This window comes from Somniosus microcephalus, chromosome 30, assembly GCF_052327205.1.
Source record: "Somniosus microcephalus isolate GS21.2 chromosome 30, FLI_Smic_1.0, whole genome shotgun sequence".
Classification (NCBI taxonomy): Eukaryota; Metazoa; Chordata; class Chondrichthyes; order Squaliformes; family Somniosidae; genus Somniosus; species Somniosus microcephalus.
This window is the reverse complement of record NC_141016.1, coordinates 24,839,303-25,351,410: the sequence shown is the minus strand read 5'-3', so window position 1 is coordinate 25,351,410 and position 512,108 is coordinate 24,839,303. Positions and strand designations below refer to the sequence as shown.

General features: G+C 48.3%; 6 protein-coding genes across 9 annotated transcripts in view; 2 read left to right on the top strand and 4 right to left on the bottom strand.

Annotated features, from left to right (window-relative positions):
• Positions 1 to 8,978, top strand: part of ogdha (oxoglutarate dehydrogenase a) — a 141,711-nt gene extending 132,733 nt beyond the window's left edge. For both annotated transcript variants that reach the window (XM_085971235.1, XM_085971236.1), the window contains 3 exons: positions 2,454 to 2,617; positions 4,790 to 4,944; positions 8,214 to 8,978. In XM_085971235.1, coding sequence (XP_085827361.1) covers positions 2,454 to 2,617; positions 4,790 to 4,944; positions 8,214 to 8,337 — 443 coding nt within the window. In that variant the 3' untranslated portion in view covers positions 8,338 to 8,978. The remainder of the gene's footprint in view (positions 1 to 2,453; positions 2,618 to 4,789; positions 4,945 to 8,213) is intronic.
• Positions 8,979 to 27,199: 18,221 nt separating this feature from the next.
• nudt18 (nudix (nucleoside diphosphate linked moiety X)-type motif 18) lies at positions 27,200 to 69,061 on the bottom strand. Of its 2 annotated transcripts, none has more exons than XM_085971234.1 (5): positions 68,765 to 69,061; positions 41,719 to 41,835; positions 40,950 to 41,103; positions 29,522 to 29,735; positions 27,200 to 27,843 (listed from the first exon to the last, which is right to left on the bottom strand). In XM_085971234.1, the coding sequence occupies exons 3-5, from the start codon at positions 41,097 to 41,099 to the stop codon at positions 27,242 to 27,244; spliced, it is 966 nt and encodes a 321-aa protein (XP_085827360.1). In that variant the 5' UTR covers positions 41,100 to 41,103; positions 41,719 to 41,835; positions 68,765 to 69,061; the 3' UTR covers positions 27,200 to 27,241. The 2 variants fall into 2 exon arrangements, with proteins under 2 accessions (XP_085827360.1, XP_085827359.1); XM_085971233.1 differs by lacking the exon at positions 68,765 to 69,061 and adding an exon at positions 45,425 to 45,517.
• On the top strand, positions 62,439 to 162,800 carry LOC147098024 (protein transport protein Sec24C-like). Its single transcript, XM_085971232.1, has 22 exons — positions 62,439 to 62,623; positions 71,514 to 71,695; positions 81,746 to 82,012; positions 92,011 to 92,108; positions 97,935 to 98,000; positions 100,459 to 100,570; positions 103,080 to 103,207; positions 106,531 to 106,669; positions 108,890 to 109,005; positions 115,258 to 115,382; positions 118,213 to 118,404; positions 119,642 to 119,735; positions 121,226 to 121,342; positions 125,286 to 125,456; positions 133,334 to 133,430; positions 139,207 to 139,352; positions 143,399 to 143,537; positions 145,550 to 145,671; positions 148,337 to 148,516; positions 149,321 to 149,512; positions 153,107 to 153,196; positions 154,934 to 162,800. Exons 2-22 carry the CDS (start codon positions 71,587 to 71,589, stop codon positions 155,072 to 155,074), a joined length of 2,841 nt encoding a protein of 946 aa, XP_085827358.1. The 5' UTR covers positions 62,439 to 62,623; positions 71,514 to 71,586; the 3' UTR covers positions 155,075 to 162,800.
• Positions 162,801 to 169,604: 6,804 nt separating this feature from the next.
• Positions 169,605 to 411,125, bottom strand: grk5l (G protein-coupled receptor kinase 5 like). Its single transcript, XM_085971231.1, has 16 exons — positions 410,913 to 411,125; positions 328,496 to 328,591; positions 253,135 to 253,247; positions 218,631 to 218,708; positions 212,305 to 212,405; positions 208,486 to 208,578; positions 205,962 to 206,025; positions 203,615 to 203,755; positions 202,380 to 202,570; positions 194,770 to 194,807; positions 188,842 to 188,931; positions 185,808 to 186,016; positions 182,985 to 183,122; positions 178,919 to 179,056; positions 173,365 to 173,496; positions 169,605 to 170,511 (listed from the first exon to the last, which is right to left on the bottom strand). The coding sequence occupies exons 1-16, from the start codon at positions 410,962 to 410,964 to the stop codon at positions 170,398 to 170,400; spliced, it is 1,788 nt and encodes a 595-aa protein (XP_085827357.1). The 5' UTR covers positions 410,965 to 411,125; the 3' UTR covers positions 169,605 to 170,397.
• A 20,193-nt stretch (positions 411,126 to 431,318) lies between these two features.
• Positions 431,319 to 443,591, bottom strand: LOC147098022 (U6 snRNA-associated Sm-like protein LSm1). 2 transcript variants are annotated; one of them, XM_085971228.1, is made up of 4 exons: positions 443,486 to 443,591; positions 437,929 to 437,997; positions 435,105 to 435,220; positions 431,319 to 433,126 (listed from the first exon to the last, which is right to left on the bottom strand). In XM_085971228.1, the coding sequence occupies exons 1-4, from the start codon at positions 443,529 to 443,531 to the stop codon at positions 432,956 to 432,958; spliced, it is 402 nt and encodes a 133-aa protein (XP_085827354.1). In that variant the 5' UTR covers positions 443,532 to 443,591; the 3' UTR covers positions 431,319 to 432,955. The 2 variants fall into 2 exon arrangements, with proteins under 2 accessions (XP_085827354.1, XP_085827355.1); XM_085971229.1 differs by lacking the exon at positions 437,929 to 437,997 and having other exon boundaries at positions 443,486 to 443,579.
• An 8,483-nt stretch (positions 443,592 to 452,074) lies between these two features.
• LOC147098021 (phosphatidylinositide 4-phosphatase SAC2-like) lies at positions 452,075 to 504,431 on the bottom strand. Its single transcript, XM_085971227.1, has 18 exons — positions 504,345 to 504,431; positions 499,629 to 499,793; positions 497,922 to 497,978; positions 496,945 to 497,140; positions 491,804 to 491,983; positions 489,289 to 489,356; positions 488,482 to 488,606; positions 485,107 to 485,184; positions 482,975 to 483,095; positions 481,153 to 481,281; positions 479,953 to 480,070; positions 477,628 to 477,829; positions 475,495 to 475,566; positions 470,855 to 470,925; positions 465,033 to 465,161; positions 462,318 to 462,408; positions 461,403 to 461,513; positions 452,075 to 453,856 (listed from the first exon to the last, which is right to left on the bottom strand). Exons 2-18 carry the CDS (start codon positions 499,740 to 499,742, stop codon positions 453,025 to 453,027), a joined length of 2,694 nt encoding a protein of 897 aa, XP_085827353.1. The 5' UTR covers positions 499,743 to 499,793; positions 504,345 to 504,431; the 3' UTR covers positions 452,075 to 453,024.
• Between the last annotated feature and the right edge of the window lie 7,677 nt (positions 504,432 to 512,108).

Below are 512,108 nucleotides of genomic sequence, written 5' to 3'. Positions count from 1 at the left end.
GGGGAGAGGAGAGGGGATTGGAGGAGGGGAGGAGAGGGGATTGGAGGAGGGGGGGGAGAGGAGAGGGGATTGGAGGAGGGGGGGGAGAGGAGAGGGATTGGAGGAGGGGGGGGGAGAGGAGAGGGGATTGGAGGAGGGGGGGGAGAGGAGAGGGGATGGGATTGGAGGAGGGGGGGAGAGGAGAGGGGATTGGAGGAGGGGGGGGGAGAGGAGAGGGGATTGGAGGAGGGGGGGGGAGAGGAGAGGGGATTGGAGGAGGGGGGAGAGGAGAGGGGATTGGAGGAGGGGGGAGAGGAGAGGAGAGGGGATTGGAGGAGGGGGGAGAGGAGAGGGGATTGGAGGAGGGGGGAGAGAGGAGAGGGGATTGGAGGAGGGAATGGGAAGGGGGAGGAGATCGGAGAAGGGACAAAATGAGGATGGATTAAAAGTTGGGTCGGGAAGGACCCACTGGAATGAGTCTGCAGCTTGTTCTAGTAACAATAGAGCGTCCTGACAAGCATATCGAAAAGGAGGGAGAAAAGGGACAGCTGGGCAGACTACAGTGCAGCCTTGTGCATCTCCCTCCCATCACTGCGGCCATTTTCAGGGAAAAGTCTGGAAAACTCTCCGACTCTGGCAAGCAATATAAGCTCCAGGACACCATGGTTACCCCGACACCTCACTAAGTGAGCTTATTGAACCCAATCTATTGGAATTGCTCTGAAATTGTCCAGTAAGATTTTGGATGAGCTGTGCTGTTTCGGGTTAGTTTATTGTCCATTTTATTTTAGCACATGGCGCTTACTAAAGTTCAAAGCACTGTTTGTTTGAAACTTTGGAGGTTCAGGTTGACAGAAGCGGGGGGGAAAAATTGAAATGCAATTCTGGTCCCAGATTTTGGCTCGAGATTCCTCCAACATGCTGGCAGTGCAATAATCACAGGTACAGATCCTCTACAGCCCATTGCCCTCTGCTAGCAGTCACCACCTCACCATACGCCTTCAGTGACCGTGGGTCTGCACTGCTGGGTGCTGCCTATAAATGGACCAAGCCAGTAAATCTGAATTCTCTTCAAACTTTTGAAGTAATGGTGGCCAAAATTAATTTGGAAGGAAAAATGGGGGCATCTTAAACTCTGCACCAATGGCTAAGGGTGTAGGTGACTGCAGAGGTCATAGAGCTGGAGTTAGTTCTTAAAGAATATTAGGCAGGTGATATGTGTAAAGTTACACCACTGTGCAAGTCTGCCTTGTATACTTTGCTTGTACACAGTGCCTCAAGGAGCAGTATCCCAAGTGTTTGTTGGGTGACTTGTGTTTGGAGTACCTGTTTATTCAGCAGGATAAGGATTAATAACTCTGCCAATTGTAATTTACTCTTGAGGTACTTATTTTCGATTCTGAAAAATGGAGTGGGAGAGTGGAATCTTAGTATACTCAACTACTCTCGGAAAGTACAAGCTCAATCAGACCACTCCTCAGAGACCAGAGGCCCCAGATTCAATCTCTGGTCTGCATTGAGTTAGCAGATCACAGCCGGGTAGCAGTTGGAGACCCACGGTTGGCTTTAGTGCCCGTGAGCTGGACAACGGGAAATCAGCTTAGATTCTCGCCCCTGATTGCTATCCAGTGACCTCTGTTGCTCGCTGGAGTTTAGAAGAATGAGAGGGGATCTCATTGAAACTTATAAAATTCTAACAGGACTAGACAGACTAGATGCAGGAAGGATGTTCCTGATGGCCGGGGAGTCCAGAACCAGGGGGTCACAGTTTAAGGATAAGGGATAAGCCATTTAGGACAGAGATGAGGAGGAATTTCTTCACCCAGAGAGTGGTGAACCTGTGGAATTCTCTACCGCAGAAGGCAGTTGAGGCCAATTCATTAATATATTCAGTAAGGAGCTGGATATATTTCTTAAGGCTAAAGGGATCAATGGATATAGGGAGAAGGCAGGGACAGGGTACTGAGTTTGGATGATCAGCCATGATCTCATTGAATGGCGGAGCGGGCTCGAGGGGCCGAATGGCCTACTCCTGCTCCTATCTTCTATGTTTCTATGTTAGGAAGTGGGCACCTGTTGACACAGGATTACGGTCAGCTGTGATGGCCTATTGGAGCTGCGTGATCTGGAGCTCCCGCGCAGGCTGTTCAACGGCTGTATAAGGGGGAGGAAAAACACGCGCATGTGCCATAATTTGAGTGGGCCTCGCACACCCACAAAATAAAAAATGAGCAGGAACATTGGTGATGGCCCTGACAGTTGGCCAACTTCCCCACACTCAACGGGGTCTTGGGAGTGAGGAATGATCACTTGGTGAGATATTGTCGGGTGGCTAGTGCCTTTGGGAATTGGAAGCCTGTAAATGAGGAAGGGAAACATTCTGGAGGGAGATGGGAATGGATGGAACAAGTATATACTTGTAAAGAATAATATATGCACTGACACCACACCTGCATACAATGCCCCCTTTCCAGGTACAGAGTTCCTGCGTGGAATCATGGAGGATGGACCTGCAGCTGCAAAGCCAGAGGTGGTTAAGAGGCTGCTGTTTTGTACTGGTAAAGTATACTATGAATTGGCAAAAGAGCGCAAGAACAGAGGCCTGGAGTCTGAGGTTGCAATCACCAGGGTGGAGCAGGTGAGCATTAGAAACTTCCTTCCTTGCTGTAGGAAACTGCATGTTTTTTTTCTTCAGTGACACAGCGCCCATCACCAGAGGTGTAGCAGAAGGTTGTTGGTTTCATAGTTTCTGTCGCTAGCCTATGCTGGGTTGGCTGAACTCAGCCTGGGTGCTGCAGTTGGCCCTGGGTTAGGGAGAGGAGAATCATCAATGGTCCTCAGTCCTGATGATCCAGTGATCTTCGCTCGGGTGTGTGCGTGTGTACGTGAGGATCAACCTCGGCTATAATACGCCCCATCTTAAAAAGCCTGCTGGCACTTGCTGTCTAGACATGAGCAAAGGACGCTTTGGTGAGGTGCCTGAGGACTGCAGGTGGTTGTAGCCCAGCCAGAAATACGAGGGTATACCTGTCAGGAAAGGATGAAAAGGCTGGGTCTCTCTTTCTCTTGAAAACAGAAGGCCGAGGGGTGACCTAACAGATCTTTAAAATTATGAAAGGTATTTACATAGGATTACCTGGGATATACGGCACAGAAACAGGCCATTTGGCCCAACCAGTCCATGCTGGCATTTATGCTCCACTCGAGCCTCCTCCTGTCTTTCCTCATCTAAATCTATCAGCGTAACCCTCTATTCCCTTCTCCCTCATGTTTGTCCAGCCTCCCTTTAAATGTATCGATACTATTCGCTTCAACCACTCCCTGTGGTAGCGAGTTCCACATTCTCACCACTCTCTGGGTAAAGAAGTTTCTTCTGAATTCCCTATTTGATTTCTTGGGGACTATCATGTATTGCTGGCCTCTAGTTTTGCTCTTCCCCACAAGTGGAAACACTCTGAATCTACTCTATCACAATTTACATTAACGATTTAGACTTTGGAATCAAAAACACAATATCTAAATTTGCAGATGATACCAAATCCGGGGGGCGGGGGGGGGATAGTCAATACTGAGGAGGACTGCAACAAGTTACAGGAGGACATTAATTAACTTGCAGAATGGGCAAATAATTGGCAAATGAAGTTCAACACAGATAAATGTGAGGTACCTGTATTACATTTTGGTAGGAAGAATAGGGAGTTCACTTATCACTGGGAGGGTGCGAGTCTAGGTGGGGTAGAGGAACAAAGGGATCTCGGAGTACAAATACACAAATCACTCAAAGTTGCGCCACAGGTTAGCAAGGCCATAAAAAGCAAACCAAGCACTAGGGTTTATTTCTAGAGGGATAGAATTGAAAAGTAGGGAAGTTATGCTAAACCTGTATCGAACCTTGGTTAGACCACACTTGGAGTACTCGTACAGTTCTGGTCGCCATATTATAAAAAGGATATTCAGCACTGGAGAGGGTGCAGAGAAGATTTACAAGGATGATACCAGAAATGCGAGGGTATACATATCAGGAAAGGATGAACAGGCTGGGCCTCTTTTCTCTTGAAAAAGGAAGACTGAGTTCCTTAAAATTATGAAAGGTTTTGATAGAGTGGATACAGAGAGAATGTTTCCACTTGTGGGGGAAGAGCATAACTAGAGGCCATCTATATAAGATAGTCACCAAGAAATCCAATAGGGAATTCAGAAAAAACTTCTTTACCCAGAGGGTGGTGAGAATGTGGAACTCGCTACCACAGGGAGTGGTTGAGGCGAATAGTATAGATGCATTTAATGGGGGGGGGGGGGGGGAGCTAGATAAGCATATGAGGGAGAAGGGAATAGAGGGCTATGCTGGTAGATTTAGATGAGGAAAGACGGGAGGAGGCTCGAGTGAAGCATAAACGCCGGCATAGACTGGTTGGGCCAAATGGCCTGTTTCTGTGCTGTGTATTCTATGTAATCCTATGTAAGAGTCCGTGCCTTCAGGAGAGGAGGTGAGAAGATGGATGGGAGGTCAGGTCAGGCAAGTACTCTCTGGTGTTGCTGTGTGGTGTGATAATTCCCAGGTAAAAGCTCCTGGAAGAGGTATGTCGAAAAGGATTTGCCATCATTATTCCGTCTTCAAATTGCCTTTTCTTCGATCCTGTTTTTAAGGTGGCCAGGCACATCCTGTTGAGGTCCGTGCAGGAGGCAGCAGGATCACCTCTCTCATAAAAGCTTTCCCTTTCCCCTTTGCAGCAGACACATTGCTTTGTACGAATCTGGGATAACGCTGCCTTATGGAGCTTCACTATTTTGTGTGTGTTTCCCTCTCCAGCTCTCTCCCTTCCCGTTCGACGTGGTTGAACAAGAAGCGAAGAAGTATTCCAACGCTGAGCTTGTTTGGTGTCAGGAGGAACACAAAAACCAGGGTTACTATGAGTACGTGAAGCCACGTATCCGTGCCACCACTCGCCGCGAGCGGCCTGTCTGGTGAGTACGGCGATCGTGCGCTGCCTAACCTTGTCTCCGTTTAATGATATACTTTTTACTTCTAGCACACTTGGTGCAGCACCTGATGTAATACTGAGCACATTGAACAGAAAGTTTCCGATTTGATCCATGGTCTGTGCGGAGTTAGTTGGTCTTGGTTGGGGTATTACAGTTCGCCTCCTACCCCTGGGGTTACAGAAAGGGGAAGATGAGCAGGGGTTGCGGGGGTCACGGGGGGTGAGGAGCGGGGGTCACGGGGGGGGGGAGGAGCGGGGATCACGGGGGGGGGAGGAGCGGGGGTCACGGGGGGGGGAGGAGCGGGGGTCACGGGGGGAGGAGCGGGGGTCACGGGGGGGAGGAGCGGGGTCACGGGGGAGAGAGGAGCGGGGGTCACGGGGGGAGAGAGGAACGGGGGTCACCGGGGGGGGGGAGGAGCGGGGGTCACGGAGGGGGAGGAGCGGGGGTCACGGGGGGGGAGGAGCGGGGGTCACGGGGGGGAGGAGCGGGGGTCACGGGGGGGAGGAGCGGGGGTCACGGGGGGGAGGAGCGGGGGTCACGGGGGGGAGGAGCGGGGGTCACGGGGGGGAGGAGCGGGGGTCACGGGGGGGAGGAGCGGGGGTCACGGGGGGGAGGAGCGGGGGTCACGGGGGGGAGGAGCAGGGGTCACGGGGGGGAGGAGCAGGGGTCACGGGGGGGAGGAGCGGGGGTCACGGGGAGGAGCGGGGGTCACGGGGGAGGAGCGGGGGTCACGGGGGGGAGGAGCGGGGGTCACGGGGGGGGAGGAGCGGGGTCACGGGGGAGAGAGGAGCGGGGGTCACCGGGGGGAGAGAGGAGCGGGGGTCACCGGGGGGGAGGAGCGGGGGTCACCGGGGGGGGAGGAGCGGGGGTCACGGGGGGAGGAGCGGGGGTCACGGGGGGAGAGAGGAGCGGGGGTCACGGGGGGAGAGAGGAGCGGGGGTCACGGGGGGAGAGAGGAGCGGGGCTCACGGGGGGAGAGAGGAGCGGGGGTCACGGGGGGGAGGAGCGGGGGTCACGGGGGGGAGGAGTGGGGGTCACGGGGGGGAGGGTCGGGGGGAGGAGCGGGGGTCACGGGGGGGAGGAGTGGGGGTCACGGGGGGGAGGGTCGGGGGGAGGAGCGGGGGTCACGGGGGGGAGGAGCGGGGGTCACGGGGGAGAGAGGAGCGGGGGTCACGGGGGGAGGAGCGGGGGTCACGGGGGGGAGAGAGGAGCGGGGGTCACGGAGTGGGGGTTACGGGAGTTATGGAGGGAGGATGAACGGGTAGTTATGGACGGGAGGCATGAGCAGGGCGCGTTCCCGCTGCTGGTTGCGATCCAGCGATTGATGGTGGGAAGTATTGACGCCGAGAGTTGGATCGGAGCGAGGGCGGGATATCTTGCTGATGTTTACTCGCACAGCTCGCGTGAAGAATGGCTACTCTGGTAAAGTACAGGAGAGCTCCTGGTGCCTGCGGAACTGTATCCCAGCGAGCTTGGCACCTTCAGGGAGGGGAGGGGTTAAAGTTAGGGTGAAGGATAAACACCAACATCTCGGACATCAGGTAAAAAGGCTTCACTGAAACTAGAGAAAGGAGTCCAGGACCCCAACTAAACAGGAAGGACTCAACTGGAAACAAAATCAAGAGTCAAATGAATCCAGCCGGGTTAAATCAAGATTCAGGGGCCCATAAATCTAATCCCACAAGGGCCTGTTAACTAACATGATGAGTATCCACAGCCAAACCAGGAAGGACGGAGACAGTTAAACCTTTGTGGAGGAAAAATTGGAATCGCCAAGAAGTGAAAGCAAAAACATAACAGCTGAGGCAATGGGGACGGGTGCAAGGCACACCCTCGCCTGCAGGCACGTAGAATGAGATTAGCAGCTTGTGCTTCCTAATTTAGTGCTCTTCAAGTTGAGGAATATTCGTGCTGGTGGGCCTCCAGACCGAGCATTAACAACATCAGCCAGGCCAGGTGTAGCAGGAGTCAGAAAGTAGAGTCACGCTCCCTCTATTCTGTGCTAGCAGTTTACCTCCGTGACCCCCCCCCCCTTCAAAAAGAAAAATATTTGCATTTCTATAGCGCCTTTCACGATCACCGGATGTGCCAAAGTGCTTTACAGCCAATGAAGTACTTTTTGAAGTCTAGTCACTGTTGTAATGCAGGAAATGCTCATTTGTGCACAGCAAGCTCCCACAAATAGCAACGTGATGATTGACCAGATAATCTGTTTTAGTGATGTTGATTGAGGGATAAATACTGGTCAGGGAGAACGCCCCTGCTCCTCTTCCACTGATGTTGAAGGAGTTTTTAGTGGACTGTGTTCAACACACCCAGTCACTGCACAGCATCAATCAACAGCACAAACAGAATGCTGAACTATACCACCAAGAGTGGTATAGAGGAAGCCCTGCTCAAACTATAGCCTTGAGCACTGTTGTCAGTTTTGGTCAGCAGGCACTAGAGGCAGTTCAGACAGAAGAGCCGCACGGCTAATCTGTGGTATCAAAGGACTGAGTTATGAAGAATGACTGACTGGAGAAACACCAGCTTGTCTTCCTTGAAAGGAAGCCATGATGTGGAGATGCCGGTGTTGGACTGGGGTGGACAAATGTGAGAAGTCACACAACACCAGTCCAACAGCTTTATTTGAAATCTCAAGCTTTCGGAGCGCTGCTCCTTTCGTCAGGTGTTGTGTGACTTCTCACATTTGAAAGGAAGTGACTGAGAGCTGGTCTTGTAGAGAGGTATGCAAGATAGTAAACGGGATAGAAAAGGTGGAACTGAAAAATGACTTCAAATTAACCTCAGGGAACTTGAGATCAAACTAATAAAAGGTACGTTTCCTACAACAGTGACTACACTCCAAAAGTTTTTCATTGGCTGTAAAGCGCTTTGAGATGTCCGGTGGTCGTGAAAGGCGCTATAGAAATGCAAGTCTGTCTTTACATTTAGGACTGATGCTAGGGAGTTCTTCACACACACTGACCAGCACATGGAATAGACTTCCAGGTAGAGTAGAGTAGTTAAGTCAAACACCCGGAATCATTTAAGAAACAATTGATTGCTGTGCTGCGGAAGACTGCACGGTCTTTCTGGTTGGATGGGCTGAATCCCCTTTTCTGTGTCAATCTGGTGAACTAGGTTGAAGCTGCCAAGCTCAACCCAGCTGAGACGCTTGCAACCAGAACTGAATTTCACCCCATGAGTCGGGCCTGCATTCCGGCTTGAGGTGCTTGTTAACTGATGGGTCTTTCTCTCCTCGGCAGGTACGCTGGTCGTGAGCCCGCCTCCGCCCCAGCCACAGGTAACAAGAACACTCACTTGCAGGAGCTCAAGAGGTTCCTGGAGACCAGCTTTAACTTGGACTCCTTCAAGGACCTGGACAATTAGGACCTTGTTTTGGATTCACTCGACACTTCATCTTCCGTCCTTACTCTTTGGGTCTAGGCTGTGCATGCTACTGAGATCTTCTAACTGTACAATTGGCGAGAGGCTTGTTTCTGCAGCATTTATTTCGGATAGAGAGAGAAAAAAAATTACCTCGAATCAATACAGGAATTATGAAGCAGAAAACAGCTGTGTAGAAACAGGCCACTGACGTGCTTTTGCTTCACCCGCTCCACTTTTTAATGTATTGTTTAGTTTAACCGAGCAGTTGAAGTAATAAGGTGTGGTTTGTAAATTTTGTGAATAAGGAATTTTTCTATTTCTGAACTAGCTGTGGGCTAACTCCCGGTCGATGGCTGGATCACGTTCCGATTTTAGCTTCCTCTCCACTGCTACATGAGCTGCGCCCGAGACTTTAACCAGTTATCGTTTGGAGAAGGCAGTGCACTTTCAGCCTGTGCCAAAATCAAGATGGCGATGTTTCATTCACCTATCTGTGGGGAGGGGGTGGGGAGGGGGGAGTTTTATCTCGATTACCACTTCTTGAAACTGCGCAGTACAAAAAACTGATTTATTTATTTTGGTACAAATAAAGTTTTCAACGGAATATAGCTTCATCAATAAAAGACGTTCTCCTCACGCAACACTTGGTGGTTTTGTTTATAAAAACGTCGCGAGTTGGTCTGGAAACAACAACCTCCAGTTGGTATAGTGCCTTTAAGAAAGTGGAATGGCCAAGATGCTAGACTCTGGAGCGGGGGTTGGGGTGGGGGGAAGGGGTGTAAAGAGAACTCATTGAAGGACCCGGAGAGGAGAGAGAGGCTGGAAACAGGGCAGTATTTGGTGAAAACTGTAACGTCCGTGTGTAATTGAGACACAGACTGCAGGAGTTGGTTATAACAGGTGTTTACTGAATGGAGACAAAACTGGAACTACTATACAAAGTTACTACACAGGCTTGTATACCGGGGTGGTCACTACTGGTACTGCAGTAGACAGGGGCTGCAGAATATAGTTCCTTCTTCAAAGTACATACACTACAATTCCTCCCCTTTTAGCTAAACAGTACATAACATTCGATTAATAATTAAATAACATATTTACAATTACAGTTGCTATATACATTAGCTGAAGTTAAGCAATTATAAATTCAGTCTTTGAGGAGGCTTCCTGATTCTGTCCGGATAACGCCTCTTTGGGGTATCAGGTTCTTCTGGCAAAGTTGATTCGGGATCAATGTCGTCGTTTGGTTCGTCTGCTTCCAATATCACCGATTCTGAGGTAGATGCAATTGGTACTTCGGTTTCATCACCAGGTGTATCGGATCGTGGTGTGGATTTGACGTTTTCCAGTGACTCTAGAATCTGGTCAGCATAGCATCTTACAATGCTCTCTCCAACGTCCACAGTATACATTAGAGGTCCTTGCCGTGTGCAGATCGTTCCTGGCTGCCATTTCTCTGTGCGGTAGTCCCGGGCCAAAACTGGTTGACCTATCTTAAAACTCCTGGTTGGCCTTTCATTCATATTCTGAAACTGCCTGTTCTCCACATCTCTTCTGATGTTTGACTTAACCAAATCCAAGCGGCATCTTAGTCTTCGATTGAAGAACATCATGACTGGAGTTTGGTTGGTAACCGCATGTGTTGCATTCCGGTAGGCAAACAAGTTATCCACTTTGTGTTGTAGGGGTATGTCTTCATTACACATTGCCTTGATAGCCTTGAATGTTTGAACGAACCTCTCAGCCAATCCATTGGTGGCTGGATGATATGGAGCGGATGTGTAATGCTTAACACCATTGTTCTTTAAGAACCTCCGGAACTCTTCAGACACAAACTGTGGTCCATTGTCGGAGCAAATCTGTTCAGGCAGCCCATTTCTGGCGAATATGGTTCGTAAGACTGTGATAGTTTTTTCTGTGGTGGTTGAGGACATTTTTATTACCTCTGGCCACTTTGAATGTGCATCCACCGCAATTAAAAACATCGAGTCCATAAATGGACCAGCAAAATCAATGTGTACCCTTTGCCATGGAGATGAGGGCCACTCCCATGGATGTAGAGGGGCTTGTGGTGGGGCGTTTTGGACCTTCTGGCACCCTGTACAGCTCTTGGTCATCTCTTCGATTTCTCTATCGATTCCCGGCCACCACACAAACGCTCTGGCTAAGTTCTTCATTTTTACCCCTCCCAGATGACCCTCATGAAGCTCATTGAGCACTCTATCCTTCAATTTGGGTGGAATTACTACTCTGGATCCACACATCAAGGTTCCTCGGCACACTGACAGCTGTTCTCGGCGAGAATGCTGGCAACAGTGGTTCGCCATGTGCTGGCCATCCCTTCACCGTTAAATCATAGACCCTGGAGAGGGTCGGGTCATTTCGTGTTTCCTTTTCTATGTTTGCATTCGTCACAGGTAGACATTCGACTATGGTCGAGTGGAATATCTCCACAGGATCCACTGCAGGTGCTTATTCCACCGTCGGCAACGGTAGGCGTGACAATCCATCAGCATTCCCATGCTGTTTAGTTCCTTTGTACTCGATGTCATATTGGTGTGCCCCTAGGAAAAGGGACCACCTCTGTAGCCATTGTGCTGTCATTATCGGGACGCCCTTCTGAGGGTTGAAAATGGAGACAGGTTGATGATCAGTTAGTAGAGTAAATTTCTGTCCGTGCAGGTAGTGATTGAACTTCTTCACCCCCCACACCAGGCTGAGGGCCTCTCTGTCAATCTGGGCGTAGTTCCGCTCCGCTGCAGTTAACGAGCGTGACGCAAAAGCTATCGGCCTCTCTGAACCATCAAGGGATTTATGTGACAGTACCGCTCCAACGCCGTAGGGAGACGCATCACACGCCAGTCTTATCGGTAGTGATGGGTTGTAGTGAGCCAATACTTCTCTTGAAGTGATCAGGCCTTTACACTTCTGAAAGGCCTGCTTACATTCATCGCTCCATTTCCATGCTACTCCAGTTTGTAGGAGGGCGTTCAGTGGGTGCAGAATTGTGGACAAATTCGGCAAAAACTTATGGTAGTAATTCACCAATCCGAGGAATGACCTCAGTTGCGACACATTTTCAGGCGCTGGAGCCTTAACTACCGCTTCAATTTTGTCAGGGGACTTATGTAACCCCTCTTCATCAATCACGTGGCCACAATACGATATTTGTTTCTTAAAAAACTTGCACTTGGGGCAATTGGCTCGTAGCCCATGTTCTCTTAGTCTAGTGAGCACCTGCTCTAGGTTGGCAAGGTGTTCACTGTCATTTTCACCTGTCACTAGGATGTCGTCCAAGTAACACTGAGTCCCCGGAATCCCTTGCAGGACTTGTTCCATCGCTCTTTGCCATATAGCCAGAGCTGATGCAACTCCGAATACCAGTCGATTATACTGGTAAAGACCTTTGTGAGTGTTTATCGTGAGATATTTCCTAGCGGATTCTTCAACCTCCATCTGCAAATATGCTTGCGCTAGGTCAATTTTTGTAAAACGTTTTCCTCCAGATAATGAGGCGAAAATATCTTCTATCCTCTGAAGAGGATACTGTACTGTGTGAAGGACTGGGTTCACAGTCACCTTGAAGTCCCCACAGATGCGAACCTTCCTTGGCTCCTCAGACTTATTGTTTAACGTTTTCTTCATGACAGGAACGATGGGTGTCGCCCACTCGCTCCAGTCTACCTTAGTTAGCACGCCTGCATTCTCCAGATTCTCCAGCTCTGCCTCGACGGCTGGGTGAATTGCATACGGTACCGGTCTTGCTTTGAAAAACTTGGGAATTGCATTCTCTTCTATTTTTATTGAGGCGGTTAGGCCTTTAAGAGTTCCCAGTCCTTGTTGAAATACCTCTTTAGTGTTAGCCAAGATTTTTGACAATCGTCCAGCTGTGACGTCGTCATCCTTTTTACCAGCCACCGTCAGTGCCTGAATGGAGTGCCAGTCTAAACTTATCTTTCTGCTCCATTCACGTCCCAATAACGGTGGTCCACCATCTTGCAGTATGTACAGATACAATTTCTGTATTTCCTTGCCGTTGTATTTTCCCTCTGGGGTATACTTTCTGCCCCGTATATGTCTTCAAGACAATGGATGTGTCTTTCAAGGGTATGTGTGAGAATAGCCGCTCGTAGTCTCGTCGATTCATGACGGTCAGGGCTGATCCTGTATCCAATTCCATTTTGACTTGGGACCCTGCTATCGTGAGGGTGACCCAAATGGTTCGGTGATCCTCTTTTGTGATTACGTTGTGTAGTTTGAGACAGCTTAGTCTCTTGTTCCCGGATTCACTATCGCTCTTCTGGTCTTCGGAACTACTGTCCGTCATCTTTTGTACTTCCCTGTACTTATCCTTAGTAGTCTTTTTGTTGTCGTTAGTCTTCTTCCCGGACCTGCAAACTCGTGCATTGTGTCCCATCTTTCTGCATTGCCTGCATGTTTTGTCCTTGGACTAGCAGTCCTTCTGGTCATGGGTTGTTCTGCCGCAGCGATAACATTTTTTCAAATCCCCGTGTCATTTCATGGGTGCCGTATTCCTGTGGCTTTTGCTGTATTTCCGCAGCTCCTCTTGCTGCTGCTTCGTACGATACTGCCACGCTGAAAGCCTTATCTAGCGTCAGCTCTTTCTCTGAGAGTAACCTCTTCTGGGTTCCTTCACTCAGGAGTCCACAGACAAATTTGTCCCGTAGGGTATCTGCCAGTCCTGCTCCGAACTGGCAGTGCTTTGATAGCTTACGTAGTTCCGTAAGGTAATCAGCATTGCTCTCATCTTTATGCTGATTTCTCTTGTGGAATTTAAATCTTTCTGCTATCGGCAGCGGTGTAGGATTTAGGTGTTCCTGTAGGATATCAACAATTTCGTTAAAACTGTTCTCCATCGGTTTGACTGGCGTGATCAGGTTCCACAATAGGCCGTACGTTCTTGCGCCCATTAAGTTTAGTAGTACCGATGCCTTTTTCTCATTGGCTACTTCATTTGCCTTGCAATATACTTCGACTCTTTCCACATACGTGGTCCAGTCTTCTATTGCATTATCGAAGGCAGTGATATTGCCAGTCTTCGGCATCTTGGAGATCTAAGATGGCGCCTCCCGCGCTTTGCCTTCTTCCCCGATTGAACAAAATGGTGCCTCCCGCGCTTTGCCGCCTTCCCCGCTGGATTAAGATGGCGCCTCCCGCGCTTTCTGTCTTTTCCGCTGCTGCTAGCGCTGTTGCTGGCGTTTTTATGCCTTGATGGCGACGCCCTATGGTCTTCGCGCACTTCCCCTCCGCGCTGCTGCCAACGCCGCTCTCCGCGGTCCCCGTGACAAACTGCAGCTCCTCGCGGCTTTCTGCGCTTCTAATTTCTTTTATTTTAATTACTGTTCCCGTTGTCAGAGCAGACCCTATGGGACGCCTTCCTCCCTCTTCTCAGATCTGTACGCTGCCTGGCTTCGTAGCACCGGCCGTGCCCTGTGTGCTCCACCCCCCCCCCCTCTCTCTCTCTCTCCTCTTCCCGACAATGCTGCTCGGCCCCGTTGAAAAGCCACCCGATCGAGCTCTAGCCCGCCGCAGCCCAGGAAGGATCAGTGTACTACCTGCCACCAGCCCGATTAGCTGGAACACCATAGACTGGATAACCAAGCCCAGCTCTCGACAGCCTCTCCTGCAATCTTCGAATTCGATGAATCGGAGGGCGGTTGCCCATGGTCGACGCCTGTTTCTTCTGGGTTATTTTCTTTTTGGATTTCTTCCTTCTGGCCTCGACCTCTAACAACTTCGCTTCAGGGATGGATCCCTGTGAGGTGGTGCAGAACTGTAGGTAAGTTCGGATCTGTTCGTCGCCAGTGTAACGTCCGTGTGTAATTGAGACACGGACTGCAGGAGTTGGTTATAACAGGTGTTTACTGAATGGAGACAAAACTGGAACTACTATACAAAGTTACTATACAGGCTTGTATACCGGGGTGGTCACTACTGGTACTACAGTATACAGGGGCTGCAGAATATAGTTCCTTCTTCAAAGTACATACACTACAAAAACTATGGGATTGAGGTTGAGAGTGTGTTTTAAGGAGGGGGTTTTGAAAGGGGAGGGGCAATGCCATTGGAAAGGGATTTGGCATTGAGGGGGGAAAGCGCAGTTATCTTTTTTACCCTGCGGGCTGTGGTTATGGGAAGGAAAGAGATCATTTGTTTTGCATATGGACACAACCAAACTGCATGTAGCTGTTCGGCAAACTGACTCCTTGGTTAGATGGAAGTACAGGTAGACTATCCTTTATCCGAACTTCCGAAAACCGAAAGTTTTTTCGTTCAGCGTAAGTCGTGCACACGACATGACCTGAGTGGCGCAAAACATGGCAGGAGTGGTCCTCCGGGGCCCAGAACAAGAATTCCTGCAGATTGTCGACACGCCGGCCTTCGCTCTCGCTGTTAAGTGTGACTGAGGGAGCTCTGCCTTTCCCTGTGAGCAGGGCAGAGGGTCACAGAGTTCCCTCCTGGGTAGGAGATTGCAGGCCGAGCCGGGCAGTGCGAACCCAACAATACAGCGGCCCGTCCAATGTTCTTTTCTCCCCCCCCCTCCCCCCCACCGACCTGATTTGCAGGCCAGCTTAGCGTAGGAGTCAGCCGATATCCGGCTTTCCCACAACTGGCGGCAGCAGTCGAGCCCCAGACCCCCGCTAAGTCAAGGAATTCAGAGAAGCAGGAAGGGGAATGAGACCCGGAGCAGGGGGAGCTGTGAACAGACTGTGAGCGGCAGCACAGAGAAGCAGGAAAGGGAATGAGACCCGGAGCAGGGGGAGCTGTAAACCGACTGTGAGCGGCAGCACAGAGAAGCAGGAAGGGGAATGAGACCCGGAGCAGGGGGAGCTGTAAACAGACTGTGAGCGGCAGCACAGAGAAGCAGGAAGGGGAATGAGACCCGGAGCAGGGGGAGCTGTAAACAGACTGTGAGCGGCAGCACAGAGAAGCAGGAAGGGGAATGAGACCCGGAGCAGGGGGAGCTGTAAACAGACTGTGAGCGGCAGCACAGAGAAGCAGGAAGGGGAATGAGACACTGAACAGTCGCAAGAGGTAGCCTGAACTTTTAAAATTTATATTAAATACAAATACTAATTACAAAATTAATTTAATGTTCAGAGTTTCCCAGTCTGAAATAATAGCTTCTGAAATCCGAAAATTTCCGAAAACCGAAACACAGCTGGTCCCAAGGTTTTCGGATAAGGGATAGTCAACCTGTAACAATCCAAAATGGTTCAACAACTCCAGTATTATGCGCACGAAAATGTGCCATAAAATTGTAGTAATTTTAACATAAAACATTCATTGAATTTTTTTTGGCAATAAGGATCAGCTGCCATTCAGCATATGGTCTCCTAACCCTAACCCTTGCATGTGTCCCCTGGTAATCTTGGCAGACAATTCAACTAATGGGGGGAGCGGGGCACTGCACCTGATCTTGATGTTAACACCTTCTGATGTCAAAAAACCCACATGTATCTTCAAGCAGGGGTCCCTGGATCTCAAAGCGCCTTGAGATGTCTTACTACATTAAAGGCGCTATATAAAATACAAGTTGTTGTTTTCAAGCATGTTTTGTCAGGAATTTTATCATCAGTGAGGACATAGCTGCTTCCTGTTGGTGTGAATATTTCCTGAAGATTGTAACTTACTCAGAAGAGTATCACGTGCAGTCGTGCACAGGTAGGACACTGGGTCCTGCCAACACCCTGTTTCTGCACCACTTGGCTTGGTGTTGCTCGGGCCAGGTTTGAACCTGTTGAGTGTTGGCTGGTATCTTCACAGTGGATCAGGCTCCACCCCCCCACCATGCCTTAAAACTCCTTCACCGAGTTTTACAAGTAACGGTTACTGAATCTGGTCGAAGTATCAGCCACGGCTCTAGGTAGCGCTCTCTCCTCCCGAGTCACGAAGGTCATGGTTCAAGTCCAACTCCAGAGACTTGAGCACGTAATCTAGGCTGACACTCCCAGTGCAGCACTGAGGGAGCGCTTCACTGCTGGAAGTGCCTTTTTTCAGATGAGACGTTAAACCGAGGACCCGTCTGCCCCCTCAGGTGAACGTAAAAGATCCCACGGCACTATTTGAATAGCAACAGAGTTCTCCTGATGTCCTGCCAATGTTTATCCATTAACTGACTTCACCAAGAACACATTATGTGGTTATTATTTAATTGCTCCGGCAGACACAATGGGCCGAATGGCCTCCTGTGCCGTAAATTTCTTGTACATTGGTGTTGCTTCACGGGGTTTCTGCACGACTAATGTGCATTTGTGGGTTGTGAATTGGCTGCATTAACTACTTAGGCTATTGTCTTTCGGAAGCTGATGCCTTTAGAGGTTTTTGAAGAACCACAAATTGATTTACAATCAATTGCATATTTTATTTCTGCCTCTTATATTTGTGATCATTTTTATTTTTGAAATACATGTATGTTAAGGAACTTTATAAATCGTTATCCACTGTCTTACCTGGTCCTTTGGGACAAAGCTGATCTCCAACCCCACCCTCCACCCCCAAACAAATAGTCCTACTTAAGGAAATCCAGGCTTGCTGGGTTATCTGTAATCATAATTAATAAATGAGTGTTTTTCAAATATGCTTAAGCTCTTCCTCTGGCTGGAGAGGCTAGAACTCGAGGTCATAGTCTCAGGATAACAGGTCAGCCATTTAGGACTGAGATGAGGAGGAATTTCTTCACTCAGAGGGTTGTGAATCTTTGGAATTCTCTACCCCAAAGGGCAGTGGATGCTGAATCGTTGAGTGTATTCAAGGCTGAGATCGATAGATTTTTGTATAGTGTAGTGTGTAGTGATATTAGCCTGTAGCCTTTGCTTAAGTCAATTTCGATGCAGTGACCATTGAATTAAGGCTGACTTCGAAGCGGTGGTCATTAATCACTTCAGTAAACCTAAAGTCATCCCAGTGCAGACTGATTCAGATATTTCAGAGAACTTTAATCAGTTGATAACAAGTGTGTGAAAAACCTCTGGGGATACATCATCCTTTTTAATTGGGGTTTCTGTAGAAGCAGGAGATTGACTGGTATGGAATGGCACCGAATCAAAGACACACTTAAAATCCAAGGTTTCGCTTGCTAGAATAGCAGAAACTAGCAATAAGGTAACAAAATAAGGGGTCTCGTTAACACAATGTAATAATAACTCTAAGTAAGGAAAATTAAAATTATTGATAAGGGACAAGCTGATTAAAATTTACCTTAAATAGGGTTGTAATTTAACTTTTGTACAATTGTAATGCAGAAACGTGGATTGTCGCATAAGAAATCGGAGCAGGAGTAGGCAATTTGGCCCTTCAAGCCTGCTCCGCCATTCAATAAGATCATGGCTGATCGAGGGATAAGGAAAAAAGTATAAAAGGTGTGTGTTTGTACAGGACCGAGGATTCCACGAGGTCTGATCAATCTGTACACTGAGCTCTGAGCTGTGACATATTTCAGTCCACGACTAAACCAGCAAGGTTCAGTTGTAAATGCTAAGTGTATGCTTAAAGACTACTGCATGTGCTGTAAGCTTAGTAAATCCCTGGTTCCTGATTTTTAATGTTTAAGAACCCTATTGATTTGAGGAGTGAATTATAAATAAGATCCTCTGCTCGATCAATGCACTGAGCTTCTTTCTGTCATTTGCTGCCACTTTTTAAACAGAACCTCTCGTCCACAGCCGGTGATCAGATTCGTACCTTGAAACAGTCCGCAATGTTCTGAATGAACTCGTAAAGATCTCTGGCCCTACTTGTTCCAAAATCTATTCTCGAGTATTTCTCCAAAACGCTGTAAAGTTGCCCTGTGGGTAAAACAGCAGGACGAGTAGCGGCAGATGTGGAGTTTGATTACATTACACTCCAACCAGCTCCAGAAACTGGAAAAGTTTTTCACTTCATTTCTCCCCTCCTCTCTTGAAGGTACCGATGTTTGCTGGGGTACAATACCACGGGTGTTAGCCGCTGCCCAGTGTGTTAATGGGTGCCTAGGACGGTAAGCGTTGGCAGGCTATTCAACTGAGTGGGGCTTTGTATATGCACCCGATTCTACCTTTAACATGTCTGTCTGCCCACACACACACACACACAACTACTTACCAGCAAAGGTTACTATTAAGACCAGGAGCAGGAGTCGGCCATAGGGCCCCTCGAGCCTGCTTTGCCATTCAATAAGATCATGGCTGATCATCGACCTCAACTCCACTTTCCTGCCCGATCCCTTGATTCCCTTAGAGTCCAAAAATCTATTGATCTCAGCCTTGAATATACTCATCAGCAACCACAGCTCTTTGGGGCAGAGAATTCCAAAAATTCACAACCCTCTGAGTGAAGAAATTCCTCCTCATCTCAGTCTTAAATGGCCGATCTCTTATCCTGAGATGATGCCCCTGAGTTCTAGACTCTCGAGCCAGGGGAAAGAATCTCTCCGCATCTACCCTAATCAATCCCCCTCAAAATCTCTTATGCTTCAACTTGGGCTGATTTTGGCCCATTTCCACCCCCGCAACCCCTCCCAAAATAATGATGTGAATTGTAACAACTCACCAACGCCCTGGTTTAATTCTGCTAACGAAGCACAAAGCAAGAATGGAACCTGGGATCCTCCTCTAAACCTCAGTCTCACAGTGGGAGATTAATTTACAACTGAGCCCTCGCAGGCACTCTCCTTCACACAAGGATTAAAGGTCTCAGTAAACTGGTGGTGTAGGTATTCGTCACCCAGCCCCGAGTGATACCACTGGATGACGTTATTGATGGCCTTTGTATTCCTGCTCTTTCATATTCTCGACTGTTAAAACTGTCACAAAATCAGTGACGACTACATATTGACCTAACGTTTGAGCAGCCATGGCACCTGTTCCCCATCACTATCCAACGATGTCGGCCAGAACGTGCGTGGACATCAGGCAAGGAGAGGATCAGACGCAGCTGTGATGCTCCCACAGTCAAACAGCTGGCTGACAGTTTCTCGCTCTCTCAGCTCACACATGAAGCATAGCCCCGAGGATGAGCTCCCAAATGGTGTTCTCCAGCACGAGTTTGCTCCTTCAGGAGTGGAGAGGGGGGGAATTGTATTAAACGTCCCTACCTTCAGCCAAGGAATCGCTGCAGTCTCTGACCTCACCGTACACTATCCATGTTCTAGATTGGTTGTTGCTTACCCACCGTGACCTCTTTCACAGAAATCACAGAAATCACAGAAACCCCACAGTGCAGATAGAGGCCATTTCGGCCCATCGAGCCTGCACCGACACATATCCCACCCGATCTCCGCAACCCCTACACCAACACATATCCCACCCTATCCCCGTAACCCCACGTATTTAATCCCCCTAACACTAAGGGTCAATTTATCATAGCCAATCAACCTAACCCGCACATCTTTGGACTGTGGGAGGAAACCGGAGCACCCGGAGGAAACCCACGCAAACACGGGGAGAATGTGCAAACTCCACACAGACAGTCACCCGAGGCCGGATTCGAACCCGGGTCCCTGGCGCTGTGAGGCAACAGTGCTAACCTTTGCAAAAACTGATGCATTTCATATATGCTTCTCCTTAAGGCGCTGTCCCCAAAAGTAAAATACACCACGTCCCTCTGTGCCTGAGCAGCTGCCATTATCTGAAAACAGAGCTGTGAAATCATGATTTCAGTCATAATAATTACAGCACAGAAGGAGGCCGTGAGGCACATCTCGTCTGCGCTAGTGCCAGCTCTGCAACTGCAGCCTTCTATTCTAATCCTGCCCTTTCCTCTCTTTTGTATTCTTCCTTTTCAAATACTTAATCCAATTCCCGTTTAAATGATGTGTGGGGCCCTGCTACAGTAGCCACAGGTGGTAAAATGTTCCAGGTTCTAATAACCCTCTATATGATCAAAAGTTCTTCTAAGCGTGGCTCAGTGGGCAGCACTCTCACCTCTGAGTCAGAAGGTTGTGGGTTCAAGTCCCACTCCAGGGACTTAGGCACAAAAATCTAGGCTGACACTCCAGCGCAGTGCTGAGGGAGCGCTGCACTGTTGGAGGTGCTGTCTTTCGGTTGAGACATTAAACCGAGGCCCCGTCTGCCCTCTCAGGTGGATGTAAAAGATCCCATGGCATGATTTTGAAGAAGATTGGCCAGTATCCCTCAACCGACATCAATAAAACAGATTATCTGGTCATTATCAGATTGCTGTTTGTGGGAGCTTGCTGTGCACAAATTGGCTGCTGCGTTTCCCACATTACAACAGTGACTACACTTCAAAAAGTACTTCATTGGGCTGTAAAGCGCGTTGGGACGTCCCGAGGTCGTGAAAGGCGCTATATAAAGTCTTTCCTTTTCTTTCTAATCCTGGAGCCGACGCCCTCTAATTACTAGTTTGTCTGCTAGTGGAAGCAATCTTTCACAATGTGAAGCACCTTGGGCCATTTTATGTTAAAGGTGCTATATAAATGCAAGTTGTTGTTGCTAGTTGACCTCATTCAATCATAGTGATACTAATGAACTCTCAAAATGGGTGTTTCTAGAATTGTTCCCAAGGATAGAAACGTTCGGGTCTTTGTCTCTGGTGGATTTTTATTTTACAATTTGCAGCTAAGATTTGGGCGTCTCCCATCTGCTTCTCTTCCTGGGCTCCAATGCCACCAAGTTCCTCCAGGTGGCAGTGCTGAGATCAGCACTTTCTACTGACTCAGTAGCTCCACCAGCAGCAGCGTGCTGGTACTACAACTGCAGTGTTTGCCCAACTTGTAAAACTCACAGTGGCTGCAAATAGTCTTGTACTCCACTTGAGGTGGCCACTTTACTAACAATCAACCGACCTTTAAACTTTACATCCCCTCTGTAAGCTCTACAGCCCCAGTTGCCCGTGGCGGCGGCTGAATGCTGCCTGGCTGGTATCACACACTGTGAAAATCCAGAGTTTGTCTTTAGAGGAGATCACAGTTAAAGGGACCTCTGCCCAGCACAAGATTCAAAGCCGATAAATCTGACCAAGAAACAAACTGCTGTAGGAGACGTCTTTTGCTTTCCAGTTTTTTCCTACATTACAAGTGACTATGCTTCAAAAAGTACTTCATTGGCTGTAAAGTGCTTTGAGACGTCCGGTGGTCGTGAAAGGCGCTATAGAAATGCAAGTCTTTTTCTCTTCTCCTGAAGGTGCTGGCTCTGGCTGGATACCGTCCCACACGCCACCGTCCCGCCCGCCCGCCACTGTCCTGCTCGGCCACCCTACTGGACTTCATCCGAGTGGCCAGTGAACCCAGACAGTGAGCGTCGGCCGGCTATTCGACAAGGGTGGGCATCATAGACTTTACCAAGCCTGGTATCCGCACATGCACACGCTGTCCAGCAGGGATCACTGGATCCCAGTCAGGGGTGGGGAACCCTGGATGACATTCGCTCCCTAACCCAGGCACACGGAGACAAATCGCAGCAGCCCCAACGCTGCCCTGGCTAGGCCCAGCTAACTCCACACAGCCCAGGGATCAAACCAAGGATCTCTGTGGTTCAGTGCCAGCTGGGGCAAGATCTTTTTGCAGTGAGTAGAACAGCAACTACGGTGACAGGCCCAAGCCACACCAGCAGGTCAAGAGTAGAGGGGCACGAAACGGAAATCATTTCCACAATCTTATCCGTGGCCCGCGATTAAAAAGTATTCTACTTTTCCTGCTGATGCCTTTAAGTATTTTAAATAATGAGTTATTCGCTCCCTTTTCCCAAATGGATGTCGTTGCATCATTCGCAGGCTATGAATGGGGTTAACCTTCTCCCTGGCCTCTGCTGTGAAACTAGCTGTTGGGAGGTGTAAGGATATAGTTGAAGCAAAGTATCCTGTTTTGCTCACGGCGATGGGGGTGACACTAGCCAAGCCTGGAGAACAACTACAGTACAAGGTTTCCCACCCTCCAGAAGGAGGGGACCGCTAATGAGAAAGCCTCGGCTTGTCTGAACTAAAATGTGTAAATTTAGATCATTTATAAATTTGCATCAATGAAGCAATGTCCAGGGGTTCCCAGCCACTAGTTGTGGAAAGGTTCAAGCCAACCAGTTGGACATCAGGTGGCCGTACGTACCCATGGCCACCGAGGTGTGTGACTGAGATCAGAACGGCGCAAGCAGACAGACTCCAGCAAGTCTCAACTTCTCATAGCAGGTTGAGTTTATAAGTACGATAGCAAAATACTGCGGATGTTGGAAATCTGAAATAACAACAGAAAATGCTGGAAAAACTCAGCAGGTCAGGCAACATCCGTGGAAAGAAATTTGAGTTGACGTTTCGGGTCGAACCCTTCTTCGACCCGAAACGTCAACTCAAATTTCTTTCCACGGATGTTGCCTGACCTGCTGAGTTTTTCCAGCATTTTCTGTTGTTATTTTGAGTTTATAAGTAGCTCGACAATCAGTACCTGACAGCGTATCAATCAGGCAGCTGGTTAGATGCAGACTGGAGGTCAGGCAAAATGGAGTTTGCTGAATGCATTCCCCAGGTCTCTCTGTTCTTGCACCCCCTTTAAAATTGTACCATTTACTATGTACGGCCTCTCCTCAGTTTTCCTACCAAAATGTATCACCTCACACTTCTCTGCATTGAATTTTATCTCCCATGGTCTGCCCATTCCACCAGCCTGTCCATGTCCTCTTGGAGTCTATTACTATCTTCCTCACTGTTTACTACACTTAAGTTTCATGCCGTGTACCCCCAAGTCCAAGTTATTAATGTATATCAGAAACAGCAGGGGTCCTAGTACTGAACCTTGGAATATATCTTCCTCCAGTCCGAAAAAGCAGTCATTCACCACAACCCAGTTTTCTATCCCTTAGCCAATTTTGTATCCGTGCTGCTCCTGCCCCTTTTATCCCATGGGCTCCAAGTTTGCTAACAAGCCTAATAGATGGTACTTTATCAAACGCCTTTTGAAATTCCATATACACAACATCAACTGCACTGCCCTCATCTACCCTCTCTGTTACCTCATCAAAAAACTCAGTCAAGCTAGTCAAGCATGATTTGCCCTTAACAAATCTGTGCCCTTAACAAGCCCATACTTGTCCCAGTGGCTGTTAGTTTTGCCCGTCTCTGTCCCTGCTTCAGCCCATCTGCTGCTGAAACCATCATCCTTGCTTTTGATCGCTCCAGACTCGACTATTCCAATGCTCTCATGGCCGGCCTCCCACCTTGTACTTTCCATAAACTTGAGTTCATCCAAAAACCCTGCTGCCTGTATCCTGCTGTACAATACAGTTCTCTAGAGCCACCTTGAGCACAGTGAAAGTAAGGCCAGAGGGGCTAGAACACTTAGTGACGTGGAAGGAAATGGGGAGAGGTGAGCTTACCTTGGCTGCCCTGGTGAGGTCATTGAATTTCTTGCACTGTAACAAGTCATAGAATCATAGAATGGTTACAGCACGGAAGGAGGCCATTCGGTCCATCGAGCCCATGCCGGCTCTCTGCAAGAGTACCTCAGCTAGTCCCACTCCCCTGCCCTTTCCCCGTAGCCCTGCAAATGTTTTTCTTTCAGGTACTTATCCAACTCCCCTTTGAAAGCCTGCCTCCACCACCCTTTCAGGCACTGCATTCCAGATCCTAACCACTCGCTGAGTAAAAAAGTTTTTTCTTACGTCGCCTTTGGTTCTTTTGCCAATCACCTTAAATCTGTGTCCTCTGGTTCTCGATCCTTCTGCCAATGGGTAGTTTCTCTCTATCCCAACCCCTCATGATTTTGAACACCTCTATCAAATCTCTCAATCTTCTTTGCTCTAATGAGAACAACCCCAGCTTCTCCAGTCTATCCACGTAACTGAAGTCCCTCATTCCTGGAATCATTCTCGTAAATCTTTTCTGCACCCTCTCTAAGGCCTTCACATCCTTCCTAAAGTGCGGTGCCCAGAATTGGACACAATACTCCAATTGAGGCCAAACCAGTGTTTCATACAGGTTCATCATAATTTCCACGCTTTTGTACTCTATACCTCTATTCATGAAGCCCAGGATCCCATAAGCTTTTTTAACTGCTTTCTCAACCTGCCCTGCCACCTTCAATGATTTGTGCACATATCGTACCAACCCCTGGGGAACACCACTGTACACCTTCCTCCAGTCTGAAAAACAACCGTTCACCTCTACTCTCTGTTTCCTGTCACTTAGCCAATTTTGTGTCCATGCTGCCACTGTCCCTTTTATTCCATGGGCTTCAACTTTGCTGGCAAGCCTATTATGTGGCACTTTATCGAACACCTTTTGGAAGTCCATGTACACCACATCAACCGCATTGTCCTCATCAACCCTCTGTTACCTCATCAAAAAACTCGATCAAGTTGGTTAAACACAATTTGCCTTTAACAAATCCGTGCTGGCTTTCCTTAATTAATCCACACTTATCCAGGTGACTGTTAATTTTGTCCCTGATTATTGTTTCTAAAAGCTTCCCCACTACCGAGGTTAAACTGACCGGCCTATAGTTGCTGGGTTTATGTTTACACCCTTTTTTGAACAAGGGGGTAACATTTGCAATTCTCCAGTCCTCTGGTACCACCCCCGTTTCCAAGGAGGATTGGAAGATTTTGGCCAGTACCTCCACGATTTCTTCCTTCACTTCCCTCAGCATCCTAGGATGCATCCCATCCGGTCCTGGTGACTTATCTACTTTAAGTACAGCCAACCTTTCTAGTACCTCCTCTTTATCAATCTTATCCCATCCAGTATCTCCTCTACCTCCTCCTCTACTATGTCTATGGCAGCATCTTCTTCCTTGGTAAAGACAGATGCAAAGTACTCATTTAGTACCTCAGCCATATCCTCTGCCTCTATGTGTAGGTCTCTTTTTTGGTCCCTAATCGGCCCCACCCCCCCCTTACTACCCGTTTACTATTTATATGCCTATGGAAGACTTTTGGATTCTTTTTTATGTTAGCTGCCATTCTATTCTCATACCCTCCCTTTGCCCCTCCTACTTTCTTTTTCACTTCTCCCCTGAACTTTCTATATTTAGCCTGATTCTCAGATGTATTCTCGACCTGACATCGATCATACGCACTCTTTTTCTGCTTCATCTTACACTCTATCTCTTTCGTCATCCAGGGAGCTCTGACTTTAGTTGCCCTACCTTTCCCCCTAGTGGGAATGTACCTCGACTGTATTCCTGAACTATTTCCTCTTTAAAGGCAGCCCATTGTTCCACTACAGTTTTTGCCTGCCAATCTTTGATTCCAATTTACCCGGGCCAGATCCGTTCTCATCCCACTGAAATTTGCCTTCCTCCAATTAAGTCCTGTAGCAATTGGCAATGCCACACTGACTTGAGGGGTGTGTTGCTCCTGACCCTCTAGAGTCCATTCTTCCTGTGATTTGGATAGCACGCAGGCCCAGCTTTTGTAAGCTTGCCATTCTTCTCTTACGTGCCGCTATCATCTTTGGATGTTTTACCATCAACAGGTTTTCTATCCTGGTGACACAGAAACTATGACCCTGCTCCCCTCACTGTTATGTCAGCCTGGATTTAGACTGTGCGCACCCCTCCGTTGATGCAAAGGACCGCAACTGCATTTCCCGTGTGGCCAAATGATCAGATGTCCTGCACTGTCACACATCTGACCCCCTTCTAATTTCTCGGCCAAGATGAGTGCTTGTGCAGAACTATTCTTCTGGATGGGGAAAAAAAAACAGAATAGTTGGACAGTAGGTAATAAAGGAATGTACAGAAGAGGTTTCAGCTTGGTATTATAATTAGCATGCTTTACCAACATGATTTTTTCTTGCAGTGAATCTTTGGTGTGTTTCGCTCCGTATTCAGAAGTGCACTTTTTTTAGAAAAGGAATTTGCGACTTTAGAAGTTAAGCCTTTTTGTGCAAAAGGTTAGTTGCTTGAGCTACAGAATCTCGTAGCTGCCTTCGTCTAGCTCTTGTATTTCTTAAATCATACTTCCAGAGCACCCAATCTTTTTGTTATCCTGGTCAGTTCAGGTGCAGAAACCCATCAGTATTTCAGCCTCCAAGCCAAGGGAGTGGAAGTTGCAGGGTGGAGTTGGCTTGGAGTGTGCACGCGCTCCCTGTACATTGTGACATTGGCTTGCTGCCTTATCTGGGTGTAAGTGGAAAGCACCTTCCTGTGACAGGTCCACTGGTACCTGTCCCATTACTGAGCTAAAGTACGGTGTCAGTGAGGAACAATAACCAGCCCTTATCAGGATATTTTGTCTGTTTGTCAAAGCTGCCCACATGATAACTACAGTAAGTAGGCCCAGCACTCCGCACTTATCAACTCAACGTTGAAAGCCTATCTAGAGCGAAGTTTTGTCAAGGGACCTTAGCCAGTGGCCCCTGGCTTCGACCTCGCTCAACCGAATCCGCACAGGGCACGGACGCTGCGCCAACCTGCTCCACAAGTGGAAGAAGAGGGAGGACGTGAAGTGCGGCTGTGGCCCTGCATCCCAGACCTCGGAACACATCACATCAACCCGCCCAGTAAGATCTGTTGCGGGAGGCACCTCATTTCTCCACTCGGCCTCTCAGGAGGCCATCGAACGGATAGCCAAACTAGACGTCCCATTATAAGCTTTTCCCGTCATAGGAGACAAGAAGAATATCCAGCACGGCGCTCTGCTGATGTGAAGGTGGTTGGCATGTCCCAAGCTGTTATGTGTTGGTCTTTCCCCTAAGCTGAAGACAGAGTTCTAATACATGAGTTTTGTGCTTAGCACACTTGGATTGTGAAGTTGCTGAAGCGACACACCTCCAACTAACAGAGCCACCATTCTATGTATTTTTGTGTCCATCTTTTGGTCACGAGGATAATGGCAATGTTTCTGGTAAGTGGGCTAGCAGGGCTAGAACCCCTGCACTCTGATGATCACTTAATGGGCCAACACCAGCACAACAAAATTAAACCTGTCTTTATTCCATCATTTCCCATGACACTTTAATTCAAAAATGGCACAACAGAAGAAAATGACAACCTCTCTAACAATTGAATTTTTAAATCATCGTTATCTATTTTGTGCCAATCATACTTCACGCTGTTAACGTCTGGAGGGAACTGGCTGTATGTAGTTTCCATCGGGGCGACAGTGACCAACACATTGAAACAAACACCGTCTGTCTTCCCAGGGACTGATCCACTATGCTGCAGCCCCAAAATGCCATGGGTCTTCACCTTGACCTGTGAATCCCTCAAGGACTCCTTGGTCAGTCTGTAGATGGCCACCTCGATGCTGCAAGATAGGTCAGCCGAGGAGGAGCCGCAAGCCGTCACGGGGAAATGAGGATAGCCCTGATTGTTAGTCAAGATCCAGAGTTCGTTGCTTTTGTTGAGAAAGGCAGCCACTACCCTGTGGCACACAACTGAACAGGGCATCTCCACGGGAATAGTCACCGGATGAGAAGCTTTCTCCTTGTGTTTCACAGCAATTGAGATCAAATTTAAGATGTCCCTGGCTCTCAGTGGAAGAGGGGACACTCTGTCCCACCATCTCGCCTGCAAGGATTCTGCATTGCTCTCCGAGGTACTCTTCAAGTTTCCTCCTAAAAATTGAACAACATCACTTAATGCCAAATGCTCCAACAATTGAAGTACCCTCTAAAACACAAGCCCACCAAAATACAACATTATTATTGAAGCCATTTTAAGTGTCAGTCAATTGGAAAAACTCTCAACACTAATCTATGCTTAACAACGCCTATGAAAACGATGTCAATAATTTTAACAAAAAGCCAAGACAAGAATCATCTCTATAAAGCCTTATCTTATCAGAACCAAAGGAATGTCAGCATAAACAGACCACTATTTACAAAGATGGTGCGGACAATTGCTACCACATACAAAATTACCGACAAAACTACACTTTTCCACTCAGTTAGTAGTCAGTATTGAAGTTTGCAGACGACACAAAGCTGGGTGGGCGTGTGTGCTGTGAGGAGGATGCCAAGAAACTCCAGGATGATTTGGACAGGTTGGGTGATTGGGCAGAAGCATGGCAGATGCAATATAACGTGGATAAATGCGAGGTTATCCACTTTGGCGTCAAAAACAGGAAGGCAGATTATTATCTGAATGGCAATAGATTGGGAGAAGGGGAAGTGCAACGAGACCTGGGTGTCCTTGTGCACCAGTCGCTGAAGGTAAGCATGCAGGTGCAGCAGGCGGTTAAGAAGGCAAATGGTATGTTGGCCTTCGTAGCGAGAGGATTCGAGTACAGGAACAAGGATGTCTTGCTGCAGTTGTACAGGGCCTTGGTGAGACCACATCTTGAGTATTGTGTGCAGTTTTGGTCGCCTTATCTGAGGAAGGATGTTCTTGCCATGGAGGGAGTTCAGCGAAGATTCACCAGGCTGATACCTGGGATGGCAGGAATGACGTATGAGGAGAGATTGGGTCGATTGGGCTTACACTCGCTGGAGTTTAGAAGAATGAGAGGGGATCTCATTGAAACTTATAAAATTCTGACAGGACTGGACAGACTAAATGCAGGAAGGATGTTCCCGATGGCCGGGGAGTCCAGAACCAGGGGTCACAGTCTAAGGATAAGGGGTAAGCCATTTAGGACAGAAATGAGGAGGAATTTCTTCACCCAGAGAGTGGTCAACCTGTGGAATTCTCTACCACAGAAGGCAGTAGAGGCCAATTCATTAAATATATTCAAGAAGGAGTTGGATATATTTCTTAAGGCTAAAGGGATCAAGGGATATGGGGAGAAAGCAGGGACAGGGTACTGAGTTTGGATGATCAGCCATGATCACATTGGATGGCGGAGCAGGCTCGAGGGGCCGAATGGCCTACTCCTGCTCCTATCTTCTATGTTTCTATTCAATTTGCTACTCACTTAAAAAAATGAAAATCCATTGGCTGCTCAAACATCACAGAACCCGAGTCCCTAATATTCAACTCTTCTCAAAGAATTACTCAGCTTCCCCAATCAGACAAACCCTTTCCCAGCGACACGAATTGCCACCTGGTGTGTAGACTACAGTACCTGCAGCACATTACACCACACTTCTGCCTTAACACTACCACCACTATCCGAAAACATCGCCAGACACCAATCTCACATCCCTGAAATTTCCGTTTCAAAATTACCGCACTCACAATCTGTGCATTCCAAAAGAAACTTAATTCAGAACTGCGCTCGCTATCTTGCTCCCCATCCTCCTCATGCTCCAGCAACCGCCCCAGTTCCTCCTAAAAAAAAAGAGAAAGGCAAACCGGTAACTCTGGCCAGGAAAACGAAACGGATCCACCGCGGGCCTCTCTCCTCCACGCTCAGCAGGGTGTAGGGCTCGCACTCCAAACCCGTTTCTTCTTCAACCTCTCTCTTCATGGCTTCGACAATCGTTTCATTTTGTTCCATCCTCCCTGCCGGCAGGTACCACTTGCCATAACATTCCTGCTTTGCCTCCTGCATCATCACCACTTCTTTCTGCGCAGTTAAATAAGAAAAAAAAAGTCAGTCACACAGTCTGTAAATTTAAGTCTTTACAGGGGGAAAAAAAACAGGGTCCACTCCTCAATGTGATCCTCAACCAAACAACTACAACTTTGCCTTCATCAGCACATAGCTAGACTTTCCTAAATCCTACACACCAACTTGGCAGGACAGAGAGGTCGCGGGAGTAAGCAGAATCTAACCAGGCGGTTAAGAAGGCAAATTATATGTTGGCCTTCGTAGCGAGAGGATTCGAGTACAGGAACAAGGATGTCTTGCTGCAGTTGTACAGGGTCTTGGTGAGACCACATCTTGAGTATTGTGTGCAGTTTTGGTCGCCTTATCTGAGGAAGGATGTTCTTGCCATGGAAGGAGTGCAGTGAAGATTCACCAGGCTGATATCTGGGATGGCAGGAATGACGTATGAGGAGAGATTGGGTCGATTGGGCTTGTACTCGCTGGAGTTTAGAAGAATGAGAGGGGATCTCATTGAAACTTATAAAATTTTAACAGGACTAGACAGACTAGATGCAGGAAGGATGTTCCCGATGGTTGGGGAGTCCAGAACCAGGGGTCACAGTCTAAGGATAAGGGGTAAGCCATTTAGGACAGAGATGAGGAGGAATTTCTTTACCCAGAGAGTGGTGAACCTGTGGAATTCTCTACCACAGAAGGCAGTAGAGGCCAATTCATTAAATATATTCAAGAAGGAGTTGGATATATTTCTTAAGGATAAAGGGATCAAGGGATATGGAGAGAAGGCAGGAACGGGGTACTGAATTTGGATGATCAGCCATGATCTCATTAAATGGCGGAGCAGGCTCGAGTGGCCAAATGGCCTACTCCTGCTCCTATCTTCTATGTTCTATGTTTCTATCACTTCCAGACCTTTGAATCTCAGCCACAACCCAACTCAGTCATCTACCCAAAAAAAGGGAACATGTACACACAATGGTCAGCATGTTTGTTGAATACCAATGCGCCAAACACCAGTAAAGAAAGCAGAACAAAGATGTTGGAATCTTTGATGAAAAATGACTTCAATATTAGTTCATTACCTGCCTTCCAAATTCGGTTCAGCTGCGACACCCTTCATGGTCGAACAGCCTACTGACAATCATTGCCCGAGGTGCATACATTAAAGAAAGGTAATCTTTAAGGTTAAAGATACCTGGTCATGGCAGTGGAGGACTGCCAGCTCCTTTGCAATTGTACCACAGCATCAATCAGTGCCCTGGAGACAAATTTTGGATAAAAATAACAAAACCACTACAACGCCAGTTAGCTACGCTCCTCGGAGTCTCTCAATATTTCGGGGCAGCCCCTTTGCCCTTTGCCTTTCTAACGGAAGGGACCGTTCCCTCTGCAACACCCTGGTCCACTCTTCCATCACCCCCTCCCATTCCCACGGCACCCTTCCGTGCAAGCGCAGGAGATGCAACACCTACCTGTTTTTTTTTTTACCTCCTCCCTTCCCACTGTCCAGGGCCCCCAAACACACCTTCCAGGTGAAACAGCGATTTACTTGTACTTCCTGCAATTTAGTATACTGTATTCGCTGCTCACGATGCGGTCTCCTCTACATTGGGGAGACCAAACACAGATTGGGTGACCGCTTTGCGGAACACCTCCGTTCAGTCCGTAAGGGTAACCCCGAGCTTCCGGTCGCCTGTGATGTGCCTCAATAATTCCGAGACTCGAAGTTAGCAGAACAAAAACAAGGCTTTTATTAACTTAGAACGTAACACGTAAGCGAGAGAGATGTCATCCTTCTGGAGACTGAGGCCAGACTGAACTAGCTTACAAATGGGGCCAGGTATGGGCGGAGCCCTACACACAGCACATTCCAGCACATTCCAGTATACAATACAGCACATTCCAGTACACAATACAATGAGGTCTGGGGGAAGGGAAATGACACTGAAACCGATCTCAGTCACAGGCAGTGATGAATGGAAATATTTCATCACATTCACCCCTTCTATAGATTTAGTCTGTTCGGGGGTTTGATAGTCCTCTGCGACCGACGTGGCTGTTGCGGTGCCGCGGGTGTCGGCTGGGTGTCCCCAGTAGCCTCCTGGGTCTCTGCCGGGGGTGCCGCCAGGGTTGTTGAAGGGGTAGTTGGTGGGGGTGCCGTTGGTCGGTGTTCTTCCGGGGGTGATGAAGGAGTAGTGGGTGGGTAAGAGTTGCTGTGATCGTCGTTGCCGCTATTGCCGTGGTTGTTGTCGATGCCGGCTGGGGCGACGTCTTTTATGGACACGGTGTCCTCCCTTCCGTCGGCGTGCCGGACATATGCGTATTGGGGGTTGGCGTGGAGTAGGTGTACTGGCTCCACGAGAGGGTCCGTCTTGTGGCCCCTCACATGCCTTCGCACAAGTACCGGACCTGGGGTGGAGAGCCATGACGGCATGGATACGCCTGAGGTGGATTTCCGGGGAAAGACAAACATTCGTTCATGAGGCGTGGTATTAGTGGCCGTGCACAATAGCGACCGTATCGAATGGAGCACATCCGAGAGGACTTCCTGCCAGCGGGAGATAGGGAGGCCCTTGGTCCTTAGAGCTAGAGTGACTGCTTTCCATACTGTCCCGTTCTCTCGCTACACTTGGCCGTTACCCCGGGGGTTGTAGCTGGTGGTACGGCTCGTGGCGATCCCCCTGGACAGCATGTACTGGCGTAGCTCTTCACTCATGAAGGACGCCTCCCTATCCGTATGGATGTAGCTCGGCATACCGAACAGGCAGAACAGGCTGTTGAGGCATTTAATGACCGTGGCGCTGGTCATGTCTGGGCAGGGGAAGGCGAATGGGAACCGGGAGTATTCGTCCACAATGTTCAGGAAGTAAACATTGTGGTCGACGGACGGGAGGGGGCCCTTGAAATCTAAGCTGAGCCGCTCAAAGGGCCGTGTAGCTTTGATTAAGTGGGCTCTATCTGGGCGGTAGAACCGAGGCTTGCACTCAGCGCAAGTGCGGCAGTTCCTGGTCAGGGACCGAACTTCCTCAATCGAGTAGGGTAAGTTACGGGACTTTATGAAGTGGAACAGCCGCGTGACCCCTGGGTGGCAGAGGTCATTGTGGAGGGTCTGTAGCCGATCCCCGGTGGCGCTGGCACACATCCCTCGTGAGAGGGCGTCAGGGGATTCGTTAAGGGCCCCTGGCCGGTAAATGATGTCGTACTCGAAGGTGGAGAGCTCGATCCACCACCTAAGAATCTTATCATTTTTAATCTTCCCCCTCTGTTTATTATTGAACATAAACGCTACCGACCGCTGGTCGGTAAGTAGGGTGAAGCGTTTGCCGGCTAGGTAGTGGCGCCAGTGGCGCACTGCCTCCACGATGGCTTGGGCCTCCTTTTCCACGGAGGAGTGTCTGATCTCGGGCCCTTGGAGGGTCCTCGAGAAGAAAGCTACGGGCCGCCCCGCCTGGTTGAGGGTGGCCGCCAAGGCGAAGTCAGACGCATCACTTTCCACTTGAAATGGAGTGTTCTCGTCCACTGCCTGTAGCGTGGCCCGCTCAATATCCTGCTTAATGCTTTTGAAGGCGGCGTGGGCCTCAGCAGAGAGCGGGAAAGAGGATGCTTTCAAGAGGGGGGCGGGCTTTGTCGGAGTAGTTGGGGACCCATTGGGAATAATAAGAAAATAACCCCAGGCACCTTTTCAGGGCTTTGGGAGTGTTGGGCAGGGGCAGCTCCCGTAGGGGGCGCAATCGGTCGGGGTCTGGTCCGATTTCCCCATTCTCCACCACGCTGCCTAGTATGCAGAGGCACGTGGTGTTGTAAACGCACTTGTCCTCGTTGTAGGTGAGGTTGAGTTTTTGTGCGGTTTTCAGGAACCTCTCGAGGTTCGAGTCGTGATCCTGCTGGTTGTGACCGCAGATGGTGACGTTGTCGAGGTAGGGGAAGGTTGCCTGCAAGTCGACCATGCGGTCCATCTCCCTCTGGAAGACCGAGACCCCATTCGTCACCCCAAAGGGGACTCTGAGGAATTGGTAGAGGCGTTCGTTCGCCTCGAAGGCGGAGTACGGGCGGTCCTCTGGTCTGATAGGGAGCTGGTGGTACACTGACTTGAGGTCGATGGTGGAGAACACCCGGTATTGGGCGATTTGGTTCACCATTTCTGATATGCGGGGTAGCGGGTAGGCGTCTAGTAGGGTGTACCTGTTGATCGTTTGACTATAGTCGATCACCATCCGTTTCTTCTCGCTACCCCTTACCACTACCACTTGGGCGCGCCACGGGCTGTTGCTGCGTTCAATAATGCGCTCTTTCAGGAGCCTGTCTACCTCGGTCGCGATAAACCGCCTGTCCTCCCAGCTGTACCTCCTGCTTTTGGTCGCTATTGGCCGGCAGTTAGGGGTAAGGTTCGCGAATAGCGAAGGCAGCTTTACCTTCAGGGTAGCCAGACCGCACACTGTGAGGGGCGGCTGGGACCCACCGTGCTTGAGCGTGATGCTTTGGTGGTTGCACTGGAAATCCAGGCCCAAGATCACGCTCGCACATAGGTTCTTCATGATTAATACTTTAAAATTATCATATACAGTTCCGTTAACGCACAATTGTACCGTGCAGTAACCCAGAATGGTCGATGTCTGGGTTTTGTCAGCCATAGAGATGGTACCCTGAGTAGGGACCACCTTTAGGGAGAGTTGTTGTGCCAGTTCTGGATGGATAAAGCTCTCCGTGCTTCCACTGTCAATTAAGCATTTCACCCGGCACCCGTTTACCTCGATGTCCACCATTGATCTGGATAGCGGGTGCGGCCTGGTCTGGTCCACTGTGACCGATGCCACTGTAGGGCCCTGATCGATACAAGATGGCGTCCACGCTGTCTGCTCACAAGATGGCGGACCCCACGAGGTCGGGCAAGATGGCGTCCAAGATGGCCGCTCCCACGGTGCACACGCGGCGGTGGCGGGTTTTCCGGCGGTTGGTTTTCCGGCGGGGTTCCCTCTGCACACCTTCCCGAAGTGCCCCTTCTTACCGCACTTAAAGCAGGTGGTGCCTTTCGCCGGGCACAGGTTTCTGGTGTGCTTTGGCTGCCCGCAGAAGTAGCAGTTGGGTCCCTGACGTGTCGCAGCTGTCGTAGGGCTTCTGGGGGGAGAGCGGGGCCCAGCCGGTGTCGGGCTGTCGGGCGGGGAAGATGCCTTCCAAGATGGCGGCGCCCTCGGTGCACACGTGGCGGCGTGGACGGCGCGGGCTGAAGAGTAGGCGTCCGAGTTTCTCTGGGCCACATCCAGGGATCGCGCGGTGTCCGCAGCCTGTTTCAGGTCCAACCCCGTTTTTTCCAGCAGTCTTTGCCGGATGTAAGTGGAGCTGAGGCCTGTGATGAAGGCATCGCGAACAAGCTCGTCAGTGTACACTGCGGCTTTTACATCTCGGCACTTGCAGTCTTTGCCAAGCATTTTCAGGGTGCTTAGGAACTCCTCCACCGATTCCCCAGGTCGCTGTGCGCGGGTGGCGAGCAGGTGCCTAGCATACACCTCATTCGTAGGCTGCTGGTAATGCGCCTTTAAGATGTCGCAGGCGGCCAGGTACGTCTCGGCGTCTTGGATGAGGGGGTAAACCCGGTGGCTTACCCAATTCCGCAGAATTCCGAGTCTCATCCTCGCAGCGTCCGTAGCGTCTTTGACGGCTGCGGAATTGTCCAGGAAGAATTCCATACACTCAAACCAGTGTCCGAAGCGTGCTGATCCAAATCCAAACGTTCGGGTTTCAGGAGTTGATCCATAGTGTTGAAAAATAAGTTAATAAAATTGATGTGCCTCAATAATTCCGAGACTCGAAGTTAGCAGAACAAAAACAAGGCTTTTATTAACTTAGAACGTAACACGTAAGCGAGAGAGATGTCATCCTTCTGGAGACTGAGGCCAGACTGAACTAGCTTACAAACGGGGCCAGGTATGGGCGGAGCCCTACACACAGCACATTCCAGCACATTCCAGTATACAATACAGCACATTCCAGTACACAATACAATGAGGTCTGGGGGAAGGGAAATGACACTGAAACCGATCTCAGTCACAGGCAGTGATGAATGGAAATATTTCATCACAGCCTGTCATTTTAATTCACCGCTCCACTCCCACTCTGACCTCTCCGTCCTCGGTCTCTTACACTGTTCCACTGAAGCTCAATGTAAGCTCGAGGAACAGCACCTCATCTTTCGATTAGACACTTTACAGCCCTCTGGAGTCAACATCAGGTTCAACAATTTCAGACCATAACCTCTGCCCCTATTTTTTCAGACAGCAGCTGTTGATGATTCTGCTATTCCCATTTACACCTCCTCTAGACCCAACGTTCGTTTCTTTACTTGTCCCATTACCACCCCCTTACGCCTTGCACAATCGTCCCTTTTGTCATTTAATCTCTCCTGCCTTCCACCCTATCACAGACCTTCCCTTTTGTTCTCTCCCCCCCCTCCCCCTGCCTCTGCACTTGCTTAAAGCCTCTTACATCTCTTAACTTTTTCCAGTTCTGATAAAAGGTCTGGAACGTTAACTCTGTTTCTCTCTTCACAGATGCTGCCTGACCTGCTGCCTATTTCCAGCATTTTCTGTTTTTATTTGAGATTTCCAGCATCTGCAGTATTTTAATTTTGTGTTAGCCTTACTTTCCTCTTTGCAGATGCTCGCTTGTATTTTCACCATTTGGCTCTTAGCTTAAGTCTTTTTATCTCACTTATTTTCAATAGTGTAGTATTGCACGTGACAAACTAAAGCTGTTTAAGAACAGTCAGCTTCTAAGAAACACAACTATTAATCAGTACAATGCACAAGGAGCATTAATGGCAAACATCACTACTTTTTTGGCAATATTTCCCTCTCCTTATTACAAAATCACAACTGCAAGGTCTGCCCTATAGCTAACAGGACCTGCCTTGTGCTTTTTAAAAACCTTTTCACTGATGATGATGTTGGAATATCTGGGGTTTTTTCACCTCTCCCAGGAGATCATGTGGTTTCGGGTGGGATACACAAGGTGTCGCAAATGGGGGGGACAGGTTGGATGGACCAGAGAGTCTTGACCTGTCTGTCATTGTTCGTAAGTTCGGAACATCAGGCAGCAGTCTTTCACCTCTTGACGTGTTTTTAAATAAAAAACTTTTTTAAAAGACTGGCTCTTTCCGACATGATTCAGCACACATTTGTGCTGTGACATTTAATCTGATTCACGTTAGCGAAGCTTCGCCTAGCGTTTCCAATGTTTAATCCGACTCCCTTATCATGTCAAGATAACAGATGGCAATATAAACATGAGCAGCCGGTGCACAGAGGCTGATCCCCTGAAAACTGAATTAAACAAGTGCCGGTTGTAAAGGCAGCTTTTAACTCTCTATACACCCCGAGCCTGTCCAAACCTTTTACACGGTGTCTTTTTCTGGGGAGTGTCTTCTGATATTCGGTTCACACTACTGGGCACAATACCAAGGACCGTTTACCAACTAATTGGCGACCCATCACCTCCTGCCTTTCTCTCGCTGTTGCTGTCGTTCTGGTCTCTATTTTACCAAATACTCCGATTGTCAGTGATTCCCTTCAGTCTTCCTTTTGCTTCCTCTTAAACTGCACGATACAACTTGCTACATACATGCTGTTCCTCCTGCACATATCCTCGTGGTGTTAAAATCCAGACTCTGATCAGTTTGCTGCTCCAATATAGAAACATAGAAGATAGGAGCAGGAGTAGGCCATTCGGCCCCTCGAGCCTGCTCCGCCATTCAATGAGATCATGGCTGATCATCCAAATTCAGTACCCTGTCCCTGCCTTCTCCCCATATCCCTTGATCCCTTTAGCCTTAAGAAATATATCTAACTCCTTCTTGAATATATTTAATGAATTGGCCTCAACTGCCTTCTGTGGCAGAGAATTCCACAGGTTCACCACTCTCTGGGTGAAGAAATTCCTCCTCATCTCTGTCCTAAATGGCTTACCCCTTATCTTTAGACTGTGACCCCTGGTTCTGGACTCCCCCGCCATCGGGAACATCCTTCCTGCATCTAGTCTGTCCAGTCCTGTCAGAATTTTATAAGTTTCAATGAGATCCCCTCTCATTCTTCTAAACTCCAGCGAGTATAAGCCTAATCGACCAATATGTTCTGTCCTGGACTTCAGAATGGCAACTCCTTACCTTCCGCAGCCGCCTCTTCCTCCCACAATCCACCAAACTTGCCGTCACCTAATCACTACTCCCCGATTCACCTCATCTTCTCCAGTAACTATTTTTCAACCTCTGTGATGTTCTTAACTTTGCTCGTCACCTTGGTTTCTCCAAACTAAAGAGACTACCCTCGGCCCCTATCACATATATATTTTCTTCCTTTTTTTTATCCACAATTCTTGTTTGGCCTTTTTTTTTCTTCTTCCCTCCCACATGGCAGCTGTCCTTCATTCTGCCAGCGCAATTCACACCATCTAGAGCCATCCTTTGTTCCTTAACCTGTCCCAGTACCACCTCCTCTCGCCTTGAGTATCTCTCAATGTCTCTCAACCTCTCCTGATTTCTATCCTATCACTGACCTTCCCTTTTGTTCTTTCATCCCCTCCCCCTTTTCCCAGCCCCGAAACCTGCTTTCCATTTCCTGCTTTTTTCCAGTTCTGACGAAAGGTCATCGACCTGAAACGTTAACTCCGTTTCTCTCTCTCCACGGATGCTGCCCTGGCCTGCTGAGTTTTTCCAGCGTTTTCTGTTGGTATTTCAGATTTCCAGCATCCGCAGTGTTTTGCTATCGTAAAGAGACTACCATCAGTTCAGTGCTCTGTTCCTGGCACACAAGCAGACTCTGGAGTAACAGCGCTTCAACTCAACAAATGCAAGCCTTCAATAAGCAACGGAATTCTCTCAGAGCACCGCAGCTTTCCGCCACTTGCTGCATCCAGGTGCAAAGGAACTTTGTCGCCTTGGAATTGTGTGGCAGCCGTGGCTCACTCTCACCTCTGAATCAGAAGGTTGTGGGTTCAAGTCCCACTCCAGAGACTTGAGCACAAAAACCTAGGCTGACACTCCAGTGCAGTGCTGAGGGAGTGCTGCACTGTCGGAAGCGCTGTCTTTCGGACATGATGTTAAACCGAGGCCCCCTCTGGCCTCTCAGGTAGACGGAAAAGATCCCATGGCACAGATTTCAAAGCAGAGCAGAGGAATTCTCCCCGGTGTCCTGGTCAATATTTATCCCTCAACCAACATCACTAAAAAACACATCATCACATTGCTATTTGTGGGAAGCTTGCTGTGCAAATTGGCTGCTGCGTTTCCTATATTACAACAGTGACTACACTTCAAAAAGTAATTCATTGGCTGTAAAGCGCTTTGGGACGTCCTGAGGTCGTGAAAGGCGCTATAGAAATGCAAGTCTTTCTTTTCTTTTTGGAAACTGAACTTTCCCCACACATCGTTGGTAGATTTTTAAAGCCTTCCTAATTGCTTGCTGTACCGGCATGTTAACTTTCAGTGATTCGTGTACAAGGACACCCAGGTCCCTCGGAACACCAACATTTCCCAATCCCTCGCCATTTAAAAATATTCTGCTTTTCCATTCTTCCTACCAGAGTGGATAATTTCACATTTCTTCCACATTATACTGAATCTGCCACCTTCTTGCCCAATCACTTAACCGGTCTATATCCCATTCCAGCCTTTCTGCGTCCTCACAGCTTACTTTCCCACCTAGCTTTGTATCGTAAGCAAACTTGGATATATTACACTCGGCCCCCTCATCTAAGTCATTGATATAGATTGTAAATTATTGAGGCCCAAGTACGGATCCTTGCGGTACCCCACTAGTTACACCATCCCGAAAATTACCTGTTTATTTCTACTCTCTGTTTTCTGTCCTTTAACCAATCCTCAATCCATGCTAATAAATTACCCCCAATCCCATGAGCCTTAATCTTGTGTATCAACCTCTTGTTTGGCACCTTATCGAATGTCTTCTGAAAATCCAAATATACTACAGCCACTGGTTCGCCCTACTGGATTCTTTAGAAGGCAGAACCAGCTCCCACCGTTTACCTTACTGGTACAGGAGGCCTCAATCTGACGTGATTCATTGACCCACATTTTAATGGGTGTATGATTTTATTCTGGTTCCCCGAACATCGAGCAACTTCCACAATGAGGGGCAGAAGTGTTCTGGTGTAAACGGCCAGGACTATGCTTTGGCCAATCACACAGACTGAAGCAAAGCACAGCAACTATGACGTCTGCTCCCGCCTCATCTGAAACCAGACGGCACAAAGATGAAAATCTGGAATGAGATCCCAGTCTACTTACTGACCCACACAATCAGACTGATACCTGGGATGGCAGGAATGACGTATGAGGAGAGATTGGGTCGATTGGGCTTATATTCGCTGGAGTTTAGAAGAATGAGAGGGGATCTCATTGAAACTTATAAAATTCTAACAGGGGACTAGACAGACTAGATGCAGGAAGGATGTTCCCGATGGCGGGGGAGTCCAGAACCAGAGGTCACAGTCTAAAGATAAGGGGTAAGCCATTTTGGACAGAGATGAGGAGGAATTTCTTCACCCAGAGAGTGGTGAGCCTGTGGAATTCTCTACCACACAAGGCAGTTGAGGCCAATTCATTAAATATATTCAAGAAGGAGTTGGATATATTTCTTAAGGCTACAGGGATCAAGGGATATGGGGAGAAGGCAGGGACAGGGTACTGAATTTGGATGATCAGCCATGATCTCATTGAATGGCGGAGCAGGCTTGAGGGGCCGAATGGCCTACTCCTGCTCCTATCTTCTATGTTTCTATGTCTCAGCTCCTGCACCGTTGAGCAGTAGAAAGAGCAAGAGCAACGTTTTTAATCACCTTCATGGTTCTTCTGTTCCCCCACCCCGTTACTCACCACAAAACAACAATGTAAAAAAAAAAAATCCCTCGAGAAGCAAGAAGGAAAATGGACGATGAGTCAAGACGGGAACTATCTGGAGGGGTGACTGAAAGCTTGGTCTAACAGATAGGTTTTGAGAAAGTTTTTAAAAGCAGAAGATACAGTGACAACATCCACACTGTATTCTATGTTAAGCAAAAGCCCTTCAGCTGGAGCAGTGAAATGGCGCAACACCTCTTTACATCAGCTAGCTGCACCTCAACAGGAAAGGAGGCCCAAGCACCACACAATTCTGGGCCATCGTCCGATCAGGCCTGATTCTAGCAGGTCTGAAGGCCAGGGCAAAACAGTGACTCTCCTCTTACCTGCTCGTTGAGGATGACTGCAGCGACAATGTAGCAAACTGTTTTCCGCACAGTTACCGGCATCACTTCACCCAGGGGCGAGTCGTACCCCTGCACCTCCACGCCCCCTCCTTTCAGAAGGAGCGCCAGTTGATTTTCAACCAAGTCCATATCTCTGTTCATAAAAAGATGTGTTTCAACAAATTCTTTTACACAGACCAGCTGAACACATTAAAATAATTTTTTTTTTAAACTTGTAATTCTGCTGCGAGGTTTAGGATAATACAGGAAACTTTGGTTTATCCGGAGGTTGTATGTCCGGAAACCTCGATCTAACGGCAGAAATCAGCAGCCGTTTTGGTTAGGTTTTTTTTCTTCTCCTAGCATTTTTTTTTTAACAGTCAGGCTCTGGAAAGCGTCTCTGTAGCTTAGCAACAGCTGCAGAGACACTTCCAAGGTACCGGCCGAGTGTTTACAAGCTGTTGCTAAGCAACAGTGTTTGTTGTCAGATACGGAGATGAAAACCTCCGTATCCGTCAACATTAGCGCTGGTCTATCCGGAAGTTTTGATAGATCGGCAGCAGCTCGGTCCCGTCGGTGCCGGATATCGCGAAGTTTCCTGTAGAACTATTACATACACTGAAGGAAACACAAATAGGCATATTAAAAATATATAACATGCTGCATTAAGAAACAACCTTAGTTCCTCAATGGGCGAGTAACTGAAGGAACTACCTGTCGTAGTGCAAAGCCATACAGACCCGAAGGTTAGATAACTGTTCAGAGTTACCTGATCTCAGATGGGGCATCAGTTTGGTGCTACAATTGGACTCAGTGCCTCTATTCCAGAGAGGGAAAATTCCAACAGGATTCCTGCTCCTTATCGCTATCCAACAAGTGTCAGCGCCTTTAGAAGAGGAGAGAAGAGAATTAGGATTTTTTTTAAAACCCAACCCAACAAATCTGAGAGAGCAGTGGCCTTGGTCTAAAGTCTCATCCGAAAGATGGCACCTCTGGCAGTGCAGCACTCCCTCAGTACTGCCCCTCTGACAGTAGAGTGCTCCCTCAGTACTGCCCCTCTGACAGTGCAGCACTCCCTCAGTACTGCCCCTCCGACAGTGCAGCACACCCTCAGTACTGACCCTCCGACAGTGCAGCGCTCTCTCAGTACTGCCCCTCCGACAGTGCAGCGCTCCCTCAGTACTTCCCCTCCGACAGTGCAGAACTCCTTCAGTACTGCCACTCCGACAGTGCAGCACACCCTCAGTACTGACCCTCCAACAGTGCAGCGCTCTCTCAGTACTGCCCCTCCGACAGTGCAGCACTCCCTCAGTACTGCCACTCCAATAGTGCAGCGCTCCCTCAGTACTGATCCCCCGACAGTGCAGCACTCCCTCAGTACTGCCACTCCAACAGTGCAACTCTCCCTCAGTACTGCCCCTTTGGCAGTGCAGCGCTCCCTCAGTACTGCGCCTCCAACAGAGCAGTGCTCCCTCAGTACTGCCCCTCCGACAGTGCAGCACTCTCTCAGTACTGCCCCTCCGACAGTGCAGCGCTCCCTCAGTACTTCCCCTCCGACAGTGCAGCACTCCCTCAGTACTGCCACTCCGACAGTGCAGCACACCCTCAGTACTGACCCTCCAACAGTGCAGCGCTCTCTCAGTACTGCCCCTCCGACAGTGCAGCACTCCCTCAGTACTGCCACTCCGATAGTGCAGCGCCCCCTCAGTACTTCCCCTCCGACAGTGCAGCACTCCCTCAGTACTGCCACTCCGACAGTGCAATGCTCCCTCAGTACTGATCCCCCGACAGTGCAGCACTCCCTCAGTACTGCCACTCCGACAGTGCAACGCTCCCTCAGTACTGATCCCCCGACAGTGCAGCACTCCCTCAGTACTGCCACTCCGACAGTGCAACTCTCCCTCAGTACTGCCCCTATGGCAGTGCAGCGCTCCCTCAGTACTGCGCCTCCAACACAGCAGTGCTCCCTCAGCACTGCACTGGAGTGTCAGCCTAGATTTTTGTGCTCAATTCTCTGGAGTGGGACTTGAACCCACAACCTTCTGCCTCAGTTTTTTGATGAGGTAACAGAGAGGGTAATGCGGTTGATGTGGTGTACATGGATTTCCAAAAGGCATTTGATAAAGTGCCACATAATAGGCTTGCCAGCAAAGTTGAAGCCCATGAAATAAAAGGGACAGTGGCAGCATGGATACAGAATTGGCTAAGTGACAGGAAACAGAGAGCAGTGGTGATCGGTTGTTTTTCGGACTGGTACTAGGATCACTGCTTTTCTTGATATATATTAATGACTTGTCTTGGGTGTACAGGGCACGATTTCAAAATTTGCAGATGGCAAAAAACTTGGAAGTATAGTGAACAGTGAGGAGGATAGTGATAGACTTCAAGAAGCCATAGACAGGCTGGTGGAATGGGCGGACACGTGGAAGATGAAATTTAATGTAGAAAAGTGCGAAGTGATACATTTTGGTAGGAAGAACGAGGAGAGGCAATATAAACTAAAGGATACAATCCTAAAGGGGGATGCATGAACAGAGAGACCTGGGTGTATATGTGCCCAAATCGTTGAAGGTGGCAGGGCACGTTGAGAAAGCGGTTAAAAAAGCATACGGGATACTGGGCTTCATAAATAGAGGCATAGAGTACAGAAGCAAGGAAGTTATGATGAACCTTTATAAAACATTGGTTCGGCCACAACTGGAGTATTGTGTCCAATTCTGGGCACCGCACTTTTGGAAGGATGTGAAGACCTTGGGTGCAGAAAAGATTTACGAGAATGGTTCCAGGGATGAGGGACTTCAGTTATGTGGACAGACTGGAGAAGCTGGAGTTGTTCTCCTTGGAGCAGAGAAGGTTGAGAGGAGATTTGATAGAGGTATTCAAAATCATGAGGGGTCTAGACAGAGTAGATAGATAGAAACTGTTCCCATTTGCGGAAGGGTCGAGAACCAGAGGACACAGATTTAAGGTGATTGGCAAAAGAACCAAAGGCGACGTAAGAAAAAACTTTTTTATGCAGCGAGTGGTTATGATCTGGAATGCGCTGCCTGAAAGGGTGGTGGAGGCAGACTCAACCATGGTTTTCTAAAGGGAGTTGGATAAGTATCTGAAGGAAAAAAAATTGCAGGGCTACGGGGAAAGGGCGGGGGAGTGGGACTAGCTGAAGTGCTCTTGCAGAGAGCCGGCACGGGCTTGACAGGCCTTCTTCCGTGCTGTAAGAGAGACTTGCATTTCTATAGCGCCTTTCACAACCACCAGATGTCTGAAAGCGCGTTACAGCCAATGAAGTATTTCTGGAGTGTAGTCACTGTTGTAATGTAGCAGCCAATTTGCACACAGCAAGGTCCCACAAACAGCAATGTGATAATGACCAGATAATGTTTTTTTATGTTATGTTGATTGAGGGATAAATATTGGCCAGGACACCTGGGAGAACTCCCCTGCTCTTCTTTGAAATAGTGCCACGGGATCTTTTTACGTCCACCTGAGAGAGCAGACGGGGCCTCGGTTTAACATCTCATCCGAAAGACGGCACCTCCGACAGTGCAGCACTCCCTCAGCACCGCACTGGAGTGTCAGCCTAGATTATTGTGCCTTTCCACCATCTACAAGGCACTAGTCAGGAGTGTGATGGAATACTCTCCCCTTGCCTGGATGAGTGCAGCTCCAACAACACTCAAGAAGCTCGACACCATCCAGGACAAAGCAGCCCACTTGATTGGCACCCCATCCACCACCTTAAACATTCACTCCCTCCACCGCCGGCGCACCGTGGCTGCAGTGTGTACCATCTACAAGATGCACTGCAGCAACTCGCCAAAGCTTCTTCGGCAGCACCTCCCAAACCCACAACCTCTGCCACCTAGAAGGACAAGGGCAGCAGACGCACGGGAACACCACCACCTCCAAGTTCCCCTCCAAGTCACAGATCATCCTGACTTGGACGTACATCGGCCGATCCTTCATCGTCGCTGGGTCAAAATCCTGGAACTCCCTTCCTAACAGCACTGTGGGAGTACAATCACCGCGTGAACTGCAGCGATGGCTCACCGCCACCTTCTCAAGGGCAACTAGGGATGGGCAATAAATGCTGGTCTTGCCAGCGATGCCCACATCCCAAGAACAAATATTTAAAAAAAATCTCTGGAGTGGGACTTGAACCCACAACCTTCAGAGGCGAGAGTGCTGCCCACTGAGCCATGACTGACACTAAACCATTCTATGATCAGCCAGGATCTTATGGAATGGCTTTACTCCTGCTGCTATTTCTCAAGTTCAGAGGCGAGGGCGCTACCCACTGGCTGACACAATGCGAAGCTCCCACTGCAGAGGCAGCAGGGCTTGGCCTGAGAGCAGCTATCGACGTTGCGGGATCTGGGGCGTCGCACCCCAGGGTGACAAAGCCGGAGCCGGGTTATGTGCGCCTTGGAACGGTTTCCCCGAGCCAGCCCGCCTGCCCCTCCACCACCCCTTACCATCTTCTAATTCGCCGCCCGGCTCCCACCCGGCCTCCTCCAGGCCCCGTTGTCAAGGGACACGGGTGAAATAAGCCCCGCCCCCTCGGCGGTCTGAATTGCGTCGTCGCGTCACTCCGCCAACCGCGGCGCGAGTTGTCATTGGTCTATTCACACGTCAATCAAGTCGGCCGGCCGCAGCCTGGGTTGCCATTGGTCTATTCACACGTCACTCAAAGGCTGCAGCCGTCCGATTTTACATCATTGTCTGCAGGGAACAGAAGCAATACCTTCACTGCACTCCAGCTCTGCACCGTGAAAATTCTTTTACAAATTTTTTTATTTGCTGTCCAACTGAAAAGCATGCTTTACAAACACGTGACTGCACTTAAAATTGGAGCTGGCTAGCTAGGAGTGAAATACAAACAGAAAATGCTGGAAACACACAGCAGGTCAGGCAGAGTCTGTGGAGAAAGATACAGAGTTATATAGGATTACATAGGCACAGAAACAGGCCATTCGGCCTAACCAGTCCGTGCTGGTGTTTATGCTCCACTCCAGCCTCCTCCCATCTTTCCTCATCTAACTCAATCAGCTTAACCCTCTATTCCCTTCTCCCTCATATGCTTGTCCAGCCTCCCCTTAAATGCATCGATACTATTCGCTTCAACCACTCCCTGTGGTAGCGAGTTCCACATTCTCACCACTCTCTGGGTGAAGAAGTTTCTTCTGAATTCCCTATTGGATTTCTTGGTGACTATCTTATATTGATGGCCTCTAGTTATGCTCTTCCCCACAAGTGGAAACATTCTCTCTGTATCCACTCTATCAAAACCTTTCATAATTTTAAAGACATCTATTAGGTCAGCCCTCAGCCTTCTTTTTTCAAGAGAAAAGAGACCCAGCCTGTTCATCCTTTCCTGATGGGTATACCCTCGCATTTCTGGTATCATCCTTGTAAATCTTCTCTGCACCCTCTCCAGTGCCTCTATATCTTTTTTATAATATGGCAACCAGAACTGTACGCAGTACTCCAAGTGTGGTCTAACCAAGGTTCGATACAGGCTTAGCATAACTTCCCTACTTTTCAATTCTATCCCTCTAGAAATAAACCCTAGTGCCTGGTTTGCATTTTTAGTGGCCTTGCTAACCTGTGTCGCAACTTTTAGTGATTTGTGTATTTGTACTCCGAGATCCCTTTGTTCCTCTACCCCACCTAGACTCGCACCCTCCGAGTGATAAGTGAACTCCCTATTCTTCCTACCAAAATGTAATACCTCACATTTATCTGTGTGGAACTTCATTTGCCAATTATTTGCCCATTCTGCAAGTTTATTAATGTCCTCCTTGTAGTGTATGTACCTTTAAGAGGAACTATGTTTTTGAAGCCCCTGTATACTGTAGTACCAGTAGTGACCACTTGGGTATATAAGCCTGTATAGCATCTTGTGTAGTTAGTTCACCTCCAGACTTTGTTCAGTAAACACTTGTTAAATCAACTCCTGCATTCCGTGTCTCCATTAACACACGGATCTAACAGTGGCGACAAGTTAGAAACGAACTTACCTGCAATTCGGCAGCACCTCAAGGAGATCGATTCCTCAGACGAAGGTCGAAGCCAGAAGCAAAAAAAAAAACTGTGGTTTCACCAGCTAAACGGGCTGGTGGCAGGTAGTGCACTGATCCTTCCTGGGCTGCGGCGGGCTAGAGCTCGATCGGGTGGCTCTGCAACGGGGCTGGGCAGCAAGTCGGGAAGCAGAAGCAAAGAGAGAGAGAGGGTGGAGCACTCAGGGCGCGGCCGGTGCTGCAAAGCAGGTCGGCGTTCAGACCGAGCAGAGGGACAGGAAAGTCCCAGAGGGTCCGCTCCACGACGGGAACGGTTCTCCAAGTAACGGAGAAACTATTGAAGCGATATATAAAAAAAAAATAGAAATACCGCGAAAAGCTGCAGGTCGCAACGGGAACCACGGAGAACAGCGTTGGCAGCAGCGGCAGTGGCGGGAAAGCGCGTGAGGCGCCATCTTAACTCGGCGGGGAAGAAAGAAAAGCGCGGGAGGCGCCATTTTGATCCATCGGGGACGGAGGAAAAGCGCGGGAAGCGCCATTTTAGATTTTCAAGATGATGAAGACTGGCAATATTACTGCTTTCGATAGTGATATAGAAGATTGGACCACATGTGGAAAGAGTGGAGGTATATTGCAAGGCGAATGAAGTAGCGGATGATAAAAAGGCATTGTACTTCTAAATCTGATGGGCGCAAGGACATACGGGCTGTTACGAAACTTGATCACTCCAGCCAAACCGATGGACAAGAATTTTAAGGAGATTGTTGATACCTTACAGGAGCACTTAAACCCAACACCGCTGCTGATAGCGGAACGATTCAAATTCTTCAGGAGGAATCAGCACAAGAATGAAAGTAACGCTGATTACCTCACCGAATTACGAAAGCTGTCAAAGCACTGCCAATTCGGGGCAGGACTGGCAGATTCTCTACGAGACAAATTCGTCTGCGGTCTCCTAAGCGAAGGAACACAGAAAAGACTACTTTCTGAGAAAGATTTGACACTAGACAAGGCTTTCAGTGTGGCTGTATCATACGAAGCAGCAGCAAGAGGAGCTGCAGAGATACAGCAAAAGCCACAGGACTTCGGCACCCATGAAATGACACGGGGTTTCGAGAGATGTTATCGCTGCGGCAGATCCACCCATGACCAGAGGGACTGCTGGTTCAAGGACAAAGCATGCAGGCAATGCGGAAAGATGGGACACATTGCACGTGTATGCAGATCTGGAAAGAAATCCGCTGACAGTAAAAAGGTCAATAAGGAAAAGTACAGCAAGGTACAAATGATGACGGACAGTAGCTCCGAAGACCAGAAGAGCGATAGCGACTCCGGAAACAAGAGACTAAGCTGTCTCAAATTACATAATGTAATTGCCAAAGAAGATTACCAGACCATTTGGGTTACCCTCACGATAGCGGGGTCCCCAGTCAAAATGGAGCTAGATACAGGATCAGCTCTGACTGTCATGAGTCGACGGGATTACGAGCGGCTATTTCCGCATATACCTTTGAAAGACACATCCACTATCTTGAAGACATATACGGGGCAGAAAGTATACCCCAGAGGGAAAATAAGGGTGCCTGTTGTATACAACGGCAAGGAAATACAGAAGTTGTATTTATACGTTCTGCAAGATGGTGGTCCACCGTTGTTGGGACGTGAATGGATCAGAAAGATACGTTTAGACTGGCACTCCATTCAGGCACTGACAGTGACCAGTAAGAAAAAAAACGATGATGACGTCATACCTGGACGATTAAAAGAAATCTTGGCTAACGCCAAAGAAGTGTTTCAACAGGAACTAGGAACCCTGAAAGGCGCCACCGCCTCAATAAAAGTGGAAGATGCGGCAATTCCCAAGTTTTTTAAGGCAAGGCCGGTGCCATACGCAATTCGTCCAGCCGTCGAGGCAGAGCTGGAGAATTTGGAAAAAGCAGGCGTGTTATCCAAGGTAGATTGGAGCGAGTGGGCAACACCCATCGTCCCGGTCATGAAGAAAACGTTGAATAATGATAAATCTGAAGAACAGAGAAAAGTTCGCATCTGTGGGGACTTCAAAGTGACTGTAAACCCGGTTCTTCACACGGTACAGTATCCTCTTCCGAGGATAGAAGATATTTTCGCCTCACTATCCGGAGGGAAACGTTTCACCAAAATTGACTTAGCACCGGCATATCTACAGATGGAGGTTGAGGAGGCCTCTAAAAAGTATCTCACGATAAACACACACAAAGGCCCGTACCAGTAAAGTCGACTGGTTTTCGGTGTGGCATCAGCTCCGGCTATCTGGCAGAGAGCTATGGAGCAAGTCCTGCAAGGGATTCCGGGGACTCAATGCTACCTAGATGACATCCTTGTAACAGGAGAAAACGACAACGAGCACCTTGCCAACTTGGAGCAGGTGCTCACGAGGCTGAGAGAACGGGGCCTACGAGCAAATCGCCCCAAGTGCGAATTTTTCCAGAAACAAATATCATATTGTGGCCATATCATTAACGAAGAAGGGTTGCATAAGTCACCAGAAAAAATTGAAGCGGTCGTAAAGGCCCCAGCGCCTGAAAATGTCTCACAATTAAGGTTGTTCCTGGGATTAGTAAATTACTATCATAAATTTTTACCAAACTTGTCGACGGTTCTGCACCCTCTTAACGCACTGCTACAAACGGGAGTAGTTTGGAAATGGAGCGAAGACTGTAAACGTGCCTTCCATAAATGCAAAGGGTTGATCACGTCCAGGGAAGTGTTGGCTCATTACAACCCATCACTGCCAATCAGACTGGCGTGCGATGCATCCCCTTACGGCGTGGGAGTGGTATTATCGCATAGATTCCCTGATGGCTCGGAGCGGCCGATAGCTTTTGCGTCACGCTCATTGAACTCAGCTGAGCATAACTATGCCCAGATCGACAGGGAGGCACTCAGCCTGGTGTGGGGGGTGAAGAAATTCAACCATTACCTACATGGACAAAAATTTACCTTGTTGACTGACCATCAACCCCTCGTCTCCATATTCAACCCTAAAAAGGGCGTTCCCATTATGACAGCGCAAAGGCTACAGAGGTGGTCCCTTTTCCTAGGGGCACACCAATATGACATAGAATACAAAGGAACAAAACAGCATGGGAATGCTGACGGGTTATCGCGCCTACCATTGCCAATGGTGGAAGAGGCGCCTACAGTGGACCCAGTGGAGATGTTCCACTCGACCATAGTGGAATGTCTACCGGTGACCAATTCTACCATTGAAAAGGAAACGCGAAATGACCCGACTCTCTCACGAGTCTACGATTTAACGGTGAAGGGATGGCCAGCACATGGCGAACCACTGTTGCCAGCATTCTCGCAAAGAAGAGAACAGCTGTCAGTGTGCCGAGGAACCTTGATGTGTGGATCCAGAGTGGTGATTCCACCCAAACTCAAGGATAGAGTGCTAAAGGAGCTTCACGAGGGGCATCTAGGTGGAGTGAAAATGAAGAACTTAGCCAGAGCGTTTGTGTGGTGGCCAGGTATCGATGGAGACATCGAAGAAATGACCAAGAGCTGTCTAGGATGCCAGAAGGTCCAAAACGCCCCACCACAAGCCCCTCTACATCCATGGGAGTGGCCCTCATCTCCATGGCAAAGGGTACATATCGACTTTGCTGGTCCATTTATAGACTCAATGTTCTTAATCGCGGTGGATGCACACTCCAAGTGGCCGGAGGTAATAAAGATGTCCTCCACCACCACGGAAAAAACCATCACAGTATTAAGGACCATATTCGCCAGGAATGGGCTGCCTGAACAGATCTGTTCTGATAATGGACCGCAATTTGTATCCGAAGAATTCAGGAAGTTCTTAAAAAACAATGGGGTTAAGCACTACACGTCCGCCCCATACCATCCCGCCACCAATGGATTGGCTGAAAGGTTTGTCCAGACCTTCAAGAAGGCCATAAAGGCCATGGGTAATGAAGACATAAATCTACAACATAAGGTAGCTAACTTCTTGTTTGCGTACAGGAATGCAACACATGTGGTTACAAACCAAACCCCCGCCATGATGTTTTTCAATAGAAGCCTAAGATGCCGGCTGGATTTGGTCAAGCCAAACGTCAGAAGGGACGTAGAGAACCGGCAATTTCAAAGCATGAATGAAAGGCCAACTAGAACCTTCCAGATAGGTCAACCAGTTTTGGCCCGGGACTACCGTACCGAGAAATGGCAGCCTGGAACTATTTGCACACGACTAGGACAGCTGATGTATACCGTGGACATTGGAGAAAGCATAATAAGGCGCCATGCTGACCAGATCAGAGTCATCCGAAAAAGGACAACCTACACCACAACTCTATATGCCTAGTGATGAAGCAGAGATACCCATAGTATCTACCTCCGATCCGGTGATACTGGAACCAGATGAACCTGTAATGAAATCTGTTTGTCTTGATCCTGTATTCGTTTTGCACTCATGTATATTACCCTCCCCCACTGTGTATAGTTTCACTTCCTCTTTCCCGACTAACCTGGGAGGTTCCAGGTCTTGGCTCTTGGCTCCGCCCCTGACTTCTCTTACATAAAGATCCCAGGATCTGTATGACTCATTCCTGTGAACCAGTCGGCTTGTTGAGATGTTAGCTCTGATCTTAGTGATTAAAAGCCAACTTGTTTAAGTCTATAACTTCTAGTTTTGTGGTTATTGAAGGCCCATCAATTTTAACCACTAAAGAATACTAGGATGGATCAACTCCTAAAACCAGAGCGTCTGGACTTGGATCCACATTCTGCTGAAGCATCAAATCAATTTGGACACTGGCTCAAATGCTTCGAACTCTTCGCGGGGGCCTCATCCGCTAGCGAGGTAGATAAACTGAGTCTACTGACTACTCGCGTAAGTCATCGGATTTATTCGTTCATCCGGGACGCCACCTCTTACACGGAGGCCATCACTATCCTGAAGGCCCAATACCAGAGGCCGGTAAACGAAGTGTACGCCAGACATCTGCTGGCTACATGCAGGCAGCGACCAGAGGAATCAATGGACGATTTCTTACAGGGCCTAAAGGACCTGGTCCGGGACTGTAACTGCAAGGCCGTGACGGCCAACGCGTACTCTGACGAATTGGTCCACGATTCCTTCATCACGGGCCTCAAATCGAATTATATCCGGCAGAGACTGCTGGAGAAGGAGGTCCTGGACTTAAAAAAGGCAGTGGCCACTGCGCGATCGCTGGACGTGGCCCAGAGAAACTCTGACTCTTATTCTTCCGGCCATGCGGCCCTCACCACCTCGTGCGCGCCGAGGGGGCTGCCATCTTGGAATCAGCCATCTTCCCCATCCAGGTCTCAGACCAGCTCTACGCCGCCGGAGTCCCCACACAGAAGTTCACCCAGGAGTCCTACTACAGCGGCAATGTCTCGAGGCCCGAAATGCTACTTCTGCGGCCAGGCCAAGCACCCCAGACAACGATGCCCAGCGAAGGATGCTACATGCTTCAAATGTAAGAAAAAGGGGCATTTTAGCAAAGTCTGCAGGGGGAATCCGATTTCCAACTCTGTCACCGCCTCGTGCGTGCTGTGCGGGCCGCCATCTTGGGATCCGCCATCTTTTCCCGACTCAACGGCCGCCCAGGGCCCAACAGTGGCTTCGATCACGGTGGATCAATCCAGGCCACACCCATTGACAAAATCCATGATGGACATACAGGTAAACGGGAATTTAACGAAATGTTTAATTGACTGTGGGAGTACCGAGAGTTTTATCCACCCTAGCCTGGTACGGCGGCACTCATTAATGGTAACCCCTACACGGAGCAGAATTGCTATGGCTGCTAAGCCCCACACTTCGGACATTTTGGGCTACTGTGTGGTAACACTGACTGTAAAAGGCACGGACTACAAGGATTTTAAACTCCTCGTGATGCCAGAACTCTGTGTTAATGTAATCTTGGGCCTGGACTTCCAGTGCCACCACAAAAGTGTCACGCTAGCATATGGCGGGTCCCAGCCGCCACTCACAGTCTGTGGCCTATCAACCTTAAAAATCAGCCCGCCCGCCCTCTTTATTCGCTAATCTCGCTCCGAACTGTAGGCCCATAGCGACCAAAAGTAGACGGTACAGTCTGGAAGACAGACACTTTATCAAGGCGGAAGTGGACAGACTCCTGCGGGAAGGCATTATTGAATGCAGTACCAGCCTGTGGCGTGCCCAAGTAGTCATAGTTAAAAATAGCGAAAAGAAACGGATGGTAATTGACTACAGCCAGACTGTTAATATTTATACCCAGCTGGACGTCTACCCTTTACCCCGCATATCAGAAATGGTCAACCAGATTGCACAATACCGAGTCTTCTCGGCTATCGACCTCAAATCCGCGTATCACCAGCTCCCCATTAGAACGGAGGACCGCCCATACACCGCCTTCGAGGTGAACGGGTGCCTCTACCATTTTCTCAGAGTGCCCTTCGGGGTAACAAATGGGGTCTCGGTCTTCCAACGTGAGATGGACCGCATGGTTGATGAGAATAAACTACAAGCTACCTACCCCTATCTGGACAATGTCACTATCTGCGGGCACAACCAGTAAGACCACGATCTAAATCTTGCGAGATTTTTTAAAACTGCCCTAAAGCTGAATCTAACCTACAACGAAGACAAATGTGTCTTCAACACAACCCGTCTCTGTATCCTCGGCTGTGTGGTGGAAGATGGGGTAATTGGACCGGACCCTGACCGATTACGCCCCCTAAAGGAACTGCCCCTGCCACACAATCCCAAAGCTTTAAAAAGGTGCCTGGGATTTTTTTCGTATTATGCCCAATGGGTGCCCAATTACTCTGATAAGGCCTGACCCCTCATTAAATCGACGCCCTTCCCACTATCAGCTGAAACTCGGGAGGCTTTCACCAGTATTAAACAGGACATTGAAAGGGCTGCAGTGTGTGCAGTGGACGAATGCATTCCCTTTCAAGTCGAAAGCGATGCGTCAGACTTTGCCTTAGCTGCGACCCTCAATCAGGCTGGGAGACCTGTGGCCTTCTTCTCCTGAACCCTTCAGGGACCTGAAATCAGGCACTCTTCTGTCGAGAAGGAGGCACAGGCTATAGTGGAGGCAGTGCAGCACTGGAGACACTACCTAGCCGGCAAACGTTTCACCCTGCTCACCGACCAGCGGTCGGTGGCTTTCATGTTTAATAACAAACAAAGGGGGAAAATCAAGAATGACAAAATACTCAGGTGGAGGATCGAACTATCCACGTTCGACTATGATATTATGTACAGGCCGGGAGCCCTTAATGAACCCCCAGACGCCCTATCGCGGGGAATGTGTGCCAGCATTCATACGGACAAATTATAGGGTCTCCACAACGACCTCTGTCACCCAGGGGTCACCCGACTATACCATTTTATAAAGTCCCGCAATCTGCCCCACTCCATCGAGGAGGTCAGGGCAATGACCAGAGCCTGCCGCATCTGTGCGGAATGCAAGCCTCGTTTCTACAGGCCTGACCGTGCACACCTTATCAAAGCGACACGGCCATTCGAGCACCTAAGTCTGGACTTCAAGGGACCCCTTCCCTCTGCCGACCGTAACGTATACTCCCTCAATATCATTGATGAATATTCCCGCTTCCCCTTCGCCATTCCCTGCCCAGACATGACCAGTGCCACGGTCATCAAGTGTCTCTGTAATCTATTCTGCATGTTTGGCATGCCGAACTACATACACAGCGATAGGGGGACGTCATTCATGAGTGACGAGCTGCGCCAGTTCTTGCTCTCGAAGGGGATAGCCACTAGCAGAACCACTAGCTACAACCCCCGGGGTAATGGGCAAGTGGAAAGGGAGAATGCTACTGTTTGGAAGGCTGTCACGTTAGCCTTAAAGTCAAAAGGCCTTCCGACCTCCCGCTGGCAGGAAGTCCTCCCAGACGTGCTCCACTCCATAAGGTCTCTGTTATGTACTACCACTAACGCTACCCCTCACGAAAAGATGTTCATTTTCCCCCGGAAATCCACCTCGGGCATATCTCTACCCGCGTGGCTGACGTCTCCGGGGACAGTACTATTGCGGAAGCACGTGAGAGGCCATAAAACGGACCCCTTGTGGAAAAGGTACAGCTCCTCCATGCAAACCCTCAGTACGCCTATATCGAATACTCTGACGGGCGAGAGGACACTGTTTCCATAAAAAACCTCGCTCCCTCGGGGAGCGGAGAGAACGATGGGAGACTACCCGATGAAGTCCTACACTACAAAGAGACAGGACGCCCAGAGGTATCAATACCCAACTTTAACCTGGAGGACACTGCAGATAACCTGGAAGACACTGCGGAGGCCCGGACAGCGGAGGAACCAGAATCCACTCCCCTAGAGGCACCCCAACCAGCTTTGCGCCGATCACTGAGAACTGCAAAACCTCCTGACAGACTCACTTATACCATCTTTTAAGAAACATCACCCCGATGGACTAAATCTATAGAAGGGGTGAATGTAATGAAATCTGTTTGTCTTGATCCTGTATTCATTTTGCACTCATGTATATTACCCTCCCCCACTGTGTATAGTTTCACTTCCTCTTTCCCGACTAACCTGGGAGGTTCCAGGTCTTGGCTCTTGGCTCCGCCCCTGACTTCTCTTACATAAAGATCCCAGGATCTGTATGACTCATTCCTGTGAACCAGTCGGCGTGTTGAGATGTTAGCTCTGATCTTAGTGATTAAAAGCCAACTTGTTTAAGTCTATAACTTCTAGTTTTGTGGTTATTGAAGGCCCATCAGAACCCGACACTGGCATTGAAGCCAAATCGACCTTGCCAAAAGAACCTACTACACCACCGAGGCGTTATCCGGACTGAGTCAGGAAGCCTCCAGAGAGACTGAATTTGTAATTGATTAACTTCAACAAATGTGTATATTATTGTTCTTGTAAAAATGTTATTTAATGATTACTTAAAATGTTATGTACTATTTATCTAAAAGGGGAGGAATTGTAGTGTATGTACCTTTAAGAGGAACTATGTTTTTGAAGCCCCTGTATACTGTAGTACCAGTAGTGACCACTCGGGTATATAAGCCTGTATAGCATCTTGTGTAGTTAGTTCACCTCCAGACTTTGTTCAGTAAACACTTGTTAAATCAACTCCTGCATTCCGTGTCTCCATTAACACACGGATCTAACACTCCTGTAATTTGTTGCAGCCCTCCTCAGTATTGACTATCCCCCCCAATTTGGTATCATCCACAAATTTAGATATTGTGTTTTTGCTTCCAAAGTCTAAATTGTTAATGTAAATTGTGAACAGCAGTGGTCCCAGCACTGATCCTTGTGGAACACCACGACCCACCTGCCACCGTGAATAGCTACCTTTTACTCCTACTCTCTGCTTTCTGTCTTGAAGCCAGCCAGCAATCCATTCTGCTACTTGTCCCTGACTCCGCATTCTCTGACCTTATTCATTAGTCTATTATGGGGTACCTTATCGAAGGCCACATTTCAGGTCGATGACCTTTCGTCAGAACTGGAAAAAGTTAGATATGTAACAGGTTTTAAGCAAGTGCAGGGGCAGCGAAAGGGGGAGGGGAGGAAAGAACAAAAGGGAAGGTCTGCGATAGGATGGAAGGCAAGAGAGATTAAAAGACAGAAGGGATGATGGTGCAAGGCAAAAGGAGATGGAAATGGGACAAGTAAAGAAATAAAAGATGGGTCTAGAGGAGGTACAAATTGGAATAGCAGAATCATCAATGGCTGCCGTCCGATAAAATGGGGGCAGAGGTTATGATCTGAAATAGTTAGGAGTGAAGTCACACAAAGCTAGTGGAAATCTAGTACGTTCTCCCCCAAAAGGCTGTGGAGCCTGAAATCAATAGATTTTTGTTCGGTTAGGATATCAGAAGATAAGAGACAAAGGCTGGTGGATGGAGTTGAGATATAGATCAGCCATGATCTAATAAAATGCTGGAACAGGCATCCTAAGAATTAGGAGCAGGAGTAGGCCGCACTGCCCCTCGAGCCTGCTCCGCCATTCAATAAGATCGTGGCTGATCTTCGACCTCAACTCCACTTTCCCGCCCGATCTCCATATCCCTTGATTCCCCTGGAGTCCAAAAATCAATCTATCTCAGCCTTGAATATACTCAACGACTCAGCATTCACAGCCCTCTGGGGCAGAGAATTCCAAAGATTCATAATCCTGAGTGAAGAAATTCCTCCTCGTCTCAGTCTTAAATGGCCGACCCCTTATCCTGAGACTATGCCCCCTAGTTCTAGACTCTCCAGCCAGGGGGAAACAACCTCTCAGCATCTACCCTGTCAATCCCCCTCAGAATCTTGTATGTTTCAATGAGATCACCTCTCATTCTTCTAAACTCCAGAGAGTATCGGCCCATTCTACTCAATCTCTCCTCATAGGACAACCCTCTCATCCCAGGAATCAATCTAGTGAACCTTCGTTGCACCGCCTCCAAGGCATGAATGTCCTTCCTTAGATAAGGAGACCAAAACTGTGCACAGTACTCCTGTGTGGAGTTTGCACATTCTCCCCGTGTTTGCGTGGGTTTCCTCCGGGTGCTCCGGTTTCCTCCCACAGTCCAAAGATGTGCAGGTTAGGTTTGTGATGAAATATTTCCATTCATCACTGCCTGTGACTGAGATCGGTTTCAGTGTCATTTCCCTTCCCCCAGACCTCATTGTATTGTGTACTGGAATGTGCTGTATTGTATACTGGAATGTGCTGTGTGTAGGGTTCCGCCCATACCTGGCCCCGTTTGTAAGCTAGCTTCAGTCTAGCCCCAGTCTCCAGAAGGACGACATCTCTCTCGCTTACGTGTTTCGTTCTAAGTTAATAAAAGCCTTGTTTTGTTCTGCTACCTTCGAGTCTCGGAATTATTGAGGCACATCAATTTTATTAACTTATTTTTCAACACTATGGATCAACCCCTGAAACCCGAACGTTTGGATTTGGATCAACATGCTCCGGACGCATCAGCACGCTTCGGACACTGGTTTGAGTGTATGGAATTCTTCCTGGACAATTCCGCAGCCGTCAAAGACGCTACGGACGCTGCAAGGATGAGACTCGGAATTCTGCGGAATTGGGTAAGCCACCGGGTTTACCCCCTCATCCAAGACGCCGAGACGTACCTGGCCGCCTGCGACATCTTAAAGGCGCATTACCAGCAGCCTACGAATGAGGTGTATGCTAGGCACCTGCTCGCCACCCGCGCACAGCGACCTGGGGAATCGGTGGAGGAGTTCCTAAGCACCCTGAAAATGCTTGGCAAAGTCTGCAAGTGCCGAGATGTAAAAGCCGCAGTGTACACTGACGAGCTTGTTCGCGATGCCTTCATCACAGGCCTCAGCTCCACTTCCATCCGGCAAAGACTGCTGGAAAAAACGGGGTTGGACCTGAAACAGGCTGCGGACACCGCGCGATCCCTGGATGTGGCCCAGAGAAACTCGGACGCCTACTCTTCAGCCCGCGCCGTCCACGCCGCCACATGTGCACCGAGGGCGCCGCCATCTTGGAAGGCATCTTCCCCGCCCGACAGCCCGACACCGGCTGGGCCCCGCTCTCCCCCCAGAAGCCCTACGACAGCCGCGACGTGTCAGGGACCCAACTGCTACTTCTGCGGGCAGCCAAAGCACACCAGAAACCTGTGCCCGGCGAAAGGCACCACCTGCTTTAAGTGCGGTAAGAAGGGGCACTTCGGGAAGGTGTGCAGAGGGAACCCCGCCGGAAAACCAACCGCCGGAAAACCCGCCACCGCCGCGTGTGCGCCGTGGGAGCGGCCATCTTGGACGCCATCTTGCCCGACCTCGTGGGGTCCGCCATCTTGTGAGCAGACAGCGTGGACGCCATCTTGTATCGATCAGGGCCCTACAGTGGCATCGGTCATAGTGGACCAGACCAGGCCGCACCCGCTATCCAGATCAATGGTGGACATCGAGGTAAACGGGTGCCGGGTTAAATGCTTAATTGACAGTGGAAGCACGGAGAGCTTTATCCACCCAGAACTGGCACAACAACTCTCCCTAAAGGTGGTCCCTACTCAGGGTACCATCTCTATGGCTGACAAAACCCAGACATCGACCATTCTGGGTTACTGCACGGTACAATTGTGCGTTAACGGAACTGTATATGATAATTTTAAAGTATTAATCATGAAGAACCTATGTGCGAGCGTGATCTTGGGCCTGGATTTCCAGTGCAACCACCAAAGCATCACGCTCAAGTACGGTGGGTCCCAGCCGCCCCTCACAGTGTGCGGTCTGGCTACCCTGAAGGTAAAGCCGCCTTCGCTATTCGCGAACCTTACCCCTAACTGCCGGCCAATAGCGACCAAAAGCAGGAGATACAGCTGGGAGGACAGGCGGTTTATCGCGACCGAGGTAGACAGGCTCCTGAAAGAGCGCATTATTGAACGCAGCAACAGCCCGTGGTGCGCCCAAGTGGTAGTGGTAAGGGGTAGCGAGAAGAAACGGATGGTGATCGACTATAGTCAAACGATCAACAGGTACACCCTACTAGACGCCTACCCGCTACCCCGCATATCAGAAATGGTGAACCAAATCGCCCAATACCGGGTGTTCTCCACCATCGACCTCAAGTCAGCGTACCACCAGCTCCCTATCAGACCAGAGGACCGCCCGTACACCGCCTTCGAGGCGAACGGACGCCTCTACCAATTCCTCAGAGTCCCCTTTGGGGTGACGAATGGGGTCTCGGTCTTCCAGAGGGAGATGGACCGCATGGTCAATGACCACCACTTGCAGGCAACCTTCCCCTACCTCGACAACGTCACCATCTGCGGTCACAACCAGCAGGATCACGACTCGAACCTCGAGAGGTTCCTGAAAACCGCACAAAAACTCAACCTCACCTACAACGAGGACAAGTGCATTTACAACACCACGCGCCTCTGCATACTAGGCAGCGTGGTGGAGAATGGGGAAATCGGACCAGACCCCGACCGATTGCGCCCCCTACGGGAGCTGCCCCTGCCCAACACTCCCAAAGCCCTGAAAAGGTGCCTGGGGTTATTTTCTTATTATTCCCAATGGGTCCCCAACTACTCCGACAAAGCCCACCCCCTCTTGAAAGCATCCTCTTTCCCGCTCTCTGCTGAGGCCCACGCCGCCTTCAAAAGCATTAAGCAGGATATTGAGTGGGCCACGCTACAGGCAGTGGACGAGAACACTCCATTTCAAGTGGAAAGTGATGCGTCTGACTTCGCCTTGGCGGCCACCCTCAGCCAGGCGGGGCGGCCCGTAGCTTTCTTCTCGAGGACCCTCCAAGGGCCCGAGATCAGACACTCCTCCGTGGAAAAGGAGGCCCAAGCCATCGTGGAGGCAGTGCGCCACTGGCGCCACTACCTAGCTGGCAAACGCTTCACCCTACTTACCGCCCATCGGTCGGTAGCGTTTATGTTCAATAATAAACAGAGGGGGAAGATTAAAAATGATAAGATTCTTAGGTGGCGGATCGAGCTCTCCACCTTCGAGTACGACATCATTTACCGGCCAGGGGCCCTTAACGAATCCCCTGACGCCCTCTCACGAGGGATGTGTGCCAGTGCCACCGGGGATCGGCTACAGACCCTCCACAACGACCTCTGCCACCCAGGGGTCACGCGGCTGTTCCACTTCATAAAGTCCCGCAACTTACCCTACTCGATTGAGGAAGTTCGGTCTCTGACCAGGAACTGCCGCACTTGCGCTGACTGCAAGCCTCGGTTCTACCGCCCAGATAGAGCCCACTTAATCAAAGCTACACGGCCCTTTGAGCGGCTCAGCTTAGATTTCAAGGGCCCCCTCCCGTCCGTCGACCGCAATGTTTACTTCCTGAACATTGTGGACGAATACTCCCGGTTCCCATTCGCCTTCCCCTGCCCAGACATGACCAGCGCCACGGTCATTAAATGCCTCAACAGCCTGTTCTGCCTGTTCGGTATGCCGAGCTACATCCATACGGATAGGGGGGCGTCCTTCATGAGTGAAGAGCTACGCCAGTACATGCTGTCCAGGGGGATCGCCACGAGCCGTACCACCAGCTACAACCCCCGGGGTAACGGCCAAGTGGAGCGAGAGAACGGGACAGTATGGAAAGCAGTCACTCTAGCTCTAAGGACCAAGGGCCTCCCTATCTCCCGCTGGCAGGAAGTCCTCTCGGATGTGCTCCATTCGATACGGTCGCTATTGTGTACGGCCACTAATACCACGCCTCATGAACGAATGTTTGTCTTTCCCCGGAAATCCACCTCAGGCGTATCCATGCCGTCATGGCTCTCCACCCCAGGTCCGGTACTCGTGCGAAGGCATGTGAGGGGCCACAAGACGGACCCTCTCGTGGAGCCAGTACACCTACTCCACGCCAACCCCCAATACGCATATGTCCGGCACGCCGACGGAAGGGAGGACACCGTGTCCATAAAAGACGTCGCCCCAGCCGGCATCGACAACAACCACGGCAATAGCGGCAACGACGATCACAGCAACTCTTACCCACCCACTACTCTTTCATCACCCCCGGAAGAACACCGACCAACGGCACCCCCACCAACTACCCCTTCAACAACCCTGGCGGCACCCCCGGCAGAGACCCAGGAGGCTACCGGGGACACCCAGCTGACACCCGCGGCACCGCAACAGCCACGTCGGTCGCAGAGGACTATCAAACCCCCAAACAGACTAAATCTATAGAAGGGGTGAATGTGATGAAATATTTCCATTCATCACTGCCTGTGACTGAGATCGGTTTCAGTGTCATTTCCCTTCCCCCAGACCTCATTGTATTGTGTACTGGAATGTGCTGTATTGTATACTGGAATGTGCTGGAATGTGCTGTGTGTAGGGCTCCGCCCATACCTGGCCCCGTTTGTAAGCTAGCTTCAGTCTAGCCCCAGTCTCCAGAAGGACGACATCTCTCTCGCTTACGTGTTTCGTTCTAAGTTAATAAAAGCCTTGTTTTGTTCTGCTACCTTCGAGTCTCGGAATTATTGAGGCACATCAAGGTTGATTGGCTATGATAAATTGACCCTTAGTGTTAGGGGGATTAAATACGTGGGGTTACGGGGATAGGGTGGGATATGTGTTGGTGTAGGGGTTACGGGGATCGGGTGGGATATGTGTCGGTGCAGGCTCGATGGGCCGAAATGGCCTCTATCTGCACTGTGGGGTTTCTGTGATTCTGTGATTGTGATTCTGTGTGGTCTCACCAGAGCCCTGTACAATGGTGGAGAGTTTTGGGGTCCAAAGTCACCTGTTCCTCCCAAACACGCTGCACTCACCACAGGTCATGGTTCCAATTACTCACAATATTGTATCCCAAAATATTATTTTCTGAAAAAAATCTATCAAATTTGCATTTGCACTTTAGACAGTACATCATCGTTAGCCTATGACTTAAACGAATTCTACTCCCACTATTGAATCCAGTGGCTATTCATTATGGCAATCAGAATATTTTTCAAATACAGTACAGTGCTTGCAAACAAGAGGTGTTCCCTCTTTAAGAAGCCGGACCTCGCTCTGTCTCTGACGCTACGGGGCTGCGCTGTGCACTCACTGGTCTACTGAAGTGTTTACCTCTCCCGGAACGATGGCACTTGTGCATTAGTGACTGCAGAAGGATTTTTTTTTAAAGGAATACATAAGAAACGGATGCTACAAAGGTCAGTCGTTTGCAATACTCCTTTGCTGTTTTTAAAACAACCCACCCGCGGATAGTGAACCTTGAAATTCCAGGTTCAATGTTGGGGGATGATTCTAACCGGCGCGTCCTGCACAATAGCAAGGCCAATGCTTCGTGTACCAGCAAAATAACCGTGTTTATTGTGTTTATTCTCCTCTCCACTGCTGTCAGTCGAGGGCAGAAGTGGCCACAGAAGGACATTTCGGCCCTCATTAAAGGATGTGTCGGTCGTATGGCTGAGTGTGTATGGTCTCTATGTATCTCTCACATAATTGCTCAACTGACAGGTCTAATTTATCTGTGAAACAGCTTTCTATTTGTCAATCTTGGAGGCCCCACCAGATGAGATTAAAGCAACTGTGTACAGTATCAGGTTATTGAAGGTCCCCGCCCTCCTATTTGACCCTGAGCTGAGCTTCCGACCCCATATCCTCTCCATCACCAAGACCGCCTGCTTCCAACGTAACGTCACCCGTCTCTGCCCCAGCCCTCAGCTCATTTGCTGCCGAAACCCTCATCCATGCTTTTGTTACCTCTAGACTGGACCATTCCAACGCTCCCTTGGCCGGCTGCCCACCTTGCACCCTCTGTAAACTTGGGCTCATCCAAAACTCTGCTGCCCATGTCCTAACTCGCACCAAGTCCCGTTCACCCATCGCCCCTGCGCTCGCCGACCTAAATTGGCTCCCGGTCCGGCAACGCCTCAATTTCGAAACTCTCATCCTTGTTTTCAAATCCTTCCATTGTCTCGCCCCCTCCCTATCTCTGTAATCTCCTCCAGCCCTACAACCCCCCCGAGATATCTGCGCTCCTCCAATTCTGGCCTCTTGCGCATCCCCGATTTTTTCGCTCCACCACTGGCGGCCGTGCCTTCTGTTGCCAAGGTCCTAAGCTCTGGAATTCCCTGCCTAAACCTCTCTGCCTCTCTACCCTCCTCCTTTAAGACGCTCCTTAAAACCTACCTCTTTGACCAAGCTTTTGATCATCTGTCCTAATATCTCTTTATGTGGCTTGGTGTCAAATTTCGTTTGATAATCATAGGATTACATCGGATATACGGCACAGAAACAGGCCATTCGGCCCAACCAGTCCATGCCGGTGTTTATGCTCCACTCGAGCCTCCTCCCGTCTTTCCTCACCTAACTCTCAGCATAACCCTCTATTCCCTTCTCCCTCATATGCTTATCTAACCGCCCCTTAAAGCCATCCATACTATTCGCTTCAACCACTCCCTGAGGTAGCGAGTTCCACATTCTCACCACTTTCTGGGTAAAGAAGTTTCTTATGAATTCCCTATTGGATTTCTTGCTTACTACAGTATCTTATATTGATGGCCTCTAGTTATGCTCTTCCCCACAAGTGGAAACATTCTCTCTGTATCCAATCTATCAAAACCTTTCATTATTTTAAAGACCTCTATTAGGTCAGCCCTCAGCCTTCTCTTTTCAAGAGAAAAGAGACCCAGCCTGTTCATCCTTTCCTGATATGTATACCCTCACATTTCTGGTATCATCCTTGTAAATCTTCTCTCCAGTGCCTCTATATCCTTTTTATAATATGGCGACCAGAATTACACACAGTACTCCAAGTGTGGTCTAACCAAGGTTCGATACAAGTTTAGCAGAACTTCCCTACTTTTCAATTCTATCCCTCTAGAAATAAACCCTTGGTTTGCTTTTTTTCATGGCCTTGTTAACCTATGTCGATATTTTTAGTGATTTGTGTGTTTGTACTCCAAGATCCCTTTGTTCCTCTACCCCATTTAGTTTTTTATTTTCCAAGTAATATGTGACCTCCCTAATTTTCTTATCAAATTGCTCGTGCAAACGTCTTGGAACGTTTTACTAAAGGCGCTATATAAATACAAGTTGTTGTTGTACATGTGTGCACCGCCATTGTGATCTCAATTGTACACAATTGTAAACTAAATAAGGGGGGGGGGGAGGGTCCCGGTGGAGAGAGATCTAGAATGCTGAAGAGAAAAGACAAGGAAGCAGTGCAGGAGAGTGATTGGGGTAAGGATAACCAGGTTGTGTCAGGAAGGGACAGAGCGTACAAACAAAGGAGTGCACTAACAAATGGGGTCCGGGTAAGAAAAAATGGTAATACTGTAGGAGTTCTCAACTCCTAACGAAAGTACTGAGATTGAAACTAGCAGTTAACCAAACGCGGTTTAATGCACTGGTAAAAGTTACTAACAAAAACGCAGGAGAAACTCTAAACAGGTCTGTACAATACTTGGTTCCATGAGGACTGAAAGGACACGCCTCTCCCCTCTGATGTCATGACGTCATCACGTTTCCCGCTGTTGGGAACGTCACGTGACCTGCGTGATGACGTCATCGCGCTGGATCGACATTTTACCGAACCCGCGCTATTTATACAGAGCAAACATTTAAAGGTAACAAACCCCTGTTAAAGGCAATTATATACATTACTGCAAGAGTCTCTTGGTGGCTTTGCCACAATACGACAAATAGGGCCATAGTACAAAAAAATGTTAAGATGTCAAAAAATGTTAAAAAGACAAATCTAAAGGCACTGTATCTGAATGTATGAAGCATTCGTAATAAGGTAGATGAATTAACATTGCAAATAGATGTAAACGGATACGATATAATTGCGATTACGGAGACATGGCTGCAGGGTGACCAAGGCTGGGAGCTGAATATCCAAGGATATTCGATATTTAGGAAGGACAGACGAAAAGGAAAAGGATGTGGGGTGGTGTTGTTAGTAAAGGATGAAATCAGAGCAATAGTGAGAAAGGATATTGGCTCAGAAAATCAAGATGTAGAATCAGTCTGGGTGGAGCTAAGAAGCACTAAGGGGCAGAAAACATTGGTGGGAGTTGTCTATAGGCCTCCAAACAGTAGTGGTAATGTAGGGGATGGCATCAAACAGGAAATTAGAGATGCATGTAACAAGGGTACTACAGTAATCATGGGTGACTTTAATCTACATATAGACTGGCCAAACCAAATTAGCAATAATACTGTGGAGGATGAATTCCTGGAGTGTGTACAAGATGGTTTTCTAGACCAGTACGTTGGGGAGTCAACTAGGGAACAGGCTATCCTAGATTGAGTATTGTGCAATGAGAAGGGGTTAATTAATAATCTTGTTGTGTGGGGTCTTTTAGGGAAGAGTGACCATAACATGATAGAATTCTTCATTAAGATGGAAAGTGAAGAAGTCCAATCCAAAACTAGGGTCCTAAATCTAAACAAAGGAAACTACGATGGTATGAGGAGTGAGTTGGCTATGATAGATTGGGGAGCTTCATTAAAAGGAATGACGGTGGATAGGCAATGACTAACATTTAAGGAACGAATGCATGAATTGCAACAGTTATACATTCCTTTCTGGTGCAAAAACACAAAAGGAAAAGCGGTCCAACCAACTAACAAAAGAAATTAAGGATAGTATTAGATCCAAAGAGGAGTCATATAAAGTTGCCAGAAAAAGTAGCAAGCCTGAGGATTGGGAGCAGTTTAGAGTTCAGCAAAAAAGGACCATGAGATTGATTAAGAGGAGAAAAATAGAGTATGAGAGTAAACTTGCAAGGAACATAAAAGCTAATTGTAAAAGCTTTTACAAGTATGTAAAAAGATAAAGATTAGTGAAGACAAATGTAGGTCCTTTACAGTCAGAAACGGGAGAATTTATAATGGGGAACAATGAAATGGCTGAGCAATTAAACAAATACTTTGGTTCTGTCTTCACGGAAGAGGACATAAATAACTTCCCAGAAATGCTAGGGAACCAAGGGTCTAGTGAGAAGGAGGAATGAAAGGAAATTAGTATTAGTAAAAAAATAGTGCTGGAGAAATTGATGGGACTGAAACCTGAGAAATCCCCAGGACCTGATAACCTGCATACCAGAATACTAAAAGAGGTAACCATGGAAATAGTGGATGCATTGGTTGTCATCTTCCAAAATTCTATAGATTATGTAACAGTTCCTGCAGATTGGAGGGTGGCAAATGTAACCCCATTATTTAAAAAAGGAGGGAGAGAGAAAACAGGGAACTACAGACCGGTTAGCCTAACATCAGTAGTAGTAGTTGGCCTTCATTGCAAGAGGATTTGAGTACAGGAGCAGGGATGTCTTACTACAGTTATACAGGGCCTTGGTGAGACCTGGAGTACTGTGTGTAGTTTTGGTCTCCTTACCTAAGAAAGGATATGCTTGCCATAGAGGGAGTGCAGCGAAGGTTCACCAGACTGATTCCTGGGATGGCAGGACTGTCGTATGAGGAGAGATTGGGTCGACGAGGCCTGTATTCACTAGAGTTTAGATGAATGAGAGGGGATCTCATTGAAACGTATAAAATTCTGACAGGGCTAGACAGACTGGATGCAGGGAGGATGTTTCCCCTGGCTGGGGGGTCTAGACTGAGATGAGGAGAAATTTCTTCACTTAGAGGGTGGTGAACCTGTGGAATTCTCTACCACACAAGTCACTGAATATATTTAAGAAAGAGATAGATAGATTTCTAGACACAAAATGCATCAAGGGGTATGGGGAGAGAGCGGGAATATGGTATTGAGATAGAGGATCAGTCATGATCATATTGAATGGTGGAGCAGGCTCGAAGGGCCGAATGGCTTACTCCTGCTCCTATTTTTCTATGTTTCTATGGCAACACACCAAGCAATTGCACCGTGAGCAAAACAGATACCTGGGAGTAACTGCAAACCTACATAACAACGGTCAGTGCACTCCAAAAGTAATTAATTTATTTGCGGCACTATATGAAATACACGTTTTGTTTACAATTAATGTTCCATCCCTTTGCTGTTGCCCTGGGCAGGACTGGGAATCCAACTTGAGAGCTTCCAGAGCTGCATAGCTTTGCACAAGGTGACATACTCTATATGTTCTAATTGAGTGACCAGGGGAGCTCATCATGATTGATTTTCAGCTTGTAATTATGTGTCTGCTGTGGCCCAGTGGGTAGCACACTCGCCTCTGAGTCAGGAGATTGTGGATTCGAAGTCCCACTCCAGGGACTTGAACACAAAAATCTAGGCTGATACTCCAGTGCAGTGCTGAGGGAGTGCTGCACTGTTGGAGGTGCCATCTTTCGGATGAGACGTTAAACCGAGGCTCCGTCTGCTCTCTCAGGTGGACGTAAAAGACCCCATGGCACTATTTCGAAGAAGGGCAGGGGAGTTAGCCCCTTACCCCTCAAGCAACATAACAAAAACAGATTATCTCCTCATTATCAGATTGCTGTTTGTGGGACCTTGCTGTGTGCAAATTGGCTGCCACATTACAACAGTGACTCTACTTCATTGGCTGTAAAGTGCTTTGAGACATCCAGTGGTTGTGAAAGGTGCTATAGAAATGCAAGTATTTCTTTCATCTGCAAATAACAAATAGATAGCAGAGCTAAACTCTGTTGTGTTGTATATATTTAATTGGTGCACGGCTGGCAGAATCTCCATGTTAATAGTTTGACTTTGGTCCCCAATTGAGGAGTAGCTTTCCTTCATTGTGTCAGCTGTGGCTCAGTGGATAGCACACTCGCCTCTGAGTCAGAAGGTTGTGGGTTCAAGTCCCACTCCAGTGATGACACTTCATTGGCTGTAAAAGGCTTTGGGATGTCCTGAGGTTGTGAAAGGCACTATATAAATGCAAGTCTTTTTTTTCTCTCCTTACCTAGCCTGTATCTATCTAATTTTGATTAAGACCTGCACACATTAGAGCAAGTGAGGCTGCCGTTGCAGTGGGTGAAGATGTCCTGAATAAGGACAGATGAGATCCCCAGTTATTCCTGCTGCCCGTTATTGATAAATTGGATACTCACGATTGAGGACGGCAGCCCTTACATACTCTTACTAGCTGGAGAGCCCGGCGTTGCCAGGGCTGTTTTGGGGCAGGCGGTTTAAATCGAGTGCCAGGCTTTGGGGCCCTGTCTGTGTCCCTTTGTGAATCTGGTGCTGGGCAACATTTTAAATCGAGTGCCAGGCTTTAGGGCCCTGTCTGTGTCCCTGTCTAGGGCCCTGTCTGTGTCCCTGTCTGTCTACCTTTTAAAAGCTTGAAAAATGAAAGTGAAAGTACTTATAAAACGTTTTTGGTAAATCTTATGTTATTTTTAAAAGAGATACTAACTTTCAAAGTAGTTTTAGCTGGAAGCTGAAGTCATTTGAGCTGGAAGCTGAACAGAGCTGGTAGTGAAACAATGGCTGCCACATCCCCGAGATGAAAACGAATAGTCCCGCCCACACACACACCGATTGGCCAACCATCAGGGGACCGTACTGTAGGATTGGTCAATCGTGACGGAACAGGATTGGTGGAACCTTGACGTCAGTCAATCAATGCTAGCAGATAATGAGTTTAATTTTGAAGGTTTTTTGCATAAGGCGCGAACAATTTTCGTCCGACCGAAAAGTAAATACGCTTAAAACCGTCTCGGAAGCGTAAGCTTTCTTTGGCGGTAACGCGCGCGTAGGTACGCCCTGTAACTTTCGAGCGCATAACCCGACAGACGCACAGGCGATGACAGACAGAATGACAGACAGAATGACAGATAGACAGAATGACAGAAGTACCGATTTATATATATAGACTAGCTGGGGAGCCCCGCGTTGCGAGGGCAATTTTGGGGCGCTTGGTCTCCCTGCCCCTGTGTGTCCCCCCTTTCCCTGTCATGTCCTCTCCCTGTCCTATTCCTCCCTCCCCCCCTCTCTCCCTCCCCTCCTCTCCCTCCCCTACCCTCCCCTGTCTCCCTCCCCCACCCCCACACCTACCCTCCCCCACCCCCTCCCCTCCCCCCCCGCGATTTCCCGAGGCTCGCCCCCACCGCGATCTCCCGAGGCTGTGTGCTGGCGTCACGGGGGCCGTGCGCATGCGTGCCGGTGTCAAGGTGGCTGCGGAACTGGCGTGACGGGGTGGCGGGCCGTGCGCATGCGTGGTTTCAAGACCGCCGGCGTGCCCCGTTGCCGGGGTAACGGGGGCCGTGCGAATGCGTGCCGTCGTCAAGGCGGCCGCGCAACTGGCGGCCTCTTCTTTTTTTTAAACTCATCAGCTCTCCCCACCCCCCCGCGATTTCCCGAGGCTCTCCGCCCCCCCCCCGCGATTTCCCGAGGCTCTCCCCCCCGCGATTTCCCGAGGCTCTCCCCCCCCCCGCGATTTCCCGAGGCTCTCCCCCCCCCCGCGATTTCCCGAGGCTCTCCCCCCCCGCGATTTCCCGAGGCTCTCCCCCCCCCCCCGCGATTTCCCGAGGCTCTCCCCCCCCCCGCGATTTCCCGAGGCTCCCCCCCTCCTATTAAATTGTTATTTAATTCCCTAACACATCATTAAAATATTTACCTTAGTTCCCTAACACACAGAAAGTGTGGGGGAAAAAATTGTGAAAAATCAAGATGGCGGCCACTCACCTCGGTTCAGAAGGATAAGGCCCGCCCACACACGCACCGATTGGTCGACCGGTCAGGTCACCGAAGCGTAGGATTGGTCAATCGTCGAGTCACTCGACACTCAACTGTAGGATGGCACGCGCCCGTCCGATTGGTCGACCTCGACGTCACACGGTCGCTAATGAGATGCTAATGAGCGGAACGCTGAACGTTTTTGGGATACCGCGGGCGCGGTTTTTGTCCGGCCGAAACGTAAATACACCTATGACCGGTCCGGAATCGCAAGCTTTCTTTTGAGGTGACGCGCGCGTCGGTACGCTTTGTAACTTTCAAACGTATAGAGAACGGACAGACAGACATCGGGACAGACAGACAGAAGAGCCGCTTTATATATATAGATACTAGCTGGGGAGCCCCGCGTTGCGAGGGCAATTTTGGGGCGCGAGGGCAATTTTGGGGCGCTTGGTCTCCCTGCCCCTGTCATGTCCTCTCCCTGTCCTATCCCTCCCTCCCCTCCTCTCCCTCCCCTCCCCTGTCTCCCTCCCTCCCTCCCCTCGCCCACCCCCACCCCCGCTCCCCCACTCCCCTCTGTCCCTCTCTCCGGCCCCTCCCCCCACCTAGCGCCTGAGGTCCGGAGCTGAGGTCCCCCGCGTATGGCGCGGCTGATGGACGGCCGCTGTGGGCGGGCGGGCGGCGCATGCGCGGTCAGTGCGGGCGGCGCGAGCGCCCCGCGATTTCCCGAGGCTCGCCCTCCCCCGCGATTTCCCGAGGCTCTTTCCCCCCCCCGCGATTTCCCGAGGCTCTCCCCCCCCCCCGCGATTTCCCGAGGCTCTCCCCCCCCCCCCTGCGATTTCCCGAGGCTCTCCCCCCCCGCGATTTCCCGAGGCTCTCCCCCCCCCCGCGATTTCCCGAGGCTCTCCCCCCCCCCCCTATTAAATTGTTATTTAATTCCCTAACACATCATTAAAATATTTACCTTAGTTCCCTAACACACAGAAAGTGTGGGGGAAAAAATTGTGAAAAATCAAGATGGCGGCCACTCACCTCGGTTCAGAAGGATAAGGCCCGCCCACACACGCACCGATTGGTCGACCGGTCAGGCCACCGAAGCGTAGGATTGGTCAATCGTCGAGTCACTCGACACTCAACTGTAGGAAGGAACCCGCCGTCCGATTGGTGGACCTCGACGTCACACGGTCGCTAATGAGATGCTAATGAGCGGAACGCTGAACGTTTTTGGGATACCGCGGGCGGGATTTTTGTCCGGCCGAAACGTAAATACGCCTATGACCGGTCCGGAATCGCAAGCTTTCTTTTGAGGCGACGCGCGCGTCGGTACGCTCTGTAACTTTCAAACGTATAGAGAACGGACGGACAGACAGACAGACATCGGGACAGACATCGGGACAGACAGACAGAAGAGCTCTTTTATATATATAGATACCAGATACCTTTAAAATGGTCATTAAGTAGTAAAATATGGTCTTTACCTTTTGCAGATCCTAGGAGCACGAGCCACTGGTTCTACCAGAAACTATGTTGGAGACGGACAGTCAAACTCTGCAATACTGAATGTACCAGGGAATTAAAGACAACATAAACCAACTAAAGCATCAAATGGATGGGTTAGAAATCCATCCCAGGCAACCATATTCATCAGCGCTGTACAGTCAACCATATGGTAGGAGAGCTACTTCCCTGGGCAATATTCAGTATTATTTTCAAAGGTGCCATTAACAGCTCACCGTGTTAAGCTAGCTCCTGTTAATCAGCACTCCTCAATCGCAGGACCTTAACCCCCCCTCCCCTCCATCCCCTCTATTTCCCTGTAAATCCTTAAGCGTAACGCACCAAAATGAGACCAGAGAACAGTTACATTGTTGGGAGGTGATAGTTGGTAAATACAGGTAGACTATCCTTTATCCGAACTTCCGAAAACCTCTAAAAACCGAAAGTTTTTTCGTTCAGCGTAAGTCGTGCGCACGACATGACCAGAGTGGCGCACAACTTACGCTGAGCAGGGCAGAGGGTCACAGAGTTCCCTCCTGGGTAGGAGATTGCAGGCCGAGCCGGGCAGTGTGAAGGAGGTACCGGGAGAGTGAACCCGACAATACAGCGGCCCATCCGATAGCTGCAGCCGACCCGACCCACCCGATATTCTTTTCTCCCCCCTGACCCGACCCGACCCCCGACCCGAACCGTGGCCCGTCCGATATTCTTTTCTCCCCCTCGACGCCCCGCCGACCCCCTGCCGACCCCCACCCCCGACCCCCCGCCGACGCCGACCCCCCGCCGACCCCCACCCCGACCCTCCCGCCGACCCCCACCCTGACCCCCCAGCCGACCCCGACCCCCCGCCGACCCCGACCCCCCGACAAATTTCTCAATACCTTCTGAAATCCGAAAAATTCCGAAAACCGAAACTCAGCTGGTCCTAAGGTTTTCGGATAAAGGATAGTCTACCTGTAGTCAATAAATACAGTGTGTTAACATGAAACCCAAGTGTCCCGGTCCTGCGGATTACACCAAATTGGGGGATACGGAGGAGCACTGCGACAATATACAGGAAGACATGAATAAACTCGCAGAATGGGCGTGTAATTGGCAAATGAACTTCGATATAGAGAAGTGCGAGACTGTAGGAACGGAGGTTCCTAGCTGAAGAATTGAGATTGACGCAGAGAATCAAAAACAATAAAATTTAATGAACAAACGAAGTTAAACAGTAAACTGCTGGATACAATGCAAATAGGTCTGGTCTGGTTGAAAGCCTCTCTAGAACTGCTAGAAGGTTCCGAGCACTGACGTCATGATGTCATCACGTTCTTCCCGCCGTTGGGGGATCACGTGACGGGCGGCATGACGTCATCACGTGGAGTAAAGGAAAGAAGCCCTAGTACAGTTAACAGATACATTAAAGGTGCAGCCCCCGGTTGCACTACATTGCTGTTAAAGGAATTATAAACAATTGTCCTGAATCCCCTGGTGGCTCCGCCACAAGATGATACATTTTGGTAGAAAGAATAAGGAGGCCATGTACTCCTTGGAAAATAAGTGTTTAAATGGGGTAGAGGAATAGAGGGATCTGGGGTACAGATACCCAAATCACTAAAAGTAGTGACGCGGGTTAATAAGGCCATAAAAAAGCAAACCAAGCTCTCGGGTTCATTTCTAGAGGGATAGAATTGAAAAGCAGAGGAGTTATGTTAAACTTATATAGAACCTTGGTTAGACCACACTTGGAGTACTGTGAACATTTCTGGTCTCCATATTATGAAAGGATATAGAGGCCCTGGAGAAGGTGCAAAAAAGCTTTACTAGAAAGATACCGGAACTAAGAGGTTTATACCTCTCAGAAGAGATTGAACAGGCTGGGGCTCTTTTCTCGAGAATACAATACTCATCATCGCTGGTTACAGGATGATGTTCAGAGGCCTGGGACCTAGCTCTCTGCTCTTGGGCTAATGAATGGTGTAAAACACGGCAAGAAAGATGATTAAATGCAAACGTCTTCTCCAACAAAAAAATGTACGGACGGAAAATGCTTCTCATCCCACCTCCAGCCCATTTTGGACCCTCCAGGCCCCTCCGACACTTGAGCTCTGGTTTTCACATTCTGAAAACACCATGATGGCACCAAGGCAACTGCTGCTTGCTTCTTGGCGCCTCACCTCTCCTTTGTCCCCTACTTCCACTTTTCTTCCATTGTTTCCAAGGGGGGTACAGCAAATTGTTGCCATAGCTACAGAGTTAGCCGCCAGCTAAGGCCACACCTTTGTTTGCATAATTCATTATAAATATAGGAGCTAAGATTTCAGTAGGATATTGAGAAATTATATTTGTGTGGAAAATTGCGCCAAACATTTAAATACAGTGTACACCATGACGTAAGAGAACAACTAAACATTTGGTCTGAGTATAAAACAAGGCTTTAATCAACTGTTTCACAACCATGAGTTCTAGTTACATCACTAGTTCCTGGTTACAGAAACGTCCTGAGCAAGCTGGGCCCACGCCCGAGTATTTATACTTTCCCTGGACGGCGCCACCAGCTGGCCGCCCAGTGTTATCTCATGAGTCATTTCTACATGAATGGTAAGATTCATGACACACCATGTCTCAACATCTAAGAAGACAGATCAGAACATAACAAATAGGAGCAGGAGTAGGCCGTTCGGCCCCTCGAGCCTGCTCCGCCATTCAATAAGATCATGGCTGATCTTTGACCCCAACTCCACTTTCCCACACTATCCCCATATCCTTTGATTCCCTTAGTATCCAAAAATCTACCGATCGCTGCCTTGAATATACTCAACGACTGAGCATCCACAACTCTCTGGGGTGGAGAATTCCACAAGATTCACAACCCATTGAGTGAAGAAACATCTTCTCATCTCAGTCCTAAATGGCCGACCCCTTCGACTGTGGCCCCTAGTTTTCCTCCCAGCATCTACCTGTCAAGCCCCTTAAGAATTTTATATGTTTCAATGAGATCACCTCTCATTCTTCTAAACTCTAGGGGATATCGGCCTAGTCTACTCGAACTCTCCTCATAGGACAATCCCCCCCATCCCAGGAACCAGTCTGGTGAACATTTGTCGCACTCCCTCTTAGGCAAGTATATCCTTCCTGTGTCAGCTGTGGTTCAATGGGTAGCACACTCGCCTCTGAGTCAGAAGGTTGTGGGTTCATAGTCCCATTCCAAGGACTTATAGATAGAGTCATAACAGCACAGAAGGAGGCCATTCGGCCCATCGAGTCCATGCCGGCTCCCTGCAGAGCAATCCAGTCAGTCCCATGCCCCCGCTCTATCCCCGTAGCCCTGCAAGTTTATTTCCTATCCAGTCTCCCCTTGAAAACATTGAGTGTGACCACTTCCGTCGGCAGCGAGTTCCTGGTCCTGATCACTCGCTGCATAAAAAAGTTTTTTCTCACATCCCTCCTGTATCTCTTGCCCAAAGCTTTAAATCTGTGTCCCCTAGTCCTTGTACCATCAACTAGTGGGAACAGCCTTTCCCCATCTAGCCTATCCAAACCCATCATAATCTTGTACACCTCTATCAAATCACCCCTCAATCTCCTTTGCGCTAATGAAAACAAATCCAGCTTCTCCAACCTGTCCTTGTAGCTAAGATCCCCCATCCCCAGAACCATTCTGGTAAATCTCCTCTGCACCCTCTCAAGGGCCTTCACATCCTTCCTAAAGTGTGGTGACCAGAATTGGACACAATACTCCAGTTGTGGCCTAATCAGCGCTTTATAAAGGTTCAGCATAACTTCTCTACTTTTGTACTCAATACCTCTATTTATGAAACCCAAGATCCCATATGCTTTGTTAACCACTCTCTCAATATGTCCTGCCACCTTCAGGGACCTATGCACATTAACTCCCAGGTCCCTCTGTCACTGCACACTCTTTAAAACTATGCCATTAAGTGTATATTACCTCTCCCTGTTCCTTCTTCCAAAATGCATCACCTCACACTTCTCTGTATTAGCACATTGGACTTGACTTGAGCACATAAATCTAGGCTGACACTCCAGTGCAGTGCTGAGGGAGAGCTGCACTGTCAGAGGAACTGTCTTTCAGATGAGACGTTAAACCCCGTCTGCTCTCTCAGGTGGATGTAAAAGATCCCAAGTCACTATTTCGAAGAAGAGCAGGGGAGTTAACCCCGGTGTCCTGGCCAATATTTATCCCTCAATCAACATAACAAAAACAGATTATCTGGTCATTATCACATTGCTGTTTGTGGAAACTTGCTGTGCACAAATTGGCTGCCGCATTTCCCACATTACAACAGTGACTACACTTCAAAAAGTACTTCATTGGCTGTAAAGCGCGTTGAGACGTCCGGTGGTCATGAAAGGCACTATATAAATGTAAGTCTTTTTTTTCCTTCGGTAAGGAGACCAAAACTGTGCACAGTACTCCAGGTGTGGTCTCACCAAGGCCCTATATAATTGCAGTATGGGTTTTTTACTCTTATACTCTAATCCCTTTGTAATAAAGGCTGACATACCATTTGCGTTCCTAATTGCTTGCTGTACCTGCATGTTAACTTTCAGTGATTTGTGTACAAGAACACCCAGGTCCCTCTGAACACCAACATTTCCCAATCTCTCACCATTAAAAAATATTCTGCTTTTCTATTTTTCCTACTAAAGTTGATAACTTCACATTTCTCCACATTATATTCCATCTGCCACCTTCTTGCCCACTCACTTAACCGGTCTAAATCCCTTTTCAGCCTCCTTGCGTCCTCCTCACAGCTTACTTTCCCATCTAACTTTGTATCGTCAGCAAACTTGGATACATTACACTCGGCCCCCTCATCTAAGTCATTGATATAGATTGTAAATAGCTGAGGCCCAAGCACTGATCTTTGCGATACTCCACCACTTCTTCCTCTTTCGTAAATTAGCAGCAAAGCAAATCAAATGTCAATATCTAAATCATATATCCAGGCCAAAGCTTCCGGTGTAACAGCGTGGATATCTTGTAGGCTGCCTGTGAATTTCCTCTGAGGGCAGTGCTCACTGATGTGCTCCAGGGTCTGATCAGGAGCTCCACAGTCGCATGATGGGTAATGCTTTAATCTTCCATCTATGGAGAAGGTGGCAGCATCTACCAGGACCGGTTCTGAGGCGGTTGATGGTTGTTTACTGTTTGCGAGGAAGGTTTGATCCTTCAGGTTGTCCTGTGGGGTCCTCTATAAGGAATCCATTCCATATGTCACAGTTCTTCCAAGCATTTCGCCATCGGTCAACAAGGCTGAGAGGAGATCGCTGAATGGCTTCGGGGACGGTCCAAAATGGCCTCCTAGATTTGAGACGAGTTGGTGGTAGGTTGTTCAAGTCGGCCTGGATCGGCATGTCTTTGCTGGTGTAGTGGTTGTGTTCTCTGGAGACTGCATATTTGCAGCATAAGTGTGGCAGAGCGATGTTTGCAAGCACGGGCAGCCAAGGTATTGGTCTCGATAAAAGTGTACTGGTGATAATTCTCCTAGTAGAGTTCAGCTGGACATCAACGATTTTGACATGCGGACTTGATAGCCATGCCGGAGAGCAGTACTCCGCTGTAGAGTACACCAGGGCGAGTGCTGCCATACGGAGGGTTTGAGCGTCTGCTCCCCAAGTGGATCCAGCGAGTTTCTGGATCAAGTTGACCCTACTCTTTAGTTTCTTCCCAAGGTTCTGGAGATGTTGTCCATATGACAGGGTGTGGTCAAGCATGACTCCTAAACAAGAGGCCTTTTTGGCATGGTTTACTTCTGCGCCGCAAAAGGAGACTTTCAAAGCTTGGTTTGCTTGATGGGTGTTGAGGTGGAATGTCGAGGTGACGGTCTTTTGCGGGTTTGACTGAAGTCGCCATCAGCGGAAGTAGGCCTCCATCCTCTGTAAGTCACTGGTTAAGGTCTCTTCGGTGATGGACAGATTCATGTTTTGCGTGGCCAAGGCAATGTCATCAGCGTATACGAACTTGCGGGACTCTGTTTCGGACAGGTCACTGGTGTAAACGTTGAATAACATGAGTACCAGGACAGAACCCTGTGGGAGTCCGTTGTTCAATGTTCTATATCTGCTCTCTGGGTGCCAGAGTACACACGGAAGCGTCGGTTGCTAAGCATGGAGTTGAGAAGATGGATCGTTGTGCTGCAGGGTAAAATGGTGGAGAGCTTGAAAAGCGGTCCGTGCTTCCATACTGCGTCATACACCGCTGACAGGTCCACGAGTGCTCCGGCGGTCTTGAGCTGGCGCTGGAAGCCTGCTTCGATGTGCGTTGTTAAAGCTACCACTTGGTCGCAGCAGTTACGGCCGCTCCGGAAGCCCGCTTGCGCCGTACGGTTGGATGGCTCTATGATGAGGGCTAGTCTGTGGAGTAGTCGCCTCTCCAGCACTTTATAACAAGTGCAAAGTAAAGAGATCGGGCGGTAGTTGGAGGCTTCACAAGCATTCTTCCCCTGCTTCAATGGGCAATTATTTTAGTCTTCCTCCAAATAGATGGAATTTTACTCGGAGAGGAAGGAGGTCAACCATCTCTTCGCTTTGGGTCCCAATACTTTTAAGAATTTTGGGTAAACACCATCTGGACCAGCAGCTTTTCCAGATTTGGCTGCGTTTAGTTCGTCCAAGGTGATTGGATCAGACATAGTTGACGATCTTAGTGCCGCCATCAGTATACCCCACTAGTTACAGCCAGCCAACCCGAAAATGACCTTTTTATTCCTACTCTCTATTTTCAGTCTATTAACCAATCCTCAATCCATATATTACCCCCATCCCATGAGGCCTAATTTTGTGTAATAACCTCTTATGTGGCACCTCTTTGAATGCTTTTTGAAAATCCAAATATACTACATCCACTGGTTCCCCCTTATCCACCCTGCCAGTTACAACCAATGTTCCCGCTAATTTTTTTTCTTGCACGGTCCCTTTAAATTAGCTGCATGGCCACTGCGTGGTATCTCTTCCAACGGCAGGAGATGGTGAGCGGCCTGCGCGGGACCTGGCGATAGGTGTGCAGCCACGCACCTTAGGCGGGAACATTGGTTTCAACCTCAAAAAACTCTTAACAGATTTGTCAAACGCGATTTGCCCTTTCATAAATCTGTGTTGACTCTGCCCAATCCTGTTTTACTTTTCTAAGTGCCCTGTTATCACGTCCCTAATAATAGATACTCGCATTTTCCCTACTACTGAGTCAGGCTAATGGACCTATAGTTCCTTGTTTACTCTCTCCCTCCTTTCTTGAACAGCGGGTTTACATTTTCTATCTCCTAATCCACGGGGACCGTTCTAGAATCTAGGAAATTCTGGAAGATATAATATAGAGCGATTACTCTCTACAGTGGAAGCGACATTAGCTGAGATGCCACTGTGGACTCCACGCTGCTGAGCAATCTGCTGCCGCAGTCACTCTGCTCCTGCACTGTAACAATGGGCTTCAGAAACTGAAGCCACAGCTTCATGGGACAAGCCTCCTCCTCGTTTCTTTGTCTCAGTTCTCAGTCAAGCCCTAAAGTGGTTTACCTACATCTCCATCTTAAAGGGAATGGAAATTCTATCCCGTTGGTGCACGGCAAATATTGGCCAGGTCACTGGCCAATATTTATCCCTCAATCAACATAACAAAAAAACAGTCAATCTGGTCATTATCACATTGCTGTTTGCGGGAGCTTGCTGTGCGCAATTTGGCTGCCGCGTTTCCCACATTACAACAGTAACGGCACTCCAAAAGTACTTCATTGGCTGTAAAGCGCTTTGAGACGTCCGGTGGTTGTGAAAGGCGCTATAGAAATGCAAGTCTTTCTTCTTTCAGCAGGTGTACCTGTTATTTCACAGGTCACAAGGAATTCCTTGTAAAAGTGATGGCTTTAATTGGCTAGATTTTGCTGTAGCGGGGTATCTAAGGGGGAAATCGGTGGGTGTAGCATATTTGGATTTGCAAAAAGCATTCGATAAGGTGCCACACAAGAGGTTATTACACAAAATTAGGGCTCATGGGATTGGGGGTAATATACTAGCATGGATTGAGGATTGGTTAACGGACAGAAAACAGAGAGTAGGAATAAACGGGTCATTTTCAGGTTGGCAGGCTGTAACTAGTGGGGTACCGCAAGGATCAATACTTGGGCCTCAGCTATTTACAATTTATAGTCATGACTTGGATGAAGGGACCGAGTGCAATGCATCCAAGTTTGCTGACGGTACAAAGCTAGGTGGGAAAGTAAGTTGTGAGGAGGACCTAAAGAGGCTGCAAAGGGATATAGATGGATTAGGTGAGTGGGCAAGGACATGGCAGATGGAATATAATGTGGAGAAATGTTATCCACTTTGGTAGGAAAAATGGAAAATGGTGAGAGATTGGGAAATGATTGGGCCGGAGATCGATGGATTTTTGCATACTAAGGGAACCAAAGGATATGGGGACAGTGCGGGAAGGTGGAGATGAGGTCGATGATCAGCCATGTTCTTATTGAATGGCGGAGCAGGCTCGGGGGGCCGAATGGCCGACTCCTGCTCCTATTTCTTATGTTCTTATGCCTGCCGTTAGTTAGACTTGCCCTTGCACATTTAGGTTTTTAAAATTCGTTTAGTGGGGAGTTGCCGAGAGTGTGAATTGATAACGTCGCAGCGAGAGAAACAGGGCATCTGGGACTTGAATGAGCAGGTCAAGCAACGGTGTAGCTCCTTAACCAGTCAGTTTGAAGAATTGTGAAATTAACAGTGCAAGGACTGAGAAGGAATTGTAAATTAAAGTGGGTCAATTCAACATCAACTCAGGTACAGAATGAAATATCATGAGAGGAAAAGAAAGATGGGATTAAGAGAGAGGAAAAAAGACAGAAAGGAAAAGGAAAAAAAATAAAATGTTACATTTTTAAGATCTCCAACGACAATTAAAACCTGAAGGAATGAGACTCCACGCTTGTAATAGTTAATTTTCAGTGTCAGAGAGGTTGTTTGGCAGTAATTAACACTCATCACGTAGTTAAAAGGGTAATTAGACTGGAATGGACAAGACTTTGTGCGGCGAGTTTAGTTCGTATCTGCAAATACAGCAATTTCACGCCGTTCAAAGCATTTCAGAGGTGAGCCAGAAGGCAAATGCCGTTTTGGTGAAGTTAATGGAAGAGCGGCGCGATTCGGAGACCAACTTTCGGATATTTGAGTTTAGCTGCGCATCGGCCCCTCGCCTGAAGTTACTGCACCATTTGCGCATAAATAACGGCGAGCCCCATTAGCCTCACCGTTATTTCGGCAGGTAAATCAGGGCCATTCTGTTCAGTCCATATGGCAGAAGGGGGCGTTGGGACCCGGCAACAACGAAGTAAGTATAGCAAACATGTTCTAAAGTAAAGGGTCAAGTGCTCACAAACTACACAACTCACACACACTTGATGCTTCAAAATAATGAGCAACCGTCATGACTAAAATTAAGAAAGAAGAAAGAAACACTTGCATTTATATAGCGCCTTTCACGACCACCGGACGGCCCAAAGCGCTTTACAGCCAATGAAGTACTTTTGAAGTATAGTCACTGTTGTAATGTGGGAAACGCAGCAGCCAATTTGCGCACAGCAAGCTCCCACAAACAGCAATGTGATAATGACCAGATAATCTGTTTTGATGACTTTGATGGAGGGATAAATATTGGCCAGGACACCGGGAAGAACTCCCCTGCTCGTCTTCGAAATAGTGCCGCGTGATCTTTTACATCCACCTGAGAGAGCAGACAGGGCCTCGGTTTAACGTCTCATCCGACAGTGCGGCACTCCCTCAGCACTGCGCTAGAGTGTCAGCCTAGATTTATGTGTTCGAGTCCCTGGAGTGGGACTTGAACCCACAACCTTCTGACTCAGAGGCGAGAGTGCTACCCACTGAGCCACGGCCGATAAGGAAACCATCAAACCTGTAGCATCCACTGGACACGTGTGTGTATATGTTTGAACATCCATCATCACTGACCTTTCAGATGTAACACTGGTCATCTGGACTTGGACGTACCTCATGATCATGGTGCTTGAAAATATAATTACTGCTGTGTTTGGTAGACCAGCACAGCAGGAGACAAACCCAGTATCTCTCTGATGATGAGTAGACACATCCTTTGAGTTCTGAGGCTAGCACTCATGAAAACAATGTCGTCGCCACCGATAAAATTTACTTGATTTGAACTTACAGGGAAAAACAATCTTTGAAATCATTGTTTGGTTTTATTTTGCAGAAAAACGGCCTCCAGGTCTTCCAAACACACTCAGCTGGTCAGCTGACAGGCCCTCTAGCTTTGACGTCAACCCTACTTCCCTTGATCACGACTGGGAAACCAGTACTTCTCCCCCGTACTATCAATATGCTCTTCCACACCCTATCCACCGACAGAGCAGCACAACTCCTCCTCCCCATTCAAGACCACCTCCAACCCATCACTACGCACAGCAACAGAACTCAAACCTCCAGCCAGTTCACCAGGGATATCGACCGCAACCAGACAGTAAGTATTTGATCACCTTTAACAATGGCTGATGTTTATTAGCGCAATCAAAAGCTCAGGAGTCAGCAGAATGAGATCACTGGTTGGAGGCATCAATATTTCATATTAGACCATCTAGGTGAGCGTTCATGAAGGTTTACTGACCTGACTTTGGCACCAGGTCTCATTAAGATTTTTACAAGCCCAATATGCTTAAATGCAAAATAATCGACTTCAATTTAGTGAGATCAGATCACAGATTGTATTATAAGACGGCCCTTCAATCCAGCTCACAACAATAATATGAATGCAGAAGCAAAACACTGCGGATGCTGGAAATCTGAAATAAAAACAGAGGAAAGAACAAAAGGGAAGGTCTGTGATAGGGTGGAAGGCAGGAGAGATTAAAAGACAAAAGGGATGATGGTGCGAGGCGAAAGGAGATGGTAATGGGACAAGTAAAGGAACAAAAGATGGGTCGAGAAGAGGTGTAAAAGGAAATAGCAGAATCATCACCAGCTGCCTTCCGAAAAAATGGGGGCAGAGGTTATGATCTGAAATTGTTGAACTCAATGTCGAGTCCGGAAGGCTGTAAAGTGCCTAATCGAAAGATTAGGCACTCTTGGCTGGCCACCCACATTCCACCCTACGTAAACTTGAGGTGATCCAAAACTCGGCTGCCCGTGTCCTAACTCGCACCAAGTCCCATCACCCGTGCTCGCTGACCTGCATTGGCTCCCGGTTAAGCAGTGCCTCGATTTCAAAATTCTCATCCTTGTTTTCAAATCCCTCCATGGCCTCGCCCCTCCCTATCTCTGTAATCTCCTTCAGCCCCACAACCCCCAGATATCTGCGCTCCTCTAATTTTGCCCTCTTGAGGATCCCTGATTATAATCGCTCAACCATTGGTGGCCGTGCCTTCTGTTGCCTAGGCCCTAAGCTCTGGAATTCCCTGCCTAAACCTCTCCGCCTCGCTACCTCTCTTTCCTCCTTTAAGACGCTCCTTAAAACCTACCTTGTTGACCAAGCTTTTGGTCACCTGCCCTAATTTATCCTTGTGTGGATCGGTGTCAAATTTTTTGTCTTTAAATACTCCTGTGCAGCGCCTTGGGACGTTTTATTACGTTAAAGGCGCTATATAAATACAAGTTGTTGTTGTTGTTCCTTGAGCTTACGTTGAGCTTCGTTGGAACAGTGTAGGAAGCCGAGGATGGAGAGGTCAGAGTGGGAGTGGAGCGGAGAATTAAAGTGACAGGCGACCGGAAGCTCAGGGTCACGCTTGCGGACTGAACGGAGGTGTTCCGCAAAGCGGTCACCAACATTAACGTTTTCTTTCTCTGAAACTTGTAAGGGTCCCAAGTGAATTAGGAGTTGGGAGTCTCAGCTCTATTCCTACAGACTGCAAATACACAACATAAAAATGCCAAACTTGAGCAGAAATAGCCATTGACTTTGCAGTCTTGGTTAGACAATCTACAGGAAACTTTTGATTTACCGGCACCTAAATAACCGGAAATCTCGGTTAACCGGCATAATTCAGGAGTAGGTTCAGGTAAGTTTTATTACTTGCCTTCCTCGATCTGTTGCTGTGCAAGGGTGTGGCTGCAGCTGTTGCTAAGCTACAGAGACGCTTGGAACTTGTGGCCATTGTTCTGAACCTGTTGCTAAGCAACAGGGTTTGTTGCTTTATACGGAGCTCTCAGCTCCGTATCTTTTACTATAGCTTTTGGTTATCCGGAATTTTTGATGAACCGGCACCACGTCGGTGCCAGATATAAAAAAGTTTCCTGTACAGTGATTGTTCAAACTGATATAAAGAGGGGAAGCGCAGGAGAAGCTGTGAGTTCATACACATAGTGCGAGGATTTCTTCAGTGTTCTGGATGTATTAAAATCGCACACCCATTTGCAAGAAACACAACAACTTGCAATCACAAGGTGCTTCAGAGGAGCGTAATTGCACATAAATTGACACCGAGCCACATAAGGAGACATTAGGACAGGTGACCAAAAGCTTGGTCAAAGAGGTAGTTTTTAAGGAGGGTCGTAAAGGAGGATGAGAGAGGCGGAGAGGTTTAGGGAGGGAGTTCCAGAGCTTAGGACCTCGGCAGCTGAAGGGTGTCAGAGTTGCACAAGAGGCCAGAATAGGAGGAACGCAGAGTTCCTGCAGGGTTGTAGGCCTGGAGGAAGTAACAGCGATGGGGGGGCGGAGTGAAGCTATCATTATACATAGCGCACAGTGGAAACCTTCCCTCCATTGTCATCTTACACCGGAGAGTGAGGCTGTGAATTAGTGCACACTGTTTGCACAGAGGAGAGGAAGCTTTACCCTGTGTCAAACCTGACCATCAACTGTTGCTCACTGAATGCATCAGAGCTGATTTTAGGAGCCAGTGCAACCGGAGTTGCCATGTCCCAAAGCATTGGGAAACTCAAAATGATTCTTCATCAAAATTGCTCCAAAGTGCCCTGTTTTCTCTCAGAGATTATTTGGTCAGATTTTGCCACCCATTTGGAAAAACACGACACAAGAGTAGTCACTACACCCATAGCTTTATTGAGATGAAGGTAATGTGAACACCTCTGAGTTCTTTCTCTGCAATAACCGTGACAACACTCCACCAAGCCAATTCCACACAGGACTATAGAGAAAGCAGATTATAGCAGGATGTTTAAAATTGGTGGCATTTCAGTCCCCAACCTTGTCGACTGTACTGTCAAGCGGCACTTACTCACCAATAACCTGCTCACCGATGTTCAGTTTGGGCTCCGCCAGGACATTCAGCTCCAGACCTCACTACAGCTTTGGCCCAAACATGGACGAAAGAGCTGAATTCCAGAGGTGAGGTGAGAGTGACTGCCCTTGACATCAAGGCAGCATTTGACCGAGTGGGGCATCAAGGAGCCCCAGTAAAATTGAAGTCAATGGGAATCAGGGGAAAAACTCTCCACTGGCTGGAGTCATACCTAGCACAAAGGAAGATGGTTGTGATTGATGGTGTCGAGCTTCTTGAGTGTTTTTGGAGCTGCACTCATCCAGGCAAGTGGAGAGTATTCCATCACACTCCTTACTTGTGCCTTGTAGATGGTGGAAAGGCTTTGGGGAGTCAGGAGGTGAGACACTCGCCGCAGAATACCCAGCCTCTGACCTGCTTTAGTAGCCACAGTATTTATGTGGCTGGTGCAGTTAAGTTTCTGGTCAATGGTGACCCCCAGGATGTTGATGGTGGGGGATTCGGCGATGGTAATGCCGTTGAATGTCAAGGGGAGGTGGTTAGACTCTCGCTTGTTAGAAATAGTCATTGCCTGGCACTTCTGTGGCGCGAATGTTACCTGCCACTTATCAGCCCAAGCCTGAACGTCGTCCAGGTCTTGTTGCATGCGGGCATGGACTGCTTCATTATCTGAGGAGTTGCGAATGGAACTGATCACTGTGCAGTCATCAGCGAACATCCCCATTCCTGACCTTCTGTTGGAGGGAAGGTCATTGATGAAGCAGCTGAAGATGGTTGGGCCTAGGACACTGCCCTGAGGAACCCCTGCAGCGATGTCCTGGGGCTGAGATGATTGATCTCCAACAACCACAACCATCTTCCTTTGTGCTAGGTATGACTCCAGCCAGTGGAGAGTTCCCCCCACCCCCGATTCCTATTGAGTTTTCCCCCCGATTCCCATTGACGCTCCAGTGGAGTATCTGAGTCCTCCTCAGTGCCACAGTGCAGAAACACTGAGCAAGATCACACCCATTCCTCGCACAGGGGCAGCATCGACCTGCAGACTGCACTTGCGTGCCCACCAGGCAGCCAGTGTCAGAGCGAGACTGGCAGCAGGTGGCACAGCCGAGAGTCGGGCATCCGTTCATGGATGTGCACTTGGGATGCTGTAACCTGCAGGGCTACGGACCAAGAGCTGAGAAATGGGATTAGGCTGGATAGCTCTTTGTTGGCCGGCGCGGACACGATGGGCCAAAATGGCCTCCTTCCGTGCTGTAACTTTCTATGATTCTTTCTATGATTGTTGGAGGCCAATCATCACAGCCCCAGGGCATCGCTGCAGGAGTTCCTCAGGGCAATGTCCTCGGCCCAACCATCTTCAGCTGCTTCATCAATGACCTTCCCTCCAAGTGGAGCTGTTTGCTGATGACTGCACAGTGTTCAGTTCCATTCGCAACTCCTCAGATAATGAAGCAGCCCATGCTCGCATGCAGCAAGACCTGGACGGCATTCAGGCTTGGGCTGGTAAGTGGCAAGTAACACACAAGTGCCAGGCAATGACTATCTCCAACAAGAGAGAGTCTAACCACCTCCCCTTGACATTCAACGGCAATACCATCGCCGATTCCCCCACCATCAACATCCTGGGGGTCACCATTGACCAGAAACTTAACTGCACCAGCCACATAAATACTGTGGCTACAAGAGCAGCTCAGAGGCTGGGAATTCTGCGGCGAGTGTCTCACCTTCTGACTCCCCAAAGCCTTTCCACCATCTACAAGGCACAAGTAAGGAGTGTGATGGAATACTCTCCACTTGCCTGGATGAGTGCAGCTCGAACAACACTCAAGAAGCTCGACACCAACCAGGACAAAGCAGCCCGCTTGATTGGCACCCCATCCACTACCTTAAACATTCACTCCCTCCACCACCGGCGCACCGTGGCTGCAGTGTGTACCATCTACAAGATGCACTGCAGCAACTCGCCAAAGCTTCTTCAGCAGCACCTCCCAAACCCGCGACATTTATCACCTGGAAGGTGAAGGGCAGGAGGTGCATGGGAACACCACCACCTCCAAGTTCTCCTCCAAGTCACACACCTTCCTGACTTGGAAGTATATCGCCGATCCTTCATCATCGTCGGGTCAAAATCCAGGAACTCCCTCCCTAACAGCACTGTGGGAGCACCTTCACCACACGGAGTGCAGCGGTTCAAGAAGGCGGCTCACCACCACCTTCTCAACGGCAACTAGGGATGGACAATAAATGCTGGCCTTGCCAGCGACGCCTGATGTGCCTCAATTATTCCGAGACTCGAAGTTAGCAGAACAAAAGTAAGGCTTTTATTAACTCAGAACATAACACGTAAAATAGAGAGATGTCTACCTTCAAGAGGCTGATGCCGGACTGAAGTTAGATTACAAAGGAGCCAGGTATGGGCGGAGCCCTGCACACAACCAGTTCCAGCACATTCCAATGCATAATACATGAGGACTGGGGGAAGGGAAAAGACACAGAAAGCAGGCAGTTAGAAGACACAGAAAACAGGCAGTGATGAATGGAATATATTTCATCACATTCACCCCTTCTATAGATTTAGTCTGTTCGGGGGTTTGATAGTCCTCTGCGACCGACGTGGCTGTTGTGGTGCCGCGGGTGTCGGCTGGGTGTCCCCGGTAGCCTCCTGGGTCTCTGCCGGGGGTGCCGCCGGGGTTGTTGAAGGGGTAGTTGGTGGGGGTGCCGTTGGTCGATGTTCTTCCGGGGGTGATGAAAGAATAGTGGGTGGGTAAGGGTTGCTGTGATCGTCGTCGCTGCTATTGCCGTGGTTGTTGTTGATGCCGGCTGGGGCGACGTCTTTTATGGACACGGTGTCCTCCCTTCCGTCGGCGTGCCGGACATATGCGTATTGGGGGTTGGCGTGGAGTAGGTGTACTGGCTCCACGAGAGGGTCCGTCTTGTGGCCCCTCACATGCCTTCGCACGAGTACCGGACCTGGGGTGGAGAGCCATGACGGCATGGATACGCCCGAGGTGGATTTCCGGGGAAAGACAAACATTCGTTCATGAGGCGTGGTATTAGTGGCCGTACACAATAGCGACCGTATCGAATGGAGCACATCCGAGAGGACTTCCTGCCAGCGGGAGATAGGAAGGCCCTTGGTCCTTAGAGCTAGAGTGACTGCTTTCCACACTGTCCCGTTCTCTCGCTCCACCTGGCCGTTACCCCGGGGGTTGTAGCTGGTGGTACGGCTCGTGGCGATCCCCTTGGACAGCATGTACTGGCGTAGCTCTTCACTCATGAAGGACGCCCCCCTATCCGTGTGGATATAGCTCGGCATACCGAACAGGCAGAACAGGCTGTTGAGGCATTTAATGACCGTGGCGCTGGTCATGTCTGGGCAGGGGAAGGCGAATGGGAAACGGGAGTATTCGTCCACAATGTTCAGGAAGTAAACATTGCGGTCGACGGACGGGAGGGGGCCCTTGAAATCTAAGCTGAGCCGCTCGAAGGGCCGTGTAGCTTTGATTAAGTGGGCTCTATCTGGGCGGTAGAACCGAGGCTTGCACTCAGCGCAAGTGCGGCAGTTCCTGGTCAGAGACCGAACTTCCTCAATCGAGTAGGGTAAGTTACGGGACTTTATGAAGTGGAACAGCCGCGTGACCCCTGGGTGGCAGAGGTCGTTGTGGAGGGTCTGTAGCCGATCCTCGGTGGCGCTGGCACACATCCCTCGTGAGAGGGCGTCAGGGGATTCATTAAGGGCCCCTGGCCGGTAAATGATGTCGTACTCGAAAGTGGAGAGCTCGATCCGCCACCTAAGAATCTTATCATTTTTAATCTTCCCCCTCTGTTTATTGTTGAACATAAACGCTACCGATCGCTGGTCGGTAAGTAGGGTGAAGCGTTTGCCGGCTAGGTAGTGGCGCCAGTGGCGCACTGCCTCCACGATGGCTTGGGCCTCCTTTTCCACGGAGGAGTGTCTGATCTCGGGGCCTTGGAGGGTCCTCGAGAAGAAAGCTACGGGCCGCCCCGCCTGGTTGAGGGTGGCCGCCAAGGCGAAGTCGGACGCATCACTTTCCACTTGAAATGGAGTGTTCTCGTCCACTGCCTGTAGCGTGGCCCGCTCAATATCCTGCTTAATGCTTTTGAAGGCGGCGTGGGCCTCAGCAGAGAGCGGAAAAGAGGATGCTTTCAAGAGGGGGCGGGCTTTGTCGGAGTAGTTGGGGACCCATTGGGAATAGTAAGAAAATAACCCCAGGCACCTTTTCAGGGCTTTGGGAGTGTTGGGCAGGGGCAGCTCCCGTAGGGGGCGCAATCGGTCGGGGTCTGGTCCGATTTCCCCATTCTCCACCACGCTGCCCAGTATGCAGAGGCGCGTGGTGTTGAAAACGCACTTGTCCTCGTTATAGGTGAGGTTGAGTTTTTGTGCGGTTTTCAGGAACCTCTCGAGGTTCGAGTCGTGATCCTGCTGGTTGTGACCGCAGATGGTGACGTTGTCGAGGTAGGGGAAGGTTGCCTGCAAGTGGTGGTCATCGACCATGCGATCCATCTCCCTCTGAAAGACCGAGACCCCGTTCGTCACCCCAAAGGGGACTCTGAGGAATTGGTAGAGGCGTCCGTTCGCCTCGAAGGCGGTGTACGGGCGGTCCTCTGGTCTGATAGGGAGCTGGTGGTACGCTGACTTGAGGTCGATGGTGGAGAACACCCGGTATTGGGCGATTTGGTTCACCATTTCTGATATGCGGGGTAGCGGGTAGGCGTCTAGTAGGGTGTACCTGTTGATCGTTTGACTATAGTCGATCACCATCCGTTTCTTCTCGCTACCCCTTACCACTACCACTTGGGCGCGCCACGGGCTGTTGCTGTGTTCAATAATGCGCTCTTTCAGGAGCCTGTCTACCTCGGTCGCGATAAACCGCCTGTCCTCCCAGCTGTACCTCCTGCTTTTGGTCGCTATTGGCCGGCAGTTAGGGGTAAGGTTCGCGAATAGCGAAGGCGGCTTTACCTTCAGGGTAGCCAGACCGCACACTGTGAGGGGCGGCTGGGACCCACCGTACTTGAGCGTGATGCTTTGGTGGTTGCACTGGAAATCCAAACCCAAGATCACGCTCGCACATAGATTCTTCATGATTAATACTTTAAAATTATCATACACAGTTCCGTTAACGCACAATTGTACCGTGCAGTAACCCAGAATGGTCGATGTCTGGGTTTTATCGGCCATAGAGATGGTACCCTGAGCAGGGACCACCTTTAGGGAGAGTTGTTGTGCCAGTTCAGGGTGGATAAAACTCTCCGTGCTTCCACTGTCAATTAAGCATTTAACCCGGCACCCGTTTACCTCGATGTCCACCATTGATTTGGATAGCGGATGCGGCCTGGTCTGGTCCACTGTGACCGATGCCACTGTAGGGCCCTGATCGAGACAAGATGGCGTCCACGCTGTCTGCTCATAAGATGGCGGACCCCACGAGGTCGGGCAAGATGGCGTCCAAGGTGGCCGCTCCCACGGCGCACACGCGGCGGTGGCGGGTTTTCCGGCGGTTGGTTTTCCGGCGGGGTTCCCTCTGCACACCTTCCCGAAGTGCCCCTTCTTACCGCACTTAAAGCAGGTGGTGCCTTTCGCCGGGCACAGGTTTCTGGTGTGCTTTGGCTGCCCGCAGAAGTAGCAGTTGGGTCCTTGACGCGTCGCGGCTGTCGTAGGGCTTCTGGGGGGAGAGCTGGGCCCCGCCGGTGTCGGGCTGCCGGGCGGGGAAGATGCCTTCCAAGATGGCGGCGCCCTCGGCGCACACGTGGCGGCGTGGGCGGCGCAGGCTGAAGAGTAGGCGTCCGAGTTTCTCTCGGCCATCTCCAGGGACCGCGCGGTGTCCGCAGCCTGTTTCAGGTCCAACCCCGTTTTTTCCAGCAGTCTTTGCCGGATGTGAGTGGAGCTGAGGCCTGTGATAAAGGCATCGCGAACAAGCTCGTCGGTGTACACTGCGGCTTTTACATCTCGGCACTTACAGTCCTTGCCAAGCTTTTTCAGGATGCTTAGGAACTCCTCCACCGATTCCCCAGGTCGCTGTGCGCGAGTAGCGAGTAGATGCCTAGCATACACCTCATTCGTAGGCTGCTGGTAATGCGCCTTTAAGGTGTTGCAGGCGGCCAGGTACGTATCGGCGTCTTGGATGAGGGGGTAAACCCGGTGGCTTACCCAATTCCGTAGCATTCCGAGTCTCATCTTCGCAGTGTCCATAGCGTCTTTGACGGCTGCGGAATTGTCCAGGAAGAATTCCATACAGTCAAACCAGTGTCCAAAGCGTGCTGATGCGTCCGGAGCATGTTGATCCAAATCCAAACGTTCGGGTTTCAGGAGTTGATCCATAGTGTTGAAAATTGAGTTAATAAAATTGATGTGCCTCAATTATTCCGAGACTCGAAGTTAGCAGAACAAAAGTAAGGCTTTTATTAACTCAGAACATAACACGTAAAATAGAGAGATGTCTACCTTCAAGAGGCTGATGCCGGACTGAAGTTAGATTACAAAGGAGCCAGGTATGGGCGGAGCCCTGCACACAACCAGTTCCAGCACATTCCAATGCATAATACATGAGGACTGGGGGAAGGGAAAAGACACAGAAAGCAGGCAGTTAGAAGGCACAGAAAACAGGCAGTGATGAATGGAATATATTTCATCACAACGCCCACATCCCATAAATGAATAAGTAAAAAAGGACTTTACAGGGTCGACTGGGCTGGGTGTGCCTTTGTTTTGTCCAAATCCGGTGACTAGGATGATGCCGGGTAGTCCATCTGGTTTTATTCCTTTTATGGTTTTTTGTAGCGGTTTTTGATACAACTGAGTGGCTTGCTCAGCCATTTCAGAGGGCAGTTAAGAATCAACCACATTGCTGTGGGTCTGGAGTCACATATCGGCCAGACCAGGCAAGGACGGCAGATTTCCTTCCCTAAAGGATATTAGTGAACCAGATGGGTTTTTACAACAATCCGATAGGTTAATGGTCACCATTACTGGTGCTAGCTTTTTATTCCAGAATTTTATTTAATTAATTAACTGAATTTAAATTACCCTTAGTCTGGGATTAGATGTTTGAAAATAGTGTTAACTCTTGACAGTCTCCAAGGGACAGTCTCCAAGGGACAGAATGAACACTGTGGAACATCATTAAAACTAGACACATGGATGTCTAACGGGATATCTTGAATCTAAAATGGAAGTCCCGCACTGACGAGTAGAAAGCAGCAGGTTGTAGGTTCCACCCATTTTATTGTCCTCCCATTCTGTTACTCAACTTCTTTCTTTCCTCAGGTTTTCAAAAGCCAAGTCACAGACCAAACACACTGTACAGTCCGTTATACCCTGGAGCAGAACAGGATGCTGGTCACCCTCCAGTCTCAGACGTGCGCGTAAGTAAAGCGATTGAGAGCCAGCAGAGACGAGCTGTGGGATCCCTTCCACGCAGTTGGGGGTGGGGGAGAAATACTTAACAGGCCTCAGGGCAAGAATCAACCACATAATAAAGGTGGATTAATGGAGTTGAGATACAGATCAGCCATGATCTAATTGAATTGCGGAACAACCTCGAGAGGCTGAAAGTCCTACTCCTGTTCCTACATTCCTATAATCCAGTCACAAAACGGAAACTGTATGATAATATCTTGAACCAAATTGGAAGATTCAATACCTCTCATGCACTGCAAGGAACATCACAGGATAAGGTCCTACAATCGCCCCGGTCTTGATTATTCCTCCAAAATATACACTGCCATTTTAAAACGAACCTGGAACGTGGTTTTTGCAATCCTTTATTCAGCCCATAACACATAGGGGGAAAAATTCAGTTGTTTGCGCCTTCCGTTGGCGCCTTAAGAGGGCGCTAATGGGGCACAAAGCAACTAGCGCCCGGGCGTGGCGATGTTTGCACCGCTCGCGAAATTAACTAGAAAATTTGCGGCGGCGCTAAACACTACCGCCACGATCTCCTGCGCCGGCAGATTGTGACGTCAGTCGAGTGCGCAACGCCCTGGACCGGAAATTGAGTGGCGCCCCCTGCCTTACCGCCTGCCGCTAGCAACGACAGGTTGAGGGGAGCGTTATGCTGTCAGAAAGGGACTAGGGGAGCGTTATTTAAAGGCGACCGCTTCCTGCCTTTTTTTGTCGGTGACATTTTTGCACCACGCAGTCTGAGAGAGAGAGACTTCTGGAGAGATTCAACGCTGTGTGAAGGAGTTTTGGGTACTGAGCAGCACTTTGCAGGTTGATTTTGATTTGATCTTCCTTGCATCGATTTAGAAGAGACTATGGGGGTTGCACCCTGAGCACTTTCCCTGGGCCTCTCCATTGTTCTTTCCAGCAGATTTGATGTACAGGTCTCTCCAGGCCGAGATTCAAGGCTGCAATGAGCAGGGTGTGGATCGACCCTCCCCTTTAAGAACTGGCCAGCGCCAATGTGTGTGTTCCATTGCTGGCTGACATCACATGGGCTTCGCCAGCGCTCTGAGGTAGCGCCTCGCTCCTCGGCGTTAGCGCCTTAAGAGAGGTGTGTAGCGCCTGACTTAGCGCGCCAATCACCTCCAGGGGCGATAGAAGCCAAGTTTGCAGTCGGAGGCGATAATTAGCGCCAGGCGCTAAACTTTGCGCCCGGCCGATAATTACGCCCCAAATGGGGTGATACCGAATTTCTCCCCCATACAGTCGCCGGCCAAGACAACGCCAGGTAAGTGCCCTGATCCCAGGCCTCTGCCACTACAGCTTTGAGAGTTGCAACAGGAAGCGTGTGCGAGTGGCTCCAGGGATGCCCATTTTACCGGCTTTCCCCAAGGAAGTCCCCATCTCCAGCTGGCATCTCCTGCTTGCTGAAATTGGTCAAAAGGACAATCACTAGAAAGAAGCAGTGATGGAATGTTGGACATCCTGCCTCTGGTGAGCAAACTTTTCCTGCAAATAAGTTTTGTCATAAATCATGCCATTCATGTAGAAATGACTTATGAAATATACTGGGCGGCCTGCTGGTGGCGCTGTCCAGGGAGAGTATAAATACTCGGGCACGGGCCCAGCTTGCTCAGGACATTTTGTAAAGGAACTAGTGAAGGATAACTAGACTTCCATGTTGTGAAACAGTCGATTAAAACCTTGTTTAATACTCTGACCAAGTGCCTAGTAGTTTTCTTACGTCAAGTTTTTTCTATATATATATATTTTTTCTTGTATACAGACTAATGAAAACTACAACTATGGAAACAATTAAACAATGAATTGGATTAAATTGTTAGGAGGAGATTTAGAAACAAACTTGGGAGTGATGTTTGACTCAGTGTCTGACAAAGTTGGAATATATAATGCCCGAAAAAAGAAAAGGAAGAGCTTGCATTTATATCGCACTTTTCATGATCTGAGCACATCCCTAAGCGCTTCACATCCAATGAAATTATTTTGAAGTGTAGTCACTGTTGTAGGAAACATAGCAGCCAAATTACACACAGCAAGCTCCCACAAACACCAATGAGAAAATGACCAGTTATTTTTTTAAAGCAGTAATGCTAGTTGAGAGCTAAGTGTTGACCAGGACACCAGGAGAACTTCCCTCTTCTTTAAATAGTGCCATGGGATTTTTACGTCCACCTGAGAGGGCAGACGGGGCCTCGGTTTAGCGTCGCATCTGAAAGACGGCACCTCTGACAGTGCAGCACTCCCTCAGCACTGCACTGGAGTGACAGCCCTAAATTACACACTCAAGTCTTTGGAGTGGGGTTTGAACCCATGACCTTCTGACTCGGAGGCAAGACTGAGCCAAAGCTGACAAGTCTCCAGAGAGGTGGCAGTGGGGGAATCTTATATAGAGATATATGAACTGCAAAATGGTACTGGTAAGGTAAATTGGCTACTCAAAAGCATTGAGGATGTTCAAAGCACAACTGAGTGTTGTTATAAATCTCATCATTCATCAAGAAACTACTCATGAAATAACGCTGGACGGCCAGCTGGTGGCGCCGTCCAAGGAGTATAAATACGCGGGCGTGGGCCCAGCTTGCCAGGGACATTTTGTAAGACAAGAAACATAGAAGATAGGAGCAGGAGTAGGCCATTCGGCCCCTCGAGCCAGCTCCGCCATTCAATGAGATCATGGCTGATCATCCAAACTCAGTACACTGTCCCTGCCTTCTCCCCATATTCCTTGATCCCTTTAGCCTCAAGAAATATATCTAACTCCTTCTTGAATATATTTAATGAATTGGCCTCAACTGCCCTGTGTGGTAGAGAATTCCACAGGTTCATCACTCTCTGGGTGAAGAAATTCCTTCTCATCTCAGTCCTAAATGGCTTACCCCTTATCCTTAGACTGTGACCCCTGGTTCTGGACTCCCCTACCATCGGGAACATCCTTCCTGCATCTAGTCTGTCCAGTCCTGTCAGAATTTTATAAGTTTCAATGAGATCCCCTCTCATTCTTCTAAACTCCATCTTCTAAACTCCAGCGAGTACAAGCCCAATCGACCCAATCTCTCCTCATACGTCATTCCTGCCATCCCAGGTATCAGCCTGGTGAATCTTCGCTGAACTCCTTCCATGGCAAGAACATCCTTCCTCAGATAAGGTGACCAAAACTGCACACAATACTCAAGGTGTGGTCTCACCAAGGCCCTGTACAACTGCAGCAAGACATCCTTGTTCCTGTGCTCAAACCCTCTCGCTACGAAGGCCAACATACCATTTGCCTTCTTAACCGCCTGCTGCACCTGCATGCTTACCTTCAGCGACAGGTGCACAAGGACACCCAGGTCTCGTTGCACTCCCCCTGCTCCCAATCTATTGCCATTCAGATAATAATCTGTCTTCCTGTTTTTGCCACCAAAGTGGATAACCTCACATTTATCCACGTTTATATTGCATCTGCCATGCTTCTGCCCAATCACCCAACCTGTCCAAATCATCCTGTAGTTTCTCGGCATCCTCCTCACAGCACACACGCCCACCCAGCTTTGTGTCGTCTGCAAATTTGGAGATATTACATCTAGTTCCCTTGTCTAGATCATTAATATATATTGTGAATAGCTGGGGTCCAAGGACTGATCCCTGCGGTACCCCACTAGTCATTGCCTGCCACTCAGAAAAAGACCAACTCTTTGCTTTCTGTCTGCCAACCAGTTATCTACCCAAGTCAATACCTTGCCCCCAATCCCATGTGCCTTAACTTTACACACTAATCTCTTATGCGGGACCTTATCAAAAACCTTCTGAAAGTCCAAATACACCACATCCACTGGTTCTCCCTTATCTATTTTACCAGTTACATCCTCAAAAAATTCCAGTAGATTAGTCAAGCACGATTTACTTTTTGTAAATCCATGTTGACTTTGTCCGATCCTGTCACTGCTCTGCTATTACATCTTTTATAATGGACTCTAGCATTTTCCCCACTACTGATGTCAGGCTTACCGGTCTTTAATACCCCGTTTTCTCTCTATCACCTTTTTTGAATAGTGGGGTAACATTAGCTACCCTCCAATCCATGGGTACTGTTCCAGATTCCATCGAATGCTGGAAGATGATCAGCAATGCATCTACTATTTCTAGGGCCACTTCCTTAAGTACCCTAGAATGTAGATTATCTGGCCCTGGGGATTTATCGGCCTTCAATCCCGTCAATTTCCCTAACACCATTTCCCTACAAATACTGATTTCTTTCAGTTCCTCCCTTTCATCAGATCCTATGTTCCCCGACATCTCTGGGAGGTTATTTGTGTCCTCCTTTGTGAAGACAGAACCAAAATATGTATTTAATTGGTCTGCCATTTCTTTGTTCCCCATTATTAACTAGTGAAGTACAACTAGACCTCCATGTTCTGAAACAAGTTGATTAAAGCCTTGCTTTATACTCAAACCAAGTGTGTAGTGAGTTTTATTACGTCAGGTGTTATAACTGAGAGTTCAAGTCTTGGATGAGTGAGCAATGATCCCACACAACAATGACATTTGCCACCAATCTACCTAATGGAAGTCCCACCAACATGGGAATTCACGCACCTCGAGAAAAGCTACTTGCGGTTCCTACCATTACAGCCAGTGGTTACTTGGGCCCATTAAAAGACTACAGCTTCCTGAATCCCTGGCGGTAACTTAAGATGTGTGAAACGCAGACTCTTTCTGTTGTTTTAATAAAGTAAGATTAAGTGAAAACTATTTTAAAGACACACCAACCAACCATTAGAAAACTTCACAGCTTCTGCAGCATCCCTGAGTAGTGTAGAGAAACAAAGGGACCTTGGAGTGCATGTCCACAGATCCCTGAAGGTAGCAGGCCAGGTAGATAAGGTGGTTAAGAAGGCATACGGAATGCTTGCCTTTATTAGCCGTGGCATAGAATACAAGAGCAGGGGAGGTTATACTTCAACTGTATAAAACACTAGTTAGGCCTCAGCTAGAGTACTGCGTGCAGTTCTGGTCACCACATTACAGGAAAGATGTGATTGCACTAGAGAGGGTACAGAGGAGATTTACAAGGATGTTGCTGGGAGTAGAGAATCTTAGCTATGAGGAAAGACTGGATAGGCTGGATCTGTTTTCCTTGGTACAGAGGAGGCTGAGGGGAGACCTTATTGAGGTGTATAAAATTATGAGGGGCCCAGATAAAGTGGATAGAAAGGACCTATTTCCCTTAGCAGAGGGGTCAAAAACCAGGGGGCACATATTTAAAGTAATTGGGGGAAGGTTTAGAGGGGATTTGAGGGGAAATTTCTTCACCCAGAGGGTTGTGGGGGGTCTGGAACTCACTGCCTGAAAGGGTGGTAGAGGCAGGAACCCTAACCACATTTAAAAAGTACTTGGATGTGCACTTGGGATGCTCCAACCTGCAGGGCTACGGACCAAGAGCTGGGAAGTGGGATTAGGCTGGATAGCTCTTTGTTGGCCGGCGCGGACACGATGGATCGAAATGGCCTCCTTCCGTGCTGTAACTTTCTATGGTTCTATGATTGAATGATTATCAGCAGAATGCAGCGTTCCAATTTTCAAGATATTACTGGTTTTGCGATACATCAGCCTCGACCATCTGGGGTTATTAATCATACAAAGGAGGCCAATAAAGGTGATTTCAAAATTTTACGGTTATATTTGGGACAGAAATTCCCCTCATGGCTAGTAAACAAGGGTGAAGATTTTCCTGGTGTATCCGGAGTACTGTCTAATCTGTGCAGTGATTGTTACTGAACCTTCTTCTGTGTTTGATATCAAAGGGACATCAACCTGGTCCTCTCACAGACACTGGACATGGAATCAATCCGGATTCAATTCCCAATCCGGTAAGTCCCCCTTTATCACCTTACCAATGGGAAATGTTGCTGCTGCTAAAATCCAGATTGAATCTGTGCCGGGGAAATTTATTGCCAGTGCTCCATTTCTAGTGCCCAGCGGCTCCCCGCATTCACTGTATTTAAAGAGAAAAACTATACCCCTCCACCAGCGCTACTTAAAGAGGTCATGAACAACAGGTTAGTTGCTGGATTATTTCTTCTGGCTGTTGGTGCGATTGTACGCATTTTTGGAGCTTTCCTATACTTGCACAAAGTTTCAGTAGTCTACATGGAGTGGTCTGGCTGGTGCTGAGTTACTTTTCTGTTCATTTAAAAGCTTGTGCTGAAAGAAGTTGCTTCCAGACCTGAGTACGATAGCAAAATACTGCAGATGCTGGAAATCCGAAATAACAACAGAAAATGCTGGAAAAACTCAGCAGGTCAAGCAACATCGTGGAGAGAAATTTGAGTTGAGGTTTCGGGTCGAAACCCTTCTTCAAAACTGGAAAGAAAAGAAAATAGATCGAAGGCAAGACTGCGATCGAACAAAAGAAGAAAAAGCTGCCTTTTGTTTCCACGGGCCTATTACCATCTCGTCTGGCTTCGAATACCTTTTATTGTCTCTTTTTCTTCTTTTGTTCGATCACAGTCTTGCCTTCGATCTATTTTCTTTTCTTTCCAGTTTTGAAGAAGGGTTTCGACCCGAAACGTCAATTCAAATTTCTCTCCACGGATGTTGCCTGACCTGCTGAGTTTTTCCAGCATTTTCTGTTGTTATTTTGCTTCCAGACATGGACGGCCTGGTAGGCCTTCCTCTGGGAATTCAGCATGACTGGGAGAATGAAGAGAGAGGCCACGCAGAGCAGGGCAAGCTGCTAGAAGAGGGGGGAGGAGGTGGAGGGGGCGAAGGGCTCTCAGCGGGAGGCCATATCCGCCCAGGGTCTTTAGGGAGCAATTCTCGTTCCTGAACTTCAGCGAGGACCAATGCTTGAGTAGGCGACAAGGACACCTGGCCAAAGCCAGCGGTGCCCCCTTTAACACGTACGTGCTAATGGCATCCTTGGGACCTGAATGCAATTTTTATTCGCCCGGGTCTCAGTTTGCCACGGGCGGGTGGGAAGTTTACTCGCCAACGCAAACTCCTGCCGGAAACCTGTTAAAATCCAGCCCATCGACTCAGGAGTGGACTTGCGTCAACGTCGTTGCATCAAGCAAGGTTAGTAGTTATGTAATCTTCAATGCTCCTTCTACTAAGAATGGGATCGAGGATTAAACAGATGTTAATCGCACTCCTTGACTTTTTTTCCCCCAGCGGAAGGAACTTAGCATTCTTTAAAGTAAGGATTAACCGATGGTGAGAAAGGGAACTCCACCATTGAATAACCAAACATGATCTCTGGTTGGACGGGGCTTGATGGGCTTTGCCCACTCCAGATGTTCTGTTCTATATGTGCGTGCATCATTTTTCTAAACAGATGAGAATCTCAAGTTTTTTTTGATTCATTCCTGGGATGTGGGCGTCGCTGGCAATGCCAGCATTTATTGCCCATCCCTAGTTGCCCTTGAGAAGGCGGTGGTGAGCTGCCTTCTTGAACCGCTGCAGTCCTTGTGGGGAAGGTGCTCCCACAGTGCAGTTAGGGAGGGAGTTCCAAGATTTTGACCCAGCGACGATGAAGGATCGGTGATATATTTTCAAGTCAGGATGGTGTGTGACTTGGAGGGGAACTTGGAGGTGGTGGTGTTCCCATACACCTGCTGCCCTTGTCCTTCTAGGTGGAAGAGGTCGTGGGTTTGGGAGGTGCTGCCGAAGAAGCCTTGGTGAGTTGCTGCAGTGCATCTTGTAGATGGTACACACTGCAGCCACGGTACGCTGGTGGTGGAGGGAGTCTCATGCACAAGTACTGTGTACAGTATTGGTCTCCTTATTTAAAGAAGGATGTAAATGTGTTGGAAGCAGTTCAGAGAAGGTTTACTAGACTAATCCCTGGAATGGGCGGGTTGTCTTATGAGGAAAGGTTGGACAGGCTAGGCTTGGATCCGCTGGAGTTTAGAAGAGTAAGAGATGACTTGATTGAAACATATAAGATCCTGAGGGGTCTGGACAGGGTGGATGTGGAGAGGATGTTTTCTCTTGTGGGAGAATCTAGAACTAGGGGTCACTTAAAAATAAGGGGTCGCCCATTTAAGACAGAGATGAGGAGAAATTTTTTCTCACAGAGGGTCGTGAGTCTTTGGAACTCTCTTCCTCAGAGGGCAGTGGAAGCAGAGTCTTTGAATATTTTTAAGACAGAGGTAGATAGATGCTTGATAAGCAAGGGGGTGAAAGGTTATCGGGGGTAGGCGGGAATGTGGAGTAATCAGATCAGCTATGATCTTATTGAATGGCGGATCAGGCTCGAGGGGCCGAGTGGCCTACTCCTGCTCCTAATTCGTATGTTCTTATTGAATGTCATTGTTGCTTTTTTAGGTTCAAGTGACAGAGAATGATGAAATGTTGTGGGAATCCCAGCTATTCTGCACTGATATGAGAGGGCAAGTACCTCCACTGACCACAACGCACTTCACAGTAGAAGATCGAGGTAAATAATACACGTAGATCACTTGACCCGCGCTGCAGCAAGTTCATTAAAGAGTAAGGGTGGCGTAAATATCAAGTTAACGGAAAGCAAGCTGCAAATTGTACAATTTTAAAGGGGGTGCAATAATAGAGAGACCTGGGGGTGTTGTACACAAATCTTTGAAGGCGGCAGGACAGGTTAACAAAGCAGTTAATAAAGCAAATGGGATCCTGGGCTTTATAAATAGAGGCAGAGTACAAAAGCCAGGGAGTTATACTAAACCTGTATAAAACACTAGTTCGGCCCCAGCTGGAGTATTGTGTCCAATTCTGGGCACCGCACTTCAGGAAGGACGTGAAGGCTTTGGAGAGGGTACAGGAGAGATTTACTAGAATGGTTCCAGGGATGAGGGATTACAGTTACGTGGATAGACTGGAGGAGCTGGGGTTGTTCTCCTTGGAGCAGAGAAGGCTAAGAGGAGATTTGGTAGAGGTATTTCAAAACATGAAGGATTTAGATAGAGTGAATAAAGAGAAACTGTTTCCAATGGCTGATGGGTCGATAACCAGAAGGCGCAGATTTAAGGTGATTGGCAAAAGAACCAGAGACGCCAGGAGGAAAAACTTTTTTTACACAACAAGTGGGTAGAATTTGCAATGCACTGCCTGATAGGGTGGTGGATACAGATTCAACAGCAGCCTTCAAAAGGGAATTGGATAAATACTTGAAGGAGAAAAAATTGCAGGGATATGGGGAAAGAGTGGGGGAGTGGGACTGACTGGATTGCTCTTCGACAGAGCCGGCGCAGACTCGATGGGCCGAATGGCCTCCTTCTGTGCTGTACGATTCTATGAAATGCAGTGCAAACAGTGAAGGAAAGAAAGAAAGGAATAACTTGTATTTCTATAGCGCCTTTCACGACCTCAGGATGTCCCAAAGTGCGGTACAGCCAATGAAGTACTTTTGAAGTGAAGTCACTGTGGTTGGATAAATGACTCTTGTGCAAGACTGTCTCAGTGCCTTAGAGGTATTGCTTAGTTTGGTACTGAGCCAAGCAGAAGATCTCAGATTACTGCCCTGAGTCAGAAGGTTGTGGGTTCACGTCCCACTCCAGGGACTTGAGCACAAAAACCTAGACTGACACTCCAGTGCAGTACTGAGGGAGTGCTGCACTGTCGGAGGTGCCATCATGCGGATTCTCTATCAAGGTGCGTTTAAAAGATCCCATGGCACTATTCAAGGAAGAGCAGGGGAGTTCTCCCCGGTGTCCTGGTCAATATTTGTCCTTCAACTAACACCAAGATCAGATTAACTGGCTCTTCATATCACTGCTGTTTGTGGAACCTTACTGTGTGCAAATTGGCTGCTGGGTTTGCCTACAAAATAACAGTGACTAATGTTCAAAAGTACTTCATTGCTTGTAAAGCCTTTGGGGTGTCCTGAGGATGTGAAAGGTGCTATATAAATGCCAGTTCACAGATTTCAACCGTGATGGTGACAGTGGCACCAATGGGTAACGGGAAAAGATAATCAACCAAGGTTTCTGCCCCTCTGACCTACATTTGAGGATAGGATTGTCCTCTCTCTTGCCCATGGTCAGACTCCCTGGTGACACTCGGGGAGAAAGATTTGGTGGCGCCTCCTTTGGGGCGCTAACTTCGCCGGGGCGCTACTTTTAGTGGCCCTGAAAAAGTTAGCGCCACTGCACCGTAAATTCGGTGGTAGCGCCCAAAGCAGGAGGTGGGGCGCCACTGGAAGCACTCTCCCTCCTTCCTGGGGCATTACAAGTGAATATCGCAGCGCTACGTGCAACAGCGCCACCCGCGTCGGCACGTAGCGCTGCGGCATTGCCTCCCTCCCCTGATTACAGGGGAGGGGCCTAGCGTTACACGCACTGGGGCCCTGCTGGACCACCGGGGAGCGGGGTGCCGTGAAAACAGCCCGGCACTCGAGAGGAGCGCCGGGCTGAGCGATCGCGGCCGGCACCCCGAGATAAAAACGGGGAAGGGGGCAAGTGCTGGCAGGTGGCCCAAAAAAAATGGCCGCCCGACACCTGCCCTTTAAATTGCGGCGCCGCGGCTGCAAAAACGCCACCCTGACCCTGTCGGACATATCGTCCAGCGATAGGTCAGGGGGCACAACTGAAGTTTGCAGCCGGGGGCGCTAACGGGAGGTGCAAAGCAACCCAATATTTCCCCCTCAGTGTCTGGGCTCCCACATGTGAAAAGTGGCCATTTGACTGAGGTACTGGAAGGTTGCTGGCACGTGTAGGCCAGTGCCTGGAGAAGAGTACAGGGGAGGGAGGTTGAATTCAGGAAAACACCACAGCAGAAGATCAAGGTAAGTCACACAGTTTGATCACTTGAACAAACTCTATGAACAAGCTGGGTTCCACTGTGGCGTACTGCACTGGAGCCCCAGCTTGCCCCTCTTGCTAAGATCCCTGGGATAACTTCTCTATCTAAAGCCTGCTTGGTTCAGTGGTTGGAATTTTGTTCTTCTAAACAGGATCTTTTCTCCTGCGTTCCAGGCATTGCAAGTCCCAGGTTTGTCCGATGCACAACTTACACCATCCCCAGCTCACCGGAGATGGCCAAACTCTCCCACCTTCCCCTTGCTGCTGTTGTTAAACCACTCGCTACTCTACCAGAAGGAGAGGTGAGGACTCTTTACCCTTGCCTTCCATCGCTTACCCCGCCAGAGCCTCCTCACTAGCAATCCTCACTTGCTTCAACATCGCTATTTATTTTGCATGCTAAGTGTTTAAAGAGTGGCCAGGCCGTTCTCACGGTTCAGAGAAAGGTTTCTGAGCTACACAGAACAAGAGGATCTCTGGTTTGGCCCTTGACCCTGCTGAGTACTGGACCTCAGTCAGGATTTTAAAAAATTCCATCTCAGGACCTGGATGTCCCTAGTGGCCTTGAGGTTTGATACAACTGAGTTTTTTAAAATTCCTTCTCGGGATATGGGCGTCGCTGGCAACGCCGACATTTATTGTCCATCCCTAATTGCCCTTGAGAAGGTGGTGGTGAGCCGCCTTCTTGAACCGCTGCAGTCCGCCTGGTGAAGGTACTCCCACAGTGCAGGTAGGGATTTTGATCCAGCGACGACGAAGGAACGGCAATATATTTCCAAGTCAGGATGATGCGAGACTTGGAGGGGAACTTGGAGGTGGTGGTGTTCCCATACGCCTGCTGCCCTTGTCCTTCTAGGTGGTAGAGGCTGCGGGTTTGGGAGGTGCTTTGGGAGGTAGCTTGCTAAGCTACTTCAGAGGCTAATCACATTGGTGTGGGACTGGAGTTACATATAGGCCACATCAGCAGGTTTCCTTCCCTAAAGGACCAGTTGGGTTTTTACGACAATCCGACAGCTTCATGGTCACTTTTACTGATACCAGATTTTTTTTTTTAATAAACTTAATTCAAATTCTCAAACTGCCACAGTAGGTTTTGAACTTCACAGTCTCTGAAAGATTAACCCAGGCCTCTGCGTTACTAGTGTGGTGACATAACCACTGCACTATCGTACTCCAAGTAGTGGCAGTAGGGGAGCGACAATGTACTCCCATGATGGAATAATCTGCTGATTAGCAGGATCCTGGAGGATCGACAAGGGTACTGGAGGGTGTCCGGCACTTGTGGAAGGGGTCAGTGCCCTCAGGAGAGGAGGGGAGAAATTGCCTAGGAGAAGACAGTAAGAAGCGCTGTACATTTTTTAAACTTCCACCGTGCTGAACGGTCGGTCATGTATTGGAAAACGGGGGGGGGGGGGCCACCAGACAGTTTCTACTTGGAGCAACATGACCACAAGGAGGTGCCAAGCAGCCTGCATCGCACACACACATAGGGAGGAAGAATGATCAGAAAAACAAGTCCTTGAGCTCAGACAGACTGGATAGACAGCAGTATATGGGTAGAGGTCCGGGAGCAGGCTCAGGCAGATAACGACACACACTGTGCAATGTTCCCTTTAAATTGTCTTGGTTGTGTGCGGCCTGTTTATTTCAACGCGCGGTCCCTTTAAACCTCTGAGCGTGCGCGGTATTCCGAATGGAATTCCAAAGCTTGTGAGCGGCCTGCGAGGTACCTTGCAGATTACTGCGTGGCCACGCATGCACGCAGCTTAGCGGGAACACCGACGCTGCGGCTGCGATTTTTCCTCTCGATGCTGCTTGGGGGCGGGACAGCTGCCTTCCGGGTTCCAGTCCCGCCTCCAACGACGTCCGATGCACAGACGCGATTTTGCGTCAATTGGCCTTGTTAAGCCCACCCGGTGGGCTTGCCGGCCAATTAAGAGAAAGCCGGTGTCAGATGACGTCAGTTGATGACGCATCATCTGCCAGTTTTCTTAAAGGGGCCACGCACAATTTTTCTTTGACAGCTGATTTCTCAGTGTTTGACAGCAGTGAGGTGTTGCAGACACTGACAATGACTGTTCACGGGTGAGCTCTCGCACCCAGGCTCTCTAGTGACTCCCTCCTTAGGCTAGAACAGATGGCAGCTGCAGGTGAGGTTACGGAAGCGATCTGTCACTGGTGAGAGAGGTTCTCCCAATGAGGTGGGACTACACACACAATCCAAAACTTGTCACCTACAGAAAAGTGTAAATACATTAAAAATGATTTTCCCAACATTTTCTTACCTCTGAAACTCACCAGTGTACCATTGGATCCTTCACACCACTTCTGCAGCTGTCATCAATGCAGAAACATTACAGCAGACCCACAGCACGTCACACTTACCCTGCCGTGGTGTCCGGACGTCGGGAAGCCCACAGTCGACCTGGCAAAATTGTAAAAAGCCTCTTAACTGCCTGTTAACAACCTGTTAAGTGCCTATAATCCTCTTCCCGCCGCTAGACTGATACCTGGGATGGCAGGAATGAAGTATGAAGAGAGATTGGGTCGATTAAGCTTATATTCGCTAGAGTTTAGAAGAATGAGAGGGGATCTCATTGAAACTTATAAAATTCTAACAGGACTAGACAGACTAGATGCAGGAAGGATGTTCCCGATGGCGGGGGAGTCCAGAACCAGGGGTCACAGTCTAAGGATAAGGGGTAAGCCATTTAGGACTGAGATGAGGAGGAATTTCTTCACCCAGAGAGTGGTGAACCTGTGGAATTCTCCACCTCAGAAGGCAGTTGAGGCCAATTCATTAAATATATTCAAGAAGGAGTTAGATATATTTCTTAAGGCTAACGGGATCAAGGGATATGGGGAGAAAGCAGGGACAGGGTACTGAGTTTGGATGATCAGCCATGATCTCATTGAATGGCAGAGCAGGCTCGAGGGGCCGAATGGCCTACTCCTGCTCCTATCTTCTATGTTTCTATGCTAGGTGTCGGGTCCCTGCGCAAATTGGGGACCCGACACCCAGGAAGATTGATTGGAGGCGGGTTTACAGCGGGTTTCTGACCCGCTGTCAATCTTTGCAATTTTGCCGGATGTCCCGCCTCCAAACCCGCCCCCTGAGCACCGGTAAAATTCCCCCCTGTGTGCTTCACTACTCTTGTATGGATTGTCCACTGCTTTGGTAAATGTTTAAACATGGGGGTGAACTCCCACTGGGTTTATGCTGTTTCCCTGGGGATTCCGCAGCTCTTCCTCTCAAGTTACAGCAGACGAGTGGGAGAACCCACCCCGCAGAAGTGCACCCCGACATTTTCAGTGTTGTGTCCAGTAAATCTAAGCAGCCGAACCCTCGGAACCGCCTTTCAGTAGACCCAGGCATGCTGCTCTGATTTATGACTGCGACACTGCCTCCTTCCTCCTCTCATTCTTTCTCATCTTTGTGTTGTAACTTCTGCCTAGGTATCCTGTCACCTTCTGAACCACCTCTGGTCTCCAGTAAGTCCCGCTCGCCTACCCTTTCACCTTGGGGATGAGACGCTCCATGTTCTTACAGTAATTTTACAGCCACACTGTTGGAAGGGCTTCGCTTTTATGAACATTGGCTGTACTCGGTTATTTGTCCTTTTAGGCTCCTGTGTGTTTGGTGGATCACCGGGAAGCTGGTCCCATTCAGTGCGAGAAATGTGCAGCCTACATGTGCCCTTTGATGCAATTTCTGGACAATGGCCAAAGGTTCCAGTGCCCATTCTGCGATGCTGTCTCGCAGGGTAAGTGAGTTACAGGCACCGTTCATCTTAATTAAAAAGGGATCGAGAGGGCTGAGGTGGGTGAACTGAAAAGTAATACCTTTCACAGAATTGAGAATTAGTAGCTGCACCCACAAGGACATGATGGTTGAGAAACAGCCTCGCGCACTTTTCCAGTTTCTTTCAGCTCCACTCAGTACCGCCAATACCACACAAACACATTTCTACCCCAGCTGTCGAAAAGATTTACCCATCCTGTGCCTCCCCCCCGACTCTGGTTTGAGAGTCCAGCCATCTCTCTATCGCTCTGTATCCCCATCAATTTGGTGATCACTTGAAAACTACAAATGTTTCTGCCCCTTTAACTGTATAAAACACTAGTTAGGCCACAGCTAGACTACTGCGTACAGTCCTGGTCACCACATTACAGGAAAGGCGTGATCGCACTAGAGAGGGTGCAGAGGAGATTTATGAAAATGTTGCCTGGGCTGGGGAATTTTAGCTATGAGGAAAGATTGGATAGACCGGGGTTGTTTCCTTTGGAACAGAGGAGGCTGAGGTGAGATTTAATTGAGGTGTATAAAATTATGAGGGGCCTAGATAGAGTGGATAGGAAGGACCTATTTCCCTTAGCAGAGAGGTCAATAACCAGGGGGCATAGATTTAAAGTCATTGGTAGAAGGATTAGAGGGGAGTTGAGGAGAACTTTTTTCACCCAGAGGGTGGTGGGGGTCTGGAACTCACTGCCTGAAAGGGTGGTAGAGGCAGAAAACCTCATTGCATTTAAAAAGTACTTGGTTATGCCATAACCTACAGGGCTACGGACCAAGTGCTGGAAAGTGGGATTAGGCCGGATAGCTCTGTCAGCCGGCAGGGACAAGATGAGCCGAATGGGCTCCTTCTGTGCTGTAAATTTCTATGATTTCTATGATTTAAATCTGACGTCAATGGAGAACACTCTGTTTGGCCAGGAACACAGACTTTCAGTGGGCCTTTCGCACACTGGCAAGGTTTGAAATTCATAGGTTGGGTCCTCATCTTGCCCCTTTGGGGGAAGAGGGCGAGCTATTCCCCCTTTTAAGATATTTCTCCTCTTCTGTCTTGGCTGTTGCTGTGGCGACACACAACAGCAGACATTCAGTGCACTTCCGTTTGAACCAGCTTAGAGAGACGAGATCAAATGAACCCCCTCTCTCTGTGGGAAATCAGCTCATCAGCGACCATGTCCACAAACAAGGCCAAAACTTCACAGAATAGTACACAGAAATATGTAACAGTTATAACAAGGAACCAGGCCTTTCGGCCCAGCATCTGTGTCAGCCTTTACCCTCCATGTGAGCAAATAGTCCCAATCACATTTACCTGCCCTGCTCCCATATCCCTTCATCCCCTTTTCCATCATTCATTTATCCAATCTATAATCTTGAGTATTGAGTTAGTTTCTGCCCCAATCACAAACCCTGGAAGCGCATTCCACAGCCTCACAACCTTCTGTCTGAAGAAGTTTCTCCTACCCTCTGTTTTAAGTCCCTTACATTTAATCTTGTATCTATGGCCCCTCGTTTTAGACCCCTCAACTATTGGAAATAGGCGGCTTCTGTCTACTCTGTCCCATCCTTTCGTTGTTTTAAACAATTCTATCATATTGCCCCGTAATCTGTGTTTTCTAAGGATATGGGGTAAGCCATTTAGGACCGAGATGAGGAGGAATTTCTTCACCCAGAGAGTGGTGAACCTGTGGAATTCTCTACCACAGAAGGCAGTAGAGGCCAATTCATTAAATATATTCAAGAAGGAGTTGGATATATTTCTTAAGGCTAAAGGGATCAAGGGATATGGGGAGAAAGCTGGGACAGGGTACTGAATTCGGATGATCAGCCATGATCTCATTGAATGGCGGAACAGGCTCGAGGGGCCGAATGGCCTACTCCTGCTCCTATCTTCTAAGTTTCTATGTTTCTAATGAAAAAACGAATATACTGCTTGGGAAGGAGTCCCGTAGACATTTTCTCTATTTACTCCCTCTCTGCCCGAGTTGATAAGTTGGGGATCTAGTACCTTGAGGCACATGGATTGTCCACTTCACATCAGCTATTTAGCCAAAGATTAGAGAGGGAATATGGAAGATAAAGTTTGCTGTGTAATGTAAAAAGTCAATTGTTTCAGAGTCACACTGGATTTTTTTTCTCTATAGCCTTGTGTTGAACACGGTTGTTTGTTCTGTGTTTTTTTTTCCACCAGTACCTGACCACTATTTCCACCCCATTGACTACACTGGGAAGCGAGCAGATCGTCCCACTCGGCCAGAACTTTCGCGGGGCTCCTACGAGTTTCTGATGCCAGAACAGCGATGCAAGGTAAGCTGCAACTGTGGGGAGCAGCGGCAACATGATGTACAGCAATCCGTTATACTCCAGGTCAGTTCATGGAGGCCATTGTTACAGTCAGGATTCGAAGCTACTGTGCACTTTATGGGTTTTATTTACCCTTTATATTTATGGCTGCACGAGACCGTGTTCACCTGCCAAACTCAATATACAATGATAGAAGATGCAAGTGGTAGAAGTAATATATTTCTTACAATAGCTAGGCTTTGCTAGCTCCTCGTGTATAGTAAAAAAAAACGCAACTCATGCTAAAATGCATTGATTTTCTTACCTAGTTATCTTTCCCTTTCCTTACCAAAGACTTATGTTATCTGCTTAATGGATCTTTTCAAAGATTCCAAATGAACTCTCCAACTTGAAAAAGACTGGCTGACAAATAAATACATTGGGAACGGTGGGCAGGGCCGTGTGAATTTAAATAACTCCATTAAATTCAAAAGAAGCTGCATAGGAACAGGAGGAGGCCATTCCGCCCCTCGAGCCTGTTCCACCATTCGATGAGATCGTGGCTGATCTGTGATCTAACTCCATATACCCGCCTTTGGCCCAAATCCCTTAATACCTTTGGTTAACAGAAAGCTATCAATCTCAGATTTAAAATTAACAATTGATCTCGCATCAACTGCGGTTTGCGGAAGAGAGTTCCAAACTTCTACCACCCTTTGTGTGTAGAAGTGTTTTCTAATTTCACTCCTGAAAGGTCTGGCTCTAATTTTTAGACTCTACCCCCCAGTCCTAGAATCCCCAACCAGCGGAAATAGTTTCTCTCTATCTACCCTATCTGTTCCCCTTAATATCATGAAAACTTCGATCAAATCACCCCTTAACCTTCTAAATTCCAGGGAATACAACCCTAATTTGTGTAATAAACATATATCAAACATATCGCATTGAATGTTTGTATTTGAATTTGAGTGGCTTTCTGCCTCTCCCAAAACACTTATTTTTCAGACAGGCCGACAGATTATTAAGAAAGCAAGAAAGACTTGCATTTCTATAGCGCCTTTCACGACCACCGGACGTCTCAAAGCGCTTTACAGTTCTCCAGAGGTCACACACTAGTTCTGCTGCAGAGGACTCAGATGAGGACTTCGATGCGCCAGGCTACTGAAGAAGGCCGATGGGTTTACATAACCAAATGCTTGGTGCACTGGAAAGCCTGTCAGAAAGCCTGAGCTCAATGTCAAGCAGCGCGGAGGAGTCCGGGGGCACGGTGGCATAGTGGTTAGCACTGTTGCCTCACAGCGCCAGGGACCCGGGTTCAAATCTAGCCTCGGGCAACTGTCTGTGTGGAGTTTGCACATTCTCCCTGTGTCTGCGTGGGTTTCCTCCGGGTGCTCCGGTTTCCTCCCACAGTCCAAAGATGTGCAGGTTAGGTTGATTTGGCTATGATAAATTGACCCTTAGTGTTAGGGGATTAAATACGTGGGGTTACAGGGATAGGGTGGGATATGTGTCAGTGCAGGCTCGATGGGCCGAAATGGCCTCTATCTGCACTGTAGATTCTGTGATTCTGTGAACTTGGCAGAGGGCATTGTGTAGAGTTTGGAGCCCATCCTTTACAACCTGGAACAGGTGGTCACCTCCATCAGCACACCTGTGGAACCCACCATGATGCAGCGTCTGATGGCCGATGTCTCAGCTTCCATTGCAGCACAAGCAGCTTCCACCAAAGGTCTGAGTGCTGCAGTGGAAGCTCAGACTGCTGTCACCATGGCTCTGGATACTACGGTTCAAAGGGGCTTCCAGGGCATCACAGCAGTCCATCAATCTGTTCTCTAACAGATTACTAGGATTGCTGAGGCACTGCCCCGGGAGAGTGGCAGTGGCTCCGTGGAGCACGAACCTGCTTTCCTCTCTCAGGATGAAAGCATTCCCGCTCCCACCCCTGCCACTCCGCCACTGCCCTTGCTGTTGTCCGTCAGCAGCCAGCCCAGACTGCTGCAGCCCAGGCCCAGATGGTGCAGTCTAAAGCCGGGCCTTCTAGGCTCAGAGCTGCTTGAGGTCGCCCTCCAAGGCCATCTGCAGTCTCCTCAAGTGGAGGTCAGCAGCCTTCCATCACCCATGCTGCAGCCACTGGGGAAGCACCTCGTAGGAGCACTACGAGAGGCAAAGGCACACGGATGAGGCCCTAGGGAATGCACAAGTGTGATTCGTTTATTTTTGTATGCATTACAGGAAACTTTGTTATATCCGGCACCGACGGGACCGAGCTGTTGCCGATCTATCAAAACTGCCGGACATACAAAGTTAATGTTGGCATTACGGTGGCATAGTGGTTAGCACTATTGCCTCACAGCACCAGGGACCCGGGTTCGAATCCGGTCTCGGGTGACTGTCTGTGTGGAGTTTTCACATTCTCCCCGTGTTTGCGTGGGTTTCCTCCGGGTGCTCCGGTTTCCTCCCACAGTCCAAAGATGTGCGGGTTAGGTTGATTGGCTATGATAAATTGAGACTTAGTGTTAGGGGGATTAAATACGTGGGGTTACGGGGATAGAGTGGGATATGTGTTGGTGTAGGGGTTACGGGGATCGGGTGGGATATGTTTCGGTGCAGGCTCGATGGGCCGAAATGGCCTCTATCTGCACTGTGGGGTTTCTGTGATTTCTGTGATTCATACAGAGGTTTTCATCTCCGTATCTGACAACAAACACTGTTGCTTAGCAACAGCTTGTAAACAGTCGGCCCGTACCTTGGAAGCGTCTCTGTAGCTTAGCAACAGCTTCAGAGAGACTTTCTAGAGCCTGACTGTTGAAAACAAAGCCACGAGAAGAAAAAAAACCTAACAAAACGGCTCCTGATTTCTGCCGGTAGATCGAGGTTTCCGGACATACAACCTCCGGATAAACCAAAGTTTCCTGTACATCATGATTGAATTTATAGAATTGGATTTGGAATGTGCATTTTCTGTTGGCTTTTATTTATGCATTGTTGGAAAGAGGGCGATGTGATTTTAAATCAACAGAAATGTCCTTCAGCACCAGGCAGATCACTCCCTGTAGACTATTGAAACTTTATGCCAGTATAGGAAAGCTCCAGAAACATGTACAATTGCACCAGCAGCCAGAAGAAATAATCCAGCAACTAACCTGTAAGTAGTTCATGATCCCTTCAACTAGCACTGGTTGTTGGGGGGGGGGGTGGGGGGGGGTCCATCATGCCGTTGAACGTGTGTTCAGCTGTGGGAGGTTAAGACGGTGTAGGCCTGGAGCGTGCCGTTCAGAAATGGCAGCGCTGGCGTCAATCAGCTGCCGGGGGTTGTTAGGGGCGCGCGCACACAAACTACTGTACCAAGGTGCTGTTCGGCGCACCTCCCATCGGAAGTGTCCACACGCGTCTCGGACCCGATTTTTGACCTTTAGGAGGCTGATTAGCAGCTATAAGACGGGTGCTACAGAGCCCAATTCCCCCCCCCCCCACACCAAAATCTATGGCAGCTCGTGACATCCTTTTCTGGGAAACACATTAGCACAAGAATAGCGCAGTCTCTTGACAAGAATTCAGATCGTCCCTAAATGAAGCTTTGAAATAAGAAAGATGGGAAATTTCTGCCAAGCATGTCTTGCTTCAGTGAACTCAACCCTATCTACAAGGCCATCTCTGGGAGCCAGATTAGAGGTGAATTTCTGTGAGAGAGAGAATGTTTAGCAAGCTTTGGTTAGTGAGGAGGCTATAAACAGGACAGATTGTGTTACTTATATGTGACAGGATGTTACACAAAGAATAATGAGGTATATTCCAACGCGCTCCTGGCTGGCCTCCCACGTTCTACCTACATAAACTTGAGGTCATCCAAAACTCGGCTGTCCGGGTCCTAACTCGCACCAAGTCCCGTTCATCCATCATCCCTGTACTCGCTGACCTACATTGGCTCCCGGTTAAGCAACACCTCAATTAAAAAAATTCTCATCCTGGTTTTCAAATCCCTCCATGGCCTCGCCCCTCCCTATCTCTGTAATCTCCTCCAGCCCCACAACCCCCCGAGATATCTGCGCTCCTCTAATTCTGGCCTCTTGCACATCCCTGATTTTAATCGTTCAACCATTGGTGGCCGTGCCTTCAGCTGCCAAGGCCCTAAGCTCTGGAATTCCCTGCCTAAACCTGTCTGCCTCTCCTCCTTTAAGACGCTCCTTAAAACCTACCTCTTTGACCAAGCACCCTAATTACTCCCTAATTACGACACAAAGCTGGGTGGGCGTGTGTGCTGTGAGGAGGATGCCGAGAAACTCCAGTATGATTTGGACAGGTTGGGTGATTGGGCAGATGCATGGCAGATGCAGTATAATGTGGATAAATGCGAGGTTGTCCACTTTGGTGGCAAAAACAGGAAGGCAGATTATTATCTGAACGGCAATAGATTGGGAGAAGTGGAAGTGCAACGAGACCTTGGTGTCCTTGTGCACCAGTCGCTGAAGGTAAGCATGCAGGTGCAGCAGGCGGTTAAGGAGGCAAAAAAGTTGGCCTTCATAGCGAGAGGATTCGAGTACAGGAACAAGGATGTCTTGCTGCAGTTGTACAGGGCCTTGGTGAGACCACACCTTGTGTATTGTGTGCAGTTTTGGTCGCCTTATCTGAGGAAGGATATTCTTGCCGTGGAGGGAGTGCAGCGAAGATTCACCAGACTGATACCTGGGATGGCAGGAATGACATATGAAGAGAGATTGGATCGATTGGGCTTATACTCGCTGGAGTTTAGAAGAATGAGAGGGGATCGCATTGAAACTTATAAAATTCTAACAAGACTAGACAGACTAGATGCAGGAAGGTTGTTCCCGATGGTCGGGGCGTCCAGAACCAGGGGTCACAGTCTAAGGATAAGGGGTAAGCCATTTAGGACAGAGATGAGGAGGAATTTCTTCACCCAGAGAGTGGTGAACCTGTGGAATTCTCTACCACAGAAGGCAGTAGAGGCCAATTCATTAAATATATTCAAGAAGGAGTTAGATATATTTCTTAAGGCTAAAGGGATCAAGGGATATGGGGAGAAGGCAGGGACAGGGTACTGAGTTTGGATGATCAGCTATGATCTCATTAAATGGCGGAGCAGGCTCGAGGGGCCGAATGGCCTACTCCTGCTCCTATCTTCTATGTTTCTATGTTTATGTGGCTCGGTGTCAAAGTTTGTTTACTAATACTCCTATGAGGCACCTTGGGATGTGTTACTATGTTAAAGGCGCCATATTGTTGTTGTTGTGGTTGTTGTAGAGGGCAGAATATGATAGACCAGAGAATGTCTTCTAATGAGTGCTGTGAGATAGATTTAGAAATAATAGTGACCAAGCCATAAATACAGTCAGTTCCATCGGACAGTACTGTAGTTCAGAGGCGGTGTTAGCGGGCGTTTTTGTGCTCCAGTGTTGGTTTCTCTCTCCCATTGACATTTCAGCTCAGTACCGTTCTCCATCCAGGCAGAAGTGGATCTGTTGGCCGCTCACAAGACCACCTCACACTGCCACCCAAACAGTGCAGGCCGGGCAGTTTTGTATTTCTAACTGCAGCCGACTGCGTTTGCTGTCGCCTCTTGGTTTTCAAACACAAGAGCCTCTACGGAGAGCTCCAGTTGTTTTCGAGCTTCTGGTGAGCGTCAGGGATTACAGCCGGGGTTCGTTGTAAAAAGAATGGTGGCGATTCATAAGAACATAAGAAATAGGAGCAGGAGTCGGCCATTCGGCCCCTCAAGCCTGCTCCGCCATTCAATAAGGTCATGGCTGATCTGATCTTGGCCTCAACTCCACTTTCCCGCCCGCTCCCCATAACCCTTGACTCCCTTGTTTTTCAAAAATCTGTCCACCTCCACCTTGAATATATTCACTGACTCCGCCTCCACCGCTCTCTGGGGTAAAGAATGCCAAAGATTCACGACCCTCTGAGAGAAAAAATTCCTCCTCATCTCCGTTTTAAATGGGCGACCCCTTAACCTGAAACTATGCCCCCTAGTTCTAGATTCCCCCACGAGGGGAAACAACCTCTCAGCATCTACCCTGTCAATCCCCCTCAGAATCTTACATGTTTCAATAAGATCACCTCTCATTCTTCTAAACTCCAATGAGTATAGGCCCAACCTGCTCAACCTTTCCTCATAAGACAACCCTTTCATCTCTGGAATCAACCTAGTGAACCTTCTCTGAACTGCCTCCAATGCAAGTACATCCCTCCTTAAATAAGGAGACCAAAACCAAAAACCAAAAGATTTCTCCCCTCTCTCTCTCTTTTCCTGCCCAGAGCGATCGAGGCCCGAGTTCAGTGGGATTTATTTTCATGATCGACGTTTCCTACCACGCGGTGAGGAGCGGGTTGCTCCGGCTGATCTGTGCTGAGCTGAAGAAGGTGGTGCAGTGTTTACCCAGGTAGGGACCCGTCGGTAGTTCAAGTTGTCCATTTGCCGTGATTGAACACACCCCAAGCGTGCAGCCTCCGCCCAGGCCTTCACATGCTAACCACTGTCACACAATGCTGAGTGTATCCTCTTTGGGCCGAACTAAACACGTGGAACATTTAAAGAAATCTCATCCTGGTAACAGGAATACTTGGCAAACACATGTGACTATATAAATGACAACAAAATGTATTGACATAAAAGAAAACAGTGTACGGCTCCAGTCCAAACCTCAACATTTGTGTATACAAATTATTGCCCTTTAAATTCCAATACCTGGTTTCATTCAATGGGCTGCACCACTCTACAATAAATAGGAACATAAGAAATAGGAGCAGGAGTAGGCTATTCGGCCCCTCGAGCCTGCTCCACCATTCAATAAGATCCTGGCTGATCTTCATAGAGTCATAGAATTATACAGCACAGAAAGAGGCCCTTCGGCCCATTGTGCCTGCACTGGCCATCAAGCCCTGTCTATTCTAATCCCATTTTCCAGCACTTGGTCCGTAGCCTTGTATGCTATGGCGTTTCAAGTGCTCATCTAAATGCTTCTTGAATGTTGTGAGGGTCCCTGCCTCTACCACCCTTTCAGGCAGTGAGTTCCAGATTCCAACCACCCTCTGGGTGAAAATGTTTTTCCTCAAATCCCCTCTAAACCTCCTGCCCCTTACCTTGAAACTATGCCCCCTGGTTATTGACCCCTCTACTAAGGGGAAATGTTCCTTTCTATCTACCCTATCTATGCCCCTCATAATTTTGTACACCCCAATCAGGTCCCCCCTCAGCCTTCTCTGCTCTAAGGAAAACAACCCCAGCCTGTCCAGTCTCTCCTCATAGCTGAAGCGCTCCAGCCCAGGTAACATCCTGGTGAATCTCCTCAATTCCACTTTCCCGCCTGATCTCCATATCCCTTGATTCCCCCAGCGTCCAAAAATCTATTGCTCTCAGCCTTGAATATACTCAACAACTCAGCATCCTAGCCCTTTGGGGCAGAGAATTCTAAAGATTCACAACCCTCTGAGTGAAGAAATTCCTCCTCATCTCAGTCTTAAATGGCCGACCCCTTATCCTGAGACTATGCCCCCTAGTTCTAGAATCTCCAGCCAGGGGGAAACAACCTCTCAGCATCTACCCTGTCAATCCCCTCAGAACCTTAAATGTTTTAATGAGATCACCTCTCATTCTTCTAAACTCCAAAGAATATTGGCCCAAATCAATCATCATCCCCTCAATTTGCCATTTATTTTCTGAGCCCGGTTACTATTCTCCAGTTGTCCTGGCCCATGTCTTGTGTGCGAGCTATAGGGAAGATCATGTCTGACTAATTTGATTGAATTTTTCGAGGGGGTGACTAGGTGTGTGGATGAGGGTAGTGCAGTGGATGTGGTATACATGGACTTCAGTAAGGCTTTCGATAAAGTCCCGCACAGGAGACTGGTCAAGAAGGTAAGAGCCCATGGGATCCAGGGTGCCTTGGCACATTGGATCCAAAACTGGCTTAGTGGCAGAAGGCAGAGGGTGATGGTCAAAGGTTGTTTTTGTGACTGGAAGCCTGTGTCCAGTGGGGTACCGCAGGGATCGGTGCTGGGTCCCTTGCTGTTTGTGGTCTACATAAATGATTTGGATGTGAATGTAAAAGGTATGATCAGTAAGTTCGCAGATGACACGAAAATTGGTGGGGTGGTAAATAGCAAGGAGGGTAGCCTCAGTCTGCAGGACGATATAGATGGGTTGGTCAGATGGGCGGAACAGTGGCAAATGGAATTTAACCCTGAAAAGTGTGAGGTGATGCATTTTGGAGGGACTAACAAGGCAAGGGAATACACAATGAATGGTAAGACCCTAGGAAAGACAGAGGATCAGAGGGACCTTGGTGTGCATGTACATAGATCCCTGAAGGCAGCAGAACAGGTGGATAAGGTGGTTAAAAAGGCATATGGGATACTTGCCTTCATTAGCCGAGGCATAGAATATAAGAGCAGGGAGGTTATGATGGAGCTGTACAAAACGCTGGTTAGGCCACAGCTGGAATACTGTGTGCAGTTCTGGTCGCCACACTATAGGAAGGATGTGATTGCTTTGGAGAGGGTGCAGAGGAGATTCACCAGGATGTTACCTGGGCTGGAGCGCTTCAGCTATGAAGAAAGACAGGACAGGCCGGGGTTGTTTTCCTTGGAGCAGAGAAGGCTGAGGGGGGACCTGATTGAGGTGTACAAAATTATGAGGGGCATAGATAGGGTAGATAGAAAGGAACTTTTCCCCTTAGTAGAGGGGTCAATAACAAGGGGGCATAGATTCAAGGTAAGGGGCAGGAGGTTTAGAGGGGATTTGAGGAAAAACCTTTTCACCCAGAGGGTGGTTGGAATCTGGAACTCACTGCCTGAAAGGGTGGTAGAGGCAGGAACCCTCACAACATTCAAGAAGCATTTGGATGAGCACTTGAAATGCCATAGCATACAAGGCTATGGACCAAGTGCTGGAAAATGGGATTAGATTAGACAGGGCCTGATGGCCGGCGCAGACGCGATGGGCCGAAGGGCCTCTTTCTGTGCTGTATAACTATGACTCTATGACTATGACGTGTTCCAGACCCGCTAGGTGTAAGAGTGCATTGAGTTCGCTTTTGGGGATTTGATGTCACAGTCTGAAGGCTCAGTATACATCTCAGTCTTCCTGTGGTATCTTGTCCAGTCCACAGCTCGAAGGGCCGTAGACGTCCAGTATAGTTCCACTTACTGCTGTTTAAAATGCTTAATGTTAGGATCTGGAATGTAATCAGTTCCAAGGTATTTGCTTTGCAGGGAGCATGGGGCTGAGGAGTCAGCGGTCAGAGTGGGATTCATGACGTACGATAAGGTTCTGCATTTCTACAACGTGAAGAGCACGCTGATTCAGCCGCAGATGGTGGTGATGACAGACGTCTCTGACGTGGCTGTGCCGCTGCTTGACGGGTTCTTGGTCAACGTGAAGGAATCAAAGGCCATTATCGACAGGTAAGAGCAAAGTACCGTGGGATCTGTCCACTGTACAGACAAAGCTGAGGTAAGCAGCTGTTAGCCAAATAAACAGCTCAACACAGCTTAAAATAGCACATGGACAAAACGGTGTTGCACAACTGCTTGCGACCTCCCTGGTGCCAATATCTTGGAAAAAGAGGCGAGATGAGGAGAATTTTTTTTCTCGCAGCGAGTTGTTGTGATCGGGAATGCGCTGCCTGAAAGGGCGGTGGAAGCAGATTCAATAGTAACTTTCAAAAGGGAAATGGATAAATTGACATGAATCAGTCATTCATGAAAGAAAGACTTATGAAATAATACTGAGCGGCCTACGGGTGGCGCTGTCCAGGGAGAGTATAAATACTCAGGCACGGGCCCAGCTTGCGCAGGACATTCTTAACAGGAACTAGTGAAGGACACAACTAGACCTCCATGTTGTAAAACAGTTGATTAAAGCTTTGTCTAATGCTTAGACCAAGTGCGTAGTAGTTTTCTTACGTCATACTTGAAGGGGAAAAATTTGTAGGGCTATGGGGAAAGAGCAGGGTAATAGAACTAATTGGAGAGCTCTATCAAAGAGGCTTGTTGGGCTGAATGGCCTTCGTCTGTGCTGTCTCATTCTATGATCACAACCAGCAACTTCTCGGCTTTTAAAAGTTCAAGTAAGCCGCAACTGGACATTTTGACAGAACCTGGACTGAGGTCGGCTTTCAAGGGAATTCTCCACCCAGTGTGTAACTACACATAGCAAAGACTGGGACCTGACTCGCAGTTATTATTACAGGGCTTGATAGGGTGGATGCTGGGAGAATGTTTCCCCTGGCTGGGGAGTCCAGAACCAGGGGTCACAGCCTCAGGATAAAGGGTCGGCCATTCAGGACTGAGATAAGAAGAAATGTCTTCACACAGAGGGAGGTGAATCTTTGGAATTCTCTACCCCAGAGGGCTGTGGAGGCTCAGACATTGGGTATATTCAAAACAGAAGTCGATAGATTTCTGACTAGTAAAGGCATCAAGGGATATGGCGATAGGGCCGGTGAATGGAGTTGAGGCAGAAGATCAGCCACGATCTCATTGAATGGCGGAGCAGGCTCGAGGGGCCGAATGGCCTACTCCTGCTCCTATTTCTTATGTTCTTATGTTGTTAAGTCCTGTGTATTGTACTGAAGAGACTGGCTTTAAGCTGCAGCGTGGATGCGTTTAACAGATGCGTTCTCTGCTCCGTGTGTTTCAGTTTGCTGGATAAGATCCCGTTGCTGTTTGCGAACAGTCTTGAGGTGGACGTTCTATTTGGCCCGGTTGTCCAGGCTGGCCTGGAGGCTCTGAAGGTAACAAGGTGGCAAGCTTGCATTTTAACCTTGAACTTCAAGTGACGTCAGCGCAGCTGTTAGTTTTCACCTATTTGTTGCGCAATAGGGTTAGCCCAGTATACTCGGTACAACAATCTGCACGGTCAGCGTTCTGCAGCTCGCAAGATAATTATTGCTCATAGTCAAACATGTCCAGGAGTCTTGCACTGTTGACATTCATACTGAAAGATCCCACCGTGCCATTTGACAGGAGCAGGGACTTCTCCCCGTGCCCTGGCCAACATTCGTCCCTTAACCAACACCACCGAAAACAGATTAACTGGTCACTCATCCATTCATATTGGTGTCTGTGGGATCTTACTGTGTGCCAAATTGGCTGCTGCGACTCCACTTCAGAAGTGATTGGCTGGCTGTGAAGTGCGTTTGGACTACCTGACAACAAGAATGGCACTGTCTGAATACAGGTTCTCTCTTTCTTACATACAATGGGAACTGCTTAAATACTGCGCAAAACATGTCCCGTCACGACACGTTCGCTGCAGCAGCCTCTGTTATGGGCTAATTTCAGATTCGTAGCTGTACCTTTGGATCCTGAGACTGAATCCAGCCAAGACTGAATCTCTGTGAGGGCGTTAACTGGAATGTGACAGCTTGAACCCACCTCCTAGTGAATACAAATGAACAAGACATAACTGCTCTTTTTATAGCACTGAGATAGCAGTCTCGCTCGACAATTCCGTACCTTTATCTGGTTAGGTAAAGCCAATCTTGCACCGCTACAGGGCAGGGCGCTCTTTCAAAGTGTAGAAATGCTGAAATGATCCAAGGCAACCTTTGCAGTGCCTCCATGATGTATCATCGGGATCATTTTGGGTCCTTCCCTGCTGCATGACAGTGCCGACGAAAGCAGGGCAGTGTGGGCTGTCGAATCCTTCCCCGACCCAGGGCAAGATCAGTTGAACATTCTGTGGCTGTGCTAATGAGCTAGTAACAACAAGGGTTGGCCACCCAGAAAGTGGGATCCGCACTCCTGTTCGGGGGCTGGTTCCCACCAGCGAACAGGAGGCCCGGGAGAGTTTGGGATTCTGACCTGACCACTTGCACTAGAGCCCAAGGCGGCTCAATAGCATCAAACCGGATGCTATGACTGCAGTTGAGTCTATGCAAAGGAGGCCCAGCACAGGTCCAGAGACCTTTCTTCATTGAGAAGCCAAAGTGAGGGACCAAACCGTAGAGTGGGGTGAATCGAGGCTCTAAAAGAGCAGGAGAGAAGGAAATGGAATCCCAAGTAAATCGGGAGGTTGATAACAAGGTTAGACGTTCAAGAGTTATAAAGGGAATGGAAAACTGCAGGAAGCAGGGAGTTTGTGGGGAGGAGTGAGTTCGAGGAGAGGGTGCACTGAGTCTCACCACAGGGTGTCAGCACTGAACACTGGACACTGCAGCGTCCGGTTGTGTAAGAACAGGCAATCTGAGCATGCTCACTGTCTCTCCTTTCGTCCTGCCAGGCTGCTGAATGCTCAGGAAAACTCTTCATATTCCACACGTCACTGCCCACAGCCGACGCCCCGGGTGCGCTGAGGAACCGCAACGACATCAGCTTCATCGACACGAACAAGGAGAAGGTAACGCGGGGCGGGGGGGAACCAGCTTCACCTGATCCACGTCGATGGCTCAAGGCTTTGACTGGTAGCTATTGCTGCAAACTGAGGTTACAGCACAGGCTGAGCCCAGCTCCCGACTGGCGGGCATGGGGATGGTCCCCGGCTCTGGACTGGGGGTAGGTGGTGGGGAAGCACGGTATTGGACCCCAGCTCCAGACTGGCGGGCACGGTATTGGATCCCAGCTCCCGACTGGCGGGCACGGTATTGGATCCCAACTCCAGACTGGCAGGCATGGTATTGGACCCCAGCTCCAGACTGGCGGGCACAGTGTTGGATCCCAGCTCCCGACTGGCGGGCACGGTATTGGACCCCAGCTCCAGACTGGCGGGCACGGCATTGGATCCCAGCTCCAGACTGACAGGCACGGTATTGGATCCCAGCTCCAGACTGGCGGGCACGGTATTGGATCCCAGCTCCAGACTGGCGGGCACGGTATTGGATCCCAACTCCCGACTGGCAGGCACGGTATTGGATCCCAGCTCCAGACTGGCGGGCACGGTATTGGACCCCAGCTCCAGACTGGCGGGCACGGTATTGGACCCCAACTCCAGACTGGCAGGCATGGTATTGGACCCCAGCTCCAGACTGGCGGGCACAGTGTTGGATCCCAGCTCCCGACTGGCGGGCACGGCATTGGATCCCAGCTCCAGACTGGCGGGCACGGTATTGGACCCCAGCTCCAGACTGGCGGGCACGGTATTGGACCCCAACTCCAGACTGGCAGGCATGGTATTGGACCCCAGCTCCAGACTGGCGGGCACAGTGTTGGATCCCAGCTCCCGACTGGCGGGCACGGCATTGGACCCCAGCTCCAGACTGGCGGGCACGGCATTGGATCCCAGCTCCAGACTGGCGGGCACGGTATTGGACCCCAGCTCCAGACTGGCGGGCACGGTATTGGACCCCAGCTCCAGACTGGCGGGCACGGTATTGGATCCCAGCTCCCGACTGGCGGGCACGGTATTGGATCCCAGCTCCCGACTGGCGGGCACGGTATTGGATCCCAGCTCCTGACTGGCGGGCACGGTATTGGATCCCAGTTCCAGACTGGCGGGCACGGTATTGGACCCCAGCTCCAGACTGGCGGGCACGGCATTGGATCCCAGCTCCAGACTGGCGGGCACGGTATTGGACCCCAGCTCCAGACTGGCGGGCACGGTATTGGACCCCAGCTCCAGACTGGCGGGCACGGTATTGGATCCCAGTTCCAGACTGGCGGGCACGGTATTGGACCCCAGCTCCAGACTGGCGGGCACGGCATTGGATCCCAGCTCCAGACTGGCAGGCACGGTATTGGATCCCAGCTCCCGACTGGCGGGCACGGTATTGGACCCCAGCGCCAGACTGGCGGGCACGGTATTGGACCCCAGCTCCCGACTGGCGGGCACGGTATTGGATCCCAGCTCCCAACTAGCGGGCACGGTATTGGATCCCAGCTCCCGACTGGCGGGCACGGTATTGGATCCCAGCTCCCGACTGGCGGGCACGGTATTGGATCCCAGCTCCCGACTGGCGGGCACGGTATTGGATCCCAGCTCCCGACTGGCGGGCACGGTATTGGATCCCAGCTCCAGACTGGCGGGCACGGTATTAGATCCCAGCTCCCGACTGGCAGGCACGGTATTGGATCCCAGCTCCCGACTGGCGGGCACGGTATTGGATCCCAGCTCCCGACTGGCGGGCACGGTATTGGATCCCAGCTCCCGACTGGCGGGCACGGTATTGGATCCCAGCTCCCGACTGGCGGGCACGGTATTGGATCCCAGCTCCCGACTGGCGGGCACGGTATTGGATCCCAGCTCCCGACTGGCGGGCACGGTATTGGATCCCAGCTCCCGACTGGCGGGCACGGTATTGGATCCCAGCTCCAGACTGGCGGGCACTGTATTGGATCCCAGCTCCCGACTGGCGGGCACGGTATTGGACCCCAGCTCCCGACTGGCGGGCATGGGGTTGGACCCCAGCTCCGGATTGGGTAGGGTAGAAAGTGATCCCAAGCTAAAGCCCATTAAATGTGTTGCCCCTTACCCAACACTGAGGACTGCAATTCCTATTAACCAATGTTCAGAAAATAAATGTGTTGGAAACTGATTAGAGACTCCCTATGACTATTCTGTAATCCACGCTCCATCTATTTATAACGTACAGAGCAATAGAAACACAGATAAGCACGGACTGAGGCTCAAACTGATTCAGCTTTGATGACAGTCTATCGCTCCAGTGTGAGATAGGTTTAAAAGGATTGAAATTCCTACGTGTCATATGTTAACAGAATCTTTGACCTGTTTAAAGGGCTACAACTTGGTTACGATGGCCCACACTGGAATTTTACAAGAATGCATTGCCCAGCCCCTTAAAAGCCGTGCCGAGCAGTGTTTCGTCACTGAGGTGGGGGTGAGAGCACTCTAATGTGCCTCAACCTGTTATTGAACATTAGGAATTTTTTTTTTGTCATCTGCCTGGAAAAGTAACTTGAAAAGAAAAAATATTGTGTGACTGGAACCTTGTATCATAGTCAGCCGTGGCTCCGTTTGTTTTTATTCGTTTATGGGATGTGGGCGTCGCTGGCAAGGCCAGCATTTATTGCCCATCCCTAATTGCCCTTGAGAAGGTGGTGGTGAGCCGCCTTCTTGAACCGCTGCAGTCCGTGTGGTGAAGGTGCTCCCACAGCGCTGTTAGGGAGGGAGTTCCAGGATTTTGACCCAGTGACGATGAAGGATCGGCGATATACTTCTAAGTCAGGATGATGTGTGACTTGGAGGGGAACTTGGAGATGGTGGTGTTCCCATGCGCCTGCTGCCCTTGTCCTTCTAGGTGGAAGAGGTCGCGGGTTTGGGAGGTGCTGCCGAAGGAGCCTTGGCGAGTTGCTGCAGTGCATCTTGTAGATGGTACACACTGCAGCCACGGTGCACTGGTGGTGGAGGGAGTGAATGTTTAAGGTGGTGGATGGGGTGCCAATCAAGCGGGCTGCTTTGTCCTGGATGGTGTCGAGCTTCTTGAGTGTTGTTGGAGCTGCACTCATCCATGCAAGTGGAGAATATTCCAGAGTTGGTAGCACTCTTGCCTCTGAGTCAGAAGGTTGTGGGTTCAAGTCCCACTCCAGACACTTGAGCACAACAATCTAGGCTGACACTCCCGTGTAGTGCTGAGGGGGTCCTGCACTGTCGGAGGTGCCGTTTTTCGGATGAGACATTAAACCGAGGCCCCGTCTGCTCTCTCGGGTGGACGTAAAGGATCCCGGGGCATTATTTCGAAGAAGAGCAGGGGAGTTCTCCCCGGTGTCCTGGCCAATATTTATCCCTCAATCAACATCACTAAAACAGATTATCTGGTCATTATCACATTGCTGTTTGTGGGAGCTTGCTGTGTGCAATTGGCTGCCACGTTTCCTACATTACAACAGTGATTACACTTTAAAAGTTCTTCATTGGCTGTCAAGCGCATTGGGACGTCCTGACGTCGTGAAAGGTGCTATATAAATGCAAGGGCTTTCTTTTATCACTGGGCTTGAGTGAGTCTCTGTCATCTAGTAGCCTTTCTTGAACAGTTTCTAATCCAAGCAACAGATAATGTACGTTAAATTAATTTGTTTGCATAGTTATCCCAACCCCCTCCACTCCTCCATCCCCCGAGACATGCTCTCATTTCATCCAAGTGCCACTTTATAACTTGGGACCAGGACCTGTGCTAAAGCTGGGGTGGGGACGGGGGGAAGAGAGCTGAGATTCACTCAGCAATCTCCTCCTGCTGGCTTGGCCAAGATTGGGAACTCACATTGTGGGGCGTCGCCCCCCACTTGGCAGCCTTGTGCCGTGAGTTTTTTGGTTGTTTTAGTGCCAGAGAGAGTTTTTAGTTGTTTTAAGGAGAACTGATGCACCGAGTGAGCCTTGCCTGTCGTGTTAGATTCTTTTCCAGCCCCAGAGCAGCTACTACCAGAAGCTGGCCAAGCAGTGCGTGCAGCAAGGCTGCTGCGTGGACCTCTTCCTCTTCCCCGACCAGTATGTGGACGTGGCCTCACTGGGACTGCTGACCTTCCGGACGGGAGGGAACCTCTACAAGTACAGCAACTTCAAGGTAACGTGGTTCCTTCTTAATCAGTCTGCTTCAGCACAGTCTAGCCAGTGTCAGCCGTGGCTCAATGGGTGGCGCTCTCGCCTCTGAGTCAGGTAGGTCATGGGTTCAAATCCCCCGCCAGAGATTTGCAGTCGGAGGTGCCGTCTTTTGGATGAGGCATTAAACCGAGGCCCCATCTGCTCTCTCAGGTGGACCTAAATGATCCAATGGCACTATTTCGAAGTAGAACAGGTAAGTTCTCCCTGGTATCCTGGCCAATATTTATCGCTCAATCAACATCATGAGGAAGGATGTTCTTGCCATGGAAGGAGTTCAGCGAAGATTCAGCAGGCTGACACCTGGGATGGCAGGAATGACGTATGAGGAGAGATTGGGTCGATTGGGCTTGTACTCGCTGGAGTTTAGAAGAATGAGAGGGGATCTCATTGAAACTTATAAAATTCTGACAGGACTGGACAGACTAGATGCAGGAAGGATGTTCCCGATGGTTGGGGAGTCCAGAACCAGGGGTCACAGTCTAAGGATAAGGGGTAGGCCATTTAGGACAGAAATGAGGAGGAATTTCTTCACCCAGAGAGTGGTGAACCTGTGGAATTCTCTACCACAGAAGGCAATAGAGGCCAATACATTAAATATATTCAAGAAGGAGTTGGATATATTTCTTAAGGCTAAAGGGATCAAGGGGTATGGGGAGAAAGCAGGGACAGGGTACTGAATTTGGATGATCAGCCATGATCGCATTGAATGGCGGAGCAGGCTCGAGGGGCTAAATGGCCTACTCCTGCTCCTATCTTCTATGTTTCTATGTTTCTATGTTTCTACTAAAATAGATTATTTGATCATTATCACATTTTGCGCAAATTGGCTGCCGCGTTTCCTACATTCCAACAGTGACTACACTTCAAAAGTACTTAGTTGGCTATAATAATCTTTGAAAGAAAGAAAGACTTGCATTTCTATAGCGCCTTTCACGACCTCAGGACGTCCCAAAGCGCTTTACAGCCAATGAAGTACTTTTTGAAGTGTAGTCACTGTTGTAATGTAGGAAAGGCGGCAGCCAATTTACGCACAGCAAGCTCCCACAAAACAGCAATATGATGATGACCAGATAATCTGTTTTAGTGATGTTGATTGAGGGATAAATATTGGCCAGGACACCGGGGATAACTCCCCTGCTCTTCTTCAAAGTAGTGCCATGGGATCTTTTACGTCCACCTGAGAGAGCAGACGGGGCCTCGGCTTAACATCTCATCCAAAAGACAGCACCTCCGACAGTGCAGCACTCCCTCAGCACTCCCCTGGGAGTATCAGCCTAGATTTTTGTGCTTTGGTCCCTGGAGTGGGACTTGAACCCACAACCTTCTGACTCAGAGAGCGAGAGTGCTACCAACTGAGCCACAGCTGACACTGTGATATCCTGAGGCTGTGAAAAGCGTTACATAAATGCAATCTTTCTTTCAGTTTAAAGTAGTAATGGGCTAGGGCAAATAAACCTGGGTCCTGGTCTCAATCTGGTAATTATTTTTTTAAGCAAACCGAATTTAAAAGGTCTTTAAAGTGAGTTGTAATCAGTTTGGCCAGTCCGCGGGTGACTCAGAGTGGGTGTAAATACACAGCACAACACTGAGTTTTCAGCGAGGGTGCAGGAGGGAAACGGAAGCCTCGTAAGAGTGCAGTAGGGGCTGCTTTTGTGAGTTAGGGGTGTGCAGCTCTTTGGGGTGAGGGCTTTACTCTGCATCTGACTCCTTGCTGTACCTGATTTGGCAGCGCTTGATGCTACACAGTGGAGAAGTGTCCCAGGTCTCTGTAGTGACAGCCCTCATCTTGGCTGAAAACAAAAATTCATTCACTAATTTTTCCGAACTTGACGCGAACTTGATTTGATAATCAACATCTCTGCATCCTTTCTCTGTTTGCCTTTTACAAACAAATCTAATTTAATCTCAAAGTGACCACTGTCATTTTTCCACCAGTGTAAGAGCGAGGCTAACTGTACTTAAATAAACATCTTTACATTTAAAGGTGCAGTTCTTGCAATCTGAGACCATGTTGCTCAGGCTCGATCTAGGATCAAGGGGATTGGCTCTTTGGAAAGCAGTCACACAATGGCCCTGAAATTAGGATTGGGGGCTTGCTGCACGTGCAAGCCCCCGATGTGCACTCACCCTGTGCGCCGACATCTGAAGCCCGGGCCTGCTCGCATTTCCTGTCACAGGCCTGGTTCAGCTGTCAGCGCGCTGTGCTTACCTGATCCAGCGGCGTAGTTAGTGCGATGTGCCGGCTGGGATCAGGTGAGCACTGTGCAGCCAATCAGGGGAGGGGAAATTCATTCATGAGTTTGACTATAAGAGCTGTCAAACTCATGAAAAGTATGGGCTGCCAAAACACTACTTAAACTTTAAATAAAATTTTAAAAAACATCCCACTGATTATATTAACTATAAATAAGTTTAAAAAAATGTTTTAAACAATTAATCAATTTTTTGAAAAAAATACATTTTTAAAAAATAGGGTCTAAAACTAAACTTACCATCCTGTAAAATCTTTAAAAATAACAAACCTGTGGGGAAAAAAAATTCTACATTGTACTAAAAGCCCACTTACCTGAAAAACGAAATACTTATGTCTTGTTTTTCCACGCGTAAAGACCTGAGGCCTTTACACGCGCGCAACTCTGGGGAAAAAAAAAAGGAATTTCAGCGCGCACGCGCTGCCTGTGCAGTCACGCGCGTTCTGCCTCTTAACCCCTTGGGTCAGAGGACAGGAAATGCCGGTTTTCAGCACATGCGCTGAGCATGCTGAAAACCGGCAATTCCTCCGGGCACATGCGTGAGTACCCCGTCCGTACTCACGCGTTGTGCCCGGAATTACTGGGCCATTGTGATTGTTTGGTGGTTTAAAGCACAAAGATCTCTGTTGTGTTACTCTGCTGCTTTCAAACACAAGGACCCCCCGCTTTCTGTCCGTAACCCTGTGAGTTCCTCATCCTCAAGAACCCGTCCAACTCCCTTTTAAAACTATTGATGGAATCAGCTTCCTCCACCTTTTCAGGTCGAGCGTTCCAGATCCCGAAAAATTCTCCGAGTGAAAACATTTCTCCTCATCTCCCCTCGAGATCTTTCTCCAATGATTTTGAATCTCTGACCTCTGGTTATTGACCCACTCGCCAGAGGGAATAGTTTTTCTCGATCTACTCCATCAAAACCTCTCATCATCTTGAAAACCTCGATTAGGTCACCTCTTAACCTTCTCTGTTCCAAGGGGAACAGTCCGAACTTTTCCAACCTCTCCTCATAACTGAAGTCCTTCATCCCTGGTAACATCCTGGGAAACCTCCTCTGTCCCCTTTCTAAGGCCTTTACATCTTTCCTGAAGTGTGGGGCCCAGAATTGTCCACAATAATCCAGCTGAGGCCTAACTGTGATTTATAAAGTTCGAGCCTGATCTCTCTGCTTTTATATTCTATTCCTCTATTTATAATCCCAAGTAACCCAGATGCTTTATTAATCACCTCATCAACTTGCCCTGCCACCTTTAGGGATTTGTGTATATGGACACCAAGGTCTCTCTGCTCATCTACACTTTTCAAAATCATGCCACTTGTAGGATATTGTCTTTCCATATTAGTGTCACTTCATACTTCTCCGTATTGAACTCCATCTGCCGTGCTTCCGCCCATTTCACCATCCTGTCTCCAACTATCCTCATCACTATCTACTACGCTGCCAAGTTTCGCATCATCTGCAAACTTTATAATGCTGCTCCCTACACCGAGTCTAGGTTGTTTGTAAAAATTGAAATGAGTAATGGACCCAAAACTGAGCCTTGGGGAATATCACTGCAAACCACCTCCCAGTCTGAAAACCATCCATCCACCGCCACCCTCTGCTTCCTGTCACTGAGGCAATTTTGCATCCATACAGTCACTTTCGCCTTAATTCCATGGGCTTCCATCTTCTTAACAAGCCTCCTGTATGGGGTTTTGTCAAATGCCTTCCGTAAGCCCATGTACCAACATCTACTGCATTATTTGAGTCCTTGATCAACCTCTGTTGCCTTATCAAAGAACTCAATCAAGTCAGGCACGATTTGCCTTTAACAAACCCATGCTGGCTCTCCTTGATTAACCCATGTCTTTCCAAATGAAAGTTTATTTTGTCCCTGATAATGGTTTCCAATAACTTCCCCACCACCGATATTCGGCTGCTGGGCCTACAGTTTCCTGGTTTATCCCTCTCCCCTTTTTTGAATAGTGGTATAACATTAGCAACCCTCCAGTCCTCCGACACTACTCCTGTATCCAATGAGGATTGAAAGAAAAAGAAAAAAGAAAGACATGCATTTATATAGCGCCTCTTCACAACCACCGAATGTCTCAAAGTGCTTTACAGTCAATTAAATACTTTTGAAGTGAAGTCACTGTTGTAATGTGGGCAACATGGCAGCCAATTTGCGCACAGCAAGCTCCCACAAACAGCAATGTGACAATGACCAGATAATCTGTTTTTGTTATGTTGGTTGAGGGATAAATATTGGCCAGGACACCGGCAATAACTCCCCTGCTCTTCTTCGAAATAGTGCCATGGGATCTTTTACGTCCACCTGAGAGAGCAGACGGGGCCTCGGTTTAACGTCTCATCCGAAAGACGGCACCTCCGACACTGCAGCACTCCCTCAGCACTGCACTGGAGTGTCAGCCTAGTGTGACTCAAGTCCCGGGAGTGAGACTTGAACTTGAACCCACAACCGTTCTGGTTCAGAGGCGAGTGTGTTACCCACTGAGCCACAGCTGACCAATGCCTCTGCTATTTCTACCTTTGCTTCTTTCAGCAACTTAGGATAAATTCTATCTGGACCAGGTGATTTATCAACTTTCAGCAATACTAATCTTTTTAGTACATCTTCTCAATCTATTACTATCCTGTCCATAACTTCCCTCTCCTCTTCTAGTGTAACCTTCACATCATCCACTTCCTTTGTGAAGACAGATGCAGAGTATCCATTTAATACCTTGCCTCTGCCTCGACATGAAGATTTCCCTTTGAGTCCTTAATAGGCCCAACTTTTCCTCTAGCTAACCTCTTACACTTTATACGTATATAAAATGTTTTAGGGTTCAATTTAATGATGCCTGCTAACCTTTTCTCGTAACCTCTCTTTGCCTCCTGTATTAACTTTTTCAATTCCCTCCTGTACTTTCCATAATCTTCCTGATTATTAACTGAATCTTGCTCCTGACATTTGTCATAAGCCTCCTTTTTCTGATTTATTTTATCTTTTACTTCCTTTGTCATCCAGGGTGCATTAGCTTTGGATGCTCTACCCTTTCCCTGCAAAAAGAATATGCCTCGTTTGTACCTGAACTATCTCTTCCCTGAATGCTCCGTTCCTGCTTTACCCTGCAGTCGCCTTTTCCAATCTACCTTTTAAAAAATTTGTTTATGGGATGTGGGCGTCGCTGGTAAGGCCAGCATTTATTGCCCATCCCTAATTGCCCTTGAGAAGGTGGTGGTGAGCCGCCTTCTTGAACTGCTGCAGTCCGTGTGGTGAAGGTGCTCCCACAGTGCTGGTAGGCAGGGAGTTCCAGGATTTTGACCCAGCGACAATGAAGGATCGGCAATATACTTCTAAGTCAGGATGGTGTGTGACTTGGAGGGGAACTTGGAGGTGGTGGTGTTCCCATGCGCCTGCTGCCCTTGTCCTTCTAGGTGGAAGAGGTCACGGGTTTGGGAGGTGCTGCCGAAGAAGCCTTGGCGAGTTGCTGCAGTGCATCTTGTAGATGGTACACACTGCCTGTGCTTGGTCCCTTCTTAAACCACTGAAATTAGCTCTTCCCCAGTTGAGCATTTTTACCTCCGATATTTCCTGGTCTCTTTCCATAATTACTCGAGATCGAATTATGTTGTGGTCACTGTTTGCTAGATGATCTCCTGCTGTATCACCCTTCACTTGCCCTACTTCATTTCCCAGAACCAGATCCAACACTGCTTCCTTCATTGTTGGACTGGAGACATATTGATTGAGAAAGTTCTCCTGTACACATATCAGAAATGATAGCAAAATCCTCCGGCATTTCCGCTACCTCCAAAGTGATCCCACCACCAAACGTATCTTCCCCTCCCCTCCCCTCCCCTCCCCTTTCAGCATTCCGTAGGGACCGCTCCCTCCGAGACACCCTAGTCCACTCCTCTATCACCCCAAACAGCCCTTCCCCTTCGCCTGGCACCTTCCCGTGCAAGCAGAGGAGATGTAACACCTGCCCTTATACCTCCCCCCTTCCCACTGTCCAGGGCCCCAAACACCCCTTCCAGGTGAAACAGCGATTTACTTGTACTTCTCGCAATCTAGTATACTGTATTCGCTGCTCACGATGCGGTCTCCTCTACATTGGGGAGACCAAACGCAGATTGGGTGACCGCTTTGCGGAACACCTCCGTTCAGTCCGTAAGGGTGACCCCGAGCTTCCGGTCGCCTGTCATTTTAAGTCACCTCACCGTCCTTGGCCTCTTGTATTGTTCCACGGAAGCTCAACGTAAACTCGAGGAACAACACCTCATCTTCCGATTAGGCACTCTGCAGCCTTCCGGACTCAATATCGAGTTCAACAATTTCAGATCATAACCTCGGCCCCTATTACGTTTTTCTTGTAATTTTTCCACTCCTTTCCCCCCCCCCCCCTTTCCTTTTGTTTCTCTCTCACACCTGGCAGCTATCTCTTGCCCTGCCAGTACACTTCACACCTAATCTCAGCCTATTACCATCTCGTCTAGCTTCGAATACCTTTTATTGTCTCTTTTACTTCTTTTGTTTCTTTTAACTCTTTTGTCCGATCGCAGCCCTGCCTTCGATCTATTTTCTTTTCTTTCCAGTTTTGAAGAAGGGTTCGACCCGAAACGTCAACTCAAATTTCTCTCCACGGATGTTGCCTGACCTGCTGAGTTTTTCCAGCATTTTCTGTTGTTATTTTACACATCAGAAATGTCTGGGTCAGCCACCTTGGACAGGAGACATATATAAGCCAGACCGGGTGAGGATGGCACATCAGGGAACCCGTTGGGTTTTTAGCTTCATGGTCACTTCTACATTTACTTCAAATTCCCAAAAAGCCATGGAGGAATTTAAACTCACATTCCCTGGATTATTAGTCCGGACCCATGGATTATCACAGAAATCACAGAAACCCCACAGTGCAGATAGAGGCCATTTTGGCCCATCGAGCCTGCACCGACACATATCCCACCCGATCCCCATAACCCCTACACCAACACATATCCCACCCTATCCCCGCGTATTTAATCCCCCTAACACTAAGGGTCAATTTATCATAGCCAATCATCCTAACCCACACATCTTTGGACTGTGGGAGGAAACCGGAGCACCCGGAGGAAACCCACGCAAACACGGGGAGAATGTGCAAACTCCACACAGACAGTCGCCCGAGGCCGGATTCGAACCCGGGTCCCTGGCGCTGTGAGGCAACAGTGCTAACCACTATGCCACCGTGCTACTAGTCCAGTAACATAACCACTACACTACCGTACCCCATGAGAACCAATAGCTGGAAGAATCTAAAGAAGCGTTCTCTTGTTTGTTATCATGGCTAGTCTCTGATTTTTAATCTAGATAACAAGGCAAGTGAACACCCTGTCAGGGATGGCGGGAACTTGGGCTAACCTACTAGAGCAGTCTGAAACATCAAAGGCAAAGGTCTCTGCAGGAAAAAGGGCAGAAGAACCCAAATTGGTAACATAAAGCATACAGGTACTGAATCGAAAGGGAGCAATTCTGGATTGAACTACAATAGCCTAATGGGGTAAAACGCTCAGTGACTGGATCGCCGACACCTCTATAACCCATCGCTTTGATCTGATCTGCAGGCTGACAGAGATGCAGAGCAGTTCCAGGATGACCTTCGGAGGGATGTGGAGAAGGTGATAGGATTCAATGCTGTGATGAAGGTTCACACAAGGAAAGGTATACTTTCTGATTTTGTGAATTTGTTTATTTTTCACTGAGTTATTGTACTTCAGACTAAATTCCAGGTCATCTAACGCATCGCTTCCTTGGATCTCAAATCTGTGGAACACTTTCTCTCCCTCACTTTTCCTTCCTTGACCAATTTTCAGGCACGGCCTTCTTCAATCGCCATATCTTGACTTATCCCATACTTACCAGCATTGTCAGTGGCTCCCTTTACTCGGGCACCATCCCTCTCCTTTTCAAAATTGCCTATTCCTCAGAAAGCCCAATTTTGACACGTCCACTCTCTCCAATGATTGCCTCATCTCTAACCTCCCCGTTCCTCCCCAAGGTCTTGCAGTGTACCGTCTCCTCCCAGCTCCGTGCCCAGCTCTGCCAAAAATCTTTGTTTGAATCTCATCAGTCCATCTTCCACCCTGTCACAGCACCAAAACTATCCTGGCCGAAGGCACTAACGACATCCTGCGTCACGACAGCCACTGCGCGTTACCCGTCTGTAACAGATTTAGGGTCTTACCTTGGATATTCTCAGTAACAGCGGTCTGAGCATTTAACATTTGGACATGTTGCCGGACTGCTCAATGTCTAACTGTACGGGAGAGAAACCCAGGGTTGTAACAGTAGTATCCCTATGATCTGAAATGGGTATTTGTGTCTTATTACATGTCTGGTTCTTCAGTCGCTCTGAAGTTGGCCAAGTAAACATTTGGTAATTTAATTATTTAGCCGCTTTCCTTCACAGCACCATGAACGGACAGCAACAGTTATGAACAGTTACACTTAATTCAATCAGTACAATTTGCCTTCATATAACAATTGTAAGACGTTCTGATTGTCTGACAGTTTATAGAGTTCAGACCCATGGAACAGACAACACAAAACCCAATGAATCTGTGAAACTTCCTTTACTTAAAAAAATCAACAAGAGGTTACAAGTAATTACCAGAATACAAACTGTACTCAATTCATGTACTTATCACAAGCAAGCACCTAAAATCATTTACTTTAAGCTCAGGTGATTATAAACAAAACCACATACAGTAAACTCTTGTACGATAGCAAAATACTGCAGATGCTGGAAATCCGAAATAACAACAGAAAATGCTGGAAAAACTCAGCAGGCTAGGCAACATCTGTGGAGAGAGAAATAGAGTCAACGTTTCAGGTCTTGACGAAGGGTTTCGACCTGAAACGTTGACTCTATTTCTCTCTCCACGGATGTTGCCTGGCCTGCTGAGTTTTTCCAGCGTTTTTCTGTTGTTATTACAGTAAACTCTTGTTTAAACGGCACTTAATCATCCGTAATTCTTCAATAACCGGCAAAATTGTATTCGGATTAATGCACATTCTAACTGCATGTTTATTCCATGTGTGGCGTTGAAACATGGCAACAATGACTGGGGAATGACTTACCACTTGTTCCCGCCGCCGCTGTAGCCATTTTTGGACAGTACTGGGCAGAGTGTGCGTAGGCCCCGCACAGTATCAGCTGGCCGCCCAGCCAAAGAGGAACCCAAAGGGAAGTTTTACTGTATATTGGTGGGGCCAGAATAAGCAGGCTCTGCTCCTTCGGATTTTACCAAACCAGCTTGGGCCATTGCCACTCCATGTCCCGCCTCCCCTCCTGAGTTCGGAACAACCCCCACAGAATTACCTCCTTCAGGCCTGAGGTCGGCCGATATATCAATTGCCTCGGTCGGCATACCTCTCCGTTATCCGGAATTTTGAATCAACCGGCACCATCCCGGTCCCGTAGGTGCCAGATACGAAAGAGTTTACTGTGCATACTATTCACCAGATGAGAGGTCAATTCAGCGATGACTAGACATATGACTGACCAGGCCGCCCTCGACTGCAGCCACGAATGCCCGTCTACAATATCCCTCATACCCCCAAAACTTGGCAACTTGCCCAAAGCATTCGCATCCCAAACTGTGTGATTAACGTTGTTTTTCTCTCCTTCTATCTGTTTTGACACGTAGTTAACCAGACATTCAAGGGTTGGAGAGAGTCGTTGTTTTCATATTTGCAGGTTGTTGACTCGTGATTCTCACAGAATTTTCAAGATCTTATCTTTTGATGGAAAAATACCAGCACATCATGTTTTAGCCCAGCAGTCTCTCGCCCTCAAAGCTTGTCGGTCACTTTTAGATTCAGTCAAGTTTACCGTGGACAGTGTTGCACAATACAAAATAATAAACACTCTATGCTTCCCTGCTAAGTCACCTTGCTTGACTTAACCAGAATGGCCCAGAATTTGCGGTGGGTAAGAACAGCGAACTGCCCCTTTGAAACTGACCGCAACTTCAGGATGTAGCGCATACGCATCCTAACGTGGAAATCCTGAAGTTGCGGTCTGTCATCCACTGCTCCGACACTGGCTGCGCTGTGCCCCCCTCCACCCCATAGCCGGTAATCAGGGAAATCAGGGAAACTGACGTAAACTTGGGCTTTTCCGCGGTAATATCACTGTTAAACACCCCCTTAAAAGTTAGAAATAACAACAGAATATGCTGGAAGCACTCAGCAGGCTAGGCAGCATCCGTGGAGAGAGAAACAGAGTGAACGTTTCAGGTCTGGGACCCTTCATCAGAACTGGAAAAGGCTAGAGATGTAACAGATATTAAGCAGGTGCAGAGACAGGGAGAGGGAGAGGGGAGGAGAGGGGAGGAAGGAACATTCTGTGCTAGGGTGGGAGGCAGGAGCGATTAAATGTTGTAAATGGGGATTGGCAGAATCATAAACAGCCTGAAAAATGGGGGCAGGAGTTAATAGTCTGAAATTGTTGAACTCAATGTTGAGTCCAGAAGGCTGTAAAGTGCCTAATCGGGGGAGTCCAGAACCAGGGGTCACAGTCTAAGGATAAGGGGTAAGCCATTTAGGGCAGAGATGAGGAGGAATCTCTTCACCCAGAGAGTGGTGAACCTGTGGAATTCTCTACCACAGAAGGCAGTTGAGGCCAATTCATTAAATATATTCAAGAAGGAGTTAGATATATTTCTTAAGGCTAAAGGGATCAAGGGATATGGGGAGAAGGCAGGGACAGGGTAGAGTTTGGATGATCAATCATGATCTCATTAAATGGCGGAGCAGGCTCGAGGGGCCGAATGGCCTACTCCTGCTCCTATCTTCTATGTTTCTATGTTCCTCGAGCTTACGTTGAGCTGCATTGGAACAGTGTAAGAGGCCGAGGGCAGAGAGATCAGAGTGGGAGTGGAGCGGATAATTAAAGTGACAGGCGACCGGAAGCTCGGGGTCACCCTTACTGCCTAGCCTGCTGAGTGCTTCCAGCATTTTCTGTTGTTATTTCAGATTTCCAGCATCCGCAGTATTTTGCTACTGTATTCCATTAAAAGTTAGGCCTTGTTGGATTAGGTGTAATTGGGGTTTTAACAGTGTATTGACTGCTAAACAACCGTTATGGCCCCGAAAAACTAATTTTAATTTTGTGGAGTGTCAAATTTCTCCATAATGATGAAAATTACAATTATTAAGAAACTTAAACAAAAATTATAGTTTTTAAAAGTTTGTTCATCTTTATTTCAGGTTTACCTTTACCCCATGTGAGCGCCCCAATATTTGTTTTGCTCTCTGTAACATTTTTAAAAAGTGGGGATAAAAGCTGCTTTTCATTTCCTGGTTTGCTGTCTGTGAGAATTCTGCATTGTGATTGGCTGCTTAGACAGCTGGTTGACGATTCCCAGTACACTACACTGATCTCAATTGCACGTCGAAAAAGGCAAACTTCTCACCACAGGGATCGCGAGATCTCTGTGGGCAACTTTCTTCGCCACTGACTGAAAATCCCGGGTCAATAATTCCTAATTGTTGTATTCTAACATTCCTGCAGCCTTCTTTCAAAAACCTGGCAGCTAACATGTGGGGTTTTTGTTCAGCTTTTTCCTGTTCCCTCAGGAACTCGGTGCTTGGTCCCTCTTCGTCTCCAGGGTTGGCTGGAAAAGCCACCAATCAAACTTGCTGCTACACCCCTTCCCTTTGAAACTAGCTTCCTGTAAAACAGGAAGGGATGTTCCAACCCACCCAGGTGTGGGTGTTTGCTGAGAGCCCCTGAGAGGAGATAACAGCACCCCAATTTTCCTGAGTAACAGCATCCAATATCTGGCTTTATTACAAATGTCTATAGTCTGAGGTCTTAAAATCATAGAATCATAGAAATTTACAGCACAGAAGGAGGCCATTCAGCCCATCTTGTCTGTGCCGGCCGAAAAAGAGCTATCCGGCTTAATCCCACTTTCCAGCTCTTGGTCCGTAGCCCTGTAGGTTACGGCACTTCAAGCGCATATCCAAGTACTTTTTAAATGTGCTGAGGGTTTCTGCCTCGACCTCCCTTTCAGGCAGTGAGTTCCAGACCCCCACCACCCTCTGGGTGAAAAAAGTTCTCCTCAACTCCTCTCTAATCCTTCTACCAATTACTTTAAATCTATGCCCCCTGGTTATTGACCTCACTGCTAAGGGAAATAGGTCCTTTCTATCCACTCTATCTAGGCCCCTCATAATTTTATACACCTCAATTAGGTCTCCCCTCAGCCTCCTCTGTTCCAAAGAAAACAACCCCAGCCGATCCAATCTTTCCTCATAGCTAAAATTCTCCAGTCCTGGCAACATCCTTGTAAATCTCCTCTGTACCCTCTCTAGTGCAATCACATCCTTCCTGTAATGTGGTGACCAGAACTGTACACATTACTCTGTGGCCTACAGCTGAGGCCTAACTATTGTTTTATACAGTTCTAGCATAACCTCCCTGCTCTTATATTCTATGCCTCAGCTAATAAAGGAAAGTATCCCATATGCCTTCTTAACCACCTTATCTACCTGTCCTGCTAGGGATCTGTGGACATGCACGCCAAGGTCCCTCTGATCTTCTACACTTCTCGTTGTCCTACCATTTATTGTGTATTCCCTTGCCTTGTTAGCCCTCCCCAAATGCATTACCTCACACTTGCTTTTTAAATCTCTGCAAATTCATTTTCTTTCAGTATTTCGCTTTTTGTCAGAGTGAATTGTGATTGGCCATCATGCAAATATTATTTTTACTTGTTAGACTTTACATATAAAAACCTTGCGTAAGGTGCACACGATTGGAAACTGCTTTGTGAGCAATTCGAATGGGAATGCCATTGTTAAAATGTTATAGCAAAATACTGCGGATGCTGGAAATCCGAAATAACAACAGAAAATGCTGGAAAAATCTCAGCAGGTCAGGCAACATCCGTGGAGAGAGAAACAGAGTCAACGTTTCGGGTCGAAACCCTTCGTCAGGACTGAACTGCTGAGTTTTTCCAGCATTTTCTGTTGTTACATTGTTAAAATGTTCACTGCATAGCTGTTACACTTAGTAAGGCCACTAGTTGGCGCTCTAATGGGAATTCCTACATTAGCGCCTCCACTCACCTGTAATGGCTCCTTGTCACACCCGCAGGCGGCACTGCACAGTCACCCAAGCCCTTGGCACAAGTTCTTCTGGAGCTGCAAGTTCAAATTTCAAAATACCCTTTGCTTTTCCGTATCACGCGCCACTGTCACTGGGTCTTGGGCCTGCGGAAATGTCCCTTTCCCTGCCTTCTCCCTCTCCGCTTGCTAACTGATCACTTCTGGCCTGCAAACCCCACTGGTCTGATCATAGTAAAAGACCATAAGCCTGTGATCCCGCTCCCAGCTCAACAAATACAGAGACCAAGTCGTGGAATCCTATTTCTGATATAAGAGCAGGACTGCAGGCAGAGCCGCCTTGAACCTTATTTTGCTCTAGGTCTCAGAGCGACTGATTATTTTGGCTCCTTGCACATGAAGAACACGACGGAGGTGGAACTGGCTGCGATTGACAGCGACAAAACCCTGCTGGTGGAGTTCAGGCACGATGGGAAACTGAGCGAGGAGGACGGTGTCCCCATACAGGTAAGAAAATAACCCCCTTTATTTCTTTCATACAAACTTTGAACTTCCCTCTCTCCTTCCACACCATCCCATCTGCTCTTCATTCTCTTGTGTTGACCCAAGACTCCTCATACTCTGAGGGTGCAACGTTAACTGAGTGCATCGTAAACAGAGTGGGAAGTTGAGAATTTGGTGAGAGTGGGAATCCGGTGCAGAGGGGGAAGGAGGTGCTCCTTTCAGCTATTTTAGATCTAGTATTGAAATGTATAAAATCCTTAGAGGGATTGACAGGGTAGATGCTGAGAGGTTGTTTCCCCCTGGCTGGAGAGTCTAGAACTAGGGGGACAAGTCTCAGGATAAGGGTTCGGCCATTTAAGACTGAGATGAGGAGGAATTTCTTCACTCGGAGGGTTGACACTTTTTGGAATTCTCATCCCCAAAGGGCTGTGGATGCTGAATCATTGAGTATATTCAAGGCTGGGATCAATAGACTTTTGGACTCTCGGGGAATCAAGGGATACGGAGATCGAGCGGGTTGCTGCAGTCCCTCTACAAGATGCACTGCAGCAACTCGCCAAGGCTTCTACGGCAGCATCTCCCAAACCCGCGACCTCTACCACTTAGAAGGACAAGGGCAGCAGGCGCATGGGAACACCACCACCTCCAAGTTCCCCTCCAAGTCACACACCATCCTGACTTGGAAGTATATCGGCCGATCCTTCATCGTCGCTGGGTCAAAATCCTGGAACTCCCTCCCTAACAGCACTGTGGGAGTACCTTCACCACACAGACTGCAGCGGTTCAAGAAGGCAGCTCACCACCACCTTCTCAAGGGCAACTAGGGATGGGCAATAAATGCGGGCTTTGCCAGTGATGCCCACATCTCATGAACGAATAAAAAAATAAAATGGAGTTGAGGTCGAAGATCCACCATGATCTTATTGAATGGCGGAGCAGGCTCGATGGGCCATATGGCTGACTCCTGCTCCTAATTCTTATGTTCTTAATGTATCCTTTCACAGGACCTCAAAACCTTGGATCTCCTATCGTTCCTCAGTCCTCCCCCCAGCGTCTGTAACTTACAAGCTTCTAATCCTCAAATTTGGCATCATCTAACCACTACTTAAGGTGTTTAGCTCCCTTTCCCTCTTATACTTGCCAACTGTGGTGGCTGCAAGGTGAGCTTTGACCTTGTACCTTGGTCCATCCATTTAAAACAGAAGTGCCGGCGAGTACCAGGGTGCGGCCTGGATGTGGGCTCCAGACTCAAGTTCCCCACGCAGTGAGGTAAACAGGGAGCAGAGACCAGGCCTTGGAGTGGGTGCAGAGGAGATTTACTCGAATGGTACCAGGGGATGAGGGACTTCAGTTACGTGGAGAGACTGGAGAAGCTGGGATTGTTCTCCTTCGAGCAGCGACGGTTAAGGGGTGATTTAATAGAAGTGTTCAGAATTATGAAGGGGTTTTGATCGAGTAGATCGGGAGAAGCTGTTTCCAGTGGCAGGAGGGTCGGTAACCAAAGGACACAGATTTAAGATAATTGGCAAAAGAATCAGAGGGGAGATGAGGAAAAAAAATTTTACACAGCGAGTTGTTATGATCTGCAATGCGCTGCCTGAAAGGGCAGTGGAAGCAGATTCAATAATAACTCTCAAAAGGAAATTGGATAAGCACTAGAAAAGGAAAAATTTGCAGGGCTGTGGGGAAAGAGCAGGGGAGTGGGACTAATTCTTTCGAAGAGCCGGCACAGGCACGATGGGCCGAATAACCTCCTTCTGTGCTGTGAGATTCGATGATTCAGGCAATTCCACACTGGAAGGAAGAAAAGAATTACAAATGAACGGCATTTCCTGGGGTCTCACCTTCGAGCCGGTTGGCAACTGACTGAAGAGTGACTTTTGCAGAGGCCTGCATGCAGTTTTGCTTCGAGCTGTCACTCATTGCCAAGTACAGACCAGGCATGGCCTAATGCTTTGCTGCTGATTAAATGTGTTGAAATCTTTATGAACTGATTTCTCGCCATGTGATGAAAAGTAACGGGCTGGTGTTTCAGGACTGAAGGTTTAATGGCCCAGAAATTCGGGTCGGGGGCTTCCCGCGGGTGTAAGCCCCCGACCTGCACTTACCTAGCACGCCGGCCGTTGAGCTGTGGGCCCCCGTGGAATTCCGATCCGGGGCCTGGTCCAACTGCTGGCGTGCAGTGCTTGCGTATCCCAGGGGCGCAGTCAGTTCGAAGTGTCCCCTGGGATCACATGGGCCATGGGGAGCCAATCGGAGCAGGGAATGCTCCATTCATAAGATTGACAGGCAGAGCTGTCAAAATGTATAAATACTATGGCCCCAAAACAGCACTAAATCTTCAAATAAATTAAAAAAAAAAAATCACATTTTTTAAATAAACTATAAATTACATGAAATAACTATTTTAAACAATTTAAATTTTTGAAATTTTTTTTTAATTTTCTAACGAGGCTAAAAATAAACTTACCTTGCTTTAAAGTATTTAAAAATAATAAACCTGTGGAAAAAATGTTTTAATTTTAATTAATTCACTACTTACCTTGTAAAAAACAGGCCTTACGCCTGCTTTTTACATTTCTAACTTCTGGAGACTTACCTTCCCGGGAAAACCTGCAAAAAAAACGTAAGTTCGATGCGCACACGCTGCCTCTCCTATGCACGCGTTCCACCTCTGAACCCCTTCTTTCAGGGGAACGGAAGTGCTGGTTTCCCACGCATGCGCAGTGCATGCACGAAACCGGCACTTCCATTGGGCTTACGGGTGAGTACCCCGTGCGTATTCACCCGTGGAGACCCGAATTTCTGGGCCAATGTCCAGTCTACCCTTTGGCAAAATTCTGGAAAGCGCCACTCAAAAACTGAACTTCTCAGCTCAAAACTCGCTGGATGGAAGGCCGGACCCGAAGCAGGGAATTCAGAGCACGAGTCGAAAGGGTTGAGGAGACTCACAAAAAGGACAAAGAGAGAACTTAAAATCTTGGCCTTGTACAACTGCAGCAAGACATCCTTGTTCCTGTACTCGAACCCTCTCGCTACGAAGGCCAACATACCATTTGCTTTCTTAACCGCCTGCTGCACCTGCATGCTTACCTTCAGCGACTGGTGCACAAGGACACCCAGGTCTCGTTGCACTTCCCCTTCTCCCAATCTATTGCCGTTCAGATAATAATCTGCCTTCCTGTTTTTGACACCAAAGTGGATAACCTCGCATTTAGAGAAGCTGGGGTGGTTCTCCTCTGAGCTGAGAAGGTTAAGAGGAGATCTGAAATAGATATTCAAAATCATGAATGGTTTTGATAGAGTAAATAAGGAGAAACTGTTTCCAGTGGCAGAAGGGTCGGTAACCAGAGGGCACAGATTTAAGGCGATTGGCAAAAGATGCAGAAGCGACAGGAGGAAACTTTTTTTTTACGCAGCGAGTTATTGTGATCTGGAATGCACTGCCTGAAAGGGCGGTGGAAGCAGATTCAATAGTAACATTCATAAGAGAATTGGATAAATACTTGAAGGGGAAAAAAATTACAGGGTTATGGGGAAAGAGCAGGGGAGTGGGTTTAATTGGATAGCTCTTTCAGAGAGCTGGCACAGGCACGATGGGCCGAATGGCCTCCTTCTGTGCTGTATCATTCTATGATTCAACAATCTCGGCAAACCTGGATCAAAGACAAACAGTCTTATTGCTCAGTCGTTGCGTACCTTCAAGACAGAGGTCGATAGATTTTTGAAAGTTAGCGACTCAAGGGATATGGGGATAGTGCGGGAAGGTGGAGTTGAGGTAGAAGATCAGCCATGATCTTATTGAATGGCGGAGCAGGCTCGAGGGGCCGAATGGCCTACTCCTGCTCCTAATTCTTATGTTCCTACAGTTATACACTGCATGAAGTCCTTGATTTGATTTGATAAAAAGTTAGCTTATTATTGAATCCATCCTTTCTATTTAGTCCCCGAGGGAGAGGGTTCTGAATAGTGATGGGCAGGAAGCTGCTCCTCAGGCTCCTGTTCTTACTCCTCGCACTGACTTGACTGTCACTGTTCCTCTCCCCCAGTTCGTGCTCCTTTACAGCACAGTTAGCGGGCAGCGAAGACTCAGGATACACAACATCACCCTAAACTGCTCCACCCAGCTGATTGAGACCTTCAGGACCTCTCAGGCTGAAACTCTGTTGAACTACTTTGCCAAGACTGGTGAGTAAAGGAGCTGACTGGAGGGGGGGCGGGGGCGGGAGAGGGAAGGTTGTCCGAGGTTTACAGGGAGCAAGAAACGCTTTCAGGCACAGTGCTAGACTTCAAGTCAAAGTGCACGTGGCTGAACATCTCCCGCTGAAGATCTACTGCAGGCTCGACAGTTACGTTCCTGGCCATGATGTATCACCGACACATCAGGATGGATCCAGGTCCCATCCTTGGCTCGTGCTGACTTAACTCATCACAATGGGGCCAAGGCTTGGGCCACGACAGAAAGAGAGAGAACGTCAATCAAGGTGCCTGCTTCTGGTCATTGTCGAGTGACCGCTGCAGGGAAAGGAAACGTGTGGGGTCAGTGAGTGATGGGAGGATGGGGCTGGGCTGTCACTGGTTAATTTATGAAGATTAATGAGGAGCCAGTAGAGCTGTACCCCAACTCGTGTCAGCACCTTGGGCAGGGGAGCGGGAGACAAGTGGACAGAATCAATTAAGCATAGGGAGCAGACCAGTGAACATAGTCAGAGGGGTACGTTCTGCGTCTTGTCACTCCACATTCATTTTACTATCATGTCTGAATTTTGACTTCACGACCTGTGTCACAGTCTGCCTGGGACACTCTCTGAGTGAGTGCTCGGGCTGAGATGGGCAGAGGGCAGCCACTGGAAGAGTTTAATCGGTCGCCCCCCCGCCCCCCGTGGCTGGGAGCCAGGGTTACGATATATCACAGACACCTGCTCGTCCTTCTCCACATGCCGACTGTAATGTGCAGGAAGACAGTCAGACAAAGAGCATAGAACAAAGGCCTCAAAGTAAAGGTTAGACATCAGGCCTCAGTTACCGTACACACCAGGCACTTAAAGTACACACACTTGGCAGACCAGCTGACACTGGTTGGATGTCCACTCACCGATTTCCCCCGCCCCCCGCCACGATCACCGCGGGAAGGCTCAGGCCGAAGTGTGCAGCTCATCAAACTCCACGGGGATCCTGGCACAATTAAGAGCAATGTTTCCCCCTAATTTTTTTGGGGTGCGCGATCCCCTTTAACGGGCTGCGCGGCCCATTCAAAATTTCGCGCATGCCCGATATCTCCCCGTTGAGAGGCCGGTGAGCGGCCAGCGCGGGACCTCCAGACGGCAGCGCGGCTTAGCGGGATCGCTGACCCGATTGAGGTGTGCAAAATTATGAGGGGCACAGATAGAGTAGATAGAAAGGAACTTTTCCCCTTAGTAGAGGGGTCAATAACCAGGGGGCATGGTTTCAAGGTAAGGGGCAGGAGGGTTAGAGGGGATTTGAGGAAAAACTTTTCCACCCAGAGGGTGGTTGGAATCTGGAACTCACTGCCTGAAAGAGTGGTAGAGGCAGGAACCCTCACAACATTCAAGAAGCATTTAGAAGAGCACTTGAAATGCCATAGCATACAAGGCTACGGACCAAGTGCTGGAAAATGGGCTTGATGGCCGGCGTGGACACAAAGGGCCGAAGGGCCTCTTTCTGTGCTGTATAACTCTATGACTCTATGACTGGTCCTTGCACACTTTCCCACTACTCCCCACGCCAGGCATTAGTGCAGGCTAATAATTGGAGATGGGGGTCTTCCCGGGGAAAGGGGAGGGTGTGGTGGGTGGGAAGGTCGGGAGGTCACCCTGCACTGCTCTCTCTCCCCTATGGTCCTTGGAGCACGGAGGAGCCGAGCCCGCAGGACCAACGGGTAAGAAGGCCAACCCTCCAGGATTGTCCTGGAGTCTCCTGGAATTGATGATTAATCTGGACACTGCCAGGAGCAACCCTGTAGAAATATCATAGTGAGTTTAAAACAAATTGTGTGTCCTTCATTTTCTTGGAACACTTTCCTTGATTAGTTGTAAGAGATGGGGTAACAAATGGGCGGTTGACTGGAGAGAGCAGGGAGGTCATGCGATGGAACCTCCAGGAATATGTACCACCAGAGCTGGCAACCCGTCTAGTGGAGTGTTGTGCTCACCTGGAGTGTTGTGTCTCTTTGTCGGCAGCTTATCACGCCGTGCTTGGCCATGCCACCAAGATGGTGCGAGACGAGCTGGTGAGCCATACTACTCGGATGCTGGCCTGTTACCGAAAGCACTGCGCCCATTCTTCGCCCAGCGGAGGCCAGGTGAGACGCGGGAGTCCTTCCTCTCCATAAACGCAATCGGCACCGCGGTGAGTTGCAAGGGTCCGAGAGTCTCTGGGTTTCTCTGCCCGCTGTAAACTGGCTGCGGTTGGCGCTGGAAGGAACCGCTGAGTTAACACGGGGCTGGGCTGCCATTGCGTTGTACAGGAAACTTTGGTTTATCCGGAGGTTGTATGTCCGGAATACTCGATCTAACGGCAAAAATCAGGAGCCGTTTTCTATAAGTTTTTTTAGTTCTCGTTCTTTTTTTTTCCCAGTCAGGCACTGCAAGGTCCGTAGCTATAGCAACAGCTTCAGCTAGAGACGCTTGCAGCTGCAGCCGACTCTTTAGAAGCTGTTGCTAAGCAACAGTGTTTGTTGTCAGATACGGAGATGAAAACCTCCGTATGCTTCAACATTAACTTTGTATGTCCGGCAGTTTTGATAGATCGGCAACACGCCGGTCCCGTCGGTGCCGGATATCACAAAGTTTCCTGTACCATTGTGGCAGGTATGGAGCTAGCGGCTCGGATTCTTCACACAGCGAGCTCCTAATCCTCGGTGTGCCTTGGTGGCGAGGTGGCAGATGGTTGCTAAGGGCTCCCAGGCCAGTAAAAGGGGAAGTGGTGCGGGTGGTGGGGCGGGGTGGGGGGAATCTGGAGTCAATCTCATTCATGTCCCCTGGCAGCAGATCTCTTGCCCCCACCCCCGCCATTCTCTCACCAGGGGGATGCTTCACATCAGAAGTGGGAATTTGAAAATTGAAAAAGAAAAGAAAGACTTGCATTTATATCGCGCCTTTCATGACCACCGGATATCCCAAAGTGCTTTACAGCCAATGAAGTACTTTTTGGAGTGTAGTCACTGTTGTAATGTGGAAAACGCGGCAGCCAATTTGCGCACAGCAAGCTCCCACAAACAACACTGTGATAATGACCAGATAATCTGTTTTAGTGATGTTGGTTGAGGGATAAATATTGGCCAGGACATCGGGGAGAACTCCCCCTGCTCTTCTTCGAAATAGTGCCATGGGATCTTTCACGTCCACCTGAGGGAGCAGACGGGGCCTCGGTTTGACGTCTTATCCGAAAGACGGCCCCTCCGACAGGGCAGCACTCCCTCAGTACTGCACTGGAGTGTCAGCCTAGCTTTATGTGCTCAAGTCCCTGGAGTGGGACTTTAATCCACAACCTTCTGACTCGGAGGCAAGTGTGCTACCCACTGAGCCTCAGCTGATACTTGAGCAGCGCCTGACAAAATAAACTGAGTGTACGTACCACAGAATAATTACCCGCTCAGTTTGTGACATTAACACGCATGGTGCCAGTGTTGCTGTTTAGTGATCTGTGGCAGATGCAATGCCAGGTTTAGCCACTCTCCTCCTCCTCCTTAGGCAGTCCCTCAGAACCGAGGATGACTTGCTTCCACATTAAAAATGAGTTCGCAGGTGACTGATGAGTCCAATGCGGGACCGACAGTCTCTGTCACAGGTGGGGCAGACGGTGGTTGAAGGGGCGGGTGGGTGGGGTGCTTGGGTTGACGTGCGCTCCTTGCGCTGCCTGCGCTTGGCTTCTTCTTGCTCCCAGTGAAGAGACTCGAGGTGTTCTGCGCCTTCCTCCACTTTGTGCGGTCTTGGGCCAGGGATTCCCAGGTGTCGGTGGGGATGTTGCACTTTTTCAAGGAGGCTTTGAGGGTGTCCTTGAAGCGTTTCCTCTGCCCACCTGGGGCTCTCTTGCCGTGTCGGAGCTCCGAGTAGAGCGCTTGTTTTAGGAGTCTCGTATCGGGCATGCGGACGATGTGACCCGTCCATCGGAGCTGATCGAGCGTGGTCAAAGCTTCGCTGCTGGGGATATTGGCCTGAGCGAGAACACTGACGTTGGTGCGCCTATCCTGCCAATGGATTTGCAGGATCTTGCGGAGGCAGCATTGGTGCTACCTCTCCAGTGCTTTGCTGTGCTTGTGGAACACAAGGCGGAGAGAGCGGCTTGAATGCCTCGCTACTGGCTGGAGATGGCGGGCAGCCGATCTCAGTCTGTTGCTGGGCCAGGGAATACTTGTGTGGGGCGAGCTTTCCGAACAATGCTCATGTGACTGCTGAGGGGAGCCTGTACACCGTGCGAGCCACTATGGTTCCGGCTGCCTGAACTCCGAGACTTGCTCAAGGGAACCTACTTCCAGAACTTCCTGTACGTGGGATACATTTCACAACCCACCAGTGTGAGGCGGCAGCCATTTTCTGTCCATTGTTATTGGGCCCCTTGGAGCCAGGAAGCTCAGCACTGCGGAGAGTACTGGGCAATCCAGTTGGTTGACACACTGACCCTTCACCTCTCCCCTGGGTTTGAGGCCAGCCCAGACTGACTGGATGAAAGTCTCTTCTCTGCTGCCTGTAAGGAGGTTGGTGTCAAATGGGCATGACCACTCCTGAAAGGGCAGTTGTAAGGGAAAGGCTAAATGCTCCAATTGTGCAGTAAGGGGCAGTGGTGTGAGGCCAGGCTGAGGCCTGTTGCCGGGGGAACAGACTTAGGGACCCCTGGCTAGTGACTGCTTGATTTTGACACTCGTTCTCTAAAGCGAAAACGCAAAGCATGCCCCTCAGCCTTGAAGCCAGGACTAATTGCCACCGCCTTAACGGCAGGGCTAATTCTAAATTTCTTACTGTCGACAGCTGGTTATGCCACAGTTCCTGAAAATCTTTCCTCTTTACATGAATTGCCTGCGGAAGAGTAATGTGCTGCTGCCAGGGGCAGACGCCTCCATCGATGAGCGGGCCTACCTCAGGCAGGTGGTCATGTCAATGGACATCGCAGAAACCAACGTCTTCTTCTACCCCCGCCTTTTACCCGTAGTAAGTACGACAGGTGCGCTGGCAGCGGTCACGGCTCCCTTGAATTCTGAGCCGTTCATTCAGTGGGGGGCTGTCAGTGTAAGTCAGCCATTCAGCAGAGTTTGGTGGAGCGAGTGATGATGGGTTGCAGGCAGGCAGTGATGGGCAGCCTTAGTGATACGACGTGAGGTTCGAAGCTCAGCTCAGCTCAGGGATCAAGAGGACCGCCAGGGCTTGCACCATTCCCAAGATGTGGTATTACAGGTGGAAGGGAACGTCACCCAATATTCCTGAAGCCTTCGTGCCCTTGCCAGTGGCTAGGCCCAAGCCTGTAAGTATCCAACGAAAGATCTAAATGGCCACTAACTCGCGAATGAGTCAATTGAAGGTCGGATTTGTTGAGAAAATTTTAAAGATGTGCAGTTAACACCCCCCTCCACTATCTTTCGGCCTGGAGTAAATATCGGGGCCTATGCTTCTATATTAACCGAAAGAGAATTTAATCAGCTGTGTTGTGCACACACTGCGATGAATCCGTTCATCACCATTGTGGCCACTGATTCAAAGTCTTCCTGATGGCAGAGGGGTTGTGGAGATTTAATTACCTTTTGCAGCAGGGAGGTCTGTGAAACTAGGTGCAGCAGGACTGTGGGATTGGGCAGAGTGAGATACCCTTTCCAATTTGCATGTTGAGAGTGGGGGGGGGAAAGGGAGCGTGTGGACGGGTGGAGAGAGAGAAGGGAGCGTGTAAATGGCAGGCAATAGCTGGTAGCTGTATTAGGTCCGTGGGCGAGTTCTCACCGCGTTTCTCTGCTTGAATTGCAGCACGAGCTAGGTGGGAGTCAGGTGACCCTGCCCCGGGCAGTGCGCTGCTCAGACAAGCGACTGTCAGCCGAGGGCTTCTACCTGCTGGAGGACGGACTGAGCCTGCTCCTGTGGGTTGGGATGTACGCGCCAACCGAGTGGATCCAGAACGTCTTCGGTGCCCCCTCCTTCAACGCAGTGGACTGCGGAGTGGTCAGTACTCTCTCGTGTGTAGATTGTCAGACCAAGTTGGCACAATGGCTGCCACCTTACTGTCCCCGTGTCTAATCCCTGCGACACAATATTCTGAAGAGGAGCGTTTATCCTTTCCTCATCTCCTGCAGCTTCCGATTCTTGCTGGGGTCCAGTTCTGTGGGTGCGCGCCACCTTCACGCCCCTCACTTGTTGAGTCTCGGCGGACTATTCAACTGCATGGGCCTTCACAGGTGAGGGCGACCCCGTCGTCGCCCATTTGTCCACACATACTCTTCCCAGCAGGGAGGGACGGGGTTGTAAAGAGCGGGAGGAACCCTTCTCTAACCGAGGGGCTTGGAGGCCGATTGTTTCACTGCAGGTTGGCACAGAGCAAGGATTGAGCTTGGGGCCCCCTGGGAAGCACCTCACCGAGGGGTGCGTTTAATCCCTGAGCCACTGGCAGAAAGAAAGACTTGCATTTATACAACACCTTTCACAATCTCAGGACGTCCCAAAGCACTTTACAGCCAATGAAGTACTTTTTGAAGTGAAGTCACTGTTGTAATGTGAGAAACGCGGCAGCCAATTTGTACACAGCAAGCTCCCACAAACAGCAATGTGATAATGACCAGATAATCTGTTTTTAGTGATGTTGATTGAGGGATAAATATTGGCCAGGACACCAGGGAATAACTCCCCTGCTCTTCTTCGAAATAGTGCCGTGGGATCTTTTACATCCACCTGAGAGAGCAGACGGGGCCTCGGTTTAACGTCTCATCCGAAAGACGGCACCTCCGACAGTGCGGCACTGAGGGAGCGTCAGCCTAGATTTTTGTGCTCGAGTTTCTGGAGTGGGACTTGAACCCACAACCTTCTGACTCAGATGCGAGGGTGCTGAGCCACTGCTGACACAGACAGAGTTTAACATCAGATTGTAAACAAAAACAAAAGGGAGGGAAGAAAGCCCACAGTTCAGACACGGCAGAAGAAATTCATCGCAGAAAAGTGAGAGGTGATACATTTTGGTGGAATGAGGAGAGACAATACATGTTAAATGGTACAATTCTAAAGGGGGTGCAAGAACAGAGGCCTGGGGGTGTTTGTGCACAAATCTTTGAAGGGGGCAGGACAGGTTAACAAAGCAGTTAATAAAGCAAATGGGATCCTGGGCTTTATAAATAGAGGCAGAGAGTACAAAAGCCAGGAAGTTATACTAAACCTTTATCAAACACTAGTTCGGCCCCAGCTGGAGTATTGTGTCCAATTCTGGGCACCGCACTTTAGGAAGGACGTGAAGGCTTTGGAGAGGGTGCAGAAGAGATTTACTAGAATGGTTCCAGGGATGAGGGATTACAGTTACGTGGATAGACTGGAGAAGCTGGGGTTGTTCTCCTTGGAGCAGAGAAGGCTAAGAGGAGATTTGATAGAGGTGTTCAAAATCATGAAGGGTTTAGATAGAGTAAATAAAGAGAAACTTTCCAATGGCTGAAGGGCACAAATTTAAGGTGATTGGCAAAAGAACCAGAGGCGACATGAGGAAAAACTTTTTTACGCAATGAATGGTTAGGATTTGGAATGCACTGCCTGATAGGGCGGTGGAGGCAGATTCAAAAGTAGCCTTCAAAAGGGAAGTGGATAAATACTTGAAGGAGAAAAAAAAAGTTGCATGGATATGGGGAAAGAGTGGGGCGAGTGGGACTGACTGGATTGCTCTTCGACAGAGCCGGCACAGACTCGATGGGCCGAATGGCCTCCTTCGGTGCTGTACTGTTCTATGATTCAGTCTCAGTGCCACAGATCAGCTGTGATTCACCATAGGGTGATTCACCTCAGCCGGTTATATGAACATACGAACAATGACAGACTTGACAAGACCCTCTGGTCCATCCAGCCTGTCCCTTGAGCATCACAATATATACAAGCGCAGGAGATGCAACACCTGCCCTTTTACTGCCTCCCTGCCCACCGTCCGGGGCCCCAGACACGCCTTGCAGGTGAAACAACGATTTACTTGTACTGCTTGCAATTTACTGTATTGTAATCGCTGCTCACAATGCGGTCTCCTCTACACTGGGGAGTCCAAACGCAGATTGGGGGACTGCACAACACCTCCGTTCAGTCCGCAAGCATGACCCCGAGCTTCTGGTTGCCTGTCACTTTAATTCTCCGCTTCACTCCCACTCTGACCTCTTAGTCCTCGGCCTCCTACACTGTTCCAACAAAGCACAATGGAAGCTTAAGGAACGGCACCTCCTCTTTCAATTCGGCACTTTATAGCCTTCCGGACTCAACATCGAGTTCAACAATTTCAGACCATAACCTCTGCTCCCATTTTTTCGGACAGCAGTTGCTGGTAATGATTCTGCTGTTGTCATTTTCAGCTCCTCTAGACCCACCTTTTGTTTCTTTACTTGTCCCGTTACCACTCCCTTTTGCCTTGCACCATCATCCCTTTTGTCATTTAATGTCTCCTGCCTTCCACCCTATCGCAGACCTTCCCCTTTTGTTCTTTCCTCCCTGTTATAAATCTCATCACCGTAAAGAACTACTCATGAAATAACACTGGACAGCCAGCTGGTGGCGCTGTCCAAGGAGTATAAATACTCGGGCGTGGGCCCAGCTTGCCAGGGACATTTTGTAAGACAGGAACTAGTGAAGTACAACTAGACCTCCATGTTTTGAAACAAGTTGATTAAAGCCTTGCTTTATACTCGAACCAAGTGCGTAGTGAGTTTTATTACGTCACTCCCCTTCCCTGCCCCTGTACTTGCTTAAAACCCGTTACATCGCCAACTTTTTCCAGTTCTGAGGAAAGGTCGTCAAGCGGAAACGTTGACTCTGTTTCTCTCTCTCCACAGATGCTGCCTGACCTGCTGAGTGTTTCCAGCATTTTCTGTTTGTACTATAAAATACATACACACCCCACCCCACTCGAAACCATGTGATCTCCTGGGAGAGACGAAAAAAAGATGAAAAAACCCAGGCCAATTAGGGGAAAAAATCTGGGAAATTCCTCTCTTGACCGTAGGCGATTGAAACCAGTCCAGGAGATCACTCTGGCCCTGATGGTCCTGTACATTTACCTACATTTTGTAAGAGGTGATCTTTGGCCCAGCCAGAAACAGCTCTCGTTTTGAAGGAATCGTGTCCCCCTGCACGAGCCGGCAGCCTGGGGTCCACTATTCACTGGGGAAAGAACATCCTGACATCTAACCTAGATCTGGCCTTAGACAACTTGAGATTGTGACCACTGGTCCTCCCTAACCCATTGAATTGGAAACAAACTGTCTACTTCAACACAATCTATTCCCTTATGATCGCATCGCCCCCAAGTCTACGCATCTCTCAAGTGTGGAGTCCCAGCTCTTAGAGCATGTCTTGGTCACTAAGATGCTTCAAACTGGGGATAAGTGTAGGCGAGGACCCCACAGAGAAGGATGGAAATAATCGAGAGTCTGACAGCTGTGATGGTACTAGGACTGTATAATCAATGAATAATTGAATAATCAATAATTGAACAGTCAATAGACGCCAGCTGTGGCAGGGGCCGAAACATACCACATCTGTCTTCAGAGAAACATTCAGTTAAGCGATGTCTTTGCTTTGTTACAGGGGTCTCTGCCTGTGCTGGACAACCCATACTCCTGGCAAATCAGAAATATTATCACCTCCATCCGCAAACAAAGGGCGAGGTTCCTGAAGGTACGTTTCATCGCTTCCTCTCAGAATAAGTGCCATTAGCAACGGGACACATGGGGCAATAGGTCACTGAGGGCCGAGCCTGGTACTCGGGCCAGGGTTGGGGGTGGGGTGGAAAAATCGGGGGTTACTTCTTTATTGCTCCCTTTCAGCGCCATTGGTTATGTTTGAATGCCCGTTGTTAAACCGGTTTATTTTGGGATGGCTTAGTCAGTGAGAAGCTGAGCCATACGGAACAGGAAGATCCCACACTTGATACCGAGATCAGATGATACCCCATCTGATCGCGGCTGGGGCGGAGGGACGGTTGCTGCTTTAGGCCCCCAGTTGCCCTTAGTTTGGGGAGGGGGGTGGAGGTAACCTGGCCAGGTTTCCTGCTCCTGATTACTATCCAGAAACCCCTGCTGGGGGGGATGTGCATGAGGGACCCCACCCCCAAGGTCGAATAGCACGTCAGGATTCATGAGCACGAGGTACTGGAGGCCCGTGAGCACGAGGTACTGAGGCCCGTGAGCACGAGGTACTGAGGCCCGTGAGCACGAGGTACTGAGGCCCGTGAGCACGAGGTACTGAGGCCCGTGAGCACGAGGTACTGAGGCCCGTGAGCACGAGGTACTGAGGCCCGTGAGCACGAGGTACTGAGGCCCCGGAGCACGAGGTACTGAGGCCCCGGAGCACGAGGTACTGAGGCCCCGGAGCACGAGGTACTGAGGCCCCGGAGCACGAGGTACTGGAGGCCCGTGAGCACGAGGTACTGAGGCCCGTGAGCACGAGGTACTGAGGCCCCGGAGCACGAGGTACTGAGGCCCCGGAGCACGAGGTACTGGAGGCCCATGAGCACGAGGTACTGGAGGCCCGTGAGCACGAGGTACTGAGGCCCATCAGTGCCTGTGCAATTGTGGAAGCAACAGATTCAGGAGAGGAGATACAAAAATTGCTGAGGAAATCACTGGCTTTAAACCAAAAATGGAACCGTGGTTAGCACAGCGACCCAAAGCTCCAAGCTGCAGTGGCAGGGAGCTGGTAATGTGGCTAATTTCTTGCACAGTCCCAAACTGACCCTAGTCCTAAGGCTGAGATCAATAGGACCCCTTCTATCTCACTTAACAACATAAGTATTAGGAGCAGCAGTAGGCCAAATGGCCACTCGAGCCTGCTCAATAAAATCATGGCTGATCTTCAACCTCAACTCCACTTTCCCGCCCGATCCCCATATCCCTCGATTCCCCTAGACTCCAAAAATCTATCGATCTCAGCCTTGAATATACTCAATGACTCAGCATCCACAGCCCTCTGGGGTAGAGAATTCCAAAGATTCACCACCCTCTGAGTGAAGAAATTCCTCCTCATCTCAGCCTTAAATGGCCGACCCCTTATCCTGAGACTGTGACCCCGAGTTCTAGACTCTCCAGCCAGGGGAAACACTTCCATTGTTGCTGTTGATTTTTTAAATACACTTTTGCATTAAGTACACAAGGGAGCAGTCTCCTCTACAACTTCCCAACTCCCAAGTGTGAACAAGACGCTGCCAAATTGCTCCGCACCTTAGGTTGATGGGGCAAACCGTTGTTGCAGCAGCTTCACTCTTTGCACCTGGGTGCGTGCAGCAGGGAGTTAATAGGGAGGCTGCACATTCAGTAAGGAAGAGCCCGACCACACTTTGGAGCCTCGCTCCTTCGAGACACAAACAGCTGGACCTGAACTCCGCTTACTTACACGTTTACTAACTTGCCTTTCCAGCTGATCATCGTGAAACAGGCAGACAGGACAGAGGGCCGATTCCAGCAGTTCCTGGTCGAAGACAAGAGTCCCAGCGGGGGAGCCTCCTACCCAGATTTCCTTTACCACATTCACCTCAGTATTCAGCAGTCACTCCAATAGCAGCCCTCCAGCCCAGTGCCAATGAACACTGGCAGAGACGGAGAGCGAAGGACCAGCAAATACCTGGCGGAAGATACAGCCCAGCCGCGGGAAGGGGCCGTCTGCGTCTCAGGCTTCAGGTGTCTGCGTGAAGCTGGTTGTAAGACGGGTAACTCTCACATCGTCCCGCGTGCCCGATACGAGACTCCCAAAACAAGCGCTCTATTCGGAGCTCCGACACGGCAAGAGAGCCCCAGGTGGGCAGAGGAAACGCTTCAAGGACACCCTCAAAGCCTCCTTGGAAAAAGTGCAACATCCCCACCGACACCTGGGAATCCCTGGCCCAAGACCACACAAAGTGAAGGAGAAGCGTCCGGGAAGGCGCCGAACACCTCGAGTCTCTTCGCCGGGAGCAAGCGGAAGCCAAGCGTAAGCAGCTCAAGGAGCGCATGTCAACCCCAAGCACCCCACCCACCCGCCCCTTCAACCACCGTCTGCCCCACCCGTGACAGAGACTGTAGGTCCCGCATTGGACTCATCAGTCACCTGCAAACTCATTTTTAATGTGGAAGCAAGTCATCCTCGGTTCCGAGGGACTGCCTAAGAAGAAGAACTCTGCAATGAATGCTTACGTGCACAGCATAACACACCAAGGCCCTCTGATGCCACGGTACACAGAGGTGCTGGGCGTATGTACAAAGCTCATCCACATCCCTCCGCGAGTTAATGGCTGCAAACACTCTCCAAGCTGTTCATTCAACGCCACGCACCGATATTCCTGCTGTTTTACAACAATTGGAAGCGCCGTTAAGCAGCAAGTTCGCTTTGCGGCACTCCAAACGCAAAGACCCCGGTCCGTAATTTGCAGTCAGCGGCGAAGCGAAGGCGGTCGCCGCTGGCCCCGAAGCAAGCTTCCCCCCAAGATCTCGCGGCCTCTGTGGCGAGAAGTTCGGCTTTTCCCGACGTTCACTTGGGCTCTGTGCAACGCAGTCCCGAGCTGCTGAGACGTCAGCAAGCTGTCTAAGCAGCCAATCCCAATGCAGAATTGTCACAGACGTGAAGGAGCTCCTTTTGATTCTAACTTTTTTAATAAAATGTTAGAGAGCAAAACAAAGATTGGGGCTCTCACATGGGGAAAAAGTAAACCTGAAATAAAGATGGACAAACTTTATTTTAAATTAATTTTTTAAGTTTCTTAAAAATTGTAATTTTAAAAAATATGGATAAATCTGACACTCCACAAAATTAAAATTAGTTTTTTGGGGCCAGAACGCTTGTTTAGCAGTCAACACGCTGTTAAAACCCCAGTTACGCCGAATCCGACAAGGTCTAACTTTTACGATAGCAAAATACTGCGGATGCTGGAAATCCGAAATAGCAACAGAAAACGCTGGAAAAACTCAGCAGGCCAGGCAACATCCGTGGAGAGAGAAACAGAGTCAACGTTTCGGGTCGAAACCCTTCGTCAGGACTGAGAGAAAAGGCAGGAAATGAAACAAAAGGCAGTTTGGGGGCTGGGAAATGGGGGAGGGGATGAAAGAAGGGACATTGAGATATTCAAGGTGAGACGAGATGGTAATAGGACAGGTAAAGAAACAGACAATGGCTCTAGATGAAGTGTGAAATGCGCTGGCAGAGTGTCTAACTTTTAATGGGGTGTTTAACAGCGATATTACTGCGGAAAAGCCCAGGTTTTCGTCAGTTTCACTGGTTTTCCCCGATTACACTGATTGGCGGCTATGGGGAGGCGGTGCGGAGCAGTGAATGACTGTGCACAGCTTCAGGATTTCCGCGTTAGAATGCACACGCGCCCAATCCAGAAGTTGCTGTCAGTTTCAAAGGGGTAATAACCACGAACGCCATTTGTTGACTGTTATTGCCCACCGCAAATTCCGGGCCTGTACACACTTTGTCTTTTACAAGGGGCAAGAAATATGTCCAGCAATATCTTATTAAACTCCACTGAATACACAGTTAAACCGACAGCATCCTCTTAACCCCCCGGTCCACCCCTTAGTCTTTTGCCTGTTTGAACTTGTGTGAATTTTGGCCCAACTTTGAAGGGTGAGAGAAAGAACAGCAATAAAGCTACAAGTTTGAAGTAAAGCCCACCAGCTTTCATTGAAGTCTGACATTCAATTACTTTTTTCTGGCCGTGGTCAATTTTCTCCGCTTCCACAGTCTGTCAGGGCCTTTGAGGGTTGCCAACAAATTGGGTTGCGACTTGCCCCGAAGACATATCCCCTTGGCACCCTTACAGCCAAAAGTCAGGACACTTTCTCCCATCAGTCTGCACTGCAGTCAAACCCTGGTCCCAAAGGTTATGGGGCAGATTATCTCATCCCGCTCTGCCATTGTCTACGTAACCTAAATTCCCTTGGTGTCTCTTCGTGTGCGTATTTTGGATGCTGTTCCGGACCCGAGCCCATTACCTTTATTTCTTGGCCCCTCTCTGACGCACCACACCTTTCTGTCAGCCAGTCATAAAATAGTACAGCACAGAAGGAGGCCATTCGGCCCATCAAGTCTGCGCCGGCTCTTTCGAAGAGCAATCCAGTTAGTCCCACTCCCCCGCTCTTTCCCCATATCCCAGCAATTTTGTCTCCTTCAAGTATTTATCCAGTTCCCTTTTGAAGACTACTATTGAATCTGTATCCACCTATCAGGCAGTGCATTCCAAATCCTAATCACTCATGTAAAAAAGTTTTTCCTCATGTCATCGCTGGTTCTTTTGCCAATCACCTTAAATCTGAGCCCTCTGGTTATCGACCCTTCAGCCACAGGAAACAGTTTCTCTTTATTTACTCTTCATGATTTTGAACACCTCTATCAAATCTCCTCTTAGCCTTCTCTGTTCTACGGTGAACAATCCCAGTTCCTCCAGTCTATTCAGGGAACTGTAATCCCTCATCCCTGGAACCATTCTAGTAAATCTCTCCTGCACCCTCTCCAAAGCCTTCACGTCCTTCCTAAAGTGCGGGGCCCAGAATTGGACACAATACTCCAGCTGGGACCGAACTAGTGTTTTATAAAGGTTTAGTATAACTTCCTGGGTTTTGTACTCTCTGCCTCTATTTATAAAGCCCAGGATCCCATTTGCTTTATTAACTGCTCTGTTAACCTGTCCTGCCGCCTTCAGAGATTTGTGCACAAACACTCCCAGGTCTCTCTGTTCTTGCACCCCCTGTAAAACTGTACCATTTAGTTTGTATTGTCTCTCCTCATTCTTCCTACCAAAGTGTATCCACTCACACTTTTCTGTGTTGAATTTCATCTGCCATGTGTCCGTCCATTCCACCAGCCTTATGTCCTCTTGAAGTCAATTACTATCTTCCTTGCTGTTTACTACATTCCTAAGTTTCATGTTATCTGTAAATTTTGAAATTGTGCCCTATACCCACATGTCATTAATGTATATCAATAACAGCAGTGGTCCTAGTACTGAACTCTGGGGAACAACACTGCATACCTCCCTCCAGACCCAAAAACAGCCATTCACTACAACTCTCTGTTTTTTATCCCATAGATAAGAACATAAGTAATCGGAGCAGGAATAGGCCACTCGGCCCCTCGAGCCTGCTCCGCCATTCAATGAGATCATGACTGATCTTGGGCTCAAAGCCACTTCCCTGCCCGCTCCCCATAACCCTTCACTCCCTTATCTTGCAAAAATCTGTCTTTCTCCACCTTAAATGTATTTAATGACCCAGCCTCCACCGCTCTCTGGGGCAGAGAATTCCACAGATTTACGACCCTCTGAGAGAAGAAATTCCTCCTCATCTCAGTTCTAAAAGGGCGACCCTTTATTCTAAAACTATGCCCCCGAGTTCTAGATTTCCCCACGAGGGGAAACATCCTCTCTGCATCTACCTTGTCGAGCCCCCTCAGTATCATATGTTTCAATAAGATCACCTCTCATTCTTCTAAATTCCAATGAGTATAGGCCCAACCTGCTCAACCTTTCCTCATAAGACAACCCCTTCATCTCAGGAATTAACCTAGTGAATCGTTTCTGAACTGCCTCTAATGCAAGTATATCCTTCCTTAAATAAGGAGACCAAAACTGTACGCAGTACTCAAGGTGTGGTCTCACCAATAGCCTGTACCGTTGTAGCAGGACTTCCCTGCTTTTATACTCCAACCCCCTTGAAATAAAGGCCAACATTCCATTTGCCTTTTTGATTACTTGCTGTACCTGCATGCTAACTTCTTGTGTTTCATGCACAATGACCCCCAGGTCCCTCTGAACTGTAGCATTTTGTAATCTCTGTCCATAGCTAATTTTGTATTCATGCTGCCCCTTTTATCCCATGGGCTTCAATTGTGCTAACAAGTCTAATATGTGGTACTTTATCAAACACCTTTTGAAAGTCCATATGCACATCATCAACTGCACTGCCCTCATCCACCCTCTGTTACCTCATCATTTATCTCCTCTTGGGAACTTTGTCCCACTCCATTCCTACTCCAACCCTTCACTACCCCGCCTCCCTACTCTCCTGCCGCCATCCCAGGCTTCAGTCTCCCTTCAATAAGCCTACAGCTACCTTCTGTATCTCTCGTGGCATTCCCCCAAAGACCCACTGAAGCACCAGCCACTCTGTCCATATGAGCAGCAAACCCATCCTCCTCTCTCATCTGCCTTCCTGTCCAGCAAGCCCACTGGGGGCTAACCTCAGCTAACCTCCTTCCCATTCCGCTCACCCCCACCAACCACTGCCCCATTGGACACTGCCAGCGGATTAATCAACGCCCCCCTCTCCGCATTCCCTCCAGAACAGCTGTGAGCCACAACCTTATTGTGGATGATGGCATTGACCAAAACTTGACTCTTGGGCGGTGACAGTCTGTTCCTCACCTGGTATCCTTTCCACCAGTGTCCCCACCTCAGCAGTCATGGTGGTGATGTGGCCCTTCCTACAAGTCAAACCTTGGTCACTCCCCCTATTCCTTTCGTACCTTACCTTCTACCTCTCCTTTAAATCCTCATCATCTACCACCACCCCCTCCACAAACCGTACCCAGAGTTTCACACCAGGATATCCTCCCTCCTTTCTTCCCTCAGCCTCTGCACTAAGACCCCTCAACCTTGGTGTCTTTAATCACCATCTCAGCTCCTCCTGGCCTCTCTCCTCTGATGTCCTGTCCTCCCTAAACATCCATATAAACTCTCTTATCCATAGTCACAGCCACCCCCTCGACCTTGCCAACTCCCTCGACCTCTCCACTACCATGGTCTTGATGACCGATAAGGTCGAGGCTTTAGACGACCATTCACCCTGATACTTTTGCAGTTCAAATCCCACTCTAGTCTGTCCCCTAACCCTCTGGCACCTTTACCTCCTTTGAGCACCTCTCCATGCTCCACCCCTCTTGCCTATCCCTTAAAATCCTCATTCTCTACCATCCACCATCAGAAACTTAACTGGACCAGCCACATAAATACTGTGGCTACAAGAGCAGGTCAGAGGCTGGGTATTCTGTGGGAAGTGTCTCACCTCCCAACTCCCCAAAGCCTTTCCACCATCTACAAGGCACAAATCAGGAGTGTGATGGAATATTCACCACTTGCCTGGATGAGTGCAGCTCCAACACCATCCAGGACAAAGCAGCCCACTTGATTGGCACCCTATCCACCACCTTAAACATTCACTCCCTCCACCACCGGCGTACCGTGGCTGCAGTGTGTACCATCTACAAGATGCACTGCAGCAACTCGCCAAGGCTTCTTCAGCAGCACCTCCCAAACTCATGACCTCTACCACCTAGAATGACAAGGGCAGCAGGCGCATGGGAACACCACCACCTCCAAGTCATACACCAGCCTGACTTGGAAATATATCACAGTTTCTTCATTGTCACTGGGTCGAAATCCTGGAACTCCCTCCCCAACAGCACTGTGGGAGTACCTTCACCACACGGACTGCAGCGGCTCAAGGTGGTGGCTCACCACCACCTTATTAAGGGCAACAAATGCTGGCCTTGCCAGCGACGTCCACATCCCAGGAACAAATAAGAAAAACCCAGGTACCACGCCGAGCTTCTCACTGAGATATCCTCATTGCTTTCCTCCCTCAGTCATTACACTGAGCAAGTTCTCATCCTCTGTGATTTCAGCCTTCATTTCAACTCACCTTGCCCTCTCTCCCGAGTTCACTGCCTTCTTCTCTATCTTAACCTCTTTATAAACTCACCTTCCCATATTCAGTCACCCCTTGACCTTGTCATCTCACGTGGCCTCTCTATTTCCTTTGTTGCAATCACTGACGAGGCCATCTCTGATCACTGCCTTGTATCCCTCACCATCCACATCGCCCCCTTCTCTCCCTCAAGGCACTTACGGCACTTCCAAATGTCCAACTGTCCAGCCTTTGGCTCTTTGCCATGATACTTCTGCAGCTACCGATCTGCTCAATAACACCCTCACCTCCAGCTTTAATGCCCCCGCCCCCAGTAAAACGCTTACTCTCTCTCGCGCCCTGGTCATCCTGTTCTTTGCCATCTGACCCAAGTCCAAGTCATGCAGATTTGAATGTTTATGGTGCACAACTGGTTGAGCCACTCACCGCCAGATCTAGCTGGACCACATCAAGCACGATTGGGCCCAGCTCCCTCGGCCAAAACTGCTCATTATCCCAGGATCATCCTGGAATGTAAAGATATCCCCAGGATTCTGTTCTCCACTACCAAACCCCTCTCCCCTGCCTCCTCCACCCTCACCTCCAACAAGCACAAGGAGCTCATGGGCTTCTTTGTCACTAAGATTGAGACCATCCGTTCAGCTGCCGCCCTCTCTTCCCCCTAGCCCAGAACCTAAACTTCTCCTAAGGTTCCACCCTGCCCTAGCCCTGAACTCGCATCGTTCTCTAGTTGCTCTTCAATCTCCCCTCATGTCCTCTCCGAGTTCATCTTGTTCACGAGACCCACCTCCTGCTCCCTCGACCCTATTCCCACTAAACTGCTGACCACCCAACTTCCCTTCCTGGCCCCCATGTTAGCTGATATTGTTAATGGTTCCCTCTCCTCAGGTACTGTCCCCCTCCCCTTCAAATCTGTCGTCATCAACCCCCTCCTCATAGAACGACCCTTGACCCCTTTGTCTACGCAAACTCCTGCCCCATCTCCAACCTCCCTTTCCTCTCCAAAGTCCTAAATCCCTCTTCTCCTTTGCGATTCCTCTTAAAACCTACCTCTTCTCCCAAGCTTTTGGTCATAAGAAATAGGAGCAGGAGTAGGCCAATCGGCCCCTCGAGCATGCTCCGCCATTCAATAAGATCATGGCTGATCTGATCCTAACCGCCAATCTACTATCACAGAACCATCTCCTGAATCTAACAGAATTAGACACACGAAATAGGGGCAGGATCAGGCTACACGGCCCCTGGGCCCGCTCCGCTACCCACAGGGCCATGACCGATCCGAACCTAGACTCATGTCCAAATTCCTGCCCGCTCCCCGTAACCCTTAATTCCCTTTACTTCTAGGAAACTGTCTATTTCTGTTTTAAATTTATGTAATGATGTAGCTTCTACAGCTTTTTGGGGCAGCATATTCCATGGACCTACCACCCTCTGAGTGAAGTAGTTCCTCCTCTCAGTTTTGAAAGAGCAGCCCCTTATTCTAAGACTATGCCCCCTAGTTCTAGTTTCACCCATCATTGGGAACATCTTCCCTGCATCCACCCGATCCAACCCCTTCACAATCTTATATGTTTCAATAAGATCGCCTCTCATTCTTCTGAACTCCAATGAGTAGAGTCCCAATCTACTCAACCTCTCCTCATATGTCCATCCCCTCATCCCCGGGATTAACCGAGTGAACCTTCTTTGTACTGACTCGAGAGCAAGTATGTCTTTTCTTAAGTATGGACACCAAAACTGTACACAGTATTCCACATCGCTCCTTTTTGCCGCTCGGTCTTCTTATCTTCCTCGCGCCTCACTGAAGCACCTTGGGACATTTGTCTTTCTGCGTTAAAGGTGCGATACAGATCGACGTTCTTGTCGAATGTGGAACTTTGAAGATAAAACAGGGAGTGCTGGAGGGCGACCCATGGCAGGAATGTGGGGGCGGGGCAATGCGAGTGAGAGTCATGTGATGGTCCCTCCACAAATATGTACAACCAGAATCAGCAACCCGAGTGCCAGCTCCGAGATATATGTGAGCGAGAGAGAGAAAAAGAGTAGATCCAAGTATAAAAATGCAAAAAATCTTTAACCACAAGAGGTGCTTTACTGTTTCCCTTCAAAAAGAAAAAGACTTGCATTTATATAGCGCCTTTCACGATTACCGGACGTCCCAAAGCGCTTTACAGCCAATGAAGTACTTTTGGAGTGTAGTCACTGTTGTAATGTAGGAAACGCGGCAGCCAATTTGCGCACTGCAAGCTCCCACAAACAGCAATGTGATAATGACCAGATAACCTGTTTTTCTTATGTTGATTGAGGGATAAATATTGGCCAGGACACCGGGGATAACTCCCCCTGCTCTTCGAAATAGTGCCGTGGGATCTTTTACGTCCACCTGAGAGCGCAGACGGGGCCTCGGTTTAACGTCTCATCCGAAAGACGGCACCTCCAACAGTGCAGCACTCCCTCAGCACTGCACTGGAGCGTCAGCCTAGATTTTTGTGCTCAAGTCCCTGGAGTGGGACTTGAACCCACAACCTTCTGACTCAGAGGCGAGTGTGCTGCCCACTGAGCCACTGGCTGACCCCGTATGAAAGTTAATGAGTTACTGCTGTGACTTGTGTGTTGGTCAGTACACTTATCCAGGGTTGACTTTTAAAGCTCTTTAATATTTGTAACATTGTAGGACCCAAATGAAATGGGCACCTGTGAATATTTCACAAAGAGAACTGCATTCACCAATACAACTTATGTACAGTCGGCATCTTGTACAATATCAAATTTGCATTGAATGCAAGATTAAAAAATGAACCCCAGTTCTTTAGATACATCCATTAGACATTATTAAAAGGAGCCATATTATGGCCTTTACAAGTCAGACTGCTGTGTTCCTCCCCACTCTATATTGTTCATTTAAAAAAAAACGGCTTAGGCACCATTGCTCTTACTGGGCGGACTGACGTTACAGCACGCAGATCCAGCACGGAGGCCAGACCATGTGGTTACCAGGCAACCGCCGGGCCTTATAAGTGGACACATTCTGGCGATTGCATTGACATTGGTCTCGAGTCTTACCTGCTGCTCTTGGAAAGGATCGAAAGGTGCAGTCGCAATGAGCAGACATCACAGAGAGAAACCCACGCGTGCGGAACCGCTGGCCACCCCCATATTCCAACAAACAGCTTAGCAAATAAAAGACTCCAGACCATGACAAGATAACCCAGTGAACCTTTGAGCACGGAACACTCCGAATACAGAACAAGAACTCCAGTGAACGTGACAACCAGTCAAGGTCAAGTGGGACCATTTGAGCCCCGTTTCCTCAGAATTTGGTCAAGCTGAACATGACGCAAGGCATATTTTCTCCTCCTTGGCGTGGATCTGCAGAGGCCAGTTGCGTACACCAATACTGGACCTGGTGTTACCGGCATTCAACCTCTGGCAATCTCCAACGTGACCCCCCATGCTTTCTGCGGAGAAGTGACTCAACATCAGGCCTACTAAATGTGCATGGTGCGCTTTAACACAAGGAACACCCCCAACCCTACCCCACCAAAAAGGGACCATCGCCTCGGGCCAGAATTGAGGAACACCTCCCAAATCCGCGACCTCTTCCAACTAGAAGGACAAGGGCAGCAGGTGCATGGGGAACACCACCACCTCCAAGTCGCACACCACCCTGACTTGGAAACATTATCAGCCATTCCTCGTCGCTGGATCAAAATCCCGGAACTCCCTCCCTAACAGCACCTTCACCGTACGGACTGCAGCGCTTCAAGAAGGCGGCTCACCACCAACTTCTCGAGGCCAATTAGGGGTGGGCAATAAATGCTGGCCTTGCCAGCGACGCCCACATCCCAGGAACAAATAAAAAAAGGGCCCGGAATTTGCGGTGGTAGTAACGCCGAGGTTGTCCGCGCTCGCCATTATTACTGGGTAAAAATGACAGCAACTTCTGGCATCCGCACATGCGCAGTTAAACACAGAAGTCCGGTAGTTGCTGTCAGAGATATCCTGCCCCTCCACAGGGTGTGCTGTTACAGTCTTCGCTGATGGAATCAACGATTTGGCGTGAACTTCAACTAATTACCCACTATTATCACTGTAAAGACCGATGAAAAACTTGAGCCTTGTTCAATCAAGAGTAACTGACTTTTTAACGGTGTACTAAGTCATAATTACTGCTGAACAACCTCTCTGGCCCTGAAAAATTAATTTAGAAGTGTGGAGTCTCATTCCCTCAGAAATGTAGCAGATTAAAAAAAAGTTATATGTTTGTGTTTTGTTGTTTAATTTTCTCCTCCTAACCCCATGTGTATGTCCCAATCTTTATTTTGCTTTCTGTACAATGATTTAAATGTAATTATTATTTCCTGCTTTTTACTTCCTGTTTTGCTGTCTGTGAGGATTCTTCAATCTGTTTGGTTGATCAGTCTCCCTGTTGCTGGACGCCACAGTAGGAGGTGCCAAATTCAAACTGACTTTGGAAAAGAGGAAACCTGCGCTCCAGAGCTCACGAAAACTTTGCGGGCAGCTTTTTGTGAGGTGAATGGCGAGCTCGTTCCTTTGCCGCTAACCACTAAATCTGGGCCAAGACTTCTTCAGTTGAAGTCGGTGCAGTTTAAAAAAAAAATGCTTTACTGAGCCATGTCAGTATTGAGGATTATACTGCCACATTCTGTTAGCAGCATCAGAAACTCCCAGGCAGTGACGCTGGCTTGAGTGAAACACGGAGGGAGCAGGGCCGAGGGCTGCGACATGCAATGTTCCCCTAAGTGTACCGGCTTTACAAAGGAAATAACCGTGCATGCGCGAAAAATTGAATTGGCTGAGCAGCCAGTTAAAGGGCCCGCGCGCCCTCCAAAAAATTACAGGGAACATTGGCTTTACGTATACACATCAACACTGAAGAGTGGGCTAAGTCATTCTTATCTGCAGTTACTGATAAGAGTCCTCTACAGACTTCAGCCCAATATCTAGCAGGCCATTCTCATCCGCTGACCGAAATCACCTTCCGTGTTTGCATGCTGTAGGATAACTGCAGCTAGTTCTGCTGGGTCAATTTACTACGACTGATAACTGGAAACTGGTCAGTGCTAAAAGCTCGCACTGATGACAGCTTTAGATGATACGATGCATTAATTCAGGACAGTTTGCTTCACTAGGACCACAATATATACATGCACAACATCAAGGAATGAAATGTGGAAAATCTGAAATGTCTCAATTTGTCATCGAAACAAACCCATTCTCATTTGGACAGCCGAGCCCAGAATCTTGGGTACCTGGGCACATTGCTCTGGGCACAGTACCTTTTGCATCTTGCGTTCCAACCCTGCTCATTCAGCCCTGCACAAACATTCGCTGGTTTACAAAGTACAGAAGTCAATTCAGAAGCCAAGATGAAAGATTTCCCCCTGCATTATTAAATTAAAACAACACATTAAAGGGGCACTATAAAAAATAACACGAAAGCAGGTTTACCGAATCGCTTTGGCTCCTCGTACAGTAAGTAGTTCAGGTTTGTTTCAATGTTAAGGAAGTTGCAGAGTTTTTTTCCCTCTCTGTTTCTGTCATGAAAGAGTCCCTGACGTATTTTAGTAAAAAAAATGCTATCACATGGCTTAAGCTCTTTAAAAGATAAACATATACATCCTGATGTACTGGAGACACAAACACACAAACATGTAAACCGGTGCAGCTAATCGAGCAATTTACACATTTCACATTGGCAGAACAAAATATAATTCACTAGCTTCAGAACATTTTCAAGCCAGTTCTCAAATCAGAGGTGGCGCAGCAGAAGGTTGCAAGTTCCTGTCTTACCAGCAGAGGGTGCAGTCACTCCACAATAAACTGCTCAAACTGAAATCTCTCGTCAGCCGCAGTAACCATTGGGGAAAACGGGAAGGATCATTTATCTTTCAAACATTGGGAAAAGGCTTTTGTGTCCGTCTCATTTTCATGGCTACAATTCCACCCACCTGCCCTCGCCATTTTTTTCTCTATACCTGTGCGTTGCTGTTCTCTGTTGATCACGTGGGGCAGTGGGACCCTGTGGACCGCTAACTTCATAGGCTTATACAGCACAGAAACAGGCCATTCGGCCCAACCAGTCCATGCCGGCGTTTATGCTTCACTCGAGCCTCCTCCCGTCTTTCCTCATCTAACTCTATTAGCATAACCCTCTATTCCCTTCTCCCTCATATGCTTGTCCAGCCTTCCCCTAAATCCATCCATACTATTCGCTTTAACCACTCCCTGTGGTAGCGAGTTCCACATTCTCACCACTCTCTGGGTAAAGAAGTTTCTTCTGAATTCCCTATTGGATTTCTTGGTGACTATCTTATATTGATGGCCTCTAGTTTTGCTCTTCCCCACAAGTGGAAACATTCTCTCTGTATCCACTCTATCAAAACCTTTCATAATTTTAAAGACCTCTATTAGGTCACCCCTCAGCCTTCTTTTATCAAGAGAAAAGAGACCCAGCCTGCTCATCCTTTCCAGATATGTATACCCTCGCATTTCTGGTATCGTCCTTGTAAATCTTCTCTGCACCCTCTCCAGTGCCGGGGGAGTCCAGAACCAGGAGTCACAGTCTAAGGATAAGGGGTAAGCCATTTAGGACAGAGATGAGGAGGAATTTCTTCACCCAGAGAGTGGTAAACCTGTGGAATTCTCTACCACAGAAGACAGTTGAGGCCAATTCATTAAATATATTCAAGAAGGAGTTGGATATATTTCTTAAGGCTAAAGGGATCAAGGGATAGGGGGAGAAAGCAGGGACAGGGTACTGAATTTGGATGATCAGCCATGATCTCATTAAATGGCGGAACAGGCTCGAGGGGCCGAATGGCCTACTCCTGCTCCTATCTTCTATGTTTCTATCCTTTTTATAATAGGGCGACCAGAACTGTACGCAGTACTCCAAGTGTGGTCTAACCAAGGTTCGATACAGGTTTAGCAAGACTTCCCTACTTTTCAATTCTATCCCTCTAGAAATAAATCCTTTATCTGCCTTGCTTTGTGGCTGTGCCTCGCTGGAGTGACGCAGGCGTGGTGAACAGCTTTCCTTCTCCCAAGGAGATGCGTCCAGCCCTTCTCCCAGAGTGGTCCCACAACACCAAGATCCTGTGCGCGTTGGGACTGAGCACGCCAGACCAGCCACAGGTGTATTGGCCCAGTCACCCTGGTTGGTTGAGGAAAAAAAAAGACTTGCATTTCTATAGCACCTTTCACGACCACCGGACGTCCCAAAGCGCTTTGCGGCCAATGAAGTACTTTTTGAAAACGTAGTCACTGTTGCAATGTAGGGAAACGCGGCAGCCAATTTGCGCTCAGCAAGCTCCCACAAACAGCAACGTGACAGAGATCTCAGGTGAGTCGGAGGAGTGCTCCACGCCCCAGACTAGGAACCAGTCGGAGTGTCCGTCAGTGAAAATGGGCTGGGAGACAAGATTCTTCACAAGGTCATTTTGATTGTAATGAAGAGGAATCTGTCTTTGAACAGACCACTACTGCGTGATCAAGTCATGTGTTTCATTATTTCATTCTCTCGCTCTTCAAGTAGCCCATCGACCGGTTGAAATTTGCCGGCCCAATGGGCTACTTGGTCACACAGCCCATATAAAGTCTGAACGGTGCGCGGCGTCTCCCGCTGTTAAGGTGCTCGCATTTCACCAGTCTACTGGGGTGCAGCCGAAGGCAACCTGCTGGCGTGAACCAGAATAGAAAGAACCTGCGCTTGCATCGCGTCTTGTCAGAAACATCAGCATGTTCGGCGTACAATAAATTACTCGGAACTACCGTGGTTTCGCGAGGCCGGTCGCAGCGGCCATTTTGTGCATGGCAAGATCCCACAAACAGCAAGGAGGTGAAGTCCCTGGTTGTGGTTGAGGGAGGGGGGGGGGGGGGAGGAGGGAGGTAATGCTGGAAGTGGGGCTGTACTTCTCCCTCCGGCGAATGCTCAAGTTGAGTCCAGTAGGAGGATTTCAAGAGGTCCCATTGTAGCCGGCACCACAGTCTAGTTTAAAAAGCTGAGAAAATTCCACTATTCCAGGTGCAAGGTCCTCGCCGCTGGTTTCGATACGCTCTCCCACCCATTGACCCTGGTTGGGTCGCATTCTTTACTCTTCCAAGACTTGATCCACCTACAATATCACCATGAAAGACAGTGAAGCTCTGACGATAAACTAAAATGGGACCCACTGAGGATTCCCAACTCCTGACCCATAAACCAATCAGACTGTCAAGTTAAGAGCCAAAATAACAGCAGAAAATGCTGGAAAAACTCAGCAGGCCAGGCAACATCCGTGGAGAGAAATTAGAGTCAACGTTTCGGGTCAAAACCCTTTGTCAAGACTGCTTGACGAAGAGTTTCGACCTGAAACATTGACTCTGTTTCTCTCTCCACGGATGTTGCCTGGCCTGCTGAGTTTTTCCAGCATTTTCTGTTGTTATTTCAGATTTCCAGCATCTGCAGTATTTTGCTATCAAGCTAAGAGCCACTCTTGGGGATTCAACTTTAAGATTAAACATCATGCAAGGCAGGACCTTGTGACTCATTAGATGTTGGGCCCAAAGCAGAAAGACGCAATTACTTTCCGATTCAGTCTGTTGGCAGCGTCAAGACTGAACCACACCACCCAACATCCACTTGGAAGTTCCGATTGGACGGGACGCTGCGATTCTGACCGCCTGCCACCAGATGTCACCGCCGCCAAAAACCTCCACGCGCCACCAACTCGCTCTCCACCCCATGGGGCTCGGGTCCCGTCTTGGGAACCCTGAAAATTTTGGACACATGCGAACTTCCCATTTGCAATTCCAAGATCCATCAGAACAGGAAACGGCAAACACCCGGGGGAGGGGGGGGGGGGGCGCGCGGGGGACCACTGGGGAAGAAAGGGGAGCACACAAATGGAAAAGGCAGGAATCACTTTTGCACCCCTTACTGCCAAGTTACTGTACTCTGACCAACCGAGGCAAAAAAACATGGCTGGGTCACATGAAAAATCAAGTCTTTTTTGATCTGCCTTCAGAGTTCTATTTATATAATATATATATATAACTTTATATATATGTGTGTGGCACCGATTCAGTCCCCCCTGTGCCACCGAGTTAAAACGTCATTCTCTTCTTCACATCCACAATCAACCTGAGGCGACGACGGGGCCAAGGTCCAAAAATCGGCCCCAGTGGAATTACGGCTGATTTTCAGCAGCAGCCGGTGTCGGGCAACTGTGGGCGTCTAGACGGGGCATTGTTTGAATTCACGTGAGGCACGAGGTTGGAGTTTGCATTGGTTGTGCTGATGGTGTACTCGTGGGGCTGCAACAAAGAACAGGGACATCACGACATTATTAAGTCTTAAAACCGAAAGGAAGAAAGACTCGCAGTTATACGGCACCTTTCACGACCACCGGACGTCCCAAAGCGCTTCGCAGCCAATGAAGTACTTCTTGATGTGTAGTCACTGTTGGAATGTAGGAAATGCGGCAGCCAATTTGCGCACAGCAAGCTCCCACAAAAAGCAATGTGATAATGACCAGATAATCTATTTTAGAGGGATAAATATTGGCAGGACACCAGGGATAACTCCCCTGCTCTTCTTCGAAATAGTGCCGTGGGATCATTTACGTCCACCGGAGAGAGCAGACGGGACCTCGGTTTAACGTCTCATCCGAAAGACGGCACCTCCGACAGTGCAGCACTCCCTCAGCACCGCACTGAAGTGTCAGCCTAGCTTTATGTGCTCAAGTCTCTGGAGTGGGACTTGAACCCACGACCTTCTGACTCAAAGACGAGATGCTACTCACTGAACCACGGTTGACACCTGAATTCTGTAACCTGCAGCACCTCAACCTGCCAACAGACAAGTTTACTTCCAGGTAACTTGGCTGGCGTGCAACAATCAGCACTCCAATTTGGGTTTTTCCCCCCCCCCCCATGTGGGAGAGCCTAGGTGAAGGGCTAAGGTGCCAAACAAAAAGCGAAGGATAACAATAAGGTTACAAATACAGGACGAGGTGAATCGAGAGTAGTGACCCCAAGCTTGAGATTGTAACAGCAGGAGGATTGGGAGACTGAAGGAATTGAAGGGTCAAGTCAGTGCCCCAAGGCTTGACTTCAACACAGGGAAGAGCAAGAATGTGTGTGATTGGACATTTGAGGTTTGAGCGGAAGAACGACGAAAAACTAAGACCACCAAAGCTTCACAATTTTACAGCTAAACGGCCAATGAGAGTTAATGGGCCGGATATTCCGATCCCTATGGGTGAGTACGTGCTGTGCACCCACCCGTAGGGACATCGGAGATGCCGGTTTCAGGCGCGCACAGCGCATGCGCTGAAAACCGGCATTTCCGATCTGTCAAGAAAGCTCGACAGATCCTCCGCCTGCCCTGGAGAAGGGCCTCTGCGGGCGGAGAGTTCCGCTTTCTGGAGACCCTCCGCCCGCAGAAAACCCTTAGAATTCTTGCGCCTGGAAAAAGCGGGCGTAAGGCCTACTTTTACCAGGATAAGAGTTGGAAAAAGTTAAAAAAAAAAAAATTTCCACTGATTTATCATTTAAAAATACTTTAAAAAAAGGTAAGTTTACTTTTAGCCCCGTAAAAAACTTTAATTATTATTTTCAAAATTTTAATTTATTGTTTAAAAGTTAATTTATTGTAATTTCAAGTCATTTTAAAAATGTGATTTAAAAAAAAAATTATTTAAAGTTTTACTATGTTTTGGGGGTGATCTCCATTCATATATTTGACAGGTCTTCCTGTCAAGTGTATGAAGGGAGATTCCCTTCTGTGATTGGCTCCCCATGGCCCACGTGATCCCAGGAACGCTGCGAACTACCTGTGCCTCTGGGATACATGGGCCCTGCGCACCTGGAGTTTGGAGAGGCCCAGGAGCAGAAGCGTGTGCGTCCCGGGAGCCCTCAGGTAAGGGCGCAGATTTTTCCAGATCGCAGGCCTGCGCCCGCGGGAGGCCTGAGATCCGAATATCTGGGCCATTGTATTAATTGTGCCACTTTTCAAGTCAAGTGCTTTCAGAATTGCTAGCACTGGTTTGATTTGGAGGAGGCTGCACTTTGTTTTGGAAGCCAGAATAGCAAGAGAAATAGGGATTTTTTTTTTTTTTTAAAGACATTTACAATGAATACACCATTGTGATGTTGGAAAGGGAAGCATTCCTACTAGCCTACACTGGCATAGTTCAATCATCATTTTGGAATTTGTTGAGTTTAGTTTGAGGCAAGACTCCGCCATTTGGCATAGAACAGAAAGGTCTACGCATCAGGGGTTTTTCCCCTGAACTTGTGATGTCTTAGTGCTTCAAGTCATTCCCTGGTCCACTCAGGCCAAGCAGAAATGGCAGGCAGGTGAACCGCTCTCGGGACTGAATCGCACTCTGAGCTAGCCGAGACGAGCAGTGTGAGTGCGCCCAAGGCTCTCCCTTTATCGCTGGCCCGCGGGAGTGGCGTCGGACTTGCATTCAGCCATTGGCCACGGCACCATAGCAGTCGCTGGCTACCAATGCAGACCCCCCCGTGCCACACAGCGCCACGTCCAGTGGGCAGCAGCCTGCCGAGTAACGCGCCATCTCCGAGGGTATTGACACTCATCTCCAAAAGAGAATTCTCTCTGTGAATCTGACTGAAATCCTGTCACCTGCCTCTCTTTAAAGCTAAATCCTCCCTCTTCAACACAGACGTCAGACTTCTGAGAACAAATCAACCCAGTCTCAGATCCAACCACTCCCCCCCCCCCCCCCAAAAGACCAGGCTGGGCTGTGATTCCCCATATGGTGGAATAGCCCACCGCCAATCACGGTCTGGGCTCATGCACTGGTTGGGTGAGGTTCTGGAGAATGGGCAGCACTGAGGGAACCGTGCCCCTGAAGGAGCCCATGCCTTCAAGCAGGGGGCTGGGAGAAGAGAGTCAAAGCCGGTTAGGTTTTCTTCCTCGATCTGTTCCCTGCACTAGATGTGTTTTAAGTCTGCTCGCTCCACTCCTTCACAAGCAGACGTGCTCACGGCGCTGGTTCAAACACAGCTAGAAATGCACCCAGTGATCAACAAGCCAAAACCAACACATCCCTGAATGCACAAGGATGTCTAGAATGTAACAACATTTCACCCAATTTTTGTTGTTTTGTTTGAGAGACAATAAAGGGAACAGATCCTTACATGCCGTCGGAAAATCCGGTCAAGCAGGCTCCTTTTGGGTGGTTCTGGAAGCTGGTTCCAATCCAGATCTGGAGATCGGGTCCCATTTGGTCCAAATACATTCAGCTCCTTGAAACACTCTGTCTCAATCATCTACACAAACAGTGGGGGGGAAAAAAACAGAATAAATACTTGGCTGTTCTCTGTCCCTGATGCTGCCTATTTATCATGGACAGATAGAGGGAGGAGTGGGGCGTTTGGGGAGGGGGTTATCAGATTCTGATCTGATTGGCTGGGACAGATTATCACGTTGTCCCTAGCTGTGTTTGTGGGCGAACGGTTCTGGAGTATCAGTCCTTGGTGCGTTCTGCAACTCTGCTATTCGAAAACAAAAATAATTTCTCAAGAAAAAGTCACAGATATATTACATATAGAATCAATCACACAGTACAGAAGGAGCCCATTTGGCCCATCGTGCCTGTGCTATCCACTCCCTTGACCTTTCCCCATAGCCCTGCAAAGTGGTTCCTTTTCAAGTCCATGAAACTAGCAAGGAGTTGCGCGAACTTCAATCCAAACTTTACAGGGGTCTGGCTCCTTTCATCAGGAAGCTAGCCCCATATGGGGAAATCACAGCCCAGCCTGGTCCTGTGCTCGCTCAAGTGCATGTACTGGTGAGGCCACACCTGGAATACTGCGTACAGTTTTGGTTTCCATATTTAAGAAAAGATATACTTGCTCTCGAGGCCGTTCAGAGAAGGTTCACTCGGTTGATTCCGGAGATGAGGGGGTTGACTTATGAGGAAAGGTTGAGTAGGTTGGGCCTCTACTCATTGGAATTCAGAAGAATGAGAGGCGATCTTATCGAAACATATAAGATTGTGAGGGGGCTTGATCGGGTGGATGCGATGAGGATGTTTCCACTGATGGGTGAGACTAGAACTAGGGGGCATAATCTTAGAATAAGGGGCTGCCCTTTCAAAACTGAGATGAGGAGAAACTTCTTCACTCAGAGGGTGGTAAATCTATGGAATTTGCTACCCCAGAGAGCTGTGGAAGCTGCGACATTAAATAAATTTAAAACGGAGATAGACAGTTTCCTAGCAGATAAGGGAATTAGGGGTTACGGGGAGAGGGCAGGGAAGTGGACGTGAGTCTAGGTTCGGATCAGCCATGATCCTATTGAATGGCGGAGCAGGCCCGAGGGGCCGTATGGCCTACTCCTGCTCCTACTATTTATGTTCTTAAGTGCACTTTCCAAGTGAGATCACCGGACAGTGTTCAGGTTTATTTGTTGGTACCAATAATCGCAACGTGGCAGTGCCTTCCACATGAATAAGACAAAGGTCGTCAAATGTCCCACTGGCTTCTTTATACAGAGGGTGGCGAGAATGTGGAACTCGCTGCCACGTGGAATGATTGAGGCAGAGAGCGCCGACGCATTTACGGGGAGGCTTGATGCCTACATGAGAGAGAAAGGAAGGGAGGGATATTGGGGGCCGGGTGGAAAGAGGTCATTAGTGCGTGAGGAGGCTCCTGTGGAGGTTAAGTGCAGTGGTCATGGAATATTGGACCAGTAATTCCAAGGTTATCCCGAAATGCCGACCATCACGAAGGGTCATCGACCCGAGACGTTAACTCTCGTTTCTCTCTCCACAGAGGCTGCCTGACCCACTGAGTCTTTCCAGCATTTTCAGTTCTTATTTCAGATTTCCCACGTCCGCGGTATTTCTGCTTTTGTGATAATCCAGAGGACGTGGGTTCAAATCCCCCCACAGCGGCAGTTTGAGGATTTGAATTCAGTTCTTAAAAAAAAAAATTAAAAAATCTGGAAACAAAAAGCTGGGATCAGTAAAAGTGACCGTGGAGCTGTCGGATTGTCGTTCGAAACCCAACTGGTTCACTAATGTCCTTTCAGGGAAGGAACCCTGCCATCCTTACCCGGTCTGACCGATGTGTGACTCCAGACCCACACCAATCCTAGAAATTCACGGCACAGAAGGAGGCCATTCGGCCCATCTTGTCCGCGCCGGCCGACAAAGAGCTTTCCAGCCTAATCCCACTTTTCAGCTCTTGGTCCGTAGCCCTGTAGGTTACGGCACTTCAGGTGCATATCCAAGTACTTTATAAATATGATGAGGGTTTCTGCCTCTACCGCCCTTTCAGGCAGTGAGTTCCAGACCCCCACCACCCTCTGGGAGAAAAAAATTCTCCTCAAATCCCCTCTAAACCTCTGACCAATTACTTTAAATCTATGCCCCCTGGTTATTGACCTCTCCGCTAAGGGAAATAGGTCCTTCCTAGCCACTCTATCTAGGCCCCACATAATTTTATACACCTCCATCAAGTCTCCCCTCAGCCTCCTCTGTCCCAAAGAAAACAGCCCCAGCCTATCCAATCTTTCCTCATAGCTAAAATTCCCCAGCCCAGGCAACATCCTGGTAAATCTCCTCTGTACCCTCTCTAGTGCGATCACATCCTTCCTGTAATGTGGTGACCAGAACTGTACACAGTATTCTAGCTGTGGCCCAACTAGTGTTTTATACAGTTCAAGCATAACCTCCCTGCTCTTATATTCTATGTCTCGGCTAATAAAGGAAAGTATCCCGTATGTCTTCTTAACCACCTTATCTACCTGTCCTGCTACCTTCAGGGATCTGTGGACATGCACTCCAAGGCCCTCTGATCCACTGCACTTCTCAGTGTCCTACCATTTATAGTGTATTCCCTTGCCTTGTTAGCCCTCCCCAAATGCATTACCTCACACTTCTCCGGATTGAATTCCATTTGCCACTGTTCTGCCCACCTGACCAGTCCATTGATATCTTCCTGCAGTCTACAGCTTCCTTCTTCATTATCAACCACACGGCCAATTTTTGTATCATCTGCAAACTTCTGAATCATACTTCCTACATTCAAATCCAAATCAATGTGGTTGACCCTGAATTGCCCTCTGAAGTGGCCTAGCAAGCCACTCAGTTGTATCACCACCTCCTTGGGGCAACTAGGAATGAGCAATAAATGCCAACCTCGTCAGCAACGCCCACATCCCGAGATTGTAGACCAGTTGGACCGAATGGCCTGTTTCTGTGCAGTAGATTCTATGTTGCAGACTCGTGGCAGTAAAATGACAGAGATTGAGGTGGTGCTGATTTAACTATCTTAAATAAACAATTTTTTAAACTCATTAATTTCAGGAGTGATAAGGGCGAGTCAACGTCGTCGAGCTAAAACTTTAGAGCCAACTGCAGAGTCAGTCGAAGAGAATTATTTCTTTTTTTTAGGAGTTGCTCAGACTGCTGTACACTGCACACATTTCTGGCCCATCAGGTTAGTAGTGACAGCAGGTGATAATAGGAGGCATATGTTGATGCTTTCAGACGATTTTCCTCTGTTATTTTAATGGCGGTGTTACCTCATTTGGAACGAGCAAGTTAACACCTCCATTACAACAGGGCATGTTACATAAACATTTGTCCATTCTTGCCACAAGTCATTTCCTGCCCACATTGCTTGCTTGATCCCATCGAAAAGGTTAATTTCCCTGTACGGAGAATGGGAGACGGTACACACTGAAATCACGGGGAGCGGGGAAACTGAGGCACGTGAGGGAGTGATTTGCAGGAAGAGGCACGGGAAGCTGGGCTTTGTGCTGTCAGATGGATGAGGCTGACTGCCTCCTGTCTGGCGTTAGTGACCTCTTACATTCAGAAGGCAAGTGGCATGTTGGCCTTTATGGCATAAGAAATAGGAGCAGGAGTAGGCCATTCGAGCCTGCTCCGCTGTTCAATAAGATCATGGCTGATCACAGAAATCACAGAAACCCCACAATGCAGATAGAGGCCATTTCGGCCCATCGAGCCTGCACCGACACATATCCCACCTGATCCCCGTAACCCCTACACCAACACATATCCCACCCTATCCCCGTAACCCCACGTATTTAATCCCCCTAACACTAAGGGTCAATTTATCATAGCCAATCATCCTAACCCGCACATCTTTGGACTGTGGGAGGAAACCGGAGCACCCGGAGGAAACCCACGCAAACACGGGGCGAATGTGCAAACTCCACACAGACAGTCACCCGAGGCCGGATTCGAATCCGGGTCCCTGGCGCTGTGAGGCAACAGTGCTAACCACTATGCCACCGTGCTGCCCCCATGGCTGATCTTCTACCTCAACTCCACTTTCCTGCACTATCCCCATATCCCTTGATTCCCTTAATAACCAAAAATCTATCGATCTCTGTCTTGAATATACTCAACGACTGAGCCTCCACAGCCCTCTGGGGTAGAGAATTCCAAAGAGTCACCACCCTCTGAGTGAAGAAATTTCTCCTCATCTCAGTCCTAAATGGCCGACCCCTTATTCGGAGACTGTGACCCCTGGTTCTAGACTCCCCAGCCGGGGGAAACATCCTCCCTGCATCTACCCTGTCACGCCCTGTAAGAATTTTGTATGTTTCAATGAGATCACCTCTCATTCTTCTAAACTCTAGAGAATATAGGCCTAGTCTACTCAATCTCTCCTCATAGGACAATCCCTCCATCCCAGGAATCAGTCTGGTGAACCTTCGTTGCACTCCCACTATGACAAATATATCCTTCCTGAGGTAAGGAGACCAAAACTGTACACAATACTCCAGGTGTGGTCTCACCAGGGCCCTATATAATTGCAGTAAGACATCTCTACTCTTATACAAGAGAAAGGAAGTCTTGCTACAATTGTACAGGACTTTGGTGAAACCACACCTGGAGTATTGTGTACAGTTTTGGTCCCCTTATCTAAGGAAGGATATACGTGCCTTAGTTCTTATGTCACGATCATGGTCAGCTGTCACCTTTCCCCGTGGACTCTGAGCTCTCCAACGTTGAAGGTGCAGACTCTCTCCCTGTTCAGTGCTCGGTAAGAATGGGATCTTGAGCAGGAGAGTGTAAACTGGAAGCACATGTTGCTGCAGCATAGTCGCACTGTGAAAGGAGCTGGCAAAAATGATCCAAGCAAATCTGTTCACTATGGTGAAGGGTTCAAATACCACAAGGCACAGGTTGGAAACTAGGAAATTAGGGGTAAGCAGTCAAGTCAGAAGGAACGTTTTTACCCAAAGATTTATGGGGCTGTTGAGTAAGTTACTGGAGAAGACCCACTGAAGCAGACAGTGTAAGTGGGTTGAAGGACTCATTAAGCAAAAGGACAGGTTAGGTGGTGTGGTTGATCTACGAAGGTGGGATAAGCTTATTAGCCCTCACAGCCACCCCCTGCCCCTGACAATTCTTATATTCCTTTAACTTCCTCAATCGCAGGCTAACTGTGACGTTGCCCACAATGCAAGAGATAGTTTGTGTAGTGATTATTCCTTGTTTAGTAAAAGTATTGTGATTGGTTGTTTGTTAACTGCCTTGGGATATATGTTGTAATCTCATTGGTAGTTGATGTCACATGATGTGTGGTGGCCACCTTAAATTCAGTTCTTTTCCAGCTTTGGTTGGGACTAGATGTGCTGCAGATTTTAAAGTTAATAAAGCCTAGCTTTGGAAGGCAAATCTATTCTTTATTTCAGTTTGCACCTTACCTCGTTTTGCCAAGGGATTGGAACACTGCCGGTAGCAAATTTCACATAGAAGTCATTGTCAGTTTGGTCCAGATAAACCCCTTTCACTGTGGAGAACTGTTCAATGTCCAGCACATCTTTGCAGTAAACAGCTCGAGGCTAAAGGTTAAAAACAGACACACAACACACTGTTAAAAAGCCAACACAGTCATTGGGATGGCAGCCATGTTTGGAAATGACTGGGACAAAAGCCATATTTCATCACAATCACAATAAAATATGGGACACGTCGATCTATCACAACTTTCCTAGCCGATTTTTGCACCTAAATTATACAGGCCAAAGGTAACTTAACCCACAAAGAGAAATTGGGGCTGAAGGTTTCACACACAAGGAGGCCATCAACGGCAATGAATTGAAACATAAGAGCCTGACATACATTGCGAGCAAGTCAGTTCCAGGGTTCTGATAGTAATAAAACACACCAGCAAACATCGGTGGGGGTTTCGAGATCAGCTCACCCTTGACATTAAGTGATAGCCTCAACATGTCCAACTCCCAGTCAACAAAGGAATTCTTAGACGAGAAAACACCAAAGTCCATCTAATTCGCCTTCTACCATCCTGGTAGTCGCATAATGCAACGATAATTGGTCAAGATGGCGACCGAGACGGTCCGGTGCTAGCGCGCTCTCCCTGCTTCGGGCGGCCCGCTCGCTCCTGCAACCGGAGCAAGGTGTTCGGCGAGTCAGGCGGAGGCAGCGCAGCGCATCGAGCAGCAGCCACGTCGACCCGCGAGAGCTCGTCGGCTGGCAGCTCCTCAGCGGGAAGGCATTCCGACTGGGAGGAGGGGAGCCGAGCATGGCGGCCAGAGGCCGGACCGGAAGCGGGAGAAGCAGGCCCCGGGCCGTCGGACCGTGGAGCCGGCGACAGTGAGGTGGAGGCCGCGGCGACCGGAGGATGTGTTCGGCGAGTCGGGCGGAGGCAGCGCAGCGCATCGAGCAGCAGCAGCAGCCACGACGACTCGCAGTCCGACTGGGAGGAGGGGAGCCGGGAATGGTGGCCAGAGGGTGAGCGGGAGAAGCAGGCCACCACACGTGGAGCCGAGCCGGCAACAGTGAGGAGGAGGCCGCGGTGACGAGGAGGACGGAGCGGCTGAGGGACATCGTGCTCCCACTGCCACTGGATGCCAAAGAATTGACTTTCTGAACACGGCGCTGTAAAAATAGCTGACGTGTCCCCACGGGGAGTAAGCATTCCATTGTACTAGTACATATGGCAAATAAAATAAAATTGAATTGAATTAATGGAGTTGTTGGCTAATTATAGCAATCAATCTCGATCAATTGGTCTACAACAGACCCAGACATGAGGTGCTGGAGAGCTTTGGGGAACCATAGGATCAAAATCAACCGTTCCTCCCAAGCAATGCGACACCGACCAAATGTCATGTCTCAAATTACTCATATACTGTATTCCAAAGTATTGTTCTCTGAAAAAAATTGATCTAATTTTCATTAGAATGAGTCAACCGCTTTCACCGTCTCTCTGGTGGGCTGTTCCATAGACTGAGCGCTCACTCACTGAAATATTGTTTCCACACATTAGTTTTGAATGTACCCCTTCTGATTCTGCTGCATACACACAGCACTCTGCTCTTTGTAACATGCGTTTCTTTTAATTCATTCACTGGATGTAGGCGTCGCTGGCAAAGCCAGCATTTATTGCCCATCCCTAGCAGTTTTGATGGAACTGAGTGGCTTGCTAGGCCATTCCAGAGGGCAGTTAAGAGTCAACCACATTGCTGTGGGTCGGGAGTCACATATAGGCCAGACCGGGTAAGGGCGGTAGATTTCCTTCCCTAAAGGACATTAGTGAACCAGATGGATTTTTACGACAATCCAGTAGTTTCATGGTCACCATTACTGACACTAGCTTTTTAATTCTTGGTTTATTTAATTAACTGAATTTTAATTCCGGGCTTTGAACTCATGTCTCCGGATCATTAGTCCAGGCCTCTGGATTACTAGTCCAGCAACATGCCGTAGCCCATTACAGTATACATGACGGTAAATGGTTCTGAGCAGCTAAATCCCGACAGCAGGACGAGGGAACACAGGCTCACACCACCAGGAGAAACTTAGTCCCGGCATCATCGGGATGATGCTGAATATGTGGAATGGGTCTGTAAGTAGGGGAGTGGGAGCAAACGCTCGAATCAGCGGCATGGTATGATGCGAGGGTCGGGATGGTCGAAGTGGCTTTCGTCTTCTGTGTCCACCTTGACACTGATGGAGCCAAATTTATAAGTGGGCTGCCGAAGACTCGGACACGCTGTCCTGGTGTCACTGACCAACTCATCATAGAACCCTACAGTATAGAAGGAGGCCATTCAAGAGCTACCCACATAGTTCCACTCCCCAGCTCTTTCCCCATAGCCCTGCAAATGTTTCCTTTTCAAGTATTTATCCAATTCCCTTTTGAAAGATACTATTAAATCTACTTCCGCCACCTTTCAGGCAGGGCATTCCCAATCATAAGAACTCGTTGCGTAAAAGAAATTCCCCTCTAGTTCTTCTGCCAATGACCTTAAATCTATGCTCCCTGGTTACCGACCCTCCTGTCAGTGGATCATTCCTAACATGAGGCAATGAAGGAGTCATTTTGCATTTTGAAATTAGTATTTGGAAACTAAGATTCCAATATGTAAATGTTGGTATAAAATAAATAAGTTTTCATCGAAAATCATAGAATCTTACAGCACAGAAAGAGGCCATTCGGCCCGTCGTGCTTGTGCCGGCTCTTTGAGAGAGCTGCCCAATTAGTTCCACTCCCTAGCTCTTTCTCCATCACCCTGCAAATTAGTCCTCTTCAAGGAAATGCCCAATTGCCTTCTGAAAGTTCCTGGGGAATCGGATTCCACCACCCTTTCAGGTAGTGCGTTCCAGATCTTAGCAACCCTCTGTGTGAAGAAATGCCTCCTCATTTCCCCTCTAGTTCTTTAGCCAATTATTTTAAGTCTATGGACCTCTACTGACCCACTTGCCAGAGGAAACAGTTTCTCCCTACTTGCTCTATCAAAACCCCTCATAATTTTGAATAGCTCTATTAGGTCTTCCCAGATCCTTCTCTGCTCTAAGGAGAATAATCCCAGCTTTTCCAATCTCTCTGAAGTCCCTCATCCCTGGTATGATACTGATAAATCTCCTCTGTACCCTCTCCGGGGCCTTGACATCCTACCTAAAGTGTGATGCCCAGAATTATACACAACACTCCAGCTGAGGCCTAACCAGAGATTTGTAATGGTTTAGCTTGACTTCCTTGTGTTTGTATTCAATGCCCCTATTGGCAAAGCCAAGTATCCCATACGTTTTCTTAACTGCCTTATTAACTTGCTCTGCCACCTTCAAGGATTTGTGATTAAGGAGCCCCAGGTCCCCCTGCTCTTGCAGCAGCCTCAGAATAGTACCATTTAGATTATACTGCCTCTCCATGTTGCTTCTCCCAAAGTGCATCACTTCACGCTTATCAGCATTAAATTGCATCTGCCATGTGTCTGTCCATTTCACCAGTCTGTCTATGTCCTCCTGAAGTCTGTTACTATCCTCCTCACTGTTTACTATGTTACCAAGCTTTCTATCATCCGCAAACTTGTAATTGTACTCCCTATACCCAAGTCCAGGTCATTTATATAGAACAAGAAAAGCAGTGGTCCAAAAACTGACCCCTGGGGGACCTCACTGCTGTCCGGTCGGAAAAACATCCATTCACACTACTCTCTGCCTTCTATCCTTTATCCAATTTTCTACTCAAGTTACCACCGCCCCTTTAATACCACCGCCCCTTTAATACCACGTGCTTCCATTTTCTGGATAAGTCGGTTATGTGGTACTTTATCAAATGTCTTTTGAAAGTCCATATATACAACATCTACTGCATTACCTTCATCAACACTCTCTATTACTTTATCAAAGAACTAAATTGCATTTAGTAAGGACATCCCAAACTTCTGAAGGGTAATTTGCTGTTGGAATGTGACATCCAATACCGTCCCGCCCTCAATCCCTCCCGCACCAGCACACGCTTACATCTGGTATAAAAGAAGGTTCCAGCATGCCAGCCTCCAGTCGCTTGAAGTTTATGCATTTGAAGAATGGATGTTCCTTCACCTCATTGGTTCCCTCTGCTTTGCAACCGAGTCGCTGTTTTGGATCTTTGGTCAACAACTGGGAAGACAAAAGGATTCGGTCAATAAAAAGTTCCACCCAGAAGAGATCTGCCTGGTGCTTCTCCCTGCGCCATATATCACCCCAGGCCCGGAAGGAAGGCTGGAGACCAGTGTGTCCGTATCTGCTAATGGAATTCAATGCTGACAGGACCTTCCTCCTTCCTGCATTGCAAACAAGACTCGTTTTGCTGCGTTCCACTCGCTAACACATTCGCTCTCAAACCTGTGGCACTCCTCCCCCTCCCTCGGGCATACCTTTCTCCTACAAATCAATTAGGCTTTTCAAATCTCACTTATATTACGGAGCTGCTTCCACTGGAAGGACTTACATTCTGAACGCATTGGCCAGCTTGGCGAGGGCATGTCTTGATGTCAGGAGAAGGCCCTTGCAGGACCAGAGCCATGTGACGCCCATGTCGGTGGCCTGGCAGAGAGAGGCCGGGGTCTAAACCCAACATAGCAGAGCCAACCTAAGCAGCTGTTCATATTTCCCAAGGCCACAGCCATCAGAAGGGCACCGGCAAAGCCCTTCACAAGGAGGGAATTTTGGCGTCTCTTGATTGCCCAATGTTTTGGGAGTTGCCCGACGACAAAGCGGTCGACTTGTCAATTTTATTCTGATCAACCTGGATGGTGTCCCGCACTCTCGGGCTAGATTTCTACATAAAATAACATTTCCCTCCACCACCCCTCTTCTCGGAAGTGCTTTTCCTCCTCTTGCTCCAAAGCAGTGCGGGTGAGGTCACCTCTTACAGGGTTCGGGAGCACCATCCTGTGTCCTACACCTGCCACATACTGCACTTCCACTTTACACGCAAGGACCAATGAATATTCCTGTGCACATGCATATAGATACAAGATAACCTCGCCCACTTTCAATCTTCACCCAGTGACCTAAATGTCTGTTCTACTACACAAGTACTTAGTGATAAATTGGCATTCATCCAACTTTTTGATGCTGGTTCAGGAATACGACTGTGATGTTCCGAAGAATCATCAGACATTAACATTAAAAAAATGAGCCCATGTTTGGTGGGTTTAATTTGTCACTTCACTCCCAGCATGAGCGAGATGCAAGCGTGGACGAGAAAACGGCCCTGTGTTTAGTCTGGAGCAGCAGTCTTAGCTAGGATCCCTTTAGTTCTTGCTGTGTCCCTCGTGGAGAAATGCTAATATTTGCCTAAACAGTAATCAGTTTGAGCTGAATCAAAGAGCAGGATTTTCTGTCTCTTAAAATTTGAAAGACTCAAAAAAAAAGCGTTAAAACAAAGGCTAACGGAAGAGCAACTAGATGCTGTTGTAAACTCGCGCTTAAACCGGGTGTGTCTGCGTTTCATTCCTTGAAAATATTTGCCTCTTTGCTAGCTCCTTTAGGGATTTGCAGTTGCTTCAGGGACATCTCTAGTCCCAAGGGCTGCCCCAGTTTTTGCTTTCAGCTCAACCATCACCGCAAAATAAACCTCAACAGTACCGCAAGAAAAGCTCCTCAGACGTCAGAAACTGTTTCCATTCACGCTGCCATTCTGCCTGGAAGAACCGAGAGCGTTGGGCTGCTGTTCGACAACGGGGAGCATCACAGCTGAGCCCAACCCCCCCCACCTGACACCAATGCCCCCTGTAATTCTATTTTTTGAGTCAATCATATTCAAATACGGTAGTACTTATTACAACTCATCAATTACATAATTAATCCATTACATTCATTGGCTGCAATAAAACAAAGCCTTGAGGTCAGCTTTAGGGTTAACAGTATAAATGCAGTGGTAAATTTTACAGATAAATCAATAATATTAACAGTACAGGTACCCTTAGTGAAAAACAATTTTACGCCAGTCCTATTGGCAATCTAGTGACTCCTCATTTTTACTTGGTATTATCTAACCATGTGATATCATAGCCTTTATACACGGTCTTCAGCTTTTCCACGGAAAAGCAGCCAGCCCCCGGTAATTCTTTCACTCTGCCAGCGCATTTCACACTTCATCTAGAGCCATTGTCTGTTTCTTTACCTGTCCTATTACCATCTCGTCTCCCCTTGAATATCTCTTAATGTCGCTTCTTTCATCCCCTCCCCCATTTCCCAGCCTCCAAACTGCCTTTTAATCTGTTTCATTGCCTGCCTTTTTTTCTCAGTTCTGAAGAAGGGTTTCGACCTGAAACGCGGACTCTGTTTCTCTCTACGGATGTTGCCTAGCCTGCTGAGTTTTTCCCAGCATTTTCTGTTGTTATCCCGGTAATTCTTGTTCTCGCGCGCCGGCCCTTCAACCGAGCGCGCGGCCCGTTCAAATTTTCGCGCATGCGTGGTTACCACCACTGAAAAGCCGGTAAACGGCCTTGCGCGGGATCTCCAGACCGCTGCGTGGCTGAGCGGGAACGCTGCCCGACACCCAGCTTTGTGCACTTAATGGCGCAAGTGACTGCATGGAGATCAGGGGAAAGGAAACCTGCCTGATTCTTATCCCTCCTCGCTGCTTAGTTCAAGAGCAGCGCTGAGGAAAACTGCAGTCCCCCAAATGCTGGTCCTGACCGAAATCTGCCAAACCAGCACCAATGGCGGGGCGGAGCGGAGCCGCCAACCCACTTGCTGTCGCTCAGCTTTTCTACTGGCGACGTTAGGACGTAAAATGTTCCAGTCTGCACTCCCTCCCCCACCCCCCGCCTCGTGTGGCTTCCGCAAACTCACCATCCTGCAGATGTGCTTGGCGTCCTCTGTGAATTTGTCGCAATATTCCTCCTCCTGCTCCTGCACCCGCTTTTCCACCTCTTCCCGCTTCACCCGCTCTTTCCGGGCGCGGAACGGCGAGTGCCCGGCCGTCATTTCGTAAACCAGGCAGCCCAGCCCCCACCAGTCGGGGCTCACCGTGTAGTGCTCATTGTTTATCACCTCGGGAGCTGAGAGTGGAGGGAGGGGGAAAGTCAAGCACTCGACGCAAAATTTAACAGATCTGCCCAAAAGTCAAGATACTTTGAGCAAACGGGCTTGTGCGTTGTGTTCGCTGCAGGTTTCAAGGAACAGGAGGAGGTCATTTAGCCCCTCGGGCCTGCTCCGCCATTCAATTAGATTATGACCGATCTGTACCTCAAACTCCATTTACCTGCCTTACCGCCATATCTTTCGGTACCCAAATCGATCCTAGTATTTCAATTCTAGCATTTCAAAGAATTATAATGGTGGACTTGTGGAATTGTCTACCTGCACCCGCTTCAAATGTAAAAAAAAACTCTGCTGCCTATATCCTGACTCGCACCAAGTCCCAATCGCCATCACCCCTGTGCTCGCTGACCTACATTGGCTCCCGGTCCGGCAACACCTCAAATTAAAAATTCTCATCCTTGTGTTCGAATCCCTCTATGGCCTCGCCCCTCCCTATCTCTGTAATCTCCTCCAGCCCCACAACCCTCCGAGATCTCTGTGCTTGTCCAATTCTGGCCTCCTTCCCCCAGATCTGGTCCCAATGCCCCAAGAATCTGAAACCCTCCCTCCTGCACCATTCCTCCGGCCACGCATTTACCTGTACTATCTTCCTGTTTCTAGCACGTGGCACTGGGCGCAATTCTGCCTTTGAGGTCCTGTTCTGTAATTTTTTCCTAGCTCCTGAAACTGTGCCTGAAAGAATTCAACACTTTTTCGACCTATGCCATTGGTTCCAACATGGGCCTCTGCGCTCCTCCAATTCTGGCCTCTTGTGCATCCCGGATTTTCTCCACTCCACTACTGGCGGCTGCGTCTTCAGCTGCCTGGGCCCTCAGTTCTGGAATTCTCGCCCTGAACCTCTCCGCCTTTAAGACGCTGCTTAAAACCCGCCAGAGTGGGTCATGTCCACGGAGGATCCCTGAGCTCACTGTGCCATGAGTGGGTGGTGCCAAGCAACGGCTGCTGACTTCAACCACTGGGGGAGGCATCGAACAAAGCGCGCAAAGGGCGCCTCATCCTGATGGTACTCCCATGTGTGCGTCATCTCTTAGCAACCAGCTGCACATCAGGCCCCCCTGAGGCCCATCCCTGCAGCTACAGGAACGTGCACAGCAGTGAAGAACAGGAGAGGAGTTAGTAGCAAAATTAATATCTGTTAAATGAAGAATGTCATAAATCTCATCATCGAGAAACTACCTATGAAATAACACTGGACGGCCAGCTGGTGGCGCCGTCCAAGGAGTATAAATACTCGGGCGTTGGCCCCAGCTTGCCAGGGACATTTTGTAAGACAAGGAACTAGTGAAGTACAACTAGACCTCCATGTTCTGAAACAAGTTGATTAAAGCCTTGCTTTATACTCAAAACAAGTGCGTAGTGAGTTTTATTACGTCAAAGATCCTCGTTTACATTTTAAAATTAGCACCCAGTCCCCCCCTCTCCTCATCAGTGATTTATGCTCCAGCCATATTCTCCGCTGCTCCGTACGTTGTCCTTTCTCTCTCAACTCCATCATCAGAAGCTGATCTGCCGTCACTTGCTCTTTGGGTGTGTCCTAAAACACGACGTCACCTTGCTACCTTTCTCCTGACCATCTAAAGTCTCTCCAGAGGCTTGAGCACGTAATCTAGGCTGGTGCCTCAGTGTGGCAACGAGGCCCCGTCTGCCTGTTCAGGTGGCTGTAGAAAGACTTGCATTTCTATAGCGCCGTTCATGACCACCGGACGTCTCAATGCCCTTTACAGCCAATGAAGTACTTTTGAAGTGGAGTCACTGTTGAAATGTGGGAAAAGCGGCAGCCAATTTGCACACAGCAAGCTCCCACAAACAGCAATGTGATAATGACCAGGTAATCTGTTCTTGTTATGTTGATTGAGGGATAAATATTGAGGAGTAGGGAAGTTCTCCTGGTGCCCTGAGCAAGACCGCCCAAACTAGCGCCCATAAAGCTGAAGCAGTTTTCTTCCCCACAACCTCCCCGCGCTACTCACTGAGAGTTTGCATTATTTGCCCATCGCACGACGGGCCCAGTAGTGCTGAAAGCCTCGGTTTAAGTTTGTGTAGGTAGGAGATGCAGCCAAGGGGGACGAGGATTGAGTTTGGAGGTTTCCGAGTCACATCGGGAAACCCTTTGAATCGCTTCACACATGTCTTAGAAACATAGAAAAATAGGAGCAGGAGTCGGCCATTCGGCCCTTCGAGCCTGCTCCGCCATTCAATGTGATCATGGCTGATCCTCTATCTCAATACCATATTACCGCTCTCTCCCCATACCCCTTGATGCCTTTTGTGTCTAGAAATCTATCTATCGCCTTCTTAAATATATTCAGTGACTTGGCCTCCACAGCCTTCTGTGGTAGAGAATTCCACAGGTTCACCACCCTCTGAGTGAAGAAATTTCTCCTCATCTCAGTCCTAAATGTCCTACCCCGTATCCTTAGACTGTGACCCCTCGTTCTAGGCCCCCCCAGCCAGGGGAAACATCCTCCCTGCATCCAGTCTGTCTAGCCCTGTCTTCGAGCTGAGTCATCTGCTTTGCGAACTAACTGCAGGGTTTAAGCTAAATATTTAAATCGCACGCTCTTGCTTGGGAAGAGGAAAGCCACCACTGCTGGTAAACAACCCTCCTCAAGTGGTCCGCGCAGTCAGTGACTATAAACGCTGTGTAATGGAACCTTTTTACGTGGAAAAATATAAATAAATAAATGACGCTAGCCCCACTGTTTTCAAAAACCTTTTCCTGTACGCCATGTTAAAGCCTGCAGCTACGGACGGAGATTGGATGGAACGGTGGCCTGCTCACCCATGTATCCGACTGTTCCCACCCGGCCGCGGATCTTTTCTCCGTCTGGTATCGTCACTGCCAATCCCAAATCCGATAATCTAATGTGTCCTGTTCAACAAAATAAAAAACACCAAGAGATGTGACATTAGTGACACTGGGTATTTAATCGGAGTTTCCTGCCTGCGTGGGCCCAGATGAATCACCGAGTGGCCTGTCATTAGTCTGGAATCAGAACTTGCTCAAAGTCACAGGCTTGTTTGTAAAGATTTGTGATCAAACCCCTGCAAGTGAAGTTGGGAAACACTTCTACACACAAAGGCTGGTAGAAGTTTGGAACTCTGTTCTGCATATGGCAGTTGATGCTGGGTCCATTGTTAATTTTAAATCAGAGATTGATAGATTTTTGTTCACTAAAGGTATGAAGGGATGTGGGCCAAAGGCGGGTATCTGGAGTGAGGTCGCAGATCAGCCATGATCTCACTGAATGGCGGAACAGGCTCGAGGGGCTGAATGGCCTCCTCCTGCTCCTATGGTCCCAGGTTTTCTCACCTTTTCTGGCGGCAGTGAGGCGTGCCCGGGGCACGGCGAGACGCGGCCAGCGTATGACGAGACACGCCTGGGGCACAGCAAGACGCGGCTGGCGTATGACGAGACACGCCCGGGACACAGCGAGACGCGGCCGGCGTATGGCGAGACACGCCCGGGACACAGCGAGACGCGGCCCGCGGTGAACGTATGGCTCACAGGTACCCGCTGTTTTTCAGTACCTCATCCAAGTGGAATTTCTTTCGGAGAGAGCCCGGGAAGCAGGTGTTGCCGGGGTAACTGCTCTCACCTGATATTCACTGGTGCACTGTCCAGAAGGAGCTGCGAGATAGCAGTTGGAGCTGGAATCCCAGCCAGTTTTCCCTGCTCTTTGCCCAGGGGGTGCGGAGGCCAATTACAGCAACCACCACCTCTGGTGCCAGCAGCTTCAATGCCCTCTGGTAAGATGGTGGTGGCAGGAATTCAGGAATGGTGAGCGAGTCACTATGTGGAGATGTGCCCTGTGAGGGAGCTCCAATAAACTGACAGTATATTTCCGTAGCGTAGCGATTATCACGTTCGCCTTACACGCGAAAGGTCCCTGGTTCGAGACCGGGTGGCAACATTATTGTAGGCTGTTCCTGCAGTGTAGTGGTTATCGCCTGTGCTTAACATGCAAAAGGTCCCTGGTTCGAAACCACGCAGAACTATTTCACCAAGAAACCCAATAGGGAATTCAGAAGAAACTTATTTACCCAAAGAGTGGTGAGAATGTGGAACTCGCTGCCACAGGGAGTGGTTGAAGCCAATAGTATAGATGCATTTAAGGGGAGGCTAGACAAGCATATGAGGGAGAAGGGAATAGAGGGTTATGCTGATAGATTTAGATGAGGAAAGACGGGAGGAGGCTCGAGCCGGCATGGACAGGTTGGGCCGAATGGCCTGTTTCTGTGCCATATATCCTATGTAATTTCTCATTCCACTGGCAGATCTAACACGCTGTCCCCACCCTGATGACCTTGCCAACACTCGAAGCCATATGCAGGTTGGGTGTGGAAAATCCAACATCTAACACACATCCCCTTGTTATGACGTGGATCATTTCACCTCAAGAAATGTGACCAGAAATGCTGCAATGGAAAACTTGTGCAAACAGTTAATTGAAAACTTCTGTGGTGCGCAGCACTCAGGCTTGGAGACTTACTCAAAGACACAGCTGTATAAAATAAACTGCTATCTTCCATTAGCGTCAAGGGAGAGTCATTATAAAATAGGGACAGGGAATATTTAAAGAAGAAACCAGCTGCGTTCAAATGGAATGAGAATAATGCATCTTTGTTTACAATCCCAATCGTGGTAGAAACTCAAATTGATGGGAAGTCCCTCGCTCAATTATAGTGGAGCTTCAGCCAAGTTCACACAAACCCGTGACCTCCACCACCTAGAAGGACAAGGGCAGCAGGCGCATGGGAACACCACCACCTCCAAGTCACACGTCATCCTGACTTGGAAGTATATTGGCCGTTCCTTCATCGTCGCTGGGTCAAAATCCTGGAACTCCCTCCCTAACAGCACTGTGGGAGTACCTTCACCACACGGACTGTAGCGGTTCAAGAAGGCGGCTCACCACCACCTTCTCAAGGGCAATTAGGGACGGGCAATAAATGATGGGCTTGTCGGCGACGCTCACATCCCAGGAACGAATTTTTTGAAAGATATCAGTGACAGAATGTGGGGCTTTGTTATACAGAGGGGGGAGGGGAAACCAACCCCTCTCATTGTAAAAGGGGGCAGCAACCATCCGGTGCATTCCAAAGAGGAAAGCAACTTTCCCACTCATTCTAAAGTGGGGAGCAACCATCGCTCTCATTGCAACAAGGAGGGAGGGGCAACGATTCCACTGTTAGCATGCAGGTACAGCAAGTAATCAAAAAGGCAAATGGAATGATAGCAAAATACTGCAGATGTTGGAAATCCGAAATAACAACAGAAAATGCTGGAAAAACTCAGCAGGTCAGGCAACATCCGTGGAGTGAAATTTGAGTTGACGTTTCGGGTCGAACCCTTCTTCAAAACTGGAAAGAAAAGAAAATCGATCGAAGGCAGGGCTGCTATCGGACAAAAGAGTTAAAAGAAACAAAAGAAGTAAAAGAGACAATAAAAGGTATTCGAAGCTAGACGAGATGGTAATAGGCTGAGATTAGGTGTGAAGTGTACTGGCAGGGCAAGAGATAGCTGCCAGGTGTGAGAGAGAAACAAAAGGAAAGGCGGGGGGGGGGGGGGCGGTGGAAAGGAGTGGAAAAATTACAAGTAAAAATGTAATAGGGGCCAAGGTTATGATCTGAAATTGTTAAACTCGATATTGAGTCCGGAAGGCTGCAGAGTGCCTAATCGGAAGAGGAGGTGCTGTTCCTTGAGTTTACGTTGAGCTTCCATGGAACAATACAAGACTCCTCTACATTGGGGAGACCAAACGCAGATTGGGTGACCGCTTTGCGGAGCACCTCCGTTCAGTCCGTAAGGGTGACCCCGAGCTTCCGGTCGCCTGTCATTTTAATTCACCACTCCATTCCCACTCGGACCTCACCGTCCTTGGCCTCTTGCATTGTTCCACGGAAGCTCAGCGTAAACTCGAGGAACAGCACCTCATCTTTCGATTAGGCACTCTGCAGCCTTCCGGACTCAATATCGAGTTCAACAATTTCAGATCATAACCTCGGCCCCTATTACATTTTTACTTGTAATTTTTCCACTCCTTTCCCCCCCCCCTTTCCTTTTGTTTCTCTCTCACACCTGGCAGCTATCTCTTGCCCTGCCAGTATACTTTACACCTAATCTCAGCCTGTTACCATCTCGTCTAGCTTCGTATACCTTTTATTGTCTCTTTTACTTCTTTTGTTTCTTTCACTTCTTTTGTCCGATCGCAGCCCTGCCTTCGATCTATTTTCTTTTCTTTCCAGTTTTGAAGAAGGGTTCGACCCGAAACGTCAACTCAAATTTCTCTCCACGGATGTTGCCTGACCTGCTGAGTTTTTCCAGCATTTTCTGTTGTTATTAAGGCAAATGTAATGTTGGCCTTTATTTCAAAGGGGTTGGAGTATTAAAGCAGGGAAATCCTGCTACAACTGTACAGGGTATTGGTGAGACCGCACCTGGAGTACTGCGTAGAGTTTTGGTCTCCTTATTTAAGGAAGGTATACTTGCATTGGAGGCAGTTCAGAGAAGGTTCACTTGGTTAATTCCAGAGATGAGGGGGTTGACTTATTAGGAAAGGTTGAGCCTATACTCATTGGAATTTAGAAGAATGAGAGGGGATCTTATTGAAACATATAAGATACTGAGGAGGCTCGACAAGGTAGATGCAGAGAGGTTGTTTCCCCTTGTGGGGAAATCTAGAACTCGGGGGCATAGTTTCAGAATAAAGGGTCGCCCTTTTAGAACTGAGATGAGGAGGAATTTCTTCTCTCAGAGGGTCGTAAATCTGTGGAATTCTCTGCCCCAGAGAGCTGTGGAGGCTGGGTCATTAAATACATTGAAGGTGGAGATAGACAGATTTTTGCAAGATAAGGGAGTGAAGGGTTATGGGGAGCGGGCGGGGAAGTGGCTTTGAGCCCAAGATCAGCCATGATCTTATTGAATGGTGGAGCAGGCTCGAGGGGCCAAGTGGCCTATTCCTGCTCCTATTTCTTTTGTTCTTATAATCCTGCACATTCTAAAGAGTGGAGAGATAAAGCCTCTCATTCCAAAGAGGGGAGGAATGCTCCAAGCTAACTCATGGGCAGGATCCACAAATGGTGCCCATGGAACTGTCCTCCAAGAAGGAGTCAGCATCTCCAGAAGAGGAGAGAAGAGCACGGCACTGGAAGGATGATGATTACAATGAGCACGATCTTGTTTACAGCTGATCTTCAAGTCTTTCCACCCGACAGTGGGATGAAGCGCGGGATCAAGTTGGAGCAGGATATGGGTCGGGTCAGGTTCTTTCTGACACCCGGGCTGGGAGGTGGACACATTTTCAGTACAGCTTCGTCAGCTAGGAGACTCAGTTCTGTTTTTGTGCGAGTCAAACATGACACAAGAGACGATCTCGCCGACTCTCAGCCTCAAACAATGACCAAAACCTTAATGGCTTAAAAGGTAGGTGAATGCATCATTACATTCACTTGGTTCACAGTTAATACACGTGGCTCAAACAGCTCTTTTCAATTCTGCGAGGTGCAAGGGAGAAGGGATATGAAGAGCAGGGCAAGAGGGAGAAAATAAGGTCCCTGGTAAACCCAATGTCAGTGCCGCGAAGGAGAAGGAGGGAAGAAAAAAAGAGAGAAAAAAAATGGACAATTCTCGCTCCCAAGCTTTTGCTGATGTCGGGCAATCCCAAAAAACAAATTCAATAATATGTAAGCAAAGTCATTGGGCTGGATTTTGCCAATGGGGAGCTTTTGGAGGCGGGACTCCCACTTGTCGGGTTTCAATCCCGCCTCCATCAACTTCTGGCCAACCCACGCTATTTTCCCTTGATTGAACTTGTTCAGCCTGTCCAGCGGGTTCAGCAGGCCAATTAAGGGAAAGTCGGTTACAGAGAACGTCAACGTATGACGTTTCATCTGTCAAAAATGTGAAGCTGTCAAACACTGACATTCTCTGTAGTTTGATGTGTCCTTGTATTTAAGACTCATCAAACCTCTTTCGTTAGCAGAAATTAGATGGTTGTTGCATTGGAGAATGCAGCAGCCATCGGTCATCTCTGCCGCGGAGGTGAGACTCTCCGCATCCCCACCGATTGAAGCCTACAGGAAGAAACAAAGGTAAATAAACATTTTCTATCACTTTCCACTTACCTCACATATTCACCTCTCCACACTTGCACCCATCACTTACCTTCACAGCACACTTTTGCACCCCTCCGACCCCCGCAGACCCACTGCTCGCCTCGGTAACCCCGACGGGGTTCGGAGCCGTCAGGAAGCCCGCACTTGTGTGGGCAAAATGGGGATAATCCTCTTATCTGCCTGTTAATTACCTGTTAACAGGCAGATAAGTGGCACTAATCCCCTTCCTGCCTCCAAGGAGACGGGACCCGGCGCGAGTCGGCTACCCGCCTCCTGACAACCCACCTCCTGACAAGATGGCATGGAGGCGGGTTGGGCACCTGCTTCCAGATTCTGCCATTTTACCGGCAGTCCCACCTCCATACCCACCTCCCCAGGGCTGGCAAGATCGCGCCCGTGGTTCTCAGAACAGGAAAGCAATTTGATTTAGAGTAATGGAAACATTCAACTTGGTTCAAGAGTATCTCTTGGGCTGACCCCCAGCATGCCAGGGAGAAGTGGATGCGAGCTACAGTTAATGAACAGTTAACAACCCTCTCAACGAACTGAGAAGACTGCACGCATCACCTAGGAAACCTTGTGCAACACTCACCATTGTCATCGAGCAGAACGTTCTCTGGCTTCAGATCCCTGTTGAGGAATAGAAAACAGCAAAATGAGATGGATCTGCACACATCCCATCACCGAGCTGCAGTCTCGACATTACTAGACTGCTCGGCAAAAGTAAAATACTGCGGATGCTGGAAATCTGAAATAAAAACAGAAAATGCTGGAAATACTCAGCAGGTCAGGCAGCATCTGTGGAGAGAGAAACAGAGTTGACGTTTCAGGTCGATGACCCTTCGTCAGAACTGGAAAAAGTTAGAGATGTAACAGGTTTTAAGCAAGTACAGAGGCAGGGAAAGGGGGGAGGGGAGGAAAGAACAAAAGGGACGGTCTGTGATAGGGTCAGAGGCAGGAGAGATTAAATGACAAAAGGGATGATGGTGCGAGGCCAGAGGAGATGGTAATGGGACAAGGAGATTAATGTTAATGTATTACAAGCCAAATGTATGTTGAATGTTTAAATGTCTTAATCTAAATGTACACTCTCGGGAGCCGCAAGCCTACATTTCGTTGTACTGCACTTGTGCACTAACGATGACAATAAAGTTGATTATTATTATTATTAGATGGTCCTTTGGCCTTGCACCATCATCCCTTTTGTCTCTTAATCTCTCCTGCCTCTGACCCTATCACAGACTGTCCCTTTTGTTCTTTCCTCCCCTCCCCCCCCTTTCTCTGCCTCTGTACTTGCTTAAAACCTGTTACATCTCTAACTTTTTCCAGTTCTGTCGAAAGGTCATCGACCTAGAAAGGTTGGGCCAGAAATTGGTGAACGGGGCTTGCCGCGCGTGCAAGCCCCGTATATGCACTTACCCCGCGCTACTGCCGATCAGCTCCAGGGACGCCTGGACTTGGTGTTTGAAAAAGAAGAATCCCGGGCAGCGTATGACGTCACGCCGCCCAGTAGTGCAGCCAGCGCGAAGCCAGGAGCGTGCAGTGTAAGTGAGACACGCCCCTTGAGGTCTCAGTTTCACTGGACACGCCCCCAATGTTTCTGTCAAGCTGCTAAGCATTTTTACATGCAAAGCAGCAGTTTAAATAGGTTTTTGGAAGTTTTTTGAAGATTTTGGTAACTTTTATAAACTTTTTAAAATGTTTACATTATTTTGAGTAATCTGAAGTAGTTTTAAAGAGAATTAAAGCAATTTAAAGACTTTTAAAACCCCTAAAAGAATTTTTTAAATTCCATTTATTTATTTAGCAATGTCGTTGTCATACGTGTCTTCACACTGTTCCCTTTGGGGAACTGTATGAAGTGGTGGAAGGATTTATGGCCATGATTAACGCTCATTCCGTGACCGTAACCATCTTTGAACCAGCCATTAGGGCGGTTAGTCCTATGGCGGGAGGGTTTTACGGGCTCCCACAAGCTATACAAGGAGGGGGGGCCACCCACACCCACGGACGCAAATATCCCACTGGATGTCAACCCAGAATTTAGAGCCGGAGCTCCGACTCCACTTGCCGGGACTGTCTGGAGCGGGGTTCGAAACCCTACCCTGATCTGGCCCAGCGGCGGGGATCCTACCGCTATGACAAAGGCCCAATCCGATTAGCAACGTGAAATGGCAGCATAGGGAAAAGGCGCAGGAAACGTATGGGTGTCACCTTTTGTGCGGAGTGGGCCTTTTGCGTAGCAGTAAGCATCCCCGCCGCTGGGCCAGAAGGAATAGGGTTTTGAACCCCACTCCAGACAGTCCCGGCAAGTGGAGTCGGAGGTCCAACTTTAAATTCTGGGTGGACATCCAGCGGGATACTTGCGTCCGTGGGTGTTGGTGGCCCCCCCCCCCCTCAGATGGGTTGTGGGAGCCCGTAAAACCCTCCCGCCATAGGACTAACCACCCTAATGGCTGGTTCAAAGATGGTTACGGTCACGGAATGAGCGTTAATCACGGCCATAAATCCTTCCACCACTTCATACAGTTCCCCAAAGGGAACAGTGTGAGGATACGTACGATGATGACCTCTTGCGCAATGCACCTCCTTGGACCCTCAGTCGCAGATGCGAGGGGGCAAGTCGTGCAATTGTTAAATTTTTCATTTTATTGACATGTAAAATGTTGGCCCAGTAATTCCCTTCCAAATGCGCGAGTACGGTCGGGGGTACTTACGCATCTGGCCGGATGAAATGCCGGTTTTCAGCATGCACAGTGCATGTGGGGAAAACCGGCATTTCCTGTCCTCTGAACAAAGGGGTTCAGAGGCAGAACGCGTGCGACTGCACAGGCAGCGCGTGCGCAGTATAATTCGCTGCTTTCATTAATGCTTTCAGTGAGGTCAAGTCATTACAACTTACACATGAAAAAAGCATGGGTACAGTTGCTCCAGAGGCTGCGGAGGAAGATATTTATTATCGTGGAGCTTCTGAAAGTATGTATGTCTGTATATATTCCTTTGCGTGTTATGTATATATTCCTTTACTTATGTGTATGAATGTATTATTTAATTATGACTTTCAGAGAAAGTAACTTATTGGAAAATCATAATTAAAAACATACATTCATACACATTAGTAAAGGAATATAAAACATACATACATATACGTAAAGGAATATATGTGGACATACATACATAACTCATTCTCACATTCCATTCACACAGCCACAATTGCTCCTTCTACCTACCGTTCTGAAAACCCTTTAAAAAAAAAAATTTAAACTTTAAAATTTACTTAAAATTTCTTAAAATAACTTCCCTCCCTTTCCCAAACAAAAATATTGCATTTCAGAAGCTCCACGATAAAATATATCTTCCTCCGCAGCCAATGAACAACTTTACACTTGCTTTTTTCAAGTGTAACTTCTAAGGACTTACCCTCACTGAATCCATCATTGAAATCCACAAAGTTCACTGCGCAAGTGCTGCCTGTGCAGTCGCACGCGCTGTGAATAGACCTCGGGTCTGGAAATGCCGGCGTTCCCCGCATGCGCTGTTCCTGCTGAACGCCGGCATTTCCAACGGCCAGATGCGTGAGTACCCCGACCGTACTCACGTTTCTGGCCGCGAATTTCTGGCCCGTTATCTTTGTTTCTCTCTCCACAGAGGCTGAGTATTTCCTGCATTTTCTGGTTGTATACTAGACTTTCCAGCCTCATTTTGGCAGTGGCACAAATTTAATCCTGGCCACGAGATTGACTGTAGCTGGCCCGTGTACTTTGGGGTTTGATTACCAGCGGTCGTGCGGGAATGTCTTGTTAAAACTACCTGCTAGAACATACTTTTGGTCACCTCTCCCAACTCTCGCAGAGCTGCTGGGTGAAAGGCTGCACTCGTTTGAAGTATCTTGGCATGTTTTATAATTTGAGTGCTACGTATGTAGAACTCTTATTAAGATACAATTACACTTCTTATTCTGACAAGCAATTGTGTTTTTTTTTAAAAAACATTTTTCTTGCTGTTTACCTTTCCACATCTACTGGTTTCCCGGCACCACTGCCCAGCTGAAAGGACTTAGAAAAACAGTAACGTCAAAACCTTTTAAAGGTGAACTTGAAGATAATTCCCTTGCACAGTGGGAATCAATGCTTGGACCAAAAGCACCGAGAGGCTGAAACTGAATGAGAAGTCACTGAGAGTTACCTCCACACCCAAAGCTTTCAATTGATTATGCAGGAATTTCAACGACCATATTTCCGTGTTATTATCTGAAATTGGACAGATTCTACCACTCCCCACCCACCGTCCAGCCAATTAAATGTTAATGAAATTATTTTAAAAGTTGCAGTGACATTTAAGGGTTGCAGGATAATATCGTGCCCAATAACACAGAAACCTTGAAGGTCCCTTATCTTCAAAGCTGCTGCCAACAATTTCACCTTCAGGAAATCCTGCCCTTCAGTGGTACCCCGCTGACCTTCGGAGCTTTAGTGCGACATCATTTACAAATCTCCTCGTCTCTCTCTCGGAGTTGATGAAGCCAAATTAAGACAGGTATTCTCAAAGTGATTGCAAAGGCGAATGAGACATCTTATCACATGGTGTGTAGGTAGGAAAACAATGACCTCGGAAGCATTAGCATCATTAAAAACTGCCTCCCCCCACCCACAATAGTTAGGAGAGGAGATTCTTTCCTTTATTCATGGGATCTGGGCATCGTTGGCAAGGCAACAACTGAGTGGCTTGTTAGGCCATTTCAGAGGGCAGTTAAGGGAACCCCCCATTGCTGTGGGTCTGGCATATAGGCGGACGATTTCCTTTCCTGATTTTACGACAATCCAGTAGTTTCAACGGTCACCATCACTCCTAGCTTTTATATTCCAGATTTATTTAATTGAATTTAAATTCCCCTGCTGCCGTGGTGGGATTTGAACTACACGTCTCCGGATCATGAGTCCAGACCTCTGGATTACCAGCCCAGTAACATAATCACTATGCTACCAAACCCGATGAGGTTGTGCATCTCTACTGTACTGAGTTACGGGAGGGGGAGAACAGGAAGTCAGAGATACCAAAGAGATCAGAATGATGTAAATATTTATGCTTGAATAAAATAATGTAGCAATATATTAAAATTATGACAAATATATCAAAATAATAAAATCAGATCTTGTCTGACAACTGGTAGCCCTCTCAAATGGATGTCAGCTGTGGCTCAGTTGGTAGCAGACTCGCCTCGGAGTCAGAAGGTTGTGGGGTTTGAACTCACAACTCAGGATCATTAGTCTAGGCCTCTGGATTACTAGCTTTTTATTCCAGATTTATTTAATTGAATTTAAATTCCCTGCTACTGTGGTGGGATTTGAACTCACGTCTCCGGATCAGCGAGTCCAGACCTCTGGATTACCAGCCCAGTAACCTAACCACTATGCCATCGTTCCCATTAGCTAAGGCTTAAGGTTCACTGCTTTAGTTGTACGAAAAACCAAGTTCCATAATCTGGGCTCGATACGCAGTTATCGATGACGGCGCCCGAAGTTTTACTCGGTGAATTCAGCAGATTGAAAACTCAACACAAGCAAAATACTGCGGACGCTGGAAGTCTAAAATATTAACAGAAAATGCTGGGAATGCTCAGCAGGTCAGGCAGCATCTGCGGAGAGAGTCAACCTTTCAGGTCGATGACCTTTCGTCAGAAAAGTGTGTGTTGAGAGATTTAAAAAAAAAAGACACTCCAGCACGACCACCGTTCATCAAACCCCAAAGCACACGGGCCAGCTACAGGGAATCTTGTGGCTTTTGCAGGATTAAATTGTACCGCTGCCAAACTGGAGTGAAAACAAACCCCCCCCGAGGTGATCTCATTGCTACGGGCACAGATCTAGATGGATGATCATTGCTACGGGCACAGATCTAGATGGATGACACTAGATGGAGGTCAGCTTGCAGCCAACCACCGTTGACATTGTGATGCATGATGTAAAAAGGCTTCTGAGCGCTTAGTTTGAGTATAAAACAAGGCTTTAATCAACTGTTTCAAAACCATGAGATTTCTAGTTACATCACTAGTTCCTGGTTACAGAAACATCCTGAGCAAGCTGGGCCCACGCCCGAGTGTTTATACTCCTTGGACGGTGCCACCAGCTGGCCGCCCAGTGTTACTTCATGAGTCATGATAAGATTCATGACAATACACATTGTTCTATTGCGCCCTTTTGCTGCTTATTCTGCTGGAGCCGGCACTGTGCCAACTAAAGTGGCGAGGTCACTTGGGTGGGATCCCCACACTCTCACGGCAGGCAGAGCATCCAAACTGTTCATAGTGGTTAGCACTGTTGCCTCACAGCGCCAGGGACCCGGGTTCGAATCTGGCCTCGGGTGACTGTCTGTGTGGAGTTTGCACATTCTCCCCGTGTTTGCGTGGGTTTCCTCCGGGTGCTCCGGTTTCCTCCCACAGTCCAAAGATGTGCGGGTTAGGTTGATTGGCTATGATAAATTGACCCTTAGTGTTAGGGGGATTAAATACGTGGGGTTACGGGGATAGAGTGGGATATGTGTTGGTGTAGGGGTTACGGGGATCGGGTGGGATATGTGTCGGTGCAGGCTCGATGGGCCGAAATGGCCTCTATCTGCACTGTGGGGTTTCTGTGATTTCTGTGAGGGAGAAAGCATCAAATACCAGAGGGACACAGTTTAAAAATTCTTTATAGGAGTTAAGCAGGGTTACTTAATCTCAATCAAGTTGTGGAATAAGTTGTCACAGGAGGCCACTAAAAGGATGAAGTGGGGCTTCTCAATCATTTTCAGCCATGGACCACCTCCTTCAGTCAACCTCACCAAGGATTTGGACTTGCTTCATGAGTCACAACAATTAAGGATATTATTCCAACAATTGTGTTCCTTTCGTGCTATCAGACTAAACCCAGACTGATACCTGGGAATAACATATGAGGAGCGATTGGGTCGATTGGGCTTATACTCGCTGGAGTTTAGAAGAATGAGAGGGGATCTCATTGAAACTTATAAAATTCTAACAGGACTAGACAGACTTGATGCAGGAAGGGTGTTCCCGATAGCCGGGGAGTCCAGAACCAGGGGTCACAGTCTAAGGATAAGGGGTAAGCCATTTAGGACAGAGATGAGGAGGAATTTCCTCGCCCAGAGAGTGGTGAACCTGTGGAATTCTCTACCACAGAAGGCAGTTGAGGCCAATTCATTGAATATATTCAAGAAGGAGTTAGATATATTTCTTAAGGCTAAAGGGATCAAGGGGTATGGGGAGAAGGCAGGGACAGGGTACTGAATTTGGATGATCAGCCATGATCTCAGTAAATGGTGGAGCAGGCTCGAGGGGCCGAATGGCCTACTCCTGCTCCTATCTTCTATGCTTCTACAATTAGCCACATTTTCTTCTCTTCGTTTTGCGTGGAAACTAGCCAACTTCATTTTATCTGATACACACTGAAGGAAAATAGCGATTTAAATTTCCTGTCATTTAACCTCCTGGAAGGAAAAAAAAATCAGGCCAGTGATCACAAAACTCTGCACTCAACTCCGCTGGAAGCCATTTACCCCAGTTAATAAGTCAACTCATGTCCGACACATGGAGCTCTTAAAACTCTTGGCCAGGCAACCATCAGTCACTTCTATTCATCAGCAGGAGTCAGTGATTATGTAGAAATTACAACCTGGAAACTGGCCATTTGGCCCAATCAATCCCCGCTGGTGTCCCAACTTCCACAGTAGCAGCAGTTTGAATCCTGTGCACCTGCCTTGCTCCCCTAACCTTTTAACCTCCTGTCCATCAACCACCTGTCTAAAACAATTCTTAAATGTTGACCAGTTAGCAGTGAAAGCTCACCATTGGTTACAAAATAGATGTCTACTAGCAAATAGGTCCCTGCCCACATTAACTCGCGCCTCAAAAGACCTGAGGGGTCCGGAGAAAATGGTTCAAAGCTGGCCTGGAAACGGCCTCCTGGCCGAGGGTATAAATGATTTCATGAGAAAATTATGTATTGTGTCTGGAGTAAGAAGGCAACGATGGATACAAATCGGTAGGTGGGATTGAGCGATCAAATCTTGACAATGTTTCGGGGCTAGCGGCCTCTTGCTGTTCTCAAAAGCTGTTTCTGTTCAGCTACATTGGACTTGTGAATTCACCAACAACTTGTATTTATGTAGTTCTGGCGTGAATTCAAGGATTGCAGCCTCACTTACCGATATGCAATACCTTCCCGGTGAAGGTGGTCCAGGCCGCAACAGATCTCAGCAGCATAGAAAATAACCCGCTCCTCTTCAAAGCCTGGGTTTCCCATACTGTAAATGTGGAACTTCAAATCACCTCCGTTCATAATGGTTAAGACTAAACACAGTGCATCTTTTGTTTCATATGCATATGCTAAGCTGACCTGGAAAAGGAATTGTTAAGAAGAAATTGAACCTATAATGAATTGCTCCGAGTATGACAGATTTACATATACAAAATGTTTACCCCATTCTCCCCACCCTTGAAGATGATTAACATGGACAACACAGATCTGTGAAGTACACAACAACCAACGCACTCCGACCCTGGAATACCCGACGACCAACGCACTCCAACCCCTGGAATACCCGACAACCAACGCACTCCGACCCCTGGAATACCTAGCGACCAATGCACTCTGACCCCTGGAATACCCAGCGACTAATGCACTCTGACCCCTGGCATACCTGGCGACTAACGCACTCCGACCCCTGGAATAACCGACAACCAATGCACTCTGACCCTTAGAATACCCGGCAACCAATGTACTCTAACCCCGGAATACCCGGCGACCAATGCACTCTGACCCCTGGAAGACCCGGCGACTAATGCACTCTGACCCCTGGAATATCCAACGACTAACACGATTAACTGGCACCCCATCCACCACCTTAAACATTCACTCCCTCCACCACCGGCGTACCGTGGCTGCAGTGTGTACCATCTACAAGATGCACTGCAGCAACTCACCAAGGCTTCTTCGACAGCACCTCCCAAACCCGTGACCTCCTCCACCTAGAAGGACAAGGGCAGCAGGCGCATGGGAACACCACCACCTTCAAGTTCCCCTCCAAGTCACACACCATCCTGACTTGGAGATACATCGGCCGTTCCTTCATCGTCGCTGGGTCAAAATCCTGGAAAACTCTCCCTAACAGCACTGTGGGAGCACCTTCACCACACGGACTGCAGTGGTTCAAGGTGGCTCACCACCACCTTCTCAAGGGCAACTAGGGATGGGCAATAAATGCTGGCCTTGCCAGCAACGTCCACATCCCGGGAATTAATTTTTTTAATCCAATCCGTGCAGTGACTAACGCACTCCAACCTGTGCAGTACCCATATATAAACTCCTCTTAGTTATGTTGTGAGCTTTTATTATGTTATTTATCGATAAATAGTAGGTAAATTAGCAGAAGATACTTACTACAAATCTGCTATTTACTTTTTCTAAAATTTGTTTTTCATTTAATGCCATAGTCTCTCCTTTCCGTTTTTTGATTCTTTTCTTCTCTAGTTTCTTACACGCGTACATCTTTCCAGTTGCTCTGACCTGACAGGCACAGACCTGAATCAAGAAAGAAATAAGCCCAAATCTGAACAGGTCACATAACGAAAGGGAGACGTACCAAAACAAGACACCGACAAAGAGACCACAATTTTAAACCATCACACGGGAGGGCAGCTGGAGAAAAAGCTCAGTTCAATTCTTCGGCTGAGATCGACACAAGAGGAATGGCTCTTGCTTCAAAACGCAATAGATTGGGAGAAGGGGAAGTGCAACGAGACCTGGGTGCCCTTGTGCACCAGTCGCTGAAGGTAAGCATGCAGGTGCAGCAGGTGGTTAAGGCGGCAAATGGTATGTTGGCCTTCGTAGCGAGAGGGTTCGAGTACAGGAGCAAGGATGTCTTGCTGCAGTTGTACAGGGCCTTGGTGAGACCACACCTTGAGTATTGTGTGCAGTTTTGGTCGCCTTATCTGAGGAAGGATGTTCTTGCCGTGGATAGAGTGCAGCGAAGATTCACCAGACTGATACCTGGGATGGCAGGAATGACGTATGAGGAGAGATTGGGTCGATTGGGCTTATACTCGCTGGAGTTTAGAAGAATGAGAGGGGATCTCATTGAAACTTATAAAATTCTGACAGGACTGGACAGACTAGATGCAGGAAGGATGTTCCCGATGGCGGGGGAGTCCAGAACCAGGGGTCACAGTCTAAAGATAAGGGGTAAGCCATTTAGGACAGAGATGAGGAGGAATTTCTTCACCCAGAGAGTGGTGAACCTGTGGAATTCTCTACCACAGAAGGCAGTAGAGGCCAATTCATTAAATATATTCAAGAAGGAGTTGGATATATTTCTTAAGGCTAAAGGGATCAAGGGATATGGGGAGAAAGCAGGGACAGGGTACTGAATTTGGATGATCAGCAATGATCGCATTGAATGGCGGAGCAGGCTCGAGGGGCCGAATGGCCTACTCCTGCTCCTATCTTCTATGTCTATGTTAACTCTATGCACAACCTCAGCTGCAATTTTCCCCCAACACGTTGGCGCGAGGTTTGGAGAGCGCGCCACGTGGTGCAGAGCACGCCACGGGAGCTGCAGCGAGGGGTCCGCCGTTACACACAACGGGCATTCGTTGACTCTGGCGGAGGGTTCGAATGCGCGGGACACAAGCTAAAAATGAATGAGTTAGGATTAAAAAGAGAGAGAGGGGGGAGGGGGGTCCCGTAGCCTCATCTCACACTTAGGGCTGCGGAATGAAGCATCAGGGATTGCCTCTGAAGCAGGAGGTGGTGATTGGAGAGAAGTTGGTGATGGTCTATGAAAATGGGGTGGGGGGCCTGTTGGACCCAATAGGATGCAAGACGAAATAACAACAGAAAATGCTGGAAAAACTCAGCAGGCCAGGCAACATCCGTGGAGAGAGAAATAGAGTCAACGTTTCGGGTCGAAACCCTTCGTCAGAACTGAGAGAAAAGGCAGGAAATGAAACAAAAGGCAGTTTGGGGGCTGGGAAATGGGGGAGGGGATGAAAGAAGAGACATTAAGAGATATTCAAGGTGAGATGAGATGGTAACAGGACAGGTAAAGAAACAGACAATGGCTCCAGGTAAAGTGTGAAATGCACTGGCAGAGTGAAAGACAGCTGCCATGTGGGAGAGGGGAAAAGTCACAAACCTAAAGTGTGAATAAAAAATATAAAAATATAATAGGGGCCGAGGTTATGATCTGAAGTTGTTGAACTCGATATTGAGTCCGGAAGGCTGTAAAGTGCCTAATCGGAAGATGCGGTGCTGTTCCTCGAGTTTACGGTGAGCTTCCGTGGAACAATGCAAGAGGCCGCAGACGGTGAGGTCTGAGTGGGAATGGAACAGTGAATTGAAATGACCGATGCAAGGCGAATTTGCTTTCGATAGGTTCTTTTGCCCAGCTCGGTGGGCTCACAGGCAACTCCCTCCCAAAACACTGCCACCAACACCACTAGGAGCTGCACGTGGTTGGTGCTGGAGTGACGCACTCTAGGGAATTGCTCGTTCTCATCGTCACTTCCCAACTGACTTCTCACCTGGTGCCTCCCTCAGCTGCAGCAGCATGGATTTGGAAGGCACTGTGCGTTCCCCCTATGTCCCAACTCTAGCCCACTGAGTTGGCGTTGGAATTGCGTTGCTGCGATCCGCCATCGCCATCCGTCATTTTTCTTCGTACAGCCACATTATTGAAAATCCACAGTGTGCTGGAGTCCAGCCTTACTGCACTGTCATCACTACTCACCTCTCCAAACCCGCCTTTTCCCAATACCCTGTACTGTCTGAAAGTGTCTTTGGTAATGGCCTGCCTGCAGGAAAAAAAAAAGAAAAAGAATCTGTCAAATTTGCAGCTTCTACAGAAATTTTAAATTTCATACATAGAATATACGGCACAGAAACAGGCCATTCGGCCCAACCAGTCCGTGCCGGTGTTTATGCTCCACTCGAGCCTCCTCCCGTCTTTCCTCATCTAACTCTATCAGCGTAACCCTCTATTCCCTTCTCCCTCATATGCTTGTCCAGCCTCCCCTTAAATGCATCGATACTATTCGCTTCAACCACTCCCTGTGGTAGCGAGTTCCACATTCTCACCACTCTCTGGGTAAAGAAGTTTCTTCTGAATTCCCTATTGGATTTCTTGGTGACTATCTTATATTGATGGCCTCTAGTTATGCTCTTCCCCACAAGTGGAAACATTCTCTCTGTATCCGCCCTATCAAAACCTTTCATCATTTTATAGACCTCTATTACGTCACCCCTCTTCAAATATAACCCGAGTGATGATCAGCAGTGGATCTCGGAACTCGCAGTGCTTGCAAAGGGTCAAGGAGTGACAGCACCAATAAAACCACGTCCAACACTGTGTCCATGGGAGGTCTGGGCTACATTCCCCTTCAATTTGTGGGCTGAATGCGGGCCGTTTCTGTGGCACACAAAGGCACGGCTTGAATGGGAATCGTGTCAGGTTCAGCAATAAAACCCAACAGCAGCTCGAAAGGGTGAAATCCAACTACTGCAAGAGCATATTTATAGAATTCAACACTGGAACTCAGTTCATTTTACTCTGAAGCACTGTATCCATTCCAAATCACTAGATTTGTTAAGATCCGTTTCTTTGTAGTCTCTGAATTGTCAGAATGTTTGTCCGACATCCAGTTCTGGATGAGCAGAAATTTTCTCCAATTAAATATTGGGAAGACCGAAGCCATTGTTTTCGGTCCCGCCACAAACTGCGTTCCCGAGCCACTGACTCCATCCCTCTCCCTAACATCTGTCTGAGGCTGAACCACGCTGTTCCCAACCTTGGTGTCATATTTGACCCTGAAATGAGCTTCTGACCACATATCCACGGCATTACTAAGACCGCCAATTTCCACCTCTAACATCGCCCGTCTCCGCCCCGCCTCAGCTCATCCGCTGCTGATACCCTCATCCATGCCTTTGTTACCTCTAGACTTGACTAGTCCAACGCACTCCTGGCTGTCCTCCCACATTCTACCCTACGTAAACTTGAGGTGATCCAAAACTCGTCTGCCTGTGTCCTAACTCGCACCAAGTCCCGTTCGCCCATCTCCCCTGTGCTCGCTGACCTACATTGGCTCCCGGTTAAGCAACGCCTCGATTTCAAAATTCTTATCCTTGTTTTCAAATCCCTCCACGGCCTCGCCCCTCCCTATCTCTGTAATCTCCTTCAGCCCCCCAGCCTGAGATATCTGCGCTCCTCTAATTCTGCCCTCTTGAGCATCCCTGATTATAATCGCTCAACCATTGGTGCCCGTGCCTTCTGTTGCCTCGGTCCTCAAGAACCCGTCCAACTCCCTTTTAAAACTATTGATGGAATCAGCTTCCACCACCTTTTCAGGTCGAGCGTTCCCGATCCCCACAACTCTCCGAGTGAAAACATTTCTCCTCATCTCCCCTCGAGATCTTTCTCCAATGATTTTGAATCTCTGACCTCTGGTTATTGACCCACTCGCCAGAGGGAATAGTTTTTCTCGATCTACTCCATCAAAACCTCTCATCATCTTGAAAACCTCGATTCGGTCACCTCTTAACCTTCTCTGTTCCAAGGAGAACAGTCCGAAGTTTTCCAACCTCTCCTCATAACTGAAGTCCCTCATCCCTGGGAACATCCTGGGAAACCTCCTCTGTCCCCTTTCTAAGGCCTTTACATCTTTCCTGAAGTGTGGGGCCCAGAATTGCCCACAATACTCCAGCCGAGGCCTAACTGTGATTTATAAAGTTCGAGCCTGATCTCTTTGCTTTTATATTCTATTCCTCTCTTTATAGACCCAAGTAACCCAGATGCTTTTTTAATCACCTCATCAACTTGCCCTGCCACCTTTAAGGATTTGTGTATATGGACACCAAGGTCTCTCTGCTCAACGACACTTTTCAAAATGTGCCATTTATTGTAAACTGTCTTTCCATATTAGTCCTCCCAAAGTGCATCACTTCACACTTCTCCGCATCGATCTCCATCTGCCGTGCTTCTGCCCATTTCACCATCCTGTCTATGTCACCCTGAAGTCTACAACTATCTTCATCACTATCTACTACTTTGCCAAGTTTTGTGTCATCTTTAAACTTCCCGACCTCAACCGACGCCCCCAATGCACGTGTCTAAGATCAGCGATCGCGAATCCATTTCCCACTGCCTCTTGGGGGTCCAAACACACAGCGTATAATACACAAAAAGCCTTGGTCTGAAAGCTCTGTAGCAGTTGGTGAGAGACGCACTGTAGTAATCCAGGGCAAACTGTGCTTACCTTTCCAACCACTTCCACTGCAGAAAACGATCAAAATACATACTTTCTTGGTAATCTGTAAATGGCCCTCCACTGAGGTATTGATGAAGAGCCCTGTTCCAAAGAAAACAAGTTAACATTTAGCCCTTGGAGAACATGGACTACAAAGTAACCGAAGACAGTTCATTCAATTCTAACGCTGCTTTTTCAGAAAAGGGGCAGTAGGACCTCCTATTAAGTGCGTTCCAATTATCTTCGCTGGAGAAAGTTAGCAGGTGCAGGTGAGAAGCAGAGCTACTAATAGCTCCTTGGAAAGCAGAATGAAGAGCTCATAGCCAAACAAAGATTAAATTCTATTCCTGAATTCAATGCCGAGGGCATTAGTGCAGCATGAATACTAGACCAAAATTTGGCCACTTCTCATTACTGGTCAGTACTATAATCCGAGGTGCGGTCGGGGGGGAGAAGGGGCAGAAAGAGTCACCTCTCGTGTTACAACAGATCTTGAAGTTGCTAATGTGTTGAGGCAGACTAGAGTATTCTGATCTGGAAAGTGATGATGTCAGCGACTGGAAAACTAAATGCTTGGATCCATCATCCCACGCCTCGATTAGCAAAGCAATTCACCAAATATAGTTCCTGAATTTCACACAACAATTGGTGTTTTGAGCTAAGCTCAAAATTCTGGAGCTAGTCTGTATCTTTCATATGTAATGTCTTCAATCTTTGTGTCAGCTTGGCACAGTTGGTGCCACTCTTGTCTCGAGTCAGAAGGTCATGGGTTCGTTCCCACTGCAAGACTTCAACACACAATCTAGGCTGTCACATCAGTGCAGACATCAATTGTCACAAGCGCTGTCTTTTGGATGAGATGTTAAGCCGAGGCCCCCGTCTATTTGCTCAGGTGGACGCAACAGATCCAATATAAACTTTTTCCAAAGAGGAGGGAGTTCTCCTGGTCAAAACTCATCCCTCGACCAGACAACAACAAACTCACTGACATGAATCAGTCATTCATGAAAGAAAGACTTATGAAATAATACTGAGCGGCCTACGGGTGGCGCTGTCCAGGGAGAGTATAAATACTCGGGCACGGGCCCAGCTTGCTCGGAACATTCTTTAACAGGAACTAGTGAAGGACACAACTAGACCTCCATGTTGTAAAACAGTTGATTAAAGCTTTGTTTAACGCTTAGACCAAGTGCCTAGTTATTTTCTTACGTCACTCACTGGTCATTCATCTTGTGGGGTTCGGCTGTGCACAAACTGGTTAATGTGTTTACTTGCTAAACAGCAGTGACTCCACTTCAAAAGTAACTCACTGGCTGTGAGGCACGTTGGTATTTATGCCCGTCCCTAATAGATGTGATGGACGTAGCTTCATAGAGGGACAACTAACACACTGCAAGCACTATTTCGGTGACAGAAATAATTAATCAGATGAAGTGCTTCCCAGGAAATGTCCTTTAAAAAGGCTGATATTAAATCGGGATGTTTTACTTGGACTGAAATGAGATAATAAAGGAGATCAGCACAATGCGCTCTTTCACCAGTGGGGACAGATGAGCAATTCACAAGGACTGAAGGCGAGAGCAGTGAGGCAAATTTTGATTGCGAGTGATAAAAGAGGCAGTTAACAGTGCATTGTTCCCATGTAAAGTCAGGAACAGGCTCGCAGTGCCCGTTAGAACGTGTCCTAATGCCTAGTTCTACCCTCCATAAACTTGGTCATCCAATACTCTGCTGCCCCATGTCCTAACTCGCACCGAGTCCCGTTCACCCATCACCCCTGTGCTCGCTCACCCACATTGGCTCCCGGTCTAGCAAGCAACACCTCAATTTTAAAATTCTCATCCTTGTTTTCAAATCACTCTATGGCCTCGCCCCTCCTTATCGCTAGAATCCCCCTAGACCTCAGTGCTTCGTCTATTCTGGCCTTTTGAACATGCCCGATTTGAAATGCTCCACCATTGATGGTCGTGCCGTCAGCTGCCAAGGTCCTAAGCTATGGAATGCCCTCCCTAAATCTCTCCGCCTCTCCACTTCTCTTTCCTTCTTTAAGATGCTCCTTAAAACCAACTCTTCGACCAAGCTTTTGTTCATCTGCCCTAACATCTCCTTATATGTCAGCCAGTGTCTCAGTGGGCAGCACCCTCGCCTCTGAGTCAGAAGGTTGTGGGCTTAAGTCCCACTCCAGAGACTTGAGCACAAAAATCTAGGCTGACACTCCAGTACAGTGCTGAGGGAGCGCTGCACTGTCGGAGGTGCCGTCTTTTGGATGAGACGTTAAACCGAGTCCCCGTCTGCTCTCTCAGGTGGACATAAAAGATCCCATGGCACTATTTCGAAGAAGAGCAGGAACGTTCTCCCCGGTGTCCTGGGCCAATATTTATCCCTCAATCAACATAACAAAAACAGATTGTCTGGTCATCATCACATTACTGTTTGTGGGAGCTTGCTGTGTGCAAATTGGCTGCCGCGTTTCCTACATTACAACAGTGACTACACATCAAAAAGTACTTCATTGACTGTAAAGCGCTTTGGGACGTTTGGTGGTCGTGAAAGGCGCTATAGAAATATAAATTGTTGTTGTCCTTTCACCTCCCTGGTCTGGCTTTGGAATCCAGCTCAAACTTAAGAGGATGAAAGTCTCTTTACTCCAATAGCTGGAGAGTTCCAAGTGTACGGAGTTTGCTAAAATCCAATTCCTTGCAGACACAAACCCAAACTGACCTTAATATAGGGCAGATCGGCACTAAATTGCCAGTCTCATTCAAACACTACAGGGATTGTTGGCCTGGCACGTGCCTTAAGAATTGAATGAAGAAATCCCCAGCTCTTCTTCGAAATAGTGCCACGGGATCTTTTACGCCCACCTGAGAGCGCAGACGGGGGCCTCGGTTTAACGCCTTATCCAAAAGACGGCACCTCCGACAGTGCAGCGCTCCCTCAGCACTGCACCGGGAGTGTCGGCCTGGATTATGTGCTCAAGTCCCTGGAGTGGGCCTTGAACCCAGGATGCTCTGACCCCACTGAGCCAAGGCTGACACCTTTCCAACTCTGCCCCGACAATGTGCCTGAACCCAAACTAACACACCACTGTGACATTGCAGACAAGCAAGGCAGCCAATCCCATTAGTGCCGTGACAGTTAATAACTGCGAGATAAAAGCATTTCTTTGAAAAAGCAATGCAATTGTGCAAAATGTAAATAAATGCCAAACATAGAAACATAGAAGATAGGAGCAGGAGTAGGCCATTCGGCCCCTCGAGCCTGCTCCGCCATTCAATGAGATCATGGCTGATCATCCAAATTCAGTACCCTGTTCCTGCCTTCTCCCCATACCCATTGATCCCTTTAGCCTTAAGAAATATATCCAACTCCTTCTTGAATATATTTAATGAATTGGCCTCCACCGCCCTCTGTGGCAGAGAATTCCACAGGTTCACCACTCTCTGGGTGAAGAAATTCCTCCTCATCTCAGTCCTAAATGGCTTACCCCTTATCCTTAGACTGTGACCCCTGGTTCTGGACTCCCTGGCCATCGGGAACATCCTTCCTGCATCTAGTCTGTCCAGGCCTGACAGAATTTTATAAGTTTCAATGAGATCCCCTCTCATTCTTCTAACCTCCAGCGAGTATAAGCCCAATCGACACAATCTCTCCTCATACGTCATTCCTGCCATCCCAGGTATCAGCCAACTAAGAATAAATATTCGGAACGCAAAGTACCAGGGCCGTGTCGTCACATGTAGGAACTCGACTGTAAATCACTGCCTTTCTGTCAGGCCTGCTCCGGTGAAACTGTTGATAAGAGTATATACTCCGGCAAGTACTCACTTTAAGCAGTCGCAAAAGATCTCTTTGCAAGGGCTCTTTTCGAGGTTCTCGATGCACTGTTTGATGTGGGACTCGCTAATTTCTGGCATGTATTCCGGAGACTGTGAGGAGTGAAAAGAGAAGTGGTGTAAGAGCAGAGTCGGCTGACTAAACCACAAGCCAAGATGTCTTGCACTAAAGGAAAAACAGACTTGGTAAAATTCCCCACTCTCGTTCGGTTGTAAACATACCACGTACTGGCTACGGAAGGGGGCGATGCTGGGCTGTAAGTGAGGAGGGAATCCTCCACCTGCCCCAGTCCGGATTAAGGTGAGCAGCCAAAAAACACAAGAGAAGGATTCTTTAAACGATTATTTGGTTTAACTTTTCCTGTCCCCGGTATATTAGTTAATGGCCCGTAATTTCCGATCGGAGAATTCCTGTCGGAGGCCTCCTATCGGAAAAAAATCTACGAACTTACCGGAGGGCTCCCGAGGTCTGGACACCTCCGCTCCTGGGCCTCTCCACAGTCGAAATGCGCAGGGCCCACGTGTCCTGGGGCGCAGACGGTTCGCAAGCGTCCCTGGGATCACGTGGGCCAGGCCAGCCAATGAAAGAAGGGAATCCCCCTTCGTACTTTTGACAAATAGACCTGTCAAATATATGAATGGAGATCACCCCAAAAAGACACTAAAACATTAAATACATTTTTTTTTAAATCACATTTTTAAAATGAGTTAAAATTACATTAAACAAAAATTTAATTTTTTGAAAAAAATAATTGAAGTTTTTACGGGGCTAAAAATAAACTTACCTTTTTTAAAAAGTATTTTAAAATTATAAATGAGTGAAAAAAATGTTTAAAAATGCAAAAGCAGGCCTTATGCTTTTACCAGGCGTAAGATTTCTAAGGGTTTTCAGCGGGTGGAGGATCTACAGAAAGCGGAACTCTCCCCCCCGTAGAGGCCCTTCTCCAGGGCAGGCCTCCGATCTGATTAAGAGGATTCCTGACAGATCGGAAATGCCGGTTTTCAGTGCATGTACTTTGCACGCCTGAAACCGGCATTTACGATGTCCCTACGGGTGTGTACACAGCTCGTACACACCCGTAGGCATCGGAAAATATGGGCCAATGTTTATGTAGCACCGTTCACGACCTCAGTCTCAAAGTACTTCACAGCCAATTAAGTATTTTTGAAGTATAGTCACTATAGGGAATCGCGGAGACCAATTTACGCACAGCAAGGTCCCACAAACAGCAATGTGATAAATGGCCAGATAATCTGTCTTTAGTGATGTTGATTGAGGGATAAATATTGGCCAGGACACCAGGGAGAATGCCCCTGCTCTTCTTCGAATAGTTCCATGGGATCTTCTACATCTACCTGAGGGGGCAGGCAGGGCCTAGAGTTAACGCTTATCGTTAAGGTGGCCTATCGTGCCAATGATCTGCGGCATGTGCTGGGGTCATAGTTCACACACTCAGGATTCTCCTCCGCATAAACCTTTAACCTTCGCTGGGTTGTCGGCGAGGCACAGAGCAAGGCGGAGACGAGCAAACTGAGAAAAGCAGGGGCGCCAAGGCAGATAACGCTTGGATGCCTGTCCCATGCACCACTGGTGACACATAGGGCCCCGACAGTTGCCACGGAGACATCCATAGTGACCTGCCTGTGATTGGAGACGAGGGCCAGGGGACCTCGAATTGTAAAGCGACAAGGGGACAAATAAACTGCCCCTCCCCAAGTTAAATTAAGTGCTGAAAATATGGAAACACTCAAGGAGGTCAGGCAGCGTCTGCGGAGAAAGCAATAAAGTTAACACTTCAGGTCAATGACCTTTCATCAGAAGTGCCCCTTTCATGTTCTGATGAAAGGTCATCGACCTGAAACGTTAACTCGGCTTTTCGTTCCATAGATGCTGCCTGACCTGCTGAGTGTTTCCAGCATCCGCAGTATTTTGCTTTTGTATTCATTTAAATGGGCCGTATTTTGCGACCCCCACAGGTGCATACGCACCAGTAGGGGCCGCGCGAGTTCTGGGTTTAGGCGTGCGAAGCGCATGCGCAGAAACCCGGAACTTGCGATCTGTCAAGATGGGCATCCGCGGGCGAAGATTTGCGCTATTTGCCCAACTTCCGCCCGCAAAATTCTTACGCCTGGTATTTACCAGCATAAAAAAATAGAAAAATAAAATGTTATCATTCATTTATACATTAGAAACCCTGTCCAATAAGGTACGTTTATTTTTAGCCCCATTAAAACATATACTATTTTTTCCTCAAAAGATTAAATTAATTTTAAATATGTAATTTTTTTATTTCTTTATTTCATGCGTTGGTGTATTTTTGAAGTGATCCCCATTCATACTTATGGGGATTCCGTACGCACGCAACTCCCAGAGGTATGAATGGAAATTCCCTTCTTTTATTGGTTGGACCGGCCCACGTGATCCCAGGGACGCTAGCGAACCGCCTGCGCCCCTGGGATACGTGAGTCTCTGTCCGCACGCGGACCCGGAGATGCCCAGGATCACGAGTCTCCGTATCTCCCGGGCCACCAGGTACATTCGTAGATTTTTTAACAGGTTGGAGGCATCTGCCTGCGGGAAGCCTCTGATCGCAAATTTTGGGTCAAAAATATATAGCCACAAGCAATGTTCCCTCTAAGCTGCGTGTAATGGGTGCAAGTGTACCGCGCATGCGCTGAAATTTAAAGGGGCCGCACGCTAAAAGACACAGGCCGCGCAGAACAAAGGGCAGCTTACAGGGAACATTGGCCACAACCCACAGGTCACAGAATCACAGAAACCCCACAGTGCAGATAGAGGCCATTTCGGCCCATCGAGCCTGCACCGACACATATCCCACCCGATCCCCGTAACCCCTACACCAACACATATCCCACCCTATCCCCGTAACCCCACGTATTTAATCCCCCCTAACACTAAGGGTCAATTTTTATCATAGCCAATCATCCTAACCCGCACATCTTTGGACTGTGGGAGGAAACCGGAGCACCCGGAGGAAACCCACGCAAACACGGGGAGAATGTGCAAACTCCACGCAGTCACCAGAGGCCGGATTTGAACCCGGGTCCCTGGCGCTGTGAGGCAACAGTGCTAACCACTATGCCACCGTGCCGCCCATGGTAGGAATGAACCCATATTTGGAGCTATAGTGCACTGTTCATTGCGCAAGTTCAGAAAACGCCGTGGAAAAGCACCCATTACCCCAGCTGGGATGGGTTCGAATCCAACTGGGCGCTGTGCTTCTTTAAAAATTACGTCACTATAACGATTGCCAGGAAATCAGTTCTGCCCATCGGTTAGTACATGCCAACAGTAGAAACAGCTGGAGTACTGTGCGCAGTTCTGGTCACCACACTATAGGAAGGATGTGATTGCATTGGAGAGGGTGCAGAGGAGATTCACCAGGATGTTACCTGGGCTGGAGCGTTTCAGCTATGAAGAGAGACTGGACAGGCTGGGGTTGTTTTCCTTAGAGCAGAGAAGGCTGAGGGGGGACCTGATTGAGGTGTACAAAATTATGAGGGGCATAGATAGGGTAGATAGAAAGGAACTTTTCCCCTTAGTAGAGGGGTCAATAACCAGGGGGCATAGTTTCAAGGTAAGGGGCAGGAGGTTTAGAGGGGATTTGAGGAAAAACTTTTTCACCCAGAGGGTGGTTGGAATCTGGAACTCACTGCCTGAAAGGGTGGTAGAGGCAGGAACCCTCACAACATTCAAGAAGCATTTAGATGAGCACTTGAAACGCCATAGCATACAAGGCTACGGACCAAGTGCTGGAAAATGGGATTAGAATAGACAGGGCTTGGTGGCTGGCTTGGACATGATGGGCCGAAGGGCCTCTTTCTGTGCTGTATAACTCTATGACTCTCAACTCTGGTTAGTGCTTGCCAATAGTAGAAACTCTCTCAGCACAGGGAATTCAGGAAGGAAAAGCTCGTCAATCCCCATTTCCTTCAGCGCAGTTGCCTGCTGATTAAGCCCGAGCGGAAATCGGGACCTCCGCTCAAGCTGAAACTTCAGGGTCACGTCACGTTACGTTTGACAGGTGGGGAAATCCTGGATGCTTTGCGGCCAGGAAACGAAACTTCAAGGATAAAGGAAAAGTCTTCTGCTTTGAAAGTGCTTCTTCCGACAGGGGCTGTTCCCTTCAATGCCCTGGCAGGACTGAAACCTGGAAAGCCGCAGTCAGAGGACTCCGAGCTGGGGCAGCCGACATTTCCCCACCACCCAGCTTGGCTTTCTAATGTAATGATGTTGCAAATTCAATTTAAATGAGTCTGGCACTTGGTGGAGGAGCAGGAGGAGAGGCAAAGTGAGCCTCCAGCTGCTTTTTTCATTCTTAGAATCAGAATGATACAGCGCAGAAAGAGGCCATTCGGCCCATCGGCTCTTTGGTAGAGCTATCCAATTAGTCCCACTCCCCTGCTCTTTTCCCCATAGTCCTATAATTTTTTTGCCCTCAAGTATTTATCCAATTTTCTTTTAAATGTTACTATTGAATCTACTTCCTCCATCCTTTCAGGCAGCGCATTCCAGATCACAACAACTCGCCGTGTAAAAAAAAGTTTCCTCATGTCGCCTCTGGTTCTTTTGCCAATCATCTTAAATCTGTGCCCTCTGGTTACTGACCCTTTAGCCACTGGAAACAGTTTCTCCTCATTTACTCTATCAAAACCAGTCATGATTTTGAACACCTCTATCAAATCTCCGCTTAACTTTCTCTGCTCTAAGGAGAACAACCCCAGCTTCTCCAGTCTCGCCACATCACTGAAATCCCTCATCCCTGGTACCATTCTAGTAAATCTCCTCTGCACCCTCTCCAAAGCCTTGACATCCTTCCTAAAGTGTGGTGCCCAGAATTGGACACAATACTCCAGCTGGGGCCTAACCAGTGTTTTATAAAGGTTTAGCATTAACTTCCTTGCTTTTGTACTCTATTCCTCTATTAATAAAGCCAAGGGTCCCATTTGCTTTTTAACGGCCTTCTCAACTTGTCCTGCCACCTTCAAAGATTTGTGTACACTCACCCCCAGGTCTCTCTGTTCCTGCACCCCCTTTAAAATTGTATCATTTAGTTTATATTGCCTCTCCTTCTCCCTACAAAAATGTATCACTTCACACTTCTCTGCGTTAAATTCCATCTGCCATGTGTCTGCCCATTTCACCAGTCTGTCTGTGTCCTGCTGAAGCCTGTTACTATCCTCCTGATTATTGAGTTTTGTGTCATCTGCAAACTTTGAAATGATGCCCTGTATACCCAAGTCCAGGTCATTAATATATATCAAAAAGAGCAGTGGTTCCAATACCGACCCCTGGGTAACACCAGTCTATGCTTCCCTCCAGTCTGAAAAACAACCATTCACTGCTACTCTCTGCTTTCTGTCCCTTAGCCAATTTCATATCCACGCTGGCACTGTCCCTTTAATCCCATGGGCTTTAATTTTGCTAAAAGTCTATTATGTGGTACTTTGTCAAACGCCTTTTGAAAGTCCATATACACAACATCAACCGCACTGCCCTCATCAATCCTCTCCGTTACTTCATCAAAGAACTTGATCAAGTTCTGTCCTTAAAAATAACAGAAAATCAATGGCATTAAAATCCAAAACCATCAGTGCTCCACATCTTTGTAGTTAGTCAAGGTGGGAGACTGACTGCTCCAATCGCAACATTCAAAAGAGAAAGAGTTTAGAATGGATTTAATAGCCGGACCTTTTTTTAGTGTTTGCCATACACCGACTTGATTGACTGGCTGCTCATCTGGGGGAGGGGGGGTGGGTGGTTACTCGTCTTTGGGACCTGCTGGAAATGGGGCCCATGCAGAGCTGAGAAAAGAAGGACAAATGTTCCAACTACTCACCGCTCAGCACCCCAAACACAGCTCCACCTTAAACGCAGCAAAACGTTTGGCCAGCATTTCTCACGGCACCAGCAGCAACCTTTGGCAAAGGGGCTTTGGTAATTTTTGACAGCATAATAAAGACATCCCAACCTTCAAATGTCCCATTATACGCCAGGCGATCAGAGACTGGCTGCTCTTCTGCCTCTAAGTAGATATAACATAGATAGTAGGGCATGTGTGGGTGAGGGAGGGGCATTTCCACTGAATCCATTCCAAAATCAAGATCCAACTTCACTGATGTTCTCATCTGGGCTATTTTGTTCTTTTATCAACTTCTACCAGGTCCAGATGGAAGGAGAATTGGTGGGGAGGGGAGAAATGGAGGGATAATATCGGAAAACTCAATAACTTTGCTGTGATTTCTCTGTGGCATGCTTGTGAATCAATCAAGTTTTGGAGAAAATATATTTCATACCTCCACTGTGAGAAACCTCCGAATGACCTCTTCAGCTTTCTCCTTCCTTTTCTCGTCAGGCGTCACCTCGTAGTCTACCTGGAGAAGGACAAGCACAAGCCATCGTTTAACAGTTGCACCTGGAGTTTATTCAGGTCTCACATTATCCACAATGCCCCAGCGACTAATGACCCTACAACGCTGGTAAAGTCAACGGCTCCAACTGTCCCCGCTGCTCAGGCCATAAGGGGGTCAAAGATCATTGAAAAGAACTGTGATATCTTGGGACGCAGCATATATATATACAACTGCACAACATGGCTTCCGGTAAGAATTGTACTGCATATGGCTTTATTATTATATACATCAGTCGTCACAAGGTGGTGCTATTACACTTCTCCCTCCTTATTGAAGTTAATTATAGCAAATAATCATTGTACATGACTTGCATGGTATACACAACTCTTGGTACACATTTCTCAAATGGAACCCATTTTATGTTTCCAAATTCTACTATAGAATTCTGTAACACAAACAAAAAGATATGAACTTATTTTCCATATTTATCGATTAAACTTAACCACTGGTTTTCTGTTTCGAAGAGGATACCTTCTTTCTTGAACAGAACTTTCAGATCTTGTTGTAGGACTTTGACTCATTCTAGGCTGAGTCTGCGTAGAATGTTTCTCCAAGGGCTGACCTTGATCTACATTTGGACTCTACACTTTCAGACTGTTTGTCTGCTTGACTCGGGCTCAGACTTAAATTCTGACTTTTTCTTGGACTTGTTTCTGGTACGTCTGATGTAGGATTTGCTACTGGTGCTCTACTTGTAACAAGACTACCTGATTCATCAAAATAAATGGAATCAACCCAACTTTCAACTCCTTCCACATCTGTAGGTAAGATATGATCAATGTGAACAAACCTAACCTTTCCATGATCAAACATCCTGACCAAATATGTGCGAGGCCCACATATCTTCATTACTCTTCCTGGTAACCACTTTAACCATTTATGGTGATGGTTCTTCACTCTAACATTCTGGTTCAACTTCACACTTCTGTAACTCTACCTTTATCATGACTCTCTGCCTTGATTGTTTCTCTTCTACAGACTGTGCCAAGTTTGGCTTTAACAACGAGAACCTGGTTCGTGGCTGTCATTTGAGAAACAACTCTGCTGGTATGAGGAGTATTCCGATAGGTAATCAGAAAATTTGCCAGTTTGTGGTCCAACGACAACTGACGTTTCTTTGGATTTGGATCCAACATTTGCTTGACGAGGGCACGTTTGACAATTTGTACTGTGCACTCTGCTGCACCATTTGAAGCAGGGTGATACGGTGGAACTTTGGTATGTTTCACACCATTTCTGCTCATGAACTGTGTGAGCTCTTTTGAACAAAATTGCGGTCCATTATCAGACACAATTTCTTCTGGGAGGCCGTATGAAGAAAACAATCCTTGCAAATTGTCTAGTGTTTTGTTTGTTGTTATTATCCACATCGAAAACACCTCTACCCACTTAGAGTCACTATCTAACACTATGAACAATTGCTGTCCTTCTAGCTCAGCAAAATCTACATGTAACCTTTGCCACACTCTGGGAGGCCATTTCCATGGCTGTAATGGTACTGATGGTGGTTTCTTACTCACCGATTGACATGTTGTACACTGACTGATTATGTACGCTCTCTCTTTAGCTAAACCTGGCCACCATAAGTAACTGCGTGCAAAGCTCTTGGTCAAGCACATTCCCAGGTGCTGGTTATGAAGATCTCCGAACAACTTAGACCTGAACCTATTTGGGATAACCACTCTTGCTCTCCACATGATACAATCTTTATCTACCAACAATTCATTCCTACGAATGAAGTATGGATGGGTATCTTCCTCTGATACCTGGTTTGGCCATCCATTTGCTATGTAATCATACCCCTTTGACATAATTGGGTCATGTTTGGTTGCCCTACCAATCTCTTCAGCTGTGACTGGCAGCTCATCAATGTATGAGAAATAGAACACTTCTTCCCTATTGGGTGTAACTTGTGATGGAGATGGCAACCTGGACATGCTAGCTTGATCTCCTTAGATACATCATAGTGAGCTAACATGATGCTCTCTACTAACTGGCTTTTACACTCTTTGTCGCTGTGTCGCATTCTTTTGACCACTTCCAAGGGACCTGTTTTCTCAACAGCTCATTCAGTGGATGTAACAATGTAGCCAAGTTTGGGAGGAACTTTCCGTAATAATTCAAAAGACCCAAAAATGATCGGAGTTCAGAGACATTCTTGGATGCAGGTGCATTTCTGATTGCATCCAGCTTTCCATTGTAAACCATCTTTGTCTACTCTGTGCCCGAAGTACTCCACTGAGTTTTGAAACATCTCGCACTTGTGAGCTGTCACTCGTACTCCGTGCTTCTCTAGCCGTTTGAGCATTTCATTCAACACCTCATCATGGATTTGCTTGTTTGGTGCTGAAATGAGTATGTCACCCAAATAACACACTACCCCTTCAATGCCTTGCAAAATTTGGTTCATCACCCCCTGGAATATGTCGGGGGCAGAAGACACTCCAAATGGTAGCCTATTGAATTGATATAGGCCTCGGTGAATATTTATAGTCAAGCATGACTTGGACTCTTCATCTAACTCAAGTTGTAGGTAGGCGTTTGTTAGATCTAACTTCAAAAAGATCTGGCCACCTGCCAGTGTTGTGAACAAATCTTCCACATTTGGCAATGTATTGGGTAGATTACATTCTAGAACCTGGTTTACGGTTACCTTATAATCACCACACAACCTTACCATCTGACTTAGGTACAACAACAATGGGTGTAGCCCAATTACTCAGATCTACCTGAGAGATAATGTTCTCAGTTTCTAGTCTTTTGAGTTCTTGCTCAACGTTCTCCTTGAGTGCGTATGGTACGGGACGTGGCTTGCAGTAAACTGGTCTTGCGTCCTTCTGCACTCTGACACTTGCCTTGAAGTCTTGGATCGGACTGTCTGTTTTGCTGAACACCTTCGGATACTGCTTGATGACATCATCTTTCGATGCATATTTCGCTTCCACACGAAAAATCTCACTCCAATCCAGCTTCAGTGATCCCAACCAATTTCTACCGATCAAGACAGGCTTGTCTCCTGCCACTACTATGAGAGGCAAGCTCTGACACTGATTCTTGTATTTCCCTGGTATGCTGACACTTCCTACCACAGGGATTTGCTCCCCTGACTAGCCTCGCAGCTCTACCTTCGATTTCTCTAGTTGATAATCACAGAACTTGTCGCGATATAGTGATTCCGGTACTACGCTCACGGATGCACCAGTGTCGATTTCCATGGGTATCCTGGTTCCTGCGACATCTACTTGGATAACGATACCTCGCGAATCGCTGTTAGATACCTTCGTACTCCTGATGATGTGAATCTCCAGGAACTCCTCATCCTGTTTCTGCTATGCAACGGTATGTAGTGTCTGCCGATTTCTACTTCAAGCATTGCCAGTCAGTTTACTCTTCTGTCGGCACGCCTTCGCAAGATGCCCAGTTTTCTTGCAGTAGAAACACTCTGCCTTCACATATGGACAGCTTGGAGCGATGTGTTGTCCCAGGCACCAATAGCACGACTTCAATGCACTGTTACCTTGGCCAGTTGCTGAGACCTTGGGGCCCAACTGCCTTTTACTTTTAGCCTGCAGCCGATTCACCTCGGTTGTCTGACGACTGGAAATGGCGCAGAACTCTCGAGAGTATCGGTCGGCCATATCCATCGACATAGCTGCCTGACAAGCTAAGTCAAAAGTCAAGTTAGGGGTTGTCAACAATTTACTTCTGATATGTTCATTTTTCAACCCACAAGCAAAGCGGTCATGCAAAGCTTGGTCCTGAAAGTTTCTGAAATGACAGCGAATGGATAGCTTATTTAATGCTACAATGTACTCACTGATACCCTCATCGTTTAATTGATTGCGTGTTCCAAAACGATAACTTTCAGCAACTTCCAGGGGCTCAGGACTGCAGTGCAATCTCCTTCAGTGGCGTGTCCTTCGGCTTGGTAGGAACAAGCACATTTTTCAGGGTTTCCTACACCTCACTTCAATCAACAAAATAGCCCTTTTCCTTTCTAAAACCGCCCGGTTACGGTTTACATCATCGAGGACTTCGATGATACTATTCGCGGTGAAAAACATTCCTAGCCACTCCACATATGCTCCGAAAGTCTCTCGGTCGCGATCAAACTCACCCAAGCACCCTATTATTCCCCTCGGCTCGGCCAACTGGACTCTGGCAATGCCGACAGTTCAACCACGTGTGCTTGAAGTTACCTCGGATCCTGCAAAACGAAGAACATCGAACAGTCCCTCCGTTGGTTGGCAGGATTATCCTCCAACAAAAATTTCAGCTGGGGAATCCGCAATCCCATCCTCCCTCGTCGCCAGTTCTGTGATATCTTGGGACACAGCATATATATACACAACTGCACAACATGGCTTCCGGTAAGAACTGTACTGCACATGGCTTTATTGTATACATCAATAGTCCACCAGGTGGCGCTATTACAAGAACGAAGGGCAGAGGGGAGAAAAGAACGTGAATTAAAAGAAGAAAAGCTATGGCACAATTTAATGAAATATTGAATGGCTCCATAAAGAGAAATTGTCAGTGTTCTTTGGTGTAAGGCTTCATTGTGTTTGAGTGCACATTTGAATTATCTCTTCCGTTTACTGATACTTTGGACTGGTGCAATAGAACCATTGACTACAAACACAGAGTACTAAGTAGTTTCCCAATCTAGCATTTCACATGAAGCCACTGGCGCTCGTGTAGGGAGCAGTATTTTTTTGAAGGGACTCAGGGAATTTCTGTCTTAAAACAGCTCGCGAACAGAAGGACCCAGGAAACTGATGGAAACTGCAGATCCAGATAGGGATGGTTTGCATTTTCTCCAATACTTAAAAGGTCAACGACTTAAATTTTGTAGCTGCTTCTGTGCGATAAAGATCTACCAAGAGTAACAATAAACCACTTGGGTTCCAACCATATGACCTAATTTGGAGACGCACTCATCAACCAACATTCCCCAGTTCAGAAACCACAAGACCCAAAGTTCAGGAATAGTAGCATAATGGTTATATTACTGGACTGATAATCCAGAGGCCTGGACTAATGGTCTGGAGACTATGAGTTCAAATCCCATCACGGCAAATTAAATAAATCTGGAATTTAAAAAATGCTAGCATCAGTAATGGTGACCACGAAACTATTGGATTATCATAAAAACCCATCTGGTTCACCAATGTCCTTTACGGAAGGGAATCTGCCGTCCTTACCCGGTCTGGCCTATATGTGACTCCAGACCCACAACAATGTGGTTGACTCTTAAAATGGCCCTCAGTTATCAAGGAGGTGGCTCACCACCACCTTCTCGAGGGCAATTAAGGATGGGCAATAAATGCCGGCCCTGCCAGCGACGCCCACATCCCGTGAATGAATGTTTAAAAAAAATTGTATTATTCTGCTGCTACATTTAACTGGTGTAAACACCGGGATGTCCAAGCCAGTGGATTCTTGGGTCACACCGGAGTGCATCATGGAGTTTTCATTCATCGTCTCATGAATTTGCATCCACCTCAACTTACTTATAACACCAGATCTTGGCGTTCTGATCTAGGATCTAGTATTCACCAGTGTAAACAATGCTCCAATCAGGACAACGAACGAATGAGCACTGTAAACAAAAACAGTAAATTGGCTGAATCGCCAGTGCTCAGAGGCCGTCTGTTAGCCATGGGCCACCATCTGGACACCTCTGCTTTAAGGCCACAAGGTATAAACACATCCTGAGATCAATCAGCGGCGAATGGCTCTGAGGCACATCCTGAGGTCAGTTAGATTAAATTCCATGGGAGTTTTCTCTAAACTGACTGTTTTTTTTTAATCGTTATATATTGGAACTGAACATCAGGCGTTGTGCATAATGGGCGGCCGATCCGATACGGCCCTGTTTTGCTTCACCGCCCGAGGCGAATTTCTTGTCCGAAGTGTCCCAATTGCACGTGTGAGCAAATGTGACAACTGAAGTGTTGAGTGACTTACCTCCAACTTTTCTATACAGACTAGCAGATGTCCCAAGACAGTGCTGATGGCGAGCCTGTTGTTGGAGATGCTGTTTGATACTATGTGATGTATCACATATTAGCAGGTCCACTGACGTGAATAGATATTAGGAGAACGTTGGCAGTACTTTTGAGGTCAAACCAAGTGATTATCTTCATACTTTTGTGGAAATTGCAAACCAGCTCTCTTATGCTGGTTTCACTTTCTGCTGAATTTTATCTCTCGCCATTTTTAAAGTAGGGGTTACAGAGGACGCTGTTCTAGTTTGTAGGTAAGAGGCACGTAGCAGTCCTGGGGCGGTGGGGGGAGGGGGAGTGAGGGGGGGGGGAGAGGGGAGGAGGGGAGGGAGAGAGGGGAGAAGGGGAAAGAGGGGAGGAGGGGAGAAGGGGGGAGGGGGGAGGAGGGGGGAGGGGGGGTGGGGAGAGGTCATGTAGTTGTTGGGATGATGGTCCAGGGGACTGTGAGCAGTGGGAGGGGGAGTGGGACAAGTGGACTGATGTCGGAGGCATGAATTTTTTGGAGAGGGGATTCTTGGGAGAAGTGGGGTTTAGTCGAAGGTCGCAGGTGCTGGGACAAGGGTGGAATGGTGTCAAAGGGGCTTGGGTATCTAAGGACATTGCCAGATTGGGGGCACGATTGCGCAGTGTGGAAGTAATGGGGCTGCAAGGCTTTCAAATGATTTGGAAGACGGGTATTGGAGGCATAAGGTGGACAGGGATCTGGAACTGGGATGTTCTAGTGTTTGGGGGGGAGAGGGGCTGGTATGTTGTAGTGTTTGGGGGGGGGGGGGAAGTGAGGCTGGGACGTGGTCATTTTTTGGGGGAGGAGGGGTGAGGAATGATGGCCAATAGGGAGCAGAGCCAATCAAGGACAGGGGCTAAAGAGGCGAGCAGGGAGAATAAAGGCTGTAAGCCTTTCTGAAAGTCTCCTCCCACTGAACTGGGAAGCCTGCTCTATTTGTTTTAAGTGTCGTGTGAGCTTATGCTGCAATCATTAACCGTACAGAGGAGCAGAGGCATTGGACAGTGACCTAAGAAAATTACTAGGCACTTGGTCTGAGTATTAAACAAGGCTTTAATCAACTGTTTTTCAACATGGAGATCTAGTTGTGTCCTTCACTAGTTCCTGTTAAAGAATGTCCTGAGCAAGCTGGGCCCATGCCCGAGTATTTATACTCTCCCTGGACAGTGCCACCAGCAGGCCACCCAGTATTATTACATAAGTCATTTCCACATGAATGACAAGATTCATGTCAGACAGCATCTAAATGTGGAGGAATAACAGAGAGATGGGTTTCGCATCGCTCTTCCAAAACCCTCGAACTGTGCTGGCAGAGGCAAAATGAACCCGAGGCGCTGACCTTGTGCAGCATTAGCTCCAGTTGACCACCCAGTGCCAACACGATACTCCGGAATACATCGCAAATCACAATAGACAAGATGCAGCAAATGCTGCGCTTACACAGGAGCAGGAGGAGGCCATTCAGCCCCTCGAGCCTGCTCCGCCATTCAATCAGATCATGGCTGATCTGTAACACAACTCCATTTATCCAGTGTTGGGCTTGCTAAAAGGTAGCAAGCTCGGTGCCGCTCCTCTCACCCCGGCCATTACTAGGGCGGTGCTGTAAGATTGCCATATCGTGACTTCAAACAGGAAATACTAGATCAGTAACAACACGTCTCCACGTCACTTGGCTGGGCGGAGATGAGCCACAGCAATTTGTCAGGCTTCATTTTACAACACAGTCCGAGGCAAACACGAGGAATGAACAAACTGATGAGCAGCAACAGTGAATGACTTTTACACTGGGATTTCGCGAGTGAATCCTTGCTGCAGGAAAGCCCGCTCAAAAAGCACTGCTTTAATTGTGACAAGTTCGCCTCCCGAAAATTGACTCTGATTGAGACAGGGCGTTAGAGGAGCTCCTCGTCCTTCCTTCTGTTCAGAATTGAGTGCCTAATCAGTATAAACATAATCATTCTACGGGGAGGTGCACAAGGATCTGTCTCACTGATCGGTAAAGGCCAACAGAATACATGTCACTGCAGCACGCACTGATATACATACGCAGATATGTACATCAACAGGACTGCCTGCACGTGCCAGGCCCAGTGTTGTACAATGCAAGTCACCTCCACTTGGTTATAAACCAGCAGGGGCAGCTGATGTTCCGGCCGGCACCTCCACTTGAGCACCAGTCCGTAATTCTCATCATTTGCCTAGGTGGCGATGGGCAGTCGAGTCGGCCACGTAACTTGCGGTCTTGTACTGGTTCAAGTAATTCCTATGGGTTCTGCATATAATGCTGAATGCAAAACCTGTACCACAAGTTACGTCAGTGAAGTGGTGCCGCCTCTTCCCCCCCCCCCCAGGCACTGCTAGGTGCTGCTCTCACACCTGTTTGTACTGTGGAAACTTGGATCAACACCACGATCTTCCTCTTAGAAATCTGCTTCGAGTAACCCTTGGATTAGTCACTAGCTGCCAATGACACCGGGATTAGCAGTGACACGGAGTTTCTATTGTGCCTACATTTTAAAGTGACGTTGGCGAAAGAATAGCAGCAAGAGGCCCTCCTGAACCACCCAAGATCCCCAGGTTAATCTCACCCTCAGCAGTCCTTGAAACTCAAGACCCGTTGACATGGCCTGAAAATGTCGTCGTGCAGAGCTTGGTGTGTGTGCGGGCCCCTGGGTTCTATAATGTGTGGGACACTAATGCCACTTGTCAGTGGTTTAACACACAGAGTCTGCAAAGGGGTATAGACAGGCTAAGTGAGTGGGCACAATTTTGGCAGATGGAGTACAATGTGGGAAGAAGCGAGGTTATCCACGTTGGTAGGAAAAATAAACAAGCAAATTATTATTTAAATGGAGAGAGACTACAAAATGCTGCGGTACAGAGGGATCTGGGTGTCCTTGTACATGAAACACAAAAAATTAGCATGCAGGTACAGCAAGTAATTAGGAAGGCAAATGGAATGTTGGCCTTTATTGCAAGGGGGATGGAGCATAAAAGTAGGGAAGTCCTGTTACAACTGTACAGGGCGTTGGTGAGATCACACCTGGAGTACTGCGTACAGTTTTGGTCTCCTTATTTAAGGAGGGATATACTTGCATTGGAGGCAGTTCAGAGAAGGTTCACTAGGTTGATTCCTGAGATGAAGGGGTTGTCTTATGAGGAAAGGTTGAGCAGGTTGGGCCTACACTCATTGGAGTTTAGAAGAATGAGAGGTGATCTTATTGAAACATGTAAGATTCTGAGGGGGCTCGACAGGGTAGATGCAGGGAGGATGTTTCCCCTCGTGGGGGAATCTAGAATGAGGGGGCATAGTTTCAGAATAAAGGGGTCGCCCATTTAAAACAGAGATGAGGAGGAATTTCTTCTCTCAGAGGGTCGTGAATCTTTGGAATTCTCTACCCCAGAGAGCTGTGGAGGTGGAGTCATTGAATATATTTAAGGTGGAGATTGACAGATATTTGAGCTACAGGGGAGTCGAGGGTTATGGGGAGCGGGCGGGAAGTGGCGTTGAGGCCAAGATCAGATCAGCCATGATCTTATTGAATGGCGGGGCAGGCTCGAGGGGCCGAATGGCCTACTCCTGCTCCTATTTCTTATGTTCTTATGCTGGCAGTCGTGAGGACCTTGACACCTCACACGATGCCCTGGACACAACCTTTGGTGGATCCCCAGAGAGGCCGTTGGAAGAACAGCTCTGACAGCTCCCAGCGACAAACTCCCGAAGAAAAATAGGGAGAGTGGCAATCGTATATCAAGGATCTCCCATTAAATGCCTCCCTCCACCACCACACTGACAATATAAAAACGCCCTAAACACAGAACCACAAGCACTGAACAGAACCAAGGCAAAAATTGCAATGAAGTTGAACATCACCGATACCAAAAGTTGAATAAATTCCTTCATCTGTGACCTTATCTAAATTTCCCATGGTAACGGAACTCCTGGTTCAGGAATACCTCAGGCCTCGATAGACTTCACTTCATCAAACCATCGGGAACTCAAACAACAGAAGAATTTTAGGGAACATGAATAGACTATTCGGCCATTTTGACTGCTCTCAATAGCACTAGCAGTGTGTTAGCAGTGGCACACTCGCCTCCGAGTCAGAAGGTTGTGGGTTCAAGTCCCACTCCAGAGACTTGGGCACTTAAATCTAAGCTGGCACTCCAGTGCAGTGCTGAGGGAGTGCTGCACTGTCAGAGGTGCCGTCTTTCGGATGAGCTGTTTACCGAGGCCCCGTCTGCCCTCTCAGGTAGATGCAAAAGATCCCATGGCACTATTTCGAGAAAGAGCAGGGGAGTATATCCCCGGTGTCCTGGCCAATCTTTATCCCTCAACCAACATCACTAAAAACAGATTATCTGGTCATTATCGCATTGCTGTTTGCGGGAGCTTGCTGTGCGCGAGTTGGCTGCTGCGTTTCCCACATTACAACAGCGACTACACTCCAAAAGTACTTCATTGGCTGTAAAGCGCTTTGAGACGTCCGGTGGCCGTGAAAGGCGCTATATAAATGCAAGTCTTTCTTTCTTTCTAACCTGCCCTCTTCCCATAGCCCTTAATCCCTTCTCTCTCCAAAGGCATATTCGTTGCCTCTTGAATCCCATTTATAGTGTCTGCTTCAAACAGCTTTCCTGCGAACTTGTTTCTCAGTTCTATTGCCCTCTGCATGAATAAGTTCCACCAGACTATCCCTCTTAACCCATATCTTCAAATACCTGCATCAATTCAGATTTGAACCCAGAGTGAATAAGTCATAATCTTGAAAACTTGATTTTAGGTCTTTCCTATTCCAAAGAGAACAAGTCCAAATTCATTCATCTTGCTCCCTAACTCAGATTGCTGATACCCTGATGCCCATTTGCTGCTCCCCTCTGTACCCTCTCAAGGGCAAGAACATCCTTTCTATGACTAAGTGACCAGATTTAAAAGCACTGTATTCCCGACTAGCTCAGAACTGCTTTGACAGCAGCAATACAACCTGACGTAAGAAAACTACTAGGCACTTGGTCTAAGCGTTAAACAAAGCTTTAATCAACTGTTTTACAACATGGAGGTCTAGTTGTGTCCTTCACTAGTTCCTGTTAAGAATGTCCTGCGCAAGCTGGGCCCATGCCCGAGTATTTATACTCTCCCTGGACAGTGTCACCCGTAGGCCGCTCAGTATTATTTCTTAAGTCTTTCTTTCATGAATGACTGATTCATGTCACAACCTCTTTTGATTTGTCCTTTAACCCTCATTTACTGAAGTTAAGCAGTGCACTTGATGGTTTCACAGATGTATCTACTGTAGTCTCTGAACCTCTTTCATCATCAGTGCACTGTCCCATTTAACACATAGCCCCTCCTGTGGTTCTTCGCTCCCAATTTTACTATTGCACATTAAATTGCATTTGCAACCAGTTTGGCTCAACTCACAGGTGGATTTAAATCCTCCGGAATCTGGTTGCTTCTCAATATTTGCCCTGCTGTCCATTTTGGTATTTGCCAACCTTTTGTTTGAAATAGCTCCATCAATGTTGACCTGAATCTTGTCATTTATGTGGAAATGACTTATGAAATAATACTGGGCGGCCTGCTGGTGGCGCTGTCCAGGGAGAGTATAAATACTCGGGCATGGGCCCAGCTTGCTCAGGACATTCTTTAACAGGAACTAGTGAAGGACATAACTAGATCTCCATGTTGAAAAACAGTTGATTAAAGCTTTGTTTAACGCTTAGACCAAGTGCCTAGTAGTTTTCTTATGTCAAATGTTGCTCTTTTACATAAATGTGGAGGGTCCTCACAATGCTGACTGGACTGTCTCTCTTGTTATGTGCTTCCAGAATGATTTTTTTCCAATTTATGGCTACCCTTTATTTCTTGGTCTTACTTATTTTTCTTGTCTATTTCCTCATCTTCCCTCCTCCTGTGAGGTGTGGTTCCCATGGCACCAGTTTCCCTTTCTTGCATCTTGCCCAAGGGGCCATGTGTGAATTTACACGAGCTCTATCACTGCAAGGGCCCGTCAGAGCCAAATCTCACCAGCTAAGTTATTGCAGAGAGCAACTGAACCTGAGACCTTGCTGGACTGTACGGCTCAGTTAGGCATCGGATAAGCTCAACAGAGTCATTGAAGGAGCAACAGAACAAGGTTAAATCTAAATACTGTATGTAGAAAGGGAGAAGGCAGCCCCAAAGTGACACGACTCAAGGCTTGGAGTGGTGACGACCCACATGCAGAATTCCCAATGTTAGCTTGGAGCTGTCCGGACCAAAAAATCCCTTTTCTAGCATTCAGTATGTTGGGGAAGCCATGAGTAGTCCATATCATTGTGAGAATGTAACTGAGGGACAATTACAGCACAACTGCTATGGGGAGGACGTAGAGAACCAATGGAGCATGCCAGGATAGGGTGGGCGAGGGGCTGAAAGTGCAGGAGATCTTCCCCTGAAAAAGGCTTGAGGGGTACATGGATGGGAGGAAAAGGTGTTTGAAATGGAGAAGGTGAATCTTGAATCTGATTGTGGGAGTGAAGCTAGAGTCAATTATAAAAGTTAAAAAGGTAATTACGCTGCTCCTTAGAAATAGACCTCTACCATCTAGAAGGACAAGGGCATAGGAACACCACCACCTCCAAGTTCCCCTCCAAGTCACACACCATCCTGACTTGGAGGCATTGGCTTTAGCGGTGGAGAGAAGGCGGGCGGTGCTGTACCCGTCAACTGGCAGGAGGCCCTCGCCACAAGTCTGCCGCACTATGTGGAGGGAGGTGGCACACCACGTCACGGGCAGCACTGTGGTCCCCAGGGCCCACACCCAGTGCAGGAAGAAGCTTAACAACCTCACACGGGGTAGTCAGGGTGAGTGAAGGCTTCAACAACTGCTGCATACCACCATCTGTACCACAAGCTTCACACACTGCTCAAGGCACCACACCCCCAACACTCACCCATCAACAATCTCTACCGAGCAACACTCACACCCACATCTCATACCTTGCACACAATGTTAGCTATTCAACTATGGCAGGCACAAGGGTCATTAGTTATTAGAATTCATGTCATATGTGTTACATGTTTATAGATAGTTATTAATTGTGTTTGGAATATTTTGTGGTGTCTCTCATTTCACCTTTGTGCCCAGGAGGACGCTGTGATATGGCGTGAGACAGGGATTGTATGATGGGGATGTGGTGAGCTACAGGATCTGGGGTTTCATTCATGTGAATCAGATTATGATGAGCCGGTCATGGACAACCCACCCGGAAGGCCGATTGTCTCACTGCCTCCGCCCTCCCTCCTGTTCCTTATCCTCCTTGTCCTCCTCTTTGTCATCCTCCTCCTCTGCCTCGTCAACCTCTCCTCATCCTCCTGAGGTAATCCCGCAATCCCGCAGCTCCCGTGACAGTGTTGTGAGCAGGAGCCTTTTACGAATAATGAGTGGCTTCTGCATTTGAATCAACACTCCCGGTCACCAAAAAAACTTGAAATAACTAAACAAAGCTGTTTACATAGGATATACGGCACAGAAATAGGCCATTCGGCCCAACCAGTCTGTGCGCCACTCGAGCCTCCTCCCGTCTTTCCTCATCTAAATCTATAAGCCTAACCCTCTATTCCCCAATCCCTCATATGCTTATCTAACCGCCCCTTACTTGCACCTATATTATTTGCCTCAACTACTGGCTGTGGGAGCGAGTTCCACATTCTCACCACTCTTTGGTAAAGAAGTTTCTTCTGAATTCCCTATTGGATTTCTTGGTGACTATCTTATATTGATGGCCTCTAGTTATGCTCTTCCCCACAAGTGGAAACATTCTCTCTGTATCCACTCTATCAAAACCTTTCATAATTTTAAAGACCTCAATTAGGTCACCCCTCAGCCTTCTTTCAAGAGAAAAGAGACCCAGCCTGTTCATCCTTTCCTGATATGTATACCCTTGCATTTCTGGTATCATCCTTGTAAATCTTCTCTGCACCCTCTCCAGTGCCTCTATATCCTTTTTATAATATGGCGACCAGAACTGTACGCAATACTCCAAGTGTGGTCTAACCAAGGTTCGATACAAGTTTAGCATAACTTCTCTACTTTTCAATTCTATCCCTCTAGAAATAAACCCTAGTGCTTGGTTTGCTTTTTTATGGCCTTGCTAACCTGTGTCGCAACTTTTAGTGATTTGTGTATTTGTACTCCGAGATCCCTTTGTTCCTCTCCCCCACCTAGATTTGCACCCTCCAAGTAATAAATGACTTCCCTATTCTTCCCATCAAAATGTAATACCTCACATTTATCTGTGTTGAAATTCATTTGCCAATTATATGCCCATTCTGCAAGTTTATTAATGTCCTCCTGTAATTTGTTGCAGTCCTCCTTAGTATTGACTATCCCCCCCAAATTTGGTATCATCCGCAAATATAGACATTGTGTTTTTGATTCCAAAGTCTAAATCATTAATATAAATTGTGAACAACAGTGGTCCCAGCACTGATCCTTGTGGAACACCATTACCCACCTTCTGCCACTGTGATTGTTACCTTTTACCCCTACTCTCTGCTTTCTGTCTTGAAACCAGCTAGCTATCCATTCTGCTACATGTCCCCTGACTACACATTCTCTGACTTTATTCATTAGTCTATTATGTGGTACTTTATCGAAGGCCTTTTGAAAATCCAGATATATTACATCTACTGCATTACCCTTGTCTACTCTCTTTGTTACTTCTTCAAAAAGTTCAATTAAATTGGTCAAGCAAGACTTTCCCTTTTGAAATCCATGTTGACTATTCATTATTATATTTTTGGCTTCTAGATGTTCTTCTATTTTCTCCTTTAGTAGGGATTCCATTATTTTTCCTACCACCGATGTTAACCTGACTTGGACATGTTTTATCTCCCTTCTTAAATATAGATATTATGTTAGTTATCCGCCAGTCCTCTGGCACTACACCTTTTTTTAATTAATTATTAAATATGTGTAGTAATGCCTCTGCTATCTCTTCCCTAGGTTCTTTTAAAATGCGCAGATGTAACCCGTCCGGACCAGGATTTTTTTTCGTCTTTGAGTTTGCTTAGTTTAGTTAACATACCTCCTCTTTTTATTTTAAATGCATTTATTTCATTTCTAATCTCACCTTCCAGTGTCATGTCCACCTGTTCTATCTCCTTGGTAAATACCGAATATAGGCCTAGTCTACTCAATTATTTTAATTGGGCTTTATTACAAGAGGATTTGAGTATAAGAGTAAAGACGTCTTAATGCAATTATATAGGGCCCCGGTGAGACCACACCTGGAGTATTGTGTACAGTTTTGGTCTCCTTACCTAAGGAAGGATATACTTGTCATAGAGGGAGTGCAATGAAGGTTCACCAGACTGGTTCCTGGGATGGGGGGATTGTCCTATGAGGAGAGATTGAGTAGACTAGGCCTATATTCTCTGGAATTTAGAAGAATGAGAGGTGATCTCATTGAAACATACAAAATTCTTACAGGGCTCGACAGGGTAGATGCTGGGAGGATGTTTCCCCTGGCTGAGGAGTCTAGAACCAGGGGTCACAGTCTCAGAATAAAGGGTCGGCCATTTACGACTGAGATGAGGAGAAATTTCTTCACTCAGAGGGTGGTGAATCTTTGGAATTCTCTACCCCAGAGGGCTGTGGAGGCTCAGTCGTTGAGTGTATTCAAGACAGAGATCGATAGTATTTTGAATATTAAGGGAATCAAGGGATATGGGGATGGTGCAGGAAAGTGGAGATGAGGTAGAAGATCAGCCATGATCTTATTGAATGGTGGAGCAGGCTTGAAGGGCCAAATGGCATACTCTTACTCCTATTTCTTATGTTCTTATGTAATTTAATATTTCTGCCATCTCTATTGCTGCCTGTGGTATTATCCTGTCCATCCCTTAATGGCCCTATTCCCATCCTGACCTTCCTTTTTTTTATTGATGTGCCTGTAAAATATTTTACTATTTTGTTTTATGTTCCTTGATAATTTAATTTCATAGTTCCTCTTTGCCTTCCTAATTGTTTCTTTTTACTTCTCTCCTAATCTCTGCATATTCTCCCTAGTCATGCTCTCCCCTGCTGTCCATGTACTTAATGTATGCCTCTTTCCTTACCCTCAATGTTTCCCTTATGTCTTTAGTTATCCATGGTGTCCCATTAGTGTTTAGTTTTTCTTTTTTTTTTTTTAAGCGGAATATATTTTTCCTGGACTCTGTTGAACACAGTTTTAAATGTTTGCCATTGCTGTTCTATGTCATTGTTTGTCAATATTATTGTCCATTTTATTTTCCCAAGTTCTATTCTCAGCCCCTCAAAATCAGCTTTCCTCCAATCTATTAACCTGGTCTTCGTCATACTTACATCCTTCTCAATTATTATCTTAAAGCGTATTATATTATGGTCAATATTGCCTATATGTTCCTCTACCTTTACTTCTCTTATCTGCTCTGGTTCATTCCCCATTACTAGATCCAATAACGAATCCTCCCTTGTTGGGTTTTTTACATATTGGGTTAGAAAGGAGTCCTGTACACATTGTAGGAACTCCATTCCCTTATTCCCTTTACCTATTTCTTCTGTCCAATTAATATCAGGGTAGTTGAAATCCCCCATGATTATTATTCTATGTTTTTTTACTCATTTCCCTAATTTGTTTGCATATTTCTTCCTCCACCTCCCTTCCACTATTAGGTGGTCTGTAGACTACCCCTACTAGTGTGATTGATCCTTTATTATCTTTTATCTCTATCCACATGGATTCTATTTCTGTCTTGCTGATTGCTGCGTCACTTTTTTCTACTGCCATTATGTTATCCTAATAAGTACAGCTACTCCACCTCCCCTTTTTCCCGCTCTATCTTTTCTAATTATGTTGTACCCTGCAATGTTTAATTCCCAGTCCTGATTTTTCTATAGCCATGTCTCAGTAATCCCTATTATGTCTGGTTCCTCGCAACACATGATTTCCTCCAGCTGTCCTGTTTTATTACGGGCACTGTGTGCATTGCTGTACAGACAGTTTAACTCACTTTTAATAGCAGTTCCTTTCACTTTATTTTTAATCATCTTTTTACTCTCCTGTTCTATTACTCTATTTATTCCCTGGCCATCAATGTCCCTCTTACTTTACTGTTTCCTATGCTCGCCTTTCCTGTTTTGATTATCTTTAGGCTGGTTTCATTTCTTGTCAACACCTCCTCAGCTGCAGGAAGTAGCAAACAGACACTGAAAGTGTAAAACCCTGTCAGGTACAGCTGATTGGGGATGGTGCCTTTAAATAGCGTTGCTGTAGTCTGCTTTCTGCTGGTAGGCGCCAGCTCTCCCGGTCATTGTTCTGCGCTGCCGTTAAGGTAAGTGGGCTAAATCCAATGTTAGAGATCGGACGTCCAGTGAGCGTCGCACACTCACTGACGTCATGATCTCCATGATGGCGAGGTCCCTGGTGATCCACTCCAGCGGCACCACTACAGGCAACACCGATATGGTGTGTGGCACTGGAACCGGCATCAGCTATCGTTTGAGCGGTCAACGGTGTTTTAGAGTCATCTCGTGGCGTTAATGTGCGGCGCAAACCACACGAATTTCTCCCCCTTAGTGCTGTGTATGCAGCAAATCATAGCAGCCATTCTGCTCCAGCAATGGCCACCAACAGTTAATGAGGTAAATGACCAGTTTCTCTTCTTTTGGATATTACTGGTTGAGAGAGGGATATTGGCCGAAGCACAGCAGAACTCCTGGCTCTTCCTCAGAAAATGCCATGGGATCTTTAACAACCACCTGAGCCAGACGGAGGGCACCTTGGTCAACGCTTCATCTGAAAGATGCCACTGTCAATGGCACGGCGCTATAATGTTAGCCCCTACCCATAACCCTAAAACCCAGGGCAGGGTGTGCGGACAACTGAGCCAAGCGGGCGTACATAGCACTGGAGACAGGGTAAGGTAATCCACAAACAGTGGTTAGGTGACGTTACGTTGGAGTTTTCAGGTTGAAACTTGAAGGAGGAAAGGGAGACCAAAGACAGAAATTAAGGCAGAAGGAGGTTGTAATGAGCTCCTGGGAAAGAGTCAGTCGATCTAGAGGCCAGTGTGATTTTAAGACAGCAAGGAATCATGGAGGATTAATATATAACTTTGTAGCATCAGGGAACCGTTCCTTTAGATTGGAAAATTGCACGTTACTCCGCTATTTAAGAAAGGTGAGAGAGAGAAACCAGGGAATTATAAACCAGTTAGCCTAACATCTGTTGTCGGGAATTTACGAGAGTCTGTAATTAAGGATAGAGTGACTGAACACCTTAAAAATTTTCAGCTGAATTGAGAGCCAGCGTGGATTTGTAAAGGGCAGGTCATGCCTGACGAACCTGATTGAACTTTTTTTTTTGAAGAGGAGACTAAAGTAGTGGAGTGGGGAATGTCTACAAGTGTTATTCATAGGGACTTCCAGAAGGCATTCGATAATGTCCCTCACAAGAGACCGTTAGCTAAAGTTGAAGCTCACGGAGTTGAGGGCAAATTATTGACCTGGTTAGGAGACCGGCTGAGCAGCAGGAAACAGAGAGTCGGGATAAAATGGGCAGGTCCTCTCATTGGCAGGATGACTAGTGGCATCCCACAGGGATCCGAGTTGGGGCCTCAACTATTCCCTGTATTTATTAACGACTTAGATGATGGGATAGAGAGCCACATATCCAAGTTTGTGGGCTGCATTGTAAGCAGTGTAGATGGAAGCATAAAATGACAAAGAGATATAAATAGATTAAGTGAATGGGCAAATCTGTGGCATTTGTATTTCAATTTAGGCAAATTTTGGACCAAAAAAGATAGATCAGAGCACTTTCTAAATGGTGAAAAGCTAGAAGCAGTGGCGGTCCAAAGAGACTTAGGGGTCCATGTAACGAGATAATTAAAATGTCATGGACAGATACAAAAAATAATCAAAAAGGCTAATGGGATGCTGGCCTTTATATCTAGAGGATTAGAATTCAAGGGGGTAGAAACCATGCTACAGCTGTACAAAACCTTGGTTAGACCACACCTGGAGTACTGTGTTCAGGACTGGGCACCACACCTTAGGAAGGATATATTGGCCTTGGAGGGAATGCAGCAAAGATTTATTAGAATGATACCTGGACTTCAGGGGTTAAATTATGAGGAGAGATTACACAAACTAGGGTTGTATTTCTTGGAATTTAGTAGATTAAGGGGTGATTTGATCGAAGTTTTCAAGATATTAAGGAAAACAGATAGGGTAGATAGAGAGAAACTATTTCGGCTGGTTGGGGAGACTAGGACTAGGGGGCATAGTCTAAAAATTAGAGCCAGACCTTTCTGGAGTGAAGTTAGGAAACACTTCTACACGTAAAGGGTGGTAGAAGTTTGGAACTCTCTTCCGCTGACGACAATAGATGCTAGATCAATTGTTAATTTTAAATCTGAGATTGACAGACTTTTGGCATGTATATGGAGTTAGGTCACAGATCAGCCGATCTCATTGAATGGCGGAAGAGGCTCAAGGGGCTAAATGGCCTACACCTGTTCCTAGGTTCTTATCATCACTAATATAAAAAAGATTGTGCTGTATAATCCTTTTGCAAGTCAAAATCTAGATGGGCCTCCACCTGCGCCTCTCACCACTCATGGGAAGTGCAGTCTGGAGAGGAAAAAATCAATTAGGATGGATTCTCCTCTTCGGTGATATGAGGAATGACCACAGCTCTACAAAGCATTGCCGGGGACCTTCACAATCTCACCTTAGGGGAATCCCGACACAAAATGTCTGATCCTAGCCTGCCTCAAGCTCCCCTACATGGCACAACTATCAGATTCTGGGCAAGCTTCAACACATCTTCCCTTTATAAAAAGGATGAGACGTTAAACCGGGCCCCGTCTGCCCTCTCTGGTGGATGCAAAAGATCCCATCGCAGAAGAGCAGGGGAGCTCTCTTGGTGCCCTGGCCAATACTTGTTCCTCAACCAACACTTAAACCATATGACCTGATCATTTATTTCATTACCGTTTGTGGGACCGTGCTGTGTACAAATTTGCTGCCACATTTCCTACTTTACAACAGAGGACTTCATTGGTTGTAAAGCGCTTTGGGACGTCCCGAGGTTGTGGTGTATGTAACTTGTTCCACCTTAAGAGAACTACCTTAAGAGATGTACTACTTTCTCTTGGCTGCTGTATACTGTAATACCGGTGGTGACCACACCGGTATATAAGTGTTGTGTAGGGATTTGCTGGGCAGTTCAGCCCTGACCTCCGAATAGTAAAGACCTGTTAAAGTTATTCTTGTGGTCTGTGTCCAGTGATTTATAATAAGCATAACTGGGACACACAGACTTAACAGAGGTCATGAAAGGTGCTATATAAATACAAGCCTTTCTTTTTTTCCTCTTTAATTTAAGTAATCCTTGGAATGTATAACCTCATTATTATCTGACATATCTAAATACTTCACTACTCTACTGACCGCATGATGGGATAGCCTTGCTACTTGGCATCCTTACTGCAAAATGGTGACCCCTTGACTATCAACAAAATTAATTCCCATTGCAAACCAAGCCTATGCTTTGTTAAAACTAGGTTCAACGTTTATTTCTTCATTCACACACAAAGTAGTAGATCTGTGTCAACTCCAGGCCAGCTCGCACTGCATGTGCCGTGACACTGGATTCCCCCATCCCACCAAAATTGGGAACGTGCCATGGGAAGAGTGATCACAACAGAAAAAGTGGGGTCCAGCACTCACAGGTGATTAATGTATCCCTCCCCATATTCCCGTGACATTAAATGTGACCGCTCTAGCTCGCTGCTGCAAGGTGCACGAGCGGGAAACCCCTCCATCAGTCCCTGTGGTATTTCCCTTCCTCGCTTCGTGCCAGATCTCCACTCTTCCCTCTCTCACTGCATGGCCAACAACAATCTGAGCAGCACAGGGAAATCACAGGGGGAAAAAACCCTCATCTCCCACCTGTGACACAGGCGTATGCGAGTTCTCCCATGTGATGGGAAATCACAGGTACAAACCCTCATCTCCTACCCCCCATGACACAGGCGTGTGTGGCGGTTCTTGTCTGCTTCTCCATCGGGGCCAAGGCACTCACCAGACAAATCAATCGAAGACACTAGGAAAAGTCTGGTAGAAATTAAAACCTGTTGGGGTTGTACATTTTAACAACATACTCCCAAACGTTAACAGCAGTAGCAACTATTTGGACTTGTGTAGTGCTTAACACAGCAGAATATCTCAAGCTACTGCACAAGGGGTGGAAGCTAATCAGACACCAGGCCAGATGTGGGAGTGGAGGAGTCAGGGGAGGTGACTGAACATGGTCCAAGCAACTGGCTTTGAGGAGGCTTGTGAAGGTAGGACAGATGTAGCAAGGTTTGAGAGTTCTGATTGGCTATTCCATGTCATCCAATCACGAGTGACACAACCAGCAGTATTGGAAGGAAAGGGGGGGGGGGATTATAAGTAAATGATAGAACGGTTGACTGACCAACAGAAATAAAGTGACTCCCGACAATGATTTTCACTGAAGGCTGTCTGCATGTCATGATGTACCATTAACGCATGGCTTGCCCTGAAGATAAGCAAACACCCCACTGAGTTAATTATATTGCTGGGGCAGTGAATGATTATAATAAGTACAAAAATGTAACTCAACAATCAGAGACAGACAATAGGCTGACCTCAACAGTACTGGCCTCAGGCTGGAGCAGCAGTAGACTACTCTTTCAGTTTGTTCTTCCTTTCCTCCCCCCCCCCCCCCCTTTGATGTTCCCCCTGCACCACAAGCTAGGGAAGCCTCTCTTAGGGACCCTCTCTCTCAGGCACCTGTCAAACCAGCTTAATCCGCGACATACAACTCAGGGCGAGTTCCCCTTCAGTCCCACAACCCCTGCCCCCCGCCCCCCCACCATCTTTCCTTGCGAACGAAGACACCCAAACCCCCTCCCCCCCCCCCCCAAATGGAACAGCAGAGTCCAAGCTTCCCATGTGTAGAAAGACTAACCCAGTCGAAGCTAGGCCACCGTGCCATTTGATCCTGGCAACAACTTACATTCAATACATTAAATGTTCAACCATGCGCACATTTTTGGACAAAAAAATAACGTCAACGACCTGGCGCCTGTTCAGTTGAATCCAAGGACACCCCTCGGCAATATAAATCCAGCAAAAATCATTTTACAACCCTTAAGGGCACATCGGCCGAACTGACGTCTACTGGTGCAGAGTTAGAAGCTCAAAAAATCTCACCACACTAAACCCCAAGGGCAGTACTAGCTTTACACTGACGCATCCTCAGTATAAACCATTCTTGTCAAAGCATCAGCGTCACAGTGCTTTAATTCTCTTTCTGCCTCTGCACACACGTTGTACCGAGGTTGGAATGTTCAGTTCGCTCGCTGTTCCCATTAGACCTTAGATCAACTGCAGTGACCTTTTCCCAAATGGAGCAATCTAGATAAAAGGCCAAGGTTCATTGTGCAGGTCTACCAGGTGCAGGAAAGAAGATGAGGTCGTTTTTTTTTCACCCCACTCTATTCCATCCATATTTCTCTCATTCTTTGCATCTCTTTCTCTGGTATGGAGGGGGCCAACCATGTGGCCTGGCCTGCAGCCTTCCCCATGGCGTGATGATCATCCAAAATGGACGCTCAACTCTCCAGGGCTGGATGATGCATGTCCTTGACTACCTGACACGAAGGGCATTCCTCTCGGCTTGGAATGGTGCTGGCAGTTGCCGCTCCTCCCCTACTCTGTACCCGAAGCAAAGTCCTCCCCTACATATTGTCCCACCGACTGACATCCACTAAACCATCTTCAGCTGCTTCATCAATGACCTTCCCTCCATCATAAGGTCAGAAGTGGGGATGTTCGCTGATGACTGCAGAGTGTTCAGTGCCATTCACAACTCCTCAGATAATGACTCAGTCCGTGCCCGCATGCAGCAAGACCTGGACGACATTCAGGCTTGGGCTGATAAGTGGCAAGTAATATTCACGCCACACGAGTGCCAGGCAATGATCATCTCCAACACGAGAGAGAGTCCAGCCACCTCCCCTTGACATTCAACGGCATTACTAGCGCCGAATCCGCCACCATCAACATCCTGGGGAGTCACCATTGACCAGAAAGTTAACTGGACCAGCTAGTCTCTCCACATAACTGACGTCCCTCATCTCTAGTAAATCTCCTCTGCACCCTCTCCAAGGCCTTGACATCCTTCCTAAAGTGCAGTGCCCAGAATTGAACACAATACTCCAGCTGAGGCCTAACCAGTGTTTTATGAAGGCTTAGCATAGCTTGCTTGCTTTTGCACTCGATTCCTCTATGAATAAAGCCAAGGATCCCATAGGCTTTTTTAACAGCCTTCTCAATGTGTCCTGTCACCTTCAATGATTTGTGTACGTACACCCACAGGTCTCTCTGTTCCTGCACCCCCTTTAAAATTGTACCCTTTAGTTTATATCGCCTCTCCTCATTCTTCCTACCAAAATGGATCACTTCACACTTTTCTGCATTAAACTTCATCTGCCGTCTGTCTGCCCATTTCACCAGTCTGTCTATGTCCTCCTGAAATCTGTTACTATCCTCCTCACTATTTACTACATTTCCAAGTTTTGTCTCATTTGCAAACTTTGAAATACTGCTCTGTATACCCAAGTCCAGGTCATTAATCTGTATCAAAAAGAGCAGTGGTTCCAGTACCGACCCCTGGGGAGCATCACTGTATACTTCTCTCCAGTCCGAAAAACAACCGTTCACCACTACTCTCTGCTTTCTGTCCCTTAGCCAATGTTGTATCCACACTGGCACTGTCCCTTTAATCCCACGGGCTTTAATCTGAATATACATTGGGAGGGTGGCAGTCTCTCGGGTGGCAGCAGTCGGAGCGTAGCTAATGCAGAGTGCTGAACATTGTCATATGCCCTCGAGGTTATGGCGGAGGGAAACATTTGTATGGCAAAATATCAAGTACACAAATACTGATTAAAGACAGCTCAGGCAACAACAAGAAATGCATAAATCACTGCGCGGAGCCTGCTGCAGGAAATGCCAGCCCTCAGTCCATTTTTCCGGCTGAGCTGGATAGGCTCCTCTGAAAGGAGACCAACAATTCTGCAGTCCCCAAGATTTCACAGCCTGGCATGAGCTGCAAGCTGGCGGGGGTGGCTGCTGATCCAGGTCGCATTTCCCGCCATCGCTCAACGTTGGGAAATCCTCTCGCAACACGAAACCTCAGCTCGAGGCGCAAGTCAAACAGAGGAAAAAGAGATTGGGTCGATTAGGCTTATATTCGCTGGAGTTTAGAAGAATGAGAGGGGATCTCAGTGAAACTTATAGGCCTAGAAATTCAGTATAGCCACATTTGGGGCGCTACAGCCGGGCGGCCGCTAAAGTATGCGCCCGGCGCAACTTAGCGCCACCTTCGCCGATATTCAGTGGCATCGCCCCAAGAGGTTGCTGCTGCGCTAAAACAGGCGATGCACGACTATCATTAGGCGCTAAGCCGGCGGCCCGGGGCGATACCCCCGAGGGCGGGCGCAGCGCAGGTGCGGCGAGTTGCTGATTGAAGGCAGACACTCTGGCGCCGGTGAGCTCTTAAAGGGGGAGGGTGGATTTGTTTGGCTGCCACGCCCTGCACACTGCAGCCCTGAAGCAAGGCCTGACCACTGCTGCTTGATCTGTACAACGCCCAGGACAATGGAGAAGGCCAGGGAGAGAGCGCAGCGCTTCAGCGAGGGTGACCTGAGGGTGCTGGTTGGCGCAGTGGAGCGCAGGCGCCATGTTCTGTTCCCTGAAGGTGGCAGGGGGCTGCTGCCCAGCGCCTATCGGAAAGCCTGGAGGGAGGTGTCAAACAGGGTGACCTCCAACAGCGTGGTTGCCAGGACTCCTGTACAATGCCGAAAAAAGTTCAACGACCTCATTCGGGTTGTCAGGGTGAGTACCCTTTCCAGTGTCCTCCTCATCCCTGCATGTGCACCTCAGTTTATGGGCAAAGGGACCTGAAAGCCCTAGTGCCCAGCCCTCATCCAGCAGCTATGGGACTGTCATGAAAATCACTTGCACATTCAGGACTTTACACACTGTCAGGGCTAGTCCACTATGGGAGGCAGTGCAGACAAGATCAGGGCTTCACACTGTCAGGGCTAGTCCACCATGGGAGGCAGTGCAGACAAGATCAGGGCTTCACACTGTCAGGGCTAGTCCACTATGGGAGGCAGTGCAGACAAGATCAGGGCTTCACACTGTCAGGGCTAGTCCACCATGGGAGGCAGTGCAGACAAGATCAGGGCTTCACACTGTACTTAGAGGCCGTCCTTTCTCTTGCAGGGCAAGGTGGCGCACAACCGAAGGCAGCAGCGTGAGACCGGGGGAGGCCATCCTGACCTCAAACAGCTCTCCGACCTGGAGCAGCGTGTGGAGCGCATTATGTCAGGCCGGCTGATTGGCCCCGTCGCCAGTGGAGATGCCGACCCTGTTGTGGGCCCCAATGGTAAGGGCATCACCTTTTTGACCTCTCTCTTTCCACTTGCGCCTCAGAACAGCATCCTTTGCCACTGTCGGCCCAATGCAGTGCATAGCAGCACTCATGCCTCCCTCGCTGCCGCCCTGTCCTCACTCTAAAGCAACTCTTGTGCCTCCCTGCTTTCAGATGCTGAATCGCCAGGTGAGGAGGCGGGCCCTCAAGCTGGCACTGTGAGTGAATCGGAGGGCGAGGAGGAGGAAGAGGAAGCCGGACCATCAGTGCCACCCTCAGCCGAGGCAGCCCATGGCGATGATGGGGACACGTCTTCCCTGGAGGGGAGCAGGGGGGAAGGGTCGGAGGAGAGTGAAGTTCCGGGGCCCAGCGGGCTGCAGCAACGCGGGAGGGGTGGGGAAGCTCGGCGGCCTTCTCCCCGGAGGGTGAGTGCGGCCTCCAGTCCTGCTACGGTGAGCGCAGAGGAGGTGCGGCTCCTAGCGGAAATGGCCGCCCAGGCTGAGCGCAGGCACACTGAGCTCACGGCTGCAGTGGCAAGGATGCCTGACTCCATAGAGTCACTGTCAAGGAGTGTGCAGGAATTCGGGGCAGCACAGGCCAGGAGTCTGCAACAATTCAGTGCAGCACAGGCCAGGAGTCTGCAACAATTCAGTGCAGCACAGGCCAGGAGTCTGCAACAATTCAGTGCAGCACAGGCCAGGAGTCTGCAGACTTCGCGGCAGCACAGGCGGCTTCTAGCCAAGTGCTCAGTCGTGCCGTGCATTCACTGGCTGGTGTCATGCGGACACAGACCAGGGCCACACGGGCACTAACTGCTGCCACCCTCGCTGGATCGGCCAGGCATCGCCAGGGCACTCGCCGCGCCGCAGCAGCCCAGCAGTCTGTGCTTCAGCAGATTGCTGCGCATGCTGCAGTGCTGGCCCGTGCGAGTGCCAATGTATCAGGCGACCAGGGAGTACCTGTGATCTGTCAGGTTGGCAGCATTCCTGCAGCCGAAACTGTCACTCCTCCATTGCAGCTGCCACCAGCCGCTGGACAGACTGCTGCCGCCCAAGCAGAGTTGGAGCAGTCAGCAGCCGGCCCCTCCAGGCCCAGAGCTGGTCCAGGCCGACCCCCAAGGGCATCTGCCGTCTCGCCATCTGACCCTCAGCAGCCTTCCCCCAGCCTTGCTGCAGCCACTGGGGTCCCATTGAGGAGGAGCTGCAGGGCGGGCAGGGGCCAGTCACGGATGCGAAACGCATCACCCTCGCAGGGGAAAAAGTAGAAGGTGTGGCCAAATGTTTTGTTTCACTTGTAAAGGCCGATACTGGTGTCTTTGTTTTACTTGTAAAGGCCGAGACTGGTCTATTTGTGTTTCTGTAAAGGCCGAGACTGGTCTATTTGTGTTTCTGTAAAGGCCGAGACTGGTCTATTTGTGTTTCTGTAAAGGCCGAGACTAGTCTATTTGTGTTTTTGGGGGGCCTTCTCTCCATTAGTTTGTTATGTGGGAAGGGCACAGAGGTATCAAAGTAATAAATTTTCTGAAATCGTACTGTCCATGCTTTCTTTTGGAAGTCCTGGTTGCCCTGCTCGGCTGAGGGCTTGTGGAGCGGCGACATTCATCTTGTGCCATTGGCACAAGCCATTCCCTGAGAGGGGGCCTAGAACCGACGTGCAATAAGCCGCCGACGGGCGGCCCTTGCACTTTCTGCCTCCCTCCTGTGCTGGTCCTCCTCCTCCTCCTCCTCCTCTGGTGGTCCTCCAATGTCTGGTGGCAGTGGCTGAGTCCTGCGGATAGCCAGGTTGTGCAGCATGCAGCACACGACAACGAAATGGGAGACTCGCTCAGGCGAGTACTGTAGGGCTCCTCCGGAACGATCCAGACAGCGGAACCATTGCTTCAGGACGCCGATTGTTTGCTCAATGATGTTCCTGGTTGCTTGATGGCTGTCATTGTATCCCTCTTCAGCAGGGGTGCGGGGTGCACGGAGCGGGGTCATCAGCCAGGTGCACAAAGGATAGCCTTTGTCCCCGAGAAGCCATCCTCGTGGGTGAGGCTGGGCCTGGAACATGTCTGCCACAGAAGTCTGGCGCAGGATGAAGGCATCGTGGCTGCTGCCTGGAAAGCGGGCATTGACAGCTAGGATGAGCTGCCTGTGGTCACACACCAACTGCACGTTGAGTGAATGGTAGCCCTTCCGGTTGCGGTAATCCTCGGCATTCTCTAGAGGTGCCCGCAAAGCCACATGCGTGCAGTCAATGGCGCCCTGCACCATGGGGAAGCCCGCTAATGCTGCAAAGCCCATTGCACGCTGTTGCTGCTTGTCAACGGTCATGGAGAAGGAGATGAACTGACGTCTCCTTCTGAAAAGGGCACTGGTCACCTGGTGGATGCAGCAATGTACCGCAAACTGGGAGATGTTGGAAATGTCCCCAGTAGCGGATTGGAAGGAGCCGGTGGCATAGAAGTTGAGAGCCACCGTCACCTTCACTGCCACCGACAGAGACGTCCTGCTCCTCAGCTGTGGCTGCAGATCTCCGCAAAGCAGGTGGCAGATCTCAGTGACCACCGCCCTTCTGAATCGCAGCCTCCAAACACACTGCTCGTCAGACATGTTCAGATATGAGAACTGCTGGCGGTATACCCTGGGTGGGTAAGGCCTCCTTTGCCGACGCCTGTTGCCCCTTCTCCGTCTGGCCATGACTGGCACTCTCTCACGGCGTCTCTGAGCCCTTTGAATGCAATGGAGAAGCCCAACGTTTCCACCCATTGATGCCCCCATTATATGTTTCCAATCAATGCTATGGCTCTGAAGTTAAAGACAAGTGCAAAGCTGTGGCCTGAAGCCACAAGTACCTGTGCGAGTGTTGAGCCAAACCAGAAAGCTCTCTACCTTTGTCTCTCTCCAAAGATCCGTCTCTCACAAAGAAGGAGTGTTGCAAAATGGCTGCCATTTCTACTGCAGGCGGAGTGCCCTTTAATTAGCGCCCCCCGCAGCGACTGGGAACCGTTCCCCTCTACCAGTCGCTAGGGGCGCCAGGCGCACAATAGGCCGGCGCCACTGAATTTCCGGTTTGGGGCGCACAAAGGGCGTTGCACCATGAAATGACGTCAGGATCTGCGCGCGCAGCTGAGCGCATGCAAAGGCTTGGCGCCGCCGCTAAATCTTAACTGAAGTTGGCGAGAGGCGCAGATCGCGCTGCGCCCGGGCGCTAGCCACTTAGCACGCCACATCTCCTCCTCCTAAGGCGCTAGCGGCTGGCACAAACAACTGAATTTCTAGGCCATAAAATTCTAACAGGACTAGACAGACTAGATGCAGGAAGGCTGTTCCCGATGGCGGGGGAGTCCAGAACCAGGGGTCACAGTCTAAGGATAAGGGGTAAGCCATTTAGGACAGAGATGAGGAGGAATTTCTTCACCCAGAGAGTGCTGAACCTGTGGAATTCTCCACCACAGAAGACAGTTGAGGCCAATTCATTAAATATATTCAAGAAGGAGTTGGATATATTTCTTAAGGCTAAAGGGGTCAAGGGATATGGGGAGAAAGCAGGGACAGGGTACTGAATTTGGATGATCAGCCATGATCGCATTGCATGGCGGAGCAGGCTCGAGGGGCCGAATGGCCTACTCCTGCTCCTATCTTCTATGTTTCTATAAGAGTGGAGCACAGCCAGTCCTGACCCCTTCCCTCCTCGGGTGCTAGGCGGAGCCCCCAACAAATGAGTTTGCCCAGCTTCAAATGGGCCCACAGCCAGAGTTCCCGTTAAGGTGCGCACACACGCGCGGCGGCGGTCAGAGAGGTCCCACGCAGGCCGCTCGTCGGCTTTTACAGTGTAGATACCGCTCATGGGCAAAAAATTTGAATGGGCCGCACATTGGGGCAGGCAGGCCGTGCAGCTCATGGGGGACATTGCCCAAGGCACAAACCTGCCCGACACACGGACTGCAGTGGTTCAAGAAGGCTGCTCAGCGCCGCCTTCTGGAGGGCAATTAGGGACGGGCAATAAATGCCGGCCTTGCCGGCCACGCCCATGTCCCGGAGAACGAATAAAAGAAAGAAAAAAAAAACAGGAGGCACAAGTCGACAGCCTCAGGGAAGACGCACGGACAGCTCGTGAGGAAATGGGAGGGGCGCGCTGGTGTGCTTGGGGGCAGTTGTCGGGGTGAAAGGGAGGAACCGTCACCCTGTATCTTACTCCACGGACTATTCAACGAAGAAGCACTTGGTACAAATACTGGGTGCCACAGGTTTTTAGCTCCTCCAGTCCAGACTTACAGCAGTTCAGCCTCCCGCAAAAACCATTCCCAAGAACAAATAATTGAACAACAACAATAATTACACTTCAAATATTCTTTGCAAGTACAATGATCACAGAAATATATTGATACTTTCTACCCAATTTCCCACTTTACAACAGTAACTAACACTTCATAGAAGATAGGAGCAGGAGTAGGCCATTCGGCCCCTCGAGCCTGCTCCGCCATTCAATGAGATCATGGCTGATCATCCAACTCAGTACCCTGTCCCTGCTTTCTCCCCATATCCCTTGATCCCTTTAGCCTTAAGAAATATATCTAACTCCTTCTTGAATATATTTAATGAATTGGCCTCAACTGCCTTGTGTGGTAGAGAATGTCACAGGTTCACCACTCTCTGGGTGAAGAAATTCCTCCTCATCTCAGTCCTAAATGGCTTACCCCTTATCCTTAGACTGTGACCCCTGGTTCTGGACTCCCCCGCCATCGGGAACATCCTTCTAGTCTGTCTAGTCCTGTTAGAATTTTACAAGTTTCAATGAGATCCCTTCTCATTCTTCTAAACTCTAGCGAATATAAGCCTAATCGACCCAATCTCTCTTCATACGTCATTCCTGCCATCCTAGGCATCAGTCTGGTGAAGTACTTCATTGGCTGTGAAGCGCTTTGGGATGGCTGGTGGTCGTGAAAGGCACTATAGAAATGCAAGCCCTTCCTTCCTTCCAAGGCAGTGCAGTAGTCAGGGTAGAGTTAGTAGTTATGGCACTCCTGAGTTGCCAGTCTAGTTATGGCACTAGACTAGCAACTCAAGAGGTCAGAGGGTCAAAGCCCACAATGTCGACTCTCGGGGGGGGGGGGAACCCAACTGGGTTCACGGACGTCCCTCGGGGGAAGGGAACGTGCCACCATGACCCACACTGGCCTATGTAACTCCCGTCCCACATTAGGTGGCTGACTTAAGTTGTTGAAGAATCTGTTCCGTTACAGAGCTAATCACGTCGGCTTTCTCGGGGCATTTTTTCCATCTCCAGCAACGTTCAAGCGCTTGGTTGAACGGGACTGATGCCGAAGCTGGCGGGATTTGTATGCCGGGAAATGCACCGACTTCACTTACTCCACCTGCAGTCTCAACATCGTGACGCTACTGCCAAGTCCCACACCTGCTATCCCACAGGCAGATCGAAGCCCAGCCGTTTTAAAATTGCACAACCTGTTTTACAATGCGGCAAAAAGGTGGTTTCAGCAACACCTTGAATTTTAATATGCACATTGCTTAAAAATGGCTGCGTTCTCCAATTCCCTTGGGTGCTTTTAGCACCAGGGTCTTTGTTGACTGTTTCTGTGCTCATCAACGTGAAGGAAGCCAGTGCAGGGATGTAAAAAAAAAACTTTAGAAAGAAATCATTGTAATGATATCAGCAAATAGTGATGGTATTTGCCTGTTTGATTATTTATGCCTTATCAGCATATTTGCCTGATTGATTATTTATGCCTGACCAGCAGAGGGCATGTGAGAGACAAGCAGTTTAATTTTGGTTTCGTTTTAGATGGATCTCTAAGATGGTGTCTCCTGTAATGCTGTTAACTGAGTTGAACATACTTTAGATAAAAAGTCATTCTCTTTCATGAATGTGTCGTCATTGAACCCACATACAAATCAATACAATCATCACCACCCAGATCAGGTAGGGTGAAGCTCCCTTAACTGGAACCCACAATCAGAGAATGATACAGTACAGGAGGCCATGCGGCCCATCGTGCCTGTGCCGGCTCTTTGGTAGAGCTCTCCAATTAGTTCCACCCCACTGCTCTTTCCCCAGAGCCCTGCAAATGTTTTCCCTTCAAGTATTTACCCAATTCCCTTTTGAAAGTTACCATTGAATCTGCTTCCACTGCCCTTTCAGGCAGCGCATTCCAGATCACAACAACTGGCTGCATAATTTTTTTCTTCATGTTGCCTCTGGTTCTTTTGCCAATCACTTTAAATCTGTGTCCTCTGGTTACCGACCCTTCAGCCATTGGAAACAGTTTCTCCTTATTTACTCTATCAAAACCATTCATGATTTTGAACACCTCTATCAAATCTCCTCTTAACCTTCTCTGCTCCAAGGAGAACAACCCCAGCTTCTCCAGTCTCTCCACATAACTGAAGTCCCTCATCTCTGGTACCATTCTAGTAAATCTCCTCCGCACCCTGTCGAAGGCCTTGACATCCTTCCTAAAGTGCGGTGCCCAGAATTGAACACAATACTCCAGACTAAGGCCTAACCAGTGTTTTATGAAGGTTTAGCATAACTTCCTTGCTTTTTTACTCTCTGCCTCTATTAATAAAGCCAAGGATCCCGTATGCCTTTTTAACAGCCTTCTCAACTTGTCCTGCCACCTTCAATGATTTGTGTACACACACCCCCAGGTCTCTGTTCCTGCACCCCCTTTAAAATTGTACCATTTAGTTTGTATCGCCTCTCCTCATTCTTCCTACTAAAATATATCACTTCACATTTCTCTGCGTTAAATTTCATCTGCCATGTATCTGCCCATTTCACCAGTCTGTCTGTCCTCCTGAAGTCTGTTACTATCTGCCTCATTGTTCACTACATTCCTGAGTTTCGTATCATCTGCAACCTTTGAAATTATGCCCTGTATACCCAAATCCTGGTCATTAGTATATATCAAAAAGAGCAGTGGCCGTATTACCGACCCTTGAGGAACATCACTGTACACTTCACTCCAGTCTGAAAAACATCTGCTCACCACTACTCTCTGCTTTCTGTCTCTTAGCCACTGTCCCTTTAATCCCATGGGCTTTCATTTTGCTAACTTCTATTATGTGGTACTTTATCAAACACCTTTTGAAAGTCCATATACACAACATCAACCGCACTGCCCTCATCAACCCTCTCCGTTACTTCCTCAAAGAACTCGATCAAGTCAGTCAAACACGAAATATAAACAGAAAATGCTGGAGATACTCAGCAGGTCAGGCAGCATCTTTGGAGAGAGAAACAGAGTTAACGTTTCAGGTCGATGACCCTTCGTCAGAACTGGAAAAATTTAGAGATGTAGCAGGTTTTAAGCCTCTCTGTCCTCAGCTGTTCCAATGAAACTGCAACAGAAGCTCGAGGAACAGCCCTTCATCTTTCGATTAGGCACTTTACTGTTGTGTATGTAATATGTATGCTACTTTAACCCTATGGCCAGGGCAGCACTACTTTGTAGGGCGTAGTGATACCGTAGTACCACTCCTGGCCATAGGGGTATAAATAGTACTGCGGGTACTGATCTCCCCTCAGTTCCCGCCTGTGGGTATGAAGTAAAGACCTAAGTTAAACCCTTCCAAGCTGTCTCTTCCTTTTTGTATCAAGTATATGCGCATACTTTACATTTACAACCTTCGGAACTCTACATCAAGTTCAACAATTTCAGATCATAATCATTGCTCCCATTTTTTTGGATTCTGCTATTCCCATTTACACAACTCCTCTAGACCCATCTTTCATTTCTTTAATGCGATAGCAAAATACTGCGGATATTGGAAATCCGAAATAACAACAGAAAACGCTGGAAAAGCTCAGCAGGCCAGGGCAGCATCCGTGGAGAGAGAAACAGAGTCAATGTTTCAGGTCGTAGACCCTTTGTCAGTCCTGATGAAGGGTCTTCGACCTGAAACGTTAACTCTGTTTCTCTCTCCACGGATGCTGACTGAGCTGCTGAGCATTTCCAGCATTTTCTGTTCAGATTTCAGATTTCCAGCATCCGCAGTATTTTGCCTTTTGTATCGGTCAAGCACCATTCGCCTTTAACAATCCATTGTGAACTCCAGGCGCAGAAGAGCACTTGCTACTGCAACAATGTGAATTGTTCCACTTTCCCCGCACTATCGTGCTGACCTCTCGGGTTTGAGTGCCAGCTGATACCAAATCAGAGGCGGCTTTTGCCTCAGACCAGCGGCCACTATAAAATGGTTTGGGACTACATTTCGTACAGGACCCTTGGAGACTTTCATACTATGCGTGTCCAGCTCTAAAATTCTTACAGGGCTTGACAGGGTAGATGCAGGGAGGATGTTTCCCCTGGCTGGGGAGTCTAGAACCAGGGGTCACAGTCTCAGAATAAGGGGTCAGCCATTTAGGACTGAGATGAGGAGAAATTTCTTCACTCAGAGGGTGGTGAATCTTTGGAATTCTCTACCCCAGAGGGCTGTGGCGGCTCAGTCGTTGAGTATATTCAAGACAGAGTGACGTAATAAAACTCACTACACACTTGGTTTGAGTATAAAGCAAGGCTTTAATCAACTTGTTTCAGAACATGGAGGTCTAGTTGTACTTCACTAGCTCCTTGTCTTACAAAATGTCCCTGGAAAGCTGGGGCCCACGCCCGAGTATTTATACTCCTTGGACGGCGCCACCAGCTGGCCGTCCAGCGTTATTTCATAAGTAGTTTCTTGATGATGAGATTTATAACACAGAGATCAATAGATTTTTGAATATTAAGGGAATCAAGGGATATGGGGATAGTGGAGATGAGGTCAGAGATCAGCCATGATCTTATTGAATGGCGGAGCTGGCGCGAAGGGCCAAATGGCCGACTCCTGCTCCTATTTCTTATGCTCTTATGTAACGAAGATGTCCATTTCAAATTTCTATGTCTTACCACAGTATCGAGGAACTTGATACATCGCTTAAGCTCCGGCTTCGTCTCACAGAACTGTCGGAAAAGTTCCCTCCCAATTGGCTGTTTGTTGCACAAGCTGAAGTAGTCGCGTTCTGTAAGACAATTTAAAGAAAAACCTTTTATTTCCTGGTTTGCTTCCTTTATGCTTGGGAAGTTGAGGTTACATAACGTGCGCCACTGCTGTAGCTCAGACGGCATGTTTGGTTTACATTCAGCGCAAATGGTAAATCCCAAGTAACTGCTTCGTTTGTGCTCTGAGCTCTCTTTTGTTTCTGAACTTTTGCGCTTCGTAGTGACACCTGCGGTCCAACGCGAGGGCGAGGTGAGGCGAGTCCCGCCATCGTGGACAAGCGGTCAGCCAGCTCCAGGCGCTTCCGCCCCACAGCGGCGGGGAGAAAGCCCCTGGGCTGACTCTCGGCTTCCCGCTGGTGGCTCGGACGGCCACACACCTGCACCCGCCTCGCCTGCCGGAACGTGGCAGCGAGATCCAGAAAAGAAGGAATTGAGGCACATGCTGCAAGAACTAATAGCTCACCCGCAGAAAACAAATCCTGATCAGATGGTACTTGCAGCTTCTGGATAAAATATCTTTTCATTAGCGGCAAAAAAAGAACGGGCACGGGGACTGGGATATTAATGCATTCCGGCAGCCCCCAAAATATAGGAACTGCTGGACGAAAAAAGACTGAGGTCCATCTAGTTCACCATTAACATCCTGGGGGTCACCATTGTCAGAAACTTAACTGCACCAGCCACATAAATACAGTGGCAACAAGAGCAGGTCAGAGGCTGGGTATTCTGCGGCGAGTGTCTCACCTCCTGACTCCCCAAAGCCTTTCCCCCATCTACAAGGCACAAGTCAGGAGTGTGATGGAATACTCTTCACTTGCCTGGATGAGTGCAGCTCCAACAACACTCAAGAAGCTCGACACCATCCAGGACAAAGCAGCCGGCTTGATTGGCACCCCATCCACCACCTTAAACATTCACTCCCTCCACCACCGGCGTACCGTGGCTGCAGTGTGTACCATCTACAAGATGCACTGCAGCAACTCACCAAGGCTTCTTCGGCAGCACCTCCCAAACCCACGACCTCTTCCACCTAGAAGGACAAGGGCAGCAGGTGCATGGGAACACCACCACCTCCAAGTTCCCCCACAAGTCACACACCATCCTGACTTGGAAGTATATCGCCGATCCTTCATCGTCGCTGGATCAAAATCCTGGAACTCCCTACCTAACAGCACTGTGGGAGCACCTTCACCACACGGACTGCAGCGGTTCAGAAGGTGGCTCACCACCACCTTCTCGAGGGCAATTAGGGATGGGCAATAAATGCTGGCCTTGCCAGCGACGCCCATAAACGAATAAGAAACAAACCTTCTACCACCCTGGTACTTGGATATGAAGGACGCTCGGCGAGAGAAACACGTGCGTCAGTGAAATGAAATGGAGCCTCCGTAAGCTCTAAAACCCGAGTAACTGATAAGAACCAATGCCGACAGTTGCAGAGATGAGGAAGCAAAGCCTGAAAAAGTGTCTTTGGTGTTTAAATCAACCCGTATGATGGGTGATGATCAAGCAGCAAAGTTGAGAGAAAAATCCCATTTTATAAAGGGTTTTCAGGAGAACAACAGGATGAGGTGGCATAAAAGGTGAACCTTCTTTTCCTCCCCTAGACAAAGAGCCTGATCAATTCTTTTTGTCTTGAGCTCTCCTCACTCGAAAAAAAGGTTCGAGACGTTTCTAGTCGAAACTGTCGCGTTGTACGTCAAATTAAATTCTTGGGCGGTGGCGCAAAACGAGCGGTATCGGATTGGCCTCGATGGAAGCCGAGTATCAGCCGCTGCGCATAACGGATGGCCAATCCGACGCCATCCGTTTTGCGCCACCTGCCCGAGTCGAATTTCTAGGCCTTTAAAGTTAGAAAATAACGAGTCTCTCTTGATTCTTAGCCCTTTGTGTTCTGAACACGAGAGAAAAATAACCTTACACGTGATACAGCGATAATGCAGTTGTTGACTAATCTTAGCAATTAATCTACAACAGACCCAGACATGAGGGCGAGGAAAACCCCCAGTGGTGGAGAGCTTTGGGAACCACAGGTCCAAAGTCTCCTGTTCCTCCCGAGCGCGCTACACTCACCACACCTCGTCTCAAATAACTCATATTGCAAAATAATGGGCCCGATATTCCGATGCCTACGGGTGTGTACGGGCTGTGTACCCACTCGTAGGGACACCGGAAATGCCGGTTTCAGGCATGCCCAGCGCATGCGCTGAAAACCGGTATTTCCGATCTGTCAAGAATGCTCTCGACAGATCGGACGCCTGCCCTGGAGAAAGACCTCTGCGGGGGGAGAGTTCCACTTTCTGGAGACCCTCCGCCCGCAGAAAACCCTTAGAAATATTACGCCTGGAAAAAGCAGCGTAAAGCCTGCTTTTACCAGCATAAGAGTTGAAAAAAGTTTAAAACATTTTTTTTTCACTCATTTATAATTTAAAAATACTTTTAAAAAAGATAAGTTTATTTTTAGCCCTGTAAAAAACTAATTATTTGTACAAAAAATTAAATTTTTGTTTAAAGTATTAAATTTATTGTAATTTCAACTCATTTTAAAAATGTGATTTTAAAAATTTTTTTATTTAATGTGTTAGTGTTTTTGGGGTGATCTCCATTCATATATTTGACGGGTCTATCTGTCAAGTGTATGAAGGGAGATTCCCTTCTCTTATTGGCTGGCATGGCCCACGTGAGCCCAGGGACGCGTGCGAACCGCCTGCGCCCCTGGGATACGTGGGCCCTGCGCATTTCAAGTTTGGAGAGGCACAGGGAGCGGAAGTATACGCACGTCGGGAGCCCTCAGGTAAGTCCGTAGATTTTTTTCTAGATCGGAGGCCTCTGCAGGCAGGAAGCCTCCGATCTGAAAATACGGGCCATTATTTTCTGAAAGAAATCTATCTAAACACTAACCGCTTCCGTCGTCTCCCTGGGAGTCTGTTCCATAGATTTACCACTCGCTGACTGGAATATTGTTTCCACAGATTAGCTTTGAATTTACCCCCGGTCAGGCACAGGCTGTGTCCTCTGGTGCTGGTGGAGTGGCTGGATATCACGTCCATGTTCATAAATTGCCCTATGCTGAGCAGGGGGTGACATGGTTCTGGTTGCTATGTGGAGTGTCCTTGCTAAAGGGTGTTACAATGTCTCTCTACGTTTAATTAAAGCAAATTCTCTCAAAACCAGTGTCCAAACTCGGCCACACCATTACAGGGTAGCATAAACCTCAGAGAACGAGGTTCACCCACTGCCATTTTAAAATGAACTCTCGGGAATGCCGCGACACAAGAACTTCGAATTACCTGGGGTTGTAAACCTCCGCCTATGTTGTGCCCGTTTTGACCGATACCCCTAAGAGGTGTCATACAGCACATTAACCGATGTTGAACTTCAGTACAGGTCATGCCAACGAATAAGGGAGATAGAATGGACTTGCATTTACATAGCGCCTTTCACAACCTCAGGATGACCCAAAGTGCGGTACAGCCAATGATAGGGGTACGGTAGCACAGTGGTTATGTTACTGGACTAGTAATCCAGAGGCCTGGATTAATGAATACCCATGAGGACGGCCTGAACCGGGATCTTGGGTTCATGTCACGCTTCATGTAACCCCATCCAGACTCGAGTCGTCGTTGGCTTGTTCTCTCTACACAGATGCGGCCGGACCTGCTGTGATTTCCAGCAAAAAAAATGCTTTTTGTCTGTTTTTTTGTTTTTCACACAGACCCCAGCATCTGCAACATTTGACCCCTTGTGACCCCACCTCATTGTTCTTTGATGTAATGTTTTCCTGACTGACCTGTTTGGACACCATTCACACCTTTGATTGCTGTGATTATCTCTCTGTCGAGATGTGATAAATGGCAGTTAGAAAGATTACCTGTAAACATCTGACATTATTCTCTGACTATATAAGCTGTGTCTTTATGCATCTCTCCACTTCACCTGACGAAGGAGCAGCGCTCCGAAAACTTGTGACTTCAAATAAAGCTGTTGGACTATAACTTGGTGTTGTGTGACTTCTTACATTTCTCCACACCACAATTAAATTCAGTTAATAAAAAGCTAGCGTCACTAATGGTGACCATGAAACTACCGGATTGTTGTAAAAACCCATCTGGTTCACTAATGTCCTTTAGGGAAGGAAATCTGCCGCCCTTACCCGGTCTGGCCTATATGTGACTCCAGACCCACAGCAATGTGGTTGACTCTTAACTGCCCTCTGAAATGGCGGCTCACCACCACCTTCTCAAGGGCAATAAATTCTGGCCTTGCCAGCGACGCCCATATCCCAGGAACGAATAAAAAAGATACAGCTTTGAAGTGTAGTCACTGTTCTTATGTAAACAGACACGGCGGCCATTTTGGGCACAACTAGCTCCCACCAACAGCAATGTGATAGTGGCCAGGAAATTTGCTTTAATGTTGTTGGTTGAGGGATAAATATTGGGAGACCGCCCCTGCTCTTTGTCCGACAGTGCAGTCCTTTATGTCCACTTGAGAAGGTAAGACAGGGCCTCGGTTTAACATCTCATCCGAAAGACAGCACCTCTGACCGTGCAGCACTCCCTCAGCACCGCTCTGGAGTGTCAACCTAGCTTACGCGCTCACGTCTCTGGAGCATTACTGGAACCCACGACTTTCTGAGTCAGAGGCGAGAGTGCTATCCACTGAGCCAAGGCTGATGATAGATATGAAGCTATCAGACCGCCACAGTAGAATATGCACAGCTGGTGGTGTTTTAAAAATGACTGCCCATTCGGGCTGCAGTAACTCACTTTAATTTCATCTTCTAGTGTGGAAACATGCATTGGACTAAAACCTGCAATCATCACACATCATTCACCAGTTATTTACCATAACGAACACAGTCGGTGATTGAGTCGTGAGTCGTGTGTGTTGCTATGGCAAACAATTTGCATTCTGGGAAACCCTCACATTGTTTACTTGAATTCTCCACGTGAAGTACAAGACTCTGTCATGCCATTCCAGAAAGTTCAATGGGCAGGCACTCGGAGTCTCAGAGTTCACCTTGATGACATCGACTGTCAGTCCAAAGTGGAATGGGTGGATGCCAAGGGCCATGATTTTCACAGGCGCGGTGTTGCCAAAGCAAGAGAATGTTGGGCAACCGTCGGGGTCAACCTTCAGCCAGCACGTGCATCTCCAGCTTGACAAGAGAGCAGTTACAGAAAGACCATATGCACGTCTCCCTGGATTCTCTCCAACATTGAAAAGCAGCCCCCAAATTAAGGATCGAGAACTGAAGGAACACCAGTAGCTGACAGATGCCACGACTGCACCAGCGTGAACAGGTTTCTGAGGAAGGGTTACGTACCCAAAACGGGAATCTGCTTTTTTTCCCCCTCTTTGCTGACTGACCTGCTTTTTGCTGCATTTTCTGTTTTTGATTTCAAGTTACGGCACGTACAAAATACACAGCAAAACACACAGGCTTGTTAGAACGGTTGATTGAAAGGACTGCGGATACACAAGCAGCTCTGAAGCCCAGCGTGCCAAGTAGAGGCAGGGTTCAGAATACATTCCCCGGTCCAACAGACCCAACTTCCCCCCAACACCCCATCAAAAGAGTTAGGTTGAACGGGGCCGTCTATTCATTCTGCAGGCCAGAGAGCTTTGCTCAGCAGCCCATCCAGAACCAGGGGTCACAGTCTAAGGATAAGGGGTAAGCCATTTAGGACAGAAATGAGGAGGAATTTCTTCACCCAGAGAGTGGTGAACCTGTGGAATTCTCTACCACAGAAGGCAGTAGAGGCCAATTCATTAAATATATTCAAGAAGGAGTTGGATATATTTCTTAAGGCTAAAGGGATCAAGGGGTATGGGGAGAAAGCAGGGACAGGGTACTGAATTTGGATGATCAGCCATGATCGCATTGAATGGCGGAGCAGGCTCGAGGGGCCGAATGGCCTACTCCTGCTCCTATCTTCTATGTTTCATACTGCACAGATCACACTGCCCAGAAACACTGCTCTCTCCGTGTCTCAAAACCCCAGGTGAATGACTGAGTGACTACAGCAAGGAACTTGGAATCTGACTTGGGTCAAGCCCAAGATTCTGACAGGCTGTGAGAACCCAGTGTTATTCACACCAGAGACTGGCACAACCTCAACATAGCTAACGTTCCCAATTGCCAAACAGTACAAAGGCAAAACACACTTAATTGATGTGCCCAATTTGTTGCCTTAATTGATGCCGCTTTTGCTTTGCTGGGGAACATGGGACCCGAAACACACTCTTTAATTACGCTGCTTTAATTACCACTCAATTCCACACAGGTGCCCTGATTAAGTCCCAAAGCAAGATGCTCCAGGTCCCCGTGCAGCGACAATTTAATTGGGCTCAGCTTCCCGACTCCAAAACAAGCCCATTCACTCTTCCTGGCAGGTGCGTGAAGAGACGGATGAACTTGCCACGCCCCAGCACGCCGCCAGCCGTGGAGCTCGAGTCCCGCTGTGTTGCGTCAACGCGCAGGGTAAAACAATGGCCATTTTAGGCCACTTTGAGCCTCGGAGACGCCGATACTTGGATCTTGTACTTGCCTACATCGCCGAGCAAGGGGGGTCCACCCCGTTCTGTTCTGGAGCAACTGTTGCAACATTTTCTCTTCATGAAGTTACCTGGCACAAAGCCCCGTAGGAAAGCTCCCAACTTTCACTTGATCAGCATCCCTCTTCCCTTCAGCCTCTCCCTGTTCCTTCCTCGCCAATGTTTCTCTGATGAGCAACACGAGACTGGACAACATTCAAGCCCAACCAGAGGTAAGCACAGAGATGCATACCCTGGATTGGGGGAGGCTGGGTTTGTACTGATCAGAAGCTCAGTGTTCATTTTTCTAAAAAGAAAAAATGCATACGCTGAAAAGCTGAAATAAAAGCAATATCGCCTTTCATACTCCCCAGTCCCCACCCAATATTCGATTCCATTCACTTCAATAGAACTGACTATTGGGCGGGGCGTATAACAGGCAGCCAATACGGTCCCGCCCGTTTCCCGCTAGCCCATTGGCCGTACAGAGCTACAGGCAGGAGACATGCGCCTGCTTGAGGTGCATTATGTCATCGAAAGATGGCCCTCCTGTGTTCGGAGAAAACAGTTGAAACCTTCGTTCCCCCCCCCGCCCCTTGCCTCTTTAAGAGAGTTAATTGCCACCAATTAGACCGAAAGGATTCCGTGCAGGAATCCGCAGGGAGTGTGCAATCAGAACAGTTGCACTAAGGGAGCACGGAAAAAGGGGCTCGGAGGGCAAAACACTGGCTGCGTCAAGGGGACCCTGCAAAGCTCAAGTGTGAAATCAAGTCCCTTGGTGGATTCTCGCTGGGAACGCAAGGAGGTGCGCGGTGCAGTGGAGCAGAGGCTAAAAGATTGGCAGAAAATCCCCGGACAACTTTTTTCAGTCTGCGCTTTAATTAAAGCATTATTAAACTGCACTGCTCAGATTAATGCGCCAAGCAACTGCTGAGGAATGTTGGTTTTCATTCGCCACTCTTGACTGCTCAATCTAGCGATGAGGGGTGACCCGATAAAAGGTGGCCGTACTAATAAAAGCTTGCATTCATAGAGAACCTTTCACGAAGCTTTTCACAACCAATGAATCACCTTTAAAAAGCGCGGTCACTGTTGTTCTGCGGGTCAATGTGTCATGACACAGACCCACACACTGCAGATGAGAAAATGACCAGTTAGTGTGTTTTTTTTTTCCTGTGTCGCAATAAAATGCCTTTACATATCTGAGACAGGACTCATGAGAGCAGAGGTTCCCAAACATTTTACTTATTGCGTATCCCCTTCCAGATCTACCAGCTGCCCGCGTTCCCTTACCAGCAGACAGGTTTAATATTTTAATCCCTTTACTCCCCAAGCACTGCACAACATATAATACACATATACAGGAAACTTTCGTTTATCCGGAGGTTAAATGTCCGGAAAGCTCTATCCACCGGCAAAATTCAGGAGTCGGTTCAGATAAGTTTTTTCTCTTTTCGTTGCTTTTTTTCTGCAGTCGTGGCTCTGCAAGGTCTAGCTGAAGCTATTGCTTAGCTACAGAGACGCTTGCAAGCTACGCCGACTGTTTTGAAGCTGTTGCTAAGCAACAGGGTTTGTTGCTTCACACGGAGCTCAGAAGCTCCGTATGTTTTAACATTAGCGCTGGTTTCTATGGCAGTTTTGATGGGACGGCACCAGCTCGGTCCTGTCAGTGCCTAGTGTACGGTGATTGGAGGGGAGGGCGCTGTACGTCATCGCCTCGGCGTCATCATTGGTACATCCTGAAGTAAATTAACTACCTAATATAACAAATTCCCACGGAGCTTTAAAGCATCGTGAGAGTAGCCGATTATAAAAATACAATAAATAAAATTAATAAATAAAATCCACCATTAGACAATTTCTCCGGTGTACCCCAGAGATGTCTCACGTAGCCCCCCAGAGATGTCTCACGTAGCCCCCCCAGAGATGTCTCATGTACACCCCCCCGGAGATGTCTCACGTAGCCCCCCAGAGATGTCTCACGTACCCCCCCAGAGATGTCTCACGTACCCCCCACCAAGATGTCTCACGTAGCCCCCCAGAGATGTCTCACGTACCCCCCCAGAGATGTCTCACGTACCCCCCCAGAGATGTCTCACGTACCCCCCCCGAGATGTCTCACGTAGCCCTCCAGAGATGTCTCACGTAGCCCCCCAGAGATGTCTCACGTAGCCCTCCAGAGATGTCTCACGTAGCCCCCCAGAGATGTCTCACGTAGCCCCCAGAGATGTCTCACGTGCCCCCCCAGAGATGTCTCACGTACCCCCCACCAAGATGTCTCACGTACCCCCCCAAAGATGTCTCATGTGCCCCCCCAAGAGATGTCTCACGTACTCCCCCCGAGATATCTCCCGTAGCCCCCCAGAGATGTCTCCCGTAGCCCCCCAGAGATGTCTCCCGTAGCCCCCCAGAGATGTCTCACGTAGCCCCCAGAAAAGTCTCACGTACCCCCGCAGAGATGTCTCACGTACCCCCCCAGAGATGTCTCACGTACCCCCCCAGAGATGTCTCCCGTACCCCCCCGAGATGTCTCCCGTACCCCCCCGAGATGTCTCCCGTACCCCCCCCCGAGATGTCTCACGTACCCCCCCAGAGATGTCTCACGTACCCCCCCCAGAGATGTCTCACGTACCCCCCCAGAGATGTCTCACGTACCCCCCCAGAGATGTCTCCCGTACCCCCCCGAGATGTCTCCCGTACCCCCCCCCGAGATGTCTCACGTACCCCCCCCGAGATGTCTCACGTACCCCCCCCAGAGATGTCTCACGTACCCCCCCAGAGATGTCTCACATGTCCTAGTTTGGAAATCCCTGCATTAGAGAATTACAAGCAGAATGCAAGCAGTACATTGTGCAAACAGGCCCTAGGTTTCTGATACACATTGCTGAGCTTTGCTTCCCAATAACTAGTTAAAATTCAGTGTGTTTTTTTTTAAAAGTAGCTTTGCATTACTGGGGCACTGCCACTGTAAAGCATATCACGCTCGTTTTGGGAGCAAACATCACGAGTTCACCTGCAAGAGGACGAGGTTTCCCTGGGCAATGACGCTCAGTCTCTGAGTAAGCATCGGGTAGGATAATGGTTTTGACCAACAAATCCCAACTTGGTGACAGGTGCAGACTGTGAAAAGTGCCATGCATTAAACTGATATACGCAGGAAAGAGAGAGAGAAAGAAATAGGGATAGAGAGGGAAATAGGGAAATAAAGAGAGCGAGAGAGGGCAGAGAGAGCGAGAGAGGGCGAGAGCACAGAGAGAGGGCGAGAGAGCGCAGAGAGCGAGAGAGCAGAGAGAGCGCAGAGAGAGCGAGAGAGGGCGAGAGCACAGAGAGAGGGCGAGAGAGGGCGAGAGCACAGAGAGAGGGCGAGAGAGAGCGAGAGAGAGCAGAGAGAGCGCAGAGAGAGCGAGAGCGCAGAGAGAGCGAGAGAGGGCGAGAGAGGGCGAGAGCACAGAGAGAGGGCGAGAGAGCGCAGAGAGAGCGAGAGAGCAGAGAGAGCGCAGAGAGAGCGCAGAGAGGGCGAGAGAGGGCGAGAGAGGGCGAGAGCACAGAGAGAGGGCGAGAGCACAGAGAGAGGGCGAGAGAGAGCGCAGAGAGAGCAGAGAGAGCGCAGAGAGAGCGAGAGAGCGCAGAGAGAGCGAGAGAGCAGGGAGAGCGCAGAGAGAGCGAGAGAGGGCGAGAGCACAGAGAGAGCAAGAGAGAGCAGAGAGAACGCAGAGAGAGCGCAGGGAGAGCGAGAGAGCGCGCCGAGAGAGCGAGAGCGCGCCGAGGGAGCGAGAGCGCGCAGAGAGAGCGAGAGCGCGCCGAGAGAGCGGGAGCGCGCCGAGAGAGCGGGAGCGCGCCGAGGGAGCGGGAGCGCGCCGAGAGAGGGAGAGCGCGCTGAGAGAGCGAGAGCGCAGAGAGAGCGCAGAGAGAGCGACAAGAGAGCGAGAGCGCGCCCAGAGAGCGAGAGCGCGCCCAGAGAGCGAGAGCGCGCCCAGAGAGTGGGCGCGCAGAGAGAGGGCGCGCAGAGAGAGGGCGCGCAGAGAGAGGGCGCGCAGAGAGAGAGCGCAGAGATAGAGCGCAGAGAGAGAGAGCGCAGAGAGAGAGAGTGCAGAGAAAGAGAGCGCGCAGAGAAAGAGAGCGCGCAGAGAAAGAGAGCGCGCAGAGAAAGGGCGCAGAGAAAGAGAGCGCGCAGAGAAAGAGAGAGCGCAGAGAGAGAGCGCAGAGAGAACGCAGAGAGAACGCAGAGAGAGAGAGAGCGCAGAGAGAGCGCAGAGAGAGAGAGAGCGCAGAGAGAGAGAGCGCAGAGAGAGAGAGCGCAGAGAGAGCGCAGAGAGAGAGAGAACGCAGAGAGAGAGCAGAGAGAGAGAGCGCAGAGAGATAGAGAGAGCGCAGAGAGAGAGAGCGCAGAGATAGAGAGCGCAGAGATAGAGAGAGCGCAGAGAGAGAGAGCGCAGAGAAAGAGAGAGCGCAGAGAGAGCGCAGAGAGATAGAGAGCGCAGAGAGATAGAGAGCGCAGAGAGATAGAGCGCGCAGAGAGAGAAAGCGCAGAGAGATAGAGAGAGCGCAGAGAGAGAGAGAGCGCAGAGAGATAGAGAGCGCAGAGAGATAGAGAGCGCAGAGAGATAGAGAGAGCGCAGAGAGAGAGAGCGCAGAGAAAGAGAGAGCGCAGAGAGAGAGCGCAGAGAGATAGAGAGCGCAGAGAGATAGAGAGCGCAGAGAGATAGAGAGCGCAGAGAGATAGAGAGAGCGCAGAGAGAGAAAGCGCAGAGAGATAGAGAGAGCGCAGAGAGAGCGCAGAGAGAGAGAGAGCGCAGAGATAGAGAGCGCAGAGAGATAGAGAGCGCAGAGAGATAGAGAGCGCAGAGAGAGAGAGAGCGCAGAGAGATAGAGAGCGCAAAGAGATAGAGAGCGCAGAGAGATAGAGAGCGCAGTGAGAGAGAGCGCAGAGAGAGAGCGCACAGAGAGAGCGCAGAGAGAGAGAGCGCACAGAGAGAGCACAGAGATAGAGAGAGCACAGAGAGAGAGCGCAGAGAGATAGAGAGCGCAGAGAGAGAGAGAGAGCAGAGAGAGAGTGCGCAGAGATAGAGAGCGCAGAGAGAGAGAGCGCAGAGAGATAGAGAGCGCAGAGAGAGAGAGAGAGAGCACAGAGAGAGAGAGCACAGAGAGAGAGAGAGCGCAGAGAGAGAGCAGAGAGAGAGAAATAGGGAAATAGAGAGTGAGAGAAATAAGAGAGAAAAGAGAGAAATAGAAAGGGAGAGAAAGATACAGCAACAGAGAGAGACTGAGAGAAAAAGAAACAAAGAGACAGCAGAGTATGAGAGAGAAAGAGAGAGCAACAGAGAAAGAGAGATGACAGAAAGAAAAGAGAGGAGATGCTTCCGTCAGTCCCAACGTATGAAGTTTAAAAAGGGCTGGTGGTTTGAATAGCAGCTTGTTTGGAGGGCACTAGACGCACATTAAACACAGACAGAGCTCCCACAGGCACTTTGCTCACATTAAACTTACTTGCAGCACCAGGGGAGCAGTTATTCATTATGTTACGCTGCATAAAATGGATACGAGGCACTCGAACACTGTGCAGCGAAGCCTTGTAAATCTACACCCCCACCCTCATCGTAAACCTTTCAGTCGTTAAGTGCCTCTCTGTGATAAGACGGAGTGCACTTTGGCTGGGGGCCTCCCTATCTGTTGATCTGCTGCGGGACAGTCGCTGCAACTGCTCTTCCTGCAGGACCAGTAACACCAAGTGTTTACAGTGAGAGAAGAGGGCCACTCAGCACGAGGCAAGGCCAATAAAGCTCTTCATTGGATCACTTTTCAGTGTCTGTGGACAGCAATTATGTAACTAAACACACGCTCATGGATTTTCCAAGTAGTGAAATAAAACTCCTCTTTACGTGTCTGAGTCATGCGTTATGAATGCGATTTATTTTTTCTGCATCAGTCATTACTTTGCTCCTTTATATTCACACACACCTTCCTAACACGTGTCTGCCAGGGTACAAGCTCCTCCTGAATTTTACCCGTATTACTTTTCAGTCCCCTTGTCTCAAGAAATAACATTGACTCTATAGCACAAAAAAGGCCGAGAAAGGGAGGGGTGGGAGAGGGGGGGGGAGTGGCGGGAGAGAGGGGAGAGAGAGAGAGAGAGGGGGGAAGAGAGAGAATGGGGGCGAGAGAGAGAGGGGGGCGAGAGAGAGGGGGGCAAGAGAGAGAGAGGGCGAGAGAGAGAGGGGGCGAGAGAGAGAGAGGGGGCAAGCGAGAGAGGGGGGCGAGCGAGAGAGGGGGCGAGAGAGGGGGCGAGCGAGAGAGGGGGCGAGCGAGAGAGGGGGCGAGCGAGAGAGGGGGGCGAGCGAGAGAGGGGGGCGAGCGAGAGAGGGGGGCGAGCGAGAGAGGGGGGCGAGCGAGAGAGGGGGCGAGAGAGAGAGAGGGGGCGAGAGAGAGAGAGAGGGGGCGAGAGAGAGAGGGGGCGAGAGAGAGAGGGGGCGAGAGAGAGGGGGGCGAGAGAGAGAGGGGGCGAGAGAGAGAGGGGGCGAGAGAGAGAGGGGGCGAGAGAGAGAGGGGGCGAGAGAGAGAGGGGGCGAGAGAGAGAGGGGGTGAGAGAGAGAGGGGAAGAGAGAGGGGGCGAGAGAGAGGGGGCGAGAGAGAGGGGGCGAGAGAGAGAGGGGCGCGAGAGAGGGGGCGAGAGAGATAGGGGGGGCGAGAGAGGGGGCGAGAGAGAGAGGGGGCGAGAGAGAGGGGGCGAGAGAGAGGGGGCGAGAGAGAGGGGGGGAAGGGAGAGAGAGACACACACCTCGGTGTTAATGTTTTGCGTATAACCTTTAGAACTCTAGTTTGAGGTGGAGAGAAAGCAGCTGATCGCTGGGATAACTGGACAAGGGTTTCACAGACACAAACGATCTTCAAGAAGCGGGGCGGGGGAGTGCCTGCTGGTGGGATCAAGCTGCAGATGAGCCTGAAAAGTAGTTTAATAAGGTGACCAAATCGCCCCCTCGCAAGAAGCCATCTTCATCTGGGCACTGAGCGGTGACTCTCCCTCTGCGCTCCTGGTTCACAAGTGACTTTAAGACCAGCAGAAAAATCAAACCTCACTAACAGGCTCTTTAAAACCCTGCAATGCTGCTCCTGAGGAAACGTTTGCATGTTATTTAAGGGGAAAAAAATGAATTTCCCTGATCTAAAAGAACTGCTTGAGCCGTACTCGGGAGAGAAGTCGCCTGGGAAACACTGCAGTACAGAAAGTCTCCAGGGGAAGGAAAGAAAATGGTCAACAGTTGTGGAGCCAATGCTCGCTTGCCCTCGCAAGGTTACAGCACAGAAAAAAAACATTGGTGAGGCCACTGCTGCTCTCTCCTGGTCAGGCCCAGAGGCTATGGAGCTGTGAGAAATACACCCAAGCATCTTATAAATCAACTTAAAGGGTAACTCAACCCTGTCTGGAATGGTGAAGGTGGCACTGGCCATTCCACCGCTGCCTGATTTTGAACAGAGGTGGAAAAAAAAATGCGGAAAAATAGTTGACATGCTCAGAGGGTTTCTGAGGTGCAAGGGGGTTAAACTGTCCTCTGTTGGGTTAGAGAGCAACATTGTCGAACGGTTGCGTCGCAATTTCCAAAATGCAGACTGAATACCAAAAGTCAGGCTTTTTAAAATAGATCAGGCAAACCCCACTTGCTTCTGTGTCCTACAATGTGAGGCGTTAGTTAAGGGTATTACACTTACAGATCCTTACTCTAGAGGTCTTTTTCGTCTTCGGTTTCTTAGACCACTCCAGTCGGTGAGCCCTCACTCCCTGTGACCAAATGCCCCTTTACCTGCCCAATATTTGTCGGATGCCCAGGGATCGAATAGAAAACCCTCATTGCTGTATTTCAGGGACTGTCTGGTCATTATCGCATTGCTGTGTGTGGGAGCTTGCTGTGTGCAAGTTGGCTGCTGTGTTTCCTACATTACAACACTTCAAACAGTATTCATTGACTGTAAACCAGGGGTCACAGGCTAAGAATAAGGGGTAAGCCATTTAGGACTGAGATGAGGAGGAATTTCTTCACCCAGAGAGTGGTGAACCTGTGGAATTCTCTACCACAGAAGGCAGTTGAGGCCAATTCATTAAATATATTCAAGAAGGAGTTAGATATATTTCTTGAGGCTAAAGGGATCAAGGAATATGGGGAGAAAGCAGGGACAGGGTGCTGAATTTGGATGATCAGCCATGATCTCATTAAATGGCAGAGCAGGCTCGAGGGGCCGAATGGTCTACTCCTGCTCCTATCTTCTATGTTTCTATGTAAAGCGCTTTGGGATGTCCGGTGGTCGTGAAAGGCGCTCTATAAATGCAAGTCTTTTTTTCTTTTTTACTGGTTATAGCACATGCCTCCATGTGACCTTCCTCGATGTTTAGAAGTCAAACGCATGATCACTTTTCAACTGATCATGGCTTCGGGTCGAGTCTGCAATAAATGGGTAAGAGCAATAACACACGATAGAATTACAGGAGATACCGGCTTAACTGTTCCTCTTTATAACGGTAGAAAATAACTGCTGTGAACTGCAACCTAAACTGGTTCCAACACCGAGTCCGTGAGCAGCACCTTTTAAGTGGCGTGTTGTTGCTGATTATTCACGGACTCTCTCTGGCCCAATCTATTCCTCCCAGATCAGATGGACTGCTCAATTTAACAAGACAGGCTGAGAAAGATTCATCAAAAGGTGACCAGGGCAAAGCTAATTTAAATAAGTGTCTGCAAATTCCAAAACAGTTGCCAAACAAACCATTATTCAAATAAAACACCCCCCGAAAAATGCCACGTTCTAAGCCTACGTAAACTTGAGGTGATCCAAATCTCGGCTGCCCGTGTCCTAACTCGCACCATGTCCCGTTCACCCATCACCCGCTGTGCTCGCTGACCTACATTGGCTCCCGGTTAAGTAGCGCCTCGATTTCAAAATTCTCATCTTTGTTTTCAAATCCCTCCATGGCCTCGCCCCTCCCTATCTCTGTAATCTCCTTCAGCCCGAGATATCTGCGCTGCTCCAATTCTGTCTTCTTGAGCATCACTGATTATAATCGATCAACCTTTGGTGGCCGTGTCTTCTGTTGCCTGGGCCCCAAGCTCTGGAATTCCCTGCCTAAATTTCTCCGCCTCGCTACCTCTCTTTCCTCCTTTAAGACGCTCCTTAAAACCTACCTCTTTGACCAAGCTTTTGGTCACCTGCCCTAATTTCTCTTTATGTGGCTCGGTGTCAAATGTTTTTGTCTTCTAACACTCCTGTGCAGCGCCTTGGGACGTTTTACATCGTTAAAGGCGCTATATAAATACAAGTGGTTGTTGTGACTGGGACTGAATGGCGTGGCCTCCCCCCCCCCCCCCTCGCGCACCTGGCCGTTCTGCCCTTCACTGGGCAATGGCTCGTCCATCACTCCCTCCGCGCGTATCTGCACTCACCCTCGACCCATCAGGCTCACTGGATCGCACCGAGGGACAGGCACTCCAACTAATTTTACACCCCCCCCCATCCCCTCTCTCCTTAGTGCCGTACTCTGGGGTTAAGTGCAAAAACCCTTTGCCCCGTGCCCCGTGCCCCCCCACGCAGTACAGGTCACCTCACTCTACAGGCCATGACTTTACAATAATAATTAAATTCAAATATGGAGCTGGACTGTAACCTGCTCATCGACACGAAGCAATCTTCAAGGGCAAAATGCATGATGGATTAACTCAACTGACGTTAATCTTTTTATTTAATGCCTTTAGGCATTTTGCCACTGCAATAATTGCTACAATAGTATCAACCATTTTAAAGCAATTCTTGGAGAGCTCCGAAATAGCCAGGAAAATGACAAAATAAAGCAGCTCTTGGAAATAATAAAGCTCGCCATGCCAACCGCAACAAATTTCCATACTCACGACTGGCAATGAGGCAGCAGTCCGGAACATGCAGCGCTGGCAGCCCACAGAGGTCTGAGGTCCTCCGCACCTTGAATTGCCATCGCCGCTGTAACAAAAGCGTTTGAACAGCACCAGTCCAGCGAGAACGGGTTTGCTCCATTCACACGAGCCAACAAGTCCTTGCACAACTCTCCCGTCAACGGGAGGGCAGCGAGAACACCCGCTCATAGCGTCAGCCAGTGTGGCTCAGTGGGCAGCACACCTCGCCTCCGAATCAGAAGGTTGTGGGTTCAAGTCCCACTCAGGGACTTGAGCACAAACATCCAGGCTGACACTCCAGTGCAGTGCTGAGGGAGTGCTGCACCGTTGGAGGTGCCGTCTTTTGGATGAGACATTAAACCGAGGCCCCGTCTGCTCTGTTAGGTGGACGTAAAAGATCCCATGGCACTATTTCAAAGAAGAGCAGGGGAGTTATCCCTGGTGTCCTGGCCAATATTTATCCCTCAATCAACATAACAAAGAAACAAATTATCTGGTTATTATCACATTGCTGTTTGTGGGGGCTTGTTCTGTACAAATTGGCTGCTGCGTTTCCCACATTACAACAGTGACTACACTTCAAAAATAGGCTGTAAAGAGCTTCGGGACACCCTGGTGTTGTGAAAGGTCTATAGAAATGCAAGTCTCTCTTTCTTTTTCTATGCGAGCAGGTGTGGCAGAATCAGACTGCATTGCTCCCACCGGGTCCCGTGTTGGACTAATTGTTCATTATCCAACACCATCATGCACACAATGAGACACGGAAGCTGGTTAGCTGCTGCGATTTTCTGAATGGTCGGCAAGAGTGATGCACGAGTCAAGAACGTCTCATCGGAACCGCTCTTGCGCTGGAGATTCTCCCTGGAGCTCTCCATGGGCTGACAGAATGGAAAGAATGTGAGGCTGTGTTGTGAGCGTTACTGAGGTAATGTGTGTGCGCGCGGAGGAAACCCCCAAGAGGCTACTGGCCAAACATGAAAGAAACGCTGTCGTCATTCTTCCCCTAATGACTGAGGCTTATTCCAAGATTACTCCCCTGTGACCGCCATTTCCTCTTCAGTTGACAGCTCTGCAGTGTTCAGTTTATATGGGTCACAATCATTAAGAGCTCTTGGAACTTTGCACACAGACCAGATGTGGGAACCAAACCCCGGCCCGGCGAACATTTTCTGGAGCCGCTATGTTGCTTTTGTGTGCTGCCGCACTGGGAGCGCACGGTAAAAGAGCAGGACGTTCCTGCACAGGCCGGTGAGAAAGCAGCAGAGCCTAATCCACAGGGGCCATCGGACCAGATGGTACTGCAGACAGTGACGTCAGTGGAACATGAAGAAAGAACCTGGATTTATATAGCTCACCGCCACATCTCGGTGGAGGATCTGTGCTGTGGGGTTTGCAGGATCTTAAATTGAGAACCGGAAAGAGAACACGGCAACTCTCCTCTGTATTCATTCCAGTTACATTCTGCTACTTCTAATTACAGGAAATCTATTTGAGATACAGAGTTCGATCCAACATCTAATGGCAGGTGCAAAAAGAGATAAGCCTACTATTAAATCAAAATATTTATCTTCCTATTTTGTTGCAGGTTTGGAATATGGACCACTGCAACTACTATGATTGCCAAGTGTACAATTCAGAGCGATCTGCACATATAAACTCTCCCGGGTATCCGTTATTCTACATATAAACCATCTGAACCTCTCGATTAGATTTCAGTGTGTAACTCACTCCCAGGTATCCATTATTCTATATATAAACCATCTGAACCTCTCGATTAGATTCAAGTCTGTAACTCTCTCCCGGGTACCCGTTATTCTATATATAAACCACCTGAACCCCTCGATTAGATTCCAGCCTGTAACACACTCCCAGGTACCCATTATTCTATATAAAAACCATCTGAACTCCTCGATTAGATTCCAGTCTGTAACACACTCCCAGATATCTATTACTCTATATATAAACCATCTGAACCCCTCGATTAGATTCCAGTCTGTAACACACTCCCAGATAGCTATTACTCTATATATAAACCATCTGAACCCCTCGATTAGATTCCAGTCTGTAACTCACTCCCAGGTATCCATTATTCTATATATAAACCATCTGAACCCCTCGATTAGATTCCAGCCTGTAACACATTCCCAGGTACACATTATTTCTATATATAAACCATCTGAACCCCTCGATTAGATTCCAGCCTGTAACTCACTCCCAGGTATCCATTACTCTGGACATAAGCCATCTGAAACTCTTGATTATACTTCACAATTAAACTTTCAGGAAACCAGGATTAATGCTAAATTCTGTATTTTGATGCTGACAATATCGTGCATTTGGCTGCTCTGTTGGTCAGACCAGCAACTGTTGTGACATTTAGCGCTTCAGTGTAGAATAAGTCATTGGGTAGGTGGGAATCTTTCGCCATCCAACATTCAGGAATCCTCTACCTAGTTTACGTATTTGAACATATTTAACTAAAGTGACAGGAAGAAAAACTGAGATGCGATTCTTGAGCTGTCGTGGGTGTAATGATATCAGCAAATAGAGATGGTATTTGCCTGTTCGATTATGATGCCTTAATAGCATGTTTGCATGTATTGATTGCTTGTGCCTGACCAGCAGAGGGCATGTGACCGAGAGAAGCAAGGCAGTGAGTTTAGTTTCAGTTTCGTTCTAGATGCATCACTAGCATCGTGTCTCCAATAAAGCTGTATAAAGAGTTGAACAGACTTTAGATTAAAACTCATTCTCTTTCATGAATGTGTCGTCATTGAACCCACAAAGAAATCAATACAGTGGGGATTTCTGATTAAGTGCCGCACAATTACACGGGAGGTGCTGTAACGAGGCAAAAGAGAAGATGTTATAGGAATAATAAAGTGTTTTAAAAAAGCTAAGAGGTAGCATTTGCCTGGGACGATGCTAAAAATCAGATGCTTGATCGCTTCCCGTCTTCAGAAGGACATTTTTTACGATGCTGGGAGAATGTTTCCCTTGGCTGGGGAGTCCAGAACCAGGGGCCACAGCCTCAGGATAAAGGGTAGGCCATTCAGGACTGAGATGAGAAGAAATTTCTTCACACAGAGGGTGGTGAATCTTTGGAATTCTCTACCCCAGAGGGCTGTGGAGGCTCAGTCATTGGGTATATTCAAAACAGAAGTCGATAGATTTCTGACTAGTAAGGGCATCAAGGGATATGGCGATAGGGCCGGTGAATGGAGTTGAGGCAGAAGATCAGCCGTGATCTCACTGAATGGCGGAGCAGGCTCAAAGGGCCGAATGGCCTACTCCTGCTCCCAGTTCTTATGTCCTTATGTTCTTACAATGCACGCAGATGAGATTTACACACAAGGCTGAGGTGATGACTAGTGGGTTGCTGGGAGGAAAAAGGTGCTACTCGGTAAAACAAAAAGGGGCCAGCAACAGTGGGAGAGTGCTGGTCTTCAACGGTTTCCTGTTCTCCGTATTTGCACGACAAGCAGAAGACTTAAAATGCTCATTTTATTTCTGAAAATATGCGAAGCTTTGTGACTTCTTATATAAAGTACAGATACAACTGAAAGATGATACAAGTTCCTCTTTTCCAGTTGGTGCATCGACTGGGTCAGTCAGCGACGTCAGCGGACAAGCTCAAAACAGCTCTTTCCACCATCTTTGTTCGGCCGGAAGATAGGCGGGATAGTGATCATCGGGGGTAAAAATATCACCGGTTAGCGGAGTCACTGCTCATTCTGTTCCTGTGACTCACTGCTCACTGAGTACCCCCACCCACCAGGAAATAGCATAGTGAACATAGAAACAGGAATTGGTCATTCAGCTTGTCGAACCTGTTCCACCATTCAATTAGATCATGGCTGATTGTGTGTCTTAACTCCATCTTACCCGCCTTGGTTCCGTAACCCTCAATACCTTTGCCTCCAATTCACTGCCCTCCTAGCCTCCCTTAATCTCTCCCTCCATATAAACTCCCAGAATCACACAGAATCACAGAAACCCCACAGTGCAGATAGAGGCCATTTCGGCCCATCGAGCCTGCACCGACACATATCCCACCCGATCCCTGTAACCCCTACACCAACACATATCCCACCCTATCCCCGTAACCCCATGTATTTAATCCCCCCAACACTAAGGGTCAATTTATCATAGCCAATCAACCTAACCTGCACATCTTTGGACTGTGGGAGGAAACCGGAGCACCCGGAGGAAACCCACGCAAACACGGGGAGAATGTGCAAACTCCACACAGACAGTCACCCGAGGCCGGATTCGAACCCGGGTCCCTGGCGCTGTGAGGCAACAGTGCTAACCACTATGCCACCGTACTGCCCTACCCATATTCACGGCAACCCCCTCGACTTTGCCATCTCAAGTGGGCTCTCGATTCCCATCGTGTCGATCACAGATAAGGCCATCTCTGATCACTTTGTTGTATCGCTCTGCACCCACATCCCCCTTCCCACCCCCAACCCCACGTCCTTCTGTGTCCGTCCCTGGAAAATACTCTCCCCCAAGTCACTTACATATTCCCAGCTGTCCAGCCTTTGGCCCTCCATTCACCACAACATTTCTGCAGCTACCGATCTGCTCAATCACACCTTCACCTCCACCTTTGATGCCCTTGTCCCCATTAAAACCATTGCTCTCTCTCACACCCTGGTCGCTCTCCCTGGTACGGCCCCCATCTCCACTCCCTCAAGTCCAAGGGACGCAGACTTGAACATTGATGGCGGACAACTGGTTTAGCCATTCATCGCCAGATCTGGCTGGACCACATAAAGCACTATCGGGTCCTGCTCTCCTCTGCCAAAACTGCTCACTGTCCCAGGATCATCCTGGAATACAAAGATAACCCCTGGCTTCTCTTCTCTTCACTATAAACCATCTTATTAAACCCCTCTGCCCTGCCTCCTCCACCCTCATCTCCAACAACAGGTGCGAGGAGCTCATGGACTTCTTTGTCACGAAAGAGTGAAACCATCAGATCAGCTGCCTCTGCCACTTCCCTGCCTTCGCCTAGCCCACCGGGCCAAACTTCTCCTAAGGTTCCTGCCTGTCCTAGCCCTGAACTTGCATCTTTCTCTAGTTTCTCGCCTATCTCCCATCATGCCCTCTCTGAGCTCTTAATGTCCATGAGACCCACCTCCTGCTCCCTTGATCCTATTCCCACCAAACTGCTGACCGCCCAACTGCCCTTCCTGACGCCCATGTTAGTGGATATTGTTAATGGTTCCCTCTACTCAGGTGCTGTCGCCCTCCCCTTCAAAACTGCTATCACCTACCTCCTCAGAAACCCACCCTTGACCCCTCTGTCCTTGCAAACTACCATTCATCTCCAACCTACCTTTCCTCTCCAACGTTCATGAACGTGTTGTTGCCTCCCAAAATAATTTTAGATCATAATCACTGCTCCCATCTTTTTGGACAACAGGTGCTGGATTTGCAGTTGCCACTTACACCTCCTCTAGACCCATCTTTTGTTTCTTTACTTGTCCCATTACCATCCCCTTTTGCCTTGTATCATCTCATCCCTTTTGTCAATTAATCTCTCCTGCCTTCCACCCCATCACAGACCTTTCCCTTTTGTTCTTTCCTCCCCCATCCCCTTTCCCTGCTTCGGTATTTGCATAAAACTAGTTAAATCTCGAACATCTTCCACTTCTGACGAAAGGTCACCGACCTGAAACGGTAACTGTTTCTCTCTCTACAGGTGCTACCTGACCTGCCGAGTGTTTCCAGTATTTTCTGTTTTTATTTAAAATTCTTATCCTCGTTTAAAATCCCTCCATGGCCTTGCCTCTCCCCATTTCTACAAGCCTCCGAGATCTGTGTGCTCCTCCAATTCTGGCCTCTTGCGCATCCCCCACTGTAATCACTCCATTATAGGTGGCCATGCCTTCAGTTGCCTAGGCCCCAAGCTCTGGAATTCTCTCCCTAGACCTCTCTATCTCCTTTAAGACGCTCCTTAAAACCTGTATCTTTGCCCTTATATCTCCTTATGTGGCTCGGTGTTGATAACACTCCTGTGAAGTGACTTAAGAACATAAGAAATAGGAGCAGGAGTAGGCCATAAGGCCCTTTGAGCCTGCTCCACCATTTAACAAGATCATGGCGGAATTTCTACATGAACTCCACTTTCCCGCCCTATCCTCAAATCCCTCGATTCCCTTAGTGCCCAAGAATCTATCGATCCCTATCTTGAATATAAAAACTGAGCATCCACAGCCCTCTGGGGTAGAGAATTCCAAAGATTCACATCCCTTTGAATGAAGAAATTTCTCCTCCTCTCAATCCTAAATGGCCGACCCCTTATCCTGAGACTATAAAGAAAGAAAGACTTGCATTTATACAGCGCCTTTCATGACCACCGGACATCTCAAACTGCTTTACAGCCAATGAAGTACTTTTGAAGTGGAGTCACTGTTGTAATGCAGGAAACACGGCAGCCAATTTGCGCACAGCAAGGTCCCACAAACAGCAATGTGATAAAGACCAGATAATCTGTTTTTGTTATGTTGCTGGAGGGTAAATACTGGCCAGGACACCAGGGATAACTCCCCTGCTCTTCTTCGAAATAGTGCCATGGGATCTTTTACATCCACCTGAGAGGGCAGACGGGGGCCTCGGTTTAACGTCTCATCCAAAAGACGGCACCTCCGACAGTGCGGCACTCCCTCAGCACTGCCCTGGGAGTGTCAGCCTGAATTTTTGTGCTCAAGTCCCTGGAGTACCTTCTGACTCAGAGGCGAGGGTGCCGCCCACTGAGCCACAGCTGGCATCAATTTGTTCTAATGGCCCATACGGGGACCCCTAGTTCTAGACTCTCCAGCCAGGGGAGACAACCTCTCAGCATCTACCCTGTCAAGCTCTCTAAAAATTCTATACACCTCTCATTTTTCTAAACTCCAGAGTATAGGCCCATTCGAAGTAGTCTCTCCTCATAGGGCAACCCTCTCATCCCAGAAACCAATCTAATGAACCTTCATTGCACCCCCTCTAAGGCATGTACCTCCTTCCTTAGATAAGGAGACCAAAACCACACACAGTCCTCCAGGTGTGGTTTCACCAGAGCCCTATATAATTGCAGCAAGACTTCCTTACTCTTATACTCCAACCCCCTTGCAATAAAGGCAATACCATTTGCCCTTCTTAATTGCTCGCTATACCTGCATGTTAACTTTGTGATTCATGCGTATAGCTTTGAAACGTTTTACTGCGTTAAAGGTGCTATATAAATTCAAAATTGTTGTAAAAAAAAATCTCAGTTTTGACATTTTCAATTGACCTCCAGCCTCGACAACTGTTTGGGAGAGAGGAGTTCCAGATTTCCTTTGTGTGAAGTGGTGCTTCTGGACATCACCCCTGAAAGGCCTGGCTCTAATTTTAAGGTTACGCCCATTTGGTCTGGAATCCCCCACGAGGAAATACAGGAAACTTTCTGGTATCCGGCACTGACAGGACCGAGCTGGTGCCGTTAGATCAAAACTGCCGTATAAACCAGCGCTAATGTTAAAACATACGGAGCTTTTCAGCTCCGTGTGAATCAACAAACCCTGTTGCTTAGCAACAGCTTCAAAACAGTCGGCTGCAGCTGCAAGCGTCTCTAGCTGAAGCTGTTGCTTAGCTACAGACCTTGCAGAGCCTGACTGGGGGAAAAAAAAGCAACGAGAAATAAAAAAACTTATAGAAAACGGCTCCTGAATTTTGCCGGTAGATAGAGCTTTCCGGACTTTTAACCTCCGGTTAAACGAAAGTTTCCTGTAGTTCACTCTATCTGCACTATCAAATCTTTTGATCGTCTTAAACGCCTCGATCAGATCATCCCTTAATCTTCTATATTCGAGGGAGTACAAGCTGGAAAGCGCGATCCTTTTTCGGCCGGCACGGAGACCATGGGCCGAATGGCCTCCTTCTGTGCCGCGAATTTCTACAATTCTCGTGTATGCAACCCGGCCTCTTGGTTTAACCCTTAGCGCCCCGGTGTCGTTCTGGCGCAGCGACGCTGGCCCCCCTCGGAGGCCTATGTCTGGTGTGAGGAGGGGAGGGCATCATTCACACCGTTCTAGGGCTGTAAAGGATTACTGCAGTTCACCAGCGTAATGTTATTGCAGCAGCTGTGAACAACTAACTGCTGCACTGCAATGAAAGGAGGGCTGGCAGATTTGATAGAGTTCACTGCACGGAGTTATCAGCACTTGCAATCAGCATCATGCCCTGCGTCAATCTAAGGAGAGAACGCCCCACAGCTGCACTGTTACGCTGACAGGAAATAAATGATGTCAATTAAAAAGGCTGAAGAATGTTTGGCTGGCGGCTGCCGACGGGAGAACTTCACACTGCTGGGAGCTTTAACCGGGGCTCATTCACACAGCAATCTGAAAATGAATTAGGCAGCCCCTCGCGAGTCCTCCCGTTCCAAACTTTTCTTAAAAAGGGAAATGAAGTACAAAAAGGGACATTAAAATATTTCCTCTTTGGCATGGCTTCATATTCACACACAGAATCACAGAAACCCCACAGTGCAGATAGAGGCCATTTCGGCCCATCGAGCCTGCACCGACACATATCCCACCCAATCCCCGTAACCCCTACACCAACACATATCCCCATTTAATCCCCCTAACACTAAGGGTCAATTTATCATAGCCAATCAACCTAACCCGCACATCTTTGGACTGTGGGAGGAAACCGGAGCACCCGGAGGAAACCCACGCAAACACGGGGAGAATGTGCAAACTCCACACAGACGGTCGCCCGAGGCCGGATTCGAACCCGGGTCCCTGGCGCTGTGAGGCAACAGTGCTAACCACTATGCCACCTATAAAGGGTAACGAGTTCTAGCTGCCAACTCGTTCCCCTTTATAATATGAAGCCATGCAACAATTTGCATTTATATAGCGCCTTTAACGTAGTAAACTCTCTGGAGTTTAGAAGAATGAGAGGTGATCGCATTGAAACATACAAGATTCTGAGGGGGGATTGACAGGGTAGATGCTGAGAGGGTGTTTCCCCCTGGCTGGAGTGTCTAGAACTAGGGGGCATAGTCTCAGGATAAGCGGTCGGCCATTTAAGACTGAGTTAAGGAGGAATTTCTTCACTCAGAGGGTTGTGAATCTTTGGAATTCTCTGCCCCAGAGGGCTGCGAATGCCGAGTCTTTGAATATATTCAAGGCTGAGATTGATAGATTTTTGGACTCGAGGGGAATCAAGGGATATGGAGATCGGGCGGGAAAGTGGAGTTGAGGTCGATGATCAGCCATGATCTTATTGAATGGCGGAGCAGGCTCGAGGGGCCGGATGGCGGAGCAAGTTCGAAGGGCCGGATGGCCGAGCCCTGCTCTTATTTCTTATGTTCTCAAACGTCCCAAGGCGCTTCACAGGAGCGTTATCAGACACAGAGCCACATAAGGAGCTATTGGAGGTAAGTTTTAAGGAGTCTCCGAAAGGAGGAGAGTGGGGCGGAGAGGCTTTGGGAGGCAATTCCAGAGCTTAGGGCCTAGACGGATGAAGACCACCAATAGTGGGACGAAGGATATGGGGGGAGATGAGCAAGAGGCCAGAGTTGGAGGAACGCAGGGCTGGAGTGCTGGAGGAGGCGAGAGAGATAAGAAGGGGGCGTAGCCATGCAGGGGTTTGAATAGGAGGATGAGAATTTTTAAATCGAGGTGTTGGTGGGCCGGTAGCCAATCGAGGTCAGCGAGCACAGGGATGATCAGTGAATGGGGCTTGGTGCGAGTTAGGATACGGGCAGCAGAGCTTATGTTTATGGAGGGTGGAAGATGAGAGGAGAGCATTGGAATAGAGGGATCTGGGGGTCCTTGTACATGAATCACAAAACGTTAGCATGCAGGTGCAGCAAGTAATTAGGAAGGCAAATGGAATGTTGGCCTTTATTGCAAAGGGGGATGGAGTATAAAAATAGGGAAGTCCTGTTACAACTGTACAGGGCGTTGGTGAGACAGCACCTGGAGTACTGCGTACAGTTTTGGTCTCCTTATTTAAGGAGGGATATACTTGCATTGGAGGCAGTTCAGAGAAGGTTCACGAGGTTGATTCCGGAGATGAAGGGGTTGTCTTATGAAGAAAGGTTGAGCAGGCTGGGCCTACACTCATTGGAGTTTAGAAGAATGAGAGGGGATCTTATTGAAACATAGAAGATTCTGAAGGGGCTTGACAGGGTAGATGCTGAGAGGATGTTTCCCCTCGTGGGGGAATCTAGAACTAGGGGACATAATTTCAGAATAAGGGGGCACCCATTTAAAACGGAAATGAGGAGGAATTTCTTCTCAGAGAGTCATGAAGCTTTGGAATTCTCTTCCCCAGAGAGCTGTGGAGGCTGGGTCATTGAATATATTTAAGGTGGAGATAGACAGATTTTTGAACGATAAGGGAGTCAAGGGTTATGGGGAGCAGGCAGGGAAGTGGAGTTGAGGCCAAGATCAGGTCAGCCATGATCTTATTGAATGGCGGAGCAGGCTCGAGGGGCCGAGTGGCCTACTCCTGCTCCTATGGCTTATGTTCTTATGTAGTTGACTCTAGACGTTATACAAGCATGGATGAGGGTTTCAGCAGCAGGTGGGCAGAGGCAGACATCTTTAAAAAGAGTGGTACGCCTTGTTGACGGACGATATTATGGAGGTGGAAGTAGGCGGTCTTTGCGATGGACATGATATGGGGTCAGAAGCTCAGCTCAAGGTCAAATAGGACGTCGAGGTCGAGTGTAGTTCAGCCTGAGACAGTAGCTAGAAAGCGGGATGGAATCAGTGGCGAGGGAACAGAGTTTGTGGCAATGTTTGAAGGTCGAGACCTGGAGAGACAGTTTGAAGGTCGAGAGCTGGAGAGACAGTTTGAAGATCGAGAGCTGGAGTGACAGTTTGAAGGTCGAGAGCTGGAGAGACAGTTTGAAGATCGAGAGCTGGAGTGACAGTTTGAAGGTCGAGAGCTGGAGAGACAGTTTGAAGGTCGAGAGCTGGAGAGACAGTTTGAAGGTCGAGAGCTGGAGAGACAGTTTGAAGGTCGAGAGCTGGAGAGACAGTTTGAAGGTCGAGAGCTGGAGAGACAGTTTGAAGGTCGAGAGCTGGAGAGACAGTTTGAAGGTCGAGAGCTGGAGAGACAGTTTGAAGGTCGAGAGCTGGAGAGACAGTTTGAAGGTCGAGAGCTGGAGAGACAGTTTGAAGGTCGAGAGCTGGAGTGACAGTTTGAATGTCGAGAGCTGGAGTGACAGTTTGAAGATCGAGAGCTGGAGTGACAGTTTGAAGATCGAGAGCTGGAGTGACAGTTTGAAGGTCGAGAGCTGGAGAGACAGTTTGAAGGTCGAGAGCTGGAGAGACAGTTTGAAGGTCGAGAGCTGGAGTGACAGTTTGAAGGTCGAGAGCTGGAGTGACAGTTTGAAGGACGAGAGCTGGAGAGACAGTTTGAAGGTCGAGATCTGGAGTGACAGTTTGAAGGTCGAGAGCTGGAGTGACAGTTTGAAGGTCGAGAGCTGGTGTGACAGTTTGAAGGTCGAGAGCTGGAGAGACAGTTTGAAGGTCGAGAGCTGGAGAGACAGTTTGAAGATCGAGAGCTGGAGTGACAGTTTGAAGGTCGAGAGCTGGAGTGACAGTTTGAAGATCGAGAGCTGGAGCGGAACCCGGTTACCAGGACGCCAAGTTGGACAGCCAGGGGTAATGTGCAGGCCAGGTGTGTGGAAGAAACCGAGGGGAAACATCGAGAAAAACTGAGAGGAAAGATCGAGAAAGACAGAGGAAACATCGAGAGAGAGGGGAAACATCGAGAGAGTCCAAGATGGAAACTGTAGTGTATGTGCCTTTAAGAGCCCCATGTGTACTGTAATGCCGGTAATGGCCACTCGGGCTATATAAGCCTGTATATTGTGTTGTATCAGTTAGTTCCCCTCCAGACTTTGTTTAGTAAACACCTGTGAAACCAACTCCTGTCTTCAGTGTCTCTATCAACACACGGACACAACAGTGGCGACGAATTGGAAACGGACTTACCTGCAATTCGGCAGCACCTCAAGGACATCGATTCCTCTGGCGTCCAAAGTTGAAAAGAAATCAAGAAAAAGAAAAAGCTGTGGTTTCACCAGCTAGCCAAGCTGGTGGCAGGTACTGCAATAATCCTTCCTGGGCGTCGGGCTGGGGCTCCAGCGGCTGGCTCTGCAGCTAGGCCAAGCAGCGAAAGCGGAGGCAAGCAGTAACAGACGGGGAGGGAGCACTCGGGAGACGGCCAGCGCTGCAAGCAGGTCGGCGTTCAGACCTAGAGAAAGAGTCCGGCGGGATCGAGTCTCCAACTGTAAATAAATAAATAAAAAGAACGGAAACCGTGGGGAACAGCGTTGTCATCGGCAGCAGCGGCCGGGAAGCGCCATATCTTTTCTGCAGAAAAGAAAGAAAAGCGCGGGAAGCGCCATTTTTTTTCTAGGATGCCTAAGTCTGGCAATATTGATGCTTTTGATAACAAGATAGAGGATTGGACCACATATGTGGAAAGAGTGGAGGTATATTGCACCGCAAATGGAATAGAAGATGAAAAAAAAGCTTCAGTACTTCTAAATCTAATGGGCGCAAAGACATACAAGCTGTTACGAAACTTAATCACTCCAGCCGAACCGATGGGAAAGAATTTTAAGGAGATTGTTGATACCCTACACTGCCAATTCGGGGCAGGACTGGCAGATTCTCTACGAGACAAATTCGTCTGCGGTCTCCTAAGTGAAGGAACACAAAAAAGGCTACATTGTGAGAAAGATTTGACACTGGACAAGGCTTTCAGTGCAAGAGGAGCTGCAGAGATACAGCAAAAGCCACAGGACTTCGGCACCCATGAAATGACACGGGGTTTCGAGAGATGTTATCGCTGCGGCAGATCCACCCATGACCAGAGGGACTGCTGGTTCAAGGACAAAGCATGCAGGCAATGCAGAAAGATGGGACACATTACACGTGTATGCCGATCTGGAAACAAAAAATCCACTAACAGAAAAAAAATCAATAAGGAAAACCACAGAAAGGTACAAATGATGACGGACAGTAGCTTCGAAGACCAGAAGAGCGATAGCGACTCCGGAAACAAGAGACTAAGCTCTCTCAAATTACATAATGCAATTGCCAAAGAAGATTACCAGACCATTTGGGTTACCCTCACAATAGCAGGGTCCCCAGTTAAAATGGAGCTAGATTCAGGATCAGCTCTGACCGTCATAAATCGACGGGATTACGAGCGGCTATTTCCGCATATACCTTTAAAAGACACATCCATTATCTTGAAAACATATACGGGGCAGAAAGTATACCCCAAAGGAAAAATAAGGGTGCCTGTTGTATACAATGGCAAGGAAATACAGAAGTTGTATTTATACGTTCTACAAGATGGTGGTCCACCGTTGTTGGGACGTGAATGGATCAGGAAAATACGTTTAGACTGGCACTCCATTCAGGCACTGACGGTGACCAGTAAGGAAAAAAATGATGATGACGTCATACCTGAACGATTAAAAGACATCTTGGCCAACGCCAAGGAAGTGTTTCAAGAGAAACAAGGAACCTTGAAAGGCATCACCGCCTCAATAAAAGTGGAAGATGCGGCAATTCCCAAGTTTTTTAAGGCAAGACCGGTGCCATACGCAATTCGTCCAGCAGTCGAGGCAGAGCTGGAGAATTTGGAAAAGGCAGGCGTATTATCCAAAATAGATTGGAGCGAGTGGGCAACACCCATCGTCCCGGTCATGAAGAAAACGTTGAATAATGATAAATCTGAAGAACAGGGAAAAATTCGCATCTGTGGAGACTTCAAGGTGACTGTAAACCCGGTCCTTCACATGGTACAGTATCCTCTTCCGAGGATAGAAGATATTTTCGCCTCACTATCCGGAGGGAAACGTTTCACCAAAATTGACTTGGCACAGGCATATCTACAGATGGAGGTTGAAGAGGCCTCTAAAAAGTATCTCACGATAAATACACACAAAGGCCTGTACCAGTACAATCGACTGGTTTTCGGAGTAGCATCCGCTCCAGCTATCTGGCAAAGAGCTATGGAGCAAGTCCTCCAAGGGATTCCGGGGACTCAATGCTACCTAGACGACATCCTTGTAACAGGAGAAAATGACAACGAGCACCTTGCCAATTTAGAGCAGGTGCTCACTAGGCTGAGAGAATGGGGCCTACGAGCAAATCGCCCCAAGTGCGAATTTTTCCAGAATCAAATATCATATTGTGGCCACATAATTAATAAGGAAGGATTGCATAAGTCACCTGAAAAAATTGAAGCGGTCATAAAAGCCCCAGCACCTGAAAATGTTTCACAATTAAGGTCGTTCCTGGGATTAATAAATTACTATCATAAATTTTTACCGAACTTATCAACTCTTCTACACCCTCTTAATGAACTGCTACAAACAGGAGTAATTTGGAAATGGAGCGAAGACTGTAAACATGCCTTCCATAAATGCAAAGACTTAATCACGTCCAAAGAAGTTTTGGCTCATTACAACCCATCACTGCCAATCAGACTGGCGTGCGATGCATCCCCTTACGGCGTAGGAGCAGTATTATCGCACAAATTCCCTGATGGCTCGGAACGGCCGATAGCTTTTGCGTCACGCTCATTGAACTCAGCTGAGCGTAACTATGCCCAAATCGACAGGGAAGCACTCAGCCTGGTATGGGGAGTGAAGAAATTCAACCATTACCTACACGGACAAAAATTTACCTTGTTGACTGACCATCAACCACTCATCTCCATATTCAACCCTAAAAAGGGTGTTCCCATTATGACAGCGCAAAGGCTACAGAGGTGGTCCCTTTTTCTAGGGGCACACCAATACAACATAGAATACAAAGGATCAAAACAGCATGGGAATGCTGACGGGTTATCGCGCCTACCGTTGCCAACGGTAGAAGAAGCACCTACCGTAGACCCAGTGGAGATTTTCCACTCTACCATAGTCGAATGTCTACCAGTAACAAATTCTGCCATTGAAAGGGAAACTAGAAATGACCCGACTCTCTCACGAGTCTACGATATAACAGTGAAGGGATGGCCAGCACATGGCGAACCACTGTTGCCAGCATTCTCGCAAAGAAGAGAACAGCTGTCAGTGTGCCGAGGAACCTTGATGTGTGGATCCAGAGTGGTGATTCCACCCAAACTCCAGGATAAAGTTCTAAAGGAGCTTCGCGAGGGGCATCTGGGTGGAGTGAAAAAGAACCACCTAGCCAGGGCGTTTGTATGGTGGCCAGGTATCGATGGAGACATCGAAGAAATGACCAAGAGCTGCCTAGGATGCCAGAAGGTCCAAAACGCTCCACCACAAGCCCCTCTACATCCATGGGAGTGGCCCTCATCCCCCTGGCAAAGGGTACACATCGACTTTGCTGGTCCATTTATGGACTCAATGTTCTTAATCGCGGTTGATGCACACTCCAAGTGGCCGGAGGTAATAAAGATGTCCTCCACCACCACGGAAAAAACCATCACAGTATTAAGGACCATATTTGCCAGGAATGGGCTGCCGGAACAGATCTGTTCTGATAATGGACCGCAATTTGTGTCCGAAGAATTCAGGAAGTTCTTAAAAAACAATGGGGCTAAGCACTACACGTCCGCCCCATACCATCCCGCCACCAATGGATTGGCTGAAAGGTTTGTCCAGACCTTCAAGAAGGCCATAAAGGCCATGGGTAATGAAGACATAAAACTTCAGCACAAGGTGGATAACTTCTTGTTCGCATACAGGAATGCAACACATATGATTACAAACCAAACTCCCGCCATGATGTTCTTCAATAGAAACCTAAGATGCCGGCTGGATTTGATCAAGCCAAACATCAGAAGGGACGTGGAGAACCGGCAATTTCAAGGCATGAATGAAAGGCCAACTAGAACCTTCCAGATAGGTCAACAAGTTTTGGCCCGGGACTACCGGACCGAGAAATGGCAGCCTGGAACTATCTGCACACGACTAGGACCGCTGATGTATACCGTAGACATCGGAGAAAGCATAATAAGGCGCCATGCTGACCAAATCATAGAGTCATCCGAAAAGGGACAACCTACACCACAACTCTATACGCCTAATGATGAAGTAGAGATACCCATATCTACCTCCGATCCGGTGATACTGGAACCCGATGAACCCGACACTGGCATTCAAGCCGAATCAGCCTTGCCAAAAGAACCTACTACACCACCAGAAACTACTACACCACCGAAGCGTTATCCGGACCGAGTCAGGAAGCCTCCAGAGAGACTGACTTATAATTAATTAACTGCCGCAATGTGTAGATTATTTTTCTTGTAACATGTAATTAATGATTACTTAAAATATTATGTACTGGTTGGCTAAAAGGGGAGGAATTGTAGTGTATGTGCCTTTAAGAGCCCCATGTGTACTGTAATGCCGGTAATGGCCACTCGGGCTATATAAGCCTGTATATTGTGTTGTATCAGTTAGTTCCCCTCCAGACTTTGTTTAGTAAACACCTGTGAAACCAACTCCTGTCTTCAGTGTCTCTATCAACACACGGACATAACAGAAACATCGAGAAAGACTGAGGGGGCACTTTATTTATTTAATTTAATTAATTAATTAATTAAATTTATTTAATTATAAGTTGTGAGTTCCTCACGATGCTCTCCCAGTGTGGCCACCCTGTAACCAGAGATTATTCTAGAAGCCTGGGTAGAAATATCAATGTAATTACTGTAGCAATTACTTTTTTTACATTATTGCTTGTTCATTTTGTGTGCTGTCTTTTTATGTCTTTTATTTATTTTATGTCTGCTTTATTTATATTTAAAGTATGTATGCGTGTATATGTCAGTATGTGTTTTTTTGTGATGGCGCCGATGAAGATGGCTGCCGTCCTTGCGAGCTCCGTGCGTACCAGGCAGCTAAGTGTTCTTACGATAGCAAAATACTGCAGATGTTGGAAATCCGAAATAACAACAGAAAATGCTGGAAAAACTCAGCAGGTCAGGCAACATCCGTGGAGAGAAATTTGAGTTGACGTTTCGGGTTGGACCCTTCTTCAAAACTGGAAAGAAAAGAAACTAGATCGGAGGCAGGGCTGCGATCGGACAAAAGAATAAAAGAAACAAAAGAAGTAAAAGAGATTAGAAGCTAGACGAGATGGTAATAGGCTGGGATTAGGTGTAAAGTGTACTGGCAGGGCAAAAGATAACTGCCAGGTGTGAGAGAGAAACAAAAGGAAAGGGCGGGGGGGGAAAGGAGTGGAACAATTACAAGAGAAAATGAAATGGGGGCCGAGCTTATGATCTGAAATTGTTGAACTCGATATTGAGTCCGGAAGGCTGCAAACTGCCTAATCGGAAGATGAGGTGCTGTTCCTCGAGTTTACGTTGAGCTTCCGTGGAACAATACAAGAGGCCAAGGACGGTGAGGTCCGAGTGGGAATGGAGCGGTGAATTAAAATGACAGGCGACCGGAAGCTCGGGGTCACCCTTACGGACTGAACGGAGGTGTTCCGCAAAGCGGTCACCCAATCTGCGTTTGGTCTCCCCAATGTAGAGGAGACCGCATCGTGAGCAGCGAATACAGTATACTAGATTGCGAGAAGTACAAGTAAATGTGTTCTTGCTGCTTGGAGCTCTCGGCTCGTGAAGAAAAAAGCATTTCACTGACTAGATTACACTTCTTGTATTTAGTTATGTGACCAATAAAAAATTGTAATTGTAATTGTAATTGGAGGAAATATTGGCTCATCCAGGACTGACAACAGAGAGGCAGTGGAAGGATCGAGAGAGGAGGTAGTGAGTGACGCAATAAAACTCACTACACACTTGGTTTGAGTATAAAGCAAGGCTTTAATCAACTTGTTTCAGAACATGGAGGTCTAGTTGTACTTCACTAGTTCCTGTCTTACAAAATGTCCCTGGACAAGCTGGGCCCACACCTGAGTATTTATACTCCTTGGACGGCGCCACCAGCTGGCCGTCCAGTGTTATTTCATGAGTAGTTTCTTTATAATGATGAGATTTATAACAGTGAGGTAGTGCATGCATGTCAGCGTACATGCAGAACCTGACGTATTTTCGGATGATGTCGCAGAGAGGCAGCATGTAAATGAAAACTTGGAAGGGGCCAAAGGATAAATCCTTGGGGGACTGCAGATGTAACGTTATGGGAGTGGCAACCGTTGCAGGTGATTCTCTGGCTACGACTGGATAGATGAGAATGGAACCAGGCGAGTGCAGTCCCGCCCAGCTGGACAATGGAGGAGGATGGAGTGGTCCACTGTCTCAAAGGCTGCAGACAGGTCGAAGCGGATGAGGAGGGATAGTTTACAGTCACATAGGATGTCATTTGTAACTTTGGTTAGGACCGTTTCAGTGTTGTGGCGGGGTAGAAACCTGATTGGGGGGAGTTTAATAATAAAGTTGCGGGAATTGTGGGCACGGATTTGGGAGGCAGAAACACGTTCAAGGACTTGAGAGGGAAGGGAGGCTGGAGATGGGTGTTAGTTTGCAAGGACAGAGGGGTCAAGGTTGTGGTTTTTTTTAAAAAAGAGGCACGGTGATGACAGATGATCTGAAAGGGAGGTGCACTAATGCTGTCGATGTAGACATGCACAAAGTGGGCTTAGATTGAACCATCTGTGCAAAACGTACAGCCATCAGAGAGACTGTCACCACATTTGTTTGAGGTGGATTCAAACTTTGCAGCCTTCTGGACTCAATATCGAGTTCAACAATTTCAGATCATAACCTCGGCCCCTATTACTTTTTTACTTATAATTTTTTCCACCCCTTTGTTTTGAGTCTTCCTTTCCCCCCCACCCACCCCCCCCCTTTCCTTTTGTTTCTCTCTCCCACCTGGCAGCTGTCTCTTACCTGCCAGTACACTTCACACCTAATCTCAGCTGCCTTTTCTCTCCACCGGCCTATTACCATCTCGTCTGGTTTCGAATACCTTTTATTGTCTCTTTTCCTTCTTTTGTTCGATCGCAGCCCTGCCTTCGATCTATTTTCTTTTCTTTCCAGTTTTGAAAAAGGGTTTTGACCCGAAACGTCAACTCAAATTTCTCTCCATGGATGTTGCCTGACCTGCTGAGTTTTTCCAGCATTTTCTGTTGTAATTTCCCAAAATAAAAGGATGTTTGCCAACTTACCATGTCACCCAGCACCCCTGCCGACCAGAACGATTTACTTCAAGTTTTCAAGGCATGGTTAAAAATTAACATGACCTAGAGCTCAAGTTATGACTCCCTCTAAGACAAGCAAAGGAGCTAAGATATCGCCCAACAGTGCATTTTTCCCTCTCTGCATTGTTGGCAGAACAAATGGAATTTAATCATAGAACATGCAAGGACCTGTTCCCCTGCAACACACATTTATCAACTATGGGTTTTTCTCTATTTAAAAAAAAAAGCAGACATTGGCACCTTAAAGTCCATTCAAGGGTGCAAAGGGAAAATAATCAATCAATGCAGGTTGCCAATGACTGTTATGTACATACACCAAACAAGTACTGGTTGTCACACAAGAATTGTGGACCTGAAGCAGACTGTTCAAACAATGGAAACATAAGGTAACATTGGCTTCAAGGCAACACAATTGTCTTCATAGAATGATACAACACAGGAGGCCACCATTCGGCCCATCGTGCCTGTGCCGGCTCTTTGGTCGAGCTCTCCAATTAGTCCCACTCGCCCGCTCTTGCCCCATAGCCCTGCAAATGTTTCCTTTTCAAGTATTTATCCAATTCCCTTTTGAAAGTTACTATTGAATCTGCTTCCACCGTCCTGTCAGGCAGCGCATTCCAGATCACAACAACTCTCTGCATAAAAAACTTGCCCCCAGCTACACTCTGGTTCAGTTGCCAATGATCTTAAATCGGTGTACTCTGGTTACCGACCTTACTGCCAGTTAAGACAATTTCTCCTTATTTATTCTAATCAAAATCCTTCGTAATTTTGAGCACCTCTATTAAATCTCCCCTTAACCGTCTCTGCTTTTTCCCATTTGTGCAGCTGCTGATGCATAGAGCCTACAAGGCCATGGCCACAAGGCACTCCCTTCTGGGACCTACAGGTGGAACAGTGTCAGCATCTTCTAACTTGGGAAACAAACAGATAACGCTAGAATGTTAAGAGGTAGGCCTACACTCCACAGTTGAAGAGGATCAGCAGAAGGAGGACAGCAAGACGAAGGGGTCATCCTACTCCTTTATGCATGTTCAATGCCAATTTACGAGTAGTGTTGGTAGTTGGGAGAGTGACAAAACAAGGAAAGCTCAGCCTCTCAGCCCTGGATAATCTTCCTGGACGACATGAAGCCCAACTGGGGGGTCCCCAACTTCACAGCTTACCTTCTCAGTAGGTAAGAAACTAAATCGGGTAGAGGAGCAGAGAGATCTGGTAATGCAGATACAGACATAAATCACTAAAAGTAGCAACACAGGTTGGCAAGGTCACAAAGACTGCAAACAAAGTACTGGGGTTACTTTCCAGAGGAACAGAATACAGGAAACTTTGGTTTATCCGGAGGTTGTATGTCTGGAAACCTCGATCTACCGGCAGAAATCAGGAGCCGTTTTGTTAGGTTTTTTTTCTTCTCGTGGCTTTGTTTTCAACAGTCGGGCTCTGGAAAGTCTCTCTGAAGCTGTTGCTAAGCTACAGAGACGCTTCCAAGGTACGGGCCGACTGTTTACAAGCTGTTGCTAAGCAACAGTGTTTGTTGTCAGATACGGAAATGAAAACCTCCGTATGCTTCAACATTAACTTTGTATGTCCGGCAGTTTTGATAGATCGGCAACAGCTCGGTCCCGTCGGTGCCGGATTTAACAACGTTTCCTGTATAAAAGGTAGGGAGGTAATGTTACATTTACAGGAAACTCTTTGGTATCCGGCACCGACGGGACCAGGATGGCGCCGGTTGATTAAAAATTCCAGATGACGGAGAGGGTTATCTACCGAGGCTATTTTTAAACAAACAAAAATAGAAAAATCAAGAAATGTGCAGTATACAGTAATTGGGTACTCACCTACAGAATGTTGTGTTAAATGGATGGTGGAAGATGCTTGATTAAGTACAGTACTGCCAGTTGAGGGTAATGCAATGCAATGACTACCAGCAGCGCGGGAGACACACAGTACCCCTGTAAAATGGCGGATCAGAAGAGACTACCGGCAGCCGGTTGAGGGTAATCCGTAACTCTTTAATTACTTAACAGTAAAACAAAACTTATACAGTAAACGACTGTATACAGCGCGGGAGAGTCAGACTCCTGTTAGTGAGGTGTTTGGACTTCCAACAGCGCCAAGAAGCCGAGTAGTGGCAGTTTGGAGAACTACCCCCACTGACTAACTTGGCCACTGCGGGAGACTCGGACACATTTCCGGTTATTGAGGTGTTGTTTTTGGAGTATGAATTCTGCCGGTTAATAGAGAATTCCGGATATTTAGGTGCCGTTTAAACAAGAGTTTCCTGTATATAGAACCTTGGTCAGACCACAGTTACTGTACAGTTATGGTTCCATATTACAAAAAGGATATTGAAGCAATGGAGAAAGTGCAGGAAAGATTTCCAAAGATATTACCAGAATTGAGAGGATGTAACTATCAGGAAAGACTGAGCAGGCCGGGGGGGCGGGGTCTTTTAGAAAAAACCGAAAGACCTAATTAAGGTCTTGAAAATTATGAAGAGGTTCATTAGGCTGGACGTGAAGAAACTGGTTGCGAGGTAGAACAAATGTAAGTCTACACCGTGAGATCTAATGAAACACCCTGCCAATGAACCAGCCTGCCAGGACATTTCTTGCAACATACTTTCTAAGTTCTCACTGCCAAGAAGTAATAGAGACATGAAGCGAACACAGCAGAAGTTCTTGACTGTTATTAAACCAATAGTAAGGTGGTGGAAACCAAATCGCGTCCACCAAAAATTATTCTTTGCAAAATTGGGAACTGGCTCACTGTCTGGATCTTACTCAAGATACAATTACACCAAGATTATCTGTGACCTACGGGATCATCGAGTCTTCAGTGCACGTAGTTCAAAGTATGTCACGCTTAACTTCATTCACAGGCTGCAATGCATTTAGTACAGGGCGGGCAATTAGTCAAGTTGTGTGACTGTAGCCCCAATTTGCCCCACGGAGATCGTACGCCAGTGTTACATGCACAAGTGTCCAAAACCTGCAGTGCATTACAAATCAGAAAGCAGAGCAAGAACAAACACTGAGCAATTTATCAATGGCTTAACTCCCAAATAGTACCGCGGTCTTGAAACACACCCTAGTGGGTTCTGTTAAGTCTGTGTGTTATAGTGAGAATTACTACACAGACCACAAGAGTAAATTCAACAGGTCTTTACTGGTTGGAGGTCGGACTATACTGAATACGATATTATTACACTGTGCTTATATACCGGTGTGGTCACCACCGGTATTACGTATACAGCAGCCAAAGAAAGTAGTACCTTTCTTAAGGTGGACCAGGCTTAAGTTCTCTTAAGGTGGAACAGGTTACATACACCACAATCCTCCCTTTTTAGCTTAGCAGTCATATCCCCAAATAAACATAACATATATACATATATAACTTCAGGTATAACAGTTCAAAGGTTCAGTCCTCAGGAGGCTTTCTGATTCGGCTTGGATAACGCCTTTCAGTGGTCTCTGATTCTTGTTGTTGAGGTGCCTCCTCTAGTTGGTTGCCAATGTATTGGGTGTCATCAGCATCAAATACATTCTCGGCCGAGGTAGATGCTTCAGGTTCATGAGCGTCTTCCACAGCTGTCTCTGTCACAACCATGGGTTCGACCCTTGCTCTCGACTCTACCAGTTGATCCGCATGACGCCTTATCACATTATGACCAATATCTACGGTGTACATCAGAGGTCCTTGTCTGGCCCGGATTGTTCCGGACTGCCATTTGTCGTTTCCATAGCCCCTTGCCATCACTGGTTGTCCTACGTCGAAAGTTCGAGTGGTCTTGCTGTTAATATGCCGAAACTGTTTGTTTTCCACTTCCCTCCGCACATTTGGTTTTAACAAGTCCAACTTGGACCGCAACCTCCTGTTATAAAACATCATAGCAGGACTTTGGTTAGTCACGGCATGATCGGCGTTTCTATATGACATCAGGAACTTATCGACCTTGTGTTGCAGCGGAATCTGATCATCATTCATGGCCTTAATAGCCTTTTGAATGTCGGGACAAATCTTTCAGCCAACCCGTTTGTCGCCGGATGATATGGGGCAGAGGTATAATGTTTAACTCCATTCTTCTTTAAGAATTGTTGGAATTCTTCCGATACAAACTGTGGTCCATTGTCCGAACAGATCTGTTCTGGCAATCCGTTCCTTGTGAATATTGTTCTTAACACCGCAATTGTCTTTTCTGAAGTAGTGGTATTCATCTTGATGACTTCTGGCCATTTGGAATGTGCATCCACCGCGATTAGGAACATGGAGTCCATGAATGGACCAGCAAAGTCAATGTGTACGCGTTGCCATGGGGCTGAAGTCCATTCCCATGGGTATAGCGGTGCTATCGGAGGCGCATTTTGCACTTTTTGACACCCAGCGCAGCTTTTCGTTAACTCCTCAATCTGTTGGTCAATACCCGGCCACCATACGTAAGCCCTAGCAAGACTTTTCATTTTAACTCCCCCCGGATGACCTTCATGTAGTTCTTTTAAAACTCTTTCCCTTAACTTGGGAGGAATAATCACTCTTGTCCCATACATCAAAGTACCATGGCAGACGGACAGCTGGTCTCGCCTTGCCGAGAATGCCGGTAACAGAGGATCACCCCGTGTTGGCCATCCTTTCACTGTCACCTCGTAGACTCTGGACAGTGTCGGGTCGTTCCTGGTTTCTCTTTCAATACTTGCGTTGGTGACAGGTAAACACTCGATAATGGTCGAATGAAATAACTCAACAGGGTCAACTTCCATCGTGTCTTCATCTTCAGGTAGTGGCAGGCGCGACAGGCCATCAGCATTGCCATGCTGTTTCGTACCTTTGAATTCTATCTGATATTGATGTGCCCCTAAGAAAAGAGACCATCTCTGGAAACGCTGTGCTGTCATCACCGAAACACCCCTCTTAGGGTTAAATATGGACACCAACGGTTGATGGTCCGTCAGAAGTGTGAATTTTTGGCCCTGTAGGTAATGATTAAACTTCTTCACTCCCCATACAAGGCTAAGGGCCTCCCTATCGATCTGCGCATAGTTGCGCTCAGCGGAGGTCAATGATCTGGATGCAAATGCGACTGGCCTTTCCGTGCCATTTGGCAATTTATGTGAGAGTACTGCCCCAATACCATATGGAGAAGCATCACAAGCCAACCGAATAGGCAGTGTCGGGTTGAAGTGAGCCAACACTTCCTCTGAGGTGATCAATTCTTTGCTTTTGCGAAATGCCTTCTTACAGTTTTCGCCCCAGTCCCATGGTACCCCTTTCTGTAAAAGAGCGTTCAACGGATGCAGCACCGTGGATAGATTTCGCAGAAATTTATGGTAATAGTTAATTAATCCTAGAAACGACCTCAACTGAGAGACATTCTCCAGAGCGGGAGCCTTTACAACTGCCGCTATCTTGTCAGGAGACTTATGAAGCCCCTCCCGGTCAATGACATGACCACAGTACGAGATCCGCTTCTGGAAGAACTCACATTTCTGCCGATTTACTCTAAGTTCATACTCTTTCAGTCTGTTGAGCACCAGTTCCAAGTTAGCGAGATGCTGTTCATCACCATCACCTGTGATCAGAATGTCGTCCAGGTAACATTGTGTGCCTGGAATTCCCTGTAATACCTGCTCCATGGCCCTCTGCCAAATTGCTGGAGCCGATGCCACACCAAAAACCAGCCTATTGTACCGGTACAACCCTCGATGCGTGTTGATCGTGAGGTATTGGCGTGACTCTTCTTCAACCTCCATTTGCAAGTACGCCTGCGCCAGGTCTATCTTGGTGAAGTGTTTCCCGCCAGACAGTGAAGCAAAAATATCCTCAATCCGTGGAAGCGGATACTGCACCGTGTGAAGCACCGGATTAACGGTGATCTTGAAATCTCCACAGATGCGAACCTTCCCTGGATCTCCTGGCTTATTGTTCGCAGGACGTTTCATAACGGGAACAATGGGCGTAGCCCACTCACTCCAATCTACTTTAGACAGTACCCCTGAACGTTCTAGTGCTTCCAGCTCCGCTTCAACCGCAGGTCGTATTGCATAGGGTACCGGTCTGGCTTTAAAAAATTTTGGTTGTGCATGTTCATCAATCTTGATGTTTGCCGTAATTCCTCTCAGTGTTCCCAGTCCCGGCTGGAACACCTCTTTAACCTCATCCAATATTCTGGACAATCGTTTAGGTTTGACAGCTGTTTCCCCGGAATCTACCGTTAGTGCTTTCAAGGAGTGCCAGTCCATATTCATTTTCCTAATCCACTCCCGTCCTAGTAGTGGTGGACCTTCTTCTGGTAGCACATATAAGTCCATTACTTGGCTTCCTTCGCCCTTGTGGACCACTTCTACCTCTATTTTTCCGATGGGGTACACTCTTTGCCCCGTGTACGTTTTCAATATAATCTCCGTATCCTGTAAGGGAATATGTTGGAATAACCTTCTGTAATCTTTCTTATTCATGACCGTCAATGCCGATCCAGTGTCCAATTCCATTTTTACTTGGACTCCTGCTTTATTAAGAGTGACCCAAATTGTCTGGAGGTCTGTATCCTTACCAACGTTGTGTATTCTTAAGCTATCCAGTTCATTACTGCTAGCGTCTGAATCTGACTTCTGTTCGGTCAAACTGTTCTTTGTCACCTTGTGTACCTTTGCATATTTTCCTTGCGGTGACTTTTTATTGCTGGTCTTCTTTCCTGACCGGCATACTTTAGCTGTGGCCAAGCCTGCCACACGTTCTGCATTCTTGGTTTTTAAACCAACACTGGTTCTGATCGTGCGTTGTCTTTCCACAACGATAACATTTGACAGAACTCAAACCCAATTTGTTTGTACCGAGTTCCGGTGGCCGTAGCTGCATTACTGCCGTGCCTCTCGCTGCGGCCTCGTGTGCTGCTGCCATAGTGACCGCCTTCTCGAGAGACAGCTCATTCTCCTCGAGCAGTCGCCTTTGTGTATCCTGTTTGAATAAACCACACACAAATCTATCTCGAAGTGCCTCTGTCAGTCCCGTTCCAAACTGACAATATTTTGCTAGCTTACGTAATTCCATCAAATATTCAGCATTGCTTTCATTTTGCAGCTGTCTTCTATCGTAAAATTTAAATCGTTCCGCTAGCATCAGCGGCGTGGGGCTAAGATGATTTTTTAGGACAGTAACAATCTGTTCGAACGTCTTATCCGCCGGTTCATCTGGTGATAACAGGTGTTTCAATTGCCCGTATGTCTTCGCACCCATTAAGTTTAGTAATGTTAGTGCTTTATCTGTCTCAGGAATTTTATTTGCCTTACAATAGTTTTGTATGCGTTCTACATACATAGCCCAGTCTTCTATGTCACTGTCGAAGGCATTAATGTTCCCATGTTTAGGCATCGTAGCAATTTATCGTATTTTTAATGTTATCTAAGATGGCGGCTTCCCGCTCTTGCCGTCGTCCTCCGCCCACAAAATGGCGGTTTTCCCGCGCTTGGCGGTCTTCACCCGTCCCCCAATGCTGTCTCCGCTTCACCGCGGCTCTCGCGCCTTCAGTTTCCCCAGACGCTGCGCCTTTAGCCTGAATGCGGCCCTTATCTCCGGTCGCGATCGATGTCCCGCGCTGCGCCTCTCGCTCGAAAGCGGCCCGGCCCTTATCTCTGGTCGCGATCGACCTCACCGCCCTTATTCCTCCGTCTTCCCAGCCCCGTCTGTACAGCCAACGCGGTTGACTTTCTGTCGCGTCGCTGCCCGGCTTACCCACCACGAGGTAGTAGAAGAAGCTGACAGTCGCTGATGGAGGCTTCGAGGTCAGGATGTCTTCTGCACTCCGGTTGCTCGATGCCTGCCGCTCGACGTGTCTTCCCGTAGGTGATGAGGGTGGAAACCTCTCTTCGACGTCCTGTCTGTGGACGAAGTCGCCGTGGAAATTACTGCAGCAAGGTAAGAATCGGACTCGTCGCCACTGTTAAGTCTGTGTGTTATAGTGAGAATTACTACACAGACCACAAGAGTAAATTCAACAGGTCTTTACTGGTTGGAGGTCGGACTATACTGAATACAATATTATTACACTGTGCTTATATACCGGTGTGGTCACCACCGGTATTACGTATACAGCAGCCAAAGAAAGTAGTACCTTTCTTAAGGTGGACCAGGCTTAAGTTCTCTTAAGGTGGAACAGGTTACATACACCACAGGTTCTGTTAGGTATAATATTTATCCAGTTAACATGATTATTTTTGTTCTACGCTTTCATTTTGCTGAGGTCTTACAAACTACTTACTCTGTGAACGAAGGTGGTCATGTACGATGTGATTTGAATTGAAGTAACGCAGGATTCACACTCAGCCTGTTGCAGTGACTCTCACACCTGGTTCCCATTACAGGACACCAGCCAATTCAGAATGTTCGAAACCTGATCTCAACTCCCTGATATTTCCTAAATTATGATGGAGATCATTCTTCATAATTTATACCAATTTTCTCTTTCCCTGGTGTCGTATCACACGGGACAGCAACAGCTGGTAGGTTCCGGTACTCGAGTCACATAATGTGACAAAAAAGGAGATAGTTGCATAATTTATATCGAGTCTTACCACGTTAGATAAATATCTCAAAGTGCCTCACAATATTTACTTTTTGACACTCAGTGATTGTTAAGCAAATGCAACAATTTCTGCACAGCAAGGTCCCACAAATAGCAATGAGATGATTGACTAGTTCATTTGTTTTTGGTGGGAACAATGTTGGACAGGTCACCAGATCGCCCTGCTCTCCTTTACTGCGATGTAAACTTCAACATCCACCTGAACTGGCCTCCTTTTAATGTCTCGTCCAAAGGACGGCACCTCTGACAATGCAGCACTCCCTCAGTCCTACTGCACTACAGTGTCAGCCTAGATTATGCCATCAAGTTCTGGTGTGGGGTTTGAACCCACAACCTTCTGACCCAGAAGCGAGTGTGCAACCAACTGAGTCAAAGTGGCCTTGGATCGGAGATGTGATACTCAGATCCATTCCATCAGGGCATCGTAACTTCTGCATGTATGACGATCCTAACACTGACTCAGTGTTTCGCCTGTCTCTTTAATTCTCCGCCCCACTCCGTCCTCGGCCTCCTACACTGTTCCAATGAAGTGCAACATAAGCTCAAGGAACAGCACCTCATCTTTTGATTAGGCACTTTACAGCCTTCCGGACTCACTGAGTTCAACAATTTCAGATAAAAACCAATGTCCCCATTTTATCGGACAGCAGCTGTTGATGATTCTGCTATTCCCATTTACACCTCTTCTACAGCCATCTTTTGTTTCTTTACTTGTCCCATTACCATCTCCTTTTGCCTTGTACAATCATCCCTTTTGTCTTTTAATCTCTCCTGCCTTCCACACGATCACAGACCTTCCCCTTTGTTCTTTCCTCCCCTACCCCCCCTTTCCCTGCCCCTGCATTTGCTTAAAACCTGTTACATCTCTAACTTTTTCCAGTTCTGACGAAGGGTCATCGACCTGAAACATTAACTCTGATTCTCTCTCCACAGATGCTGCCCTGGCTTGCTGAGTGTTTCCAGCTTTTTCTGTTCTTATTTCCCATTTCCAGCATCCGCAGTACAGGAAACTCTTTGGTATCCGGCACCGACGGGACCGGCATGTTGCCGGTTGATCAAAAATTCCGGATGACGGAGGGGGTTATCTACCGAGGCTATTTTTAACAAAGAAAAATAAAAAAAATCAAGAAATGTGCAGTATCCAGTAATTGGGTACTCGCCTACAGAATGTTGTGTTAAATGGATGGTGGAAGATGCTAGATTAAGTACAGTACTGCCAGTTGAGGGTAATGCAATGCAATGACTACCAGCAGCGTGGGAGACACACAGTACCCCTGTAAAATGGCGGATCAGAAGAGACTACCAGCAGCGCGGGAGAGCCAGACTCCTGTTACAGGGGGATTGAGGTGTTCGGACTTCCGACAGCGCCACGAAGCCGAGTAGTGGCAGTTTGGAGAACTACCCCCACTGACTAACTCGGCCACCGCGGGAGACTCGGACTCGGCAACATTGCCAGTTATTGAGGTGTTGTTTTCAGAGTAAGAATTTTGCCGGTTAATAGAGAATTCCGGATATTTAGGTGCCGTTCAAACGAGAGTTTCTTGTACTTTGCTGCTGTATTCATTTATAAAATTCTGGTGAATATAATCTGTCCCATTCCATTCTCCAACAGCACTGGTGTGCAGCTATGGCAAACTCGCCCACTCAAAGAGAAGAAGGCCGAGCGAAAAGCATCATGCTCTCCACTCTGGGCTGATGGCTCGCCACAGCTCCACTTCTTAAGGGCTAAAATCAGTTCCGGTCAAACCTAGCCAAATAAAATATTGCTGCATGCGTTCACCTCACTTCAGAACAAAGGGGGCGTAACATTAATATTAACCCTGGGAGGCCGGATCCGTTCCCATTTAAATTTTTAAAAATTGCAAAGATTGCCCTGAGAGCAAACACAAGAGTTTTGTACTTATGAACATACATACGAATTAGGAGCAGGAGTAGGCCACTCGGCCCCTCGAGCCTGCTCCGCCATTCAATAAGATCATGGCTGATCTGATTACTCCACATTCCCATCTACCCCGATAACCTTTCACCCCCTTGCTTATCAAGAATCTATCTACCCCTGCCTTAAAAATATTCAAAGACTCTGCTTCCACCGCCCTCTGAGGAAGAGAGTTCCAAAGATTCACGACCCTCTGTGAGGAAAAACTTCTCCTCATCTCTGTCTTAAATGGGCGACCCCTTATTTTTAAACAGTGACCCCTAGTTCTAGATTCTCCCACAAGAGGAAACATCCTCTCCACATCCACCCTGTCCAGACCCCTCAGGATCTTGTATGTAGCTACTGTATTTCCCAGTGCGACTGTGACGCTCCTTTACGTGAAGCTTTGTTGTGGTGTGACCGATTTGATACGCGACATCCAAAGGTTAATGCTAATGTGACATCAGTATTGCAGTTGCTGATCAGGTGCAGAGCTTGACAGAAAAATCGGAGGTTGGGATCTGATTGGCAGAGTCAGATTTGTGACATGCAGGCTAGGGAAAGACAGAAGATCCCACAACAACAACTTGTATTTATATAGCTCCTTTAACATAGTAAAACATTCCAAGGTGCTTCACAGGAGCGTTATAAAACCAAATTTGACACCGAGCCACATAAGGAGATATTAGGGCAGGTGACCAAAAGCTTTGTCAAAGAGGTAGGTTTTAAGGAGCATCCTAAAGGAGGAAAGAGAAGTAGAGAGGTTTAGGGAGGGAATTCCAGAGCTTAATACCTTGGCAGCTGAAGGCACGGCCACCAATGGTGGCGCGATTAAAATCAGGGATGCTCAAGAGGCCAGAATTAGAGGAGCGCAGATATCTCGGGGGGTTATGGGGCTGGAGGAGATTACAGAGATAGGGAGGGGTGAGACCACGGAGAGATTTGAAAACAAGGATGACAGTTACCTTCTTCAACTCCAAATCGGGAACCGTGGAGACTGAATCATTAACAAACATTTGTTCAAAATCATGAAAGGTTTAGACAGAGTAAATAAGGAGAAACTGTTTCCAGTGGCAGAAGGGTCGATAACCAGAGGACACAGATTTAAGGTGACTGGCAAAAGAACCAGAGATGAGATGAAGAGAAATGTTTTTTACGCAGCGACCTTTGATGATCGGGAATGCGCTGCCTGAAAGGGCGGTCGAAGCGGATTCAATAATAACTTTCAAAAGGGAATTGGATAAATACTTGAAGGGGAAAAAATTCCAGTGCTCTGGGGAAAGAGCAGGGGGAGTGGGACTAATTGGAGAGCTCTTTCAAAGAGCCGGCACAGGCACGATGGGCCGAATGGCCTCCTTCGGTGCTTTCATTCTATGATTCTATGAATCTTGTTGATTGACAAGCAACATATATACCTACTCTACACAACCGCACTGAATAAGGAAAGACTCACCCAACCCTATAATGGGTGGGGATGATAAGTTTTTTCCGACACCAATCTTGTGATAGTTCATTTGTTTTTTTTAAACGACACATTTCAGAGAATCACAGAAACCCCACAGTGCAGATAGAGGCCATTTCGGCCCATCGAGCCTGCACCGACACATATCCCACCCGATCCCCGTAACCCCTACACCAACACATATCCCACCCTATCCTCGCGTATTTAATCCCCCCTAACACTAAGGGTCAATTTATCATAGCCAATCATCCTAACCCGCACATCTTTGGACTGTGGGAGGAAACCGGAGCACCCGGAGGAAACCCACGCAAACACGGGGAGAATGTGCAAACTCCACACAGTCACCTTTGTCAAAACACTTTCTAACACACGCTCGGTGGCGGACTAGTTCCAACTGAATTCATTTAATCGAAGTCCCAGCTGCCCGGCTTACACAGTTTCACACAGGGCCAGGGGTAGAATGGCTGCATATTTGTACTATTCCATGATTTTTTTTTTTTTTTTAAACGGGATACTCTCGGTGGGGCTCAGACAGATCCAACACAAGAAAAGTGTTGAAGTGCAGCCCGCTGGAAGGAGTGTTTTATTTTCACTTGATGCTATGCCGAGGGGTTAAACGAAGAGAGTGCCGGGCTCAGCCACAGTTATCCAGATGCACTGGAAAGGCATCCAAGCGAGTAAAGACAAAGCAGCTTATGTTGGCATGCTTCAGCTTAATTTCTGACCCTCAGTCGCAGCAGACAATGGAGGGAGGAGCCATCAGGATAGTCTCAGAGTGCCCTCCTATGAGCATTCTTTTAACATAATATACTAAAAAGACTTACATTTATATAGTGCCTTTCAGGACCTTTACAGCCAATGAAGTACTTTTTGAGGTGTAGTCGCTGTTGTAATGTAGGAAATACAGCAGCCAATTTGCACACAGCAAGCTCCCACAAACTGCAATGTGATAATGACCCGATAATCTGTTTTAATGATGTTGGTTGAGGGATAAATATTGGCCAGGACACCGGGAAGAACCCCCCTGCTCTTCTTCGAAATATTGCCATGGGATCTTTTACATCTCATCCGAAAGACGGCACCTCCGACAGTGCGGCGCTCCCACAGCACTGCACTGGGAGTGTCAGCCTAGCTTTTTGTGCTCAAGTCTCTGGAGTGGGGCTCGAACCCACGACCTTCTGGCTCAGTGGGGAGCACTCTCACCTCTGAGCCACAGCTGACGCTATACTGCAGTATAAAATATAATATACTATATATAGTCTCATGCCCAATCTGAGCAGCCTATGAAAAGGCACGGCCAGAGTTTGCTCAGGCTAAAAGGCATTAATGTGCAGCTGTACAATAAAATAGAATCGTGCAGCACAAAAACAATTCAGGAAATGTAAATGTCACATTTGTGCAGGACAAATATTAAATCTAAGTACCAACAGCGAGTCTGTACTTGGTTAGCTGGCCTTCTCAATACCTGAAGAAACAGGATTGTTGATTGAAATTTAAATTGAAAATTCAAATGCACCTGAAGCTCAAACAAATTCTCAACTCTTGCAGCAGAGCACACTTCCTGTCTGGGCAACAAGTCAGGAGTGTGATGGAATACTCTCCACTTGCCTGGATGAGTGCAGCTCCAACAACACTCAAGAAGCTCGACACCATCCAGGACAAAGCAGCCCGCTTGATTGGCGCCCCATCCACCACCTTAAACATTCACTCCCTCCACCACCGGCGTACCGTGGCTGCAGTGTGTACCATCTACAAGATGCACTGCAGCAACTCGCCAAGGCTTCTTCAACAGCATCTCCCAAACCCGTGACCTCTTCCACCTAGACGGACAAGGGCAGCAGACACATGGGAACACCGCCACCTCCAAGTTCCCTTCCAGGTCACACAACATTCTGACTTAGAAGTATACCGCCGATCCTTCATCGTCACTGGGTCAAAATCCTGGAACTCCCTCCCTAGCAGCACTGTGGGAGTACCTTCACCACACGGACTGCAGTGGTTCAAGAAGGCGGCTCACCAGCACCTTCTCGAGGGCAATTAGGGATGGGCAATAAATGCTGGCCTTGCCAGCGATGCCCACATCCCATAAAAACAAATTAAAAAAAAGCAGGGCTGTAGCCAAGACACTACACTGAACCCAAGTGCTCCTAGACTGGAAGGGGACAGGCTCCCAAAACCTCCCACTTCTGTTATGCAATTATATAGGGCGCTGGTGAGACCACACCTGGAGTATTGTGTACAGTTTTGGTCTCCTTGCCTAAGGAAGGATATACTTGCCATAGAGGGTATCATGTCCGTGAATGATTGAGACACGGACAGCAGGAGTTGAACAAAACAAGTCTTTACTGATGGAAGTCAATAGTGAAACTGAAAACAACAGAGGCTCACTAGCGCCTTTTATACAGGGGTGGTCACTGCCGGTACTGCAGTCTGAGACCAGTTATTCTCTTAAAGGTACATACACAACAATTCCTCCCCTTTTAGATAAACAGTACATAACATTCATTTAACAACTAAATGATAACTAATTACAATCACAATTACGGTTGCTAGATACATTGGTTAAGTTTAAGCAATTATAAGTTCAGTCTTTGAGGAGGCTTCCTGATTCTGTCTGGATAACGCCTCTTTGGGGTATCAGGTTCTTCTGGCAATGTTGAGTCGGGATCAATGTCATTGTTTGGTTCATCTGCTTCCAATATCACCGGTTCTGCGGTAGCTGCAATTGGTACGTCGATTTCATTGCCAGGTGTATCAGATCGTGGTGTGGAGTTGACGTTTTCCAGTGACTCTAGAATCTGGTCAGCATGGCGTCTTACAATGCTCTCTCCAACGTCCACGGTATACATGAGAGGTCCTTGCCGTGTACAAATCGTTCCTGGCTGCCATTTCTCAGTGCGGCAGTCCCAGGCCAAAACTGGTTGACCTATCTTAAAACTCCTGGTCGGCCTTTCATTCATATTCTGAAACTGCCTGTTCTCCACATCTCTTTGGACGTTTGGCTTAACCAAATCCAAGCAGCATCGTAGTCTTCGATTGAAGAACATCATGGCTGGAGTTTGGTTGGTAACCGCATGTGTCGCATTCCGGTAGGCAAACAAGAAGTTGTCCACCTTGTGTTGTAGGGGTATATCTTCATTACACATTGCCTTGATAGCTTTCTTGAATGTTTGGACAAACCTCTCGGCCAATCCATTAGTGGCTGGATGATATGGGGCAGATGTGTAATGCTTAACACCATTGTTCTTTAAGAACCTCCGGAACTCTTCAGACACAAACTGTGGTCCATTGTCAGAGCAAATCTGTTCAGGCAGCCCCATTCCTGGCGAATATGGTTCGTAAAACTGTGATAGTTTTTTCCGTGGTGGTTGAGGACATTTTTATTACCTCTGGCCACTTTGAATGTGCATCCACCGCAATTAAAAACATCGAGTCCATGAAGGGACCAGCAAAATCAATGTGCACCCTTTGCCATGGAGATGAGGGCCACTCCCATGGATGCAGAGGAGCTTGTGGTGGGGCGTTTTGGACCTTCTGGCATCCTGCACAGCTCTTGGTCATCTCTTCGATTTCTCTATCGATTCCCGGCCACCACACAAACGCTCTGGCTAAGTTCTTCATTTTTACCCCACCCAGATGACCCTCATGAAGCTCATTGAGCACTCTATCCATCAACTTAGGTGGAATTACTACTCTGGATCCACACATCAAGGTTCCTCTGCACACTGACAGCTGTTCTCTTCTCGGCGAGAATGCTGGCAGCAGTGGTTTGCCATGTGCTGGCCATCCCTTCACCGTTAAATCATAGACCCGTGATAGTGTCGGGTCATTCCGTGTTTCCTTTTCTATGTTTGCATTCGTCACAGGGAGACATTCGACTATGGTCGAGTGGAATAACTCCATTGGATCCACTGCAAGGTCTTCTTCTTCCACCGTCGGCAACGGTAGGCGTGACAATCCATCAGCATTCCCATGCTGTTTAGTTCCTTTGTACTCGATGTCATATTGGTGTGCCCCTAGGAAAAGTGACCACCTCTGCAGCCGTTGTGCTGTTATTATCGGTACGCCATTCTGAGGGTTGAAAATGGAGACAAGAGGTTGATGATCGGTTAGTAGAGTAAATTTTTGACCGTGCAGGTAGTGATTGAACTTCTTCACCCCCCACACTAGGCTGAGGGCCTCTCTGTCAATCTGGGCATAGTTACGCTCGGCAGAAGTTAACGAGCGTGATGCAAAAGCTATCGGCCTCTCTAAACCATCAAGGAATTTATGTGACAGTACCGCCCCAATGCCGTAGGGAGACGCATCACACGCCAGTCTGATCGGCAGTGCTGGGTTGTAGTGAGCCAATACTTCCCTTGAAGTGATTAAGTCCTTACTCTTCTGAAAGGCCCGCTTACAATCATCGCTCCATTTCCATGCTACCCCCGTTCGTAGCAGGGCGTTCAGTGAGTGCAGAATTGTCGACAAATTCGGCAAAAACTTATGGTAGTAATTCACCAATCCGAGGAATGACCTCAGTTGTGACACATTTTCAGGTGCTGGGGCCTTAACAACCGCTTCAATTTTGTCAGGGGACTTATGTAACCCCTCTTCATCAATCACGTGGCCACAATACGATATCTGTTTCTTAAAAAACTCGCACTTGGGGCGGTTGGCTCGTAGCCCATGTTCCCATAGTCTAGTGAGCACCTGTTCTAGGTTGTTAAGGTGTTCACTGTCATCTTCACCCGTTACAAGGATGTCGTCCAAGTAACACTGAGTCCCCGGAATCCCTTGCAGGACTTGTTCCATCGCTCTTTGCCATATCGCCGGAGCCGATGCTACTCCGAATACCAATCGATGATACTGGTAAAGACCTTTGTGAGTGTTTATCGTGAGATACTTCCTAGAGGACTCTTCAACCTCCATCTGCAAATATGCTTGTGCTAGGTCAATTTTTGTAAAACGCTTCCCTCCAGACAGTGAGGCGAAGATGTCTTCTATCCTTGGAAGAGGATATTGTACTGTGTGAAGGACTGGGTTCACCGTCACCTTGAAATCCCCACAGATGCGAATCTTCCTTGGCTCCCCGGACTTATTGCTTAACGTTTTCTTCATGACAGGAATGATGGGTGTCGCCCACTCGCTCCAGTCGACCTTAGACAACATGCCTGCCTTCTCCAGATTCTCCAGCTCTGCCTCGACGGCTGGGCGAATTGCATATGGTACTGGTCTTGCTTTGAAAAACTTGGGAACTGCATTCTCTTCTATTTTTATCGAGGTGGTTACGCCTTTAAGCGTGCCCAGTTCTTGTTGAAACACCTCTTTGGCGTTAGCTAAGATTGTTGACAATCGTCCAGGAGTGACGTCTTCATCTTTTTTACCGTCCACCGTCATTGCATGAATGGAGTGCCAATCTAAGTTTATCTTCCTGATCCATTCACGTCCCAGTAACGGTGGTCCACCATTTGGCAGTATGTAGAGATACAATTTCCGTATTTTCTTGCCGTTGTATTCGACAGGCACCCTTATTTTTCCTCTGGGGTATACTTTTTGCCCCGTATACGTCGTCAAGACGATGGATGTCTCTCTCAAGGGTATGTGTGAGAATAGCCGCTCGTAGTCTCATCGATTCATGATGGTTAGCGCTGATCCTGTATCCAATTCCATTTTAACTTGGGACCCTGCTATCGTGAGGGTGACCCAAATGGTTCGGTGATCCTCTTTTGCGATTACATTGTGAAGTTTGAGACAGCTTAGTCTCCTGTTCCCGGATTCACTATCGCTCATCTGGTCTTCGGAACTACTGTCCGTCATCTTTTGTACTTTCTTGTACGGTCCCTTAGTAGCCTTTTTGTTGTCGCTGGTCTTCTTCCCAGACCTGCAAACTCGTGCAATGTGTCCCATCTTTCCGCATTGCCTGCATATTTTGTCTTTGGACCAGCAGTCCTTCTGGTCATGGTTAGTTCTGCCACAGCGATAACATTTTGCAAATCCCCGTGTCATTTCGTGGGTGCCGTATTCCTGTGGCTTTTGCTGAATTTCTGCAGCTCCCCTGGCTGCTGCTTCATACGATACTGCCACGCTGAAAGCCTTATCTAGTGTCAGCTCTTTCTCTGACAGTAACTTCTTCTGTGTTCCTTCACTCAGGAGTCCACAGAAAATTTGTCCCACAGGGTATCTGCCAGTCCTTCTCCGAACTGGCAGTGTTTTGATAGCTTGCGTAGTTCCGTAAGGTACTCAGCATTGCTCTCATCTTTATGCTGAGTTCTCCTGTGGAATTTAAATCTTTCTGCTATCAACAGCGGTGCAGGGTTTAGGTGTTCCTGTAGGACAGCAACAATTTCGTTAAAACTCTTCGCTTTCGGTTTGGCTGGAGTAATCAGGTCCCGCAATAGGCCGTACGTTCTAGCGCCCATTAAGTTTAGCAATACCGATGCCTTTTTCTCATCAGCTATTTTGTTTGCCTCGAAATATACCTCGACTCTTTCCACATACGTGGTCCAGTCCTCTGTTGTATTATCAAAAGCAGTGATACAGCCAGTCTTCGGCATCTTGCAAATCTAAAATGGCGCCTCCCGCGCTTTGCCTTCTTCCCCGATTTAACAAAATGGCGCCTCCCGCGCTTTGCCTTCTTCCCCGCTGTTGCTAGCGCTGCTTTCTGCGGTTCCTGTTGCAACCTGCAGCTCCTCGCGGTTTCTTGCGCGTTTAATATTTCTTTTTTTTATTATTTTCCCGTCGTGGAACAACCCTGTGCGACTCTTGACTCCCTCTTCTCGGGTCTATACGCAGCCCGGCTTCGTAGCACCGGCCGCGCCCTGTGTGCTCCACCCTCTCTCTCTCTTCTTCCCGACAACGCTGCTCGGCCCCGTTGCAAGCCACCCGCTCGAGTTCGCGACCGCCGCAGCCCAGGAAGGATCAGTGTACTACCTGCCACCAGCCCGATTAGCTGAAGCACCGTCGACAGGAACCAGGCCCCGCTTTCGCCAGCTTCTCCAGCAATCTTCAACTCCGCTAACACAGTGGCGGATGCCCACGGTCGACGCCCGTTTCTACTGCCTCTTACTTTCTTTTCTTTCTGGCCTCGACCTCTGCTCACTTCGCTGTAGGAATGGATCCCAGGAGGTGGTGCAGACTGTAGGTAAGTTCGTATTTGCTCATCGCCAGTATTATGTCCGTGAATGATTGAGACACGGACAGCAGGAGTTGAACAAAACAAGTCTTTACTGATGGAAGTCAATAGTGAAACCGAAAACAACAGAGGCTCACTAGCGCCTTTTATACAGGGGTGGTCACTGCTGGTACTGCAGTCTGAGACCAGTTATTCTCTTAAAGGTACATACACAACAGAGGGAGTGCAACAAAGGTTCACCAGACTGATTCCTGGGATGGGGGGATTGTCCTATGAGGAGAGATTGAGTAGACTAGGCCTAGAGTTTAGAAGATTGAGAGGTGATCTCATTGAAACATACAAAATTCTTACAGGGCTTGACAGAGTAGATGCAGGGAGGATGTTTCCCCTGGCTGGGGAGTCTAGAACCAGGGGTCACAGTCTCAGAATAAGGGGTAGGCCATTTAGGACTGAGATGAGAAATTTCTTCACTCAGAGGGTGGTGAATCTTTGGAATTCTCTACCCCAGAGGGCCGTGGAGGCTCAGTCGTTGAGTATATTCAAGACAGAGCTCGATAGATTTTTGAATATTAAGGGTATCAAGGGATATGGGGATAGTTCAGGAAAGTGGAGATGAGGTAGAAGATCAGCCATGATCTTATTGAATGGCGAAGCAGGCTCGAAGGGCCAAATGGCCGACTCCTGCAACTATTTGTGATGTTGTAGTTACCAGGCAAACTTTGAAAAGGGAATTGGATAAATACTTGAAGGGGAAAATGTTGCTGGGCTATGGGGAAAGAGCAGGGGAATGGGATTAATTGGAGAGCTCTTTCAAAGAACTAGCACAGGCACGATGGGCCGAATGGCCTCCTTCTGTGCTGTATGATTCTACGATTCTATGAAATGAATTAATTAGCCAATTATAGCAAGACAGTCGCAATGGACAATAAAAAGCCCTTTCGAAGAACAGGAACTTCTGTAGTCATCAGCAACTTAAATCAGGTGCTCGGTCTACTCCAGGATCAAGGCCCACTTCAAGGCTTTTGTTCAATCATGGAATTAACCCGTCTGACCTGTCCACCAAACAGTCTGCTCTTTCAGTACGAGCAATCCACATTGTGATGCTCACCCAAATTACTTTTCACAAATCAGTTTTCAAAATACCCAATATACGTAGATCACTGTGATGCTCGATCCCACAGTGGACCTCAGCTACTTGCACTCTGATTCTAACGAACGGTCCTGGCAACATCGGGAAGAGGGAAGGTCAATAAAATTCAATTATTACAAGAACTTCTGGAAGTTAAAAAAAAAATGTTGATGCCAACTTTCCAGCTTTACTTGAAATCCCGAGTCTGAGTGGTTTTTAACATGGTGCGTGCTCCCTTTAATCAGTTCCCTCGTCAAAACCACACCGAACATGTGCTTGGTTTTAAAGAGAGACCAACAGATATCTGAGAGTGAATTTGAGGCAGAAACCTTATTGAGGGGTTCAGGTGACATCACAACGGGGGCGGGCAAGTCAGAGGACCTCCTCGTGGCTCTGCTGCTGGGCCTAGCCAAGGTGGCCCTCTACGGGTCCAGGCCAGACGCAGCCCATGGAGGTGCTCACGCAGGCTGCCTGCCTCTCTTCCGCCGTCTTGTCTGCGCCCGGGTGGCCCTGGCGAAGGAGCACACAGCGTCCACCAGTACATGCTTGAGGCCTTCCGCCACCGGTGGGCACCGCAGGGGCTGGAATGTGCACTGGACACGGGCGAGAACGCTATTTAAGTTTATTGGTTTCGTTTGCTTTTTTTCTGGTTGAATTCTTTATTTGTTTGTGCTTTTTTAAAAAAGGGGGCAGTTTTGTTTGAGTGCTTTTGGTCGGTGACACTGGGGCAACCATGCGGTTATTTTAGAAAAGGCAAACTTTAAGATTAAATCTTTCTGTTGCTGTCATAGAATCATAGAAATTTACAGCACAGAAGGAGGCCATTCGGCCCATCGTGTCTGTGCCGGCTGAAAAAAGCTATCCAGCCTAATCCCACTTTCCAGCTCGTGGTCCGTAGCCCTGCAGGTTACAGCACTTCAAGCCCATATCCAAGTACTTTTTAAATGTGGTGAGGGTTTCTGCCTCCACCACCCTCTCAGGCAGTGAGATCCAGACCCCCACCACCCTCTGGGTGAAAAAAGTTCTCCTCAACTCCCCTCCAATTACTTTAAATCTATGCTCCCCTGGTTATTGACCTCTCTGCTAGGGGGAAATAGGTCCTTCCTATCCACTCTATCTAGGCCCCTCAGCATTTTATACACCTGTTTCGTGACATATACCAGCAGATGTGTGAAGTGAGTGCGCGATGACATTCATAGCAAAGCATTCAAGGCTATGTTGAAACCATTGGAAATATATGAAGTGATAATCTGCAATTAATTGCTGGGAAATATAAGTCAGGATGTATAGCAGATATTAAAAAAGGAAAGGGGAAAGTCTTTTACTTGAAATTATTCCCCACTCGATGTCGAACCTCGCTTATGTTTCCCAGGCTGGTCTGACGCTGTGCGCCCCGCTAAAACAATTGGGAGGTGTTCCAAAACAAGACAGCTCCATCCCACCAATGACGCCACGGGAGTGACCTAAAAAAAAAACAGCCCGAAATAGCATCTCACTGCCGAGTTGAGAAGTTCAAAGCATTTTTATTTTTTAATGGTAATGAGACTTCCTTATGGTTCAGCTTGTAAAGACACTGCCCAGCTGGGCTGTACAGACCACAAGATCTCCAGATAAACACAAAGACCAGAGTCTCGCCATTAAAGCATCTAATTATTTCTTACTCCTCTATCCCTAAATTCACTCCCAATAATGATTAATCTTTATAAGAACTTCCTGATATTACAGTAGTCTTAAAATTGTCTTTTATTTGTCCACTTGTCCTACTTTCACTATTTAGCGCAAAATCATTTTCCTGGTCATTAACTGCCCTCTTTCCAGAAGTTCACCTCTTGCACACCTGTTTTCCAGGATAAAAAGACCAAGTTTCTCCAACCTCTCCCTTGTAATTCGACCCTCCAGCACTGGGAACTGCCTTGTGACTCCTATTTACACTGCCTCCTGTACTTGAATGTCCCCCCCTTTGTGTTTGGGGGGGAATGGTCTGACCAAAGCACCATCAAATTCTTCTGCACTGTATTGGACAACTTGGGTTATTGTAGGCAGTATGCAAGTTCCATCTCTCATCTCTGCTGAGTTGGTGGATCTCAAGAGGCACAAAGATTTACCTCAAGAACCTTGGGTTGGGGAAGGGGGAAGGATGTCCAGCAACCCACGCCTGATGGCTTTTCCAGCAACTACTACTGGACGCGCACGTGTGACCTTGGGCGATCAAAGGATCAAGCTCCGACCCGAGGCCTCCCTCAGCTGAATAGCCTACTAACACTTGCTGATTAAGGTTTACATGCGAAGAGCAGCTACTTTGGCGAGGTACCAGCGGGTGCCCAGTGCCCATGGAATCACAACGCTGCAAGGAGTTGATGTCTTCAGGGGAGAAATTTGGCAGCACCCTGTCTGTGGTGTTGAAGACCTGTCTTCTTCTCTTCTTAGGCAGTCCCTCGGAACCGAGGATGACTTGCTTCCACATTAAAAATGAGTTCTCAGGTGACTGATGAGTCCAATGCGGGACCTACAGTCTGTCACAGGGGGGGCAGACAGTGGTTGAAGGGGCGGGTGTGTGTGGTGCTTGGGTTGACATGCGCTCCTTGCGGTTGGCTTCCTCTTGCTCCCGGCGAAGAGACTCGAGGTGTTCACTGCCTTTTCGGATGCTTCTCCTCCACTTTGTGCGGTCTTGGGCCAGGTGCCGGTGGGGATGTTGCACTTTTTCCAAGGATGCTTTGAGGGTGCCCTTGAAGCATTTCCTCTGCCCACCTGGGGTTCTCTTGCCGTGACGGAGCTCCGAGTAGAGCGCTTGTTTTGGGAGTCTCGTATCGGGCATGCAGACGATGTGACCCGTCCATCGGTGTACCACAGCTAGCCACTCCCTTAGCCAAGCTGTACGGCTATGACAATATAGAAGATTTCCCAGGAGTGTCCTTTCCACAAAATACAGGATGAATCAAACCTGGGCAATTATCACCTTTTCAGCCTCTTTCCAATCATCAGTAGTGATAGAGTCACCAGTAGTGCCATCGAGCCTCACTGATAATCAGCTCATAGATACTCAGTTCGGGTTCCACCAGAGCCACTCAGCTCCAAACCTCATCACATCTTTGATCCAGACATGAACTCAAGAGCTGAATGCCAGAGGAGAGGTGAAAGTAGCTGCCCTCAACGTCAAGACAGCATTCAACCAGGAATGCCACCAAGCGGCCTTAACAAAACTGGTCAATAGGGAGCATGGTGTAAGCCCGCCAGTGGCTACAATCATACCTGATGCAAAGGAAGATAGTTGTGGTTGGCAAAGACCAGTCATCACAGCCCCAGGATATCACTACAGGAGTTCCTTACATAAACATCCTTGGCTCTACCATCTTCAGCTGCTTCATCAATGATCGAGGAACGACAGGAAGGATGTAATTGCATTAGAGAGGGTGCAGAGGAGATTCACCAGGATGTTACCTGGGCTGGAGCGCTTCAGCTATGAAGAGAGACTGGACAGGCTGTGGTTGTTTTCCTTACAGCAGAGAAGGCTGAGGGGGGACTTGATTGAGGTGCACAAAATTATGAGGGGCATAGATAGGGTAGATAGAAAGGAACTTTTCCCCTTAGTAGAGGGATCAATAACCAGGGGGCATAAATTCAAGATAAGGGGCAGGAGGTTTAGAGGGGATTTGAGGAAAAACTTTTTCACCCAGAGGGTGGTTGGAATCTGGAACTCACTGCCTGAAAGGGTGGTAGAGGCAGGAACCCTCACAACATTAAAGAAGCATTTAGATGAGCACTTGAAACGCCATAGCATACAAGGCTACGGACCAAGTGCTGGAAAATGGAATTAGAATAGACAGGGCTTGATGGCCGGCGGCGGACACGATGGGCCGAAGGGCCTCTTTCTGTGCTGTATAACTCTATGACTCTATTGACCTTCCCTCCATCATAAGATCGTGAGTAGGGATGTCTGCTGAGAATGCCACAGGGTTCAACTCCATTTACAACTCTTCTGATAATGAAGCAGCCCATGTCAGCCGAATGCAGGACCTGGATAATATCCAAATCTGGGCAGGTAATATTCGTGCCAAATAAGTGCCAGGTAATGATCATCTCAAACAAGAGAAAGTCCAGCCATTTCACCTTGACAGTCAATGGCACCACCATCAACAATCTGGGCGGGCATCACTGACCAGAAGCTGAACCAGTCCTTGTGGTGATGGTGTTAGGTAGGGAAAGCCAGGATTCTGACCCAGTGGCGATGTAGGAACAGTGACCGTTCATATCAACATCGTAGCTACAAGAGCAAGGCCGAGACTGGATACACTGCGATGTGTGGTTGACCTCTTGAGCCCTGGACTCCTCACCACCATCCACAAGGTTCAAGTCAAGAGTGTGATAGAATACCCTGCTCGTCTGGATGGGTGCACCAGCAACAAAACTCAAGAAGCTCAACACCATCCAGGACAGGGCAGTGTGCTTGATCAGTTCCCCTGCCACTGGACTCGCTACTCACCCCCTCCACCATCAGCGCACTGTGGCTGCAGTATGTACGATCTGCAGGATCATCAACATCTCCCCCTCCCCGTGACCTCTACCCCAAGGAAAATAAGAGCAGCAATGTTGTGGAAACATCACCTCCTCCAGGTTCGCTACCATAACTTGGATATAAAGCACTGTTCCTACATCGCCACTGGGTCAGAATCCTGGCTTTCCCTACCTAACACCATCACCACAAGGACTGCAGCGGCTGAAGGAGAAGGCCCACCACCACCTTCTCAAGGCAACTAGGGATGGGCAATAGATGCGGCCTTGCCAGCGACGCCCACATCCCAAAAATAAAACGGAGGGGGGGGGAAGGGAAGATGATTTTTTAAAACATTGACAAATACTTCTACAATTATGCCTATATTTTATAAGTACTGTACTTCCTCCTGGGCCTTCCTTGCACAGATGTTGCTGGGCGGCACAGGTCTCTCTAGATGCTTTTAAACTGTGCGACACTCGTGCTGGTGGTGCAGACTCCCAATCCGAGGTTTGGAATATTTTGGGATTGTTCCTTGGTTTGGTACAGCTGCTGGCTTTAACTCATTGGCATTGCTCAGCAAGAACCAGTCTTCGGATTTGAGCAAATCCTGGCAAGATGGCTTTCGAACTGCAGTCGACTGCACCAGACCGGTGCGTCAGGAGGCTGCTCCACAAGTGCTGGCCTCACACATTGGGCCAGAAATTCGGGTCCCCACGGGTGAGTACGTGCCAGGTACTCATGCGTAGGGCCAACGAAAGTGCCGGTTTCGTGCATGCACTGCGCATGCGCGGGAAACCGGAACTTCCGTTCCCTTGAAGGAAGGGGTTCACAGGTCAAACGCGTGCACCGGAGAGGCAGCGCGTACGCCTGGAACTTCCGATTTAAAATTTTTTTTTAAAACAGGTTTCTCCGGGAGGGTAAATCTCCAGCAGCTGCGCAAGGCCTGCTTTTAACCAGGTAAGAGGTTAATTAAGTAAAATTAAAACATTTTTTCCACAGGTTTATCATTTTAAAATACTTCAAAGAAACGCAAGTTTATTTTTAGCCCCGTTAAAACTTTAATTTTTTCAAAAATTTAAATTTTTGTTTAAAATAGTTAAATAGTTAATTTATGTAATTTATAGTTATTTTAAAAATGTGGTTTATTTATTTATTTATTTATTTGAAGTTTTACTTAGGTTTTGGGGCCGATCTCTATTCATAGATTTGACAGGTCTTCCTGTCAACTCTATGAATGGAGATTCCTTGCTCCGATTGGCTCCCCATGGCCCATGTGATCCCAGGGGACGCTGCGAACTAACTGCGCCCCTGGGATACGCAAGCACTGCACACCGGCAGCTGGAGGAGGCCCAGGATCGGAATCCCACGCGGGCCCACAGCTCAACGGCCGGCGCGCTAGGTAAGTGCAGGTCGGGGGCTCTCGCCCGCGGGAAGCCTCCAACCCGAATTTCTGGCCCATTATAAAAACACCTTTACCGTCCGTGTAGGGGTGACACCAATTCACAGCGACTGGTTCCTAGCTCTGCAAATTGGAGGAAATACGGCTGCAAACGAGAATTTGCAAGCTGTTGAGATAGATAGATAGATATCAACCTCGCTGGGCAAAACAGCATCCCGGCAACAGAACCCGATGGGCCACTTTTTTCTTTGTGACTCCAGTACATAAGAAATATAAGAGCAGGAGTAGGCCATACGGCCCCTCGGGCCTGCTCCGCCATTCAATAGGATCATGGCTGATCTGAATCTAGGCTCACGTCCACTTCCCTGCCCGCTCCCCTTAACCCCTAATTCCCTTATCTGCTAGGAAACTGTCTATTTCCGTTTTAAATTTATTTAATGTTGCAGCTTCCACAGCTCTCTGGGGTAGCAAATTCCATAGATTTACTACCCTCTGAGTGAAGAAGTTTCTCCTCATCTCAGTTTTGAAAGGGCAGCCCCTTATTCTAAGATTATGCCCCCTAGTTCTAATCTCACCCATCAGTGGAAACATCCTCACCGCATCCACCCGATCAAGCCCCCTCACAATCTTATATGTTTCAATAAGATCGCCTCTCATTCTTCTGAACTCCAATGAGTAGAGTCCCAACCTACTCAACCTTTCCTCATCCGTCAACCCCCTCATCTCTGGAATCAACCGAGTGAACCTTCTCTGAACCGCCTCGAGAGCAAGTATATCTTTTCTTAAATATGGACACCAAAACTGCACGCAGTATTCCAGGTGTGGCCTCACCAATACCCTGTATAACTGCAGCAAGACTTCCCTGTTTTTATACTCCATCCCCCTTACAATAAAAACCAAGATTCCATTGGCCTTCCTGATCACCTGCTGCACCTGCATACTAACCTTCTGTGTTTCATGCACCAGGACCCCCAGGTCCCTTTGTACTGTAGCACTTTGCAGTTTCTCTCCATTTAGATAATAACTTGCTCTTTGATTTTTTTCTGCGAAAGTGCATAACCTCACACTTTCCAACATTATATTGCATCTGCCAAATTTCTGCCCACTCACTTAGCCTGTCTATGTCCTTTTGCAAGTTTTTTATGTCCTCCTCACTCACTGTTTTCCCTCCCATCTTTGTATCGTCGGCAAACTTGGATATGTTGCACTCGGTCCCTTCCTCCAAATCGTTAATATAGATTGTAGAGTTGGGGTCCCAGCACTGACCCCTGCGGAACACCACTAGTTACTGATTGCCAGCCCAAGAACGAACCATTTATCCCAACTCTTTGTTTTCTGTTAGATAGCCAATCTTCCACCCATGCCAGTATATTACCCCCAATCCCGTGATTTTTTATCTTGATCAGTAATCTTTTGTGTGGAACCTTGTCAAATGCCTTTTGGAAGTCCAAATACACTACATCCACTGGTTCCCCTTTATCCACCCTGTATGTTACATCCTCAAAGAATTCGAGCAAATTTGTCAAACATGACTTCCCCTTCGTAAAACCATGCTGACTTGATCTTTAAACCTCCTGAACATGGTGCAGCACAGCTCACTTTTGGAAGGTAGTAGAAACAAGCACAGAGCAGTAAGCAATGAGCGCAGGTCACTGCCACAGAGTTTGTTTTTGACATCTCATTCGCACGGCTTCAACTGCGGGGCAACAGAATCATCCCGCTCAGGTGGGAGCAAGTAACGCAATACTTTGCAAAACGCCTGCTTGGCCCACCCACTTATTCCTAACCCCATTGTGGGGTGTAATGTTTTTTCCCCCTCTTCCATTGAAATCTCCGAGTAGTTGTAAAAACAAATGTAACGGAGGAATTGAGGAAGGTTCCAAAGATGACTCACTGCCGACAGTGAGAATGTGAAGCGCTCTTCAACAGCAGTTACCACAAACATCCTTTTTCAGTTGCAAAATCATTTGAGCACTAAAGAACCAACTGTGCTTTCAAGAGAGAAAACAAATACTCCACTCACACAACAAACGGTCACGTTCCATTACGGAGAATGCTACCATTTTTTCCCATGCGAAATCGGTAAGACTCGTGCATAGCCGAGTTTGCAAAGAACGGTTTCTTCTTCTGCAACACTGCAATGGGGAAGAGCGTCACCATACCTGGTAAAGAAAAGACTTGCATTTCTACAGCACCTTTCATGACCTCAGGTCGTCCCAATGTTCTTTACACCCAAAGAAGTACTTTTGAAGTGTGGTCACTGTTGTAACTAATAAATCCAATAAGGAATTCTGGAGAAACGTCTTCACCCAGAGAAAAGAAAGACTTGCATTTATATAGCACCTTTCACAGCCACCGGACGTCTCAAAGCGCTTTACAGCCAATGAAGTACTTTTGGAGTTAAGCATGCAGGTGCAGCAGGCGGTTAAGAAGGCAAATGGTATGTTGGCCTTCATAGTGAGAGGGTTCGAGTACAGGAGCAAGGATGACTTGCTGCAGTTGTACAGGGCCTTGGTGAGGCCACACCTTGAGTATTGTGTGCAGTTTTGGTCGCCTTATCTGAGGAAGGATGTTCTTGCCATGGAGGGGATGCAGCGAAGATTCACCAGATTGATACCTGGGATGGCAGGAATGACTTATGAAGAGAGATTGTGTCGATTAGGCTTATATTCGCTAGAGTTTAGAAGAGAGGGGATCTCATTGAAACTTATAAAATTCTAACAGGGCGAGACAGACTAGATGCAGGAAGGATGTTCCCGATGGCGGGGGAGTCCAGAACCAGGGGTCACATTCTAAGGATAAGGGGTAAGCCATTTAGGACTGAGATGAGGAGGAATTTCTTCACCCAGAGAGTGGTGAACCTGTGGAATTCTCTACCACAGAAGGCAGTTGAGGCCAATTCATTAAATATATTCAAGAAGGAGTTAGATATATTTCTTAAGGCTAAAAGGATCAAGGGAGAAAGCAGGGACAGGGTACTGAATTTGGATGATCAGCCATGATCTCATTGAATGGCGGAGCAGGCTCGAGGAGCCGAATGGCCTACCCCTCTTCTATGTTTCTATGAGTCACTGTTGTAATGTTGGAAACGTGGCAGCCAATTTTCACACAGCAAGCTCTCATAAACAGCAATGTGATAATGACCAGATAATCTGTTTTTGTTATGTTGGTTGAGGGATAAATATTGGCCAGATAACCAGGGATAATTCCCCTGCTCTTCTTCGAAATAGTGCCATGGGATCTTTTACATCCACCTGAGAGAGCAGACAGGGCCTCGGTTTAACGTCTCATCCGAAAGACAGCACCTCCAACAGTGCTGCATTCCCTCAGCACTGCACTGGAGTGTCAGCCTGGCCTTGTGTGCTCAAGTCCCTGGAGTGGGACTTGAACCCACAACCTTCTGACTCAGAGGTGAGTGTGCTACCAACTGAGCCACCGCTGTAACTCACTCCTAGGTACCCATTACTCGATATACTAACCATCTGAACCCCTCGATTAGATTCCAGTCTGTAGGTTGTGGGGCTGGAGATTAGAGAGATGGGGAGGGGGGAGGCCATGGAGGGATTTGAAAACAAGGATGACAGGTACCTCCTTCAACTCCAAATCGGGAACCATGGAGACTGAATAATTAACAAACATTTGTTCAAAATCATGAGAGGTGTTCAAAATCAGGAAATGTTTAGACAGAGTAAATAAGGAGAAACTGTTTCCAGTGGCAGAAGGGCCGATAACCAGAGGACACAGACTTAAGATAATTGGCAAAAGAACCAGAGATGAGATGAGGAGAATTTTTTTTTTACGCAGCGAGTTGTGATGATCTGGAATTCACTGCCTGAAAGGGAGGTGGAAGCAGACTCAATGGTAACTTTTGAAAGGGAATTATTTATACTTAATGGGAATTATCTATACTATGGGACTAATTGGAGAGCTCTTTCAAAGAGCTGGCACAAGCATGATGGGCCGAATGGCCTCCTTCTGCACTGCAAGATTCTATGAATCCCGCTGCCTGGTGTGAACTCTGATTTGCAGCACTGAATGAACAAAAACAAAATCATCTCAACTATTTCAATGGGACAACACGAAGAATTTGAGGAACCGAAAACCCCGATTTCCCCCCAAATACAGCTCATGACCACAGAAACCAGCTGCAGTCTGAGAGAGACTGGCACTGCACCTGCGACTACATTTCATGAGCATTCCTGGAACAACCTCAGCCAAGCAGTCCGGACATGCTGGATGCACAGTTACTGCACAATGCTGTGAACCCGAGGAGGGACCACTTACAAGATCATCAATCATTTTAACGGCTCCAAAGCTGGACAACCAACCTTGTGTAGCAGCAGCCAGCCACAATACAACAGGCACTTTACAGTCTTCTGGACTCAACATCGAGTTCATCAATTTCTGACCATAACCTCGGCCCCCATCTTTTTTTCACTTTTTTTCCCCCTCTCACATGGCAGTTGTCTTTCATTCTGCCATCACCATTTACACTTCGTCTAGAGCCATCTTTTGTTTCTTAACTTGTCCCATTACCATCTCCTTTTGTCTTGCACCATCATCCCTTTTGTCATTTAATCTCTCCTGCCTTCCACCCTATCACAGACCTTCCCCTTTTGTTCTTTCCTCCCCTCCTCCCACTTTCCCTGCCCCTGCACTTGCTTAAAAACCTGTCCCATCTCCAGCTTTTTCTCAGTTCTGACAAAAGGGTCATTGACCTGAAACGTTAACTGTGTTTCTCTCTCCACAGATGCTGCCTGACCCGCTGATGTATTTCCAGCATTTTCTGTTTTTATTACAATAAAACAAGAGTTTGTTAAAAACCCATCAGGACAGCTTAGAAAGACAGACAGACTTGCATTTATATAGCGCCTTTCACAACCACCTACTTCCCAAAGCGCTTTACAGCCAATGAAGTACTTTTTGAAGTGCAGTCACTGTTATACTGTAGGAAACGCGGCAGCCAATTTGTGCACAGCAAGCTCCCACAAACAGCAATGTGATAATGATCAGATAATCTGTTTTAGTGAGGTTGATTGAGGGATAAATATTGGCCAGGACACTGGGGATAATTCTTCTCCTCTTCTTCGAAATGGTGCCGTGGGATCTTTTACATCCACCCGAGAGAGCAGACGGGGCCTCGGTTTAACGTCTCATCCGAAAGACGGCACCTCCGACAGTGCAGCACTCCCTCAGCACTGCACTGGGAGTGTCAGCCTAGCTTTATGTGCTTAAGTCCCTGGAGTGGGACTTGAACCCACAACCTTCTGACTCGGAGGCGAGGGTGCTACCCACTGAGCCACAGCTGACACTCAAAGCTTCAGCTCTCTGTGCTTTTCATGTATTGTGGGGTTGGCTGGCTACACACTAAATGCACGATGCAGTCCATTTCATTTCGCTTCTTTTTAATAGAAAACAAGATTTTTGCAAACAGGAAGTAATTGATACTTTTTGAAATATACAAATTATATAAATTCAAGGAATTATGAAATTAGAAAAGTCCATCAGACCTGTTCCCTACCAATAAACCACTTGCAATCTGCCTGATCATGGGTTTGTAATTTCTGATTTTTTTTTCCATTCACGGGATGTGGGCGTCGCTGGCAAGGCCAGCATTTATTGCCCATCCCTAGTTGCCCTTGAGGAGGTGGTGGTGAGCCGCCTTCTTGAACCGCTGCAGTCCGTGTGGTGAAGGTGCTCCCACAGTGCTGTTAGGGAGGGAGTTCCAGGATTTTGACCCAGTGACGGTGAAGGAACGGCCGATATACTTCCAAGTCAGGATGGTGTGTGACTTGGAGCGGAACTTGGAGGTGGTGGTGTCCCCATGCGCCTGCTGCCCTCGTCATTCTAGGCGGTAGAGGTGGCAGGTTTGGGAGGTCCAACTGGTTTGCTGACCGCCTTCAGGGAAGGGAAGTGGCCACCAAACCCAGGCTGGCACACACGACTCCAGTCCTGCATTACATCACCAATACCGTTTGAAGGGGCCTAGCAAGCCACGTGGTTGCAAAACAGGGCAACGGGGGGGATGAGCCATAAATGTGGCCTTGCCAGCGTCACCCATGTCTCCGGAAAACCATTAAAAACGGAAAAACTGAATGACCCCAGGTACAAGCTCCTGGGTCTCAAGGAATGCATGCAACACTGAATGTACTGAACAGTGACTGCATCCTGGCCTGCTGCACGCCTTCTCTGCTACTGCACTTTCCAACCCTGGTGGTGCGTGCACCATGGCCCTTGACCCTTGACCTCGGTTCACTCGGAGAAATGTTCTGGCATGCTGAACAGCTCAAAAGCAACCTTCGTCTGACTTAATGTGAAGGTGCTAAAAGACAGTTTGAAACTAGAGAAACAGAAAACAAGCTGCTTCCATCAAGCACTGCTCGTCAATATTGATGTGGCTGGGACACAGTGCATATTCTCAAAGCATTCCGAGGTCCTGCGGAACCATGGGCCACTATTGTATTTGGCAGCACGAAGTGCACATATCGTCCCTTATTATTTGGAAACATTTAATTCTCAGAAGAATCAGACTGCTTGCCTGTGGGTGTACCAGTTACACAATATATTTTTTAGAATCAGCAAAGAGAGGAGATTTCATGTCAGCCTCTTTCTACAGGAGACATTAGCTGTAGATGGACAGTGAGCCTTGGTGGTGTCATTAGTTGCAAGACTGTCCTCACACCTCTGGGACCTGGGTGTGAATCCAAGGCAGACCGAGGGAGATGAAGCTTCCTCTCTCTGATGGCTATGAGAGTTCGAAGTGAAGAGGATTTAAGAATGTGGACAGTCTCAACCCAACCAGAGTACAGTACTGCCTGTAATATAGCACTAAATTGGCAATGTAACTGGGAGGGGTGGCAAGGATGGCTGGTTTAGGTTATACCCATCAGGAAAGGATGAACAGGCTGGGTCTCTTTTTTTCTTGAAAAGAGAAGGCTGAAGGGTGACCTAATAGAGGTCTTTAAAAATTATGAAAGGTGTTTCTAGAGTAGACACAAGTGTTTCCACTTGTAGGAAAGAGCAAAGCTAGAGGCCATCAATGGAAGATAGTCACCAAGAAATCCAATAGGGAATTCAGAAGAAATGTCTTTGCCCAGAGGGTGGTGAGAATGTGGAACTTGCTACCACAGGGAGTGGTTGAAGCGAATAGTATCGATGCATTTAAGGGGCGGCTGGACAAGCATATGAGGGAAAAGGGAATAGAGAGTTATGCTGATAAAGTTAGATGAGGAAAAGCAGGAGGAGGCTCGAGTGGAGCATAAACGCCGGCATGGACTGGTTGGACCGAATGGCCTGTTTCTGTGCTGTATATCCAATGTAAGAGGGGGAGATGTTTATGATATTTGTGTTGGTGCGCTTCTGAGGTTCGGGCGGGTCATGTCCTTTGATGCCGTTATCCTGGGAGTGTTCAAAGCTGACACTGGGCGACAACAAAACGGTACTGGCCTCCATCACCTCGACTAGCACATCTGTATTTTTTCCCACAGACACTTCACAAAACGGGATTCCAATAATCCAGGTGTTCCGGCCTCATTTCCCAGCCTCATTTCACACCAACACCCATGATTAGACAAAAAGCTGCATTGTACTGTAGTTGGAGACACAGTACGCAGAGGGAACAGCGAGCTGCGTGTAACTTAAATGACCTCACTCTCAGTGTTGTTGAAAGAATGTGAAGCCAGAGAAGGAGGCCATTTGGCCCATCCTGCCGTGGGTAGAGCTGTCCAATTAATCCCCCTCCCTGCTCGTTCCCCATAGACCTGCAAATATTTTCCCTATTGAATCTGCTTCCACCGCCCTTTCAGGCAGCGCGTTCCAAATCACAACTCGCAGTGTAAAAAAATCTCTCCTCATGTCGCCTCTGGTTCTTTGGCCAATCACATTAAATCGGTGCCCTCTGGTTACCGACCCTCCTGCCACTGGAAACAGTTTCTCCTTATTTACTCTATTTAAACCATTCTTGATTTTGAACACCTCTATCAAATCTCCTCTTAACTTTCTCGGCTCTAAGGAGAACAAGCCCAGCTTCTCCACATCCCTGGTACCAGTCTAGTAAATATCTCCTGCGCCCTCTCCAAGGCCCACACAGCCTTCCTAAAGTGTGGTGCCCAGAATTGGACACAATACTCCAGCTGAGGCCTAACCAGTGTTTTATAAAATTTTATCACAACTTCCTTGCTTTTGTACTCAAATGCCTCTATTAACAAAGCCAAGGATCCTATTTTTTCTTTTTAAAAACAGCCTTCTCAACTGTATACTTCCCTCCAGTCTGAAAAACAACGGTTCACCACTACTCTCTGATTCTGTTCCTTAGCCAATTTTGTATCCATGCTGCCACTGTCCCTTTAATCCCATGGGCTTTAATTTTGCTAACAAGTCTATTATGTGGTACTTTATCAAACACCATTTGAAAGTCTATATACACAACATCAACCCTCTCCATTACTTCATCAAAGAACTCGATCAAGTTACTCAAACACGATTTGCCTTTAACAAATCCGTGCTGACTTTCATTTATTAGCCCATAGGTTTCCAAATGCCGATTAATTATGTCCCGGATTATTGTCCCTAAAAGTTTCCCCACCACCGACGTTAGGCTGACTGGCCTGTAGTTGCCGGGTTTACCCCTCTCCCCTTTTTTGAACAGGGGTGTAGCATTTGCAATCCTCCAGTCCTCTGGCACCACCCCCATATCTAAGGAGGATTGGAAAATTGTGGCCAGAATCGCCACAATTTCCACCCTTACTTCCCTCAGTAACTGAGGATGCATCCCATCCGGACCGGGTGACTTTTGTACTTTGAGGTCTGTCAACCTTTTAAGTACCCCCTCTTTATCTATTTTTATCTTATCCAATATTGCTACTGCCTCCTCCTTTACTGCTACATTGGCAGCCTCCGCTTCTCTGGTGAAGACAGATGCAAAGTACTGATTTAGTACCTCCGCCATGCCCTGTTTCCAGAAGATGATCTCCTTTTTGGTCCCTAATTGGCCCCACCCTTCTTTTGACTAACCTTTTACTATTTATGCGCTTATAAAAGACTTTTGGGTTCCCTTTTACATTAGCCGCTAATTTATTCCCGTACTTTCTCTTTGCCCTTTTTATTCCCTTATTTAGATCTCCTCTGTATTTTCGATATTGCTGAGTAACAGTTGGACGCGGCCCAAAAATGATTAATTTGTTTCCTACATTTTAATTATTATTTTCCCTGTGTTTTGCCCATGAGTGGAAATCCACTGAGGAAAGTGCAGAAAGAATGGCCCTGTTATTTATACCTTCCAAAATGCATGTGCCTTGAGCAGCGGAAATGGCTCACGCACTCGCAAGCACGCCTTCCGCTGTGGGCCCCACACATTGACAATGGTTAGTTTGGTGATGCTCACAGTCACCCTGCCTGCTCGGTTTTAGACATACTTCTCTGCGTGGGTTACTAACGGAGCACAAATGAGCTCTCATTTCCCCTGAGGATTACCAGCTTTCCCCCATTGCCAGGGTCCCCATTCCCACTGAGATACAAAAATTCCACAGACATGGCGGCACTTCACTTCCGAGCTGTTAACCTGGCTGAGGGAGTGCGGAGTCAGCGGAGAGATTTAAGGAAGAATTGGTAAGACTGCGATTCGACAGCGAGATGGAGACACTGGTTCAGCCTCCACCACTCTGTCTGCAAGGGGTGTGTGAGTGTGTGTGTGTGTGTGTGTGTGTGTGTGTGTGTGTGTGTGTGTGTGTGTGTGTGTGTCGAATTCTCTGCTAGCAGTCTTTGCCAATTGTTGGTGTCCGCCCAGTGGCCAGCACCCTTGCCTCAAGAGTCAGAAGGTCATGGGTTGAAGTCCCACTCCACAGACTAGGGAACAAAATCCAGGCTGGGGGAGCGCTGCACTGTCAGAGGCGCCGTCTTTTGGATGACACATTAAACTGCCTTCTCAGGCGGATGTAAAAGATCCCGTGGCACTTCTGGAAGAGGAGCAGGGAGTTCTCTCAACCAACGTCACCAAAACAGATTATCTGGTCATTAAAACAGTGCTGTTTGTGGGAGCTTGCTGTGCGCAAATTGTCTGCTGCGTTTCTCACATTACAACAGTGACCACACTTCATTGGCTGTAAAGCACACTGGGCCGCCCAGAGGTTGTGAAAGACGCAATAGAAATGCAAAGCCTTTCTTTAAAGGAAGGGTAACTCTGAAGCACTGATTCAAGATTAACCTTAACAATTGGATAAGGCTACACAAATTGCCAAAAGCAAATCTATCATTCGTTACCCTCCCACCTATATGTGCAGTGCAGGCACTTACTTATCTGTATCACATTTCACCGACCACTGCTCTGTCTATTAGGATTTTATCTTATTTCTTGTGGATCGCTAGCTGCTTCCTTTGACTGAACGACTTTCCTGTTTCCCTCCCTGATTACCATCTGCAATCTTGACCTTTTCGCAAGAGAGTCTCTGAATCCAAGTAATTGATGTCAATTTGAAACTTTACTCCGGAGATTTAAAAAAAAAAGTTATTTTAGATTTCCTAGAAAAATGGCAGTATTCAGGGAATTTCAGTTAAAACATTACAGACACGATTTAAAAGCCATTTTTCATTATTGTAAGGCACCGTCTAGATACTGCAGTAGAGATAAAGGAAAACCAGGAATGCTGGAGACAAGCACCACATGTCCGAACTCAAAAGTTAGATGATATCATTGGCCCACGTGTCAACAAGCAGTTTTCAATGCATTAACAGAGATTGGTGCTATACCTGGTGTTAGGTGCCAAACCAGAAGCCAGCCCTGATGGAAAATTGAGCACGTACGGTGTACATTTGTTTTTATTTCTCAGGAAGTGGGCAATGCGGGTGAGGTCGTATCTATTGCCCATCCCTATAGCTGCCCTGAGAAGGTGGTGTTGGGCCTCCTCCTTCAACACTGCAGTCTTGTGGTGATAATGCTCCCACAATTGTGTTTGGTAGGGAATTACAGGATATTGACCCAGCGACAATGAAGGAAGGGTGATATATGTCCAAGTCGGGATTGTGTGTGACTTGGAAGGAAACTTGGAAGCGATGGTGTTCCCACGACATTGCAGCTCATCCTTTTTGGTGGTAGAGGTCACAGGGGAAGGAGTTGTTGGCGAGCTGCAGCAGAGCATCTCGTAGCATTGTCGAAGAAGCTTTGACGGGCCAGGAGGTGGGCCACTCGTCACTGAATGCTCAGCCTCATCCCTGCTCGTGTAGCCAGTGGCTACTACAGGTCAGCAAAGGCTACTTTCGTTGTTGGAGGAGTTGTGAATTGAGCTGAACACTGTGGAACCATCCGCGAACAGCCCCACTCCTGACCTTATGACGGAGCGAAGATCATTGATGAAGCAGCCGAAAATAGTTGGTCCAAGGATAAGTTATTTAGTTTTCTCCTGGAATTTTCAAATCCGCACAAATTCACAAGGAGAAATTCAACCTTCAACCCACGACTGGCTGTCCCTCAAGATAGTTGCCCAGATGGACATGTTTCCCAGCACTGGGATGGGTGAGATTGCTAAAATCACTGGTCTTTACACATTGCATCACGGTAAAGAAGAGCATGGTGACATCAGAATGCAGCAAAAAAAAAAAATTCAATATATTACTTAGCAACTACAGATGTGCAAAACATCACAAGGGTATGAAAAGTGATTGATCGAGGCCACAAGAAAATAAATTAGCGACATAAGCCACTGACACCTTCCATCATCATTGCACATATCCAGATACCCTCAAAAAACATATTTAATATCATGCTCAACAAAGGATCTCAGTCCTAAAAATTGGGACCGTTTCCCATTTTTCAGCCTTGCCAAAAACTCTGCACCCTTGCCATCGACTCCATTTCCCCATCATGGCTAACCGGACTGCACACAACCTCATGTTCTGTTCAACCCAGAGTTGAGCTTCAGAACCCCTATCCTCCACTACCAAGGTAGCTTTTTTTTATTTTTTATGGGATGTGGGTGTCACTGGCAAGGCCAGCATTTATTGCCCATCATTAATTGCCCTTGAGAAGGTGGTGGTGAGCCACCTTCTTGAACCGCTGCAGTCCGTGTGGTGAAGGTGCTCCCACAGTGCTGTTAGGTAGGGAGTTCCAGGATTTTGGCCCAGCGACGATGAAGGAACGGCGATATACTTCTAAGTCAGGATAGTGTGCGACTTGGAGGGGAACTTGGAGGTGGTAGTGTTCCCATGCGCCTGCTGCCCTTGTCCTTCTAGGTGGAAGAGCTCATGGGCTTGGGACGTTCTGCTGAAGAAGCCTTGGCGAGTTGCTGCAGTGCATCTTGTAGGGGGTACACACTGCAGCCACGGTACACCGGTGGTGGAGGGAGTGAATGTTTAAGGTGGTGGATGGGGTACCAATCAAGCGGGCTGCTTTGTCCTGGATGGTGTCGAGCTTCTCGAGTGTTGTTGGAGCTGCACTCATCCAGGCAAGTGGAGAGTATTCCATCACACTCCTGACTTGTGCCTTGTAGATGGTGGAAAGGCTTTGGGCAGTCAGGAGGTGAGACACTCGCCACAGAATACCAAGCCTCTGACCTGCTCTTGTTGCCACAGTATTTATGTGGCTGATCCAGTTAAGTTTCTGGTCAATGGTGACCCCCCAGGATGTTGATGGTGGGGGATTCGGCGATGGTAATGCCGTTATTTCCAGCTTACTTCCATCTCTGCAATATTGCTTGTCCCTACTTTACGCGACTGCCGTCAAAACCCTTATCCGCACCGTCATCATCTCTGGACTCAACTTCTCCCTACATGCCAGCCTTCTGCCCTCCACGCTCCATAAACTCCAAAATCGCTCAAATCTCCACCACCTGCATCGTGTCCAACACGAAGCCATCGGCATCCTCCTCACTGACCGACATTGTCTCCTCATCCACCAATGAATCAAAATTCAAATCTTATCCCTCATCTACAAATTGCACCATGGCCATACCCCAACCCGACCTCGTCCATCCTCTCTGACTCTGGCTTTCTGTGAATACCCTACCCCGTTCCACTTTGATGGCAGGGCCTTCAGTCGCCTTGGTCCTACTAGAATTCCTTGCCTCAACCCTTCTTACTTCTCTTTCCATCTTCATTAATCTCCTCAAAACTAATCTATTCTCCCAACATAGAAACATAGAAGATAGGAGCAGGAGTAGGCCATTCGGCCCCTCGAGCCTGCTCCACCATTTAATGAGATCATGGCTGATCATCCAAACTCAGTACCCTGTCCCTGCCTTCTCCCCATATCCCTTGATCCCTTTAGCCTTAAGAAATATATCTAACTCCTTCTTGAATATACTCCGGCTTGGCTTCCTCCGAGAAGCACCTCCAGGATGTTTTGTCCATGCTGAACGCACGATATAAATGCAAGTTAGTGGTGGTGTTGTTGCAGTACTTGACTTTGCTCGCCTCACCTCCACCTTTTGAACCTTGGTGGTGAGCAGCACTCTGGGCCTTGATGCTTGGTTTAGTTTTCTCAATTTAAAACAGAGTCTAAACACAAACAGAAAGGTAGGAGTTCCTCAAATCACAATTCCTGACCCTCAATATTTGGTAAATACACTTACCTAAAATTTTCCGTAGATCTTCACATTGACTGATTTGAGGAAACCGAAGGATTTCTTTCCATTTTTTGCTTCTTCCTTTCCGTTTCCCTCCCCCACCTATAAATTTAAAAGCAAAATGTCGTTAAGAGTGAGATGCATGTGCCCTTTTGCCTATACAAGTGTAGCTTGGGTCAGCCAGCACAGGAGATGATGGGGTCACGCGGAAGCGAGGGATTGAAATGGTTAGAATCAGACAGACAAGTCAGATCGCTCTCAAGCGCGGCTAACTCTTAACCGGGCCGGTTTCACACAGCTCGTCCTTGGAAATGATTTCACGAGGCTGTGGACTTTCTCAACTGCCTCAGACACACACAGCAGAGTTTGGTTTTCCCCACCCTTCAGAAGTGGGGGGGTTGGGGGCGGGGGAGGAGTCCTCATCTCCCTTACACACAACAGGGGGGCATCTAAACATTTGCACAAGACACAGATTAACAAGCAGGTGGGTAGGGCTTTCGAGGCAGTCATCTCACCAATGTTTCAAATGACGGCATAAAGCCCATTAGTAAAGATAAGGCTGCTTATAACTATCTTCTGAAAGCACATTCGGCTCACCGTTGAGCCCACTTTTGATTTTGATAGCATACCAAGTCAGAGGGCACACTGTCTAATAGGGACACAAGCACTTACCATGGAACACACAAAGTATTGGGCCAGTAATTCCGGTCCCAACGCGCGAGTACGGACGGGGTACTCACGCGTGGGCCCGTTGGAAGTGCCGGATTTCAGCATGCACAGCGCATGCGCGGGAAACCGTCATTTCCTCCAAGGGTTTCAGAGGTCCAACGCGTGTGCGCAGGACTCTGCGCGCACGCGTTGAACTTCCTTCTTTTTGACAGGTTTGCCCGTGTGCAAGGGCCTGAACTTTTTACACATATAAAAAGGAGGCGTAAGGACTGGGTTCTTGAAGGTAAGTGGTCTATTATTTAAAATTATTACATTTTTTCCACAGCTTCATTGTTTTTAAGGACTTTACAGTAAGGTAAGTTTAATTTTAGACCCGATTTCTTAAAAAATTATTTTTTTCAAAAATTTTATTAATTGTTTAAAATAGTTTTTTTAAAGTTATTTATAGTTTATTTAACTATTGGGATGTTTTTTTAAATTTTATTTACAGTTAAACTAGTCTTTTGGGCGCCCGTACTTTTCATGAGTTTGACAGTTCTTACTATCAAACTCATGAATGAAGTTTCCCCTCCCGATTGGCTGCACAGTGCTCACCTGATTCCAGCCGGCACATCGCACTAACTACGCCGCTGGATCAGGCAAGCACATCGCGCCGACATCTGAACCGGGCCAGTGACAGGAATTCCAAGCAGGCCCAGGCTTCAGATGTCGGCGCGCCAGGTGAGTGCACATCGGGGGCTGGCACGCGCGGCAAGCACCCGATCCTAATTTCTGGCCCATTATTTTGCTGCTGAGGTGTTTAATCAGGCCAGCTAATTTAAGGTCACAAGGGTCACCTGCTCCACACCCTAAGGTCAAATTACTGTTGGTGGGGGGGAAAGTGTGCGGATTGATAAACACTTATATGTTGCTGGTTCTCAGTGAGGAGAACCCAGCCTCTTCTTTAAAAATGCTTCTGACACTCGGAGGTGTGATGGCCGTGTTACACCCAAGACACAGACAGGCAAATAGGTCTTGACTTCGTTCTATTTTTGAGAGTTTTTTTTAAAAAACGGCAGCCGGAAGCCAACAACCAGAGCATATGACGTCACTCAATCCCATCAAGAATTACTCCATCATTGCTGAAGGTTAAAACAACAACAGAAGACGCTGGAAAGACTCAGCAGGCCAGGCAACACCCGTGGACAGAGAAATAGAGTCAACGTTTCAGGTCGAAACCCTTCTTCTGATGAAGGGTTTCGACCTGAAACGTTGACTCTATTTCTCTCTCCACGGATGTTGCCTGGCCTGCTGAGTTTTTCCAGCATCTTCTGTTGTTATTTTGGATTTCCAGCATCTGCAGTATTTTGCTATCATGTTGCTGAAGGTTAACCTAGTTGATTGTTGTACACACCAATCTGTTTACTGGGAATCAGTCAGTGTAAAAAATACGCACTGTGTACGTCAGAAATGCTCGGCTTTCAGTAGCCAGGATTGCCATCATCAATCAAAAGCAGCAGCAAGTACAGAACAACTTGAGTGATTCCGTTTTCTCCAACCTGTAACAAGTCTATAACCTTCTTTCTTAAAAAAGGGGCTAAAAGTTGCCCAACTAAGAAATAAATGCCTTACACTGACGATTGGGGGAAATGACCCAGTTCATAAATAACATGGAATGATGCGAACAACTCAAGGGGTTTCTTTGTAACAGTCCAACTGCTGGACTATCTTGCCTTTATGTCACAACTTCCAGCAATTTACCACAAACTCCATCACCGGTGACGCGATTGATTTCCCCTCCTTTATTTCTCCTCTTCTCTTCTACGCCAGACATCAACTCCTTGTGGGGATATAGAATCGTTTCCCTACATCACAACAGCGACTACACTTCAAAAAAGTACTTCATTGGCTGTGAAGCGCTTTGGGACGTCTGGTGGGCGTGAAAGGTGCTGTAGAAATGCAAGCCTTTCTTTTCTTCCACAGAAATAGAATTATAGAAATTTACAGCACAGGAGGAGGCCATTCGGCCCATCACGCCTGTGCTGGGCGAAAAAGAGCTACCCAGCCTCATCCCCCTTTTCATGTGATTCAATGAGTTAGCTTCCAGTACCTGAACCAAGTGGTCATTCTTTGTGCGACAGTGCTGGCCAGCTGACTATTTGACCGCGGAGCCTAATCCTGCCTTGACCCTACGTCCGCGCAAGTGTATTTCCAGTAGGGGTCAGCGGATGGTTATCAGAAGCAGGGGGGGTTTGAATCAATGGCATTCCACCATGGGTAGGTGCGGACGTTGCACCTTATATCACCATGGTGATGGCTCCATAGTCTTCCAAGCATGTCTTCCCAGGTCACGGAATCAATGAATGGACATTTCCTTTAAAACTAACATTCCAAGGGTGTTAAACAACCAGTGTATCGTCCATTATCTCATTTAAAGCCAGGAAACCATTGTACTAGCAGTTAATAACAGTCAGACACATTCACTTTACAACCGTCTTCCTTTGTTTTTACATCATCTCAATCACTTCCTCCAGATTTGAACATGAAAGCTGTTATCCCCACTATGATTTAACAAGTCAAGGCAGTGGATTGTTGGCAAAACATTTCACTCGTAGAATGGTCCATGGTTCTCCGGCAGATTTACATTCAAAACTAAGGCGGGATCCGTTTTTGATGCCAATCACCCAGCACAGAACGATATGGGTCTGTTTTTTTTGTTTTGCACAACATTAGCACTCCTACTGCTAGGAATAAAGGACAAGGAGGCATCAGGCCTCGGTGTAGCACAATAGAGAACTACTCGGCTAAAGGGGGCATGTCCGCACCTTGGCGCTGGATTTTCTTTCATTTGTTTAGGGGATGTGGGCTTCGCTGGCAAGGCCAGCATTTATTGCCCGTCCCTAATTGCCCTTGAGAAGGTGGTGGTGAGCCGCCTTCTTGAACCGCTGCAGTCTGTGCGGTGAAGGTACTCCCACAGTGCTGTTAGGGAGGGAGTTCCAGGATTTTGACCCAGCGACGATTAAGGAACGGCCGATATACTTCTAAGACAGGGTGGCGTGTGACTTGGAGGGGAACTTGGAGGTGGTGGTGTTCCCATGCGCCTGCTGCCCTTGTCCTTCTAGGTGGAAGAGGTCGCGGGTTTGGGAGGTGCTGCCGAAGAAGCCTTGGCAAGTTGCTGCAGTGCATCTTGTAGATGGTGCACATTGCAGCCACGGTGCGCCGGCGGTGGAGGGAGTGAATGTTCAAGATGGTGGACTGGTTTCCATCCTAATCTTCCAAAATCAGATTGCCGCAATCTTGGTTTTGCCCAAGAGTTGTGCCTACACAATAGGAAATAAGGTCACCTCTCTGCCAGACATCTCCCCTGCTTTATTATAGAGACCAACTTGCATTCATTACTGAATCTGCGCAGCGTTGCTCAGTGCTGGCTGTTTTCACCATGCTGCTTCGTAGCAACTGGAATAAAATATGCCACTGTGTAACACAGCCAAGTGTGGTACTGAACATGAAGACATGTTGCATATTGGTACAAAATGTCAGCTGTGGCTCAGTGGGCAGCACCCTCGCCGCTGAGTCAGAAGGTTGTGGGTTCAAGTCTCACTCCAGGGACTTGAGCACAAAAATCAAGGCTGACACTCCAGTGCAGTACTGAGGGAGTGCCGCACTGTCGGAGGCGCCGTCTTTCGGATGAGACGTTAAACCAAGGCCCCCGTCTGCTTTCTCAGGTGGACGTAAAAGATCCTATGGCACTATTTTGAAGTAGAGCAGGCGGAGTTCTCCCCGGTGTCCTGGGGCCGATATTTATCCCTCAATCAACATCACTAAAACAGATGATCTGGTCATTATCACATTACTGTTTGTGGGAGCTTGCTGTGCGCAAATTGGCTGCTGCGTTTCCCACATTACAACAGTGACTACACTTCAAAAAGTACTTCATTGGCTGCAAAGCGTTTTGGGATGTCCCGAGGTCGTGAAAGGCGCTAAAGAAATGCAAGTCTTTCTTTTCTTTTTAAAGACCTTTGTGATAGCAGAATACAGGAATATGCATGACCCACATATTCAAAATCAAACGAAATTCAGCCTCAGTTTCCCGGTGCAGTCAAAGCAGCGACAGATGATGCAAGTTGGCGGTTGATCAGTTAATCTGGGGTTTGAAACGGAGCATTGTGCACTGTCACAACGTGACCACAGGCATGCTCAGTTTCCACAGGGCAGACAGTTTCACACACAGCAAATGAAGAAAAAATTGACTGGAACCCAATCCAGATTGCACATGGCAGGCTGCCAAAAAAAAACTCTACATACAGGAGGTCAGCGGGAGGAAAACAAATGTTTTTCCTACAAAAATCCACTGATAAGTATTTCCGTGTGGTTATAGTTGGTGGCCAGGAATATCGCGCTGTTGTAACAAATCTCTGATAACTTTATAGTTCCACGAAAACCACAGCTCCCCTCGAGTTGAAGGGCGAGAAGTGAAGTCCTCCTCTTTCCCACAGTACGAGCTGAAATCATTTTACCTGATTCCAAGATTTTCAAAGTTCCATTTATTCAGCAATTCAGTTTTAAGACAAGGAAGAGAAAGAACTTGCATTTATATAGTGCCTTTCACAACCCTGGCACTCCTCAAAGCGCTGCACAGCTAATGACGTACTTTTTACAGGAAACTCTGGTTTATCCGGAGGTTGTATGTCCGGAATACTCGATCTAACGGCAAAAATCAGGAGCCGTTTTCTGTAAGTTTTTTTAGATCTCGTTCTTTTTTTTCCCCCCAGTCAGCCGCTGCAAGGTCTGTAGCTATAGCAACAGCTTCAGCTAGAGACGCTTGCAGCTGCAGCCGACTCTTTAGAAGCTGTTGCTATGCAACAGTGTTTGTTGTCAGATACGGAGATGAAAACCTCCGTATGCTTCAACATGAACTTTGTATGTCCGGCAGTTTTGATAGATCGGCAACACGCCGGTCCCGTCAGTGCCGGATATCACAAAGTTTCCTGTACATGTAAAGAAAGACGTGCATTTCTATAGCGCCTTTCACGACCACTGGACGTCCCAAAGACTTTACAGCCAATGATGTACTTTTGAAGTGGAGTCACTGTTGTAATGTGGGAAACTCAGCAGCCAATTTGTGCACAGCAAGCTCCCACAAACAGCAATATGGCAATGACCAGATAATCTGTTTTTGTTATGTTGATTGAGGCATGAATATTGGCCAGGACGCCAGGGATAACTCCACGGCTCTTCTTCGAAACAGTGCCACGGGATCGTTTACGTCCACCTAAGAGAGCAGACGGGGGCCTCGGTTTAACGTCTCATCTGAAAGACGGCTCCTCTGACAGTGCAGCGCTCCCTCAGCACACACTGGAGTGTCAGCCTAGATTTTTGTGCTCAAGTCCCTGGAGTGGGACTTGAACCCACAACCTTCTGACTCCGAGGTGAGACGTGCCGCCCACTGAGCCACGACTGATACTTCTGGGAAGACGTGGCAATCGGCATACAGCAAGATCTGGCAAACAGCAATGTGATAATGACCAGATAACCTGTTTTGGTGACGTTGGTTGAAGGATAAATGTTGGCCAGGACACCGGGGAGAAGCCTTTGAAGTAGTGCCACGAGAGCTTTTACATCCAGCCAAGAGGGGCAGATCTCATCATCCAAAAACACTTCTTCAGCAATGCACTGGGGGTGTCTGCCTGGATTCTGTGCTCAAGTCCCTGGAGTGGGGCTCGAACCCACAACCTTCTGACTCAAAGGCATGAGTACTACAAACAGAGCCACGGCTGACACCTGACACTCAGCGTCAGAGGGGTGCAACGTTTCAGAAACGGCCCAAGAGAACGGAGTTGCACCGTTGTACAGGGCCTTGGTGAGACCACACCTTGAGTATTGTGTGCAGTTTTGGTCGCCTTATCTGAGGAAGGATGTTCTTGCCATGGAGGGAGTGCAGCGAAGATTCACCAGACTGATACCTGGGATGGCAGGAATGACGTATGAGGAGAGATTGGGCTTATACTCGCTGGAGTACAGAAGAATGAGAGGGGATCTCATTGAAACTTATAAAATTCTAACAGTAATAGACAGACTAGATGCAGGAAGGATGTTCCCAATGGCCGGGAAGTCCAGAACCAGGGGTCACAGTCTAAGGATAAGGGGTAAGCCATTTAGGACAGAGATGAGGAGGAATTTCTTCACCCAGAGAGTGGTGAACCTGTGGAGTTCTCTACCACAGAAGGCAGTGGAGGCCAATTCATTAAATATATTCAAGAAGGAGTTAGATATATTTCTTAAGGCTAAAGAGGTCAAGGGATATGGGAAGAAAGCAGGGACAGGGTACTGAGTTTGGATGATCAGCCATGATCTCATTAAATGGCGGAGCAGGCTCGAGGGGCCGAATGGCCTACTCCTGCTCCTATCTTCTATGTTTCTATGAGTTTGCACACCGTGAGCCTCGCTCCCCGAGGGCTTTGGGTCTTCAGTACAAAAATGAGCCCCAGTGGGTTTATCTGCTGAAAATCAGTTTTTTGAAAATAAGCCAGCATCAAAATAGCAAGAGTTTGTTTTTCCACTAAACGGTCCCTTCTGTCTGGAACCTTATTCTGCTTCATCAGTCACGTCTGGTCATCCGCAGTTCCTTCTCCTGATGCAAATAATTGATTATTGTAAATAATTGTCGAGAGATTCCCTATTTCTCGGTATGCGGTGCTCCGTCTCTTTTTTTTTTAAAAATGCAGCCCGCTCTTGCTCTTCCTCCTGCCTAGTTTCTCAGTGTCGTTCAGAATGTCCGGAGACCAGGCGAGGAAGGGACGGGCCCACCTTTCAGTGCTCTCATGAGAAGCTTGTATCTTACTCCATGAGGTCTGGCAGGATCAGTAGCGCGGAATTAAAAAGATTTGATGATTGTGGGCAGATTCTTACTTCAACAGGAGCTAGTTTTGCCTTCGTGCCGAGGGAAAACCCGCAGTGAAGTCGACGGGCATCATACTAAAGCCAATGAGATTGTTCATTTTGACAAATTCCACCCCCCACACCACACTCCAAACAATGTAAAGTCTAGTCATCAGTTCTGTCTACACATATTCTTTTTCTAAATGGACAAATTTCATCCTGAGCCTGTTCTGCAATGACTGAACAGACTAATTTCTCCTTTTATTATGGGAGACCAAACACAGATTGGGTGACCGCTTTGCGGAACACCTCCGTTCAGTCCGTAAGGGGGACCCCGAGCTTCCGGTGGCCTGTCACTTTAATTCTCCGCGCCATTCCCACTCAGACCTCACCGTCCTCGGCCTCTTGCATTGTTCCACGGAAGCTCAGCGGAAGCTCGAGGAACAGCACCTCATCTTTCGATTAGGCACTTTACAGCCTTCGGGATTCAACATAGAGTTCAACAGTTTCAGATCATAACCTCGGCCCCTATCATATATATATTTTTTATCCACACTTTTTGTGTGTGCTTTTTTTTCCCACATGGCAGCTGTCCTTCATTCGGCCAGCGCAATTCACACTCCATCTTGAGCCATCCTTTGTTTCTTAACCTGTCCCATTACCATCTCCTCTTGCCTTGAATATCTCTCAATGTCTCTTTCCTTCTCCTGCCTTCCATCCTATCACAGACCTTCCTTTTTGTTCTTTCATCCCCTCCCCCATTTCCCAGCCCCTAAACTTGCTTTCCATTTCCTGCTTGTTTCCAGTTCTGACGAAAGGTCTTCGACCTGAAACGTTAACTCTGTTTCTCTCTCCACGGATGCTGCCTGACCTGCTGAGTTTCTCCAGCATTTTCTGTTCTTATTTCTGGTTTTATTAGATGGATTCAGCCATTTTTACTGTTGTCTTGAAGATTACTGCAATTATACAGGGCCCTGGTGAGCCCACACCTGGAGTATTGTGTACAGTTTTGGTCTCCTTACCTAAGGAAGGATATACTTGCCATAGAGGGAGTGCAACGAAGGTTCACCAGACTGATTCCTGGGATGGGGGGATTGTCCTATGAGGAGAGATTGAGTAGACTAGGCCTATATTCTCTAGAGTTTAGAAGAATGAGAGGTGATCTCATTGAAACATACAAAATTTTTACAGGGCTTGACAGGGTAGATGCAGGGAGGATGTTTCCCCCGGCTGGGGAGTTTAGAACCAGGGGGTCATAGTCTCAGAATAAGGGGTCGGCCATTTAGGACTGAGATGAGCAGAAATTTCTTCACTCAGAGGGTGGTGAATCTTTGGAATTCTCTACCCCAGAGGGCTGTGGAGGCTCAGTCGTTGAGTATATTCAAGACAGAGATCCTTAGATTTTTGAATATTAAGGGAATCACGGGATATGGGGGGATAGTGCAGGAAAGTGGAGATGAGGTAGAAGATCAGTCATGATCTTATTGAATGGCGGAGCAGGCTCGAAGGGCCAAATGGCCGACTCCAGCTCCGATTTCTTATGTTCTTATGATTGAAGTCCACAATTGTGTCCATTTTTCTACAAAAAGGGAAACCAGTGCCTTGCCTATAAAAATATATGAAGAGGCAGCAAACCTGTCATCAGGGTCATTGGTTTATAGAGCCGAACCATAGGAAGAGGAGTAGGCCATTCAGCCCCTCGAGCCTGTTCCGCCATTCAATTAGATTTGTATCTTGATTCCATCACCTTTAATACCCTTGCCTAACAAAAATCGATCTCAGTTTTGAAATTTTCAATTGACCCCCCAGCCTCAACAGCTTTTTTTTTGGAGGGGGGGGGGCAGAGTTCCAGATTTCCACCACCCTTTGTGTGAAGAAGTGCTTCCTGACATCACCCCTGAACGGCCTGGCTTTAATTTTAAGGTTACCCACCCACCCCCCCCCCGCCTTGATCTGGACTCCCCCCACCAGAAGAAACAGTTTCTCTCTAGCTATCCTATCAAATCCTTTAATCATCTTAAAACACCTCAATTAGATCACCCCTTAATCTTCTATACTCAGAGGAATACAAGCCTAAAACTAAGCAACCTGTCCTCATAATTTAACATAGAAACATAGAAGATAGGAGGAGTAGGCCATTCGGCCCCTCGAGCCTGTTCTGCCATTTAACGAGATCATGGCTATCATCCAAATTCAGTACCCGGTCCCTGTTTTCTCCCCACATCCCTTGATCCCTTTAGCCTTAAGAAATATATCTAACTCCTTCTTGAATATATTTAATATATTGGCCTCAACTGCCTTGTGTGGCAGAGAATTCCACAGGTTCACCACTCTCTGGGTGAAGAAATTCCTCCTCATTTCTGTCCTAAATGGCTTACCCCTTATCCTTAGACTGTGACCCCTGGTTCTGGACTCCCCGACCATCGGGAACATCCTTCCTGCATCATTAACCCTTTTAGGAACAAGTCAAGCTGGTTTTTTTTTATTGTTACATGAGATTCGGGGATTGTGTTGTGCTTCGAGGATTGCAGTCAACTATTGAAACGGACAACTGAAAACCGGGGTTCATGATGGAAACCAATTTTCCAAGAGATTGGTCGAGGCACAAACACTGTGCTGGGCACAGCAGCTAATGATGGTGCAGTAGAAATGTATTTGAAATACTGAGAGGTAGTTTGAGAATAGATATTTAGCAGAGGGGGAAGGAATCACCTTCTTTACTCCGAGTGTTAAGTGTTTTGGACACTCAGTGTTAGGGTTGTAGGGGCAAACGCAAAACGCTGAAGCTGACGAGACTAGAGGGACAGGCGTCAATTGGCCAAGTGTCCAAGTGGCCCTCTCTCATTCTTACTGTCCCCGATATAACTCACTGCCCTGCGAGAAAGCTCTCTGACGGTGGAGAAAATAAACCAGTTCAGCAACTGGTAAACAAGTTAAAAATACACCGAGAGAAAGGAAAATTTGTCAAACATTCGGCCACAGATTCCATGCCAGATGCAGTCTTGTCAAATGGAAGAGGGGCCAAAACATTGGCAGAATTGTTAATCGCATCCTTCAAACCGTTGGGGGTTATTTTCAAGTTGGTGAACACAAATATCTTTTTAAGTATATTTAAAACTTGGCCCAAAAACAAGGTTACGGCTGGGATATTACGCAAGTTTTTTTTTACTGCTTTACCTTCCCTGCTGCCTCAATAACCAAATCCCATGATTAAAATATACAACTGATAGAATTTGCCTAGCAGCGAGTTTGCTTATAGTGCACACGTCAATGATCTTTTCCTTTCTGCGATCACACGTTTGTGCCTCTCGTTAGATCATCTGGTAGAAAATTCCACTGTGTCTCGTTAACATGCAACAAAAGGTTTGCTGGCCGTTCAAGCAAAACATCAAAACAAGTTCGGCCTGGCCAACATCAGCTCTTTTGACGTCTCTTGCCAGTCAAGGAACCTGTAAATATTGTGTTTGATGGGCGGTCTGCAGGGAATTTCCAATCATTAGTCTGGTTACATACACCGTGCAATACCTTCAGCGCTGTCGAGCGCATCGGTCAGTCAGTCAGCTGCGCACTGACTTAAAGTGGGCTCTGTCAGGTGTAACAACACCTTGCATTTATGTAGCGTCTATACCTTTAAAAAAAAGGCCCCTCAAGATGCTTCGAAAATAAGCCAACCAAGGGAAACGGATGCCAAGCCCGGAATGGAGAGATTCGGACGATTGACAGAATGCTTGGTAAAACAACAACATTTATATAGCGCTTTTAATGTAGTAAAACGTCCCAAGTGCCTATCCAGTCTCCCCTTGAAAACAATGAGTGTCTCCGCTTCCACCACTTCCGTCGGCAGCGAGTTCCAGGTCCTCACCACTCGCTGTGTAAAAAAGTTTTTCCTCACAATCCCCCTGTATCTCTTGCCCAAAACCTTAAATCTGTGTCCCCTAGTCCTTGTACCATCAACTAGTGGGAACAGCCCTTCCCCGTCTAGCCTATCCAAACCCGTCATAATCTTGTACACCTCTATCAAATCACCCCTCAACCTCCTTTGCTCTAATGAAAACAAATCCAGCTTGTCCAACCTGTCCTTGTAGCTAAGATCCCCCATCCCCAGAACCATTCTGGTAAATCTCTTCTGCACCCTCTCAAGGGCCTTCACATCCTTCCTAAAGTGTGGTGTCCAGAACTGGACGCAGTACTCCAGTTGTGGCCTAACCAGCACTTTATAAAGGTTCAACATAACTACTCTACTTTTGTACTCAATACCTTTATTTATGAAGCTCGAGATCCCATATGCTTTGTTAACCACTCTCTCAATATGTCCCGTCACCTTCAGGGACCTATGCACATTAAGTCCCTCTGTCCCTGCACACTCTTCGAAACTGTGCCATTAAGTGTATATTGCCTCTCCCTGTTCCTTCTGCCAAAATGCATCACCTCACACTTCTCTGTATTAAATTCCATCTGCCACTTGTCTGCCCATTCTGCTAGCCTGTGTGTGTCCTGTTGCAGTCGATTGGTATCATCACTGTTTGCCACACCCCCAAGTTTGGTGTCATCGGCAAATTTAGAAATTCTACTCTGTATTCCAGTCAGCATTGAGCTCCCATTCCCCAGCAAGGGGCCATCAGGTGCTGCACCACAAACAGAAGGCAAGCGCAATCACCAGTCTCACATTTGACCGTGGCTCCGCATTCGTAGCGGAAGGGAAGGTTCCAGGCACAGGCTTTATGAAGGGAAAAGGGGTCAAAAATGCAAATAAAATCGCTGACAAGAAAGATAGGGGAGGGGGGGAGAAATAGTCAACTGGAGTCATTTCCGGCACAGGCTCGACGGGCAGAATGGCCTCCTTCTGCACTGTGTGATTGTAAAAGCCCAGCAGTAGTTCAAGCTGAACGGGCAGAGGCCTGGTCAGACCCTCACACGGGGATTGGCGAGTGAGGGTGTAACATAAAAGGGGAAGGGGAAATGATACAAACTACCCTGGGAGGAGAGACGGTCTTGTGTAATTATTACGTTGAAGTGAAAAAATGGTTGGCCTCAATCTCGTTAAGCAGCCGTTAACAGTAAGTATCACAACCTTCCTTCTTAAGTTAGTGACAAACACTGGGAACCCACAGCTTCGCACACACCAGCCACTCAAGCAGTCACAGGTTGCCACAGCGATTGCATTCCCTGCAACCTACACTTCAGCCAACACCAACCCAAGTCAGGGTTCAAAAGAAACACTTCCTGTCTCGACGTGAACGGAAGCCTTTCCGTGCACACTTTCACATTCTTACTGTGCATTTAGCAAAGGGACAAATGCTGTTAACACTTGCATAACACTAGAGTGTCAGCCGTGTCGCAGTCTGAGTCAGAAGGTTGTGGGATCAAGTTCCACTCCAGAGACTTGAGCACAAAAGAAATAATCCAGGCTGACACTCCAGTGCAGTGCTGAGGGAGTGCTGCACTGTTGGAGGTGTCGTCTTTCAGATGAGACTGTTATGTCTTCTAGCGCTCGTGGTGCTTTGTAAAGACAACTCTGGACTCGGTAGTTTGTAATTATAAACTACTGTTTTATTTGTGTTGTAATGGCTGCCTGCCGCATGGTGCGGGGTGATATTTCCAAGTGCCCTGTGCGGTGCCTGCGCACTACTTTCCCAGCATTGTAGTGCTGCTACACTTGATTTGAGTGTTAGTACACTTGTACAATGTAGTCCCAACATAACTATGTAACATCCCTCTTTCCCAACAAAACTAATTACATCAATTTTCTATTTTACAATGTTTCCAGTTGAATAACGTTAACAAAATACAGAACGTGAGCTTTCTTTGCTCAATTTATATACAGATATTTGTCCATGTTGTTTTACTGTTCTGTGCGAATTATAATTGTCTTTATAATTATTCGCGATACCGCTCAGGTGGTTGTATGTTACTCCTCCATCTTGTGGACTTGGCTGTAACTATTCCTTTCTGCGGTGTTTTGGTGTGTTCTTTTCTTGTTGCCGGTGCTGTCGTGTTTGGCTCTGGAGAGTGCATGTTTGCAGTTGTTGTATTTGAGGTGTTTGTTTCTGGCGTTATATTGTTTTCCGTGTCTGGTACCGTAACTGCTGTTAATGTAGTCCGCTGTTTGACAGCTTCAGGTGAGGGTCTGATATGGATCCTGTTTCACCTGTATTGGTTTCCAGGTTCTGTCTCTACCAAGTAAGATCTTGGAGTATCAGCTTTTCCAATAACCTTGGCTGGACTCCATGTTCTCAACAACGGATCTTGTATATGCACTGATTGCCCATTTAGCAGCTCCGGTAGTGGTTTTGCATGCTTGTTATAGTGTGTGCTCCCCGCAGCTTGTGTTTCCATCAGCTTCTGCCGAACGTCCTCTTGGTCCTGGGGAGGATATATCTTTGCTGGTAGAGTTGTTTTGTATTTTCTACCGTTTAGTAGTTCTGCTGGTGATTTCGAGTCTGCTCTCAAAGGTGTCGATCTGATTGCCAAAAGGGCGAGGTCTTGGTCTTCTCCCATCTCCTTGCTTTTAATGAGAGCTCTTTTGACTGTTTGGATCTGTCTTTCAATAAATCCGTGTCCCCTTGGGTAATGTGGGGATGAGGTAATTATTTTAAATCCGTATTTTACAGCCAGTGCTCTGAATTCGCTGGAGGTGAATCGTGTCCCATTGTCGCAGATGACCTTCTCTGGGATGCCCTGTTCTGCGAATAAGTTTTTCGCAATTTTTGCGATTGTTGTGGCTCTCATGTCGTTTATCCTTCTGACAAACGGAAATTTTGAGTAGTAGTTTGCTACTATGATGTACCACTCCTGGTTGCACAGGAACAGATCTGTTCCGACCGTGTGCCATGGTCTCGGGGATAGTTCCATTTGAATCATCTCCTCCTTCTGCTGTGTGTTTCGGTATTTCTGGCATATGCAGCATGTGGAGACCATTTGTTCTATGCTTTTGTACATGCCTATCCAGTACACAGCTGATCTGGCTCTTAGTTTACATTTCTCCATCCCCATATGGCCTTGGTGTATTAAGCGGAGAAGTTCCGTTTGCATCGTTTTTGGTATTATGATTCTTGAGCCAGCAAGGAGAACACCGTCCTCCACCGAGATGTCGTCACTGATTGTCCAGTACTGTCGGATTTGGTTTTGGACCTGCTGGATCTTCTCCGGCCACCCCTGTATTACCTGTTGCATGAGTAGTAGCAACTCCTCTTCTTTACCAGTCTCCTCTTGAATTTGGCTAAGCTTTGTGGGAGTAACATTTACGAGGTGGTGTATTTTTACTATCAGGCCCTTCATCTCGTGTTTTTCGTGTGGTGACAATCGAGACAATGCATCTGCCAGTGCCATTACTTTTCCTGACCGGTATTTAATTCGAAGTCGTAACTTTGGAGTCTTAACAACAGTAACCTTTGCAGTCTTGCTGGGGCCTTGCTTAGGTTTTTCTTGTAAATTTGTTCGAGTGGACGATGGTCACTCTCTACCTCGAATTTTCGCCCGTATAAGTAGGTGTGGAACTTTTCGCATCCGTATACTACTGCCAATAGCTCTCTTTCGATGTTTGCGTAGCTTGTCTCTGCTGATGTCAATGCCTTCGATGCAAAAGCTATTGGTTTTCCTTCCTGCACGAGGGCTGCCCCTAGCCCCCTGGTAGAGGCATCTACCTGTAGGGTGACAGGTTTTATTCTATCGTAATAAGACAGGCTGGTTTCTTTACATAATAATTCCTTTAGGTGTTTGAAGTTCCTCTCATGGGATTCTGACCATTGGTATTTGGTGTCTTCTTTTAGTAATTCTCTTAGGTTCGCTGTGTAGGCTGACATGTTCGGGATGAAAGAGCTCAGATACTGGACCAAACCGAGGTAGCTTCTCAGCTCCTTCTTGTTGTTTGGAGGTTTCATCTCTGCTATCGCCTCGACCTTTTCGGGATTAGGTGTGCAGATCATGCCAAAAAATTTGCATTTCGTACTTTTAACGATGCACTTCTCGGCGTTCAGCTTGATGCCAGCCATTCTGGTGCACTCCATGGCCTCGTGCAAGTGCATGTCATGGTCTCTTTCATTTGTTCCGTAAACTTGGATATCATCAGCGATTCCAATGGCTCCTTCACAGCCTTTGTATGTTTCATCGATCTTTTGTTGGGAGATGTCTTGGCTGACTTTCAACCCGAATGGCAGCCGCAGGAATTTATAACGCCCTAATGGTGTATTAAAAGTCGTCAGGTTAGTTGATTCTTCGTCCAGTTTGACGTTCCAGTAGCTGTTTCTGGCATCCAGTTTGGAGAAGACTTTGGCTCCTGCCAGTGCTGGTGTGATTTCTTCTAATGTTGGTGTGGGGTAGTGGTCCCGCTTTATTGCCTGGTTTAAGTCTTTGGGGTCCAGACAGATTCTGAGCCGCCCGTTCGGCTTTTCCCGTACCACAATCGAGTTTACCCAGTCTGTGGGTTCAGTGACCTTTGCAATTATTTCTTTCTCTTCCATTTCTTTTAGTTCGGTGTATAATTTTTCTTTTAGCTCGATGGGTATTTTTCTTGGAGCGTGGATGACGGGTTTTACCTCTGGATCTATTGTTATATGGTACTTGAACTCCCCGAAGCATCCTACAGTGTCATCAAAACACTCTGGATACATGTCCATCAAATGTTTCGTGTCCATGATTTGTGGACGATTTTCCAGTGGGGTGTTGCTGTCGACTTTCAGTGATGTTTTTGTTAGTTCGTGGTTTACCGAGATCAACCCCAGCTTCTCGCAGCTGTTTAATCCCAGGATCGCCGGTCCCTCGGAGTCGGTCACATAGAACATGCAATTGATGTTTATGCTTTTGTGTGTTCCTTTTATATAGGTTGTTCCGAGTTGTCTGATCTCGCTCCCCCCATACGCTGTCAGCTTTTAAACATCCTCTTTTCGGGTATCTATCTTCGCCCAAGTTTTTGGGGAAGATCCTCTGGTATAGCCTCAGTGGAAGGATGTTGCTCTGAGCTCCTGTGTCCAACTTTACTTTTAGATTGACAGTTGTGGGCTGTCCTTCGATCCTCTTTTTAATCTGGATGATAGTGTGCCATTCTTTCTTTGGGGTGCTTTCCGCTCTGGAGGTTTCGTGTAAGAGAACCTTTATGGTTTCAATGTTCAGAGCTTTGTCGTACCCGCAGTCTTCGTCATCTTGCTCACCCATGGTATGGATTTTGTTTTTCTTTTGTTGGTTCTGCTGTCCACCTCTGCTTTTGGTGTGTAGCCCCTCTCTTTTAGCTCTGCACATCTTTTGCCAGTAGTTTGCTTTACCACACGTGTTGCAGCTTGTTCCATACGCTGGGCATTTTCTTCTGTCTGTGTAGTCGTGTTGTCTTCCGCAGTTTCTACACGTATTCTTCCCGCTGTCATATACTTGTTTTTGTGTGCTGTGCTTTTCGCGCACTGCATCTACTCTGTGATCCGGTTCGGGAGTTGTCCGCGCGTCAGCCGTATGAGTATTCAGCGTTTTCATCTGTTGTTTTGTGGCTTTGTGAGCCCTCGCTGTATCTATGGCTTCTGATATTCCGAGCTTTTTTTTTCCTATTAGTTCTTTTTACACTTCTGTATGTGCTGATCCCCATATTAATTGGTCTACCAGCCTTTCTTCTAGTTCCGTAAACTTGCATTTGCTGGCTTCGTTTTTTAGTCTCGTCAGGAAATTGTCAGCCGTTTCACCAGGTTACTGTCTTAAGCTTTGGAATTTATACCTGTGTATGCGGTGGTTTGATTTAGGCTCGAGCTGGTTACTGAACTTTTCATAAATCTCCGTAGGGTTCGTTTTATCCTCTTCGGATAAACTCCAGCTGTTAGAGATCTAAGCCTTTTTCTCCTGCCCACAGTAGAATGTAGCTGACTTTTTCCTCATCGGAGGAGCCTTTCAGGAAACTTTTAAATGTAAGCTCACATTTTTGCTTAAATTTCCGGAAAGCTTCCACGATATCGTCGGCTTCCCAGTTCATGATGGGGAGCATATTCGCGGTCAGTGCATTGGACGCTGCCATTTTAGCTGCCTGAACGATTCGCGGTTAAAACGCTGCAGAGTTTACTTTTAAATTTCTTTCTTCAATCTGATATCGTTTTTCTTTGCGTAAGTTTTACTCACTTATACCGCTGCCACCATGTTATGTCTTCTAGCGCTCGTAGTGCTTTGTTATGTCTTCTAGCACTCGTAGTGCTTTGTAAAGACGACTCTGGACTCAGTAGTTTGTAATTATAAACTACTGTTTTATTTGTGTTGTAATGGCTGCCTGCCGCATGGTGCGGGGTGATATTTCCAATTGCCACTGTGCGGCGCCTGCGCACTACTTTCCCAGCATCGTAGTGCTGCTACACTTGATTTGAGTGTTAGTACACTTGTACAATGTAGTCCCAACATAACTGTGTAACAGAGACATTAAACCGGGGCCCCGTCTGCTCTCTCAGGTGGATGTAAAAGATCCCACGGCACTATTTCGAAGAAAGAAAGACTTGCATTTAGATAGCGTCTTTCACGACCACCGGACGTCTTAAAGCGCTTTACAGCCAATGGAGTACTTTTGAAGTGGAGTCACTGTTGTAATGTGGGAAAGAGGAGGAGCAGGGGAGTTCTCCCCGGTGTCCTGACCAACATGTATCCTTCAATCAACATCACTAAAATGGATTATCTGGTCGTTATAACATTGCTGTTTGTGGGAGCCTGTTGTGTGCAAATTGGCTGCCGCGTTTCCTACATTACAACAGTGACTGCACTTCAAAAAGTACTTCATTGGCTGTAAAGCGCTTTGGGACGTCCTGAGGTCATGAAAGACGCTAAAGAAATGCAAGTCTTTCTTTATGTACATAATAAAATGCACGTTGAGTGCTTTTATTCCATTCTTTGAAACAAGCCTCGAAGGAGCAATGAGTGGGTTTTGTGTTCAGAGGAGCGTGCTCACACTCTGAAAATCACAGAAATAACAACAGAAAATGCTGAAAATACTCAGCAGGCCAGGCAACATCCATGGAGAGAAAATAGAGTCAACGTTTCGGGTGAAAACCCCTTTGTCAAGGAGTCTTGACAAAGGGGTTTTCACCCGAAACGTTGACTCTTTTCTCTCCACGGGTGTTGCCTGGCCTGCTGAGTATTTCCAGCATTTTTTGTTGTTATTTCTGTCACAGCCTGTCTTTGTTGGGGCATTCGTTTGTGTGGCTGTATATATACTGTATATATATATAAAAAAGATTTTCAATGAATTAAGGAGTTCTGAAAGGCTAAAAGGAGCTCCTCCCTTGGGAAGGGTCTTAAAAGTTCTAAAGTTTGGGAGGTCAGTTGGAAATATAGCACAATCTCTGCTTCTGAGCCAAGATCCCAGTGGCGAGATCAGAGTTACAACTGGTTTCAATGTCGGTTTACAAACTGGGGTCTGCAAGGGGATCCCAGAGGGTCCCGGAGGCTGTTAGATCGTTGTATGCTTAATCAATAGATCGCTGTATTTTTCTTTCCTATTTCTTGGCTTGCTAGCTTGTTATTTCTACAATTCGGTGACAATTGTCGCTATAAAAGGTTGATAGAAGCATAACTAGGTCTGCATATAAACATAATTTAACACATCGAGTTGGAAACCTCTGAGCCACAGCGGTTTGACAGTTTGTCCCAATTAGGGAGGACCAGGGGTTACAATTTTAAGTTGTATGAGGCCAGGTCTAGGTTAGATGTCAGGAGGTGGTTCTTTTCCCAGAGAACAGTGGACCTCTGGAACAGGCTGCTGTCTCGTGCGGTGGACACCGATTCGCTGAATTCCTGGGCGGAGATCACCTCTTACAGAAGGGTAGGTATTGCAGGGAATTCAGGGCCCGAGTGATCTCCTGGACTAGTTTCGAGCGCCTAGATGGGTCGGAGAGGAATTTCTCAGGTTTCCCCGCCCCCCCGAAATTGGCCTGGTTTTTTGCCTCTCCCAGGAGATCACATGGCTTCGGGTGGGGGTGGAGTTTATAGATTGCAATACACAAGGTATCGCAATTGTGTGGGACGGGCTGGATGGACCAGAGGATCTTCACCTGTCCATCATTGTTGGTACTGGTGTAGCACCAAATTAGCGGTCAGTGCCAAATTAGGGGCAACCTCACTTTGAGGAAAAAGCATGACCCATGTGGGAAACAGAGGAGAAGTAACACTAGTGCAGTCAATGTTTCCCTTCTGAGGTTCAGGCTGAGGTGCATTGTTAGGGCAGTGAGGAGGGAGCTAGAGCCTAAATCTAATGGGGAATGCTTGATGTCCACACTGACTGCTGCAAAGGAACCTGTTCAATCCTCTGGCATGAATATCTCTCTTAATTTGATGAGTTAAGAGAGATTTTCCTCACCTCAGCGGGTCCGGGGCAGGCGATGTCGGTGGCGGGTTGTGGCCCTGCTGCTGACTTCATCCCGCTACCTAAAATGAACTTACCTGAATAGGGCTCGTTAAGCTCACCCAGCGCGTTTCCCGGCCCAATGTGTGGAAGTGGGTCTGGTGACGTCATTTCATGACGTGTCATCAGCTGGTTTCCTGAAAGGGACCATGGCCACCTTACTTTTGATGTTTGTGCTGTCAGCGTTCTACAGCACTGAAGTGCTGCAAACACTGACAATCACTGCACAAAGGAGCAGGGCTGCACCCAGGCTCTCCCATGACTCCCTCCATATGTTATGGAGGGAGTCACAACACGCAGGGAGGTCCTCTTCCCTTCCCATGGGCGGAAGAGACCTCCCCAGGAGACCAACACAACCTGGTTGCACATTGCACAGGAGGGCACAAGCAGGGATGTGATCAAGAGGACCTGGGTGCAGTGCTGCAAACGTTTCAATGATCTCAGTAGATCACGAAACGTTAGTACAAAGCCACACTCAACCTCATCCTGCTGTGCCTCTCATCGCATCCCCATCACTCTGCCTTCCCTAACCTACTCCTGTATATCTTTACTCACACCAACTTACCTTGCACCACCACCAATCCCTCTCTATCTACATTGTCACATTCCCATCTCACTAGCCACCCCTCACACTCAACCTCATCCTAGTGCAATCATACCAACTAACAAAACAAAAGGGTAGCCACTTGGATGTTTTATCCAATGTTCATGTAAAGTTTCTGTTAATGTGCTGTCAAATATTGAAATCTTTATTTTCAACACTTTGCATTCTTGGTCGGATTTGTGTGCACCTTTGGAAGTGGCTTAGTGAGTTGCAATGAATGGGGAGACATAATGGTACCCCCCACAATGGTGGTGAGTGTGAAAGGAATGGTTTGGGCATTGTAGGGATGCTTTATGATGTTTGTGTGGGGTGGTGCCAACCTGGCGCATCATGTGGCAAGCCAGGGTGTACAGCATCAAGTAAATTAAATCTGGCCATGGTGAGGCCATCCTTGGCAGCAATGTGGTCAGGTGCTGATGCCCTCTGTCCTGTGCAGCATCAGGTGATTGCGGAGAAGGTTGGTGTTGTTGTTGGTGCTGCTGGTGTGGGGACTCATTGTGGTCTGATTCTGAGGACCAAGGTGAGACAGTATAAAAGGGCACCCATGTTGATGGAATAGATGGCAGCTGAAGTAGAGATGACAGAAGCATTCGATCAATGGTGAGCGAGGTTCTTCCAATGAGGTGAGAGTGGATGGAGAGTGGAAAGTGGAAAGCCTGCAGAATCTGTGCTGGAAATAGACTGAGAAACAGCTTGTGTCTGAGAAGTGTGATGATCTGTCAGGTGGGAGCTTTTACTGGACAGTTGAAGCTGTCAAGTAATCAGCTGGCGCAATGGCCACTGAACTCCCGCCTCAGCTTGACAGCCGTGGTCCCCAAACAGCGTGGTTCCCGTGGCCATGCAGTTAAAGTCAGAAAGGAAGTTAAAAATGCCTGTTAAGCATTTGTCAACGAGTTGCTAATGATTTCAATTGGGTCCCCCGCTGCTGCCGGTCCGGTCTCCTCAGCGTCGACAGGCCAGACATTGGGAAAGGTGCGTTGCGGCAGGTTCCCGACCCGGTCAAAAAAAAACATTTTCCTACCCGTTCCACCACCGATCCTGGCCGCTAACCCCCCCGCAAAATTTCAGCCACTGTTTTCAGAGCAGACTAACTGCAAAAGCACGGCTCTGGTTAGTTGGCATGGCAAACAGAATCAGATTGTTGGCTTTTGTGAGGACTCCTTGTTAGTCAATGCACCGAGTAGGAGGCTTAACCAAATCAATGGTCTGAGGAATAGAATCATAAAATCATTGAATAGTACAGCACAGGAGGCCGCCATTCGGCACATCGAGTCTGCGGCGGCTCTTTGGACGAGCAATCCAGTTAGTCCCACTCCCCCGCTCTTTCCCCAGATCCTTGCAATTTTTTCTCCTTCAAGTATTTATCCCATTCCCTTTTGAAGGCTACTATTGAATCTGTCTCCACCACCCTATCAGGCAGCACATTCCAAATCCTAACCACTCGTTGCGTGAAAAGGTTTTTCCTCATGTCGCCTCTGGTTCTTTTGCCAATCACCTTCAATCTGAGCCCCCTGGTTATCAACCCTTCAGCCGTTGGAAACAGTTTCTCTGTCGAAGCACTTCATGATATTGAACACCTCCATCAAATCTCCTCTTAGCCTTCTCTGCTCCAAGGAGACTTTAAGGCAATATGAAAAGGTTTAGGGAGGCAATTCCAGAACGTAAGACCTGAGTGGCTGAAAACTCTGCCACTAAGTGAAAAGGGATGGGAGAGATGGGGTGCACTGGGTCCAGGGGTTACAGGTCAGTAACTAGGGCTGGGTCATGGCTATAGAGGAATTTGCAAAGAAGGATAATGATTCTGAAGTTAGAGCTGGGCTGGGGTGGCGAGCAAGCGAGACTCTGCATGGGCAGCAGAGTTTGGGTTTATGTAGGATGGGCTCAGGAGGCTGGTGAATGGCCTGTTGGGCAAGTCAAGTCTTGGGGTGAGATAAGGCTTTCAGCGATGATTTGGGGGGGGGGGGGGGGGGGTGGGCGGGGAAACATAGAAACATAGAAGATAGGAGCAGGAGTAGGCCATTCGGCCCTTTGAGCCTGCTCCGCCATTCAATAAGATCATGGCTGATCATCCAAATTCAGTACCCTGTCCCAGCCTTCTCCCCATATCCCTTGATCCCTTTAGCCTTAAGAAATATATCCAACTCCTTCTTGAATATATTTAATGAATTGGCCTCCACTGCCTTCTGTGGCAGAGAATTCCACAGGTTCACCACTCTCTGGGTGAAGAAATTCCTCCTCATTTCAGTCCTAAATGGCTTACCCCTTATCCTTAGACTATGACCCCTGGTTCTGGACTCCCCGGCCATCAGAAACATCCTTCCTGCATCTAGTCTGTCCAGGCCTGACAGAATTTTATAGGTTTCGATGAGATCCCCTCTCAATCTTCTAAACTCCAGTGAGTATAAGCCCAATCGACACAATCTCTCCTCATACGTCATTCCTGCCATCCCAGGTATCAGCCTGGTGAATCTTCGCTGCACTCCTTCCATGGCAAGAACGTCCTTCCTCAGATAAGGCGACCAAAACTGCACACAAAGGTAAGGGCAATGGCAGGTATTGCAGTTGAGGCGGAAGTGAGGGGTCTCTGATCGATGGGATGAGACGAGACTTAAAGCTCAGCTTCGGGCGAAACAGGACACAGATTGTGTGATGGCCTGAGCAGAGGACGGAGAGGGTGGTGGAGTTGGGGTAAGAGTGCTGAGTTTTTTGGAAGGAGTTGAAGATGGTGGCTTTGCTTTGCGAAACGCTCAATGGGGGGAGAAGTAGTCCATTCATGGTTCGATGCCAAACAGACAGTCTACCAACACCGGCGGGGGGGGGGGGGGGGGATCATGGAATCAAGGGCTGTGGTAAACTGTGAAACTAGGAGGAAAGGAGGAGGAATTAATATCTCTAAATCACAACCAGTACTCAAAAAGGTTCCATAATATTAATCTTTGAAGATAAAAACATTTACTCAATCGCAGCAAAAACAAACTGTTGGAAGAAAGTAGTTGTTTTGTGTTGCCCTTTGTAAATCTGCACAGCCCAATGGGTTTGGTTCTTTCAAGCCTTTTTACATAGAAGTTAAGTGAAAATAATTACTGTACTCCCAAGCAGAACTGGGCTAATGAACATTGTAATGAACGATGCAAAGTGGCTGGCACGATGCAGGAATGTGCGCGCAGCTCAGGGAAGTGTGTGTCACGGGAGGCTGGCCAATCTGGCTGCCAGTTCCCCTGGTAAAAGTTCACTCTCACGACTTCTTGACCTCGGACGCGAATTCATCATTGCCAGACTAGAGCGCCTTAAACAGGAGGCTTCGATTTACAGCTCTTCGAATCTACTCAGTGGAACCGGTAAACCGCATTCTGTGTTAAAAAGAACACCCCAGTCTGGGTGTATAAACGATCACTCGATGCCGAGAGGGCTTGCTTTGGAGGAGTCCCCTTTGCACTTGAGGCGATCTTAGAAAGGCAACAGCTCTCTTATGGTTAAACACAGCAATCAGGCAAGTTACAATATTAAAAAAATTTACAGCGCAAAGCTTGGATTTCTTTCCTTAATCCAATGATTTGAAGACTTGCCTCTTACAGCTTAATACGAGGCACTTTGAGGGAAATAAACTTGCAGGGCTACAGGGGTAGAGCGGGGAATGAGACTGACTGGATTGCTCGACAGAGAGCCAGCGCGGACTCGATGGGCCGAATGGCCTCCTTCTGTGCCGTTATGACTCAATGGGGGGAATTTTGCCAGCCCTGGGGAGGCGGGACTGTCGGGAAAATGGCAGAAACTGGGAGCGGGTACCGAACCCACCCCCAACCCACCTCCGTGCCACCTTCCCGGGGGGTGGGTCCCCGACTTGCGCAGGGATCCTTCTCCTCAAGGCGGGAAGGGGATTACAGCCACTTAACTGCCAGTTAACAGGTAGTTAACAGGCAGTTAAGAGGCTTATCCCCATTTTACCAACACAAGTGCGGGCTTCCTGATGTCGGGAAACCCCGCCAGGGTCAGCGAGGCGAGCAGTGGGTCTGCAGGGGCGAGAAGGGTCGAAAATTGCGCTGTGGAGGTGAGTGATGGGTGCAAGTGTGGAGAGGTAAGTATGGGAGGTGAGTGAAAAGTGTTAGGGAAAGTTTCGTTACCTTTGTTTCTTCCTGTAGGCTTCAATCGTCGGGGATCCGGAGGCTCCTCATCTCCATGGCAGAGATGACAGAATGGCTGCTGCATTCTCAGATGCAGCAGCCATCTGATTTCTGCTCAGGAAAGAGGTTTGGTGAGTCTTGAGTACAAGGCCTCACCGTAGAACAGAGATTGTCAGTGTTTGACAGCTTCACAGAGCTGTCAAACGATGACAATTCATCTGTCAAAAATTTGACAGATGAAACGTCATACGCTGATGCTCTCCGTCACCGGCTTTCCATTAATTGGCCCGCTAAGCCCGCAGGGCGGGCTTAACAAGGTCAATCAAGGGAAAATAGCGTGGGTTGGCTGGACGTCATTGGGGGCGGGACTAAAACCCGACAAGCAGCAGTCCCGCCCCCAACAATAAAAGTAGCGGTCAGTGCCAAAATCCCCCCTATGACTTTATGTCTCAATCTATAGACTAGAGAAACTCGGATTGTTCTCCTTGGAGCAGAGAAGGTTATGGGGAGATTTAAGAGAGGTGTTTAAATTTATGGTGGATAGATAGGGAGAAACGGGTTCCAGTGGCAGGAGTGAAGGAAACAGATTTAAGATAATTGGCTGAAGAACAAGAAGCGAGATGAGGAGAATTTTCTTTTTGGCACAGTGAGTTGTGATGATTTGGAATTCAGTGCCTGAACGGGTGGTGGGAGCAGATTCGATAGTAACATTCAAAAGGGAATTAGGCAGCACGGTGGTTAGCACTGTTGCCTCACAGCGCCAGGGACCCGGGTTCGAATCCTGCCTCGGGTGACTGTCTGTGCAAACTCCGCACATTCTCCCCGTGTTTGCGTGGGTTTCCTCCGGGTGCTCCGGTTTCCTCCCACAGTCCAAAGATGTGCGGGTTAGGTTGATTGGCTATGATAAATTGACCCTTAGTGTTAGTGGGGTTACAGGTATAGGGTGGGATATGTGTTGGTGTAGGGGTTACGGGGATTGGGTGGGATATGTGTTGGTGCAGGCTCGATGGGCTGAAATGGCCTCTATCTGCACTGTGGGGATTCTGTGATTCTGTGATATGTACGTGGAAAGGATATATTTGCAGGGCTACGGGGAAAGAGCAGGGGGAGTGGTGCTAATTGGATAGCTCTACCAAGGAGTCGGCACAGGCACGGTGGGCTGAATGGCCTCCTCCTGTGCTACGCGATTGTTTGATTCCAGGTTTGACACTTCAGCGAACTTGCTTTGCAGTCGGGGCAGGGAGTGCGAGTGTTTGAGTGTGAGTGCGTGTGTTAGTGTACACACTAAGTTAGCAGCCACTTGTGCCATTATCAAAGTGATAACCCACAGTTATTTACACTATCAATACAGTAAGGATCAGTTGGGAGAGTGATGACGATTGAATTACAGAAGTCATTCTAGGGTCAACAGCTCCCAATTAAAGATTCGCTGGCGGCTCGGGCCTTGTACTGTTGCAATGAAAGGTCTCCGCATGTCCTGCAGGGGAGGAGGCAACTCTTGGAGCAGAGCTTTCAGTGTAACCTACTCCCTCACATATATAAGAAAACATTAACTATGTGTCTCCAACCAGTCACTTATCATGCATAATGCATGAGAGAAAGTTAAAAGTATTTATTTCTTCCGCGAACGAGGAGCCTTTTTACTGGCACAATTTACAGATTATCCATGCGGGAGCGCACTTTGCACTTAAGTCTAAACTTTTCCTCGAACGCATCATCAAATTGCTTGACAAATAATCAATGTCACGAGAGGAACTCAATACTTTGATTTCCTTCCTCTCTGCTTAGGCAGTCCCTCGGAACCGAGGATGACTTGCTTCCGCATTAAAAGTGAGTTCTCGGGTGACCGACGAGTCCAATGCGGGGCCTGCGGTCTCTGTCACAGGTGGGGCAGATGGTGGTTGAAGGGGCGGCTGGGTGGGGTGCTTGGGTTGGCGTGCGCTCCTTCCGCTTCAGCCCACTATGCCAGTGCCCGACTCTTTGGTAGAGCTAGTCAATTAGCGCCACGCCCCCCTCGCTCTCTCCCCGTAGCCGTGCAAATATTTCCTTTCCAAGTACATATCTAAATTCCCTTTTGAATGTTACTCTCGAATCTGCTCCCACCTCCCTTTCAGGCTTCCGCTTGCTCCCGGCGAACAGACTCGAGGCGTTCGGCGCCCTCCCGGGTGCTTCTCCTCCTTCCTGTGCATCGGTGGTGATCATTGGCTCTCGTTCAGCACAGACAGACTCTGAGGAGGCAGCCCGTCCAAGAGAATAATGGGCAGCCGCAGAAGTTTTGAACTCGACACATGGCTCACGCTCGTGTGCCTGTGTCAATCCTGCAAAGACTGTACCCCGCTCATTCACAAAGAAATCAACACCATTTGAAAACCACTCTCTTTTTTTATCCCAATTTCTGCGAGGAAGCTTTCAAACGACCTGAGCTGGCTGGTTTGTCCATTTAACAACAACTTGCATTTGTATAGCACCTTTAACATAGAACAAAAAATGTCCCGAGGCGCTTTACAGAAACGTCATCAGACAAAGAAAAAAAAATCGACACTAACCCAAAGGAGATATTAGAAAAAGGGGTGACTAAAAGTTTAGTCGAAGAGGGGAAGGAATTTAGGGAGAAAATTCCGGAGCTTAGGGCCGAGACGGTTGCAGGTCCGGTTGCCAATGATGGGGCGAAGGGAGGAGGGGATAAACAAGAGGCAAAAGCTGGAGGAATGCAGAGTTCTCGGAGGGTTGTAGATCACTCCAGAGATAGGGAGGGGGCGAGCGCCGTGGAGGGATTGAAACACGAGAATGAGAATTTTAAATTTGAGGCTTTGGGGGGGACCTGGAGGCAATGCAGGTGAGCGAGCAGACAGGGGTGATGGACTGAGTGGGACCTGGCGGCAGAGTTTTGGATAAGCTGAAGCTTACGGAGTGTGGGATGCTGGACAGGAGAACATCGGAATAGCGGAGTCTGGAGGTGACAGAGGCATGGATCAGGGTTCCAGCAGAGTACATATGGGGGAGGGGGGGGGGGGGGGGGGGGGGGTGAAAATCGGCCAGGAACAAGATACGCAGGGTCCCAGCGCAGGCCACAAGCTTCCATCAGGAGCCACCCTCCACCACAAATATGGTCCACGATATCAGATAACAGTGGGGCCGGGGGCAAAGAAAAAAACCTTACATTCATATAGTGCCTTTCATGTCCTGGGGGAGCTTCAAGGCGCTTTACAGCCAAATGAAGTACTTTTGGAGTGTCGTCACTGTTGTAATGTGGGAAACGCAGCAGCTAATCTGCGCACAGCAAGATCCACAAACAGCAATGAGATAAATGATCCAATGATCCCTTTTAGTTACACCAGTGACACCACTTCAAAAGTACTTCATTGGCTGTAAAGCGCTTTGAGACGTCCGGTGGCCGTGAAAGGCGCTGTAGAAACGCAAGTCTCTCTTTCTTTTTAAGTGATGTTGATTCCGCGATAAATATTGGCCCCAGGACACCGGGGAGAACTCCCCCCCCGCTCTTCTTCAGAATAGTGCCACGGGATCTTTTACGTCCACCCGAGGGGGCAGACGGAGCCTCGGGTTTAACGTCACGTCCGAAAGACGGCACCTCCGACAGTGCGGCGCTCCCTCAGCACTGCACTGGAGTGAGTGCCAGCCCAGATTACGTGCTAAAGTCCCTGGAGTGGGACTCGAACCCACAACCTTCTGCCTCGGAGAAAACTAACTGAGCCACTTACATGTGCTTCAGTTCCGGACTCAAGTTACACAACGGAATAGTAGCGCATGAACGCTGACCACGTTGCTCTGGAATTCCTCTCGCTAAAATTTGAGGAGGCATTGCCAGGTTTAAAATAGCCACGACCGCCTCCCCCCTCACCCCCCCATCACTCCATTATCTGCAGATTTGCCTGTGAGCCTGACACTGCCATATACATTACGCCAAGTTCCTTTCAGCCACCCCGTGTACAAGGGATTTTTTTTTGTGTGTGTGTGTATGAAGCACAGCTGTGACAGAAACAGGGCCCGTTGTAGCAGTGGAGTGATGAGCCAAGTGAGACTGTGCAAACAAACAAACTGCAACATCGGGAGGAGCCAAACATTAGCTTCATGTTGAACAGACACGACTGAAATCTTCAGGCAAGTCCAAACTATACTGCATAGAAACATAGAAGATAGGAGCAGGAGTAGGCCATTCGGCCCTTCGAGCCTGATCCGCCAGTCAATGAGATCATGGCTGATCATCCAAATTCAGTACCCGGTCCCTGCTTTCTCCCCATATCCCTTTAGCCTTAGGCCAGGATATAGCAGCATAGGACAAGATGGAGGCCAGTCAGCCCCTCGAGCCTGTTCCGCCATTCAATTAGATCATGACTGATCTGTATCTGAACTCCATCTAGCCGCCTTGGTTCCCAAACCCTTAATACCGTGACCTAACAAAAATCTACCAATCTCAGTTTGGAAATTTTCAATTGACCCCCAACCTCAACAGCTTTTTTGGAGGGAGGGTTTTCTAGATTTCCACTACCCTTTGTGTGAAGAAGTGCTTCCTGACATCACCCTTGAACGGCCTGGCTCTAATTTTAAGGTTATGCCCCCTTGTTCTGGACTCCCCCCACCAGAGGAAATAGTTTCTCTCTATCCACCCGATCAAATCCTTTCAGCACAAACACCTCAATTAGGTCATCCCTTAATCTTCTATACTCAAGGGAAAGCAAACCTAGGCCTAGAAATTCAGTTTTGCCAGTTTTGGGGCGCTAACGTTAGCGCCCGCCCCAAAGTTGCGCCCCCTTCGCCGAAATTCAGTCGCTTCGCCCTAAGAGGTTGCTGGAGCGCTAAAAGAGGCGTTACACAACTATCTTTAGGCGCTAAGCCGGCGGTGCAGAGGGATAGCGCCGAGGCGGGGCGCAGCGCGGGTGCGGTCATTTTTTGATTGACAGCAGACCCCGTGGCGCCGGCCAGCTCTTAAAGGGGGACGGGACGATTTGGTCTGCTGCCACGCCCTGCACACTGCAGCTTTCAAACTAGGCCTCAACACTGCTGCTGAGCCCAAGGAGCCATGGCAACGCATGAGAAGGCCCGTGAGCGTGCCCTGCACTTCTCAGAGCGTGATCTGGATATCATGCTGACAGCATTGGAGAAGAGGCGCAGGATCTTGTTCCCAGACACTGGCAGGAATCCCACCCACCGCGTCTACACCAAAGCCCGGAGGGAGATCGCCACCAGGGTGTCATCCTACGGCGATGCCCCCAGGGACAAGGTGCAATGTCAGAAGAAATACAATGACCTGACCAGGATTGTCAGGGTGAGTACCCTTTCCACTCTCCTCCTCATTCTTGCATGTACACCTGACATGATGGGCAAAGGGACCTGAAAGGCCTAATGGGCAGCCCTCAGCCAGCAACTTTGGGACAGTCATGAGCATCAATTGCACATTCTGCACTTTACACACTGGCCAAGCTATTCCACCATGGGAGGCAGTGCACACTATGTCACGGCTACACACCGTACTTAGAGCCCGTCCTTTCTCTTGCAGGCTAAAGTTGCGAATAATCGCAAGCGCCGCGACATCACCGGGGGAGGCCGCCCCAAGTTCCAGAAGCTCACTCCCCTGGAGGAGCGCGTGAGTGGCCTCATGGGAGGCCGGGTGATTGTGCCCAGAGCATGCGGAGAAGCCGACCCTCCGCTGCCCGGCAATGGTAAGGACCTCGCCTTTTGGCCCTCTCTCGTCGCACTTGCGCATCCGAGCTACCTCCTTTGCCACTGTGCCACCAATGCGCTGAATGCCACCAGTCATGACTCCCTCGCTGACGCCCTCTCCTCACTCTGAAGCTACTCTTGTGCCTTCCTGCTTTCAGCTGGTGACAAAGAGCTCCCTGAAGCTGCCAGTGACAGCCCCTCCGAACAGGAGGAGGAGGAGGAAGAGCAACCATCAGGGGAGGACTCAGGTCCCGCAGCAGAGGGAGAAGTGTTGGACACGTCTTCCCTGGACGAGAGCCTGGAGCAACTTAGGGGAGTGCAGCTGCTGGGACCAGTGGCGTCCAGCCACCCAGGAGGGCTGCGGGTGGGCCGCGGCCTTCCCCCCAGAGGGGGGAAGGATCGGAGGGGAGTGCAGCTGCTGCGGACATTCGGCGCCAGCAACGTGGCAAGGGTCGCCTAGCTCGGACCCCTGCTCCCCAGCGGGAGAGTCCCGCCTCCAGTCCGGCCACCTTCACCTCGGAGGAGGCGCGCCAGCTGGACAAAATGGCCGAGGATTCGGACCGCCGCCACACAGAGCTCATGCAGGTGGTGGGACGGATGCCTGAGGCCATCGAGTCACTGGCGACCAGTGTGCGGGAGTTTGGGGCATCAAATGCCGAGAGTGGCCGGATGATGATGGAGGTAATGGAACGGATGCCTCCGGCGATGGAGTCGCTGGCTGATGCCGTAAAGTCAGTGGCAGATGTGATGCGGGCGCAGACCAGGGCAACAGGGGCACTCACTGCTGCCACACGCGCTGCCTCAGCCAGGCATCACCAGGACACCCGCCGCGCTGCAGCAGCACAGCGATCCGCCCTTCGGCTGATTGGTGCGGATCCTGCAGTGCGGGCCCGGGCGAGTGCCAGCGTGCGACATCACCAGCCAGCGCCTCCAATACGCCAGCTTGCCCACATTGCGCCATCTGTCGCCGCCATTCCCCCAGTGGAGCGTCAACGGCAAGCGGCTGGAGCTGATGGTGGGCAGGCACATGTGCGCCAATCAACAGCCGGCCCCTCGAGGCCCGTAGGCCGCCCCCCAAGGCCATCTGGCGGAAGGACATCTGACCCTCAGGTGCCTTCCCCCAGCCTCGCAGCAGCCACTGGGCAGAGCTTGCGGAGGAGCAGCAGGCCGGGCAGGGGCGCCAAAAGGCTGGACAAGGTCTCGCCCTCGCGGGCCACTAAGTAGAGGGTGTGGCCAGCTTTCATTTTGTATGGCAGTGGACATCTTTATTTTGGCCATGGTTGTTTTGTTTATGGGTATGTTTTTTGCGTTAAGGCAGAGGTTGAGGCCTGGTTTGTTCAAATGTGGAGTTACTCCTCCCCAGGTTGTGGGAGTGAGTCGTTTGTTGCACTTTTTGTGGGGGCCGTTGATTGTTTTTGGGATTCATGTGGGAAGGGGTTTCATTTTTGTCAAATAAAAATTTATCTTTATTCAGGCAGTGTCCATGGTTGTTCTTGTTAGTCTTTGTTGCCTTCGCCGGCTGAGGGCTTGCGGAGCGGCTGCATTCATCTTCCTTCATGGCCACAAGGCATTCCCTGACAGGGGGCTTAGAAGTTATGTTCAATAAGCTGGCGACGGACGGCCCTTGGACCTTGTCGCTCCCTCCTGGGAACGTACTCCTCCTCCTCCTGAGGTGGTGGTCCAACGGCAGGTGGCAGTGCCTGAATCCTGCGGAGAACCAGGTTGTGTAGCATGCAGCAAACTACGACAAATTGGGAGACCCGGTGCGGCGAATACTGCAGAGATCCGCCGGAATGATCAAGGCAGCGGAACCGCTGCTTGAGGACCCCAATAGTTTGCTCGATGATGTTTCTGCTCCTTTGATGGCTCTCGTTGTATGCCTCTTCAGCAGCGGTCCTGGGCGCGCGGAGCAGGGTCATGAGCCAGGTACACAAAGGATAGCCTTTGTCCCCGAGTAGCCATCCTCTTGGGGGAGGCTGTGCCTCGAACATGTCATGCACAGTACTCTGCCGCAGGATAAAGGCATCGTGGCAGCTGCCTGGAAAGCGGGCATTGACAGCCAGGATGCGCTGCTTGTGGTCACACACCAGCTGCACATTGAGAGAATGGTAGCCCTTCCAGTTGCGATACTGCTCGCCATGCTCCAGAGGTGCCCGCAAAGCCACATGCATACAGTCAATGGCACCCTGCACCAAGGGGAAGGCCGCGAGTCTTGCAAATCCCACTGCACGCTGATGCTGGCTCTCCAGGGCCATGGGGAAGGAGATGAATTGGCGTCTCCTTCTGAAAAGGGCATCGGTCACCTGGCGGATGCAGCGATGCACGCCGAACTGGGATATGTTAGCTATGTCCCCAGCAGCGGATTGGAAGGAGCCGGTGGCATAGAAGTTCAATGCCACCTTCACTTCCACCGACAGAGACGTCCTGCACCTGAGCTTTGGACGCAGATCTCTGCGAAGCAGGTGGCAGATCTCTGCAACCACCTCCTTTCGGAATCTCAGCCTTCTTACACATCGCGTGCCACTGCTGGCGGTATACCCTGACTGGGTAAGGCCTATGTTGCCGACGCCTGTTGCCCCCTCTGCCTCTAGCCAGGGCTGCCCCTCTGACCCCGCGTCTGCGAGCCCTACGCACATGGCGCTGAAACTCCGCGTTGGCACCCCATGCAACCCCCATCAAATGCTGGCAAACAGTCAAATTTCCAACAGGGCACTTGCAGCGCTTTGGCCCGAGTCCAAAAATACCTGAGCTATTGCTGCGCGAAACCAGTTAGCTCTCCTCCTTGTGTGTCCAGAAATCCGTTGCACAAGAGTGTTTGCTGCAAAATGGCTGCCCTTTATACTGCAGGGTACGTGCCCTTTAATTTGCGCTCCCCGGGGCCCGCGTCGGCTGTGTTGCGTTCCATTTTACAAACGCTCTGGCCGCCAGCCGCACAATGGGGCGGTCCGACTGAAGTTTGGAATCGGGGCGCGCAAAGGGCGTTGCACAAGGATGTGACGTCATTTTCTGCGCGCGCAGCCGGGCGGGCGCTAAACTTTGCGCCGGCGCTAAGGGTCAACTTAATTTGGGGCGAGGCGCAAACTGCGCTGCGCCCGGGCGCTACACGCATAGCGCCCGAAATTCACTTCTCTTAAGGCGCTAACTGCTGGCGCAACCAACTGAATCTCTAGGCCCTAGTCTATGCAACCTGTCCTCATAATTTAACCCTTTTAGCCCCTATGCACTGGGCCCAGCAATACATCCTTCATCAAAGGCGATGAGACACGCACCGACCGCTCAAATGGTGGTCTAAATTAAATGTGGCAGCAGCGTCCCGAGTGGTTTTGAGCCAACAATTGCCCAGGTGTTAAGTCGCCAGTCTTAGGCCCGTCATTGTTGAGAGATTCAAAGTAGAGCCCAGGTTCTTGTTCCATCGGAAGGGAGGAAGTAAATAGACGAGAAGAGAAGAAACCTCAAAGAGCACTCTACTACTGCAGCTCCCTGCAGTTACTGAGAGAGTGCACCACTGGCAGATCACCCTGTCCACCACCCTCTTGGCCACGGATGGAGTGTGGCAAAGGGAAAGCAAGGAAGAAATTAATTACCTTTATGTTAAAAAAATAAAACCCAAACCCAAAAATCAGTTCCAGGTGGCATGCAGTTCTTCCAGACAGCAGTCAAATTCAAAATCTCTATTAGCCCATCAGAGCTCCAAATCTCACCCAGGCTGAGGGAGATTTAATTGAGGTGTTTAAAATTATGAGGGGCCTAGATAGAGTGGATAAGAAGGACCTATTTCCCTCAGCAGAGGGGTCAATAACCAGGGGACATAGATTTAAAGTCATTGGTAGAAGGATTAGAGGGGAGTTGAGGAGATCGTTTTTCACCCAGAGGGTGGTGGGGGTCTGGAACTCACTGCCTGAAAGGGTGGTAGAGGCAGGAACCCTCATCACATTTAAAAAGTACTTGGATGTGCACTTGAAGTGCCGTAACCTACAGGGCTACGGACCAAGAGCTGGGAAGTGGGATGAGGATAGTGGATAGCTCTTTTGCGGCCGGCATAGACACGATGGGCCGAATGGCCTCCTTCTGTGCCATAAATTTCTATGATTCATTCACCTGGGATCAACCACCTCAGCATCTTAATGCTAGGCTTCATCTTACAGCCGTCTTCATAACGGAGCCGGAGGCCCACTGTACCAATCACATACAGTCCTCAATAGACTTGGGTCCCCGCTCGCAGCCTGGCTCCCTATGGAGCATTGGCACAGCTGGGATTCGCCGCCATTTGCTCTCCTTTATGTCTCCCTCGCTAGAAATGCAAGAGGCCGATGCCAGCACCGCCAGGACAAATGGAAAGGCCACAGTTAAAACTATAAGCTTGCATCATTGCGAGCCACAGCTTCACTCAAAGTCACCTTCAAGAAAAGCAACATTTTTATCAAGCTGGAGATCAAAGACGAGCTTGCACGACAACAGACTTCACAAAGTGTTAGCAGCACAGGAACAGGCCATTCGGCCCAACTGGTCCGTGCCGGTGTTTACGCTTCACGCGAGCCTCCTCCCACACCCTCCTTCATCTCACCCCCATCAACTTGGCTGGAGCTGGGTGGAACCGTAAACACTTTCATCAGGCACCAAGTGTAATTTTAGAAAAGTCCAAAACAGACAGAAACACGCACCGAATAAACAATTTGAATATTGCCTCCAAACTTTAGGGTCACTACAGTTGAGGGGACAAGGTCTAGAATCGAAGTGGCCATCACTTGTGACTTGCTGTATTCTTTTTCTGTGTCAGCTTAAGGTATTTGCACACAGCATTTCTGCTGATCAAATCGCAAGATGAATTGGAGATAGTAACCCCCGCCCCGAATACTTTTGCACCATTTATATCTTGCTTTTGGTGCAGTAAAACACCCAAGGAACTCCAGACCAGGAGAAACCGGGCCAACACAGGGTCAAAAAAAGACCATTTTATGGCGGCTCTTGATTGAGTCGAGGTAAGTCATCACAGCAGAGAGGTTCTGGGCAGGAGCGCGGGACAGTTGGGCCAGAAGGAACTCACAAAAGAGCAGCACTGGGGGGAGGGGTATGGGCTGGGAGCAAATCCCAGCTTCCATCAAGTTGCTCTGGGGCGAGGACGACAATGGAAGCGTTTGATAACTTCACCAAAAAAAACTGAAGGGAAGCAAGTGCCAAAGCCGAGTTTGTGTTGGACGCCTAACAGAGACAATTATTGGTACTACGTTACAGTCGTAGGAACACAAGCTATAGATGAGAATCAACCGCTTGTTTCTTCTGCACTAGTTCGGCCTCAGCTGGAGTATTGTGTCCAATTCTGGGCACCGCACTTTCGGAAAGACGTGAAGGCTTTGGAGGGGGTACAGGAGAGATTTACTAGAATGGTTCCAGGGATGAGGGACTACAGTTAGGTGGATAGACTGGAGAAGCTGGGGTTGTTCACCTTAGAGCAGAGAAGGCTAAGAGGAGATTTGATAGAGGTGTTTCAAAATCATGAAGGGTTTAGATAGAGTAAATAAAGAGAAACTGTTTCCAGTGGCTGAAGGGTCGATAACCAGAGGGCACAGATTTAAGGTGATTGGCAAAAGAACCAGAGGCGACATGAGGAAAAACTTTTTTACGCAATGAGTGGTTAGGATTTGGAACGCGCTGCCTGATAGGGCGGTGGATACAGATTCAATAGTAGCCTTCAAAAGGGAATGGGATAAATAGTTGAAGGAGAAAAAATTGCAGGAATATGGGGAAAGAGCGGGGGAGTGGGACTAACTGGATTGCTCCTCGAAAGAGCCGGCACAGACTCGATGGGCCGAATGGTCGTCTTTTGTGCTGTACTATTCTATGATTTCAAACTCGTTCCATTGTATTTGGGGAGGCTTTGGGTTGCCACCAGTGACCATTAAAGAGGCAGAGTGTGTCTCCGGTCTACTGGTCTCTCTCGGCCAAATGCTGCCTAAAATTCCCAAGGTTCTGGACGACACTATTACTTCCCCATCCTGTGCCTGCAGGAGCCGTGTGGTCTCAGCTTCTCTCCACAGCAGTACAGCGGAGATTGGGACCTATGGTATTATTATGGTGCAGCCCCAGTGCTGTGGTACAGTCTGTTGGCAGCACATTCACAACTCATGGGAGCGATGGCAAGACTTGCAGTTATGCTTTGGTGTCAGCTGTGGCACAGTGGGCAGCAGGTCGTGGGTTCAAGGCCCACTCCAGGGACTTCAACACATAATGCAGTCAGACACTCCAGTGCGGTGCTGAGGGAGTGCTGCACTGTCGGAGGTGCCGTCTTTCGGATGAGGCGTTAAACCGCGGCCCCGTCTGCCCTCTCAGGTGGACGTAAAAGAACATAGAAACATAGAAACATCGAGATAGGAACAGGAGTAGGCCCTTCGAGCCTGCTCCGCCATTCAATGAGATCATGGCTGATCTTCGTCTGAGATCATAGCTGATCTGTATCTTAACTCCATCTACCCGCCAAGCAAGCAAGGATGAAAGAATGAAAAGACTTGCATTTATATAGCGCCTTTCATGACCACTGGACATCTCAAAGCGCTTTACAGCCAATGAAGTACTTTTGAAGTGTAGTCACTGTTGTCATGGTTTCCTAACCCTTAATACCCTTGACTAACAAAAATCTATCAATCTCAGTTTTGACATTTTTAATTGACTCCCAGTCCCAACAGATTTTTTTTGGGGGGGTTCCAGATTTCCACACCCTTTGTGTGAAGAACTGCTTCCTGACATCACCCCTAAACGGCCTGGCTCTAATTTTAAGGTTACACCCCTTTGTTCTGGACTTCCCCCCCCCCCCAACCCTACCAGAGGAAATAGTTTCTCTCTATCCACCCTATCAACTCCTTTAATCATCTTAAACACCTCAATTAGATCACTCCTTAACCTTCTATACTCCAGGGAATACAAGCCTAGTCTATACAACCTGTCCTCATAATTTAACCCTCTTAGCCCCGGTATCATTCTGGTGAATCTGCCTCACCCCTCCAAGGCCAATATATCCTTCCTGGGGTGCGGTGCCCAGAACTGAACGCAGTGCTCTAAATGGGGTCTAACCAGAGCTTTATACAACTGTAACATAACCCCTATCCCTTTGTATTCCAATCCCCTCGAGATGAAGGCGGAGATTCCATTCGCCTTTTAAATTATTTTTTGTACTGAGATTTTCGTGATTTCTGTACTAGGACCCCTAAATCGCTCCGCTCTTCCACAGTTCCTAACTTCGTGCCATTTAGAAAATACTCTGATCTATGTTTCATGGGTCCAAAGTGGATGACCTCACATTGAAATCCATCTTAATCTATCAATGTTCCTTTGCAACTTTCTGCTCCCATCTACAATACTTACTGTGCCACCTAACTTAAGTGTCATCAGCAAACTTGGATATACAGCTACCTATTCCTTCATCCAAGTCATTAAAAAAAATGCAAGCCAATTTATAAAAGGAGTGGGGAGGGGTGGGATGGTGGGAAGGAACCATGGAGAATGGAAAAGGTTTTTGCGCCCACTGTCAGCATCAAGTACTTCCACGTCAGGTCAGGTCTACCATGAGTGCTGCACCAACGGTACACCAACAGGAAACAGTAGCACCAACAGGAAACGCTTCAAGGACACCCTCAAAGCCTCCTTGAAAAAGTGCAACATCCCCACTGACACCTGGGAATCCCTGGCCCAAGACCGCACAAAGTGGAGGAGAAGCATCCGGGAAGGCGCCGAACGCCTCGAGTCTCTTCACCGGGAGCAAGCGGAAGCCAAGCGTAGGCAGCGCACGTCAACCCAAGCACCCCACCCACCCGCCCCTTCAACCACCGTCTGCCCCACCTGTGACAGAGACTGTAGGTCCCGCATTGGATTCATCAGTCACCTGAGAACTCATTTTTAATGTGGAAGCAAGTCATCCTCGGTTCCGAGGGACTGCCCAAGAAGAAGACCAACAAGTATACCATAGCCCAACCTGAGAATAGCACACACACTAGTGTGACAATGTGATATTGCCATTCCCACAACGACCATCCGATTGGGCTCTCTGAGGGAGATTCCCAAATCTTGCCAAATTATGGGCAGTTTCGTGTCGTGCTCTTGTGCCCACTGGATCTCACATTGGAGCAGCTCTTGACTCATTTCATTCCGGAACCTGTTGCTGATTCAGAGAGTCGAATTCTCCCTCAGCAGCCAAGGTTCTGTTTGATTCCAGGACAGCAGCGGTGTCATCGGTATAATTGAGCTACAGGAAACTTTTTTTTATCCGGCACGGACGGGACCGACGTGGTGCCGGCTCATCAAAAATTCCGGATAACCGAAAGCTATAGTAAAAGGTACGGAGCCGAGAGCTCCTTATAAAGCAACAAACCCTGTTGCTTAGCAACAGGTTCAGAACAATGGCCACAAGTTGCAAGCATCTCTGTAGCTTAGCAACAGCTGCAGCCACACCCTTGCACAGCAACAGATGGAGGAAGGCAAGTAATAAAAGTTACCTGAACCTACTCCTGAATTTTGCCGGTTAACCAAGATTTCCGGTTATTTAGGTGCCGGTAAATCAAAAGTTTCCTGTATCAAGATTTAAAAAAAAATTTTTTATATAAAAGATTCACACTGAAGCAAAGATTAATTAAATACGATAGTAAAATACTGCGGATGCTGGAAATCCGAAATAACAACAGAAAACGCTGGAAAAACTCAGCAGGCCAGGCAGTATCCGTGAAGAGAGAGAAACGGAGTTAACGTTTCAGGTCGAAGACCCTTCGTCAGAACTGGAAAAAAAGCAGGAAGAGGGATAGATTTTAAAGCAAGTGGGGGCTGGGAAAAGGGGGAGGGGATGAAAGAACAAAAGGGAAGGTCAGAGATAGGATAGAAAGCAGGAGAGATTAAGAGACATTGAGAGACGTTAAGTGTTTTTCAAGGAACAAAGGATGGCTCTAGATGACGTGTGAACGGCGCTGGCAGAATGAAGGACAGCCGCCGTGTGGGAGGGAAGAAAAAAGCCCAGACAAAAGTGTGGATTAAAAAAAGGGAAAATATATGATAGGGGTCGAGGTTATGATCTGAAATTGTATGTTGTGAAATCTGCTTGTGTGATTCACAACCAAAAACTACTTCCACCGCGTCACCCTCGTGTTGTTGTGGCTCCAAATACTGTGCAAATCTGGAAGGGTGAAATTTGTAACGCGACAGCGTCACCAGGTTTTTCTCAGTTCAAGTGTGCAGATTATGAAAATGTCCTCTGCTCATTCGTATACGTCATCATAATCTTCGTGAAGCAGCCAATCTGCAGTGGTTGCAGGAAACTGTTGCCTCTCAGTCACACTCACGGCCACCGTCGCTCAAGGGGGCTTTCTTCCCCTCAGATTTCAGAATTTGTCAGCCATATTACTTCCACGTTCCCTTCTCCACTCCTGACATGCCAGCAGGCCACTGCTACCACCTTCCTTCTGGTAACTCGGCAAGTTTTTTTTTTTAATTCATTCTTTCGCTGGGAAGGCCAGCATTTATTGCCCATCCCTAATAGCCCTCGAGAAGGTGGTGGTGAGCCACCTTTTTGAACCGCTGCAGTCCGTGCGGTGAAGGTTCTCCCGACAGTGCTGTTAGGTAAGGAGTTCCAGGATTTTGACCCAGCGGCGATGAAGGATCGGCGATATATTTGCAAGTCAGGATGGTGTGCGACTTGGAGGTGGTGGTGTTCCCATGCGCTTGCTGCCCTTGTCCTTCAAGGTGGTAGAGGTCGCAGGTTTGGGAGGTGCTGCCGAAGAAGCCTTGGCAAGTTGCTGCAGTGCATCTTGTAGATGGTACACACTGCAGCCACGGTGCGCCGGCAATGGAGGGAGTGAATATTTAAGGTGGTGGATGGGGTGCCAATTAAGCGGGCTGCTTTCTCCTGGATGGTGTCGAGCTTCTTGAGTGTTGTTGGAGCTGCACTCATCCAGGCAAGTGGAGAGTATTCCATCACACTCCTGACTTGTTCCTTGTAGATGGAGGAAAGGCTTTTTGGGAAGTCAAGAGGCGAGACACTCGCCGCAGAATACCCAGCCTCTGATCTATGCTGGCAGCTATGGCATTATGTGGCTGGTCCAATTGAGTGACCATTTCTCATATGTGAGCCCAGACTGCAAGTGTCTGGTTAATGGAGGACATCCCAGCCATGCCCAGGCCTGTCCTCACCAGACAGAAACACACACAAACTTTCCAGCCCGAGTCACTGGAGATATTGAAAATGAATGAGTTAAAGCCATTTTCAATTGCTAATGAAATGTACGCTAAATTGAAGTGCATCATTCCCTGCCCTGCTTCCCACATGCATTCCAAAATCATTACTGGAAATTGCATCAGTATGAAACCACTACTTTGATTTTAATAAAATATAATGGATATCGATAGAGATGGAGGAGGTTGAGTGAGTGTTCTGTTGACTGACAATGTATCGGACAGCCTGAATAATTGTGCAATGCAATAGCCTTCTGATGTCCTGGCTAATACTTATCCCTCAACCAACGTAACAAAAACAGATGATCTGATCATTATCACATTGCTGATTGTGGGAGCTTGCTGTGCGCAAATTGGCTGCCGCGTTTCCTACATTACAACAGTGACTACACTCCAAAAAGTACTTCATTGGCTGTGAAGCGCTTTGAGACATCCGGTGGTCGTGAAAGGCGCTATATAAATGCAAGTCTTTCTTTCTTTCTGCTCCACGTCACACAAGGGGCTCGACCAACAAGTCGTTGATGACCTTATACAACAAGACCTTATAGACTTCTGTCTCAGCGTTCACTGTACCGCAGGAGAGATGGAAACTTTCAAAAAGAAATCCAGTTGTGCTTATTTTAATCAAAAAGGTAAAACCATCAGACGGGGGGGGGGGGGGGGGGGGGGTGGAAGAGGAGATTCTGACCTGGCTCTTTATGGAGACTGCGGCAGGAGGTGACCAGTTTCTGATGGTCCCTTTCAGGCACCTTCCCAACCAGGACAACATACTGTGAGCAAACCACAAACCCAGCCCTTAACATTTCAATACAGATGGCCTGCAGCTACCCAGCGAGGGAAGAAGCTCGGATAATGTTAACACTGCGATCAGGCCTCTTCGCTTTTATTAACTGCAGATTACTCATGGATGACTGGCGTCAACTAGTCCGCATCCCACGACCGGCCGCGTGGACTGAGCCCTGGCCACTCCAAGGTGCCACACATTGATTCCGATTCTCGGAGAGTCGGCCTTCACCCAAAGACTGACCACCAATACAACATAGACCGCCCACACACACACCACCAATAAGTGTTTCATTTAACCCTTCCCATTAGCTTAACCTAGCCACAGAATGTTCGAAAACCTCGGGAATGGCAGCTTACACAAACCAGTTTCTGAACATTTTCAAATGAGAGCTCAAAATCCTCCATATTTTCTACTAACAGCATGCAGTAGACTGGATCTCTTCACTCATTAAAAAAAAACTTCATGCTTCTCAATCACAACTTGGGAAGTTTTTTTTAAAATAAAGGTCAGTACTCTCATCATGAAGTGAACGGACTTCTATATTCAATTAACATGGAACCCTTTCATTTGGGAAAACAAAGTACCAGCTCCCACATACCAAAGGCTTTTCACAACAGGCCAGTTTTTTTTTTAAAGGAAGAGATTTGAGGGGGCGAAGTAGTCAAGCGCATTCTTTTCACCGCTGGGCTGAACTCCAACTGTTTGACAGCCTTCTGAAGGGGAAACAAATTAAGAGAAAGGACTCAAGGAAGTTGACTCACGCCCTGGAGTACTCAGGGAAGGAATTCCACATACTAACGTAGAAACCGGGGTTCCAGGGTGTTACTTTGAGTCTCACTCTACCTAGTTCGTGCCTGGGAATGGTGCTGTACCTGGGCCAGGTGCTGCTTTGTGAATACCGTCTGACTCTCGGTCGCTCAATTCAAACGATCTGATCATTAATCCAATAAGGATGTCTTGAGAAACTAATAGAGGTCTTTAAAATTATGAAAGGTTTTGATAGAGTAGAGAGAGAGAGAGAGAGAGAGAGAGAGAGAGAGAGCTTCCACTTGTGGGGAAGAGCATAACTAGAGGCCATCAATATAAGATGGCCACCAAGAAATCCAATAGGGAATTCAGAAGAAACTTCTTCACCCAGAGAGTGGTGAGAATGTGGAACTCGCTACCACAGGGAGTGGTTGAGGCAAATAGTATCGATGGATTTAAGGGGAAGCTAGGTCAACACGAGGGGGAAAGGAAAAGAAGGATATGATGATGGGGTGAGATGATGCAGGGTGGGAGGAGGCTCGTGTGCAGCATAAACACTGGCATGGACCAGTTGGGCCGAATGGCCTGTTTCTATAAATTCTATTTAATAAACACGAAGGCCTAGAAATTGGGTGGCTAGCGCCACCTTTTAGCGCCTAAAGAGGCAGTCAGTGGCTGTAGCGCCACTGGCTGCGCCTTGCGCCATATTGAGTTGGGGCGCTAATGGTGGGGTTAACCTGTTGCGCTGCGCCACCACCGATGACGTCATCGGTGTGCACAGCGCCCCATTCGCGCCCCGATCGCGATATTGGGTAGCGATCGCCGCTGCTGCGATCGCTACCCACGCCCGGTTCTCGGGGCCTTACTGCGCAGGCAGAGGCGCAAGTTAAGGTGGAGGTGCGGGGTGGCCGTTTTTTCCGGCGGCCGCCTGCCAGCACCTCCGTCCCCGGCCTCCAGCATTGCCGGCTGTTTCCCCGAGAGCCCGGCACTTCTCCGCGGTGCTGGGCTCTTTTGCCAGCATTCGCGATCGGGGATCGCGCTGTTGCAGGCTCCTCCCCCTTAGCTCTGGGAGGAAGGCCTGCAGTACCGCAGCGAGCCGTGCCGCGGCATGTGGCACTGCGGCACGTTGCGCTGCGAAATTCAGTTTCAGTGCCCCAAGAGGGACGCGGAGTGCCTCAAGCCACGACGCGTCCCCTCTAGGCGCACTGAAACCGAATTTCCGACGATCACTAATGCTCGGAACGCAGTGCAAAATCCAGCGCCCAGGTGATTTTTGCCCCGCTTTGGCGCCTCACCCCAATTTCTAGGCCTAAATTCCTGATTTCCCATGGTTTTTGTGTTGCTTAATTCAAATGATGAGATAAATCCATTTGTTTTTAGTGCAAAAACGACACAAAATGATCACAAGTAGACAGTGTACTACAGAGAGGACTGGCCATTGTAAATGCAACCAAACTGCTCAATAAAGTCCCCCCTGAACTTCCCCTTTCGTTCCTAACCCCGAATACAAACTTTATACAGCGGAGGTAATTCTCAATTCAGGCCGAGGTGGGAAACAATAACAACGGAGGCTTGTTTCAGCATCTCAAGTCTTCAGCGAAGTGAACCAAGACACAACTGGACTAGAACCTTGTAACGTTTTCCATTCACCCCCACCACCACTTCCCCCGCAGTTGATGCGCTTTTCAAATCCCAGCTTCCTACTTCTTAACCGTTACTTCTAGATTTACATGGCCATCTGTGCTGGACTTTAAGCCTTGCCCCATAAACTTCGATTTCTCAAGTTAAAAAAAGAAATCAGAAACAGAGAAGGTAGAGAGTAAATGTCCCGGTTTCCAAACACCTTTGTGCTGTTCAACATCTGGCAGTCATTGAGGTTTGAAAATGACCGACGAGAAGACAGCAGCACCCAAGCAGGGCACCAAGAAAGCCTTGAAGGAGGCGCCAGCAAAGTGCAGTAATGGGGTGGTGATGGTCCCCCCCAGCTATGGGGCAGCGTAAAAGAAACCCCCCCCCCCTTATTTAAGGGGCGAAAAAAGAAAATCTACATCTATAAAGTGATGACGCAAGTTCACCCCCCGCCCCCCCGACACCGGCATCTCCTCCGAGGCTGGTGAGCACCGTGAACTACTTGGTGAACAACATATTCGAGCGCGTCGCGAGTGAAGCTTCCCCGCCTGGCCCATTACAACAAGCGCCTGACCATCAGCTCCCGGGAGATCTGGACCTCCTTCTTCTTAGGCAGTCCCTCGGAACTGAGGATGAGTTGCTTCCACATTAAAAATGAGCTCTCAGGTGACTGATGAGTCCAATGCGGGACCTGCAGTCTCTGTCACAGGTGGGGCAGACAGTGGTTGAAGGGGCGGGTGGGTGGGGTGCTTGGGTTGACGTGCGCTCCTTGCGCTGCCTGCGCTTGGCATCCGCTTGCTCCCGGCAAAGAGACTCGGGGTGTTCGGCACCTTCCTCCTCCATTTTGTGCAGTCTTGGGCCAGGGATTCCCAGGTGTCGGTGGGGATGTTACACTTTTTCAAGGAGGCTTTGAGGGTGTCCTTGAAGCATTTCCTCTGCCCACCTGGGGCTCTCTTGCCATGTCGGAGTTCCAAGTAGAGCGCTTGTTTTGGGAGTCTCGTATCGGGCATGTGGACAATGTGACCCGTCCATCAGAGCTGATTGAGCGTGGTCAAAGCTTCGATGCTGGGGATGTTGGCCTGAGCAAGAACACGGACGTTGGTGCGCCTATCCTGCCAATGGATTTGCAGGATATTGCGGAGGCAGCGTTGGTGGTACCTCTCTGGTGCTTTGAGGTGCCCGCTGTACATGGTCCATGTCTCGGAGGCATACAGCAGGGCAGGTATCATTGCTGCTCTGTAGACCATGAGCTTAGTGCCGGTTTGAGGTCCTGGTCTTCAAACACTCTCTTCCTCAGGCGACCGAAGGCTGCACTGGCACACTGAAGGCGGTGTTGGACTTAGTCATCGACATCTGCCCTTGTTGACAGTAGGCTCCCGAGGTATGGAAAGTGGTCCACGTTGTCCAAGGCCTTGTCGTGAATTTTGATAATCGGAGGGGGCAGTACTGTGTGGCGGGGGCAGGTTGGTAGAGGACCTTTGTCTTACAGATGTTTAGTGTAAGGCCCATGCTCTCATATGCGGTGAAGATATTGACGATGCGCCAGTTGCTGCCCGGGGAGCTGGCCAAGCACGCCATGTCGGAAGGGACGGAGGCGGTGACTAAGTGCACCAGCTCCAAGTAAACATAGAAACATAGAAGATAGGAACAGGAGTAGGCTATTCGGCCCCTCGAGCCTGCTCCGCCATTCAATGAGATCATGGCTGATCATCCAAATTCAGTACCCTGTCCCTGCTTTCTCCCCATATCCCTTCAGCTTTAAGAAATATATCCAACTCCTTCTTGAATATATTCAATGAATTGGCCTCAACTGCCTTCTGTGGTAGAGAATTCCACAGGTTCACCACTCTCTGGGTGAAGAAATTCCTCCTCATCTCTGTCCTAAATGGCTTACCCCTTATCCTTAGACTGTGACCCCTGGTTCTGGACTCCCCGACCATCGGGAACATCCTTCCTGCATCCAGTCTGTCCAGTCCTATCAGAATTTTATAAGTTTCAATGAGATCCCCTCTCATTCTTCTAAACTCCAACGAGTATAAGCCCAATCGACCCAATCTCTCCTCATACGTCATTCCTGCCATCCCAGGTATCAGCCTGGTGAATCTTCGCTGCACTCCCTCCATGGCAAGAACATCCTTCCTCAGATAATGTGACCAAAACTGCACACAATACTCAAGATGTGGTCTCACCAAGGCCCTGTACAACTGCAGCAAGACATCCTTGTTACTGTATTCAAACCCTCTCGCTACGAAGGCCAACATACCATTTGCCTTCTTAACCGCCTGCTGCACCTGCATGCTTACCTTCAGTAACTGGTGTACAAGGACACCCAGGTCTCGTTGCACTTCCCCTTCTCCCAATCTAATGCCATTCAGATAATAATCTGCCTTCCTGTTTTTGACACCAAAGTGGATAACCTCACATTTATCCACGTTATATTGCATCTGCCATGCATCTGCCCAACCACCCAACCTGTCCAAATCATCCTGGAGTTTCTCAGCATCCTCCTCACAGCACACACACCCACCCAGCTTTGTGTCATCTGCAAACTTGGAGATATTACATCTAGTTCCCTCGTCTAGATCATTAATATATATCGTGAATAGCTGGGGTCCAAGGACCGATCCCTGCGGTACCCTACTAGTCACTGCCTGCCACTCGGAAAAAGACCCGTTTATTCCAACTCTTTGCTTTCTGTCTGCCAACCAGTTCTCTATCCAAGTTAATACCTTGCCCCCAATCCCATGTGCCTTAACTTTACACGCTAATCACTTACGCGGGACCTTATTGAAAGCCTTTTGAAAGTCCAAATACACCACATCCACTGGTTCTCCCTTATCTATTTTACCAGTTACATCCTCAAAAAATTCCAGTAGTTTAGTCAAGCACGATTTGCCTTTTGTAAATCCATGTTGACTTTGTCCGATCCTGTCACTGTTTTCCAAGTGCTCTGCTATTACATCTTTTATAATGGACTCTAGCATTTTCCCCACTACCGATGTCAGGCTTACCAGTCTATAATTCCCCATTTTCTCTCTACCACCTTTTTTGAATAGTGGGGTAACATTAGCTACCCTCCAATCCATGGGTACTGTTCCAGATTCCATCGAATGTTGGAATATGATCAGCAATGCATCACCACCACGTACTGAAAAAACACCCACCGAGTCAGCCCTTCAGCAAAGTCTGTCCTGTGTTTCGGGAGATATTTGTTGACTGTGTTAAACCAACTGACATCAGGGTGTCCACAGATACAAAGGGACAAGAACCTCATCACCTCTCGCCTCCAGTGAACTTGTCTGTAAAGTCTCATAACTTTCATACTTCTGTACCAGATGGCACTAAATAATCAAACTGCAACTTTCTCCTGGGGCTCCGATGACATCACCGACCACAGGAGCAAAGCCCGAGTGAATGATGGATCTTGCATCAAGTCTTAAAGCCCTGTTTCCAGTCTTTTAACTTACCGCAGTCTCAATGAAATGAAAACAATGATAGCCGAGGGGAAGGGGGGTTTAAAATGATCACCGCGAGGATAATGAATGCACGAGGCCCGTGACGGCCGCGGGTGCCCCATTAACAGGGGTCAGATGATTCTGCAGTCATGTTATTCGCAGCTGGGGACAATGCAGAGGCTGTTCTACAATTGTCAAGTCGTCCAAAGAAATGTGTGCATCGTTAAAACAGCAATGACGGCAATCGATCCAGGCCACATCATCAAAACAGCTAGGACAAGTCACCAGGTGTCGGTGCGGTCACTTTTGCATCACTTTCAAAACTGTCGCCTTTATTTAACTTCTGGGCAGGATACACGCCAGGAATCAGTGGTTCACATACAATAAACCAAGTAAATGGCCCAATCTTACAACCCGCACACAGCTGCCACTCAATCCTAACAATGACACGAGGCAAATTGCCATTCTCAATATATCTTCTGATGTACAGCGTGTGCTATACTTTACACGCCAGATTTAGTTCCACACAGTGCGTATTTTGAAAAAGTATTACAGTATTTCGCTATCGTACTAGTGTTTGGTTCACTGCCACACCTCTTCTAGGAATGCCTACCTTGAAGAAGTTCTGCTCTTCTCTTCGACGGGATCTCCGTTTGGCTCTTCAACCTTGTTCATCTTCATTACTTTCAGTTTCCCTTCTCGTGTTTGATCAGGTATCTGCCAAGACTCGGTTTCACAGCCACATCATTACCATCTCGTCTGGTTTTGAATACCTCTTAATGGCTCTTTACTTCTTTTGTTCTATCGCAGCCCCGCCTTCGATCTATTTCATTTCCTTTCCAGTTTTGAAAAAGGGTTTCGACCCGAAACGTCGACTCTAATTTCTCTCCACGGATGTTGCCTGGCCTGCTTGAGTTTTTCCAGCATTTTCTGTTGTCATTTCTTTTTTTTAAACTTCGTTTTGAAGCCGTGGCCCACGTTCTGGAGTTGACGTCCTGTCAGTTTGATTTAAGCAAGATTGTACAGGAAGTGGATAACACTCATAAACTGGTGTAAAATAGATCAAGGGAGGCCATCTGACTCACAAATGGCTGCCCTGTCCACTAGCCAAGTGTGACCTCACACTCTCCCCTCTAACTCTGCTGGCAATCAGTCTAGATTTTGATTGCCTTAGATTTGCTGCAGCTAGTATATCTGCAATGTCGGCCAACACCGTTATAAAATGGTTCAGCCATCCATCACTCGAGCTGGCTGGACCACGTCAAGTATAAGAACATAAGAAATAGGAGCAGGAGTAGGTCAATCGGCCCCTCGAGCCTGCTCCACCATTCAATAAGATCGTGGCGGATCTGATCCTAACCTCAAATCTTCTATCACTCTCCATCCCACCCGAACCCATGTGATCTCCCGGGAGAGGCGAAAAGCCAGATAAAAAACCCAATGGCCAATTTGGGAGAAAAAATCTCGGAAATTCCTCTCCGGCCCATCTAGGCGATCGAAACTCGTCCAGGAGATCACTCTATCCCTATATTTTCTACAGTGCTTACCTTCTGTAAAGGCGATCTCCACCCCAGCCAGGAACAGGAATAAAACCATCTCCTGAAATCTAACACAGAATTAGAACACAAGAAGTAGGAGCAGAACCAGGCTACACAGCCCCTGGGCCCGCTCCACTACCCACGGGGCCATGACCATTCCGAACTTAGACTCATGTCCAATTTCCTGCCCACTCCCCGTAACCCTTAATTCCCTTTACTTCTAGGAAACTATCTATTTCTGTTTTAAATTTATTTAATGATGTAGCTTCCACAGCTTTCTGGGGCAGCAAATTCCACAAACCTACCACCCTCTGAGTGAAGACGTTTCTCCTCATCTCCGTTTTGAAAGATCAGCCCCTTATTCTAAGATCATGCCCCCTAGTTCTAGTTTCACCCATCATTGGGAACATCCTCACCGCATCCACCCAATCAAGCCCCTTCACAATCTTATATGTTTCAATAAGATCGCCTCTCATTCTTCTGATTAGGCTCAGTCCTCCACCAAAGCTGCTCACTACTCCAGCATCATCCCGTAGAGCAAAGATAACTCCCAGCATCTTTGCTGCCCGTATCCTAACTCGGAGACGAGTCCCGTTCACCCATCACCCCTGTGCTCGCTGACCTACATTGGCTCCCAGTCCGGCAACACCTCAATTTTAAAATTCTCATCCTTGTCAAATTCCCTCCACGGCCTCGCCCCTCTCCATCTCTGTAACCTCCTCCAGCCCTACAACCCTCCAGGGTCTCAGCGCTCCTCCAATTCTGGCCTCTTGCACACCCCCGATTTTAATCGCTCCACCATTGGCGGCCGTGCCTTCAGCTGCCAAGGCTCTAAGCTCTGGAATTCTCTCCCTAAACCTCTCCGCCTCGCCACCTCTCTCTCCTCCTTTAAGTTGCTCCTTAAAACCTATGGACTTTCAGAAGGCTTTCAATAAGGACCCGCATAAGAGATTAGCGTGTAAAGTTAAAGCACATGGGATTAGGGGTAAGGTACTGACTTAGATAGAGAACTGGCTGGCAGACAGGAAGCAGAGTTGGAATAAATGGGTACCGCAGGGATCGGTGCTAGGACCCCAGCTATTCACAATATATATTAATGGTCTAGACGAGGGAACTGGATGTAATATCTCCAAGTTTACAGACGACACAAAGCTGGGTGGGCGTGTGTGCTGTGAGGAGGATGCCGAGAAATTCCAGTATGATTTGGACAGGTTGGGTGATTATACTGCATCTGCCCAATGTGGATAAATGCGAGGTTATCCACATTGGTGGCAAAAACAGGAAGGCAGATTATTATCTGAACAGCAATAGATTGGGAGAAGGGGAAGTGCAACGAGACCTGGGTGTCCTTGTGCACCAGTCGCTGAAGGTAAGCATGCAGGTGCAGCAGGCTGTTAAGAAGGCAAATGGTATGTTGGCCTTTATAGCGAGAGGATTCGAGTACAGGAGCAAGGATGCCTTGCTGCAGTTGTACAGGGCCTTGGTGAGACCGCACCTTGAGTATTGTGTGCAGTTTGGTCGCCTTATCTGAGGAAGGATGTTCTTGCCATGGAGGGAGTGCAGCGAAGATTCACCAGACTGATACCTGGGATGGCAGGAATGACGTATGAGGAGAGATTGGGTCGATTGGGCTTATATTCGCTGGAGTTTAGAAGAATGAGAGGGGATCTCATTGAAACTTATAAAATTCTAACAGGACTACAGAAACTAGGTGCAGGAAAGATGTTCCCGATGGCGGGGGAGTCCAGAACCAGGGGTCACAGTCTAAAGATAAGGGGTAAGCCATTTAGGACAGAGATGAGGAGGAATTTCTTCACCCAGAGAGTGGTGAACCTGTGGAATTCTCTACCACAAAAGGCAGTTGAGGCCAATGCAGTAAATATATTCAAGAAGGAGTTAGATATATTTCTTAAGGTTAAAGGGATCAAGGGATATGGGGAGAAAGCAGGGACAGGGTACTGAATTTGGATGATCAGCCATGATCTCATTAAATGGCGGAGCAGGCTCGAGGGGCCAAATGTCCTGCTCCTGCCTTCTATGTTTCTATGTTTCTTTGACCAAGCTTTTGGTCACCTGTCCTAATAGCTCTTTGTGGCTCGGTTTGATAACGCTCCTGTGACGTGCCTTGGGAACGTTGTACTACGTTAAGGGTGCTATACAAATGGAAGTTCTTGTTGTTATAAGACAGCATATCCCCCGACTCAACTTGAGCAATACCACCTTTCACCCCACCAGCCTCCACATTCAACAGATCATCCTCTGCCATTTCCGCCACCTCCAGCGTGATCCCACCACCAAATGCATCTTTCCCTCCCCTCCCCTCTCAGCATTCCGTAGGGACCGCTCCCTCCGCGACACCCTAGTCCACTCCTCTATCACCCCTTCCCCCTGCACCTTCCTGTGCAAGCGCAGGAGATGCAACACATGCCCTTATACCTCCCCCCTTCCCACTGTCCAGGGCCCCAAACACCCCTTCCAGGTGAAACAGCGATTTACTTGTACTTCTTGCAATCTAGTATACTGTATATGCTGCTCACGATGCGGTCTCCTCTACATTGGGGAGACCAAACGCAGATTGGGTGACTGCTTTGCGGAACACCTCCGTTCAGTCCGTGAGGGTGACCCCGAGCTTCCGGTCGCCTGTCACTTTAATTCTCCGCTCCACTCCCACTCAGACCTCACCGTCCTTGGCCTCTTGCATTGTTCCACGGAAGCTCAACGTACAGCCCTCTGGACTCAACATAGAGTTCAACAATGTCAGATCATAACCTTGGCCCTTATCACATATTTATTTTCTTCTTTTTATCCACAGTTCTTGTTTTTCTTCCCTCCCTTCAGCTGTCCTTCATTCTGCCAGCGCCATTCACACCCCATCTAGAACCAACCTTTGTTTGTTAACCTGTCCCAGTACCACCTCCTCTCGCCTTGAATATCTCTTATTGTCTCTCAATGTCTCTTAATCTCTCCCGCTTTCTATCCTATCACTGACCTTCCCTTTTGTTCTTTCATCCCCTCCCCCTTTTCCCAGCCCCTAAACTTGCTTTCCATTTCCTGCTTTTTTTCCAGTTCTGACGAAAGGTCATCGACCTGAAACGTTAACTTTGTTTCTCTCTCCACCGATGCTGCCCTGACCTGCTAAGTTTTTCCAGCGTTTCCTGTTGTTATCCCACAAAATTCCACCAGCATGGAAAAAAAAACTACAATTGAAGCCGGACAAAATCCTGAAGGGACGGAACTCACAGCATTTCTTTGAAGAGCGCCGTTAACACACACTCAGAGCAGGTCCGGAGCTGTGACAAGCAGCTCAGGGCCGGGGCACTGCAGATTCTCTTCAGAGGACTACACTAGGGAGAGGAGAATGAAGGCTCAGGGCCCTGGCCACGCTCCAGTCACCTCTGCTGGAAGAACCAACAACCCGGGCGGTGGGAGAGGACTGGATCGGCTGCGATGAACACCACGGTCAAATAGCCCGTCAGCATTCGCTGCCTAGGCTCACATGGGAAGCACAGCCATTCGTAGGAGGTGCCGGGAGAAGGGTGGGGGGCTGCTGGCGCCCGTGACCCAAGCCCAGAATTTACCGCCTCCCAAGGAAGCAGGAGAAGGAAATGGAATAAAAGAGAGAGAGCACCTAATGTGGGAGGAGCGACGTTTGGTAAAAGTTAGACCACTCTTTAATTTAAGAGACGCATCTGCTTTTTAATGCAAATTTTGGTGCTGGCCTTGGTGCAGAAAGAGTTACAAAAGACAAACTTGCATTTCTATAGCGCCTTTCACGACCACCGGACGTCTCAAAGCGCTTTACAGCCAATGAAGTACTTTTTTTTTTTTGACGTGGAGTCACTGCTGTAATGTGGGAAACGCGGCAGCCATTTTGCACACAGCAAGCTCCCACAAACAGCAATGTGATAATGACCAGATAATCTGTTTTAGTGATGTTGATTGAGGGATAAATATTGGCCAGGACACTGGGGAGAACTCCCCTGCTCTTCTTCGAAATAGTGCCATGGGATCTTTTACATCCACCTGAGAGCGCAGACGGGGCCTCGGTTTAATGTCTCAACCGAAAAGGCGGCACCTCCGACAGTGCAGCACTGCACTGGAGTGTCACAGCCTAGCTTTATGCCCTGGAGTGGGACTTGAACCCACGACCTTCTGACTCAGAGGCGAATGTGCTACCCACTGAGCCACAGCTGACAAGGGATAAAACCACCATGTATAATACACTTCTCTATATCATACACAGGCCTTAGAAAGCGTGGAAAACAGAGAGCAACAAGATATTTGAAAGCACTGCAGGGGGATTTCCCCACCCCAGAATCGGTGCTGCGAGGCTTGTCGGACAGGGGCTGCCCCATTCATTTTGCTGCTGTTTAGCCAGCAGCAGCTGCGCCAACGATGGCTAGTTCATTCCAGGTGTCAACTGGCCGGTCACGACCTCCCGCAGAGAGCTGCAGGGCAACCTCCCCGACAGCAACGCGTGGGGCACCGAACCTGGCGGGGCACAGGCTCCACTGGCAGTGTGTGCTGCGTTTGCTGATCTCAGGGTTATTACGGTCAGGGTTCCTGGAGCTGATCTCGGGGCAAGGGAGGGTGGAAATTGGAAGCAAAGACGATCAAAATTTCCAGTGTGGGGCGAGAGCCGGAAACGGCACCGATACAGTCATTAATGTACCAGGAAGAGGGGTGAGGGAGGGGTCCCGAGTAGGACTGGAACAAAGAATGTTCCACATATCCCACGAAAAGGTAGGTATAGCTACAGGTTCCCATAGCAACACCTTTAATTCCAGTTTGAAGGATGAGAGCTGGAGTGACAGTTTGAAGGATGAGAGCTGGAGAGACAGTTTGAAGGATGAGAGCTGGAGGGACAGTTTGAAGGTCGAGAGCTGGAGTGACAGTTTGAAGGTCGAGAGCTGGAGTGACAGTTTGAAGGACGAGAGCTGGAGTGACAGTTTGAAGGTCGAGAGCTGGAGAGACAGTTTGAAGGTCGAGAGCTGGAGTGACAGTTTGAAGGTCGAGAGCTGGAGAGACAGTTTGAAGGTCGAGAGCTGGAGTGACAGTTTGAAGGTCGAGAGCTGGAGAGACAGTTTGAAGGTCGAGAGCTGGAGTGACAGTTTGAAGGATGAGAGCTGGAGTGACAGTTTGAAGGATGAGAGCTGGAGTGACAGTTTGAAGGTCGAGAGCTGGAGTGACAGTTTGAAGGTCGAGAGCTGGAGTGACAGTTTGAAGGTCGAGAGCTGGAGTGACAGTTTGAAGGATGAGAGCTGGAGTGACAGTTTGAAGGTCGAGAGCTGGAGTGACAGTTTGAAGGATGAGAGCTGGAGCGGAACCCGGTTACCAGGACGCCAAGTTGGACAGCCAGGGGTAATGTGCAGGCCAGGTGTGTGGAAGAAACCGAGGGGAAACATCGAGAAAAACCGAGAGGAAACATCGAGAGAGAGAGAGAGGGGAAACATCGAGAGAGACCAAGATGGAAACATCGAGAAAGACTGAGGGGGCACTTTATTTATTTAATTTTATTAATTTATTAATTAATTAATTAAATTTATTTAATTATAAGTTGTGAGTTCCTCACGATGCTCTCCCAGTGCGGCCACCCTGTAACCAGAGATTATTCTAGAAGCCTGGGTAGAAATATCAATGTAATTACTGTAGAAATTACTTTTTTTTTTACATTATTGCTTGTTCATTTTATGTGCTGTCTTTTTAAGTCTTTTATTTATTTTATGTCTGCTTTATTTATGTTTAAAGTATGTATGCGTGTATATGTCGGTATGTGTTTTTTTGTGATGGCGCCGATGAAGATGGCTGCCGTCCTTGCGAGCTCCGTGTGTACCAGGCAGCTCAGTGTTCTTGCTGCTTGGTGCTCTCAGCTCGTCAAGAAAAAAAATTTCACCGACTAGATTACACTTCTTGTATTTAGTTATGTGACCAATAAAATTGAAATTGAAATTGAAATTGAAATTTGGAGGAATTTATTATATCGACCAATATCTACTCTAAGCCCACTGACTCCCACAGCGACCTTGACTACACTTCCTCCCACCCCGCTTCCTGCAAGGACTCTATTCCACTCTCCCAGTTTCTCCGCCTCTGTTGCATCTGTTCTGATGATGCCACCTTCCATACTAGTGCTTCCGCTAGGTCTTCCTTTTTCCTCAACCGAGGATTCCTCTCGACCGTGTTTGACAGGACCCTCGAGCGTGCCCATCCTATTTCCTGCACTTCTCCAGTCACCCCTTCCCTTCCCGTCCCTCCCAGAGCCACGATAGGATTCCCCTTGTCCTCACCTTCCACCCCACCGGCCTCCATATTCAACAGATCATCCGCCGCCATTTACGCCACCTCCAGCGTGATGCCACCATCAAACACATCTTCCCTCCCCTCCCCTTTCAGCATTCCAAAGGGTCCATTCCCTCTGGGACACCCTGGTCCACTTCCCGGGCAAGTGTAGGAGATACAACACCTGCCATTTTACCTCCTCCCTTCCCACTGTCCAGGGCCCCAAACACTCCTTCCTGGTGAAACAGCGATTTACTTGTACTTCTTTCAATTCAGTATACTGTATTCACTGCTCACGATGTGGTCTCCACTACATTGGGGATACCAAATGCAGATTGGGTGATTGCTTTGCGGAACACCTCTGTTCAGTCCGCAAGTGTGACCCCGAGCTTCCGGTCGTCTGTCATTTTAATTCTCCGTCCCACTCCCACTCGGACCTCTCGGCCTCTTGCAATGAAACTCAACAGAAGCTCGAGGAACAGCACCTCATCTTTCGATTAGACACTTTACAACCTTCCATTCTCAACACTGAATTCAACATTTTCAGACCATAACCTCTGCCCCCATTTTTTCAAACAGCTGGTAATGAATCGGCTATTCCATTTACACCTCCTCTAGACCCATCTCTTGTTTCTTTACTTGTCCCATTACCATCACCTTGTGCCTTGCACCATTATCCTTTTAGTCATTTAATCTCTCCTGCCTTCCACCCCATCACAGACCTCCGCTTTTGTTCTTTCCTACCCTCCCCACTTTCCCTGTGTCTGCACTTGCTTAAAACCGGTTACATCTCTAACTTGTTCCAGTTCTGATGAAAGGTCATTGAACTGAAACATCAACTGTTTCTCTCTCCACAGATGTTGCCTGACCTCTGGAGTATTTTCAGCATATATATTATAGCATGGATTCCAAAAGGCTAATCCATGATTAACTAACCTGATAGAATTCTTTGACGAGGTATCAGAAAGAGTAGACAAGGATAATGCAGTAGATGTCATATACTTGGATTTTCAAAAGGCCTTCGATAAGGTCCCACATGGTAGGGTCATGACAAAGGTTAGGGCATGTGGAGTCAGAGGACAGATAGCTGAATGGATAGCATAATGGCTAAAAAATAGAAAGCAGAGAGTTGGGGTAAGGGTAGTTATTCAGATTGGAGGAAGGTAAAAAGCTGTGTTCCACAAGGATCAGTGCTGGGGCCACTGTTATTCATAATTTACATTAACAATTTGGGTTTAAGAACAAGTAACAAAATCAAAATTTGCAGATGATGCCAAACTTTGGGGGGGGGGGGGGGGCGGGATAGCGAACACGGAGATAGATTGCAACATAATACAAGACGACATTAGAAAATTGGGCAGTTAAATGGCAAATGAACTTTAACGTAGATAAATGTATTTTGGTAGGAAAAACAGAAACATCACCTAGATCTTAGAAAATAAGAAACTGAATGGTGCAGAAGAGCAAAGGGATCTAGGGATACAGGTGAACAAGTTATTAAAAGCAGCATCGCAGGTCAGAAAAGCAATTTAAAATGCTATCAAAGCACTGGGATTTAGGTCTAGGGGGTATAGGATTCAAAAATAGTGAAGTTCTGTTAAATTTGTATTACCCTGGTCGGGCCACACTTAAGCATACAGCTCTGGTCTTCATACTATAAAAAGGACACAGAAGCACTGGAGAAAGTGCAAAAAAGATTCACAAGGATGGTACCAGAACTGAGAGATTACAGCTATTGGGAAAGATTGAACAGGTTTGGGCTTCGAGATGACCTGATAGAGGTCTTTACAATCATTAATGGGTTGGACAGGGTAGATGTGGAGGGAATGTTTCCACTTGTGGGAGAATGCAAAACTGGGGGCCATAAATACCAGATAGTAACTGATAAATCCAATAGGGAAATAAGGAGAAATGTCTTTATTCAGAGAGAGGTTGGAATGTGGAACTCGCTACCACAGGAAGTGGTTGAGGCAAATAGCTTAGATACTTACAAAAGGAAACTAGATGAGTACATGAGAGAAAAGGTATGCTGTTAGGCTAAGATGAGGTAGATGGAATGGGAGGAGACTCGTGTGGAGTATGAACAACAGCACAGACTAATTGGTGGGATGGCCTGTTTCTGTGCTGTATATTCTATGTAATTCTATGTAATGGTAGAGGAAGGGTCCAAGCAAGCTCAGTGTTGTTTCCTTGCATGTACGGGCCCTGAACACGCTGGTTTTCTTCTCCCTCCTGCCATGGTTCCATCATTTTTGAATCCTTTAGCTGACTGCACACTCAATCTCCGCTGGAAGTCCATGCTCTGAACTAACCTTCAAAAAAGGTAAATAGTCCAGTAAGCACACCAATGATTTCACCACTCGGGACAGACGAATGGGATGGAAATCTCCTCGCTTTGCAAGCTGGATGGGTCTGAAGCAAAATATCCAAGTTTCAACCCATTTCTTGCGTCAGCAAAATTCTGCCGGGTAAAATGCTCACAGCCGCGCTCAAGAGAGGCCCAAAGGATGGCTGGTGTGGGAAATGAGATGGTCAGACCATTAGAACTTGAGGTTTGAGGGTCAAGGGGCATTGCTGGGACAGGGTACAGCATACGCTCTGCACCTGGCCTGTGCTAACTGACCTGGAAGTTCTTGATGCCGACACTGGGTCAAAAGCGTTTTTAAAAAAAAGGTCAGAAGTGTTCCTATCCCAAACGGTTACATCCTCTACTTGAGAGGGAACAAAACAAACAAAAGTTGGGAGTAAAACGAGTTGGGAAACGATCCTCAAAGATTTTAAATTGGCCGTAAATGGTCTACAACAGTTGTCTTTCTTTCCAATATAAAAATAGCTTTCAATACTCTCCAACTCAAAGCAACTAGAAAGAAGTGACACAATACTCAAACTATCCAGCATTTAAACTAGAAAAAAACAGCAGTAAAAGCACCAGAAAAGAACATGCATTAAAACAGCTGCCAAAACAATCAACTGTCAAGAGTGCCAAAAAGCTTGGGAAATCACGAGAGCCTCCAAAGAAAATAACTGCAGACAAATTCAGCAACAAATAAAAACAAGGAGACAAAACATCAAGTTAACCATCGGGTCAAGCAACCATGGTACTCGCATGTGTCGGACTCATTTCCCCAAGCTGAGACACTGCGCTGTTCACATCTCTCGAAAATCGTTACAAATCTGATAACAGTTTTTCATTTCGACTTTGGATCAACAGCAGAGCTTCCCGAATGCTTAAGACTCAAAGGGTCCCATTTACTTGATGTAAACACGCCTTGCCAGTATCGGTGGTGTGAATTGAAGCAAAACGGTCCCTCCCACATCTGTATCTGGAAACTGGTTTCCCAGTGACTGAGATGTTGGAAGAGTTCATTGAGATCCAAAGTGTTGGGTTAGTGTCAGCCAGTGGCTCAGTGGGTAGCACGCTCGCCTTCGAGTCAGAAGGTTGTGGGTTCAAGTCCCGCTCCAGAGACTTGCGCACAAAATCCAGGCTGACACTCCCAGTGCGGTGCCGAGGGAGTGCCGCACTGTCGGAGGTGCCGTCCTTCAGATGAGATGTTAAACCGAGGCCCCGTCTGCTCGCTCAGGTGAACGTTGTTGTGTATGTACCTTTAAGGGAATAACTGGTCTCAGACTGCAGTACCGGCAGTGACCACCCCTGTATAAAAGGCGCTAGCAAGCCTCTGTAGTTTCAGTTTCCCGATTGACTCCATTCAGTAAAGACTTGTTTAAATCAACTCCTGCTGTCCGTGTCTCAATTATACACTGACATAATATTGGCGACGAGCAGATACGAACTTACCTACAGTCTGCACCACCTCCTGGGATCCATTCCTGAAGCGAAGTGAGCAGAGGTCGAGGCCAGAAGGAAGAAAGCAGTAGAAATGGGCGTCGACCGTGGGCATCCGCCTGAGTCAGCGGAGTTGAAGATTGCTGGAGAAGCTGTCGAGTGCGGGGCCTGGTTCCTGTCGACGGTGCTTCAGCTAATCGGGCTGGTGGCAGGTAGTACACTGATCCTTCCTGGGCTGCGGCGGTCGAGAACTCGAGCGGGTGGCTTGCAACGGGGCCGAGCAGCGTTGTCGGGAAGAGGAGAGAGGGTGGAGCACACAGGGCGTGGCCGGTGCTACGAAGCCGGGCAGCTTACGGACCCGAGAAGAGGGAGGCAAGAGTCCCACAGGGTTGTTCCACGACAGGAAAATAATAAAAAAAAGAAATATTAAATGCGCAGGAAACCGCGGGAGGCGCCATTTTAGATTTTCAAGATGCTGAAGACTGGCTGTATCACTGCCTTTGATAATACAATAGAGGACTGGACCACGTATGTGGAAAGAGTCGAGGTATATTGCGAGGCAAACGAAATAGCCGATGAGAAAAAGGCATCGGTATTGCTAAACTTAATGGGCGCTAGAACGTACGGCCTATTGCGGGACCTGATTACTCCAGCCAAACCGAAGGCAAAGAGTTTTAACAAAATTGTTGCTGTCCTACAGGAACACCTAAACCCTGCACTGCTGCTGATAGCAGAAAGATTTAAATTCCACAGGAGAACTCAGCATAAAGATGAGAGCAATGCTGAGTACCTTACGGAACTACGCAAGCTATCAAAGCACTGCCAGTTCGGAGCAGGACTGGCAGATACCCTACGGGACAAATTTGTCTGTGGACTCCTGAATGAAGGAACCCAGAAAAAGTTACTCTCAGAGAAAGAGCTGACGCTAGATAAGGCTTTCAGCGTGGCAGTATCGTACGGAGCAGCAGCCAGGGGAGCTGCGGGAATACAACAAAAGCCACAGGAATACGGCACCCACGAAATGACATGGGGATTTGCAAAATGTTAATCGCTGCGGCAGAACTAACCATGACCAGAAGGGCTGCTGGTCCAAGGACAAAATATGCAGGCAATGCGGAAAGATGGGACACATTGCACGAGTTTGCAGGTCTGGGAAGAAGACCAGCGACAACAAAAAGGCTACCAAGGGACCGTACAAGAAAGTACAAAAGATGACGGACAGTAGTTCCAAAGACCAGATGAGCGATAGTGAATCCGGGAACAGGAGACTAAGCTGTCTCAAACTTCACAATGTAATCGCAAAAGAGGATCACCGAACCATTTGGGTCACCCTCACGATAGCAGGGTCCCAAGTTAAAATGGAATTGGATACAGGATCAGCGCTAACCGTCATGAATCGACGAGACTACGAGCGGCTATTCTCACACATACCCTTGAGAGAGACATCCATCGTCTTGACGACGTATACGGGGCAAAAAGTATACCCCAGAGGAAAAATAAGGGTGCCTGTCGAATACAACGGCAAGAAAATACGGAAATTGTATCGCTACATACTGCAAAATGGTGGACCACCGTTATTGGGACGTGAATGGATCAGGAAGATAAGCTTAGATTGGCACTCCATTCATGCAATGACGGTGGATGGTAAAAAAGATGAAGACGTCACTCCTGGACGATTGTCAACAATCTTAGCTAACGCCAAAGAGGTATTTCAACAAGAACTGGGCACGCTTAAAGGCGTAACCGCCTCGATAAAAATAGAAGAGAATGCAGTTCCCAAGTTTTTCAAAGCAAGACCGGTACCATATGCAATTCGCCCAGCCGTCGAGGCAGAGCTGGAGAATCTGGAGAAGGCAGGCGTGTTGTCTAGGGTCGACTGGAGCGAGTGGGTGACACCCATCGTTCCGGTCATGAAGAAAACGTTAAGCAATAAGTCTGAGGAGCCAAGGAAGGTTCGCATCTGTGGGGACTTCAAGGTGACGGTGAACCCAGTCCTTCACACAGTACAATATCCTCTTCCAAGGATAGAAGACATCTTCGCCTCACTATCTGGAGGGAAGCGCTTTACAAAAATTGACCTAGCACAAGCATATTTGCAGATGGAGGTTGAAGAATCCTCTAGGAAGTATCTCATGATAAACACTCACAAAGGTCTTTACCAGTATCATCAATTGGTATTCGGAGTAGCATCGGCTCCAGCGATATGGCAAAGAGCGATGGAACAAGTCCTGCAAGGGATTCCGGGGACTCTGTTACTTGGACGACATCCTTGTAACAGGTGAAGATGACAGTGAACACCTTAACAACCTAGAACAAGTGCTCACTAGACTACGGGAACATGGGCTACGAGCCAACCACCCCAAGTGCGAGTTTTTTAAGAAACAGATATCGTAAAGTGGCCAGAGGTAATAAAAATGTCCTCAACCACCACAGAAAAAACTATCACAGTTTTACGAACCATATTCGCCAGGAATGGGCTGCCTGAACAGATTTGCTCTGACAATGGACCACAGTTTGTGCCTGAAGAGTTCCGGAGGTGCTTAAAGAACAATGGTGTTAAGCATTACACATCTGCCCCATATCATCCAGCCACTAATGGATTGGCCGAGAGGTTTGTTCAAACATTCAAGAAGGCTATCAAGGCAATGTGTAATGAAGATATACCCCTACAACACAAGGTGGACAACTTCTTGTTTGCCTACCGGAATGCGACACATGCGGTTACCAACCAAACTCCAGCCATGATGTTCTTCAATCGAAGACTACGATGCCGCTTGGATTTGGTTAAGCCAAACGTCCGAAGAGATGTGGAGAACAGGCAGTTTCAGAATATGAATGAAAGGCCGACCAGGAGTTTTAAGATAGGTCAACCAGTTTTGGCCCGGGACTACCGCACTGAGAAATGGCAGCCAGGAACGATTTGTACACGGCAAGGACCTCTCATGTATACCGTGGACGTTGGAGAGAGTATACCGTGGACATTGGAGAGAGCATTGTAAGACACCATGCTGACCAGATTCTAGAGTCACTAGAAAACATCAACTCCACACCACGATCTCATACACCTGGCAAGGAAATCGACGTACCAATTGCAGCTACCGCAGAATCGGTGATATTGGAAGCAGATGAACCAAACAACGACATGGATCCAGACTCAACCTTGCCAGAAGAACCTGATACTCCAAAGAGGCGTTATCCAGACAGAATCAGGAAGCCTCCTCAAAGACTGAACTTATAATTGCTTAACCTCAACCAATGTATCTAGCAACCGTAATTGTGATTGTAATTAGTTATCATTTAGTTGTTAAATGAATGTTATGTACTGTTTATCTAAAAGGGGGAATTGTTGTGTATGTACCTTTAAGGGAATAACTGGTCTCAGACTGCAGTACCGGCAGTGACCACCCCTGTATAAAAGGCACTAGCAAGCCTCTGTAGTTTCAGTTTCCCGATTGACTCCATTCAGTAAAGACTTGTTTAAGTCAACTCCTGCTGTCCGTGTCTCAATTATACACGGACATAATAAACGTAAAAGATCCCATGGCACTATTCAAAGACGAGTTCTCCCCGGTGTCCTGACCAATATTTATCCCTCAATCAACATCACTAAAAAAAACAGATGAGCTGGTTATTATCACATTGCTGTTTGTGGGAGCTTGCGGTGGGCAAATTGGCTGCTGCGTTTCCGCCATCACAACAGTGACTCCACTTCAAAGGTACTTCATTGGCTGTAAAGCGCGTTGGGGTGTCCGGAGGTCATGGAAGATGCAAGTCTTTCTTTCTAGTGCTCTCTATTTATCATGTAACTTGATTGTCTTAGAGGTCATCGCATATTCTGAAAACGATCTATGAATGGGCCACATGCAGGATACCCGACAGCTTGCTGAAGTGAAATAAAACCAGAAAATGCTGAAATACACAGCGTGTCAATTTTTGACCAGGGTAAATATAGAGACCTCTTGTCCAAACTCTGCCTCTCTCCCTGAAACATCAATGACCCTTTCGTTCTCTTTACAGATGCTGACAGATCGGCCGTGTATTTCCGGCATTTCCTGTTTTCATTTCAGGTTTACAGTTGCTTCTTTTAAGCCTCTTTTTCGGACATGGTCGGTGAGCAACGCCATGAATTGAGAGAAACAGACATCTCGACTAAATGCGACCGAAGGAAGCAAAGTGTTGAAATGCATAATAAACACTTTTTGGGGGGGGGGGGGGGTGGGGGGCAATATTGAATTCTTCTCGTGGGGGGGGGGGGGGGTGGGGGGGAGCTTTAGAAGCAGGGCTGTTCAAAGTACTGTTAAAATACAGAAATGTTAAAATAAAAGGCATAAAAAGATTCTCCCTTTTTAAGTCACTCCAAGAGGGGACGAGAATGGCCATCACATTGCCTGTGCGACTGACGTACTTCGGGTATCATCAGCTTTGCAAATATACACAAAAGCGGCTTCAATCATACTGCAGTTTCTTGCTGGAAATCAAGATTTAGAGTTAGGGAAGGTCAGCGCATTTAATACATCTCTGTTGCTCCTCTGCTCGTTCAGATTAACCCCTCACTCCCCAGGTTCTGTTGATTCCAGAGCACTCGATGCAGCTTTCCATCTCGGCAACTGTGACAATCAGGCTTGGAAATACAGCCCAGGAATGACTATTGCAGCTGAGTGTTTAATGCAAGATGACATTCCTCTGTCATAGAAACATAGAAGATAGGAGCAGGAGTAGGCCATTCGGCCCTTCGAGCCTGCTCCGCCATTCAATGCGATCATGGCTGATCATCCAATTTCAGTACCCGGTCCCTGCTTTCTCCCCATACCCCTGGATCCCTTTAGCCTTAAGAAATATATCCAACTCCTTCTTGAATATATTTACTGAATTGGCTTCTACTGCCTTCTGTGGTAGAGAATTCCACAGGTTCACCACTCTCTGGGTGAAGAAATTCCTCCTCATTTCTGTCCTAAATGGCCTACCCCTTATCCTTAGACTGTGACCCCTGGTTCTGGACTCCCCGACCATCGGGAACATCCTTCCTGCATCTAGTCTGTCCAGTCCTGTCAGAATTTTATAAGTTTCAATGAGATCCCCTCTAGTTCTTCTAAATTCCAGCGAATACAAGCCCAATCGACACAATCTCTCCTCATACGTCATTCCTGCCATCTCAGATATCAGCCTGGTGAATCTTCGCTGAACTCCCTCCATGGCAAGAACATCCTTCCTCAGATAAGGCGACCAAAACTGCACACAATACTCAAGGTGTGGCCTCACCAAGGCCCTGTACAACTGCAGCAAGACATCCTTGATCCTGTACTCAAACCCTCTCGCTACGAAGACCAACATACCATTTACCTTCTTAACCACCTGCTGCACCTGCATGCTTACCTTCAGCGACTGGTGCACAAGGACACCCAGGTCTCGTTGCACTTCTCCTTCTCCCAATCTATTGCCATTCAGATAATAATCTGCCTTCCTGTTTTTGCCACCAAAGTAGATAACCTCACATTTATCCACATTATATTGCATCTGCCATGCTTTTGCCCAATCACCCAACCTGTCCAAATCATCCTGGAGTTTCTCGGCATCCTCCTCACAGCACACGCCCACCCAGCTTTGTGTCGTCTGCAAATTTGGAAATATTACATCTAGTTCCCTTGTCTAAATCATTAATATATATTGTGAATAGCTGGGGTCCAAGGACCAATCCCTGCGGTACCCCACTAGTCACTGCCTGCCACTCGGAAAAAGACCCGTTTATTCCAAGTCTTTGCTTTCCATCTGCCAACCAGTTCTCTATCCAGGTCAATACCTTGCCCCCAATCCCATGTGCCTTAACTTTACACGCTAATCTCTTATGCGGGACCTTATCAAAAGCCTTCTGAAAGTCCAAATACACCACATCCACTGGTTCTCCCTTATCTATTTTATCAGTTACATCCTCAAAAAATTCCAGTAGATTAGTCAAGCACGATTTACCTTTTGTAAATCCATGTTGACTTTGTCCGATCCCGTCACTGTTTTCCAAGTGCTCTGCTATTACATCTTTTATAATGGACTCTAGCATTTTCCACCACCGATGTCAGGTCTGTAATTCCCCGTTTTCTCTCTACCACCTTTTTTGAATAGCTACCCTCCAATCCATGGGTACTGTTCCAGATTCCATCGAATGTTGGAAGATGATCAGCAATGCATCTACTATTTCTAGGGCCACTTCCTTAAGTACCCTAGGATGTAGATTATCAGGCCCTGGGGATTTATTTGTGTCCTCCTTTGTGAAGACAGAACCAAAATATGTATTCAATTGGTCTGCCATTTCTTTGTTCCCCATTATAAATTCCCCTGATTCTGACTGCAAGGGACCCACGCTTGACTTCACCAATCTTTTTCTCTTCACATATCTATAAAAGCTTTTACAGTCAGTTTTTATGTTCCCTGCAAGCTTACTCTCATATTCAATTTTCCCCTTCTTAATTAATCCCTTTATCCTCCTTTGTTGAATCCTAAACTGCTCCCAATCCTCAGGTTTACTGCTTTTTCTGGCCAATTTATATGTCCTCTCCTTGGATCTTATGCTATCCCTAATTTCCCTTGTCAGCCACGGTTGAGTCACCTTTTTTGTTTTATTTTTATGCCAAACTGGGATGAACAAATTCTGTAGTTCATCCATGCGGTCTTTTAATGTTTGTCATTGCCTATCCACCGTCAACCCTTTGAGGGACAATCCCCAATCAATCCTACCTAACGGTCTGCTGTTTTAATGGAGGTATAAAGTCGGTTAAAGAAAGACTTGCATTTCTATAGCGCCTTTCACGACCTTGGGGCGTCCCAAAGCGCTCAACCACCAATGAAGTACTTTTTGAAGTGTAGTCACTGTTGTAATGTAGGAAACGCGGCAGCCAATTTGCGCACAGCAAGCTCCCACAAGCAGCAATGTGATAATGACCTGACAATCTGTTTTAGTGATTGCTGATTGAGGGATAAATATCGGCCTGGACACCGGGGATTACTCACCAGCTCTTCTTCGATGTAGTGCCAGGGAATCTTTTGCGTCTTTTCCACCCGAGGGGGCTGCCGGGGCCTCGGTTTAACGTCTCATCCGAACGATGGCACCTCCTACAGTCCACCACTCCCTCACTAGACCGTCCGCCTAGCTTTATGTGCTCAAGTCTCTGCAATGGGGCTTGAAACCACAACCTTCTGATTCAGAGGCGAGAGTGCTGCCCACTGAGCCACAGCTGACACTTATTTCAAAGGGGTCCAATTAAACAATGAACAGAGGAGCATGTTAAGAATGTGTGGACTGCCATGTCACCAACAGTTAATTTCTAGGCTTTATTTTTGGTTTCTCGTACCAATCAATGTTTCAAGTACCAGTCTTTTTTCCTCCCCTCTCCATCTCTCCTGAAGGCAGTGACTCATCAGGTACACTTCCCTGGGCACCAGCTATTCTCTGGCATCTTTCCCAATGGTCATTCTTCATGCGTGAGCCTGGATATGCATCAGCGGGGTATTCGACCATGGGGGGGTGGGGGAATCGTGGCCGAGTCTACTTCTGTCCTTGCCTGGTGTCCACAGGCATGCACTTACCAGCACGAATTAATGGTATGAGGCCAATTATGAAACCAGTTAATATGTTTTTTTTGGAGCTCCTCACCCTAAAACCAGCGGAGAGGACAGCCATATAACCAGCTCCCAGGTCTTGGGGCCACTGCAGTGCTGAAGTGCATTCAGTATTTTTAAGTGCAACATTCTTGTAAAGATTTTTCAATTCTGGAGTTACACAGAATGTACAGCACAGGAACAGGCCATTTGGCCCAACTGGTCCGAGCCGCCGCCCATCCTACCTTCATCTCACCCTCTCAAAGTAACCTTCGAAGTCTCAAAGTGCTCCAGAACCAACGAATTTGGGAAAAAATAAGTGTAGACGCTGGTGGAGCACTGGCGAAGACGGTAGCCAATTAGCGCACAGCAAACTCCCACAAACAGCAAAATGAGACAACTGAACAGTGCACGCAGCAGAGATATAAATACAATTAGCAGAACGTAAAGTGCAACATCCGACCCACCACAGCAAAATTCACAGAACATAACTGGCACGGATTTTTCAAAACCTCAAAGGTTTTTTTTTTCAGTGCTGCCAAGGGTTAAAGGAGATAAGGCGAGCTCTGTAATCCAGCCAATGTTTGCCTTTGATCAACGGTGTACGAAAACAAGGGTTCATTTGGTTAATTGCCGTGCCACAGGAAATATACCATGCAAAAACTTGCAACGTACTAGTTATAAGCAGGCTCTGGCCAATTCTACTCCTGCTAGACAAGGTGCTCAGATCTGTAGCACTACCAACTTAAAGGTCGGTTACTGTAATCCGGAGTTTGGAAAAAGAGTGTTTTTTTATAATTGGATTTCATAAAAATATCTAAAGAGAAATTTTTCTCCATTAAACATATAAAGTTCTTCTAAGCATTGCTGTGGTCCAGCTTGTTTGAGTGCAGTAATCAGCCACCTCACTTCCGATTCTCATTCAGATCAATTCTATTCTCAAACTTCGTCAGCAGGTTCGAGTCAGGCCAGATAGCGGTCAACTTTCTCCGCATCCGTTTGCTCGGTAACAGACTCCTGTTCCATCTCGCACGGTGACACCCAGGCAAGTTGGGCAGCCGTGTGCTATGTCCCCCCAAATTGGCATTTTTCCCCCTTCAACTGCGCTACCCACACAGAAAAATTTTCCCTCCCCAACTTTCGCTCTCCCTTGCGCGAAGGCAACTGTGGCACAGTTCCATAGGTGCTCGCAGCCTACTCTCATCCAACTGGTCATTCCTCGTTAGGTGCGCATTACAAACATGGGGATTTGCTAACTTGCTTTAGGACCTTCCAATTGTGGGATCAAAAAAGCCTTCTGATCCAAGTTTTATGGGGTCATTTACCATTATTTCTAGGAAGCTGATTAGCACCTCCCCAGATGAGTTTATAGAACATGCTGATTGGCTCCAATCAAATTCCTTTTGCGCTACCAATCACATATTGGAATTCAAAATCTAGGGATCTAGAGGTCCTCTTACATTAGTAGAGGGAGCCAAGGTCAAACACGTGGTTGTCCTGGTGTCACCCGCCCCTGTTAATATAAAGAACTCAACCTCACTCTTCTGCCAGCTGCAAATATCTCCTTTCCATAGGTCCTGTGAGCTGCCACCAGCTCCACTTCTGACCAACTCCAGACACAAAAGGCATCATCTAGACACAAAAGTCATCAAGGGGTATGGGGAGAGAGCGGGAATATGGTATTGAGAGCGAGGATCAGCCATGATCATATTGAATGGCGGAGCAGGCTCGAATGGCCTACTCCTGCTCCATTTTTCTATGTTTCAACTCATTTGGTTACTGGGTCTAACGCCACGACTATCCATTGTTAAACCAGAATTGTGAAGTGAAGGAAGCATCAGAACAACAAAGGCAATTAAACCTCCGCCAAACTGCTTCATCACTCCTGCCACTGGTTGGTGTCCACCAGTTTCGGGTTATACTGGATGATGCTATCAGTTGTATCGGAGCTAACCAAATATAATGCTTAGATTGAAAAAGGGGGTCAATTTTGACATCAGGGATATGGGGATAGTGCAGGAAAGTGGAGAGGAGGTAGAAGATCAGCCGTGATCTTATTGAATGGCGGAGCAGGCTCGAAGGGCCGAATGGCCTACTCCTGCTCCGATTTCTTATGCTCTTAACGCAGCATGCCTACAAACAATGGATCTGCCTATTCTCAATCAGAAAGCAACACTAGAGAAGCACTAGTCTTCCAAAAATGGCAACTTAGGGAATGTAGGAAAACCGGGGTTCAAATCTGGAGCCTTCCTGGCCTCCAAGGCTCTGTACCACATCGTAGGGCACATCTATCCACAGAACAATCAATTGAGTTATGCTTCAAGTGTCAGCTGTGGCTCAGTGGGTAGCACCCTCGCCTCTGAGACAGAAGGTTCCGTGGGTTCAAGACCCACTCCAGAGACTTGAGCACAAAAATCCAGGCTGACACTCCAGTGTGTGCTGAGGGAGTGCTGCACTGTCGGAGGTACCGTCTTTCAGATGAGATGTTAAACCGAGGCCCCGTCTGCTCTCTCAGGTGGACGTAAAAGATCCCATGGCACTATTTTGAAGAAGAGCAGGGGAGTTATCCCCGGTGTCCTGGCCAGTATTTATCCCTCAATCAACATAACAAAAACAGATTATCGGGTCATTGTCACATTGCTGTTTGTGGGAGCTTGCTGTGTGCAAATTGGCTGCCGCGTTTCCCGCATTCCAACAGCGACTCCACTTCAAAAAGTACTTCATTGGCTGTAAAGCACTTCGAGACATCTGGTGGTCATGAAAGGCGCTATATAAATGCAAGTCTTTCTTCTTTCTCCATTTGGCTGGTCTCCGATCTGAAATGCTACATCAATACCCATATCATTACAGGTTACTCTCAAGGGGTTGAAATGTATTTGTTTGGGACAGGGAAAGACGATGGTAACCCTAGAATAAAGTCGCCAGTTTTGCCAAGAGGAGAGGGTTAAAAAAAAAAAAGGGTCTCCATGACGACCTTGGCTTAAAGGGATTTGCTAAGTTTGCTCTGGGGTTGCTGCTGAGAGGCAAGCGTCAGGAGGTGGTGACACCAATACCCCACTTAAACCAACATAGCAAGGGTCTCTCCAACCCCAAGACGTGAAGCGGTCTTCTCTTCTCAATGCTGATGGGTCTCCGGTCTACTTCCAGCTCGTTCACTCTTTAATAGCTTGTTTAACCCATGGAAACGCCACCTCATGGCTTTCTCTGGAAGGCAAATGGTATGTTGGCCTTCATTACAAGAGGATTTGAGTAAAGAAGTCTTACTCCAATTATATAGGGCCTTGGTGAGACCACACCTGGAGTACTGTGTACAATTTTGGTCTCCTTACCTAAGGAAGGATATACTTGCCATAGAGGGAGTGCAACGAAGGTTCACCAGACTGATTCCTGGGATAGCGGGACTGTCGTATGAGAAGAGATTGAGTAAACTAGGCCTATATTCTCTTGAATTCAGATGAGAGGGGATATCATTGAAGGATACAAAATTATTACAGGGCTTGATAGGATGGATGCTGGGAGAATGTTTCCCTTGGCTGGGGAGTCTACATAGAAACATAGAGATAGGAACAGGAGTAGGCCATTCGGCCCTTCGAGCCTGCTCCGCCATTCAATGAGATCATGGCTGATCTTCGTCTGAGATCATAGCTGATCTTACCAGTTCAGTACCCCGTCCCCGCCTTTTCTCCGTAACCCTTAATCCCCTTAGCCATCAGAAATATATCCAATTCTCTCTTGAAAATATTTATTGAATTAGCCTTCACAGCCCTCTGTGGCAGGGAATTCCACAGGCTCACCACTCTTTGAGTGAAGAAATTCTTCCTCATCTCTGTTTTAAATGATTTGCCCGCTATTTTTAGACTGTGGCCCCTGGTTCTGTGCTCCCCGGCCATTGGAAACATTCTCTCTGAATTCAGCCTGTCCAGGCCTGCCATAATTTTATATGTTTCGATGAGATCCCCTCTCAATCTTCTAAACTCCAGTGAGTACAAGCCCAAACTATTTAATCTCTCTTCGTAGGTCAACCAGGGGCCACAGCCTCAAGATAAAGGGTAGGCCATTCAGGACTGAGATGAGAAGCAGTTTCTTCACACAGAGGGTGGTGAATCTTTGGAATTCTCTACCCCAGAGGGCTGTGGAGGCTCAGTCATTGGGTATATTCAAAACAGTAGTCGATAGATTTCTGACTAGTAAGGGCATCAAGGGATATGGCGATAGGGCCGGTGAATGGAATTGAGGCAGAAGATCAGCCGTGATCTCATTGAATGGTAGAGCAGGCTCGAAGGGCCGAATGGCCTACTCCTGCTCCCACTTCTTATGTTCTTACCCAGCCAGCCTCAGACCCTCCCTGTTCTCAAAAACCCAGACACAACACTTGGCATTGGGTCCCAGCAGAAATGGTTAACGTGCCTAACATTAGCAGTGGAATTTCAAAAAGGTTGCGCAAAAAACAGATGCCGTAGCATCCTATCGTGGGCAGAGTTCCCTCAAAGACCATGCACACATTACCAGCGAAGTGACTGCCAGCAGCAGTGAAAACAAATACCCCACATTCTTGGTAGGAACACGATCTGTGATCAAACAGACCAGCCAGCACACCAAGCTGTGGAACATCCTGGAGAAATTATTTTTCTACCTTATTTCCACTAACTCTGGGCAAACCACTGCTCCATCAATACTGTGCAACACATGATTTAATTTCAAGACGTTAAACTTCCTTAAGTGCTTATGCATAGAGCTTAATACTTCAATTCATGAACAGCATGGACATCTAATTGAGTACGAGACTGCAAAGACACATTTGTAAACGAGTAGCAACAAGATAATACTACAAGCAGACAATGCCCCAGGTCCCAATCCTGGTCTGCCCAGAGTTAGCAGATTTCAGACAGAACAGCAGTTCCGGCACTTTTACTGCTCGAAAGGCCCATGGGCAAGAGACAGGAAAATCAGCCAGGGTTACTGCTCCTGATCCCTATTGGAAGCATGCAAAAGTGGTCATCAGCAACTCCAACAACGTTCAAGAAGCTTGACACCATCCAGGACAAAGCAGCCTGCTTGATTGGCACCCCATCCACCACCTTAAACATTCACTCCCTCCACCACCGGTGCACCGTGGCTGCAGTGTGTACCATCTACAAGATGCACTGCAGCAACGCGCCAAGGCTTCTTCGGCAGCACCTCCCAAACCCGCGGCCTCTTCCACCTAGAAGGACAAGGGCAGCAGACGCATGGGAACACCACCACCTCCAAGTTCCCCTCCAAGTCACACACACCATCCTGACTTGGAAATATATCGCCGTTCCTCATCATCGTCGCTGGGTCAAAATCCTGGAACTCCCTCCCTAACAGCACTGTGGGAGCACCTTCACCACACGGACTGCAGCAGTTTCAAGGCGGCGGCTCACCACCACCTTCTCGAGGGCAATTAGAGATGGGCAATAAATGCTGGCCTTGCCAACGACGCCCACATCCCATGAACAAATAAAAAAAGATAGATCTCAGCACCACTGCCCACTACAGAGAAATAGCTTGCTGACATGCACTGTTCAGCCCAGATATACACTTGGCCAAACACACCAGTGGTCTGCCAGCATCTCGAACTGTACCCCAGCAAAAGTCAGCACCCTCACGCGATGAGGGAAGAAAATTGGGAAAAGAATAAGGCAATCCTCAGTGATGCAAATACATTACGACAGCACACCAGGACAGGAGCTTGTGCTGGAGGCTTTAACATGACCATAAAACAGGATGGTAACTCTACTGATGGTGAGCAATGAGGACTATTAGAAACCATCTGAGCTCTTCGTGTGAAGAACCCGAGAACAGTTAGGAACTGACAAGACATTTTGAACCAAGCTTGGTTAATAATCAAACGAGGATCCAGAGATCAAGACACTATGTACTAAACCACAGGATCACTGATCTTTGGCACCACTTCCGCCATTGGTGTGGCTGGGTAGATCTCCCAGTCCAAGCACATAGTCATAGAGGCACATTTGGCCCATCGAGTCCGTGCCAGCTCTCTGTAGAGCAATCCAGTCAGTCCCATTCCCCCGCTCTATCCCCGTAGCACTGCAAGTTTATTTCCCTCAAGTGCCTATCCAGTCTCCCCTTGAAAGCATTGAGTGTCTCCGCTTCCACCACTTCCGTCGGCAGTGAGTTCCAGGTCCTCACCACTCGCTGTGTACAAACGTTTTTCCTCACATCCCCCCTGTATCTCTTGCCCAAATCCTTAAATCTGTGTCCCCTAGTCCTTGTACCATCAACTAGTGGGAACAACCTTTCCCTGTCTAGCCTATCCAAACCCATCATAATCTTGTACACCTCTATCAAATCACCCCTCAACCTCCTTTGCTCTAATGAAAACAAATCCAGCTTCTCCAACCTGTCCTTGTAGCTAAGATCACCCATCCCTGGAACCATTCTAGTACATCTCCTCTGCACCCTCTCAAAGGCTTTCACATCTTTCCTAGAGTGTGGTGACCAGAACTGGACGCAATACTCCAGTTGTGGCCTAACCAGGGCTTTATAAAGGCTCAGCATAACTTCTCTACATTTGTACTCAATACCTCTATTTATGAAATCCAAGATCCGATATGCTTTGCCAACCACTCTCTCAATATGTCCTGCCACCTTCAGGGCCCTATGCACATTAACTCCCAGGTCCCCCTGTCCCTGCACACTCTTCAAAACTGTGCCATTAAGTGTATATTGCCTCTCCCTGTTCCTTCTTCCAAAATGCATCGCCACAAACTTCTCTGTATTAAATTCCATCTGCCACTTGTCTGCCATTCTGCGTCCTGTTGAAGTCGATTAAGATCATCATCACTGTTTGCCACACCCCAAGTTTGGTGTCATTGGCAAATTTAGAAATTCTACTCTGTATTCCAATATCCAGGTCATTTATATATATCAGAAAAAGCAGTGGCCCCAGCACTGACCCTTGGGGAACTCCACTGTCTACCATCCTCCAGTGTGAAAAACAGCCATTTACCACAACTTGCTGTTTTCTGTCCTTAAGCCAATTCCTTATCCAAGCTGCCACTGACCCATCTATTCCATGAGCCTCAATTTTGTTAACCAGCCTTCTATGTGGTACTTTGTCAAACGCCTTCCGAAAATCCATGTAGACAACATCCATTGCATTCCCTCCAGCAATGCTGATTGAACAGGGCTGACCAGCCTCCACCTGCCCCCCCGACATCAGGAAAGCTTGGCCATCAGACTCAGATTTGTAAACTCAACTGTAAAGAAGCTCCGTGCACGCACTCGGGTCTCTCCTGCTGTTGCCCTTCTGTGAGTCCACCCTGTGGCTCAGGATGGGGAGATGGGGGCAAATTCAGCACACAGACGAGATCATATTGTAGAACTTCTTCCATCGGGTTATCAGATTCACAGCCACAAGCTTTCTTTATATACCAGATAAGATATCCAGAAGCTAACACAACTCTATCCAAATTATTTCCTTTTGGGTCCACCTACTTGGGTACCTTACGACCCAAGCTCCACCCAGCTGACTGCTGGCACAGTTCTTGTTCCTCTAACACTTCTACTCTTTCTCAACCCTGACACCAGGACTCGGGATCCAGGGGAGATCCAGTTCAATATTTCAAGAATGCAGCTGGAATGACACGAGCCTGATCTAGTTCAAAGTGAGGCAGATATGACAGACATCAGAACTACATCTCAGAAGGTGTATGGAAAGGCACCTTTTTAATTTCGTTCTTCCTTGTCTGCAAGCAGCTTTTATTCCCTTTGATCCTGGGATGAGAGGGCTGTCCTATGATGAGAGATTGAGTAGAATGGGCCTCTGGAGGTTAGAAGAATGAGAGGTGATCTCATTGAAACACAAGATTCTGAGGGGGATTGACACGGTAGATGCCGAGAGGTTGTTTCCCCTGGCTGGAGAGTCTAGAACGAGGGGGCAAAGTCTCAGGATAAGGCACCGGAGACAAGCATCTCGATAAGGGCAAAGAGTCGGCCAAAGGTAGAACTGTGTGGGGCAGTTGCTGGCTGCGTTGGAACAGGCATGAGGAAAAAAAAAGTGTGTGCTGTGCCGCAGTGGTGGACCACATAGCAGAACGGATCGAATGGTCAACGGTGTTGAATGCCTTGGAGAGGCTGATGAGGGCAAGAACAGCATGCGTTCTTATTGTATCTTTAATTTAATAAAACATTCACAGGCGCGATAACCATACACTGGGCAGGGATACGGACCGGAGTAGGTTTTGAAGTGACTAATACCTCCAGCTGTACTAAAAGCAAGGGGGAATATCCAGTTGAGGCCAGTCTCTAGCCCACCAACTGGGGCCAAGAGAAACAGCTCAGAGGCCTGAGCTACCTCCAGTTACACCCTTTTTGTTATATTAATACAGGAAACTTTTTTTTATCCGGCACGGACGGGACCGACGTGGTGCCAGTTCATCAAAAATTCCGGATAACCGAAAGCTATAGTAAAAGATACGGAGCTGAGAGCTCCGTATAAAGCAACAAACCCTGTTGCTTAGCAACAGCTTCAGAACAATGGCCACAAGTTGCAAGCGTCTCTGTAGCTTAGCAACAGCTGCAGCCACACCCTTGCACAGCAACAAATGGAGGAAGGCAAGTAATAAAAGTTACCTGAACCTACTCCTGAATTTTGCCGGTTAACCAAGATTTCCGGTTATTTAGGTGCCGGTAAATCGAAAGTTTCCTGTACTGCATTTAGTACACTTCCTCAGTAGGTGTGGTAGCCTGTGTTCCAAGCATCCCAATGCCTAGCACAAGGCCAATTTATAAACCTGCAACACTGGATCAACAGCATGTGCGAAACATCAATGAGGTATTACAGAGGGAGGTCACTGCCGACACCGTTCAGGCCTGGCATGATGCATTGCATGGGAAGAAAGATAGAAGACGTGCAAAATTACAACTGTGACATACAGGTAGATAGGGGAGTATCTATGGATGTTTCTACATAGACTTTCAGAAGGCATTCATTCAGGCTCTGCAAGAGATCATCCAAAATGAAAGTTCATGGAATTGGAAGTTACGCTGCGATGTGGGCTGGGAATTGGTTGCAGAGATTAGGGGTGATGGGAACATTCTCAGATTGGCAGGTGACAAGTGGTGTTCCCCAACGATCTGTACTGGCCTCAGCATCTCACCATATTCATCACGGATTTCGATGAAGGAATTTTGTGGTATATAACAAGGATTTGGACTTGAATGTAGGAAATATGATTTGGAAGTTTGCAGATGATACAAAAATTGGCCGTGTGGTTGACAATGAAGAAGAAAGCTATAGACTGCAGGAAGATATCAATGGACTGGTCAGGTGGGCAGAACAGTGGCAAATGGAATTCAATCTGGAGAAGTGAGGTAATGCATTTGGGGAGGGCTAACAAGGCAAGGGAACACACTGTAAATGGTAGGATACTGAGAAGTGCAGAAGATCAGAGGGACCTTGGAGCGCATGTCCACAGATCCCTGAAGGTAGCAGGACAGGTAGATAAGGTGGTTAAGAAGGCATACGGGATACTTGCCTTTATTAGCCGTGGCATAGAATATAAGCAGGGAGGTTTATGCTTGAACTGTATAAAACACTAGTTAGGCCGCAGCTAGAGTACTGCGTGCAGTTCTGGTCACCACACTACAGGAAGGATGTGATCGCACTAGAGAGGGTGCAGAGGAGATTTACCAGAATGTTGCCTGGGCTGAGGAATTTTAGCTATGAGGAAAGATTGGATAGACTGGGGCTGTTTTCTTTGGAACAGAGGCGGCTGAGGGGAGACTTGATTGAGGTGTATAAAATTATGAGGGGCCTAGATAGAGTGGATAGGAAGGACCTATTTCCTTTAGCAGAAGAGTCGATAACCAGGGGGCATAGATTTAAAGTAATTGGTAGAAGGATTAGAGGGGATTTGAGGAGAATTTTTTTCACAGAGGGTGGTGGGGGTCTGGAACTCACTGCCTGAAAGGGTGGTAGAGGCAGAAACCCTCATCACATTTAAAAAGTACTTGGATAGGCACTTGAAGTGCTGTAACCTACAAGGATACGGACCAAGCGCTGGAAAGTGGGATGAGGTGGATAGCTCTTTGTCGGCCATCACAGGACAAGATGGGCCGAATGGCCTCCTTCTGTGCTGTAAATTTCTATGATTCTATGAATAGAGAGTTGTATATCCAAGGCTGCAGATGACACCAAGTTGGGAGGCACAGTGAGCTGTGTGGATGGAAGCAGAGAGTTACAAAGGGCCATAGCCAAATAAAGTGAATGGGGGAAAAACTATGGCAGATGGAGTTCAATGCGGGGAAGTGTGAAGTCGTCCACTTCAAATCAAATCAAATCAACTTTTATTGTCATTGAAGTGCAGTACAACGAAATGTAGGCTTGCGGCTCCCGAGAGTGTACATTTAAATTAAGACATTTAAACATTCAACATACATTTGGCTTGTAATACATTAACATAACCATAATAAAGTGCATTGGCAGATGTGCAGGCTTTAGAGTTTATTTGTGGAGTTCAGTAGGATGACAGCCCTGGGAAAGAAGCTGTTCCTAAATCTGGTCGTACGGGTGCAAATGCATCTGTAGCGTCTCCCAGATGGCAGGAGGGCGAACAGACTGTGGCTGGGGTGGGTAGGGTCTTTGATGATGGACCGTGACCTCCGTAAACAGCGTTTCTGGTATATGTGCTCTATGGTCGGTAGCCGGGTGCCGGTAATACGTTGGGCAGTTTTGACTACCCGCTGCAAGGCTTTCCGGTCATAGTGGCTACAGCTGCCATACCATACTGTGATACAGTTTGTCAGGATGCTCTCTATTGTGCAGCGGTAAAAGTTAGAGAGGATCAGGGGTGACAGGTTACATCCCTTCAGCCTCCTTAGGAAATATAGGCGCTGCTGGGCCTTCTTCACCAGAGAGGAGGTATTGAGGGACCAGGAGAGGTCTTCCGTGATGTGGACTCCGAGTAACTTAAAGCTGTCCACCCTTTCCACCACAGCCCCATTGATGTGGATGGGGGTGTGACTTCCGCCTTTAGACTTCCTGAAGTCCACAATGATTTCTTTGGTTTTCTTGATGTTAAGGGCCAGGTTGTTATCGGCGCACCACTTCACAGCCAAGAAAGAAAAATTGGAATATTTTCATAATGGTGAGGGACTAGGAGCTGTGGAGCAGCAAAGGTCCATGTACACAAATCACAAAGCATTTGCACAGGTATAACACATAGTAAAGAAAAGGCTAATAGAATATCATCCATAATTTGATGTTCCAATAAACAGTCAGACATGAGAGTAGGGCTTGTGAAGTGGTAGCCTTGATCTCAAGGAGTTGGAATACAAAAGTGAGGAAGTCGTGCCTCAGGAAAGATATATTGGTCTTAAAAGGGATGCAGTGTAGATTCACCAGAATGATACCAGGAATTAAAGGGTTAACCATAAGGGCAGGTTGCATAAACTTGGTTTATATTCCTTTGAGTTTAGATGGTTGAGGGGCGATCTAATTGAGATGCTTAAACTGACAGAGCGATTGGACAGGACAGATACAGAAACGATTCCCTCTGGTGGGGGCAGTCCAGAAGATGCGATAATCTTCAAATTAAAGCTAGGTCATTCAGGAAGGACTTTTCACACAAAAAACAGTGGAAATCAAGACCGAGACCAATAGATTTTTGTTGGTTAAGGGTGTCGAGGGTCAGGGAGCCAAGGCGGGTAAGTGCAGTTGAGGTGCAGATCAGCCATGATCTAATTGAACGGTGGAACATGCTTGAGGGGCTGAATGGCCTCCTCCTGTTTGTGACATATGGTCACCCACCACACATCACCCTGATGTCAAATGGCCTCGCCCCACACTAACACACAAACAATTCTGTCCCCTTCCATGCGTACGGGCAGTGTACCCAACTATGCATTAAAGCAGAGCTCCATCCCATCCAATAACCACAACACAGTACGATTTGGACAGGTTGGGTGATTGGGCAGATGCATGGCAGATGCAGTATAATGTGGATAAATGCGAAGTTATCCACCTTGGTGGCAAAAACAGGAAGGCAGATTATTATCTGAACGGCAATAGATTGGGAAAAGGGGAAGTGCAACGAGACCTGGGTGTCCTTGTGCACCAGTCGCTGCAGGTAAGCATGCAGGTGCAGCAGGCGGTTAAGAAAGCAAATGGTATGTTGGCCTTCATAGCGAGAGGATTTGAGTACAGGAGCAAGGATGTCTTGCTGCAGTTGTACAGGGCCTTGGTGAGACCACATCTTGAGTATTGTGTGCAGTTTTGGTCGCCTTATCCGAGGAAGGATGTTCTTGCCATGGAGGGAGTGCAGCGAAGATTCACCAGACTGATACCTGGGATGGCAGGAATGACGTATGAAGAGAGATTGGGTCGATTGGGCTTATATTCGCTGGAGTTCAGAAGAATGAGCGGGGATCTCATTGAAACTTATAAAATTCTAACAGGACTCGACAGACTAGATGCAGGAAGGCTGTTCCTGATGGCGGGGGAGTCCAGAACCAGGGGTCACAGTCTAAGGATAAGGGGTAAGCCATTTAGGACTGAGATGAGGAGGCATTTCTTCACCCAGAGAGTGGTGAACCTGTGGAATTCTCTACCACAGAAGGCAGTTGAGGCCAATTCATTAAATATATTCAAGAAGGAATTAGATATATTTCTTAAGGCTAAAGGGATCAAGGGATATGGGGAGAAAGCAGGGACAGGGTACTGAATTTGGATGATCAGCCATGATCCTATTAAATGGCGGAACAGCCTCGAGGGGCCGAATGGCCTACTCCTGCTCCTATCTTCTATGGTTCTATTTAACACACTCACTTTCCAGCAATATTCATTGGAGAGCAATGTGGAGTCAGAACGTTGTCTGACATGATGCCCTTCCTGACCAGGGTTCTGAGGACTACTGTCCAACTCCCATTGCTGCCCTCGCACAGGTGTACTGACCAGGCAGTCATTATAGAACTGTACACACGCCATCTCAATGCTGCTCCCCTCCTGCATGGCCATTTTCTAACGAAGTCTCAGGGACCATGCTGAACATTTTTGGAATTTTTACAATAATTAAATTGTGAAGTTATACAAAAAGTAGCAGACACTTGGGTTTAACCAAATTGGACCCCAGCACTTCTCCCAAAGCTACCTGAACAATCACTGTTCCTCCCGGTCACAGCCTCATGTCCCATCTCCAAGCCTCCCCCAGTTCCAATCTGGATACTATGCAGTGTGGAGGGTGCAGGGATAAATCCGCCCCCCGCCCCCACCCAAGTCCCGGCAGCTGAAGCAAAGCAAGCGTCGGGTATGGTGTTTTAAGCCCAGAGTCGCAGCGGGAAGGCTGTCAAGGAGGCGAGCTGCGGCCAATTTCTGCCCAAATCATTTGTATTACAAATTCACCAATGTGACATGCCAGGACCCAAAAAAAAAACCCGTAGACAGTGGGCGGCGCACACCCCGCAGACGGTGGGCGGCGCACACCCTGACTGAGTAAAAGAAAGAACTTGCATTTATATAGCGGCTTTGATAACACGCGCCTCAGAAATGTCATAAATGGTGAGGTCAGTAGCAGACTTCAGGACACAGACAGACTGCTGAAATGGGCAGACACATGGCAGATGAAATTTAACGTAGAGGAGTGTGAAGTGATCCATTTTGGAAGGAAGAATGAAGAGAGGCGATATGAACTAAATGGTACAATTTTAAAAGGGGTGCAGGACAGGGAGACCTGGGGGTGTACGTACACAAATCATTGAAGACGGCAGGACAGGTTGATAAAGTGGTTAGAAAAGCATATGGGATCCTTGGTTTTATTAATTGATGTATAACGTACAAAAGCAAGGAAGTTATGCTGAACCTTTATAAAACACTGGTTAGGCCTCAGCTGGAGTATTGTGTTCAATCCTGGGCACCACACTTGGTGCAGAATGTCTTTACTAGACTGGTAAGGGACTTCAGTTATGTGGGAGCTTAGAGAAGCTGGGATTGCTCTCTTTAGAGCAGAGAAGGTTAAGGGGTGACTTAACAGAGGTGTTTAAATGTTGCGGGTTTTTGACAGCGCATAGGAAGAAATTGTTTCCACTGGCCGGAGGGTCGGTAACCAGAGGACACAGATTAAGATAATTGGCAAAAGGACCGGGGGGGGGGGGGGGGGGGGGGAAAGAGATGAAGCGGAAAAAAATTACGCAGCAAGTTATGATGATCTGGAATGCGCTGCCTGAAAGGGCAGTGGAAGCAGATTCAATAGTAACTTTCAAAAGGGAATTGGATAAATACTTGGAGGAAAAATTTGCAGGGCTACGGGGAAAGAGCTGGGGGGAGTGGGACTAATTGGAGAGCTCTTTCAAGGAGCCGGCACAGGCACAATGGGCCAAATGGCCTCCTTCTGTGCGGTTTGATTCTATTAGTCACTGCCGATAGTGAGAATGTGAAGCGCTCTTCAACAGCAGTTACCACAAACATCCTTTTTCAGTTGCAAAATCATTTGAGCACTAAAGAACCAACTGTGCTTTCAAGAGAGAAAACAAATACTCCACTCACACAACAAACGGTCACGTTCTGCTACTGAGAACGCTACCATTTGTTTCATGTGAAATGGATAAGACTCGTGCAGAGCCGAGTTTGCAAAGAACGGTTTCTCTTCTGCAACACTGCAATGGGGAAGAGTGTCACCATACATGGTGAAGAAAAGACTCGCCTTTCTGCAGTGCCCTTCATGACCGCAGATCGTCCCAAAGCGCTTTACAGCCAACGAAGTACTTTTTGAAGTGCGGTCACTGCTGGCATGTGGGAGACGTGGCAGCCAATTTGTGCACAGCAAGCTCCCACAAACAGCAATGAGATAACGGCCAGATAATGTTATTTGCCAGATAATGTTATTTTTTTGTAAGCGTTATCTGTCGAGGGATAAATATTGGCCAGGACACCGGAGAGAACTCCCCTGCTGCTCTCCGAATAGTGCCGTGGGATCTTTGACGTTCACCCGAGAGCGTAGATGGGGCCTCGGTTTAACGTCTTGTCCGAAAGACAGCACCTCCGACAGTGCAGCACTCCCTCAGTACAACCTCGTTTGAGTGAAAAATCAAGAGTTTTGGGATGTTAAAAATACCTAGACAAAAGGCAGTGAACACAGACAGCTTGGAATACCCATCAACAACTGAGAGTCAAGTACCATAAAGGAACTCAAATTTTGAAACTCCCAAGTCTATTTCGAAATGAACAAAATATTGAACGGAGATTGAACAAATATCTTTCATCTCCTGTATTTTTATTTTGAAACAGATTAACAGCGACAGAACTGAACAAACGAGTCGATCTGGAGCACTGACACAGACGAGGAAGCTGTTTTGATCGGAGTGACCGAATCTCTCATACAAATGAAACATAATCCTTAATCAACAGTCAACTCCACGAATCTAAATCCACCAGAGACTGATGGAGAACCCACTGGGTAACATTTGCAAACCCCTGCCAACTCTGATCAGCCCCACACTGGCGTCCTGTGCACTCTCTTGACCGGGAATAGCCGCCTTGCTCGAAACTCACACCTTGAGTTTCAGACGGAAGTGCAATCGCCCACAGTCCAAAAAACAACCACTACTTCAGCAGCACCGCTCCTCTGAAAAGACAGCAAACGAACGCACACACACAAATGCCAATTTGCGACAGGTCCTTCTAGTGTGACCTGTTGGTCCTTCTAGTGTGACCATCGATCACAGTTTGGGGGCGATTGCACTGATTCAATTGCACCTCTATCTCTCTCTCGGCTTTGATGGTCACCAGAGGGTGTCTGGCTGGATTACTCACACACAAAAATAAAACACATTTCACATTTCCCACCACAAAAAACACAAGAGGCGACACATAAACAGGAAGAAGGCCAAGCTGCACACACACACAGACCTGTCACCAAAACCGCAGCAACTCCTTCCCCCACACACATATTTCCGGGGTCCACACAGGGCCGCTTTAACCGGGGCTATTGCTCCCCCTCCACGTGCAATCTCACTTTCTCACCCCCTCCCCTCCTCCCCACAGCACTGCAGCATTGCCCTGGCAGGGGAGCACTCGGCCGGCACTATTGCAATGCTAAAACTTTGAAGTGCCCACTGGAAAGGGACTGCTGCTTTGCTTGCTCTTACCTTCTCTCGCCTTCAGCAGCACGGTGTTGGCGACAATGTTCTCTAGCTCCATGGAGGAGGGTGGTCACAGAGGCTTTATCTGGAAGAGGGAGGGTCACAATCCTGAGGGAGGGTCAGGGGGATAAGGGGAGGGTGAAGCCCTCGTCCAAATGCACCCTCTCCCTGGATGCTGGGGGAGTGCAAGGAGGGTCAGGGGGATAAAGGAGGGGGGGGGGTAGGAGGGTCAGGGGGATAGAGGGGGGGGGTAGGAGGGTCAGGGGATAAAGGAGGGGGGGGGATAAGGAGGGAGGGAGGGTCAGGGGATAAAGGGGGGGAGGGTCAGGGGATAAAGGGGGGGTGGGAGGGTCAGGGGATAAAGGGGGGGGGTGAAAGCCCTTGCCCGAATGCACCCTCTCCCTGGATGCTGGAGTGCACTGTGAATGCAGCGCCTCTCTCGCCCCGGACAGGAGCAGCCGGGCTCGGGGCTCCTGGGGATGCCCCTCTCTCTGGATACAATGTATCCGCCGCTGGAATCTCCCCCACTGTCCCGGCTTCGCTACACCGCCTTCCAATTGGAATCTCCCCCTCGCCCAGTTTCGCTTACACCGCCTTCCAGCGGCTGCAGCAGCTCGCCCACAGCCCAGGGGAGGAGGAGCCAGCCCCGCAGGGAGGCGGGGCCACTACCCCAAGAGGGGCGGGGCCTCGCCCACCCCCTGACGTCAATGCGTGCGTCACTGGCCCGTCAGCCAAGCCCAGCCTCTCTGTCTCTCTCTCTCTCTCTCTCTCTCTAAGCTGGCTGGGAATTGTAGTCCCTCTGCTGTTGTGGCTCTAGAATGCACTGGCTGGTGGAAGCAGATTCAATAGTCACTTTCAAAAGGGGAGTTGGATAAATACTTGAAGGAAAAATAAAAACTGCAGCGACACAGAAGGAGGGTTTTTTTTTAAAAAAAAGAGGGGCGCAACAAGGCGAGACGCTCAAAAGGAGAAGTTGCCCGGGGAGTTGGGAGGCAGACCAAGGTGTGATTTAGGGGCGTTTAATGAAGAAAGACAGACTTGCATTTATATAGCACCTTTCGCCGGTCGTTCCAAAGCACTTTACAGCCAATGAAGTACTTTTTTTTTTTTTTTTTGGGAGTGTAGCCACTGTTGTGATGTAGGAAACGCAGCAGCGAATTGGCACACAGCAAGATCCCACAAACAGCAATGAGATAAATGACCAGATCATCTGAGGTTTTTAAAAAAAAAAAAGTGATGTTAGTTGAGGGATAAATATTGGCTTGGACACCGGGGAAAAATTTCCCTGCTCTTCGACTAGTGCCATGGGTTCGCTTGTGTGTTGGAAAAGGTTTCAGATTGCATGTTAAGTAATCTAACCCCAGATCGGTTATATTAAGAAAAGGAACTGAACTCATATTTTATTGAAGTGTCCACAACCTACTTCTATTTTCTTATTTAACCCTTTCAGAAGTACAGGTACAGAAAATAATCAAAAAGGCTAATGGAATGCTGGCCTTTATTATCTAGAGGACTAGCGTACAAGGGGATAGACGTTATGCTGCAGCTATACAAAACCCTGGTTAGACCACACCTGGAGTACTGAGCGCAGTTCTGGGCACCACACCATAGAAACTAGGAGCAGGAGTAGGCCATTCGGCCCCTCGAGCCTGCTCCGCCATTTAATGAGATCATGGCTGATCATCCAAATTCAGTACCCTGTCCCTGCCTTCTCCCCATATCCCTTGATCCCTTTAGCCTTAAGAAATATATCCAACTCCTTCTTGAATATATTTAATGAATTGGCCTCAACTGCCTTCTGTGGTAGAGAATTCCAAGGAAGGATATATTGGCCTTGGAGGGAGGAGGTTTACCAGAATGATACCCGGACTTCAATGGTTAAGTTGCGAGGAGAGATTACACAAATTAGGGTTGTATTCCCTGGAATTTAGATAGTTAAGGGATGATCTGATCGAAGTTTAAGATATTAATGGAACTGATAGGGTAGATAGAGAGGAACTATTTCTGCTGGTTGGGGATTCTAGGACTAGGGGGACATAGTTTAAAAATTAGAGCCAGACCGTTCAGGAGTGAAGTTAGGAAACACTTCTACACACAAAGGGTGGTAGAAGTTTGGAACTCTCTTCCGCAAACGGCAATTGATGCTAGATCAATTGTTAATTTTAAATCGGAGTTTGATAGCTTTTTGTTAACAAAAAGGTATTAAGGGATATGGGCCAAAGTCGGGTATACGGAGTGAGGTCACAGGTCAGCCATGATCTCATCGAATGGCGGAACAGGCTCGAGGGGCTGAATGGCCTGCTCCTGCGTTCCAATGTTTTTTTTAGGTTGAAAAGCAAAATTATCGGCGTCTCCCAATGAAGTCTAAAAACAAAAACTTTCAAGAGACGAGGGGCACCCCAACCACCATGGGTGAATAAGTCCCTTGCCTTCAGCGCTGTCTAAATCCAGCTCTGTTGTAAACTGGTTTGCGTACTCAAGGTGTCCCTCGATCCAGCACCCCCCCACCCCAAAACAAGTGATGTAATGGTGGGGCAGCTGCCATTTAGTGCCCAGACTGGGCCTGTAGTTTTGCTCAGCTCCTCTGCATGGGTCAGAATGGCTACATTCAAGGCATTTCTGAGCAGTCATTTATTTATTTATTTATTTTTAAAGGTGTTAATGCTACAAGTTGGCATGCATGAGAAACGATTTTCACCGCCCCATGTAAGGACACGGTGGTGATCAAGAGATTAGTGATTCAGCCATTGCCTGGTGAGAACTGGAGGGTATGTGCAAGCTGAAGGAAGTTGTGAATGTAAAATAGAAATCAGACTGAACAGAGCTAATTAGGTCATCGCTCTGAAGAACAGAACAGGAGTGGGAAACCCTCGACTGACCAGAGTCAGAGGATGAATCATTCACGACATCACAGAGCAATTGGGGAGGAAATTAGATTGCTACGAAAACAGCTCGTAAACTTGTTCAGGAAGTGCAAGATGCCAAATCCAGTAAAAGGGCTTGGAAATGTCTACAGTAATGAGCGAGATGTCAAAGCATGCAGGATCAGAGTGCCAGAGGTGCATAAATTGAACAAGATCACCAGTAAAACAGCTAATCCCCACAGGCTCCATTTCAATAACGTAGACGGTAGCAGCTTGAATTGCAGATTTATTGAAGTTAGGATCTTCAGACAAGGCACCAGATGCAACAGAATTGATGAGGGATTTAGCCGAGGGAGGCTAAGCAGCAAGAGACTATAATCTTCCAAACACAACATCCACCTACACATCAAATGATTCCCACTGCCCAGAAACTCCTCCTCCTCTTGGTTGATGACTGAAGAACGGCTGAAATTGCGGTCGGAGGGCTTCCCGTAGGCGAATGCCTCCGATCCACAAGCAAAGTACGCACACAACTGGTGTTTCCATTGTGGCGTACCGATCACAGAAAGGACACAATCCGCTTTCCGGTCCGTAGACTATTAATCAGGCGTCATGCCTTTAAGAAGGATCACACCTTTAAGAAACTCGATCTGCAACATAGTTAAGCCCAGAGCAGGGGAGGGGCAGTCGAAGCTGTGCACTGAGAAAAGGCAGTCGTACTTTGTGTAGTCTCGGACTCCATTTTGTGTTCAACATGCAGCCTCAACAATTAAACCTTTTCTGTTGAACCTCTCCGAGTTCAGTATTTTTTGCTAGGAGTACGTAGACTCCTACATTGGTGACCCCGACGCTCAGGACGACTCCTAAGTATAACCATGGCTGACACAAACGCAGTTTCTGTGAAGCTGCCGGAGTTCTGGGAGAACCTGGCCACCGCCTGGTTCCTTGAAGCCGAATCGCAATTCCGACTCCGCGCCATCACCGCCGACGCAACGATGTACGACTACCTCCTCGCCTCCCTGAGCAGCTCCACAATCACGAAAGTCTGGACAACACTACAAAACCCTCCGGAGGAAGGCAAGTACGCACATCTCAAGGCCGCGCTCATTAAAAAATTCACAGCCTCCCAATTCTTGCGCAACTGCCACCTCCTTGACCTCCTGGGCCTCGGTGACTCCACGCTGTCAGACTTGCTCTCTCACATGCTTGCTCTGACCGACGAGAAACCGCCCGGCTCCCTCTTCCGCACGCTCTTTATCCGCCAACTACCTCCCAGCATCCGCCCGGCGATCGTGGCGTCCAGCCTCACGGACCTAGAGGTCCTGGCCGACGAAGCCGATAAGCTCCTGTCCGCCAGCTCCAACCACGCCGTCACCCCCGACCTGGCCTTCGCAGTGTCGGCGCGCGCTCCACCCTCTATCGCGCGGCCACACAGCTCAGCCACGAGGCCCCCACATCCCCCAAGCCCACCGACCCAGGGCTACTGCTACTTCCATACCCGGTTCGGTGCACAGGCATGCCGCTGCAGCCATCCCTGCACGTTTCCAACCGCCCCCACACTGGCCTACACGATGGCCATAGGGCAAGCAGGCACGCTGCTGTACGTTACGGACAGCGCCTCCGGACGCCATTTCCTATGCGACACGGGCGCGCAGCGCCGCATCATCCCCGCGTCCACCCTCGAGATCCAGCAAGGCGGCCACGGCCCTGCGCTGGCTGCCGCCAACGGCACCGACATCTGGACGTACGGCACCCGCACAGTCACCATCGACCTCGCAGGCTGCCGCTACCACTGGGAGTTTATCACCGCCAAGGTGCTCTCCCGCTCCTCGGTGTGGATTTCCTGTGCGCCCACGGCCTGTTGGTCGACATGCCTCGGCGCCGCCTCGTGGACATGAACACCATGTCACCTATCCCGGGCGCCATGGCCCCCCCCCCCCCAACCCGCCGAAATGGCGTGGCAGTGCCGCGCCTGCTCAACGGACGACTACTCAGCACTCCTGGCTGAGTTCCCAGCCCTCACCAACCCGACCTTCTCCGCGAAGGTTGCTAAGCACGGGGTAGAATACTTCATCCCCACCACAGGCCCACTGGTGTATGCCCACGCCTGCAGACTGGACCCGGCCAAGCTGGAGATCGCGCGGGCAGAGTTCGCCACAATGGAACAGCTCGGCATCATCCGCCGCTCCAACAGCCCCTGGGCCTCCCCACTCCATATCGTCACCAAACCCGATGGGGGATGGCGCCCCTGCGGGGACTACCGGCACCTAAACGACGCCAGCACGCCGGATCGGTACCCCATACCGCACATTCAAGACTTCTCGGCTAGACTGGCCGGCCGCTCAGTCTTCTCCAAAGTTGACCTGGTGCGCGGTTACCATCAGGTGCCAGTCCACCCCACGGACGTTCCCAAGATGGCCATAATCACCCCTTTTGGGCTATTAGAGTTCCTCCGAATGCCCTTCGGCCTCAAAAACGCGGCCCAGGCCTTCCAGCGGCTCATGGACTCGGTCCTCCGGGACCTGAAGTTCCTCTTTGTCTACCTGGATGACATCCCGGTAGCTAGTTCCTCCAAGCAGGAGCACATCGAGCACCTCCGCACCCTGTTCCAGCGGCTCAGTGAGCACAGGCTCATCATCAGCCCAGCCAAGTGCCAATTCGGCCTCAGCAGGATCGAATTCCTCGGCCACCACATCACGCAGGACGGAGCCATTCCCCTGCCCGCCAAGGTGCAAGCCGTCCAGCAGTTCCCCCGGCCTACCACCAAAGGCCTCCAGGAGGTCTTGGGGATGATCAACTTTTACAACCGCTTCATTCCCGGAGCGGCCTCCCTCATGCGGCCCCTATACGAAGCCCTCCGGGGTAAAAAAGACAGAATGGCGATCGAGTGGTCAGCGGACATGTTGACCGCTTTCGACTCGACCAAAAAGGCGCTCGCCGACGCCACCATGCTCGCTGACCTACAGCCCAACGCCAGGGTGGCCCTCACCACCGACGCCTCCGACCACGCAGTCGGCGCCGTGTATGAACAGTGGGTCGACGGGGCCTGGCAACCGGTGGTCTTTTTCAGCCGCCAACTGCGCCCCCCGGAGGCCAAATACAGCGCCTTTGACGGCGAGCTCCTCGCACTGTACCTGGCAGTCCGCCATTTTAAATTTCTTCTGGAGGGCCGCCCCTTCACCGCGTTTGTCGACCACAAACCCCCGACATTCGCGATGGCGAAATCTGCGGACCAGTGGTCAGCCAGACAACAACACCAGCTCGCCGCTGTGTCCGAATTCACCATGGACATCCGGCACGTCTCTGGTCGAGACAACGTGGTGGCCGACTGCCTATCCCGCCCCGCCGTCCACGGCGCCCACCTGGCAGCGGACTATGCTCAACTGGCAGCGGAGCAACGCACCGACCCCGATCTGCTCTCCGCGCCCACAACCCTCCCAGGGCTGCGACTGACCAACGTCGCCTGCGGCCCGTCCGCCGTCAGTCAAATGCGACACCTCCTTGGCGCAACCCCGCCCTGTAGTCCCGGCGAAAACGGGTGTTCGACATCGTCCACGGCCTCTCACACCCCGGCACCCGCGCGTCCATTAGACTGGTGGCCAACCGATTTGTCTGGCGCGGCCTGCGCAAAGATGTGCGTGTCTGGTCCAGATCCTGCATATCTTGCCAGCATGCCAAAATCCACCAGCATGTCAAAGCCCCACTCGAGGAGTTCACCGTGCCAGAAAGAAGGTTCGACCACGTCCACATCAACCTCGTCGGCCCCCTGCCGCCATCACAAGGTCGCACGCACCTGCTGACAATCGTGGACCGTACCACCTGCTGGCCCGAGGCCATTCCACTGACGTCCACCACCACCGCCATCGCGAGGGCGTTAATCGGTACCTGGGTCGCTCGGTTCGGCGTCCCCTCCGACATGACGTCGGATAGAAGCCCGCAGTTCACCTCTGATCTGTGGGCCGCCATCACCCGAAACCTCGGGGTGGCCGTTCACCGCACCACGGCTTACCACCCCCAAGCCAACGGACTGTGCGAGCGATTCCACAGGTCCATGAAGGCGTCCCTCGCGCCAGCCTCGAGGACGAGGCTTGGATCAACCGCCTCCCGTGGGTGCTACTCGGCCTACGCTCCGCGGTCAAGGAAGACCTGCAAGCCTCGGCGGCGGAACTCGTGTACGGCCAGCCGCTGCGCGTACCCGGAGAGTTCCTGCCCACCGCCACGACCCCCTGGTCGGCTGACCAGCAACGCCGCGCTTTCGCCAACCGAGCACAACAGTTCACTCCGGTACCCACCGGCCGGCACGGCGAACCAGCAACCCGCGTACCACCCAGCCTGCACATGGCCAAATTTGTTTTCGTGCGCCATGACGCCCACCGAGGACCTCTATGGCCCCCATAAGACGGACCCTACAAGGTACTCCAGACGGGGAACAAATTCTTCCTCCTCGAAGTGGGCGGCAGAACTGACAAGGTGTCGGTCGACCGGCTCAAGCTGGCGCACCTAGAGCCCGACGAACCTGTTCAAGTGGGCCAACCCCCACCGCGCGGCAGACCGCCTAAGAGCCCGACGCGTCCGACCACCCCGCTCCTGATACCAACCGCCAAGAGCCGTTCCGGCTGTGCCATCAAGCCGCCACGGCGGTTCGTACACTCCCTACTAGCGGATTCTGGGGGGGAGCGGTGTGGCGTACCGATCACAGAAAGGACACAATCCGCTTTCCGGTCCGTAGATTACTAATCAGGCGTCATGCCTTTAAGAAGGATCACACCTTTAAGAAACTCGATCTGCAACATAGTTAAGCCCAGAGCGGGGGAGGAGCAGTCGAAGCTGTGCACTGAGAAAAGGCAGTCGTACTTTGTGTAGTCTCGGACTCCATTTTGTGTTCAGCATGCAGCCTCAACAATTAAACCTTTTCTGTTGAACCTCTCCGAGTTCAGTATTTTTTGCTAAGAGTACGTAGACTCCTACACCGTATCTTCGGTAACTTGCAGTCCTGGGCCTGCGTGTCCCAGGGGCGCAGGCGGCTCGCAAACATCCCGGGGGATCACGTGGGCCGGCCCAACCAATCACAAAAGGGGATTCCCATTACCCTTATGGATATTCCATTTACAGACAGAATCCCCATAAGCTTAACAGGAATGACAGGAAAACCACACCTTCACGCAACCTAAATAAAAATAAATCACGTTTAAAATGAATTAAAATACAAATTAAACATTTAAAACAAAAATTTACTTTTTTGAACAATAAATTGAACAATTTTAAAAAGGGGTCAAAAATAACCTAAACTAATGATTTAAATTTTTTTTAATAAACCCTTATGCTGCTTTTACCAGGCGCAAGAGTTTCGTGGGCATTCGCTGGGCAAATAGCCCAACTCCCCACCAGTGAATGTCCATTTCCCGGCGATGCGGAGGATCTGTCCAGCTGAAACTCGACAGGTCGCAAGTTCCGGGTTTTCGCGCATCGCATCACACGCAGAAACCCGAACTTTCGGGGCGCTTACAGCCGCGTACGTTGTGCGTACGTGATCATTGGCCCCGTAGAATCCGGGCCCAGTGGGTGGCACGCTTGCCCTCCAAGCCAGAAGGTCGTGGGTTCAAGTCCCACTCCAGAGACCTGAGCACAAAAATCTAGGCCGACAGTCCAGTGCAGTGCTGAGGGAGTCGGATTTTTGGAGGTGCCGGCTTTTGGATGAGACGTTAAACCGAGGCCCCGACTGCCCTCTCAGGTGGATATAAAAGGATCCTGACGCAAGAAAACTACTAGGCACTTGGTCTAAGCATTAAACAAAGCTTTAATCAACTGTTTTACAACATGGAGGTCTAGTTGTGTCCTTCACTAGTTCCTGTTAAGAATGTCCCTGCACAAGCTGGGCCCATGCCCGAGTATTTATACTCTCCCTGGACAGCGCCGCCCGCAGGCCGCTCAGCATCACTTCACAAGTCTTTCTTTCAAGAATGACCGATTTATGTCAGATCCGATGGTATTATTTCAAAGAAGAGCAGGGGAGTTATCCCTGGTGTCCTGGCCAATATTTATCCCTCAACCAACATCACTGAAAAAAAATTATCTGGTCATTATCAAATTGGCTGCCGCAATTCCTACATTACAACACTTCAAAAAGTACTTGTTTGGCTGTAAAGCGCTTTGGGACGTCTGGTGGTCATGAAAGGCGCTATATAAATGCAAGTCTTTCTCACTTTTTTCTTTTCTAGCTTCAGTAATCTCCTTTCTAAGCTAATAGAGCCCCATTAACCTAGTCTTTCCTCTCAAGGCAGTCCTTAAGACGCTGGGGATCAGTGTTGGGGCTCTTCTCCAAATGATTGCCAAGGCTTGAAATGTTTCCCTCATGTTTTGGTGACCAGGACTGGATACAACACTCCAAGATGTGGTGCAACCAGACCACAATGTGACTTCCTCCAACTTGGGACTCCATTTTAGTGCTGTAATCCAGCAAGTGAGATTCTGATGGCTGTTCATCAGCGATGGTCTCATTTGAGTCAACTAAAACCCGTGGATTTAATTGAACCAACGTGTTCTGCCAGAAGAGATGGTAGGAAGCCTTCCTCTCCAGATATAGAGTGTTAGTTCTTCTGCTTCAACTTAACTGGACCAGCCACATAAATACTGTGGTAACAAGAGCAGGTCAGAGGCTGGGTATTCTGCAGCGAGTGTCTCACCTCCAGACTTCCCAAAGCCATTCCACCATCTACAAGGCAGAAGTCACGAGTGTGATGGAATACTCTCCACTTGCCTGGATGAGTGCAGTTCCAGCAACACTCAAAAAGCTTGACACCATCCAGGACAAAGCTGCCCGCTTGATCGGCACCCCATCCACCACCTTAAACATTCACTCCCTCCACCACCAGCGCACCGTGGCTGCAGTGTGTACCATCTACAAGATGCACTGCAGCAACTCGCCAAGGCTTCTTCGGCAGCACCTCCCAAACCCACGACCTCTTCCACCTAGAAGGACAAGGCCAGCAGGCACACGGGACCACCACCACCTCCAAGATCCCCTCCAAGTCACACACCATCCTGACTTAGAAGTATATCGCCGATCCTTCATCGTCGCTGGGTCAAAATCCTGGAACTCCCTCCCTAACAGCACTGTGGGAGCACCTTCACCGCAGGGACTGCAGCGGTTCAAGGCGGCGGCTCACCACCACCTTCTCGATGGCAATTAGGGATGGGCAATAAATGCTGGCCTTGCCAGCGATGTCCACATCCCATGAACGAAAAACAATCACTCCCGAACCATCTGGCAGCAGGTGCCCGAGACCAACCCAGAGCTGCTACTTTCTGTCCACTCTGTCGGCAACACCTCGCTCCCATTAGTTACTCTTCCCAAATGATCGGTGCCAGCTGGGAGGGGAAAATCGCAGCACTGAACCCATTGTGGTACAACAACTCCACACTCACTGTCCTACTGAAAATCAAACACATCCAGGGGCAGAACATTTCAAAACTTGAAGGATCGACTTTCACAACTGAAATATTTACTTCACGTACTTCATTAATTGGCAATAATTGCCCTCACACCCCGAAAGTCTCCACACTGCAGATCATGCTGAATACACAGACACACCGCTTAATCCCCCATTTTAGGGTCTGGATAAAGGCAGCCAATTTGTAAAGGAACATCAAGCCAATTATTGACCTCAACAACAATTAAAAACAAAACAAAACCCCTACACTTTAAAAACGCAATGTGGAGAGCAACCAGTCGAGGACAAAAATAGGCTGATTCAGGAGTGGAAATACCAGCAAGATAGTCAGAAGGGCACAGAAAACATGACTGGAGGAACGTGATAACAGATGGCGTTATCAGAGGCTTTACTAACAGAGGGTGACGGGGCTTCCTACGTCAGCTGCTAATCACCAAGTGTTTTAAAACCCAGATCGCGTTTCCGTTGCCAAACATGGGGTGGAGGGGTCGGTGGGGGGGGGGCGCGCACGGCATATAAGGATGATTAGCACTGGAGCAAAACTAGCACCTGTCGCTGCTGCTCACACTGTGCCTGTACATCAGGGGATTTAGAACTGAGGCTGCTAAAAACCGTCCAGCTTCAAATGTGTGTGTGTATAGAGATGTGGACATTGCTGAGCAGTGGCAGTGGTTCCCGTGTATCACACCGACACGGATAAAAGACTTGCCTTTCACGACCACCGGACGTCCCAAAGCGCTTTACAGCCAATGAAGTACTATCGAAGTGTGGCCACTGTTGTAATGTAGGAAACGCAGCAGCCAATTTGCGCACAGCAAGCTCCCGTAAGGTGATAATAACCAGATCATCTGTTTTAGTGATGTTGACTGTGTGATAAATATTGGCCAGGACACCGGGGATGACTCCCCTGCTCTTCTTCGAAATAGTGCCATGGGATCTTTTACATCCACCTGAGAGTAGACAGAGCCTCGGTTTAACGTCTCAATCGAAAGACGGCCCCTCCGACAGTGCGGCACTGGGAGTGTCAGCCTGGATTTTTGTGCTCAAGTCTCTGGAGTGGGACTTGAACCCACAACCTTCTGGCTCAGAGACGAGGGTGCTGCCCACCGAGCCATGGATGGATCTACTGTGTGTTGGAGATGTGATACAGTCACCGATAATCCATGTTCTCAATTTTTTTAAATATACAAATGGAATAATATGCAACAGTGAACTTCAATACATCTATCTATATATATATAAACCGGTATGTCTCTCTGTCTGTCTCTCTCAAACTGAAGCGAATCTTCTCCCCATACCCCAGTGGATAAATAGACTTGCCTGACACAGCTAAAAAAAGAGATCCCAGGTTCAAGCCCACTCTACAGAGTTAATAGCTCTCAAGGGAACGGTAGCATAGTGGTTATGTCACTGGACTAGTAAGCCAGAGGCCTGGACTAATAATCCAGACACGCGAGTTCAAATCCCACCACGGCAGCTGGGGAATTTAAATTCAGTTAATTAAATAAATCAGGAATAAAAAGCTAGCATCAGTAATGGTAACCATGAAACTATCGAATTGTTGTAAAAAAACACACCTGGTTCATTAATGTCCTTTTGGAAGGAAATCTGCCGTCCTTACCCGGTCTGGCCTACATATGACTCCAGACCCACAGCAATGTGGTTGACTCTTAACTGCCCTCTGAAATGGCCTAGAAAGCCACTCAGTTGTGAAAAACCAACCTGGTCACCAGCTATGGACATGGCCACGGCATACCCAGTCCAGTCCTCCTCACCAACATCTGGGGACTTGTGCCAAAATTGGGAGAGCTGTCCCACAGACTAGTCATTCAACATACTCACAGAATCATACCTTTCAGCCAACGTCCCAAACTCCTCCATCACCATCCCTGGGCATGTCCTGTCCCATCAGCAGTACGGGATACAGCAAAGGCTATTGGCCACGACAACATCGCAGCTATCGTGCTCAAGACTTGTGCTCCAGAACTAGCTGTGCCTCTAGCCAAGCTGTTCTAGTACAGCTACAACACGGTCATCTATCCGACAATGTGGAAAACTGCCCAAGTATGTCCTGTCCACAAAAAACAGGACAAATCCAATCTGACCAAATACTGCCCCATCAGTCTACTCTCAATCATCAAAGTGATGTCAGGTGTCATCGACAGTGCTATCAAGTGGCACTTACTCACCAATATCCTGCTCACCGATGCCCAGTTTGGGTTCCACCAAGACCACTCGGCTCCCGACCTCATTACAGCCTTGGTCCAAACATGGACAAAGGAGCTGAATTACAGAGGTGAGGGGAGACTGACTGCCCTTGACATCAAGGCAACATTTGACCGAGTGTGGCATCAGGGAGCCCTAGTAAAACTGAAGTCAATGGGAATCGTGGGGAAAAATTTCCACTGGCTGGAGTCATACCTAGCACAAAGGAAGATGGTTGTGGTGATTGAAGGTCAATCATCACAGCCCCAGGACATCACTGCAGGAGTTCCTCAGGGCAGTGTCCTAGGCCCAACCATCTTCAGCTGCTTCATCAATGATCTTCCCTCCAACATAAGGTCAGAAATGGGGATGTTCACTGATGACTGCACAGTGTTCAGCGCCATTCACAACTCCTCAGATAATGAAGCAGTCTATGCCCGCATGCAACAAGACCTGGATGATATTCAGCCTTAGGCCAATAAGTGGCAGGTAACATTCACACCACAGAAGTGCCGGACAATGACTATCTCCAACAAGCGAGAGTCTAACCACCTCCCCTTGGCATTCAACGGCATTACCATCGCCGAATCCCCCACCATCAACATCCTGGGGGTCACCATTGACCAGAAACTTAACTGGATCAGCCACATAAATACTGTGGCAACAAGAGCAGGTCAGAGGCTGGGTATTCTGCGGCGAGTGTCTCACCTCCTGACTCCCGAAAGCCTTTCCACCATCTACAAGGCACAAGTAAGGAGTGTGATGGAATACTCTCGACTTGCCTGGATGAGTGCAGCTCCAACAACACTTAAGAAGCTTGACACCATCCAGGACAAAGCAGCCCGCTTGATTGGCACCCCATCCACTACCTTAAACATTCACTCCCTCCACCACCGGCGCACCGTGGCTGCAGTGTGTTCCATCTACAAGATGCACTGCAGCAACTCGCTAACTCATGACCTCTACCACCTAGAAGGGCAAGAGCAGCATGGGAACACCACCACCTCCAGGTTCCCCTCCAAGTCACACACCATCCTGATGTAGAAGTATATCGCCGATCCTTCATCGTCGCCGGGTCAAAATCCTGGAACTCCCTCCCTAACAGCACTGTGGGAGCACCTTCACCACACGGACTGCAGCGGTTCAAGGCGGCGGCTCACCACCACCACCTCCTCAAGGGCAAGTAGGGATGGGCAATAAATGCGACGCCCACATCCCATAAAAACAAATTTAAAAAAAGCAGGGCTGCAGCCAAGACACTACACTGAACCCAAGTTCTCCTAGACTGGAAGGGGGCAGGCTGGGGGAAAACACACAAAGAACTTGCATTTATATAGCGCCTTTCACAGCTGCCGGACGTCCCAAAGCGCTTTACAGCCTATGAAGTACTTTTTGAAGTGTAGTCGCTGTTGTAATGTAGGAAACGCTGCAGCCAATTTGCGCACAGCAAGCTCCCACAAACAGTAACGTGATAACATAAGAACGTAAGAAATAGTAGCAGGAGTAGGCCACTATTGCCCAATTGCGCTCCTGTGAAGCACCTTGGGCCATTTACTACATTTATTACCTCTAACCTTCTGAAGCCTTTGAGATCTCCGCGCTCTTCCACTTCTGGCCACTTGCGCATCCTCGATTTTCTTCGCTCCACCATTGGCGGCCGTGCCTTCAGCTGTCTAGACCCCGAAGCTCTGGAATTCCCTCCCTAAACCTCACCGCCTCCCTCTCCTCTAAGATGCTCAAATATCTACCTCATTGACCAAGCCTTTGGTCACCTGTCCTGCTATCTCATGTGGCTCAGGGTCAAATTCTGTTCGATAACGCCAGTGAAGCGCCTCGAGATGTTTTACTGCGTTAAAAGGCTCGATATAAATTCCAGTTGTTGTTTACACCAAAAGGTACAGATAAGAATGGTAACGACGAGCGACTGAGAATGACACGTGCAACCATTCTCATCAGTAAGAAGTCAGTGCCTGCAAAGGAGAGCAGGGAGGCGGGGAAGGGGGGAAAAGGAAGATACAGGAAACTGTGTGATATCCGGCACCGACGGGACCGAGCTGTTGCCGATCTATCAAAACTGCCGGACAAACCAGTGCTAATGTTGAAGCATACGGAGGTTTTCAGCTCCGTATCTGGCAACAAACACTGTTGCTTAGCAACAGCTTCTAAACAGTCAGCCCGTACCTTGGAAGCGTCTCTGTAGCTTAGCAACAGCTTCAGAGAGACTTTGCAGAGCCTGACTGGTGAAAAAAAAGCCACGAGAAGAAAAAAAACCTAACGAAACGGCTCCTGATTTCTGCCGGTGGATCGAGGTTTCCGGACATTCAACCTCCGGATAAACCAAAGTTTCCTGTAGATGGTAAGAAAATGGTGGGTGGGGAAAAAATAAACCCCTCCCACACCACTGGTAATGAATTGCAGTTTAACGGGGAACGGTATGTTCCCAGAGATAAACCCAGGAAATTAAATGGAAGATACAAACAAAAATGACTATTGGCTCAGTTCATCTCGTGTGTAGGACAGTACAATACAGCTGGCCAGTGATGGGAGGCCAACATCCAACAAGAAAGGCCCTAAATACCCTTACACAGGAAGAATAAAACTAGCCAGAGCACATTTTCAAATCATAACAAGGAAAGCCATCATCTGGATAGCGAGTTACACTCACTATACTGCAAATCCATTGGCAGTATAGGCGCACCAACGTCAGTGTTCTTGCTCAGGCCAACATCCCCAGCATCGAAGCTTTGACCACGCTCAATCAGCTCCGATGGACGGGTCACATCGTCCGCATGCCCGATACGAGACTCCCAAAACAAGCGCTCTACTCAGAGCACCGACACGGCAAGAGAGCCCCAGGTGGGCAGAGGAAACGCTTCAAGGGCACCCTCAAAGCCTCCTTGAAAAGTGTAATATCCCCCACCGACACCTGGGAATCCCTGGCCCAAGACCGCACAGTGGAGGAGAAGCATTTGGGAAGGCGCCGAACACCTCAAGTCTCTTCGCCGGGAGCAAGCGGAAGCCAAGTGCAAACAGCGGAAGGAGCGCACGTCAACCCAAGCACCCCACCCACCCACCCCTTCAGCCACCATCTACCCCACCTGTGACAGAGACTGTAGGTCCCACATTGGACTCATCAGTCACCTGAGAGCTCATTTTTAATGTGGAAGCAAATCATCCCCGGTTCCGAGGGACTAAGAAGAAGACGATGACTATACTTAAAGAAGTCTATTGTGTGAAGCGCTGGCCTCAATTTTCCATTTGCTCCCGATTTAAGATTTCCAAGATTTGACCCCTTCGATTGTCGTTACCGCGAGAGGCGGCGGGAATCGCAGAGCAGCGGCAGTACAAAAGGCCCCAGAGACCCAGGTAGGCCTCAGTGCAGCGCGAGAGGCGGCGGGAATCGTGGAGCGGCGGAAGTACAAAAGGCCCCAGAGACCCAGGTAGGTTTACTAATCTCCGAACTCAGAGGGAAGGAGAGAAGTAAAAAGTAAAAAGTAATTGAAGTGTGATGTCACCAGAAAGCAGGTAGGTGATTGGTTGGTGAGTATTTCTCTCTTTTTTAAACTTTAACTCTGTGGTTTATAGTTTCTAAAGTCTCTGTGGTGTAGCAGGGACTGTTTGTAAACCAGGGCCCTTAAATATACCATTTAACTGTAGTGTAATTGGTGGGATTGATTTGATTTAAGTTAATTGCAATTAATTAAAAGATAAGTCATGGCAGGACAGCCCGGTGCCGTGGTATGCTCCTCCTGTGCTATGTGGAAACTCAGGGACACTTCCTGTGTCCCTGACAACCATGTGTGCAGGAAGTGTGTCCAGTTGTAGCTACTGGCAGACCGCATTGCGGTGCTGGAGCTGCGATTGGATACATACTGGACCATTCGCGATGCTGAGGTCATCGTGAATAGCACATTTAATCAGTTGGTCACACCGCAGGTAAAGGTGGCACAGGCAGAAAGGGAACGGGTGACCAACAGGCAGAGTAGTAGGCGCAGGCAGGTAGTGCAGGGGTCCCCTGTGGCCATCCCCCTCTCAAACAGATATACCGCTTTGGATACTGATGGGGGGGGGGGGGGGGGGGGGGGGGGGGGGGGGGGGGGGAGATGGCTTACCAGGGGAAGGCAGCAGCAGCCAACTTCCTGGCACCAGGGGTGGCTCTGCTGCACAGGACGGGAGGAAAAAGAGGGGTAGAGCTATAGTAATAGGGGATTCTATTGTAAGGGGAATAGATAGGCGTTTCTGCGGCCGCAAACAAGACTCCAGGATGGTGCGTTGCCTCCCTGGTACAAGGGTCAAGGATGTCTCAGAGCGGCTGCAGAACATCTTGGAAGGGGAGGGTGAACAGCCAGTTGTCGTGGTGCATATAGGTACCAACGATATAGGTAAAAAATGGGATGAGGTCCTAAAAGCTGAATATAGGGAGTTAGGAGGTAAATTAAAAAATAGGACCTCAAAAGGTAGTAATCTCCGGATTACTACCAGTGCCACGTGCTAGTCAGAGTAGAAATAGAAGAATATTTCAGATGAATACGTGGCTAGAGGAATGGTGCCAGGGGGAGGGATTCAAACTCCTGGGACACTGGAACCGGTTCTGGGGGAGGTGGGACCAGTTCAAACCGGACGGTTTGCTCCTGGGCAGGGCCAGGACCGATGTCCTAGGGGGAGTGTTTGCTAGTGCTCTGGGGGGAGGGTTTAAACTAAAATGGCAGGGGGTTGGGAACCTGAGCAGGGGGACAGAGGAAAGGGAAACAAGGATAAAAGCAAAAAAGGAGAAAAACAAAAGTGGCAGTCAGAGAAATCAACGGTTTAAATCAAACATGGCCACAGTAAATAATAATTCTAATGTGTCTAAGAGCGTTAAAAAAAACAAGCCTGAAGGCTTTGTGTCTTAATGCGAGGAGCATTCGTAAAAAGGTGGATGAATTAGCTGTGCAAATAGAGGTAAACGAATATGATTTGGTTGGGATTACGGAAACATGGCTCCAGGGTGGCGAAGGCTGGGAACTCAACATCCAGGGGTATTCAATATTCAGGAAAGATAGGCAAAAAGGAAAGGGAGGTGGGGGAGCATTACTGGTTAAAGAAGGGATTAACACAATTGTAAGGAAGGATATTCGCTCTGATGATGTGGAATCTGTATGGGTAGAACTGAGAAATACCAAGGGGCAGAAAACGTTAGTGAGAGTGGTATATAGACCTCCAAACAGTAATGCGGAGGTTGGGGATGGCATTAAAAGGGAAATTAAAGAAGCGTGCAATAAGGGCACAGCAGTCATCATGGGTGACTTTAATCTACATATAGATTGGGCTAACCAAATTAGTAACAATACTGTGGAGGAGGAATTCCTGGAGTGTTTACGGGATGGTTTCCTGGACCAATATGTCGAGGAACCAACCAGAGATCAGGCCATCTTAGACTGGGTATTATGTAATGAGAAAGGATTAATTAGCAATCTTGTTGTACGAGGCCCCTTGGGTCGGAGCGATCATAATATGATCGAATTCTTCATTAAGATGGAGAAAGAAGTAGTTGACTCAGAGACCAGGGTCCTGAATTTAAATAAAGGAAACTACGATGGTCTGAGGTGCGAATTGGGTAGGATTGATTGGGGAATGTCACTCAAAGGGTTAACGGTGGATAGGCAATGGCAAACATTCAAAGACCGCATAGATGAACTACAGAATTTGTTCATCCCAGTTTGGCATAAAAATAAAACAAAAAAGGTGACTCAACCGTGGCTAACAAGGGAAATTAGGGATAGCATAAGATCCAAGGAAAGGACATATAAATTGGCCAAAAAAACAGTAATCCAGAGGATTGGGAGCAGTTTAGGATTCAACAAAGGAGGACAAAGGGATTAATTAAGAAAGGGAAAATAGAATATGAGAGTAAGCTTGCAGGGAACATAAAAACTGACTAAAAGCTTCTATAGATATGTGAAGAGAAAAAGATTGGTGAAGTCAAGCGCAGGTCCCTTGCAGTCAGAATCAGGGGAATTTATAATGGGGAACAAAGAAATGGCAGACCAATTAAATACATATTTTAGTTCTGTCTTCACAAAGGAGAACACAAATAACCTCCCAGAAATGTCAGGGAACATAGGGTCTGATGAAAGGGAGGAACTGAAAGAAATCAGTATTTGTAGGGAAATGGTGTTCGGGAAATTGATGGGATTGAAGGCCGATAAATCCCAGGGCCTGATAATCGACGTCCTAGGGTACTTAAGGAAGTGGCCCTAGAAATAGTAGATGCATTGCCGATCATCTTCCAACATTCGATGGAATCTGGAACAGTACCCATGGATTGGAGGGTAGCTAATGTTACCCCACTATTCAAAAAAGGTGGTAGAGAGAAAACGGGGCATTACAGACTGGTAAGCCTGACATCGGTAGTGGGGAAAATGCTAGAGTCCATTATAAAAGATGTAATAGCAGAGCACTTGGAAAACAGTGACAGGATCGGACAAAGTCAGCATGGATTTACAAAAGGTAAATCGTGCTTGACTAATCTACTGGAATTGTTTGAGGATGTAACTAGTAAAATAGATAAAGGAGAACCAGTGGATGTGGTGTATTTGGACTTTCAGAAGGCTTTCGATAAGGTCCCACATAAGAGATTAGCATGTAAAATTAAGGCACATGGGATTGGGGGCAAGGTATTGACTTGGATAGAGAACTGGTTGGCAGATGGATAGAGAACTGGTTGGCAGATGGAAAGCAAAGAGAGTTGGAATAAACGGGTCTTTTTCCGAGTGGCAGGCAGTGACTAGTGGGGTACCGCAGGGATTGGTCCTTGGACCCCAGCTATTCACAATATATATTAATGATCTAGACAAGGGAACTAGATGTAATATCTCCAAATTTGCAGACGACACAATGCTGGGTGGGCGTGTGTGCTGTGAGGAGGATGCCGAGAAACTACAGGATGATTTGGACAGGTTGGGTGATTGGGCAGAAGCATGGCAGATGCAATATAACGTGGATAAATGTGAGGTTATCCACTTTGGTGTCAAAAACAGGAAGGCAGATTATCTGAATGGCAATAGATTGGGAGAAGGGGAAGTGCAATGAGACCTGGGTGTCCTTGTGCACCAGTCGCTGAAGGTAAGCATGCAGGTGCAGTAGGCGGTTAAGAAGGCAAATGGTATGTTGGCCTTCATAGCGAGAGGGTTTGAGTACAGGAACAAGGATGTCTTGCTACAGTTGTACAGGGCCTTGGTGAGACCACATCTTGAGTATTGTGTGCAGTTTTGGTCACCTTATCCGAGGAAGGATATTCTTGCCATGGAAGGAGTTCAGCGAAGATTCACCACGCTGATACCTGGGATGGCAGGAATGACGTATGAGGAGAGATTGGGTCGATTGGGCTTGTACTCGCTGGAGTTTAGAAGAATGAGAGGGGATCTCATTGAAACTTATAAAATTCTGGCAGGACTGGACAGACTAGATGCAGGGAGGATGTTCCCGATGGTCGGGGAATCCAGAACCAGGAGTCACAGTCTAAGGATAAGGGGTAGGCCTTTTAGGACAGAAATGAGGAGAAATTTCTTCACCCAGAGAGTGGTGAACCTGTGGAATTCTCTACCACAGAAGGCAGTAGAGTCCAATTCATTAAATATATTCAAGAAGGAGTTAGATATATTTCTTAAGGCTAAAGGGATCAAGGGATATGGGGAGAAAGCAGGTACCGGGTACTGAACTTGGATGATCAGCCATGATCGCATTGAATGGCGGAGCAGGCTCGAGGGGCCGAATGGCCTACTCCTATCTTCTATGTTTCTAATCTCCCCGATAATACAAGCTTTCCAAAATGCAGTTGGCTCGCTCTTGTACGAACAAGGCCAACTTCCTCATTTACATTCCTGAGGAAACGGTTACAAACCACAGGCAGCTTGACTGAAGAGACATTTTATTTCCGAGCCATATACAGTGAGGAATGAGCAAACATTGACTCTCTCGCGTCAGAACTGAACACAACCTTTGGGGCTGCAGAGGCCACAGGTAAGACGAGCCTTCAAACCAAAAGATCCTGAACGTGCAGCTGACTGCTTCTGCCAGATCTGCAGAACCATAACTCCACCCAAAGCTAGCGTCAGTATTGCCTTTCCACTCGTGCACAAGAAAGAAAGAAAATACTGGGGCCATCGACCCAACGTGTCCTGGTGCCCAGTTCGACGTGCGGGGCTGGTAAAGCTGGGCTTCGGTGACACTGGTCCTGGACACTCCACTGAAAATAATTCAACACAAACAGAAATGTATTTTTTTTGTTGGAAAAAAAAGTGAAGTCAAATGCCAGAACTGGATTCGAGGGGTGTGGGTGGGAGAAAGGAAATATAAAACACACGGAAGATTTCACCACAACACCAAATCGAAAAGTTTTGCTTCACAAAAAACTAGAAACAGCCTGAAAGTCTCTCCCCCCAACCACCATTGTGGGAGCATCGCCACCACAGGGACTGGGGCAGCTCAAGCAGGTCCACCACCTTCACCTTCTCGTGGCAACCGGAGATGGGAAATTAATGTGGCCTTGACAGGACATTCGGAAAACAAAGTGCGCTTGTCCAAACAAGCATTTCCTTTCAGCAAAAAAACCCCCCCACATCATCACGCTAGGCTCCAAGCCAATCGCTGCTTGATATTTAGAACGTCCCAATATCTGGAGTTGGGGGGGGGGGGGGGGGGGGGCGGGGGAAAAGTAGAGAAGAGCTTCCAGTAAGCCTCAGCCAATTTTCTGCCCACCCCAACGAACAGATCAATTAAAGGGCCCACCATATTGTTTGTAAACTTATTTTTTTACATTGGGCTTGGAAACGAAAGCCAGTACACCACAACCCATCTGCCCCCATGATCTCGTGGCCAACTTACTGTACGCCGATAGGGTTTCCATTTGTGGGTCATATTTCTAACCGAGGAAAGATCGAACAAACATAGGGGCAGTGGCCCCTTTAACAGCTTTCAAGCAACTGACCGATAGCCTTGTGCCAGCAGCGCCGTAGGTGGACGTGCAGAGTCCAGTGTGAGACACTCGGGAGTCAAACACCTTTTATTTTTATTTTTTTTATTCAGTGAGATTCTGGTATCTTGACGATTTTGGGGAGTGCAATCCCATCCATTCATCACCGGGCCCAGTGTTTATGGTGACCAAGAAAGTCCAAATTTCCTTTTGTGATTTTGTAGAATTAGGCAGAATTTTCACTTGGCCTTGGGACGAAAATTCTGGAGCTGGGTTGCATCCTTCCAGAAAAATGGCCAACGCCAAGATCGCCAGCGTGGTTGTCCAAGAGGTTAGAAGCTCTAATGGACAAGGAATTTGTACATTCGTTCTCCTGCATTCACCTTACAGGAGATAAATAAACAAAGGGAGAGTGAAATCGTAAGCTGCTGGCACAAGGGAACTAAAAATCCAACCGCTTCAGCAAGTGCCAACGAGCACCGACAATTATGTTCAGCTACAAACTCAACAGTTGAAGTTCCAGGGCAGTTTGGACGCAGTTTTTGCCCCCCCCCCCTCATTCCCGTGTCCCCTTTCCTAATATTCATCGAGGGTGTCGGGGTGAGGGAGCATCAGCCCACGGTCCTTAAAAACCTGAATCTTCAGCTGCTCCGCTTTGTTCCGGACCTCCTGCTCCTGCCGCAGCGCCTCCAGGATTTTCTCAATGGTCACCCGCTGCAAGGACGACGCGCTCTCCTTATCCAGATCCTGAAAAAAGGACAGCGCCATTTATCGCTACTTGCTTTCAGGGCACACAGCAGCCCGTGCCTTCAACTCCCAACAGCTCCAAATTGGAAAAGGGCCCAAATGTCTTGTGATTTAAAAAAGGCACATGTGCTGCACCCCCTCGTCCTCCTTCCCCCTACCCTGGATTCACAACAGATTAGACCCTCCACAGCACAGCTTTATTCTCTTAACCTTAAAGCGAAGATCAGGGTTACCTCAAGAACCAGATTCGCCCAACCACCACATCAGACTAGAATCCACCCCCACCCTGACTGAGCCTCCTTTCTCAGGCTTCTTTCTGGAGGTTTGGGAAGGACCTGGTTGGAAATGGCCCGAGTCTCATTGAGATTGGATCCATTCTGCATGCGTTTTCCCACAGTGCCGAGCTATTTATCCCCAAACTAATCTTGGTTTGCTTTGCATCAAGAATCTTAAATACCGTGTAATATGCCTTGGACGCAGATCCACAGCTGTTCAGGAGGCATCTTGTTGAGGACATGTCTCGCCATTCGTTCATCGTCACTGGGTCAAGATCCTCGATCTCCCTACCTTACAGCACTATGGGAGAACTTTCACCACACGGACTGCAGTGGTTCAAGGCACAAGTAAGGAGTGTGATGGAATACTCTCCACTTGCCTGGATGAGTGCCGCTCCAACAACACTCAAGAAGCTTGACACCATCCAGGACAAAGCAGCCCGCTTGATTGGCACCCCATCCACCCCCTTAAATATTCACTCCCTCCACCACCGGTGCACCGTGGCTGCAGTGTGGACCATCTACAAGATGCACTGCAGCAACTCGCCAAGGCTTCTTCGGCAGCACCTCCCAAACCTGCGACCTCTTCCACCTAGAAGGACATGGGCAGCAGGCGCATGGGAACACCACCACCTCCAAGTTCCCCTCCAAGTCACACACCATCCTGACTTCGAAGTATATCGCCGATCCTTCATCATCGCTGGGTCAAAATCCTGGAACTCCCTCCCTACCAGCACTGTGGGAGTACCTTCACCACACGGACTGCAGCAGTTCAAGGCGGTGGCTCACCGCCAGCTTCTCAAGGGCAATTAGGGATGGGCAATAAATGCTGGCCTTGCCAGCGAAGCCCACATCCCATAAACAATTTTTAAAAAAGGACAAGGCCCTCCACCACCTTCAAGGACAACTAGGGATGGACAATAAACGCCGGCATCCCAGCGACACCCACATCATCGAGAGAAAGAATTTAAAAAAATGAACAATCACAACACAAAAGACCTTTGTATCGACTCTATGCCTCTCCAAATCCACACCAGGTGCATAAACACCCGGGGCAGGAACCAGGCAGCGTGATGGTAATCCAGGTTCTTCTGGTTGCTCACAGATCTGATGCATGGGGTTCATGAAGGCGGCCCAGCGCCACCATCTCAGGGCAACTAGGGATTCAAGAACTTGCCGTGTAGGCCATTGTGAGTGTACAAACACCCCGCCACCGGAGTTAGGCCAGCCATATTACACGGTATTTAAGATTCTTGATGCGAAGCAAACCGAGATTAGTTTGGGGGATAAATAGCTCGACACTGTTCGAAAACGCATGCAAAATAGATCCAATCTCAAATGAGACTCAGGCCATTTCCAACAAGGTCCCTCCCAAACCTCCAGACAGAGCAGCGAGATAGTTCCATCAACACAGTCCAAAGATGTGCGGGTTAGGTTGATTGGCTATGATAAATTGACCCTTAATGTTAGGGGGATTAAATACGTGGGGTTACAGGGATAGGGTGGGATATGTGTTGGTGTAGGGGTTACGGGGATCGGGTGGTATATGTGTCGGTGCAGGCTCGATGGGCCGAAATGGCCTCTATCTGCACTGTGGGATTTCTGTGATTTCTTCTGTTTCTGTGAACGCAGACTGGATGGAAAGGAGGGGACCTCCCCTCAATGCCCCTCCCAGTCTGAACACAGCGCCGGTGCAAACGTACGATTTCTCCCAGCAAGACTACATTTTCTCCCCTCACGATGAATATTCCACGAGGGATGTCTCCGTACTTCTGACCCACGTAAATCCGTTCCAGCGTCTGATGGAGTACCAAATTGGCTGCAGAAAAAAAAAAACAGTTTAAGGGAATGATTGCAGCATCATCACACTAGCTTCAAGTAGTGCAACGAGACCTGGGTGTCCTTGTGCACCAGTCGCTGAAGGGAAGCATGCAGGTGCAGCAGGCGGTTAAAAAGGCAAATGGTATGTTGGCCTTCGTAGCGAGAGGATTCGCGTACAGGAACAAGGATGTCTTGCTGCAGTTGTACAGGGCCTTGGTGAGACCACATCTTGAGTATTGTGTGCAGTTTTGGTCGCCTTACCTGAGGATGTTCTTGCCATGGAGGGAGTGCAGCGAAGATTCACCAGACTGATACCTGGGATGGCAGGAATGATGTATGAGGAGAGATTGGGTCGATTGGGCTTGTACTCACTGGAGTTTAGAAGAATGAGAGGGGATCTCATTGAAATTTATAAAATTCTAACAGGACTAGACAGACTAGATGCAGGAAGGATGTTCCCGATGGTGGGGCGTCCATTTAGGACTGAGATGAGGAGGAATTTCTTCACCCAGAGAGCGGTGAACCTGTGGAATTCTCTACCACAGAAGGCAGTTGAGGCCAATTCATTAAATATATTCAAGAAGGAGTTAGATATATTTCTTAAGGCTAAAGGGCTCAAGGGATAAGGGGAGAAGGCAGGGACAGGGTGCTGAACTTGGATGATCAGCCATGATTGCATTGAATGGCAGAGCAGGCTCGAGGGGCCGAATGGCCTACTCCTGCTCCTATCTTCTATGTTTCTATGTTTCTATGTTTCTATGTTTCTATGTTTCTATGTTTCTATGTTTCTATGTTTCGGCAGAGCAGCACACACAATGTACCAAGACTCCGAGATACTCTCCAACCGCATCTTAACTGCGATGCAACTAGTCTGGTTTTGAATGAGACAGTCCCTGTGGTGGTGTTTTTTTTAAATATATAAAAGTGGTCCTTCGGACATTTCTAAAACACAACCTGGAGAGCCTGAGTAAGATCTTTGAAATGAGTGGAGTTTCCCGCTGCGTTCTGCTCTCTTAAGGTAGTCAATATTTATTTATGGTACTCAAAACGTTCAAACAAACGGGCCACAAATGGCAGCTCAAGAGGCCAAAGGAGTTTTGCCACCTCTCTGGCACCACGTCAACAGGGCATCAAAAGGAGTCATCATAGGTTTTAAAAAAAAATCAACACACACAAGGGGTGTCCTGTGCAAAGCTCCCGTCCCGATACAGGAGAGGGAATGTGCCCGCCACAGAGCTGTATTGCAGAAGATATGGATTTAAATGGTGCTGATTTTTCTATGATTTGCCTCGGTAGTGGATAGTCAGTTTGCGTTACTGATTTACCAAGTGCCAATTCTAAAGCCTGTGGTGCATTTGCTTGTTTAAAAGATAGAAAAGTTTCATAAAAATGCACTGTCGCTGCTGGGACAAATGAAATTTTCAAGACGGAGATCAATAGATTTTTGTTAGGCAAGGGATATGGAGCAAAGGCGAGTCTTCTTCTTAGGCAGTCCCTCGGAACCGAGGATGACTTGCTTCCACACTAAAAATGAGTTCTCAGGTGACTGATGAGTCCAATGCGGGACCTACAGTCTCTGTCACAGGTGGGGCAGACGGTGGTTGAAGGGGTGGGGCGCTGGGTTGATGTACGCTCCTTCCGCTGTTTGCGCTTGGCTTCCGCTTGCTCCCGGCGAAGAGACTCGAGGTGTTCGGCGCCTTCCCTGATGCTTCTCCTCCACTTTGTACGGTCTTGGGCCAGGGATTCCCAGGTGTCGATGGAGATGTTACACTTTTTCCATGGAGGCTTTGAGGGTGTCCTTGAAGCATTTCCTCTGCCCACCTGGGGCTCTCTTGCCGTGCCGGAGCTCCGAGTAGAGCGCTTGTTTTGGGAGTCTCGTATCGGGCATGCGGACGATGTGACCCGTCCATCGGAGCTGATCGAGCGTGGTCAAAGCTTCAATGCTGGGGATGTTGGCCTGAGCAAGAACACCGATGTTGGTGCTCCTATCCTGCCAATGGATTTGCAGGATCTTACGGAGGCAGCGTTGGTGGTACCTCTCCGGTGCTTTGAGGTGCCTGCCGTACATGGTCCATGTCTCTGAGGCATACAGCAGGGCGGGTATCACTACTGCTCTGTAGACCATGAGCTTAGTGCCGGGTTTGAGGTCCTGGTCTAAATGGATAGAGCTAAAATACAGATCAGCCATGATCCAATTGAATGGTGGAACAGGCTCGAGGGGCTGAATGGCTTTCTAAACTCAAGGAATACAAGCAATCTGCACTGCACCCACTCCAGGGTCAGCATATCTTTGTGGAGGTTCGGTGCCCAGAAAACAGGCCTCCAGATGGGTCTGGTGTAGTGGCCAGACTCTCAAAGCTGCAGTGTGCAGTGGGAGGCGTTTCCGACAGGTCCCACCCCATTCAGACCGCCCACCCCCACACACTCTGACCCCGTGCCTCCCACCACCCCAATCCACAGTGCCAGAGCTTGGTAAAACTTATGGGAGGACACAGGACAATTGTTGAATAAAAAGGGAGTAAAATACACGTTGAAAGGGGGAGTGTATTCTACTCAACCTAACCTCAAGCTACTTCTACATTCTGGAAAGCGAGCAAACCTAGACCCAAAACAGCTCCCCCGTCTCCAGTGAAGACACATTTTCACGGCCGTGACGTTTTGAGCAAGTGCGTTATTTGCTGCATAAATGGCCACTTCATTACTCACCAAACTGATCGATACTTCTCAAGTATCCAATCAACGTCCGGCCGTCGCGAAGGAGGACCAGGTGTTTCTCTACAATATCACAAAACAGAGCACAGATTATTTTCCGCTCATTTTTCTCCCTCGGATGCCATGACTGCTTGAGTCGGTCCCTCGGATAAAGGCCTCCCCTCAGTACCTCGTCTGAGGGACCAGTCTCTTCCACCACCCCCCCCACACCACTTCTTAGGCAGTCCCTCGGAACCGAGGATGACTTGCTTCCACATTAAAAGAGTTCTCAGGTGACTGATGAGTCCAGTGCGGGACCTACAGTCTCTGTCACAGGTGGGGCAGACGGTGGTTGAAGGGGCGGGTGGGTGGGGTGCTTGGGTTGACGTGCGCTCCTTGCGCTTGCTCCAGACGAAGAGACTCGCGTGCACGCACACACACACCAACAAATATTGCCAGACTATTTGACCATGGGTGCTTTAGCCAGACCTTGGCCTCATCCAACAGCCCCACACTGTCTCTTTCCAGCAAGAGTTCCTGGACCGTGGTTTCCAGAGACAATCCTGGCCCATTACACCCCGCCCCTCTGCCCCAGCCCAATCTCCCTCCCCCCGTGGCCCATTCCTCCCCACCCCAACCACTGCTGTCGTTGTCTCCAGATATCACAGTCTCATTCACCAAGCAGTAAATGCAACAGACTTTCGCACTCATAAAAGAGAAACTGCCTTCAGAAATTCCAGCACTGATTGTGTGTTCAACGTGGTCGTTGCAAACCTGTGTGTATTGGGTCAGCATTGACAAGTGAAAACTGTCAATACCAATCTCTGCCACTGTGTGGCGGCAAAGGACGTCCCTCAGTGTGTGGTACAACAGCGCCCTCTAGCGTCAGGCAGGAGGAATACATGAAGGGGCGTCCGGTAACCATCAGGGACACAGGAACAGGAGGAGGCCATTCAGCCCCTCCAGCCTGTTCCACCATTCAATTAGATCATGGCTGATCTGTATCTTAACTCCATCTACCCGCCTTGGTTCCCTGACCCTTAATACCCTCGCCTAACAAAAATCTATCAATCTCAGTTTTGACATTTTTAACTGACGGGGGGGGGGGGGGGGGGGCGCGGGGGAGGGAAAGAGAGAGTTCCAGATTTCCACTACCCTTTGTGTGAAGAAATGCTTCCTGACATCACCCCTGAACGGCCTGGCTCTAATTTTAAGGTTACACCCCCTTGTTCTGGGCTACCCCACCGGTTCAAGAAGGCAGCGCACCACCACCTTCTCAAGGGCGATTAGGGATGGGCAATAAATGCTGGCCTTGCCAGCGACGCCCACATCCCATGAATGAATAAAAAAAAGTTTCTCTCTACCCAATCAAATCCTTTAATCGCCTCAATTAGATCGCTCCTTAATCTTCTATATTCAAGGGAATACAAGCCTAGGCTATACAACAGAAAATGCTGGAAACACTCAGCAGGCCAGGCAGCATCCGTGGAGAGAGAAACAGAGTTAACGTTTCAGGTCTGGGACCCTTCATCAGAAGTCTATAGTCTATGCAACCTGTCCTCAATTTAACCCTTGGCATCCCCAGTATCATTTTGGTGAATCTGCGCTGCACCCGCTCCAAGGCCAAGAGACCCTTCCCGAGGTACGGTGCCCAGAACTGAAAGCAATACTCGATGCGGTCTAACCAGAGATCTGTACAGATGTGACACAACTTCCACCCTTTTCTATTCCAGCCCTCGAGGCAAAAAGCCAAAACATTCCAGTAGCCTTTTAAAATTATTCCTAGTACCTATTCCCACCAGCTTTTAGTGAATTCTGTACATGGACTCTCTCCGCTCACCCACGGTTCCCAGCTTCTCGCCATTTAGAATGTACTCTTACCCAATGTTCCCACAGGGATCCCGCGCAGCCCGCCCTTCAATGCAAAATCGGCACATGCCGCGCGGTATTTCGAATGGGCCGCGCGGCGCCAAAATTTTTTTTTTTACAGGGAACATTGCTGGTGCCCATCTTCTCCAAAGTGATAATCACACTTTTCTCCCCCCCCCCCCCCACACTGAACTCCATCTGCCACAGGTTTGACCACTCATTTAATCTCTCACCCGTTGCAAATTGGGAAAAACTAAATTATGTTAAAAACAGCAACAAACCAAAAATGGTGCAAATGCACAGCTGGCCAGGCTGAATGTTAGGTAGGGCCTCCCCCAAATCAGAACGGAAATGCAGCCCGAGCTTTCCTTTCAGATGTGGACTGACCTTCTGTGCAGTTTTAGCGGTTTCTAAGCAAAATAATGCAAGGACCCAACACCACCAAGAGCTGCTGAATACACTGCCCAGTGATCAGCAGTCAATTCCACACCTTGCTTTCTACCCCTGCAATCCCTGCAAAAATATTCAACATCTGATTTTAATGCTGAGATTAAATACAATGTAGATTTTCACCAATAAAATGTCACTCTTAAACACCAGAGGTGCTGAGATCAATTTCTCCCACCCATCACTCCAGCGCTGTAGAAAGGACCATGTCTTGCCCAACCTCAGACTTTGCACTTAGGACAGGTAGGGGCTCCATGGCATCTTGTTGTCGCTATAATCTTCCTAAGTTCTCTCGATTCAGAACTAACTATAATCTTCCTAAGTCCTCTCGATTCAGGAACCGTTCCCTCAGATTGGAAAATTGCACATATCACTCTGCTATTTAAGAATGGCGAGAGGGGGAAACCAGGGAATTATAGACCAGTTAGCCTCACATCTGTTGTTGGGAAATTGCTAGAGTCTATAATTAAGGATAGAGCGACTGAACACCTCGAAAATTTTCAATTGATCAGAGAGAACCACCATGGATTTGTGAAAGGTAGATCATGCCTGACAAACCTGATTGAATTTTTTGAAGAGGTGACTAAAGTAGTGGACAGGGGAATGTCTATGGATGTTATTTATATGGACTTCCAGAAGGCATTTGATAAAGTCCCACATAAGAGACTGTTAACTAAAGGTAGAAGCCCATTGAATTGAAGTCAAATTATTGACCTGGTTAGGAAATTGGCAGGAGACAGGCAGTAGAGATAATGGGCAGGTACTCAAATTAGCAGGATGTGACTAGTGGTGTCCCACAGGAATCTGTGTTGGGGCCTCAACTATTCACAGTATTTATTAACGACTTAGATGATGGCGTAGAAAGTCATGTATCCAAATTTGCTGATGACACAAAGATAGGCGGCGTTGTAGGCAGTGTAGATGGAAGCATAACATTACAAAATGATATCGACAGATTAAGTAAATGGGCAAAACTGTGGCAAATGGATTTCAATGTAGGCAAATGTGAGGTCATCCACTTTGGACCTAAAAAGGATAGAACAGGGTACTTTCTAAATGGTGAAAGGCTAAAAACAGTGGAGGTCCAAAGAGACTCGGGGGTCCTGGTACATAGATCATTAAAGTGTCATCGACAGGTACAGGAAATATCAAAAAGGCGAATGGAATGCTGGCCTTTATATCTAGAGGACTACAATACAAGGGGGTAGAAGTTATGCTGCAGCTGTACAAAACCCTGGTTAGACCACACCTGGAGCACTGTGAGCAGTTCTGGGCACCACACCTTAGGAAGGATATATTGGCCTTGGAGGGAGTGCAGCGTAGGTTTACCAGAATGATACCCGGACTCCAGGGGTTAAATTACGAGGCGAGATTACACAAAGTAGGGTTGTATTCCCTGGAATTTAGAAGGTTGCGGGGTGATCTGATCGAAGTTTTCAAGATATTAAGGGGAACTGATAAGGTAGATAGAGAGAAACTATTTCCGCTGGTTGGGGATTCTAGGACTAGGGGACATAGTTTAAAAATTAGAGCCAGACCTTTCAGGAGTGAAATCAGGAAACACTTCTACACACAAAGGGTGGTAGAGGCTTGGAAACTCTCTTCCGCAAATGGCATTGATGCTGGATCAATTGTTAATTTTAAGTCGGAGATTGATAGATTTTTGTTAACCAAAAGGTATTAAGGGATATGAGGCAAAGGCGGGTATATGGAGTTAGATCGCAGATTAGCCATGATCTCATTGAATGGCAGAACAGGCTCGAGGGGCTGAATGGCCTCCTCCTGTTCCTATGAGCGAATCACACACTGGGTCAGGGGTCACCAGAGCTCAAGAGTAACTGGGGGTGACCGTCCCCAAGTGAGAGCCTTAAACCAGCTAATCCTGTTCCTAGGAGAGGGAATGGCTGGGAATGGTCTCCTCGCTCTCCTGCATTGGCTGCGGAGGTCACTGTGTAGAGCAACATTTCAAATCAAATTAAAGACATATGTTTCATTAATTTGGTACAAATCACTTCTTAGAACTTCCTTAATGACTCACTGGGCAAAGCCAATCTGCAGCTGAATTGAAAACCCTCAGGTTCAATTACTGCCTCCGACAGGGAGCTAGAACTGGTTTTGGTGCCTCCAGTGACATTTAAGTGAGAATAAAATATAATTATTTCAGTGTATTTAAATCAGTTAGCGACAAGTTACAAATCAGTCACTTTTAGCAGACGGTTTTAAAAACACCAATCTGTTTCAGTAACCGATATAAAGAGAGCCTTGCATTTCTATAGCGCCTTTCACGACCACTGGACATCCCAAAGCGCTTTACAGCCAATGAGGTACTTTTTTGAAGTGGAGTCGCTGTTGTAAATGTAGGAAATGCAGCAGCCCATTTGCGCACAGCAAGCTCCCACTAACAGCAATGTGATAATGACCAGGTAATGTGTTTTTTTATGTTACGTTGATTGAGGGATCAATATTGGCCCAGGACACCGGGGATAACTCCCCCTGCTCTTCTTTGAAATAGTGCCGTGGGATCTTTTACGTCCACCTGAGAGAGCAGACGGGGCCTCGGTTTAACATCTTATCCAAAAGACAGCACCTCAGACAGTGCAGCACTCCCTCAGCACTGCACTGGGAGTGTCAGCCGAGCTTTATGTGCTCAAGTCTCTGGAGTGGGACTTCAACCCACGACCTTCTGACTGATTCGAGTGTGCTACCCACTGAGCGACAGCTGACCCACTGAAGTAATTATATTTTAGTATTTAAATCAGTTAGCAACAAGTTACAAATCAGTCGCATTTGGGAGACGGTTTTAAGACGTCAATCTGTTTCGGTAACCAGCATAAATATCACTATTAGTACTAAAATGAGATTCTGCATTGCTTGCTCTAATTTGGAAGCACTTTATTTAAAAATAACTTATAACAAGCTTTGGAAAAAAAGAACTTGCACCTCACTCGGAAACATCTCTAAATGCTTCACGTACAAATGTGAATTAGGAGGCGGTATTACAAACCCGAATGTAAAAATCCAGTTCGTGTCACACAAGACCTGCAGAAAGCACGGGTTCAAGTGGGTGCCTCGTGCCCAGTTATTGTGAAGTGGGAGAGTCTGAAAACTAATGCACCGAAACACCAGAACAAGGCAGCTTTAAAGTTCTAATATTGTTAAAAAAATATAAAGGAACTCCTGAGAGAAGCCCAATAAAGTGCTTGCTGCTCCCAGCCACTCGTGACCAGTGACTAGGAAGAGGTCTAGATGCACTCACTGTCTATATCCTCGATCAGACTGGCCGTCCCCGGCATGTAGTTCATATCTGCAGCCTTGCAGGACAGTCTCCCCGAATGGCAATGCGGGAAAAGAAGCCTTTCGGCCCCATTTGCGGAGATTTTAACCCTTTCTGAGCTCGGCCACTCCCCTTAAAGGGGCTAGTGCCCCTGTCAGAGCTTACAGTGCAGAAGGAGGCCATTCGGCCCATCGTGCCTGTGCCGGCTCTTTGACAGGCCTGTCCAATTAGTCCCGCTCCCTCCCTCTTTCCTCACAGTCCTGCAGTTTCCACACACCACCCCCCCCCCCCAAGTATTTTATCCAATTCCCTTTTGAAAGTTACTATTGAATCCACTTCCACCGCCCTTCCGGGCAGAACATAACGTCCCGCTGCGTAAATAATAAAATCTCATCGCCCCTCTGGTTCTTTTGCTGTGTCACCTTCAGCCCATCTTCAACCCCCCTATCCTCGCCATCACCAAGACCGCCTACTTCCACCTCCGTAATATCGCCCCTCTCCACCCCTGCTTCGTCCCATCTGCTGCTGAGACCCACATCCCTGCCCTTTGTCACCTCCGGACTATTCCAGCGCTCTCCTGGCCGGCCACTCATCTTCCACCCTCCGTAAACTTGAGCGCATCCGAACCTCTGCTGCCCCGTGTCCTAACTCACACCAAGTCCCGTTCACCAAACACCCCCTGTGCCCGCTGACCTACATTGGCAATGCCTTGAATTTAAAATTCTCATCCTTGCGTTCAAATCCCTCGCCCCCTTCTTATCTCTGTAAACTCCACCAGCCCTACAACCCTCTGAAATCTCTGCCTTCCTCAATTCTGGTCTCTGAACATCTCCGATATCCGTCGCCCCACCATTGGCGGCCGTGCCTTCAGCTGCCGAGGCCCTAAACTCTGGAATTCCCTCCCTAAACCTCTCCGCCTCTCTCTCCTTGTTTAAGATGCTCCATCTAGAAAACCTCTCTCTTTGGCCAATCTTTTGGTCATCTGTCCTAATATCTCCTTATGTGGCTCGGTGTCAAATTTTGTTCAATTACACCCCTGTGAGGCACCTTGGGGCGTTTTACGATGTTAAAGGTGCTATATAAATGCAAGTTGTTGTTGTTGAAAGGTCCTGCCACAGATATTCCAAACCTGGGAGTCCCATCATCATCAGAATACCGTCTTGTGATAGGATAATCCAACTAACACTTGTTTATAATCAGAGGAACTGTTTGTGTGTGTTAGCAAAGGACTTTGTGCAGTTCATGAATAAATTATGGAACATTTTGGATTACTACAATATTAAAAGGAAATAAAACACAATTAAACAGTGACTCCCTCTAAATGATTGCATACTCTGCCGCTTAAGGCTATAGTTACACTTACATTTAGATGTGTAGTTACTGTTAGATAATTATTTCCTCATCCTCTTAACAGATTTGTAAAACTAGAGACTGTAATATGTCTGACAATTAACTTCATTTATTATTGGTTCAAAACATTCATCTTAAAACTTCATACAGACACAACTTGTGTGCACAGGATTTTTAGCAGGAAATATGTGAGCATATCTTTTCCAAGCCCGCTCTCGCTACCTGCTCCCACAGGTAGTCAAGTTCCCACTGAGTGAAACCTTGCATCTCTTTTTATTCCATTTTGTACAAGATTTTGATGTTTTATCTCTTGAAATCTCTGTGGTAAAACAAACCCATTGCCTTATTCCTACTGCAGCGATTTCCTTCACTGCTGTGATCAAAAGCCTGCGTTTTAAAAGCCTATACGTGTTTTAACCCAACAACTCGTAAGCTCCATATTATCCAACTAGCTCATTTATTTAATAATCTATATGTGCCTATCCTTACGGTACAATGTCCTCGGGCTTGTAACTGGCCCTTCTCTAATGTTATCAAGTGTCATTGAGGGGAAAAGACAGACTTTGCGAGCATACAGTTCAAACCAATTCTGTTTGTTTCTTTACCTGTCCTATTACATGGCAGATGCAATATAACGTGGATAAATGCAAGGTTATCCACTTTGGTGTCAAAAACAGGAAGGCAGATTATTATCTGAATGGCAATAGATTGGGAGAAGGGGAAGTGCAACGAGACCTGGGTGTCCTTGTGCACCAGTCGCTGACGGTAAGCATGCAGGTGCAGCAGGCGGTTAAGAAGGCAAATGGTATGTTGGCCTTCGTAGCGAGAGGGTTTGAGTACAGGAACAAGGATGTCTTGCTGCAGTTGTACAGGGCCTTGGTGAGACCACATCTTGAGTATTGTGTGCAGTTTTGGTCGCCTTATCTGAGGAAGGATGTTCTTGCCATGGAAGGAGTTCAGCGAAGATTCACCAGGCTGATACCTGGGATGGCAGGAATGACGTATGAGGAGAGATTGGGTCGATTGGGCTTATACTCGCTGGAGTTTAGAAGAATGAGAGGGGATCTCATTGAAACTTATAAAATTCTGACAGGACTGGACAGACTAGATGCAGGAAGGATGTTCCCGATAGTCGGGGAGTCCAGAACCAGGGGTCACAGTCTAAGGATAAGGGGTAGGCCTTTTAGGACAGAAATGAGGAGGAATTTCTTCACCCAGAGAGTGGTGAACCTGTGGAATTCTCTACCACAGAAGGCAGTAGAGACCAATTCATTAAATATATTCAAGAAGGAGTTAGATATATTTCTTAAGGCTAAAGGGATCAAGGGATATGGGGAGAAGGCAGGGACCGGGTACTGAATTTGGATGATCAGCCATGATCGCATTGAATGGCGGAGCAGGCTCGAGGGGCCGAATGGCCTACTCCTGCTCCTATCTTCTATGTTTCTATATTACCATCTCGTCTCACCTTGAATATCTCTTAATGTCTCTTCTTTCATCCCCTCCCCCATTGCCCAGCCCCCAAACTGCCTTTTGTTTCATTTCCTGCCTTTTCTCTCAGTCCTGACGAAGGGTTTCGACCCGAACCGTTGACTCTGTTTCTCTCTCCACAGATGTCGCCTGGCCTGCTGAGTTATTCCAGCGTTTTCTGTTGTTATTTCGGATTTCCACATCCGCAGTATTTTGCTATTGTATCTGTCTACTTGAGCTGTTTTGTCTTTGTTCTGGAGTAGAATATAAAAACATATATCTATATTCCTAGTTACTCTCTCGTTCAAAGGTAGAGTTACACTGTCATTCAAAGGTGGAATTATAGAATCATACAAATTTACGGAACAGAAGGAGGCCATTCGGCCCATCATGTCTGTGCCGGCCGAAAAAGAGCGTTCCGGCCTAATCCCACTTTCCAGCTCTTGGTCCGTAGCCTTGTAGGTTATTATTGCAAGGGGGTTGAAGTATAAAAGCAGGGAAGTCCTGCATGAGGCCACACCTTGAGTACCGCGTACAGTTTTGGTCTCCTTATTTAAGGAAGGATATACTTGTAGTGGAGGCAGTTCAGAAACAATTCACTAGGTTAATTCCAGAGATGAGGGGATTGACTTACGAGGAAAGGTTGAGCAGGTTGGGCCTATACTCATTGGAAGTTAGAAGAATGAGAGGTAATTTTATTGAAACATATAAGATACTAAGGAGGCTCGACAGGGTAGATGCAGAGAGGATGTTTCTCCTCGTGGGGAAATCTAGAACTCAGGGGCATAGTTTCAGAATAAAGGGTCGCCCTTTTAGAACTGAGATGAGGAGGAATTTCTTCTCTCAGAGGGTCGTAAATCTGTGGAATTCTCTGCCCGAGAGAGCTGTGGAGGCTGGGTCATTAATACATTAAAGACAGATTTTTGCAAGATAAGGGAGTGAAGGGTTATGGGGAGCGGGCGGGGAAGTGGCTTTGAGCCCAAGATCAGACATGATCTTATTGAAAGGCGGAGCAGGCTCGAGGGGCCAAATTGCCTATTCCTGCTCCTATTTCTTATGTTCTTACGTTACGGCACTTCAAGTGCATATCCAAGTACTTTTTAAATGTGATGAGGGTTTCTGCCTCTACCACCCTTTCAGGCAGTGAGTTCCAGACCCCCACCACCCTCTGGGTGAAAACATTTCTCCTCAACTCCCCTCTAATCCTTCTACCAATTACTTTAAATCTATGCCCCCTGGTTATTGACCTCTCTGCTAAGGGAAATAGGTCCTTCCTACCCACTCTATCCAGGCCCCTCATAATTTTATACACCTCAATTAAATCTCCCCTCAGCCTCCTCTGTTCCAAAGAAAACAACCCCAGCCTATCCAATCTTTCCTCATAGCTAACATTCTCCAGTCCTGGCAACATCCTCGGAAATCTCCTCTGTACCTTCTCTAGTGCAATCACATCCTTCCTGTAATGTGGTGACCAGAACTGCACGCAGTACTCTAGCTGTGGCCTAACGAGCATTTTGTACAGTTCAAGCATAATCTCCCTGCTCTTATATTCTATGCTTGGCTAATAAAGGCAAGTATCCCGTATGCCTTCTTAACCACCTTATCTACCTGTCCTGCTACCTTCAGGGATCTGTGGACATGCACTCCAAGGTCCCTCTGATCTCCTGCACTTCTCAGTGTCCTACCATTTATTGTGTATTCTCTTGCCTTGTTAGCCCTCCCCAAATGCGTTACCTCATACTTCTCCAGATTGAATTCCATTTGCCATTTTTCTGCCCACCTGACCAGTCCATTGATATCTTCCTGCAGTCTACAGCTTCCTTCTTCATTATCAACCACACGACCAATTTTAGTATCATCTGCAAACTTCTTTATCATACCGCCTACATTCAAGTCTAAATCACTGATATATACCACAAAAAACAAAGGACCCAGCACTGAGCCCTGCGGAACCCCACTGGAAACAGCCCTTCAGTCACAAAAACACCCGTCGACCATTACCCTTTACTTCCTGCCTCCGAGCCAATTTTGGATCCAACTTGCCACTTTCCCTTGGATCCCATGGGCTTTTACTTTTCTGACCAGTCTGCCATGAGGGACCAAAAGCCTTGCTAAAATCCATATAAAACTACATCAAACGCACTACCCTCATTGAATTTTTTGAGGTAACAAGGAGGGTCAATCAAGTTAGTCAGACACGACCTTCCCTTAACAAATCCACGCTGACTGTCCCTGATTAATCCGTGCCTTTCTAAATGACGATTAATACTGCCCCTCAGAATTTTTTCCAATATTATGCCCATTACTGAGGTTAGGCTGACTGGCCTGTAATTACTCGGTCTACCTCTTACTCCCTTTGTAAACAACGGTTCAACGTTGGCAGTCCTCCAGCTCCACACCTGTAGCCAGAGAGGATTGGAAATGATGGTCAGAGCCTCCGCTACTTCCTCCCTTGGAGTTACACTGTCGTTCACAGGTGGAGTTATACTGTCGTTCACAGGTGGAGTTACACTGTCCTTTAAAGGTGGAGTTACACTGTCATTCACAGGTGGAGTTACACTGTGATTCACAGGTGGAGTTACACTGTCATTCACAGGTGGAGTTACACTGTCATTCACAGGTGGAGTTACACTGTGATTCACAGGTGGAGTTACACTGTGATTCACAGGTGGAGTTACACTGTCATTCACAGGTGGAGTTACACTGTGATTCACAGGTGGAGTTACACTGTGGTTCACAGGTGGAGTTACACTGTGATTCACAGGTGGAGTTACACTGTGATTCACAGGTGGAGTTACACTGTCCTTTAAAGGTGGAGTTACACTGTGATTCACAGGTGGAGTTACACTGTCATTCACAGGTGGAGTTACACTGTCATTCACAGGTGGAGTTACACTGTGATTCACAGGTGGAGTTACACTGTGATTCACAGGTGGAGTTACACTGTGATTCACAGGTGGAGTTACACTGTGATTCACAGGTGGAGTTACACTGTCATTCACAGGTGGAGTTACACTGTGATTCACAGGTGGAGTTACACTGTCATTCACAGGTGGAGTTACACTGTCATTCACAGGTGGAGTTACACTGTCATTCACAGGTGGAGTTACACTGTCATTCACAGGTGGAGTTACACTGTCCTTTAAAGGTGGAGTTATACTGTGATTCACAGGTGGAGTTACACTGTCATTCACAGGTGGAGTTACACTGTCATTCACAGGTGGAGTTACACTGTGATTCACAGGTGGAGTTACACTGTGATTCACAGGTGGAGTTACACTGTGATTCACAGGTGGAGTTACACTGTCATTCACAGGTGGAGTTATACTGTGATTCACAGGTGGAGTTATACTGTCATTCACAGGTGGAGTTATACTGTCATTCACAGGTGGAGTTATACTGTGATTCACAGGTGGAGTTACACTGTCATTCACAGGTGGAGTTATACTGTCGTTCAAGGGTGAAACATAGAAACATAGAAGATAGGAACAGGAGTAGGCCATTCGGCCCCTCGAGCCTGCTCCGCCATTCAATGAGATCATGGCTGATCATCCAAATTCAGTACCCTGTCCCTGCCTTCTCCCCATATCCCTTGATCCCTTTAGCCTTAAGAAATATATCCAACTCCTTCTTGAATATATTTAATGAACTGGCCTCCACCGCCCTCTGTGGCAGAGAATTCCACAGGTTCACCACGCTCTGGGTGAAGAAATTCCTCCTCATTTCAGTCCTAAATGGCTTACCCCTTATCCTTAGACTATGACCCCTGGTTCTGGACTCCCCGGCCATCGGGAACATCCTTCCTGCATCTAGTCTGTCCAGGCCTGACAGAATTTTATAGGTTTCGATGAGATCCCCTCTCAATCTTCTAAACTCCAGTGAGTATAAGCCCAATTGACACAATCTCCCCTCATACGTCATTCCTGCTATCCCAGGTATCAGCCTGGTGAATCTTCGCTGCACTCCTTCCATGGCAAGAACGTCCTTCCTCAGATAAGATGACCAAAACTGCACACAATACTCAAGATGTGGTCTCACCAAGGCCCTGTACAACTGCAGCAAGACATCCTTGTTCCTGTACTCAAACCCTCTTGCTACGAAGGCCAACATACCATTTGCCTTCTTAACCGCCTGCTGCACCTGCATGCTTACCTTCAGCGACTGGTGCACAAGAACACCCAGGTCTCTTTGCACTTCCCCTTCTCCCAATCTATTGCCATTCAAATAATAATCTGCCTTCCTGTTTTTGCCACCAAAGTGGATAACCTCACATTTATCCACATTATAGTGCATTTGCCATGTTTCTGCCCAATCACCCAACCTGTCCAAATCGTACTGGAGTTTCACGACATCCTCCTCACAGCATACCCTCCCACCCAGCTTTGTGTCATCTGCAAATTTGGAGATATTACATCCAATTCCCTCGTCCAGATCATTAATATATATTGTGAACAGCTGGGGTGTAGTTACAAGTGACTGCATTTCAAATAGTAATTCATTGCGTGTCAAGCGCTATGGGATATTTCGGAGTGATGTAATAGGCGCTTACTTCATATCCGTTCACGAGTTCAGTCTGATCCACCGTGATGCAAAGCCACATTTCAGAATTTCCCAATTCATGCATTCCATCTCCCACGACCTCTACCACCTAGAAGAACAAGGGCAGCAGGCGCATGGGAACACCACCACCTCCAAGTTCCCCATCAAGTCACACACCATCCTGACTTAGAAGTATATCGCCATTCCATCATCGTCGCTGGGTCAAAATCCTGGAACTCCCTCCCTAACAGCACTTTGGGAGTACCTTCACCACACGGACTGCAGCGGTTCAAGAAGGCGGCTCACCACCACCTTCTCAAGGGCAACTAGGGATGGGCAATAAATGCTGGCCTTGCCAGCGATGTCCAGATCCCATGAACGAATAAAAAAAATAAAGTTTTCAATGATTTTAATGTTGGGACAAAGCAGGTGTTCCCACCCTCTCAATGTAAAAATGTAACCACCGGGGGCAGAGTTTTGTGCCTGGATCCAAACAAACATGTACACAAGGCATCCCTTTGCCTATTGGGGACTTGGCCTGGAGAGTGTTGCACAGAGCAGTCCCGTGCAATAAGGTTTTAAGCAGGTTCACAGACTCCCAGGCTGCCTGCCTTTTCTGCGGCCTGGAGGAGTCTGTGTTCCACGTTTATATAGAATGTGAGCGGTTGCAGCCCCTCTTCCATTATCTGAAGGGGCTGCTCCTCGATTTTTGGCTGCACTTCAGTCCCACGCCCCTGATCTTTGGTCACCCAGTGCGGAGGGGAGCGGGCAGATCGGAGGGCCTCCTCGTGGGACTGCTCCTGGGCCTGGCCAAAGTGGCCATCAACTGGTCCAGGCAGCGGGCGGTCGAGGGGGTCATTCGGCCCGACTGCCTGCCCTTCTTCCACGGCCATGTTCTCACCTGGGTGGCCCTGGAGATGGAGCACGCGGTGTCCACCAGCACGCTCGAGACCTTCCGCAACCATTGGGCACCAGAGGGACTGGAGTGCATCACCACGCCCGGGAGCCAAATTTCAATTTAATTTGTTAAGTTTCATTTAATGTTTTAAGTTTAGTTACAGTTATTTATTGATCACACCGAAAGAGTACACACAAGGCGCAGTCAGCAGTATACCTCAGATTTGCTGACTACACATTGCACCCCACATATTAGGTCGGAAACCAATAGTTGCAATTTTGCTTTGAATAAAGAAACGGAAATACATGTTTAAACACAAACAGAAAACTGTTTAATAGTTTTTGCATTCCAGGCTTAGAACTGGGTGGGACTTTTCAACGTAATGTATAGATTACAGACACCGATACAACAAAAGTAGCAACTGATGTGAAAGTAGATTTGAAAGTAAAAGGTGGGAATGTTAAAATATTACACTGTGAAGGGTTCACTTTGCAGCCAAGACCAAAATGAAGCCTTAAAATGACAACATTCGGCCAGTTTTACGATAGAACACTGTACTTAAAAGTGGAACGTTTAAAGTGTGTTTATTCATCAACTACATTAGGCACTCTGACTCCTGATCATACTTGGAGCTGGAAAGTGAAACAACCCATGAGCCGGGATGGCTGAAATGCATTAGTCGCTCTAAGACCCTCTGCATATGTACGTGGACATGTCGGGGTCATTGCCAGCAACACAACATGTAATGTGCCAGGACCTGAGTGTCGACTTTACTTAATTCAATAAGAAAATATACATTATATATATATACACATACATCTATATATATATATTAAATGATTCTACACAGAGAACAGGCTGAGGAGGGGAGGTGCCTGCGGTCAAATGCCCCGTCACCCTCTCTCGGGCTGCAACTGCAGGCGGTGAAAGGTAACAACAGGCAAAAAATATGATTCTTCTTGGGAAAGGTCTGCTGTGAGTACACAAGCAGTCTAAAAGTCAGTGTCGCACTCATCAAGAACATACTAAATGTACTTTATTCACACTAGTAAGTGGAGCGGCACTGCTGTGTATAGTCAGCACCCCAATAAGGCCTGGCTATTCTAAATCCCACTGCAGGTAAGCATTGGGCGGGGGATAAGTAAACTGCAACCGATAATTGTTCTTTCAGTGAGTTGAAGGCCATGAAAATCTGGATAGGTTTAGCCCATCCCTCTGTCCTCTGATGATTCCCTAAGCTCTTCAGCCTCCTCGCTGAGGCAGCTCACTTCCGGCCGGGGACGGGGATGTTCCGTACTGCCTTGGGTCCCGGCGCTGGAGCTGGCCACTCGGCCGCTCCCGCTAGGCGAGGACCGGCGGGTGAGCGTGGCTTCGAGGCGGCCTGTGCTGGGCTCCTCGCGGCTGCGGGCTTTCCCGGGCAAGGCCGGCATCTCTTGGCCTGGCCAACCTGGCCTGCCTGCGGAGCATGTGCGACGGACGGGCGGGCGGACTTCTCTGGCGCCTTCTGGTCTGCTGACCAAGGCGCGACGCTTTGGTCCTGTAGATTGTTGCTGTATTTGCCGGTAATATATAAACCCAAGCCTCTGATTGATGGCAGTCCATCTCGGCCAGCAAACACTGCGCACATTACTGGATGCTGCGGTAGATTTCTATTGTGTTTCAATTCACCATCATCAGATGGAATGTGAGTCACCTTTAACCTGTCCATAATTGTTGGGTCGTAATCAGACATAAACGAGGAGGAGGAGGAGGTGCTGCTGCAAGATGAATGGAACTGATCGTCTCCATCTGAAATCTGGGAGCTGCTGGATGAGACATAGTGGCGAGAGTCACTTGAAGCTGCCTCATTATTTGATGTGTTTGTACCATCATGATCCTGCAAGGCAGGCTTGGCATCTTTTGGTAAGTATATGGAGAACACTTGGTCCTTTGTCGTCTCTTGGTCAGTTTCACAGACAGCCTCGTCTTCACTTGATTCAATGAGACCAGAGGTCGACTTGACTTGGTCAGGTGACAACGAGCTTGGCGTCTTCTCGGGCATTCCCCGAACAGGGGACGAGGCTTCGACGAGGTCCCTGTAAGACATGTTGACCTTCCTGTAATAAAGACAGACAGACACAGATGTCTCTTCGTAAACATGCAGGTAATTCTAGATCTTCGCAACACCAGCGTGACAGGCCGCGGCCTCACCTACATTGCCCCTCACTGCCGATCCTGAATCTCAGTCACATGGCCAAGGGGGGAAAGTAGGGGGGAGGTACTGAGCAGAAATTGGGAGGAAGACGGAAATCATCGAGTCACGTGGGCTACATACGTCGCAGCAGAGGGCTCTGGGGGAGGAGTGGTGACGGGGCCTTGGCTTGACTTCTGACCTTCTGGGACGCAGATGAAAGTTAATCGAAAACCTTAGTGACTGATGCATTGGCTTCCACATTAAAGGGCACAGAATCACAGAATCCCCACAGTGCAGATAGAGGCCATTTCGGCCCATCGAGTCTGCACCGACACATATCCCACCAGATCCCCGTAACCCCTACACCAACACATATCCCACCCTATCCCCGTAACCCCACGTATTTTAATCCCCCTAACACTAAGGGTCAATTTATCATAGCCAATCAACCTAACCTGCACATCTTTGGACTGTGGGAGGAAACCGGAGCACCCGGAGAAAACCCACGCAAACACGGGGAGAATGTGCAAACTCCACACAGTCACTCGAGGCCGGATTCGAACCCGGGTCTCTGGCGCTGTGAGGCAACAGTGCTAACCACCATGCTGCCCTAGTGAGTGATACGAAAAAAAACCCTCTTTTTTATAAAAAAAACTTCTCAGCATAAACTTTAGGGGGCGCTAAATTGGTATCAGTATCTTCTTAGGCAGTCCCTCGGAACCGAGGATGACTTGCTTCCACAATAAAAATGAGTTCTCAGGTGACTGATGAGTCCAATGCGGGACCTACAGTCTCTGTCACAGGTGGGGCAGACGGTGGTTGAAGGGGCGGGTGGGTGGGGGTGCTTGGGTTGACGTGCGCTCCTTGCGCTTGGCTTCCGCTTGCTCCCGGCGAAGAGACTCGAGGTGTTCGGCGCCTTCCCGGATGCTTCTCCTCCACTTTGTGCGGTCTTGGGCCAGGGATTCCCAGCTGTCGGTGGGGATGTTGCACTTTTTCAAGGAGGCTTTGAGGGTGGTCCTTGGAGTGTTTCCTCTGCCCACCTGGGGCTCTCTTGCCGTGCCGGAGCTCCGAGTAGAGCGCTTGTTTTGGGAGTCTCGTTTCGGGATGCGGACGATGTGACCCGTCCATCGGAGCTGATCGAGCGTGGTCAAAGCTTCGATGCTGGGGATGTTGGTCTGAGCAAGAACACTGACGTTGGTGCGCCTATCCTGTCAATGGATTTGCAGGATCGGTATCACCTGTTGTTTGGGCGCCATGGGCGCCGTTTAGGGACCAAAATGAGATAGGCAGATTTTTGAACTACAGGAGAGCCAAGGGTTACGGGGAACAGGCAGAGACGTGGAGTTGAGGCCAAGATCAGATCAGCCATGATCTTATTGAATGGCGGAGCAGGCTCGAGGGGCCGAATGGCCTACTCCTGCTCCTATTTCTTATGTTCACTAGTGGGGGGGGGGGGGTCCTTTCCTGCTGCCTAACGTGTGTTCAGCTGTGCGAGAGTAAGAGAGGGTGTCGGCTGGAGCGCTGAGCTCCAAAACGGCAGCATGGCGTCCAATCGTTACACGCTGATTGGCATCACGCTTCCGGCGGACGTTAGCTGCATGCGTGCTGACGCCCTCTCCAATATGGCATCCAGCGCGATTCGCGGCAGAAGTGTGCACACGTGCATTGGACGTCATTTTGGTCCCCAAACGGCGCCCATATCCAAAGGGATCACCAACTACTTACCGGTTAGTTGCTGGCTGTTGGTACGATTCTACAAGTGTTTGGTGCTTTCCATAGTTCTTTCATAAGAACATAAGAAATAGGAGCAGGAGTAGGTCATTCGGCACTTCGAGCCTGCTCCACCATTCAATAAGATCATGGCTGATCTTCTACCTCAACTCCACCTTCCCGAACTATCCCCCTTTCAAGTTTCAAAAGTCTACAGGGAGTGGTGTGGTAGGTGCTGACCTCAAGGCATTTGCACAAACTAGTTGCTCTCAGACATGGGTTCACGAGTAGGCCTTCCTCTTGGAATAGAGCATGATTGGGAGAATGAGCAGAGGCCACGCAGAGCAGGACAAGCTGCTAGAAGAGGGAGGAGGAGGAGGAGGGGGAGAAGGGCTCTCAGCAGGAGGCCATATCCGCCCAGGGTGTTCAGAGAGCGATTCTCCTACCTGAACCTCAGCGAGGAACAGTGTGTCAGATGTCAGTACTTCACTAAGGAGGTCCTCACTGAAATCTGCCACCTGCTGCAGCCACAACTGCAACCTCAGAGCAGGGCGAGGACTGCATTGCCACTGGCTGTGAGGGTGACCGTGTCGATGAACCTTTATGTATCTGGATCCTTCCAGGTTGGAGCTGGAGATATTTGCAACATCTCGCAGTTTGTCGTCCACTGTTGCATAAGGGAGGTCACTGAGGTTCTCTATTCAAAGAGAGCTGATTACATTTCATTCTCTCTTGCCAGAGACAAGCAGACAGAGCGAGCACGTGGCTTCACTAGGATTGCAGGCTTCCGCATGGTGCAGGGTGCCATTGACTGCGTGCACATTGCCTTGCTTACACCGCAATTCAACTCTGCCCTATACCGGAACCGAAAGGGATTCCACTCCCTCAACGTCCAGCTGGTGTGCGACCACACGCAGCGAACCATGCAGGTCAATGCCCAGTATCCTGGCAGCAGCCATGATGCCTTCATTCTGCACCATCTGCAACTGAGCCACCATGACAAACCAAAGGGTGGCTACTGGGCGACAAGGGCTATCCGCTGACGACATGGCTCAGGACTCTGGTGCACAACCCACGCACACGCTCGCAGCATGCATACAATGAAAGTCATGCTGCCACAGGCCATTGGCGTGCTGAAACAATGCTTCCGCTGCGCTGGACCCCTCTGGAGGAGCCCTGCAGTACTCAGCAGAGTGGGTGTCGAGATTCGTGGTGGTCTGCTGCATGCTGCACAACCTCGCCATCATGAAGGGGCAGCCCTTGCCACCAGTTATACGGCGAGCAGCTGAGGAGCAGGAGCACGAGGAGGAGGAGGAGGAAGAGGAAGGGAGGGGGCAACCCAGACAGCCCCTTCCTGCTTGGGTTGTCCGTGAAGAACTAATTAGAGTGCGATACATAAGAACATAAGAAATAGGAGCAGGAGTAGGCCAATCGGCCCCTCGAGCCTGCTCCGCCATTCAATAAGATCATGGCTGATCTGATCCTAACCGCCAATCCACTATCACAGAACCATCTCCTGAATCTAACAGAATTAGACACACGAAATAGGAGCAGGATCAGGCTACACGGCCCCTGGGCCCGCTCCGCTACCCACAGGGCCATGACCGATCCGAACCTAGACTCATGTCCAAATTCCTGCCCGCTCCCCGTAACCCTTAATTCCCTTTACTTCTAGGAAACTGTCTATTTCTGTTTTAAATTTATGTAATGATGTAGCTTCTACAGCTTTTTGGGGCAGCATATTCCATGGACCTACCACCCTCTGAGTGAAGTAGTTCCTCCTCATCTCAGTTTTGAAAGAGCAGCCCCTTATTCTAAGACTATGCCCCCTAGTTCTAGTTTCACCCATCATCGGGAACATCCTCCCCGCATCCACCCGATCCAACCCCTTCACAATCTTATATGTTTCAATAAGATCGCCTCTCATTCTTCTGAACTCCAATGAGTAGAGTCCCAATCTACTCAACCTCTCCTCATATGTCCATCCCCTCATCCCCGGGATTAACCGAGTGAACCTTCTTTGTACTGACTCGAGAGCAAGTATGTCTTTTCTTAAGTATGGACACCAAAACTGTACGCAGTATTCCAGGTGCGGTCTCACCAATACCTTGTACAACTGAAGCAATACCTCCCTATTTTTATATTCTATCCCCCTAGCAATGAAAGCCAACATTCCATTGGCCTTCTTAATCACTTGCTGGTAAACACAACCCCAATTCCCCATTCACCAACAGTCCCACACTTTACCTTCCCTCTGTCGCTGACCATCTCAGTGTCCACTTGGCCACAATGCAAAAATAAAAGCCACCACAAAATAAACAGTCCAAACCAAATTTATAAATCAAATCATGCCATATTGCATACAAATGTAAACTAATCACCCTTGTGCATTCCCTTAGTGCCTGTCTTCCGTGTGCCTTTGCCTGTCCTAGTGCTCCTACGCAGTGCTCCCCCAGTGGCTGCAGCATGGCTGGTGGAAGGCTGCTGACTTTCAGTGGGGGAGGCTGCAGATGACCTTGCAGGACGACCCCGAGCAGCTCTGGGCCTAGAAGGCCCGGCTGTGGACTGCACCATCTCGGCATGGGCGGCAGCAGTCTGGGCTGGCTCGCTGACGGGCAACAGTAAGGGCACTTGCGAGGTGACAGTGGTGGGAAGATGAATGCTGTCATCCTGAGAGAGGACAGCAGGTTCGTGCTCCATGGAGCCACTGCGTCTCCCCTGGGGCGGTGCTTCAACAATCCTAGTAATGTGTTGGAGGACAGATTGCTGGACTGCTGTGACACCCTGGAAGCCCCTTTGAACACTAATCCACAGCCATGATGGCAGCAGACTGACGTTGGGTGGCTGCTGCTTGTGCGACACTGGAAGCGGAGACATCGGCCATCAGACACTGCATCATGGCTGGGTCCACAAGTGCACTAATGGAGTTGGCCGCCACTTCTATGCTGGAAAGGATGGGCTCCAGGCCTCTGTGTAAAGCCCTGTGCCAAGTTGGTGACAGACTCCTACATGCTCCTTGACATTGCACTCAGGCTTTCTGGCGGGCCTGCCAATGCACCGAGCATTTCATTGTGCACACCCATCAGCTTCCTTCTGTAGCCTGCCCCGTCGAAGTCCTCATCTGAGTCCTCTGCAGCAGAACCCGTTTGCGACCTCGCCCTCTGGAGAGCTGGCACCTGTTCTATCCTTGTCCCCGGCTCTGGTTGCAGGCCACTCGTGCCCGGTGTCTCACCACATGTAGCTCCAGTACCTCTGCGCTATCCTCTAAATTACACGCAGTGCCAGTACCTGAGCTGGTGTCTGCACGTGTGAAATTGAGTGACGGTGTGTCTTCATCATCACTGTCTTCTTGCTGTTCCTCCACTGCCTGGCCAAGTTGCACTTCTTGGGTATCTGAAAGGAGAAAGGCACAAGGGTAAGGTTGTAGTGAGGGGATGGGGGGATAAGTAGGAGGTGCATGCTTACACCATCTGCAGTTTGTAAATCAGAAGAGAGTGTGGGACGAGCAGGAAGTGGGATGCGAGGAGGAGGATTAGATATGGGGATACCATCATCTTCGATGGTTTCAGCCCCACCGCTGGCTGCGGGCTCAGCAATGGCCACTCCAATAATGGCCAGCACCATCTCCTCCATGGGGGGGGTTAGCTCCTGCTGCCTCTGGTTGTGCGGCACCTTGTCCTGCAAGAGAGAGGGAAGTGTGTCAGTGAGTGTGGTGAAATCAGTTTGGGTGATGTGGCTGTCATGGTTGAATAGCTGGCAGTGTGTGCAAGCTGTGAGATGTGGCTGTGAGGCTTGCAGCAGTGCCAAGTGTGTGAGGGTGAGGGGAAACTATGAATGTGAGGTGTGAATCCTGATTGATAGGGATTGTTGGTAGGTGAGTGATGGGGGGTGCGGTGGTGAATTGAGCAGTGGCTGAGGCTAGTGCTGCAGTTGGCAGGATATGACATTTGAAGATGCATTCACTGGCCTTGACCGCTCGTGTGAGGTCACTGAACTTCTTGCGGCACTGGATCCAGGTCCTCAGAGCTTGCCTCCTGGCATTGACCTCCACGGCTATCTGTTCTCACTGCCTTTTGAGCGAGTGCCTGGAGGTGCCTCCTGCCGATATAGGACATCTCTCCTACTTTCCACATCCTCCGGTGCAGCGTTCGAAGATCTTGGCGCCCGGTCTCTCCCATGTTGCGCCATTCTTCATTGTTTCCCAGGTCAGATTCACTTCCGGAACGACTGCCAGCAGCTGCTCGAGCCACAGTGCACCTCCCCTGTTATAAATCTCATCATTCATCAAGAAACTACTCATGAAATAACGCTGGACGGCCAGCTGGTGGCGCCGTCCAAGGAGTATAAATACTCGGGTGTGGGCCCCAGCTTGCCAGGGACATTTTGTAAGACAAGGAACTAGTGAAGTACAACTAGACCTCCATATTCTGAAACAAGTTGATTAAAGCCTTGCTTTATACTCAAACCAAGTGCGAGTGAGTTTTATTACGTCATCCCCTTTAAGAGGTGCAGGCTAGCTTTAACTAGTGCTCGCAAGTTACGATTTTGGGGTCCCCCTGCTGACGCGTGCAGCCAATGAACAGCACTGCGCACTGAAGTCGTTACAATGAGCGGGCAGCACCAAGTTGGCCTGCTGCCTGCATTGCAATCAATGGGCGCGGGTTAATCGCGCATCGCGATCCCCGCGGCCATCTTCGGGGGGGCGGGGGGGGGGGAGCTATCCAATTTTGCCCCCGAGGAGTTGACGTCTGCACCAGAGTAGGCCGCTGCTCTCGGCTTGTGGCCTGCAGAGCTTTCCATCGATTCAAAATAAGTGGACAGAACATTGTGGGTCCAATGCAGAGCTCAGTGCTTGAATCCCCCATTGGCACTCACGCTGTGCGAGGCTCCGCACCGGGAGCACAAACTCGAATGACTGGCCCTGCCTACCAAGCTCTCCTGAAGGTGCTGTCTTGACACGCTATTCCTAACCCAAGCCTGATCCGGCCTCACACAGTGCCTCACACACCCCCACTTGGTGGGCTCCAACCAAGAATGGGGGATGATGTCCAACCTTTGCCTTCCATAACCCAGAGACACAAGGCCACCTTGTGCCCCTCGTCCCACGCCTCCAGAAACCATCTAACGCACCACAAACTGGTGGGGGGAGGAAGGGAGGAGGGGTTGAAGCTTGGACATTCCTGGTTTCCAACATTCAGGGACGGCGACTTCACCTCAAAGATCACCAGGGTGGGGGGACCCTAACCCTTAGTCTTCATCTTGGAAAGGCTGCACGATAGTAAGAACACCCATTTTGGCTCTTTGGACCCAGTTAAACACCGCACACAGTCGTCTTCCCAGGAGCCAATTACTGCCCCATACTAGACAGACTGGATGCAGGGAGGATGTTGCCCCTGGCTGGGGGGTCTAGAACGAGGGGTCACAGTCTCAGGATACGGGGTAGGGCATTTAGGACTGAGATGAGGAGAAATGTCTTCACTCAGAGGGTGGTGAACCTGTGGAATTCTCTACCACAGAATGCTGTGGAGGCCAAGTCACTGAATATATTTAAGAAGGCGATAGATAGATTTCTAGACGCAAAAGGCGTCAAGGGGTATGGGGAGAGAGCGGGAATATGGTATTGAGATAGAGGATCAGCCATGATCACATTGAATGGCGGAGCAGGCTCGAAGGGCCGACTCCTGCTCCTATTTTTCTATATTTCTATATGCTGATCTAGGACGCGAGAGGTCACCAGATGCGGATTCGAGGAATGATACCTGTTTTTCAGCACGCCCTGCTGACACGCCTTGATGATGGAATTAACAACGGCCACGAGGAAGTGCAAGCAGGAGACCAGCAGTGCCCAGAGACCTTCTGTAACGCGAGAGCTGCAGAACGACAAAAAAAATCAACAGCGTGTTATTCACCGAATGCTGCCAACTCCGGGACTACCTTCAAATTCAGAGGGCTTATCTCATCGCAGCGTCCCCGGCGTGGACTCATTCTTTCTGAGGATCCTAAAACTCTGGAACTCATTGGCACCCTCAGCCATCTCTCCCTCCGACAGTCTTCTGAGTTCCCAAGCTTGGTGTCAGGAAAACATTACTTCCTCATTTTACCCACAAACTGGACAATCCCACTGTCCAAGTTTAAGTGCATGGCATGGGTGACATGAATCAGTCATTCATGAAAGAAAGACTTATGAAATAATACTGAGCGGCCTACGGGTGGCGCTGTCCAGGGAGAGTATAAATACTCGGGCACGGGCCCAGCTTGCGCAGGACATTCTTAACAGGAACTAGTGAAGGACACAACTAGACCTCCATGTTGTAAAACAGTTGATTGAAGCTTTGTTTAACGCTTAGACCAAGTGCCTAATAGTTTTCTTATGTCAATGGGTTCCCACCCAAGCTCCAGAGGTGAAAGGACAGTAGGTCAGCACATTCCACCTCACAGTTCTCTTCCCTTCGATTCGAAACATGTTAAAAAAAAAACCACTTGGAACAAATTGGGAAGAAATTCCGATACTCTCCGATTGCTCTGAGAGGTGCCCACCCCCTGCCCCTCCCAAATCACCCTGACATTTAGACCATCTCTGCCCAAATCCTTCCAAAAGACTGACGGGGGTGTGGTCACAGCACCCATCCAGATGGCTCAGGCACGTCCCAGGCCAGTCTCACTCCTTAACTCACCTGCGCTGGTTTTCGACGCGGACTGGAACGTCGGCGCCCGTGGCATTTTTCTTGGCCTTTCGAACAGCCTCTGCTATCGACCGAAGGGTTCCTGAAAAACATTGAACGTTACCAGTCTGGCCCCTACTGGCCAGAACAGGGTTCCATCCGATTGGCCACACAAAATCACCGTGGCTACCATGGTGGCTATTTGAAACCCATTAGTTGTTGGAGCAAGGGTGTAATGTGTTAAAAGATAAAAAAGACTAGCATTTCTATAGCGCCTTTCACGACCACCGGACGTTCCGAAGCGCTTTACAGCCAATGAAGTACTTTTTGAAGTGTAGTCACTGTTGTAATGTGGGAAACGCGGCAGCCAATTTGTGCACAGCAAGCTCCCACAAACAGCAATGTGATAATGACCAGATAATCTGAGGGATAAATATTGGCCAGGACACCGGGGATAACTCTCCTGCTCTTCTTCGAAATAGTGCCGCGGGATCTTTTACGTCCACCTGAGAGAGCAGACAGGGCCTTGGTTTAACTTCTCATCTGAAAGACGGCACCTCTGACAGTGCAGCACTCCCTCATCACTGCCCCTCTGACAGTGCAGCGCTCCCTCAGTACTGCCCCTCCGACAGTGCGGCGCTCCCTCAGTACTGCCCCTCCGACAGTGCGGCGCTCCCTCAGCACTGCCCCTCCGACAGTGCAGTGCTCCCTCAGTACTGTCCCTTCGACAGTGGAGCGCTCCCTCAGCACTGCCCCTCCGACAGTGCAGTGCTCCCTCAGCACTGCCCCTTCGACAGCGCAGCGCTCCCTCAGTACATTGGAGTGCCAGCCTAGATTTTTGTGCTCAAGTGTCTGGAATGGGACGGTGAACCCAAGAAGCCACGGCTGACACTGACTGATGAAATATGGGAACCCAGAATGATACACAAGTAACAGAAAAGGTCGCTATATGGTTAATTGGGTGTGCCCATTGGTGAAGTAACACAGCCAATGGATTCTTGGCTTGTTGTCTGTGCATACTGTGCACTGGAAATATCAATTGAGAGTTTTACCTTCAAGTAAAGTTCGGAAAACATGAATAAAACTGACAGATTTCCTGCAGATACAGGCAATGAGGTGCTTGATAATCACATACAAGGGGTCAAAGGTGCAGCTGTTGTGATTGGAGGGACCGTGTTAATTGGTTCACAGGGGTCTTCTCTCTATTGCATCCTCACAGGTGCCAGTCTGGTTGCCGGGAACATTTGCTTCGTGCCTGATTTTTGTGTAGTGCGCGAGGGAAAATGAACCAGCTGCTTTCAGCGCGCTCGGGAACGCTCTCACGAAGAAACAAAAAACAGCGCTGCAAAACCATCGATGCTGCACTTTCACTCTCAGCATCATTGGCAACTGAGTGATTACTGACCAACAGCATAATGACACTGAGAGTGGGGGTGAGAGAGAGAGTGTTATAAGTGAGAGCCTTATACTGAGGGTGGGGGTGACAGAGAGAGTGTTATAAGCCTTATACTGAGAGTGGGGTGTGACAGAGAGTGATATAAACCTTCTACTGAGGGTGGGGTGTGACAGAGGGAGTGTTACAAGCCTTATACTGAGGGTGGGGTGTGACAGAGGGAGTGTTATAAGCCTTATACTGAGGGTGGGGTGTGACAGAGAGAGTGTTACAAGCCTTATACTGAGAGTGGGGTGTAACAGAGAGAGTGTTATAAGCCTTATACTGAGAGTGGGGTGTGACAGAGAGAGTGTTATAAGTGAGAGCCTTATACTGAGGGTGGGGTGTGACAGAGAGAGTGTTATAAGCCTTATACTGAGAGTGGGGTGTGACAGAGTGTTATAAGCCTTATACTGAGGGTGGGGTGTGACAGAGAGAGTGTTATAAGCCTTATACTGAGAGTGGGGTGTGACAGAGGGAGTGTTATAAGCCTTATACCGAGGGTGGGGTGTGACAGAGGGAGTGTTATAAGCCTTATACCGAGGGTGGGGTGTGACAGAGAGAGTGTTATAAGCCTTATACTGAGGGTGGGGTGTGACAGAGAGCGTGTTATAAGCCTTATACTGAGGGTGGGGTGTGACAGAGAGAGTGTCATAAGCCTTACACTGAGGGTGGGGTGTGACAGAGAGAGTGTTATAAGTGAGAGCCTTATACTGAGGGTGGGGTGTGACAGAGAGAGTGATATAAGCCTTATACTGAGGGTGGGGTGTGACAGAGTGTTATAAGCCTTATACTGAGGGTGGGGTGTGAGAGAGTGTTATAAGCCTTATACTGAGGGTGGGGTGTGACAGAGAGAGTGTTATAACTGAGAGCCTTATACTGAGGGCCTTATACTGAGGGTGGGGTGTGACAGAGAGCGTGTTATAAGCCTTATACTGAGGGTGGGGTGTGACAGAGAGAGTGTTATAAGCCTTATACTGAGGGTGGGGTGCGACAGAGAGAGTGTTATAAGTGAGAGCCTTATACTGAGGGTGGGGTGTGACAGAGAGAGTGTTATAACTGAGAGCCTTATACTGAGGGTGGGGTGTGACAGAGAGCGTGTTATAAGCCTTATACTGAGGGTGTGGGTGTAACAGGGAGAAATTAGTACTCAGAGGCAATGTAAGCTCTGCTTCGAACATCATATGCTCGCAGTTGTCATGGTAACAGTTTCTGATTTGTTTCCCTCTCCTCTTCAGGTCGAAGGGACTTGCCAGTGAGAGTATAAAACAGAATATTACACGCGAGGCCCTTACCTCTGCTGCCATCCTGCTGGCACTGAAAGGCAGTCTTCAGTGTGTAGTGGTAGTCACTCTTTCCTAGGCAGGTATAATGTAATCTCATAGAAAAAGCCCTGGACCTTTTCATAGTGCTGGGTTGACGACCTTGAGAAAGAATACATAGTCAGGCCAAAAACGGAGTGTGAGAGATCCTCCTGGGGCCCAGCCAGTCACCGACATAACCCGATTTATCCAGAACGAGCCTCAGACTCCACGCACACTCGCCATGCACTCCTGGAGGCCTGACTGACCAGAGGGAATCGCCCTTTGTGGAAACCATAGCAGTACGTCACCAAAAGTGAAATTAGAGAAGTGTGCAATAAGGGCACAGCAGTCATCATGGGTGACTTTAATCTACATATAGATTGGGCTAACCAAATTAGTAACAATACTGTGGAGGAGGAATTCCTGGAATGTTTACGGGATGGTTTCCTGGACCAATATGTCGAGGAACCAACTAGGGATCAGGCCATCTTAGACTGGGTATTATGCAATGAGAAAGGATTAATTAACAATCTTGTCGTGCGAGGCCCCTTGGGTCGGAGCGATCATAATATGATAGAATTCTTCATTAAGATGGAGAGTGAAGTAGTTGACTCAGAGACTAAGGTCCTGAATTTAAATAAAGGGAACTATGATGGTATGAGACGCGAGTTGGGTAGGATTAATTGAGTAACGTCACTCAAAGGGTTGACGGTGGATAGGCAATGGCAAACATTCAAAGATCGCATGGATGAACTACAGAATTTGTTTATTCCAGTTTGGCATAAAAATAAATCAAAAAAGGTGACTCAACCGTGGCTAACAAGGGAAATTAGGGATAACATAAGATCCAAAGAGAGGACATATAAATTGGCCAAAAAAAGCAGCAAACCTGAGGATTGGGAGCAGTTTAGGATTCAGCAAAGGAGGACAAAGGGATTAATTAAGAGGGGGAAAATAGATTATGAAAGTAAGCTTGCAGGGAACATAAAAACTGACTGTAAAAGCTTTTATAGATATGTGAAGAGAAAAAGATTGGTGAAGTCAAGCGTAGGTCCCTTACAGTCAGAATCAGGAGAATTTATAATGGGGAACAAAGAAATGGCAGACCAATTAAATACATATTTTGGTTCTGTCTTCACAAAGGAGGACACAAATAACCTCCCAGAGATGTCGGGGAACATAGGGACTAATGAGAGGGAGGAACTGAAAGAAATCAGTATTTGTAGGGAAATGGTGTTGGGGAAGTTGACGGGATTGAAGGCCGATAAATCCCCAGGGCCTGATAATCTACATCCTAGGGTACTTAAGGAAGTGGCCCTGGAGATAGTAGATGCATTGCTGGTCATCTTCCAGAACTTGATAGACACTGGAACAGTACCCATGGATTGGAGGGTAGCTAATGTTACCCCACTGTTCAAAAAAGGTGGTAGAGAAAAAACGGGGAATTACAGACCAGTAAGCCTGACATCGGTAGTGGGGAAAATGCTAGAGTCCATTGTAAAAGATGTAATAGCAGAGCACTTGGAAAGCAGTGACAGGATCGGACAAAGTCAACATGGATTTACAAAAGGTAATTCGTGCTTGACTAGTCTACTGGAATTTTTTGAGGATGTAACTGGTAAAATAGGTGGGAGAACCAGTGGATGTGGTGTATTTGGACTTTCAGAAGGCTTTCGATAAGGTCCCGCATAAGAGATTAGCGTGCAAAATTAAGGCACATGGGATTGGGGGCAAGGTATTGACTTGGATAGAGAACTGGTTGGCAGATAGAAAGCAAAGAGTTGGAATAAACGGGTCGTTTTCCGAGTGGCAGGCAGTGACTAGTGGGGTACCGCAAGGATCGGTCCCAGCTGTTCACAATATATATTAATGATCTGGACGAGGGAATTGGATGTAGTATCTCCAAATTTGCAGACGACACAAAGCTGTGTGGGAGGGTATGCTGTGAGGAGGATGTCATGAAACTCCAGTACGATTTGGACAGGTTGGGTGATTGGGCAGAAACATGGCAAATGCACTATAATGTGGATAAATGTGAGGTTATCCACTTTGGTGGCAAAAACAGGAAGGCAGATTATTATTTGAATGGCAATAGATTGGGAGAAGGGGAAGTGCAAAGAGACCTGGGTGTTCTTGTGCACCAGTCGCTGAAGGTAAGCATGCAGGTGCAGCAGGCGGTTAAGAAGGCAAATGGTATGTTGGCCTTCGTAGCAAGAGGGTTCGAGTACAGGAACAAGGATGTCTTGCTGCAGTTGTACAGGGCCTTGGTGATACCACACCTTGAGTATTGTGTGCAGTTTTGGTCGCCTTATCTGAGGAAGGATGTTCTTGCCATGGAAGGAGTGCAGCGAAGATTCACCAGGCTGATACCTGGGATGGCAGGAATGACGTATGAGGAGAGATTGTGTCGATTGGGCTTATACTCACTGGAGTTTAGAAATGGTGTGGAGATGCCGGTGTTGGACTGGGGTGGACAAATGTAAGAAGTCACACAACACCAGGTTATCGTCCAACAGTTTTATTTGAAATCACAAGCTTTCGGAGTGCTGCTCCTTCGTCAGGTGAAGTGGAGAGATGCATAAAGACACAGCTTATATAGTCAGAGAATAATGCCAGATGATTACAGGTAATCTTTCTAACTGCCATTTATCACACCTCGGCAGAGAGATAATCAGAGCAATCAAAGGTGTGAATGGTGCCCAAACAGTTCAGTCAGGAAAATATTACATCAAAGAACAATGCGGTGGGGTCACAAGGGGTCAAATGTTGCAGATGCTGGGGTCTGTATGAAAAACAAAAGACAAAAAAACATTTTTTTTTGCTGGAAATCACAGCAGGTCCGGCCGCATGTGTAGAGAGAACAAGCCAACGACGACTTGAGTCTGGATGACACTACGTCAGGTGTGGTTACATGTAGCGTGACATGAACCCAAGATCCCGGTTGAGGCCGTCCTCATGAGTGCGGAACTTGGCTATCAGTTTCTGCTCTACGATTTTGCGTTGTCGTGTGTCTCGAAGGCCGCCTTGGAAAATGCTTACCCGAAGATCGGAGGCTGAATGTCCTTGACTGCTGAAGTGTTCCCCGACTGGGAGGGAACACTCCTGCCTGGCGATTGTTGCGTGGTGTCCGTTCATCCATTGTTGCAGTGTCTGCATGGTCTCGCCGATGTACCATGCTCCGGGGCATCCTTTCCTGCAACATATGAGGTAGACAACGTTGGCCGAGTCACATGAGTATGTACCATGTACCTGGTGGGTGGTGTCCTCACGTGTGATGATGGTATCTGTGTTGATGATCTGGCATGTCTTGCAGAGGTTGCCGTGGCAGGGTTGTGTGGTGTCGTGGTCGCTGTTCTCCTGAAAGCTGGGTAATTTGCTGTGAACGATGGTCTGTTTGAGGTTAGGCGGCTGTTTGAAGGCGAGTAGTGGAGGCGTGGGGATGGCCTTAGCGAGGTGTTCGTCGTCATCGATGACATGTTGAAGGCTGCGAAGAACATGGCGTAGTTTCTCCGCACCGGGGAAGTACTGGACGACGAAGGGTACTCTGTTGGTTGTGTCCCGTGTTTGTCTTCTGAGGAGGTCTATGCGATTTTTTGCTGTGGCCCGTCGGAACTGTCAATCGACGAGTCGAGCGTCATATCCCGTTCTTACGAGTGCGTCTTTCAGCGTTTGTAGGTGTCCATCGCGTTCCTCCTCATCTGAGCAGATCCTGTGTATTCGCAGGGCTTGTCCATAGGGGATGGCTTCTTTAACGTGGTTAGGGTGGAAGCTGGAGAAGTGGAGCATCCTGAGGTTGTCCATGGGCTTGCGGTAGAGTGAAGTGCTGAGGTGTCCGTCTTTGATGGAGATTCGTGTGTCCAAGAATGAAACCGATTCTGAGGAATAGTCCATGGTGAGTTTGATGCTGGGATGGAACTTGTTGATGTTATCGTGTAGTCTTTCCAGTGACCCCAGTCGGGGAACACTTCAGCAGTCAAGGACATTCAGCCTCCGATCTTCGGGTAAGCATTCTCCAAGGCGGCCTTCGAGACACACGACAACGCAAAATCGTAGAGAAGAAACTGATAGCCAAGTTCCGCACTCATGCGGACGGCCTCAACCGGGATCTTGGGTTCATGTCACGCTACACGTAACCCCACCTGACGTAGGGTCATCCAGACTCGAGTCGTCGTTGGCTTGTTCTCTCTACACAGATGCGGCCGGACCTGCTGTGATTTCCAGCAAAAAAAATGTTTTTTGTCTGTTTTTTGTTGTTCATACAGACCCCAGCATCCGCAACATTTGACCCCTTGTGACCTCACCTCATTGTTCTTTGATGTAATGTCTTCCTGACTGACCTGTTTGGACACCATTCACACCTTTGATTGCTGTGATTATCTCTCTGCCGAGGTGTGATAAATGGCAGTTAGAAAGATTACCTGTAATCATCTGGCATTATTCTCTGACTATATAAGCTGTGTCTTTATGCATCTCTCCACTTCACCTGACGAAGGAGCAGCGCTCCGAAAGCTTGTGATTTCAAATAAAACTGTTGGACTATAACCTGGTATTGTGTGACTTCTTACATGGAGTTTAGAAGATTGAGAGGGGATCTCATCGAAACCTATAAAATTCTGTCAGGCCTGGACAGACTAGATGCAGGAAGGATGTTCCCGATGGCCGGGGAGTCCAGAACCAGGGGTCATAGTCTAAGGATAAGGGGTAAGCCATTTAGGACTGAGATGAGGAGGAATTTCTTCAGCCGGAGAGTGGTGAACCTGTGGAATTCTCTGCCACAGAGGGCGGTGGAGGCCAGTTCATTAAATATATTCAAGAAGGAGTTGGATATATTTCTTAAGGCTAAAGGGATCAAGAGATATGGGGAGAAGGCAGGGACAGGGTACTGAATTTGGATGATCAGCCATGATCTCATTGAATGGCGGAGCAGGCTCAAGGGGCCGAATGGCCTACTCCTGCTCCTATCTTCTATGTTTCTATGTAACTGGTAAAAGAGTTAAGGTTACTGGTAAATGTCACTGGGCTACCAGGAAGTGCTTTGCAGAGCAGTTGGTGTGGCTCAGGCTGGGAAATGCACCCATAACAAACATATTCTGGGTCAAAATCCTGGAACTCCCTCCCTAACAGCACTGTGGGAGCACCTTCACCACACGGACTGCAGCGGTTCAAGAAGGCGGCTCACCACCACCTCCTCGAGGGCAATCAGGGTTGGGCAATAAATGCTGGCCTTGTCAGCGACGCCCACATCCCATGAACGAATAAACAAAAACAATGAAGTTGATGGATTATATGCTTCCCCACAAACAGCAGGGAGGGGGGGGGGGGGTTGGGTAGGAGTTGAAAACAATGGCATTTGGTGGAATCTTAGACCCTTATGACCAATGCCATGAACAGACGTCAGCCAAAATGATGTCCCAAAGACCAACTTGCTGCATTGGTCACAGGTGCCAATGGCAAGGCAACCAAGCTCAATGCTTGAAAGTTGGTCCACGGGTGACTTGCTGGCAGGGGGTTGGACGAGAGTGAACTTGGGTCTGTTATCTAACTCTCCAACAGTCATTGACGTTACAGTCAGATGCCAACGAAAGGAGCAAAATCTCATTAGCCTGACAATTCAAACCTCATGGCTGGTACTGATCTGTTGTTGGTCCATTGTGTACGTTCAACAGTTATAAAACATGCCAAGGACATCTGGAGATCTTTATGGCACTGATCTTTTTCCTACCCTTGGATTCCTTGGCTTTGGGCACCAGAGTCTGCTGATCCAGAGTTACAGTTCTAACAGTGACAGATTGACAACATTTAGGCACTTTTACCAATTTCTATCTTGTCAATCTCCTCCAGACTTATCCGACTGTAATGGCTGACTTCGCATTCCGTGTCGATGCTGTAAAGAAGGCAAATTAATTAAGAAGTCACCAAGCCAAGACAAAACCCTTCTTATATACATCTGTTCAACAAATTTAGCACCACATTTAGAATCATAGGCCTAGAAATTCAGTATAGCCACGTTCGGGGCGCTACAGTCGGGCGGCCACTAAAGTTTGCGCCCGGCGCAAGTTCGCGCCACCTTCGCCGATATTCAGCCGCATCGCCCCAAGAGGTTGCTGCTGCGCTAAAACAGGCGATGCACGACTATCTTTAGGCGCTAAGCCGGCGGTGCTGAGCGATACCCCCGAGGCCGGGCACAGCGCAGGTGCGGCGAGTTGCTGATTGACGGCAGACGCTCTGGCGCCGGTCAGCTCTTAAAGGGGGAGGGTGGATTTGTTTGTCTGCCACGCCCTGCACACTGCAGCCCTCAAGCTAGGCCTGACCACTTCTGCTTCATCTGCACAACGCCCAGGGCTATGGAGAAGGCCAGGGAGAGAGCGCAGCGCTTCAGCGGCGGTGACCTGAGGGTGCTGGTTGGCGGAGTGGAGCGCAGGCGCCATGTTCTGTTCCCAGAAGGTGGCAGGAGGCCGCTGCCCAGCGCCTACCGGAAAGCCTGGAGGGAGGTCTCAAACAGGGTGACTTCCAACAGCGTGGTTGCCAGGACTCCTGTGCAATGCCGGAAAAAGTTCAACGACCTCACTCGGGTTCTCAGGGTGAGTACCCTTTCCAGTGTCCTCCTCATCCCTGCATGTGCACCTCAGTTTATGGGCAAAGGGACCTGAAAGCCCTAATGGCCAGCCCTCATCCAGCAGCTATGGGACTGTCATGAAAATCACTTGCACATTCAGCACTTTACACACTGTACAAGATATTCGACCATGGGAGGCATTGCAGACAAGATCAGGGCTTCACACTGTCAGGGCCAGTCCACCATGGGAGGCAGTGCAGACAAGATCAGGGCTTCACACTGTACTTAGAGGCCGTCCTTTCTCTTGCAGGCCAAGGTGGCGCACAACCGGAGGAAGCTACGCGAGACCGGGGGAGGCCGTCCTGACGTCAAAGAGCTCTCCGACCTCGACCAGCGTGTGGAGCGCATTATGGCAGGCCGGCTGATTGGCCCCGTCGCCAGTGGAGATGCCGACCCTGTTCTGGGCACCAATGGTAAGGGCATCACCTTTTTGACCTCTCTCTTTCCACTTGCGCCTCAGATCAGCATCCTTTGCCACTGTCCGACCAATGCAGTGCATGGCAGCACTCATGCCTCCCTCGCTGCCGCCCTGTCCTCACTCTAAAGCTACTCTTGTGCCTCCCTGCTTTCAGATGGTGAATCGCCAGGTGAGGAGGCGGGCCCTCAAGCTGCCACTGTCAGCGATTCCGAATTCGAAGAGGAGGAAGAGGAAGCCGGCCCATCAGTGCCACCCTCAGCCGCGCCAGCCCATGGTGATGAAGGGGACACGTCTTCCCTGGAGGGGAGCCGGGGGGAAGGGTCGGAGGAGAGTGAAGCTCCGGGGCCCAGCAGCCTGCAGCAACGCGGGAGGGGTGGTGAAGCTCGGCGGACTTCTCCCCAGAGGGTGAGTGCAGCCTCCAGTCCTGTGACGGTGAGCGCAGAGGAGGTCCGGCTCCTGGAGGAAATGGCCGTCCAGGCTGAGCGCAGGCACACTGAGCTCATGGCTGCAGTGGCAAGGATCCCTGACTCCATTGAGTCGCTGTCATGGAGTGTGCAGGAATTCAGAGCAGCACAGGCCAGGAGTCTGCAACAATTCAGTGCAGCACAGGCCAGGAGTCTGCAACAATTCAGTGCAGCACAGGCCAGGAGTCTGCAGGACTTCGCGGCAGCACAGGCGGCTTCGAGCCAAGTGCTCAGTCGTGCCGTGCATTCACTGGCTGGTGTCATGCGGACACAGACCAGGGCCACACGGGCACTAACTGCTGCCACCCTCGCTGGATCGGCCAGGCATTGCCAGGGCACTCGCTGCGCAGCAGCAGCCCAGCAGTCTGTTCTTCAGCTGTTTGCTGCGCATGCTGCAGTGCTGGCCCGTGCGAGTGCCAATGTATCAGGCGACCAGGGAGTACCTGCGATCTGTCAGGTTGGCACCATTCCTGCAGCCGACACTGCCACTCCGCCATTGCAGCTGCCACGAGCCGCTGGACAGACTGCTGCCGCCCAAGCAGAGTTGGAGCAGTCAGCAGCCGGACCCTCCAGGGCCAGAGCTGGTGCAGGCCGACCCCCAAGGGCATCTGCCGTCTCGCCATCTGACCCTCAGCAGCCTTCCCCCAGCCTTGCTGCAGCCACTGGGGTCCCATTGAGGAGGAGCTGCAGGGCGGGCAGGGGCCAGTCACGGATGCGAAAGGCATCGCCCTCGCAGGGCAAAAAGTAGAAGGTCTGCACAAATGCTTTGTGTTTTTGTAAGGCCGAGACTGGTGTCTTTCTTTGTTTTTGTAAGGCCGAGACTGGTGTCTTTCTTTGTTTTTGTAAGGCCGAGACTGGTGTCTTTCTTTGTTTTGTAAGGCCGAGACTGTTAGTTTTGTGTTTTTGGAGGGGGCTTCTCTCCATGAGGTTGTAATGTGGGAAGGGCAGAGGTTTGCAATAAATTAATGTTCTTAAATCGCACTGTGCATGCTTTTTTTTGCAAGTCCTGGTTGCCCTGCTCGGCTGAGGGCTTGTGGAGCGGCTACATTCATCTGGTGACATTGGCACAAGCCATTCCCTGAGAGGGGGCCTAGAACCGACGTTCAATAAGCTGGCGACGGGCGGCCCTTGCACTTTCTGCCTCCCTCCTGTGCTGGTCCTCCTCCTCCTCCTCCTCCTCCTCAGGTGGTCCTCCAATCTCTGGTGGCAGTGGCTGAGTCCTGCGGATAGCCAGGTTGTGCAGCATGCAGCACACGACCACGAAATGGGAGACTCGCTCCGGGGAATATTGTAGGGCTCCACCGGAATGATCCAGACAGCGGAACCGTTGCTTCAGGACGCCGATTGTTTGCTCAATGATGTTCCTGGTCGCTTGATGGCTGTCGTTGTATCCCTCTTCAGCAGGGGTGCTGGGCGCACGGAGTGGGTTCATCAGCCAGGTACACAAAGGATAGCCTTTGTCCCCGAGAAGCCATCCTCGTGGGTGAGGCTGGGCCTGGAACATGTCTGCCACAGAAGTCTGGCGCAGGATGAAGGCATCGTGGCTGCTGCCTGGAAAGCGGGCATTGACAGCTAGGATGAGCTGCCTGTGGTCACACACCAGCTGAACGTTGAGCGAATGGTAGCCCTTCCGGTTGCGGTAATCCTCGGCATTCTCCAGAGGTGCCCGCAAAGCCACATGCGTGCAGTCAATGGCGCCCTGCACCATGGGGAAGCCCGCGAATGCTGCAAAGCCCATTGCACGCTGTTGCTGTTTGACAAGGGCCATGGAGAAGGAGATGAACTGACGTCTCCTTTTGAAAAGGGCATTGGTCACCTGGCGGATGCAGCAATGCACGGCGAACTGGGAGATGTTGGAAATGTCCCCAGTAGCGGATTGGAAGGAGCCGGTGGCATAGAAGTTGAGAGCCACCGTCACCTTCACTGCCACCGACAGAGACGTCCTGCTCCTCAGATGTGGCTGCAGATCACCGCCAAGCAGGTGGCAGATCTCAGTGACCACCTCCCTTCGGAATCGCAGCCTCCGAACACACTGCTCGTCAGACATGTTCAGATAGGAGAACTGCTGGCGGTATACCCTGGGTGGGTAAGGCCTCCTTTCCCGACGCCTGTTGCCCCCTCTCCGTCTAGCCAGGACTGCCACTCTCTCACGGCGTCTGTGAGCCCTTTGGATGCAATGGAGAAAGCCAGCGTTTGCACCCATTGCAGCCCCCATTATATGTTAGCAAACAATGATATGTCACTGAAGGCAAAGACAAGTGGAAAGCTGTGGCCTGAAGCCACAAGTACCTGTCCGAGTGTTGAGCCAAAGCAGAAAGCTCTCTACCTTGGTCTCTCTGCAAAGATCCGTCTCTCAAAAAGAAGGAGTGCTGCCAAATGGCAGCCTTTTCTACTGCAGGAGGTGTGCCCTTTAATTTGCGCCCCCCGCGCCCCGCTTCGACTGAGAACCGTTCCCCTCTACCAGTCGCTAGGGGCGCCAGGCGCACAATAGGGCGTCGTGACTGAATTTCCGGTTTGGGGCGCACAAAGGGCGTTGCACGAGGAAATGACGTCAGGATCTGCGTGCGCAGCTGAGTGCGCGCAAAGACTTTGTGCCGCCGCTAAATCGTGAGTGAAGTTGGGGAGAGGCGCAGATCGCGCTGCGCCCGGCCGCTAGCCGCCTAGCGCCCAACATCTCCTCCTCCTAAGGCGCTACCGGCTGGCGCAAGCAACTGAATTTCTAGGCCATAGACTGATACAGCACAGAAGGAGGCCATTTGGCCCATCGTGCCTGTGCCGGCTCTTCGAAAGAGCTCTCCAATTAGTCCCACTCCCCCTGCTCTTCCCCCATAGCTCTGCAAATGTTTCCTTTTCCTGTATTTAGCCAATTCCCCTTTTGAAAGTTACTATTGAATCTGCTTCCACCGCCCTTTCAGGCAGTGCATTTGTGCTATTAAAGTACAATCGCGTACTCACTGGGCAAAGTAGCACGCGTGATTGGAGAGCAAAAACATGACATCCAAATCCTGGATAGCTGCAACCATCAACCTGCATCAAGAAATAAATAGGAGAAGAACAAAAGGTAAGAGTTTGATGGAGATGACATGCTTTATAGATGTAATGGTATCCAATTGCAATTCTTCTGCTGACAGCGTGAACACACTTGAGCCTAGAATTTACGATTGGTGAGAGCAGAGGTCAATGCTCAACATTTCTCTGTCTATTATTTTAATGGAATCATTAACCTGTTCAAAACATACAGGATGGCAGCTCCCTTAAAACAGCAGATGGAGAAATGTCTTGTAAACTCATTAAACTCCGTCACCAACGGTACTATCCAGCTCCTATCCTACGTAATTAGGAAACACTTCGACACACACAGGGTGGTAGAGGTTTGGAACTCTCTTCCGCAAACGTCAATTGATGCAAGATCAATTGTTAATGTTAAATCTGAGATTGATAGAGTTTTGTTAAGCAAAGGTATTAAGGGATCATAGAATCACAGAGATTTACAGCACAGAAGGAGGCCATTTGGCCCATCTTGTCCGTGCCGGCCGACAAAGAGCTATCCTCCCTAATCCCACTTTCAAGCTCTTGGTCCGTAGCCCTGTAGGTTACGGCACTTCAAGTGCATATCCAAGTACTTTTTAAATGCGATGAGGGTTTCTGCCTCTACCACCCTTTCAGGCAGTGCGTTCCAGACCCCCACCACCCTCTGGGTGAAAAAAAATTCTCAACTCCCCTCTAAACCCCCTACCAATTACTTTAAATCTATGGCCCCTGGTTATTGACCCCTCTGCTAAGGGTAATAGATCCTTCCTATCCACTCTATCTTAGCCCCTCATAATTTTATACACCTCAATTAAATCTCCCCTCAGCCTCCTCTGTTCCAAAGAAAACAACCCCAGCCTATCCAATCTTTCCTCATAGCTAAAATTCCCCAGCCCAGGCATGGGGCAAAGGTCAGTATATGGAGTTAGGTCGCAGATCAGCCATGATCTCATTGAATGGCGGAACAGGCTCAAGGGGCTGAATGCCCTCCTCCTGTACCTATGTCCCTATTGTTTCTGACCAGTTATTTCCTTAGTTTATCTCCCTTTCCTTTGGCACATGGGTGGGCAGCAGACCACATCCCAGATGCACGAGAGCACCAGAGCCTCGCTGACCCATTAACTCTCCTTCCCTTCCTCTTGCTGGGCTTGACGACTAATGAAAGTCAGCCTCAATACTAGGGTTTCATGTATGGCAGTTTCCCTGCCATTTACCCCACCCACGCTCATAGGCTCTCGGTTACACCATTACCTCATGACAATGCTTCCAGTTAGAATACTCCATTACATGCTCAACTTGGGTCTCAATGATGACAGTCATCTATCTGTTAAACATACTCTGCCAGCATGAGGGTCTCAGTTAGATTTGGTAAACACACACCACCCTCATTCGAAGGCTTTCAGTGTAACACCCAACCCTCATTAGAAGGCTATACCATTCCCACTGTGTTACACACCTTACACTTAACACAAGGTTCTCAATATAACACTCTCTCTTTTAATAAGGCTCAACGTACGATCAATCTGAACCTTGTCTGCTAACGTTTTCACGGTGTATTTTTATTGCTTTATGGGACAATCACTATAGCATACTAAATCCCATGTCACAATGGGCATGAAATGTATTTTCCAATCCCTGATAAAATTACAATGTTTCGAAGGCTTCCCTACAGTTGGGAAGGCTTTAACTCCCATCACCCTCTGAGTGAAAATGTGGGGCTAGAAATTGCGGTCGGAGGCGTACCTCTGGAGTACGCCTCCGACCCGCGAAACAATTGACGAAAGCACCTCCTGGTGCCCAGGCTGTGAAGAGTTGCAGTCTCAGGCCTCGAGGCGGAGGGCAGCGTAAAGGCCCACGGATCTCAGGGACGCAGGTGGTTCGGAAGCGTGCCTGGGATCAGGTGGGCCCAGTCCTCCAATCAATAAGCAGAATTTCAATGGGAATACGACGGTGTACCCCGAGAGTACGCCATTACAGACACCGCAATTTCAAGGCCATTAAAAACTCCAGACTGACTGAACACTAAGTCCCTTCAAAAACAATGAGTTGCTGATAGACCTTGGGTCACAGTCAATTAGGAGCCAACCTCCCAGGAACTCCTCGCTGCTCGGGATCAGGAGCGAACTGCAGGCTTGGATTAAGGTTTCAATTTCCTCCTTCTGACTTCTCTGTCGCTCTTTTCTGAGCAAAGCCTTTGCAGGCTTCTCCTTTCTGATGAGAGTGTGCAAGTCCTTGGTCATTTGGACCCCGTGCATCAGATCTGTGAGCAATCAGAAGGACATGGATTACCATCACGGTGCCTGGCTCCTGGCCCCCCTTGCCCTGGGTGTTCATGCACCTGTTGTGGTCTTGGACAGGCATAGAGTCAGTACTAAAGGTGTTTTATGTTGTGAAGCACCAGCGTGATTGTTCATTTAAAAAAAAAAATTCTCTCGATGATGTGGGCGTTACTGGGAAGGCCGGCATTTATTGTCCATCTCTCGTTGCCCCTTGAGAAGGTGGTGGTGGGCCTTCTACTTGAACTGCTGCAGTCTGTGTGGTGAAGGTAGACCCACAGCGCTGCAAGGGAGGGACTTCCAGGATTTTGACCCAGCGACAATGTCAGGATGGTGTGTGACTTGGAGAGGATCCTGGAAGTGATGGTGTCCCATACGTCTGTCACCAATGCCTTCATTTCCTACATATCCCTGATTTATTTTGCACACTTTCCATTTACAACACTACAAAATGTTCCAAAGCAGCTTTTAAATGTTTATGTTTGTGGGCAATGCCACAAGGGTCATTTAGTAAGAACTAGAAAGCGAGGAAAGACCATGAAACCTGCTCCTTCCTCAGTTGATGCACCATCGACCTTAACATGGACTCTACCCTACCTACTAATCTCCCGAGGGAAAGTTCACATTTGGTCCCATTTCTCTTCAAGTTACCCCTTTCTCTGGCCAAGAAATCGGGCGGGCAACCCGTTCACAGGCCCCGTGATACTGCTGATCTGTGACTGGCCACTAGACGCTGAACAAGAGCAGCAAGTGCACCTGAACTTTGAACTCTCCTCCTTGTGGGAAAAATTCCTGACCGCCAGTCAACAGCTCCCTGCCCGCACCCCCCCCCACACCCCTGCCTGCCCCCACACCCCTGCCCCCCCCCCCCCCCGCCAGATCAGTTCAGCCTGAGACCAGGAGCTCAATACGATAGCAAAATACTGCGGATGCTGGAAATCCGAAACAAAACAGAAAACGCTGGAAACACTCAGCAGGCCAGGCAACATCCATGGAGAGAGAAACGGAATCAACGTTTCAGGTCGATGACCTTTCGTCAGAACTGGAAAAAAAATCAGGAAATGGAAAGCAAGTTTAGGGGCTGGGAAAAGGGGGAGGGGTTGAAAGAACAAAAGGGAAGGTCAGTGATTGGATAGAAAGCAGGAGCGGTTAAGAGACATTGAGAGACATTAAGAGATACTCAAGGCGAGAGGAGGTGGTAATGGGACAGGTAAAGGAACAAAGGATGGCTCTAGATGGGGCGTGAATTGCGCTGGCAGAATGAAGGACAACTGCCACGTGGGAGGGAAGAAGAAAAAAAAAAGGCCAAACAAGAATTGTGGATAAAAAAAGAGGAAAAAATGTGATAGGGGCCGAGGTTATGATCTGAAATTGTTGAACTTGATATCGAGTCCGGAAGGCTGTAAAGTGCCTAATCGGAAGATGAGGTGCTGTTCCTCGAGTTTACGCTGAGCTTTCATGGAACAATGGAAGAGGCCGAGGACGGTGAGGTCTGAGTGGGAATGGGGCGGAGAATCAATGTCTCTTAATCTCTCCTGCTTTCTATCCTATCACTGACCTTCCCTTTTGTTCTTTCATCCCCTCCCCCTTTTCCCAGCCCCTAAACTTGCTTTCCATTTCCTGCTTTTTTCCAGTTCTGACGAAAGGTCATCGACCCGAAACGTTAACTCCGTTTCTCTCTCCACGGGTGCTGCCCTGGCCTGCTGAGTATCTCCAGGAGCTCAATACTTGGGGGAAGCACAGGGGCAAAGCAACACCCAACCCCTTCACGCATGGTCACCACGCACCCTTGGGATTTTTAAAGAGTGCATAATCTCGATGCCTTTGCGTAGAGGCAACGACGAGGGTTTAAAATAACGAGAGTAGATGGGAGCTGCTCGAATCACAGAGGGCCCAACATGGATTCAGGCCAGAGAAAGTGAGTGTGGTGGAGGAGAACGTTGCTCCGATTCGGAGAGCGAGCCTCTGAAGAGAAGAGTGCCCTGCCAGGAGCCTAGCTGGGGTCAGTAGGCAACCTTACACCAACTTGTACCTTTAACCGAAGCCCACATGAAGCTTTGGGACAGAAAATCCAGTGTAAAACTTAAAGCCTCAACCACTTTCTTACCAATCACAGCCTGTCTGTATGTGTGTCTGAAGTGATGGAGATAATATCTGTTAGCAGACCTGTAGCTGTCTTTCATCACTCCGGAAAACTTGCTCTCTCCAGTGCGCGTGAAATCACTCTAACAACACAAAAATAAGACACTTCAGCTTAAACTAAAGGAAGCCTTATATGAAAATTGGTTTTATCCCCTTTCTTGCTCTGCCTGTCTTGTAAGGGATCTCACATTGTGGGAGAGCAACCAAACTGCACTCCCCCCCCCACACCCCACCCCCGCCGCACAAAAGTGGGAGCGGTCTCCGTTCAGACCCTTTCCTGCCTCAGGAACCCAGCGACCCGCCCGCTGCCCGCCTGCCACACTTTGGCCACTGCACACGTGCCAAGTACGGTCGCCGCGGCATCAGCGACGAGTGACGCCCGCAACGTCGAGGGGATTCGCACTGGAACGTCACAGACCTCAGCTCCGTGTGCGAGCCCAAACAATGAGGCGTGGAAGGCCACTGGACCCACGGAGGGTCACGGATGAGTTCAATCCTGTCCCCGCCCAGCACCCACACACAAAGGCTTTCCAAAAGTCACTGGGCACTCAGTCACGCCGGAGAAGCAGAGAAGCCACGTTCATTTTTCTCCCTCCCTGCCCGATGAGAACTGAAAGAAAAAGAGAAAGACTTGCATTTCTGTAGCGCCTTTCATGACCACCGGACGTCTCAAAGTGCTTTACAGCCAATGAAGTACTTTTGAAGTGCAGTCACTGTTGTAACATAGGAAACAATTTGCACAGAGCAAGGTCCCACAAACAGCAATGTGATAATGACCAATCTGTTTTAGTGATGTTGATTGAGGGGATAAACATTGGCCCAGGACACCGGGGATAACTCCCCTGCTCTTCTTCGAAATAGTGCCATGGGATCTTTTACATCCACCTGAGAGAGCAGACGGGACCTCGGTTTAACGTCTCATCCCAAAGGCGGCACCTCCGACGGTGCAGCACTCCCTCGGCACCGCGCTGGAGCGCCAGCCTAGATTTATGTGCACTGAGGCTAACTGTTGCTTACTGTCCCTCAACTGAGATCAGCTTTCTCAAAGAAGTATCAGATTTGGGACCTCCTGGTCAGTACAAAGACGTTGGGTACATTGTACCGGTCCGGGATGGGGTTTACCAGATATCCTGACTCCAAGTTGACGGCGAGGAGAAGGTCCTACCTTCATGGCCGCAGTGCCCGCGTACTGCCTGCTGATGACGTCCCCATTATTCGCCCAGATGCTCTGGAATATTCTATGAGCACATTGGGGAAGAGAAATTTGTTCAGGCAGAATTCTCAGCACCTTCAGCTGTAAAAGAAGCCCAGAAAAGTGGAACTAGATTATAAAACGTTACGTTAAACTCGCGGTCAGTTCAGTGAGACTCTTGTGGGACAACCGTCGCTGGAATCACCTCAGACAGGAACCCAACCCCTGGAGCAACTCTTGAGCATTCCTATCTGGGCTGAAGGTGAGCTCACCGGCCTTTCACCTTTGGTCAAAATGTGACGGAACGAAAGTCTTATCTTTCACAGAATCGTAGGAATTTACGGCACAGAAGGAGGCCATTCGGCCCATCGTGTCTGTGCCGGCCGAAGAGCTCTCCAGCCTAATCCTATTTTCCAGCTCTTGGTCTGTAGCCCTGTCGGTTACGGCACTTCAAGTGCATATCCAAGTACTTTTCAAATGCGGTGAGAGTTTCTGCCTCTACCACCCTTTCAGGCAGTGAGTTCCAGACCCCCACCACCCTCTGGGTGAAAAAAGTTCTCAACTCCCCTCTAGTCCTTCTACTGTACCAATTACTTTAAATCTATGCCCCCTGGTTATTGACCTCTCTGCTAAGAGAAATAGGTCCTTCCTATCCACTCTATCTAGGCCCCTCATAATTTTATACACCTTGATTAAATCTCCCCTCAGCCTCCTCTGTTCCAAAGAAAACAACCCCAGCCTATCCACTCTTTTTCATAGCTAAGTATCCTTGTAAATCTTTGCCCGCCTCTGCCTGAAGAGACTTTGCAGTGGTTTCCATCCAACTCCCGGCAAGAGCACAGACCACTTCATCGCTCTGTGGGGACGGCAACCTGAGCCTCAGTACCCCTCGGTGGAGATGAGGATCCGCATCAGTGGGCGCTGAGGCCCGAGCAATACTCAGTGCCCAACGCGCTCGGAGCTCCATCGTGTGCGCTGACCGCACTAGCACACAGATTGTACGCAAGGCTCAGCGAAGTCCCATTTCTCACGCGGATGGGGCCCTGCTCCCCATAACGTGCCCGGAGCTGCTGAGGGGGTGTCCCGGTCGCTCAGTGCTTGTAGCACAGAGGGAGGGTCACCATCTACTGCTTTTCCCTGCGGCCTGAGCTTCCTTGCTCCCGTGGCTTTGCAATCGACACTGATGCCATTTCCCACCACCCCCGAGAATGAATGGGCCTTTCCATGCGCCAGCAGACCTTTACAACCTGCTGGCTCCGATAGATCCTCAGGGCTTGCCCAGCAGATTGTGTGCAACACGCTGGAGAGGCCGTAGAAGATTGCGTTGCCAGGTGAGGTTCATCTCCTGGCTCTCAAGCATGGCCATCACCGTGGACCATGCACCACAACTGCACTATGGGCCCCTCAGACTCACCCAGAGAGGCCACGAAGACAGCTGATGTAGGAGATGGAATTTTTATAGGGGGGGCGCTCGTTGGTGGGGCAGTGTCGAGGGAGCTTTACACTGCAAATATCCAAAGCTGTACCTGAGCTGGGAGTGCTTGAGCATAACATTGAAAGGCACAAATGGGCAAGTGTTCCAGTTCCCAGCACTGACATCCCTCAACTTTGGCATGGGGAGGGGGGAAGAGTGGCAGACAGGGATGAGAGGGGGTGGGGGAGGGGTGAGAATGTCAGGGGGGGGAATGAGAGGGAGACCGAGCGAGAAGGGTGAGGGGGACGGGGCAAGGGTTGACAGGGTGGGCCGAGAGGGGGCGAGAAGGAGGAGGGGGGGGGGGGAGAGGGGTTGCTTTACTTGTTGTTCCAGGATGTTGCGGGCAATGGCAGTTTGAACGAGATTGGTTCGATCAAGACTGTCCATGCAGTTGACACGAGGCACACTCTCCTGCTTGCTCATCACCCTGTCCTCAGTCAATCTGTGGAACACAAAACAAAGGGGAAGGATTATCCGGAACTGGCAGAGTGTTGGAAGATCACCAGGTTCACTGCCACTGTCCATTCTCGGAGGACAACAGTGAGCGAGGGAAATTTGCCCATCTCTGGGTAAACAGTAACACCGGCAACAACCTGGTAACATCTCAGCTGCCCACTCCCTTGATGACACCATGGTACCTGGGTTACGGAGACTCGGCGAAAAGCCTCTCCTCAGCCCCAAGTTCTCAATCCTAGACACCGTGTTGGGAGGACATAGGAACTTGGAGGTGGCCATTCAGCCCCTCGAGCTAGCTCCGCCATTCAATTAGATCACAGCTGAGCTGTACCTCAACTCTGTTTACCCACATTTGCCAAGGCGAGGCAAAAGGGGGGTTTCCCAAAAGCGGGAGAAGGAAATTTGGAGGGTCATTCCCAGGGCAATCCCACACATCCCCACGAGCAGAGGCCTGGGTGTGGGTTTGCTGGCTGTGGGTTCTGTGCAGGGCAGAAGGCCCCACCTGGGGATAGGAGAAGAGAACCCCAACCAAAAAAACAGCAGCATGCCCCACACACTAAACAGCCCCAGTGCAGAGCCTGCCTTTAAACCTCCTGCGACCGGACTGACTGGACTGATCGGAGTGCCTGTCTGATGGATCTCATGCATTGTGAAGTCTTCCATTTTACTTTTCTCCTCCCCTCCCCTCCCGACCCTTGCTGGGGAAGTGCTTCCACGGGTGACGGAATCCCTCCAGCATCGCAAGTGCCCACTGCTTCTGCACGAGCCCGGGTCCCGGAGACGCAACTGCGTTCGTAGACCTAGGAGGGGCGGAGAAGAAAGAGGCAAAACCCACGACAAGGAATTTGTTGGGACACATCCTTTTCGTCCCACCCCCAGTGGTTGCACCTATGCCAGGTGGCGAGGGCAGGCAGGCGATTTGCAGGCGGATAAGGCATCACAGCTGAGCTTGGTGCTGTCCTCAAACTCCTGCAGTCCTTGCAGCGCGAGGCTGCAACCAGCAGCAGCGCCCAGTGTTAAAGATTCCCCTCCCGAACCAAGGCTGGCGAGAGACCCACTGCTTGTCCCCTCTGCTTATTTTTTGCTGTTCACAGCAGATCCTTTAAAAGGTGGAGAAACTGGCATTTTAAAATATGGCAAAAAAGGGGCACACTTCCCCTTTAAATTAAGATTGACTGCCTTGTGTAGCATGGACCGAGGTTCAGTCACAGGGCATTTTCATTGACAATGGGTCAGAATTCCTTGCCCTATGACCAGGCTGGGCAGATTAATACGAAGGCAAAATACTGCGAGCGCTGGAAATCTAAAATAGAAATAGAAAATGCTGGAAATACTCAGCAGGTCAGTCAGCATCTGTGGAGAGAAAAACAGAGTTAACGTTTCAGGTCGATGACCCTTCGTCAGAACTGACCTGAAACGTTAACTCTGTACTCTGTTTCTCGCTCCATAGCTGCTGCCTGACCTGCTGAGTATTTCCAGCATTTTCTGCTTTATTTCAGGTTAGTGCAAGAGTTGTACAAGTGCTAGTGTCAGCTGTGGCTCAGTGGGTAGCACACTCGCCTCTGAGTCAGAAGGTTGTGGGTTCAAGTCCCACTCCAGAGAATTGAGTACAATCAATCTAGGCTGACACTCCAGTGCAGTGCTGAGGGAGTGCTGCACTGTCGGAGGTGCCGTCTTTTGGATGAGACGTTAAACCGAGGTCCCGTCTGCTCTCTCAGTTGGACGTAAAAGATCCCATGGCACTATTTCGAAGAAGAGCAGGGGAGTTATCCCCGGTGTCCTGGCCAATATTTATCCCTCAACCAACATAACAAAAACAGATTATCTGGTCATTATCACATTGCTGTTTGTGGGGGCTTGCTGTGCGCAAATTGGCTGCCGCGTTTCCCACATTACAACAGCGACTCCACTTCAAAAATACTTCATTGGCTGTAAAGCGCTTTGGGACATCTGGTGGTCGTAAAAGGCACTATATAAATGCAAGTCTTTCTTTTTACCTGAACCATTTCAGATCATTGATGATGTTGCTGATGCCTTCAATCAGGAGCTCGACATTTTCAAACTTCCTGCTGTGGCTGTAGGAAGAGAACAATCTGCGTTACTCACATTGGCAAGTCTCCTTTACAAAAGGGAAATCTCACTTCATCCTGTAGCGAGTGTTCCAGTCAGGCCCTGCGCAGAACCACCAAAGTCTTGTTCAACGAGTATTATAAGACAAAAATTTGACACCGAGCCACATAAGGAGATATTAGGGCAGATGGCCAAACGCTTGGTCAAAGAGGTAGGTTTTAAGGAGCTTCTTAAAGGAGGAAAGAGAGGTAGCGAGGCAGAGAGGTTTAGGGAGGAAATTCCAGAGCTTAGGGCCTAGGCAATAGAAGGCATGGCCATCAATGGTTGAGCAATTATAATCAGGGATGTTCAGGAGGGCAGAATTAGAGGAGCACAGATATCTCGGGGGGGGTTGTGGGGCTGGAGGGGATTACAGAGATAGGGAGGGGCGAGGCCATGGAGGGATTTGAAAACAAGGATGAGAATTTTGAAATCGAGGTGTTGCTTAACCGGGAGCCAATGTAGGTCAGCGAGCACAGGGGTGATGGGTGAACGGGACTTGGTGCGAGTTAGGACACGGGCAGCCGAGTTTTGGATGATCTCAAGTTTACATAGGGTAGAACGTGGGAGGCCAGCCAGGAGTGCGTTGGAATAGTCAAGTTTAGAGGTAACAAAGGCATGGATGAGGGTTTCAGCAGCGGATGAGCTGAGGCAAGGGCGGAGATGGGCGATGTTACGGAGGTGGAAATACGCGGATTTAGTTATGCTGTGGATAGGTGGTCAGAAGCTCATTTCAGGGTCAAATATGACACCAAGGTTGCGAACAGTCTGGTTCAGTCTCAGACAGATGTTAGGGAGAGGGATGGAGTCAGTGGCGAGGGAACGGAGTTTGTGGCGGGACCGAAAACAATGGCTTCGGTCTTCCCAATATTAAATTGGAGAAAATTTCTGCTCATCCAGTACTGGATGTCGGACAATTATAGAGATTATAGTCTGACAATTTAGAGACTGTGGAGGGGTCGAGAGAAGTGGTAGTGACGTAGAGCTGGGTGTCGTCAGCGTACATGAGGAAACTGACTCTGTGTTTTCGGATGATGTCGCCAAGGGGCAACATGTAGATGAGAACTAGGAGGGTCCAAGGATAGATCCTCGGGGGACGCCAGAGGTAACGATGCGGGAGCAGGAAGAGAAGCCGTTGCTGGTGATTCTCTGGCTACGATTAGATAGATAAGAATGGAACCAGGCGAGTGCAGCCCCACCCAGCTGGACAATGGTGGAGAGGCGTTGGAGGAGGATGGAGTGGTCAACTGTGTAAACATGTCAAGAAGGAAGAGGAGGGATAGTTTAGCTTTGTCACATTCACAAAGGATGTCATTTGTGACTTTGATGAGAGCCGTTTAAGTACTGTGGCAGGGGCAGAAACCTGATTGGAGGGATTCAAACATGGAGTTGCGGGAAAGATAGGCATGGATTTGGGAGGCTAACAACACGTTCAAGGACTTTGGAGAGGAAAGGGAGGATGGAGATGGGGCGCTAGTTTGCAAGAATGGAGGGATCAAGGGTTGGTTTTTTGAGGAGTGGGGTGATGGCGGCAGATTTGAGGGAAAGGGGGACAGTACCTGAGGAGAGAGAACTGTTAACAATGTCAGCTAACATGGGAGCCAGAAGAGGAAGTTGGGTGGTCAGCAGTTTGGTGGGAATAGGGTCGAGGGAGCAGGAGGTGGGTCTCATGGACAAGATGTAGGATCGATTCCTCCCCCCAACGGGTGACCGAATTGCCATACAAAGGTTTTCTGTCCAGGGAAGATACAAGAATATTTGCATATTCATGTACCTTAAGGGGTTACATTGTCCAGCTTAGACCATGGCCCCCGAATAACTAGTTTCAGTGCAGGCCTAGACAATGGGTCGGGCCTTGAACCTTTTGAATACGAATACTAACAGAAACCAACAACCTCGCATATGCAGTCACTTTGGGAGGGTTGCATTGTCAGAAAGATATCTCAAATCAATGAACAATACGAGGGACATTAGTCATCAAGAGTTCTCTGCTAGAGACAATTCACATATTTTGATATGGCCATCGCATGCTCAGAGGGGGCCAGGAAATACTGAAAGTTGGTTTTGGTTTAAAGTAACATCACTTCGAAGACAGTGTGTGGGAAGCCGCCGGCAGAACAGTGAACAGAAAGATTCGGGCCGACAATCAACTCCAAGAGACAGCCGATCGGGAGTGGTGATTGTATCTTTCAGTCAAATCATAGAGGGGCTTTTACGATCGAGTCTGAGTAAGTTTGAGAGTTTCAGTCTGAGTAAGTTTGTGAGTTTCAGTCAGATCACAATAAGGGCTTTGTGATTGAGTCTGGGTAACTTTATATGTAACAGTCAAATCGCAAATAGGTTTAACTGTGTCATATGCAAATGACCCTTGCGTAGGGGTTTGTATTTTGGGGTTGTTAGCTTGATATAAATCGTAGGGATTTATACTGGGGAAGTAATTGTGTGTGTGTTCAATAAACGAACGAATCAAAGGTTGAGCCAAAACCCTGGGCCCTGTGTATTTTGTTCTTATAAATCCCGACGTCCAAGAACTGTGTGTAACGGGGGAACCGGTATCGGAGAAAACCCCTTACAAAGATGAGAGCGGAGAGGTCATGAGGGGAGATCGGAGAGAAACTGGAGAAAGATGTGAGTTCAAGGCTAGGGGCAGGGGGGAACCTTAGAGGAAGTTTGGCCCGGTGGGCTCGGGGAAGGAAGGGAAGTGACAGAGGCAGTTGAACGGATGGTCTCAATCTTAGAGACAAAGAAGTCCATGAGCTCCTCACACTTGTTGTCGGAGGTGAGGGTGGAGGAGACAGGGGAGAGGGGTTTAAGAAAACGGTTAGCAGTAGAGTATAGAAGCCAGGGTTTATCTTTGCATTCTAGAATGATTCTGGAATAGTGAGCAGTTTTGGCAGACGAGAGCAGGGCCTGATAATGCTTTATGTGGTCCAGCCAGATCTGGCAGTGAATGGCTAAACCAGTTGTCTGCCACATCCATTCAAATCCAATCAAATCGTCTGCCAACATTTACCGTGTAGGCACACTCATGAAGACCTGTGCAAGGTCGCGGAGGGCTGCTGGTGTGGATGGAATCTCAGTTGGTTCGGGTGGGGAGGAGGGAATATTTGGGTGAATGAAGGAGGGGAACCGTTCAATTATCATGAAGCAGTGGAGGTGAGGTTCAAGCACCCACTGGCACAATCTGGCTGCAAGCCCTGGTGCCATCGAGCAATGGCGGGAGGGAGGGGTTGAGCTTTGACCGTGTAGTATCGCGCTCTTACCATTGCTGGTGGAAATCAAACGCCACATAAATGAGGCGTGGATCATTGAGCATCTCAACCTGTCTCAGGTAGGCGTCTCCAATCAGCTTCTCTGGGCCCTTCTGGTTCACCAGGTTGATGATAACCTGCAGTAAACACACAGCCAATTAATCCCATCCAAAGTCAAACGGTTGTGGGGTGGGGGGGGGGGGGTGGGGGAGACGGGGGAACGAGGGTATAAATCAACCAAGAGTCAGGTCACATCGAAAAATCACGGGCCTTCTGAGATCTGAGCTCAATCGAATTCCGTACTCTGACATCTTTTAGTATCTATGAATCTCCAGATGGCTCCAGTGCACATGTCAGTGAGCGAGTGGCCAATCTGTGGAACAGACTTGCTAGGGGAGCGGTAGAAGCAGTCAGTATTGATTCATTGAAATGCAAATTAGATAGATTTCTTTCAGAAAATAACATTTTGGGACACGGTATATGAGTAATTCGAGATGATGTGTGGTGAGTGTAGCGTGTTCGAGAGGAACAGGTGACTTTGGACTTGTGGTTCCCAAAGCTCTCCACCACTGGGGGTTTTCCTCACCTCATGTCTGAGTCTGTTGTAGGCTCAGTGATAGAGATTGATTGCTGTGATTAGTCAACAACCCCATTATTGTTGTATCACGTAACTGCCAGGATGGTAGGTGGTGAACCAGATAGACCCTGGCCTTTACTCATCTAGCATTTCCTATGTTCCTGTGCAAAAGGGTAGGACATTAAATAAGCTAAATGATGGATAAGTCACCAGGAACTGATACTTAGCATAAGCCAACAAACCTCTTTATTGTAAATCTTGAACTGTTCCTCAAAGTGGGCCTTAAAAGCTAGTTTATTTTCTTGTACACCTGCTCAAGAAGAAAGCAAATATTTAATTCCCGGATTTACATTCACTCCTGTTCATATATAAAAAACGATTACAACCTTTATTTAAAAGTGGATTGTTTTGCTTTTGGTGAGGTTTGGCCATCAGAATCCAAGGTGTTATCGCGGGCTGAGATGTAGGGTGAAAACCCCTCTGTTTCTCAGCCCCAACCTCACAAAGGAACCACCAACTGCAGCAGTCTGACCCTTTTTCCCCACTTCCCACACTCGCCCTTTTCCGACCTGTCAAAACCGTGGCCAAACTTGAGCTGTTCGCCCCCACGTCAACCCGCGAGCTGGGTTGAGCCTCCCTCAGCCAACAAGAGGGAGGCGTTTCGCGGCATCAGTCTGCCTCGGATTCGAAACCAGAAGGTGAAAAGTAAGAAAATAAATTAAAACTGCCAGTGCAGAAAAACGCGAAAGAAAAATAGAAAATGCTGGAAACAAATCAAATCAAATCAACTTTTATTGTCATTGTTAGTGCACAAGTGCAGTACAACGAAATGTAGGCTTGCGGCTCCCGAGAGTGTACATTTAGACTAAGACATTTAAACATTCAACATTCATTTGGCTTGTAGTATATTAACATAAATATAACCATAATAAAGTGAATATAACCATAATAAAGCAGGGCACTCTCCCTCCTGATGGCTCAGTGCTCATCCCTCCTGCACCTCACTCTGGCAGTGGGATCTGCGCGAGGTGCAGGAATTGCTGATCTGTTGCGAGACCAGGAAATCCTGCTCATGACACCCAGCACGGAGTCTGTTTTAAATATCCCTGCTTTGCGCGTTTCTCAACCTGCAAGAGGAAGCGGGACCGGTTCTTGACCGGGGACAGAGATTGCATCATTTAGAAGGTAAGTGTCTTCATAGACAACATTTGGTCCATGTGATCTCCTGGACTGGTTTCTATCGCATGAGGGGGTTGGACAGAAATGTTGCAGAGTATCTTTCCCTTAAGGGCCCTGGGGTTTTTTCTCTGTGTTTTGCCTCTCCCAGGAGATGACATGGCTGTGGGGGGCGGGTGGAAGTTTGGGGGTGGGGGTAGCGAAGAAGTGTTTAGCCATCATAGTGTGGGGCTCATCTTCCGATTAGGCACTTAACAGCCTTCCGGACTCAATATCAAGTTCAACAATTTCAGATCATATCCTCGGCCCCTATTACATTTTTATATATATTTTTTATCCACACCTTTGTTTTGGCCCTTCCCCCATTTTTTCTCTCCCACATGGCAGCTGTCTCCCATTCTGCCAGCGCATTTCACACCTAATCTAGAGCCGTCTTTTGTCTCCACTAGTCCTATCACCATCTCGTCTGGTTTTGAATACCTCTTAATGCCTCTTCACTTCCCTTTTGTTCTTTCATCCCCATTTCCCAGCCCCCAAACTGGCCTTTTAATCTGTTTCATTTCCTGTGTTTTTTCAGTCCTGACGAAGGGTTTGACCTGAAACGCTGACTCTGTTTCTCTCTCCACGGATGTTGCCTGGCCTGCTGAGTTTTTCCAGCATTTTCTGTTGTTATTTCGGATTTCCAGCATCCGCAGTATTTTGCTATCGTCATAGCGTGGGGCAGGCTTGATGGGCCAGCTAGTCTTTTCCTGCTCGCCAATTTCGTATGTTGGCAACTTCAGCGGAGAAGCTGCTACTCCTGTCCCCATTCCCCCATTGCTGGTCTTGGGCCAGGTGTGAGCTGCAGTACACGGTGTGCATGCTCGGCTGCGCTCCCAGTGTGATTGACTCCATTTCCCACACCAGCCCCTTTTCAAGTGTCAGCTGTGGCTCAGTGGGCAGCACTCTCGCCTCCGAGTCAGAAGGTTGTGGGTTCAAGTCCCACTCCAGAGACTTGAGCACAAAAATCTAGGCTGACACTCCAGTGCAGTGCTGAGGGAGTGCTACACTGTCGGAGGTGCCGTCTTTCGGATGAGACGTTAAACCGAGGCCCCGTCTGCTCTCTCAACAAAGCAGCAACTTTTATTTATATAGCGCCTTTAACATAGTAAAACATCCCAAGGCTCTCAGGTGGACGTAAAAGATCCCATGGCACTATTTCGAAGAAGAGCAGGGGAGTTCTTCCCTGGCCAATATTTATCCCTCAATCAACATCACTAAAAAAAACAGATAATCTGGTCATTTTTCACAAGGCTGTGGGAGCTTGCTGTGCGCAAATTGGCTGCTGCGTTTCCTGCATTACAACAATGATTACACTTCAAAAGTACTTCATTGGCTGTAAAATCACACTGGCGCATCCAGTGGTCGTGAAATGCGCTTTATAAATGCAAGACTTTCTTTTCTTTTTAGATTGCTGGCACCTGTTACCAGTTTGGTACCCGATGGAAACTGGATTGGGGTTGGGATTTCGGGGCCCCCAACTGGGACCCTTGCAGCAGCCCGCAGAAAGAAAGGAGCTGGCGAATCCTTCCAGTAACTTACTCTTGTGCAGTTTGGGACGGGGTTTGTATCGATAGCCTTGCTGACTCCAGAATACGGGAATAGATCCTCGGATCTGGACAAAGGACAAGATGTTGTCTCTGCTGTAGATCAGCTGCTCCGTCTCCACGTAATTGGCCACATTTCCGTCGCTGTCGATGCCTCTGCGTTTGTACCGCATCCCTGTGGACCAATGGGACGGAGGAATCTCATTAATTATTTCCATTACAGCTATTACGGTAACTGACGGCCGAGTGAGGTCAGTGGCACCTTGTTGCCCCTCTCACATCCCGCGCGCAGGACCGCACGGAGCCTGTTTACCTGCACAAGACAATACTGAGACCAAAACGTATGAATCCATGGTTGCCAACCATCCACTTTTCACCTGGATGTCAGCTTTTCCAGCCCACTGTTCAAGTGGGGGCTGGGAACCAGCTGATCTAGGAACGGCTGGCTTCACCCCTTAACGCACTGCGGCTCACCTCTGTGATATTGCACTGCTTATTGAGTTGTCATCTATTCTGTGACCGTGCCAGCTTATTTGAAGCTGCCCATCAGCTTTTCCAAGATTTGTAGGTTGGGATATATAATGGGGGGGGGGTCCAAGGTTCAAAGTTCAGCACGCCATTACTGATGATAAATTTAAATGAGAAGACAAAGTAAATTAAGATGTAGAGATCAAGAGGTGCCAATTTTAGATTTGATTATAGGCAGCCACACTGTAGGGTGACGGAGTGAGGTGAGGAGTTCCACAGTAGTCAGGTGTTGGAAAAGAATAAGTTTGAGTATGATGTGATTTGATTTCAAAACTTGGAATAATAATAGAGCAAACAGTGTTACATGTTGGCATCAGTAAAACTTCAGTTAATAGCAGCCTTGGGGCAGATAGTTAGTGCAGCTGTCATGAAGTTCCATGCAGTAATACGACTGGGCACGCTGCCCAGAAACCAGTGACAGCTCTGGAGCAAAACCTCTTAATGTCACATCAAGGGAGATCTCCACACACTGTCACACCAAGAGGGTTCTCCACACAGGGTGTCACACCAAGGGAGATCTCCACACAGGGTGTCACACCAAGGGAGATCTCCACACAGCGTGTCACACCAAGGGAGATCTCCACACAGGGTGTCACACCAAGGGAGATCTCCACACAAGGTGTCACACCAAGGGAGATCTCCACACAGGGTGTCACACCAAGGGAGATCTCCACACAGGGTGTCACACCAAGGGAGATCTCCACACAGGGTGTCACACCAAGGGAGATCTCCACACAGGGTGTCACACCAGGGGAGATCTCCACACAGGGTGTCACACCAGGGGAGATCTCCACACAGGGTGTCACACCAAGGGAGATCTCCACACAGGGTGTCACACCAAGGGAGATCTCCACACAAGGTGTCACACCAAGGGAGATCTCCACTCAGGGTGTCACACCAAGGGAGATCTGCACACAGTATGTCACATCAATCATAGATTATAGAATCATAGAACCTTACAGCACAGAAGGAGGCCAGTCGGTCCGTTGTGCCTGTACTGGCTCTTTGAGAGAGCTGTCCAATTTAGTCCCACACCCCAACTTTTCCCCCCATAACCCTGCAAATTAGCCCTCCGAGTACATGTCCAGTTGCCTTTTGAAACATCCTATGGAATCTGCTTGCACCACCCTTTCAAGTAGTGCTTCCTAAAGAGTGGTGTGGGGCCCAGAATTGTGCACAATACTCCAGCTGAGGCCTGACCAGCGATTTGTAAAGGTTTAGCATGACCTCCTTGTTTATGTATTCAATGCTCCTATTTACAAAGCCAAGTATCCTATACGCTTTCCTAAGTGCCCTATCAACTTGCCCTGCCACCTTCAAAGACTTGCGAATATGCAACCCCCCCCTCAAAACAGTACCATTTAGATTATACTGCCTCGCCATGTTGTTCCTCCCAAAGTGCATCACCTCACAATTACAGGAAACTTTCTGGTATCCGGCACTGACGGGACCGAGCTGGTGCCGTCAGATCAAAACTGCCGTATAAACCAGCGCTAATGTTAAAACGTACAGAGCTTTTCAGGTCCGTGTGAATCAACAAACCCTGTTGCTTAGCAACAGCTTCAAAACAGTCGGCTGCAGCTGCAAGCGTCTCTAGCTGAAGCTGTTGCTTAACTACAGACCTTGCAGAGCCTGACTGGGGAAAAAAAAGCAATGAGAAGTAAAAAAACTTATAGAAAACGGCTCCTGAATTTTGCCGGTAGATAGAGCTTTCCGGACTTTTAACCTTTGGTTAAACGAAAGTTTCCTGTATCTGCATTAAATTGCATCTGCCATGGGTCTGCCCATTTCACCAGCCTACCCAAGTCCTCCTGAAGTCTGCTAATATCCTCCTCACTATTTACTACGTTGCCAAGTTTTGTATTGTCTGCAAACTTTGAAATTGTACTCCCTATACCCAAATCCAGTTTGTTTATATATTGATATATAAGAAAATCAATTGTCCTCATACCGATCCCTGGGGGACCCCAGTGCAAACTTCTCTCTAGTCAGAAAAACATCACATCACCACTACTCACTGCCGCCGATCCCTCAGCCAGTTACATACCCAAATTATCACCGTCTCTTTATTCCCACGTGCCTCTCTTATCTGAATAAGTCTGTTGAGGTACTTTATCCAATGCCTTTTGAAAGTCCATATATACAACATCTACTGCACTACCTTCATCAACCCTCTCTGTTACTTCATCGAACTCAATCAGGTTAGTCAGACACGATTTGCCTTTAACAAATCCGTGCTGTGCCTTATTAACCCATCCTTCTCCAAGTGAGAATTAATTTTGTCCTTGACAATGGTCTCCCGTAGTTTCCCCACCGCTGACGTTAGACTGACTGGCCTGTAGTTACCAGGTTTACCCCTCTCCCTTTTTTTGAACAGGGGTGTGACGTAAGAAAACTACTAAGCACTTGGTTTGAGTATAAAACAAGGCTTTAATCAACTGTTTCACAACCATGAGTTTCTAGTTACATCACTAGTTCCTGGTTACAAAAACGTCCTGAGCAAGCTGGGCCCACGCCCGAGTATTTATACTTTCCTTGGACGGCGCCACCAGCTGGTAAGATTCATGACAGGGTGTACCATTTGCAATCCTCCAGTCCTCTGGCACCACCCCCATATCCAAGGAGGATCGAAAGATTGTGGCCAGAGATTCTGCTATCCCCACCCTAGCTTCCCTCAGCAACCTAGGATGCATCCCATCTGGACCGGGTGACTTGTTAACTTTTAAGTGATGACAACCTATTTCGCACCTCCTTTCTATCTTTTTTTTATCCTTCCCAGTATCTCTACTCTCTCCTCCTCTAGCGCATCATTAACTTCATCCTCCTCTTTTGAGAAGAGAGATGAAAAGTACTCATTCAGTACCAGTGATGCCCTCTGCCCCTACAAGATTTCCAATTTTGTCCCTAATCGGCCCCACTATTCCTTTAACTATCCTTTTACATGTTTATAAAGATTCCCTTTTATGTTACCCGCTAATCTTTTCTCATTCTCTTTTTGCCCTTATATATATGCTTTTTCAATTTCCCCCTGCACTCTGTATTCGGCCTGTTTTTCTACTGTATTCTGTCCCTGACATTTGTCATAAACCTCCTTTTACTGTTTTATTTTAACCTCCATTTCCTTTGCCATCCAGGGAGCTCCATATGAATGCCCATCTTTCCTCCTTATGGGAATGTGCCTTGTTTTTACCCGAACTATCTCCGCCTTGAGGGCCTGCCATTGCTCATTCACTGTTTTCTTGGCCAATCTTTGTTTCCTGTCCACCTGTGCTAGACCCCTTCTCAAATCACTGAAATTCGCTGTCTTCATTTTTGATTTTCTTTGTCCCTTTCCATAACTACTTTAAACCTAATTATATTATGCTCACTATTACCCAGATGTTCCCCTACAGCAACACACTCCACTTTCCCTACTTCATTCCCGGGAGCTAGATCCAACACGGCTTCCTTTCTCGTTGGGCTAGAAGCATACTGATAAGTTCTCCTGTACATGTTTTAGGAATTCCTCACCCTCCTTGCCCTTTATTCTGTCCCCCACCCAGTCTATATTAGGGTAATTGAATTCCCCTACTATTACTGCTCTATTATTTTTACATTTCTCTGAAATTTGGATACAGGTTTGCTCCTCTGTCTCCCTCTCACTATTGGGGGTGTATTGTAAACACCCAGTAATGTAACAGCTCCTTTTCTGTTTCTTAACTCTAACCAAATAGATTCAGTCTTTGAACCCTCTAGTATACTGTCCCTCAGTAGAACTGTATTATCCTTGATCAATACTGTCACCCCCCTCCTGTCTTTGTTTCCTTCCCTATCCCTCTTGAATACAGGAATGTTCAGTTCCCATTCCTGCCCATGTTTAAGCCAGGTCTCCATTATAGCCACTATATCATAACCCCATGTTGCAACTTGGGACTGTAGCTTGTCAACCTTATTTGTAACACTGCGTGCATTAACACACATGCATTCCACCACCATGCTAGTCGGCTTGGCTTTTTTCCTCCATCTAATTCCTGCTCAGTCTACAATATTCTTTGTTCTGCAGCTGCGTCCTGGTTCCCCTCCCCCTGCCAAGTTAGTTTAAACCCTCCCCCACAGCACTAGTTAACCTGCCCGTAGGGACATTGGTCCCAGTCTTGTTCAGGTGCTACCCGTCCAGTTAGTACAGGCCCCTCCTGCCCCAGAACTGGTCCCAATGCCCCAGGAATCTGAAGCCCTCCCTCCTGCACCACTTCTCCAGCCACGCACTCACCTGCACTATCTTCCTATTTCTGTACTCACGAGCACGTGGCACTGGGAGTAATACAGAAATGTTCACCTTTGAGATCCTGTTCTTTAATCTTTTTCCTAGCTCCTGAGGCTCTGCCTGAAGGACCTCAATCCTTTTCCTACCTATGTCATTGGTTCCAACATGGACCAGGACTTCTGGCTGTTACCCTTCCCCTCAAAGACCGTCCTGCACCTGCTCAGTGGGAGAACGCCACTCAAAATGTCACTCTCGCCAGCATAAAATCACCAAACAAGGAGTGACAGAGACACCCTAGTTAATGCGCCAATGTTTCCCCTTGTGGTGATACAGTTCAGTGCGCCTGCTCGTGAATACTAGACTACCTCCTCGGTATCTGCTTCTTCGGGAGATGAGGACTAGCAGGAACTTTGCATCTGGCCAGGCCAGGGGCTCTTCATCCAGTGGACAATCTGAGAGAATGGCCTCCTCCGTTAGGTACTTGGTGAAGCGGATGTGAATCTCCTCCATCTGCACAAAGCCCTGAATGATCGGGATGATCCAGTGCTCCGCCATTGCATTCTGGGGGAGATGCAAAAAAAAACTCGTCGAAAGTCGGAATAGGAAGGGAGTGGGGGGAAGAACGAGGGGGGTGAATAGAGGGAGGGGGGTAGAATAGAGGGCGGTGAATGGGGGAGGAATGGGGGGGGGAAGAATGTAGGGGGGAAATAGTGCATAAAAAGCTGGATAAAAATGAGTTTTGTTGCCCCACAATGACCTAGCCAGACTGAGCACTAAACTACAGAGGAGAAGGCCCCAGGTTCGATCCCTGGCCCGAGTTAGTCGGCCCCAGCCAAGGCAGCAGTCAGTTGCTCGGGTTGGCTTCAGCTCCCTGGACCAGTGAGGGGGGGAAAAAAAGCCCAGCTCCCTGCTGGAAGTGCACGAGTGTGAATATTAGGCGAGGATAGCTTTGGGCTGGGCCGCGCTGCACTCCAGGGTTCAATAGCCTGCTGACCTCCATCGTCTCGGCTTACACGTGAAGTGTCGAAAAAGTATTCAAATAAAAGGAGAAAGGGCAACCATTTCACGCTGGTTTCTTCTGACCTGGCCCCCCTCACCCCCGAAATGTACAAGCCCCCAAACTTCCCTTACCACCAGGAATAAACGTAACTGACCTCAGGATTTACAGCAATTAGACTTGGTGGTCTTAAAGGGGCAGGCCACAAAACCACATCCTCCAACATACTGTGAGTAATGGTGCAGGAGATCTCCTGGTGTACTTTAAATTTACCCTCAGAGGTAAAACGAGCAGAGAGAGACACAGGATAGAAGCTAGCGGGCACAGACAGAGCACCAGTCCTACCTTCTCCGCAAGCAGGTCTCGAATCATATATTTATTCCAGAAAAATCTATCCTCAATCTAAATAAAGTAGAAACACATACGTTTTAGAGAATCTTCTTTTTTAAAAAACACAACTGGTTTGCCGCATGTCTCCGCTTTGATCTCTGTGCTGCCGCCAAGCCGAGGCGAGGTGGCAGGCAGGTGGCCTCCACCTGCTTCTGCCAGTGTGGCTCCCTACCATCCATTGGGAGGTGCGTGGGAGCAAGCAGATGGGGGCGAATCTCTCTCTCGGACGTTCTCACCCTCACTTGTGCTCTGCTTGTTGCTTCCCTCCTGCTCTCATGACTAAGGGCAAAGGGGACTTCATTTGTGCAGGGCACCATGCCGGGACGGAGCCGTTCTGAGAACGGTGGAGACTCTCATTCGATTTCTTTTGGGAGACCAGGGAGTATTTTAGCGGAACTTTCCCTCGAGACATTACGGGTTGAGAAGATTCTGCTTGAATTGAGGGGAAGTGGGCTTGATAAGAAAGAAAAAAAAAACTAGCATTTATATATCACAACTTTTCAGATTGTCTCAAAGTGCTTCATAGCCAATAAATTACTTGTGAAAGCAAAATACTGCGGATGCTGGAAATCTGAAATAAAATCCGAAAATGCTGGAAATATTCAGCAGGTCGGGCAGCATCTGTGGAGAGAGAAACAGAGTTAACGTTTCAGGTTGAGGGCCTTTTGTCAGAACTATTTTTATTTCAAATTACTTGTGAGGTTTAGTTATTGTTGTAGTGTTGGCAAATGCAGCAGCTACTTGGCACACAGCAAGGTCCCACAAAGAGCAACTGGATTAAAGACCGTTCATCTGTTGGTTGAGGGATAAATATTGGCCAGGACACTGGGGAGAACTCCCCTGCTCTTCTTCGAAATATTAACCTGGGAAAGTTGATGGGGCCTCGGTTTAGATTATGTGCTTAAATCTACGAACAGTGACGGACAGGTAAAGACCCTCTGGTCCACCCAGCCTGTCCCACAAAATTGCGATACCTTATGTCTCACAACATATACACTCCACCCCACCTGAAGCCATGTGATCTCCTGGGAGAGGCAAAAAAAACAGATGAAAAACCCAGGCCAATCTTGGGGGGGGGGTGGGAATCTGGGAAATTCCTCTCCGTACCCATCTAGGCGATTCAAACTAGTCCAGATCATCACTCTGGGCCCTGTATTCCCTGCAGTACCTACCCTTCTGTAAGAGGTGATCTCTGCCCCAGCCCGAAACAGGTCCTGCCATCACTGATGATAGCAAAATACTGCGGATGCTGGGAATCCGAAATAACAACAGAAAATGCTGGAAAAACTCAGCAGGCCAGGGCAGCATCCGTGGAGAGAGAAACAGAGCCAACGTTTCAGATCGGTGACCTTTCGTCAGAACTGGAAAAAAGCAGAAAATGGAAAGCCATCTTTGAAAGGGGGCTTGAACCTACCGCCTTTGAGGCAGAGGCGGAGTGAGCCAAGCTGACACACGATGGGCCGAATGGCCCTTTTTTTCCTCATTGCAAGTCCCCCTTTTACCCACCTGCCCTCTTAGCAGCAGACTGCCGAAAATTAAACAACCCCCCACCGCCCCAGCCTATCAATCAATGTAACTGGATACATGGACAAGCTCACACTCTGGGGACACAAGCACGGGGTAACATTGGGGAAAAAAAAGTGACAACAATTTTCCTCTGACCCTTGCCCACGACGGTGACCCTTTATTGCCTTTCACATTGGCGTACTGCCGCTGTGCGGAGTTGGTGATGTCGTAGGTCAGGCTGTAGTAGAACGAGTCGGAATCGGTGAACATCTCGACGAGTTCTTCCAACAGACGGCGCGCCAGCTTCTCCTCGCCGCTCAGCTGGAAGACAGAAGCCACAGGGGGGGGGGTTAGTCCAGCCGGGCAGGGGGACTGATCGGAACCGGCTGGCAGTGCGATCGTGAGCGAGGCCGTGGAGGGGGGGGGGCGTGGGGGAGGAAAAGGCGGTGCCGAGATTTTTGTTATTGCACTCGCACGCCGGAGAATGAAACTAGTTGTTAGCGAAGTCTAACAGCCAGCATGCAATCGGCGCCCGCGTTGGCTGTTTTGCCAGTTCCTGCCACGGCCAAAGCCAAACTGGACGCCAGCTGGAGGTGAGATTGCAGCTGATGTTCTGCACTGTATTTCTGTTGACAGACACGGAAAACCTTCGCAACTCATTCCATAGAAAGCAGCAGAAAAAAATGGGACTCCAGGTAGGACACCTGAGACACGCTGGAGTTTAGAAGAATGAGAGGGGATCTCATTGAAACTTATAAAATTCTAACAGGACTAGACAGACTAGATGCAGGAAGGATGTTCCCGATGGCAGGGGAGTCCAGAACCAGGGGTCACAGTCTAAGGATAAGGGGTAAGCCATTTAGGACAGAGATGAGGAGGAATTTCTTCACCCAGAGAGTGGTGAACCTGTGGAATTCTCTACCACAGAAGGCAGTGGAGGCCAATTCATTAAATATATTCAAGAAGGAGTTGGATATATTTCATAAGGCTAAAAGGGATCAATGGATATGGGGAGAAGGCAGGAACAGGGTACTGAATTTGGATGATCAACCATGATCTCATTGAATGGCGGAGCAGGCTCGAGGGGCCGAATGGCCTGCTCCTATCTTCTATGTTTCTATGTTTCTATAAACAAAAAAAAACAAAGGACTTGCATTTCTACAGCGCTTTTCACCACCTCAGGACGTCCCAAAGCGCTTTACAGCCAATGAAGTACTTTTTGAAGTGTAGTCACTGTTGCAATGTAGGAAACGCGGCAGCCAACTTGCGCACAGCAAGCTCCCACAAACAGTAATGAGATAATGACCCGATCATCCATAACCCAAATGGGACCATAGAATGGTTACAGCACAGAAGGAGGCCATTTGGCCCGTCGAGCCCGTGCCGGCTCTCTGCAGGAGCACTTCAGCTAGTCCCACTCCCCCGCCCTTTCCCTGTAGCCCAGCAAATTTTTTTCCTTCAGGTACTTATCCAATTCACTTTTGAAAGCCACGATTGAATCTGCCTCCACCACCCTTTCAGGCAGCGCATTCCAGATCCTAACCACTCGCTGCGTAAAAAAGTTTTTCCTCATGTCGCCTTTAGTTCTTCTGCCAATCACTTTGAATCTGTGTCCTCTGGTTCTCGACCCTTCTGCCAATGGGAACAGTTTCTCTCTATCTACTCTGTCTAGACCCCTCATGATTTTGAACAGCTCTATCAAATCTCCTCTCAACCTTCTCTGCTCTAAGGAGAACAACCCCAGCTTCTCCAGTCTATCCACGTAACTGAAGTCCCTCATCCCTGGAACCATTCTTGTAAATCTTTTCTGCACCCTCTCTAAGGCCTTCACATCCTTCTTAAAGTGCGGTGCCCAGAATTGGACACAATACTCCAGTTGTGGCCAAACCAGTGTTTTATACAGGTTTATCATAACTTCCTTGCTTTTGTAATCTATGCCTCTATTTATGAAGCCTAGGATCCCGTAAGCTTCTTTAACCGTTAATCTCAACCTGCCCTGCCACCTTCAACAATTTGTGCACATACACCCCCAGGTCTCTCTGTTCATGCACTCCCTTTAGTTTATATTGCCTCTCCTTGTTCTTCCTTCCAAAATGTATCACTTCGTACTTTTCTACGTTAAATTTCATCTGCCACGTGTCTGCCCATTCCAACAGCCTGTCTATGTCCTCTTGAAGTCTGTCACTATCCTCCTCACTGTTCACCATACTTCCAAGTTTTGTGTCATCTGCAGATTTTGAAATTGTGCCCTGTACACCCAAGTCCAAGTCATTAATATATATCAAGAAAAGCAGTGGTCCTAGAACCGACCCCTGGGGGACACCACTGTATACCTTCCTCCAGTCCAAAAAACAACTGTTCACCACTATTCTCTGTTTCCTTAGTCAATTTTGTATCCATGCTGCCACTATCCCTTTTATTCCATGGGCTTCAACTTTGCTGACAAGCCTATTATGTGGCACTTTATCAAACGCCTTTTGGAAATCCATGTACACCATGTCAACCACATTGCCCTCATCAACCCTCTCTGTTACCTCATCAAAAAACTCAATCAAGTTAGTTAAACATGATTTGCCTTTAACAAATCTGTGCTGGCTTTCCTTAATTAATCCACACTTCTCCAAGTGACTGTTAATTTTGTCCTGGATTATAGGTTCTAAAAGCTTCCCCACTACTGAGGTTAAACTGACTGGCCTGTAATTGCTGGGTTTATTCTAACACCCTTTTTTGAACAAGTGTGTAACATTTGCAATTCTCCAGTCCTCTGGCACCACCCCTGCATCTAAGGAGGATTGGAAGATTATGGCCAGTACCTCCACAATTTCCACCTTTACTTCCCTCAGCACCTAGGATGCATCCCATCTGGTCCTAGTGACTTATCTACTTTAAGTACAGTCCTCCTTTCTAGTACCGCCTCTATCAATTTTTATCCCATCCAGTATCTCAACTACCTCCTCTTTCACTGTGACTTTGGCAGCATCTTTTTCCTTGGTGAAGACAGATGCAAAGCACTCATTTAGTACCTCAGCCATGCCCTCTGCCTCCATGTGTAGGTCTCCATTTTGGTCCCTAATCGGCCCCATCCTCCTTCTTACTACCTGTTTACTCGAGTTTCATTTTTTTCTGCCTCTTTCTGTGGAACTCAGTACTGCACAGGGAGTGTCAGCCTGGATTTTTGTGCTCAATTCTCTGGAGTGGGGCTATGAACCCACAACTTTCTGACTCGGAGGGGAAAGTGCTGCCACTGAGCCGCGCAAAATAGCATTAGTCCAATTGCAAGAACAGTCACGTCAGAGACGGAGCAGGCACCGCTAGCCTATGAACCGAGGACCTCCTGTTTAGTAGACAGGTGCTTTGGCCAACTAAACTACGGTGCCAGAAAAAGGGAGAGAAAAAAAACTGGGCTGACTGATCTATTTCCTTTTTGCCTAGAATGTTGGGGAAGCACCATCATCAAGTGTGAAGGAATAAGCCATATTCAGAAAAATACACCATTCTATGAAATAATTCTGGTCTTATTAAAACATGACAAACTAGGTCTGGAAATCTAGAAACCTAACTATGAAAAGCTGTAAACAGCATACAGGCTATTGAGATAAGATAAGTTGTTGACACTGAATCAATAACCTTATTGAAACAGGAGGCTGGAGGTTCCCGATAGTCTGAAGCTTTGGAAATAACACAATGGTACACCCTGTTAAGGTGTCCTAAATTACACTTCGGAAAGAAACACGGAAAATTAAGAAACATATGCCTTCATAAAAATGACATCAATGAAACACAGGAGACACGATTCTGTGTTGCAAACAGCTGAGGTAACTAAGAATTGCATAGATCACCCTGGTTGAGGCATTTTAATTTACACGTCGTAAAAAGACACAAACAGAAGACCAAGGTAAGAATGACATCAAATAGATGCACCTGCTGTTACATCATTTTTATGATGAGCTTCGAACACCTAGGGTAGAGACATAATTCTTAATGCTACCAGCTGAACTGACTAAGAATAGCAGGGGTCAGCAGAAAAATGACTAAAGATAATTAGCTTAAAGCAGCAGAAAACTTCAAAGGACATACCACTGAAAAAGAATATAAATATTGAACTTTCAAATGGGATGATAGATTCGCTGTAAAGGGGCAAAGCGATTCTCAGCTTCAGAAGCAAGCTCTGTAAGTCTACAACTCTTTGTACCTCGGGGATCAAGGTATTGTACTGTATTTGATTTTGGTGGATATGCTGGAATAAGACTAAGAACTGTAAAAATGTAACGAAGATAAGATTTGAGAATAAGGATCTCTGATAATAGAATTGTAAGATTACTGTTTTTGGAACTGTTAATGTTGCAATTGAATCACCAACTGTAATTACATGTCAGTTCTTTAATAAATCTATATATTTTTAGAATTGTCTCACATAATACTTCTGTACCAAACTCGCGAACTCAATCTCTGTACGCTCTTTGGTGAGGAGTTGCAGAATTCTGAGGGAGTTTTCCGAACCCTCATAATATCCGGAACGTTACAGTCTAGCTAAACTTATTAAAAGTGCTATCTGGAGGACGGTAACATCTTCAGGTTGTTCCTTTCCTTTAGGGAGAGATAGTCCAGACCTTTAGACCCAATTAAGCGTCTTTAGGATTCGGCTACCTCAAACTTTAGTTGAAAGTGAACGTCTGGGGAATACGCCTGATCCGGGGTAGCCCTAAAAGGGGCTAGGACTAGTAATAATCCCTTCAACAGGAGGTCCAGGTGCCAAGGTGCATTGGCAAAGGCAGGTGAGGTGAGTGGCTCTCGCCCCAGGGATGGTGCTTGGCACTGGGAGACGGTAGGAGGGAAATAACTAAGGGAATGGAGAGGCGAACCGCACATTACCTGCCGCTTGACAGAAGGATCTGTGGGGGACCTTTTGTGATGGGCAGTCTCACTCGAGTCAGAAGAAAACTTCTGATGTGTTTTGCAAAACTGGAATAAAAAAAGATACAATTACACAGCTGCCATTTAATCCCCTGGAGTCACTTGCTGTGGGGCTGATTTTCATCACCCTCTGGCCCCATTTACACCTGTAAACGGGATAGGAGCAGGTTGGAAATCAGGGAGAAAGTTACCACCGGAGATCCACCTGACCCGATTTTTTGGGCGGTTTTTGGTTTAGACAGAAATCAGCGAGGGCTTCCTCATGAATATATGTCCAATTGGGGACCAATGACAATGCCACTGCCCCATTTTCGTGTCAATCAGCATTGCCCACCGCGCGTCCTCAACCCGCCCACAAACCACGGAGCGGGAGGCGGCCATTATTGCGCTACTTAAAAGGGATCCTTACTTGCAGCCAGGGAAAGCTAGGAGCAGGTCTAGCGCCCACAGTTCCCTCAGCCTTGAGTGCCTTAATCTCCTTGCTGCTGTGCGGCTCAATAAAGTTATTAGCGCCGGGAACGCGCCTCTTCTATTTAAATGAGGTCCCAGACCAGCAAACTTGACCGGACCTTCCGCCAATGTCTTCAGGCAGGCGGAGCAGGGGTTCCACCCATTGCCTGCCCATCTATCGCCCACCGCCCAACGCTCACCCAGTCTGTGCTCCTTACCAATATCATCCCCTGTAAGTTTCTCCCCTGGAATTAAAAAAAAATGTATTCACAGGATGTGGGCATTGCTGACAAGGCAATCCCTAATTGCCCTTGAGAAGGTGGTGGGGTTACCGCCTTCTTGAATACAACGGAGTGGCTTGCTAGGCCATTTCAGAGGGCAGTTAAGAGTGGGTCTGGAGTCACGTATAGGCCAGACCAGATAAGGATGGCAGATTTCCTTCCCTAAAGGACATTAGTGAACCAGATGGGTTTTTATAACAATCCGGTAGTTACATGGTCACCATTACTGAGACTAGCTTGTTATTCCAGATTTGTTTAATTAACTGAGTTTAAATTCCCCAGGTGCTGTGGTGGGATTCTGAACTCATGTCTCCAGCTCAATGGTCCAGGCCTCTGGATTACTCGTCCAGTAACATAACCACTGTGCTACCTGTTCCTGTGCCTTTGCCACAGTCCGACTGGATCAATTTAATTCCTGTTGCAATCTCGGAAACGTTATTTGGGTTGCCTTCTTCTCTTTTCCAAAGGGAATGGCGACAATTTGTAGCGCCTCTCACTGAGAAAAAACATCACCCTCAAGACAGGTGTGAGGAGAAAATCGGACACTGAGCCAAAGGAAGCACGTTAGGCGGGGTGACCAGTAGCTTGGTCAAAAGGTGGGCTTTAAGGAGGGTCTTAATGGAGGAGAGGAAAGTGGCAGGGTTGAGGGGTTTGGGGATGGAATTCCAGAGTGTGGGGCTGAGGCAGCTGCAGGCACGGCCTCCAGTGGTGGGGCCAAGGGAAGGGAGATACCCAGTGACGTAAGAAAACTACTAGGCACTTGGTCTAAGCGTTAAACAAAGCTTTAATCAACTGTTTTACAACATGGAGGTCTAGTTGTGTCCTTCACTAGTTCCTGTTAAGAATGTCCTGTGCAAGCTGGGCCCGTGCCTGAGTATTTATACTCTCCCTGGACAGCGCCACCCGTAAGCCGCTCAGTATTATTTCATGTCTTTCTTTCATGAATGACTGATTCATGTCACCCAGGACTTCAACTCCCAATAACTAGAGACCCCGAGGTTAACCCCCGTATCTAACGGGAACGGAGCACGCGGGGGGTTAAAACCCTTGCAGCCATCGACTCACCCCACCCTTGCTGGCCTCGTGCTGTGCGCCACTTTAACAAGCAGGTTCTGCCCAGCCAGCGAAGCCCTCGAACCAGACAGGCAAGGGCCTGGCAGAAATTCTAAAGCCTGGATCTGACAACGTTATTCGGACCCCGACTATATTTGAATGCTGGACAGCATCATTTGGAACCCAGAGCCGGCTTCGTTAGGACCACCAGGCATGATGGAGACTACCCGTTGCCCGTGGAACCGTATCCCAGTGACAAGTTCCAACCTTCAAGGGAAGGGAGAAGATCGGGTGAGGAATGAAGCAGAGAATTAACTTTGAGCAAATATCCAGACACCCCAATCCCATCAACCATCTGAGGCCTTAACAATACCAATGCCACAGGGTGGGGACATGCACTAAAGGAGAGATGCAAATATAAAACAAAATCAATCAGATGTTTGGTGATAATACTTTTAATTATTACCTCAAGTTTCAGGTCCAAGGGTTCAGTGTTAGTCAGTGGTATCACTGCCACCTTGGTGATTTTATACATCTTGTGACTCCCAGGAACTGTACCGACAAGGCCCTTCTGTAGAATGAGGATCAGGAAGCATTCTAAAGCTACAAAAATAACAATGAACAGCCTCACAGATACACTTCCTAGTTCCCATTTTCAAATGGGGTTATATTTTCCCTTCTCCCTTCATGTTCTCCTGCCCCATGGCCCATTATCCTGGTACGTGGGCCCCAAATGTCCACCAGTTGTGATACCCATCAATGGCAATCTGGATATAGCTGCTGAGAGACATTCAACTCCCTCTCATTCGGCCTGCCTCGCCCCCTCATTTGGCCTGCCTCGCCCCCTCATTCGGCCTGCCTCTCTTGGATCTGCTTAAGATTCCCCTTCCCACATGGGTTCAAATTCAGCCCCTATACAGCATGACAAACTGCTGCACCATCATGCTGTCCAAGCCTATGAATGGGGTTTTCTTTTACAGACTCATTTGGATTGGGGAAGCTCACCTCTGGCATCGGCTCAAACCCCAACAGCCTCATTCCTCACATCAAATGTTGTTTTCTTTCACTTGTCTCCCTTCACCTGTCTCCTGAAGGTGCTGACTACTTCCTGGGTTCCGCTTCATGGAAACCTGCACCTCACCAGGTGACCATTCTTCATGTGGGACCCTAGGTACGGAGTACTGGTCTGGGTCTATCTGGCCACAAAGGGTGTCACAGCCTAGCTCGAGCCTCTCCTCATCTAAAGTCCACATGTGAGCTTCCACCAAGGGGCCTGAGGCCAATCAGAGCATAGAATAGTACAGCACAGAAGGCGGCCATTCGGCCCATCAAGTCTGCGCCGGCTCTTTCGAAGAGCAATCCAGTCAGTCCCACTCCCCCGCTCTTTCCCCAGATCCCTGCAATTTTTTCTCCTTCAAGTATTTATCTAATTCCCTTTTGATGGCTGCTATTGAATCTGTATCCACCGCCCTATCGGGCAGTGTGTTCCAAATCCTAACCACTCGTTGCGTAAAAAAGTTTTTCCTCATGTCGCCTCTGGTTCTTTTGCCAATCACCTTAAATCTGTGCCCTCTGGTTATCGACCCTTCAGCCACTGGAAACAGTTTCTCTTTATATACTCTATCTAAATCCTTCATCATTTTAAACACCTCTATCAAATCTCCACTTAGCCTGCTCTGCTCTAAGGAGAACAACCCCAACTTTAAAAAAAAAATTCATTCATGGGATGTGGGCGTCGCTGGCAAGGCCAGCATTTATTGCCCCTCCCTAGTTGCCCTTGCGAAGGTGGTGGTGAGCCGCCTTCTTGAACCGCTGCAGTCCATGTGGTGAAGGTACTCCCACAGTGCTTAGGGAGGGAGTTCCAGGATTTTGACCCAGCGACTATGAAGGAACGGTGATATATTTCCAAGTCAGGATCGTGTGTGAATTGGAGGGGAACTTGGAGGTGGTGGTGTTCCCATGCGCCTGCTGCCCTTGTCCTTCTAGGTGGAAGAGGTCGCGGGTTTGGGAGGTGCTGCCGAAGAAGCCTTGGCGAGTTGCTGCAGTGCATCTTGTAGATGGTACACACTGCAGCCACGGTACGCCGGTGGTGGAGGGAGTGAATGTTTAAGTGGTGGATTGGGTGCCAATTAAGCGGGCTGTTTTGTCCTTGATAGTGTCGAGCTTCTTGAGTGTTGTTGGAGCTGCACTCAGGCAAGTGTAGAGTATTCCTTCACACTAAAGACGGAAGAAGCCCTAGAGGAGTATAAAAAGTGCAGGGGCATACTTAAAAAAGAAATTAGGAGGGCGAGGAGGGGCCATGAAATAACACTGGCGAGCAAAATAAAGGAAAATCCTAAGATGTTTTATAAGTATATTAAGGGCAAGAGGATAACCAGGGAAAGGGTAGGGCCCATTAGGGACCAAAGTGGCAATCTGTGTGTAGAGCCAGATGATGTAGGCGGGGTTTTAAATGAATCTTTTGCATCTGTGTTCACTATGGAGAGAGACGATGCAGACATAGAAATCGGGCAAGGGGACTGTGACATACTTGAACATATTAGCATCGAGAGGGAGGAGGTGCTAGCAGTTTTAGCAGGCCAAAAAGTGGATAAATCCCCAGGCCCGGACGAGATGTATCCCAGGCTGCTGTGGGAGGCAAAGGAGGAGATTGCAGGGGCTCTGACACAAATTTTCAGAACCTCTCTGGCCACAGGGGATGTACCAGAGGACTGGAGAACAGCTAATGTAGTACCATTATACAAGAAGGGTAGCAGGGATAAACCAGGGAATTACAGGCCAGTGAGCCTAACATCTGTGGTAGGGAAATTATTGGAAAAAATTCTGAGGGACAAAATTAGTCTCCACTTGGAGAGGCAAGGATTAATCGGGGATAGTCAGCATGGCTTTGTCAAGGGTAAATCATGTCTGACAAATCTGATTGAATTTTTCGAGGGGGTGACTAGGGGGGTGGATGAGGGAAATGCTGTGGATGTGGTTTACATGGACTTCAGTAAAGCTTTTGACAAAGTCCCGCATAGGAGACTGGTCAAGAAGGTAAGAGCCCATGGGATCCAGGGTGCCTTGGCGCGTTGGATCCTAAACTGGCTGAGTGGCAGGAGGCAGAGGGTGATGGTCGAAGGATGCTTTTGTGACTGGAAGCCTGTGTCCAGTGGGGTACCTCAGGGATCGGTGCTGGGTCCCTTGTTGTTTGTGATCTACATAAATGATTTGGATGAGAATGTAAAAGGTATGATCAGTAAGTTCGCAGATGACACGAAAATTGGTGGGGTGGTAAATTGCGAGGAGGAAAGCCTCAGGCTACAGGACGATATAAACGGGTTGGTCAGATGGGCGGAAAAGTGGCAAATGGAATTTAACCCTGAAAAGTGCGAGGTGATGCATTTTGGACGGACAAATAAGGCAAGGGAATACACAATGAGTGGTAGGACCCTAGGAAGTACAGAGGGTCAGAGGGACCTTGGTGTACATGTACATAGATCTCTGAAGGCAGCGGAACAGGTAGATAAGGTGGTTAAAAAGGCATATGGGATACTTGCCTTCATTAGCCGAGGCATAGAGTATAAGAGCAGGGAGGTTATGATGGAGCTGTACAAAACGCTGGTGAGGCCACAGCTGGAGTACTGTGTGCAGTTCTGGTCGCCTCACTATAGGAAGGATGTGATTGCTTTGGAGAGGGTGCAGAGAAGATTCACCAGGATGTTACCTGGGATGGAGCGCCTCAGCTATGAAGAAAGACTAAACAGGCTGGGGTTGTTTTCCTTGGAGCAAAGAAGGCTGAGGGGGGACCTGATTGAGGTGTACAAAATGATGAGGGGCATAGATAGGGTAGATAAAGAGGAACTTTTCCCCTTAGTAGGGGGGTCAATAACAAGGGGGCATAGATTCAGGGTAAGGGGCAGGAGATTTAGAGGGGATTTGAGGAGGAACTTTTTCACCCAGAGGGTGGTTGGAATCTGGAACTCACTGCCTGAAAGGGTGGTAGAGGCAGGAACCCTCACAACATTCAAGAAGCATTTGGATGAGCACTTGAAATGCCATTGCATACAAGGCTATGGACCAAATGCTGGAAAATGGGATTAGACAGGACAGGGATGGATGGGCGGCACCGACACGATGGGCCGAAGGGCCTCTTTCTGTGCTGTAAAACTCTATGACTCTATGACTATGACTCCTGACTTGTGCCTTGTAGATGGTGGAAAGGCTTTAGGGAGTCAGGAGGTGAGACACTCGCCGCAGGATACCCAGCCTTTGGCCTGCTCTTGTAGCCATATTATTTGTGTGGCTGGTCCAGTTAAGTTTCTGGTTAATGGTGACCCCTAGGATGTTGATGGTGGGGGAATTCGGCAATGGTAATGTTGTTGAATGTCAAAGGGAGATGGCTGTACTCTCTCTTGTTGGAGATGGTCATTGTTTGGCACTTGTGTGGCACAAATGTTACTTGCCACTTATCAGCCCAACCTTCAATGTTGTCCAGGTTTTGTTGCATGCAGGCATGGACTGCTTCATTATCTGAGGAGTTGCAGATGGAACTGAACACTGTGCAATCATCAGCGAACATCCCCACTTCTGATCTTATGATGGAGGGAAGGTCATCGATGAAGCCGCTGAAGATGGTTGGGCCTAGGACACCACCCTGAGGAACTCCTGCAGCGATGCCCTGGGGCTGTGATGATTGGCCTCCAACAACCACAACCATCTTCCTTTGTGCTAGATATGACTCCAGACAGTGGAGAGTTTCCCCCGATTCCCATTGACTTCAATTTTACTAGGGCTCCTTGAAGCCACACTTGGTCAAATGGTGCCTTGATGACAAGGGCAGTCACTCTCACCTCACCTCTGGAATTCAGCTCCTTTGTCTATGTTTGGACCAAGGCTGTAATGAGGTCTGGAGCCGAGAGGTCCTGGCGGAACCCAAACTGAGCATCGGTGAGCAGGTTATTGGTGAGTAAGTGCCGCTTGATAGCACTGTCAACGACACCTTCCATCACTTTGGTGATGATTGAGAGTAGGCCAATGGGGTGGTAATTGGCCGGATTGGATTTGTCCTGCTTTTCGTGGACAGGACATACCTGGGCAATTTTCCACTTTGTCGGATAGATGCCCATGTTGTAGATGTACTGGAACAGTCTATTTACGTAACTGTAATCCCTCATCCCTGGAACCATTCTATTAAATCTCATCTGTACCCTCTCCAAAGCCTTCATGCCCTTTCTAAAGTGTCTCAACAGTTGCTCCAGCTGAGATCAGCTGACTTAGCCCAGAGCATCCACTGGTCAGGTAATACTTTGTGTCTGTCTTCACGGAAGACGACGCAAAAATCTTCCCGGAAATAGTAAAGTTCCAAGGGTCTAGCGAGAATGAGGAACTGAAAGAAATTAGTATTGGTAAAAAAGTAGTACTGGAGAAATTAATGGGACTGAAAACTTATAAATCCCCAAGACCTGATGGCCTAAATCCTAGGGTTTTAAAAGAGTTGGCTTCAGAGAGATAGTGGATGCATTGGTTGTCATTTTCCAAAATTCCATAGATTTTAGAACGGTTCCCGCGGATTGAAAGGTGGCAAATGTAACCCCACTATTTAAGAAAGGAGGGAGAGAGAAAACGGGGAACTACAGACCATCAGTAGTAGGGAAAATGCTAGAATCTATTATTAAGGACGTGGTAACAGGGCACTTAGAAAATAATAATAGGATTGGGCAGATTCAACTCGGATTTATGAAAGGGAAATTGTGTTTGACAAATCTGTTAGAATTATTTGAGGTTGTAACTAGCAGAATAGATAAGGGGGAACCAGTGGATGTGGCGTATTTGGATTTTCAGAAGGCATTCGATAAGGTGCCACACAAGAGGTTATTAAACAAAATTAGGGCTCATGGGATTGGGGGTAATATACTAGCATGGATTGAGGATTGGTTAACGGACAGAAAACAGAGAG

What these genes read in the sequence shown, in the direction of transcription:
- nudt18 (XM_085971234.1), bottom strand. Translation starts at nt 41,099, where the DNA reads ATGGACTTGGTTGAAAATCAACTGGCGCTCCTTCTGAAAGGAGGGGGC. An exon ending in CAGTCATCCTCAACGAGCAG is followed by an intron (nt 29,736 to 40,949) that starts GTAAGAGGAGAG and finishes TTAACTGCGCAG; the next exon opens with AAAGAAGTGGTGATGATGCA. An exon ending in TTTCCTGGCCAGAGTTACCG is followed by an intron (nt 27,844 to 29,521) that starts GTTTGCCTTTCT and finishes TTCAATTTTTAG; the next exon opens with GAGGAAACTTGAAGAGTACC.
- LOC147098024 (XM_085971232.1), top strand. Translation starts at nt 71,587, where the DNA reads ATGTACCAGGGAATTAAAGACAACATAAACCAACTAAAGCATCAAATG. An exon ending in AGGACGGTGTCCCCATACAG is followed by an intron (nt 139,353 to 143,398) that starts GTAAGAAAATAA and finishes CCTCTCCCCCAG; the next exon opens with TTCGTGCTCCTTTACAGCAC. An exon ending in GAACTACTTTGCCAAGACTG is followed by an intron (nt 143,538 to 145,549) that starts GTGAGTAAAGGA and finishes CTTTGTCGGCAG; the next exon opens with CTTATCACGCCGTGCTTGGC.
- grk5l (XM_085971231.1), bottom strand. Translation starts at nt 410,964, where the DNA reads ATGGAGCTAGAGAACATTGTCGCCAACACCGTGCTGCTGAAGGCGAGA. An exon ending in GAAAAGGCGGGTTTGGAGAG is followed by an intron (nt 203,756 to 205,961) that starts GTGAGTAGTGAT and finishes TTCTTGATTCAG; the next exon opens with GTCTGTGCCTGTCAGGTCAG. An exon ending in AAGTAAATAGCAGATTTGTA is followed by an intron (nt 202,571 to 203,614) that starts GTAAGTATCTTC and finishes TTCCTTTTCCAG; the next exon opens with GTCAGCTTAGCATATGCATA.
- LOC147098022 (XM_085971228.1), bottom strand. Translation starts at nt 443,531, where the DNA reads ATGAACTACATGCCGGGGACGGCCAGTCTGATCGAGGATATAGACA. An exon ending in TCTGATCGAGGATATAGACA is followed by an intron (nt 437,998 to 443,485) that starts GTGAGTGCATCT and finishes GTGATATTGTAG; the next exon opens with AGAAACACCTGGTCCTCCTT. An exon ending in GAGAAGTATCGATCAGTTTG is followed by an intron (nt 435,221 to 437,928) that starts GTGAGTAATGAA and finishes TTTTTTCTGCAG; the next exon opens with CCAATTTGGTACTCCATCAG.
- LOC147098021 (XM_085971227.1), bottom strand. Translation starts at nt 499,742, where the DNA reads ATGTTCACCGATTCCGACTCGTTCTACTACAGCCTGACCTACGACATC. An exon ending in TCAAGATTTACAATAAAGAG is followed by an intron (nt 488,607 to 489,288) that starts GTTTGTTGGCTT and finishes TGTTTACTGCAG; the next exon opens with GTTATCATCAACCTGGTGAA. An exon ending in CGGGCACTGCGGCCATGAAG is followed by an intron (nt 480,071 to 481,152) that starts GTAGGACCTTCT and finishes TTGTGTTGTTAG; the next exon opens with AGTGATTTCACGCGCACTGG.